At 52.9% G+C, this 527251-nt stretch overlaps 118 protein-coding genes and 1 non-coding gene across 119 annotated transcripts; 63 read left to right on the plus strand and 56 right to left on the minus strand.

Annotated features, from left to right (window-relative positions):
* Window positions 1–738: 738 nt before the first annotated feature.
* On the minus strand, window positions 739–2877 carry COCSUDRAFT_37603 (hypothetical protein; the record flags this gene model as incomplete). The annotated part of the gene is made up of 7 exons (XM_005645205.1): window positions 739–852; window positions 1317–1414; window positions 1636–1711; window positions 1874–1980; window positions 2226–2361; window positions 2530–2629; window positions 2828–2877. The coding sequence occupies 7 exons, from the start codon at window positions 2875–2877 to the stop codon at window positions 739–741; spliced, it is 681 nt and encodes a 226-aa protein (XP_005645262.1).
* A 541-nt stretch (window positions 2878–3418) lies between these two features.
* Window positions 3419–4980, plus strand: COCSUDRAFT_67198 (ClpP/crotonase; the record flags this gene model as incomplete). Its single annotated transcript, XM_005645206.1, has 4 exons — window positions 3419–3771; window positions 3913–4167; window positions 4442–4572; window positions 4768–4980. The coding sequence occupies exons 1-4, from the start codon at window positions 3561–3563 to the stop codon at window positions 4978–4980; spliced, it is 810 nt and encodes a 269-aa protein (XP_005645263.1). The 5' UTR covers window positions 3419–3560.
* Window positions 4981–5048: 68 nt separating this feature from the next.
* Window positions 5049–7070, minus strand: COCSUDRAFT_54208 (hypothetical protein). The gene is made up of 6 exons (XM_005645207.1): window positions 6869–7070; window positions 6624–6785; window positions 6394–6509; window positions 6136–6289; window positions 5638–5726; window positions 5049–5500 (listed from the first exon to the last, which is right to left on the minus strand). Exons 1-6 carry the CDS (start codon window positions 6980–6982, stop codon window positions 5425–5427), a joined length of 711 nt encoding a protein of 236 aa, XP_005645264.1. The 5' UTR covers window positions 6983–7070; the 3' UTR covers window positions 5049–5424.
* Window positions 7071–9280: 2210 nt separating this feature from the next.
* On the plus strand, window positions 9281–12485 carry COCSUDRAFT_18195 (hypothetical protein; the record flags this gene model as incomplete). The annotated part of the gene is made up of 10 exons (XM_005645208.1): window positions 9281–9415; window positions 9594–9662; window positions 9816–10026; window positions 10189–10279; window positions 10494–10645; window positions 10758–10846; window positions 11036–11221; window positions 11513–11601; window positions 11869–12022; window positions 12360–12485. The coding sequence occupies 10 exons, from the start codon at window positions 9281–9283 to the stop codon at window positions 12483–12485; spliced, it is 1302 nt and encodes a 433-aa protein (XP_005645265.1).
* A 626-nt stretch (window positions 12486–13111) lies between these two features.
* COCSUDRAFT_54209 (hypothetical protein) lies at window positions 13112–15002 on the minus strand. The gene is made up of 3 exons (XM_005645209.1): window positions 14769–15002; window positions 14468–14627; window positions 13112–13865 (listed from the first exon to the last, which is right to left on the minus strand). Exons 1-3 carry the CDS (start codon window positions 14894–14896, stop codon window positions 13662–13664), a joined length of 492 nt encoding a protein of 163 aa, XP_005645266.1. The 5' UTR covers window positions 14897–15002; the 3' UTR covers window positions 13112–13661.
* Window positions 15003–15175: 173 nt separating this feature from the next.
* COCSUDRAFT_33870 (ribosomal protein S28e) lies at window positions 15176–16299 on the plus strand. Its single transcript, XM_005645210.1, has 4 exons — window positions 15176–15223; window positions 15465–15527; window positions 15703–15781; window positions 15979–16299. Exons 1-4 carry the CDS (start codon window positions 15221–15223, stop codon window positions 16029–16031), a joined length of 198 nt encoding a protein of 65 aa, XP_005645267.1. The 5' UTR covers window positions 15176–15220; the 3' UTR covers window positions 16032–16299.
* A 1646-nt stretch (window positions 16300–17945) lies between these two features.
* Window positions 17946–26210, minus strand: COCSUDRAFT_30425 (hypothetical protein; the record flags this gene model as incomplete). The annotated part of the gene is made up of 17 exons (XM_005645211.1): window positions 25972–26210; window positions 25444–25639; window positions 25080–25272; window positions 24647–24807; window positions 24013–24162; window positions 23472–23547; window positions 23003–23163; window positions 22324–22529; window positions 21859–22000; window positions 21546–21629; window positions 20924–21128; window positions 20517–20602; window positions 20139–20264; window positions 19702–19872; window positions 19117–19335; window positions 18379–18642; window positions 17946–18122 (listed from the first exon to the last, which is right to left on the minus strand). Exons 1-17 carry the CDS (start codon window positions 26022–26024, stop codon window positions 17946–17948), a joined length of 2670 nt encoding a protein of 889 aa, XP_005645268.1. The 5' UTR covers window positions 26025–26210.
* A 1124-nt stretch (window positions 26211–27334) lies between these two features.
* COCSUDRAFT_57289 (hypothetical protein) lies at window positions 27335–31375 on the minus strand (the record flags this gene model as incomplete). The annotated part of the gene is made up of 12 exons (XM_005645212.1): window positions 27335–27406; window positions 27530–27607; window positions 27824–27916; window positions 28009–28147; window positions 28326–28423; window positions 28745–28816; window positions 29136–29186; window positions 29402–29529; window positions 29718–29814; window positions 29953–30189; window positions 30368–30535; window positions 30659–31375. 12 exons carry the CDS (start codon window positions 31373–31375, stop codon window positions 27335–27337), a joined length of 1950 nt encoding a protein of 649 aa, XP_005645269.1.
* A 2038-nt stretch (window positions 31376–33413) lies between these two features.
* On the minus strand, window positions 33414–35712 carry COCSUDRAFT_18062 (DHQS-domain-containing protein; the record flags this gene model as incomplete). The annotated part of the gene is made up of 8 exons (XM_005645213.1): window positions 33414–33521; window positions 33573–33674; window positions 34105–34248; window positions 34527–34671; window positions 34825–34916; window positions 35045–35167; window positions 35304–35426; window positions 35557–35712. Coding segments are annotated over 8 exons (993 nt in total), but the record flags the coding sequence as incomplete, so codon positions are not given.
* Window positions 35713–36642: 930 nt separating this feature from the next.
* On the plus strand, window positions 36643–38212 carry COCSUDRAFT_43653 (hypothetical protein; the record flags this gene model as incomplete). The annotated part of the gene is made up of 4 exons (XM_005645214.1): window positions 36643–36871; window positions 37029–37275; window positions 37494–37637; window positions 37981–38212. 4 exons carry the CDS (start codon window positions 36643–36645, stop codon window positions 38210–38212), a joined length of 852 nt encoding a protein of 283 aa, XP_005645271.1.
* Window positions 38213–42018: 3806 nt separating this feature from the next.
* Window positions 42019–50158, minus strand: COCSUDRAFT_18250 (P-loop containing nucleoside triphosphate hydrolase protein; the record flags this gene model as incomplete). Its single annotated transcript, XM_005645215.1, has 17 exons — window positions 42019–42213; window positions 42620–42839; window positions 43274–43371; window positions 43762–43896; window positions 44310–44389; window positions 45031–45118; window positions 45447–45501; window positions 45723–45925; window positions 46150–46240; window positions 46483–46644; window positions 46899–47149; window positions 47612–47792; window positions 48149–48306; window positions 48541–48690; window positions 49226–49274; window positions 49570–49675; window positions 49981–50158. Coding segments are annotated over 17 exons (2400 nt in total), but the record flags the coding sequence as incomplete, so codon positions are not given.
* A 3694-nt stretch (window positions 50159–53852) lies between these two features.
* COCSUDRAFT_57293 (hypothetical protein) lies at window positions 53853–55994 on the plus strand (the record flags this gene model as incomplete). Its single annotated transcript, XM_005645216.1, has 4 exons — window positions 53853–54004; window positions 54166–54348; window positions 55535–55598; window positions 55920–55994. 4 exons carry the CDS (start codon window positions 53853–53855, stop codon window positions 55992–55994), a joined length of 474 nt encoding a protein of 157 aa, XP_005645273.1.
* A 360-nt stretch (window positions 55995–56354) lies between these two features.
* COCSUDRAFT_57294 (hypothetical protein) lies at window positions 56355–58854 on the plus strand (the record flags this gene model as incomplete). Its single annotated transcript, XM_005645217.1, has 6 exons — window positions 56355–56401; window positions 56715–56830; window positions 57059–57179; window positions 57460–57719; window positions 58055–58210; window positions 58607–58854. 6 exons carry the CDS (start codon window positions 56355–56357, stop codon window positions 58852–58854), a joined length of 948 nt encoding a protein of 315 aa, XP_005645274.1.
* Window positions 58855–63640: 4786 nt separating this feature from the next.
* On the minus strand, window positions 63641–66513 carry COCSUDRAFT_57295 (chloroplast fructose-1,6-bisphosphatase II; the record flags this gene model as incomplete). The annotated part of the gene is made up of 7 exons (XM_005645218.1): window positions 63641–63802; window positions 64083–64173; window positions 64590–64732; window positions 65081–65292; window positions 65637–65844; window positions 66063–66185; window positions 66364–66513. 7 exons carry the CDS (start codon window positions 66511–66513, stop codon window positions 63641–63643), a joined length of 1089 nt encoding a protein of 362 aa, XP_005645275.1.
* A 589-nt stretch (window positions 66514–67102) lies between these two features.
* COCSUDRAFT_54210 (hypothetical protein) lies at window positions 67103–70315 on the plus strand. Its single transcript, XM_005645219.1, has 6 exons — window positions 67103–67170; window positions 67418–67499; window positions 67696–67788; window positions 68055–68190; window positions 68584–68711; window positions 69152–70315. Exons 2-6 carry the CDS (start codon window positions 67473–67475, stop codon window positions 69263–69265), a joined length of 498 nt encoding a protein of 165 aa, XP_005645276.1. The 5' UTR covers window positions 67103–67170; window positions 67418–67472; the 3' UTR covers window positions 69266–70315.
* Window positions 70316–70432: 117 nt separating this feature from the next.
* Window positions 70433–78013, minus strand: COCSUDRAFT_48381 (hypothetical protein; the record flags this gene model as incomplete). Its single annotated transcript, XM_005645220.1, has 14 exons — window positions 70433–71507; window positions 71730–71887; window positions 72158–72241; window positions 72438–72538; window positions 72814–72986; window positions 73390–73604; window positions 73981–74130; window positions 74418–74493; window positions 75070–75254; window positions 75441–75544; window positions 75724–75786; window positions 76562–76721; window positions 77636–77796; window positions 77953–78013. 14 exons carry the CDS (start codon window positions 78011–78013, stop codon window positions 70871–70873), a joined length of 2328 nt encoding a protein of 775 aa, XP_005645277.1. The 3' UTR covers window positions 70433–70870.
* A 2878-nt stretch (window positions 78014–80891) lies between these two features.
* Window positions 80892–83293, minus strand: COCSUDRAFT_57298 (NAD(P)-binding protein; the record flags this gene model as incomplete). Its single annotated transcript, XM_005645221.1, has 7 exons — window positions 80892–81088; window positions 81290–81389; window positions 81819–81984; window positions 82296–82495; window positions 82788–82896; window positions 83002–83029; window positions 83269–83293. 7 exons carry the CDS (start codon window positions 83291–83293, stop codon window positions 80892–80894), a joined length of 825 nt encoding a protein of 274 aa, XP_005645278.1.
* Window positions 83294–83681: 388 nt separating this feature from the next.
* Window positions 83682–84802, plus strand: COCSUDRAFT_48382 (hypothetical protein). Its single transcript, XM_005645222.1, has 4 exons — window positions 83682–83854; window positions 83974–84042; window positions 84166–84299; window positions 84413–84802. The coding sequence occupies exons 1-4, from the start codon at window positions 83842–83844 to the stop codon at window positions 84527–84529; spliced, it is 333 nt and encodes a 110-aa protein (XP_005645279.1). The 5' UTR covers window positions 83682–83841; the 3' UTR covers window positions 84530–84802.
* Window positions 84803–93081: 8279 nt separating this feature from the next.
* Window positions 93082–96584, minus strand: COCSUDRAFT_33873 (Clavaminate synthase-like protein). Its single transcript, XM_005645223.1, has 8 exons — window positions 96329–96584; window positions 95975–96136; window positions 95696–95836; window positions 95373–95462; window positions 94803–94960; window positions 94199–94401; window positions 93889–93956; window positions 93082–93746 (listed from the first exon to the last, which is right to left on the minus strand). The coding sequence occupies exons 1-8, from the start codon at window positions 96404–96406 to the stop codon at window positions 93585–93587; spliced, it is 1062 nt and encodes a 353-aa protein (XP_005645280.1). The 5' UTR covers window positions 96407–96584; the 3' UTR covers window positions 93082–93584.
* A 140-nt stretch (window positions 96585–96724) lies between these two features.
* COCSUDRAFT_33874 (Clavaminate synthase-like protein) lies at window positions 96725–100931 on the plus strand. Its single transcript, XM_005645224.1, has 10 exons — window positions 96725–96847; window positions 97162–97276; window positions 97316–97374; window positions 97521–97637; window positions 97930–98097; window positions 98667–98717; window positions 98924–99072; window positions 99411–99619; window positions 99979–100087; window positions 100374–100931. The coding sequence occupies exons 2-10, from the start codon at window positions 97171–97173 to the stop codon at window positions 100507–100509; spliced, it is 1104 nt and encodes a 367-aa protein (XP_005645281.1). The 5' UTR covers window positions 96725–96847; window positions 97162–97170; the 3' UTR covers window positions 100510–100931.
* Window positions 100932–101770: 839 nt separating this feature from the next.
* Window positions 101771–105667, minus strand: COCSUDRAFT_57302 (hypothetical protein; the record flags this gene model as incomplete). Its single annotated transcript, XM_005645225.1, has 9 exons — window positions 101771–101832; window positions 102129–102365; window positions 102733–102891; window positions 103176–103370; window positions 103744–103914; window positions 104378–104537; window positions 104835–104933; window positions 105144–105296; window positions 105647–105667. The coding sequence occupies 9 exons, from the start codon at window positions 105665–105667 to the stop codon at window positions 101771–101773; spliced, it is 1257 nt and encodes a 418-aa protein (XP_005645282.1).
* An 838-nt stretch (window positions 105668–106505) lies between these two features.
* On the minus strand, window positions 106506–108132 carry COCSUDRAFT_57303 (hypothetical protein; the record flags this gene model as incomplete). Its single annotated transcript, XM_005645226.1, has 4 exons — window positions 106506–106773; window positions 107020–107207; window positions 107329–107406; window positions 108004–108132. The coding sequence occupies 4 exons, from the start codon at window positions 108130–108132 to the stop codon at window positions 106506–106508; spliced, it is 663 nt and encodes a 220-aa protein (XP_005645283.1).
* Window positions 108133–110197: 2065 nt separating this feature from the next.
* On the plus strand, window positions 110198–119581 carry COCSUDRAFT_67208 (P-loop containing nucleoside triphosphate hydrolase protein; the record flags this gene model as incomplete). The annotated part of the gene is made up of 18 exons (XM_005645227.1): window positions 110198–110242; window positions 110349–110462; window positions 110581–110666; window positions 110831–110991; window positions 111355–111506; window positions 111845–112030; window positions 112519–112755; window positions 113220–113396; window positions 113846–113989; window positions 114392–114484; window positions 114739–114839; window positions 115406–115610; window positions 116038–116261; window positions 117218–117346; window positions 117677–117790; window positions 118079–118220; window positions 118594–118700; window positions 119090–119581. The coding sequence occupies 15 exons, from the start codon at window positions 110198–110200 to the stop codon at window positions 117705–117707; spliced, it is 2085 nt and encodes a 694-aa protein (XP_005645284.1). The 3' UTR covers window positions 117708–117790; window positions 118079–118220; window positions 118594–118700; window positions 119090–119581.
* Window positions 119582–120453: 872 nt separating this feature from the next.
* Window positions 120454–123070, minus strand: COCSUDRAFT_57305 (Clavaminate synthase-like protein; the record flags this gene model as incomplete). Its single annotated transcript, XM_005645228.1, has 7 exons — window positions 120454–120571; window positions 120874–121044; window positions 121369–121503; window positions 121755–121897; window positions 122156–122287; window positions 122519–122647; window positions 122873–123070. The coding sequence occupies 7 exons, from the start codon at window positions 123068–123070 to the stop codon at window positions 120454–120456; spliced, it is 1026 nt and encodes a 341-aa protein (XP_005645285.1).
* Window positions 123071–123682: 612 nt separating this feature from the next.
* On the plus strand, window positions 123683–127794 carry COCSUDRAFT_67210 (hypothetical protein). Its single transcript, XM_005645229.1, has 8 exons — window positions 123683–124109; window positions 124221–124306; window positions 124528–124683; window positions 125026–125168; window positions 125419–125568; window positions 126031–126313; window positions 126627–126884; window positions 127096–127794. The coding sequence occupies exons 1-8, from the start codon at window positions 123698–123700 to the stop codon at window positions 127273–127275; spliced, it is 1668 nt and encodes a 555-aa protein (XP_005645286.1). The 5' UTR covers window positions 123683–123697; the 3' UTR covers window positions 127276–127794.
* A 252-nt stretch (window positions 127795–128046) lies between these two features.
* On the minus strand, window positions 128047–130695 carry COCSUDRAFT_57307 (hypothetical protein; the record flags this gene model as incomplete). Its single annotated transcript, XM_005645230.1, has 8 exons — window positions 128047–128266; window positions 128506–128609; window positions 128703–128786; window positions 128965–129077; window positions 129259–129444; window positions 129771–129919; window positions 130125–130442; window positions 130649–130695. 8 exons carry the CDS (start codon window positions 130693–130695, stop codon window positions 128047–128049), a joined length of 1221 nt encoding a protein of 406 aa, XP_005645287.1.
* A 518-nt stretch (window positions 130696–131213) lies between these two features.
* Window positions 131214–131390, plus strand: COCSUDRAFT_83529 (hypothetical protein; the record flags this gene model as incomplete). Its single annotated transcript, XM_005645457.1, has 1 exon — window positions 131214–131390. The coding sequence occupies one exon, from the start codon at window positions 131214–131216 to the stop codon at window positions 131388–131390; it is 177 nt and encodes a 58-aa protein (XP_005645514.1).
* Window positions 131391–131539: 149 nt separating this feature from the next.
* On the plus strand, window positions 131540–134619 carry COCSUDRAFT_48389 (cysteine synthase). The gene is made up of 7 exons (XM_005645231.1): window positions 131540–131620; window positions 131719–131871; window positions 131979–132108; window positions 132410–132591; window positions 132949–133149; window positions 133489–133653; window positions 133895–134619. Exons 1-7 carry the CDS (start codon window positions 131552–131554, stop codon window positions 134165–134167), a joined length of 1173 nt encoding a protein of 390 aa, XP_005645288.1. The 5' UTR covers window positions 131540–131551; the 3' UTR covers window positions 134168–134619.
* Window positions 134620–135058: 439 nt separating this feature from the next.
* Window positions 135059–137139, plus strand: COCSUDRAFT_57309 (hypothetical protein; the record flags this gene model as incomplete). The annotated part of the gene is made up of 5 exons (XM_005645232.1): window positions 135059–135175; window positions 135457–135552; window positions 135795–135887; window positions 136471–136631; window positions 137019–137139. The coding sequence occupies 5 exons, from the start codon at window positions 135059–135061 to the stop codon at window positions 137137–137139; spliced, it is 588 nt and encodes a 195-aa protein (XP_005645289.1).
* A 377-nt stretch (window positions 137140–137516) lies between these two features.
* Window positions 137517–140928, minus strand: COCSUDRAFT_48390 (DUF715-domain-containing protein; the record flags this gene model as incomplete). The annotated part of the gene is made up of 9 exons (XM_005645233.1): window positions 137517–137758; window positions 137920–138047; window positions 138342–138491; window positions 138651–139066; window positions 139569–139699; window positions 139942–140118; window positions 140248–140451; window positions 140584–140656; window positions 140786–140928. The coding sequence occupies 9 exons, from the start codon at window positions 140926–140928 to the stop codon at window positions 137546–137548; spliced, it is 1635 nt and encodes a 544-aa protein (XP_005645290.1). The 3' UTR covers window positions 137517–137545.
* Window positions 140929–144610: 3682 nt separating this feature from the next.
* On the minus strand, window positions 144611–151363 carry COCSUDRAFT_43672 (hypothetical protein; the record flags this gene model as incomplete). Its single annotated transcript, XM_005645234.1, has 16 exons — window positions 144611–144650; window positions 144771–144860; window positions 145263–145408; window positions 145754–145831; window positions 146091–146203; window positions 146344–146480; window positions 146721–146856; window positions 147036–147150; window positions 147319–147474; window positions 148615–148715; window positions 149006–149200; window positions 149426–149576; window positions 149702–149821; window positions 149952–150173; window positions 150291–150575; window positions 151361–151363. The coding sequence occupies 16 exons, from the start codon at window positions 151361–151363 to the stop codon at window positions 144611–144613; spliced, it is 2088 nt and encodes a 695-aa protein (XP_005645291.1).
* Window positions 151321–154265, plus strand: COCSUDRAFT_67214 (hypothetical protein). Its single transcript, XM_005645235.1, has 6 exons — window positions 151321–151498; window positions 151587–151647; window positions 151772–152030; window positions 152331–152433; window positions 152768–152965; window positions 153652–154265. The coding sequence occupies exons 1-6, from the start codon at window positions 151439–151441 to the stop codon at window positions 153922–153924; spliced, it is 954 nt and encodes a 317-aa protein (XP_005645292.1). The 5' UTR covers window positions 151321–151438; the 3' UTR covers window positions 153925–154265.
* Window positions 154266–154906: 641 nt separating this feature from the next.
* Window positions 154907–156176, minus strand: COCSUDRAFT_57314 (GINS complex, Psf3 component; the record flags this gene model as incomplete). Its single annotated transcript, XM_005645236.1, has 3 exons — window positions 154907–155116; window positions 155487–155661; window positions 155947–156176. The coding sequence occupies 3 exons, from the start codon at window positions 156174–156176 to the stop codon at window positions 154907–154909; spliced, it is 615 nt and encodes a 204-aa protein (XP_005645293.1).
* Window positions 156177–156611: 435 nt separating this feature from the next.
* Window positions 156612–156930, minus strand: COCSUDRAFT_57315 (hypothetical protein; the record flags this gene model as incomplete). Its single annotated transcript, XM_005645237.1, has 2 exons — window positions 156612–156704; window positions 156850–156930. 2 exons carry the CDS (start codon window positions 156928–156930, stop codon window positions 156612–156614), a joined length of 174 nt encoding a protein of 57 aa, XP_005645294.1.
* A 5099-nt stretch (window positions 156931–162029) lies between these two features.
* Window positions 162030–163700, plus strand: COCSUDRAFT_37619 (hypothetical protein; the record flags this gene model as incomplete). Its single annotated transcript, XM_005645238.1, has 7 exons — window positions 162030–162107; window positions 162227–162325; window positions 162427–162522; window positions 162637–162760; window positions 162875–162965; window positions 163085–163340; window positions 163569–163700. The coding sequence occupies 7 exons, from the start codon at window positions 162030–162032 to the stop codon at window positions 163698–163700; spliced, it is 876 nt and encodes a 291-aa protein (XP_005645295.1).
* Window positions 163701–163783: 83 nt separating this feature from the next.
* On the minus strand, window positions 163784–165224 carry COCSUDRAFT_67216 (RNA-binding domain-containing protein). Its single transcript, XM_005645239.1, has 4 exons — window positions 164952–165224; window positions 164673–164765; window positions 164344–164494; window positions 163784–164188 (listed from the first exon to the last, which is right to left on the minus strand). Exons 1-4 carry the CDS (start codon window positions 164996–164998, stop codon window positions 164090–164092), a joined length of 390 nt encoding a protein of 129 aa, XP_005645296.1. The 5' UTR covers window positions 164999–165224; the 3' UTR covers window positions 163784–164089.
* A 543-nt stretch (window positions 165225–165767) lies between these two features.
* Window positions 165768–172076, plus strand: COCSUDRAFT_48393 (hypothetical protein; the record flags this gene model as incomplete). The annotated part of the gene is made up of 15 exons (XM_005645240.1): window positions 165768–165945; window positions 166089–166310; window positions 166429–166528; window positions 166747–166903; window positions 167015–167126; window positions 167374–167414; window positions 167845–168035; window positions 168224–168257; window positions 168466–168628; window positions 169054–169231; window positions 169479–169542; window positions 169741–169866; window positions 170243–170375; window positions 171050–171162; window positions 171438–172076. 15 exons carry the CDS (start codon window positions 165768–165770, stop codon window positions 171597–171599), a joined length of 1974 nt encoding a protein of 657 aa, XP_005645297.1. The 3' UTR covers window positions 171600–172076.
* COCSUDRAFT_48394 (hypothetical protein) lies at window positions 172058–174806 on the minus strand. Its single transcript, XM_005645241.1, has 8 exons — window positions 174724–174806; window positions 174590–174671; window positions 174414–174504; window positions 174216–174325; window positions 173953–174083; window positions 173556–173720; window positions 173071–173302; window positions 172058–172929 (listed from the first exon to the last, which is right to left on the minus strand). Exons 4-8 carry the CDS (start codon window positions 174268–174270, stop codon window positions 172538–172540), a joined length of 975 nt encoding a protein of 324 aa, XP_005645298.1. The 5' UTR covers window positions 174271–174325; window positions 174414–174504; window positions 174590–174671; window positions 174724–174806; the 3' UTR covers window positions 172058–172537.
* A 2029-nt stretch (window positions 174807–176835) lies between these two features.
* On the minus strand, window positions 176836–179563 carry COCSUDRAFT_25064 (hypothetical protein). The gene is made up of 9 exons (XM_005645242.1): window positions 179301–179563; window positions 178859–179080; window positions 178679–178724; window positions 178421–178580; window positions 178059–178173; window positions 177822–177893; window positions 177645–177719; window positions 177401–177505; window positions 176836–177211 (listed from the first exon to the last, which is right to left on the minus strand). Exons 1-9 carry the CDS (start codon window positions 179385–179387, stop codon window positions 177089–177091), a joined length of 1005 nt encoding a protein of 334 aa, XP_005645299.1. The 5' UTR covers window positions 179388–179563; the 3' UTR covers window positions 176836–177088.
* A 175-nt stretch (window positions 179564–179738) lies between these two features.
* COCSUDRAFT_30436 (ribosomal protein S2) lies at window positions 179739–181531 on the plus strand (the record flags this gene model as incomplete). Its single annotated transcript, XM_005645243.1, has 4 exons — window positions 179739–180119; window positions 180401–180636; window positions 180908–181079; window positions 181353–181531. The coding sequence occupies exons 1-4, from the start codon at window positions 179819–179821 to the stop codon at window positions 181529–181531; spliced, it is 888 nt and encodes a 295-aa protein (XP_005645300.1). The 5' UTR covers window positions 179739–179818.
* Window positions 181532–182134: 603 nt separating this feature from the next.
* COCSUDRAFT_57321 (hypothetical protein) lies at window positions 182135–182543 on the minus strand (the record flags this gene model as incomplete). Its single annotated transcript, XM_005645244.1, has 2 exons — window positions 182135–182330; window positions 182443–182543. The coding sequence occupies 2 exons, from the start codon at window positions 182541–182543 to the stop codon at window positions 182135–182137; spliced, it is 297 nt and encodes a 98-aa protein (XP_005645301.1).
* A 471-nt stretch (window positions 182544–183014) lies between these two features.
* COCSUDRAFT_33883 (hypothetical protein) lies at window positions 183015–184575 on the plus strand. Its single transcript, XM_005645245.1, has 4 exons — window positions 183015–183251; window positions 183558–183651; window positions 183780–183825; window positions 183962–184575. The coding sequence occupies exons 1-4, from the start codon at window positions 183104–183106 to the stop codon at window positions 184037–184039; spliced, it is 366 nt and encodes a 121-aa protein (XP_005645302.1). The 5' UTR covers window positions 183015–183103; the 3' UTR covers window positions 184040–184575.
* A 926-nt stretch (window positions 184576–185501) lies between these two features.
* COCSUDRAFT_48397 (hypothetical protein) lies at window positions 185502–190189 on the plus strand (the record flags this gene model as incomplete). Its single annotated transcript, XM_005645246.1, has 13 exons — window positions 185502–185534; window positions 185656–185764; window positions 186048–186144; window positions 186266–186431; window positions 186652–186723; window positions 186855–186989; window positions 187220–187342; window positions 187487–187654; window positions 187769–188564; window positions 188775–189044; window positions 189265–189473; window positions 189713–189812; window positions 189987–190189. The coding sequence occupies 13 exons, from the start codon at window positions 185502–185504 to the stop codon at window positions 190187–190189; spliced, it is 2481 nt and encodes an 826-aa protein (XP_005645303.1).
* A 1112-nt stretch (window positions 190190–191301) lies between these two features.
* COCSUDRAFT_33884 (hypothetical protein) lies at window positions 191302–192062 on the minus strand (the record flags this gene model as incomplete). Its single annotated transcript, XM_005645247.1, has 1 exon — window positions 191302–192062. A coding segment is annotated over exon 1 (166 nt), but the record flags the coding sequence as incomplete, so codon positions are not given.
* Window positions 192042–194127, minus strand: COCSUDRAFT_54226 (RNA polymerase sigma factor, cyanobacterial RpoD-like family; the record flags this gene model as incomplete). Its single annotated transcript, XM_005645248.1, has 5 exons — window positions 192042–192194; window positions 192488–192742; window positions 193008–193166; window positions 193441–193668; window positions 193933–194127. The coding sequence occupies 5 exons, from the start codon at window positions 194125–194127 to the stop codon at window positions 192042–192044; spliced, it is 990 nt and encodes a 329-aa protein (XP_005645305.1).
* Window positions 194128–195007: 880 nt separating this feature from the next.
* On the minus strand, window positions 195008–196080 carry COCSUDRAFT_33885 (hypothetical protein). The gene is made up of 2 exons (XM_005645249.1): window positions 195422–196080; window positions 195008–195070 (listed from the first exon to the last, which is right to left on the minus strand). Exon 1 carries the CDS (start codon window positions 195712–195714, stop codon window positions 195526–195528), a length of 189 nt encoding a protein of 62 aa, XP_005645306.1. The 5' UTR covers window positions 195715–196080; the 3' UTR covers window positions 195008–195070; window positions 195422–195525.
* Window positions 196081–196221: 141 nt separating this feature from the next.
* On the plus strand, window positions 196222–197661 carry COCSUDRAFT_67222 (hypothetical protein; the record flags this gene model as incomplete). The annotated part of the gene is made up of 4 exons (XM_005645250.1): window positions 196222–196227; window positions 196625–196690; window positions 196960–197123; window positions 197244–197661. 4 exons carry the CDS (start codon window positions 196222–196224, stop codon window positions 197503–197505), a joined length of 498 nt encoding a protein of 165 aa, XP_005645307.1. The 3' UTR covers window positions 197506–197661.
* Window positions 197662–198096: 435 nt separating this feature from the next.
* On the minus strand, window positions 198097–201439 carry COCSUDRAFT_57325 (hypothetical protein; the record flags this gene model as incomplete). The annotated part of the gene is made up of 5 exons (XM_005645251.1): window positions 198097–198810; window positions 199066–199148; window positions 199460–199781; window positions 199956–200081; window positions 201335–201439. 5 exons carry the CDS (start codon window positions 201437–201439, stop codon window positions 198097–198099), a joined length of 1350 nt encoding a protein of 449 aa, XP_005645308.1.
* A 500-nt stretch (window positions 201440–201939) lies between these two features.
* COCSUDRAFT_43682 (hypothetical protein) lies at window positions 201940–204443 on the plus strand (the record flags this gene model as incomplete). The annotated part of the gene is made up of 7 exons (XM_005645252.1): window positions 201940–202062; window positions 202179–202264; window positions 202467–202645; window positions 203031–203212; window positions 203484–203532; window positions 203826–203953; window positions 204327–204443. 7 exons carry the CDS (start codon window positions 201940–201942, stop codon window positions 204441–204443), a joined length of 864 nt encoding a protein of 287 aa, XP_005645309.1.
* Window positions 204444–205762: 1319 nt separating this feature from the next.
* Window positions 205763–209776, plus strand: COCSUDRAFT_30441 (Xylulokinase). The gene is made up of 9 exons (XM_005645253.1): window positions 205763–205998; window positions 206187–206300; window positions 206471–206686; window positions 206813–206935; window positions 207193–207366; window positions 207619–207723; window positions 208061–208324; window positions 208725–208919; window positions 209277–209776. Exons 1-9 carry the CDS (start codon window positions 205834–205836, stop codon window positions 209364–209366), a joined length of 1446 nt encoding a protein of 481 aa, XP_005645310.1. The 5' UTR covers window positions 205763–205833; the 3' UTR covers window positions 209367–209776.
* On the minus strand, window positions 209700–215750 carry COCSUDRAFT_57328 (Mak10-domain-containing protein; the record flags this gene model as incomplete). The annotated part of the gene is made up of 15 exons (XM_005645254.1): window positions 209700–209981; window positions 210239–210402; window positions 210798–211005; window positions 211458–211543; window positions 211683–211780; window positions 211968–212080; window positions 212654–212782; window positions 213107–213340; window positions 213647–213724; window positions 213896–214081; window positions 214486–214713; window positions 214907–215003; window positions 215144–215296; window positions 215470–215579; window positions 215682–215750. The coding sequence occupies 15 exons, from the start codon at window positions 215748–215750 to the stop codon at window positions 209700–209702; spliced, it is 2235 nt and encodes a 744-aa protein (XP_005645311.1).
* Window positions 215751–216124: 374 nt separating this feature from the next.
* Window positions 216125–220585, plus strand: COCSUDRAFT_67224 (hypothetical protein; the record flags this gene model as incomplete). Its single annotated transcript, XM_005645255.1, has 11 exons — window positions 216125–216146; window positions 216546–216740; window positions 217045–217227; window positions 217341–217588; window positions 217725–217850; window positions 218158–218321; window positions 218681–218849; window positions 219091–219201; window positions 219420–219547; window positions 219771–219921; window positions 220160–220585. 11 exons carry the CDS (start codon window positions 216125–216127, stop codon window positions 220412–220414), a joined length of 1752 nt encoding a protein of 583 aa, XP_005645312.1. The 3' UTR covers window positions 220415–220585.
* Window positions 220586–222693: 2108 nt separating this feature from the next.
* On the minus strand, window positions 222694–226439 carry COCSUDRAFT_48401 (hypothetical protein; the record flags this gene model as incomplete). The annotated part of the gene is made up of 10 exons (XM_005645256.1): window positions 222694–223242; window positions 223501–223625; window positions 223779–223959; window positions 224182–224301; window positions 224333–224364; window positions 224743–224983; window positions 225300–225462; window positions 225714–225860; window positions 226069–226187; window positions 226362–226439. The coding sequence occupies 10 exons, from the start codon at window positions 226437–226439 to the stop codon at window positions 223099–223101; spliced, it is 1350 nt and encodes a 449-aa protein (XP_005645313.1). The 3' UTR covers window positions 222694–223098.
* A 1439-nt stretch (window positions 226440–227878) lies between these two features.
* COCSUDRAFT_37630 (hypothetical protein) lies at window positions 227879–229618 on the plus strand (the record flags this gene model as incomplete). The annotated part of the gene is made up of 8 exons (XM_005645257.1): window positions 227879–228073; window positions 228234–228317; window positions 228452–228541; window positions 228627–228704; window positions 228837–228968; window positions 229080–229167; window positions 229314–229412; window positions 229560–229618. 8 exons carry the CDS (start codon window positions 227879–227881, stop codon window positions 229616–229618), a joined length of 825 nt encoding a protein of 274 aa, XP_005645314.1.
* Window positions 229619–230149: 531 nt separating this feature from the next.
* COCSUDRAFT_43688 (hypothetical protein) lies at window positions 230150–236874 on the minus strand (the record flags this gene model as incomplete). The annotated part of the gene is made up of 12 exons (XM_005645258.1): window positions 230150–230281; window positions 230487–230686; window positions 230916–231087; window positions 231349–231475; window positions 231692–231833; window positions 232039–232232; window positions 232366–232485; window positions 232662–232765; window positions 233199–233490; window positions 233651–234069; window positions 234199–234327; window positions 234595–236874. The coding sequence occupies 12 exons, from the start codon at window positions 236872–236874 to the stop codon at window positions 230150–230152; spliced, it is 4311 nt and encodes a 1436-aa protein (XP_005645315.1).
* Window positions 236875–239559: 2685 nt separating this feature from the next.
* Window positions 239560–241015, plus strand: COCSUDRAFT_33887 (hypothetical protein). The gene is made up of 4 exons (XM_005645259.1): window positions 239560–239809; window positions 239902–240117; window positions 240288–240470; window positions 240692–241015. Exons 2-4 carry the CDS (start codon window positions 240025–240027, stop codon window positions 240902–240904), a joined length of 489 nt encoding a protein of 162 aa, XP_005645316.1. The 5' UTR covers window positions 239560–239809; window positions 239902–240024; the 3' UTR covers window positions 240905–241015.
* Window positions 241016–243423: 2408 nt separating this feature from the next.
* On the plus strand, window positions 243424–245216 carry COCSUDRAFT_83530 (hypothetical protein; the record flags this gene model as incomplete). The annotated part of the gene is made up of 5 exons (XM_005645458.1): window positions 243424–243894; window positions 244014–244166; window positions 244307–244453; window positions 244657–244833; window positions 245028–245216. The coding sequence occupies 5 exons, from the start codon at window positions 243424–243426 to the stop codon at window positions 245214–245216; spliced, it is 1137 nt and encodes a 378-aa protein (XP_005645515.1).
* An 886-nt stretch (window positions 245217–246102) lies between these two features.
* COCSUDRAFT_48403 (26S proteasome subunit P45) lies at window positions 246103–248938 on the minus strand (the record flags this gene model as incomplete). Its single annotated transcript, XM_005645260.1, has 9 exons — window positions 246103–246410; window positions 246708–246890; window positions 247194–247318; window positions 247612–247804; window positions 248026–248160; window positions 248316–248375; window positions 248483–248591; window positions 248706–248767; window positions 248864–248938. 9 exons carry the CDS (start codon window positions 248936–248938, stop codon window positions 246249–246251), a joined length of 1104 nt encoding a protein of 367 aa, XP_005645317.1. The 3' UTR covers window positions 246103–246248.
* An 866-nt stretch (window positions 248939–249804) lies between these two features.
* COCSUDRAFT_48404 (hypothetical protein) lies at window positions 249805–250655 on the plus strand (the record flags this gene model as incomplete). The annotated part of the gene is made up of 2 exons (XM_005645261.1): window positions 249805–250279; window positions 250371–250655. Coding segments are annotated over exons 1-2 (510 nt in total), but the record flags the coding sequence as incomplete, so codon positions are not given.
* Window positions 250656–250891: 236 nt separating this feature from the next.
* COCSUDRAFT_30447 (ATP-dependent DNA helicase) lies at window positions 250892–254289 on the plus strand (the record flags this gene model as incomplete). The annotated part of the gene is made up of 13 exons (XM_005645262.1): window positions 250892–250981; window positions 251075–251111; window positions 251204–251292; window positions 251386–251478; window positions 251600–251734; window positions 251836–251901; window positions 252011–252121; window positions 252268–252374; window positions 252518–252596; window positions 252967–253093; window positions 253352–253410; window positions 253646–253840; window positions 254110–254289. The coding sequence occupies 13 exons, from the start codon at window positions 250892–250894 to the stop codon at window positions 254287–254289; spliced, it is 1368 nt and encodes a 455-aa protein (XP_005645319.1).
* Window positions 254290–255914: 1625 nt separating this feature from the next.
* Window positions 255915–259784, plus strand: COCSUDRAFT_57335 (hypothetical protein; the record flags this gene model as incomplete). Its single annotated transcript, XM_005645263.1, has 11 exons — window positions 255915–255941; window positions 256151–256197; window positions 256302–256404; window positions 256658–256751; window positions 256880–257065; window positions 257361–257563; window positions 257782–258022; window positions 258292–258585; window positions 258765–258890; window positions 259160–259447; window positions 259645–259784. The coding sequence occupies 11 exons, from the start codon at window positions 255915–255917 to the stop codon at window positions 259782–259784; spliced, it is 1749 nt and encodes a 582-aa protein (XP_005645320.1).
* A 1421-nt stretch (window positions 259785–261205) lies between these two features.
* Window positions 261206–264260, plus strand: COCSUDRAFT_67229 (Bromodomain-domain-containing protein; the record flags this gene model as incomplete). The annotated part of the gene is made up of 6 exons (XM_005645264.1): window positions 261206–261625; window positions 261983–262040; window positions 262280–262530; window positions 262792–263037; window positions 263376–263484; window positions 264061–264260. The coding sequence occupies exons 1-6, from the start codon at window positions 261353–261355 to the stop codon at window positions 264258–264260; spliced, it is 1137 nt and encodes a 378-aa protein (XP_005645321.1). The 5' UTR covers window positions 261206–261352.
* A 1808-nt stretch (window positions 264261–266068) lies between these two features.
* Window positions 266069–269691, plus strand: COCSUDRAFT_18221 (hypothetical protein; the record flags this gene model as incomplete). Its single annotated transcript, XM_005645265.1, has 5 exons — window positions 266069–266239; window positions 267851–267937; window positions 268699–268830; window positions 269099–269188; window positions 269497–269691. 5 exons carry the CDS (start codon window positions 266069–266071, stop codon window positions 269689–269691), a joined length of 675 nt encoding a protein of 224 aa, XP_005645322.1.
* Window positions 269692–270532: 841 nt separating this feature from the next.
* COCSUDRAFT_48407 (RRN3-domain-containing protein) lies at window positions 270533–276828 on the plus strand. The gene is made up of 13 exons (XM_005645266.1): window positions 270533–270748; window positions 270840–270930; window positions 271122–271302; window positions 271554–271772; window positions 272029–272263; window positions 272540–272698; window positions 272947–273230; window positions 273420–273581; window positions 273825–273956; window positions 274188–274375; window positions 275184–275494; window positions 275820–276049; window positions 276414–276828. The coding sequence occupies exons 1-13, from the start codon at window positions 270706–270708 to the stop codon at window positions 276582–276584; spliced, it is 2406 nt and encodes an 801-aa protein (XP_005645323.1). The 5' UTR covers window positions 270533–270705; the 3' UTR covers window positions 276585–276828.
* Window positions 276829–277718: 890 nt separating this feature from the next.
* COCSUDRAFT_18366 (SET domain-containing protein) lies at window positions 277719–281215 on the minus strand (the record flags this gene model as incomplete). Its single annotated transcript, XM_005645267.1, has 10 exons — window positions 277719–277850; window positions 278150–278334; window positions 278598–278699; window positions 278957–279085; window positions 279356–279496; window positions 279794–279920; window positions 280259–280381; window positions 280554–280612; window positions 280717–280939; window positions 281075–281215. The coding sequence occupies 10 exons, from the start codon at window positions 281213–281215 to the stop codon at window positions 277719–277721; spliced, it is 1362 nt and encodes a 453-aa protein (XP_005645324.1).
* Window positions 281216–284696: 3481 nt separating this feature from the next.
* On the plus strand, window positions 284697–287837 carry COCSUDRAFT_54232 (hypothetical protein). The gene is made up of 5 exons (XM_005645268.1): window positions 284697–284854; window positions 285136–285454; window positions 285589–285733; window positions 285992–286191; window positions 286474–287837. The coding sequence occupies exons 2-5, from the start codon at window positions 285182–285184 to the stop codon at window positions 286702–286704; spliced, it is 849 nt and encodes a 282-aa protein (XP_005645325.1). The 5' UTR covers window positions 284697–284854; window positions 285136–285181; the 3' UTR covers window positions 286705–287837.
* Window positions 287838–288510: 673 nt separating this feature from the next.
* Window positions 288511–290281, plus strand: COCSUDRAFT_48409 (hypothetical protein; the record flags this gene model as incomplete). The annotated part of the gene is made up of 4 exons (XM_005645269.1): window positions 288511–288783; window positions 288924–289068; window positions 289304–289503; window positions 289770–290281. The coding sequence occupies 4 exons, from the start codon at window positions 288511–288513 to the stop codon at window positions 289998–290000; spliced, it is 849 nt and encodes a 282-aa protein (XP_005645326.1). The 3' UTR covers window positions 290001–290281.
* On the minus strand, window positions 290280–291037 carry COCSUDRAFT_33891 (hypothetical protein; the record flags this gene model as incomplete). Its single annotated transcript, XM_005645270.1, has 1 exon — window positions 290280–291037. A coding segment is annotated over exon 1 (203 nt), but the record flags the coding sequence as incomplete, so codon positions are not given.
* Window positions 291038–291237: 200 nt separating this feature from the next.
* COCSUDRAFT_57342 (hypothetical protein) lies at window positions 291238–292584 on the minus strand (the record flags this gene model as incomplete). Its single annotated transcript, XM_005645271.1, has 4 exons — window positions 291238–291449; window positions 291631–291808; window positions 292162–292361; window positions 292485–292584. The coding sequence occupies 4 exons, from the start codon at window positions 292582–292584 to the stop codon at window positions 291238–291240; spliced, it is 690 nt and encodes a 229-aa protein (XP_005645328.1).
* A 353-nt stretch (window positions 292585–292937) lies between these two features.
* COCSUDRAFT_67234 (pyruvate kinase) lies at window positions 292938–296560 on the plus strand. Its single transcript, XM_005645272.1, has 11 exons — window positions 292938–293047; window positions 293154–293270; window positions 293481–293552; window positions 293663–293784; window positions 293903–294040; window positions 294185–294344; window positions 294500–294688; window positions 294867–295037; window positions 295231–295368; window positions 295575–295820; window positions 296099–296560. Exons 1-11 carry the CDS (start codon window positions 292985–292987, stop codon window positions 296207–296209), a joined length of 1527 nt encoding a protein of 508 aa, XP_005645329.1. The 5' UTR covers window positions 292938–292984; the 3' UTR covers window positions 296210–296560.
* Window positions 296561–298702: 2142 nt separating this feature from the next.
* COCSUDRAFT_33893 (hypothetical protein) lies at window positions 298703–300614 on the plus strand. The gene is made up of 7 exons (XM_005645273.1): window positions 298703–298924; window positions 299016–299072; window positions 299171–299369; window positions 299475–299583; window positions 299706–299810; window positions 299963–300036; window positions 300187–300614. Exons 1-7 carry the CDS (start codon window positions 298840–298842, stop codon window positions 300269–300271), a joined length of 714 nt encoding a protein of 237 aa, XP_005645330.1. The 5' UTR covers window positions 298703–298839; the 3' UTR covers window positions 300272–300614.
* Window positions 300615–301282: 668 nt separating this feature from the next.
* COCSUDRAFT_57345 (hypothetical protein) lies at window positions 301283–321214 on the minus strand (the record flags this gene model as incomplete). Its single annotated transcript, XM_005645274.1, has 47 exons — window positions 301283–301591; window positions 301875–302010; window positions 302292–302515; window positions 302814–303033; window positions 303299–303450; window positions 303734–303939; window positions 304314–304514; window positions 304883–305058; window positions 305294–305406; window positions 305633–305824; window positions 306080–306184; window positions 306354–306506; window positions 306747–306851; window positions 307081–307200; window positions 307419–307563; window positions 307824–308086; window positions 308365–308593; window positions 308705–308794; window positions 308934–309106; window positions 309262–309481; window positions 309651–309809; window positions 310118–310232; window positions 310354–310563; window positions 310814–310964; window positions 311138–311351; window positions 311460–311646; window positions 311792–312087; window positions 312207–312484; window positions 312922–313020; window positions 313318–313413; window positions 313517–313986; window positions 314241–314469; window positions 314703–316056; window positions 316600–316817; window positions 316974–317141; window positions 317247–317573; window positions 317741–317905; window positions 318064–318464; window positions 318594–318804; window positions 318904–319105; window positions 319240–319400; window positions 319544–319709; window positions 319829–320015; window positions 320160–320373; window positions 320477–320572; window positions 320676–320975; window positions 321086–321214. The coding sequence occupies 47 exons, from the start codon at window positions 321212–321214 to the stop codon at window positions 301283–301285; spliced, it is 10335 nt and encodes a 3444-aa protein (XP_005645331.1).
* A 794-nt stretch (window positions 321215–322008) lies between these two features.
* On the plus strand, window positions 322009–330876 carry COCSUDRAFT_67236 (glycoside hydrolase). The gene is made up of 16 exons (XM_005645275.1): window positions 322009–322414; window positions 322695–322874; window positions 323244–323518; window positions 323830–324017; window positions 324304–324550; window positions 324916–325148; window positions 325570–325647; window positions 325907–326088; window positions 326386–326586; window positions 326816–326922; window positions 327234–327322; window positions 327768–327927; window positions 328302–328471; window positions 328816–329066; window positions 329387–329585; window positions 329986–330876. The coding sequence occupies exons 1-16, from the start codon at window positions 322194–322196 to the stop codon at window positions 330112–330114; spliced, it is 2910 nt and encodes a 969-aa protein (XP_005645332.1). The 5' UTR covers window positions 322009–322193; the 3' UTR covers window positions 330115–330876.
* Window positions 330877–331541: 665 nt separating this feature from the next.
* On the minus strand, window positions 331542–333408 carry COCSUDRAFT_57347 (PLP-dependent transferase; the record flags this gene model as incomplete). The annotated part of the gene is made up of 8 exons (XM_005645276.1): window positions 331542–331657; window positions 331807–331861; window positions 331989–332086; window positions 332213–332415; window positions 332561–332701; window positions 332810–333012; window positions 333122–333289; window positions 333403–333408. The coding sequence occupies 8 exons, from the start codon at window positions 333406–333408 to the stop codon at window positions 331542–331544; spliced, it is 990 nt and encodes a 329-aa protein (XP_005645333.1).
* Window positions 333409–334870: 1462 nt separating this feature from the next.
* COCSUDRAFT_43702 (hypothetical protein) lies at window positions 334871–340288 on the plus strand (the record flags this gene model as incomplete). The annotated part of the gene is made up of 10 exons (XM_005645277.1): window positions 334871–336368; window positions 336565–336663; window positions 336933–337120; window positions 337243–337485; window positions 337642–337759; window positions 337897–338189; window positions 338401–338493; window positions 338621–338887; window positions 339024–339954; window positions 340089–340288. 10 exons carry the CDS (start codon window positions 334871–334873, stop codon window positions 340286–340288), a joined length of 3930 nt encoding a protein of 1309 aa, XP_005645334.1.
* Window positions 340289–342593: 2305 nt separating this feature from the next.
* Window positions 342594–343887, plus strand: COCSUDRAFT_18243 (nucleic acid-binding protein; the record flags this gene model as incomplete). The annotated part of the gene is made up of 4 exons (XM_005645278.1): window positions 342594–342689; window positions 343095–343221; window positions 343454–343587; window positions 343780–343887. The coding sequence occupies 4 exons, from the start codon at window positions 342594–342596 to the stop codon at window positions 343885–343887; spliced, it is 465 nt and encodes a 154-aa protein (XP_005645335.1).
* A 1118-nt stretch (window positions 343888–345005) lies between these two features.
* Window positions 345006–348276, minus strand: COCSUDRAFT_57349 (hypothetical protein; the record flags this gene model as incomplete). Its single annotated transcript, XM_005645279.1, has 8 exons — window positions 345006–345174; window positions 345502–345731; window positions 346077–346495; window positions 346689–346807; window positions 346998–347233; window positions 347490–347696; window positions 347831–347894; window positions 348266–348276. The coding sequence occupies 8 exons, from the start codon at window positions 348274–348276 to the stop codon at window positions 345006–345008; spliced, it is 1455 nt and encodes a 484-aa protein (XP_005645336.1).
* Window positions 348277–349733: 1457 nt separating this feature from the next.
* COCSUDRAFT_57350 (hypothetical protein) lies at window positions 349734–353560 on the minus strand (the record flags this gene model as incomplete). Its single annotated transcript, XM_005645280.1, has 10 exons — window positions 349734–349844; window positions 350077–350209; window positions 350424–350619; window positions 350769–350997; window positions 351123–351932; window positions 352138–352379; window positions 352558–352782; window positions 352938–353052; window positions 353154–353291; window positions 353537–353560. 10 exons carry the CDS (start codon window positions 353558–353560, stop codon window positions 349734–349736), a joined length of 2223 nt encoding a protein of 740 aa, XP_005645337.1.
* Window positions 353561–354505: 945 nt separating this feature from the next.
* Window positions 354506–358512, minus strand: COCSUDRAFT_67237 (cytochrome P450). Its single transcript, XM_005645281.1, has 12 exons — window positions 358406–358512; window positions 358100–358154; window positions 357875–357978; window positions 357631–357791; window positions 357229–357432; window positions 356885–356985; window positions 356630–356733; window positions 356233–356442; window positions 355640–355822; window positions 355323–355464; window positions 355155–355221; window positions 354506–355046 (listed from the first exon to the last, which is right to left on the minus strand). Exons 1-12 carry the CDS (start codon window positions 358463–358465, stop codon window positions 354935–354937), a joined length of 1503 nt encoding a protein of 500 aa, XP_005645338.1. The 5' UTR covers window positions 358466–358512; the 3' UTR covers window positions 354506–354934.
* Window positions 358513–360565: 2053 nt separating this feature from the next.
* Window positions 360566–364311, plus strand: COCSUDRAFT_67238 (FAD/NAD(P)-binding domain-containing protein; the record flags this gene model as incomplete). The annotated part of the gene is made up of 10 exons (XM_005645282.1): window positions 360566–360758; window positions 360878–360922; window positions 361051–361187; window positions 361336–361516; window positions 361753–361877; window positions 362198–362410; window positions 362771–362966; window positions 363434–363531; window positions 363831–364034; window positions 364248–364311. The coding sequence occupies exons 1-10, from the start codon at window positions 360660–360662 to the stop codon at window positions 364309–364311; spliced, it is 1362 nt and encodes a 453-aa protein (XP_005645339.1). The 5' UTR covers window positions 360566–360659.
* A 524-nt stretch (window positions 364312–364835) lies between these two features.
* Window positions 364836–365692, minus strand: COCSUDRAFT_37637 (flagellar outer dynein arm light chain 2; the record flags this gene model as incomplete). The annotated part of the gene is made up of 5 exons (XM_005645283.1): window positions 364836–364859; window positions 364972–365094; window positions 365236–365313; window positions 365410–365508; window positions 365600–365692. 5 exons carry the CDS (start codon window positions 365690–365692, stop codon window positions 364836–364838), a joined length of 417 nt encoding a protein of 138 aa, XP_005645340.1.
* A 443-nt stretch (window positions 365693–366135) lies between these two features.
* On the minus strand, window positions 366136–367283 carry COCSUDRAFT_43705 (hypothetical protein; the record flags this gene model as incomplete). The annotated part of the gene is made up of 4 exons (XM_005645284.1): window positions 366136–366342; window positions 366502–366772; window positions 366989–367158; window positions 367251–367283. The coding sequence occupies 4 exons, from the start codon at window positions 367281–367283 to the stop codon at window positions 366136–366138; spliced, it is 681 nt and encodes a 226-aa protein (XP_005645341.1).
* Window positions 367284–368730: 1447 nt separating this feature from the next.
* COCSUDRAFT_43706 (hypothetical protein) lies at window positions 368731–371771 on the plus strand (the record flags this gene model as incomplete). The annotated part of the gene is made up of 8 exons (XM_005645285.1): window positions 368731–368883; window positions 368991–369149; window positions 369297–369518; window positions 369756–370001; window positions 370269–370497; window positions 370782–370999; window positions 371230–371428; window positions 371593–371771. The coding sequence occupies 8 exons, from the start codon at window positions 368731–368733 to the stop codon at window positions 371769–371771; spliced, it is 1605 nt and encodes a 534-aa protein (XP_005645342.1).
* A 568-nt stretch (window positions 371772–372339) lies between these two features.
* On the minus strand, window positions 372340–375518 carry COCSUDRAFT_57355 (TPR-like protein; the record flags this gene model as incomplete). Its single annotated transcript, XM_005645286.1, has 8 exons — window positions 372340–372518; window positions 372765–373038; window positions 373371–373667; window positions 373982–374133; window positions 374318–374462; window positions 374753–375028; window positions 375155–375280; window positions 375507–375518. 8 exons carry the CDS (start codon window positions 375516–375518, stop codon window positions 372340–372342), a joined length of 1461 nt encoding a protein of 486 aa, XP_005645343.1.
* A 763-nt stretch (window positions 375519–376281) lies between these two features.
* On the plus strand, window positions 376282–377853 carry COCSUDRAFT_57356 (alpha/beta knot; the record flags this gene model as incomplete). The annotated part of the gene is made up of 6 exons (XM_005645287.1): window positions 376282–376286; window positions 376537–376666; window positions 376765–376909; window positions 377016–377154; window positions 377392–377576; window positions 377840–377853. The coding sequence occupies 6 exons, from the start codon at window positions 376282–376284 to the stop codon at window positions 377851–377853; spliced, it is 618 nt and encodes a 205-aa protein (XP_005645344.1).
* A 477-nt stretch (window positions 377854–378330) lies between these two features.
* On the plus strand, window positions 378331–382423 carry COCSUDRAFT_18283 (hypothetical protein; the record flags this gene model as incomplete). Its single annotated transcript, XM_005645288.1, has 12 exons — window positions 378331–378516; window positions 378609–378783; window positions 378868–379043; window positions 379233–379474; window positions 379701–379945; window positions 380131–380295; window positions 380432–380754; window positions 380998–381093; window positions 381209–381381; window positions 381481–381646; window positions 381840–382019; window positions 382175–382423. The coding sequence occupies 12 exons, from the start codon at window positions 378331–378333 to the stop codon at window positions 382421–382423; spliced, it is 2376 nt and encodes a 791-aa protein (XP_005645345.1).
* Window positions 382422–383947, minus strand: COCSUDRAFT_67240 (hypothetical protein). Its single transcript, XM_005645289.1, has 4 exons — window positions 383524–383947; window positions 383301–383426; window positions 382930–383100; window positions 382422–382781 (listed from the first exon to the last, which is right to left on the minus strand). The coding sequence occupies exons 1-4, from the start codon at window positions 383692–383694 to the stop codon at window positions 382695–382697; spliced, it is 555 nt and encodes a 184-aa protein (XP_005645346.1). The 5' UTR covers window positions 383695–383947; the 3' UTR covers window positions 382422–382694.
* A 1119-nt stretch (window positions 383948–385066) lies between these two features.
* Window positions 385067–387507, plus strand: COCSUDRAFT_57359 (hypothetical protein; the record flags this gene model as incomplete). Its single annotated transcript, XM_005645290.1, has 6 exons — window positions 385067–385309; window positions 385596–385814; window positions 385981–386151; window positions 386405–386530; window positions 386752–386982; window positions 387283–387507. The coding sequence occupies 6 exons, from the start codon at window positions 385067–385069 to the stop codon at window positions 387505–387507; spliced, it is 1215 nt and encodes a 404-aa protein (XP_005645347.1).
* A 611-nt stretch (window positions 387508–388118) lies between these two features.
* COCSUDRAFT_t51 lies at window positions 388119–388199 on the plus strand. Its single transcript has one exon. It is a non-coding gene; the product is annotated as a tRNA-Ser (tRNA).
* Window positions 388200–389934: 1735 nt separating this feature from the next.
* Window positions 389935–390337, plus strand: COCSUDRAFT_9841 (hypothetical protein; the record flags this gene model as incomplete). Its single annotated transcript, XM_005645291.1, has 2 exons — window positions 389935–390057; window positions 390275–390337. Coding segments are annotated over 2 exons (186 nt in total), but the record flags the coding sequence as incomplete, so codon positions are not given.
* A 3792-nt stretch (window positions 390338–394129) lies between these two features.
* Window positions 394130–395429, plus strand: COCSUDRAFT_54236 (hypothetical protein). Its single transcript, XM_005645292.1, has 2 exons — window positions 394130–394472; window positions 394588–395429. Exons 1-2 carry the CDS (start codon window positions 394311–394313, stop codon window positions 394696–394698), a joined length of 273 nt encoding a protein of 90 aa, XP_005645349.1. The 5' UTR covers window positions 394130–394310; the 3' UTR covers window positions 394699–395429.
* Window positions 395430–396961: 1532 nt separating this feature from the next.
* COCSUDRAFT_83531 (hypothetical protein) lies at window positions 396962–397610 on the plus strand (the record flags this gene model as incomplete). The annotated part of the gene is made up of 3 exons (XM_005645459.1): window positions 396962–397123; window positions 397290–397397; window positions 397512–397610. The coding sequence occupies 3 exons, from the start codon at window positions 396962–396964 to the stop codon at window positions 397608–397610; spliced, it is 369 nt and encodes a 122-aa protein (XP_005645516.1).
* A 7628-nt stretch (window positions 397611–405238) lies between these two features.
* On the plus strand, window positions 405239–406754 carry COCSUDRAFT_54237 (hypothetical protein). The gene is made up of 2 exons (XM_005645293.1): window positions 405239–405881; window positions 406085–406754. The coding sequence occupies exons 1-2, from the start codon at window positions 405270–405272 to the stop codon at window positions 406250–406252; spliced, it is 780 nt and encodes a 259-aa protein (XP_005645350.1). The 5' UTR covers window positions 405239–405269; the 3' UTR covers window positions 406253–406754.
* A 172-nt stretch (window positions 406755–406926) lies between these two features.
* On the minus strand, window positions 406927–407854 carry COCSUDRAFT_83532 (hypothetical protein; the record flags this gene model as incomplete). Its single annotated transcript, XM_005645460.1, has 4 exons — window positions 406927–407071; window positions 407245–407414; window positions 407612–407711; window positions 407829–407854. The coding sequence occupies 4 exons, from the start codon at window positions 407852–407854 to the stop codon at window positions 406927–406929; spliced, it is 441 nt and encodes a 146-aa protein (XP_005645517.1).
* Window positions 407855–408603: 749 nt separating this feature from the next.
* Window positions 408604–412583, plus strand: COCSUDRAFT_67242 (hypothetical protein; the record flags this gene model as incomplete). The annotated part of the gene is made up of 11 exons (XM_005645294.1): window positions 408604–408608; window positions 409112–409262; window positions 409390–409496; window positions 409692–409866; window positions 410034–410121; window positions 410235–410326; window positions 410592–410786; window positions 411078–411254; window positions 411526–411643; window positions 411899–411993; window positions 412412–412583. Coding segments are annotated over 11 exons (1374 nt in total), but the record flags the coding sequence as incomplete, so codon positions are not given.
* A 5627-nt stretch (window positions 412584–418210) lies between these two features.
* COCSUDRAFT_3701 (Sodium/hydrogen exchanger) lies at window positions 418211–420817 on the minus strand (the record flags this gene model as incomplete). The annotated part of the gene is made up of 7 exons (XM_005645295.1): window positions 418211–418349; window positions 418743–418896; window positions 419139–419463; window positions 419659–419796; window positions 420025–420180; window positions 420355–420526; window positions 420678–420817. Coding segments are annotated over 7 exons (1224 nt in total), but the record flags the coding sequence as incomplete, so codon positions are not given.
* A 2611-nt stretch (window positions 420818–423428) lies between these two features.
* COCSUDRAFT_18080 (peptidase C19, ubiquitin carboxyl-terminal hydrolase 2) lies at window positions 423429–430432 on the plus strand (the record flags this gene model as incomplete). Its single annotated transcript, XM_005645296.1, has 5 exons — window positions 423429–423623; window positions 423976–424239; window positions 424565–424693; window positions 429583–429810; window positions 430106–430432. Coding segments are annotated over 5 exons (1143 nt in total), but the record flags the coding sequence as incomplete, so codon positions are not given.
* Window positions 430433–432576: 2144 nt separating this feature from the next.
* Window positions 432577–436492, minus strand: COCSUDRAFT_48417 (hypothetical protein; the record flags this gene model as incomplete). Its single annotated transcript, XM_005645297.1, has 9 exons — window positions 436402–436492; window positions 436231–436291; window positions 435920–436075; window positions 435466–435663; window positions 434527–434729; window positions 434104–434242; window positions 433695–433854; window positions 432821–433502; window positions 432577–432612 (listed from the first exon to the last, which is right to left on the minus strand). The coding sequence occupies exons 1-9, from the start codon at window positions 436465–436467 to the stop codon at window positions 432577–432579; spliced, it is 1701 nt and encodes a 566-aa protein (XP_005645354.1). The 5' UTR covers window positions 436468–436492.
* Window positions 436493–437781: 1289 nt separating this feature from the next.
* On the minus strand, window positions 437782–440385 carry COCSUDRAFT_54238 (hypothetical protein). The gene is made up of 6 exons (XM_005645298.1): window positions 440086–440385; window positions 439643–439957; window positions 439357–439551; window positions 438937–439141; window positions 438482–438618; window positions 437782–438299 (listed from the first exon to the last, which is right to left on the minus strand). Exons 1-6 carry the CDS (start codon window positions 440224–440226, stop codon window positions 438219–438221), a joined length of 1074 nt encoding a protein of 357 aa, XP_005645355.1. The 5' UTR covers window positions 440227–440385; the 3' UTR covers window positions 437782–438218.
* A 1587-nt stretch (window positions 440386–441972) lies between these two features.
* COCSUDRAFT_57366 (hypothetical protein) lies at window positions 441973–443852 on the minus strand (the record flags this gene model as incomplete). The annotated part of the gene is made up of 4 exons (XM_005645299.1): window positions 441973–442251; window positions 442518–442625; window positions 443420–443551; window positions 443829–443852. 4 exons carry the CDS (start codon window positions 443850–443852, stop codon window positions 441973–441975), a joined length of 543 nt encoding a protein of 180 aa, XP_005645356.1.
* Window positions 443853–445323: 1471 nt separating this feature from the next.
* COCSUDRAFT_43715 (nagb/rpia/CoA transferase-like protein) lies at window positions 445324–448055 on the plus strand (the record flags this gene model as incomplete). The annotated part of the gene is made up of 7 exons (XM_005645300.1): window positions 445324–445611; window positions 445841–445954; window positions 446334–446588; window positions 446949–447061; window positions 447260–447362; window positions 447492–447623; window positions 447774–448055. The coding sequence occupies 7 exons, from the start codon at window positions 445324–445326 to the stop codon at window positions 448053–448055; spliced, it is 1287 nt and encodes a 428-aa protein (XP_005645357.1).
* Window positions 448056–448220: 165 nt separating this feature from the next.
* On the minus strand, window positions 448221–449669 carry COCSUDRAFT_33899 (hypothetical protein). The gene is made up of 5 exons (XM_005645301.1): window positions 449422–449669; window positions 449253–449332; window positions 448840–449129; window positions 448580–448746; window positions 448221–448391 (listed from the first exon to the last, which is right to left on the minus strand). The coding sequence occupies exons 1-5, from the start codon at window positions 449638–449640 to the stop codon at window positions 448293–448295; spliced, it is 855 nt and encodes a 284-aa protein (XP_005645358.1). The 5' UTR covers window positions 449641–449669; the 3' UTR covers window positions 448221–448292.
* A 759-nt stretch (window positions 449670–450428) lies between these two features.
* Window positions 450429–457051, plus strand: COCSUDRAFT_43716 (DUF726-domain-containing protein; the record flags this gene model as incomplete). Its single annotated transcript, XM_005645302.1, has 13 exons — window positions 450429–450616; window positions 450732–450819; window positions 450957–452051; window positions 452239–452527; window positions 452840–453025; window positions 453294–453451; window positions 453676–453914; window positions 454321–454562; window positions 454638–454821; window positions 454970–455067; window positions 455327–455559; window positions 456120–456297; window positions 456759–457051. The coding sequence occupies 13 exons, from the start codon at window positions 450429–450431 to the stop codon at window positions 457049–457051; spliced, it is 3471 nt and encodes a 1156-aa protein (XP_005645359.1).
* A 608-nt stretch (window positions 457052–457659) lies between these two features.
* On the minus strand, window positions 457660–463443 carry COCSUDRAFT_57368 (hypothetical protein; the record flags this gene model as incomplete). Its single annotated transcript, XM_005645303.1, has 15 exons — window positions 457660–457819; window positions 458050–458159; window positions 458363–458526; window positions 458855–458999; window positions 459372–459554; window positions 459852–459961; window positions 460152–460258; window positions 460468–460611; window positions 460839–461005; window positions 461309–461440; window positions 461867–461983; window positions 462333–462491; window positions 462778–462880; window positions 463002–463128; window positions 463329–463443. The coding sequence occupies 15 exons, from the start codon at window positions 463441–463443 to the stop codon at window positions 457660–457662; spliced, it is 2043 nt and encodes a 680-aa protein (XP_005645360.1).
* Window positions 463444–466060: 2617 nt separating this feature from the next.
* COCSUDRAFT_48419 (hypothetical protein) lies at window positions 466061–479967 on the plus strand (the record flags this gene model as incomplete). Its single annotated transcript, XM_005645304.1, has 32 exons — window positions 466061–466139; window positions 466751–466920; window positions 467027–467210; window positions 467330–467424; window positions 467586–467826; window positions 468071–468245; window positions 468519–468786; window positions 468979–469087; window positions 469195–469302; window positions 469447–469579; window positions 469814–470004; window positions 470313–470548; window positions 470835–471101; window positions 471328–471558; window positions 471718–472002; window positions 472377–472667; window positions 472960–473197; window positions 473493–473755; window positions 473906–474028; window positions 474243–474386; window positions 474539–474721; window positions 475010–475242; window positions 475522–475642; window positions 476005–476161; window positions 476451–476603; window positions 476857–477010; window positions 477279–477378; window positions 477830–478019; window positions 478145–478279; window positions 478483–478596; window positions 478708–478791; window positions 479005–479967. The coding sequence occupies 32 exons, from the start codon at window positions 466061–466063 to the stop codon at window positions 479211–479213; spliced, it is 5664 nt and encodes a 1887-aa protein (XP_005645361.1). The 3' UTR covers window positions 479214–479967.
* A 163-nt stretch (window positions 479968–480130) lies between these two features.
* On the minus strand, window positions 480131–483260 carry COCSUDRAFT_18355 (peptidase M20; the record flags this gene model as incomplete). Its single annotated transcript, XM_005645305.1, has 9 exons — window positions 480131–480215; window positions 480417–480565; window positions 481006–481318; window positions 481866–481968; window positions 482092–482170; window positions 482294–482470; window positions 482603–482742; window positions 482835–482931; window positions 483018–483260. 9 exons carry the CDS (start codon window positions 483258–483260, stop codon window positions 480131–480133), a joined length of 1386 nt encoding a protein of 461 aa, XP_005645362.1.
* A 1046-nt stretch (window positions 483261–484306) lies between these two features.
* On the plus strand, window positions 484307–485635 carry COCSUDRAFT_18358 (hypothetical protein; the record flags this gene model as incomplete). The annotated part of the gene is made up of 5 exons (XM_005645306.1): window positions 484307–484485; window positions 484604–484695; window positions 484848–485053; window positions 485228–485380; window positions 485525–485635. Coding segments are annotated over 5 exons (741 nt in total), but the record flags the coding sequence as incomplete, so codon positions are not given.
* Window positions 485636–486497: 862 nt separating this feature from the next.
* Window positions 486498–488183, plus strand: COCSUDRAFT_30453 (hypothetical protein). Its single transcript, XM_005645307.1, has 5 exons — window positions 486498–486624; window positions 486979–487101; window positions 487259–487401; window positions 487565–487735; window positions 487927–488183. The coding sequence occupies exons 1-5, from the start codon at window positions 486513–486515 to the stop codon at window positions 487978–487980; spliced, it is 603 nt and encodes a 200-aa protein (XP_005645364.1). The 5' UTR covers window positions 486498–486512; the 3' UTR covers window positions 487981–488183.
* Window positions 488184–489463: 1280 nt separating this feature from the next.
* Window positions 489464–496287, plus strand: COCSUDRAFT_67248 (AAA-domain-containing protein). Its single transcript, XM_005645308.1, has 18 exons — window positions 489464–489743; window positions 489940–489992; window positions 490117–490275; window positions 490427–490480; window positions 490594–490800; window positions 490930–491121; window positions 491248–491340; window positions 491509–491762; window positions 491949–492099; window positions 492427–492712; window positions 493045–493250; window positions 493389–493473; window positions 493610–493719; window positions 493904–494073; window positions 494412–494526; window positions 494880–495041; window positions 495436–495573; window positions 495834–496287. The coding sequence occupies exons 1-18, from the start codon at window positions 489662–489664 to the stop codon at window positions 496035–496037; spliced, it is 2721 nt and encodes a 906-aa protein (XP_005645365.1). The 5' UTR covers window positions 489464–489661; the 3' UTR covers window positions 496038–496287.
* Window positions 496288–496363: 76 nt separating this feature from the next.
* Window positions 496364–497586, minus strand: COCSUDRAFT_33901 (DUF149-domain-containing protein). Its single transcript, XM_005645309.1, has 5 exons — window positions 497474–497586; window positions 497246–497318; window positions 496927–497148; window positions 496754–496810; window positions 496364–496579 (listed from the first exon to the last, which is right to left on the minus strand). Exons 3-5 carry the CDS (start codon window positions 497122–497124, stop codon window positions 496499–496501), a joined length of 336 nt encoding a protein of 111 aa, XP_005645366.1. The 5' UTR covers window positions 497125–497148; window positions 497246–497318; window positions 497474–497586; the 3' UTR covers window positions 496364–496498.
* A 161-nt stretch (window positions 497587–497747) lies between these two features.
* Window positions 497748–501416, minus strand: COCSUDRAFT_30456 (NAD(P)-binding protein). The gene is made up of 12 exons (XM_005645310.1): window positions 501189–501416; window positions 501027–501110; window positions 500780–500917; window positions 500616–500673; window positions 500238–500412; window positions 499838–499991; window positions 499569–499651; window positions 499347–499444; window positions 498390–499130; window positions 498237–498279; window positions 498096–498135; window positions 497748–497986 (listed from the first exon to the last, which is right to left on the minus strand). Exons 1-9 carry the CDS (start codon window positions 501318–501320, stop codon window positions 499042–499044), a joined length of 1011 nt encoding a protein of 336 aa, XP_005645367.1. The 5' UTR covers window positions 501321–501416; the 3' UTR covers window positions 497748–497986; window positions 498096–498135; window positions 498237–498279; window positions 498390–499041.
* Window positions 501417–502038: 622 nt separating this feature from the next.
* COCSUDRAFT_18274 (choline monooxygenase) lies at window positions 502039–503923 on the plus strand (the record flags this gene model as incomplete). Its single annotated transcript, XM_005645311.1, has 8 exons — window positions 502039–502242; window positions 502372–502456; window positions 502545–502676; window positions 502759–502922; window positions 503028–503163; window positions 503298–503488; window positions 503621–503694; window positions 503836–503923. Coding segments are annotated over 8 exons (1074 nt in total), but the record flags the coding sequence as incomplete, so codon positions are not given.
* A 2824-nt stretch (window positions 503924–506747) lies between these two features.
* On the plus strand, window positions 506748–508512 carry COCSUDRAFT_33904 (chalcone isomerase). Its single transcript, XM_005645312.1, has 6 exons — window positions 506748–507050; window positions 507147–507187; window positions 507304–507414; window positions 507609–507727; window positions 507852–507980; window positions 508101–508512. The coding sequence occupies exons 1-6, from the start codon at window positions 506968–506970 to the stop codon at window positions 508233–508235; spliced, it is 618 nt and encodes a 205-aa protein (XP_005645369.1). The 5' UTR covers window positions 506748–506967; the 3' UTR covers window positions 508236–508512.
* A 218-nt stretch (window positions 508513–508730) lies between these two features.
* COCSUDRAFT_67252 (trigger factor) lies at window positions 508731–512654 on the minus strand (the record flags this gene model as incomplete). The annotated part of the gene is made up of 9 exons (XM_005645313.1): window positions 512499–512654; window positions 512033–512341; window positions 511841–511933; window positions 511552–511716; window positions 510777–511020; window positions 510320–510474; window positions 509656–509867; window positions 509008–509194; window positions 508731–508784 (listed from the first exon to the last, which is right to left on the minus strand). The coding sequence occupies exons 1-9, from the start codon at window positions 512592–512594 to the stop codon at window positions 508731–508733; spliced, it is 1515 nt and encodes a 504-aa protein (XP_005645370.1). The 5' UTR covers window positions 512595–512654.
* A 1244-nt stretch (window positions 512655–513898) lies between these two features.
* COCSUDRAFT_18132 (eukaryotic initiation factor) lies at window positions 513899–514911 on the minus strand (the record flags this gene model as incomplete). The annotated part of the gene is made up of 4 exons (XM_005645314.1): window positions 513899–514072; window positions 514179–514235; window positions 514422–514544; window positions 514768–514911. The coding sequence occupies 4 exons, from the start codon at window positions 514909–514911 to the stop codon at window positions 513899–513901; spliced, it is 498 nt and encodes a 165-aa protein (XP_005645371.1).
* Window positions 514912–515103: 192 nt separating this feature from the next.
* COCSUDRAFT_25096 (Galactokinase) lies at window positions 515104–519176 on the plus strand. The gene is made up of 12 exons (XM_005645315.1): window positions 515104–515279; window positions 515382–515471; window positions 515566–515636; window positions 515768–515866; window positions 515979–516105; window positions 516206–516291; window positions 516549–516668; window positions 516898–517062; window positions 517339–517517; window positions 517827–518006; window positions 518223–518349; window positions 518629–519176. The coding sequence occupies exons 1-12, from the start codon at window positions 515204–515206 to the stop codon at window positions 518827–518829; spliced, it is 1521 nt and encodes a 506-aa protein (XP_005645372.1). The 5' UTR covers window positions 515104–515203; the 3' UTR covers window positions 518830–519176.
* A 379-nt stretch (window positions 519177–519555) lies between these two features.
* COCSUDRAFT_48424 (RmlC-like cupin) lies at window positions 519556–521145 on the minus strand (the record flags this gene model as incomplete). The annotated part of the gene is made up of 6 exons (XM_005645316.1): window positions 521004–521145; window positions 520838–520917; window positions 520682–520746; window positions 520307–520498; window positions 519962–520115; window positions 519556–519789 (listed from the first exon to the last, which is right to left on the minus strand). Exons 1-6 carry the CDS (start codon window positions 521119–521121, stop codon window positions 519556–519558), a joined length of 843 nt encoding a protein of 280 aa, XP_005645373.1. The 5' UTR covers window positions 521122–521145.
* A 708-nt stretch (window positions 521146–521853) lies between these two features.
* Window positions 521854–522868, plus strand: COCSUDRAFT_83533 (hypothetical protein; the record flags this gene model as incomplete). The annotated part of the gene is made up of 4 exons (XM_005645461.1): window positions 521854–521867; window positions 522054–522174; window positions 522411–522494; window positions 522860–522868. 4 exons carry the CDS (start codon window positions 521854–521856, stop codon window positions 522866–522868), a joined length of 228 nt encoding a protein of 75 aa, XP_005645518.1.
* Window positions 522831–523305, plus strand: COCSUDRAFT_33907 (hypothetical protein). The gene is made up of 2 exons (XM_005645317.1): window positions 522831–522879; window positions 523026–523305. The coding sequence occupies exon 2, from the start codon at window positions 523049–523051 to the stop codon at window positions 523202–523204; it is 156 nt and encodes a 51-aa protein (XP_005645374.1). The 5' UTR covers window positions 522831–522879; window positions 523026–523048; the 3' UTR covers window positions 523205–523305.
* The last annotated feature ends 3946 nt before the right edge of the window (window positions 523306–527251 follow it).

Genomic DNA, 527251 nt, shown 5'->3' on the forward strand with positions numbered 1-527251 from the left:
GCGAGTCAAGCGTTCTGAACTTGCGCAGTTCGGATGAAGCTTCTCCTTGTCACTGCCACACTTGTAACACGGGATCCTAGCAATAATAAGTGACATGCTCGGTACAGAAACACATCACTGATCATTCTCCATGCTTACTGACGAAAGGCCTAATTTTTATTACCAAAATGGCATGCTATGGAATGTGTTACCAGGTGGCATGGCCCCTGATTGCCAATAATCCACCACATTAGTAGCGTTTACATCCACTAAAGTAGTGGATTTTGATTACTCGGGTGCCCTGCAGATGCGGCAGGAAATAAATTTCTTGGACTCTGCTGGCCAAGCTCTCATCAGCCAGAATTCATATTTGTTGTCCAGGAGTTGACAAATGTATTGCAATGATCTTCTACATCCTCTTCAACATATAAATAATAAGTTGTCCTTATCAGGTGGTAGGGCTGCATCGTCAACCGTTTGAGTGATACTGGGAGACTTTACAGTCTTTCGCTTGCTGCATCAGACATGCCATATGGATACATTCTGTTGGGCTGAAGCAGTCAGCACCAGTGGAAAGTTCCAATGCAACAGTGCTCTCAGAGCTCAAAGATATCGTTTCATCACGACGAGATGACTCATGCATAGGTGACTATCTTCCCATGCAACTTTGGACTCCTCATCCCGCAACCAATTGTGAGCATTCTCAACGAGCACCCTCACTCAGCAGCTCATGAGTTGATCAGCTGCTGCTAATGCCATTCAAGGCGATGCGCCATTGGTGGCGGCAACGAGCTGCGGCCGCGTGATGACACCATCAATGAGACCGTAGTCCACAGCCTCCTTGGCGCCCATGAAGAAATCGCGGTCGGTGTCCTGCATACAGCAGCGACACATGACTTACTTGGCTTGGACTGAATTCACACCCAAGATTCCCCAGATCCTGCCGATCTCTCTTGGCTGCCACAGGTTCCTGTAGGGCACAGGCTGTGTCCCGGGCTCACACTGGCTCTCAGCTGCCTAGTGCATTTCATCCGCCATGCTGGCATGCAAGCCCTTGGTCACTTCTTGCCTATATTCAATTAAATTATAACAAGTCTGTACCCGATTGCCGTCCCGGTCATTTCATAGTCTTATATCTGTCTACTTAGGCTATGCACTGATCTCCAAGATTGCAGGGAGTACAATGCCAATCACGTAACACTTCTTCCCCATGCAGCAGTGATCATTTAACTTCCCCCACAAGGGGCACCACGCAAGCAAGGGCATCATCTGGCTTGCGCTCAGGGCAAGTTCAGATCACGGTGCAGGGCATGGTATGATAGGGGCTAGGCTGGTACCTGGGTGATGCGCTCCATAGACTGGCCGGTGAACTCGGCCAGGTAGCCATTGAGGGTCAGCTTGTGGTGCAGGATTTCGTTCGCCTGAATCTCAATATCTGCGCCACAGTCCCAAGTGTCAGATCCCCAGCACTGAACAAAACAAGTTTGATCACCCCTCGAAGGATGGCCACCGTCTCTGCCCACAGTGGCCCTTGTCCACAGAAACACAGCACCAAAGGGGCAAACCACTAACTTGTGTTTGAGCTTCCTCAGGAGATCCGGCAGGCTCACAATGGCATACAATGGCACAAGTAATGGTGCATTGTAATAGTCTTACCTGCGGCCTGGCCCTGCGCTCCACCGAGCGGCTGATGAATCATGATGCGCGAGTTGGGCAACGAGTAGCGCTTGCCCTGGAGACAGCCACAGACACCAGCTTCTTGACTCACGTGGACATGTCAAAGTGACCGCTTGCGGTACGGAGGCAGTATGAAAATTACAGAAATCGCAATAAAGGTGATAACTAGCAGGAGTTGACCCTTGCGCTGCTGTGCACGACAAGAATGTGACGGTACCTTGTGGCCTGATGCCAGCAGGAAGGCGCCCATGGATGCTGCCAGGCCCACACAGACAGTGGACACGTCTGGCCTGATGTGCCTCATGGTGTCAAACACCGCCATGCCTGCACATTCCAGCCATGTTATTGAGATCCTGACATTCCCATGATGATGTGTGACCGCTCAAGAAAACAGCAATTCTGAGGCACTCTGACCGGCCAGTCTCAGTAAATGTCATCAATGCATACTGGTTTGTCCAAGAGCAACATATCACGTGGGCAGAGACTATACAGATGAAGATCATTCAGGTCATATAAGATCATTATATAAGATCATTCAGATCATCAGGCTTCTTGATACTGCTGCTCACCTGCTGTGACAGAGCCTCCAGGGCTGTTGACATACATGATGATGTCCTTGCTGGAGGTCGAATCCAAGTAGAGCAGCTGGGCCACAATCAGGTTGGCCATGTCATCATCCACTGGACCTCCCATCCGCACAATGCGCTGCAAATCCCAGTGACACAACTCGTCAGCTCCTGACAAGCTGTTGACCATGACACTGGCAATCACAAGCAATCTCTGCGCACATCTCCGGTAGTCCAGGGACAGGTTTTCAAAGACGATTCAATGTCAACCAGCGCCAGCAGATGTCTGCAAGATTCTGTTGCTCACCTGCTGAAAGAGCTGCGAGATGACTTGCTGAAATCTCTCCACAACTGCCGGGTTGGGCGGAGGAGGCCCCTGGCCGGCGATGACCAGGTTACTCACGTCCCTGCATGCACCAAGATCCCGATCAAGGGCCATTTCCTTCTCGAGCTTGAGAACAATGTCTGTAGATACCCCGCAGAGCTAAGCTGACATTCAGCCTGGTCTTCTGTAATGGTACTTATTCGTCGTTGATTTATCAGGAGCTTGCATAATTGCTGCGCTGTCTTTGAGTTCCCTATCAGAAATGCAGATCTGCACACACCTCTGTGACGTGGGAGTCCATATTTGTGGTGACCTGCGCAGCAGTGACATCACCTCAGGCCGAGGCAATGGTGCACCCTGTAAAGTCAAAAATACGCCCATCTCCCGTTTGACCATATTGATGCTCAACTAGAAGTTCTGGTAGTGAGGTCCAGCAGGTGTTTTGCTGTCCAGGCTCCAACAAGTCATCGTGACAGCAGATGCAAAATTACAATATGATTGTATGTTACCTTTCTGCCTGAGATTGTGCATGACAAGCTGAACGAGTCACTGGTCTTCTGCAAGAAGGGCGAGTTGCGAGCACTTTCTTGGAGCATTTGTGAGGAGCCAACGTCGTCGAAGCAGTGGAAAGACACTCCATGATCGACAAATCCTGAAAGTGCTTCTTACAATGATCGATAAACTTAGGTAGACTTTTCTCGCTTCAATTTGCCATCGCCCACCCAACATGATCATCCACATGGTCTGTATACCTACGTAGGGTTTGCGAACATTCCAAGGGGTGGAATACTGTATATCCCTTCCGAGATATGAAATTGCTTCGTTCAATATCACTTTTGACCTCTCAATCGGCGCATTGTACATGAGAAATGTCGGAATAGGTCTATCTTGACAGATCGTGCATATGTCTTAATAATCAGACCCTACCTGCCCAGATCATCCAATCTGAATCCCATCCACCTTCGATCCCTCCACTCCGTACTGCTCGTCGAATAAAAGAGACTTAGAAGATAATGGTGGGCCTATCTCAGAAGGCTCCTGCAGTACTAGAAGCCATCAGCGCCCTTAAAGGGAAGGTCAGTCAGATCACTCTGCAGTACCCTGAGAGAAGGAATGCGCTCAGCAGCGCGATGGTGTCTGCTTTGCAAGGCTGCGTGTCACAGCTGCACGAGATGGTGAAGGAAGGGCAATGCAGAGGAGTATTGCTTCGCAGCACAGTGGAAGGTGGGCAGGGCTTAGTGGCAACTGAACATAGCTGAAAACTGGCTAGAACAAATTACGTTGTTTTTTTTTGGCAAGGGATGTTTCGGAGCAAAATCAGGCACGAGGGATGCCTCACATGAAGCAGGTGGGTGCAATGCCCAGGGACGTTCTGCGCCGGAGCAGATCTCAAGGAGCGTGCCAGCCATCAGCCGGCTGACATCATCCGCTTTGGCGACTCTGTGCGGGGGCTGATTGACAGCATGGCGCGGCTGCCCGTGCCAGTGGTGGCAGCCATCAATGGGGCAGCGCTCGGGGGAGGTGCTGAGCTGTCACTGGGTGCAGACTTCAGGGCTGTGTCCGGCAGAGCATCCATGGGCTTCCCTGAGACCGGCCTTGGCATTATCCCTGGAGTGGGCGGTGCGTTGCTTGCTCCTTCCTAATGGTATTGATGTGATTGTGCTGCTCCTGGGCCAGGAGGTGTTTGTGTTGTTGATGCTGTCTGTTTCACCTACGAGGCAGCCCTTCCTCCCTACATTGGCGCTCGCTCTGTCTTCATGTCTGCGTTCTCTCTTGGCTAACATGTTACGTCCCACTATCTGTCATGCAATGCTGGGTATTGTTCCTCTGCTGATGTAAGAAGGCATGTGCTGGTAACAGAGGGGCAGTCTGGGAGTGCGGAGCATGCTTGCAGGCACACAGAGGACGCTGCGATTGATTGGGCCACCCAGAACCAAGCTGCTGCTGTTCACTGGCAGACGGCTGACTGGGGAAGAAGCTGTGGATTGGGGCCTTGCTGACATTCTGTCTGATGACCCTGAAGAGGTACTATATGAATGTGCTGCCTTCCAGCTCAACAAGTTGCCTCATGCCTCAAATTCTTACCTTATCAGCGCTCCAAACGAATTTGCTGCCTTCCCACTCAATAATTCCCACTGTCCCTTCATTTGTCTTCTCAATGGCTTGATCGACTTGCTTCAAAAGCACTTCTGTGGGTCAAGTCATGCTGAGTTGTCTCAGGCTGCACTGGAGATCCTGGAGCAGAGCTTGCAGAAGGCGCCACTGGCCCTGGCAGCAGCGAAGGCAGCGGTGGATGACGGTTTCGAGGTGCCGTTTTCCAAGGGGATGGCATTTGAGCGCGCTTACTATGCGCAGCTGTTCAACACAGAGGACAGAATCGAGGCGCTGCAAGCCTTTGCAGAGAAACGACCGCCCAAATTTCAAGGGCGATGAGCAGCACTCTGGACTAGAATTTCTAAGCAAGTGGGGTGATTCACAGAATCTGGGCGGCATCTATTTTTCTTGGGAAACACCAGCAGGGATCCGCGGATTTTTATAGGGCAGTTGCAAATTGTTCACATCGTTGGTAGCAATCCAGAAGCAGCACTTTGGTGGGAAGACAGCCCATGCACCGAAAGAATGCCCGTATCTTAATAGATATGCATACAACTCAACCTGCCAAGGAACACAGTGGCAGTTTGCTCGCCATTGAGCATCCAACACACTTTACTCAGTACTCAGTAAATTTTACTGTGCAAAACTGACCTGACAATTTGTTGACCACGATCACTTTGGTACAGCTTCAGCAGTGCATTTTTTTCTGCTTCGTGAGGGGTACACGCTTGCAGCAAGTTGTGGCCCGAATGGAATTGCAACATCGTGGTTCCTGCTGATGCCTCATCCCATCTCAATTGCGTTCTCTGCTGTGCGTGTCTGCTCCTGAAGCTGCTGTGTTGGCCTTGGGGGTATGGTCCTGTGGATGCACAATCAAGCACCACGGGTGGGCAATTTTTTGGGGCCTTCAAAGAACACCAAGCAATATAGAGGCAACCACTCCATGTCATGGATCAGCCACAAGGTTAACGTGTGTGTAATCAGAAGGGCCCTCACCTCGGGAAGACAAAACACACCAGCAATGAAGCACAAGACAACAGCCCTCCCAAGAAGCTTGGGATAGCTAGAAACAAGTTTTTGTCGGTCTGCACCATGCAAAAACACCATAATGATCAATACATCAGAAATAACCATAAGCAGACTTGCATGCCCTTGGCCCCGGCTGGCGGGGGGCGATATAAATACTGAGCACCGTGCCCACGGTTGTTTGGGTCTTGCTTGGATCTGGCGAGTCCATCAAGGGGTAGGATTTTGGCAGCCTTTACTGCAGCTTCTCTGCAGACGCACCTTGCTTCTGGCAGGAAAAGCGTGTAATAATAATAATAATAATAATAATAATAATAATAATAATAATAATAATAATAATAATAATAATAATAATAATAATAATAATAATAATAATAATAATAATAATAATAATAATAATAATAACAATAATACTTGCATGCAGACAGAGATGTGATCATGACAGGAAGTGAAGTTCAGTGAGCTCACCACTGCATATATAGCCCACATACAGCTACTGATCAGGCCCATCAAGCACACGCCCAAATGGAAGTTTGCAGAGCTGCGCTGCTTCCAAGCATTCAGCAGGCCAGACAGCGGCGATGCCATCAAGAGGACCTGGGTTATACTCACTGCCCAACCCCTGAAACATACAAAAAAATATAACGCTGTGGCTTTCTAGAGATCTCAGATCAGCTTGCGTGGTCGTCCGGATATTCTAGTGTACAGTAACAAACACAACCCTACCAAAGGCTGATCACTGCTTGCTGGGTGGAGTATTGCTGCAATATCATTGTTGCTACAGCAAGCATGCACCACAGCGCTGCTGTCAAAATGATGAAGGCATTCAGCTGATTCTGCACCTGCACAGCACCCACAATCCCGAATCTCCACCAGCTTGATAAAAGTAAGTACATTACAGCATGAAATTGAGAACGCCATCACAATTAGTGGAATGAGCGTTGCGTGAGGCTTGCCCTGTGACTGGCATATGGGTACAGAGAGAACGTCATCCAGATGCTGCATAGTAGTCCTGGGCAGTCCGTGCAGAAAATGTACCAATTCCGTACTAATACAGTGTAAACAATCCATCCCGAGCAATTTAGAATAGTTGCAGCGAATGGCAGTGGGTTGAGATCCTGCAAGCAAGTACATCTGCTGTGAACCAGTTGACTCAGGATTGGGGCCTTGTCGGGTTTGCAGGAATGCACATGGGGCCCACCCCGAGCTCTCGCTTATTTCTAACAGCCAGGACTTCTCGCGTCGCAATGAAATGCCTGCAGATGCCAAGCACACACCCTAACGTGGGGGCGATCCAGGCTGTTGCGGGTCCCATGCTTGTTGATATTTTGTTAACAAAGGTTTCACTGGTGCAAATAACAAAACAAGGAGGATGTGAAGATTTTTCTTGAGGTGCTATATACACCTCTTAGGATCTGTTGGAGGAATTCCGAAAGAAAGTCAGGCAGCCTCCGGAAGCCGGAAGCTGGTGGAAGCAGGTACTTTCAGTAGAGCTTGGAAACGCGAAAGCAGGACATGCATGGCCTTTAAGGTGAATTTGCAGAGAAACTGATTATTCCAGGACTTAGCTGTTTCAGCTTCTCTGCAAAACTGGGCAACTTTGAGTTGCTACTGTTGACGGTGACATCACTTAACAATGGAGATCTTGAAAATTGAGGGCCCCCAGCAATGAGTTTGTCAAAACACGTCAGTGATGCCAAGGCTGCTCAGATATATCTTAACATTGGCATTCAAGGTCTGACCTACATCCAAGATCAATCTAGTGGTGGCTGCAAGAAATGCCTGAAACACAGGCATTGCCTGGGTCCACAGTTCACTGGCCGGCCCCGGAGTTACCGGGTATATCGGGTACATATATTAAGAGCAATTGCAAAAATACTCCGAGTCTTTGCGGTGCATGCTGTCGTTTAGAAGCACCCGTGCAGACTGGTTGGCAGGAAGTCCCATGCATTGACCATTGTTGCCACCAGATATATAAGAGTCCAATTATTTTTCCTCTTAACAATAAATGGACGAGGAGGGCAGCTGCCATGCAGCGCTACGCTCAACCCAGCTCTACAGCTGCTGTGCGCGCACGAGGCTGATCTGGCTGTGCTGGCGTCTGGGGCCTGGTTCTGCACATGGACGGTCCCCATTTTCATCCATGCTCAATCTCACTGGAAAGTGACACGCTTCCTCAGTAGGCTCAGCCCAGCTGTTTGGGACAACAGAATGGGGTGGCATCTCACCTTGGAAATACAAAACAAACCAGCAACGAGGCACAGGAGAGAAGCCCTCCCAAGAAGTTTGGGATGCCTATAAAGAGATTCCTGTCCGTCTGCACAGCAGCAGAGAGCATTCATGGCGCGCTGACACAGTACTCAACTGCCAGACCCAGTGGATGTGGGGCACAGTGAGTGCACAGAGATGCCAGGCTGACAGAGACCAAGCCACATGAGACTGCTAGATAGATTGTCTTACCACTGCATAGATAGTCCACAGAGCGCTGCTCACTAAGCCCAGTGAGCACACGCCCAGGTGGAAGTTAGCAGAGCTGCGCTGCTTTATGGCCATCAGCAGCCCAGACAGGGGTGATGCCATCAGCAACACTTGCGTCATACTGACTGCCCAGCCCCTGCAAAAGGCAAATTTTGTCACAGAGCTCTGCCGAGCAACCGGTTTTGCAAGCTGAACCAGGTGTCCATGAGGGGTAAACGTCTTGATCAGCTGCGATGATCACATACCAGAGATTTATCACTGCGTCCTGCGTTGAGTACTGATGCAAAATCATTGTGACAAGCGCTAAAATACACCACAGCGCCGCTGTCAGTACAAAAAAGGCATTTAGCTGGTTTTGCACCTGCATGCGCATTATGTTGGTCGTTCGCGAGGAATCCACTGCAATTCGGCGACAAAGGGCATCCATCATGTTGAAGTTCTGAAGGAAGGAATTAGCGACAGGCTTACCTTTCCAGACGCATATGGATACAGAGAGAATGTCATCCAAATACTACACAGCAAGCCTGGGGCATCCGTGCAGAAGACATACCACTTCTGCACCAGTACGGTCCAGACAATCCAGCCACAGCAATTCAGAATTGTAGCTGCAAATGGCATTGGATTCAGATCCTGCATACAAGCAAGCATTGTAAAACCTTGGGTGACCTTGCAGACAGTGCTTTGGAAATATTCTGGATATTCAAATCGATTCGTATGCCAAACTCTCGCTTATTTCGCACGGCCAGAACCGCTCCAACTGTTATAAAGTGCCTGCACACGCCTAGTATGCAACCCAGAGTAGGAGCGATCCAGAATGTTGGGGAACCCATGACGCAGCTCAATCGCCGTTCTTTGTCGATTTATGTTGTTTGCTTAGCAGAGCAGTATTGAAAGAGAATTCTCTGCAACATCAAAGCTCCTAGATGGCTCAATGTTCTTCTAAGCAAAGGAAAGAAATTTGCATTCGAATGAATTACGTGAGGAAGGCCAAGCGGAAGCTGCCAAGCTTGAGGAAGGTGCCAGCTCAGCAATGGGACGGCGTGCCGCGGAGTCACGGGACTGGACAAGCAGACGCTTCAATATCTTTCATTCCTTCCACCAAATATCTAGAATTCTGTGGGCAAAATCTTGTCTGATGCTGCGTTCTGGTGTTGCATCCCTGCTTCGGCAGGCAGGCACACATAAGTCCGGCGTGCATGCAGCTGCCATCACCACGTCGGCGGCCAGCCAAAGCCTCTCCTGGTTTGCAGACGTGCCTACAGCTCCCAAGGTGAGACTGACTATATTTGATTTTGTTCTTCGAAAGATTCTGCAGCTCTGGTGTGTTTCTTCAATGCATTTCGCTGCATCGATCTATAAAAGTATCTGAGGGAATTGGAGTCATTTTCTTGTTTCATCAATGAAGCCCAAGTGGTAACAATATTCTGAATGAATTACTGGTTCTACAGGATCCTATCCTCGGCATCACCGAGGCATTTTTGGCCAATACACGCCCCGACAAGATCAACCTTGGAGTGGTGCGCTGATCCCCCATAGAGAGCTGGAATTCCAGGAATATAAATATGAACCCGCATTTGGCGCATTTGATCTTTCCCTGAAATTCAGGATGCCAGCAAGCTGATGAGGGCTGTTGATGCTGCAAGAAATTCATTCTTCTGTATTGGGTGCAGGGAGCATACCGTGACGATGACAGCAAGCCAGTGGTGCTGAACGTTGTGCGAGAGGCTGAGGCGCGCATTGCAGGCTCCCTTTTCATGGAGTACCTGCCAATCGGAGGCCTCAAGGCCTTTAATGACCTGTCAATCAAGCTGGCCTTTGGAGAGGATGCAGACTGCATCAAGGAGGGCCGAGTGGCTGCTGTGCAGTCGCTCTCTGGCACTGGTGAGCTCCCTCACTCTATTGTCTTTGACTCTATCGAGCGGACAATTTGTGCAATTGAGAAAATCTGAAATGTTGATATTGCTGTGGAGATGCCTTTCAGTTGGTGCGTTGGGCATCATTTCTGGGTGGTTACAAATGGATTGCCATGTGTCAACTGCGTAGGTTCGTGTAGGCTGATGGCGGAGTTCATGGCACGCTACATGCCCGGCGCCAAAATATGGATCCCCAAGCCCACCTGGAGTAACCACCACAAGTGAGTTGCCAGCAGCAACTTGCTCCCGCATGCAGAATATGCTTGCTCGGCTGCTGAGGCCAAAAAGCAATGCACATGCACGTCGTGATGTGCTGATGAAAGCAGCAACGTGTGAAGCCGCAAGCATGCTCTTGCTGCCAATGCGTGCTGAGATGCGTGCTTGAAATTGTCCCTTCCCCTGCTTCAGCTGATCAGTAGATGTTTGGTGCTGCAGCATCTGGAAGGATGCTGGCGTGAAGGAGGCCATCTACAAGTACTACAAGCCCGAGACCAGGGGCCTGGACCAGGAGGGCCTCTTGGAGGACCTGAGCACTGCGCAGCCAGGGGATGTGGTCCTGCTGCATGCCTGCGCACACAACCCCACAGGTGCGCTTCATATTCGAATTTGAATCCAAATTTTGGTGGGTGTGTTGGCAATTTGTGTGGCGGGTTAGGTGGGAGGCGCTGCCTGAGAGGGCTGCCTCAATAATGCGTGCAGGTGTGGACCCCACGGTGGACCAGTGGCAGGAGATCTCAAAGCTCATGAAAGAGAAGAAGCTGTTCCCCTTCTTCGACATGGCCTACCAGGTGAGCAGCCCCTGTTCAACCTAAAATGTTTGGGCTTCCTGCCAGAAGGTCCAGGTACCAACATTGTGCACAATGTACACATGGATGTCCCAATGCCGAGCGCAGCTGCACTGGTCACGAGCATTTGAAAATCCTAAGGGATGTAAATTTTCAAATTCAAAGTTTATTTTTAAAATTATCTTGTCGCAGGGCTTTGCCAGCGGTGACTGCACGCGCGACGCTCAGGCGATCCGCACCTTTTTGGCGGACGGCCACCAGCTGGGCTGCTCCCAGTCGTACGCCAAGAACATGGGCCTGTACGGGCAGAGGACCGGCTGCTTTTCCCTCATCACCGCTAGTCCCCAGGAGACCGCCTCTGTCGAGTCCCAGATGAAGGTACGCCCCTGCACCCCACCTTGCTGCACTGCAACATGCACCATGCATCACCCTCCGTGCAATGCCCTCTGTCTCATGCGCGTTCATTTTCTCGTGCTCCCGGCGCGTGTGAGGTGTGAGGTATGTTGACAATGTTCTGTACTGTCAGAATCATTGCTGGTCCTAGGGCTCCTGCCTACAGCTTGCAAGCTACAGCGGCAAGCTGCAGGTGCAACAAATGCCGCGCGATGCTGCACTGGACTGGAACATGTCAGGAGCAATGACTATAAAGGTTTTTTTTTATGGCTGCAGGCGATTGCGCGGCCGATGTACTCTAACCCACCCCTGCACGGTGCGCTGCTGGTCAAGGAGATCCTGGGAGACGCCGCCCTCAAGCAGCAGTGAGTTCCTGGGCCCTTTGTAACTCTATTCACATGTCCACGACCGTCATTGTAATAGTTTGAAAATTCTATTGATGGGAATGCCTTCCCCTGTCCCGTGCATGCTCTGCTTGCAATGCGTGCAACACGCCAATACAGAGAAAGAGAGGTGCAGACACCAACGACAGAGCGAGCGCCGGATTAAGTAGAATTGGCTGCACTGCGATGGGTAAACAATGCGTGCAACACACAAGACACCTCCAATTGTGATGTGTGCGGCGTTTGCAGGTGGTACGATGAGGTGAAGGGCATGGCAGACCGCATAATAACGATGCGGGCGCTGCTGCGCAAGAACCTGGAGGACCTGGGCAACCCGCTGCCCTGGAACCACGTCACCGAGCAGATCGGCATGTTCTGCTTCTCCGGCATCTCCCCAGAGCAGGTGGGCTTGACTCTTACCATTACTCATAGGGTGCACATGACATCGCCTTCTGTGCTGATGGCTCTCATGGCCAGTGCAGCGCACCTGCCACTCCCAGCGTGCCCCGGCGTGCCCCAATATATAACACATCCACTTAGCTGTTCTCCCATCTCTGGAATGGGTTGTTGCTATTGCTTGATACTTTTAAGGTGCCTGGGAGGCGTACATGTAGGTTGCCAGATCATGTTGCACATGCTAAGAGGATGGTGATCAGGCATGTCAGAAACCCCAAGATGCTGTTCTGCAAATGACTACTGTACGTTGTATGCTAAGTGAATTGCTAATGCGGATGCTGCAGGTGGACCGGCTGGCGGCGGAGCATGCGATATTCATGACGCGCAACGGCCGCATCTCGATGGCCGGCGTCACCACCAAGAACGTCGACCGCCTCGCCCAGGCCCTGCACCAGGTCACCACCGCCTGATCTGGCGCCGTGGGTTACGTGACCGCGACTCATTGGTCCTCCTGATCTGGCGTGGGATTGCTTGACCACAAGTCTATACCCGCGGAATGTTGCCGCAGTGGGATGAGGCATGAGTCATTGCCCCGCCCCATCTGGCGGCAGGATTAGTGACCAGCAGTCATCAGTTGCGGTCTGATCTGGCGTTGAGGTTAGTTGATTGCTACGGGGAGTGATCAGCCCCATCTTGCGCGACAGTCCAACCCGTGCTGCCTGAATGTACTGCAATGTGCAGAGGGCAGAGTCATGCACGATGCAGGATGTGTATGAAGCTGTCTTGCATGTTTCGGCTCGACTGCTGCCTACAGCGCTGTGTTTGACTGCGGTCAGATGGCTCTACTCTAAAATTTTGGTGTGGGGAGGCACTGGGGCAGCATCTACTGTGGGTCTTGTTTAGACAGGCGGAGCACACCGCTTTGGGAGAGGTATAATTTGGCATGTGCTAAATTTTTAGGGGAACATCGCTCGTGTACTGAAACAGCACAGTCACAGCTTTGGTGAAGAGTAGGTGTTTCTGCTCTTTACCAAATGGCACTTGGGACTTTGACCAGGAGCGTGTGGGAGGCAGGCTGTGATGCGGGAGCACTGCTGCTGATACATGTATTACACCCCTAACTTCTGATCAGTGTCCCTCAGTCAGTAGCGTAGGAGTGAATGCAGTAGTGTGTGACAGGCATAATTGTGAGTTAGGAACAACTCACAAGTATGGAACTCAAGGAACCAGAAATTGATTTGATTCTCTAAGAAAATGATCATGAATTCTGCAGCTGATATATGTTTTTAGTAATGTGCCTTGCTTAAAGCACAAGAAAATGGTGGCTGTAATAAGCAAACAGCACTTCCCTATGTATGCATGCTGCAGATGCTTGTGCTTTGCTGCCCACAGAGCACCTTCCACATTAACCTACTCATCCATGCTACCAAGGGATAAATCTGAACAGAAATTGCATATGGTCCTGCCGCATCAACGCACAAACAAATGCCCTTGGCAGATCAAACTTTGCTCAAACTGCTTGAAGCGCCAAGCAGATGTTTGTCAATCAGTCAGTCTGTATGGGTCTACATCATCTGCATTCTTAAGGCCTGAGGCATGCACAATGTTTCATTTGCTGATGTGTACACTGGCACTGCATCTCAAGCTTACTCCTCGCCCGGGGGTGCGTCTGGCTTTTCCTTTTCAGGGTCGTCCTTTTCGGGGTCCTTCTTCTTCTTTTCCTCCTCCTCTTCCTCCTCCTCGTCTGGGATCTCTGGGTCCCCCGGCAGCTTCTTGGGCAGCGGCGTCTCCAGCTTCTCAAACTCTGGCATCGGGTCTGGCCTCCTGCTCGGCTGCGGCGTCATCCACTCCTGCAGATTGGCAGCTTACATCATTTCCCTGTGCTCTAAACTTATGTGCCTGTCAGGCAGCATGCACATGGTCTTGCATGCCACAACAATTTGAGCAGTGAGGCGATTAGAAGACAGCCATAGTAACTAAGTGAGCCGGTTGGACTTTTATTATTATTACACGCTTTTCCTGCCAGAAGCAAGGTGCGTCTGCAGACAAGCTGCATTAAAGGCTGCCAGAATCCTACCCCTTGATGGACTCGCAAGATCCAAGCTGGACCGTTGGATTGAACTTGTATAGCACTTGGAAAAGCTTATTGGTATTGAAGGGCTTGTAACAGGTTACTGAGTGGTGGTTGAGGGGCCTGCCCCCCCATACCCAATAAAAGCTGGGCTCCAGGGTAGCCAACCACCACTTCACTCAGGATTCCTATTGGCTGTGCTACACATGCTTTGTCCTTGTCATAAAGCCTGTTATGAGGTCTGAACTTGGCTTATTGATCATGCTGCAAGTAAATTGATGAGAGCGGTATCCCTTGGTGTCTAGAATTAGCTTTGAGAAGCTGTGTAAGCGGATTCCTTGAGAGCCTTGAGATAAGTTCTAAGTGGGAGGAGAAATGTGCCTGAGGGAAGTCCACAGAGGATCGCTCCTTCTCCGTCTCAGGTTCAGGATACGTGCATGTCACTCGTTGCCACGCCTTTTCCCGTTGTCTCTGCAGGCTTCCTCCTGCTCTGCATAAGACAGCTGCTGATGCAGTCCTGCAGCTGGCACCTTGCTGGAACCTGCAAGCCAGGTAGGGATCTTATTTCAGGACGCACCTTGCTAAACTTTGAGCATTGCAATGTTTTCTAAAGCTTGCTGTGACAATTTGCTGCTTTTAGACGAAACTATACTTCAGAAACAGCTCGGAAGGAAGGGCTCACCTGATGGACGGAAATCGCTTTGGTAAATGCACAGATCGGGATCCAGACAATTTAACGTTCTTTTTGTTTGTCAACATTGCTGCAGGCGCGCTCGTGCTGCACTCAACGCAAGCTGCAGCCGTCAACATACTGGATTCTTGATTATAACAGCTTAAGGGCAACCGTTGTCGGACTTAAAGATGCAAAGATGGCTCTGTTCTAGGTGATGTAGATACAGCGGAGTCGCCAACGCATCTGCTGTGCAGAAACTTTGCCTCAAGCCCAGCAAGATGACGATGACCTGTCGCTGAGTAATCCTATTGCAGATCTATAGAGTCGCGCAACGCAAGGCGAAGCCGAGGCACGCAGCCGCCTGGATTTCACAATGTTTCCAAGAAGTACTGGCAAACAGCGCTGGGCAATAGATCGCCGGAGCTTTTACAAAGGGGGAGCGTTATTCGTAGGCTGCCATCATGGTGAGGCTGCAAAGATCCTGACAGGCCGAAGTCACGGCGCAAGAAGTTGCTGTGCAGATTATAGCAAACTTATTGATTGATGGCAAAGGAATCTATACTGCGTGGGAGTCTTCTAAAAGCTTCCATCTGAAGTGGACTAGAAAGGCCCTATCAGCAGCTTGTGTGCCCCATGCTCAGGCTCAGACTGAAGGCAGAGCTTCGCAGCCAATTTGTAACTTGTGTGCCGTGTTTTGTTTTACAGGATCAGCCTGTGAAGCTCGCCATCGTGATGAAGGTCATCGGACGCACAGGATCTCGTGGACAGGTTGGTTTTTGCAAATTGTAGAGCAGAGACTGTTTGCAGATGCTCTACTGATGCTCTTCAGGCTCACAGCCACCACTCCATTCAAGTAGAGCTGCATATTAAGGAGTGATGCACTGTATTTCAACACCACTGTGGTGGACATTTTCGTGTCCTTTATCTTTTTGTTGTCCTGCAGGTCACACAAGTCAGGGTGAAGTTTCTGGACGACCAGAACCGCCTCATCATGAGGAACGTGAAGGGACCCGTGCGTGAGGGTGAGCACATCTGTTAACAGCCCTGTCATACTTGCACTGCTGTGCTCTTCATGTTCTGAGCTGTAATAATGGTTACAGGAGCAAGACAAAGACACCACTGTGTCGGAATATGTCATCCTTCAGCAGTCGCTCATTGGAGCGGTGTGATACAATCCTGGGGAGAAGCTGTATTAAGACTTGGACTGTGCGCTTGCCAGGTGACATCTTGACACTCCTGGAGTCAGAGCGCGAGGCCCGCCGCTTGAGATGAGAGGGCCTTCAGCGGAGAGGCTGGCAGCTGTGACGGATAAAGACGCGCCACAGGGCAGTTTGAGCCTCAGTTGTCAAGACTGTCTGTTCTCCACCAAGCAAGATAGTCAGCCACGCAGCAGCACTGCGTGTGTTTTTATTCCTAATGCCCATGCCAACTTGATAGGTGCAAGAAAGCGTTTCAGGACTCCTTTCGAATTGAGCAGTTGGGCATGGCTTGCTACTTGCAAGTATTGCTAAGCGCAGTGTCTGTGTAAAGCTTTCAAGACATTACTGCGTGGCTCTGTGGGCTGCAAACAAACGCTTCCCCTCGCTGCATTTTTTTTGATAGCTTACTGCCCCTAAGGTGCAGTGCTGCAGGGGGAAAATGGTGAAGCCTGAAGGGACATCATGTACCTGATGCATGATACAGCTTGCATTGCTAATTCTTCATCTTGCTAAACTTACAAACGCGGGACGCTCCTTTTCATATTCAAATGATGTTGAAAAGCAGGGATGCCCTAGGCCTTCTGCATGTCCCTGTCAATGGGTGTCCACTGTATTTCTATCCAGGGCCCAATTGCAATCCTCCTTCCACAATCCGATTGTCGAGTTCTGACATACATTACAGGCAGAGCCATGCTACATCCTAGTGTGTCAGGATCCTTGCATCCGGGTGTTTGATGCACATCATCAGGTTCTTGATTGCCGCAGCCATTGCTTCGAAAGCTCATCTACTTGTGCACTGGCCAGCAGCCCTACTTGATCGCTGAAACAGACAGGATCCTTGGTCCGACTAGTTCAAACGAAAACAAAGCAGGGTTGGAAGAGCATCTGAACAGGTGAAGTTACTTCAGGAGAGGGGCCATCTCTGTCTCCCCACGAGATATGTTCCCTCTTCTCCGCGAGTCGCGCTCCCCGTTGGGCCCCGGCAAGCCGTTCTGCCAGTCTCTGTGCTCGCTGGACATCACCAGGGGCTCCAAGAAGGGCCGTGACTCACTGCTCTCCTCACCGCTCCCGTCACCCTCCTCCAAAACTGCCTCTCGTATCCTGAAACAATACTCAGCAATCCATCATCAGCTGGTTTTCAACCCCTCTTTGCTTACCAGCACAACAGCCACCACTCTGGGCTCAGGCCCCGCTGATAGCAGCAAAGTACTTCACCATTGTCGGATTTTATAGAACCGCCAGGGAACAAAACTGCTCCAGAACGGCCAACGACCAGGACACGAGTTACGCCGTTGCATCTGACAGAGAGCATGGGACAGACAGAGGGACGGGATCGGGGGGGCCTCGGGCCTCACATTGGGGGAGGGGACTTGGGGGGATCGGGATCAGCTGGAGGGAGGCCCCCGGAACAGGCGCGCCATCTCGCTCTCGCCGCGCGCGCTGGCGGGGGAGTCGCCCCCCGCAGCGGCCGAGGGACCCCCCGGTGGCGGACGCCGCGCCCCCGCGCGCCGGCTAAGGTCGTGCTCGAAGCCCGGCCCCGGCCGCTCGGGCGACGGCCGGTCCGACAGCGCCACTGTGAGGGGGGTGGTCCCCCCCTCGGAGCCGTCCTCTGACACCGTGCGCAGCCTGCGCAGCGGGGAAACCTGCCTGCTTGGGGGAAACTTCGGGGGGGACTCGCTGCTGCGCCCGGGAATGGGGCCGAAGGACTGGGACTAGCAGGACACGCGGCACTGCATTATCTTAACCCGACAATATCCCGCACAGAACATGCAGCACTGTCTCCTCTAAACAGGACAGTACTTTGGGCAGAACAGTATTGAATCGACCAGTATGGCCTTCTGGGAATGTGAAGCCATTCCCAGAAGCTGGGGATCAGGGGGTTGCCATCCCGTTGGCAGAGCCATAGAACTTGCAGACCCATGAAGTACAGTCATGCGAGTACTGAGCACAGAATTGTGCCTTGCTGAGGCAGAGCGACTGTGATGAGTCACCTGGATGATGAGTAACCGACGGTGGGGTCGTAGGCGCCGTAGGGGATGAAGGGGAGGGAGCCGTGGCGCACGAGGCGGTCCGAGGGGGTTGTCAGCCCCAGGTTGGCTTTGCGGCCCAGTGCCAGCTTCGCGTTGGCTTCTGCGATGTCCTTCCTCGTGATGACACCCATCACCTGCACAATCACCGCGACGCGTGAAGCCCGCATTTTTTGTCTCTATGTAGTTGTAAACATTTCCTAATCATCCAGTGCAAGCCAGACATTCTGGGACGCAACATGCAAGCTCCCTGAATGGGCCGGGAACACCATCACTTGCACCTTGCATGACTCTTCAAGAAGGAACATACTAAACTTGGAGCCTCAAGGAGTAGGGACACACGTTCTATGCCCATTCAGAGTTCTCAAATGATGGGCCACAAAGTATCAAGACAAAACAGCAGATAAGAGGGCGTGCCTTGGGCGCGGGGGGCGCGACGAACAAGTGGCGCAGGCCCATGGTGCGGAAGAGGCGGTAGGCGCGCGAGAGGGATGCGTCGGCATGGACGACAAAGGGGTTGCGCTGCATGAAGGGCCGCAGGTCCACCATCTGCTCCAGCTGCGCGGGGGACAGGCCGCGGATTATCGGCTCCTGGTCGTCCTTGGGTCGCAGCTTCAGCGGCCGCTGCTCCAGCTTCTCCAACAGCTTCAGCCGCGCCTGCAGTGTTTGGCACCACTCACCCTAGTCATGGCTGTGTCTCAGCGAGAACAATCTCACCCAGACTCGCGGAGCAGGAAGCCTGTGCTGGCAGCGCTACAATAGAAGAGCCAGCACGCATGCAACATGCACGAATCACTTGAACAGTTGCTCAGGCTGTTTACTTCGGGGCCAGCCCTCCAAGTGACGTCTGTGATGGATTGCCAGCAAATTCCGTTCCACAATGCTCTGGCTTGCATAGGAGCGGAGACCCAGATATGCTTACAGTTGCCTGAGAAGCAGGCATACCATGCCTTCTGGCCCAAAGCAGACCGCTTCGGAACCAGAGTATGGCTGTGGAGTGAGGCATGAAGATCAAGGCAGGGCCGCACCGCCTGTGTGGAGGGGATGTGGGAGCGGGGCGGGGGGATGTAATGTGTGCGTGTCATGCAAGTCATGGGGCGATATCAGGCAGGTCTCTGCGCAGGGCCGCACCGCCTGGGTGGAGGGGATGTGGGAGCGCGGCGGGGGGATGTCGGCATGCGCGGGGTCCACAAAGCCGATGCGATGCTGCAGCAGGTGCAGCACGGTGTGGCGCAGGATGAGGCCGTGCAGCTCAAAGGGCTCCGCGGAGTCGAACGCCTTCTTTACGTCGGGCGTCACCGGGAAGGCCTGGTGCGAGCAGCAGCGCAGCGTCTCCACCACCTGCCGCACCTGCGCGCATGTGCCGCCGGTATGCGTCAGCATTATGTAAGCACGACGTTAAACTGACATGGGCGGTATAGAGCGCAAGCAAACCTTGAGCTGTGAGCTTCTTGTCCATGCATGATAACAATTGTTCCTTCTGAGGCTGATGGCTTCTCAAGTGTGCTCGTGGGAAAGCTGGCACTACACAGCATGAGCTGTATGTGTTTGATTCCCTGTGCAAGAAACCAATAAAATTTCCTTTCAATGCAATGGTGCTTCTCCGAGGCAGCCCCTGCTTTTCACCAGCTATGCTGCACCTGCAGAAGAAAATAAAGAGAAGGTATGTTTCACACAGGACCTTCTTCACAGTACATGATGGATGAATGAGGTTACCTTGACGACGGGCGGCAGGGCCACGACGGCCATGGACATGAGCTCGGACACGGCGAGTTTGTCGGCAATCATCTTCTGGTGGGGTGACAGCGCGGGCTCGTCCAGCACGGGCGCCCCCCGGATCTTCATGTGCGTGTCATCCATGCCCATTCCAAATTGGTCCCCCACCACCTGCATCCAAGGAAAGAGTGGTAACAAAAAAATCTGGCACTTTGAAAGTGACTTTCCACATCACGACCCAGGGAGCGCATTCGATGCCTTCGACAGAGCCTGACATGGGGCTCTCTCTGCCTGATCAGTCGGACAAGGCCTTCCTTCAAGACCGCTAGGACTAGACTGAATGCAGTGCAGGGCCCTGCCCGAAAAGCTTGGATCTGCATAGAGATGTACAAGCAAGGAGTGAAAGCGTTCAAGAGTGGAACGTGTGGCAGCCGCACCTTGGCAACAAAGACGGTGATCATGAGGGGCACAATCAGCTGCATGGCGCCCGTTGTCTCCATCACCATCACTGTAGTCGTCAGCGTCATGCGCGTGGCTCCCGCCATGAACGCCGCTGCTCCAATCTGCTAACCGCATGTCAATCAATTACTGATCGCTGACCCAGTGCCATTGGAATGACACGACTGGCAGTACAGCAAAACTGATCAGCCTCCAGGTACAAATAATTCTGGTGCATGACACTTGACATCGGCATGCGGCTGACTGAGGATGGCTCGCTGGACTGCAGCGAGTGCAGGCTGCAGGAAGTGCAGGTGCAAGAAGGTTGAGCAAGGACAAACTGCAGTGGGCGTTGGAATTTAGAGCAGGCAGCGCACCACGCTGTATGAGGTGAGGGACACCGGCAGGGAGACGCCTGCCCACTGCACCATCGCCCTCACCACCTGACCCATGAGCCGCCCGCCTGCACACCCGGCACCATCATAAGCACGCCGCACCACAGTGCTCTGGCAGCTGGCATCACGCAGAGAGCGCATGTGCAAGCTCTGCAGAAGCTGGCCTAGTTAGTATTGGTACACGCATGCGTGACAACTTCAATTGTGCGGCCCCTGGCTCCCGTCGAAGGGACGGTAAGAGAGAATTTCACGCATCAGCGAAAACGCGCCTACAGAGGGCAGCTGAGCCTTGTGGGTAGCACGTGCCAATGAGGAGGCAACCCTGCAGGTCAAGGCTCTTGCGCATCCAGCGAGCTTGCAGGTTCAGGGCGAAGTTGGTTAGGAGGAACCTGTGGCTCCGACGGCGAGCGCGGGCACAAACATGCCGGTGGATGCGCCGACGCCGTTGGTCCACATCATGAGCGCGTAGGGCAGCACGAAGAAGAGCCCCAGAACGCTGAAGTCGAAGTGGAACTCGTTCAGGCGCGCCTCCGGCAGTGGCTCCCCCAGATGGATCATCAGCCGCAGCGCCTGGCTCAGCGGCGTGAAGAACACCTGCAGGACAGGTGCAGTTATTAAGTACTTGTTTTAAAGCAATAGGTTTCACTTAGATTTCAGCTAGACTCTGAGGTAACCCCCAATGCGTGCGACACCCAGTTTACTGTTCACACAGCTCTGCACCAGATACGTAAAACTGTTCAGGTGCTTGTGAACAAGAGAGCTGTAACTCTGTCTGCAACCTCTTGCAGCGGTGGGGATTCTACACTGCAATATCTGAGCCTCATTATCATGCATGAAATGCGACACAAGGGCCAAAGGACATAGAACAGCTCTGATGCAACAAGGTCCGAAACTCTTTGCATGCATGAGTGGCAACAGCAAGAACATGCTGCTCAGGGAGGCAATAGTGGATTGATCATGTCCCTGACAATATCCAAGGGTGTTTTGAGGTGGGCGTGCCTGGCCATAGACGCTGTAGGTGCCATTCTCGCACCACAGCTGCGGGAAGTGCTCCAGGCCGTGCCGCCTGAACTGGCCTCCTCCGGCATAGAACTCCTCATCCGCATCCTCGCTCGCCTCAAAGTACTTCAAATCCTCCTGCATCACAGAACCACTTTCTTGAAATATTTTCTTGCGCCATTGCCCCAGATAGAATGCACACAGTGGTTCCCATGGTGTGCTCTTTGGTTGACCCATCAAGGCACGCATGGAATGAAAAATTGTCCCGCAAGCAATTACATGCACATGTGGTTGGAAACGCAAGCAGGAAACACATCAAATGGACAGAGTGACTGGCAGAAGCAGGTGGGGAGGTGCTTGCCTTGCCCGGCAGCGCTCTGCAGGGTGACATGTAGGCGACGGTGAACCAGAGCGAGGCTGTGACCAGCACCAGCACAACAACCTCCACCAGCCGCTTCCATGGTGACCTGTGATGAAATGATGCATGACCACACATGCACATTTACTTTTCGCCTCATCCGTGCCTGTCACTGGGCTTTGTGACATGTCATGACCGTCAGACTATCACGCTGCCAACCTGGCACCTGTGGGCTTGAGTCAAGGCAGAGACAATTGACATACAAAAGGGGAATCTGAATACCCGCAAGCATGCGGGCTTATCATCATCAAGGAGGATGCACAATAATGCGAGGCCACCCAGATGCCCTCAATAGGTACATTTTTGGGAACCAAGAATTGGCAACTCCTTGAATATTTAGTTGGGTTCATTATGCACAAGCAGCTGGCGCACCTGACAGGGATGCAGCGGTGGCGGAAGGCAGTGACTTTGACATTGACGTGGACCCACAGCGCTCCCATGAGGCCCCCCATGGCGCCCATGAGGCAGAAGATGGGTACGTCCCACACATAGTAGAACATGCGCGAGCCGTAGAATGCCAGGCTGTCGGTGTACAGCCCAAAATCGCGGTATCGCCCAAAGTGCGCGCTCAGGATGTTCTGCGGGTGTTGCTGTGTGCAGGCCACAAGCGACAGCGTCAGTGCCTCGTTGCACAGATAGTATCAACTCTGAGACGCAAAAACAGCTTCATACACGACCAAGATTGATATTGATGGTTTGTCCTTGTTCAGACGTAATGAAATCTGCATGAATAGTTATCGCATTTGTGCAGGTGTCTGCGGAGACGTCATGCTAGCAAAGATGTCACAGCTAGAACACTTTGCATGATGCCACCGTCCGCATATGCAAAGTGTCCTTATGTGACACCTCTGCATCCCAGGACTCTTCCGACATAATAGAGCACCTCTACTACTCATCCATAGAGCGTCTCAGGACACCACCTGCAGGTTTGTGCATGCAGGTCACATTTTGTTTCTGAGACAAGCAGTGGTGCTGGCTTCATGGGATTTGCTTTCCCCATTGGTGAACAAATGATAAATGCGACATTGGATGTATTTCAAGAACTGTCTACTAGAGCACACACCGCCGCCTCGACGAGGAAGTGCAGGGTGAAGACGCCGATGCCGGTGGACACAAAGCCGCGCCAGAAGATGGACGTGGAGTAAAAGGAGGCGCCCTCCTCTATGGTGAACAGCAGGCCCCCGATCGGCGCTGCAAACGCCGTCGCCACACCTGGCCAGACACATATGCACCCTTTTCACAGATCCCCTGATTGACAGTCCCCTCTGCAATCTTTACGGAGGCCCGACACAAAGTCTGGACAGGGATTTTGCTGTTATCAGTCGGTCTGTATTACTTTGATGGCCCTTTGGTACATAGGGTAGCGGCTAATGTGCTGATGCATCCACTGGTGACATTCATAAGTACAGCACAGAACCACCGAACAGGCCAGGCGCGCCCGCAAACACATGCATGCATGCATGCCTAGCATGGTCTGCGCAATGTAATGCAAGGAATAAGTGCTTGGGCGAGGGGCGGACCTGCGGCGGTGCCGATGGCGGTGAAGTCGCGGTGCTCGGCGTCGTTGCGGAAGAAGCCGCCCCACTTGCGCGGCACCTCCAGCCGCCACCTCCCCCTGAACATCGACGTCATCGTCCTGCGATGACATCATCATGCGTGACATCAGCGCCGCATGGCATCACAAACCTGTAAGCTTGAATGCCCCAGCATTCAGCAGGCGACTTTCACATGTACCAATGACGATACACAGAAATCGAATAGAAGCGTCTGGGCAGAAATGGACACACAGACAGTTCACAGGCGGCAACAGCGAATATCCAGTCCATGGAAGGTCGAAGTGAATGTGCAAATGGCAGGCCCCAATCTGCACCGCTCTCTGGTGCTGCAGTGTAAGAAGGAACGGAGCTACTGTGAATGGCAGGATAAGGGTGACAGACAGCAAAATATGCGGTCCACAAGTGGTCCCATTGTATGCACAAATGGCACGCCGGCCCCAGTGTCCACCACTCGCTGGTGCTGCAGAGTAAGAAGGTTTGGAGGTACTGTGGGTAGCAGCAGCACAAGGGTGGAGGGAACGCACTGGGAGCCCAGGGACCCGATGCCGCCGCCGACGATGCCGCCCCCGTGCACGAAGGGCCCCTCCTTGCCCGCTATCAACCCGGCCGCAATTGAGAACACCACCCCGATCAACTTCGCCACCAGTGTCCGCACCTGTCCATTGCCCAAAATTCCTCAGTTACCTATCCTCAGCAAGGAGCAAGCTGCCATGTAGACCTTCTCCATTTATTGAATTCATTATCTACGGTGTTACATACTTGAAGCTGCCCCCTGCACACACGCGCAGGCAGTCCCGGTGGAGCAAACGCACCCATGTGCTGCCTTTCAGAGCTGCATCGTCTCCAGCAAGACCTGATCTGTTTGAGCGTGTTTCCAGGAGCATACTCCGCGGGGTGATTCTTTACTTCTTCTTTTAAGAGGTCATGCAGGGTATGGGACATGTCTCAAACCTGTGTGGTGCGCGTCCGGATATATCCAATCATACAAAGGCGAGAGGCCGCACAAGGTATGAACTCATCTTCACATATATTTGGCAGAGGCGATGAGGAGCGTGCCCCCGCGGATGCACTGATACAGCTTTCAGAGGCCCTGCAGGGAATGTGGGCATCTTCCTAGGAAGAGCCAAAGTGTGGCTCACCGCGAGCAGGCCGCGTATGTGGATGCCGTTGAGATATGTCTTGACCTCGGCGATGCCACTCCCGGCCGCCAGAGGCTCCACAAATGACACCAGCGCCCCCGCCACGCTGGCATATATCAGGCTGATCCCCACGTACATGAAGAACGGCGCCGCAAATCCTCCTGCGCCAATGCAATCGTATCATAGATACGTGGCTCATATACATGAGGTTCAGCCTCTTGCATTTCATTCTCAATCCGGAATTTTGGCTCTGAATCGCACGGCAATATACACAGTAAATGCATTTTATGAGCATGTGCTCACGAGTCACCCAGCAAAAAAGGGTGCTTGGGCTTCGAGCAGAACTGAAAACGAGAGGTGCAAGACAATGAATGAGTGGATGCATGGAGGTCTGATTTGCAAGGACACCACTGCAGGGGTATGTTCTAGGTACCTTTGGAGGCGATGACGCCGACGGTGTGGTAGTACTTGAAGTTATTGAGGGTCTCGATCCCCCAGTCCACGATGAAGCCGATGCAGCCCATGGTCACCCCGATCAAGAAGGCCAGCGTCCACTTCCAAAACTCTGCCAGTGCATAGTCCTCCTCTGTCCTGTGTATCTGGAACTCCCTCTCCACATCATTTTCCTGCATGGGAACAAACATCAGAGAGTGCAAGGTTTCAACACACGCGAGGAACCTGTTGTACATGCATGGGAAGCTGGGTTGCTGCAGCATTCGGGATGTCATGTATAAAAAGCCTCAGTGGTGACATAATGGCCTTGCATGATGATGTCTGAAGGGGGACATGGAGGGCACCGCTGGGTCGAAGTCTTGTGACTCAAAGCCTGCCATGCGCTTGAGGCGCGCAAGCACTTCCCTGCTCTCTGCGGCTGTGCTGGGGGCACCATGCACCGTGGAAGGGATGGGGCCCGTCCCTGCATCGTGCTGCAGGGTCGCTGTGCTGAACTTGTCGCCCAGAGTTGGGTCGTCATCTTCCAAGGCCAGATGGGACCTGCACATAGATTATACTAAATATTTGTCAAGTGCGCTATACTCTGCATTTCAAAGCATGATAGGCCAGGAACGGGTCTCTCAAGCGCCCCTTGCCATATCAACCCAATGCATGCCGGATTAAACATGACAGCACTGCATGACTTTCTTCATCTGGTCAGGGCTTCGACTATTACAACACCTTGTACCAGCACACAAGTGCTGAGGATAGGGCCAAACTCAATGTCATTATGTTGCCTCATGATCCAAGGATATCAGCGTGATAGTTGTAGAACCCTCCCCATAACAAAATTCCTATCACTGCACAAGGTTCGATGGCTGGATAGATCCTACCTGAGCGCTCCCCGAGAAATACTCCCACCATTCTCGGCGCCATTCTGGGCCATCCCTAGGGCTTCTCACATCAATATCACAAGGAATTTGTTACCAATACTGACATGACCGTACACTGAACGTGGACTAAATTGTTGAAGATCCCACTTGACCCGTCTGTTTAGCACGCGGATCTGAGCAGTCGCGGCATCAAATACGATAACGTGCTGTTCTGCATGCAGACAGACAAGGACCCCTTCGAAACTGTCTTCCAGTGAACTTTGGAAGGAGGGGGTTCGCCTTAGGGTCTGTTTGAGAGACCAGGAAAGCTAAATTTGGCTGTCCAAGCATGCAAGCATTGCATTGCTAAAGCAGCTTCATTTCTATCCTTATTTGCAGCTGCACTATGCTAAGAAAGCGATCTGACGGCTGCTGCCGCTGACACACTGCTGTGCCTGCGTTGCCGCATGGCTCATGATATTGATCAAGCACATTTTCTACGCCGCGTAGAAAATATTATGTCAACAGCTGCAACTTGCAGAGCGGCTCTTGCAGCTGTTGACATAATGTAAGCTATTAGCGCCGGTTTTTCAAATATCAGCACATGAATGGTATGAATCGAATAAGTTGCAGAGGCGTTGAGAACTTTGCTATCGTCGTACACAACCATATTACAATCTGACAGCTGCACATACAGACACCCTTATGGAGCCCACTGGGCTAGCCTATATAGGCCTAGCTGGCAGCTAGGCAGATTTGGACACAATTTCTCACTCTTTCTCAAACCATTGCTCTGGCTCACCAAGTTGAACACACCTTGGCTTTGCGTTGCAAAAGGCAACACACTTACAAACAGCCACCGCGCTATGCATACGCATGTTAGCACCTGCCAAAATGGTTGAGGCGATGAAAATACCGCCTGCCAACAATTCTGGGTCACTAGCAAAGCTCACCCCATCACACAATGCAACTCAAGCATGTCCCGCGCCTTCTGCACCTGCACAGAGAAGGGGCAATATGCACTTTTTAGCTGGGAGGTTGATGGAGATGGTGAGCATCCCAGAGAAGGTACTTTATTAAAGACGGGCTTGCTTAATCCCGACCACAAGATACAAAAGTTAAGTTCAGGCGATGAAGACAAACGGGTGGCATGAAACGAGTACTGATCTCTTGACCTGACAGGCACAGTGTGGGCGCACCTGAGTTGTGGCGGTGGCAGACTGGGGCCTTATTCTGAACACCTCAGATGGCCCAGAAAACAAAGTTGTGTCAGACTCTTAGACGGGACAAATACAAAGTCACATAATCAGCCCTCCCACATGGCTCACATTCAAACAAAGGATACTGACAGCAAGGAGCGCTGTGGGAATAATTCTTTAAAGCCTCACGACGGTCGCCGGTGGCCCAGGAGGATGTCTCGGAAGTTGTGCTGCTCTGACTTGTGGTCTGCTTTCACCTGGACAAAACATTTGCGTGAAGCTCAATACCGGACACGTACATTTCCTAAACAGGAGCCATTGCGAGGGCTATGCTGAGGTCTGCAATGCGAGTTGGATTTCAGGACACAAGGAACATGCACCTGATCAGAGAAGCTCTTCTGCCCATAGCTGTCCTCCTTGGGAGGACCCAATCCCTCCAGCACATACACCGTCTCCAGCTGCAGCACCGTGACATAGCCCTTCATCTAAACGTTTAAGGGAAAGAAAACTCACTGCACTTTGATCCGGAATTGAGCTCCTCCAACACAGGCTGTGGGCAATGTAATGGCCAACGAAGGGAAGGGAGTCTACAAGGCTGCACATCAGCATTCACGAATGAGGTGCAACTTCACGTGCGATAGCTTGTTTGGATTCCTGACACCGCAGGTGCTCACCTGACGCAGGGAGGCGCCTCCAATGTGGAAGCCCGTGTCTTCTTCCTCGGCCTCGTCTGCCCAGCGTACCCTCTTCTTTGCCTTCCAGGCACCCTGTGCGGAAATTGACACAATCTCCAATTTTACACAGTGCTCTGTGTTCTTTCATGCACCACGAAAGCAACTAGAAAGGTACAAGACGCAACACAAGCTGGCAGCAGGAGGAGTCTGCGCGCCTGCTTATCTCTGGCGGCGGGCGACTCTGTCCTCTCAGTGAAACGAGTCTTGCGCATCTTTCTGGGCCTCTCTGGCTGCGCCTCTGCACCGTTGTCAAGACTGGCCCACCTGTAGATACCAGCGCATCAAATATAGAAGCGCTCTGCGATGACTTTTCATGGAGAGCATGCCACATTGCACCCCTCTCCTGACACCTAACTCTATTCTGCTGACTGTCTTCCACAAGTCCTGCTCTGGCGAAAAACGGAAGCCTCCTTTACAGCAATGCTATTCTAAGAGATCTCACCGGCCCTTGTTGGCGCGACTCGCTGCAGGTGAGTCAGCGTCATGCTCTGATCTCTCATCGCCGCTCTCATCCTCCATGTCGACTTCCTTGATGCCCGCCTGCACAAATTTTGAAACAAATTCAAGTTACGTGTCCTTTATGAGGCAACCAAAAGCCCTCCTGTCCTGCTGGATAGAGGGCCCTTTAAACGCCAGCGGAAATAAAGCATTTGTCCACAGCTACACCACATGTCGTCCAGCAAAGCCAATCTTTACCTGCATAACAAACGCACAAGAGCAGAGAAAACATGTCAAGCGACAGCAGTCGAAGTCTTCACGGCCTGTGGCTGCAGCAGGGGATTTGGCAACAAATCAGACCTGTGATTTGCTAATGGGACGAAGCAGCGAGGTTGCATCCAGTTGGGGAAAGGAAGGCGGTACTGGGTCCCACTGCTGCTGGGCAGCTGTGACGTCCTCCAGTGTGCGGCTGTGAGTGTTGCGCGCGAAACAGACCTGTGACAATTGCAAGAACACCACCTGAGTCTCGGATGCAGGACAGCAACCCATTAGCTGGTCACCTCACTGTCTCAACATCAACCAGAAAGACCTCCATGGAGATGCAGGGACGCCAATATGAGCTGCTGGAGAGCCCTCAGCATGTCATGCTGACCAGCTCCTCAACAACGTAATTGAAATCTCTACACTTTCTTGGACGTGTCCAATAATGCAACGCAGGTGAAAAATGAGCACAGAACGGCCAGACATATGCATTCAATACATCGGTAGCACTTTTTAACGATATTTTAGGCAAATATGCAGAAAGCAGCAGCACCTTTGGGTCTGTCTCGGGCGCTTGCAACACATACACTTCATAGCCCGCCCTCTGCCGTGTCCAGGAACCCAAACATTTTTAACGATGCCCCCACAAATTTGCACGTGCAACTAAGACAATCACAAATAAAGCACAGGAGCCAGTTGCTGCAACATAATTCCCTGTGAGGTCCACGAGCATGTCCCTTTCGCAACAGCCACTTGCTTGGCACTTGAAAGTCTCTGTGCAGAAAGGATTTGAATCATTGAAGCTGGGCCAATGCAAACCTGACCAGCATCCCAATAGGGCTTGAAGTCATCCACTCGAAGATTTGGCGCATCCACAATCACAAAAGGCGAGCGCCCCTCCTCAGCTGTCCGCGTGAAAGCCTTGAGCAGGCTTGCCTTGTAGACTCCTGGCCAGACAGCACCCCAACACACCATTGGCATTCTTGTTTAAAGATACTGTCAGGTGCTCATGAATTTTTGCATTCACGCTCCCACAAAATTTGAGGGAGGGAACGTCCAGCACATCATGCAGCACAATCGGTTGTATATAAAGCAGCAGCAGCTAGGCAGCACAAAAGAGAAGACTTCCACGCACCCTCCATGTCAGCCTCATAGCAGTACTCAGTCTCCTGCACCAGCTTCATCTTCCGCTTGCCAGATGCATCCTTCTCCCACACCTCCTTCTCCACCTCCTGCAACCACACCACACACCCATGCATTGCCAGCCAAGCCTGCGCAATGCTAATACAATTTGGCAAGATGGCATGCGTACATATGCAATACTGCGCGGGAAAACCCAGCAAATCATCAGGTCAAGGGAAGAGGCGTACAGTGACAAAGTAGTCATCGATGCAGTGGATGCGGGGGGCGGATCCCCCGGCCGCCACCTCAGCGTCGCGCAGCCGCCGCGCAATGAGGGATTTTCCGCTGCCCGGCAGGCCGCGGATCACCACCGCTATGAGCTTGGGCCGTTTTGCCCTGCCCGGTCCAGTCAGCAGGTCGTCCACCACTGTCACATTCAATGGCAGGACCGGCCTTCCTGGGACCTCTGCATGTGCTGGCACAGCCTGCATCACCCATGGAAGCTATAAATGCGCCAGCAAGGACACAGCTTGCGTTCAAACAAGCAATACGCGATTGACCAGGAGGAAAGGTGGGCCAGGACATGAGGCATGAAATGTTCGCAACGTGCAATCCCCTTGCAGGACATGATTGATAGCCATGCTTGAATGTTGGCCAGCGCACCTCTGCAGGAGTTGAAGGTAGAGGGGGCTGCTGCTGGGGGTAGCCATTTGCTGCAGCAGGGCTGGGCTGGGGTGACTGCGCCCAACTAGGCTGCTGCGCGGGCGGGGTGTGGGCTGCCCACGCGCCCGGCTGCTGCTGCCCAGGAAGCTGCTGATACTGTTGTGCAGCCTGCACAACGCAACACATGCGTCACTGAAGTAGTACTTATATGGTGTGCTTGTCCTGACGTCCCATCCACTCACAGGTGCGGTGGAGGAACCATGGCACCATGTTGCCACATTGTGCACGCACCTGCGTATGGTGACCTGCCTGGTGTGAGATACCGTGACCTGATGCAAGGTGCTGAGGCACCGCAGGCTGCTGGTGGCCGTGCGGCCCCCGCCAGGCCTGCTGCTGCCCATACATCTGCGCATACGGGTTTGGCGGTCCTCCCTGCGGTGGTTGCTGGTGCCCGTAGGGAGAAGGCGTGTGCCCGTAAGGGGATGGCGTGTGCCCGTAGGCTGCCTGAATGGGATATTGCTGCAGCTGGTAATCATACTGCTGCTGCTGGGAGTAGGCTGCCGGCTGCGCAGTGGGCGTGGCCCAGGGAGCACCATTATAGCTCGGGTCATGCGAGCCTGCCTGGGACCAGGGTGGCTGCCCATGACCGTTGAGGTGCGGTGAAGGAGTCCCTGTCTGGTAGCTGGCTGGGTAGGGTCCCTGGGGGCCGGCTAAATGCTGCTGAGGTGTTGATGCATACTGTCCTGTGCCTCCGGCTGGTGATGGTGCCCAGGGGTGGCCAGCTGGGGGATACCCCTGTCCTGAGCCATGGCTTGGAGGCTCCTCTGGCAGAGGAGGAGCTGCTTCTGACGAAAGCAACGGAGCAGAGGACCATTTGTTGCTCGGCAGTGGCGGTGGGTCAGCATGCTCCCCTGGTAAGGGCGGATGGTAGGAATGATCTGCAGGCAGCGGTGGCTGTGAAGCTCCAACGCCCGGCCCTTGTGCTACTCCTGGCTGCTGGTGGAACATACAGACTCAGGAGATCTGATCACGAGCGACTTGGTGTGCGCAATTGCCATTTAAGAGCAGACACATTGCTTGCTATAAGTTGTATTCCGATATTCCGAGCGATGGAAGATCTTGCTCAGGAGGACCAGTCGATATGAAAAATCTAACAAAAGCTGCATTGCAAGCCATTTGGCTCTATACTATATGAGCAACCATAGGTACCTGTGTGTAGCCTTGCCACGGCTGGGCATTGTAGCCCAAGTTATATGGAGCGGAAGCGTTCTGAGGAGGGATTTGTGATATGTTATTCAAGCCGTTTCCTCCGTTAAAATGCCAGCCGTTCATTTCTAGGAACAGGGACTGTTCCTTCGATCTTCTGAGTGTTTCTCTCTTCAATCTGAATGCCTGAAGCGACCCATGCTAATTTGTCTTCCCTGTCTATCCTGTCTGCTTTGCTTAGTACGAAGGAAGAGTGAACGCAAGTTGTGCCCAGCTTGACCTCCTTAATGACTACCACTGACTAAGCTTTGCCGTTTCCAAATCTCGTGCGAGCAGTCCCAAGCGCACAAAACCACGATCACACTCGGAAGCTCTACCGCGTTCGAGGTTCCAATAGCGATGTTCTAGAACGGCCTCACGGCAACCAGGGTGGGCTGAAGGTCAAACATCGACCGCGCGACTTACTGCACCTGGTTGTCAAGCATGCCTGCAGATAGAGCCATGGCCAAGCATCCTGCAAATACGCGCCATCGTAAGTGTGCATCTTTAGGTATAGAGCTGTACATCGATCCCCGATCAAACCTGTCGGCTTTCCATTAGCACCTACCTTGTTGCTGGAAACAGGAGAGCAGTCAGCCATCAAAACAATGTCACATTCCTGAAAGCGTCGGTGAAGAGCCTCAACCACTTTCAGTGTGCACTCACACCTCGCTAGTTCCTGGTGCATAGGAAAGAAGACAAGTAGGGTTTACTAAACAAACACATCTTGGAAACTAGAGTGCCTCTTCATCAACTTTTATGCTACTGCGGGAAACTATACGAGATCGAACGAATTTCTATGACAGCATTGCGAGAGTAAGCTTCCCACGGCACCCACTTCTGGGCAAAATCTAGCAGACATGCTCCGCTGGTCCCTTTCTACTATACAGCAACCAATTACTATTTAGTCGAATCTCGTCTTGCAACTCACTCATGGATTGATCATATGCAGGCAGGCAGCTTGACGATAAAAGGTCGCGGATCATCGAAATCGCGGGACAGTTGCAAGAGTTGAAAGAGTGACCCTCCACCTTGCCTGTATTCTCAAACCCCTGCGCGCATATCCCTACTGTATCATGATAACAAAGTTGTTCACGAGGAACTTTCAAGTGTGTGCAGGGAGAATGAAGATTTAAGGCTGAACCTTGCAGACAAAGAGTCAATTCCGGCAATTTTGGCTCCTCAGCTGGAGTATGCTTCTTTCCTTTGCAGATATCATCGATGGTTTTGCCTGCCTAATGGGAAATATTTGAGTTTGTCAAGCTGCTTCAACTGTGTATTTCTAGTGTTTCTGATGAGTACATGTGAAACCTGCAGGCAAGCAGATGCGGAGCTGAAAGTATCCCGCTCCTTGGTTGACATGTACAGGAACCTGGTGGCCTGAGCATGCAGCCTTGCATGCATCCTATGGTGTGCCCTTTGAATTGGTGGTCAACGAGCCTAGAGCTCAGCTTCTGGACAGACCAATTATAATGAGGGACTGCAGAACACTAGTACTAAGGTTTTAGGTTTGTTCAGGGAGGAAAAGCTCAACAAGCCATTGCAAGTCAAGCCTAGCTGTAGCCACCACTGCCATGGTTCCCAGCAGACATTTCCAACTTGGTATATACATGTGACATCATGACATGTAGCATGACGCCTCATTTCATGCCATGGCCAGTGACGAGAAGCAGTCAGTCTTATTACATCTGGTAACAGCTTCAAGATACTTGTCTTGGAGATCTTATGCCTTCAAATCCCTCCTGCATGTATGTCGCTTTAATCAATGTTGTTGCAGAGCAAGATGGACTGTGTGATCACATCATCGTTCCCTTATGAACTCATCGATGCTTATGCCAGTGTGCCTGGCCGCGGCTTGTCTCCTCACATACACAGCCTGACCAACCTGCAGCTCAGACACAGACACTGCCTGCCACTCCACATTACTTTTGTCTTCCTCCGCCGCTGAGCCCCCCAGCACCTTGCCTAGTGGCTCTGACGGGCCAATGAGTCGCACAGTCTCGGCATTCTGCAGCAGCAGGCTGTGCGCCTCCCCATCTGGAGTCTCAGCCTCCAAAAGCACCTGCAGTTGCACAGTCTTATCAATCCCTGCTGCTGACATCTGTCATACCGGTACCCACGGCCGTCACAGCACACATTCGCGATTGTCTTTTGTTTCTATGCAACACATGAACTCAACATCTCAATGCTGTGACAGAGATGTGCAGCCCAGTGCAGTGCAGATCACTACGAAGAGCTGAAATGCATTATGTTTACGCGGTGAAGCAGCCATTTCTCCTGCCTTGGCGCCCGTAGTGCCGTTATGTATTGCATTCTCTCTTCCCTCAAAGATGCAGGGGCACGTACCCTCCAAGAGGCCCGAGGCAGTGCTCGATAACCACAGGACAGCTTTGCAGTGCAGAATCCTGCTGGAAATGGCAATCAGAGGGTACTAAAGACTACTACTCTACTTATTAGTAGTAGTCTTTAGTACCCCCTGTAGCAATGCTCACCAGGGGCCGCCGCTCGACTTTGACGCGCCCCACAATGGCCACTCGTTGCCGCCCTTGCGCGTCAGCCACCAGCACTTCCGAACCGCTCTTCAGCTCGGCCAGATACGCCGTGCTGCCGCCTGGCGCCGCCGCATATGCATGCACCTGCCACAGGGAGTACCTGAGTGATCAGTCATGAGCTTGAAGAAAGTGACAGCGCAAGTGCCTTTCCCACAGAGGAAACATGGGGCACAGGCAAGGCCTCGTCTGTCACCACATGCAGCAATACGGAATGCAGTCACCTTGAGCACAGTGGGAACGAGGATAATAAGCAGGCCGCAGCAACAGTGCAAACGTGGTTGTGAGGGGAAAATATGCAAAAGTTGGGGTGGATGGAAAGGGTGAAATGAAATGGAGTGCGGTGAAGGGCACATGATGCGCACCGGGCCGGCATTGACGCGAAAGGGGCGGCTGTTGATGTATGCGCTCTCGCTGCACTCGGAGTGCACCAGAAATAACGCCCTGGCAAAGGAGCCCACCAGGAGGCCCTCCCCAGGGACCAGCAGGCTCGCCAGATCCACACACACCCTGAGGACATTGGCAGGATGCCTGTCAGGGACTCGTCCATTGTGAAACATTTTGGAGTGGCTTCCGGACTTCTGCAATACATCCAATAGAATTTTGTGCTGAAAGAGGGAAAAGAGTCGAGGAGGGCGATCTTCACAAATGCGTTAAGAGTACCTGTCTCCCATGCCCACAGGTTCCAAGCGCGTCACTGTGCCAACCTCATACTCCAGGCGCTCTGCGTCCTTTGCCTCCTTCTGCTGCAGCCACTCCACTACTTCCCTCACCTGCCACAGCCGGCTTCAGCCCAGAACAACTCAAGGTTCTCATGCATGCATGCATATATATGTACAACCAGAAACCTTCATTTGCGCGATGATATCCATGTCAGGTAGACCACCTGAGCTGCTGTGTCTGTCCGCAGGACCACCCCATCGGTGCCAGTTTCTAGTGCCTCCAGCATGATCTTTGCATCTGCTGCTGATGTTGCGATCGGCATCAGCTGCGCTCCTGATCCCTGCTCACCCCAGTATTACACCCCAACCATCAGCAGGAGCAGACAACTGACATGAAAGCTCTTGCAGAAGCAATGCTGATGCTTGAAGAGATCTCAGTGTATTGAAGGAGCCCAAGAGGCTTGCCTGAAAAGCTGCCACCAGGTTCTCAGCGGGGATGATGCGCCAGTCCGCCATGTCAAGGACGGTGATGCCATCAGCGATGCTCTCGGACTGCAACGCTTTCAACTCCTCCCCAGAGGAAACGCTCCGATGCTGGCCCAGCTGCCAAAGCAGATTGCCCAGTGAACAAAATCTCACACACTTCCTCACCATGGAATTGTGCAAAGCACGCATCCAATAATGCAGCCGAGGTCCAAGTTCACACACATGCAGCCAGGGGAGGAGGCAGCACCCGCTTGTTGGAGGTGAGTTCCCTGATATCAGTGCCATCCACGGAGACTGCAGTGAACCGCGCGAGCTGACTCCAGTCATGCGCCAGAGCAGTGCTGGGGCCGTCGAAGAGAAAGGTTGTCACACCGGCTTCCAAGGCAGCCGTCAGCACAGACTGCGGAAGGTGACAGGTTCTCTGAGGGCTAGAATTTGGATTCGAAATGAAATAGAAATATTGGTGATGGCAAGAGGGAACTGGCAATGCTTTGAAAAATAGGTGCTCGCCTTTTCGCTCGTTTGCACCCACAATGTCTTCGTCTTCTTGTCAGATTGCTCTCGTGCTGACTGCGAAGCTGTTGTTGCGGCAAGAGACACACATACTCGTCTATAGCAAGGCAAGGCAGCGCGTCGATGAAGTCGTCTGTTTGACCCTAGCTGCCAGATCGCTGACAAGCAGACTCGTGTGGCAGGCCGAGAGCAAGAAGCAATCTGTAGACCACCAAATTGTTGTGATCGAGGAAGATTTCTGTACATTTATGCTTGCTATCCTAGTGCGTCCAGTGCCCTCGATGGGCCTTCAATCTGCCAGCCCCTTTTTAGATTCTCCAACAGTCTGCCTCTCAGTGCGATCCTGGACGACCCTCTCAGAGATCGCACGCGTGCAGCCAAGCCTGGGATCACTCTTGATCCAAGAATGTTCTTTCGTGCCGGCACGTGGGTAAACAAGGGTTTGTACCGTATTATAAAATAGGTGAAAATTAGTAAGCCCTATGGGTGGGCAGCTTCTCTGCATCAGACAGTGCTCCGCTTGGCGCGCTCCAGGGAAGGCTAGATATCTCTGACGCCAAACAATCTAGGCTCGAAGTGTACCATCGGCTGGGCATTGTGCATCCAGTGTCGATTCTTGCACACTTGCCACCTGACTTCGCTTTTAGGCTGGGTTATCGGTATCTTACAGGGTGAGGCACGGGCACAGGCTCGTCGAAGCGCCGGTCATCCCAAAAACAGATATTTTCGCAGATTGCAGACGCCGCTTGTTTCATCGAGGCACAGCCCCTAAGGGTCACTCTATCGCGTCAATTGTGGCGTGTACATGTAAAAAACTGCCATGGAAAACACTCCTCTCATGGACGACGCGCTAGCGTTCAACTTCGCTGACCGAATTGCCTCCAAGGGAGCATATGGCAGCCTCCCCATGAACTGGAAGCGTCTGGGCTCCGGGCATCTATGTCTGGCGTGCGGCAAGCTGCTCTCAGCACCCATGTGCTGCAAATCTTGCGGGCTGGCTTTCTTCTGCGGGCCGCAGTGTGAAACTGCTGCAGCGGCACAGCACAAAGGTGCGCTCGGGTTCTCTGGTCGGTCAACCTCCTCGGGCCTTTCCTCTTGATTTGTTCAATAATGAGACTGCACAGGAGAGCACAAACCCTCGACCCTGCTGGAAGCACCTCACCTCCTGAGATTTTGGGTCTCTGCTTGCATCAGGTGCCTGTGCAGTAGCATGCAGCGTTGCTAGCAGGTTTGCGCACCAGCAGCTGCCAGATGAGCGAGACATTGCCAGCCTGAAGGAGTTTGTTAGGCTGGTGGGACGCCACTGCAACCCTGTATCACCTAGCCAGAAGTTGGGGCCCAGTAGCTTTGGCAGCAAGGAGGCATTGCACTTCCTGCACGTACATCCAGGCATGCTGCAGCGTGTGGTGGCTGACCACCTCTTTGTCTGCTGCCACCTATTGATGCACGAAAGGTGCGCCCCGTGCAAAGCAGGACTCCAAGCTTGATGTGTTCCTCAAGCACTCCTTAAGATCAAGTGAAGTGAGGTCGCGCCATCTAGCTCGGCCAAGCTTCCACTGTGCATAAGCAGTGTAGCAGTCTGAAAGTCTCATACCACGAAATCTCGAGCAAGTCCTTCAGCAGCCCACTGAGTAGGTTTGTGAGCTGAGCTGTGGCACTGGGTGGGTGCAGGGTGTGCTGCAATCCTCACATCTATGCGTGGTGCCTCCTGGATGGCTGCTTGAGGGAGGACAACGTTGACAGGTTCATGGAGCGCATTGGCCTGGCCCCAACAGACTCTGCTCAGCCGCTCAGTGAGGAGCAGGCCAGACAGCGGTACACTCGCCCCACACTGTTACTGCCTCCGTAAGTGTAGCACTGTGTTCTGTGGAGTGATGGCACTAGATTACAAGTGCATTGCTACGGGGTATGATTATTGCCAAATTTTTGACATGTCTGATTGATTAATGTCTGCTTGACCTTTGATGGCCACAAGCTGCTTAAATTGCAATATTTGGAACACTGTCTTTGAGCGTCAGGCAGCTCAGCAAGGTGACTGGCCATTGTTGATACCTTGGGTTTGCAGCTGTCGAGAGGCCATTTTGAACATCCCTTTCTGCTCTGACACTATCAGGTCTAACATGCAAACCTTGAACTTCTGGGTTGCGATCTGGCGCAGGCAGATGGACTGGCAGCGCTCGGCGGTGCTGCCCCTGCAGGAGATGTTTGGCCAGGTGGGCATTGGCCGCTTCTGGGACGCGAATCCGCGCTTCCCAGACGCCATGGCCGTTACCGGTCGCGACCTGGACAACATGGCCTCGCGCCGCAGCTTTGAGTACCGCCGCACGCACTCCCTCGAGCCTCGCCAAGACATCCTCGCCTTGCGCCGCTGCAAGAGCCGCAGCCTGTAGGGGTGCGCTGTTTGTGCCTATCGTGCAGAGGAGATCCCTGGGAATCAACGAGCTGCTGCAAGGGCCATGGCTTCCAGAAAGGCCCTGCAAGAGGAAAGCAGCATGGCAGCATGAGCAGACAGCTGAGCGGGCGGCTGAATGCAGCCCTTAGTGCCAGGAAGCGGCTGCTTGGTTGCCATGTAAACCTATGCAGAGTTGCGCATTGGCTTGGCTGTGCCTGCATGCAGAGGGGATCCTCAAGGATTGCGCTTGTAGGACCCTTTGTAGTCAGCGGGGAGTGAGCTAATGACATGACGCGCTCACCAGATCGGATGTCTTCACCAATGGGGACAATGACAAGTCTGTCAATGTTTTGATGGGTGCGATATTTGGCAGAAGTCAGAAGTACAGAGCAGGACATGTGGACACAGCAGACTAAGCTGCAAAGGCGCAGGCGTCCTGTGTCCATGTCGAGAGGAATTTTATCATGTGGGTTCTAGCAAATAAAACCCCACTTTTTAGGCAGGTCAGTCTCTTTTTGCCGTGCGATTTGCGGCACCCAGACTCTTTATTTCTCCAGCAAACCAGTCATCTGTATCTGGCACTGGACTTCTCTCGGTGTGGCTGAGAATTTTCCAGTCCACCCTTTTGTTTGTGGTAAATATTCTTTACGGCTGGCCATGAACAGCTGCATTCTGCCTAGACCGTTCTGGATCTCCAGAAGGTGTTGCCTGGATAGAGCAGACGGCTAATTTCTTGAGCAGAATGAAGTGTGCGTGATGTGCCAGTCTTCAGCTTTTCTTGCGCTTCTTTTCTATTGTGCGTGTGCACACCTGCCGGCAGTTCACTCATTGCGAGGAATTTGTTCTGCTGGTGCTGAGTGTTTTGTATGGATATGCGACAGAGTGTGTGCTACTCTTGGCAAACGAATGAACCCTCTTCCGGTTCCTAAAGTGGTGCTGCTAGTCTAGGGTAGATTCCTGTGAGCATACCAGATATATTGTTTTTAGAGCTGCCAACTCCTGAGTTGGACTCTTGAGGAATTTCAGGTGGACATAATTGATTGCTTGCATAGGGAATGATCTGTTCAGGTGGTGGTCTTACATCTATTCAGGTTCTTGAGAGTCATTGTTCATGAATCAGCCCCTGGGGTGTAGAGACAGACATTATTATTCTTAATATTATTGCACACTTTTCCTGCCAGAAGCAAGGTGCGTCTGCAGACAAGCTGCAGTAAAGGCCGCCGAAATCCTACCCACTTTGGATTCGCCAGATCCAAGCAAGACCCAATCAACCGTGGGCATGGTGCTCAGTGTTTATATCGCCCCCCCGCCAGCCGGGGCCAAAGATATACTATTATAGTATATTAGACAGACATATAATAAGATATTTGATGTTAGCTTGTCTTGCTCTCTATTTCAATGCATGTTTGGTACCCGATGTCCTCAGTCTACACTGGATGGTTTCAAGCGGGCATCCAAATGTAACATACATGTTTTGTCTCGTGCGATAGCTGAATATTTGTTCCTAAACCAGAAGCAAGCATGGTCAGATTGAGCTGGTTTAGAAGCATAAAGCGAGTAAGCAAGCCAACTTAAAAGTTGGCATGCATGAGCATGCGAGCAAAGTATCAAGTGGCATGCGTCCGTTTGTGCTGCAGTATTTCCGTGGGCGTCATTTGGAAAGCGCGGCCACAGCTGTTGCACCAGTGCTCCCGCCTGGATGCCTCTGCCTGCGCCTTTCTGCGCAGCACTTGCAGCTGCTCCAATTCAGCCTCTCCTCTGTCCAATTCTCTCTCCAGCACTGCTCCCTCTGTAGTGCCTGGCTGCCCAATGACACCCATATCTCCTACCAACTCTGCATGATCCCTGCCGCCTACCCTCCCAACTCCCTCGAGGGTGCCAGCGCGGTCGATTATTCCCCCCACTGCCCCGGCAACCCCCTTGCTGCGCCTGCCCCAAAGTGGTCCCTCTTCACTGCTGTTGGGAAGTAGGAGTTCAGCGTCCCTCGCAGCAAATGCCATGGGCACTCCTGCATGCAGTCATGGCCCCTTCTTAGTAAATATCAGCCCCTCATTTGCATGCAGTTGAATGTAAGACGTGCACATGCTTGATGCGCATGATGACATCCCATTCATTTTGAGGGAGTGTTGGCTGCTGGCAACATGTTTCCCAACCGAGGCAATAACAGGAGATTTTCCATTAGCCCAGCCAACAACCTTCCAAACTTTAGTAAGAATCCAAGCATGTGTGACAAGCATGTTGATGCTGCAGCGGTGGCGCATGCCTGGTTGTGCCGGTGCAGCGGCAGCAGGCGCATACAGCTGTCGCGCCAGCTCATAGCCGGCCTGCAGGATGTCCTCTGCGCTGCGCGTTGGTCCCTCACCCTTGTGAGCTTCCTCCTTCGCTGCTGAGCACTGTGACAGGTGCGCTGTAAGTGCTGAAGCGTCTGCCACAAGCTCCTGCCGGCAGGCCGGACACCTGCTTCATCCAAACACACAAATTTGCGCAAGTGCTGCAGCTATGACAATGCATTCCTGTGAGCAATGAACACTGCAGTCCACCAACTGCAACTTCTCTGCGGCAGTGGACCTGACACTGCCAGAGGGAGCTGGCACACCTGGTGCAGAAGCCAGGCGTGGTGCTGTACTTGTACTGCATTCCCAAGCTTCCACAGTGCATTGACATTCACCAAGGACCAGGACACTTGCAGCAAAATGTCACAAGGCGTCTCCGACCTGGCATACGACACAATACGACACAGGAACGTTACCATATCAGGATGAATGACTCATCACATGACTGATGAGTGTGGCTGACTCACCGCCAGCGCCGGCGCAGTGCCGGCATGAGCGCATGCTCGGCCGCCTGGGAGCTTTGATCGCGCAGGCTGCCCAGCCGCAGCCAAGGGGTCAGCTGCAGCCCAGCCGCCGTGTCTGGCTCCGTGGCAGCAGTCGCCTTGTCATCCCCACTGGTGTCTGCCTTCCTCTGCGGAACCACACAGAAGTCTCCAAGCTGCCACCGCCAATATATATGTTAGCCAAGATGTGCAAGTGACACCTTAGCTCCCTATCCATATCCAAGAGGCGGTGTTGAAAGTTGATCGCTTCTGCAAACTGCACGGCACAGAGTGGGCTGCAGACTCTTAGGACATCATATGGGTCCGATATGTGAGAGATACCATGACAAGCCATGAATTTTCTGCACCTATCATGTCAGCAGGTTCAGCCCAAAGATGCTGCTTCTGACAAACACACACGCATGGACTCTGAAGCACGCTCTACAAATAACTCATTGCCTTTAAGTCTATTCACCGGGTACCCACCTGTGTGTACTCTGAGGCTGCACGGCTGGCAGACAGGACTTCAACAGAGTACTGTAGCCGCCACTTTAGGCACTTGGCCAGGCCAGTGGCTGCCTCTTCCTCCAGGCTCCCGTCATCATGCCTCCCTAAATTCTTGACTTCCAGTGCAAGACTCGCCCAATCTCTCACCATCTCGGCTGCGAACGCCGGTAGCCCAGCAGAGAGACATTCCTCCTGCAATGAAGATAATCCAGCGCTCAAGACCCCAACTGTTCATTACAGGCTGGACTAAAAAAGTTACAAAAGTCGCAAAACTGCAAGTGTCGCAAAAAATTTGTTGCAGATCACAAGTACAGCCACAGCGTTGGGGCGATGTGTCTCACGCCATGACCCCTTGCAGCGCTGAGCTTGTTGAAGTAATGCCGCACAAATCGCAGATTTAGGAGGGGCCGGCCAATTGCAGGCAGGCCGGGAAATTGTGAGGCTGCTCCAAAGCCGACGCAGATAGGCAATAAGGTGATCTGTCAGTGAGTTGAGGCGGCAATAAGAAGGTCAGGAAAATGAGTGATCACCTCTGTAGCCAGGCCCTGAGTGCTAATGTCAGTGGGGGCCGGGGCGGCGGCTGATGGGTTGGGCAGGCCCGGAATGCGCGCTCGTCGCAGGCACAAGTTGAGGAGCGCGGTCGTCTGCGCTCGCAGCCTGTTGATCTCGATTATCACCTGTAGAATGGCAGGGCATTGTGGACATCAGATCTTAGCTTCACAACTATCAGGTTGAGTTCTCATAGGCTGCATCATTAAGGCCCCATGGGCCGACTGCGCCCACAATTGCCATACATTGTGTTTGATATTATTTTTGCAATCTGTTGACATGCGACTCATCTCATACCTTGCCTTTGTCTATGATGCAGCTGCAGACATTACATGTACGGACTCCATTACAACTTTGACGTGCTTGAAGGGTGTGACCTGAGGCCCGGAGCCGGCGTGCATGCGCAGCAGCAGCCAGTCGTCGATAAAGAAGTAGCTGGATGACTCGTCTTAGTTGCCACCAACATCTACGGCTGCCTTTGCCAAAAGAAACACATCTACGACACCTACTATGCTCATGCTTGCAGTGAGTCACCTGAGGCCCGGAGCCGTCATGCATGCGCAGCAGCAGCCAGCCGTCGACCAGAAATCGGGTGGCGGCCGCGTCGGCGCCGATGCGCTCAGCCAACAACAGCAGTGCCGGCAGCGCTGGCAGCGGAGTCAGGTTGCTTAGATAGGCGCGCCTCGTCTCCAGCAATTCAACGTACGCCAGCGCCGTGCCCGGGTCCAGATCGGCCGCCGATGCGCACATCACGCTCCCTGTACACATGTAACATCTTGATTATTTTTCTTATTCTTTTTCGGGTGCATTGCAAGGAAGCTGGCCCTGGAGCCTAAAAAATGTTCTCCTGGCGCAGGGGCTTGAAGTGCCTGAAAGCCTTTGCAAAAGACGGGGCGGAGGCAGGGGTTAAGGTGAGTGGACCCCACTTGACAGGATGCCCTGTGATCCATTGTGACGTTTCAGGCGGTGACGTATTGCCTATTGGGTGAAGGCCATAGGACTGTTAACTATAACGATATTTTCAGCATTATCGTGGATTTCAAATGTCACCAGACCCATGCAATCACATCTGGAGTGCTCCTCATGTCATGGTACCATGCCAAGGACCAGGCTTTGCAGAAAGGGCCAGGAATGATCAGCCTGTGAGTTTGGGCCACTAGTTCAGTGCGAGTGCGAGGGGTGAAATACGCGCCTGGGTGGATGGCGGCCTCTCCGCGGTGGTGCTGTGTCAGGAACGCCGCGTCCTGGCCGCGCCGCTGCGAGTTGCGCGGGTCCGGCACCGCCACCTGGCGCCACATCAGACTGTTTATACTAATGGGATGACATGCGTCTTTGGCAGCCTGTACCTGCAGAATGTCTGCGACCACACCTTGCCTCTTTGCAGGAACAGGGTGTAACATACGCATTATAACCTGGCACATGCATGCTCTCTGCAAGCTTCTTGTGCCGAGGCTGAGGCTGAGACAGCTGCAGCGTCCTTTCTCTTGATCTCATCAGAGTGACGTTCTACCCTACATTTTGTCACAGCTGTCTTCGGCTGCTTGTTTGAAAACACCTCGAGGGACAACTGCTTGTGAGTGGATCTGGACAGCTATACCCACAAGGATACAGGAGCAGGCGACGTGACACTGCTAGTGATCAACAGGAGGCAAGCATGATGCCAGTCAGGATGCAACCTGAGGGTACAGTCCTGCGGCCAGGATGGCCTTAAGCAGGTTGACATCCGCCACTGTGAGGTTCCTCAGAGCGGCGGACGCCATCGCTCGTACATCGACGCTGGCCTCCAGATCCATGCTCTTCAGGTCCAGCGCCTGCGGTTGTATGAAGATGTATCAAGCGTATGACGTTGCGCTGTTGTGCCAGTATGGCAGTGGCCTTGCACTCTTCCACTGCAACGGGGAGCTGGATCTCTGCAAGCAATGCATTGCACTGCATGCAAGCAATGCATTGCGCAGAAACATGCAAAATCCTGATGTGACTTGACTCTTTCCGCGCGCATTTGCTGCCAATTGTTGGATCCAGATAGGGGCTTCCCTTTTTGCATCCAGAGAAGGCCTATATTCTTCACGCAAAATAGGCAAGGCAGTGGCATTTTGTATACCTGCTCATCAGTCTTCGTCCTGCGCCGCTTGCGCTGCCGGCCGCGGCCGCCGCCGCCGATGTCAGAGCCTTCTGCATCAGAGTTGTCAGGGTTGCCATCCCCGGGAGATTCGGCCCTCAGCACGCGGCGTCCCCTCTCCCTCTCCTGCTGCCTCTGCAGCGCTCGCACGTGGGCCTTCGCCGCCCTGGCAGCAGCAGCGCCAGCTTATCATTCAACATGGCTGTTGATGAAGAATGGTTAGATTTGTTATTACAAGAATGGCAAATCACAGCCAGAGACTACAGGGGATACATGCAGGGTGTCCGCAGCCACACCAGCAAGGCCTATGCTAGTCTGCAGTCTAGCACGAATATACATACAATGCAATATCTTGAATCACAAAAAATTATGAAATGGTTGCATTCATCGACAGCCAGGATGCAAGCTGAGGAAGCTGCGGTCAAGCACTCTTATTACATCACCAGCACAAGTCTGAGGGGTATGACGCCCTTGATATTAAGATATACTTTTTAATTACTCACCTGCGGTCCTGCCGATTTGACGTTGACCAGTGCCGGCCAGACATGCCGCTGCCACCTCCTCTTCCAGATCCTGCCACAAGCCACAGCTTGAAGTGAGCTACTCCATCTGAAATTAGCATGCATACACATACACAAATCTCTCTGTGCATTGCATGCATGCGAGAACTTGCGACATTGAGGAGCACCAGCGAGCATCCACATACATCAAGCTGCCTGAAGCATTGCATGCATGCATGTGAAGGGTAAGGAAGCAATGAGGTCCGTGCGAGCATCCACACACATCAACCTGTCTGAAGCATTGCATGCATGTGGGAAGTGAGAACAGCAATGAGCACCGTGAGAGCGCAGGCCCACATCCCTCAGCAGGCCCTCAAACTGCGCTCGCAGCTTGGCCATCTCATACAGCCTCTGCTCCTCAAGCCCCCGCTTCTTGCACCATTTCCTGCACTCCAATCGAACATCATCCTTGCATATTCAGGTAAGCATTTTCGTTTTAAATGTGCGCAAGATGCTGTTCATTGCGCCTCATATGGTACTCTTAAATGGCGTGGACATCTTGCGGTGACTATAGTGACTAGCTGGGATGATGCCAGCAAGTAATGGATCAGTGGTGGCTGAGATTAACTGAGTGGAAGGAAAAACCAAAAAACAAGAGATTGCATTGCAAAAAGTGGTGGTGTTTCTCCCACCGTGTGGGTTCCTGCCGAGCAGCCTTGACCTTGATCCACTCGTCAAAGACAGCCAGCAGCGTGAAGGGGTCCCCATGCTGGGACTCCAACAAGCTCCTCCTCTCCCTGCAGCCAGCGCCACAACATTCAAACTGCAGCAACCTGCTGCCTAGCACAGTAATCTCCTCAGCGAGATATTCCATGCAATGAGTTCTGATCTCTCAATGGGAGCGGAAAAGAGGTATTATTCTTTCTTCCACTCTTGCTGATAATGTCCGTTGGATTCAGGGTGCACCATTATTTGGGATCACAGGCAGTCAGGCATGCAGAACAAAGAGGTGCAACACCTGATTCCCTCAGCGTCAGAGTCAGCCGGCAGCCTAAGAAATGGGGACTGCACGCTCAGCGCAGCCGCTATGGTGAGCACAGGATCGGTCACGTGGAACACGCAGCCCAGTATGAGCATCTTGCCAATGTGCACATCCACCGGCAGACAGCTCAGCACCGAGCCCAGCGGCGTCAGCACCTCTGCTGGCGTCAGCGCACCCACCTGAATTCAGATTCATATTCGAATTCGAATTTAAATCTTGCAAATGGGCCAGAAAGGGCCAGTTTACATGAATATGAAGGTATTGGTCCTGTGGGTCCTCTTGCAGGATTCAGGGGTTGATCAGCCATTTGCAGAAAACGTCAGTACAGGACAAGTACAGCCATTCACAGAAAATATTTCAGGGCTGCGGGGTCAGTTTCAGGATATTCAAAAGAGATGCCGACCTTCTGCAGGGCTGTGATGGCGCTCTCAAGGGCATCTTTGGAGGGCGGCTCGATGAAGCCAAAGCGCCTGGGGTCCATGCTGTTCCCTGCACTCAAAACAAAAATCATCATGCGAGTGCCACTTTAACCTAGTGGAAAGGAAGAAAAGCCTGCACCTAAATATGCTGTCAGAACCATGCCTCATCTCGCTTAGATGGCACACAATACAACCGAGAAGAATGGAAAGCAACAGCACAGGTGTTGCTTGACCCGCCTGGTCCTGAGGACTGGAAAACGTGTAACAACAACAAAAGATGGCAAGGAGAGATTGCATACGAGAATAGTGAAGCTGACTCGCCTGCCAGCATCTTGATCTGGAGCACCACAGACTCCAGGCGGACCCTCTGGATCTCTGGAGCAGGGAAAGCTGGGAATGCCTGGAACTGTGCCTCTGTGTACATTCTGAAGCACTGCCCCGGCCCTGTCCTGCCCGCTCGGCCCTTCCTCTGCTCCGCACTCGCCTGCAAGGAAAAGTTGGAAGCTTGCAATCCTCTCCTTTTTGTTCATATGTTCGCTGTACCTGCTAAGAGGGCAAGGTGCGACTGCAAGCAAGCTCGAAACTACATGCTGCCATGCATATTCTACCTCACGGAGTCACCAGATTCAAGCAAGGGCAAAGCAATCGAGGGCACGGTGCTCAGTATCAACGCCAGCCCTTGCCAGCCGGAAGCATGTCAGAGAGGACTACATACCATGTAGCGCACAGTGACAATGCGCAATGCCAAGGAATTTGCTGGAGATCTCCTGTAAGATAAGATGAGGGAAAATTGGTCATGAGGGCGCATGCCTTGGAAATCCAGCCCTCCTGGAGGCTGCCGCCGCCGGATGACAGGTCATGAGTCATCTCCTTGGCGCGGCCGGAGTCGGCCACAATTCGCACACCGTCGATTGTGACCGATGTCTCCGCGATGTTGGTTGAGAGGATCACCTTGCGCATGCCCTCTGGTGCAATATCAAACACCTGAGTGACATACGCAATCATTAAGCAAGACTTGAGGAACTCAGCCTTGCTAATCAACTTCAGCAATCAATGCTTGACACATCATTAAGCAACGTCTGCCTTGTGAATACTGCACGCGTTGCAGCATGCTGCTCTGCATGGCTTCTTCAGACAGACACGTTGATTGGACAAGAGCAGAACTCTTGACAAAGTCACTATGGGAAACGGCCGCGGACTGACAGAAGCTGAAGGGGGCTGGAGTAGGGCTGATGCATGCTAAAGGGTAACTGGCTTCATGCCATAGTCCAGGCAGGTTCACCCCCTTTCAACAAGTTTCCGCCAGTAGTACTTCCCACAGTGAGTGCAAGAAATGGGCAGATAGAGCTCAGTTGTCTTGGAAATGGAAATCTCTGACCCTGCAAGAACGGGTCCAAAATCCAAACCAGCAATGGTACTTTCTTGAGGAGCAAAACATCAGCACACCTTGTCCTGTTCATCCACGGACAGCGCGCTGTGCAGCGGCAGCACGAGCCAGCGGTGGCTGCGCTGCACATGTTCCCTGATGTGCTCGGCCACTGTTGAGATGTCCTCCATGCCCGCCAGAAAGACCAGCAGGTCCCCCCTCTCATCCCCCGCCACAGTCTGCTCTATCTGCTGCAGCAACCTGGCGCCCGCAGACGCAAAATCGCTCAGCTTAGTACAGCTTCTGATTGCCCGTTTGCCCGGTAAACAATTTCTTGGAGAATGTGTGACATGGCAGGGGGTAAATTAGAAAGGCTTAGAATCTGTTGCTTCAGGCATCTTCTCCTTGACATCGCTGCTCGGCATCTGCGGCTGTTGGCAGTCACAATTGCAGGACCGCGGCGTGCAAGGAGAAGACCCAGGAGGGCAGTGCATATGAGACAAGCAGGAGGCACAAACATTCTGTTTATCTCCTCAATAGGGTGCCAGGGCCCAGCATGAAGAAGCAAGTGTGCTTAAATCTCAGTGTCAAGTGCTGTCAGGGATGAGCGTGCTCACCTGAGGTATGGAGCCGGGTCGATGCGTTCAATGGTGCGGCGCTTGAAGCCCTTGCTGGCCAGCTCCCTCTTCTCATCATTACTCCGCCGCTGTGACCTTGCATCGGCGCTGTTCTCGGCCATGTACTGGACTGTGATTGGGTACAGCCTGCCAGGCACCTGTCACATGCAAAAAAATGTGAGGCGTGAATGCCATGGGTATGTAGTAGCCCATACAATTACTAATATCCAGGGAGCCGACCACATATTACAGGTGGCAGGACTTGCAGACAACTCTCTCTGCTCCTTGCAAGATTTTGTGGGCTCCCTGGACGCATGTAAGGCTGGTTGTCACGAAGTATAAGCAGCTGAGATAGTCACGATGGTCTCAGTGTATGTGCACAGCAGGCTGACCTGGATGATGGGGGCTCCGCCAAAGTAGTCAGAATAGGCCTGCACGTTGATGGTGGCTGACATGAGGATGACTCGCAGGTCGGGCCTCTGGAGCAGCAGCGCCCGCATCAGCGCCAGCAGTATGTCTGTGTTCAGGTGCCGCTCATGCACCTGCGCCCCAATAAACAATAAGCACAAACATCATTTTGCCATGCAGATCCTGCTGCACATCCATTCCATATGTGCTTGCCTTCACTGGTGTATTGAGTTGTGGTGTGGGAGAAACCAGGTACAAGGGTGCTGGTGTGCGTGTGCGACGATACAATAGGCTGCACCACAACCATGCAGAGCTCACAGGAGCCCAATTTTCTCACACTTCGCGCGCATCTCCTGCCTCCAAGAAGCTGAAGTTTTACTGCAGGACGTGCCATTTCCCATCCAACGGCAACTGCTCTACCGAGAGCCGTCATCAAAGCAAGACCAGTTGACAAGAGCAGCTGGTGCCGGCTGTTAATTGTCGTGTACTCAGAGTGCAGACAGGTGGGAGGCACAAGAATAGGAACATGCCAGGCTGGTGGCTGACCTCATCGATGATGACGACCTGGTACTGGGGCAGCTTGGGGTCGGCAGTCAGCATGCGCAGGAGCACGCCCTCCGTCAAAAATGTGACCTTCGTCCCGCGGCCGGCCGTCGAGTCAAACCGCACCCGGTATGCGATGTCATCCCTGTGCTCCTGCAGGGTCTCAAAGGCCACCCTGTACATAAGAACCACTCTTACAGTACTTAATAGGTGATTTGCAGGTGCGTTTAGTTATCAGTAACGTTGCATTCAGGAGACCGTACAGACAGGTACTGACATCTTGGACCATCCCAAAGTAGCAGAGCTCTGTCAGGATAAGTTATTGGGAAATGCACTATATGGGGAGATGCGTGTATCTGAGTGGTTATGCGAAGGGGACAACGCCCATCTCACATGCCATTTTATATACAGCATGACTGTCATGGTACTGCGGATGTATTTCTGAGAGGGAATGCAAGAAGGGAGGGCACCTGCGGCAGAGGGAGATGGCAGATATGCGGCGCGGCTGTGTGCATGCCACGTGGCAGTAGCCGGCTTTCAGGAGGAACTGCGGCAGCTGTGTGGACTTCCCACAACCTGTCACATGACACAAATCATTCAGCAGACTGGGTGAGAAAAAAGGCACACTTCCAACAGCAGCGCATACAACAGCAGAGGAGGGTACACACACTGATGAGCATTCTAAGGGACCAATCGAGATGATTCTTGATTTCACTTAGACATTGCACCCGGCTCAGCGAACAAAAGGGCACAAGAAAGGCATGCTGCCAAGTTCCATCGGCATCAGATGGTACTAAGCGGCCTAAAGGTCTCGCTGACGACAGCGGTGCCCAATGCTGAAACGAATGGTAGCAGATGCAAAGCAGAGGAGGATTCATGACCTGTGTCGCCAGCCACGACCACTGCAGGATGTGCGCGCACGGCATCAATGATGGGGGCTTCAAAAGCGGCGATGGGCAGCGCTGCCTTGTCCTGCAGCAGCTTCCTCAGCTTCTGCAGCTGCCGCTTCTGGTAGAAGTCCTCGTACACTGGCAGGGCTGCCTTATGATCCTCAACTACCTGCTCGGAGAAGATGCCAAGATTCCTAAGCAGATCCTGTCACGCCTGGGTTCCAGCTGGCTTCCTCTGCCTGGCTGACAGACTTCCAGGCCTTGAACAACAAAGACATACAGAGCAGCTGCTGATAAAACGTTGGATTTTTCCCCTGCAAAATCTATGGAGTAGATCCAAGGGCGGTTTCAAGCAGCAATCCTCTGAATTGATATCAGCAGTGCCTGACTGTCATGCAAGCAGCACATGATCTTCTTATATTGATATTACCTGGGCACCAGAGGCGCTGCCTTCACTATGCTGCCCGCCAGGCATGCGGTCGATGTGGCGCGCAGCTCTGGCAGCTCGCCTGGGATCTGTAATTATGGCGGCATTGATGCGATAGCGGACATCATACACCGCTGGAATTCCCAGCTCCTCAGCGGCCTGTATGGCATGGTGTCCTCATTGACATTCACGCTTGCAAGGGAAACATGAAGTGAGCAGGTGAACATCATGATGGGCCTGAGAAAGGGAAGATTCCGCCATCAAATGCAACTAGAATGCTCAAGGATTACCTGCTTCTGGGTTTCATCCCCGTTTGGCTGTTGCTGCTCGCGTGCTGCGGCAGCTCTTGCATGTTTTAGACGAGCAACCTTTGGCACGAAATCCTGGAGCCATTGACATATCGATCAGACCATAAGCTAGAGAAACATAGCTGCCAGCAAGTAAACTGAAGCTGATACGATACCTGCAGCTCCTTGTGTTCTGAACAGTCTCTGGGGTAGGCATCTTCTTCATTATGGAAGGCTTCATCTAGCACCTCCTGCGCGATTGGCAAGCACGCGTGTGATCATATAGCACAGTTCACAATACAAGGCCTCGGAATGGTGTCAAATATTGAACAAAACAACGCACCCCATACGCATCCCAGTCGATGGCTTTGCTCATGGTGCCTCATGATGGCCTCATAATGGGGTAGGACCGGTGATTGCAGGATAATAGTTCATGCCATTTTCTATGGTTTGACGGGGTGACAACGACGGAGTATACACCGATACATATTAATCTGCCTGCATGGGAGAACGTTCCCTTGGATATGGATCACAGTTGAGATATTCTCCTCAAACTGACTAGACAGTTCAGACATTGGCTTCACAACATTCTCAGATCACAACAGAAATTATCCTTCAAATTACAGAAACTGCGCAGAGATGTTCAAGAAAGTCTCGAGCTCGTAGCTTCCTGAGATTGAGAAGCTGATGTTGACATCAGCATTTTCTTATTTGAACACCAACGTGACAGCTGTAGGCCGGTATGAGTGGCTTACACGCACTCAAAATCAGCTTAAAACACGCAAGACTTGTGTCCGTGCTGGCCTTCATGCAAAGAGTCTACCACGCGCAGGGTTGACGCATGCAAACTCTTGTTGCTCTCGCAGCGCGCACAATGAACCCTCTTATCCCTTTCCAGCCTGCCCAGGAGCCCTTCAATGCTGCTGAACACATCATCTGGGCTGTCAAATGCCTTGGCACACGGGCTCAGGACAGATTTTGTGCTATGTCCTGCTGAGGATTCGCTGCCCTTTGCTTCTCTTCCCGACATCGTATCATTGCCTGCGAGCAGAGTCAACATTGACTACTAGTTAGTAGTACTAACATTACAGATGACAGACTCGCATTAATGTAATCCAATGGACCCTAAGGTGCCAGCTTGACCTGCTGAATATGAAAGAATTAGGTAGGAAAGGCAGGATGCAAAGATAGACAGGCCTTGCTCGGTCATGCAAGAGTACCAAGTGTGATAATGCACCCAGCAGAAACGGCATATTCAATCACTCATGCCATCGCAATTCAATCCAGCAAACAGACTACCTCTTGCATTTTCAAACTCACCTGCATGCGTTCCATTGGAAGGGCTGACAGGCCCTGGGGGGCTCTCAGGCACTGCTGGCGGCAGCTTGATGCGCTGTCCAATCTCCTTTGCAGCTACATCCAGCAGGGCATCTGCCTCTGATAGCTCTGCCTCCTTCTGCTCCAGATCAATCTGTGTACAGAGCTGTGGCTGACTTTGCATGCAGGAGAGAGATCATATGCGCTTGCAATCCAACCCCCAACCGACTGGCTGAAAAAGTTCGCTCTGTGCCATGCAGTTGGCATGCTGCCATCACCATGGCGCAGATGGTAATTGCCGTGTTACAACCCTGATCACTAGAAGAATGAAATCAGGTGAGGGCAAGGAATGAGTGAGCACCTGCAGGCAATGCAGCTCCTGCTCGCGAGCCATGAATGATGCATGCAGCCTGCCGAGCAGCCGATCCCTGGCACTTACTGCGGCTTTCAAAAGCCTGCCGTGCACAGCGCTCAAGCTGTCATGCTGCCCTCCTCTTGCAGAGCCACCATCCATTACACATGTCCCCTGCAACAGTCATCATGTGTGACTCAGGCAAACTTGAGAGATGCATGCACGTGGGTCCAGTAAAGAGTGTACCTTGTTCAAATTTGGCTTGCTGCAGACACACCCTTTGCAGAACCAGCTGCCTTATGCAGGAATTGACCGTCTCAAGCTCCTTCACTTGTGCATGCCTGTCATACTGCGCGGTGTGTCTTGTGAATACATCTCCAGAAGCTATGCTGGGAGCGAGACACAGATGTCTGCTTTGCCTAGGGTGCGGTGCCAGCTGCGCAGTACTGATTGAAGTACTGCTGCTCTTCAGACTGTCAGGGGTGTGTTCAGGCAAATTGGTCTCTTGCACTGGGTTTGCTTTCGCTGTGAACAGTTGCCTCCCTGTTAGACTGCTCTTCTGCTGGCAAGGAGGCTGCATAGGCTTCAGCTTTGTCTTGACAGGAGTGAGCCACCTCTCCTGGAACATCAGCATAGCCTTCAGTCCGCAGATCCCTCTGATTCTCCTTGGCCGATACGGAAGATAATGATCAAGCAACACTTGCTTGAGCTTAACGTCTCCGTTTTTTGGGGTACGTACCTCATCAGAAGTGGAATCGCCCTCTTGGCTCAGGTCTGCATGCCCTAGTAAGTCGTCTTCAAGACTAGCCAAGCCGTCATGCAGCTTGTAGGTGCTCAACAGAGAAGGTTCAAGCATCATTGCAGCCAAGGCGGTGTGATCAGCATATTACGAGGCGGGCAAGCCGGAGACTTTGGAGCCCAAGGCAGCAACAAGTATGTGAGGAATTCCTGTTTTCCGAGAACGTTTCTGAACAGTTTGGAGGTATTTGTAGATTCTTTGTGTGCCGACAGTGAGACAGACATGACGCATATCATATTTCCTCCACACCCCCTGCCAGGGGTTGAACCTTCCTTGAGAGCTTCAGGTTCAACCTCCACCATTATGGTACCGTGGCAACTTTCCAATTGGACTTGCTCATGTGAACATGAACCACAAGAGATTAAATATGTGCAATGTGCGCGCATACGGATGCCTGGCATGCCTCCGGGCATGTTGACTTTTGCATGCATGCACGCAAGAGATAACTTTTCTTGAATATTCTGAGTTTTCTTTGGAAGGTACAATATTTTCTGAGTATTTTCCAGCCCACAGTCATCTCAGAATTTTCTGAGACCGTTGCTTAGAACTTGCTGCAATTATTCTCAGAAAACTCTGTACCAAGGAAAATTCTGGAATTTTTCTTGATGATTTCTCAGTCAAAGTCCCCATAGTCGATTGGGTCTTGCTTGGATCGAGTACGTGCTGCGGGCGCGGGCGGCGATGGAGCAGGCGCAGCTGAGAGGGTTTAGGGACCATAGAAGGGAAGGCCTCTGGAGGGACGCGCAGGACAGCGCTGAGGAACAGCAGCTGAGCGCCTTTTTGGCGGACGACGGCGACCAGCCATACCCGGAGGATGCAGACAATGACGGTGAGTAATATTTCTTGATAGGAATTCCTCTTGAGTGTGTTGCATGTGATGGCCTTGTAGCATTCTTGAGTGGCAGTGTGGCGAGTTCAACAAGGGGTAGGATTGTGACAGCCTTTAACTGCAGCTTGTCTGCAGAACATACCTTGCCTTTTGGCAGTAAAAGAGTGTAATAATAATAATAATAATAATAATAATAATAATAATAATAATAATAATAATAATAATAATAATAATAATAATAATAATAATAATAATAATAATAATAATAATAATAATAATAATAATAATAATTCATCATGCTTGCAGCCTCGATCGAGGTTTACCTTCTGGCCCCGGCTGGGGGGTGCGGTATAAATACTGAGCACCGTGCCCATGGTTGATTGGGTCTTGCTTGGATCTGGCAAGTCCATCAAGGGGTAGGATTATGGCAGCCATTATTGCAGCTTGTCTGCAGACGCACCTTGCTTCTGGCAGGAAAAGCGTGTAATATTATGATAGTAATACATGCATGACTAAATCTTGCAACGTCGGTGAATGTAGGGACTGGTCTTATAAATGTTGCAGAAGATAGCAATTCAATGGTGAGATTCGAATCCAAAGGGACTTTTTGGGACAGCAAGCAGGTGCTGTGCTGCCGATCCCCAAAGAGACGAGCAGGAGAGCAGGAGATGACGGCTATCGTTCGTTTTCAATGAGGTCTCTTCAACACTTCATACCCTTCAAGACGCAACAACAACAAAAAGACCTTGTGGCCGTATAGCCTTAAACAGGTTATGTAAACAGGTCCGACAAGCACCACGGAGAACGAGCATGCGCTACATAAACGCTTCTGGTCAGCATCCGTGCAATGTTAAATTGCAAGTGAGCGATAATATGTGCCTGCCCAGTGAGCGATAATTCAATCAAAGCACCAGTCGGGGGTTCAAACCCCCGGCCTGGTGTTTTTTTTTTGAATATATTTTTCTGCCCAACAAGCTGATCTATCATCATGAGCAAGTACTGACATCAGAAAGCACAATGTTTGAGCCACCAGCTCCGCTGGCAGTCACCCGCCGGTGCTGCTGTGTACCTCGGTCATCATGCATGAGAACGGCCAGGATCTGGCTACCGCAGCGGCCTAAATTTTTTTCGCCATGGGGAGCAGTTGCAAACTAAGCCATCATGAACATGATGTGGTACAGTCATCTTGCAACAGTCTTTTCGTCCATTTTTGGCCTTATGTCTGACTGCATGCTTGCAATGCCGCATGCCCATGTTTGATGCTCTGCAGAGAACCAATTCCAATAGCGATTCAACATTCACTGAACCATCCAACCCATCCAGGTCAGTCCATCAGACCGCAGCAGCAGATCTTTCTACTCAACATACAGGACACACAATCTCTCTCTGGACTCTTCTACTCCAGATTGTTCTACTTCTACTGCAACCAAAGGTACCGCTAATCTGCTTTGTCACCTACCAGTCCACTCTGCAAGCACAGCGTGTAGCCAGGGTTGTGTATACCTCCTTCTGCTCCAGATCAATCTGTGAGCAGCGGCGGAGACGGCCAGCCGGCCGCAGCCGACGCCGCCGTCGCCACAGTCTCGCTTTGGAGACGGGTCATTCGCTCGCGCATCAGAGGACACTGCCGGATTGACCTCTCCAGGTGCAAAATGTCCCCCACGAAGCGGCGAATTGATGCAGTCTTTCCTTGGTATTCCTGCAACGCCTCCAGAAGATTGGCATTGGCAACCTGGCGCTTCTCAGCATGCAATTTTTCGGCTGCTTTGCTTGGCTTGCGATGTTGCATGCATATCTAGCCTGGAACTCATCCCAAGCAACCTGCAAAACTGCCGCTCAATATCTTCTGCATTCGTTCGAGGGGCACTGCAAGCCCTGCAGAAACTCAAACATCACCTCCGACATTATGTGCTCCGCAGGTGCGGCGGGCGGAGGGGACGGACGAAGGAAGGAAGGAAGGAGATTACACATCAACTCCAGCCGCCCAGGGCTGATTGGATGATCCAAGTCATCAGAACAATCCATTACAAAGTGTGCAACACTGACAACATCCAACTGCCACATGAACTGTTGCATGGTCTAAATGGCGGCACCATACAAAGCAGGATATTGGTCCCGAAAAGACTGCACAGGAGGGCACTCAAAAGCAGATGGCGCTCATCCCCAAGCACGTGCTGGCACAGTGTAAGCAATATCTCTGGGCGTGAGCAACCTTTCCACCTGAGATCGAGCTGACCGCGTTCCGTAAACCCTGACCTGAGGACCCACCTAGCCGAACGAGAGATGCAGTCCTAAAACTCACTCTGGCCTTATACGGACTTAACGAGTACCAATATCATAGGTAGGCGCACCATATGGCTCCTGCACATCCTCCCGAGAACTGGGGAACCCCGCTTGGAAGGTGCGCGAACTTAAAGGACCTGCAGACGGACCTTGAAAGCTAGCGCGACAAGGAATTCTCATTCGCAAGCCCACTTGGTGCTATGTGTGAAGCTTCAGAGCCATCGTAGATGCAGGGAGACATTATAGCGGCCGCTGTGTCCCGGTATCGAAGTGCTTAACTTCATCGCGCGCTTTTTCTCCCGGCTACCGCAGAGATTCATGTATACAATCAGGTCGCCGTTGCACCGTGAAAACGTTGCTAGGCGCCGCTGGAAAGCGTCCACTGGCTCCATCATATCATCATTGTGCCTCACAGTCTTTCTCGCTTGCAGGTCCAGGAGCCAAGGCTGGACCAGGGCCGAGCGGCTGGACGATGCTCTACCAGAGCGCTATTCCGATTACGAGGAAATCTTTCTGAAGGGCATCTTCCCGTGGACCCACGATATCGGTGAGCAGCTTCGCAGAGAGTTCTCTTGAACACAGTGATCTCTTGACTTGTTCACGCTGCACACGAGATGCCCCTTCTGTGCTTGTTCCCTTAAAGTCGCAATCATTGCTCTTTATCAGCTTGGAGATCGGAGGGAAACCACTCACCACTCCTGGCCGTCCCCCTTATGCTCATTTCGGCCCAGGCACATAGAAAGTAGTGCTGATTCTATTGTGTCTGTGCATACAGAGCCGGTGGGGAACCCAGTCTCCAGCCGAGCACTCTTTCAGAAGGATCCCAGGCCAGTCAGTGTTGTTCTAGAGGCGCAGCTAACCTCTCCCAAGACACCACTGCCTGAAGTGCAACACTGGTAAGGCGACGAGCTTTTGTCCACTTTCTTACTCGACAAAGTTTCATTGAGGCCCACTTCCAGTGGCTTCCAGAGCTCCACAGAGCCGCGCACTGCTCTCAATGTCCTGGCTCTCAACAACAGGCATTCCCAGTTCCTGACAATCAAGTTTTCATTCTGCAGCTACAAAAGAGTGAGGATTGATTGGAGATGGAGGAGTTTGGAGAAAAGTGAGGATCTACTTTTGAACAAACTTCAAGGCACATCCTCTTTGCTAGTGACTGGGGTGTCTGGTGGACAGGGATGTGCTTGGCGGGCCTACCCTTGACATCGACAACACATATTACCTGCTGGCTCTCATGAGCCACACGCCGACACACTTGCCGGTAAACTACAGCCCAGCACCGCCATCCGCACCAGTGCAGGCTGCTGCGGCTGCTCTGCAGACTTTTCCCAGCTCCCACTGGAGCTTCCCGCAGCCGGCACCCTCTGTCACGCTGCCACCCGCCGCGCAGCTGAAGGCTCACGGCCCGACCACGCCTGCATACGCCATGACCGCTGGTGTGTTAAACTTCATTAAATAGGCCTCTTTTCTTGTCAGCAGCAAGGCATGTCCAACAAACAATGCTGCTTGCTGCTTGACAGTGTTGCAGTGGGAAGACTTTCATGCATTAATGCGATTGAACCAGAAGTCCATTCTGTGAGGCTGCAACTCAGGTCTTGACGAGTTACGAATCTGCCATTCTCGTATTGACCAGGGACTGAAATCTCGGTGTTGATTTTTTGATCCACCAAGCATTGTACCCCCAACTTCAAATGCTTGTAAAATGCACGGAAAAGTGTTGTCTGGCACCATCCGGATACTCTTCTTGAGTGATGGAATCCTCACTGCGCAGGTGCCAAGGGGCCGGGCATCATGAAGCCGCGGGCTCCAAGGAAGAAGGCGGCGGAGAAGCTGACAGCAGCTAGCAAGGGGGTGGCGAAGAAGTCCAACTTCAAGGGCGTGACCTGGCACAGTTACAACCGCCGCTGGCGCAGCAGCCTCCCAATCGGTGCATTCTTTTCCTCCGCCCCTTATATCCCCTTAGTTTTTGGGGGTTAGGGGACTTTGAGGTAACATTAGACCAGTAGTAGTGAGTTAAGTCACTTTAGAGTCCTCTGTTGGGTTCAAGGCTTGAAGCCTGCTGTGGGTATCAGGTAGAGGTGGGTACCCTAGTTTGTGCAGCCCATGGTGCTATCCTCTCTGCATAATCCCTTATAAACAGATATCACAAAAAAGCATCGAGAAAACATATTTTACCTCCAAAAATACGTGAGGTTCTGAAGATTTTGACGGTGGTTTTGGAATTATGTTCCGGGGGCACTGCACTGCACGAGTGCAATGCCAATCCCAGGGACTCCAGATCCTCCTTGAATTCCATTTCTGACGTAGTGTGGTGCATGCATAGGCAACAATTCGAGTCCGCACATCCGCTACGCCTCCACTGAGCTGGAGGCAGCCCGAGACTATGATGAGCTGGTCATCGCCATCAAGGGCCCAGAGGAGTTCACCAACTTCCAGCGTGACACCTACCCGGTCAGACACCCTGAACCTCCCTGGAAAATCCCCCTTTCACTGTCAAAGCCCCTTGCCACGGTGGTTGCAGTGATATTGTCAGTGTTAGTGGCGGCTGCGGCGGCTGTCTTCGTATATTAATCTCTGTTTAGGAACCCCACAATGAAGGAAGCAGACAAGATGGCACAAAACCAGCCGCCACAATCTGCAAGGCTGGCTGCATGTTGCCCTCATCTGTGATGTAGAGACCAGCTGTGCATAATCAGCAGCCAATGGTTGCCAGCTGCATGCATGTCGGCAATATTTTGGATCTATTCAAAAGACGAGACTCAAGACGAGTCAGAGCTGATACTTGAGAAAGCAGATTCCTTGTATTACTGGGTGGTTTTGCTTCATTAGAGGGGGTACCTAAGAGAACAAATGTTGTTATGTTCATCACCCCTACTCACGTGAGCACAACTGTAGTAAGCGAGGCACGAATGAAATATCGAAAGGCCAAAGCCAACACAACAACCCACAATAATGATTTCTGAGCCTTCAGGTCGATCCTGTATGCTTGCTATGTGTCGTTTTGACAAAAGAGCGTCAAATTCCCACGTCACGTTCACCTGAGAGGGGCTGATCGGTCGGTACCAAAAATGAAGGTCCGCCCACGCTTTTCAAGACGAGGATGCCCCCCCAAAAGAGACAAAGCAGTGAATCGAGCTTTGGTCAAAGTGGCTTTCCCCTGGCTGTTTCATTTTGTCTAGGATTCCGATTTTTTTGGCTGCTGCACGGTGCTTTGCAGCCGCCGACTGAATGCGAAAATACTGAAGACGAACAGGCCCTGTCGTTTTCAGCTTGAAAACTTGTTACGAAGCTTGGTGGACCCGTCCTTACAGCGCCTTCTACGATTGCTTCGAAGTGCTTTTGATATGCTCGACATAAAGAGCCTGCTCTGGTGTTTCCAGGAAACATGGCAAGGAGTCTGCGAGAAATCTTTTGTGGCCGCGCCTGAGGGATGCCCTCTCCTCCCAGAGGAGCTGTGGCAGCAGATATCCTCACTGATGACCTCCAAGGAATGGACCATGGCCAGTGGCGCCTGCAAAGCTCTCCAGAATCTCCAGCCCAAAGGGCTCAAAGTGGACAACTACGAAAGCTTTGTGTCCGCACTGACATGGCTCACCAAACATTGGCGCGAGGCAGACTCCATCAAGATTGACATCCCCTCTGACGCGTCATGTGCGGACCCCAAAGTTATCCTTGGAAGTGCACTGGAATGCCAAGCTCCTGACTTGACTCAACTGAGGCGCCTCGATCTCTCTTGTGGAGATGGTTCTGGTGGCGGGGATGAAGCCGAGCAACCCGGGCCTCAGTGGCTGCCATGGCTTTCCGCAATATTACAGCGAGCACAGGGATTGACCATCTTGCACCTGGCGGCAGATATCCGGGTGGACATGCCTTGCATGTCCAGGCTGAAGCATCTCATATTGAAGCCCGTGTCAAGCCAGCTGCAGATGCAGTATGACTTACAGGCCATGGTGGGCAACCTGCCAGTCCTGCAGACATTGTATGTAGGAGAAAAGGCACATGCCTGGAATGTGGTCATGCCAAAGTCGCTCAAGCACATGTGCATGAGTGACATCATTCCCTGCATGGGGTACACCATACCTGAAGGCTGCACGATGACAATACAGAGCTCGTTCAAAGATCAAACAGTAGTTGTGCGCAGTAAGCAGTCTCTGGGCGTGCAAGGAATAGAGGTGTGCAGCAGAAAGATGGAGTTCCGTGACAGTGATTGGCACTGGCAGCCAGAAGCAAAGCACTTTTTGCCTTTGACGGAGGCAGCACAAAGTTGCAATCCACTCAGCCTCGTGTATCGTGAGCAATACAGCATGGATATTCGCTCATTGCCATCCCCAGCATTTTGCCACCTGCGTAAACTGCATGTTGAGGCGGATGACCTGACTATCGTGATCCCCCCTTTGCCTCACCTAGAATGGGTGTACATTGACAGCCATGAGACACTGAGCCTTGTCATTGTGGATGTGGAGGTCTTTGCTGCCTCCATACAAAGGCTAAATGTGGGGTATAGGGAAGAAGATTTCGAACAAGAGAATGAATTTGTTGACAGTATGAACAGACAGCTGGCACTGACGGGCCGAAGCTTAGAGAGGAATTATCTATATAATGGTGACCACGATGATGAGGGATATTTTTGGGATTTAACGTTCGTCACCATGTTTATGGTGCCGGGGCATCTGACTGGGTATTATGCAGGACAGTGTGACTGCCACTGCTGCTGGTCCTGCCTGCATGAAGATGGGGTGTAGGGTTTAAGGTTTAGATTTTAGGGTGAAGATGGAGCAGTGCAAGAACACAGTTGGCTTGCAAATCAGGAAATATTAGCTTATGTTGGGCGACTTCATATCTGGGAATGTGGCCTAGAACTCTGAATATGGCGTGTGTTGTAAGCATGTGTTGGTGTGATGCAAGTTTAGAGCGCGACTTTGCATGCTTGCATTCACTGCAAATATCCTACTGCCATGAGATGTGTCACTGCATTTGCAAGGAGCTGCAATCATGGCTCGGCTTCTACATAAGTTTTTAGTTGCCCGACCTGGGACAGCCAAGGGGTAGATGAAACGAAATGTACGCCATGCTCCCAGGTTTGGTCCCCAGAAAAAACACTGGGACTTTTATTCAATTGATTTTCGGGTACATTCGGCGGTTGCTCCTGAGACACCCGCATTGTCGCTGTCGAAATCCGTCCCGACATTTCGAGCGGAAGAATACCTGCACTGCCACACCTTAACACCGACTGGACCCTTCAACTGAACATTGAGGGAAGTAGGTTGTCACTCAGTAAGTAGTTTGGGCCAGTTTTGTTGAGCCAGGGACATCTTGCTTTGAGCATTTGTCTTACATGAACTATCTGTGACTGACTTTTGAATGCAGGAGAGAGAGCACATGCGCTGCAATCCGCAATCCACTGGCGTAACACCTTGGCACTGTGCCAGGCAGTCATGGTGTTGCATTCACCAGGGGCCACTGGGTGGTACGAATAATAAGCTTTGATCTTTGGAACAATGTCATCAGATGAGGGGTGAGAAACAAGTGAGCACCTGCAGACAATGCAGCTCTTGCTCGCGAGCCATGAATGATGCATGCACCCTGCCGAGCATCCGCTTCCTGGCACTGACTGCGGCTTTGAGCTGCCTGCCCTGCTCAGCAATCAAGCTGTCATGCTGCCTTCCTCTTGCAGATCCCCCGTCCATTACATTAGTCCCCTGCAACCGTTCCAGAAATTTTTTGCAGAGTTGAGGATTCAGCTGGCGGGGGTGGTATAAATACTGAGCACCGTGCCCCTGGTTGATTGGGTCTTGCATGGATCTGACTAGTCCACCAACAGGTGGAACTTATGGCAGCCTTTACGGGCAGGTTCTCTGCAGGTGCAATTAGTGTCTGGCAGGAACAGCTTGTTATTATCAAGTTTTCTTCGTTGAGACATGCATGTACGTGGGCCCAAATAGTAAGTATCGTACTCTGATCAAGTTTCACACGCCGTGCTCACCATTTGCGGATGCAGCATCCTTATGCAGGAGTTGATCGTCTTGAGCTCCTTCACTAGTGCATGCCTATCACAGTGTGAGCTGTGTCTGACATCTTTAGGAGGTGTGCTGTGCTATGAGAGTCTCTGCTTTGGCTGGAAAACGATGCCAGCTGGGCAGTACTTATTGAAATTCTGCTGCTCTGCAGACTGTCAGGTATTTGCTCAGGCCTATCACTCTCTTGTACTGGGACTGCTTTTGCTGTGAACAGTTGCCTCCCTGTTAGATTGCAGCTGCCCTTCTGCTGGCAAGCATGCTGCATGGGCTTCAGCTTTGTCTTGACAGGGGTGAGCCACCTTTCCTGGATCATCAGCAAAGACCTCAATCTGCAGATCCATCTAATTATTCTTTTGGCCATTAGGGAAGATAATTCCCAAGCAAACACCTGATCAAAGATCTCCGTTTTTGGGCTACCTAGTGAAATCGTCCTCTTGGCTCAGAAGGGCATGCCCCAGTAGGTCGTCTTGACAAGACAAGCCAGGCCGTCATGTAGCTTGTAGGAGGAGCTCCACAGAGAAGGTTCGAGCATCATTGCAGCAGGAGCGTGAGCTATGAGCTTATCGTCGCAAGGCGAGCAAGCCATATTTCCGTAACCCAAGCCAGCAACGATTTTGGAAGTTTCCGAGAAGGTGTCTGAGCAGTTTGGAAGTATTAGTAGATTTCTCTGCGCCGACAGTCAGACTGACATGACACATGTACATGATATCCTCCACACCCCTGCCAAGGGGTGAATTTCCCTTAACAACTTCAAAGTCCACCATTCTGGTTCCGTGGTAGTCCTCAATTGGACTTGCTCAAAAGGAACACAAGAATTTGGATCTGTGCAATGTGCTTGCATACAAATGCCTGGCATGCCTCCAGGCATGGAGATTTGCATGCATGCACACAGGTCTGACTGCATGTTTGCAATGCCCCTTGCCATGTGTTTTACATGCTGCAGAGAACCAAGTCCAATGGTGCTGGAAGGTTCCACTGAATCAAGCAACCTAAGCAGGTCAATCCATCAGACCGCAGCGCAAATGCTTCTTCTTTCTACTCAACATGTAGCATACAAAACATCTCTCAAGACTCTTCTGCTCTAGACCGTTGGAATTCCCCTGCATGCAGTAGCTGCGCAGCTACTTGGTATCTGCTTTGTGAGCTTCCGCTTCACTCCCTCGTTAGATATGGCCCGCACGTAGGCAATTGCTTATTCATTTTCTCTATTCTTCATTGCTGTGTATTTTCCTGCTGTTTTAAACTCCAGCCTTTGTTTTTGCAGCTCGGTTTGGGTTTGGGCACCCATTTCATGGCGCCCCTTCTGGGCAAGCATCTCCCCAGCAAGGGGCGGAACAAAGTCACACAGTGTAGCCAGGGTTGTGTATCTGTTGGACGTCCTCATAAGTTTCCAGCTCTGCTATGTCATCTGGGCTCCCCAGAAACAGGGGCAGCCTCTGGTGCAGCTTCTCTGGCTGGATGTCCAGAATGCGCCGCTTGCCATCAGACGCCCTCCCGCCAGCCTGGTAATAAACCACAAAGTTAATGAGCTATGGGCATGCGCCTATCATGGATATCTTTATGTTACATGCTGTTCATACCAGAGGCATGGTGCGTCTGTAGACAAGCTCCAGGTACAGGCTGCCACAAAAACTACCCCTTTCTGGACTCGCCAGGTTTCAAGCCAGACCCAATCAATCGTGGGCAGGGCACTCAGTACTTACACCGCCCCAAAACTCAGCAGGGGCGCAATCTATGTAATTGTATTCAATCTCTCAGCAACCGTAGGCGGTAGAATTTTACCTGTTCTGCCAGAAAGCCCAGGGGGTTGGCTTCATAGACGAGCCGCAGGTGTGAGCGAGGGTTCATGGCAACTCCCCCATACAGCAGCGTCCTGCTCACCACACAATTTGAATGCGACCATTACATATTCTTGAAAGTGGATACATCCCTAGAAACCGAGCCAGGTCGTTTGCTTGTCATCTGCGTTCTTGCTGCCAAGCAGGACAGTGGTAGGTTTTCTGTTGATTCAGATCTGCACATTATTACTCCTTTATACACCACATCAGCACCTAATATCCAGTCTAAACAATCCTGTCAGAACTCTGAAATTAGCGAAAAAACAGGCCCTACAAGTGTGACATTTGCTGCATGATTGCTGCAATCGTCCTTCCTTCTCCCAATGGTGCAATTTTATAGGGCCCCAACAAGAGCTCTTGCACAGGAAAGAAGTATGCCTTAAACTGTGAGCAGTGCACCTTACAGACAGGAAGATGATGCATATGCAATGTGATTAAAAGACGGGCAGACCTGTGGAAGTCAGCAACTAGGGAGCAGATGTATCGGGCAGAGTACTGCTTCGGGTTCTGGCCCTTGCCTTGCCGGATGTCATCAATATAGCGCCTCAGCCCCTCAGGCCAGTCAAAGTAGCGCGCATCATTCACTGAGTATATCTGTCCTGCACACACAACGGTGCAAGTCTCAATTGTCACCGGTGACAGGCAATGTCTTCTTGGCCCACACCAGGAAAGCTTCCGTCCCAGTCCAATCTTAATACTTGAATCTATCTCTCAGCCACCAAGCAGGGAGGATGTAGGGAAGGTCCAATGACAACAAGCTCTCTGCTGTACCCTTGCCTCTGGAGAAATGGATCAACGGGTGCACCCTCACTTACTTGAGATACTCATCCCATTAAAGGCGCCATAGGGACACATGGGAAGGCTTCTGGCTAGTCACCACATCTGCTGTTTCATCTGCTGTCTCATCTGCTGTCAAAAGCCATCGTAGTTGCAGCAGTGAACGAAGGAGAGATTGAGGCAGAGCATCAGCGCGCCTCTTTGGGGGATGCGGATGTGTGGGTGAGTCAGCACAAATTCGCCGAGCGTGGTGTCAAGAGTGAAGCCGTGCACTCCACTGCCCCAGGAAACCACCAGCATGGTAGCAGATGAGTACAGCGCATACGCGGCCGCAATCTGCTGCGTCCCCCGCTGCAGAGCGTCGGTGGGGTCGCCGCCTGCTTTGCATGAGGTTGTCATTGAAAACTATCACAGCAGGCCTGTCCAATGCTTGAAGACCAGGTGTGTCAAAGCAACATTTCTGACACAGCCCTCCGTTGCATGAAAGCGGCAGCATGGAAGTATGAGGCATGCATGCACAGCATCCTGCTATGTCGGCTAAATTCAATTTGCATGCTGCTTGCTTGATGGCAAACTTCTAATTTCCCAATGATGTCACATCAAACACATGCCGGCGAGCTGAGGACATCCATTGCTTGCTGGTAGGTCCCACTCCTGACCGGCATTTTCTGGAGGAACTTTTAAAAAAGCTTGGCATTGTGACTTGGGATCCGGCTCGCACGTGTGGCAGCAGGGTAGAGCCCAAAGATTGTCCCGGTCGGAATGCTGGCGTCGATGTTGCGTGAGCCATCCAGCGGGTCAAAGACAGCCACATAGCTGCTCCCGTCCCTGTCGCATGCTGACTGGACGCTGACTGGCTCGTCGTCCTCTTCTGATGCCATCAGACTCACCCTGCCCGTGCCCTCCAACGCCAGCTTCAACACCTCATTCTGCACAACATGCACAGAAAGCACATTCTCCCCAGAAAAATACAGCTGACTCATGTGCCATTGAGCTCTTCTGTGTTTGGCTGTCAAGCAGATGCAATAGTCAAAGAATGGCTGCATGAGGAAATACGCTTTGAATGCGTGCTCAGCAGTCCGGGAGAGGGTTCAAGTTTAAGAGAATGCAGATGGAACAGCATGGAAGGTGATGCATTGGGGCGCACTGCAACCACATCCAACTTTTTCGCTTTGTCCCTTTCGGCGGATCCAGCAGCCGCTGTGGCCTCTCCAAAAAGGTCCTCGATGCCCGCACGGCTCAACAGATGCGCAATCTTCTTCACAGCAGTCTGCACCCAGGCCAAGACGGTAAATACATCTCGGTAGCTGAATGCAAGCCCTTCCTATTGGTTTAATCCTTACTGAGTGACAATGTGTGCTCTGGCAAGCATGGCAAGTTCCCTATCCACACAGCATGGTGATGTTATGGGACAATGGAACTTATTTTTGGCAGGGATGGGTTAAGACCTGCAGAGCTGCAAAGATGAACAATAGATCCTCTCTTCTTCCTTCAGAAGAACCCGTTGACAGCTGCTCTGCCAAAACTGCGGCCAGTGTGGATCCCTTCAATGGTGTGTGAAGCTCAGTGCCCTCGTTTCGCAAAGCATGTGCCTGCATGCTGACCGGAGTTGCTGCTGCCCGAGAGCGGCCTATTGCTGGTCTCGACGGTTTAATATCACGAAAAGGAATATACGAAGATTTCGGCGGGGTCAAGGACAGTATGAAGGTCTTCGAAGTGAGCTTTTGTTGACTTGGCCTCCAAAGCCTCTGAGCGCATGAAGAGTTCTGCGCTAACCGCATCGGCATGTGCAGGTTAAGAAACCCTACAGTATAATTAAGCAAATTGCATTGTTTCAGATCGTCCTATAATCGCAGTTTCGAAAGACAAGAGATGAAGTGATCTGATATTCTTGTTTAGTGATCTGAGCTGCAATTTATGCACCTTCAGTATCTGCTGACTACGCAAATTTGAAGTAGAATTTGCTATTCTAATTCAGTGTGGAGAGATAAATCAATAAATCAAAGAAATCGTCAGATGGATCAATCCTTGCGAGACCATGCGACGTCAGCTCAAATCCTCTTTTGGCTTTCGGAAAAGGGAAGCTTCACGTTGGCTGGCAGAATTGCCAGAATGGTTTTGCTGACAACGTGGAGGCAAGCAATCAGAAGCTGACCGAATAATATCCTTGAATTCGTTGAGATTAAAAGCGTCGAACACAGTTTGCCTTGACAAAAGCAATCCATCTGTGAACGAGGACATACCCGTGTGAACAGGTCAGCCACACTGGTCACGATCCTTCTGCACACACGCTTGTATGCCCAAGTATCGTCTGTGTATCTTCACGATGTTTTAGCCTCTGAATCACATTGGGTTGATGGATTCCCATGTCGGGGAGACTCTCGAGCTAACGCCGTGGTTTCGGAAGCCCTACATTGCATTGTCGGGGTGGCCACTTGTCAAGGCAAGCGTCTTAAGTGAGCATAACGAGCATCTAACAATTAAGTTGTTATTGTGTTGCAGGAAGCTCGAGCTCGATTCCTTTTCGTTCTCTCAGCGATTTGACCACAGGCGCCTTATGGACAAGCGGGCAGTTTCCCTCAAGGCAAGCACTCCCCTCAATCTTGCCATGTTTCGACAAGATCGGTGATGGTGTCGGCATATTTGTTAGCGTCCACTTGTGCCATCACGACATCGAGGAACGATTGTTGTACCCGTGCGCTTGCATGTCGATCTGGACCTGGACGGCTGTGACATGGCAGCAGGAATCGATGATCTCATCTGCCCTTCTGTGCCTGCAGGTCGTCACCAGCCTAATTTTTGTGCTCATCCTTTCCGTGGGAGCCGTGCAAGGTCGCTTGCTGAAGCAGGCGGCATCATCTAGCGCACGCCAGGTGCGGCAGCATTCGCCCATCGCTGTAGACACCACCCAGCCCAGGGCGACAACAACATTTCGAATCTTGCCTTGCTTGCGTCAGCATTATTCAGCAGCCCAAGTCAAGTCCTCACCCTGAAGCACACCCTGGACAGACCTTTGCAGTACCGATGACTAGCCAGCTTCTAGAGGTTTCCTGTCAGCACAGCACAAAGGACTTATCCCGGTCTGAAATTTGTGCAAGAAATACTTTTGACTGAGGGTTTTGCGTGCCCCCTGTGACAGGGAACTACAACGACAGCAAATTCGGCGCCCTATGCCCAGACAGTGCGCCCAGTCACACCCAGCGCTCGCACCTCCAGCTCAGCAGGGACCAAGCCAGTGGGCGTCGTCTCTATTGACGGCTCAACCTCCATGGCAGGTGTGGCTCATTCCTTCCTGGACTTTTCCCTGCATTTGTAAATCTTTGAGCACACTGGTGTCATGCTCATATCCTAGCACCCTGGATATCAGCGGTTGCGCCGCTGAACCCAATGCCTTGGTCTCTCAGTCCAGGAACCCAACTTCTGAATGGTGACAGTAAGGCTTATGTCATGGGATAGAGATGCCCACCATCTGTATGACCCTGCAATTGTTTACGTTTCTTCACGCATTCTCATTCAACGGTGCAACTTGTGCCATAGCTAGTGTCTGGGACATCCCAGGGGGTGATGTTTGCCGCTGTCTGGCTTCTCTTGATCGTATGGATGCTCTTTTCCAACCTGCCTGCCTTTCTGCCTGCTTGATTCTGATGCACAGCTGCTTCTGTGTGCAGGCACGCAGCAGACTCAGTCGGTGCGCGATGTGACTCCCAGCAGCTATGCCCCCCTCTCGCAGTCCAAGTCATCGGGCGCCACTGCCACCACCGATCAGGCCACCGTCGGACCCGTGCGCCCAGTCAATGTGCGCTCCCACAACCCTTGAACTTTGAGCTTGCTTCAGTGCATGCATGTCAAACCTGTCATGTGCCTTTGGTGAGGAGCTGCAGCCAGCCAGTCTCACATGAGCGCCAAATCTAGAACCAATTCTATTAGTGTCACATGTGTGATGCGGAATCTGAACGCTGTGTGACAATGACCTGCATGCCATGGTCTTATGGGGTGATGACGCGTATAGAGCCGCGTTGCCCTCTTTGCTTCTCTCGGGAGCTGTGCATGCTGCTATGCTGACAAGAAGACATAATTTTGCATTTGAGGGCAGTTGATGTGTGCGTGCTGCGCTTACAACACATCATTGATGAATTTGGTGCCTCGTGCTCATGCCTCGAGCTTGCGCCGTTGACCTTTGATTTTTAGCCTTCTAGGAGAGCTTTCTGACTAAACTATCGGTATACATGCATGCAGAGCCAGGGCACGGCTGCCAACATGCAGAGCTCGACGGCGTCCGGCGGCAGCGGCCAGCGCATGGAGACCATGGCCGACGCCGGCAGCGCCATGAGCATGCGCCAGGTCCCCTGAACGCAACTGCCTCCCTCCAGTGAACGCAAGGGCGCTAATTACCCTTGTTCCCATACGGCCAAGTGACCTCTTGACAGCTGATCCGGCTATTCGGCTACCATGCCAAGTATACTGCAGCAGGCAGTGACAAACAAATGCGCTCTCTGGAAAAAGGGCTTCTTTTTGTGAAATTGACTTTGCAGTTTGATGGTGACCGACATGCATTCTCCGTTATCACAAAGCACCCAATTCTGTCTCCCGGCATGTCTGGTGTTTTATCCAGTCGTGTCAGGCGGGCAGGGTTGAAGTGTTTCAAATCTTTTCAAGCATCTTTGATAGCCTCACAGGGGAGTCTTTCTGCGGTGAATTCACGCATGGCAGCTTTTCTGACAGGACAACAATCCAATGCATGTTATGGCTGCTGTTCAGCGAACAGTGTGCAACCGAGAGGATGATCCGCAGCACAAGAGCTGAGGACATGAAGTTGCGCACATGTGTTAGGATGACTAGGGGGTAACAACTAGTCTAGGGGGTTCCACCCGTTGGTCTCTGAGACAAAAGAACAAGGTTGAATCACCGTGCAGTCCCTGACAATCGCTGCCTAATTGGGGCTTCTGTGTCACGAGCCAGTTGTGGTGTGAACCTGGCATGTGCCAGATATTCCCAGCTGAGCTCCTGTCGTGGAGTGGCCCAAATCTGGACATCAATTTTTTGCTTGCCAAGTGCCGTTCACAACGGTGTAATTGTGGCTCCATCGGTCTTTCCGTTCAGTAAGTTTCTCCCACATGTGTTCTGAGTAGAAAAGTATGACGGTGAATGAGGAATGGGTGGATTGTCTTTGAATTCTGCCATGATACCTTTTTCTTTATTTCTTTTCAGCCTGATGCAGCGGCACTCTGTACATATCTAAGGTGCACTGTGCATGCCTGAAGCAAAAGAATGGAGTACAGTCTCATGAAGGGAGGTGTGTCCCTCAAAAAAAGGCAAATGTAAAGGTTGTAAGTCAGCCTGGTGCTCCAGTGGCAGAATGTGCATGCTCATAGAGATGATCCCTTTAAAGCCCTGCACAAGCGTTCTTTTAATTATACTTATATGCCATAAACAGTAGTCATGAGTTATAACCCATGGCGAGGAACAGAGACCAGCTTGGCAGTGTCTAGGCACAAATGCTATTGTTGGTTGCGCAATGCAAGCAAGATCTTACACATATTAATCCGCCACTATTCCTCCCCAGCTTTCAAGACCATCTGCACCTTTGCAGCATAAGCATTCCATTGAATTTTATTGCAGCAATGCTTGACACTAGCACTCAATAGCACATCTTTCAAAAGCAGTGGGCAAGCGCCCCCAACAAAGAATTGCATTGTACACAAAATTGCATTGAGAAGTGCTGCTTGCTCAGTATTATTGTGTTCCCATTCCCAACCGACAAATTAGCTCATTTTTAACTAATGATCTTGCATTGGCACAGAATTAATCAATAGAGAGTACACACTCCGTGGCACACATTGCATGCTATCAAGGTCTTTCCAGAAAGAATAGTGTATGTGCTGGTTGACATGCATGCACCAGAAGACGAGACTTGTGGCCTTACGGAATTATAATAAGAATAGAAATGGCAGTCTACTATCGTCCGTTTGAGTTAAGGGATGCGCTAGGCATCGCAATGACGGCCGCGGACGCGCCGTCCATGTAGTCACCCGCGCCTGACTTTCCTTGCGGGCTGGCCGGCGGCGCGCCGCTCGACGCTCGCGCAGCTTCTGCCTGGCCGCCCTTCTCCCCTCCAAAGGGGTTTGTACCGCTCGTCGACGACGCCGTCACCGCCTTGTCCTGCGCACCCCCGGCCGGCTGCGCCGCGGCGTTGCTTCCCGCCGCCGGCTGCACCGCACTTCCGGCCGCGCCGGCTGCCGCGATCCCGGGGCCGGGGGCGGCGGAGGGGACGTTGCCGCCGCCGGCCGCGGCACCGTGGGGACCGGCGCGGGCGGTTGTGGCAGGGGGGACCGCAGGGGGCGGCGCGGAGGTGTCGCGCTGCCATGCGGCGTTGACGGCGGCGACAATCTCGGCGGCGGCAGTGGGCCGGTTCTGCGCGACGGCCGGCGGCGGGGCCGTCTCGCGGATGGCCACAGACTTGACCGCGCCAATGGGCAGCACGGCCTCGTAGTCGTCGGCATCGGAGACCACCGTGTAAAGCGCTATGCCGGCCGGCACCTCCAGCGCGGGGATGTGCACGCACTCCGAGTTGTCAAACGACTGGCTAAGCGTCCTGCACAAGAAGAGACTCTCCATATGAGAAGTGTTCGGAAGATTTGGAGTCTGCACGTCTCATTGAGGTGCCTGCCGCGCCATGATGCTGCTTGAGAAATGCCATCTTAATCCGCTGAAGTGTGCTCGCCTTGCACGAGCAATCTTGTAGAATTTATCTGACAGTGCTCTCTTCAACTTAATACTATGTGGAGTCAGAGACCATATATATAGCTACACTGACCATGTGAATGTGCCGTTGATGTAGACTGAGATGGTGGCAAGGTCGAGGAAGCCGTCCTGCAGGCACACGTCCTGCGCCACAGCTGTCTCGCTCGTGGGCGCGTACCGGAAGACCGCCTTCGTGGGCAGGGGATAAGTGGGTGGCGCTGTTGCCAGAATCTGCCCACACAGAAAAAAACTTTTTTCGATTGAGAACAGCAAATGTTTTCAATCAGACACGGTAGATCTGTCTCTGGTAGCGCAAGAGGGTACATCCACATCACCAATTGAAACACCCCAGGGCCTTGCGCCTCCCTATAACATGTGAATCTGTTGTGCAGAGGGGGATCCCATTTCAGGAATGACGGGTCAAATGCGGCTGCTTCTGTCAGCAGCCAAGCGCAGTGTGCAAGGCAGTGCATGCTAGGAGAATATATCAAGGGTATTTACCGGGTCTGTGAAGTAGCAGGGAGCCTTGAGGCAGGCCACAGGCTGCAGGGTGGTCCAGCTTGTGAACCCGCTCTGAATGATGCCCTGCACTCACACCAGAAAATCATGAATCTTTTGCCCTGCACAAATCAAATACCTTCAGCGTAGCTTTGGTGAGGTTGGGCCGAAGTGAGCATTTCACATGGGGCCACCCAAAATAACGTAAAGTTGCTGCCGTAAGTGTGGAAAAGGATTTGTGAGGCTCTTCAATGAGTTGGACAGGCTTCACAGACGGACCTACCTTCATGGTGGAGACATGGAGGTAGCTGGCGTTTGTGCTACTGGTCAGCCAGAACACAATCTGCAGCCGCAGCAGGTCTCCAGGAACTGATGCTCCCAGCGCTGCAGCACACCCAGAATTCAGCAACCTCAAGATTGACCCGGGGCAAAACCAGAACTTCTGTTTATGAGCACATGCACAATACAGTTCCTCAAGACAATGGCATGGAAGCAATAGAATGGGCCGCTGCAGTTGACAATCAACTGATATGATGCTAACATGCAAGTTGCATACATGCATGCATCCAAGTGCCTCTCATTGAAGGGCAGAGTACTGCAAAAACAAAGACTGCAGAACTAAAGGAGGCACAAGCAAATGGACGCAGGGAAGTGCACACCTGTGGTAACTGCAAGAGGCTGTGCAAGCTGGCAGCAATTGTCTGTCGTGAAATTGAAGCTGTATTCTGAGAGGGTGATGTAGGGCGCCGGGTTGATCTGATTGCCTGGCAGGTCTCCCTTGACCACAATGGTCGTTTGAATCACCTCATTCGGCGCTGGCGAGTCCGTCAAACTGCACAAAAGACAGAAGGTGAGGTATTAATATCTGTGCAGGACAGTATAAATCTGCATGCAAAAGTCAGGTTGTCACTTGCAGCTTCCCCATGTCTAACCAAGCTTGTGACTAACACAAGAACTGTGAAGTGGCAGAGCTGCATTCTGCAGGCAGGAACGTGCTATTGCATGCAAACCTAACGAGTACCTGTGGGCCAAGCAGTATTGGCTATCTTGAAAAAGAGTGGAGTGCACAACAGAGACTCACTGAAAGGTGATCCCCCATGACTGTGCTAGGCATATGTGTTCCACAAATCCTCATCAGCTTGGTATGCCTGGCAAAGTCCTGCCTGGCAGGGAATTGGTGGTGCAACTACACAAGCTAAGCTTGAATAGAAAGAGATAGCACATCAGGGGCGCACTAGAAAGCGACGCGGGTGACGTTTTCTGGCCCCATGACGAAGACAGAGGGCCAGAAATTGATAGCAGGGCCGTGGTGGGGCAGGGGCGTTCCCTCCAGCGCATCAACAACAACCACCCCTCCGGCGTACTGAGTCACCGTGCTCAATCCCCCCTGGCCGCTGTCTGTCAGGCTCGGCGCGTCCGACAGGAAATTCTGCAGGCCGTTGCGCCACGCCTGCCCAATGAATATATTCTCAGTTGCAGGAACCATCTGGACCTTTCTCAGGAAGCCAAACCTAAAGGCAATTATCATAAGCTGCAGAGGGCCTATGCCCGCCCAAATCATTTCACCCCTCAGAACACCAACTCAGAATCCACATGAGAGGAATTCAGGATCCACCCCAGCACTATATGACCACAGGCTCCAAAGACACATGTGCAAAAATCAAAAACTTTGGCACATGCTGCCTGCCAGAGAATCTGGCACTGGCAGGCTAGCACTCACAGGCTTGCTATTGAGACTAAATTTCCCTCAGGAAGATGAGACACGGTGCAAAAAGGATGCAAAGGCACACTAGCTGCCAGAGCTCGGCTGCAGCACAGCGGCGCACCACTGAGAGCATGCCAAAGTAGTCGGCCCCGCTGAAGATGTCACAGGTGGTCGTCCCCCCAGTCAGGATGCCCACAACCTTCCTAGAGTCAGCATCTATCAGCGCTGCCCCAGATGAACCCCCCTGCGTGGCCCCCTGCGTCCACTTGACCTGCATGGAACAGCATGCAAGTGTTTCCTTCAGCTGTGGAGTATATTATACGGGTAGGGAGAATGCTCTGTGATCCGGCATCACGCAAAGGACCACCGGGAGATCTTGGCACCACTTGCACACTGCAATCGAGCTCTTTCGTGTGCAATGGTGGTGCACAACAAGATGTACAACAAGGCCTAGTCTTGGCACAAGCACATTAGGCACAAGGGGTCGCCTTCGCTGGTGCGCTCATGGCTGCGTGCTCATGAGCAGCATGCGGGCAAAAAGACGCTGATGCGCCTCACCTGGAAGTGGGTTTGATTGGTGGGGTGGATGTCCTCTGAGAAGGTCGGTGCCTGGAAATTCGTCGTGATCGAGTCCCTGAAACATGACAGGACATTGCCACTCAGAATTGGTCATTTCTGCCATAACACATAAAAAATCGGTTTGTTCGATGTATTAATATAGGAATTACCATTAATCATATAACCCTTTCGGCACTGCCACATGCAAGTCCCTGACACATCGCCCCTGAAGTTATCTTATTCCTATTGCTTCACAATGTGTGTGGCAAATGGTGAAGACGGAGGCGAAAGCTTCTTGCAATGGGCAAATTCAAACAAGAGAGCCAGGCATTGGGTGAGACTGTTTCACACATGGAGTTGGTGTAAGATGAAGCGGCTATTGCTGCTCACAACAGGCACAGTTAAAAGAACACAGCCATGCACTGGGCGCTCTTATGGAGAACACTCTTCTCATGGCCAAATTTGGAGCTCCTGTCGCTGCGCACTCAAAAGAACAGAGCCATGCATGGGGCCCTGTGATATAGGAGGGAGGTTTCTCACGTGGAGTTGGCATAGGAGCTCTGGTTGCTGCTCAGGACAAGCACACTTAGATCAACACACCCATAGTGCACCCAGGCAGTGATTTATCGAGGCGCAGGAGAAGGATTCTCACGTGGAGTTGGCGTAGGAGATGCGCTTGATGTTGCCGGCAGGGTGGTGGATGGAGATGGCGCGCTGGGGCGTGACCTCCTCAGCGTCAAAGCCCACCTTGTAGGCCTTGAAGTTATCGGGGATGGCGTTGGGAATGTCCAGCAGCAACACGTCCGACTTGCTGTCATAGAACAGCAGCTTCGTGCCCTGGCAAATTTAGGGCAGATCATTAATTCAAATTTTTTTCTCATCCCTCTTAAAGCGGCATACCTGCCAACTATATGATAGCAGAGGCATGTCCAAGCAGAGAAACACCATGTTAAACATCAGGCAATCCTCAGTCTACTGTGTCAGACTTAGCAGTGGGAGACCACCAGATAGAAGAGGTTCCACCTGTATGACTTGTCTGATGGGAGGCGGGCGGTCTTTGGATCTGCAGGGGGTCTCATAGTTGAAGATGAGGAGCCACCACTGGAAATTTGAAATGTCCACCTTGTCTGTGGGACAGCACATAAGCATGTCAGTGATAATCAAAGAGAAGCTTGTATCTGAAATCTCTGGCATCTTAGACAAGCAATCATACTGAAAATCAGAAAGAAATTCCCTTCTGATTATTCCACCTGACACTGTAAGCCATAAGGAGGGTACAAGGAGCCGCCCATTGTAGAGCACTTACCGACAAAGCAGTGGTCTGCTGTCAACAGGAATTTCTTCCCAAGCGGTGCATTGATGATTGTGCCTGCAGAACAGCAGCAGAAACTCTATCTTCGGCTTGGAGACCAATATACAGACCATACCCAAAGCTGGATAGCATGATTGGCACAACTAAGACATTGCCTCAGTTTCACATCTGTTACAATTTGCATGTAGCTCTTTCACGAGAAAGCTATGCATGGCAAGGAACTATCAGAAGGGTCACATGCTGAACCCCATTTGCTGCTATCGCACATGGGACCCAGCACACCCTGACTCCACAAGGAAAATTTGCCAGTTCAAAAAAATTCGAAAAATCGATTTAATCGATTTTGAAGTTTGAATTAAAACTTGCCAAAGTAAATACCTGTGCAGAGGCCCATAGCCCCGAGCCGCATGTCAATGGCATAGATGTCCATGACACCGGACGCCTCCTCAGCCCAAGCAGGCGCGCACTCAACACTAGCTGTGCACTGACTCACCCCATCGCTTGTCATCTGCATCTGATCTACGTTGAACTGCGTCCCCTGCATCACACCAGCCAGAATGCATTCAGCCTGCAGTAGGATGCGGCGGAACTCTGGATGGTAACCATCCATGCTCAGCTATGAGTCTGCATGCATGCATGCTGACAAGTAGCCTGCCATGTGCCATGAAAGCCACACAGAAGCAGAAACAAACCAGTAACACAATGCAGCCTTACTGTTAGAGAACAGGTGGAACTTTCGCAAGAGATTCAGCTAACGATAGACAACTCTGCCACAGCCGGGAAGTGGTAAAGCACTTGATATCAGGACACCCAGCAGTTCATGTCAGGGCACCGGCCTGTGCTTGCTGCGGCGGTGCAGGGCCCAGAGCTGCGCCGGGGTCAGCTGCAGGCGCCTGCCGGGCCGGCTGAGCTGGCATTGGCGGCAGGGCCGTCAGACGGCGTGCCCTCCTCCTGCTGCTCTGCGCAACCTCCGCCAGGCTCTCCTTGAACCCCTGTGAGCAAAATTTTTAAAGGATCAAACATTTTTTGTACAAAAAGTGTCCTTCCTTCACTTCCCAAACACTTCCCCACATAGCACACTGTAAATAGCCCAAGATTTGCAGCTTTTGGCCGAGCTCCTGGGTTCTGTGGAATGGTAGCAGTAGGTGTACCTGGAGAACTGATGCCAGCCTGAGCAGAGGCCATCCAGAATCCAAGGGTGCACTTGGTTGTACATACTCAATGATGATTGTTTCCCCTGCATAGACACACCATCCTCCTTATAAAGTGCCCCGCCATTCCCTGAAGCTTGTCAGAACTGCAACTCACAAGCGATTCAGCCGCAAATCATGCAGCTCTTACATTGTGAGTGTCACTTGCTGCGTGCTACAATTGAACACCCGTCATACAGCAGCGAATTGCTAGTGCCTCACCTTGGATCTCAGGCACGACAAGGCGGCCAGACACATTGATATCCTGCGCTGAGTATTGCTGGCAATTGTGACCACAGACGCCTCCCAACACGTCCTCATCTTGTGATTTAATACGAAGTGAACTGCCCTCCGGCAAGAACACCTTGCTGCAGTGCACTCAAGCAAGCAAGTTTCAGAACTTGCATGTAAGCCCCCGACTTAGACATCGCGTTGAATGTGTAAATGCAAAGCTTGCGGCGCGAACGTGATCAAGCAGGAAGGTGGTTTTGGATCACCTGAATATCAATACATGCGACTGAGCGCCACTTGACTGAATGGCCAATCTCCAGATATGCCCACTACCCGGGACCTCCTGCCATGTCCCTGCCCCCAAAATATCCTGCTCTGGAAAATCCTGCAACACAGAAGTAACCTCAATACCGTGTTGAATGCACAGAATCTTTCAAGGTCACACGGATATGACAAAAAGGTCATGAAGGCACTCAAGCACTCACTGGTGCGGCGATGCTGCGGATGTTTCTGGCGTGCAGCCCCACTTTGCTCCCATGCCTGTCCAAGAAGGCTTGCTGATCTGCCAGCTGCAGTGTCAGCTTGGGCACATTCTGCCCGTCCACTTTTCTCTTGGAAGATTCATTCGAAAGGTCCTGTGCCAGCCCTGCCCCCAGCACGCTATCAGATCAGACAGGAGTGGAAAGACAGTTCTCGGAGTGACTAAAAAGGTCAATCCAACAGTTACATGACACTGACCAGAATGGGCAGTGACCACAAAAAGAAGCCTTTGAGGCCCTTTATCATCGGTTTGCCTTCATACCTGTGGGAGCAGAGAGGAAGAGGAGCACGAAAGCCGCAATCAAAGAGTTCCTTCCATGCATGGCCTCCACCTCCCAGGATGGGTCACTGGAAGCAACGGCCAGGGCCCAACTTGAGGAGCTCTATCACTAGTCTAGGACTTTACTAAACCGATCGGATCGGCACAGTATTATGCTCGATTGATGTTTTGACTACTGTAGTACCCAATATGTCCAACGATTTGTGTATGCGCAAATCAGGTAGTCTCTTTTCGGGAACAGTGCAATGCTCGTTGACGTTGGTGGTGTGCCGACGAAGGCAGCCAGTCAAAGTTGAAGATGTGTTCAAATGTAGGGAAAAACGAAAAAACTTCCAGGAACTGTCATAGTCTTTGGTTTAGTACATTACTGACAGCACACAACTGCTCAGCCTGCTCGAAGTTGCTCGTATCAGGTTATCCCTTTTAGTTATTTACAGAGCAACTCTGCACGATGGAGGCGAAGCAACAAACAAATTTCGTCGCAGAATGTCTGCGTGGGGACAAGCGAGTGGGTTATGAGAAGGAACGCAAATGGGCAGATGGCGCACCGACAGCGAAGCTGACCAACGCCGCCGAACGGGTTCGGCTCGGTGCTTTGCAACTGGGCAAGATGGATGTAGAATTGAAAAATTTCCTCCAGGCTGAGGCGATTGTGCTGTTCTTTGAACTTGCAGAAGTATCTGCTGCCAATCCGCAAATCCAGCACTTGTTATGGGTCCATCTCCAAGGTGGTGACATCTTCAGGGGGAGGCAACAGAGGCGTTGACGCTTTTCCAGCGAAGGAAGTCGCAGCAAGCGGTTTGTATGGTGATCAATCTAGCCAATCATGGCAGGTGCGGCGATCTTGGACGCTCAATTATCCTCATTACAGCATGTGGTGGGTGAAGATATCAAGATGAGTGTTTGTTGAAGTCATCTGATCAAAGAGATCAGAAAATGGGCGTGCACAGGTCCATCGCCTGAGAAAAATTGCCGTTCACTCCTAAATGATAGACAATTTTCTGGGCGCAGCGATTACCATGACTGTTGTGAAGCAGCTTGCGGATCAGCTCACTGCCCGAGGGGGGATCGGCACAAGCAGCAGCATCCTTAATGTCATTGATCTGCGTATGCACAGGTAATAACATGCCTCGCTTGCCAGAGGAGATCTGGCAGCGCATTGCTGGCCACATGACAGTGGGTGAGTGGGCAACCTCTGGGGCGCTTTGTTGCAGGATGTTCAGCCGCATGCAGCTGCATTCTCTCGATCTGCACTTCCCACGAGCTGGCTGGAGCTGGAAGGACCATGAAGCTGAGCAGGATTTCACATCACTGCCTGGTGGAACCATGCTCAGTTCGCTGCGATGGGCTTGCACACACTGGCAAGCAGCGAGAGACTTGAAATTAGTCCTTTTATTCCAGTGGCGTGAGGCGGATAAAAACGCTGTGGAGGCTCTCTTCACTGATAGCAATGCTCCCAATCAAGTCAGAAGACTCTCACTCTTAGCCAGTGGATCATACCACAGAGATCACAAGCTTGTGGATCCTGGATTTTCTGACTGGATGCTCACCAGCATTCACTGCGTTGAGGTGATGAGCATATGCATATGGGGCATCGCCCTGCCTCCTCTGAGTCACATGACAGCTCTCAAGCATTTGTATCTGGTGGGCTACGATGGGGAGGATGCCTTGGAAGAAACACTTTCAGACCTTCCCAGCCTGGAATCGCTGGAGATTTTTGGAAAGGTTGGCATAGTGGACATTGAAGACCGCTATGATAAGACTGACGGTTTGAATCTTCGGTCGCTGCCCAGATTGAAATGGTTGAAGCTTTCCTTCTTCTTGCCTGGCTCCTTGGAACTACGGCCCCGGTGCCGAGTGGCTCTTCACTTGGACTCCGCCGCATTGGCTGCAGAGCACTTTGAGGAGGTGTGGCGGGCAGTTGGGCATCAAGTGGATACCTTTGATTGCTACGATCAACACCAGAATGGTGTAAACGACTTCAGCTTTCTGCAGGCATTTCCCAAGTTGGAACAACTGACAATAAAGGCGGACTGGGATAATGATTGGGTAGGCTTGATTGAGTGCCCAATTGAATATGTGCCGGTCAATCTGAGCTTGTGCCCCCGCCTGCACAACCTTACACAGTTGAAGGTTTTGTATGTTGATCTCAAGCCTTTGAAGATCATTCAGGTGACCATTCCAGGTCATCTGCCGCTGAGGACTCTGATCCTGACGGCACAGAGGCTGCATCTAAGGCTGGAGTCAGCAAACGATACTGCCTCGAGGTTAGAAGAGATGATTGTTGGCAGCTTTGAGCCAGAGCCGCAAATAACTGGGGCTGACTTGTTTGAGCTGATGGATAACTTAATAGGTAGGGGGTTTGTTGTGGGCACTGCTGTTTCTGGCGGAGATGGATTTGCATACAGCAGCAAGAAGGTGTGCTTTTACACCCGGAGACGGGGCGAGAGGCCGAAGACTTATGAGGAGGTCACTGAGAAGACAACCAAGTGCATCTGCGGCAAATGCTGGTGTTGCTTGTATGGAAATTCTTAGCTGGGTGCATCTTCATGTAGTGGACATATTGGGCTGGCTAAATCCTCATGTTCACATTAGAACAGTCCTAGCCAGGCTCCTCCTTGGTAATCCCTTGACCACTAACGTGTACCTTGCAATGCATAGCCACCTCTGCCACAAAAAAACAAGCTGGACTGACAGGCAGCAGGCAGTGCCCTTCACTTCACTCTCCAAAGGGTTCTTTACCAGCTTTCCACAAGTCTTGCTCCCACTTGGGTGAAAAAGCTCCCAGACAGTAGCATAGGCTTCACACACAATCTGTGCCAGACATGGGTGCATCTGAGCCCTCAAAATTGCCTCCACTTTCTTGAAGGCCTATTCCAACACAGAGCACAAATGTGCCAGACCAAGCACAGGCACATGCTTCAGCCGCCAAAGAGGTGCAGCCCGTTGTCCACTGGAATGGCAAGCCCATTTATTGCAGAGCCCTGGGGCGAGCACAGGAAGCTGACAACATCCCCAATCTCCTCAGCTCCCACCCAGCGGCCGGTGGTTGTCTCCAGGCGGTTGTCATAGTAGTTCTTCAGCTCTTCTCCGCTCTCATATGCCAGGATTGTGCCCCCTGGTCAGAAGCAGTGAGCCAATGAGTCTGGATGGGCCTCAAAAGAATCCAAACTTCCGAAGAAGAACATGCACACCTCAGCCTGCCCTGATCTCTGTCTCACCAGCATGCTCAGCACAATCGCGCAAAGCATGCTTGCATTCCTAAAATGCTAGTTGACTTGCAGGAAAGGCAGTGGAACGAGCAAGGAAAGGCAGATACCTGCGAGGACGTTGCCGGGGATGATGGCATTGAAGTTGATGCCCTGCTTGGTGTAGGCCTTGGCAGCCACTCTCACCAGGTATTCCATGCCCGCCTTGCCCTGCACTTGCACGCAGCCAGATCAAATTTTATTCTTGACGGAATCCCAGTTCAGAGACTTCTGAGCCAGCAGCGGAGCGGAGCTGACAAACAAGCACCCTTGAAATGACGACCTGGCATATCAGCAATTATACTATCGGGTAAAGATGGGCGCTTGTGCAGTCATTTCAGCCTAGCAACTTGGGGGATCTCCTGATGGCACTTGAGATATCTCTATGGTGAAATTTACCACACTCTGTTTGTGTCAGAGGCATTTGCAGCCAAGCTCCAGGTATAACATGCCGCACATTCTTCCCCTTGTTGGACTCGCCAGATCCGACCAAGACCCAATCAAATTTGGGTACGGTGCTCAAATTCTACACCGGGCCCCGCCACCTGATACCTTGAATACAACCAAATTGATTAAAGAGCTGAAAGGCAGAGGTTGCACCTGCCCTCGGTCATCAAACCACAGGCGGGGCGATTGTGACAGGTTGCAGCCCGGGGCTGAGATGCCCACCACATGGCGCAGTCCCTCGCACTTCATCGCCTGCTTCAGGCCCAGCTGGAAGCAGAGGGTGTACACCCGCCAGTAGTACTCAAAATTCTTCTCCACACTGCACACCCACCACACACTGTCTCTTATTTGAGTGCAAATCTGGGCAACATCAAATATCGTTCTGTATTCTTTTCACCACATTGTGGTGGGGCTTTAGACCAGATTGAAATTGTTAGTCCTGTGACATCGCTGCTAGGATCAGACTCTTGAGGGCGTGTGCCATCAAGGTGTTGAGCGTGTTTCTCGTGCTGGCTATTTCTTCTCAGCAATATCACCGAGTGCAGCGCAGGTAGCAACAGCACAAACGCTAGTACCACAAAGTCCAGGAAGACAACGGAGATGTGATGAGAGGTGTGGGGAGATGAGCACCTGCTGAGTTCTGCATCAAGGGGATTCAGCAGCTGCTGGTTGCTGGTGCGCTCCAGAGTGGGCGCCCCCTCGTACTCAGACATGCTGCTGAAGCCGGCCAGCAGCCCAGCGTTGTGCACAAAGGCCGTGCAGCGGTTGTCAAAGTGGTCGCGCAGCAGCCCAAACATTTCCTGCAGCACCTCCCTCTGCGCCACATCCCCCTGCATGCATGTTGTTTACTGCTTAGTCGTCAGTGCATGTCTTGTAATAGAGAGGCGTCCAGTGCTCTACTTCGCGACTGGATGCCAGGGAATCTATCAGATCAATTGAGAATGCGCAGATTTGCATGTCAGATGTTCATGAGTTGGCATTGCCCCGTTCCAATGTTCCAGCATTGAGCATCACGGAGCCCAGTGATTTACTGCAGCGGATGTGAGGCCTGGATAGATCCACTTAGGGCTTTGTTACAGCATCAAGAAGGATCCTTAAAAAGTTGAGAGCTGCATCCTGTACCTTGACGCAGAATACTGTGGCGCCATAAACATCTTGCAACTCCTGTTGCGCATGTTCTGCTGCCTTAGCATCCGAGTTGTACCCCAGCACGAGGCCTTTGTAGCCATCCCTGCATTTATGCCATCGCGTCAAGAATTTCTGGCTAAGTCATCATCATCATCATCAGTGAAAACATAGAGGATCTAGTAAATGAGAGGATGGTGCCGGTACACACCTGGCCAGTGACTTGGCCACTGCAAAGCCTATACCACGAGTACCCCCAGTGATAACAGCAGTCTTCCGCACGGCTTGAGCCTGACTGGCATGGCAGATATGAGCTGATCTTGATGTGGTGATCCTTGGACCTGCCCACAAAAAGGTGAACATAAGTACAATGCAGATTATCGTATAGACCTTCACAATTGTTCAGACCATACATCGGATTTTACCGGCCTCGGTGAAGAATACACGAGACTCTGACTACACGACCTTGGCAACGTACCCACTGCTCGCGAAGGGATCAGCATCACGATGTTTTGTATGCTGGCATGTCGTGACAATGGGAGAATCAAGTCTAAATCCAGAGACTGATATATATATATATATATATAAAACAAATGCCTTGTCTATATAAATCGAGAGATTGCTGCTCTCACTTCTGCAAGACTTGATGGACTACCACATGGCTGGTAACAACATTAACGATGAGCCCCAGAAAAGCTGGCACAACCTTGATAATGGCAACCTGGTATCTGAGCTTACATTGAAGACGGACGCATCAGATCTACCGATATATCGGGAGGTGGAACCGAACGCCCTATTCGAAAAATTTTGAAAAATAGTAATCTCGGGGATTTATTCAGGGTTTTGATAGCCAGCAAACTCCTTCAACATTTTGGCAACTTAACCGAGAGACATTCCCTGAAATAATATCGTGGACACACCTATACTCCTGTGTGTAAGCAGAATTTCTGGTTGCTGGTCAGCAGAAGATCATTTTGCTGGGGACCTTAAAAAAGAGGGTGGAGATCTATTGCACTGCTGTCTAGGTCCACCGCGGTATTCTGAATACAGAATGGTGAAAAGACGTGAGTCTGATGCCCAATCTTTGATTCCACCTGCCCTATAAATGCGCCGTACTGTCCCACTAATGTTGGCCTCGAGATGTTTAATACTGCCGTCACTAACAATCGGACTGGAACCTCAGGTAAAAACAAGGGCGCGTTCGGCATGGATGTTGATAGTGACGTTGGTGCAGGCGACAAAGTTGCACAAGGTATGGGCCTTCGGGGTCCGGCGTGTGACTAGATGCCAGTTTCTACTAAAGTTATCTGTCACCTGAGGTTGAATGGCTCTCGGTTTGCTGGAAAAAGCTCATGAGATGCTGCTGTGATCGCAGAAATGGACACAAGCGATTTTGTGTCCCTAGAGCAGCCAGATGGGGAGCTCAAGCAGAAGGGTCCCAAGCTGAAGCCCAAGCGAGGAAAGGCTACACAAAAACAGAAGCGGCGCCTTGCCCTGAAGCTAGACAAGGTGCAGGTTGACCCTCTTGTGCGTTCTGTGATCAGACTGTCCACGACACGTTAATATCTTCAAGCTCTCACGCTTGCGCTGCAGTCCTGGAATGTGTGCATTTTCTTCCGCAGGCTTTGTCAGTGGCAGACAGGAGGGCCACAAAGAACAGCAAGGGATCTTTTAGAAAGGAGCAGAAGAATTCAATGAAACAGCTTTGGGTTGGCAAGGAAAAGAGCGGCGGCTTGTAGCAAGTAGACTAGAGCCTTAATCAGCAGAAGTGTGGGCATGCGTGCAGACTTGCAGTTGCAGAGTTTATCGTGATTAGTACATCATGTAGAGTGAGGCACTTACCTGTTAGGCTTCCTGACGCTAGCAGTCTCTAGTAGATCTGCCTATTTTCATGATCTGTGACATCGAGGCCCAGCCGCCGCCGCGGCGCCGGCCGGGCCGTTTTTAAGAACATACACCGTAGTACATGGCAGCCGTCATTGCTGAGATTTCTGAAATTAAATATCCTGCATGAGACATCCTGCACGGCAGAGTGATTGCCAGATCTCAAGTGCTTCATTCTCACGCCAAACCTGTGTGCACTCCATTTACAAAACACCGCGTAACACTGTCCCCCGCGTGCGCAGTCTGCACAGTCTGAGACCGGGTCCCGGACCGGGTCCGACCGAGTCGCCGGGCGGGTCTGAGCATAAGTGTCTGTCCCTCAAAACAGTGACCACTAAATAGTGGCCCAACCAAAATTTGTAGATTTTTCGCATTGTGCCTCTTGGACGACTCATGACAGTCCCCATTCCTTCACATCAGAGGCAGTACAACTTGTACTGTACAAGGAGGCAGGTGCATGTGGGGAGGCACCGCCACACCATCGGTGCCGACTCCGGAAGATGAGACGCCATGACCTCCGAAACAATTTGATTCTACACGTTTACTCTAAACAATATTCTTTACGGAATCAGAAGGTTGATCTCAGCTACTGCTTGGAGATTGCGAAAGAAACAAGCAGCTGTTCTGCTCAGGAAAAGCACAGCATTTACTATCAATTTGATGGTCTTCGGAAAATCTAGCCTGGGCGCCTGTTCAGCAATCCAATGCAATATGCTAGCATTCAGGTGTAATTAAATGCTTTCCAAACGAGCTATGTTGTCGGCAAGGAGACTCCATGTGTCGCTTCTACGTCTGCTGCCTCAATCTGAGGTGTGTACTGCACACAACTCTGCGCGGTATTGGAAGAAAATCCGTGGATTTTCAATTTCAAAAGCGATCAAATTCCATCACGCCATGTTTGTGAAGAGTTCATGGAAATCTGTGGAATTCTTGTTGTCTGCCTATCAGGGATTGCTCCTCCACTGCAACTCGTTGCGGGTGATCCAGCGCTCTCTCTGCATGATTTCCAAGCAATTGCTGTTCAACATGTTTTTCAGGCTGGGAGCACCCTCCACGCCGGCCTGTGCACCGCCGTTGATCTTCTGCTGAGGGCAGATGGCCCGGCCCAACCAGAAGCAGCTCACCGCCTCCACAGCACCCTTGTAGAGCCACTTTCGCCGTCTCCAGCACCCCACCTGCACGCTGTGCGTGCTGCAGCAGACGGACCCAGTCTAGGAGCCGGGGACTCTGTAGCAGATCACCGCCTGCTGTCAGCTCGGCATGCCAATGGGGCAGGAGTAGCAACACTGGACGACTCCCCAGGGACACCTGATCAGGCAGGAGGGGCTTTCCAGCAGAACCGTGCGCGGCCGCCGGGCCGGGGGCCGCGGCGGCGGGCGCCGTCAGCTTCCAGGGAGCAAAGCCAGCTGCGGTGGGAGCCAGATCAGGAGGATCTGCAGGGCGTGGGTGGGGGCCATCGGTGGCAGCAGGGCCCCCCATCGGGGCCCAGAAACCCCCGCCGGCCGCGGCAGAGACCGCTACTTTCGGAGGATAATGGTCCTGGATTCCTTCAGGCGCAGGGCACCGGATGGGGGCAGCAGCAGCTGGCCCCTGCAGACAGAAAAGGTCTGGGGGACCAGCGTAGAGACTCTGAGCAAGGGGATGGGCCGTCAGCCCGCGAGGGCAAGCAGGCGGCGGGTGTGGCAGCGTGGCAGCAAGGACCGGTGCCGAGGTTTCTGCCGCCGCCGCTGCACCGTGCCGGGGAATCTCCGCAGCAGCCAGGTGTGTAATCCGCCGTTCTTGATACTGTATATACAAGCCTTCCCTTGCCTGCCTGCAGCTGAAAGATTCACGTCAAGGCCGCACATTCTGACACATTTATTTAAATACGGACTCAAAAGGTCCTGAATCTCGCATGCCTCCATCCTGTCAATGAAGCATGACAGGAAGAAAGCAAACTAAATTCAAGTCAAGAGTGAATGCAAAGCATGCAAGGCATGGCGAGCGCCAATGTCAGAATAGGGGGCTGCCTTGCGGATCACATGCACTGCATGCGCCGCATGCGATCTTTCTGAAAATAAAATGCGTTTGAATATTAGCAATATTGGCAAAATATAGAATGCGACAAAGATGTGTTGGACAATGTAACTAAGATGACGCATTTGAGCGCGCAGGGCCGGTCCGGCCGCAGCGGCCGCCGCGGCCGCCGCCGCCAAAGCCGGCGAGCATGCTGTCGGGCAACCCGCAGCAAATTATCCTGGAGCGCGCTGAGTGGGCGGTGGCGGAGGGAACGCCCCAGGCGCTGCAGGCCTACGTGGACGACCTGCGCCTGCTGCTGGAGCAACGGCGAGATGACATGCACATGGTGCAGGTGTCCAGCTGCATCCACCGCCTCGGCCGCATTGCCAACACCGTCAGCTCGGTGCGCCTACCTCCCTTCACAGTTTCTTCTTTTGTCCCCCTATTTGCGGCCCTGGCCTGCGCAGCCTTCTTAATCGGGGCACTGCTTTCCTTTCCAGGGTGAGGAGGGAATTGCATGTTGGCGTGCCTCCCAGCCTTGTCTCATTTAGCTGTCTGAAATTATATGCGCCTTTGCATGCAATATGGCAGGAAACACCTTTGAGGCCTTCAGCCAAGCTCCTGTGGAATTGCTGCCTCACGTGCTTTGAACAGCCCTGATGCAATATGGAATCACGCTAATGAGTGCTAAAATTGTGCCCCGATGTGAGTCTTGCACCGCATGTGTTGCAGAAGCGCAACCCGCTGGCGCACGTGGACACGCTTGTGGATTCCACGCCGGGGCTGAGGGAGCTGCTGACGGAGTTGAGTGAGATGGCGGTGGGCATGGCTGGGGAGATGGATAGCCGCGCCGTGCCCAACGTGCTCTGGGCCATGGGCATGCTGCGCCAGAACCTGCTGGGTGCGTTTTTCCACCTTTTGGCAGGAATACTCATCAGGATTCCTTCTGGGTGCATTCTTTAAACCAATATATGTGCTGTAAGCCTTGGGCATGCTGCGCCAACACCTCCTGGGTACGCAGGGCATCCAAACTTGCATGCTGCATTCCACTGTATCACCATAGGAGGATGTTCGGCAAGTGGTTTCCCCGGTGCCGTTCTATTCTCAGCTTCTCTTCTACAGGATTTTTGAGAAGAGCCCTTCTTTCAGGCCAGGATGCATGCCAGCAATTTGATAGGCTGTTCCTCGTTGGTCCCTTTGTGAGATCCTTCGCTACTGGCATCCATTCACCTCCACCCAATCATGCGCTAGTGCCATAAAGTGTGTGGTTGCGCAGAGGGGCGGCTGCTGAACGCCGTGTGCGAGCGCATCATGGAGTTGTCGCGGGAGGAGGGCGGCAAGTTCCTCAATTCGATGGGCTGCGCACACGCTTTCTGGTCCTTCGCCAGCCTGCGGGTGAGCGGCAATCCCTTTTCCAATGCCCTTGGTCATTGTACCCATGGGGGTCTCAGTCGATTGTTCAGTCCCCTCATATGGTGTCATAACCCTGAACCACAAAGCTGTCATGATGCCTACACCAGGTAGACTGGAGGTTGCACCATCCTACCAAACAATGCTTGATAAAATATATCATTATGACAGCCTCTGCTTTATTATCATTGAAGTGAGTTGGGTGCATGCCATTGTAGAAAGACGTTGAATTTGGGCCCACTGCATGCATGCTATACCTGTGCTCCGTTTGCATGCTGCGGTCTCTCGCTCATGATGCATGTGCATGATTTGGATCAAGAGGATCCTATGCATTTTATTCTGTGATGGATGATGGGTACTTTGAGTGCAGCCATAGTGTTGGAAAAGTTAACCAAGTGCCACTTCTTGCATATCAGAAGCTGCCAGAGCACCGTGACGCGTTCATGAGAGGTGTTTGCATGTGCTGGTGTGCAGCTGCGCAACAAGGCCTGCAAGAGGGTGATGTCAGCGGGCCTGTCACCGTTTGGTAAAATAAATCCACTTAGTAGTGGTGTGGGTACAGCGAAGGTGAATCCACTAGGTTACGGTGTCCGGCACATCGCAGGTGAATCCACTGGATGGGGCAGTGCTGGATGCGATTGGGGAGCACCTGATGAAGCCGGCGGCGGCGGGCGGCTTCACCGGCATCGACCTCTCCAACATGTTCTGGGCCTGCGGCATTCTGGGCATCAACCCCTGTGAGGGCCGGCTCCTGCCTGCGCTCGCAAAGCACGTCACCCTCAAAACCGACAACATGAACCAGCAGGTGAGAAAGAGTTGGCTGTTCCCCTTGATTGGATGGCCTGAAACCTTTGTATATCTTCATTGTGCAGATGGTAGGATCTTTGTGATTTGCTCCGCAGCATCCCCCGCATGCAGCCATTTTTTTGTCATACTAACGCCGGGGTTTGCTTGGCCTTGCTTGAGGAGCCTATACCTTATGGATCTCTGTCCTGCATGTGCCGGTGGAAAAGCCTTCAAGCTTGTTTGCTGAAAGGCATCTGCAGGCTCAGCGGGGAAGGCAGACAATGGCAACTGGTTGCTGGAACAGCTTGCGGTTTTTGGCAGCTTGTGCACTGTCCATGCTGTGTGAATCTGGTCAGCATGAGGAATAATTTCACCTTTTAAAAGCTAGGTAGAGCTATTAATAATGGCGTCTATTGCTTGCTTGTCCGCTGTCCAGGACATGAGGTTGGGTGATGTGGGGTCATGCAGGGCTGCTCGAACATCATGTGGGGCCTGGCGAAGCAGGACCTGAAGCAACAAGAGATGTATGGCATGAAGGGGCGTCCCTACCTGCCCATGATCGAGGTACGAAGCCGCCGCTTCCCTTCAGACACACAGCAACTTGGCCCTTATTGTCTTGCTCGCTGGCCACGGCTGGCCGGGGCCGGTACAATCTCTCAGCACCGTCCCAGCAGTTGAGTGGGTCCTGCTTGGATCTGGCGAGTCCAAGAGAGGCTGGAATGTGGCAGCCTTGACATCAAGCTCATCTGCAGACGCTGCTTGCCTCCTGACACTAGTACCATGTAACCCTACAAGAGCTTTCAGCCGTGTCCGACAATATGCACTGTTGGCCCACCTGGCGCCAGGAATTCACAGCAAGAGGATTATGTATCATGCAGGCTGCTGTGCGTGATTCCTATTATGATTCTTATGACGTGTTTGACTGCAGCGGAGCAGAGATGCCATTTTTGGTGCCTGTGCAGGCTCTTGTGGCACGTTCCATGGAAGTGATGCAAAACGACGCAGCCCCGGTGAATTTTAGCATGATCACGTGGGCGCTGGGGTCTATGAGCTATCACCCCGGGGAGACGTACATGAAGCACATGATCGAACACCTTCAGACCAGCCAGCTCATCCAAAAATTCGACGCGCAGGTGGGTTCACCCATGCTCTGTGTTGTGCAGTGTGACACCATATCAGCAAATCGCCTGATTGCCTGGTGGTTGTGAAATCTTGCACCATAATACTGTAGTAGTCATTCTAAAACCCGCACCCTCGGCGGTGCGGGAAATTTTTCCAAGGCAAATTTGCAGCCACATTTGCAGGTCCATTGCATTTGGGCAGCATAGCAGTGCCCTTGAGGCGACGAGCTTGAAACGACTGTGCGCTGCGCAGAACCTGTGCAACATGATATGGGGCATGGCTCGTCTGGCGGAGCACCCGGGCGAGGCGCTGATGGCCGTGTACCGGCAGCGGCAGGACAGAATCTTGTACGACCCCAGGCGCTCCAAGGCCGACACCGAGCAGGCGCTCACCAATGTCCTCTGGGCCATGGCCGTGCTCGATGAGCTGGACGCTGACATGGCGACCGAGGTGGGCCGAGCATCCTGCAGAACCCATTTCTTTACCCCCTTGATTTTTGCCTGCATGGAGTTGGCAATGCGGAGGATACAAATGAAAGATCTAACTCCGGACAAGCTTCGCACTGGAGGGCCGGCTTAGGTTGGGGGCCCTGTCTTCTCATCTGTATTTTATGAGTTGTGGTATGGAGATATCAGGATGTGGGTGAGAGAGCTCTGAGTGAGCTGCCTCTGTGGAACTGCCTGAAGCAAAGAAGAAATGCCGCACAGACCCAAGGCAGTCTCTGTGGGGAATGTAGGTTGATGTCCGACCTCTCCATGTCATGGAATCCCCCGAAACAGGCATGTGGCTTTGCGTCCTCGCCTGAGCCAGTTCCCATAGAGGCGGCTACCTCACGATTTCCGCGCTCTGTCTTTTGTTCCAGGCATGTGAGAAACGCACTGAGTGTCTGCAAGCCAACCCCCTTTCCTGCCCTATAGCTCGACACTCCCTCAGTGGCATCCGGGCTCGTATGCTGCTGCGTGCAATGCTCAACCAAGAGCCAGTCGCCACGTATTCCCCACCATGCAGCATCTATACATCTTCCAACTTTTTTCCATGATCTTTCTTCAACATCTTCGTGAAAGTGCTTCTGTCTGCTGCCGCATGCAGGTGTCCCTAAAAAGCATGCATGCATCGTCAAAACAGGTACATGAATGTTTCAAGTGGGTGCCGCCAGGTGTACGGGCTGATAGACCCTGCGGACAGCAACACGTATGCGCGCGTGCAGCTCTTCCAGGCGCACCTCTACCTCTTCTCGGCGCTTCCCATGGGCTCTGCGCCACCCATGCCAGCAGCCCTCTTCAAATCCTGCAAAGACGTAAGCGCGCCCCCGCTGCCCGCGCCACAGCTGTTGTGTACCCCTCCTAATCAGTGGCCAGGAAATGTGGACCCAAGGCTTCAGGGATTTAGCCTTGTTGGAAAGTTCTAGGCAGCTCCCAGGCGCCGAAGAGATACCGGATGCTCAGTTGTTGCTGTGGCTCCAGGAAACAAATTCCTTTCTATACTGTCATTTTATGCCTTCCATCACGTTTCAGACCTGACCAGCTCTGCGCTTGTACTTTGCATGCCTAGCACCACATACCATTGCGGCCTCCTCCGCACTCTTTGAACACATCAAGACTTGGCTGAAATTTGTTTCTGATTCCAAGAATTCCTCTGTACCTTCGTCAAGCTCTCCATGTAGGCGGATCCTTGGCTTTTAAAATGAGAGTGACACAAGGTCAGTAAGGGCATGGAAAAGAAATAAAGTTTCTCCTCTGTCATCTGCACAGGCGTGGAACCAGGTGAAGACGCAGGTGCGTGTGTCGTCGCTGCACTGGAGCATTCTCAACGCGGTGCGCAACGCCGGATTCCGAGTCTACCCCGAGTACAACGACGGAGTCTTCTCCATCGACATGGCTGTTTTCCTGCCCCACCCCGACGGCGATCCCATAAAGGTATGGATGGGTGCCCTAGAAGTGCACCCATCAAATGAATGAAGCATTGGTCTTATGTCCAATATATGACATGAAGGATTGGAAATGTTGGATGAAGCATTGGACATGTATGACATTCTGACATTGCTAGAGGGGGTTTTTTGGTTTAAATGAAGTGGATGCCGGCAAGGCCATCACGGTGGGGTATTCTGGAGGTTCTATTGGGGTAATGGCGGGCGGTGATAAAGCTGCAGTTATTGGCTGCAGGAGATTGCGCAAGTCTTTGCTGATCGCAAGTTTGCTTGTGAGCAGGTGGCAATTGAGGCAGATGGCGTAGAGCACTACACCTGCAACAGACCCGTCGTGGACGGCGTGCAGCAGCACAGGTACCACTGCTTCCATGTCGGACAAAACAAGCTTCGTAAGCTAATGCATGTCATCCTCAGAAGAGGGGCAATGGCAATGGCAATTTGAGTGCATGGCCAAGAATTTTCAGACTCTGACGGTAGCAGCAGGCGTGCTTTAATGGCACCCGGAAACATCCTTCGGCATCCAGATTGAATGCAGAGTGCCGAGTAAAGTTTTCACCCCGTTGACTCCCTGCCGTTGGAGCAATCATAGGGCGCGCTAAAACCTACAGCCTTTTGGAATCCATAATTTTGAACGCACGTTCCAATTTCGGACGCAGACCGACGGGGCGAACGCTGCTGCGCAACAAGCTGCTGCGCGCGCGCGGTTGGCTGGTGGTGGACGTGCCCTACTTTGAGTGGAACGCGCTGCGCAGCTCCAAGGCGCGCACGGACTACCTCAAGGCCGCCATCGCGCTGGAGGTGCAGTCCAAGTGCAGCTTCATGCGCGGCCTCACCGCAGCCGCCGCCGCAGCCTGACCAGCAGCCGGCTGTTGCCGGTGCCTGATTTGGCGGCTGTCCCAAAGCCTACAAGGCGACTGCATGCCGCGGTCTGACCAGCCGCGCATCATTGCAAGCCATGCAGGCATTGAGCAAACCTTTGTGGAACTATTGAAACCCGTTCATGATCATGATATTATCTAGCTCAAGCTATGGTGCTGGGCAGGACGAGTGTGCATCAATGCTTGTCGCTGCCATGCATGCGCAGTGAGAGCACGCTGGCATAGGCAATTGGTAGGCAATTGGAAACATCAAGCATCTGTGACATTGCGGATTCTTGCAGAGGTTCAACATCTTGAACTGTTACACGACTGCTACACGTAACGGTTGTACAAGGCTTGCAAGGGCATGGCACATTGAAAGATTTAGACACATTGGCAATAAATCTGACTCATCGCGCGCGACCACAAAGATGTACATGTCTAATCACAATGCTTACCAGGATACAACTACAAGGATGACAAGTGAAAGAGTAGTGTTTATTCACAGGGCTGCTCAAGTCTAGACCTTGGCGCCATCTGGTGACAAGCTAAATTCTCATGCATTATCAAACCCGCTTTTGCCAATATACATACAAGCAAACATGCAATGCTGAAGTGACACAGCTCAGTCATATACAATTCAATACATGGCATTTACAACACAGTCCCCCACAGCCCAGATCTTAATACACATGTTCTCATGGCAATTCTGGCCTCAAGGCTCTCTAACGATACAATTGGTACAAAGTTTCTGCTGGGAGAAAACACCGTGGGATTTTTTAGAATCTTCGTATTGTGACATGCATGCGTTCAAGGATCGATGGGCTGCAGGGGAGTGTCGCAGTCCAGCAGGGTCATGTGAAACAGGCGAGTGGCCGATTTGTCTGCCTCACGGCTTGGGGTGCCGGTGTGCAGCACCCTCCTGTTGTTCCAGATCGCCAGATCTCCGCGCTTCCATGTCACCTTCAAGACCTGTCAAACAGATATGATACATTGCTTAGCTCATCAAGGCGTATACAGAGCGCTAGCGTATCGTTGGCGACAGGGCAGGCCCCAAAGATATGACCTGAGCTGAGATAACGCAAAGGTTGAAACTTCATGGGAAGAGCAGTGCCTTGTCGGGTGAGATGACAGGCAAAATGTAGCTCTTCAATAGCTCTCCCGCCTCAGGCCTCTGCATGCCTGCACAGGCAAGCAAGCGAAAAATCAGCCGTCATCCGTTGACAATTCTGCAGATAGTCACAGCGGATGCAGACAAGACTGCCAATGTCACCCTCGTCCACAACCAGAACCCCATTTCCCTGCTTTCCGCTGACAAGCAAAAAGAGAATGCAAGAGTGCTCTTGCTCTGCCCGACAGAAGACAGACCACAGTGCGTGTCCCAGCATCTCTCCTTAGGCAGAGCACAACAGTATCTCGCGCACCCTCAAAGGTGTAGAAGTGCAGGGGGTGGCTGTTGAGCGCTCGTGCCCCGGTCAGGGGATCCTCGTTGAACAGCGGCATGGCCGTCCCGGACGTGCCACGCGCGTCAGCCGCCGCGACCGCTCCCTTGCACGCATCGTGCGGCATGCGCAGGACGCCGTGCTCGCACGTGTCATTCACCCCGCTGCCGGCGAACGCGTCGCGCCTGCGCATCAATTGGAACCCTTGGTCCCTGAAGATAATTTGAGAAGGTCTCTGTCGCAGGAAGAGAAGAAAATAAAGGGGGCTGGCGGTCTAATTATCATATTCCCTGTGGGGCCTGATTGGGGGCTTTGAGGTTTCCAGGTCTCGGTTTCTTCACTCCTTCAATCATTGGCCAGTCGAGCTCATGAACAGACTCTTGAATTGTCAATATCACTGAGGTTAACCTCAAAAATGATGCCGCATTGGGCGGCACCAAAGCCTAATGTCACATGCGTGCCAATGGGGCTACCACAGCTTGCAGGGAGGGGATCCGAGTGGACCCTAAAGATCCCTGGGATTGTGCGATCACAGAAGGGTCTTGGTTTAAAGGAATCTTAGTCAGCCAGTACTAACAAAGCTCACCTGTACACTGCCCTGAGCTTCGCGGCAGCTGTCTGCTCTTCTGGCGTGAGGCGGTCCCATGCGGCCGTCGCGCTGGTGAAGGAAGTGTGGTTCTTATCATTGCTCTCCACATGGTACAGCGCTGACAGGCTGTTGCTGACGGGCCTGTCACCCCAATCCTGAAGCAGCACAGACATTTTTGTCATTGGATACCTTAGGGTATCCATACTGTCAGTGGATACCTTATGTACAGGAACTTCTGCTTCCGAATGCTTGAAACAGACACCGCAGCTTTGGTTCCGCTTTGCGTTCCATCACCACGCGGCTACTTGTCTTGGAGCTGTCTTATCTTCTCTGTGTTTTCATCTTATTTTTGTACAGATATCACATGCTTTCCTGCCAGGGGCAAGGTGCGTCTGCAGACAAGCTGCAGGTTAAGGCTGCCACAAATCCCACCCCTGGTTGGACTCGCCAGATCCAAAGTGGGCACGGTGTTTTTACTGCCTCCCGCCAGCCGGGGCACAGACATGTCATGGTGCATTTGACAAATCGTGACAAGGAGCCAGATGGACAAAGCATTGAGAGGAGTACCTGGCGCCAAGCAGCGTGGTGGTCCTCCCACAGCGGTTCTGGGGTTGACAGTCCCCAGTAATCGTTCAGCGCTATGCCGTGCGGCCAAACCTGACCCATACCAGAAGCACACTTGTGAAAATCTCTTCCAAGCACTGAGACCCTCTTTGCCCCTCTCTGATCCTCACAACTTTGCAACCTTCCATACAAGTGAACTCAAGTGACAGTACAGATGAACTCTCAAGTAACAGCTTTAGGAAAGCTCCAGTGACAGCAAGTGTGCACTGGGACCCCCTCCTCTGCAGTATGAAGGGGGTCCCATCCACGAGAGAAGCTGGGCGCACTGTGATCAACGGGCAGTCTGGGATCCTGAGCACAGGGGAGTCAGTGCTCTGCCCTTTCAGGCTGTCCTGGGCCCGCGCCACTGCGCGCTCATCATGGGGAAAGCTGGTGATGAAGGCAAACTCCTGAGCGGGCGTCAGGACCTGCAGGCATACTAGTCAATGAGTGCACTTGCCTTCAATCCCTAGCCTTGCCACTGCCTCTTGCATGCCTTCCGAGCACAGTGCTGATAGGCTAGCAAATGTAGGTCGTGATATTGAGTGTCCAAACAAAAGGGTTACCTGATCTGGGAAGACGAGGAGCTCATGTGTGGCCAATGCAGCTGCCAGCAGAGTCCTCTGCTCTGGAGAGAAAGATGACGGATCGGTTGACACTCCAGTGATTTGGGCGCCCAATGTGGGGTGCAACTCTTCCAAGCTCCATCCCACTTGTTCAAATTTGCCCTGAAACAAGATTGTGTGCTCAGAAGCTTTACATCTCCTGCTCTCAATCAGAGCTGATGACAAATAGAGCTACCAAGACACTTTCCCTCCTGATATCAATGCGCTGTGATACCGTAGTCTAGTCCTTCTTTTTTCCTGGTATTGATCAGAACACAAGAGCGTGAATGTGAGGCATCCTTTGTGACTAGTCACCTTTAGTTCACTTTTGGACTTCTGTTCAGTCCTGAAACTGACGACTGAAACCCGACCCCTTCGCGTTTTCGAGGGCATAAGTACACGCCGAGGAGCCCTGAGGGTATTTAGACGACCACCGATTGGGGATCTAGGTGCATAAAGCCCGTTTCGGAGCTGTGTCGTGGTCGTGATGGTTTGCCTACACAGCTCCATACGATAGGACATCGCGGCTGCGCCAACGCACGATGTGGCCTAGGTCGATGTCTGTTCCCATCAAATTGTTGCACTGTAGCTTCTTGCGATCTGGGCGAACAGCTTCTCTCCTCCCGCCATTTCAGCACGTGGGTCCATGTGCGTCAGGTGCACCTTCAAGACGCGCGCGCGATTGCTCGTGGCTTGCTTCGAGGGAGTGAAGGCAAAGTCTTACGCATGGATTAATTTGAGACGGTTTGAGACCGACGACTTGACGCCGGCAATTGTTGTCTTGAATATTGTTAGCGCCAGTCCTGCCTTTCGGGAAAACGCTGTACCTGGCAGGTTGGTCCTCTCTCCTTGCTGCAAGGTGGTCCGTCTTGTTTGTTATATCATCCATTGTTTCGCGTCGATCTGTTTAACGCAGTGGAAAACCAGCTCTTGTGTACGCTTGAATTTCCTCCACTCCTGCTGCGTCAACCTTGTCAGCAGTTGTTGGCATTGACCTTGTACTTCGTAGCCACCAGCAGTAATGGCAGCGGAGTACTCACAAAAATTTTCTTTGACTGCATCTATTTTCTCGGGTTTTGAAGGACGAGGACTTACGTGGATCAGGTGGCAACTGCTCGTTTTCCTGATGCCTGCCACTTTACCTGCAGGTGGCCCACATGAAGTTGTCTACAACGCACCGCAATTCCAGCACTGCAGTGACGTGCTCAACCACGAGGGCACCTACATTTGTGCCAGCAGTGCTCCATTCAAGGTATCACACAGCTGTGCGAGGCTCAGTGCACAGAGGCCGTTCGCACACAGCTACCATTACATGCTTCCAGGAGACCGCTCGTCGTGCAGCCTCTCTGCCAGAGATTAAGGTGTCTATACTGCGCCTGCTTGTCTCCTCTGTGATCCCTGGCACCGCTAACAAATTGCTTTCGGGCCAGGTATCACGGCTGGCTGCTGGGCACTCCGCCAGAAGCTTTCTACGAGGAGCTCTGAGTGTGAGACAATGCTGTCGCAGGAGCACGCAAAGTCCCTGGGCATCGAGTTCAGGCCCCTTAATCCAGTGTTTGGCGCTGAAGTGATCGGCGTCGACCTGTCACAGCCGCTGCCCGACTCCACAAAGGCCCTACTGCAGGTACAAACCCAATTCTCCCAATGATCCCAGACAAATGCCTTTGACTTATTCTGCTTGCAAGAGTCACATCCTACCATCCACTGCAGATGTCAAGCATGGCACATTAGCATGGCAGCTGATGCGCCATGCTCTGCACGATCAATCATATCTATTGGCGATATTGACAGGTGAATGCCCAAGGCAAGCAACACATGAACTCGCCAAATGTCTCCACCCATCTGACCTCTATATTCTATAATGAAGACGGTGCCATAATCACTCGCTCATTGATACATGCATGTGAATGCTGCAGGATGCGCAGTGGCAGTATGGGGTCACACTGTACCGTGGCCAGACAATGGGGCCCGCTGAGGAGAGCAGCTTCCTGCAGTCCTTCCCCCACGACGAGAGCGCGATCGCCGAGGAGCGTTTCTGCAATGGCTTCTTCCCCGAACGCGTCCCCGGCCACCCCATGCTGGCGGTAGGGCCACCTCCTCTCACTTAGTTGCCGCCCGCTGTTTTAATTATTATCATTTCATGCCTTTCCTGCCGAGAGGCCCTGCAGACAAGCTGCACTTAAAGGCTGCCATAAAACTACCCCTTGATGGACTCGCCAGATCCAAGCACGACCCAATCAATCGTGGGCTGGTTCACAATTTTTATACCGCCTGCCAGCTCGCTGTTCAGTGCGCCCAATCTAGAGCAGCACCTGAGAAATTGGGGCCATCATTGTTATGGCCTGCCCAAGTTCGATTTGAGCTGCAAATACAGGGGCTGGGGAGCTCGAACCAACAGCAAATTCACAGATAGATGAAGAGTAGAGAGGGCAAGTGCCTGCGTGCGGACCACTGTAGCTGACTATGCAGTGCTAGAGAAATCTGAAACTTGTCTTGCCCATGCACAGAATAACTCAGCGTGCCTTCTGCTTGGGAAGGTGTCGGTTGCCAGAATCAGTGGGCTGACACCCTGTCCCTGTTACCAGTGTGCAGATAAATGCACTTCGAATTTCAATTTTTCGGTGCTGAACGGGACATCTGGTGTGTGCTGCAGGTGCGTGGGAAGACATCCTTCGTCCCAGTCTGGCACATGGACAAGAACGAGGTGCGCAGGGGCCTTCCAAGTTTGCCTTCAATCTTGCTGGGCATCCAGGTCACGCAGATAGCCTTGACTTGTCACATTCCGTTAAGATACGAAATGATGAACTCACATCCTGCCATGCATGCATGAAGTTCTGCACTTCAGAGCAATGGCCAATGGCCAAGTGTGGTGGATGTCACCCAGAAATGATACCAGGTTCTCTGTTGCAGCTGGTGTGCCCTCCAGAGCTGTGCTCCATTTACATGCTCAAGGCCCCCACAGTGGGGGGTGAGACGCTGTATGCCAGCGCCGTGCACGCGTACGAGCTGCTGTCCCCAGAGAAGAAGGCCTTCTTCGAGACCCTGCAGTGCGAGTACAGGTGCGCAGCTTCTACAGTTACCTTTGCTGTGTTGCTAGGGCATTTTTTTCAATTTGAAACTCGCAGACCTTCATGCACTGCCAGAGCTGCATCCTCCAAGTGCTGGAAAGAAGCCCCTGCAGCTGAACTGCGCCTTCAAGTTTGGAGTACTGGTCTGTCAACGCAGCTCATAATTCATGACATGCTACTGCCAAATGGTTCCTACAGCAGTCATTATACATGGCATTGTGGGGTTTTACTTGGGTCCATGTTTTTCCACATGGTACACAGGAAACCATGCATCTTCTTGCGGAATTTTTATATTATCAGCCAGCGACCATGCATGCAAAATTCTGCAGGGCTGACAGCGCTTTCCGGGGCCTGACCATCGATGACAACGGTGTCTGGCGCGTGGACGACGTGGAAGCTGCTGTGAAGCTGGCGGACGCAGAGCCCGTAGAGCTCAAGTACGGGCCAAGGTACATGGTGCACCCGCTAGTCATCCGCGATCCGTACACCGGCCTGAAGAGCATCTTCTACAACACTGCGCTCTTTACCAATTTTGTTGGTGAGCCTTGAACCGCCTTAAATTCCCTGGGTTCCTCCTGTGCAGGGAACTCCAAATCAAATGACTAATTCAAGTGATTCTGAGTCCCCTGTTTCTGTGTGATCTCAAGTTCATCACACCACTCCACCTAGAAATCCGGCCGGGGAGCACGTGCGCTGTTTGGCTCGTGCAGGGTCAGACCCGGAAGGTCTCTTTCTGGCATTTTCATGCATTTGCATGATTTGCAGCCTCTACAATGTTCCCACCTCGAAAGACTGCATGGTAGGAGGAACCTATGAGACAGCCTGAAGAGACCATAGGAGCAGTGAATTGCGAGGTGGTGTCACAGTGATACTCAGGGTGTACATTTCTGTGCGCAGGCTACAGCAGGCAGCAGAGCCGTGAGATTCTGGAGGAGGCTCTGGTGGCAGCGACTGCCCCAGAGCTGGTCGTGGAAATGAAGTGGCAGCCGGGCGACTTTGTCATATGGTGCGCCCCATAGCCGCACCTTCAACTGACCTGAAAAGTCATCAAGCAAGGCAAAAAGGCATGTCAGCAGAAATTTCAATGCGAACATGCCTTTGCACTGCAGGATGATGTCAAAAGCAACCCTGTACCGAAGCCCGGCTGTATCCTCTCCCAAGACATGCTGCTACCTGCTAATGCATGCATTTAACCCCTTAACAAGTCACTTTGTTTGAATGGATGCATCAAAGCTTGATGCCAGACTGGCTGCACCCATCTGTCAGTAAGATCTACTTCGTCTGCAACGCAGGTCGAACCGCATGGTCTTTCACTCCAACACCCCGGATGTGATGTTTGATGCCTCAGAGCGCCTTTTCCATTTGGCCTTCCTGGACAGCAAGACGCCTGTGGTCGCCGCCCGAGAGAGCGTTCAGAGCACGGTCTAAAAATGATACTGGCAACACCTACAAACGCATGCAGGAGGTTCTATGGCCCGAGGTTGAGATGAGGAAGCCCCTTTTAGCTGTATAATACATGTAGAATGCATGCAGCCGAGGTGAAAGATTTGTTGGAATTTTGTGTTATGTACACTTTGAAACGCTGCTTGTGATGAGAATGGCTCAAGAGCTAATATTGCGACCTGATCTCAAGCCATACTGCAATTCTTTTCTTCAAATTGAAGTCTTTGCCCCTGCATTCATAAAGCATGCAAGGTTGCTCTTGACTGTAGTCCTACAACAGATCATCTGCTTTGAAGCCTTGAAGCTTTGATGCAATGTTGGCATACGAAACGGATGCATGTGTATTGATGGTGTATATGTAGTATGTGGCGCGATGTGCCAAACTTCTGATGCTTGGGTGTCTGTGTGCTTTAAAGGCATTATGTACTATTTCAGGTTGTGTTCAGTAAAATTGTGGCTGGTTATGTGATTGTTGTGTGTACAGTGGAGGATTGAATGTGTGGTGGAAGCAGAGTCAAAGAGGAGTGACATGGGTGTTGAGTTTGATAATCAAGGAGCATTGAGTTCAAGAGTAACGTCCTTTACATGGTCTAGAACATGGTATATACCCATAGGCCGAGACCCCATCTGTAGTGTAACCTTGATAAACAAAAGGCAAAAGGAGTATGTGCCAACTGGTGTTCGCACTGAGCATTGCATCACAAACAATTAATGTTTGGGCCCTCGCTAGGTGCACGTGGCGAGTCATGTTGATCTGAACAGGTATACATATACAAATGCAATCCCCAAAAGTTGATCTGTCCACATATTCACATGGCAGCAGCAGCCGCAGCTGTGCATATGGACTGCGCAATATCCACTTTGCAGCTCGAGTTTTGTCCCGTCCATTCAGTCAAACCTGTTGTTCATTCGGCTCACAACCCACTGATGCGCTTGACACCACGATGATATATCTACTGGCTGCAGACCAATCTGGAGAAGTGACTGAGAATGCAGGCAAAAGTGCTCAAAAATTGGATCTCCCAAGACATTATGCATCGGCCAGCAACTAGCACAAGACGTGTGAGAAAGTATGCATAATACAAAATTTATAAGGCTTAGATAGACACGCTGTGCCGCAGACTGCATGTGCTGCCCTTAAGGCATAGCACATCGAGTGAAAAACACTTGCTGCCTAAACGTGCTGTAGTCACGCACAACGGTGCCAACTTGATCTCTATAAAGCCAGCACTGTGCTGCTTCTGCTTCAGAGAGCTCTCACAGGAGCCTGCTGCATGGAGTCTTGAAGCTGCACGTCATCCTTGAACCCTGCACGACGATCTTCAATTGTCAGAATTCCCTGGGACACAACATCAACACAATCTCCGTTCACCTAAAACAAAACCCGCCCAGCAAAACAGTTATTAAAAGTAAAGCCAATCCTGTGTTGTAAAAAGTTTGTTGCACAGGCTCGACATCAGAATGACCCCAGATAAATCTAGTGTTCAGGTGCACAATGCCTCAAGACAAGGCCACATCCCTGATGAGTGTACCGGTGCAGAGTGCAGAAAAAACAGGCCAAATGATTGTTCCTCAAGGTTTCAAGAGCCAGGATGCTGACTCACCGTTGTTGAGGAAGGGCAGCCCCTCGCTGGAGGCCCCATTCTCCTGCGACCAGGGCGGCAGCTCCGCGGTGAGGGAGTTGGAGCTGTTGAGCATCTGCCAAAATTCCTGGCTGCCCTCGGGCACATCCCCCAGCAGGTAGTCCGTCGCCGGCAGGTCCAGCATCTGCGCTGCGCCGCCTCCGTCTGCCTGCGCGCTCGTCGCCGCAAACGGGGAGCTCTCTGGGATCACCGGCATGCCTGCAGCAGACCACAGCACAGGGATATAAGAGCACTGCTAGAAATAATTGAAAGGAGCCGGCAGCATAAGGGGCAATGCAGTAGGTGCCAATTTGCATGCCATTCCCAGTACACGGTATCTGCCACGATCACAGCTCTTGCCTTGATGTAGTGCACGTCACAGATTCAATTCGGTGGGAAAGCTGTGAAAAATCTGTTGAAAGCCTGAAGGCAGGCACAAGGGCCCGTGCAGGTCGCACCGGTTTACCCAGTAGTGCATGCCTGTGGACATGCATAGAAAAATAACAAATGCAACTGCAGAAATAGTGAGAACACAGGGCCGGACCTGCGCTATTTGAGCTGTGTGCAAAATTCCCGGCCAAGGCACCGTCGCCGGCGGTGCCCAGGGAGTTGAGCAGGTCTGCAGTGGGCAGCGGCACGTTGGGCAGAATCTCGGGCATGCCAAAGTCGGTCGCGCTCGCGTTGGACGGCGCAAACGGGCCGGAGGCGCCAATGTCATTGGATGGGAAGGAGGGCGCCTGATACCCTGTGCAGACACAACCTCTCTATATTCAGCACTGCCCTTATTGCCTCTTGCAGAATAAGTCACACTGCATGGCAGCGCAAAAGTGTCTCCAGATCGCCATACAGCGAAAACACAGACGCGCAAAAAATCCCGGCACACAGTGCACATTCATAGCAGATTCTGCCGGCTGTCAATGTGCATTCAGAACTGGGACTTTTCAAGTCTACAGTTGAGTACTGAACAGGATTGGATGCATCCTCAGCAAGCAAGCATGCAAAATGAACTGCTCTCTGCCAGGGCTATACCTGAGGACTGGGGTATGTGCATGGGCTGCAGAATGTCATCGAGGGTGGGCAGCTCCTGGGGCAGGTGCTCGTTTATGGTCACCGCAGAGCGCACTGGCTGGTGAGAGGTCAGATTCAGGTGGTCAAAATTCAGCCCCGACACGTCAGCATTATTGACATCGTCGTCGCTCAGCCCCTCTATCTCCATCTCAACGCCTGCACCACCGATTCTTACAGGTCTTAGCATTCTGCTATGGTTGCTGCTCGCTCGGACACAGTCAACTGCGCAAGCAGATGCGCTGCCCTGACACATCAGAGCACACGACAAGTAAGAGCAGCTGACATTGCCAGAGTATAAGTACAAGTAGGTGACAGCACGCATCAGGAAAAAATCAGGTACATTGCGGTCAGGTCCTTCTGCAGGCATAGTCGCCACGTACATCGAATTCTTCAGATACATGCAGTTGGCATGCTGTCGCCCATTGAGAACCCAAAGGGGAGTTAGGCTTTTGGCTCTTGCGGTCCGTGATCTGAACAGCGGGGAAGGCCATCCTCTCGACAAATACATGGTCAAACAAGGGGCGCGCACCATTGGCGGGGAGCAGGGGGTTGGCGGAGCGTTGGAGGTTGTGGTGGCCCTCTCGCTGCAGCAGGTGCAAGAAGGGAGAGCTGAAGTCCTCCTCCTGCGGCTGGTAGCTGATCAGCGCCTTGGTGTTGTCAGCCCTCTCCCCAGGCCGCACTGCCCGCCGCCTCTTGCGCCCTGCAGTGAGAAGCAACAGAGTTCATGGCATGGCTACGAATGACCAACATGACAGCCTTGATTGGGCCCTTCTCCCTGTATTCACGATGATCGTTGACGATTTTCAGGCAAGTTGGCAAGCGGTAAACGAATGGACCCTGCCATTTTTACCAGGTGCTAATAAAGTTTTAGCAGGTCATACTGGCACCTAAGGGTCCGGTATTGCTTAAAAGCGCATGAAAAAAATCTGTTGTGGGCCGGTAAGACTGTCATCAGCGCAGCGCATTGCCAGGCAGCCTTCAGGCCAGGCTGCAGAGGCGCACTGCCAAGCACAGCGTCAGCAGCCTGCACATGAGATACATCCAGACAGACGGCTTGGACCACTGCAGTATACAACAGCCTCGATACTCCAAATGAAATCCCCTTGTTTAATTTCCCCAATGTTAGGACAGAGTAGACCGGGATAGGTTCCTGATGCGCGCACCTTCCTCTGACATGCGGTTGTTGGACTGGTGGGCGTTGAGCAGCTGGTGCAGGAAGGCCGGGTTGCTGACTGCCTGCTGCAGGAAGCTCATGATCTTCTGCTGCCCCTGCTCTGTCTTCTCCACCTTTGCCTGCATCGTCCGGATCTCCGCATCTGATGCCTGCCCCAGCACAAACACACCGACTTCAGACAGACTATTTCTGCTGGCCTCCACCATAGCCATGTGCAGCCCTCGTGCACTGTTGTTAAATGTGGACCAGAGCGGATGATCACAGCACCATGAATGGGCCATAGACAGGCAAGATCAGCTGCTGGCTAGCAGATCTGGCTGCAGCTGCATGCAGGGGCACAAAAACTTCCAATCTTGGTAAATTGAAGCTGCATGAGGTCATGCATGTCCACAGGTCATCGTGAGGGGCCAGGAGAAAAGATGAAATGGAGATGATATAGGGTGTACCTGCTGCTGCTGCCTCAGGCGGACAAGCTCCAGCATGAGCACAGTCTTGTCGCGCTTGAGTGCCTCCACCTCATCCATGACCCCTCCAAAGGACCCCACCTGGCCACATGTATGCCTCCCCATCAGCACTTGGTTACAGTGGGTGGTTGATCAGAATGCACTTCCGCAAGGACAAAATTGTATATGAACGGCATATGCAATTGTCAAATTATGGCTGTTCTAAACAACCCATTGTAACATTAGCAAAGGGTGCACCCTAGTCAACAGTACTAGGGGGGTCCACAGCTGACAGAGAAATAATGAGTGTACCTCGATTGCAGCGTTTCCCGGCACGATGTTGTTGTCGTGGTTGGAGGCTGATGCCTTGTTTTTGCGTTTGATCAAGTGCAGCAGGTCGGCACGCCCCCTAATGAAGTGCTCGTTGGAGAACTGCCATGCGCTTGGGTCTGACTTCCTGAAGTTCTGCAGGTCAGATTCCACACAGTTTTTGTCAAAAACCACCAACAAGGGCAACTCAGGCAGGCAGGCTGGAATGAAAAGGCACAAAAGACAAGAAATGCTTCAAGGTCTGTGATGACGGTGCATTGGCTTAGAACAAAGGGTAGGAGAAGGACGCACATATGTGTTGAGCTGCCGCACGAAGGAGGAGAAATTCTGATGCTTGAACTTCTTTGGCAACACGTTGTTCTCGAATTCAGAGTGATTCCAAACCGTGAAGCTGCAGAAACAACAAGAGGTCAAGGCTGAGAATGGCTCCTGACAAGCCAAGGTAGTAAAGGATGTGGAGAGCTGATCGTCGACATCAGCCTTACCTGTGACCGTCCTTGCTCCATGAAATGATTTCCTTCAGATCAGGATCTGATACCATCTCATACCTGCGATGGCAGCCCACTCAGTAACTCTGCTCTTACTGGTTCATCACCTACATAAGTGTTTGATAAAAATCCTAACAGCCCCATTGGGCTCTTGATGTCCTTTTTCGTGTTGTTAATTTTGAGGACTTGCTCAACCGGGTGCTTTTCGATACAAGCGGATTGCAGCTGAGGTATGGCGACAGCTCTACTAGGAAAACAAACGCACGTTTTCTTCAGAAACGGCGCAGGATCCGGTGTCCTTGCTTCTTCTATTGTGGTGGGTGCATGCGTACTGGAGCGAGTACTTCGTGTGTTCGTCATTTCTGTCTCACAACGCTTTCCCAGAGTTCAGAGACTAAATCTGCCCAAAGATTCCGAGGCTCATGCACTACACGGTTGTACTAGAAGCCATATGGTCGCATCAATGCCAGCACCGTTCTCAATGACGTCCCAGAGCAAAGTGTGAATTGCATGGAATGCTGCTCGAGATCCACCTACTTGTGGTTTCGTGTCCGTCCTTAGTAGATGCCTATATAGGCGATCGCCATTGTATGAACGAGGAATCGTCAGGTATTCCACTGCTCGTCGTTCTTTAACAGCCCATATTTCCACATTTCTTCTGATTCTATAAGTATCTTAAATCCACGCAACAAGTACCAGTGCAGAGAAAGCAGATAGTCAACCATAATTGCCGCCGTGAAGCACAATATGGGCCAGCTGCAGCCTCCGCTGAGTCAGGCTGATTGAATATCGCCTCAATGTACAAAAAATAGTGTACAATGATGTGACAATACCGTGCAGTCTCCATCAGCTCCCATCAACTAGATCGCTTGGAGATGTGGTGCTCATCATAGTCCACAAAGACAAAATTCTGGGCAGTGTTGCGCAGCCTCCTTGCAGCTGCCAGGGCCACCGCTGACAGCGCTCCAAGCACCATCACTGGAGCAGAGAGGCCTGTGTAGGAAACAGCTGCGCAGGCAGCAAAGAAGAGCACCGCAGCTGCGACGAGGGCGAGCCTTTGAAGCAGCTGCATCGCGGCATAGGCCTTGCGGCAGGCGCTGCAGTGCACTGTGTGGGTCAGGAACCTGCAGCACACAGCCCAAGCTTTCGTTAAACATCAAATGGTTCTGATCTCCAGACTGCCGCGAAGACCAGCGCACTGCGCACTGCATAGTGCGCACAATAACACTGTGTGCACTGCTGGACTCGCTTCTCCATTAAGAAGCGATCATATTTACTGTCGAAACAAGTCCTTCACTCCCGCAGGAAGGATTTTGAACATGGACATGCCAAGGGGCGCAGATACTTTTGCTGCTTGTGTAGTGGCTCACCTGTCCAAGAGTTGCTCCCTTTGCATCTGTACTCCTGGCGCTCCCCCAGCAGCGTCTGTGCTCCCTTCAAAAGGGACTGCGCCTCTGCCGTGTTTCTTCAGCCACTGATGAAAGGCTGCAGGCTGCCGGTCAGCTGCCGCTGGGGTGAAGACCTTTTTATGCTGCGCCCTGTTCCTGTCCACGCCTGCCTGCAACAGTGCACACGGTGAAAACTTTAAGGAGCTGATTTGAGCAGAAGCCATGGTTTGTGATGCGTGTGTTGTTATATTGGTATTGCAGAGGGGTATTGATGTATTTGGACATCATCACCTGAATGGCAATGTCAGCGTCCAGGATATCGTGGAACACCAAGTGGCTCTTCCAGGTAGGCGCCAGCTGGAGGAAATTCTGCAGAAACAAGTACACCTCTCACTTGCAAAGTAACCGTCAATGAGCATGTGCTATCTGCAACATTTTGAAAGGACGGACCACAAAGCGGAGCAGGGTATAGTTGGGTGGTGTATTCGTGCCTTCTCTTCTGGATTCGTAAGAGAAGCATCTTTCGGCGGGCTCTGCCCAGGTGGTGCCTTCCTCAGCATGCCGTGGAAGTGGCGCGTCAAGTTTGGGGCGAGGGGCACAAAGTATCCCATAGAAGATCCTGCAAACCGATATGATGACATAAGGTGACATCATGCAATTTGATACAATTTGCATGGAATATTGCAGACCTAAGTGGACATCTGAATTGCAAGAACCATTGTGTTCTCACACCACAGCAGGAACACACACCATTCCTGTGGGACAGAAGTGCCGCGCAAGGAAAGATGGACCTGCAATGGATCTTCTGCGCGTTTGCCTCTCCGCTTTGCCACCAGGACGTCAAACCCTGGGCATTGAAGTCTGTAATCTCCACAGTGTACGTTGTCTGCATCACACCACACAATTCATTTTGATTTTTGGTGGCTGGATGATGCATGTCCATGGCAATGTTGGCGGAGGCCAGACCTGAGCATTTGAGCGATTGGCAATGAAATAGCCATGGTGCAGCACATTGTCATGGGAGGGGTCATTGAAGGCATTCTCTCGCACTGTCTCCCACCTCACAGGGACATCCCTGCTCGCGTTCACAGCCATGCTCTCTTCAACCCTTGCTAGCGTCCTTCCCCATGCAGATCTTGAGACATACAATTCAGTCAAATATAGCATAATTTAACATTTCTCTCAAACCTAGCACACCTCATGTACCAGCCATCCACGAGATGCTCGTCAGGCCCTGTGAGGGGTGTGATACCAGGTCCACCGTTGTTCTGTCTCTGCCTCTCAGCCTCTCTGTGAGCTTCTGCGCCGCTGCTGGGCCACACCCATACCAGGTTCTCGTCCACACAAGTGGGATAGCTGACTGCGCATGCCCTGTAGAGACCCCTTTCTGTCAACAATAACACCTTTCTCCCCGATAATCTGGAGCAGCTTGCAGATGTTTATAAAGCAGGTATCGATGTCATGAGTCACCTGGCAGATTCTGTGATCCTGGTCTGCTGCCCGGCCAACTGTGGTATGTTGAGACACTTTCCCTCCCCATCAAATCGCCAACCTGACAAGGCATCACGGCTGCGTAACTTTGTGCACCCGTCCTTGCTCTGAGACGTCAGGAAGCTCAAAGGGAACAGGCAGAACTTACCATGATAGTTGCAAAACAATGAGCCATCGGTGGGCTCAATTCTCCCTTCTGATAAAGGCGCGAGTCTGTGAGGACATCTGTCTTCAAACACCCTGCATCAGGCCATCGTGTGGAGTGCTTGTAAGTGATCCTGGATATGGTTGCAGGGTTGCTGGGTTGCTCTTTCCATTAAGAATTGCATGCTGACCTCCAAGCTTCCTCGCCGCCCGGTTTCCACAAGACAAGGCTTTTCCCCAGCAGTTGCACAGGGTGTGGGACCGCAGGGTCGAGCTCCTGATCGATCGCTACCGGATACCTGTCCCATTCAAGCACAATTAGAAATGCAGCATGTCCCTGCAGAGCCGTGGCAGGCCCAGCCTGTGTAAGGACGTACCAAGCTTTGTACCAATCAAAATTTGCACCGTCGATCCCGCCGTCCAATGAGACGTAATCCGTTTTCTCCTCCCATCCATCGACCTTTCTGCCGCTATCATCAGAATTAGGAGCAGCGATCTGTTGGCGGGGAACCGTCGCGTTTTTCGAAGCACATTGGTAGACACTCCTTTTCTGGTTTATTGATCTGTGAATGTCTCGTACAAAAAAGCCCTTTGTAACGTCCTGATCTTGCCGACAAACACTGACAAGGCTCCTGATCGTCCTGATCGGCATCAAGATTCTTACAGCGTTTGTGAACCTGTCAGTAGTTTAGGCAACTGTCAGGAGATGCATGCAGTGCTTGTCTTCACTTCAACAGGTTCATTTGTGCACTATTATCCAGAAGCTTTCGGGGTCCAAGAATGTCCCTGCATGTGAACAGTCACGTGGACTAGCGTTCGCCTCAGCTTCCTCTGGATCTCTGGCCACAGCCATCTACACAAGATAATGGGGGGAGATTAAAATCGAGTATAGCCACAATTGGACTGTCCTCACGAACAACTTGTGTTGATCCATTCACAAGAGCTGAAAAGCATTCTTCCAAGTGAATTAAAAAACTGCACTTGGCAGTTAATGTGCAAGACACTGTAGGTTTGCAGCATATTCCGCAGCTGGACACCTTCATACAGCGTGGCTAAATTTAGTTTGACATTGTGATGTGTCAAACCTGAGGCGATTGAGCATCAGGAGATGCTGCTACACAGCCATATCTCGAGCGGATGCATGCTCCCTGTACCTATGGGACTTGCAACGCGGCGTTGCCAGTACGGCTTCTTATCCCGCCAATCAGAGTGCCTTCGACTACGGGCCAAGCAGCTTGGGAGAATCCCTTCGTTGGGGGCCGCTCGTATCCCAAGCAACGGGCACCCTCACAGCAACAGCAGGCTGCAACGACGCTCTCGATGCAGACTGTCGCCCATCCTGGCCACGGCATCAGCAGCCGCTCTTGCACCCAGCCAGGATGAGGGTCCGAAGGGGCGGAAATCCTTTTTCAGTGCACCACTCCAAGCGTGGGACAGTTGGTGGTCCCTGGGAAGAGAGCCGAAGAATGAGAAGGCACAGAGGGCCAGGAAACTTGGATCCATTGCATCAAAGCTCTGGAAGATTATGGAAGTGAATGGGCTGATGCTGGCAGCTGCACTGTTCTGCATGGTGAGTTTGCTTGTGCACTATTTAAGGAACTTTGTGTGAATGCATGTTCGAAATTTACAGGTATGTTGAAACATACCCCCAAGGCAAAATTTCCTGTTGTGTTCAGGCAGTTGCAGCCCTGTCAGAGCTGGCCATTCCTCACTTCACCACAGCCACAATATTCTCCGTCACAGAGTCAGGTTCCAGCGCAAAGTTCTACCAGAATGTGAGAATGTTGGCGGTAAGCTTTCATTCACCCGCCAGCACAAGTTGGTCTGCAATGCTCACAAGCTTGGCCTGTGCAGCAAAGTTTACAGGCAGCAAAATGTTGCACTGACTCTCGTGATGGTGGATCAAAGGTGCTGTCGGTCATGTATGGGCTGTTTGCCGGACTCAGAGGCTTTCTGATCAGCCTTTTGAACACAGATCTCATCCAAAATCTCAGGTGAGGACACTTCCGACATTAAAATGCCACGTGGATCGACTTTCCACATTTCAGGTCTTTGCGGCAGGTTACACAGCATGCACCTGCTGAAGTGAGCACAGGCGCAAGCATGGCTACTGAATGGAAGGGCAGCAGAACAGCTCACATGACCGTGTGGCGACCAGGTCGGAGCTCTTTGGCACGCTGATTCGGCAGCCGGTAGAATTCTTCGACTCTGCAGAGGTGGGAGTGCTGACGAGCCGCATCGGCGCAGATTGCCAAGCAGTCGTGCGGTGCCTGTCCACCAACCTCAATGTGGCCCTGCGCAACGGCCTCCAATGCATCGGTGAGGTTCTCATCTTATAATGTATTACTGTCACATGCGACTCTCTGCAGTTTCATCAGAAGTGTGATGCCGGAGACCCTGGATTCATGCTGCAGGAAGCTTGCTGTTGAATATGCTGCGCACGAATCCATGGCTGCATGCTACACATGTCTTGTGCCACAGCTGAACGTTGCCTGTTGGGCAAAGATTACCTCATTCCCGTCACAGCATGCATCTTGGTCCAGCAGAATGTCCCTTCTTCCACAGGCATGAGGCTCTGGATACTCAACACCTTCGCGGTCTTCAGTGAGTACAATACTTGGAATCTGAGGCCGTGCTCCGCATGCTCCCGCATGTTGTGTGACTGATGATACTTGGTCACAGGTGGCGCGGTGTACCTGTGGATGCTGAGTAAGGAGCTGGCGCTGACGTGCTGTTCGGTGACGGTGCTGCTGTGGGCCGTGGCTCTGCGCTACGGCGGCTTCACCCGCAAAGCCCAGCGCGCCTACCAGGACGGCCTCGCAGAGACCAACCAGGTGCGCCTGCCCCTCAGCTGAAGGAGCGCATTAAAGATTTTGTATTGCAGCTGAATGGATGGAAGCAGTCACGGAACAGCAGCCGCACAATGCATGTGGTGTCTCCTGCCAGGGCAGTGCCCCACCCCGGTCAAGAAATCCTCCCCAATAGGTGCATGTGCAGGAATGGTACTTAATTGATGATTCTCTCAACACAATCTTGAGCCCATTTGTTGGTCTGGAAGCTTCTTTGGAGGTGCATGAGGCACAACAAGCCTCGCTTCTCTTACTGCCAACGACAGGATGACAGCAATGTGTTTGGAAATCACCAGAAGGTTTGAATAAGTCTGTGCGCTCAGGTGGCGGAGGAGGTGCTTCTGCTGGCGCGGGCGGTGCGCACATTCGGCACGGAGGAAAAGGAGACCGGGCGCTACCGGCGCTGCCTGGCGATGTTGCGGCGCATCTCCATCCGCCAGGCCACCGCCTACCTCTTCTACCTCGTCACCAACGCCTCCCTCTTCAACCTCACCAAGGCGCGATCTGCTGTTGACAGTCTCTTGCCTGGCCCCATGCGAGGCTAGAGCCGAAGCTGTGCTTGTACGCAAGATATCAATTAAGATTGCGAGGTACGGCCATTCCCGCCGCTGCTCCCGGGTTTCGAGATCGTGTGTAGGTTTTTTTGAAGCAATCTCAGAGCATCTGCATAGGAGACTTGACCCTTGGATGGCAGATGGAATGCTCATGCCTTGGACGGGCCTCGCGAGCCGGCAATATCTTAGTCAACAAGCACAGGCACCCTAAAGAGGGTCTCTTCGCATGATGTCATGCCGGCACGTCAAGTGACACTCACTCGAATAAGCTGCTGGCTTGGTGGCCTGCAATGCCGTTTGGGACATTTTGTCGGGGCATTGAGACCGAGAGTAGAGTCCCCCTCGGGTGCTCATCCAGGATTTTGCAAAAATTTCTGGCGTGCCATCATCATTACAGGCTGTTTACATTTAAGCGCTGACATCAGCTGCTGACGCATGCGCAGGTGCTGTCGCTGATGGTGGGTGGCAGCATGGCGCTGGCCGGCCGCATCAGCCCGGAGCAACTCACCACATTCGTGCTTTACGTGGAGTTTGTCACTGCGGCCAGCCTGAGCGTGTGCGACCAGTGGGGGGGCATAATGGAGTCCATCGGCGCCTCTGAGCGCGTCATGGACTACCTGGACCGGGGGACCGCCCCCCAGCTGTCCTCCGGCCGCACCCTCCCCAGCTTCTCTGGGCGGGTCAGTCTTACCTCCTCGCACTCAGACCAAAGTCCATTGTCACAGTCCTCTCCTGCCAGGGGGGACTGTCTGGAATGCGCAGACAGTCTGCACATTGCGCAGACATTAGACATTGTCCTTTCTCGTGAGAATCGTAAATATGGAGGTTTGAATGCAAATGGAATCTTATGCATGCTGGAAAACAATCTCATTGCAAGCGTGGACCTTACCTTGCATGTTCACCCGGTCACCTTTGCCATACTTCTTGCAGTGCTTGGTGTCACTGGGACATCACAGCAGACGAAAAGGTGCTTGCATGAGGATAGAGCTGCAGCGCTGTTGTATAATGACCAACACCTTGTGCACGTTTGCGCATTCCCTCTCACTTGACAAGCTTGGCATTAGAATTCCCAAGCCTTTCGTTCTTTATAAATGATACACACACATCCATCCACTGAGATGATGACCAAAATTCCTCACTGCAGGTGGAGGTGAAGGACCTGTGGTACGCGTATGCGACGAGGCCCAAGTCGCCGGCGCTGCGCGGCGTGACTCTGGCGCTGAAGCCGGGCGAGCTGCTGGCGCTGGTGGGGCTCAGCGGCTCCGGCAAGTCCACACTTGTGTCCCTCCTCGAGCGCCACTACGACCCTACCAAGGGGCAGGTGCGCGCCAGTCCTTTCACATGTTGGCAAGATTGATGAGTGCTGCAGACAAAGAAACAATCACACAATTTCGTTAGTAAGACTTTGCTGCATGTGAAGCCATCTGCAAACCACTACCCAGCTTCGATGTTCCTTGCCAATGTAGGTCAGAACTGAACCGTTGCAGTCGTGCTGAAATTGCAACATTGCGGTACGGGTCATTAAGGGGGTGAATTAAGAAGACCGTGCTCCTCGACATGTGCCTCCTTGCTCCCTGCTGGTGGGCCTCTGCCGTGCAGGGCATTTTTGTTGGGGACCAGCTGGCTCCAGGTCCTTCCAAATGGGCAGAGTCCAGTATAGCTTGTCCATAAGTGCCGTCCATGGAGACAGTGGGGGAGTTTACCAGTGAGGTTGGCTAGCAGAAACTCAAAAAAAAGCTGTACTCTTAGATGATTTTCTGGTGCGATCAGGTGCTGGCTGATGGGGTGGACATAAAGGAGCTGGATGCCAACTGGTTCAGGTCTCAGCTGGGCGTGGTCTCGCAGCAGCCAGCCCTGTTTGCTGACACCGTGGCCGCCAATATCACCTATGGCTTGGAAGGCAAAGTGACCCGGGTGCGCCGCACACAGCTCTCCTAACCTATTATGGCCAACGATGGCGCATAGGCAATTTGATACATTTGAACGTATACCTTGATTCATTGAATGACTCATGCTGATGTTTTAGGGGGTATCTAGGTGCATCCCGATTGAAGCTGACGCCTTGATTTGCACTTTGCAGGAGGATGTGATTGAGAGCGCAAAGCTTGCAAATGCAAATGGCTTCATTACAGCGCTTCCAAATGGCTATGACACAAAGGCATGCTACACTTCCTTCACCGGCCATATTGATGCCATGCACAGAATTTTAGTGTGTTGCTATTCTATGCCTCGCTCCATGCACCTAATGTGGAGAGGTGATGATAAGGCGAAAGAAAAGTGTCTTTACGTTTAACAAGGCATTCTGTTGTGCTTCAGGTGACAGACAATCTTCTGTCTGGGGGCCAGAAGCAGCGCATTGCACTGGCACGAGCGCTCATCAGGAAGCCCAAAGTCCTGATCCTGGATGAGGTATGCTCTCAGTCTGCTGCATCTGCTTCCTCCCGCTGATCATCTTCTTGTCCCAACAACCTTAACCCCTTGCGCTTTCCTGCTGGCTTGCTGCCATGCCTTGACTGGGATCTCAAGGCACAGCTGCCGTCGGCAGATAAAGGGGCAGAAAAGGTTTTCAGGCCCTTGAAAGCTGCTGCATGATGTCGTTTTCTTCTCTCTGCCCAATCGCTGCAGAGGGCACTGACACGTGAGGTTTACTGCTCATTGTCCAGGCTACAAGCGCGCTGGATGCGGAGAGTGAGGCGGCGGTGCAGGAGGCTCTTGACAGGGCCATGCGTACGGCCGGCCGCTCCGTGCTGGTCATTGCACACAGGTATGGCCCCATGGATGTCCCTGGTTTTGCGCGGGGGGAACGGCACCGCCGCAGGGGGGGTCGCCGGCAGCTGCAGCGTGCTTGGGGGGGACCTGCGCACTGCAGACAACCTGTCATGCCTCTTGTGGCTGAGCACTTTGTAGACAGAGATTGCATGTCTGCCAAAATGTACAGCTCGTTGATTCCTGGAAGATGCAAATGTGAGAGAACAGACAGCAGTTTGCAGGGGCAAACCTGCACAAGTCTGAATGCACGTGGCATGTTGGCTACCTCAAAACAATCATAAACTAGGTGTAGATGATGTGGCATACTCAGCAGGATAATGACTCCTCATTTGCATCCGCCCCTTCAGTTGTTCTGCTGGATACCCCCGACCCTGATTAGTGGTAGGATCTCATGCAAAAGGAATCTCTTTTAGTCGGAATGATGATAGGCCATGTGGCGGCAAATCTCTCAGTATCCAAAGCAGGGCCCACTGCGGGGCCTACAACAAGTCTGCAGCCTAGCACTAATGCACTAAAGCAAAAATATACAACATATCTGAAAGTAGCGGCATGTGCGCGCAGGCTGTCGACGGTGCGTTCGGCGGACAACATCGTGGTGATGGAGCAGGGGCGGATCGTGGAGGAGGGAACGCACGAGGAACTGGTGATGGAGGGGGGGACCTATGCTTCCCTCGTGGCGCGCCAGAGCGGCCAGCCCGCCAGCGCCAGCCTGCAGAGCAAATCTGACGACAGCGTCTCGCGCGCCACAGAACAACAACGGCGGCAGGTGCGCTGGCATAAATTCGAGCAGTGCCTGATTTGAAAGTTTTTGAGGGTTTCGGATACTGTCAGACCGGGGTTGGCAGGTGCGCCTTACATGCAGGTATTCCAGTTTGTGCTTGTTTGGAAGACTGCAGAGTGCCTTATGGTGGCAGGGGCAGGTGTGCTATTATGCGGGATTTCTTCCAATGTTTTGTTTTGTGAGAGCTGCGGCAGCAGTCTTAACAATGCTTGGGGACCTGCTGGCCTGGGGTGGCCTGAAAATAGTGCGGTCCCCTGCCCGGCACTCACTGGTGCATGCCTTGCATCCAGTGATCAAGATAAAGAGCAGCCTTGATTGAAGAAGTCCCCTCAATCCCTCAGAACTGTGGAGTGATGGTCACATGTAGACTTTTGGAACACCTTGTTGGGAACTTCAGTCTCGCTATGTGCAGCTGGAGATGGAGAGAGAAAGGGAGAGGGAGGGTGTAGCAGCCAGCAGCAATGGCAAGGCAGCCTCGAGGGATACCTCAGAAGTGCCCGAGGGAGAGACGGCCAGCAATGTGGTTGCACTGAGGCATGGGTCCAGTGATGACTCCCTGGATGAAACGCAGCTGCTCGAAGAGTGCTACCCTGACACGCCAGAGCCAGCCAGGGGCAAGAACAAGCGCAGCAAGGAGTGAGCTTTTTGGTGGTTGATATAATGTCGAATTAAGTCAATTACATTTACTTTGGCGGTCAGTGAAGCTTGCGGCATACTGCTGGCACCACATTTTTGGTGGCCTATTTTGAGATGCAATAAATTTTGACAGTCGATAGTGAGAGAGGTAGTCACCCTGGATTCTGTGCTTGCGGCTTTCAAATTCCCAAAGAAATAACTCCCTCGATTATCCTTGAGTGCATTACGTGGGCCCGGGGGACAAATTTATCAATTGAAGTGCCGTCATGATTAGAGCAGGCACAGTTGCATACCTGTCCCCTTCCAATTCTGTGGTTGAATTTTTCTGCAAAGGTTGAATTGAACGATTGCTGCCATCGTAGAGAATGTGCAGCATGAAGGAAAGCAAGAGAGGGTTCTGGCTCAGGAACGCCACGTGATGATGTTTGGAGGGCACGCCTACGGAGACCGACCTATCGCTGTTCAGCCATCGCTTTGTTGTGCACATGCGTTATGATCGGCCACAGCGGTATCCTTGTCTTGCGCGAAGAAGGCCCAATCTGAGTAATTTGATATCATATATAATACGCTTTCCTAACACGTACGATCTAAAAGGACATGCAAGGCCAGAGAGTTAGCAACTTACAGTTGTGCCAACACACCCTGCCCTTGTCTCGCCGATCGGTATGTTCTCTAGACATAGTAATTATTTGATTGCTGCTACTGTATCAGTATGCAATTGCATTCATGGTACACGCTAGCAGGAGAAGTTACCAGTATCTTGACTAGACGGAAGTCCAGTTGTGTCCTCCTCTTATCCAGGTGATATCTAGCGCAATGTCTGGCACCTGTGCTCTTCAACGGAGTTGTGTGCATTAGAGCGAGAAGTGCGTGAGTGAGAAGTGCGTAAGTGTCGCGTGTTATCTCTTTCTGCTTGCATTTTGCTCACACCTGACCTTGGAAAGCTGCCCTTGCAGGGTCAGGCAACACCAATCGCGACAGCGAATTGCGCATCCAGGCAAGTTCTCAAGCTACGAGAACGGCAACATCGGCAAAGCACGGGCCACAGGGGACCGTTTGAGCAGCTTCAGAGTCGCAGTGAGCAGGTGCTGCACCTTGATCTTCACTGTCGTTTTGTGCTCTCTTCGATATAATAGTCATTACCTACTTTTGAGAGTTTTAAGCTGAAAGGGATGTTCCTGGCGCACCGGAAACTGCTACATCTTGCCGTTCTGAGCTTGTACCGCTCCACACTGAGGAGATTTGGAACCTTGAGCATATGAACCGGAATGATGATCTCATCGACTGCAGAATGAATGCATTAATGCTCTGGACAATTGCTGTTAGCTGCTTGCCTTTCCCATCCGTCGGCACTGAGTGTCAGGTGGACAGGTGTGCTGCTGAGGTGTCCTGATTGTCATTGGTGGGCTATGCAGGCATGCATTCCCAGGGGCCAGCTGCAGGTGATGGCTGCAGAGAAGCAGGGGTCACCCACAACCACCAAGAAGCGGACGACTGGGCCTCCCATCCTGCCACCCATAAACGATAACGTAAGGCCCTGCATTCTGTCCTGCTTGGTCTCCTCATCCTAACCAGGCTTGCCTGCCTGCTTCACGCGGCTCACGCGTGTGAACTTCTGTTCTGCGGCATGAGGACTTGAATCCCAACAGCACAGACCTGTTGCCGCCCAGGCACTGTCGGGATGAGCATCAATGTCTGTCCCAAGGGCCTATTTTGTGAGCTCTGATAGCAGCCGGAACGATCAATTTCAAAACTGAAAAAGTCTATGCTTTACAGCTGAAACAAAGCTTATACTTTTGGTGATCAATCTGTTGCAGCAAGGCGGCGGGGGCGGCGGGGGCGGCGACAAGTTTATACGCAACGTGGCCCTGAACCTGGTGCTGCTGGGCCTCTACTTTGTGCTGGAGGGCTCCAACGGCGGCGGCGGCTTCTTCGGCGGCGGCGGCGGTGACGGCGGAGGTGCACATCTCTTCTAGCCTCCTTTCCTGCAGCTCCTCAGACACTCACACAGGCTCTCAGATATGGCGTTGATAGGTCATTACATGGGGCGCATGTCAGTTCATGGAACTCGCCTGGGACAAAGTTATCACCTGGGATATAAGAAGCGGAGACGTTTCTGAATTGCAGCGCCTCACTGAACGTAAGCAATTTCAGAACAAGCAGGTGCTCATCACTGAGCAGCTGGCTGCTGCCAATGCTTGCGCTTGGGAGTCAGTAGCACTGTGAGAGGCATCTTGACTGTCAGCATTACGAGCATCTACTTGCGAGTGAGACTGAGACTATCCCTTGCAGTAAGCAGACCCTTGGCTGAGTTGAGTCAGCATTGTTCCAGGCGGCGGCGGTGGCGGCGGTGGTGGGGGAGGCGGCGGCGGTGGCGGCAATGGCGGGGATCCCGGCAGGGGAGGACGGCCGGAGATCACCATGCGCAATCTGGATTCGGTGCGCTGTCACTCACAGTATCTTCAGTGCTGGAAGTGCGTAGGTTTTTATGGCAGAAGGTGTTCAGCCCCTGTAGAGATTGCACCCTGCAACTGGCAGTTGCACATCTGGCCTGGATGTGATTGGCGCTCGCATCGATTGCGATTCCCAGTTGCAGAGTTGGCCTGCATGCAATCTATTGCATTTGCGATTCAAAGGCGAACTGTGCAATTTCCAATCGCAGATGTGGCCTGGGTGTGAGTTGCAGACCATAGGCTGGGCTTTTGAGGACATTGTTTGGGCGTGCAGGTAAATCTTTTGGTCCAATTCACAGGGGAACATTTTCCTTATAGTCTCAGGAAGAGGTGTGAAGCTGTGGCATTGTGAGATTGTAAGAGCCATGCTTGCAGGATGATGAGGAGGAGGAGCAGGCAAAGAGGAAGGAGAGGAGAAGGAGAAAAAAGAAGAGCACGCAGGCCCGGAAGGCCGCTGCCATCTCCTGAATGCATGTTCCCTGCATTTGTTAGGTCTTTTGAATGAGTACTCACAGGACCTTAAATTCGTGCTATCGAACGATGTTGCCTTCGCACTACACTGTGCGCAACCTGTATCAACAGCTTCTGTCAGCGTGAAGGGGTCTGATGCCAGTGTTTGCTTCCTCAAATATAGTGGACCCTTTGGTTCCATAAGGATTGTTGGAATATGCCACAAAATCAGTTGGCAAAGGATCGAGGCACAATTCAGGTTCTGATCTTATTGTCTGGAAATTTCATTTAAATGAATGCTTGCCTGCTTTGAAGCTATCTTGCAGCTTGACAATCGCAGCTGGGGAAGGCTTCAAATTGTGAAAATCATGATTGAGCTTGAAAAGATATCGAAACAGAATGTTACAGCATGTGAATATGAGTGAGTTTTCACTGCCTAGCTCAACACACACAGATATGTCTGCATTGCAACATCACTGACTCTCAATAAACACTTTGCATCAGGTGGTCAGGCATGCATTTAACTCTACAGAAATCCATCTTGGTCAACTCTCAACAGATACAGTATCATGCAATCTATTCACCAATCACTTAATTAGATATATCTGCACTCAGATCCAGAGCATCTCAGCTGAGACCCCGCTTAATGACATATGTGGACATTCCCTTCTGATCAGCGCTTCAAGAAAACCCAAAACAATACGCTTTACCAGGAATCGTGGGTTGTATACATGCATTGTACACCAATGACAACAGTTTAGTAATACATCTCCAACAGCAACGAAAGCAATCTCACAATACCCCTGCCTTTGCAATTCTCTATCTCATCTCAATCCATCTGGTTTAGGCTGTGCTGTCCAACCAGTATCTCTGGCGGATTCATTTCATCGGCCACCCTGACTACATCTTGCATGCGTTGTTGACCCACTCTGAACTACTGATCTGAATCTCTGCTGCATACCACCAAGTCCTGCTCGTATTTTGGCTGTTTTGTTCATGATACACATCCTCATCTGCGTCCGTTCTCTCTGGCAAGGTACAGTACATACAATCAACACCCTCATTGGATGGGCTCGTGTTCCTTCAACAACACCTTTGCAGCTGCCTGCTGTGTGCAAATTTGCTGCTTAGTAAGGCCTGTGCATGATCCAAACTCCAATTGCAACTGATAGGTGCATGTCAGGGTCGCGCCGAGTCAGCTTTGCGCCGACCGGGCTTGCACTGCATCAGAAAGGGGCGTAGAAGAAAACTTTGTCATTTGATTCTTTCCCCTGAGTGCATGAGCCATATTAGGCGGAGGCTGGCAGCAGGGGCTGCTGCGAGTCCAGGAAGACGAGGTGAAACAGGCGCGCCTCGTCAGCATACTTTTCCGGGTCCGTAGAGGTGTGCACGATCTTGCGGTTGGACCTGCAGCAACAACAGGGCCACATTCAATTACATTTTGTGCCATGGAGGATGAGGTGCACTGCAGCACATTTGCCACATCTACATGTATCCTAGCAACACTGTGAACCCAGCTTCACTCACAGGAGAAGCCACAAGATGGCGCTTCACCCAGCGCTGTGAAAACAGCGCTGCTGCATAGGGATCCAGCATGTCCACTTTTGTCAGCCTAATTTGGCGCATCGGCAATGTAGTACTGGGATTGCACGGCTCAGGACCGCTATAAGGAGGACGAGGCTGTTGTAGATTGGAGGACTGGTGCACACCAGGCTATGAAGTCGCCGTTGCGCCACTCGTGCCGGTAGGTGTTCTCCGGCGCGATGGCCGGCAGGAGCACTTCCTCGATGATAGCGCGGCTCTGCGCGCGAGTGTAGCCCTTGAAGCAGTGGAAGAATCGCGTGTGGTACAGCAGCGACTTCTGCCCTGTGTACGGATCCCTGCAGGCACGCCAGAGCACTTGGCTTGACCTTCACGTCACCTCTGCCTTTGATCAGAATGACACTCTGCGCATTCGGTGCTCATAATGCAATGCATACACCGCCCAAGCCCATGCCATACACCGCATAAATGTTACGCAGTGCAATCCTCTTAACTCACAGAGCGGCAGGCTCAGGAGCTGTGGCAGCCACAGGGCAACCGCTACCCTCACCATTGAAACATTTGGCTAGCCAAGGCTCACTCATTTGCAGGATGCAGAGGCAAACATCCTTGCAAGGATGACTTGCAATTAGCCATGAATCATGAATCCCTCTCAAGCGCACCTTATGGCAAAGGGCTGTGTGTACTCAAAACGGCGAGAGGGCTCCAAGTCGACTCTCCCCGAGGCTTGGACTGGATCATTCGTCCACGTGCCAGTCTCATCAATCTGAAAGGTCCCCTCGAACGAGTCTGGCCGCCTGTGAGTTCACACGCCAGATTTAAGGACCACAGGAGTACAAACCTCAGAGGTCACATAGAGTGAACCCGTAATGCTGGCTTGCAAAGCTGAGTTGACAAGTTCCTCTATAATGAGTGCATCACCTACGGTGAAAGAAGTGGATCCCCAGTGCATCTGTGCACAAGAACCACCTGTGCAAACAAGCCCTACATATGCATTGCATGCATGCAGACAAACAAGGCAAGCAGGCTTGGGTGCAGGGCATCTCACCTGTTGACAACTTCCAGGGAGTCGACGAGCTTCTTCTGGTCAGGGCTGAGGCGCTCGTAGGCACCGACAGTGCTGGCAAAGAGAGTGTCGCCGCCGTTGGTGGGCTTCTGCAGCATGTACAGAGACACCCACTCGGGCGGGATCTGCACAGCCACGACAGCATGTCAGACGCTAATGATGCCCATGTCAAAAACCACTCACCCTCAGGCATGCATCTCCTGAGCTGCATGCATCCGCGCATGGGTACTGAAGGGACGTAACCCGGTGAGGTATATTTAGATTCACAGCTGCAGGCACAAGCAGTGAGTAAGGGGTGCTATAGTCCAGGCCCAAGTGAAAGATGACCATGAAAGAAGCTTGCGGCGGTGCAAAATACATGTGCGCAGAGATTGGGGCAGGACCTGATTCTGTGCGAGGTCCATGTGCCAGAGGGTCTTGAAGGAGATGCCGGCTTGCTTGTTCTTGGCCGACAGGTTGAACTTCTCTGAGGTCACTCCAAAATGGTTCTCCAGCTTGAGGCCGCTGAACTGGACCTGCATGCAGCAAATAGAGCAGGAGATTTGTTAACATACCATTGTAGGCACACCGACTAGTAATTCTGTGCTGAGGTCCAATCTCTGTCCTCAAAGAAGAATCAAGTGACCTGCTTGACTATTTTTCAAGTTCGCCTCGTACAGAGAAGAAATTGAAGATGTGCATGGCTCTGCATGAGCCAAATGAAAGGGGAATGCAGGTCTGGATCTACGAAAAGGGAGGGCACTCACTGCCACTAGCTTGTGGTCTGGCACGCGCCAGTCCTTGAAGTAATGGTTGCTCAGGTTCTCAGAGGCCACAGCCTGCTCGTTGTGCGGGAAGCCCCTCATGAAGGCATCCTCGTCCCTGGGCTCCAAATCCTGCACCAGAAGCCATCAGCACCAAGAAATGTGCAGCTCTCATCCCTTCACAAATGCTGTTCCCTTGTAATCTGAAATGCCGGCTTGAAGGCAGGCAAGGGGCACATGATAACAAGGCTCCTTGTGGAAGCTCTCCTTTGAATCCTTTCTCTCTGGGGTTTTCTTCTTCACACTTCTGTTGGGCTTAGAAAATGATGTAGGCAAGCACAGAAGAACAGTGCTGACCTGGCCGCGGAAGAGCAGCAGGTCTTTCGTGTGCATGACCTTCTGCAGCTCCGCGTGCAGCTCAGGACTGATGCCACCCTTCAGATTGACACCAATAACTTCCACTCCAAGATCGCCATGCAGAGGCCTGAGACTGAAGTGCTGGCCCGCTGCCTGAAACCACGATATGCACAGAAGGTCGTCAAGGCAGATCGTCATTAGCATCTGAAGGAAACCTCTCTGCGTGCCTTCCTGGTACTGTGGACTTTTCACTACTAGGAAATGTAAAACTTCCAAAAGCACAAATTAATCTTTGTAAGCATTGAAAGGTGTAAGAAGCACAGGATGCGTCCTTTGAGGTTTGATCTTGTGTGTGACAAACCTTAGAGCCAGACGTGGGCCTTGATGTTAAGCCAACAGCACAGCTGCATGGCCTTGGTCTCGAAGTTTTTGCGCCTCTGCCACTATGGTGCGTTTTTTGCAGGGATGTGCTGCACGAATATTGTGGCCCAGCCAAACGCTGTGAGTGGCTCAGCATCTTGACTGAGTGCTGACGCAGCACAATCTCTCCGTCACCGTCTCGCGTCCGACTTCAATGCGAACTGGAAATCACAATCAAGATCGCTAAGATATTCCAAAAGTCTGTTAAGATATGTTGTGGCAGTTTTAGAGGGGCGGAAGTCCCAGACCAAAAGAGAAACGGAAGGCGCGCCAAGAATACTCATCGGTGACGTCACAGAAACGATTTCCAAGAAAGCTTCCCGGCATCAACCTATTTGGTATAATCAGTTTATGTCAACGCCTTGTTTAAATAGTGAAGAATTCCAGTAATGCTATCTTGCCAGAATGAGATTGTCACTCTCCGTTTCAGTTGCCTCGAACCCTGCTCATCAGCGTTCGGATGTCAGATTTCTGTCGCAACCAGCTAACTCTCTCCGGCCAAGGGTGAGCAAAAATACAGTAAATTGTAAGGCGTCATCTTGGCGTTCGCAAAGGCAGGCAGAGGTCAGATGCAGGTTTCAGCAGAATGGTCACTCAGTCCTGGCAGACACATCAGGGGATACCAAAGTCCACTTGGACGACGACAAATTCTCTTGGGAGCGCAACTGGTACCCAGTGGCGATCTTGGCGGACGTCGATGGGTCCAAGCCAATCCCAGTGACGCTCTTGGGGAAGAAACTTGTCCTGTGGCAAGGGTCTGATGGGGAGTGGAATTGCGTAGTTGATCGATGCGCTCACCGATATGCGCCACTCTCAGGTACATGTGAAGGCTTTCCGCATCGAGCTCAGGGTGTCAGGAGTAGGGCTTTGTAAATGCAGCCCAGACACATACGTTCAAGCTGACTCATCTGGTGATGGAGCCTTGCAGAGGGCCGCGTCAAGGATGGCGACATCCAATGTGCATACCACGGCTGGCAGTACAATGGCCAGGGCCAGTGCACCCGGATTCCCCAGGTGCTGTCCCTCCCCAACCGCGGAACTCTTTGCTCTCCATCAGGAACACTTGCAAACGCCCCAAGTACAGCATTCCACAAAGCCCATATTCATGGGCGCACATGCTATCCTCCGCATCAAGGGCAATTTTACATGCAGGGCAGATCGTTGACTTCTGATACGGCTTTCCTCCCGGATTCATGCATGACATTGTCAGACACATTCTTTTCTGCGTGGTTCAGGCAGAGGATGCGTCAGCATGTTGCAGCTCGTCTGCCTGTGTGGAGGCGTTCCCGGTTCAGCTGCGCGCAGGCGCCGTGTGGGTTTGGCCTGACAGCTCACCAAGTGCCGCGCGTGACTCATCGCTCGTGCTGCCCTCGGTGGACACTGTTCTAGAGGTGCGTGCCACCTTTCAGGGTGGTCATGCAATTCTGCCCTGCCCAGGACTCAGCAACTTGATTGTACGCTGCAACCTTCCAGAAGGCTGGAGAACAGATCTCCAAAGAAGGCACTTCCCCATAGGAATTGCTGGCATGCTGGAACACTTCCATTTGTGAGATATTGGCTGGAGCTCCTAGTGTGGAGTCTAAAGAGGCTATTAATCCTGGTCTGGGACCTCTCGGAAAGCTGCCCACAGTGGTTGCCTGCATGTTTACCCCCCACTCAGGTCTGTCATGCCTGCAGCGTGTTGGTAGTCGTGCTAATAATTCACAATATTTCTGTGTGGCTGGTTCCGGCAGGAGTCATTGGAGTACGTTGACTGGTACATCAGGGACTTTTACTACGGCTATGCTGGGCTGATGGAGATGCTACTGGATCCCTCCGCCTGCTCCTTCACCCTTCATGGCATCGGCCTCTTCAACAGGCACGTCCCTATCCCCATGTCAAGCTGCTGCAACAGTCACTTTCCTCCACTGAGTGTGTGCTCTCAAAAATTTCTGCCCAAACCTCGAAAATACTTCAATCACCCTGGGAGCTGGAATTGAAAACTTCACCAAACTAGATTTGCTGTCCAAATCGACAATTCAAGGCAGAGTGGGATTGTGCCATTCTCCTGAGGCACTGCCATGCAACACACCATAATGGAAATCCAACCAAAAGGGGCTAAAAGAAGGAACGCCTTGCGTCTGCAGGGATCAGGGCAAGCCCATGCCGAGCACCCTGACAGAGTGCAAGACCGAGGGCCGCTCTGCGGTCATCTCTATGGAGTGCGCTCGCGCATTCAGACCCGCAGGACACCCCTACGACGCAACCGTCACCTTCAACTCACCCTGCCACATCACGTGCGCGCCCACGTCCATATCTCTAGTCATCTCTTTGCCAGAGGCCACCCGTGCTTCTTTCACTTCTGCGAGTCTTTCATCTACAGTGCATGCATTGTTGGCTTTCAGCGCCTCTCGTATCTATCACTTGAATGATGGCACCTGGATGATGCACATCAAGCTCAACACTGCAGGTACTGTGTTCCTGTCGTATGAGTAATTGCAGCCCAGCTTCTCTGGTTATATATATTTAGAGGACCTCCTAGACGGAAGAAATGGTGCAACCCTTTTACAATCACAGGACAACGCACAGCACCATCACACTACAACCACATCACTCTACAATTTATGTGACAACAATGCATCAAAGTGGCTCTGTCAATCAGAAAATTCACATAGGAGTCGGTCATGTCTCCACGAAGCACACTACACATCCCTGGAATACAACAGGCGAACAGATGCTGACATGCTGGTTGTCTGCAGGCATGATTTTGTGGGCGCGAACGGCCACGTGATCCACGGCATGTACATTCTGCCGGTCTCGCCCGGCCGCTCGCGCCTGTTCTACTGGCACAAGGCCGGCTCGCCGGGGGGCGCCGCCCTAGACAGGCTCAAGGCCTTGAAAGCCCCTTTTGGCGCCGGCAAGGCCCAGCTGCAGCACCTGGTGGCAGCCGCTGAGAAGTTCTTCGTGGCCAAGGAGCGCAGCAAGCGGCACATGTACCTTCACCCCATCTTCGAGGCTGTCGGAGGCCTGCTGCACGGCCAGGTTTGCTCAATGCAAGGAGATGGTTCCTCTATTGAGACTGCAGAGGGTTGCTGCAGGGAATGTGTGCTCTGTGTATCCAAATCCACAGACTTTGTTCACATTTCTCGATGGCATCCAGATGCATTCTTTATAGAGGTTAGCCTTGTGGCTATGATGTACGTGTCTTCTAACTGGATCTAAGAAACTCTGGACAATTACTTCTCTCACTCTGTGCTTCCTGTACATGTACTTAATGCTCCAAGGCGCTGTTCACAGGCTGAGCCGTGCACGAATGAAGACTTTCCTTTGCCTGACAGATGATCTGTGCGTGCAGGAGCACAATGTGAGCGCTGCAGGGTCCCAGGCAGGATTCCACCTGCCGTCCTCAGCAGATGTGCTGGTCAAAAAGTTCTACGGTTGGCTGCTGGGCTCGGCAGGTGGGGGGCCCTCCTGGCCACCGGGGACCCCCCCGCTGCCACCGCCCACCACGGACAGGGAGGCCCTGCTCGGCCGCAGGCAGCAGCATGTCGCCAACTGCCCCTCCTGCCAGACCATGCTGGCTGTCAATGGCTACATGCGCGTGGCTGCTACAGTAAGCTCTCGCTGCACTGGCTTCTTCGTCTGCCTTACTTCAGTCCAGTGTGCATAGTCACCGCGGTTTTTGATGGTCAAGAAGGCATCTGCTCAGCAATATGTTCCGGTTATCTCGAAGGGTTGTTGGAAAGCAATCATTCGGCAGTGTCATGAGTTTCCCTGTGTCACTGCTGAAGCATGCATGTTGATACAATGTGTGCTGCGTGCAGATCTGGAATGTGCTGCTAGTCTTTGGAACGGCGCTCTTTGTGCTCAATGGCGGCGGCCCGTGGTATGAGGCCGTAGGGGTTGTGGCACTTTGGTATTGGTCCACAAAATGGTTCACCAAAACAGTTGAATGGCCAAAGCAGCTTGGCTTTGTGGACTATGTGCATGCAGACCGCAATTAAGGGGCAGACTCAGCATTATCGTCATGCAGAGGGACCATTGTTGTGGATGGATTGGCACTTGTATTATTAAGCAGTGTCTGAGGGGCACTCGGCATTTGGTCAGATCCTGTACAATATTGTACGCATGTTCATTTGAAATAGCAGCCCTGCATATATACTGCTATGTTCGTACTGATGAGAATGATGAGAATGAAGGCCTTCTGAAGGCCTGTATTGCAGATTTGAGAGGGATATTGTAGCATTGTAGATTGTATGTACCATACGGATGATACATTGCCCTTAGAGCAGGTGTCACACTGTGCAAGTCAACTGATTGGATTTAGGTCAGGTTCAATACGTCAGAGGGATTGTCCTTCATGTTCGGTGGCCTTCTTGGCATCGCCTTAATTGATGGTTTTTTAGCAAGAGATGTGTGGAGAGCTTACATGTTGAAGATATGTACACCCATCAGATGATGAAACTGCAAGTGCATGCGAACATTGCTGTGTAAAATTCACAGGACTGGCAGTCTGCTGGCATATCATATCCGACATGTACATAGCCTGGACATGTCCAGCATATGCATCAATGATTGTGTGGCACGTTCCTCTATTGATATCAGTTGACACATGCACCACAACTCAGAGCCACGCCCACAAACACAACAATAGAAGCATCACATTGATACACGAGTGCAAAATCTACCTGCCAAGGTCAGTGACACTTAAATTCTCATTTGGATTGCCGCGCAAAATCACTCATCACGTTTTCTCTCAGATCGCTCAGAATCCCTCACGTTGCTCCAAAGCCTTTCTTCACAGCCTTCTTAGCTGTTTTGTCTGCCTTCTTGCCTTTGGCTTTACCTGGTGGTCCTTGCTGGCTCTCCTTCGGGCTTACATTCAAGGAAAAGGTTTTTGTCGCGACTGGGGCGCTCGGCACGGCATGTCCGCATGCCACCCACTGCTGCGCAATCCACTTTGTGTCCAAGGCGTTTGTGGCTGTGTGCAGGGTCCTGGCAACACAAAAAGGGCATCTAAGGCTGTGCAGCTCTTGATGTAAGCAAAGACTGCAAGAGCTTAGCAAGACTGCAAGAAAATATTGACATGCAGGCAGATGCATAAGCTCGGACACACGACCAAGTCAGACATGACAAATGCTGGTCCATGCCTGCCAAATTGCGCGCCTCGCATCCGACAGCATTATACCCATGTTGGCAGATGTCCTGCTGAGCATCTGTGGAAAGGTGCTCACCTGGGGTCAGGGTTGCCATCCATGAAGGCAGGGAAGAAGAGCAGTGCTTTGCCGCAGGCAGGCTTCACCGAAATGTTCAGCAGCTCAAAGTGTGTGGCTCCCCCCTACAAGTCAACAATGGCACATCATGTGAAGAGCGCGGTCTGGCAATTGTTTGCAGATGCAGAATTCCGTAAAAGCAAGAAGAAGAATTGCACCTCTTCCACGCTGTTGAGGTAGAGCAGCAGTGTTGCAGTTCGTTGGAATCTGTTCTCAGGCACCACATGCAGAGGGAATGCATCCTGCACATACAAATCAAAAAGATCAGCTCATGCTAAAAAGCCATGTGGCGGGTTCAGGACTATTTAGTCACCCTTGCACCTATCACGCCAGAGGGTACTGAAGTCTACAGGGGGTCTTTTTGTACCCCCCGGTCAGGCATCATCATTGGGCCCATAGAAATTCAGCAGCAGTTCTCACCTCGTGAGCCATGAAATACTGACCGTCCTGGTATCGCGCCACTTGCAAAGACTCAAAGCAAAACTGCCCTGGCTTTGGGAGCCTCCCTGCAGTTCCCCACGTCTCCCCATCACCTGCACATCAGCTTCCCTCTTCTTGCCATTTTGCACATATCAGGTACGTCCCAGAACTGCAAGCAGCTTTCACCAACAGAACACTTTTTTAAGGCCATCCGTTTCTGTGCTTTCCTTTCAGTGTACTTGAGCGGAAGTGTAGCGTTATGAGACAATGTCAAGCGAAGGAAAGAATAAGCACCTGCGGAAAACAGGCTAAGGGATTTTGAGTGGAGGCTCTTCACAATGCGCGCCATTCTGGGGTTCTTGGTGGTCATGAAGTCGTCCATCATCATGTTCTGGCTCGTGCGGCGCCGGCTTATCACAGCCTTCCCAGCCGCCGCCTCGCTCGCATTGCCTGACCCCACATACGATGCCTCCAGACGACCTGCACAAGCAAACAGAGTTCCCTGAATGTGTTCCAAGGAAGGCTGCCACTTGTCAAACCTTGACCACTCACATCATGACATGCTTGTGCCAGCCCACAGGGCTAGGTGCATTGGAGCAACCTTTCATTAGCTCCCTTCCAGCTTTCCTGTCTTGGCACCTTCTCTACCATGGCACGTCAAACCCACGGAATCCAGATCTTCTCTAATGCAATCATTCCAATATTGGACAGGCCTGCCTTTTCTACCAATAACTCACGTTGAAGAGCGCAGCTGTTTTGGCCCTACTCACAGGGGCACATAGATGTTTTTTAACTTGAAAACAGACCTGCTGCTCCTTGGATGATGCCTTCGCACTCCTCTGCGGTCAGAAAATTGTCTATGCTGAATATTGGCGGGTCGGAGTGCAGCAGGTTTAGCCCAGGGTAGTCCAAGTTCATGGGCATAAACTTCTCGAGGCGGATCTCGCATTCTGACCTGCACAAACCCATTCCGCATTTAAAAAGATAGGTGGATCACGTGTTCTTTTCTGGTTCCGCTCCATGTTTTCTGCAAATAAAAGGCTAACATTCTGACGTGCCAGTGCAGAAGAGAACCTGCCACACTGCGGTGCTCGGAAACATCTTGGTTGAAGCAACAGGTGGCACAAACATCGAGAATTTCTAGATCAGTTGCTGCATACCTCAAGGAGCTGTCTGAGATGGCAGACGTGGGTGTGAACCCCTCCTGAGGCGCCAGGTTTGGCTGGAAGATCGCTTCTCGAGTTGCATCCGCGTTGCCCAAAATGCCCAGCTGCGATGCCTCTGCCTCGGCAGCCGCCAGCCTGGCTGCTCTTTGCGCAGCTCGCCGCTCAAAGTGGCCCCCTGTTGTGGAGCCAATTGGGGGTAGAAGCCCTTCTGGGTCCCAAACTGCAGTCTCTGCCCCCTCCACCGCTGGCGCCGCTCCCTCCCTTGGAGCTGCTCTCACTGGGTTGCGTCGCCCTGCACAACCCACCCTTTCTCTGCAAAAAATCACAACAAACGGCCGCTCTGGTCGTCCCAAACTGAAAACACTCCTTTCACATATATTATTGTATAAATTGATCACAGGAGTGTCCTGATACAGGTCACTTCAAGGCGGATTGGCAGGCGAGTTCATTTTCTGAAAGGACAGCCCCCTGGGCACTTACTCGAGCAAGGGCGAGCTGAAAGAGGCTGCAATACATACGGTGTGTTGATCTGAGGGCCTGCCAGCAGTGCGCGCAGGCTGACCATCTCTAGTCGCCCTTGAGAGCTTCGCAAATATCTTTCAAAATCTTCTTCGAAGAGCTATTTCGACGCTTCCAAATACACTTGAATATCACAATGTCGATAAGAAAGCTATCATATCGCCTTTTCTAGAATTGGATCTGTGCAGCCAATTTAACGGCAACCTTTGTGTCAACTTCTATTTCCGATCGGAACTTGACGCGAGACACAGCTCAAGACTTTCCTCGTCGTTGCGGACCGCCTTGATCCACGTAACACGCATACAGAAACTTAAAATTTGCTGGCTCAGCGCCGCTGCAACATCCTTGAGCCAAGGCGAGAATAAGAGGCAGATCCAGCACCGAGCCACAGGGCTCGATTTATCCGATGTTTTTATCTCGACCCAAGCTTGCATGGCGCACTTCAAGGGAGATAATTGCGCCCGCACAAAGCACATTCATTGGTTGGACTTCCAGACGTTTATGTGTCCCAGATGATCTCATTCAGAAAGGTGGAGGGCGTGTTCACAGATTTCATGTTCCATTATGGCCGGCGGTAAAAAGGGCATAAGTATTCTCATTAAGCTAGTAAGCACTGCTGGCACAGGCTATTTCTATGTGAAGCGCAAGAATCCTCGCAACCTCCCCAACAAGCTGCAGTTTGTTAAGTACGATCCTAGAGTACGCCAGCACGTTCTGTTTACAGAGCAGAAGCTGAAGTAGCGCGTGGCTGGGTACGATTGGGCTGCGATTCAGCTCGAGAGCAATGATTACACTCAGTTTAGATCACATTATGTGATCAGTGTATTACGGGAACACCCATCGTCAGAATTACGTACTCCAGGATGGCTGACCATAATTGAAGTTGGTAACAGCCGTAGTGCATGCCAGTGAGCAAGGATGCTGTCTTGATCGCCTTGGCCACTGCAGGTCTGATCTCCATCTCAGTCCAGGTGAGAGCAGCAGAAAGTTATTCGGATGCTCAGGACAAGGCAGATCTGATGTGATGCAGCTGTTTATTTTTGCCCAACTCCTGTTTCAGGTAGTGCAGGTTCTGCAGAGATGGAGGAGGGGTGAAGAACTCTTTACCTCCTGGGCAGTCCCAGATGGCCGCTGGCGAAAGATTGCTGATGGGATCGAGGGCCTCATTGGAGATACACCTCTTGTCAGGATCCGCAGCCTGTCAGAGCAGACCGGATGCGAGGTTAGCCCCAGCTTTCTGTGCATGTGTAGAGCCTCGTCTGCCCATTCTCCCAATAGCACCACTGTGCCAGAGAAGTGTCCAGTGAATTTCCAATGCTGGGGAATCAGATTCTGGCAAAGGCAGAGATGCTGAATGTGGGAGGGAGCGTCAAGGACAGAGTGGCGCTCGAGATGGTGCAGGAGGCAACGGCAGACGGCCGCCTCAAGCCGGGGGGTCTCATCACAGAGGGGACAGCAGGTGTGCAGGCTTGTTGCATGCCCAATAGAATTATCCTCAGTGGCATCTAGTGATCCTGCACTGGGGCTGCTTGCAGCTGCCATTCGGGACTCAAGGCAATGGTGTCCAAGATTTATCTCATCATACAATCCTCACCTGCTACCATCTCAATGTCTGGCACCTGACTTGATGATCAGCTTGGCAAGCGCTGGACGTTGGAGCATCTGCTGTTGCAGCAGGACCATAATAGCTTTGGGTCCACCATGCGCATTTGCCCTGCAACAGTTCTGGCGGTTGTCTCAAGATGTCACTCCAATGACAGGCAGCACAGGGGTGAGCCTTGCCATGGTGGCAGCCTCGGCCAACTGCCGCTGCCGCATCGCGATGCCGGACGATGCGGCCGAGGAGAAGTCCGCGCTCCTGCAGGCGCTCGGCGCAGATGTGCGGCGCGTGCGGCCGGTCTCCATCACGCACCCGGGCCACTTTGTCAACGTCGCCCGCCGGGTGGGGTTCCCTCCCCTGCAAAGAAAATCGTTCTCGGCTGGCTGAGCATGCGTCCACCTTGATTTTATGGGCACATTTGCAGCAAAATTGGTTGCTGTGGGCTCTTAGAGCACATTAACCAGCAGTGGATTCTAGCCATTGAACGATACCTCGCCAGCTTGATCATTGCAATGATGCGAGTGTTGATCAAGGCCTTAATCTGAGGATTCTATCAGTATTCTATTATGTGCTGCACTTCCTGCTGGCATGTCATATATCAAATATTAACGCTGTTTTACTTGTTGTAGAGCAGCACCACTCTCGTATGACAGGTTTACCCCGCTCCCGCAAGCTTACACGCACACTTTCCATGCGCAGGAGGCAGCGGCAGAGCCCGGCAGCGCGCTCTTCGCAAATCAGTTTGAGAACCTGGCGAACTTCCGGGCGCACCTGCGCACCGGGGCCGAGATCTGGCGCCAGACGCACGGCCACCTGCATGCCTTTGTGTCCGGCGCCGGCACCGGGGGGACGATTGCCGGCGTCTCCAGCTACCTCAAATCCCGGGACCCCCGCATTCAGGTGCGCACATCACCTGTTTGGTTTGTACGCCCTGCCAGGGATCCAGTCAGCTTGGTTGCTGTATGACAGGAGCACATGCTCGCACACGCACTCTGCTTGCGATGATAGCGGCCACTGCACACATGGCACCATTGGAAATGTCATTGCGATGGATGAGCCGTGCATGGCCATGCAACTGATGCATGACTGTAATTTCCTTGCACTCTTCTGTGAGCACATCCATCTTCAATGGTGCCGTGCTTGCATGGCCACCACAGCATGGAATGGCTCCATCTCACATAATATGGCCTCAGTCTGGAGAGGAGTTTTCATGTAGGGCAAGTAAGCACATGTCTGCAGGTAATGCTGGTGGATCCTCCTGGGTCAAGCCTGTTCAACAAGGTGAAGCGCGGGGTGCTGTACGCGCGTGAGGAGGCCGAGGGGAAGCGGCTGCGCAACCCCTTTGACACCATCACCGAGGGCATCGGCATCAACCGCATCACCGCCAACTTCTCCCTCGCGCAGGCGCGCCCTTGCCCCACCAGATCCACCCTTTCTATGGCTCCAGCTCACCCTTTGCCAAGTTGTCCACTTCTTGACTCCTAGACGCTCTTGTGATGCAACTTCTGGACAAGCTGCAGCGGGTGGCGCCTGCAGACAGCAGCACATGCTGAGCACAATGTGCTTTTGAGACCCGGACCTCCACATGACTCGTATGCTACACGTCTAGCTTTTCTGCTGAGGTGCATGATTGGGATGCACGCAGGTTGATGATGCGTTCAAGGGGAGTGACAGGGAAGCGGTGGAGATGGGGGCTTACCTACTGCGCAACGACGGCCTGTTTGTGGGCAGCAGTGCGGCCATGAATTGCGTCGGGGCCGTCAAGGCGGCGCGCGTGCTCGGGCCGGGGCACACCATCGTGACGGTGCTGTGCGACGGTGGGCAGCGCCACCTCAGCAAGTTCCATAACCCTGACTACCTGCGCCAGCATGGCCTCGCGCCCGAGTGCACCGGCCCCGACCTGAGCTTTGTGGAGTGACCTCTAGATATCCCAGATCTGTGGGTTTCCGGGCGCTGCCAAGGTCTTTGAGTGTTTCTTGAGACTCTGGTCGCTGTGCGGCATGCCTGTGGTGCCACACTCTTGATCATGAATGGGCCGGAACAAATGGGCTTGCATGGACTCTTCCTACCTTGGAAGCCTACTGAGTAGCTGCAGGTAGCTGCTGGCTGCCGAGCTTGCTTGGGACAAATACAAGCACTGCCTCAAGCATTGGCGTGATCATAGAGATGTAAGAATGTGAAGTGCTGCTTCAAGCCAGTGTGCAGACAGAGCCATTGTCTGCTCAAAACCTGTATCCTGATGGTCATTCATCAGTCATGCCACGTGTTCCGAGAGTTGTTCCGGGCATTCATGCGTTTAGTGCTGGATGAAGCGATCTCAACGCACTGGATTTGTTTTGATACAATCCTCTGAAAAGATTTTACTGGATCCATAATAATGTTGGCGTCACGATGCCGCCTCAGCTCGATCAAAGGGTATGGCTTTCTAGTTCAGAACTTGTCAGATCTGATGCCGTCGCTTAGCTTGGATCACAATCTTACAAAGGCAAGAGGGATAAAACTCTTTGAGGTACGAAGCACCGCATCAACATTGGCAAACGATAAAGTTACGAAGATACATACCATGATCAACACATTGATTCATCACTCAAATGAAGCTGATATTCTGCAGATTTTCGATAAAGAGAAGGCAGAGGAACGAAAGCGTGAAATTCAGGTGTGAGAGATGTTCTTCCCTCCTCATCTAGCTACGTAGTTTGTGGCAATCGGCTCCTTCACGATCTGCAGTAGCATTCTCAAAGGATCTCTCTCGTGAATAATGATATCATAGCATGTACCTCTGACACGCTGATTGGTAATCCAGGAGGAGATGAAGCGTGGTTACTTTGACGACTTCAAGGATTTGAAGGAGACACAGGGCCGTATGTTCCAGGCTTCTGAGCAGCTTTCCCCAGCTGGCACCTCCCCACACCTGCCTCCCATGGCGGTGCGCACCACTTGTCTGTCTGTCAGCCCAGACCGCTTTCCACATCTGACGCAGATTGCATGACATGGCCGGACTGGGAAATGTGCGCTGAGGATGCTGTTCATCCCATGCAATGCCAATTTGTAATAGATTTGAAAAGGTCCACATTTGAGATGCATGCGTCTGCATGGAACAAGGAGGGCTGAAGGATCTCGTGCAGCATGAAGAGGTCGCAAAGCATCTCATATATTGTAGCAGCAGGGTGTGTAAGATGAAGCATTGGGGACTCTTTGATGATGAAGGTGGTGGAGCCTGGAGGCGCAGAGGTGCTGTTCCCTCCTTCCCAAGACAGCATGCGCGTGGGGCTCCTCTGCATCGCTTTCAGAGCCGGCGCTGAGGTGAGGGCAGCATCTTGAGACTCCTATGGCTAAAAACTCTACAGGAGGCCGAGCGAAAATTGTACCGAGAACTTGTGTGATGATGCATATGGCATGCAGTGGCAACTAGAATACATGGGATATTGCCTGCGGCTTTTAGCAATGGGTTTTGGCCTGCAACCCAGGGATCCTTCCACATTCTAGTGGCCCAAAGTTTAGAGTAGTTCTCATAAACGTCTCAGTCTATACTGCGCTTGCGCTAGGACAAGCTGCGCTCGTGGAGCGAGCCTTTCAGGGAAGCGATGCAGGGGCGTTCGGGGGCGCGCTGGTTTGACATGTCTCTCGTGGAGTCTGTGGTGCGTGCTGCCCTGCTGTAACACTAGATTCAGAAACCGCACTTACTAAAATGTACCTAAAACTGTAGTACTCCCGCAGAAGTTATCCCGCAGTTTTTTCCCTTCGCACGCTGGGTACTTTATTTTTGCCTTCCCGCCACCTCCAAAATTGGCCCATTCTCCTAGTGAATAGAGGATTTTTGGGTGGAACATGATAACGCAGGCAGCTTTCCACAGGCTGGGGATCTATTGTTTATCCATCCCGCAGACTCAAAATCAAAGATTTAGGGAGGGTTCCAGGCGTATTAAAGTACTTGCCTTGGGAGCCCAGTGATGCCGTGAGTTCTGTGAGCAAACAGGGGCTCAGAACATCGGCGTTGCATATTCAGCCAATTCAATGGCCACTGCTTCTTTGGCAGAGATCCACTCTGGCTTCATTGCGGCGGCATGCAGCCGGTGCCGCCAAACAAAAAAAATCTCTTACGACTTATTATTCGGCCGCAGTAACAAATGCCTGTACATTTAATGCCACTTTTCAGTCTCAGCGCAGCGCCAGACAGTGCATGCAGGTGGCTGTGTCACAAATTACAGTGCTGCAATACAGGTGATGAGAATATGGCCCTTCAAGCAGATGATTCTGCGAAGCGGGCTGACAAAGCCCACAGCACCCGCTGAGGCCTGCCAGCTGCAACCAGAGCACATCTTCCACTTTGGGGATGCGACTGAAATCCGGCGGGTCCTGGGAATGACCAATCGGCTGACAGGGTGCGCATGCTCAATCTTTCCCTCTCATTTTCCTCTCTTTTGGCATGCAATACTGTCGAGCAGCTACAATTGCTGGAAGGGTCTGAGCAGTGCATGGTGTGAGAAGCGAGGAAGTTTTCTGCGGATGCAAGACAGTAGGATTGAAAAGACCGAGAGTGTGACCACCTTGGTGGCAAATCCCTCAACTTGGTGATAATTCCTCCTGACATGGGATGATTTTGGGAAAATTGTGGTCAAATGCCAATGACAGTGAAGTGAGCTGTCGACAGTGAAGAGAGTGCGTAAATAGGTGTGGTAAGCAGCCGCTAGCGCTTTTTGAGTGTGAGCGTGAGCTTGTGTGAGCTCTGAGCTGAACTGCTGTTTTTAATATCAATTTGCCCTGTCCAGGTATGCCTACCTGATTGATGGGAAGGGGCGGGTGAGGTGGCGAGGCAGCGGGCAGGCCACAGCAGCGGAGGCTGAGAACCTGGTGGCATGCTCAAAGGAACTGCTCAGCGGAGGCGACTGAGGATCTTCTCTCAGGTTTCAAATAGTGGAGGTTCACGACATCTCTGATAAATAATTATTTTATATTATCACCTATTGCACGTTTTCCAGCCTGAACTGAGTCCTTGATGACTTGGTACCGTCAAGTACACCTGGATTGTTGCATTCCAGTCTCGATTCTTGCATTATCATTGTGATAGGTATTCACGGTAGAGCAACTTGAGGTGGAGACAGGAGATGGCAGAACTGAAGGATTGATGATACCACTTCCAACATTCCATGATTTGTTGTGGGAGTGTTACCGGTCCTGTACTGCAAGCGAGGTTTAGCATACTTACTTGCCTGTGAAGCTACTCTGCTGATGTTCTGCAGATGCATACGCCAACACGGTGTCCAAGTACTTAATATCAAGTTTACATTCATCATGATCAAGGTGCTAGAAGTAGCCAGTTCTCTCCTGAGACCTTTCCATCCACATACTGCACAGCATTGGCATTTGAAAACCCGTTCTCACGCAAGTAGTGCCTCCGCCCTGCATCTATGAGCCGCTTGCACTGAGCACCTATCACTTGCCTCCTCTCCCTTGGCAGGCTCATGCTCGGCTCAAAACCTCGTGCTTGCTCTATATCACCATCCCCCTCCTGCAGGCCATACACAGACAAGATCAGCATGTCACATTCAGTATTGGCTGCAGAATCCATGCGAATTATATGAAAAAACAGGTCACAGAAAAGATGTCATTGCATTGTTCAGGAATTTATGCCAAGGAGACTTAAGGGAGTCTGCAGGCACGCGCGCGCACCGCAGCACAGGAGTCTGCATTATTGGGCTTGTCAGTGGTGTCAGTATCACTAGCAGCCTCCTCGTCATCAGCGCTGCATGCAGCTGCCTGCCTCTCCCGTGGTCGCCCATGGCCACACAAGGCCCAGCCTGCAGAGCAACCATGCACCCTGTAGGTCCGCAAGCCACTTTTCAATGCAAGCATGCAAAGCTGTTTTTAGATGCAGACACACCGACACAGACTCGAAGGCAGGCACAGACACAGTCTGCCCTGCTCGATGGCTCAATGACAACCCCTGTCCAAAGGCAGCAAAAGGCTCCAATATATTTCATTCACTTTAGAATCTCTGTGGTGCAGGAGTGATTGCTGCTGCACATTACGTTTTTGTCACAGTGCACCATTGCTCTCTAGAAGACTCGGAAGCCTTCATACAAACACAGTACCTGTCATCCAGCTGATGAGCTCGAAGTCAGCAGCCGAGAAGCCCAGGCTGCTGAAGAAGGGCTTGCCCACATAGTGCTCCCATGTGCAGCGGTGGTGGCAGCAGGTGGCCACCGCACACCCCAGCAAGCCCCCCACCCCTGACCCATCACCTGCAGACAGCTCGCCTCTACTGGGTCACTCCAGAAACTTAGCAAACATGGTGTAGTTGTTGGAAGTCCAACGTGGGAACATGCGCGCTCCCAGGATGAACAAAGCATGCACGATCAGAGAGATCCTGCAGAAACTAAGCTGAATACTTTGGTGTGCACCTGAGCTGGAGGTGGCTGCATGTACCGCCGCCACTCCAGAAGCTGCAGTTGGCCCAGCACAGTCCGCTCTGCCAACTGCCTCTGGAAAGCGCTCCAAAGCACCCTCGCTGCTTCCCGCTGACATGTGCTCTTTTGTAATCCCCTCCCCATTCTGGGATTGTCCAGCGGCAGCGACGCTCCCGGCAGCGCCGGGGGACGGGGCCCCCAGCGGTGGGGGTCGGGGGCCGCCACCGGGGGTTCCAGAGCGGGCTGAGCGCGCGACACAGCGCAGCGTGAAGTCGGTGGCCGCGCCGCAGAGGTGCTTGCCCATGGCCACCCAGGGCTGCCCGCCTGCCACGCTGGGCAGCCCGGCCGGCTCAAAGTCCTTTATGTCCACCCTCAGCCGCTGCAGCTTCGCGTTCAGCCTCCTCAGCGTCCTGCGCATGCATGCAATACAGGTTGAGGCGTGCAATAGCAGAACAGTTTGGATAAACACCACTTTGTATTCGATCGCCCCAATATGAGACAATTCAGGGATACTTGTACTGGGAGCAACTTGGTACTGCACCACCGAATATGCCTGCAACTGTGGGCCGGTTTAGGTTCAGGCTTCCTAAATTTCTGACGGAATGCAGACATGCTAGAGATTTTTGATATGAAATGGGCAGGGAAAGACTGCCTACAAGACCAAAGAGCCTCAGGCGGCTCCCAACAGGTCTCTAGAATGTGATGCTATTATATCTTTATAAGCTGACATCATCACATGACTGTGTCTTCCCAAGCCTGGCAAGGCCGCAGCGTTGCCCCTGCTGCTCTGCAAGGCAGAGCACTGGGACAGGAAGCAGATTTGGGCGATAGGATGATAGCAATGGCCGAGTAAGTATATCAGCATCTAGCGTATCTACTTTGGTGAGAGGTGGTGTCCTGAGATGAGCTCACCGGTCGGCAGTCATGCGGAAGCTGTTGCAATCCACCAGGACAAGCTCGGCAGCTCCAAAGCTCTCGGCCAGCATGCACGACAGGTAACCCTTCCCAGCACCAAACTCCACAAACGTGGTGCTCCTGGGGTCCTGTAAACACAGTCTTTAGGTCATGATAGGCATCAATGCTGACACAGCCCTTTGCTTAGTGAGCTGCTGTGCGAATCATCTCAGGCAGGAAAGGTCTGAGGCAGCTGCAGGGTGGAAGATATGTTTGTCAACACAGAGGGGAAAAGTGCAAGGAATCCTGCTACATGACAAGGCATTGTCATTGCCATTCGGCATGTCCAGCTTTCAGTCAGACGGTAGAATATTAGCAAGACAAGACTTGCCTGTAGAACTCCGGCCTGCTGCATCTGCCCGAGGATGGCGGCCTGTTGGCGACCATGTTTCATTGTGAACGCCTTGACATGCTGCGTGCTGGGCAGCGGCTGTCCAGAGGGCGTTTCCAGGATGGAGGTGCACTCGCCAGGGATGACCTCTGTGGCATCTCCAAGCTTGCCACACACCTGGACACACAGAACACCCCTCAAACCCACATTCCAGTCAAAGAGCGCATGAACGCAGACTATACAGGGAAAAAAATTTAATGCCGCATGCATGAGGCAGCAAGTAAGATTGTGGAGCCCAGGACTTGCCTGGTTATAGGCGAGCTCTATGCGCGCCAGCAGGGCAGAAAACTGCTCCGGTCCCAGGCTGCGAGCATAGGCAATGCGCCCAGCTGCACTGCTCAGATTGCCCGCATGCGTCTGCCTGCTGCCATCAGCTGCCAAGCTTGCAGCCCTGTGATCCAGAGCATCGCTGCTGCCCGCATTGCAATCTGGGCTGTAATATGGCTGGGCCTGCCCGGGCACACAAGGATAGTGATGCCTTTGCAATCTTCTGCATGCCCAGCCATATATGAGTTTCACGGCCTGCCAACTGATCGCATGAGAATTGTCAGTGGCACGTTGGCCATGCTGTTGCTGCCGAACCTGCTGTTCTTGGAGCTGCAGTGCCTTTGGGCAACGCGGCAGATGCCAGTCCAGCTCTTTCTCTAGCACGGTGCTGCACGCCATTGAAGAGAAGTGTGAGTATGTTGAGCAGGGATGACCACGTTGCATGCAAATTGGAAGTACATCCAGAAGTCCTCAAGAGGTGGAGATCTAACAGAAGGGGTGTGCTGGAGAGACTTACTGGTGAGGATCTATGGGACAAGGGACGCGTTTCACCGCTCCCTCGCCTTCGATGTGATTCCCGCACTTGTCAAAGCCTGCTTTGGACTGGAAACTGCAGAAGCGCTTCTTCTCGTGGAGGTAGTACTGGCACCTCTTTGTCATGTCTGAAAAGCTTGATGCTCTGTGAAGCCGGGATGATTTTATATTAGAACGGATTGCAACACACTGCAGCACGACAACGAGTACTATTGAATTGACTAGGGCTCTCGAACACTCAAAGTGATGGTAACTCGAGATCTTGAACAAATGTGCTTGTTTTGAATCGATATAGTATTGAAAATGAAAAATTTCAGTATCATCGTCAATCACGCGAAGTGGGTGCCTGGTTCGGGCTTTCCATGGTCATGTCGATGGCCACATCTTTCATGCAGCGGGCATCACACTTGACGATATTGACTGAGTGACGATGGATAAATCATACCGTGCACAGATGGGCCTCTAATCGCACACTGAATTCCGGGATTTTGCCTGATCGCAGCCACCTGAAGCAGTTACGGGAGCGGTTAGTAGTCTTAGTAACTCTGCTGGCCTCGGACCAAAATACGAAGCGAGCCCTGGACAGAATTGGCAAAGATCAGCAGCAACCTTATTGCGTGTAAGGCTAGCGAAGGTCTCCGATATATTTGTAGTGCATTGAGCGCAATCGGGGCTTAGCAAAAGTCAGAAGAAGCCGAGCGAGCGCAAGTCAGAAATTAGCAGACTTCGTGAGCATCTGCGCTTGCTTGACATAGGGTAAGTGGCCTCTCTCCCATCTCACATGTTCACACCATTCAGATCGCGTTTCAGGGCTTTTATCGCCGCATGGTCAGACACAGACTGCTCCAGATCACTTGTGCAATGTCTGGAACATCACTTGTGAAATTCCTCTGGTCAGATTCAGCAATCAATCTTACTTCACCTGGTGCAATTGTGACATGCAATTCAGGTATTTGGAAGGGCATATCAACTCTAATTTTGTGCCCGATATGGCCATCCTGTTTTACATGCTTCTGTTGTCGATTGCAGATTGTGCTTTGGATACAGAAACGATCAACAAATTCTTCAAATCCACGAAGCCTCACAATAAATTGCCAGCCCCCCGACGTCGCGGCAAGCAGCATGGTGAAGGCTGCTTCTAAAAGGTCTGCTCTCCTCTTATATTCTAATGACTGCACAGGAACAACGCATAGATAGCAGCTTTAGTTGTATGTATTGTCTTCAAAACAGCTTTGTCTCGTCCTTGCAATCGTACTCCGAGTAGAGTCTTTAGAGTCTAAGAGTCTTTGCACCCATAAATCTTGCCTTATGGCGAAGGAAACACCGCAGCATATTAAATGGTTCCAATGCACTTGCAGGCAAAAGCCAGTATGTCCCCCAAAGACAGCCAAGCCATCCAGGAGCCCTGTGCAGTTAGATGCCGCCTGGCTGCTGCTCGTCCTCCAGGCTGCAGATCTCATTTCTCGGGAAGCAATGACCCCAGCCCCCAGGCGAAGGAGTACACGGACAGAGCTTGCAGCCGAGAACCGCGCTGCGGAGGCACTGATTTACCTGTCAGACGGTAAGCCGCCTCACTTGCGCGTCTTCTCTGCTACATACAAATTGCTCACAGCCCCTTTTGTGGGCATCTTCCTTTTGGTCCACAGCACACTTTGTGGATACGTACAGGGTGAATGACATGTGCAGAGAATTGGTTGGTTCGCTAGTGTCTAGGGCATTATCAAATGTCATGTGTCATTTGCAGGGGATAGCAGCTCTTCGAGCGACTCTGACAGCCAGTCTGACAGAGGCTCAACAGATGAACCTGTCCCCTCTGTACCCGTTCCCACCACACCTGCCACACCGCACAGCGCCACACCAGGGCGCCGGAGAACCCAGAGCACAAGACTGGCAGACTTTGATTGCAGCTTTGCGAGATCCTGATAGCGTAGAGTACTGATCAATTGACACAAGTTTCAGCAAGCCCAGCGCAAGACATTGGTGTTGCTATGTTGCTGCAGGATGTCTCTATACTTATACGCTTGATCCTGTGTGGTCTGTGTTGCACACGGCTGCATCAGACTGAGTCAAATTGATGGCTACATATACACTGCCATGGAGCAAGCTGCCCCGACAGTGCATGTTCACGGAATTATATGTCGTTGTAACGGTGTCCATTCTCTTGCCTTCGCTTCTGCCTTCCCATTGTGCAAATCTGACAGAATGATAGACGAACGGCAGCGGCGGGCTTCATGTTGGTGGAAGCTACAGCAGCATACTTGGGGCACTGTGGCTCCCACGCGCGGGATATAAACGTCGATTGACCTAGGATTGAGGGCGATCGGTGACTTGATGTTTATTTGCTGGGAGCGACTGCAATTCTGTCAGGGGAAGGCAGTGTCAGGAGAGTGTTGATGATCTATACGTGCAACTCGCTTCCGCACGCATTTGATCACGCGGAATCTGTCTCGGACTAGGAGCGATGTGTGACGTGCCTCTCGCCTGTGGTCAGCTCTATTTCACAGTCGGTGCAGCTATCTAAAGGATGTCGTGGCGATGAGGAGGGAGTATCTTTCTGTTCCACCCCAGTGGCTGCAGCGTTTCGTCCTTCTGGCCGTTGCGGGTGAGCGAGACATCCCTGTCGCGTTCCTGCTCTCCAACATCCTCATGTTGACCCTTCCAGCCGCTGCAGCGCTCTTTTTGGTCCCACAATCTAATATGCTGGGAATTACGTACATCATAGCGAATTACGCACTCCTGTTCCCACGTTTTGTGGTCTCCCTTCTGCACAACACGGATCACAGACGCTTGTTCAAGCGGGGTGCGTGTCGAGGAACCTTTCTTGGCAAGACATGCCCCCTTTGGCAATAGCATTCAACCTCAATGTATCTGTGACTCGAGAAGAGTATGCCAAGTGTGTAGCTCGCAGAAAGGGTCCTTACGCAGAACCTCGGCATGTACAGCAGATCACCCTCTCCTCAAATCGGTGCCGAGTCTCCTCCTGACCCCTCTCTTCGGCACAACCAGCGGCGTACACAGATTGCACCATCAAATAATGCACCACGTGGTAATGCTATCTCTGTGCCAGTAATCGTGACGGAGATGTCTTTAGATGTCTATTGTTACTCCAGCATTTCAGCTGTTAAGGAAAGCTGGGCCCAGACAACGTCATAGAGTATAATTGTGGGTTGCAGGGGGACAATGGAACGCCCAGAAACCTTTCATCGACGGAGCCTTACCAAGGAAACAGCATACCCACTTTCTCAAGTGGGTCCCACAAGTCTTAACCTTGACAGTGCAGGCACATCAGAATGACCGCCAGTTGAAGTAGGCACCCATTCGTCTAGATTCCTGCATCCGTATTATCGACCACCATCATTAAAGGCACAGAGGCTTCAGCGAGATCCACGTGCCGCCTGAGTGCTGGCCAATATGCAGCAGCTGCTTTTGGTGCTGCACTACACAGGTATTGTGCTATGTAGAATTCATACGTATAGGAAGGCTTTCCTTTTTTTGTTGTGACTCTTCTTCCGTTCCAAGACTTGTCTGTGTACCAGTCGCCACTGTGAGAGCTATGTGTAGGCATACTCATTGTACTTTGTGCTGATGAGACGGAGCAAAGTGTGGTGTGTGAGATGACTATTAACATCAGGCACTGCCAACACGATTGGCACTGAAGGTTTGTCAGGATTATTATTATTGTTATTACACGCTTTTCCTGCCAGAAGCTCTGTGTTATGAAAGATTGACGTTATCAATATTGTAAAGTTTTCCATGTCCTAGATCGTCATGTTCAGATCTTCCGGGGGGCCCCTCTCCCCTTGAGATGTCATGTAGCCTTCTTCTTCATGAGCTGATCAACTGTGTACCTGCACAAGCAGACAATAACAGAGACATCAACTGGCAGGCAGATTTGGAATTATCTTCAACTTTCTGCTGCTTCAAGTGGACTGGCACGTGTGAAAGGTTCGCCTGGAAGTGAGTCTTACCTGCCAGCACCAAAGTTTTGCAGTAGGATGAGGCCTCCAGCCACGCCCAGGTTGGTCACAAAGTGCAGTCGCACGTGGGCACTGTACTGCCTGCCAGACACACCAAACAATCTATGCTCAGCCAGAGAATCACGCATCAAACCCAAAAAGGCCCCACCATGATGGCACGATTGCTGTTATTGCACCCAGAGTGGTGCGCACATGGACATTGCCTCAGGTCTGATATATCTCAAATTCTCTATTCTGGTTGCTCTCGCTCCAAATTGCCAAATTGGGATTTCTAGATTTTGTTTGTAACTTTGGACGCGCTGGAAATTACTGACACACCTGGCGAGCATCTCTGTAGCATTGGGTGTACTGACCAACTGCCAAGAGAGGTAGGTGCTTGGTGGCCATTGGCAGTGCTGCTAGGAGGAAGGCTCTCTGCCAGTAAGGCATCACTGACCAATCTAACAAGGATCAAAGGGAAGGATAAAGCAGGCAGCAGCGCACCAGCTGGGCCAGTCAACCCAAAAGGGCCAGCAGGTGAAGGCCTCCAGGGACAGCGTGAGGGCCAGCAGCCGCGAAACCAGGGGCAACTTGTAGCCCACGGCAAAGGGCAGCGACAGCGCAAACTCCAGCAGAAGCCAGTTGTTGTCCTGGCACCCACACAAAAAATTGTAATGCCTCAACTAAACGGGCATACTACTTGGAACTGCGTGCCATTCGCGTACAGCAATGCGTTGCAACGCGTACAGCAGAACGCGTTGCGTTCTGTTGTATATAACTCTCATGGCAACTGTAGAAACAGGAGAGTAGAGGGCACAAAGTCTGTCTTCCCATGGGATGCAGCGGTCAGTGCATATCATCAGCAACGGCAAACATGTCGTTGATATGGGCATGTTTGTCTTGGTTTGCAGAAACAACTGCTAACTGGTGGCCCAAGAGAGGTGCAGGGATGTCAAAACAAGCAGGGGTGAGGGCAGGAGGCATGCGGTGCTCACATGGCCGTCCTTCCTCCACACTCCATCGTTCTCAAACTTGGACCAAAGCGCCCAGTCCCTCATGATCACCCTGTGAATCTGCACTCACAGACATCACAGATCTATCAGCAGTGTCACAGGCCCATGTCATGCCTGTGAGCACAGGTTTTCACAATGCCTAATATGGAGCACTGTTGCACAGCTATCTTGCTGAGAGGCGTGCTTAATCACCGGGTCTGATAGGCTGGGAGCTAAAGAGACTACAACGCCTTCCTACTGATTCTCACGAGTCCGCGGAAATCTTTGTATTAGACAGCGAATTGTAACTGCACAAACTCAGCAAATCATGCAGTCACACCTGGACCCAGCCAACGTACAGGAACAGGAGTGTCATCAGAAGCCGCCCGAACAGAAGAACCAGGGACTTGCGCACCCCTGGCTCCTTCTTGACATTTCCCCCCAGCAGCAACCCTGAACACCAATCATATACTGAGCTACATGCCTCCACCAAATCTTGCTTGCTACTTTTTAGAAGCAATCGTCAATATAACGTGGTGTTATAATTTTCATTGGGAAGTCCAGGCAGGGTGGCCTGTAGCAGGTCTGCTCACCAGCATAGGTGTTGTTCTGCAGCTTCTCCCGGATGTCCTTGACTGAGTGCGCCAGGACGAGGGCAACACATCCCAGCATGGCGAGCTTCTTCACTGTCAGCTCGTTGGGCCTCTGCCCATATCGCACAAGCATGAGTCTGCAAGGCGACAACACAGTCACATCTTTACAATTTTTTCATGTCACTCGGTAAGCAACCCTCAAAACGCATGCTGCACCATGCTGATCCTTTTGCACACCACCTATCTGGACAGCTCCAATAGATCACGACCTCCAAGCACATCAAAATGAAGCTGTGTATTCAGGACAGTGATCTGAAATCTGTCTGTTCTTGTTTGCCTGCAGGAGAGAGAGGTAGAGTGTGGGCAATCAGGCTTACAGCTGGCTCCAGATGAGGCTGGAGCTGTTGTAAATCATATCCAGGGTCATTATGGTGGCAGTGATGGGAACCTGGACGCCCACTGCTGCCAAGACTGCCGCCGGTATGAACACAAAGAGTCCCAGGTATGGAAATCCTGCAAATTAAATTAGAACATACTATCAATTGCGCAGCTGCTTCTGCACATGCACATATATCAAACAAATCCACGCTAGCCAACCTTTCAAAATGCGTGTCAACACTCCACAAGCACCATATAAACACATATGCATGCCGCTCTGATGCTTTAAAATCAACTATAGGGACAGGCCGCACGTGAGGCAGGGATTCTGTGTGGGTAGAATTTGCGTCGCTCCACCATCTCAGGCGACTGCATGAAGTTCCATTGCTCGTAGTCTTCCACAACAAGGTTGATGAAGTAAAGGCAAACCTGGACAATGACCTTTCTCTGTCAGTGAGCAGCAGTAGGAAATTGGCAGCAAACAGATACAAAATAACAGGAGGCTCGTGTCCTGGTACAGGCAGCTGCACTCTGTGCAATGAGGTGTAAGCAATGGAAATGCGCAGTTGCTCCAATGGAGATGTCTGAGGCACTCACCAGGATCCTTGCCATGGCCAGGACAAAAGCTCCTCCCTCTGCATTCTTCCACAGCGTCCAAACCTTGGCGCCAGCTTCCCTGGCATCCTTCGAGCTAGCCACATCGTGAACAGCTATCTTTGCATGGGCAATGTTCTGTCCCATCTGTTTGCCAGCCTGCAAGGCCAAATGTACAGAGGCATCAGAACCAGAACTTTGTCACTCACGAGGAGCAACATGCATCTGAAGAAGTGACATGAAAAGCCTCGCTTCGCACCCTCTCTTGGATCTTTTGAGCCTTTTCCAGAGCCTGATCTTTGAGTTTTTTTAGCGTTGCTGCATCGAGTTGCAGTCCAGCGGGTTTTGCCGATTTCAAGTGGCTTGGATTCCACTTGGGGGCTGAAGACTGATCCATAGAGCACTGAGAGTTCACGATGGCACCAGGGTCATTTCCTTGAGTAGTCTCAGGAGGCTGATCTTATTCTGTACAGGTGATGGCCCTCCCTTTGCCCACCAAGTCCCACGAAGTTCAAGCGTCGTCGGCTCTAAGACCTAACAATCTGCATTTGTGGTGTCTGCGATTGCCTCGATGAGCTTTGCACACTCATCGTAGCCTCATCAGCTCCTTTGTCATCTACAGGGTACAAGCTCTTTAGCGTCCTGACACGCAATTGAGCCGTGTAAAGCAAAGTGATGATTACGGAGTCCTCATCGAAGCTTTGAAATGGTGGACAAGGCATCCCTGCACGAGGCTTGTCGATCCGATGGGAAGACTTCCATCCTTAGGTAGGGTTGACCCCTGCATGTAGGGAATTCATAGCTCGATCCCCTGGAAACCCTGAAGAGCCTTAAGCTTGTCAATTCTGCAATATTTCTCAATACCGTATCCTTGATGGACTCCACCGCAGAAATGTCCACGCAATTCAGGTGCCTACAGGTTCCCAACTCCAAGCGCGATGTATAGTTGGCCAGGGACTTATAAGCTTAAGCCTATAGGCTAGCTAGGCTTGAAAACTGGCCTGAAAACTGAGCTTCACTGGATGTTCACATGTCTGGCAGATTCATCATCAATGACCAATACCGACACAGCACTGCTATGACGGCAGATTGCACTCCAGACAAACTCAAGGACGGGGAGTGATACGCATTGTACTGGAGCAGGCAGTACAGTTTCAGAAATAAATTTGCATGCATGCGTTCGATTGTCCACATTCTTGCTGCCAAAGAATACTGCCTGTCACAGCCTCAATCCTCCCAGCACTGCCAGGATCATGAGTGAGCAGCCTCCCTGTCAAGCGCTGCCTTGGCCTCTGCCACCTTTTCCAGTGATGCAGTCTTGCCCTGGTAGAGCCCCGGTCGGCCACCACCCTTCACTCCAAGAGCCTCCGCCACTTTGGGTCCAGCGCGCTTCACAGCATCTGCCACCACAAGCTTTTCTTCAACGGTGTCCAAACTAATAGATCGTCATAGCAAACACCACTGTACTGCACAGAAGGACATGTTTGATGACAAGACACAGCAGTGCCAGTATGCAGCCGATTGTCAGGATCATCTCGACATTGCTTTTGGCACACGCAATAGTCTACCATTTCTTTTGCAATTCGAGGCCTGGAATGAGCGCTTGAACACGGTATTCATGATTAGGTCAATAAAAGTTCTTGGACAGTAGCCGCAATAGTCTATATGAGGAAGAGAAGCAGCAGATCACCTGGCGGCCCAGCCACGACAAAGACTGCCGGTCCAGGTTTGGCGGATTTACTGCTGGGCAAGGGCGCCCCTCCTGTGAGCAATAACAGCGCTGCTGGATTGGTCTTCAAAGCAGCGTTTGCGACAAGGCCCAGGAAGGAGGCGTCTGCGTCGTCCCTGCAGTGCACAAGCCCAACCACTCCTGAGAACCTATCACCTGCAGAATCCTTCCTTGCCTGTGCAATTCTGTTTGTAAGCATAGGAATTCCTGAGGGCGCATCCTTGGTGCACCGCTCAGGTTGGCATTCACGCAGAATTTCTGCAAAAGGGTGGTTTGAATCCTGGTTCTACGGCCTCAGCAAGATGTTTGGCAGTTGGAGCGCTGAATTTTGTCAGACAACGAGGTCAGCATGGATTCCAGCTTGCCTGTGGTAGTGTACACTGGTGCCTTCTGAGACGCTTCCGGCCAGCTGAGCCCCTGCAGCTGTGGCCACCTCTTCTGTGAGCAGCTTGCCCTTCTTCGCAAGGTCCTTTCGCTCTGTCTGGATCTTGCCCACCATCTTTGGCCAGTCCGCTGTGCCGCAGCCCAGTGCCTGTGTGGTACCCACACAATGTATTGCTTCAATTGCCGAGCTCACTGAGCTCATCGCAGCATTTCAGCAGCTCAGCAACTGTCATGCACGGTGACATGAAGTTTGAGATCTGAAACTCATTTCACCTTGTTGAGGCTGGCTTCGAGGGTCAAGAAGCCGCTCAGGGCAGAGATGACTCTATCTCCAGCTACAAAATGCAACCTTGCCATGCCCTTTGTCTTCTCAAGTCCTACTAGCTTGATCACCTGCAGCAGGGAGGAATGAGAAAAAGTGGACTCACGGGTGGATTTCCATCAATTGTATTATTTGGTGCAAATCACCTTTCTTTGAAAGGCAATTCAATTGAGATTGAAACCACCAGATGCTTGTGTATACCTGCAATTCAGCGGTGGACAGCAAGTGGGTGCCACCACAGGAATTAACATCCACTCCTTCAATTTCTATGAGCCTCACAGCTCCCTTCACCCTGTCTGGTGACGGCAGGTTGCCTCTCAGGAGTCGAGATGCTAACAAGCCCTTCCTGTTGCTGTCATCTACCAGGATCTGTCGCACCGCATGAGCTTCCCTAATCACAGAGTTGCATCGCTGCTCAATGGCCTGCAGCACACCCCAGAACTCACCCGCATCCTTCAGCATTCACTCAGTACCTTCCCGAGCACACAGACCTTGCACCGATTGTTTACAGGATCAGAATTTCCAGTTCGGTAGCCTCACCTGCATCTGCTCTGGGTTGACACTGGGGGTGGCCAGGTCTACCATGACATCATTGCTGCCGCCCTGGCTGGCGGCTCTGGCATGCAGCTCCCAGCTGACGGTGTCTGCTCCGAGGACCTCATCGCACACTGCGCTGACCAAATGCTGGCCGGTGTGCTGCTGCATGTGGTCGTACCGGCGGTCCCAATCCACGGCCACGCGCACTGATGCCCCTTCTGGCACTGGGACGGCTGTGAAATGGGTGACTGTGCCATCATCACTGCGCTGCACATCCAGTATCTCCACCTACACAATCCCACACAATTGCTCCTCTGCACACACCTTCCATGCATAGAAGTCTGCGCAACACCTTCTTTAAAACGAATATCTTGACGTGATACGTATCATTCCACTCCACGTCTACACCAAGAGAAATTACAATACAGTACAGTTCCTGTAAGTCCATATCTCTGGAACAAGGACTGAGAAGCTGGTGGAAGCTGTTGCAATTGGTCGCGCTTGCAACTGTTTACGGGAATCATACCACATTGTCCAGCAGCGTTATAGATCCCTTATCGAAAGGCTGGCCCCCGCTCTCAGGATACAATGGGCTGGTCTCCAACTCCACCTTGAAGAGACCTTTCTTTTGCTTGCCAGATTTCTCTTCCTCACATCTGCGATCACAGGAATTTCGTAAGATCTTACTGGTAATTCAAATGAGTGTCAAGCGCGTTCTTTGAAGCCATGCGTGCACACCTGACGATTTTGGTGTCACAGGATCTCAGAAAACAGTCGCTTTGGCAGGGTAGCAGACTCCCGTTCCCTGCCATCACAATGATGTCTTCCCTGCACAACTCCAAAGCTCTCGAGTACTCCAGAATGAATGCGCAGAAAGTGTCCCCGAAGAAACTTTCCTGCATGTCTCAAAGCCCTACCTTGGGTCGTGTTATGCCCCCAGTGCTGGGGTGAGCAACATGCATGCAGTCTGTTCCAATTTCCATTAGAGCTCAGGCGAGACCAACAATATTCCTCTGCGCTTTTGTAAAGATTCTGAGGGTGCACAACAACCTGTCAAGGCCAGTTACACTCACCATCTTCGCAGATCAAGTGGGGTGATCTGGACAGTCTCAGTGGCTGTGCATCAACCTGCGCACCATTCGCATGTTAAGATGATGCAGATCCTCCATAACAGTGTAAAATGCAGGAGATTGATGTTGTCCCGAGCCTTGGTAAGTCCACGAGACCATGCACATCGTCACATCGTCAAGTCAAATACAAAGGCGCTTGCTCGTGTCTGACATTTGATTTGATTTGCAGCTCCATAATCTGCAAAGTGCTAGATTCTCGGCAGATACAACGCCAGCAACAGCGTCAGCAGGTGCTTTCATGTCCACCTCCCTTTCATTTTCAATGCTGCACCTTCACCCACCGATGTTCGTGTTTATTATACACCTCGTCGGCAGATGCACAGATAATAAGTATCAACTGGTTTTGGTGCGCAGAGGCTGCCTCTACATCTCCTGCTGTCCCCCAACCAGTGGCACAAGCGCCCAGCTCACAGCAATTGGGGCAGCCACCCACCAGCCATGCAGCCAGACCCGCTCAGAGGCCCAATAGACAACAGGGCAGTTGGACACGAGAGCCTCGGCCGCGGGCTCCGAAGCGGTACCCTGTCCGAATTTCCAACCTGACCAAGAGCGTCATTCGCAGCGATGTCCTGCGCCTCTTCGCCAGATTCAACGTCACAGAGGGCGACATCAGGTACAGGTCTCCTCCTCCTATGTGTGCAGCTCAAGGTGCAACCCCCTCTGCATGACAAAAGGCACAAAAGCATTCCAAGCGCAGCAAGGGCTCTCCCCCCTCGGCAGCTACGGGTGCTTTCGATACTGCTTGCTGGCCCTCCCGTGCCCTTCAGACAATAGGCCTAGCGAATGTGACCAGTGCAGCGGGTGCTGGCAGCCAGTAAGGCGTCGAAGTGACCAGCCTCTTTGGCTCAATGGCCTGCAGCGTGTCTGGCAAAAGCAACAGGTGGTCATTGGAGAGGTCTATTTTTGGTTGCAGGCCAGAATTCCAGCCGCAGACACTGGAGACAGAGGCTTGGTGGATCCTGTTCCACACGGACAAGGACCGCAGGCGAGCAGCGCTGCTGCAGAGAAGCTTCCTGGTGCCGCTCCATTGCCATTGCAATTCTAGAATCCCCAACTGAGTCTCAACTCATTCATCTGCACGCTTGTCATGCGCAAGTGCTGCACTGGCAACACATCAGTGAGTTGCATATTTTCATTGGGAGGTAGTGACGTTACGGATTTTGGTGTTGCATCACCTGATTTGCATGGGTATTTACAGTGTTGGGATTGCCAGAAATTTGGACAAGATGCAGACACATCAGGAGTATGTGATACAAAGATGGGCAGTGGAAGGCTGCCCACAAGACCACTGAGCCTCAGGTGGTTCCCAACAGTCTCTGAAATGCAATCATGATGGTAATGTGTGCGCAGGGCACGCACCGAGCCATCATGAGGCCCATAGACAACAAAAGCTACATGATTGATCACCTGAGGTGCCCACTGGCCATGAAGAGCCAGGGGCGCACCGTGTTGATGGAGAACCTGGAGATCAGCACTTCCCTCTCTGGCATCGTCCGCCACTTTGAGGGCTACGAGCTGCAGCAGAATGCTGCCACCATCATCAACTCTGTAAGCTCCTCTCCCCTGCTTACGCTGCATTCACCACGCAAGGCACTCTTCTCTGCCGAAGAGAACAAGCTTCTCTGTCAGGCAGCATTCACAAGTGACTTCAGTTATAACAATCAGCGCTCAGCATGACATCCAAACAATCGGAAGTAAGTTTGATGTGGTCAGTATGGTATGCAAAAGGGCACTAAGCCTAGATTTGCATGTTGTTTGGTGCAACTGCCTGCTCTGCATACTTCAATTGCAGCACATTCAGAGTGGACTATTTTGCGTAAGAGGGAAACTTGCCCCATGCACCCATCCCATGGGAAGATCGGCCTTTATGGTGAGATCCTCCCACTCACATGCCGATTTGGGCATGTTCCAATCCATCCTCTACAGCAGCCAGGCGGCGACCCAGCCCTCCTTTAAATATTTCTAGCCCCGCGGCAAAAGATTTCTTGCGTCACAAGCAAACAAACAGACTCCACCGCAAGCTCGGTCACTCGACCCTCAAGCACGGACCCATTGCACTTATTTGGGCCCTCGTCAGCGCAAACAATAAGGTTGAGAGGGATGTAGGAGGGTGAATGAGAGCACAACAGATGAAGTGGCAGTGCGGAGCAATGTGCCAGTGCACTAGACGTTGTGCAGACCGTTGAGCACAAAAGATTGAGACTACTGGACTAAGTATATTGGCTCTTCTGCAGGGCAAGCGGGTAAAGGAGGAGCTGCCGTTAAGGTACTACGATGATGATTTGGAGAGATTCAACGCTTCTAGGCAGCTCCAGCACAACAACGCTTTAGCCACAGATGGGAAGAACCAGCAGGAACAGGAAGAGGGCAAGGCTCCATGGCAGAACAGCCCCACTCTGAGAGCAGTGGTGCGGTTTTCCACCCTTGAGGAGGCGCAGAGGGCTGTGCGCAACAGAAACTATACTTACATGGGCAACCGACAGGTCAGGCTGCGTGTGCTGCCATGATCTCCCAGCACCGGCAGCAATAGTTGGACACTCCTGAATAAGCTGCATCTGGCTCGTAAAAAGTTATGCATGCTTCAGAACACAGTAGGGATTTGCTTGACGTTCTTCCTGGGTTGCAACTGTTCTCATACTTGCAGCGTCAGCAGGATCTGTTGCAACAATTGTGCAATAGAGCAATTGCTGCTTGGATGGAATGGCCAGTGGTACCACGAGTGCCTTTTACAAGAATAAAGAATGATTTGCAAGTGTGCATACCCTCGGTCTATCGCGATTTGTGCCAGTAGACTGGCTGGCCTCAGTATGCCACACAGATGCACCATTAAAGCGTTCATTTGTTCAAAGCTTATGGCTAACTAGAAAGCTGGCAGTCATATACCACATGCGTACACGAGACTGTGTATTGCATGCATGCGCGCTGCTTACCGAACTGTGCCACTGCACAAATCAAATAGTCGAAAACACGCTTGATGCGATACTGGGACATCCAAGGGAGACATGCAAAAGCAAGCGACGTGCTCTGTATCCTTTTTGCATGCGTTGCTAGTGGGATGGTCTGGTCGGAGCATGCCGCTCAAACTTGTTTATACTCCAGGCTGGCACATGCAATGCTCTCAGACATAGATGCAAGCCCGTTGCATTGCCTTTGGACACACGATCCAGTCTCTCATTCTGACTAACTGTCTCTCATTCATATGCCGACAGGAAAATAGCAGTCCTTCTGAGAGCATGTCGGGGGCTCATTCTCCCATGAAAGAAGTTTACGAGTTAATCGGGACCTGCCGTCACTCCAGAATTCCTGTGGAATTGTCAGGATCCTTCAGGTCCGGATAGTCCACCGAATTACATTTATCAGGACCTTCTATAGTCAAATCCAAAACCAGGAGCTTCTTGGGCACTCCGCCATATGACAGACTTCTGGGAAACCTCGGACCGTCTGCCGCCAATACAAAATCCGTACATTCCGCCGCCGCCCTTTCCGCTGCTACCGGGCGCCATTGACCGGGGCGCCGTCCAGCCGCCGTTTGGCGGACGGCCGGGTCGGCACGGCGCGGCCGCCAAAGCGCCATCGGTTGAGCGCGTCGAGGGACGCGCGGCCGGAATTGAAGAGCGCGGCCTCCTCTACACTCAGCAGTGCCTCTATCCGCGCCATCTCCTTGGCCGACTCATTCGAGTGCGCCCTTGTCAGTATCTCCTGCGCGCACATGCAATGAGTCATTGCATTATTGCTGCATGATGTTCATTTGGGATGCAGCTGTTCCTGTGATCTCCAGCGCTCGCTCTGCCTTAATTTATAAAATTCTTCATCTGTCATTGAAGATCACTCCACGCTCCACACGCTACAGATAAGATCAATCCACAGGCTGACAGAAGCTTTGTGTATGGGCCTTTGCACTGGTCAGCAGATCTGGTCTGCATTGCATGCGCAGATGCCACATGCAGGAGCGCAGAAGCTCTGAAACTTCCCAGCAGTGGCGCGCAACGGCACAGAGCATGCCGTGGCAAGTCGCGGCAATAGAACCGGCATGACAGCAGGCACCTGCTGTCTAAAGCTTCCTGCCCACCTGGTAGCGGGAGCGGAAGGTTGACATGACGAGGTCGGCGACGGAGGGAGCGCCGTCGGTGGCATGCAACGCAAGGGCCACGTCATAGAAATAAGGGCAGCGCAGCCGCAGGTTCTCCACACCTGCCCCCGCCTGGATCTTGCGCCGCATCTTCTCCCCATACCACCGCGGTGCCCTGCCAAGTTTGCACAGCACTTCAACACCAATGCTTACCGCAAAAACTTTGAAGGGCTTTTGTAAGCAGGATGTAGTCCTGAAATTACCGCTTGTTCACTGGACAACGCTTCCTGAAACATGGGGATCTCCTACAGTTTCCCGTTCTCATTGGTGCATGCTCACCCCGCCGGCCGTAAGGATAAGAAGATGCAAGGCAGCACACCGTCACAGAGCTGCAACATTGCAGCAATCAAGAATAAGATGGGTGTGAAATTCTCCTACAAGAGCAGGGGTCAACGCGCACTTGACGGTGAGCATGTCGCGGGAGGTGAGCGGCTGCAGCATCCACAACGGCAGCTCCACAGCTGCGCGCGATTTCACGTCCTCCGCGCCACACGACGGGTCGATCGCGCGGCCGACGCCGCGGCTGCCGCACTTGAAGACGCAGGGGATCAGCGTCTCCTCCGCCAGCACAGCGTCCAGGCTGTAGTAGTCCCCCCTCTGGCCGGCCCCCCGGCCGGACCCAGCTGCCATGCTGCGCTCAGGAGGTCCCCCAGAGCTCTCTCCCCTCCGCTTCTCTCCCCTCCTTCTTATCTATCCTTTACTTATGTGTAATCCTCTGACCCTAAGGCCTCGGGCGATCTCTGCTTATGCTAGATCCCACTTTCTGCTAGTGCTACTGGCTGGCTGTGGCTCCTCCTTCCCTCTACTTGTCTGCCCAAGTCAATCTTGTGTGGAATAGCGCTTTGTGCGGTGAATCTCTTGCCGCTCTGTGTCCTCTGCTCCAGCTGGTTGGGAGGCCAACCTATCTGCTGGTGAGCTGCAAGTGGCTTATAAGCGCCTGTCTGACTGCTTGTGAAGATGCTGAGTTGGCTGAGTTCTTTTCTGCTCACTGCCGAGACTTTCACGTCATGCGGAGATGAAGAGAAGCTAGTGCCTGATGTGCGGCCACTGTTGCTGGAACATCTCCTATGGAGCCTTCTGCGGAAGGTGTTTCTGCACGAGGGCCAAGACCTCGTCCTGCTGCTCTGCGCTCAGCCGCTTTTCACAGTCGTCCACAATCTGCGCATGCAGCAGTGAGACATCACAATGTGCCACGTCCTCAGGTAGAGGCAAACATCTATCGCAAAAAGGAACTAAGCAACCTTGCAGCAGGGGTGTCATGCCAAATTGGCCACACACTGCCAGCAGAGCTATAGCTGCTCACCAGGTGGACTTCGACAAGGGCAGCTGGCCTGAAGTTTGCTATCTGCAGGATCTCCCCACGGCTGAGATTGAAGGGCTGCATAACAAAAAACACTGGTCAATACAACTCCAGTCCCTCAAGGACCTCTGTCGAACTGGCATGGGTTTGAGGAGAGGACTGGGCATGCCTTCAAATCCTCGAAAAAGGCAGCAAGCTCCTCCCTGGTGGGAGTCTCAGGGTGCTGCTGCAAAAGGTAGCTGTATGCCTGTTGCGAAGAAATGCATCTTTAGCTTACTTCATATAGCTTTTCAGCAATGAGCCCAGATATAGTGTCACACAACAGTGTCCCACATCAGGTAACGCGGTAATTGCAATGCTACCTTGCGTTCTGACGGCAGGGTCTTCTTCCTTGACCACTCCCTATTAGCCCCGCGCCTCTCCAGAACTTTTAGAACTTCGATGTTTGTTATTGGTCCAATATTTTCTTCAACTCTGCACAACAGAACAATGTCTTGCTTACACATTTGAGTAATAGTGACGGATAATTAGAGTATTTCAAAGGCAAGACACTTCCATTCGTGTTGCAGAAAAGGACTTCCATTGAGTGTCAGTGACCGGTCGGTCCTGTAACAATATATAGCATAAACTTCCAGGCAAGCCGGACAGATGAACAAAATAGAATGATTGTCGAATCACAAACACGTTAGCATTGCCGAAGGCCTACTGGTAACCAGACATGTACTTGAAAACAGGCTCACATTTTCATAGTAGCATGGTCCTCCGCAAGGTCTCTGGAGTCTCCCTTTGACAAGTATGTATCAGATACGAGAACAAGCTCGCGTATGGCTAAAGAGAGTTCTGAGTCAAATTGGGCATGTAGCACAAGGAAAGCTGCATCGCAGCAATGATGATGAGTCATCAGGAGAGCCATGTGGGGGCTGGGGGCATGCGTGGCTGGCAAAGCTTGCCTCACCGATCACCTCGACGTCTTGTGAATCACATGGACTAATCTGTCTGGCGATGTCTGATGCGGCGATGAGGATGGCTGCAGCATTTTAATGGATCCTATCAGCGTTCCGGAACAAGCTCAAGATGTGAATTACCTACAAAAACTTTTTCCTACCTTGGACCAGGGCATCCTCCGCGATGTCCTGCACCAAAGCAATGGCAGCGTGGACACTGCAGCAAATGCCTTGCTTGACATGGCACCAAGCGTGAATCCCAGGAGTATGGTCAATCAGGTGGGCCTTACATCTGCTGGTACAAAGGCATTGCCCTGCAAATGTGCTAATGGAATATGAAGCAAATCTTTAATACTCAATCCAATCGATTTTGCAGCATGCAAGGATTTCACGGATGCTGCTTCTTCTGAACCTGTAGGAGGCTAGGAAGGGTACTAGCACGTCCAGACCAAGCACGCATGCAAAGCCGGGGAAGGGCTGGAGCGTCCTGACAGCTGAAGCTCACCGTGCAGAGCAACCGCTGTCCCAATACCCTAGACATGCACAGAAAGCCGCACCAGCCTCAGACATCTCTGCGTTTCCAGCGCTCACCAGCGCGCATCGGGCACCCCAGAATCTCACGCCGACGAGCATGGATGGACTAAAATTGGAAAGCCGAGGGACGGCAAGTGCCGGAGCAATTCGGCAAGGGGAGCGTGCTGGCCAGCGGCACTGGCCGCCCAGCGAGAGCAGAGGCCAAGCCCCTCAATCAAATAATATGGAGGGTGCTGTGGGCTCGTTGCGAGAGGTCCATCCTTGGGCTGATGAAGCCTTGCTGAAGGTGTCCTTCCTGATTTGATCACCCTTGAAGCTTCCATCCCAGCAGGATCTACATCTATAGATCCCCCACCCCTAGCCTGACCTCAGCATGGCATTTCTTTGTGCAATTAGAAGTACCATTAACACCAAATTAATGGGGGCTTTGTGTCACAGGACGTGCTGGCAGCAGCAGGGAGCGATGTGGGGTCTGCAGCCTGGATCCTGTCAGAGCTGTGTGCGCCCAACACAAATCCCAGCACACCCAATGCAAGCCCCATAATGAGCCCCAACACGAGCCCGCAGAGGCGCCTGGGTGCACCCCAGGCAACCGCGCCCTTAACACAGGGCAGAAACCACAGCACGCCGTCTGGCTTGAAGAGCCCTAGAGACACTCCGCCAGCCCATGTGGGTCCTGTGTCAGGTGAAAAGAATTTGACGCCTAGAGAGGGCAGCGGCGGGACTGCCAAGATGCATGTGGCAAGCAGCCCATCTGTGCCGGTGTACCCCGAGGATGACAAACAGGAGGACGCTTACTTCAGCTTCCGGGCAGACGCCCTGCAGCTGACGCGGCGGTGGCAGAAAGCTGCGCAGAAGGCGGGGTCCTCCTTCTCAGGTCAGACCTGTTACCATGCTTTTTATGGAAATACTTGCTTGCTGTGACTTTGCAGGGGTCTCTTTGCTTGGCCGATTCAATGCTTGGCATGTCTGAGAGCCCTTCTCTTTCAACAGATATTGCCTTAAATGTCTGCCAGAGCTGCTATGCCATGTGGCAAGGTGCAGAAGCTAAGCCATTGTGTCCAAGGCACGAATGAATGGCGCCAGGTGGGGACCACTCTGGAGCGCGCAAATACGCGAGGGAGGCGCGGCTCCTGCGCAACAGCGCTCTGGCGGCGCATGCGGCTGCCGCGGAGGCAATAGAGCGCGCGAACAACGAAGGCAGGGGCCTTGACGTGTGCACGCTGGACCTGCACGGCCTGCATGTGACAGAAGCCATTGCCGCTGTGGATCGCCGGTGATGGGCCGCCCACTCCTCACGATGGGATGTCCACAGTGGTTTCTGGTACTGTGCTCTTTCTGATGAGGAGCACGGGAATGTAAAGGCTAGCTGCTTTCTCCAGCCTGCCTAAATCTGAGTTGAAGTCAGGGAAGTGCCGCAATTCCCCAGAGACTGGAAGGAACGCCCCAGAAAGTGGAACATCAAGGCTGTGCAATGCTGGTGCTGCCCCATCTGTCAGGGTAACAAAAACTGACTAGCAAAGAGAGCATGCAGAACTTGACGGCATGCGATTCATACTGAGTAAAAATTTTAACTCCATGATTTGATCCTTGGTGGATGGAGTCAGTGGTGACTGCAGCAGGATGCTGGTGCAGGCTGCGGCGGCTGGAGGAGCATCTGGTTGGCGCCAAGGTGAGGACTGCAGAGCTGATGGTGATCACAGGGCGTGGTAAGCACAGCAGCGGGGGAGAGGGCAGCTTGGGCAGGGCAGTCGTGAACCACCTGCTGGGCAGTGGACTGCCCCACAGCGTGCGCGGGGGAACAGTCGTTGTGCAGGTCCATGCGAAACGAAAGGGTGGCCGTTGAACGCATGCCAGTTGTTGCACGAACTATTGGTTAATCAGATTGGGTGGAGTCCATCAAAACTATTGGGGTTGGTGTTGAGATCATTGTTGCATTAGCGACCCCGGAGGCCCGGGAAATCATGATAGAGAGAATCTGGAGCCGCAAGTGATCACAGTGGCTTTGGCCAACAGTACAATTGTGCATTGCTATTGCTGGGAGAGACAGCGTCTGAGGGAATACCCCGTTGCCGGGAGCCAGTCAAATAGGCTCACTGTCTATCCCAAGAAGCAACCGGGTTGGGGTTGGCCGGAAATCTATTTTTGGGCGTCCTTGATGCCATGACGATTGACCTTGGCAGATGCTCTTTCTGCAGTTTCTGAATCTATGCTTGGTAATGGCTATTATCTAGTTGTTAGACTGATCTGGGGCATGCGTTCCTGTCAGACGCCGAGTGCTTGAGAGTGCAAGTTGGGCTACTTGTTACTGTCACTAGAGTTGACTTCATGCCTTGGGGCAGCCTCAGTGAAAGGGTATAGGACTTACATGGAATCCTTCACCCCCCTTTTTGACTTAATCAGGCCAAGAGTGGATATAAGAATGTGCATTTTTTCGCAGACTAGGGGAGTTCGTTCGACTGTTGGAGCAGGGTTGTCCCCTACACGTTGCCACGTGATCGAACACCTTGCCTTTGCCCTCGAATTTCAACCCGACAGTGTCCTGGTCATGTGTAATTTGGTCAATTACGGTATAGAATGGATACTTCTTTTGATTGGGTGATAGATTGTTTTCGATCAGAATTACAGAAAGAGAATCCAGACATCGCAAGGCTTTCCATCACTCTCGGCTTATTGGAGCGAAGTTATACAGCCAAGGAGCAGTTGGACAATCTGAATATCGAATCCTTGCAGGTCCGTCTTACTGCGGAAAATGCCGGTCGCATTCATGAAAGTGATCTGTATAGCACACCATCACCAATACTTGATATGCTTTTACCTTACAGGAGGAAATTTCTGCATGTGAGGAAACGTTTCAAGGCTTCGTGGATGACGTTGAAACCCGAATTCGCGCCGAAACTGCTCTGGATGCACGGGTGATGCCAACTACCCTTGCTTCTGTTTACTAGCAGTGCTGTCACCAATTTTTCTCTGATCTGCAGCAGGTTCACCATAGCTCATCAAGCAATATCATATGCTAACATCTTAAATCTTGCAGGGAAAGATAAAGTGGGTAGCAGATCTAGTATGGACCAAGCTGTCTGGCGTGTTCAGCAAGGAGGTGCTGCATGCACAGCATGCATCCACCTTCTGCCAGATCCTGGAGACCAAGTCTGGCAAAGGCAAGCGGCAGCTTGACTGTGCTGGGGTCGTCACCACAGTGCTGGCAGTTTTGCAGCGGCTCAGCCAACAAGTGTGCCATGAAGACCTGCGCAATTGCCAGCTTCAGGTTTGCCCTTCGTCCCTCAAATGTAGTAACCAAGGAAGCACAGAGCCCATTAAAAATAGCCATGAAATGCTGATGACACCGTGGTGACAGGTGTCAGAGGACCATTGTTGGATCAAGATTGGTTTAATTTATGAACGGAACGAAAGTGTGGAGGTTACTACGGACACAGCGGCCAAGAGGGGCCTTGCTCCCAGTGAGGAAGCATGGAGGGGGTGGCTGTACAATGGGGGACATGCTGTGAGCTGCACGCCCAAGGTGTGCTGCCTGATGACGTGTACTTTTGGAGAGTCTTCCAAGGAACAAGATGAACAATTTTGCAGCTCATGTACAGAGACTGTACCGGCAAAATCAGGATCTTGTAAGGCCTTTTACTAAGGAAGTGTGTGAATCCATGTAAAAATAGGTAAACCACTGCTAATTGTGCTTCTCATGTGCAGATGACGGTGACAGCACTGGTGGCTTCATTGAACCCTGCAATCGTAGCGCGTCAGAACACCGGTGTTGATTCAGAAGAGGTGAGACGATCATGATCCAGCCGAGACACTGCATGCATGAATTCTCCTAGTGTGCCTGGTGGACTTTGGAGTAAGTTCCTTTTGAGAAGATGCGGTAGCCTGACAGGTTTTGCCTGCAGATACAAGTACTTCAGAAGCTGCTGCTTGAGGAGATCCGCTCAAAGCACCCAGAGGCAATGTACCCTGCTGCCCTGTGTACCCTGGCAGACCTTCTGGAGGTAATTCTAGCATGCACACGCACCCACTGAATTGTGTGTCTCCATACCAGCCAAATACTGTCCTGCACATCGAGATCCCACTTGGAGTCTGGTAATGCCAGATAGAGGAGCAGGATGGTCTGGACAAAGCCATTGCCTCTGGCTCGGAGCAAGAAGCTGTCGCCAGGTGCACATGCCGCAGCGAAGACACTGCACAGGTAGGCACATCAGCCTGATCAGAACTGGAGAATTCTCTTTCTTAACATAGCTTGATCACGCTTCTGACAGCTGCGGCTGAGAGCTGACCACCGTGACGGTTCATGCACCATCAGGCGGTGTTCAAGCAGGCTATAGCAATGGCAAGAAGGCCTGAGAACGCCAATCATCAGTGGTATCCGTACTCCTATATCTGTGGGTATCTCATGCGCAGAGCAGGGTTCATTCTCCAGAATCTTGGTGAGGCATAAGCTACCAATTCCCTGATTTATTTCTGGTTTCTCTGATACCTGGCATCCTGGGCTGAGAATTAAATGTAAACTGAATGGTACTTCAAGGGTGCATGTTGTGCAGCGGATTGCCAGGAGATGGCCATGGGGTTGCTACAAGATGCAGGGAGATGGATGGGGAGTAATGGAGGCGCAGCAGTGCTCAGGAAATACAGGTAAACATGACTATCTGCCATGCTAGAGCCCCATTGCAGCATGGACCTGTACTTGTGTGCCATTGAAATGTATGCATGCAAGTTCTCGCTTAAAGTGTCACAGAGAATGGGCTGTGCAGGTACACAAGCTCAGATGGGGAGCTATACAAGGACATAGAGGGGGTGATAGAGGGGTACTGTGGGGCGCTGGGCTGGCTGCAAGAGAAGGGAGTTCCCCTCTCAAGCGCCCACTTGGTGCCTCTGCTGGAGCTGTGGGACGGCGTCTGTTGGCTGTTTGAGAACGGCGCCAAGCCGGCCAGCTGGCTGGGCCACGTGCTACGGGCCCTCAAGCTGTTCAATGCTGAAGTCCGTACTGATGCCCTCCGCCAAGCAGAGGTAAGACCATCTGGTTGGTCACCTGCTCATCCAGCATATATTTAGCCAGCTTTCCAGGAATACCAACATGCCATGCAACGCATGAGTGTGCAGAATTATAACAAGTACAGCGTCCAACACTTGCCAAAGGCGATCTGCACTTTTCAAATGATACCTGATCTATCTGATTGGCTTTTTGGTGCAATGTGGGCGTAAGTGGGATGTGATGTACGTGACATGGTGTTGCAGGTAAGCAGCAAAGCGATGGTGAAGGCATCCAACTTGTGGGGTCCTCTGAAACTCGCTCCCATCAAAATGATTTTTGAGGGAGCTGATGTGGAGGCAGAAGCTGGCAGGGCGTCCAAGCGCCCAAGAAGATAGCAGCCAGTGTTGAGGACATCTATGGACAAAGGACTCTGCTTAAGCACTGCCTTGAATTTGACGGCACGATTGTGATTACTGCTGCACTGGTAAAAGTTGTACATTATAATCGGTGGTCCTTGTCAATCATTTCAACTGCCAATGGCTTTGCAACGCAGTTGGGATCTGGATGAACCCTCAGAAGTGTAACAAACACTCACAGTGCCTGAGTCAAATGTAGCCAGGGACAGAGCCGGCACTGCATGCATGCGCAATGGTCTCTAACAGTCCTTTTTGCCGGTGCTGCTAGGGAGTCTATTCAGTACAACGGCATTACAGCCAGCAGCATCGTATCTGGGTCATGTTCCTGAAGATCTGCAAATCAAAAATATTCCTCATGCAGCGCTGGATCATGTCTCCTCTTTCTTTTTTCTTGCATGCTGCTCTCCATCCACCCCATACTTCTCCTGCATTTTCCTGAGCTCCTCTTCCTTGTCCTTTGTGCTGGTCTGCATTGCACATAAAGCCTTCAGTTTCCCAAAACACAGTCCTTCCAAAGATTTGTTCCATGACACATATTCGACGTGTTCTCATCTGTTGCATGGGGAAGTATCACCATGGAGTTGCTGAAAGCTTGATGTACAGCAGACAAGCAGCTGCCTACCTTTTTTGACTGCTTTGATGTGTTGTAATAGAGGACGATGAGGTATCTGTTTGCCACATTGAAGCCTGACAAGTGGTCCACGGCTGTCTTTGCATCATAGATATCCTCATACACCACATATGCTGTTCCGCGCGTCTCTTTGGATGTTCCTCTGCAGAACAAGCCAGCAAGTCAGCAATTTTGTATCAGCAGCAACTCACCTTTGGCTTGGCGCTGGTGCGTTTGAAAAAAAAAAGACCAAAAATGACCAATAAAAATGACCAATAATGACATCACAGATCAGAGGTCAGAAATGAAGAAAGGCTTCTAGGACCACCAGAAGCACTCACAATCTGATCTGCCGCACTCCTCCAAACTTCCCAAAGATGTCATACATCTCCTCTGAGCTGATGTTGAAGGGAAGGTTCCTGACGTAAAGCACCCTGCACGAGGGCATCATTCCCATCTGATGTTGAACAGGACAACCACTGCAAGAATGTTAGCTTGCACAGTGTGGGACCTTGGTAATTGCAACTAAAACCTCGAAGGAAGTAACGGAAAATCCTAAGCAAAGTGCTTCGTATAATCCTCCATTTGACAAAAGAATGCTGGGATGAACATGTCAGCACCTGTTCACTTCAGGAGGTAATCTTGCATTCCTTGCCCTCGCTGCCATGATGGGCTTTGGTGAGAAGTACCCTCACAGCTGAAAATTTGACCACGCACTTGTGTCCCAGATTTGTATCAACCCTTCCAACAAGGATATAATAGATTTCTGCTCTACTTAAAGAGATCCACAACAAATTCTTCTGAACTTGCTTCACGCTCTGCAGGCGATCGAACACAATTAACTCCAAATCGAGAATCTTCCAGAAGTATTTTGCGATTGATAAGCCTTGTCGAAGCTGTTTTGACGAGGAAGCAATGAATGAAATTGAGCTGCCAGTCGAGGGAGTTACGGGAAGTACAGGCCCTAGAAGGGTTACAACCCTAAATCAGAAGTAGCTGGCCATGAATACCAAGCGGAAATTGGCGCTAACAATCGATAGCATACACCTGGCACTTGATAAGCAAACCCACACTTAAGCCTGCTTGTCGACTACAATTCTGCCTAGTTTGATTTCTACGCAGAGCATATGCACTTCCAAACCACCTTCACTTGCTGCAGCTTCTCTGCATAGATGCTTCATGTCGATGTGCAATATAAGGATTCGCCCATGATTCCAATCACTTATATTGGTAATTGAAATTGCCGGTAGTCCCCGTGCGCTTTGCCTTATCAGGGCTGGCTGGCACAAGGGAAGAATTGAAACTCAAGCTGTCATTGGTTCGGAAGCTCTGGTCTTGACGGCATGCTTAGGCACGGAGGATACAAGTAGAACTTTGCTGGGCTGTAACGCTGTATATTGCACGGTTTGGACGACTAACGCTACAAGAGACCAACGATGGATGTTGATGGTGTTGTTGCCCAACATCAACAGCTGCTGTCAGAGTTCGTCGGGACAAGCACGCGGGATGTGACAGACGCATTTTGGAATCATCTTTTATCTTTCCCGGTGCCGCTGATGAGATTACCTCCATCAGAGCTGGAAGCTGCCACTACGTCGTACTGCGAGCAGCTTGGTTAGTGCACTTAGCCTCCTCTTGGAGGCGCATGCATTGTGTCAATTGTTGTGGTATTTGAAGCACAGCTCGAGCTTCAATTGTGGCGATGCATGTACAAAATTAAGACTGCCCCTTGTGAAGTGTGTTTGTATTTGGCGCAGTGCAAAACAACGGCACCACACATCATTTTCAGAAGCTGGTGCACCATGTCATGGAGCTACTGGCGCGGGCAGAGAAGAACCGCGAGAGGGCACAGCAAGCTGCCAATGCTGTATGCTTTCTGCGCATCCTCGTCAAACACCTCACGGAGAACCTGAGCGCTGCGCACCTCATATCTTTTGTGAATGAGGCACCAGCCTCCCATCTGTCCAATGGCACCCCAGGTATCACCCACAACGCTCACCTTGCTTCTATACTTGAACAACATTGACTTCCCCTTCATCATTTCAAGAGCCTTGCATGGCGTCAGTGCAGAAACAATTCCAGCTGTGTGGTTTGCAGGAGGGCATGTTTCTCTGCTTGTCCAGCTCGTTCGGTCGCTTGTAGCAGTGCTGGTTTCAGCGCAGCTCATACAGTCTGCAGTCCCCTCCCCCGGTCCCCCGTGCCTGCCCCCGCCCAAATCCCCTCGCACTGCCAGGCACGTCCTTCAGCCTCCTGCTCAACAGCCATCTTTGTGCCAGCTGCCAATTACTTCACACCAAACTCTGGGCATGTCAAGATTTCCAAAACCCACCTGGCAGGCTGCCCAAGGGCCCCTCGTTTATTGAGTTATAGCCTTCCGGCTGGATGCATATGACTGTACAGTTCTCTGGGCTGCAGTGCGGCCACATATCTGCTGGACTGGGAAGTCATCAACCTCCTACTAGTCATGACTTCCACGCAGCTGTACACGCCAACCGCCACTGCGCAGACGAATGCACACCCCTTCACATCAGCCCTGCTGGATCAGGAGGACCTCGTCCCTGCTCTCCTGCAGGTGTGTACCTTGGTCATTTGATCATCTCTGCCTGGAAACTGCAAATTTTTGTTGTGGGGAGCTGCTGCTGAGGGAAAGATGGACTTCTGCTTAGGGGAGTTCTGTGCACAGGCGCTCCTGCAGCACTTCATACAGCGGTGGCCCCTGCCGAAGGGGGCGCAGGTCTACCAGCCTCCCGCGGACAGGCAGCGCAGCGTCTTCAGGCTCGTGCGCAGCGCAGCGGGTGTGAAGCTTTGACCACCTTGGAACACTCTGTCTCGTATTTATAGGCGTTGAGGCATACGTCACTTGGTGGACTTATCTTTGGAGGGTGGTGTGATTAGCGTGTGAAGGGCCACCAGTTCATCATTTCCTGCTGTTGGGAGGGCCTGCTGCTTGCAGTTCTGTATCGAGCAACTGGTCTCCAGGAGTTTCTGCGTGCATACACGTGACTTCAAAACGAGACATGAATCTTTTGGTCTGTCATGCAGCGACGGTGCTGTGGCTGCCGCTGCGCGCGTACACGTTCCTGGTGCGCAGCTCGCCATTGGAGGCGGCCGAATCGCCGCTGGGAGAGGCGGCGCTGCTGCTGCTGCTGCTGCTGCTGCACCACGCCCCCTCCGTCGAGTCCGGCCAGCACAACACCTTCCGCCGAGCCTTCACCGGCATGCAGGCACGCCCTTCTGCACAGGATTGTAGTGGCCATTAGGAACAGGCACTGCACATATTCCTGGTAGTAGAAGGTTTGCAACGATAGCTACAGCTGATGTTACAGCTAGCTTCAGTTCAATAAGGGGATCCTCTAGAGACAGATAGTAAAGTCAAGTCTCTTCTACCTGATATATTTCTGATGTGCTACCGTCACAGAAGTTCTGGTTCAGCTTGAGCATTAGTGCTCGTGCCGCATGTTGACTACCTTTGGCAGCAGTACAGTATAGTGACCAATGGATGCCTGGTTGCAGGATGCAGATGAGCAGGGCAGCGATTCAGCGGCGGAGGCCGGATTCAGCGGCGGCAGCGGTGTGGCGGCGGTGTCGTTCTCGGGCCTCTATGAGGCGCTGGGGGCCTCGCTGAACAATGAGAGGACGGCGCTGCTGCTCTATGACTCGCTCCATGCCTGCCTCAACTTCCAGAACTACGTCCTTGTGCGAAGGTACACATCCACCCTCCACCTTGCCGCATGGGCATGCAAAACCTGGATTTTATTCAGAAGAACAGGTTGGGAGTGGAAGCTTTAGTGGTGCTTGATCAGAGAATGGATCATATCACCTCTGCACTGTGATGTGCATAAGTGGTACTTGGCATGATCTATACTCTGAGGTGGCTGTCTGTGGTGTGCAGTGACCTGGAGGTCCTCCTGCTGCCACTCCTACATGTGCGCGACTTGCCTCTCTCCTGTCATACCTGCACGCAGTCAATGTTCTGTCTACGTCCTGCTGTGCATGTGCTCTCCTGTTGATGTGGCTCCACACAACCAAATGCCATGATGCATCCTTGCCCGTGCGTTGCAACTTTGGTGCCTCTGATGTCCATCAGGTGCTGATTGGACATCAATAAAAGTGAAGGATCCTACTGGTGTGCAGATGCTGTACACTGCGTCGGGCCGCGCACCCTCCCACCTTTACATGCTGCTCATCATATTACTCATCCTCACCCAGGACGCCTCCTTTGCTGCCAACGTGCACAAGGTCCAGCTGACTTCCGTGCCCTGGTACAAGGAGCGCCTCCTCAACCGCACCTCCCTGGGTGCGCCGTCCAATCCATTCCCATATTTTGTTATGTCTGCTTGCCCGCATCAGCTGCAAGGAAGAGCGAGGAATGCCCTCCCATGCATGCATTGCAAGCCCAAGCGGCATCCTCCAAATAGACCTGCACGGAATGCTCTACCAAATTAGAGACTTTCTCCTGGTGTCAGACCTCCCCTGCCTCTGGGCACTGGCCAGTCACCAGCTGGGATAGACTCACCCACTTTGCACGAGGCACTCCAGAAAGATGTGTCAAAAGGACAAGGAGAATTTAGGATTTGAAGGATCTTGAATTGGTGCAACCCCCACGGCATGCGCAGGCAGCTGGGAAGGACGTCCGATCCTCGAGATACTCAGGAAATTGTGAAAATGACTTCCCCAAATTTTGACTGATCTAAGTGATGCAATGTGCCGCGGCATGTGCAGGCAGCCTGCTGGTGGTGCTGCTGCTGCGCACGGCGCACTTCAACCTGGCCAAGCTGCGCGACGTGTACCTGCACACCAACACGCTGGCAGCGCTCGCCAACCTGGCGCCCCACGCCGACAACCTCTCCTCCCACGCCGCCCAGCGCCTCGTCTCCCTCTTCGACATGCTCGCCCGCCGGTGCGCGCCCCTCCTTGGCAGCTCCCACCTGGCTGTGTTGTTCAGTCCGGGTCACTGGGTTGGGTCCTGTAAGGATCATTTTGGCTCCACTGCTGCCGTTTGTTTGTCGAGCTTGAGTTTGGTTTGCCATGCAGATGGTCAGCACAGTAAAGGGTGTGTTTCGGCTGGATTTCCGTTGCCCCCGCTCTGGCAGTCATGTGACACATTTGGCAATACCACTACTGTAGCTGACAGCAATGGCTTGCAGGTACCAGCGGCTGCAAAGGGTGGCTGCAGAGGGGCCAGGCAAGGGACGCGGGGACGAGCTGCAGGTGGGTAATCGTTGAACTTCCAAGTGTGCAGCCCTGCGTGGGTAGGAACAACCTCACATCACTCTGTCAGGATAGAATCAGGCAGGTTGTGTTGAAAAGCAGGCATCAAGGTGGGTGCACAGTGCTCTTGCCTCGATCAATTCTGATTCAAGAACATGGCGGTTATTCAAGGAGTGCATGCATTTTGGCTGCTCGCAGGTGTACGGCGATTTCCTGCGCATTGTGCTGGAGGTGCTGAACTGCATAATCATCACAAATCTGCCGCAGAACCCGGAGCTCGTCTACGCGCTGCTGCACCGCCAGGAGGTCTTCATGCCCTTCAAGGTGCGCATTTCCGTTGCTGAAGGTGGTTAATGATAGATCTGTTGTATTAGTAATTACCCTCTCCCCACGTGCCTTTAGAGGCGGCTGCGGCAATGGATGTCGTGCTGTCAGACGTGTGCTTGGGCATGCGCCATCAGCCTCAAGGCTCTTAGAACTCTCTTCAGCCAGCAACAATTCCTGAACTTGATGTTGATCCGTCAGTAGGTCCTGCTGAGCTTCGGGAACGCCGAAGACCGTGCAAAGTCATTCTGGACAAATCCTCGTCCACTTTTGCACTTACCTCACAAGAGCCACTCGACTGATCTAAGTATTATAATGGGCTGGTCAGCACTGCTTGGCAGTGTTCGAGATGTAGGCTAATTTAGATGTGGTGCAGGAGGACACGGTGTTTGCAGAGCTCGTGGAGAACGTGGTTGTGGCTATCAAGTACTTCAACGACAAAGTGGAGTCGGCACGCCAGGCTGGCGGCTGGGACTGGAGCGTTGAGAAGGTTCTGGAGGTCGTCAAAGGTGGGACCTCTCCCTTCCCAAACGTGTATTGTCGGGGGAATAGTAGACACGACAGCTCTTTTCAGTGGTCTAGATGGTATTGTGCCAGCAAGGGGCTTTAAAAATGGCTGCGGTTGCTGCCTGCTGTATGCGGTCTGATGTGAAGAGATGCAGGGAGGCACGTTTCTGGATAGTGTCAGGCTGCTAGTGAGTTCTGGAGGTGGTCAGAAGGGGTGCTCGGTGATGACACTTGAGTCACAACAATCTGATGAGACTTTGGTCGGTACTCATCCCTGATGAAACGACAATATCATCTTTCGGGGCTGAGGGCGCATCCTCTAGACCACACTTCATCCTCTGCACGTGTACTCTCTGCTTGCCTTGACCCCATCCAATATGCGTGAGCACAGTCAATTCAATCGCGGCAGGGTCCGTCCCAAAGACTGCGCATGTGCAGATGTAGCTCTTCATGCAACAGGTGCAGTCTGCAACAAAAAACAAATTTTGAATTGTCCTTGCTGGCGCTTGCACTGCCTACAAGTCGATGCATCTGCTCCCGTAAAAGGAGGAATGAGCGGTGGCGTGTACATAACAATAACAATAATGGTGGGTTGGTGAAAAACACGATCACTTACTGCAGCTGTGTTTGCACAGTCTGCTTTGTCGTACTGAGAGTGTGTGTGCTGGCCTGGCAGGCAGCATGCGGGGCTGGCGCGCGGACAAGCTGCGCCGCTTCCCAGAGCTGCATTTCACGTATGAGGAGGAGGCCTCGCCGGAGGACTTCTTCGTGCCCTACGTCTGGACCCAGGTGAGCGTCCTTCCACCCATCTTACTGACTTGGGCCCTCCTGACATATATCTTTTGCTGCCCATTCAAGCCTACCGTGTCGGGTCTGTCGGGTCTGGTGTCAGGCAGTATCATACTTTGCAGTCATCAGCAAGTGTCAGGCCACAGGCCCAAGGCAAAATATTCTGTGCCGCGCAATGCGGCACCCGGTGCAGGATGGCTGATGTGCATGCAGGGTTGCATTGATAAAGAAAGCTGGAAAAAGAGGTTGAAACCGTGAAAGAATTGTGTGCGCAGGTGTGCAACACAAGCGGCATTCCCTGGAACACGCAGGCGATTGCGCTGTTCTCTCCCCTCAGCGCCACAGTCTCCGCGGCGAGCCTGGAGGCGCAGGACTCCACCGGCCTCACCTCGCGCCTGTCTGCCAGCAGTGAGGTGCTCGTTGCCAACGGCGTGTGACATCCGTCAAGGAATTCAGGGGGTACTAAAGACTACCAGGTACTCCTCAGTAGTCTTCAGTACCCCCTGAGGGGTCGTGACCAAGGGGCTGTGAAGCAAGTTGAAGAGAGTCTCTTGAGGAGCCATCTTACTGGGAATGCTGTGGCTTTCAGCCGCAGTCAGGGGATCAGCTGTTCGGGTTGAGATCGAACATGATGAAAGTTTAGGCATTTCAGGAGCGGGTTTCTGGCAGGGCACTCAGAGTGATCACGGGATTGAGGATCAAATGCAGCTTAATGTTGTGGATGAGCTACAGAGAAAGGTGTGACACAAACATGCATGCAATGGCTGGTGGCTAGCGATGCAGGCGGCAATGAATGTGATCTTGATAAGAGTAAGCCCGTTGTAAGGGTTGATGATTTGCGTGTACTGTATATGATCCGACTGTGAAAAAGAGAACTGGAGTGTTTTCCCTTTTGTAACCATTGTGATTTTATTACATGGCACCCGTCTTGTTTGCATATTCAAAACTATGGCTATCAAGGCGTTATGCCTGGCCAACCAAGCTCTTTGCCAATGTAAAGTCCGACTGTACGTACTAAGCATACTGAATATCCTGAGTATACTAAATGAAAATCGCACTATAAGAATAGCACGTATCGTCGCAGTCGCAGCGAATTACTTTCCCATTCTCAGGGACTACTTTCCCAATTGGGAGGCTCTGGATGTCAGATGCCTCAAGAGCTCTGGCTATGCAGAAACGCAGACTATCTGCAAAGCAATGTACAATCTAGATCTACATGCGCGATGTCTGTACAACATATTTGCCACTTGTGCACAGGGGTTACTTCCACTCTACAGGCTAAACACGTGTTTCTCAAAAACTGTTTCTGTCTAGCTATCAACGCGCTGATCCTGCGACTCTAAACACCCTCTAGTCACGCCTGGATCGGCAGAGATCAGAAGATGTCTGTCTCTATGAGGGTAGCAAAGCCCTGCTGCTTGGCAGGCTGCACCTTGCTCCCACCGCTACCCTTGCTCCTCACAAATTCACTGCCCTGGCCCAACTGCCGCGCACCCTTCTCAGAGAGCGATCCGCCGGGCCTTATGGCTGTTCTTGCAGGCTGCCCTGCCTTGACGGGCTTAGCAGCTGGCAGCTGCTGCCTGTTGCCAGCACCTGCCGGCAGCTTCCCGGCAGCTGCCCCGCGCCTGCCGGAAGCTGCAATTGCCGCCAGCGCCGATGCGCTCAGTAGCTCAGGCTTCCTACGCTTGGCAGGGCCCTCTGGAGTCAGCGGCTGTGGCGGCCTCTTCATAGAGCTCTTCCCCTGCTGCCCCTTCTCCTTCAGCACTCCTGCCCCACGAGCCAATGCAGCCGGTGGCTTTGTGTTTCCCCTGTTGAATCTGCCAGCCAGCGCTCCAAATGCTTTCTGTCCACGATCTGCTTGGGACGGCGCCTTGCCAGGTGATCGGGCAGGCCATTTACTGTCTCGACCCTGCTTCCCGGCCTGCGCGCAGGCTTTCCTGGGCTCCTCAAACCGCGGCATGTGTGTGAAGCGGTTGTCGGTGGGTGCTGGCAGGGGAGGTGATGTCATCGCTGAGTCAGCAGCGGGAGCCACTTTTGTGGTGGGTGGATCGCCAGGCAAGCCCAGGTCGCATTCCACAAGCAGCAGGCCCCTATGCGTTTCTGTGGATGCCCACTTGGCAGGTGGCTCTGGCGCAGGTGCCTGCAGGAATGCAACCGCGTGACTGGTGCTCTTCTTTGAAGTCTAGTAGGGAATTAGTGCAGAGGAATTTAATTGTCCTGCTGGCCAGGGCAGCCTGCAGGCGCCTTCTTTGCGTGCTCGTGTATGCTCAAAGCTACACACAGTCCTTAGGACTGGAAAACATGGGAAAAAGAGTGTAGGTAGCCAAGAAAGGAAAGCCAGGGATCCAGCTGAGGCTCTTCTATCCTGAAAGCACGAGCGATTGGATGCTCACCGGGCGCACAGGCCGTCGGGCGGGCCTGATCATGGGCGCTTTCTTGCTGGGCGCGGCACGCATGCCCAGCTTCTTGAGCAGCCGGTGCCGGGACCTTGGCGGCGGCGGCGCAAGACGGTTACCAGCCCCTCTGGGAGCTTGCCTCCTAGGAGCGTGCTGGATCACCTGAAAATCCAAGCAGTGCATTGTCATCTGAGTGACCTCTTCTTTCAAAGCATTCCTCCTTGCAAATGGCTGTTGGAGAGCACCAGCATAACGTCACAGCTGAGATACACATTCTGATTATGGGAGCTGCAGTGTTATCCCCAAGGGGCAACCTTGCAGACAAACCCTCACAGTATCCATAATTGATGTCCAGGTTGAGCACATCAAGTTGGACACGAGGCACGATACATGCCTGCAAGGTACGCCTATTTTTGTCCTCAAGACACTCTTCACCCAATCGTTTCAGCCGCTGCCCTAGAGTCCGAGTGTGATCCTCATACTCCTGCAGCCTCCATTCATACAGCGCTCTCCAATCTATGCTGTCTGCAGCCACACAGTTGTAATAGAATGAGCTGGGCTGACTGTATGGCAGGAGGTTGTGTCTGGAAGTTGTCCCTGGGGCACATGCATGAACTGCTGAAGGGTGTGAAGTCCATTGAGAAGCGGTGTCCTTGCCTTCATCGGTATCTTTCTCTTCTGTAGGTAGCGCCTCGAGGCCAAACCTCTCCATGATTACTCTCTTCCAGAATGGCGAGATTTCTGCGCCAATGTCCCGGCCACCCAGCCTGCGACACGGATGGGTTGAGATGCTCACAAATAGTTCTGAAGGGTATTCCTGACTTGTAGAGCCATGATGGCGGGCATATAGCGCACCTAGTCTCATCCTCGATACGAGAAAGCTGCTCCGCTGAGCAAACATCAAATATGCCTTCCACCAGCACCAAAGGAACATCGCCTAGGTCCCCTGAGCCACGAGAGATGCAGTTTAGCGCGAATGTTGCGCCTAAACAGCAGGATTAGAGAAGCAGATCACAAGATCCTGTACACACCAAGCCAGTCGCGATGGCTGACAAGCGTCCGATAGCACAAATGCTCAAGACGTGGGGGACCGTCTTGTCGCCCTGCAGGAGCCTGTATCCACTCCTTTCTATCCATCAATCAGGCGGTGATAAGCAACGAAGACCTTCCAGTTTCACGCAGGTATGCGCCAAAGAATAAGAGTGCTGCCAGAGTGCTGCGCAGCAGCACCAGGGAGATGTACCCCATTCCTGAAGTTCAAGGGTTATACTACGGGCAAAGAGAAGGAAGACTATGGCGGTGTGGGCGCTGGACCTTCTGGGGCAAACACGCTCACGTCATGATGGTGCTGAGCTGGTGCGGGAGCTGGAGGTTTTGATTGAGAATCTTCTGCTCCTTGATCTTACATCCTCATGACCTGTTGCATGCTTTAAAATCCACATAAAGAGGTGATAAGACCATGAGCTCAGGAGTATTGCAGGAAGGAATGTGGACGTAAGGCACTTTTGTATCAACTGGATGTTATTCCAGTGCTCCCTGTAGAGATAAGTTCGTAAGACCTGTATAGTCTTTGGAACGCATCAGAGACATTACTGACAGCTTTCGGTGGGAGATTGGCTGATATGAGAGAACAACATTTGCCAATGTCCAACAGCACAGATCTTGAGGATTGGGAGAAGGTGGACGATTTCCTGGGGAATTCCACATTATCATCTTCAACAGTTCATGAAGGGCTGTCCAGCAGTACAGCCCGGCAGGGTCAAAGTCGTGGACACAGCACTTCCAGGAGGATGAATGTCCACAAAGGCACAGCAGTGCACACGACAGCTGCAGCTCCTGCTGTAATGGCACGATCACCAAAGGTAATTGCCACTCTATTTGACAAATTTAGTAGGAGTTCGCGAATGCTTTGGAACGTCTCTCCAACTGGGTGCACTTATAACCCTCGAGACGGATTGCTTGCAACTGACAACTTGCTCTGCTCTGCAGATCTGGATAGCAGGGATCGTGGCCCTGTCAGTGTTCTGGTGCATGGTCAGCCTCATCGCGATCTGGAGGCTTGAGAAGCGCCTGCCCTCAGAGATGCAAGAGCAGCTGGAGTTCCATGCATCCTTCTCTGGGCTCTGGCCCCGATCCCAATCAGGTGTTGATCTCTGCGCAAGCGCTGGTAGTGCAGTCCTTGTACAGCAGGTGATATTATAGCTGGCTTGCTTCCTGCTTCATGGGTGAGGAATGAGTGTGGTCTCTTTTTGCTGTTCCAGGGGCTAATGACAGCAGTACTGGCATGCACCTGCCTTTTGCTGAGGCGTCAATGAGCCATAAACACAGGAAGAGGACACCTCGGGTGACAGGGGAGCAAGGGGAGGGACAGGAGGAGCAAGATCAGGCAGAAGAAAACTCTGATGACTCATTATTCTCGCCTGCAGATGCAGACACTGATTTCTTGCAACAACCCCCCTCCCTTGCGACTGAGGTGAGAAGAACCTGCATCTCGTCAGTGCTCGGCTGCAAATTGCATCATTCCGACCCATCAATGCTCAATGTGTGCCTCACTTTCTGTGCTTTGCTTGCACAGTGGGGTTCTGAACGGTGCTCACAGCGCAATGAGTTGGCAAGTTGGTAGCATTGCAAATGTGCAGCTTGTGACAACACCATTGTATTCCTGAGGATGTAGCAAGTACACTTGAAGACTAGTACTGTATTTCTCTGTGGTGCAGGCAGATGATGAGGTAGCAGATGATTGGTCAATTTGGCAGCCTGCAGTCAGTGCTCTCAAGGCCGTCTTCTCTGCAGAGCAGAGTGATCGGCACATGCTTCGGGGCCTTCGTTCTGTGCAGACTTGACTGTTGATCTTCTGGACACCACCTTAGGCATTCTATGTTGTACACAGTCGTTGGCATAGAATTGCTGCTTTGGGAGCGCCTTCTGCAACAGGCCTGATGCACCTATTCGTGCTCATTATTGTTGCTAACATTGTTGGGCAGCAGGTGCTAGACACTTTAAGCAGGCAGATACGGCTCTCATGCCAGATCTTTTGCACGGGCCCTCTTCGCTTCTGAAACCTTTGGCAACCAAGTTGCCATCATCTATTGATTTTGCTTTACTGCTTCTGCTCACGATATGCACCATTAGGTGGGACACAATTGTCTCAGGTCAGAATGTAAAGCTGATTGCTTGTGCTCAGGCTCTCAAGCTAAGAGCACATTACTACTTGTGTGTCTCAGGCAATTTTTGGAATGTTGTAAGTACATGCCCATATCCTGATGAAGTACAGTTTGGACCAGATCCACCTTAAAAGTAACCACAGCTTTTGATATTTCAACTTGGCAGATTGCAACGACTAGCAACAATCAGCTTTCTGAGTGAGTCATGCATTTCAGGCTCAATATGATATCGTTGTCTATAGTCGATCATATATGGCATCAGATTGTTCTCCTGAAGCATGCCTTTCGAGGATTCATCAATTGTAACAGAATCTTTGCGTCACAAGGTTTAGAAAAAAACATATACAAATGCAGAATGCTTAAAGCTCAGATGCCAATATACAGCGTCCAGCCCATGATGACAGTCCCAGCTAGCACGCCCTGCCCTAGCCTCCAGTCATCCTCACACTTCCTTGCCTCTGGCCACAGCTCCAGCCCACATACAGAGATCTGCATAAGACCAGCCCCTTCACGGTTTTATTCACACCTTTTTTTAGGCTGAATGCAGGTGACCTATATTGCAAGCTTCCAGCAAATCGGGCATGCAGCAACGATGATTTCTAGATGATTGACACCGGGCAGTTCAAAGTGCAGCTCAGACTCCACATAGCAGAAACACAGATGAAGGCAACTGCGTACCATTATTCCGCCGACAAACGCAAGCATGTACTGAAGCAAGTTTGGTGTCAGGAATGGCTTGACGAACAATAGCGCTATCAGCGCCCCGACCGGTTCAGACAGACCCTGCAAAAGGGATGCACATTTGAGCTCTGCTCTCACCAATGTCAATTCAGGCCGGTAGAAAGAGTTGCATTTAACCAGACGAGCTCAGGGAGTCCACACATATGTTCAACTCCAGAGCAACATGTCAAGGGGCACGCACCGATGCCACAGCAACACCCATGGCCTTCCAGCGGCTGCCTGTTGCAGCAAAGACAGGCGCCGCCACAATGACACCCTGCCACAGCCGGCTCACATCATCCAGCGTGCCAATCAGATGTGCAGATACCTTGCCATGGAAGTTATTTGAAGAAAAATCATGCAGAGGTGCATTGCCCACCTCAGGAATGTTGTGGACGGCTATTGCCAGCGCCATGATGGCTCCAAAGTCTGTAAATGCCGAGAAGGCCACCTGCACCCACACTGCACAAATGAGCCTGCCCATTACTCACTTGCACTCCCCAATACCATGCGCTGCTAAGATTTCCAGAACTCAGCACGGGTCCATCACAAGTGGCTGTGCTGACAACACGAGCCCAAAGTTGCTGGAATTGGGGGCATAGGAATTAGGGGTCACCGCAAAGCCCTCAGGCATGTTGTGCAGCGTCATGGCGAGCGCCATGACGAAGCCGAGCCGCAGCAGCTCCGCCGACCGCAGCTTCTCGCTGGCCGCCGCCCGAATAGCCGCTGCCCTGACCACCAGCAAAGCACAGGCGCTCAGCCCTGCACGCGGACTGCTTTGATGTGCTTTACGTGCCTCTGAGGCAATAGGCTATTGTAGCAGCCTGAGCCAGCACAAGCGTCTCCATTCATATCCCTATGCCTGTTGTTGCATGCCTCAGTCCCATTGGAAGGGCATCTGCGGAAGCTTGCGGGACCACACAACATGTGAGAATGGGTGCATCAAGTTTGAGTTCTGCTGTGTGTGTGTGTGCTCACTTGGCAGCGGTCGGTTGAGCGGCAGGAGCATCGCTGCTGGGCTTTGAAGATGGGGATGCTCGCTGCGAAGTGCTGGGTGACAGCCTCTCCCTAGGGCTGTCCTGCACCGCTCCTGAGCCGCCCTTTTCTGCTGACACGCTCCTCAGCAGTGCACCATTGCCTGCAACTGCCCATTGCATCTCATGCCAGCACACTTCAAAGAGGAGGAGTCCTGCATGTAAGCGGTAGTCGAATCAAGCACGATTCACCAGGGGGTACCTGATCTAAGATGTTGCTTGTCTTCATTCCCTGTGATGCTCTCCCCCTGCAAAACATCACCCTCAATAAATGGGGGCCCCAACAGTTGGTGCAAGCTGGATTCTGCCCAGCTCAAAGCAGGGTGTTCCGCACTACCAAATACGGCCGAAAATCAGAGGCTGGTCAATCCATTGGACTGACCTCTGAATCCTTCTTGTCATGGTTGTGGTCCACAAAGTCAGGCAGGAAGGGCTGCAGAAAGTAGTACAGGGCCACTCCTCCCAGAACAGAAGCAGTGATGCTCCAGAAACCGTGCTCATAAGCATTCCTAATGTACATTTCGGCCGCGGACAGCGTAAACATCACGCCTATAGCCACTCCTAGGAGGAAGGCAAGCAAGCCAGGGCCAGGCCGCTTGATGATCTGCAATGCACAAGTTGGCCTCTCTTCAGGAGGCTTGCATGGTGCTACCTGTTCTCTATATTGCAAAGAGATGTATATGCTGCCCTCTTCTCCAGCACTGACAGACAGTGACAGGACATGGCTTGGCTCTGTGTTATCCTCTGATCCAGCAGCAAAGCAGGAAGCAGCAATCGCTATTGCATTGCGTTCGAGAATATACTGTGAAGGACTGTTTATTTACCGCAATCGCCCCACCGATGGAGGTTGACAAGCCTGCCAAAGTTGAGAGGAGAAGAGCATGCTTCTCTTCTGGGCTGAAAGAGAACATGGCACCTCGACTGTGGAGCTGTCACCAACAGTCAACTACACATTTTGACACCTCAGCATAATTTGTTATTGTAAGTTCCTTGACGATCCATAACCGATTAGGATGGGATCGGTGAAAATTTATTCAATCAACCCAGCATCTTGCGTTCACAAATAGTTCTTGGTGCACTGTTTACTTATCTTTCTTTGAGGTTATCATTGATAAATTATCAAGCGATGGTCCTGTTGTTCGGTGAAGTCTTGCTGTGTCTGTGTGCCACATTAGGCACACTCGAGCTCGGGAGGGTTTGAGAGGTGGATAAATGTATAGATCGAGGGCTTGAGTTGGAGGCGGCTCTGGTCATTTTGCTGAGCGTACTGTGTTGATCCGTGCTGTCTATCAGCAATCCTTCACCCTACTCAGTGTGAGTGTGGTGTGGGGACAGCGCAAACATGGCGTTGTCTCAAAGGGAACAAGATATCCAGCTTATGCTGGCTGCCAATGTGCACTTGGGCACAAAGCAGTGTGATTTCCAGATGGAACGCTACATCTACAGGAGGCGGCAGGATGGCATCTATGTGATTAATCTGGGCAAGACATGGGACAAGCTGCAGCTGGCTGCTCGCGTGATTGTGGCGATTGAGAACCCACAGGATGTGGTGGTGCAGTCCGCCCGCCCCTATGCTCAGAGGGCTGTGCTCAAGTTCGCACAGTACACTGGAGCAAAGGCTCTTGCGGGTCGCTACACTCCAGGTGTGCTCGCTTGCCCTGGCTAGTACCCTCCCTGGCATAGCATTTGCGATCTATATGGCTCTCTGTTTTTCTAAATGGGATCAGTATTCAAGATTCATACTTATGGAAAGTAACACAAATGTGAATGTATCATGCACTAATTTCCTCCAACGCTATATATGGACAAAGGGAGCGTGTGACAGAAGCTATTCAGGACCCTGGTGGGGCCACAGCAGTCCAGTGTGATTGCATCAATCGTTCAGGCTTCTTGTGTCACTAAGCACCACTCCGTCTCTGCGCAGGCACCTTCACTAATCAGATCCAGAAGGACTTTGAGGAGCCGCGGCTGCTGATTGTGACAGACCCCCGCACGGACCACCAGCCCATCAAAGAGTCTGCCTACATGAACATCCCCACCATCGCCTTCTGTGACACAGACTCTGCCCTCCCCTACGTGGACATCGCCATCCCCGCCAACAACAAGGCCAAGCACTCCATTGGAGTGCTCTACTACCTGCTCTCGCGTATGGTCCTGCAGGTGTGGGCTGCTCGGCGCTGTCAAGTCCTGTGCATACATACATCACGCAGTTGACATGGTGAACTGCCTCTGTGGGGCAGCATGCTGCCCTTGATAGCATGTGACTCGGTCTCTGGCTATGCGAATGTGGTGTTTCGAAGGCAAAGACTGCACGCTTTTTTTTCAGCATGCGTCAGGACTACTGTTTCGCAAAGTTGACATAGACCAAACTGTGGGCCGGCAAGTTTGTCATGTGCTGAGATTCTGACAGAGCAAGCTGTGGTGCGTGCAGATGCGCGGGACGTTGGCGGCTGGCCAGGCATGGGATGTGGTGGTGGACCTGTTCTTCTACAGGGAGCCCGAGGAGACCAAGGAGGACGGCGAGGAGGCCCCCGCTGCCGACGCATTCGGAGGCGTTCCCGAGGCCGGCTACGGCGGCGCTGCTGGCCTGCCTGCTCCCCAGGGTGCGTTCCCACAGCCGTCATCTCAGATCATCTCATGACAGTGTATGTAAGGGCTTGGGAACTGCTATGTAAAAAGAAAGGTTATCTGCCCATAGATGCTCACTCTTTTGAGTGCCTGTAAGACATTGTACAGCTACAATGGCAGATGGAGCAGCTTTCCTGGGACGTATGCTCTGCTGCACAGATTTGATGCTGAGCGCCGTCGACAATGTGCATTGAGCTTATTCTGTGCTTGCTGGATCTGTCGCTGAGGTTGTGCTTGGCGCTGCCCAGGCGTCTCAAATGACGCTGAGTGGGCTGCGCCTCCGGCAGCAGCGGCTGCCCCTGCTGCTGAGTGGGACGCTGCTGCTGCTCCAGCGGGTGGTGCTTCCTGGGACGCGGCCGCCGCCCCCGAGGCAGCCCCCGCGGCAGCCCAATATGTGGCACCGCAGGAGTTCGCCGCCGGTTACTAGACAGTGCTGTGCATGCGGCATCAGGCGCTTTGTTTGTACTGCCTCTGCTGGGGATGTTCGGTGCCTGTAGTGTTCTCACATGCTCTATTGTTGAGAAGGCAATGGCTCCAGTCACTGGCTCTGTCAGTGGTGCAAGGAAGCCTGTCAATAATGCCACATCGAGTGTAAATGTGCTCTTTAGCATCTGGTATATGGTGCCAGCCAGAAGTGTAAGTAGATTTTGTTGTCACATGCGATCCACATGTTTCTGGTGCACTGGGCCAGACTTTTTGCTAACTCCAGTCACGAATTTAACAAAATACAAGGAAGTCACAGCTCTTTTGCAGCATCTTGTCAATGAGTTGCATGTCAAATCTATGCAGCATGCAGACACCTTCAAAGAGCATGCATCACTGTGTGCACTTGAATTGGCTGGCCTTATCAGAAAATCAGCAGGCCATGACATGAGTGCCAGCGCTCAGCACCCGGTGCGGCACCGTCTAGAGTATTCATCATGTTCCCTTCTTGACTTTGGTGGTCGAGCAACAAAGAAATACTGCACTTCTGTCTGCATTTTTTAAACATCAGGCAAGCATGCTGTTTATGCGCATGTGCATATCAATATCAGCTGCTGCGGGACATCAATTGCTGGGCCAGAGCTGGGCTAGACTGAAGCAGCTCACGCAGTTCCCCCTCTACTCCCTTGAGCCCCTTCTCCAGCGCAGCTTTGCTCTTTGTCAGCCTATCCAGCTCATTGCTGTAGGAGACCTGCTTCTCATTCAGGTTGTCCACGATCTCCGCTCGAGGCGCAAGGAAGTACCTGCACGCATGCATGCACAGATATTTGCAACAAAGTAGATGTGTGCACGAGCTACAGGAGCCCCTAGCACTATGGATGGCGCTGTCTATGGGTGATGGAAGCTTGGACTCACGCTCTTCCAACCGTCCTGTATGTCCTGGCTGTGTGAGGCACTGTGCCCAGCTGTTCAACTGTGAGCGCTGCTCGCCTCCCATTGTTGGCCAGGACTGCCATCTGCTGCTGCACCTACATGGAGAGCAGGAGAATGCGGAATGCCTTAGATTGAAAACTCACTCATGCCCATCACAAAGTGGGAATACTGCAGAAAGGGTATGCACGGCGAGTATTGCAAGGGCCACCCACCGTTTTCAGCTTGGATGTGTGATCCACCATCTTAGACTGCAGTTCAAGGAAAGTCTGCCTTTCCTTATCATCCATCTTATGATCGTGCGTTTCAGTGTTGATCTAGAGATGCGATACTTGCATAAGAAGGTAGTAACGCAAGGAGATTCATTCGTGGTCAAGCTTTCACATTCAAACAGCCATAAAGAGTGCTATGATCTCTACTGTGGTGAGAAAGTGATAATTTTGCGTCCCTGAGCGTTTATAGCAGACCGCACCCCCCGCTCCTTCCGCCAGGGTTCCCCCTGTCTCACCACCTGCTTGGGAACAAGCTTACTCTGCACAAAATTTGCTGCATCAAGACGCTGATCAGTCATTCGGATAGCGCTCGTATCCCTTCGTATAATGGTTATGCACTGATCGAGCAGGAGTAGGCCCCTTCGAAGGTCCTAATGGCGAGCTGGGCTCGCGCTGCAAAGTTTTGCTCCAGGGTCACAACTTTGGGCTCAGGCAGCGCATCTCAGCCGCTGAGGGAAGCATCTGCCGCTAATAGCAGCTCAGTGATACGGTCCACTCAGCAATGCCGGGGGATGGCGTCAGGTGAGTGAGCCTCACTAGGTTCAGGACTTTGTGCCTCTCTTGCTAGCTAGGCTGTATTCCTTTCATCAAGAATATCATGGTACTTCTCGAAACCAATCCCTGCCACTTTGAGGCCCGTGTCTGGGGATATTGGGAGTAATAAGGTTGTTGCGAGTGCTGTTATGATACAGGCAGCGACTAGACTACTTGCAAGAAAAGTTGCTGATTGGCTGTATTATTTTAAAATCCCGAAGGTCTGCCAAAATGGGTGATTGTTCACATGAAGGGCCCTGCAAAAGATTGAGCTCCATTCTTTCCTGCTTGCAGATCATGGGCCCCCAGTCACATATGCTGGACTCACCTTGTACAAGCCTGCTAGATGGCATGTACTGTGGGGAGAAGGCATGGCTTCGCTCATGTGGTGAGTAGGCATGCCCTTCCATCTTTCCTGCGTATTATAGTTGTGCTATGTTGTTTGCCCTGTAACCTTGCATGCAAAGTGAGATGCATCAGGGGTGTCACTGAACCTGACCCACATCGTTTTGGCAGGTTCTGGATTTTCTACCGCGCCTACCACGATGGCAGCACTCTGCTGGTATGATGTCTCTCCTCACCTGCCTGGGGAAATGGATGTAGCACTGCGATTACAAGACCCCCACATGCATAAAATATGCACATTTCAATACATCTTTGTGGAAGGACTAGCTTGCAAAATATGCTGTGCTATGCAGTTTGGCCACGCTCAGCACTTTGAGCATGATGAGGGCCATGGAGAGAGCCACGAAGGTGACCATGAAGAGTCCCACTGACAACTCCACAACACGCCAGCTGCAATGCATGGACACTGCGACGCTGTGGACAATATATGAAGATTCATGTGATGTCTGGAATTTATGGGCCCACGTCCTCTCCGATTTAGGGGTAAGGCGTCAGGAAAGAGGGCACATGCTGCTCAGAGAATTGCGGGATATTGTGCTAATTGCTGAGAGGGACTGGCTGGCTTGGGACTTTTGGCAGACCAGCAGTGGGATTCTCACCAATGTTCCTTGGGCTCAGAGTGTTTCTGTGATCCGTGTCAAGTCAGTGGATGTGAGTCAGTTGGATATGTGAATGGCAGATTAGCTCGCAGAAGACACTGGCAAGCGGATTCAAGTGTGGAGGTTCTTGATCATATGTGCATTTCACGGCAGTAGCTGTTCTATTGTTTCACAATCATCAAGTATTGTGATACCGTATCTTAACAATAATTTCTGGTCAATTATGTGCGTTGTGCATGCTTCATCATGCAGCTGCAGCTGCTATAGTTTCTGTTCATCTTCGTTCTGAGCTATAATGAGTGATGTCGAAGACGGTATGCTCACCTGCAGTCTATGCATGTTGTTGCATAGATGCCATGGATGCCCATCATGGCGTCGTGCCATGCCCGGCCTGTGCGCCTACGACTGGTGGCGTCCGACTGAGTCAGTAACTGAAGCCGGCGTCGCGAGCCCATTCAACATTGTTATCACTCTTATTATTACACGTTTTTCCTGCCAAGAGGCAAAGTGCGTCTGCACTGCAGACTCTGCAGACAAGCTGCAAAGAAAGGCTTTTAAAGTCCTACCCCTTGTTGGCCTCGCCAGATCCAAGCAAGACCCAATCAACGATGGGCACGGACCATGACGCACGGTGCTCAGTATTTGTACCGCCTACCACCAACCGGGGCTATTACTGATAGGAAGATGCCAAAGTGCTCTGCAGCTGTTGTGAGTTGCAGACATGCACTGCCTAGAAGTGCTCTGCTGTCATCATCTGAAGACTGATTAAGCTTACTTGAACTTGCACCCCACCATATTATAATGATATCGATCATCATCATGATGATGATGTCAACAATTGCAGCTGCCGCCGCGCTAGCCCTGCATAGTACACTAGCTCAGGCTTGCTTGGAGCTGCCTCATTTTGAGTCAACTGCACGCATGCCAGACACTGTTGGACAGTAAATGTCCGTTGGACCATTATGTAGTGTGCACAATCGGACATGCTCATGCATGCGGACATGGGCCCACAACTCCAGAATAGGTCGTGGGCATTACTAAGAAGTCCACCTTTCAAGCGCTCGTTCTCAGTCCTTGGCGTATTTTTGGACAATTTGGACTCTTGTGTGAGCAAAATAGGTCAAGTTGTATCTTACTCTGACATTGGCAGATCTACTTGATGTTGTGCAGGAGATTCTGACTCGCTGTGAACCTTCGTTGACTGATCTGGGCACAATACCTTTGTTGCATCAGGATGTCGTCAAAAGGCAGTGCTCCTGCTGACAAGGTGATATCCTTTCAAATTTTTGTCACGGAGTGAGGACCTTCACCTAGATTCCACTGTCACATAAGGATGGAGCTGCTGCATCAGCCCATGGCCCACTGAGCACTTTTGTTTATTGGCGCAGTCTCTTTCAGTGGCGGAGTACTCCCGTCAGTTCTTTGAGCGGGTCACAAAGGGAGCGTATGGCGACACCTTGGAGGAGAATCGCAAAATAGCCGGGGAGAACTTTATATGTGCGAGTCTTCCCCACCTAGTTGTCTTGAGTTTAATAGCAAGACTGTCACTATTATTTCTTGTTGCACGATCGGCATGCATTTGAATAAGTTTGTAAGTCCTAACTATGCCGCAAGCTTGAATCTCCAAGTGATGATGCACAACCCTAGATTCTGGGCTGCTCGCAAGTCAGGAACGCATATGGTGGTCGAGTGTCTTAAGGTCATTCGAAGTACTTATTTTTACACGGGAGTTCTTATTTTGAGAGAGCGTGCCTCACTGTGCCAAGCTGTGGTTCTGCAGCACTGGTGAAGAAGCTGCAAGATGCAGGGAGCAAAGACGATATTAAGGTGCCTTTGCGCGTCCTGCGCGATGAAATCGGCCGTGTTTTCTTCTCAGGGTGCGTAAATTGGTGCCATGTTATTCTCCTGGAATGAACCTTCGCTCTTCTAGTACCTCCAACTGTTTTTCTTGATTTTGTTGAAATTGATGGCCGTAAAACCGATGGCTACTGCTTTCAGGGTTGGGCATAAGAAGGGAGAAAATATTGAGACCCTGTTCCAGCTGTATGACATGCTAGAAGCTGACTGCCAGCAAACCTTGAAGGGCGGCCGCACCGTCCCTTCCAAGGAGGCTGCCACTGCCACACAGCTGCTTGAAGAGCTGCGAAACAGATTTGTGCGACTGGTGGGAACTCGAATATCCTTTTGTTTGTTTGCCATCTAGTCAGGGAGCAAGGCTGTTGCCAAACTGTAGGCAACAGGACCTGACAATGCTGAGCATATGCACTCCAGTTGGTACTGTCACCGTTAGGCTTCGCACTGCCCTGCGACACGAAGCACTGTGTAATAACAGCAATCTTGAAAAATCTTGGAAGACTACTTAATGACCTGGTCCGTGCCTGCAGGCTGTGGGAGAGACCTGGGAAAAATTCCCTGAGCTCAAGTTCCTGGCCCTCAAACGCATGTACAAGTACATGGTAGGCAATCAATGCTTTTTGTGCCTGCCGTGTCACTATCATCCTGTTCTGGAGCCCAGCGATTGGTCAGAATTGAAAAATGGTATGCAGGACCTTGTGAGCAGTGATCCTGAGCAGTGATTGGTTCACAGGTGAGGGAGCAGGAGTCGCTGCGGCTGAAGGGCAAGCTGGGCATCAGTGGCTCTGGAAGCATGAGTGGCAGCGGCAAGTTCAACCAGAAGTTCATGCGCTCCATCACCATGTCGCCAGGTGGCGCCACCTGGCAGGTCTGCTCCCTTTTATATTCTCTGGCTGCTGTTTCTATGAATATAACTTTGCCCCTTCTGTGGATGCTTGTTTTGGTGAAAAGACCTTAATATTTAGTCCTTGTTGGCACCACCATGATGGCGTGACATTGACTGACATACCTGATGGAGTACGGGCAACAAAGCATATGTGATCCGGAAATTTAGGTACTTGCATTGGGCAAGTATGACATGCCTGCTGTTGCATGCAGCTGGCCCTGGATGATCTGGTGAAGTCGCCCTCCAACAAGCTGTTCCCCTTTGTCAAGCTGCTGCTGGCGGAGAATCTGCTGCTGGAGACATCGGAGGCCTCAGGAGAGGCGTCCAGCACTCAGGTTCGACCTTGCTTTCGGACCGCTTCACCTTGTAAGAGTCGGGCGGTCCCCAACAACGCTCTTGTGGCCTGACAGCAATCAAGCTCGGAATACATAGGAAAATAGGGAACTTGCATTGCTCAAGAACACTTTGGGGCTGTGCAGGAAGCCAAGAGCATAGAGAGTGGCACGCCCAATGCCAGTGACATGAACACGGCTCCCCGAGCCACCTCTGACTTCTCCCTGGACGACCTGCTGGGCCTGGGGCCGTACACTGGCACTCCTGACGCGGATGACAAGGCGCCCGACACCCCCGCATTTGACCCCTTCCAGGTATTCGACCCCTTCCTCTGATATGCTCACCATATCCCCTGCGCTTGTCTCTTCCTCCTTCTCGTCTGCAACCCACAGGAGTGAATTGTTTGAAATCCCATGTGACCTGTGCAGCACTCCCTGGAGTCAAGGCCGAGCCAGGCGCCGTCCCAAGAGGACCACACCTTCGAGGCAACCTTCCCCGAGCCGCCAGCCGCCTCGGCCGCAACCACCCCGGTCCCGAGCTCCAACCCCTTCGGGGCCTCCAGCTTCGGCAAGGCCAGCTTCCCGGCGAACCACACGCCGTCCTCTCAGCAGCTGCGCGCCGGCTCCTCCGGAGTGTACTTCCCTCCACCGGCCTCCTTCCCCCAACAGCAGACGCCCAACCAGCCTGGGATATTCCCCCCTCCGCCGCCGGGGGGCTCCGCCGGCCCCTCCCGCAGCTCCTCCGGTGCGGCCGCGCTGCCGCCGGTGCCCGCGCGCACGTCCTCCGGCTCCGGCCTCCCGCTGCCGTCCCCGACCGCGTCCGCTGAGGGCTTTGGCGGCAGCGCGTTCGCGGCCAGCCCGCACGCGACACGCAGCTTCAGCGCTTCCAGCGATGTGGAGATGCCCGTTTCTCCGACCGGCTCCGGGGCGTTCCCGGCAGCGGCGGGGGGTGCGCCTCCCCCCGCCGCCACTGGGCCGCCACCGCAGGTCCCCCCCACGCCTGCGAACTCCTCCAGTCTGGGCGAGCAGGCCTTTGCCACCAGCTTCCCGCCGCTGCAGGCGGCATCGTTCCTGCCGGCGCCCACCCAGCAGCATCCCGCCTCCTCGCTGGTGCAGCCAGCGCAGCTGTCCACTGCCGGCTCCGGGTTCGGATCCTCCCCGCTGCAGCCGCCCCCGCTGTCCTCTGCCGGCTCTGGCCTGGGATCCGCCGGGATACAGCACGCAGGTGGAGCACCCTACTTCCCTTGAAACCATGACAGTGCTGTGTGGCTTATTTAGCTAAGGCACCACTTTATCTCTTGTCCACACGGTGCACTCTTAACAGGTTGCATTGGAATGTGCGATTGTGTATACGTGTGTGAGGGTCAGGCGCATGGTCGATGAGTGCACTTGTATAAATTGCACAATCCCATCAGTAAGTTACTGGTTGTTACAGGGTCGGCGGGCATTGGTGCGACTCCCACTCCCGCACTGAAGGCGCCCCCTGGGCCGGTGCGGCAGCTGTCCGGGGCGTTCTCTCCTACGCGCACGGCCTCGGGCCCCCTCATGCGCGCCAACAGCTCGGGGCCGGGGAGCAGCCTGGCGCGCGCGGCCAGCGGCGCAATTTCCCCACCCGCTCGCACCGCGTCCCTCGGCGGCGCCGGCAGCGGCAGCTTCGGCTCTGAAGGCGCGCTTTTCCCTGCCCACAAACTTCAAGATCTTCGTTGTCATTGAATTAAAATCAAATTTTCTTGCGCAAGCACCTGGATGCCCCGTTGTCATCTGGCGGCAAATATACACAAGGCCTGGGGGAAGACTGTGCATTGGTCGCCGTATCATCGTGCAGGCTTAGGCACTGAACCTTTTGATTAGTGTGATAACACCTGGGAGTCTCCAAGCCTCCTTATTTTGATGCGAGTTGAGGCGTAACAAAATATGTCATGCAGGTTTCTCGCCTCCCGCAACTGCCACAAGCGGCCTAGCGCGCGGCACGTCTGGCTCTGAAAACGGCTCCGGCCACTTTGTCGCTCCGCCTATCACCCCGCTGCAGGCGCCAGGTCAAGGCTCTGGTGACCACGCAGCCGTCTCCAAGCCATTTGCTCCACCCCACTCTGCCCCCAATCCCTCCCCCTTCCAGCCCCAAGCCTCCTCCCAGGTGACCTGGCTACTACTGTTGCTCATGACATTGTTGATGTTGTTGGTGAGTTTGCTGGAGTTGTCTCAGGTCTTCCCCTCATCTTATGCATTCATGCTCTGCTTGCATCAATATGCACGATGCAAGGTGGTGTCTCGGTAATACTGGTTGACTCAAGAAGTCCAAGGCAATGCATGCAAATCTACCCTTTCAATGGGAGGTTATCAGGCGGATTGTCTGACAGCGGTTTTGGGATGCAGGCGCCTCCTGAGCAGCAATTTGCCGCCTTCCCCGAGGCTCCCATTGCGAACGGGACTTCTGAGCACCCTGCACCCACTGCAGCAGCCATCGATATTGCTGGTAAGTCCATGGCGTTCAACAGTACACATCTAAAGCCCCCTCGACATATCTGGGGACATCCTCCATTCAAAAATAATCAGCAGCAATTGATCACATTTAAGATGTGAGGCTTGACATTCCGTTTTGGGGCTCTTCTCAAGAGCGTTTTGACACCCTGTCTCGGCTCATTCACAGGGTCTCAGGACATGGGCACAGGTTTCAACCCCTTCGGTCTGCCCAGCCCCTCGTTCGCGACCCCCGTGCCTGCCTTTGCCGACAACCGATTCGCCGACGTGTCGCCGATGTCCAACGCGCCGCCGCCGCCTGTGCCGCAGCCGATGCGCGCGCCCCCCGCGCCCCCCGGCCACGCCCCCAACCGTCAGTACAGCGCGTGGTGACTCAGCGGTTATGTAACGGTTAGTCGGCACACCTTTAATTCTCCAGGCTGAAACAAGGGGCATTCCCGATGGACGGAGTGCAGCTGATGGCTGGACTGTGGGTGGTGTGCTGGGAGGGAGGTGCTGTGGAACAGAGGTTCCATTGATTGTTGGAGTTCTGCGAGGCTGTGCAAAGGGACTGGAGTGCCTTCAGAGGGGCTTCAATCGCTGTTCTGCAGAGATAAAGTCTGCAGTAGGAAAGGCATATCAGAATCTTCTCATGGTGTGGAATGGATCATCCACTCGCATATGGACTTATTAGCAAATTCTGAAAACAGCAAAGCACACATGGATAACTCGCGCACGCAAAAGGAGAGTGAAAAGAGCGAAAGAGGGCCCAATGGAATAGAGGGTCTTGGCAGCATTCTTGACCCAGAGTCCTTTTCTAGGGTGAAGAGGATTTGCTGAGTGTTGTGCTTCGGATGTGGTGGATACATCTAGGGATAATGCAGAGCCGCAAAGGTTTGCAAAGCATGGTGGCTTGCTGGCCTTAAAGTGCTATTGAGGTGTGGGGTTTTCCTCACCCAGCCACCTCAGGATCTTCCCTTATTTTTTCTCCTGCGTGGGTCCGATCCTTTCGAGCTTGCCATCAAGGCAGTGGAAAGGGAGCTGGGATTGCAAAAAGGGGCACCACTTTCATTGAAACGATGGTGTCATTGCTTAATTTGATGAGCACCTGAATGTACTCTAGTGTCGAACAATTAGGTACTGGGCACAATGATACCCCGCAGTCAAATTATACTGTAGTCTGAATAATGCGATGCATATGTCCCTGTAGCATTAGATACTCACCAGCACAAAGCATCCCAAGAGAGTCGGGTTGGTTTCTAGGTTTGGGGTCTTGAGGTAGCACGTTGCCGGAGTCCTTCACTGCTTATTGATTGTGCAAAATTAGTAACTGTCCTCTGTAGGTCACTTGCTCTGTAGTGGAATACGGTTCTTGAACATTATAGATGACGTTTATTTAGTGCCAGGCTATGGTCAAAGATCGCTTTCAATTCGGGTCATGTCATAAGACCGTCATCAGCTGATCAGTAAAGTGCCACCTTGAAAATCGCATCGCACAATGCATTCAATAACGTTCATGACGACAAGCTGACGTCAACAAGATATTACAGGTGGGCCAGCATCACAGCTGCTTCTTGCGCATAAACACCTGCCAATCATGGTCCTTTTGAGGCTTGAACAAAAAAGCCCAACGTCAAAAAAGGATCTAGTAATACAGGTGAGTCAAAGGTAATGATCACGGTCTGCTCGGCAAAGTCATACCTGCAACTTCGCAAGCAGTGCAATCAATGCTTACATGCAAAACTGCAATAATATATGATGCGTTAGGCCATTCACTTTCCTGCGCTAGAGAATTCAAGCGTTTGTGGCCATGGAGTTTGCCTAAAATTCCTCTGTTAAATGCACTGATGCCTCCATCCTGTCTTCCCCTCTGATGGAGCAATACTTTCGATACATTGTCCTCTGCAGGGTGTCACCGGGAGCAATCAATTCGTGATGATGGTACACGTGCACCACGGTTCCGACCCCTGCACGAGTACGTGCAGGAAACACCACTCGGCAGCAAAACCTGCCCTGGAAAGAGCGGCCCACGACGCACACTCCGCATTTCCTCACATCAAAATCTGACTTTGCACCCACAGCATGCGCCAACGACGACCCGCTCCAAAGCACCCCCAGCCCAGGAACACGCGCCGATCTGCACATGTTTCTTCCATGCGCCAGTCCAGCACAGGCCCAGGCGGCAGGGCAGCCGTGCCGGGTGCAGGTGCAGCCGCGCGCATTAAGGAGCACTTCAAATAGGCGCCTAGCTGGAGTGGCATTTGGAGCGGCCGCCGCGCCAGGTGACGCTCTGAGTGGAGGCTCCGTTGACGTAGTCATACAGGATGGAGCTGCGGTCCGGCTGGCGCAGCTTCAGGATCGCCTTGGCCTCAATCTGCCGGATACGCTCCCGCGTCACCTGCGCATGTAGTAGCTCATGTCAGCCCCCACACCCGCATGCCACTCAACGTGTACCATTGGTTGCCACTTGCCACACATACGCACATTCATTCAGACAGGCTTTTATTTTTCGAGACTGCCCAGAGTTAGTACATCACAAGGCCCAGTGCATCTGTAGAAGCAACTACGGCATACATGATAATGAAACTTTTTCACCTCCTTTTCTGATGCACATGTGAGAGCCAGCTGCCCTGGAAACACGTGACGACGCTGACAGAAGGCAGAAAGGGAGAGGAGGTAGGGGGGACTTGCCTTGAAGATCTGGCCGACCTCCTCGAGGGTGCGCTGGCGGCCATCGTCGAGGCCATAGCGGCAGCGCAGGATGCCGGACTCGCGCTCGCTCAGCGTGGCCAGAACGTTGTCCATGTCCTGGTGCAGGTTGAGGCGCACCGCCACCTCCTCCGGCGACGCCTCGTTGTCGTCCGCAATCGTTTCCCCGACCGTGTCCGCGCCCGGATCCATGCTGCCGCCAACCGGCGCGTTGAAGCTCGTCGGCGCCATGTACACCTGCGCGCATGAAGACCTCTTGTCAGGGATGTTGCATACCTCTGTAAGCAGGGCTGGCTGCAGCTGCTCAATGGTCTTGCAGTGTTGGCGAGTTTGGAAGCGGCAAATCATACTTTGATCAGCACCCGGCAGGCAGGCCAATCGAGTCGCGCACTGGCATGAACCAGTACTGCCATGCATCGAGGTCCTAGTTCAATCAACTCTGGGCTCCTGAAATCACTCTCAGGGGTGACACTCGGGGTGGGGCCGCGGAGCAAAGACAGACCTTGGAGAGCATGGCGAGCTTCTCCTGGCTGATGCCGACCAGCTCGGCGAGCTTCTCATTGCCGGCGCGGCGACCGTGCTCCGACTGGTACTCCAGGTCCACCTTGGTCACCTTGGCCATCAGCTCGTGCAGGTGCACCGGCAGCCTCACCACCCGTCCCTGTACCGCACAACAAATACATTATTCCCCTGTCCTCTTCCGCACCAGGTACTTTTCCCTTCAATCTCCTTCTCTCTACCGATCGCAATGCCTGCTTTCTGAATGATACCCTCCGCAGATACACGCAGTCTCTCGGCACCCATGCAAGCCTGAAAAATAACGATCTCCACACAATATCCACGGAGTGATGTTTTGGGAGGACTGCAGAGTTCAAAGGCAGTCAGGCGTAAAGCAAGGCATCATGATGATGAACAGCAGGGGAGCGGGGGGTCACCTGCTCGCTGATGGCGCGCGTGATGGCCTGGCGCACCCACCAGTGGGCGTAGGTGGAAAACTTAAAGCCGCGGTCGGCGTCAAACTTCTCGACGCCGCGCCAGAGGCCGCTCATGCCCTCCGCCAGCAGGTCCTGGAAGTCCAGCCCCCGGTTCATGTAGCGCCGCGCCACGTGGAACACCAGCCGCTCGTTGCTTTTCATCATCCGCGTCCGAGCCTCCTGCCCCACCTGCACATCCGCACATATCATTCAGTTGTCTGCTTTCCTGCTTTTGCATGTCTACACGACAGATCCCAGTGCCCTTGCCCGTATATTTACTGCTGATAAAACTTTGCTGCACATGCTAAGGGAGGATACAGTCAATTTATACCCGCTTGCACATGTCAGCTTTGTTCACTCTAACAAAGCGGCTCTCACTTCCAGGCAGCAGTCGAGCAGGCAAGGCTCCAACGACAAATGTCAAATGTGCATGCTTGATCAAGTGGTGCCCACCTTGACGGCCTTCCGGAAGGCGTGGATGGAGGACTGGCCACACTCGGCAGCCCACTCCCTCTCGGTGATGGGCCGCCCGAGGCGCTGAGTGGCCTCTGTCTGCTTGGCCTCCATGGCGATCAGCCGCTGCACCGCCTTGGACAGCACCTTCTCCTCCGCCGCTGTCAGCAGGCTTTGCTGCCCAAAGCCCTGCATCTGCTCCCAACACACAACATCCCCATCAGTCACCATTTACACCAGCATCCTCAGACAGTGACACATGCACACAGCCCAGGAAGTGACTCCTCTGAAGCGGCATTGCAGAGAGCAGTAGCAGGCAGGTTAACCATTAGAAGGGGTTGATGTGGCAATAGACAAGCACACGTGAGGGTGCATGAAGGAGATGGGGTGGAGGGTGCACCTTGGTGACGGCATAGAGCGTGGTGTTGGTGGCGCTGGCAGCGGAGGACTGCGCAGGCCGCTGGAAGGCATCCTTGGTGGGCTTCTCCACGTGGCGCTTGCCCCAGGACGCGTGGCTGCGCGTGCGCGCGGCAGCCGTCACGCGGGCGCCCGTCGGCGTCCGCGCGCTTGCTGCGCGGCCGGCCGCCTTCACAGCAGCCGCCTTGGCCCCCCGTGCCCCTGCGCCCGTGGTGCTGACCGCTGCTGCGATCGCAGGCGCGCTGCTTGTTGCGGCTGTCTCGCCGCCGTCCCTGGTCTGGCCTGGCACGCCTGCACACCGCCGCACAGGATCAGAATCGCAAGCGGTGGGATGTGCAGCAGTGAAAGCATTCCTTCGCTCCAAATGCTGTCCAAATCGTCGAGAATTATGACAATTGCATGAGTCCGGCATGCACCACCGTAACAAGTGGGAATGACATCAGCCCTACAGACTATCATGCAATGCCCTGAGGCATGTTGCTATCAAGCTGCATTGCTGGCAAGAGTGACGCATGTGTTTACCTGATCGTGTGCGCTCCCTGACAGGGTTTGAGCTGGTCACCATCGGCGCTGCAGCAGTGGCAGCCTTCTCGGCGGCAGCTTTTGCCTGACTGGCCTTTCGCCGGATGGCCCGCAGCTCACGCCGCGCCTTCAACTCGTCCTCATGCTGCCTGCGAGCCTCCTGTAACCTCTTGTAATCTTCCTCGCTCATCTCGCTCTCCTGCATCATGCACATGCAAATTTTCATGCAAATTTTCCACAGATCCGCCGTCAGTCAGACGGAAGATATCTCTCTTAAGACGCTGCTCCAAAAAGATATTAAATGCCTGTTCAAAGCTGGACAGACAATTTCCACGGTAATCAGAACAATAACTTCCATCTGCTGCTCGATGAGCAAATTTTAGAATTTGCTCAAAAAGGAATTCGCAAAATAGCAGAAAGTTGGGACTGTGCTGAATAGATGGGACAGCGAAATGGGAGAGTTCCCGCACGTCAAGGTCTCACACCGAGCATGCACGCCTACATCGTCCTTTAATAGAAGTGCTTCAAAGATGCAGAAAATCAAACGCACCGAGTAAGCCCTTGAAGACGGGGTGTCCTCAGACGCAACCAGCCTCTCCAAGTGCTCTCCGACCTCTGCCAGCTCTCTCGTCAAGCTCTCCACGTTCTGGACACTCAGATAGCTATCTCTGACTGTGCGTGCAGCGAAGCTGACGGGCAGCGAGGAATAGCTGAGCACTTCCGGGTGTGGAGCGTCCACGACCTCCTCAACCGCGGCGACGCCAACCTGGCCTGCCGTAGATCTCGCCTGTGCTCGGACGTCGCGCTTGGCGGCGCTGCTCCTGATTTGTAATGCTCCCACATGCCCTGCAGCCCTTGGCTGGCAGCATGCAGGCAGCAGACTGCATCTGCGGCTGTATGAGCCCCTCAAAGCTGAGCCTCTTCTGAGCAGGAGGGTTCTGCTCTTGGCCAAGCGCCCCAACAGCCTGCCTGAGCTGCCTGGGCAATCTTCCGAACAATCAAAGGATGTAAGACTGCATCTTCCAGATGTGCTGGCCGGCAAGCAGCGCTGTTGGCTCAAAGCAGTTTGCATCCTTTCCAATTATGAACTTAGAATGTCTCGTTAATTTCTACAATTGGGCCGGTCAGGGGACCCTCACATGCCTTAGACACCCCACGGCTACCTCCCACAGTGTCCAACCCACAATCTGCAGGCAGCCGTCACTCCGTGTCCAAAAAGTGCAAAACTTGTGACACTGAAAGTCGGCCCTGATCCATTGTGTTGAGGGTTTGGAGAAGTAAAGGGATATAGCGCAGGGTTGATGGCTAGGGTTCAGAAGGCCAGTCATCGTCTCATCGACTCCAGTGGAAATGCAAGTTTTCTGCGCAATCCCCCGCATTGCTAGATCTTTTGGCGTCTTGGACAGGAAGCAGGAAATCGGCTTTCGCAGACTGACGACAAGCTGTTGTAAAGCATGACGCGCCATTGACTACTCTTGCTCAAAGTCACTGCTTGCAACAAGAAGTATAGATCATTTCTTAGATTTCTTATCCGTTGGGATTGTTGGTAGATAGTCGGAACTGCGCAGCTATCTCTGATCTCATCGATGCCTGACACGAATGGAAATCAGATGGCAAATAAACTTGTTGAGCAAGCAACCGCAAAGGTGATTATCCTGATTTTTTTCGTTTGTAAACTTTCAATAACTTTCATCTCTTCGGTCGTTATGGCACAGGATCCATTGTAGATCAAATTATCTGCTTTGCAACGCAGGCCGATCTGTCTTACTCTTACTGGGCGGCAGGGCATTCAACCAGCTCAGGGACTGTAGCAGAGAAGGTATCTATGGCTTGTCAAATTCATGGTGGTTTCCAAAGTTCATCACGAAGTATAACAATGAGCAGCTTTCTGATGGGCTTGGTGCTCGGCAGAGACTTACAGAGGCTGAGTTGAAGGAAGAGGAGAGGCGGGCTAGGGAAGCAAGCGAGAAAGGGGCATCCGTTTGGAACCAGGTTCAGCATCCAGTCCCCGGATTTGTACCACTATGCTTCTTATTCTATCATCCTCCAAGAAGAAAGGCCTGATGGTATCAGTCTGCATGTCTACAGGCAGGCACCTTCGAGGAGAGGGATGTATCTGGGTGGGCCAAGGAGCAGCTGAAGGCGCTTCTAGTGGGCCTGGAACACCGCACCCCAACCGCAGTCATCACTCTCACAGAGCTCAAGAGCTCGACAGGCGAAGCTCATGTATGGATTGTACGAGGCAAAAGAAGGTGTGTACCTTGTGCTATAGATGCGATTGTGTGCTCACTGCAGCTATATTTGCCATGTGGTGTTGCTGTACCCAACAAATTTCTGACGCTGCAGATTATGAGATCCAAATGGCACTGCAGGGCCGGCTTTGACCTCACACTTGAGGTTGCATGGCGTGCTGCCATGATTGGTGGCAGTGCAGCGGAGGCGTCTGGAACACTGAGCCTGGCCAACATCTCCCCAGATGAGCTGGACGAATTGGGAGACTTGATCAAAGTTGCAGTTGTAGAGAGGGATGAAGGAATCAGCAGCGATGCAGAAGTGACCCGGCCAGTGAAAAGCATCGCAGACAAACTGCAGGAGCAGCTGTCAAAGCTTCATCAGCTGCTGAAGGAGAGGTAGCGGTAGCTGATAGCTTTAGCAAAAGTTTCTGCCGATTTGACAGTGTCAGCGACTTCGGTTCAAGCACCCTTGATTTGAAGGCTGTGATTTCATATGCTGACAAGGCTGGTAAAAATAAGTATGGAGTCAAAATAACTTGAGAAGGTTCCAATGCTTACATGAATTATGAAGTACTGCACACTGGATCTTCAAGACAAAGCATGCACAAAGACGCGCCTGCAGACAATCCTGGATGTGTGCATGCATGCAGTCACACAACAGCAGCATTCCCATACATGGCAACGTGCACCTCAGCAATTTCAAGTTTAGCATAGCAGGACACTGTGCACATGCGTCTCTGGGCCATATTGCAATCAAAATGCAGCTCCCTTCATAATTACAAATTCCGCTGTGCATGAGCTCATCAACATAGCTACGATTTGCTGAAATCAACTTCTCTGTCTGGTTTTGCTGGAAGCCATTGCAAAAATTCAGATGCAGATTCAATGCAATATGTTCAACCTTCCAAATATTCTCTCGTACATGCTCAAGGTGTTCAATCTCTGCTGCTACAAGTTCTGTTCTGTGCATCCTCCACCCTTCAGGCTGGCATCAAAAGAAGCGCAGCCTTCTGCAGGAGTTGATGCGGGGCATCTTGTCAGGCTGCATCACCTCCGCCTCATACTCCTCTGCAGGCGCAGCAGGAGCCTTGCGCTTCACTGGAGACATCATCGCATCTGCGCCAATGCTTCTGTGGCACTCGTCCAGGGGCGTTGCCTCCACTCCTCCAAAGCCTGCTGCGGCCGTGCCTTGGTTGCTGGAAGATACACCCATGCTGCTGCCTGCTCTCCAAAGCTGCTCGTCTGCTGCACTGGCTGAGAATGCCTGCTGTGGCCTGAACACTGCCGCATTGAGTCCCATACCAGACTGCACAGGGCCTGACAATGGTATGTTACTCTGGTAGGAGCTGCCTCCATGGCCACCATTGAGAGCCAGGCTGGATAGTGCTAATGCAGGCTGGAGCAGGACCCCAGAGGGAGATTCTGGCCAGAAGGATGGCCCATCCATCGTGCCCGTTGAGCTGGCAGGTGCAGTGCAGCACTCCATGGGCGTCCACTCAGGAGCGCTCGGCAGCAACTGCAGAGGCTGGCATCCCCACAGCGGCAGCTGCTGGTGCACGGGAGCTCCCTCTGCAGCTGATGAGGCCGCTGCACACCGCTGTGCACGCTTCTGAAGTGCCTTTCTGCTGCAGCGCGGCCGAGTTTTCGCGCGAGCCGCCCCTCCGTAGCACAGCTCCAAGTATGCAAAGGCCACTGTCTTCATTACCTGCGAAGAGTTGCAAGGAGCTATTCGCTCAAGTTGCTGATTACAGGAGTTGTCTCAAGCCAGACAGACATCTTACTAAAGCTGGGCAATACCCTTCGAGGGGTCATTATCAACCAGACAGTTATAGCCTTTGCCTTTTGGGTTGCTGATCTGTACCTAAGAACTTGAATAATTATGAAGTCCAGACCGGCCATCAGGATGACAGCCACTGCCAGAACCTTTGAGAAAATAGGGGTGGTGGGGTGGGCGGCCCACCTCAGGGCAGCAGGGCGTGAGAGGGTGTGTGTCAAGCTCATACAGCTCGCTGCGGCTCATGCAACCCAGCCGCACGCCCGCCACTGCACAGCCACCAACACCTTAGCATGCAAGTCTCCATGATAATTGCATTTGGGCCTTTCCTGCCCATGAGCTGTCACATTTATCAGGTCAAGCTGGCAGGCTTGGTTCCAGTGATTCACACAAGTGACAACGAAAAACGATTCTCGTTTGCTGGCTTTGGGACCTTTACTCTCGCTTACTGGCGATTATCCACACACCTCAATGATAGCTAATGATCACTCTTCCAAGTTGGTGCAAGAACCACTGCTTCAGTGGCGAGAATAAGCATTACGGACACTGTGTGCCCGATGGAGCCAGATTTATGACTCACCAAGCAGCTTGTGGAAGTGGGGCAGGCGGGCGGTCTTGTCTGCTCCCACCCAGTGCGCAGCCGCAGAGAACACCTGGAGCTCGCTGCCTGTGACTAATTCATCACAGCCCAGCACATGCATGAGCAGCTTGAGGGGCAGCCCAACAAAGCCCCTGTCGTCCAACCTGCATGCGTCTGCAAAGTCGGCCATTGCAACTGCGTGTGCTGCAGCCGCCAGGCTGGGCAGCTTGCAGCTGGTGGCTAGGTGCAGCAGCGTGAAGCAGTTGGCGGGCGTCACTGCCGTCTCCAGCAATCGGATGCATGCCAGCCGAGCCATGCATGCCTGCATTGGACACAGGCATGGATGCTGGGAAGGAGTTTGGTTTATCAGCAACACCAATCATCTTCCTTGCAAGAGCTGTTGTGTACAGATTGGTTAGGGAAGGCAAGGAAAGCGTGGCATGACAAGTGTCAATTGTAGGGAAGAGCGTGCCTTCTCATAGGTTTGGCAGCAGACCAGCTGTAGAAATGGAGACTGCTTGAGTTCGGAGCCGAAGATGCAGTCTTGCAGTGAAGCGATGACCGCCTGCCCAAGCTCTGTGGGCTGGTCCGAGGTGAGGTCGTTGTCGTGAGCCTTGGCAGCCTGCTAGCAGATTGACAGATTTAAGCTGCGCCCGCAACTTCCAAAAAGCACCCTATATGCAGGTGATTGCAGCTGCTTTTAGTCTGTAGCATCAATGCTTACCCCAAAGCAGTTTTACTAGGCTGCACTCACTAGTAGTGCTTTCAGTTACAACTCTGGAGAAGTGAAGTGTGGCAAGAGAGCTTACCTCCAACACGAGCTCGCATACAAGGCTTTCCCGATGTGGTATAGGCGTCTCGGTGCCTTCGTACAAGCTGGTCTCTGTCAAAAACAAAGTCCAACTCAGGGTTGAAGTGGTGTGCCGCTCGGATATTGTACTAGACATGTACTATCAAACTTAGAAACATTATCAGTTGCTATTCCTATCTAGCACAGGCGGCTGAGCAACAAATGTCAGGTAACAATGCCCACGGCATCCGAAACGTAAGGCCTCCGTACCTGCTAGAACAGCCGGAAGCTGAGCCCACGCGGTTTCTGTAGCATACTTATTGAGTGCCACAAGAAGCACATCAGTCTGCTGGGTGATTGCGAGAAGGTGCAGCACCCTAGCTGGTGGCCAAGGATGTTCCATTACGTTGCTCTCCGGAGAGGCCAAAGAGGCTTAAAATAGTACTACACGTCAGTGAACCAATCCTAGAGATATGTAAAGATGAGATACGTGGTACAGCTTCCATTAATGGAGGACATCATGTCGCCAGGACCTACTAGGCTAGACTCTCTGACTGGGAGCTAAACTTGGCTCCAAGGCTCATGTGACTCATGTGACATGCACAAGGTCGTACTCAGACGCTTTGCTCGTAGGAAATTTGAGTAGTGGGCAATTGGTGGGTCTTGATGGCAGGTAAAGGCTTATTGTAAGGGCTGCTGGTCCTTTGCTCTCGGAAGAACTCCCAGCTACTCCCATCTTGTTCCATACAAACGTCCCGGCGACAGCCCCCCGCGGATTCGAGGCCCGAATGCAATCCTCGATGAACTCACTCATTCTTTTTGGTGTCGTGATATTCGTCACTGTATCTCAAGCTGAGGGACAGAGCTTGCTCAACCTGTCATCGTCTCTCGAGACGGTTGTTGGGGAGGTACGAAGTCAAGCCCAGTCAGGCCATCCCCCAATCCTCAAGATCTCATTGAAGGCATCGAGAGCTTTCCGAGATACCATTTAAAGGGCTTGAAGCACATCGTCTGGTGGTCTGTAAGGGGAAATTCAAACTGACGGAAAGCTGATGTACTGCGTAGGCCGCCTATCTTCCAAAGACTCTCCCTGTGCAATGCGCTGCGCGCTTCCAATCCGTGAAGCCGATCTCCGTTATTATGGTGGCCGACGACGGAACGTTCTCGGGCACTTCGGAGGCCGTATTCATTCTGGGCCTGCTCCAGAACAAGTTGCAGGCTCCAGCCAACACCAACCCTTGTCAGCAAGTCTACACCGGGATCCTCCTAGGTCAATCTGTCGCGGTTGCCATTTCAGGTGATCCACGTTCAAGCGGAATCCTGAATTCTAGTCGTTATAGCTTGCCACCCATTGAACCATGTGTCTCAGGGTGCTGCCTGCACTTGCAGGCATCGGCCCTGAATCCTCGGCGCTCTGCAGTGCATTTATTGCAGAGTGCGCGGGCTATGTGAAAGACTTCATCTACGTTGGCACATCTGGCTACAGCTCCCAGGCAAGCCCCCACCACAGCTCACCGGCAAATTTGTCCACCACTATCTTCATAATTCTCAAGCCTGCACCATGCATAAGACCCCCTAACAGGCAGCTTCATTCAGTACTTTGCGGGCCTGAGCCCAACAGAGTGTGACACACGGCTAGGCTGTGAGACAGAGTTAATGTGCACATGTGTACATACCGACTCGTTGATCAATGATGTGGTTGAGGCAGGTGGGGGGTGCATTGAACGCACCTGGAGCCTGCGCGCCCCACGGCTTCACCACACAGACACGGCTGGGCGACATTGCTGTGACCCCCTTCTCCGTCAACTGGCAGGTACCCCCTAGTCAGAGCTGCAGGCTGTCATCCCACCAGATACATGACTCGATGATGCTTCTCTCTCAAGCGCATGTGGCATTGTCTTGAGTGATTGTTATGTGGGAGCTGTGCAGTGTAAGCTTGCTTCCTGGACAGAGCAGTGCACCGGTTTCCCCAACATATGCACCTACCCCACGGAGGAAGCAGGCCCTCTTGTGCGGTGAGAAGTTCGCAGCTCTTGCCTCCCTGATCAACCTTTCTCCCCCTTAACAGTTCTGCTCATCGTTTGTGCTGTTGCAAGCTGACCCTCAAGGTGCCTTCTGGGAGGCACACTATGCATGCACACATTTCCCAGCTTTTGCGTGCCCAGCAATATTGAGCAGCTTCCAAGTCACCATAAATTCATCACCAGCTGCTGCCAGGTCGCTGTATGGGCAGTGCATCTTCTCGACAAAGACCGCGGCAAGCACCGAGCTGGCAGACGAGGTCCTTGCCGCCGCCAAGACCCCCCTCTTTGCTGAAAGCATCATCAAGCTGCAGGCAGACTTCAACAGGACCCTCCTCGACTACGAGACTATCTACTGGAACCTCACAGCAGTAGGTGCGCACTCCTCTGCTGCCTTGCTGCGCATGAATTGGCACACATAACACTGGCAAGACATGAACTCATCTCTGCCTGCACCAGCCGTGACAGTCCCTGAACCTGCCTGTATTGAAGACAGCCCTCTGGCTTGCTGCTGTGGCCAGAACCTTTCTAAACTGGTGCCTGCGAGCCAAAGAATCAAGACATGCGTGATCAGTCCTTGATGCCCAGAAATCCAGCTAGTTTAACACGTTACCACAGGGAGAATGCAAGACACACAAGGCAGTGCAAGCACCAAGACCATTGCCAACCAATCAGAATGCAGCTGCAATGCAAAGAATCATACAGCATGCGCAAATTGCTGAATGCGCACGGCCACTTACTTGATCTTTGGAATCAACAGGCACCGGCGTGAATTACCCTCCTCTGCCGGCGTGGACGGGCCCTCGGCTGCTGGACTATACTCAAGCGGCCGAGATAGACGGCCAATTCTTCTTCAGTGGAACTCCCTGGGACATGGTGGCGCGCAACTACACTGCTCTCACCCTCAACCTGGCCAACAACTCCACGCTCACCCAGTATGATGTCACAGGCAGGCACTCAATCCCTTGGAACCACCAACCTGGGATATACTGGACACTACTGTGTGCCAGCTTGACCTTTGGACCTGGAGCCAAGGCAGGGATGCAGCTTGATAAGGGACAGGGCTACAAATCGCCTCAAGGAAGGGTCCTGGATTGTGTATCAAGTTGAGGGGGACATGAGTGTGATGGTTCTTGAGGACTGCAAGGGAAGTCCACTAGAACAATGGGTGGTTGAGGGGTGAAAATCTGTCAATGCAGCTGTGAATGCGGAGGAGGGCATTGGCGTGTCGGCTGCTCTGGAGGCCCACAACTCCCTGAAAGGTGGGGAATACTCACACTCTGCATTTGTAACCAGGGAACTTATGTGTTCTATTAGATGCCATGCATGGTGCCATGCTGCACTTGTGACTAGGCACACGTGTGCTCTATTGGAATTTTGTTCTTTTTTACTGAACGCTTTTCCTGCAAAGAGGCAAGGTGCAGACAAAATGCAGTCTATAACTTCGATGCGCACGTAATGCTGTATGGTGCTGTGCCATGTGCCATGCTGAGCCTACCCCAGGCGTGCTCTTCCTGGGATGACAGCGTTGTGATATCATGGAAATCTGCCGCAGGCGTGCCCAAGATTTCGTACACATTCGTGCGCGGCGCGTCGGACTATCTCTACGCGCCACCCCTGCAGGTGTCACCCGGCGTGTGGGTGGACAACCCGGCAGTGCCTCCGACCAACTTTGAGACACAGGTACTCCTGCCTGCCAGCGTGTCCATCCAAGAATGATCAAGTGCACACCTGCAAGTGACCATGCATGCTGTTCCTCTGCACATCAATTCAACACCCCGGGCTGGCTGATGCCCCACAAGACACCTTCAACAGAATTTTGGCTGAATCGCACGCCGTCTGGGCGTCCTGCAAGCTCTTGCCTGTTTGTCGAAGTGGGTGCGGATGTGTCACTTGTTCTGAAAGTGACCTTGCATGCTATGCCTCTCCCCAGCTGGCTGGTATTTACCTAGGCACACTTAGATCTATGAGCTTCTTGAGACTAAAGCGCACTCTGCCTGATTGTATCAAGGCTGTCAAACTGAGTTTGCTGATGATGTCGGTTGGTGTCATGCAGTACCGGTTTGCCATCCAGACAACGTCCACCCTCATCCTGACCTTCTTCCAGCTCAGATGCCAGGCAGCCGGCAATGCGGCTTCCACCTGTGCATACACCCTCCCGGAACTGCCCTGAGGGGTGATATATCGATACCACCGCCTCATAGGGCCTATGACGACGGGTGCAGTATTCTTTACGGTTGCGAGACTTCCCTTGAAGATCCGCCAACCTCCCCAGCTTTGAAAGCACTTGCGCAACACTTAATATGGGGTAAATAGCTTCTGGGGATCTGCCAAGTGTACTGACTGCCTTGCTAAGAAATTAAATCTTCAGCAATGCGGGGCGCAACTTGGGCAACATTCAACATGTACTTTATTTGTACAGGCGACAAAATGTCAAGATTTTATTTTTTACAGCACTGCTATTGCTAATGCCTTTGGAAGGCTCAGGAGATCCTCTGTATTGACCAGGCACAGCCGGGCTATTCGGCTCCTGTCCGAATAGGACGTGTGTGTAGAGCAGTGCAGGTGTTTGATGAAAATTAAGTGTGAGAAGTCTGAGACATGGCGATCATTGAACGCTGGCTCTCAGACGTGCAGACATGTAGTAGGTTGTCCAGAGCCAGGGCACTGGGAACAAAGACCAGAAATAAAATTGTGGGTACAGAGGGGATCAAATGATGACAACTCTGTTGAACTCTGCTGAACTTGGATACCTGATCACTGAGCGACTCCGTGCTTTCCCAGTGCAAGGTTCAGGCTTCTGAGGGCACGCCCTTTGTTAGTAACAATATTACTGTCCTTTCTGATCAGGGGTGGTTGTGCTAGTACAGCTGGAAGACAGGAGTAGGCAGGCTCTCACAGACTCCAGGCTTCCTGAAATGAGCTCAGGGGCTCTGGCATGCAATTGAGCATGCAGTGATTAGACCAGAGACTAGGGGTGTCAGAACGTACATAAGATTTCAATGTGCTTGGGTTGCAGCAATTTTTTAAATTGAGACCTGTACGTCAAATGCGCACATGCATGCAAGTGATAGCATCCTGATGGGCTGCAATTGCTTCGCCACCATCAGGTTGTTACCCACAGTGCGTCTATATCCTACCTTTTAATTAAGCCAAACTGGCATGATTGATCATCCTAAGCTTTGGAAGGATACCTTTCTCACTTGAATCCCATATAAAAAACCCACAAGTCATGCTATGTAGTACAAGTGATGACCTGGGCCTGTATACCTTGGACAATTCTAGGCGTCTCTTCTGTGCAGAAGAGCAACCGATAGAGGGTAAATGCTTCCACATAGCAGGTGATCTCTTGGTATTTTATCGTCACACCGACTGTCGTCCCAAATTCAAAAAATGCTGACCAATGAGGAACCTGTGTAGTAGCTGGGGCCCCCCAAGGCATGCGGGCAAATCGAATCCTCCTGCCGCAGGCATACAGTCTTGGCAATTTCACAAACTGCTGGATTGTGTTGTCTTCGTCTTTTATGACAATTTCAGGCAGTTAGTAGCAAAGGAGAGGTGGCATGGCAGGCCTTTTTATAGGAGTTGATGTCGGTACTCAAGGGGCAAAAGCAGTAGTATACGACAGCAGAAGTAAAGCTGTGGTGTCTCGGGGAGCTTACAAGTACGACGTGATCAAGACAAATGTACCAGGTCGAGCAGAGCAGCATCCGTCTCTTTGGATCGAGGTGCACATGCTGCATTGATATTTTGTCTCACTGGACATTGATGTGTCTCTTGATGATACCTTGCAGAAAAGTAATATTTTGATAAAAGAATCTTGCAAGTGTCCATCAAGATCACAAATGATATTGGTTCGAGGCCAAAAGAGTCTGCACTCTGATCGTGTGTTGATATTTTTAGCACTGGGCTCCAGGGAGGCTTTGCGGCAATCCAGTCCGCCCTGAGCGAAGTGGATAGGAAAGACGTCAAGGGGATCGGTATCAGTGGACAGCAGCATGGATTTGTTCCCATGGATGGGGAAGGACAGGTCTGTGCATGCATTGCTTCCCCAAAGCTAAAGAGGAAATGACAATGCAAGCCAACTCATTATGCACATAGTTCAGACTTCAAAGTACAGTTCAGTTGATATAACGGAAACCATGGAAGTTCTATTGAATTGTCATGTGACATTGCAGTGTGCCAAACTTTGCATTTCAGGTCATCAGGAATGCCAAACTGTGGTGTGATGTGGAGAGCGCGGATGAGGCTAAACAGCTGTCTGACTTGTGGGAGTGGACCCTGGTGCCTGGCTTCACGGCGTCCAAAATCCTGTGGCTGAAGAACAAGGAGCCCGATAACTTTGCAAGGCTCCGCCAAGTGCTGTTGCCGCATGATTTCTTCAACTACCACCTGACTGGCAGATATGTCATGGAGGTGAGAAAATGCCCTTCTTTGCATAACTACTGCAAGGACGACCGTCAAAACCAGCTTGCATAGTCATAGATATGCATCAACATCCACCGAAAGGGTCATGTTTGCTGCTTTGAAAATGTCTTGCAGGCGGGCGATGCAAGTGGGACTGGCCTGTTTGACACGGCCAACAGGAAGTTTGACGAGGCCCGCATGCGCAGCATCGACCAGAGCCTGCCGGAGTTCTTTCCTGAACTGATTGGCCCAAATGAGGTACGTTACTTTGAATGCTGAAATATTGTACTTGTGAGACTGAAGTAAAATACTGGAGTTGTCCTACGGACTAGTCAGATCATGCACCAAAAGTGCAGATCAAACACCGGATAAGTGATTCCTGCTCTAGCTGAGGAATGTGGGTAGCAGTAATCACTGACATTGCTTAGCCTAGATGTTATGTAACAGCCTGGCCCTGATCCTGGTGCATCAGTGATTTGGCAATGTTGAGTGACAAGCTGTGACCCACGTGACAGGTGGTGGGTCACCTGCGGCCGGAGATTGCAGCTGAGCTTGGGCTGACGGAGGACGTGGCCGTGGCGCCCGGCAGCGGGGACAACCAGATGAGCGCGCTGGGCGCCGGGGCTGTTAAAGAGGGCGACTGGGTCGTCTCCCTGGGAACCTCAGGCATGCTTTGCCACCATGAACCTGTCCATCTCCAATTGGAAGCTTTTACCAGTTGCAATGCTGTCAAACGCATGTGGCTTGTTTGATAGATCTGTTGAGAAGCTTTTGACTGTGATGCATTGTGTGATGGATTTATGAGGAGCTCTTGACTGTCGTCCCCTGTGTGGTGGAAATGCTGAGAAGCTCCTTGACTGGTAAACATTGTGTGATGAAGTTGGAAAAAGTAGATGAGATGACACCGGCTTTATGCAGGGACGCTGTTTGGAGCGACGAAGATACCGGTGCTGGATGCGAGCGGGGGCATCGCGCCGTTCTGCGACTCGACAGGCCAGTTCATGCCGCTGCTGTGCACTATGAACTGCACCCTCGCGCCTGAAGAGGTGCGCAGCTCTCTCCACTTTACGCACTTGCACCGCTCCTGCCACACTCGCTACCTGTTCCCCCTTGACCAGCCCATTTCTGGCTTACCCTGAGTATCTCCCCTGTGTCACATGCACATGTCGGAATCATCATGTGAACAGAGAGCAGTGGACTGGGTGGCATGCGAGCATGCGTGTGGAGGTGCAGGAATGTGTAGACAAACAGCAATGCTTGGCAGGGTTGACAATGCAATAGGAAATCCCGCCTACTGTATACTGCACTCCTGTATCCTGCACAAAGCATCTGCCAACACCCAGCAGGGCTGACCCACCAGCCTGTGATGCGCAGGTGAGGAAGTCTTTCGGGCTGGACCATGAAACAATCACTCGGCTGGCGGAGGAAGAGGAAGCAGGCAGTGAGGGGGTAAATTTCCTGCCGTTCTTGACGGGCGAGCGCACGCCCAACTGGCCCCACTCCTACGGCGTCCTCACTGGGCTGCGCCCCGGAGGCATGCGCCCCGGCCTGCTCTACCGCGCTGCCCTGGAGGGCGCCACCTTCTCCCTGCTCAACGGTGTGCGGTTTGCCCTTGCTGAAAAGATGCAGCGCCTCCCATTGATACAAGTATGGTTCTAGAAGGCAGGGAACCCTCTGCAACGATCTAGAGAGACACTTGCCTGGGGTAGTAGGGCAGCAAGCGGACACAACAAGCATTTTTGGCAAGGTTGCCAATAGACATGTCAACTCGAATGAGCCTGCATTGCACTGCTGACATCTGTTCTGATGGCTGAATGTCTGTCACTCAGCATGGCATCATGTAAGAGACGTGTTCGGAACATCCTACCCAACGATCTTAAAATCTTTTCGATGACTGTAAATAGTGTTAGGGGGTACTGGGCAGGACAGGCAGGCTAGTTTTTTTTCCCCAGATCAAAACCAAAACAAAAATAAAAATGAATCAGTGAGCCATCGATTTGGTGCAGGCATGCGCATGCTGGAGAAGTATGGGGTGAGTGCGCGCGAGCTGCGAGTGGTGGGAGGCGGCTCCAAGAACCGTCTCTGGCGTCGCATCATCGCGGATGCGTTCCAGCTGCCGCTGCGATTCCCGGCGGAGCCTGAGTCGGCCGCGCTCGGCGGCGCGCTACAGGCCGCTGCAGTCTGCGCTGGCGTACCTGTCGCTGACTACGTCGCCGAGAACGAGCCGCCCTGCGAAGCCGAGGTGAGGCTCTGGCACCCGTCCCTGATCCCCTCTGCAGTCTTGTTGTGGGCTTGCGGCTAAGACAGTTTTTTCCATACAAAATTTCCCCAGAGGGTTGTAGAGCACAACGATGTGTTGCACTTGATTTCAGTATCTGGATGGAGGCACAGAATGTTCCTAGAAGAGGGTGTTGCATAGCAGCATAATCAGGTCTTTAGCAGCAAGATGAGGTGCTGATAATGAAGAGGGTGCTGCATGCTTCTGTCACCACTCTGCTGTTTGTTGCATGCTGCATGAATGCTTGAACAATGGGGGATCATGCAAAATTTACGTCATGTATTCATGCCAGGGTGATGACAGCTGTGTGCTGTGCTGCAGACGCTCCAACCAGATCCCAGTAAGAAGTTGGCATACGATGATGCCTTTGACCGCCACCAGCGGCTGAGTAATGCGCTGTTTGAGAAATAGCCGTGCAATATGAGTGCCAGCATTTGTTCAGGGCAGAGAGTACACCTACACAGTTAGCATCTGCAGCAGGCCCAGTTTCAAGGGCAAATATTGAACCGGCCAACGGTTGGCAAAGGCTCAAGAGACAGGCAGAGCCAATACTTCCTGAGCTGGGTTCACTTCCCTAAGTCAAGTAGGCAAGTACAATGCAAACTTGGAAACAAAACAGCATTGAAACACTTTCTGAGTATCCTGAGTAATCTGCGCTACAGACCAACTGGCAGACAGATTGCATGCTGCTTCAATTGATTGCAGTGGCAATTGTCTTTGACTTGGGTTCCACAGTTTGTTCCATCACTTCTTTGGTGCCGAGGCATGTTTCAGTCGCAGGACCGGGTAGTAAGGGTGGTGGCTGAAATCAAATTGCACGCTCCACACTTCTGAGCCCTTCTTCACCCCTTTTTTGGCTTCGCTGTCTTCCGCTTGGTTTGCGGACCCTTCACTTCCAGGCTGGTCCTGGGCTGAAGCCGGGCTGCTCACACTTTTGGACATCTGCCCGCCATCTGCTTCTGCACCCGAAGTAACTGGGACTGTGCCATTTTCTTTCGCCCTGGCCTTTGTAGCGTCATACAGCACCTACACGCATACCATATGCATGAGATTCCAAACATGTACATTATTTACTTTCACATGCATGCACCGCTGTTATTGTCAGCATCAACAAATGCATGCAGAGTATACAAGCAATCCACTGCACCACCTCTCGCGCCTGACATAACAATGAGGAGACGACTTTCCTCAAAGCAAGATGACGGTGCAGGTCTCTGTATCACCAAAGCAGGAGGCAGCTGTATCATAAAGGCACAGAACTCACAACATGCAGGTTCCCCCACCTTGACAGCGACCATGTTTTGTGAGGAGATGCGCAGCAGTGCCTGCAGCTGCTCTGAGCGCGCGTCCTCAACCGGCCCAAGCAGCTGCAGCAGCATTGCCACCACGCGCCGAGCCTCGCGGAAGCCATCAAACGCCGACTGCAGGATGCTCTCCGGGGTGCAGGCTGTTCCGGCAAACACACGCACGGCTCACAACAAACCAAAGACACCAGCAGAATGGTACGATTTTGCTGTGACACGCGCAAGGTTCTGTACAGACAAGCAGCAAATTCTATGCAGCATAGAAGTACAGTACAATAGTTGATGCCACCGGAGGGCCTGGCAAACCCACTCACTCCACGTGCAAGCATGTGGCACCCAGCGCTTCAGAACTAAGGAAGCTTTGCTTTTCCCATGCGATGGCCCAACACACAGAAGTGCCTAGTGATCCACCGTGCATCGCCGGGAGAGCAACATGCCCTCCATTCAAAGGGGCCAGGATACTTATTCACAACGTCTACATAGTAAGTCCAGCACAGGAGCGGCAATATGAGGAGGCAGGAATAGGAGCGTGACGCACTGGAGATGTCGACGGAGCGCTCGTACTGGTCGAACGCGAGCGGCTCCGGCCGCTGCAGGCGATGCAGGAAGCCAAAGCGCTGCTCAAAGCGCTGGGACTCGCTGTTGAAGGGCGCGGGGAAGGGCCGCAGCTGGCCCCCCGCTGACAGTGCGGCCGTCATGCGCATCTGCGCCTGGCACAGCAACCGCTCCACGCCCGCCTGCTGCGCCTGCACGTGTAAAACAATGTAAACGAAACGAAGTGCAGACGGCCTGATGGAGCCCGAGGCGTGTTCTGGGAGAGCGTTATGACATGGGTGAACACGTGGCCCCCCCGAGAGCATACCATAGAGTCAGAGCAGTGATGTCTCATCTTTGCTCGTTGAAGTGGATTTCTGTGGGTGGGATTGCTAATTTTCTATAACTGCTGACGCAATCTGTGGCTCAGGCAGGCATGGTTTGGGCGGGAAGTCTCAACAAGAACACAGTGCGTAAAGAGCATTTGTATGTATGTCGGAAGGTGAGCTGGCATGGGGATGTGCAAGTCTTGGACATGCAGGCAATAGGACTTTTGCCCCTGGTCTAGCACAAGTAAGGCAGGGTCTTTAGATGTGTACTAGGACCTCGCAACCCTATGGTACAGTAAGATGGGTCCAGCCATCATTGTGATTTGCAAGCGCACCTCTGCCTGGAGGGCCTGCTCACATGAAGCCCCTTCTGGTGGGCTGTTCTTCTTGCCAGCCACCGGCTTCTTCTTTGCAGCTTTGCCTGCAACAAACAACAAGACTGCATAAGTACAACAAAGCACAAACCATCCCCCTTGTGCAGTTTGAGGAAGCAACAATCAAGCAGATGCACCACATTGCCAACCATGCTACTGAATCTTTGACATCGGAGGAGTGCTCACTATTTGGTGTGTTTGGGAGTTTGGCGCTGGGAGGCGGCATTGCCTTCAGCAGATCCCGTGCATTGACCTCGATCACCCCGTGCAAGAAGTCACAGTACCTGCAACAACACCCAGCACTTTGCATGCGCTCGGTGTGACCTGTCTATGTCATACCCATGCCATGTCACCCCTTGCCAAGGGGCAGATCTTCGAACATGCATTGAGGAATTGCACTTCTACAAGGGCTACTTGAAAGAAGCCTGAGGGAATGGTGCGACAAGTTCTCATAGCGTACAACCAGCGCACCAGAAGAGCATGCAGTATTCCTCGGGCGCGTACACGTCCAATTCAAAGCCCAGCTGCAGGTGCTGCAGCAGCATGCTGGCACACTCCTTCTCCACCCAGCACCCACACGGGCCCTGCAGCGCCGTACACAATATGCTTCAGCCCCTGCCCTACACAAGACTTCTCCTGTACCCCTCAAGAGATGAAGACATACTATGCCCAGCATGGAGCCATCAAAGGCATGTCCAGGACAAGAAGCCTTCCTCAGCCTGTCAACAGTACCCTGTCATTGTTGACTGAAAAAGACAATTCCAGCACGCAAAGGCGTGGCCATGGGACCCCGCAAAAGGTTGTCCATGTTGCAATCTCAAGCCATGCACCAACTCTCCCCCACTCATGGCTGGCATAACCAAAAAAGTGAGTCATCCAAAAGCACATGGAGGGAAGCTGCAGGAAGACAAGTTTGTCCCTACCCAAATGCCTCATTAGACCAGCAGACCACACGTTACAATGCCCAGCACCTTGTAGGACAGCCATGTCCTGGCAATGGAGGCCCCCGTGAATTTCAATTTCAATGCACAGGGGTGGAATCATCGTTGAACAACCCAAAAAAGAAATTAGACAAGCCCATCGGAAAGGAAATGAGTGCGCGCCTGGGGGTCGTTGCCTTTCATCTCCCAGTGCCAGCCGGAATCGGTCATCCAGACCTGGAACTCAGGCGACATGTCGGCGTTGGCCGCGTGGTCGTGCAAGTGCGCCCAGTCCTCTATTGTTCGCCGGTGCCGCCGCCGCTGCCGCGCCCGGTTCAGGCACATGTCCTGGCACCACCCTGCCACCTGCGCGCATGCAGCCAACCCTTGTAATGTACGAGGCAACTGCTTAGCGTGGCAGCATATCAACAGAGAGGCTTTCTTTCACACACGGATACAAAATGGTGGCCTGCAAAGACGGGCACCTCAGCCTGGACCACATTTCCTTCAAACTTTCCAGGAAAGGTGCCCGGAACATGAGAATATCAATCGCAGCGTGCACCAAGAAGCTGATGCTTCTGCCCGGCGTTTGCACCAAAGGATTTGGGACATAAAGGGGGTTCCTGGCAACATCATCTTTGTACAGAGGGTCAAGAATCGATGGAGTTAATCGGGGTAGGTAGGGCTCACAGCGAGGCAGGCCTGGTCGACAAAGAGTGCGGAATCTCCGCTGGGCAACGTGGAGGAGGGCATGCGCAGGGCAGAGCACAGCATGGGCTTGCGCGGCAGCCAGGGGCCTGTCGGCTCGCCCAGCCGCGTGGTCTTGCCGCTGACGGCCAGGTGCAGCGCCGAGCGGGGGATGGCGCCGCAGGAACGCCCCGAGAAGTCCATCAGAAACGCCTTCAGCTCCTCATAGCTGCCCACCTGCGCGCCAAGCACCGCATGGTCAGCTGTCTTTAATTTATCATGCTTCCGTATGATGTCCGAGAGTGTGCGCTAGGCAACAACTTCAGCTGTGTCCTCATGGTGTTGAGCAGACTGCGTCACCATGTGTCTGCTGAGGTTAGGGCGCGCTGTATGTGTCTAGCAAAGCTTGGTGCAACTATTAATCGAAATCTTGATCGGGTCAATGCAGTGCCCACACCCGAAAGCATGCATGGCAAAAACGCAGGGGCTTACATGAAGCAGGGCAGAAAGATTGGGATGTTGTTGGTGGGAAAGAGCTGGTACCTTGACAATGTTGCCCACCAGCAGCAGGTGCTGCAGCAGGCTGGCGTAGTGGTCCCAACTCTGCTGACTGGTCAGGAACTGCAGCACCAACACATACTCCTAATCAATTTAACTTTTGAGCCACTTGCTGAAAGTTGACATGCATCCCAAAAGAAGCCTGAGCAGTGATTGTCACGCACTCATGAAGACATCACGACAGGTCAGAAAGAGGTCAAGCAGGGGCTACAGGCCATGTGGCGAGTGCCTTACTGTGATGTTTCTGGGGGGTACGGGCGCCATCAGGCGCCGGTTCACGTCCGGGCAGAAGCCCACAGCGTCCTGGGGTCGCGGGTGAGCGCTGTCCCTCATGCGCTCCAGCTCCTGCAGCGCCGCTGCAAACTGCTTCCGCGCAAAGTCCTGGTCCTGCTTTGTGCCCTTCTGCACCCGCTGCAGCCCCTGCATGCACCAGCCCAGATTTCTCACCAGCAGCCATCATCCTTTGGAGAAGTGACCTGGCCAGCACGCCTTGCACACTGCGTCCATCATAACCCAACATGGTGGTTGCCTTGTGTGTGCCGCACAGGCTCCCAGACGACAGCTGGCCTCCAAAGGGTGCGCCAAAAACACAAACACAAAGTCACATTGCCTCTTATACCAGAAGGAGCTTGATAAGGCTATTTTGGGTGGGCAAAAATTCGGCTATTACTCTTTGCCAAGCTATGAGCATTGCAATCTTCCAGGTCCGTTGTGTCCCCTTTTCCGATTACTCCTGATGTACTGACCACCCATCAAGCCCATCTTCAATCCCGGAGGTCTCTTTCCTTGAGCATCAAGTGCAGCATGACACAGGTGCAGCTCACCTTCAGAAGGGCTTTCCTGAAGCGCACTCGTGCAAGGAATGCAGCTATGTGTTCCTGAGAGATCCCCTGCCCTGCAGCTGCGCCGGCTGAGCCTTTCCCCTTGCTTTGCTGTTGCAAGGCTTCCAGGGCCTCTTCAGCCAGTGCCAGAGCTGCCAGCGCTGACACATCTGCATCCCTCAGCCCCATCTCCATGTGCATTCCAAATGTGTGCAGCACAAAATCCTCGTCCTGTGCAGTACATCTGCTCAATCAGAAAAGTGAATAGGAATGAACGAATAGGACTGATGGACTCATAGATTAGGATGATGGGCATGCAAGGGTTCAGCACTTGTGCGACAGATCTGTTGATAAATGGCAGCAAGATCAGAGAGTGAGGGATGCCAAGCAAAGGATGACGGTGAGGAGCAGCATGTCGACTCACTTCGCACACATTGCCGGCCAAGACCAGGTCCCGCACTGCTATGCATGTGGCATGAGTGGCCTTGCAGAGAGCCTCCAGCGCTATGTGCCCTTCAGCACTGCACACATTCCCACAATCCCAGCAATCAATCCCTGGCAACAGCTGAGGGTGTGATTCACATGTAGGCAGGCTCAGATTCAGGAATTGCAGAGCATTACGCTGAGGCCTCAACATGATATGCTCCATTGCCTGGCTCACCTTCTTGGCTGCAAGATGTACATGCAGGTGAAGACGGTCTGTGGGAGGTTGTTGCCCTGATGCCACGTGGCCTCTGCAGCAAAAAGGCGATCTGCCACTGCCAGTGCATCCGATGAGCTAAGACTGGTTGCAGGCACGACCTCTGGTGCGGCCCTGCAGAACATATCTGAAGTGAACCTCGAGGATCGCAGATCCCTGCCATTGTGGATCCATAATTACTACTAATACGTCCTCCAGCATTTTCATTGGGACTTGCAAGAGGTTTGGCGTCGAACGAAAGCATTTCGGGCATGCTCTCCAGCTGACAAATCTTGTTGGAGGGTCACCTGGGCTCAGGATTGGTGCACATGCCCGCATCCAATTTGGGATCGCCAATCTCCACAGCACTCATCGCTTCATAGAGGCTGAAGTGGTCATCATGCAGAAGCTCACCCTCCTGTAGATAAGTTCCCATTTAATCAAGTGCATCGAGGCACAAATATGATATAAACACACAAACATTGCTTATGAGGCGTGCGGCGAAAAGGATACTGGGCACCTCCAGGGCATCTGCCGCATCTTGTAGAAGCTCCTCGATGTCCAGCCAAGCACAGCCCTCGCTCGCCATCCTCTTTCAAAGTAAGCTCAAGTAACAGTGTGCAACTTCATGCGTTATAAAGATACTTCCATCGAAATCTAATGTGTCCGGTCCAAGCTACCATGTGATCTGCCTACACCCTAGTATACCTAGAGGGAATCGATAATCGTGGATTGAACGTCTCGACGATAATATAGCTAAGAGATCTGAAAGAAAGAATCCTTAGCTGACGGTGTCGCTTCGCTGACCTGCGTTGGCATGCAGCCAACCCTCGCATTCCAGATCCCCAAAAGTTTGAACCCTTATAAGGTGGCTAATTATAAAGTATGGAATACATGTGGATCGTGATAAGGAACCCAGAACGAGCGCTCGAATTATCAGAGTGCATGGTAGGACAGATCGCGATGGCTACTCAGGTAGCGTCAGGTCTTTGGAGGCCTAGACACACCATTGATTGCTCGGGACACGCACAGGTAGGGAGTGTTCCGATGTGTTCTAGCGCTGGAATAATTCGCAAATTACATTGATTGAGTAATGTTTGGAAAGATTCAACACACTGGGATCCATCCACATCAATTGTTCGTGGAGTAATTTATTGTGGGATAATTGCAGGCATTGTCACATGGATGTCACAGATTACAGAGGCGTTGGACAGGTGACTCTTATTTCAGCTTGCGTGTATCCTCTGTAATGACCTGTTTCCTTGACTGGATAACACACGTTGACCTTCGAGTTCGCTAGTCCATGCTTATTTGGAGTGGATCTGCAATGCAGGAGGTAGGGCTCCCGGAAGGAGTCAACCTGCAAGGGCTGCTGTCACTACAGCAGCGCCCAGCGCAGAGACTGACTTGTGGGGCGTGCTGAATGACGCGTTGAAGAGTCCTGCAAAGCAAGCAGTCCCTGCCAAAGCCACACCTGTCCCAGCCCAGCCAGAGCCCATTTTGCCCCCTCCGCCCACACCTGCCGCACCTGCAGCCGCTACTGCAGAGTCCGTCAGCAAGCCTGTGGAGGAGGCCATTCGTAATACATCCACATTGGAGAACATCTCAGCCCAGACAAGTGCACCTGCAGCCAGTGAAGCAGCAGGGAAGCTTGGCAGCTCTTTGGTAGATGGCACCGGCACAAATGCAGCATCCGGAATCCAAGCGCCTCTTGATGCAGGTGCAACTCTCTCCAATCCTGTGCAGTGCTGCCTCAATCACTTATCGGCTCATTGAGGCGATGAATATCTTACAAGTCAAGATGCACTCTCGAGGTACAATTACTTTTTGCGGAGTGAGGAATTTACAGAGTTGAGACATCTCCACTGCTTGGGACTGTGCAGGGCCAGTCCAGGGCTCAAGTTTAGACGCCTTTTTCTCAAGCAAGGGAGATGCGGGGGCCGGTGAGGGGCTGTCAGTGCCTGCGGATGCGACAGCAGGGCTTAAGAGCGCCCTCGGAGGAGCCACAGACGCTGTAAGCTCTGCCCAAGATGCAGCCTCTGCTGCAGCCAGTTCCCTGGCAGAAGGTGCATCCTTTCACCCAAAAACAATGCCTGTTCCCGCCCTCACTGTTGCAACGTGCGGGGCAGACTGAAACGCAGGTGCTCTTGTCAAAGTCATGTGTGAATGGATGCAACAGGTGCTTCTGCTCAGACCAAGGCAGCCATGGACGCAGCTTCTGCGGCAGCTGGCAGTTTGGGGGCGTCTGCGTCGGAGGCAGCTTCCAGCCTGCAGGGTGCTGCCGCCGGTGCAGCTTCCTCCCTGCAGGAAGCTGCATCCGGCGCCCTGTCCAGCGTCAATGAAGCCACCTCTGGAGCGGTGGACTCTGCCCTGTCAGTCTACAAGGAGCTGGCAGACGGTTTTGGCGACGCCACCTCTTCTGTCCAGGTACCCACCCTCTGGTATACACTGTCCACTCTGCATACTTTGCAGCATTTGGAGCATTCACTTGACTTGAAGCTGATGTCAGCAGGTGAGTGATATACATCCCAACATGCAAGTGAATTTTGCGTATACTGCGTAGGAGAGCCTTGCGGCAAGCACAAGCGCAGCATCCTCGGCTGCAGAGGCGGCCGCAGGCAGTCTGCCAGAGCCGGTTCGCTCCGCACTGTCTACAGTCGGGGAGCCTCTGGGGAATGCACTGTCACAGGTGAGCTCCCATTCCCTTTCCATCCCCTGTGCCTTCATTGCACCACCATGCATCCCTTTGACTCGGCACATGTCAGCCACCTTTTGTGGGTTTAGCAGATCTGCAAGCTGCATGAGGGTGCCATCTGAGATGGCTCTCTAGTTAGTGATAGGTCCAGCTAAGGCAGTAATGCACCACTTTGCATACCTGTTTGGCAAAGTTTGGCATCTTCTACAAATTGAGCTGATCTGCAAGCAGCACGAGGGTGTCATTCAAGATGGAAATCTCAACTGTTGAACGGTTCAGCTAAGGCAGTCATGCTATCCAGGTGGCTGCAAACCCGGTTCTGCTGGCAGCAACGCTTGGGGCCACGGTTGGGCTGCCTGCACTCTCCTGGTGGCGCGGCCGGTTTGGCGGCTACGCGGGGCTGCTGCAGCCGAGCAATGCACTGGACGTCCTGCAGAACGAGGACGCTGTACTTGTTGACATGAGGTGACCCTACATTCCATCACATGCAAAAGTGCCGCTGCCTGTTGCACAAAGTAAGTTATCGTCATATGGCGTTTTACTTGCGCGCTTTGTCATGAAAGGCCAATCCGATAGTTCTCAGTCTGTTAATATGCTTGTCTGGCATAGACGCATGCAGATTGGAATTCGATCAGAGATGCTTCTGCCGCTTCTGTCAGGATCCTGTCTGCATGCTGCATTCATTCTTGGCGCCCTCACTCTCAGGATGCCGGCAGTTGTAGCGTTGGTGTTGTCCGTTGCTTGCGGAATATGCAATGCTCACACATGTAAATGTTTTTTTCTTTGCTTGCGGAGTGCGCAATGCTCACACACCAAAACTGCAGGTCTGAGGATGAGAGGGTGCGTGATGGAGTGGTGGGTCTGCGGGGGGCGCTGGGCAAGGGGGCGGCTGTGCCGCTGCCGTACATCGGCGGCGACCTGGCGCGCAACGTGCGCAACGCAAACCAGCTCTCCTTCGAGATCGCTGCGGCCGTCGTCTCCGGCCTCGCGCAGGTGACTCATCCCTTTGCCTGCCGCTACTCACCCGCCGGCCTTGTTGGCCCTCGCTTAATTTCTCGCAGAATCCAGGGCAGACTGGCCTGTCGCATCTTAGCCTCCCATACCAGCCCAAATCTATGTCCATGCGAAGAGATCGTACACTGTAATGCCATTGTCGGGTGGGTACACTGTTCATGAATTGGGTTGTAAGTACCATGGAGGGGTTGCGCTGATTGCTGTGCTGGGTGCAATGCAGGTGTCATCCAGGACGAAGCTGCTGGTGCTGGATGGCGGCGGCAGCAGGAACGCCATCCAACTAGCGCGCACCCTGCGCAGTGTCGGCCTCCCCCGAGCCTACGTGGTGGAGGTGACTACCCTGTTCTCTTGTTCAACGTTACATTCTTTCTTATGCCTGTAAGTACACTTGATAGCCTGAGACCGCTTGTAGTTGTCTTGTGTTGACTTCTAGAAAGGTGTGCCACCTTTATTTGGTGCTGGGTGCAGCGCTGGTTACAGTGCAACGGCACATTCTTTGTGCTTGAAATATATTTGGAGATGGCTGAATCGTGCTTTTGTGTCCCACAGGGCGGCTACCGGCAGTGGTTGAACGAGGGTCTGCCAGCAAAGCAGGGCGCGTCAGACTACGCCACGTCACCCGCTGATGTCATCGGCGAGCGCGTGGCTCTCCTGGCCGGCACCACCAGCTCATCTCTGTGCGCACCCTTCTTACCTCAGTCAGTATTCCCCTTTTTCAAATGCAATCATGAAGGGCGCTCTGCTTCCCAAGAGTGCTGCGTACTTGTCACAAGCACAGCACAACGGTACATTGCTAAGCATGTTCATTACTTGGCTTGGAGGCTGCTGGTTGTACTTGATCGCCATCTGGAACCGAGACTGGATTGTGGGCAAATTGTGACCTTGTGTGAACGGTGACAGGGGAAGGCCGACCACAGTAGTGGCAGCGGGGGCGGGGGCAGCGGTCACCTATTTGGCACTCTTCAAGACGCTGTACCTGCTCCGCTGGCTGGGGGTCTTTGGTCTGCTGGCAACCGCCGCCAACAGGATAACTTCATACAACAGCGCCAATGTGAGGCCCATCCCCGTCTCGCACCCTTCTTCTTGAACTCAAATCATCTCTGCTTGTGCTCAAACGCGGAGGCAACGGATCCTTGCACAGCAGGGAGTTTGGCAGTGGTGCTTGCTGGTCCCACAGAGGTAACCTTGGCAACTTCACTAGCATTACGAGGTTTCAGGCTACCGAGATGAATGTGATGAATCCTGAGAAAAATACATACATTATCATCGTTGTTTCCTGGTGTGTGCAGGACTTCGTGAAAGACTTGCAAAGTGTGTCTGGGAGCATTGGATCACTGGGAAGCAAGGCACAGAAACTGGTGCCATCTGGCATTGTGAGCAAAATGAGAGGGCAGAGCTCAAGTGGCAGCATCAGTGCGCAGCCACCTGCTGCAGTTGAGGAAGTTGAGAGGCAGAAGGATGAGTCATTGCCAGAGAGAGAAGAGTCAGAAAGCCGTCCTGTGAGTCCTGACGGCGAGCCGTCTGTTGTTGAGAACTCTGCTTGATGTGTGAAGTTTTGCACCTTTCGTGTTGAGTGGAGTGCTCAGCTGAGCTGCGAGTTTTGTGAACCAAATGGGCCAACTGAGCTGGCCCGTGTCTATGAGAACAGAACATTCAATGAAGGACATGAGGACATGGTTGCAACAAATCAGTCGGTCATTGCTGACAGGGAGCAGCTGTTTTGCATGTGATCACATCTCATGAGAGCTTACCGAGGATGTCCTGAGAGCTTCCAAAAGTTGGGTTATAGCTCCGCATGAAAGATAACCGTGCCGCTGCAGTTGCAAGCGGCACTGCTTTTTCTTGAGATAGCATCATCATCGCATATCATGTGGAAAGTCACTGCTGTCAGTGGATGATCTGCGTGTGTCTGATACTCCTATCATATTCTGCTTCACCCTTGTCCTAATCGTTGAGTCATCATGATGTTTTGCATAGTGAGTCATCTCCTCAACACGACCTCGTGTATCTTGTGGCCACTGTGTGCAATGTTTTTCAGGTATTTACCTGATCTGGAAAGGGGAGCTATTGCAGCCTTTGAAATAAGTGTGAGTCGAAGTACGAACGACAGTCAGAGAATTGTCCCCTTCGCTGTCGAGTTGACTCGTGCTTACATTTATCACCTTCACAGCAGCCTGCGAAATAGTTTTGGTGCTCCAAAAATAAGCTGCAGGCAATAAACTTCTAGCGTTCTCTCTGGCAAACATTGCTGAGATGTTAGGCCGCCTGCAAATCGGAATAAGGAGTGCGCGCTTCAGAAACTTGAGAACATTTAGAGGCATTGCTTCTGGTGCACCCGAGTTCACAGCATGCCCAGAGCTCCAAAGTCTTTCGATGAAGCGTCAGGAAACATAGAGCTGTCTCAGATGCACAAGTTGCTTACAATCTTCAAGGTGCGTCGATCTGGCGTGTTTCTTTTTGATTTGGCACCCTTACGCTCCACCGCTTCCTTTTCACTGTTCAGAAGTCAAGCAACACTGAATATGTGACACTTGCGCCAGCAGGCCATCACCACATTTCACGAGGTAGTCAAGTACCTGCAAATTCTGGGCACTGGAGCAGGGTATAGCTGCATGTTGGCTGAAGAGCACAAAGCGCTACACCTCGTAGGAATACAGATTTCCTCGAAAAAAAATTGAGTGCAAGCTCACATCATCCAAGGTGCATGCGGTGCTGGTTGCCATCAGCTCCAGATGGCCATCATGGATACGAGCAGTATACTGAAGCAAACGGAAATTGAGGTCCACTTTGCGCTACGAGGCACCTGCTGAGCTCCAAAACGGTCAATACCCATGGTGTCTTTGGTGCGTTGCTCTGCTGCATTCGGCACCGGGTGCCACAATCATCAGATCAGTCTTCCATAGTGTATCGTTTTCACCACTGCTTCAGAATCAAAAAATATAAACTCTTGCAAGTCGCAGCCATTGAGTGCTCAGAGCATATGCAATGAGATGTTGCTCAGCTGCAATGTTTGTTGCTGTCTACAGGTTTGTGCGAGGGCAAGATATTTGATCATCTCATGATTACCGACCAGCACTCGGAGTGCGGCCTGGAAGCATGCGGCGAAGAACCAGTTTGGCATGGTCTCGAGCATGGAGGGGAATTGTGGACTGCCAGAGGCGTACATAGCACAGAAGCTCTGTGACATTCATGAGACGCTGTAAAGTGGGTGGCGAATGGCACTAAAGTCAAGGTGAGCCATCATCTTGCTCTTTGTTCTGTTCTACATAACGCAAGGGAAGACCTCAAGCAATTGACTGCTTGCAGAGAAGTGCTGTGGTGTTTATGCACAGATGAAAATAGATCACTTGAGATTAGGGCCCAGGATCAAGTCCTCTCCCTCAAAGACCTGGAAGTTGTGAAGTGCATGGCTGCAATTGTCGGCATCAAAATCCATGTCACAGCTGAGTAGGATCCTACCATGCATGCAGTAATTAAACGTTCATCTCCATTCGTGTTGAACGAGCAGGCTCCTTCTGCTAAATGTGTGCGCGTGCCATTGAGTTGGGTTAGACTTATGTGGTTGTGGGTGTCTGAAAAGTCGATGGCAAGATCGTGTCAGAATTGCCCTGTGACAACCTTGCAGGCTGCGCAGGCCAGTTGTAAACTTTCCTGAGCGTGCAAGTGTCTAGGCTCCATCGAGCGCTGCCAGACCGATGTCTGTCGATATCAGCTTTCTAAATTAGAAAGCAAATGACCATCAGAACAAATGTCTATCTACATGGCGCCACTTGGCAATTCCTACTATAACCTACTTAGCGCCTCGTTTCCTTGATAAGAGTTTGCTTGCACTTTCTTTACATGGCATTTTCGTGAGGACAGTGTTGCCTTTGTATCCAGAGTTGACTCCAAATATGCACAATACAGCAAATACACCCCCCAACACTGATTCTTCTACCGGGCCCAAAGTACCATTAGGGCCAGCGGGCTTGAAGATTTGAGTTTGACAAAATTTGTGGCTACAGAGCCCTATAAATATTACTCAAATAGCGATTTTTGTGCTTTGCAGAACAAGGAAATTTTGGTTGCGATTGTTGGCAAATGCTGGTGTTGGCAAAGCACCTCTGTACACTTGTATACAAATTTTGACTCTTGTATGCAGAAAGATTGGATGCAGGACGCTATACAAAAGTGCTCTCACTCGCTTAGGAAAGCAGAATGAGCAAGCCTACTCATGACACAATTGCACTCACACATTGCAGCTGCCAAGAAGGGCCATGTACTCCTGGATGGCAGCGCCTTCCTGGCTCACATCGATGTCGTAGGCTGACATTGGGTCGGTGCGCGCTGAGGAAGTCAGCTCCTCCTCCATCTCCTCATCCCTGTCTGATCCCTGGCCACGTGGAAGCAAAACATACAGTTTCTCAGTATTTTAATCCTACCAGCTAGTAATTCTACAGACTAACCCTATCTCTATTGCTGTGATACTTCAAGAATGCCGTAGCAAATCAAACCCAGCATCTGACAGATTGAGGCACTGTTGCAGACCAAGAGGGTGCACACTGTTTGCCCAAGGTGAGTACGTAACAACGGATTTGCATCGAGGTGTCAGCAGATGTGCAGTAGCCCATGTGTGGGAAATTATGCACACCTTGCTGCTAGTGCCTGGTGAGTTTGATGGCTGGCGGACTGGGATTGCATGCTCCGGCGCAGCACTGGGGCCCGGTTGCTCCGCTCTAGCTGCCTGCCCTTCCTGTTCCATGCCATTGGAACCATCTGCAAGGCAGAGAAAGCCATATCGCAGTCCTACCAACCAATTTTTTTTGCATTGCAGCAGATTACCAGATGGCCAATTGAGGATTACCACATTTGAAACCTCTGCACTGAAAGCAACCATCACAAAGAGGGTGCTTGCAAGGTGCAGCGCACCTGTGGCTTGTTGGACTTCTGTGTCTGCCTGCGTGCCAGTGGAACCCTCTGCCGTCAGGCTGAAGAGGTACTCCATTGCAGCCTGCAACACATCGCTGCTGCCTGCACATCGCTCCAGAGCCTGTCTTGCATCGCTCTCAGGGAACCCCATGCTCACCAGGGATGCCACGGCTACCTCATCCTGCCAACATGCACAGCCACTCAACGCTGCATGCCCCTCTTGTAAGAAGCATGTTCTTTCAAACAACACAGCCCTCTGAATGGAGCGTTGGCAAGCTTAGCCCATGGCATGCGGAGTTCACCATCTTTTCAGGGGAAATACATGGATACATAGCCCACAAAGGAGACCAACAAGTGTAGACTTCTGGGACAAGGTAAAGAATGATGTGGACCGCAGACGCACCACAGTGGGCTTTGTTCGCTTGTTGGAGGCCTGCTTGATCGTGGCCAGATGCTGCTGCAGCGAGGCATTGGCCATGGGGTTGCTCAGGATATCTAGAGCCACCTGGATGTCGTTATTGACCTGGCACAGACCACACGAGTTTTCAATCTACCCACTCTGGCATGGCCTCCAGCAGAAACCCCCCTGAACACACCCCCTATCACCCATCCACTCTTGCAAGATCAATTGACAGGAAGCAGATACGACCCAGATCTCAGCTCCAGCATTGCACCACACTTTTGACAGGAACGGGCTGCCAAGTCAACGCACAGCCCAGTCCATGCGGCAAAACAAACCATATCTTCTTGCTCTGCTCTCGCCTTGTCCTCCAAGCTTTACTTGTCACAATTTAACTGCTCACCGACATTGAGTGATGTGCCTATGGCAACATCGCGGCAGCAGAAATGGGCTGCCAGGCAAACGTGTAGCCCTACGGTTCAGGAAGAACAAATCATCTGATCTTGCTCTTATCTCCTCTTGCCCATAAAGCCTTACTAACAACGCTTACTGAATATTAGTCACGTGCCTGGCGCAGGGCCTCGGCGGCGAGCTGGCGCTCGTAGCCAAGAAGGGTGAGGCGCTCCAGCAGCTGCATGTCCACGTGCAGGCCGTTGGGGCAGCGCCCGTAACTGCGTTGCTCGGCCCGCAGACGCCGCTCCTGCCGCTGCCGGTCCTTGCGCTCGCGCTGCAGCCGCCGCTGCTCCATGATGAAGCCCACGGCCCTCTCGCAGTCCCCCGCGCAGAAACGCAGGCCCCGCGTCGCCTGCCCATCACCATATCTTGGTCGGTGTGTGCTTTTGCCACCTGTTCCACTTCCCGGCTAGATAAATGCAGCAATCATGGCTTGGCAAGGACTCCTGCAGTTTGCAATCTATGCGCTGCTCAATAATAGGATGATCACAGCAGGACCAGCACAAATGCTTTGCTCTGGGTGTCGCCATGTCAGTAGTAATTGCCCCTGCTGACTTGCGGTTCCAGGTCTGGTGGAGCATTAATGCACTTTAAAGATGTATTTGCCAACGAATTTCTAAGGGAAGCAACGCAAAGGGGTGCTGGAGATGTTGGAGGAAGGAGCACACTTCACTGGAGGTGAAGCCCATGGCCAGCAGCTCGGCCAGGCGGTCGTCTGACACCTGCAGCCTCTCCCACTTGGCCAGCGCCCCCTCAAGCGCCGCCTTTGCCTTGGCATTGTCACCCGCATGGAACGCCCCCACACCTTCCAGCAGCTCCAGCCGCACATACCTGGCACCACCACACCACAGCTTTGGCAACTTCGCAATAAAAAAACCAGGGAAGAAAAAGGTTGCAGCAGCCCACTTGTCGTAGAGAAGCACTTTGAAAGGGGTACTAAGATCTTGCATGCCAGGCAATATTTATGTCCAGGCCAGTTTGCATATCCAGGGAAGACACTGACATGCTAAGGGACTGACAGAAGCGGTTGAGCTGCCTTGGGCCTCATATTGGGAAGTTGCAGGGAGGGGAGTGGAGCGCACGTGGTGAGCTCAGGGGTGAAGTCGCCGTGCAGCACTTTCATGCGCTCCAGGTTAGGCCCATGGCTGCGCTGCAGCCACGATCGCGCTTTGCCCAGCCGCTCGGTTGCAGCGCCCAGGCTGGCCGCATCCCTCAGCTGGAAGTAGCACCTGGACAGCCGCATGCTTGATAATAAGCAATTTTACTATTCTTGGCAGTCAGTCAGCCTCTCCCTGGCACTTATGGAATGCAGCTCAATGTGCAAGTGCACAAGTTGCTCTGTCAATACGAAGCGCAGTTCTTGTCATGGCAATAGGGGGTTCCTGGTGCGCAATGCGATGATTGCTACATCAATTTTGGGGTCCTTAGAGTACGCACCAGACGATGTCCAGCATCAGGAGCCCCTCATTGTCAGCGCTGTGCTTGATGGAGGAGTTGCAGCAGCTGAAGGCCTCCTCTGACACCAGCAGAATATCCAGCGCGCCTCGGTAGTCCTCCTGAAGGCCACACAACAATTGTTCAGGGCCCGAATCACATGACCTGTGGCATGCTCTTCATGGCACATCAGCCCTCAAAACCCACGAAACTTTTGGGATCGCTCTCCTTCCATGAACCATGAAGCGTGTCCTGTGAGCACTACTTCAGGGAGTTTTGGGGAGGTGGAGAAATACCTTTTCCATCAGCCCTTTCCCCCTGTCGTGGAGGGACAAGCCCATGATCAGAGCCTCCTGGTCTGCCTTGTCCAGCATGATGGCATCGCCATGCTGGTTCTCCAGAGCCAGATCATAATGCTTATCTTCCCCCACACTGTCACAAAAAGAGAATCAACAACACTGACTTCCCACACAGTGACTTATATGACGTGTCGTCAGTTTGTTGGCATCTGGAAGGTCAACAGCAGAGGACCAGGACAGGGTTGGCCTGTGCAGTGGCTCACCTGTTGTTCATAGATCGTTTGGCTAGCTCTGAGGCAGCTGCTTTGAGGCGCTGCAGCCGCTCAGCTCTCTCCTGCTGTTCCCTGCCTCTGGCCTCCTGATCCGCCAGAGTCTTCTGTGCCTCAGCACTCTGCAAGCCCAGAACCAGGATGCGCGAGGCTGCTGTCACGCCATAGTCCTTGAGAGCCTTTAAATCATCCTGGCATCCCACCAAGGTATTTCAAGTGTGCAAGTGGATGGCAAAGTGCTAGTCATGGATGCAGTAATGGATTGAACAGGAGCAGCAAGGCTAGGTTTAGAGGTCCATCCCCGGGGTCACTGCAGCTTACCAGGAGACGCTTGCCCCCAACTATGAGCTTCAAATCTTGAGGATTGGCATGTCCTGCAAGAAGAATGAACGGTGGCCGTTAAAGTATTTATATAGCCACCACCATGCTGCTTCATCCTACCATCCAACGCCATAGTTTCAAGTAGTACAGGTTAAGTCCCTGCACATCAATCACATTGTTATAAAACCCGAGTTGCCTTACTATGTACTGTGTCGGCAGCAATACCTGTGGCTTTGGCGATCTCGAGTTTTAATTCTCCCACGGTCGAGTCCAAGGACGGCACAATAATGATCGATTTCGAGGCGCCTGCGAGCTTTAACTCGACTCCAGTGCTTCCCATCTTGAAAGACTATCTGGTAGTCAGATTGACCGGACGACAGGCAAAGTCAGGTAAAGTTGATGGTGCAACTGACAGCAACGCGGCAGACATATGGCGCAGAAAGATTTTTCTCTTGGGCTTCGCTGTATTTTGAAATTTGTGTTTTAGGCACCAAAGAAAGCAAACGACAGAGATTGGACAATGTCCCTTATCAAATGCATTCTTCCCACGATCTCGATGTGGCAGCTGAAAGAAGCTGCTTGCAAACTTCGCTGAGTCAGCCAAATCTCCGAGACAATCTATCCCATCTTGTACTCATACGTAGGCTTTCTGGTCAGAAGAAGAGCACGATAGAAAATGACAAACTGATAATACTTTCGTGCATTCACTGAAGCGCCGTCACAGATTGCTTGTATCGGTCATCTACAAAGTTGATCACCCATGGCTTCGTTACTGCCCCGCCTACTGGGGATTGTAGGGGCAGGCAAGTATCATTAAATATGATTTCAATCATTTCCATTGCTTCGGGACCTTAGGGGGGCCATGAAATTTTGACTTACGACTATGCATGACCCTTAATGCCTTTCTTTGCTTGAACAGGACAAATGGGCACAGGCATAGCTCAGGTTGCCGCAATGAAAGGGCTGGACGTTATCCTTTGCGACAGCCACTCTGGCGCTTTGGAGCGGAGTGTCATCAATACTGAGCGTTACTTCAAACGTTCGGTGGCAAAGGAGAAGTTGACCCAAGAGGACGCTGAGGCTGCTGCACGGCGCATCAGCGCATCCTCTGACTTGCAGGTGAACGCGCCCTGCAATAATTTTGACGTGCTGCGTCCACTGGTGTCACAGCACAGCAGGGTAAATGTAACCGAGCATGTAAACCAGAATTCATAAATGGACATCGTATCCTCCTCAAATGCCTCAGATCAGAAATGTGTGACCTTTGCAATAATTGCAGGCACTGGAACCAGCAGATTTCGTTATTGAGGCCATCAATGAGGATGAGTCATCAAAGAAAGCAGCATTTCTGCTATTGGATCAGGTGCGCATTTGAAGTGATCTGGACATTCTCTGGGGAGCTTTGTAGTTACAGGTAGTCATCCGCTGTCACGTGGGTCCCTACCAAGGAGGTGTCCTTGTGTTGATCCCTGGTGATGCCTTGCCCTGATGGTGCAGATTGTGAAGCCTGAGGCAATCCTTGCCTCCAACACTAGCTCAATTTCTATTACAAGGATTGCTGCAGTTACGAAACGGAACAGCCAAGTGGTAAGACCGCATTGCCGCAAATTTCCTTCATCTGACCTTAAGCCTGTCCTCAAATTCTGTGCAAAACACCAGTTGCTGTGTGCAGGTTGGCATGCATTTCATGAATCCTGTCCCGGTCATGCCTTTGGTGGAGATCATCAGAGGCATTGCCACCAGTGACGAGGCGCGATTGCTGTCCATTTATTCAAAATTGTATTTAGACTTCTGCGTGCACTTCTGAATGAAGTAGAAATGCTCAAAAGTGAGATGTGCATGATCTGCGCTTTGGCTGAATTGGCCTGTGCTGCTATCACAGGTCTTCCAGACCGCAAAGGCGCTGTCAGAGCACTTAGGGAAGACTGTTTGCTTGTCTCTTGACAGGCCAGGCTTCATAGTCAACCGTATTCTCATGCCTATGGTCAATGAGGCCTTCTACACCCTGATGGAGGTCAGCAGTGTGATCCCTGGATTGAAACAGCCTCAAATTCCACAAGCTGGATAGCTTACAGCTAAAATGCTGACCCCCCAGCTGCGCTGACTGTATTTTGTCATGAGACAGGGAGTGGGGACTGCAGAGGATATTGACAAGGGGATGAAGCTTGGCACAAACCATCCAATGGGCCCCTTGCAGTTGGCGGATTTTATAGGTCAGTGCTACAATCAATTCCCAGTAATCTGCACCTTCTATTGGCCTCTTTGACAGCATGGCCGGGCATGGAGAATATGCCTCTCTCTTTGCCAGCTGAGGCATTATGCAATAATGCTCAGTGAATGATGGCTGCCTTGTTTGCAGGCTTGGACACTTGCCTGTCCATCATGCGAGTGCTGCATGGAGGGACTGGCGATCCAAAGTACCGGCCGTGTCCTCTTCTGGTGCAGTATGTTGATGCAGGTGAGTGTTTTTCTGCTCACCTTGAAGCAGTAACTGTATTGCATGCGTGGCTTACTAGCTTTACAACAGGGCGTGCAGACTTGTTACAGATATTTTGCATATCATGCCTTTCTCTCATGGGTGCTTAGACTTGGCTGGGGTTTGCAGGATGGCTCGGGAAGAAGGTTTACAAAGGCGTGTACACTTATGCAAAGCCATTGAATTGAGGAACAAAGCCAGCTCCAGCTGTATTAAAAAATCCTCTGTACAATATACGCGCCAGCACTTTTTGAATTCCAGTCCTTTCTGTGAGTGCCTCGTATTTTTGTTCTGCATTCCAAATGCCCTTCATGCAAGTATTTTAGTTTGAACTTATTCTTCAGCGGTCGGAAGGACATTTTCTCGATTGCAACAATACTGTTCCTGCAACAGTTATAATAAGTCTGAAATTTCTGAAGTTTAAACCTTTGCTGTTGCCAGAAGCAATCTGCCCTTGTATAATCCATCTTTCTCTTCTTCTTAGTCTTGAAAGATATTGCCATGTTCAATCACAGCTTATGCCTTGTTCAAGGTGCCCCCTGGTTGACGGGCGGTGCTCCTTATTTTCTCCATCAACTGCATGATTCACCACAGATATGTCAAGGCATGATTACACTGCATGCACTAAAACCTCTGCCTTGATGGAGCACTTGCATACACCAAGCATACTGAAGCTCATGAGCAACCTTGATCAGGCTTAAGCTTCATATGTATATGAGTCATGCCCGAGAGGTCACCTTTCGGGATGCTTCGCTGTCAGCCTGCAGTGCGCCTGCAATCTTCTCAACGTCAGCCAATGATGCCATCACCCCTTTCAGCTGGGCAGCAATCGCATGCATGTCCGAGTTGTCCTGCAAAAATGCTATCAAGTGATAAATGGAGGTGCCCCAACATTCGCACAAGTCACAGCAGCACCCTCTGCTTGCACAAACACCTTTGTAGTAACTCCCAAAGCAATGCAATGCTCTCCCAATTGTAGCTCTTGAGCAGAAACATTGACCTGTCCATGTTGAATCATCATGGCGGACCCAAAAAGCTTCAGCAAAGACTGCCCACCTCTCTTCTCCCTGTTGCAGTGGCCACCTTTTGGCCTTTTCCAATCTTGGCGGAAAAGCTGCTGGCTGGTCTGTCAAGACTGATGTGGTGCGCATGGCGGCTGCCCCAGGAGGCTCCGGGGTGAGTGGAAGGGTGGATGTACTTGGTTCTGGGGCTGCCCTTGCCGCCTCCAGCTCCCAAGCCCTGGTTGCCCCTCGCACCTGCCACAATGCATGCTCATATCCTTGACTGAAAGATCCGAAAGGGCAGATAGCACGACACAGTAATCGGACATGGTGATCAAGGCTTCATCAGACCCAATCAGGCTGAGACAGCATGCAAGATATACCAGGCAAGAAGGCAGTGAGTGCCGCATCCCGAAACAATGAATGTGCATCGACACAATAAGCACCTTGCAACCCAGAAGCACATCATACTCAGGCCCCTCACCTAAAGACTGCCAGTCAGCCCCTGAGGCTCCCCTCAGCGAGTGGCCATGTGAATTTGTGGCAGCAGTCTGGCTCATCTGCGCGCGCAAGCTGTCAAGTGCAGCCACCTCGGCGGCAGTCGTGGCCAGCGGCGGCTGTGGGGTCAGTGCTGCACCGTTCAGCTTGGTGGCGGCCTGAACAGGGGCACAGTAGCGAGTGTTGGAACTGAACGGATTCAATGGGTGTTTCTGCATCTTCCTGCAATCTCTTGCAACAACCCCAACCTTTTTGGTACAATCAGAGATTTGGGGTTGCGCGACAGCTCACCTGTCCTCTTGGCATCCTCGAAATCACCTCAGATTTCTCATAACAGGGACTATGCTGCATCAGTGCGAGTCCATCAGGCTTTTGCTCTGGAACATTTGCATGCATGCAGGGGTTCAAGTGCAGCTCACCATGGTGTGGCCTGGGCTCACGTAGACTGCGCGAACAGGGACGGCCCGGTACATGGGGAGGCAGCCCTCTGGCTTGGCTTCCTGTGCTGACTGCGCCGTGCGGTCGTCTATCTGCGTTGCGGCGTCCCTGGCAGAAGCATTAACGAGTTTAGATTGCGCAGACTGTGCACGACAGTGTACCCATTATCTCCGGTTTACAGGAATGATCAGCAACCACGCTGTTCCACCAAATCAGGACAACACATGCGTATTAGTCCGTCAAAGTGGACTTCAGAGAAAGTGATATTAGCTGTAGCTTTTGTTTTGCCCATCATGTGGGTATTGTTGGTGGGGGAAGCCTGACCTCTTGGAGGTCTCTGTGGGGGATGCGGGGGCCCTGTTGCGCTGGGCAAGCCGCAGCAGAGACGCGCTGCGCCGCACCGCATGGCCCCTGTACACCGATTGGATGCACCTGGCCGCCGCCACCTTCTTTGCTGCGCCTGCCTCTGCACACACGAATGCACACTTACAAGCTGCCCTCGCTGCAAACATGTTCACGGCTGACATGTCGATACGCACAGACAAGATCGAGGCACAGACCATACCTCACGTCTATCTGGAAGCAACCGCATGCATATGCATATGAAATCTTCATGCAGCCTCTCAGGTCTCAGGACACAACTAGCTCTGAGCGACTGGAGAATGGTGGACCTTGTGTGCCATCTTTTTGGGTCTGCGATGTCTTCAGGCTTGCCACGAGGCCCTTGAGCTCGTGCAGCAGGCTGATGGATTCTTCTTGGGGATCTGTTGCACGCGCGGCAGCTGTCTGCACAGAAGCAAAGGCCCCAGACTGCTTTCTGAAGTTGGGGGAGGGCTTTGTCTGCTGCACGTCCACTCGCAGCAGCCTGTGCAAGTACATCTCACAAAATTAATTTTGGACTCTGCGCACAGATGTTACTTGCCAAGAATAGAACCGGGACATGCATAGAACGGGGCAGGGACAAATGAGGTCATTGCATGGATTTGGCATAGACCCACCTTAAATTGCTTTCCCACTGTGGGTCGCTCCTGGCAGAGCTGCTCTTAAAGCCATCCCAGAAGGCAGATGGGGGTCTGCCAGCGCGGTTCTCACCCCATCTCCAGTCCACATCAACCAGCCTGTCACCCAACTCCCAACTGACAACTTCATACCTGCATGAGACTCTTCTCTTTCAGGCTGCACAGCATCGCTGCAGACCATCGCTGCAGAACATATTCTGCAGCCTGCCATGCATGCAAATGTGAGTGAGCAAAACACAAGTGGAGGACAGGAGAAAACTGGCTCAGCGTGACACCTGATGCCGCTGTTTTCTGCTGGCGCGGCATGCTGCTGGGTGTATCCACTCAGGCGATGCGGGTGCAACAGCCGCGGCGGGGTCGCAGCGAAGTCATCCGGTGCCTGCGCATAACAGGGGCGTTCAGTCGATTCATGACAGCTTGACGTCCTCATGGTATCACCGTGTGCTTGTGACAGGACAAATGATGCCATAGCTGCAACCGTTTGGCATGCAGTTATAAAGGCAGCAAAATTTGCGGGACAGGTATCCGTGTTGAAGTGACACCTCGGCACATGCAGAGCAGCTGCTGGCAGAAGCTGGGCTGGCCACACTGCCATGCCTCAGCTGCTTCTCCTGCTTACGGCGGCTTCTGGCCTTGAGCATCTGGTACAAGTCCAGACTGCTGCTGCTTGATAGCACAGAGCCTGAGCTGACCTCATCATCCTCTGTCACCCTATGCCTGATGCCAGCATGCTTTGTCTTGCCAGCTAAAGGACTGCGAGGACTGCAGCTCTCAGCCCTGTGCATGCCTTGAGGCTTCCCAGGCTTCCTCACACGGTGATCAGCCTGTCCCTCCCCATACCGACCATCTTCCTTCCTCGGCGCGGCAGTCACAACAAGGCCAGCCTTGATTGTGCCCTTCTGCGTTGCAGAAGGGCCTGCATCTGCCGCAGGATCCTTGGAAGCTGCCTCCGCAATTGGCACCACATCAGCGCGGCTGGGCACAGCACCAGGGGTTGCCTGAGCAGGCGCGGCATCCCCCGGTGCCGGCTGCGGCGGCCGGCGGCGCCGCGCGCTGGCCGTCTCCATGCGCCGCACCGGGCTGGCCGCATACTGCACCGGGTCCCTGTTGACATGACACATCCCGCATCACCGGTTTCTACTTATTATTCATTCCCCTGAGGCCAGCTGAGGTCCCAGAGATCTTGTACCTGGTGCTTATGAGGACTACCCAAAGACTTGCAATATCGCTACAGCTCCAGAAGCAAAATTCGTAGCATTCGCACCTGTTTAACGGGTCTTTCTCGCTGCGCAGCGGCGGCGGCGGCGGCGGCTCCTCAGAGGAAGCTGTCGACCTGCGCCGCCGTCGCCGCGCAGAACCAAGAGTTCGCATAGGGTCCATTCTCAGGGGATCAGGGGTATTCAGCAGTAATGCATTCGACCGCGCTGCCACCAGGCCTTCCTCCAGAGGCCCCACGCGGGTGTGCAGGTATTCAGGGAGGTGCTCTTGTTGCTCCTCGTCTGCGGCAGTGGCCGTCCGCGCAATGTTTGCCGCCGGCGCGGCCGGGCCGGGTGACGGCACCGGGGGCCGCATCTCCTGTGCCGCGCGGTGCCAGCTGAATGCGAATCGCGCGCTGAAGGGCGACAGGCTACGCCGTGGCGATTCCTTCAGCTTTGGGTCGCCGTCCATGCTTGTGACATCCCCCTGCAGCGCATCTCAACTTCATTTCCTCTCAATTTCATCTGAAGTGCCTCTGAGCCTTTGCATATGGTACAGCAGAAATAATGTTCTTGTAAGGACAAGATTGAGATGGTCCTCTGTGAGAGCACGCACTTGAGTTTTTCTCTTCATGGAGGCGCGTTTGGAGCTGCTGTTCCTCCCTCGCTCCTTGCCCCGGCCGTTCTGCCTGGCGTGCCGCGCCATCATGCTGTTCTCAAATGTCGGCTCGCCATTGTCCACCACCTGCACACATCACATACTGCTCACCTCTTGCCGCCAACTTCCGAGCCTCTTTTGTAAGCCAGCTGCGCTTGTGTCCCCACCTCTTTGCGACAAAAATTCGCTTGACAACAAGCCTGTCTATAATTCATCTATCTGTGAGTGTGCTGCTGCTTACAGCTCCCCAGCCTCTCTTTCTGCTGCTCTTTTTGGGGCCGTATTATGCCCTGGGGCCCCGATTTCTTCGGCATGGGCATTGGGCGGACTAACAAGTGAGAGTCAGATCCGCACCGGGCCGTCCAGCATGGTGGGGCTGTCCAGGAAGAACTCATCCAATGCATCGCCGTAGGCGCCACTCGCCCAGGCGCCGGGGAGCAGAGAGGTGCGGCTCTGCAGCAGCGGCGCATCCAGCGACACCGTTGGCGGCAGCGACAGTGTGGCGGGCAGGGAATAGTAGCGGTCGAGGCTTCCGGCAGCTTTAGCGTCAGCTTCCAGCACCTGCCTGGGCAGCTGCCCGGAGCTGCCCGGCCGGGGGGATGCCCTGGGCCGCTCGATGCTCAGCTGCTGGTCCAGTGTCAAGCCAGCTTCCACCTGTCCATCTTGCATCTGTTGCGGCAGCTCACCAAATCCGCTGCCTTCCTTGACCGATATAAAAGCTATACTCGCTGGCGGTGTCATCAGAGCGGCGTCTTCGTTCTCTGTTTCTTCCTCCACAGCCTCTGCCACAGGCCCTGCGTCCCTCTGAGCCAGTCGGCCTCTGCTGGCTGGGAGTAGCGATTCCTCAAATGCGCTCCCTGGAGAGGGAAAAGCTGCCATGATTGAGGCTGCAGGCGATGTAGTAGTGCTGGCTCTCTTGGCGGTGGGGTTGGTTGACTGGGCGGCTGGCAGGACGCAGACAGTGGGGCCCCACAAGTCGGCAAGGGGCAGCCAGTCACTGTCACTCTCGTCCTCCGCCACAGCAGCTGCCGGTGTGAGCGTGTAGGAGTCCAGGCCTGCGCTGCTCTTATGCACACTTTTACTCTCCAGCATAAGACGTGATGCCTGCCCATGCGCATGGCCTGTCCGTCGCACACTGGCTGACTGCTTGCTAGCGCGGCTGAACATTGCTGTGAGTTTTATCGGACCTGCCCCTGGTTGCGCCCAGCCAGTGATCCGACTCTCCACCACAGGGCCTCTTGCTGCCAGCTGGTGAACCAGACTGGGCCTGCCCAGACTCGGCGCCGAGCTGCTCTTTGCCCTGATCAGATGGTCTGCGCCCTGATGTGGCAGGAGGTTCTGCTCAGACCCCTTGAGTGCAACAGGGGCCTCCCCTGCGGCAGCAGCGGCTGGCTTGAGCATGGACGACCAGTGCGCCTTCAGCCGGGCAACCTTAGCCTGCAGAGCACTTATGCTCCGTGCAGGCACGCTGTTCTCTGTTGCGCCAGGGGCTCCCAGCTGCGCTCCACCTCTGTCTGTCGTAGTGCCTTTCTTGGAATGGTGCGTGTCTACCAAAGACCCTTCATGACCGGCTCTGACCTGCTCTGCGGCGGCGTGCGGCACAACAGCGTCGGTGGCAGGCTGCTTGTTGTCGGCTGACACAGTGGCGCGCAGTGCAGTGATGAGAACCAGCTCATGTGGGCTGTGCGGCGCGTTTGAGGCGCTGCTGTTGCTTAGCCGAGCCGCCGGTGAAGCGGTCTTCAGCGCCGATCGCTGCGGGACTGCAGCCGCGCCTGAGATCTTCCGAGGGTGCGGGCTGGGAGGGTATTTGGCGGAGGAGGCGACGCCGTCGACCACCTCGTCCAGCTCAGCGAAGCTCACGCGCCTGTTCTGGCCGGACGCTGAGCTCAGCGAGGCGCTCCTTATGCTGTTCACCACCTGCCCGAGATCGGCGCTGTCCTGCGGCTTGGGCGCGCGAGGCGTCTTGGTGTGATGCTGGCTGCGCGGCCCTGTCTTGATCCTCAGCTTGACGACCGTGCTGAGATCATCCGTGGCTGGTGTCTTTGGCGAGATCATGTTATTAGGCTGCGGCTGGCCGTGAACCCTTGGTGCGCTGATGCTGTCTGCCACATCAGCGAGCTGAGCTGGCGCTGACACGCACCTGACCAGCAGGTCCAGGTCAGCGCGCAGCGCTGATGTCAGCTTTGACAGCGGCCGCACCGACTTCGTGCGGCGGACGCCGACCTTGCCGTCAGAGTCGGTCCCAGAACCTCCGTCCACAGATTTCACACCCGCTGCTGAGCTCCTGGCTGAGGTGTCATGGAGAGATATATCCTCAGCCTGGTCCCAGCTGAGCCTCTGGGCAGAGGGCGCGGGCGCCAAAGTTGGCGCCCCAGGGTTGCTACCGACAGTGTAGAGGGTCATGTGGCAGCCGTGCAGTAGCACAAGGTGCGTCCAACTACTGGGCGCATCTTGATAGAGGCACATGGCAAAAGCGCCGCCATCCGACCCCTTTGGTGTCCCCCAGTCTGCATGTGTGAGGTGTCCGGCACTCCCTGGCTGATCCTTCTCGAGCGACTGGTCTTCCTGTGCATTGACAAATGTCACATTGTCCACCACAAGGCTCCATATTATCACTAATATCTCCTGGGACATATATTGGTGACAGGTGGGTAAAACTGCAATTTTGTGGTACCTTGGATCTGGCCACAGTCAAGGCCAGGCCCTGCACAATGCCCCTGCAGTCCACAGCTCCCAAATTGCCTGCTCTGTCCAGCGCCAGCACAGCGCTTCCATCAGGAACCCAGTGCAGCTGCTGCAGCAGTGGGCCCTTCTGAGTAGCCGAGGCAGCTGGGGACAATGGGGTGGATGGTGAGCCACTGCTAAGGACCTCTCCTTTCCATGACGTCTGCAGGGTGAGCACACAGACACCCAGTCACATGCAAAATCTCACAAGTCTAAGGGCAGTCCTGCTGTGTCTTGAGTAATCGTGAATTTCTTTGCCTCCATGGAATATATTGCATGCAATGAAAGGAAAGAGAATGGTACCATTGGAGGGGCCTCCTGCCAAGCAGCCGGTGCAGTTGGGATGATGCTTATCCAGGCTCTGTCCCGAGTGGTGGACAGCCCCGCTGCCAGAAATCTCCCTGCCATATAAACACCAGTTGTCGTCAAACGCAACGCATCAGTTTCCAGGGACCTAATTCACGCTCATCACTGTTGAAAAATTCAAGCCAGGGAGTCTTCCTGAGGTGACTTGCCTGCTGGGTTCCAAGCAAGCTTGACAGAGAATATAGCGCCATAGGGCAGCAGGCTGGGAGCAGGCAGGATCTGCCATTCCTGCGCCGCCTGCTCCAAGTCCAGGTCATCAAAGCTCTCCATGTGATGATGCTGCTTGCCTGCTGATGCAACCCTCTCTGCACAGTAGAATTTAAAAATCTCAGCCACAACAAATCTGCAGGATGCGCTGCAGGCAGAGAAGAAATATGTGACAATAATAGATTGAGCAACTCAGCCAGATACAGCAAGGTACGCACCTGCTGCTGCATCCATGCTCTGAATGTCTCCTGAGCGGTCCAAGACATCACAGAGGCTGAGTGAGACATGCTGCCACTCCACGGAAGCTTGGAGTTCATCCTTCTGAAGGGGCTGCAACAGCAGAAATATGTCCACGTCGCCCCCCTCGGTAGCGTCCCAGAGCGCTACAGCAATCTGAGCGCGAGTGCCAAGCTTGGATTCTGTCCTAAAACCGGCTGTCATGCTGACATTGCATTCTCTTTCCCCGTTCAGCTGCAATGCTGCCCTCGACGGCAGCGCAGGCAGTTTCACCCAGCCTCCACCGCTAGGCTGCATTGCAGCATACTATATTAGATGCCTCAATAGGCATGCCTTTCAATTATATCGCTGTCCTGTGACATGATGTGGTGCTTTGGCACGGTAATGAGACAAGGAGCACAATCACATACCTTCTCAAAGCTGCCAGAAATTATGGCGCTCGGTGCAGCACAAGTCCACAGCCAGAGCTCAGGAAGCCCTGGCTTGGCAGCCCACATAACAATTGCTCTACCATCCGAGCAAGGCCACAGCTGAGATATGGCTTTCACTTGCTGTGGAAGCTGCACGAGCTTTGTAGTTCCTGTGGACACTTCACGCAGTGCAATGCTGTCCGGCTGCTTGACATCACATGTTGCCAGCATGCAGCCGTTCTCACTGATGGATGCTAACCCATCGCCTTCCAATAACGATTTGGCTTTCCTTTTGAGCTGTGTGGGAGTCTGCAACTGGCGCCCTAAGAACCTACTACTTGGCAAGGACGTAACCACTGGACCACCTGCAGTGTATGAACAAGAGTCAGGAATTTTTGAATGTCAATTGGGAGCCTCAGACCTGCCGTTCATAGACCGTCATAGGTCTGACACCATAGGTCTCCATGAAGAGCCCCTCTTCTAGCATCTAATCAACAAGTGATTTGCGCCCTCAAGAAAAGGGACATCTTACCATTTCCGCTGAGCCTTACAATGCTAGAAGTGGGAGAAGGGCTGACACAGGCTGCAATTGAGCAACCTTGCATGCATGTAGTTCCTTGTTTGGCACATCCAAGAAATGCTGCAGGCTGCTCACGGTGTCCAAATTTAGTCCACCATCAATTTGGTAAAGACAAAGAATTGCTAACATGGGACAAAAATTCACTTGACCTATCTGAGCCGTTCAACTGAAAGCAGGAATTACCTCCACAGGACTATGCACAAGGACGTGTTCGCCATCTTCAATACGGAACGTGCTGTGCAGCACGAATTCTCCAAGCTTTCTCAATTCCATTACTGTCTGTCTGACCTTGGTAAGCTACACAGGGGTTGTGGGTTAAGAGCATATGTCCTCCAGTTCAGCAGGACGCTGTTCACATGCCGTGCTGTAATAAACGGCTCGGGAAATTGAGGCAGGCACTTCAAGCACCGAGGTCATAAAGCGATCCGATTTTTTAATACATTCAATTTGTAGAACAGAAATAAATGCGTCCATCAAGGATGATTGACTTGCTTTGGTCAAGTTGACTTTGAGCTTACTAATACACCACGTGCTATCAGAACATGCCTTCTGCATGCTTTAGCTCTTTAATAATTGCATGATCCATTGATTTATTTTTATGCATCTGCTTGGCCTCACAAGCGCCAGCGCGCTGTGACACAAGCACCTACACATACTTGCCCACGATGGCACCTCCAATCTCTAAGGCTTCAAGTAGCGACCCTGCCCTTCAGAAAGGGAGCTGGTGGATTGATTATGCTGCGATGGCTGTGTTAGCTGTCATCCTCATCATCGTTTTGTATTTCTGGTGAGGGCGTCAGCCCTCATGCTGCAGGCAGTGTCCAGGACTGCAAGGAGGTATTACGCCAGTCGAGTCCCAAATCAGGCAGCGGCAGTATGCGGTCTTTATGATGTTGATCACATATCAAAATCTGCAGATGCCTCTTTTAGCTCAAAGGGGCTTCGAGAATTCTCGCACCACTGTTTTCCAAGATGGCCTCCAGCATGCCCTGGCATTAATGTCCACTTGCATCAGACAAATTCCTTCAAGATCGCGGATAGTCAGGTAATAATAGCACCTGATGGCTCGTCGTCCTCGCAACCTTTTTCTTCTGGCAGCAAAGCTTAGCCCAGAGCTCACGTATTGGCCCGTGGCAGGTGTTGAAGGACCCTCTGCAGGGGAATAGATGCTTCAGCAGCAGTCCGCTGACAGAGGCACGTGTGCAAGGGCCAGATGGGAATGGCGCATCAGGAAAGGTTGTGCTGTATCGCGGCATAGGCATGATCCCCTTCAGAGTGCTGGTCCGGCTGAAGATATTCCAGTTGGCAGGGGTTGCCGCCCTGGCAATCCCCATCAACACATTCCTTGTACAGGCAAGTCATTAGGTCGATGTCATGTCCCACATGAATAATGTGGGACATGACCTGCCTGTGGCAATTTTCCTGCCAAACGCTGCGTTGGCCTCAAGGAATTTGTGTACATCACGTTATGTATATGGCATGATCTTCGATTATGCAGCCAATGAGTTACTGATCTGGTGCAGGGGAGTGTTTCCAGTGTGCAAGCCGTCATGGCCACAGCACTGGTGGTGGGCTGTGCAGCAGCGTCTGTCACGCTGTGGTATTACTCCAGGCGCTATGTTGGTGAGATGTCGCTGTTGCAAAGGCCAGGGGACGCCCAGTCCTCCCTGTGCTTCAGTGTGCTGGACTTCTGGGGGAACCGTGAGGTAGGTCTTGGGTGTGCTTTTCTGTTCTGGCATAAAGACTGTGCAAATCTTGCTCTTCTACATACATTCCTTAAACATCCATAGCCTTCCTTGTGGCACTGCCACAAAGCAACCTGCATATTTTTGCGATGGCAATGGGCTTAGCCAATGCTCTCCAAAGGTCAGCAAATCTGGCAATGCATGCATGGAGCAGTTGCTGATATATGGGGCTCTGTATGCAGGACAATATTGTTCCTGCTGGACGGCTGATTGCGCCTCTGCAAGGCTGCTCTCAGACTCAGCTTACAGAGATTGCTAAGCAGACGCTCCTGCCAGTTGATGTAGAAGGGGACAGGCAATACATACTGTCACTGCGCCACGGCCACCTAGTGAATAAGCAGAAGCTCATGGAAGTCTTGAAAGGACGGTTGAGCAGCGAGCAGACGGGCAGTTGAGTTGACCATGTCATATGTTGAGATCGTGCACTCTATCGTCCGTGGTATTGAGCAGTACAAACTCAATTTGAATAGTAACTTCCTAGTATTTGTAATGTAGCTGATATTGTCACTTGTAGGCCAGATGTTGCTGGCTTGTAGCCTGCTTAATAAGCCACCGATGCGCAACCATTCATAATCTTGGAATTGAATACATGATGCCGTTGATCAGTACACATGCTTCCAGAATCACATGAAGCTTAAAGTTGCAGGTGCATTTCACTGGGGCACTGAGGGCAGAAACCTCTCGAAGGCTCTATCTATAAATACCATCTGCATAATTTAGCACAGTATACGGCTGCGGCAGATCACAAGACAAGCACAGCCAAGAAATTCGCAGCCTTCTTCGACCCACTGCCACACATGGACAGCACTCACAGCTAGGAATGGACCTTGCAAGCTTCAATTGATAGCTGCCAGCAACTGGCTATTGCGATTGAATCTAACAATCCTCTAGCGACCTCCCTCCTAGGAGGCCTCCTACCCACTTCAGGAAAGCAAGACATATATATACACTTCTTTCCTTGCACCGCCAGATCTGTCTTGACAGGTGTTCTGTCATGTACACACTCCATCCGGTCACAGCATGATCTACAAATGAATCTGGCAAATTGGGATCAAACAAGTACAGAGATAGCAATACTTGGCGCACAGGCCAAATCTGTTCCTAGGACTCGTGAGAATGTCTCTCTCAGTACTTCAAACTTTTGCCGTGCACTCTCGGGCAAAGCATGAATGGCCCAGTGCACATGAGTGGCTGGTGCTGAGTAAAATCTTGCGGGGATATATGGGAAGGCACGGCCATCGTCCACAAACTCGCAGATCCTTGCATGCGTACAAGTCATGGCATTCTAAGCCTTTGAGATGAAAGGCAACCGTGTGCTAGCAGTCCTGCTGCCTAAATGATTACTCAGAACAAAGCTGACAAACCTTCCTGAAGATGCATTGATGCTGACTTGACCATGCAAGCATCTCTCAGCAGCAGCTACAGCACGGGCTGATCGCGATCAAAGTCTGCTGTTGGATGTAAATTGGCTGTGCTCAGAAAATGATGGAGCATCTCACTGGCGAGGCGGGGATCTGTACTTTGGCGCTTCAATATCATAGGAGTCTTCCTCATCGCTTTCTGAAGCTGTAGACCACTTCCGCCAGGAGGTAGTAGAGCTCTGCCTCGAACAAGATGCCACCTTCAACACATAAGACATTTTCAGCTTCTTCAAATGATATGTCCGGCTGCAGCATGTCTGTACAAAGTATCCTAGCTCAGCCAGACCATGCTTTGCACATCCATTAACAAACAAGTGCAAGTGACCTCTGCTTTATTCCTTTGATTTTCTGTCTGGTTTTGCATCCGACAGCTTGAACCACACAGAGTATTTCCGCAGGAACTTCTTGCGTACCAAGGAAGGTGCGTCCAGATCGTTCTCATACAGACTGTACTTGCTTTGGTTCACCCCGAATATTCCTGCAAGGATGTGGTCTGCGACGTCAACAGCTGCATGACAGGCAACATCAAGGTAAATGCTGGCATGAGCTTCAGATGTAATCCGCAATGTGCTCAACTAGCAAACATTGAACTATATTTGGCGAAGGCTAAGAAGCATCTGGCAAGGCAACGTCAGCTATGCCTTTGACTTTTCTGTTGTTCTTAGTATGCACTCTAACACATCAATCATGTGATATCTTCTTTTGAGATCTCCAGGGGGTTCAAGGGCTGAGACGGACCCTTGCAAACGGACTGAAAAGCATTGTACCAGAAGCCTGCGGTCTCCGATGTGCAGGTGTCCTGGCATGATGGCGTGCTCGCCGTGTTAGAGTCTTTAATTTCTGTGCTTTCAGAAGTGTGGTGGGCAGGTGCGCCTGCGGAAAGGCTGCTGGCAGCGGCCTGATGCTGCCAAGCCGTCCCTCGAGAACTCTTGCTTGCGATCACGGTTTCACTCATTCTTCACTCCTTCAACTGGTGCCTGAAAGAATTACTGACAAATCAGGTTCAAGAGAAGCACGTTGTCGAAAAATAGAAGTTCAGGTCGAGATCCTTGACCAGGTCAAAGCTTCGTCCGATGAAAGCCTGTTTAGGAGTCTCAAGTAGAGGGAACGCCAGAGGCCGTGCAACCGCATGCGGCCAAATTTTCAGGCTTTGAAGTTCAGAGAAAGGGCATACTGAACCCCACTCCGATTCTCTGAGCTTGAAGAAGAAAATTGAAGCGCCATTCTTTCCGTGGGGTCAAGGCGCTCAGCAAATTGCATTGCTTCATTAGTGAGATGCTGACGGTCTTGATCTTATGATTTGGCGGCCCTGTGCCCTACCACGAAGTCGATATGGATAGTAGTGACAGTGATGACAGACCCTTGGGCGAGAGATCTGGCACTGCCCAATTGAAGGTACTGTTGACGTTGCACTGATGATGGCTCAGCTCTGTACACTTTTCATTAGTATCCCATGACAAGAATTCCAGAATTTGAATCAATGAAAACTTTTTATGCAGGGTGATGCCTGCAAAAGGTCGAACAGCGGGTCCCCGCTTCCAGACTGGCTGTCAGAAAATAACTCGCCTGTCAAGGCTCTGGAGCTCCTCAGTGACTCCGATGAGGTCTTGGAGGTTGCATCCAGTGACGATGGGGCTGAGGAAGGAGCCGGTCCCGGGCCTGGGAGTGCAGCAGAGCAGAAAGAGGCACCAAGGAAACGTGGAAGAGCAGCAGCCCCACAGGCCAAGCGAAATCTGAACAGGGTGCTTCTCAGCAGCGAAAACAGTGACAGCGATGATGTAGAAGGTAGCGGGAAGGGGCAACAACCTGCGCGAAAGAGACAGAAAACGATGGTCGCCACGCAACAGAGCCAACGATTCTCCAGCCAGGACAGTGCAGGGCCGTCTCAAAAGGCTCCATCGAGAAAGGCAGCAGGGTCTGGAGGTAAAGCAGCACTGAGGAGAATACAAGAAGAGGATGAGCAGGTATGCATCATGGTGATGCAAGTCCTGCTGACCACTATGTGAGCATGCTGATGGGCACACCCAGACTGTCGGAATACAGCAGTCGAGTGTTTCCATGGCTGATCTGTACTTTATTGCAGCCCGACAACGACGTTGGAGGGGAGGGGACACAGGCTATTGTGGGCAGTCAGGCGGCCAAAGGCCCCAAATCGCCTGTGAGCAAAATTGCTGTGCTGGCTCCTGTTGCTGGAGAGATCCCTGTGATGATGCCTGAGAAGCTGCCTGTCACAAAGGTGCGCATGCATGGAGCCCCTCATTATGCTCAAGTCCTCACCCAAGGGTAGACCAGTCACTCTGATCATCAAATGCAGTAACTTTAACTGTAACAGGGAGTACCTGCTGCGGCTTACATGGATTTGTGCATTTTGCGCAGTTCATAGTGGAGCTTGAGGGCGGGAATGACAGCTCGGTGGACCTGACTGGCGATGCTGGGGTGGTGGGCCGATGGCTGGTGGAAGGCGATGACAGCAATCCAGAGCTCAGAATGGACCTCAAGGGCGTTGTGTATGCCGCCACTACTGTGAGTCCTTTGCTTTGTACCCTACTTTGCCAAGTGCGTCCTAATGCACAGCCCATGTAACAGATCTGACAGAAACTCACAGAAGCAGCCCCTGCCATTGCTGCTGCACAATGTATTGTTCCTGATATGCCTGCAGAAGCAGTCAGAAAGGGTACTCCTGTTAGAGAGGAGAGCAATGTGTCAATAGCGGTGTGGCTGCACAGGTGCCGTGTGCCACCACGCTGTGCGTGGTGAACCTCAGCGCGACGGAGGCGCGTGTGGAGGCTCTAGGGCACCAGTACATCCAGCTGCGGCCGCTGGGGGCCCTGGGTTCCCCCGGTGATGACAACGCCGATGACAACTACTTCATTTACGACGATGATGACAACTACCAATATGAGGTGGGCCCCAACGCACCCAAACGTCAAGTTTTGTCTCTTACAGTGTCATCCATTACAAACTATGGCATGTTCAGTAAGCCAGGCAGGGATGCTATTGCTAGTGTGGCACACAGAGGATCTGAGCAAGTTACTTGAATGAAGAAGAAAGAAGAAAGCATATGGGCGACCCTTGATCTGCGGTATGTATGTCGCAGGGAGCTTCGCAGCATCCAGGGGCGGCGGATGATGCAGGCCCAAGCGGCAAAGGGCCCAAGAAAAAGCCCAAGGCAGCTGCAGGCAAGGCAAAGAAGGCTCCTGCCAAGCGCGCTGGAGCTGCAGGCAAGCCTGCCAAGAAGAAGCCTGCCAAGGCAGAGGCTGGAGGGAAGTCCAAGGCAAAGAAATGAGTGATCTGCCGCATGGAGTGCCACATATTGAGGGATGCCGACAGCAGGTAATGTCCAAAATGTTGTGCTTTCCATAGTGTCTAGTGCATGATGCGGTTGACATATATCTGAGTGTCTGCCAGGAGACTCTGTGGGCTATGATGTTGTCTAAATGACATAAATATACGTTGACTCACGGGCTCAGCCCTGAGATGATAACAACCTTACACTGAGCCCACATGAAGAGAGTCCAGAGCTTTGTGAGTGTCACATGTGAGCTCCACTGCCCGCAAGGGCGTGTTTCGATTTCTTGCAGACATGCATGCTGTTCACAATATAAAGAAGGAGATTAACAAGTTTGTGTTTCCTGCAGATCTGCACTGCGAATTACAGATGCAATTACCTACCTAACACTGCGATCTTATCATGGTTATCGATTGGCAACGGGGCATTCGAGCTCGATTGCAGACTGAAATTGCTGATGTTGTGGCTCGACTTTCCCATGCTGGTGTCACTTGCGATTGGCTGCCAGCCGCTCAGTGCGCTTAAAGACTATGTCAAAGTTGTGATCATATCAGTTGCGATTTTTCTTGCTCCGCCAAACTGTGTCCAGTGGACACTGTCCACCCTATAATAATCTGTCTGGTCCATGAATGCATGTGTCAAAATTTTGCAAATGGTATGAGCAATATTGTGAGATATGAACTGCATGTATGTGTTCTGCATGAAGATTGTGATGTGCTACTAATGGTTGCTGCGAGCTCAAGTTAGCGCTGCATGGAAGTCTGCCCATGAAATAACTGTGTAAGATGATTTCATAAACAATATCAATGCTTGAGAGCGCTCTGCAGCATGACAACTGGAATTCCTGCTTAGCTCCATTAGCAAGGCATGTCCAGGACTCGTGGATGCACAAGCTCCTTACAAACATTCACATCTACAGGGCTGAAACCACAAATTAGCAAAGCATATGGCCACTGAAAAGAGAGCCCACTTCAGAATGCGATTGCACCAACAGACGCCTTTACTGATCCAGATCTTGTCTGCAGCTGCCTAGAGGTAGAGGCCCTCTGGGACGCCCTCCTTCTTCTTGTACAGCACCTTCTCCTTGGCCTTCTTAAAATCCGTGTGGGTCACGCGCATGCGTCGCTCGCGCAGAGCCAGCAGGCCGGCCTCCGTGCACATCGCCTTGATGTCCGCACCCGACAGCTCATCCTGCCACATGTGCAACACTCATAATTTATTGCCCCTTGCAGACCCCTTGCCTAATCTCACCTAAAAATCCCAGTTTCCAAACGCCGTCCTATTATCTGCCAATGCTGGGAATTGCTGAATTGTCTGTTGGCTGCAGAGCTTCAACGGTGCCAACACCTTCTGGACAGGCAAGCAAGGCACCACTTAGGTCTCGCTCAGCTGTTTAGACGGGATTGAACCCATGAAATCTTGCAGAAACGTCAGGACTGCTAGCCTCGCGAAGGCACTGTTCAGCAGGAGGACAAAGTGTGCGCGCACCTTGGAGAGGACAAACTCTTCCAGATTGACGTCGGTGCCGAGCGTCATGCGGCCGGTGTGGATGCCGAAGATGCGGCGCTTGGTCTTGGTGTCCGGCAGCGGGAACTCAATCTTGCGGTCAATTCGCCCCGGCCGGATCAGCGCCGGGTCCAGAGACTCGATCCGGTTCGTCGCCATGATCACCTGCCCGGCAGTAAAATCAGCCGCTGTCAGACTCGGCCACTAGTTAATGCAAATTGCGCCGGCTGTTTTCTATGCAAGCTTCCAATGCCGGCGGGACTCTTGACAGTGCAAGTGCAAGTGCTTGAGAGAAAAGCAATGATGGACATGCGCGAGGCATTCTAGGGTAGAAAATAACAGGATGACATATTTCATGGTGCTTGCATGGGCTGCGCTTCTAAAATGAGGCTTTTAGCAGCAAGAAGCAATTGAATACAAGTAGTGTGCAGAGCGCAGCGTGCAGCAGTGAGCATAAGAATTTGGCACCTTGACATCCCCGCGCGCGTCAAAGCCGTCCATCTGGTTGAGCAGCTCAAGCATGGTGCGCTGGATCTCGCGCTCGCCGCCAGACTGCGACTCGTACCGCTTCGCGCCGATCGCGTCCACCTCATCTGTTATGCCATAATTAATGATTCATCCCCTTTGCGGACACCAATCACTTGCAACCTGGATCTGACTTCTCCTTTCTCTCAGAGGTTGAGAGTCTCAAGACTTGAGAGCTATTTGGGCAGAGCGCCGTTTAGGCAGTGCACAGGAACGGCATGAGAATTTGTTCACTAAATGAAGGCAAGTTTAGTCGGCCCATTTGCAGTGAACTTGAGTAGCTTGACACCGTATGCAAGAAGTCAGGCCTCAAGAACGATGTGCATTAGCAGAGTGGACCAAAAGAAAGTGCAGGGCGCACCGATGAAGACGATGGAGGGCGCCAGCTCATCGGCGACCCTGAAGAGCTCGCGGACCAGCTTGGGCCCGTCTCCCAAGTACTTCTGGATGAGCTCGGAGCCCACCACGCGCAGGAAGGTTGCACTGGTGCTGTTGGCCACCGCCTTGGCTAGCAGGGTCTTCCCTGTGCCTGGCTCCCCATACAAGATCACTCCCTGCAGCAGTGCGCCATACATGATGTCAGACATCCTGTGCCTCCAATTTGCCCCAGGATGATGCATTAAGGCACCCCTGTCAAGCATCGGCTGCATTCCTGAAGCATTCTGATAATGGATATATTGTAATTTAAGGGTACTCATCTCTCCAGCAGGTTACAACAGGATGGGATATCCAGATGCAAAGGTACATAAAGGAGGGCTGCCTGAAGGGGGCCAACCTTGGGGGGCTTGATGCCGATGTCCTCATAGAGCTCGGGGTGAGTCAGGGGCAGCTCGACAGCCTCCTTGATCTCCTGCACCTGCTGCTCCAGCCCACCCACGTCTGCATAGGACTCCAAGGGAGCCTTCTCAACCTGCAGCGCCACATGAAGTCTGATTCTTGAGGCCGTCATGGATCTTGTCAGACACACGCTTCCTGACAAATTGCGACAGTGGGATGTCAGAGCAGCCTTGACACACCAATTCTGATCAGCACTTGTTGCAGGCCTGCATGTGATGGAGCGCGCACCTTCATGACAGAGACCATGGGGTCTGCTTCATCCTGCAGAATGCCCACTACTGACAGCACCTGCAAAGAACAACCCAGACTGAGTTCCATTGATGACTTGACGGTAACATAAATCGCATAATGGTAGACATTGGTGTGTGCATGCAATATTGTCTGCAACAACAGACCTTGTTGTGCAGGAGGATGCTGCAGCCGGGCTCCAGCTGGCCCTTGTCCACAAAGGACATGATGTTGACATAGTACTCCGGGCCCACCAATGACGAGACGATCGCATGGCTGCAGCACAGATCAATGCTGCTTCAGTACTTGAATTGCACAGGGTGCCACTGATCTTCAATGCCAGGAGTAGTACACAGGCTAAGGGTTCAAGAGCAGAGTGAGGGAACACACTTCTCGTCAATGATTTCCTCCAAGCTGCCCACGCTCATTGGGGAACCACGCAGCTCATCCACCTGAGCAAACACATGCACACGAAAAGTGCTGATTGTCATGGCAAAGGGATCCAACTGTGTCACTAGAGCCACAGCGAAAGCGATAGCAATGCACACCTTTGTGCGCTCCTCTTCATTCCTTTCCTCCTGAGGCTTCAGCCTCTCCTGATTGGACACAAATTCCTCCTCCATGAGCAACCAATCCTTGACGCGTTCCAGCTTCAGAAGCCGGAGCTTGCATTTTGCGTTGGGGGTGATGCCTGGGAGCTTTGCACCAAGACTAGATGCCTGCACAGAACGACGAATGGATACACACATTCAGTTTGCAGAAATTAGACAGGAAGAGCAATATAAGTGCATACATATGTGCAAATAGCTGTCCACTGATGGCCCAGAAGGTGAAGACCATCACGCAGATTTTGGTGCGTTCGCAAAGCATACCTGGCCTGCCCGCCTCAGCTTTTTTCCAACACGTGGTGGAGGCGGAGGTGGTTCCCATTTCTTCTTCTCCTTTTGCTGTGGACAGCACAGGCAAGAAACGTAGGACAGTGACCACTGGTTTTAAAGTGATTGACACTGGCGTAAACGAGTGCAAATGGTTCTGATACATTAAATGTATTGGATGCAAATCAATATCGTCAGGTACTTTTGCGAACAACTCCTGCGTGTTCCACACCTGATCCTTCTTCTCCCCTGGCTGGCCCTGTCCAGGGAAGCCTGCTTGGCCACTTTGGCCCTGACCCATCCTTTGGCTACCTACAAAGCTGATGCAATGGGTGAATGAGTATGCCCTACACACTTGTTCTTTTAGGACAAAATTTTACAGCGTTTGCTCGCACCAAAGCGTGCTATGCCCTCATCTGAATCAATCCAGAGTCAAAACCATTTTGTAACCAGCAAATCCAAACAAATGCTCCGAGCAAATGGATGCCTTCGCTTGCAATCTCGCACGACGCCCCTGCTCCTTCAGGTCTTACGTTAGTGATGGCACGTGCGTTTTCAAGAAATCATTACGTCTGGATCCAGCTCCGTCGATCGCTTTTTTTGAGATGACTGTAGCCTAAAGATACGACAGATGCCACTTCGTGCAAAGACGGGCTGTGCAGGCATGTGAAAGCATTAAGGACTGTCTGTCATCGTCACATTATACTATCACAGCAGACTGGTTGCCGTGCATGCTGAGGCTGCTCATCTTTGCGATCGTAAACAATAATTTTCCTCAAGCAATGCCTATGAAGTCCAAATCCCTTGTCATCGGTGTCTTTGTGAGAAGGAATGCCAAGCCATCTTGAAGTCTGGGAGGGGCCATGGTGCATCATACACTTGTACAGACTATTCTTGAATTTGGCTATGGCGAAACCGTTGGTGAAGACATCGTACTGGAGACATTTCAGGCTTACCTTAGAGGCAAAGATAAGAACGAGTCTCAAGTGAGCGCAGCTGATTTTGGTGAATTTTTTGAGTACTTTCTCCAGAAGCATGAAAGGCGCATCCCAAGCGACACAGACGATGAAGCTGACCCAGAACCGCAAGGTAATATACAAAGCTAATACATCTAAGGTCCTATGACGAGGTTCCATGCATGGATGCATGGAGCTGACCAGCAGCTCCATTTGTTTTGCAGTCTGGCATCAGCCAGAGGAGTCAGAGGAGGATGCAGAGGCAGACAGCGTCGGTGGATCTCTTGAGGACTCATCCGCCAGTGAAGGGCAGTTCCATGCGTGCAGAAGGGAGCGCTCTGGCCACAGGCGGCGGATCCTGGATGAGCCAGATGACATTGAGAGCTTTGAAGACGAGGATGACCTGTCAGCCGTTGGCATCGAAGTGGTGCAGCCTCCAAAGAAGAAGGCAGCGACAGGGTCCACTGGACAAGGCAACATCACATCATTCTTTGGCAAGCTCCCGCTGGGTGCGAGCCTCCACAGCATTTGCTTCACAAGCCAGTAGTAGCCCATCATCCATGTCATCCAACAGCCTCACAGCAGTAATCCAAGAACAAGGCGGCGAATTGCACAGCGCTGTGGTCATGCCTGCCCTAAAATACTGCTCTGCGTTACTGCAGCTGCTCCACCAGAGGCCTCTTATGTGCCCAGCCGGCCACAGGCACGCTCTGTGGACGAGCCAATGTCAGCAGAGGAGAAGGCGATGGATCTGCTCGACTTTGTCAACCTGAAAGTCTTTGGCAACAGCGCATTCCGAGAGCAGCAGCGCCGAGTCATTGAGACCGTCCTGAAGGTGAGTGTGTGCATCCTTGGATCTGACAAGAACTTCTGCTTGTGCATTTGCGGGTGCAGAATTGAGTGCTAAACGATATTCTGTCCCTTGCAGGACCGAGATGCTTTTGTGCTGATGCCGACCGGTGGAGGTAAACTCATTCTGGCCAACACCTGCTGTATCCATCAAAGACAGAGGATGGCTTCACATGCCGACTAGAAGTGATGTAATGATGGTGTACAGGAAAGAGCCTGTGCTACCAGCTTCCTGCAGTCATCTCACGAGGGCTCACTGTAGTCATCTCGCCTCTGCTGTCTCTCATGCAAGACCAGGTGCGCACATGCAGTGCATCTGGCCGCAATTTATGAATCTGCCACGTGTAAATCGGTTGTTTTGGGTCTTTAGAGGTGTCCAGCATGGTGTAGGTGAGGGCCCTGGTGACCACAGCCAGTGGAGGGGTCCCGGCTACATACCTCAACTCACAGCAGACTGAGAGGGAGAAGAGGGCTGTCTTCAGTGTGAGTCTTTCTCCCACTTCTGGCTGCTGTTGCAGCTTCTTCCTTCAGCTTGTTGCAGCGGCTCCATTGGCTGGTGACCGTGTTGTGTGGTTGAGGAAGGACAGCTGTGTTGCTGACGCAGGAGCTGCAGAAAGAGCAGCCAACAGTGAAGCTGCTGTACATCACCCCAGAGCAGTTGGTAGCCAGTGCAGCACTCGCCTCAACTTTGGAGTCCCTGCAGAGGAGAGGCCTTCTGGCTCGCTTTGTGGTGGACGAGGTATCATACTTGCGTGAAAGTTGCTTTCTCTTGCCTGTCCTTTAAAAGTGTGCACTTTCTCACGGTCTGCTCAATCTTGCTTATGACTCTCAGTATGACAGGCTCACTGCGTCTCCCAATGGGGCCACGACTTCAGACCAGACTACAAGAAGATTGGCGAGGTCAAGGTGAGACCAAATCAAATTTGACTATCTTGATCGTTCTCGTGATTGAAGCCATGTCATATTTTGCACAAATAGCAGTGCTGTACAGGAAATCATACGTGCTTTATTGCAGGCATCGAAGTTCTCCAGGATCCCGATTCTGGCTCTGACTGCCACTGCAACGGACAAAGTGAAGACAGATGTCCTGAGCATCCTGGGCATGTCCAGCTGTCCTGTCTTCACGGTGAGTCATCTCCTGGGCCATTCTTGTCATTGTACACTCTGTGATGTGGTCTGGTTCTTTCTAACGATTCCATAAGCAAGCAACATGCGAAGTGTATGGCAGCCATTGTCCATGCTTGCACTGAGCATGCAAGTCTGTGCAAGCAGGTGAGCTTTTTCAGGAGCAATTTGGTTCTGTCTGTGGTGAAGAAGCCCACTGGCAGGACCCCAGAAGGGAAGCCAGCCGAGCTGGAAGCACTTGTGAACTACATCAAGTGAGTGGGCACGCACCAAATTACTATTCCCTTGCTCTTACACAGAGCTAATCTATTTTTCGGACAATTTGCTCAGGTTCTTAGAAATGTTATGCAACAGAGCATTCAAAATAGGTGCATCAATAGATTATTGTCCGGTGCAGAGCACAAGGGAAGAATGCCAGCGGGATTATATATGTCATTTCCAGGGACAATACAGCCACAGTTGCAGCATACCTGAAGGTGTGCTGAAAGCCCCCAAAACGGCATGCATGCATGATGGTGATCTGGCATGCGTTCCTAGATCCCTGCAAGAAATGCTTGAGAGATATACTGTAGTAGTATATTTAAACCCCGCATTATTCCAATATTATTAACGGGTTCCCGCAGAGCTATCCTGCACGATAGAAAATATTTTTTTTGCATTCTCGCAACCCCACATTGGCCCAATGTTGGGCGCCACATATTTGTTTCATGATCCCGCATGCAGGTTGCCTACGGCTGGAAATCTATTGCTGGAAACCTATTATCAATCCATCCCACAAGTCCAAAAATAAATTAGTGAGCTTTTCAGAATGAGTACTACAGTATTGTGATTCTTAATTTGGAGCAGGAGGAGGGGGAGATCTCTGCGCACAGCTACCACGCTGGCATGACGCCCAAGCAGCGGGTGAAGGTGCAGAACGACTGGCGAAGTGGGGAGCTGCAGGTCGTGGTTGCCACCATTGCCTTTGGAATGGGTGAGGCACGGCACAGCCATCTCTCACCCCTCAACCATGTTATAACGACTTGCACTGTGCGATTGCACTGTTTGTCACTAATAGTGTCTGCTCTCAAGCTTTGGCCAACACATGGTGCTGGCTGTGCTGGCCAGCTCGCTTGCAAAATTCAAGCATGAGCAGTAGTGCCCCCTGAATATTCCTTTGCATTTGGAAACAGGAGTAGGAGTCCCCAACAAAAAACATGCACGCACTGAAGCTGGCACAAGTGTGGTGCAGGCATCGACAAGCCAGACGTGCGCTTCGTGGTCCACTACAGCCTGTCAAAGTCCATTGAGGTATGCCATCACATTCCCTTATACAATCACGCCATCGCACCAGTGTGTACTATCCCATTCAGTCAGTGTATGCCCTCCGGCTGAGCAGGACAGGATATTTAGCTGCAAGACTGTGCATCTCCTGTGCATCCTCAAAGGCCTCTCCATTATGATGACTGCATATCTGGCGCCTCTGGAAGCATGTACTTTCCTAACTTTACCGCAGCAGCTGACTTTATTGAAAATACCAACACAGGGCTACTACCAGGAGGCGGGCAGGGCGGGGCGGGACGGCAAGCACTCAGAGTGCGTGCTGCTGTACGCGGCGGGCGACATCCCCCGGCTCGTGCGGCTGCTGCGCGGCGGCCGCGGCCGCTCCAAGGCCAAATTCACCAAGGGCATGGAGCTTCTGAACAAGGCACGCTGGCATCCTGCTCTATTTGATATTGTGGTCAGCACTGCTATCTCCGCACCCCTGGAATGGCAAGCAACCAGGAAGGCTTCCTGCGAGCCAGTAGGTATATTCCCATTTTCCTCCAGGTTGATTATGAGTTCCTTATCGCATAGAATTGGGTGAAAGGACAAATGTGCAGTGCCCAGGCATTGCCAGCAAAGAGAAGCTGGGAGTTCGGATGCAGTGACTTAACGGCTTTGCATGGTGTGGTGATCTACACATGTGGCTGTCGCATGCAGATGAAGGACTACTGCACGAATGACAAGGCGTGCCGGCACAGCCTGCTGCTAGACTACTTTGGCGAGCGCTTTGCCGCCGGCCGCTGCGGCCAGGCCTGCGACAACTGCCTCGCCAGGCACATGCACAGCCCTCGCCAGGACACCGTGTGGCAGGTGCATCTCCCTGTACATCTGCTGCAGGCTTGCGTTGACGTGTCCTTTTCATGATCTTTCATCAGTGATCAGCAGAGGGTCAGTGTCAGCAGATTATACCCCTTCAGTTGCCAATTGCGACCCTGATCAACCTACAGCTTTGGCAACAAAGACCATGAGTGATCATCAGTTGGACAGAGCTCTTGGGATGAGCGTGTGCTTTACTCTGAAATATTTATTGCCTGTCCAGGATGGAGAGGGCGGAGGCGGCAGGAAAACCAAGAAGGCCAAGAAGTCCGGCACAGCAGCGCAGCCACAGTCTTCCACAGGTGGCCACTCCGCCGCATTTGTCAGTGCAGCTTCTTTGCCGCGATAGTACAGATGCAGAACTGCATGCATTGCAGCCACTGCCATGCTGACAGCAATTTAGAGGCAGCTGCCTTGCGAAAAATATCCTTGCCAAAGTTCGGTGAAACTTTTTGTACTTCCATCGAATAGAGTGAAACTTTCTGAACATATCTGGATCATGTTGCGCAACGGCGCCGTCGGCACCAGCTTGTGTTTACATAGATTAGTATGATACCTGTGCGTGTGCTAATATATGAGTCTGAATCAGAGTAGTATTAAAATAGAGTGGTGCGCACGTAGGCACTCGCTTCTCTATATAATCTGTGAAATTGCTATTATGTCGAGCTGCAGCTAATTTTTTTTTGGGAAGGCCATAATTCCTGGAGGACCCGCATTTAGAGGAGCAATGGTACCGGAATCCTCTAGAGGATTCCTCTAGATTGGGCGGACTAAATATCGTTAAGCATGTCTCGTGCATGCGCGGTTGCGATTGCATGCATGTGCATCTGGTGCACCTGCGGCAGAGATCTTCCTCAGAAAACATGGAACCCTGGTCGCACTTTCAATCAGCTGCAGTATGATCCAATATTCTTGCAAGAGAGTCGTGTCCATGGCCATGGGATTCCGCGGCGAGACGTCTAGATCTGGGGAGCTAGCATAAAGTCGAATGAAGATGCAGCTGGAGGCCATGCATTTTTCACTGCACCCCATACAACCGGTAAGCACCTCTACATTTTGAGGTGCCCTCGAGACACTTGGTCTCATCAGGCATGCATGCAACGCGATGACACATCGCTTACGAAGTCCACGCGTCACCGGAGAAACACCTGGACCAACACTTTTCTTCATTTCTCGATCCATTGTAATCAAGCAGGCTGCTGCAATGCCTCAAAAAGGTGCATTATAAAGCTCTGAAAAATTTGGGTACAGATTGAAGCGTTAGTACCTCGGTCAATATGCCACGGAAAAGCAAGAGCAGAGGTGATGTGTATGGTCCAAGAGGAAAGAGGAGAGGGGGACTTGGCAGAGGACGCGTGGCTTTGAATGAAGAGGTGCTGAGCTTTTCTTGGCTTTTGAGGGAACGCCTGTCTTTAAGCACAGAGCGAACACTTACCTTTGAATGGATTTTAGCTGAGGAATATTCACTAGCGATACCCAGGTTGCACGAGCGGTCAGATTCGTATACTATCGTGGTCTGAGACCTCCTTCATATGTCAGCATCGGCTAGGCGGGACGAAGGGCATCCTTCAGTCTTCATTACTGTGTAGCCTACTAGTGGTTTGCAGTTGACCATTTGAACATCCGAACGATAGAAGCATCATGGGACGCATGCTTTCATTGCCCACAGGTGAATGGTCATACAGACGGCAACCAAGGCGGTACGCTTAGAGTAGGAGGGCTGACTCTACACTGCTCACAAGGAGAAGTACAGAGCTTCTCTAGGAAGAGCCAGAATCGGCGCAGAAAGGTCGGACGCCCCTTCCCTGTTAAAACAGCCTGCGGCATCTTTTGTGAATTTTTAAAAAAATGTCAGCAATGCAATCTGCCCCATGGAAACACTCCAGGTTCCTTGTTTTTGTGTTTGCAGGGGCCACGCTTGCGAGACTCTTCGTTTCCCAGTGAGAGCACGTTGCGGTAAGTTTCTGCCATAGCTAACGTTATGTTTATGCTCACGCTTCCCTGCTGGCAATACACTTTTAGGATGCTTTAATTTGAATGATGCCATGATTGTTTACCAGTGACCTGGAGGGCGAAGAGAGCGACGATGGAGCGGCGCTAGATTACTTTCAGAACACAGCAGCTGAGGCTGAGGATAGTGAAGATCTTCCAGAGGACAGCAAGGTACGCTGCAAACAGATTGGCACATGTAAGAAGCAGATCAGCATGGGAACCCAGGTTGTTTTCAGTGTAATTTCAGACTGGCACATGGGGATGGGGGCATTGATATTTCGACTCCCGTCAGAGGAGCGATGTCCTTCGCGGCGGCTATGATTGGCTGGATGTTTCCTAGTGTGCTAGCATTTATTGGCAGCACTTCATCAGAGCAATGTAGGACGTGGCTGTCAGGCATGAGCACTGATGTGCACCATTGCAGGCAGCAGAGGCAGTGTGGCAGGCGATGCAGAATTTTGGCAAGGCCAAGCTCGGTGATGGGCCGCTTGCTGATGGCCAGGGGGACTGCTGGGAAGGTGCTGGCTCATAGTGCCTTGCATATCTACATATACACTTGCCTCATGCTCCTTTGCTGAAGTAGTCATTCTGCTACCGTGCAATGAGGTCAGAATATTTATTGAACGCATATGTGTGGGTGTGGCAGGCTTGGACCACATCCTTGATGCGGATACAAGCAGCGGGGAGGCAGACACAGAGAACAGCACGGACGAGTCAGACTCGGATGAGATCAGCATCACAGACATCACCTGCGACTTCGGCGAGGGGCTGAAGCTGGAGCACGCCTTCACCATGTGCACGCATGTGCCGCGCCTGCGAGTCTACTCAGCGAGTGAGCTTCCCTCCTCTCTCCATGCCCTTGGAACTGCTGACTTGACACTTGAGCAGCACACGCTTTGGCCACAATCACGCCACCTTCAGCAAGATGGCTTTGGCCTCTCAGATGTGCGGGCTGGTGCAGGCTCTCCTGATAGTGAAATATCAAGTTGGAATGGTCAAGATACCGTGGGGGCACCCCTGCCGCTAGTGCTTTGTCATTTCCCATGGGCGGTGCAGATTTACCTGATCATTTGTACTCCAATCCTTGCCAACGGGCAATGAGTGCTGACTGTGTGGATGCACGGCAGGTGAGACGAGCGGGTCGGGCCGGCGGCCGCGCAGCCTGGCGACGCCAGGGCAGCATGGGATGCTGATGCCGGGCGAGAAGCAGCGCTTGAAGCGCGCTAAGGTCGACGCCAAGCGCGCCGCCCGCGCCGCCGCGAAGGGCTTCGATGCGGCGGCCATTGTGTCGCAGCTTGAAGCGTTCGTGCTGGCGGAAGGTGACATGAAGGTGCGGGCCTGCAACCTTTTTCGCGAAATTCCGCAAGATGCAGCGATCAACATTGAATTCCGTGTGTACACAGCCGCAAGAAAGGCATTGCTCTGGCTGCACCTCGATTGTCTTTGGACGGGAGTCGCGGCTTGGTGAAATTGACGGCACGGCAGCATGGCTCCTGCTTCGTGACAGTAAAAGATCAAAATGCTAACATCAAGTCCTGGTATTTGCAGGCGTTCCCGCCAATGAGCCTCTACGCGAACGCATTTGTGCAGAAGGCGGCGGGCCTGTACGGGCTCAAGTCGGGGCAGCAGGGCAGCGGGCGCAAGCGGTTTGTCATCGTGGCGGCCACCAAGCACACGCGCCTGCCAGAGGCAGCCGAGCGCGAGAGGCTCGCGCACATGCTGGCATCCAATGACAACGCCGCCGCTGCCCTGCGCCCCCTCGTCACCAAGCCCAGCACCTCGGGCAAGGGTGCGCACACCTTTCATTTGATGCTGGTTTTTTCTCTCGCTGTTGCTTGACTCTGCTTCAGAAAGCACAAAGACAGTTCCACCAAGAAATACGCACCTCATTAAATTTGCCGCTTGACGGAGAGTGCTGCAGTGAGGCTGACCTTCCCACATCTTTCACTGGAGCTCCTCAGTCGTTATTGCCTGCCTTCTGGAAATTATCTAAACACCTCACAAATGCCCACAGGGTGTTCAACAGTGCAGGCCCGAGTCTGGTTGTGTCTGCCGCAGGCAACAGGGTAAAGAAGTTGCAGGCGAGGAAGCAGGGCAACACCACCACGCCGGTACGGTACAATCAGCCGGTGGGCTTTGTCTCCAGTGGCGTTGTGGACCCCTACCAGGTGGAGCACACAGTCATCCAGCCAGCGCTGGGGGGCCTGGGGGCAGATGCGCCTGATCTGGCGTCGATGCCCCAGCTGCATGACAGCGCGATGGAGCCGCAGCTGCTGCATGGGATGTTACCTGCCGAAGAGCCCATGGACAGGTGGCAGCTGCCGGACGTGATGGAGGAGGAGCCTAGGCCAGGTGGGTGGTCCTGTGACCAAGATTGTATCCAGCAGGTTTCTGTTGCATCAGGCAGGAAGGAAAGGCTTGCACTGCATGGTGTGGGCAAACGCTGGGAGCATACACAGCATGGAGGATGCTTACAGTGATGTTGGCTGTGGGTTGAGAACTTGTCTGAATGTGCCGGTCTTGTGCATCAGGGTCACCACTGCTGGAGGAGCTGCAGATGAATGTAGATGAGGAGCTCCTGAACGCAGACTCTGCCGTGCACACCGGCCTGGGCTTTGGCGCGCGCGGCGTCGGCAAGCGCTGCTTGAGCGAGCTGGGTATGCCTCAACTGTCTCACCCATCATGCACACGACCAGGAATTCATTAGTATTATGCTTCCTTTCCTGCCCTGCCTGGCAGCCTCATGCCTCTGCAGTGCATTGATCTCCACTCCAGTATTGATGATGACCTCAGATGATATCAGCTTGTGGCCATGGAACAGCTCTCCTTGTAAGCCATGACTGTATTTTGCAATACTCTAGTCTATCGGGTGGCTGGGGGCTGTCTGGTTTAGGACTGTCCTGAGCCAGGGAATGTGTTTGCACAGGTTCGAGCAGCCACAGCCGGGCAGCCACGGTGAGCGGGGAGGAGAATGAGCCGGGGGAACTAGGGGAGTGTGGGGACCGGGTCTCCCAGCTGCAGCCGGGGATCTTCACCACACGCGCGCAGCTGAAGCGCGCCAACAAGAAGCGCGAGAAGCTTGCACGCCGCGCCGTGCTCGCCCGTGCCGGCAACGTCGCGCCGCCGCCGGGGCCGGCCACCGAGGACCATGCCCCCACTGCCATGATCGTGGAGACCAGCCTGCGCTTTGGGAGCTTCGAGCGCCACACCACAGGTGCCGGCTTCACCCTAGATCCTGCCACAGCTGCAGTACTGTGTCTGCTGCTCTGCTCTGAAACTTCCGTGCACTTGCATTGGGGCTTGTGGGCTGTTGCTTGCGGCGGCGTCAGCCGAATCGAGGCTCACAAGAATGCATCGGCTTTGCTTGAGAGGAGCGCAGGAGATGAAGCTATCTCCTTGGCTTCTGTGCAGGCTTTGGATCGAGGATGCTGGCCAAGTATGGCTTTGAGGGCCAGGGTGCGGGCCTTGGCAGGAATAGCCAAGGGCGGGCAGAACCAATCAACGCTGTCATGCGGCCCAAGAATCTGGGCCTGGGCGCCAATGGCGGCTGAAGGAGTTCTGTGCTCCTGATTGTTTCTGTAATAAGTAGTGGGTGTCATGCTGTACAAGAAGTGTACTACCATGCTGGCGAGCTTGATCAACCCTGCAACTTCAAGTCTGACTTCAAACTGCTGGAACTCCTGATGTATACTAGCTAGGCTACAATCATTGACAGAGTATTGCAAAGAAACAGCTCAGGAATTGGCTTTGTTGCGATGTCACGTGACTGGTGATGGCCCGCTAAGTGGCCAATGTAGATGCAACAAGTGGGAGCGCCCGCGGGCGGCCACGAGGTCATACGCGAGCTGGGGGGCAGAACCAGTCGCAGGCCCGTAAAGCCAATCGCCAGGCAGATATTTAGAGATAATCTAGGGCCAAAAACGGGGCAATCACCCCGGAAAGGCCTCTAAACTGCGCCTCGCGTTCCGTTCAACTGCTGTGGCCGCCTCACGAGCAGCCACATGGCATAGGGAAGGGGCAAAAGATAGAGATAATCCGTACCAGGTTGACCGATCGTAAAGGACATTCGCCTTATGGCGAATGACCAAAAAATACTGCTGACATGGCAGGCATCATGGGAACTGCAACATATAGTTACTATGTCATATACAGTATAGGCAGATGCTGTCAAGGTGATGCTGCAAAAGAGCAGCACGAGAAGCAATGCCTCGTGTTGCGTCTCGCTCTTCAAGACCTGGGGGGACACTTCAAAGCGAAGAGTTTTGAGAAAAGTCTTGGCTAAAACTTGAAACGTTGAGACTGAATATTTACATACTACCTTCTTTGTTCTGGCATCACATCCGACTCTGAATACAAGTCGTAGTGCGAAGGGAATGTGTAGGAAGTGCATTTATTTCCTTACAGACAATTAAGCTTACCGGGTTTAACTTCTTATGATCATCACAAGCAATTGTCGCCGAAACTTGCGTGGTCCAAACGTCTAGTCCTAGGTCGAGTCAGTTCGCATCGCACGAAGACAGTGCATGATTTGAGAGGCCCTCCAGATAGCTCAGCGCTGTATAAACTCTTTCGGTGATCCAAACCAAATTGTTGTCAGTGAGTCATCGACAATTGACAATGACACAACTCAGCAGCTGCATGAGTCTCAGCTGCTTCTGCGGAGAATTTGAAATTTAACCTGGAGGCCATCGTATTTCCCTGATAATATACCATCAAGGGATGTGGAGGGTCTTATATATTGCCTCTTTTGGAACCACGCCGAAGCCTGATTTGGTAGAGCTCATGCAGCAGATGGCGTTGTCTCCCGCCTGACTACTTATTCTGCAAAATTACATCCTGTTTGACAAAACATTTTGCCCGAGTGAGTTGGCGGGTTAGGCCAATTGGCGAATTTCTCTAAATTTTCGCATAAGGTGCCTCCCTTGTGGAAATACCCTCCAAGGGTCACCTCGAAGGTAGCAAAGCTTGCCCAAACGGGGATCGCCTGCTGTCGCTCCGCCGTGAGCGTGCGTGCCTTTAACGTTATGTTGTAGCTCCTGAGGAGACCAGTAGCTTCCATTTGCACGTTGTGTGGTGTTCTAAGACCCACGGACGGCCGAGAAATCCGCCTAAAACACGTATGGTCCAGATGATTGAGAAATACCGGAAGTTGAGTCTGCGACTCGACAACGGGGCCGTCATCGGTCACAGCGAGAAGTTGTTGGGCGATCCAAATGGCGGGCCGGTGCTGCTGCCGGTTGATAAGGCCTTTTCGCGCGGCTTGGTCACTGAGCGGCAGGTCAAGCGATTGGAAGCGTTGCTGATCCAGATGCACTCACGTGCACCCAACGCTGCGCCGTTGAGGAGCCTTTCTGAGCTCAACCGGAAACGGAAGGAGCCCGACTCTGCTCAGGTAGCTCTCCTGGCTGATGTCTGCTTCTGTGCTTCTGGAAGCTGGATGAAGCCTTCTTGTAACACCGGCATAGCGCAAGCTGCGGCAGTGATTTTCCCATTTTCTGATCCTGAGCATGTTGATGACTTGCGTCTGGGTTTGCCTTCCTTCAAAGCATGTTTTATTGAGAGAGACAGTTTACCCCCTTGCATTCCTTGCGGCGCCCAGTTTGTGCATTTCTGTGCATATTCCACAGTGTGAAGTTTCGATGAAGCCTCCCATCGTATTTATGAAACGATCTGCGTCGCCTTGAGAGCACTTTTTCGCTCTTTATTCCCTCACCAATATGGCGGCTGATGTCCCTTCCCTTTATCCCAGGAGTTGGCTGGCCACCCGAAAGCTGCTCACCTTAACAACGGTCGCCGTGGTGGCAAAGGCACGTCTCTGCACGGCTGATGCCTTGGGAGCACATGCACCCTGCTGTTGGTGTCTCAGCATCTTGGGTGGCTGGTAGCTTGTGGCAGTGCTGAAATTCCTCGTATCTTTTCTTGAGGCTCATGCAATCGTAGTAGTGATGTCACGCAGCGATGTCTGCCTGTTGCCACAGTATCACCTGTGCTGTGTGGACATGTTCTGCGAGATTATCTGTGCAGATGGTATTCTGCCTGGCTGTAGGGGAGCGGCACTCTATGGGCGGCTCCCTGGGCAATTCTTCGTGGGGTGGCGGCGATTTTTATGCAAAGTGCACTGAGATCCTGACCGAGGTGGAGAAGAACCTGGGCCTGAACCTGTACATCTTCGCAGCGCCGGTGAAGGCAGCAGACTACCCAGAGTACCACAAAGTCGTGAAGGTGCCTATGGACCTGGGGACCATGCGTGGCCGCCTCGAGGGCCGCCAGTACAACAACCCCCAGGAGTTCTGCGATGTAAGCCTCGTGCTCTTTCTCGGCTGCTGTTTGCATCACTCTTTCCCGTTCCTGAATACCACCACATGCGCATGCGAAGGCAGCCGCGTAGGTTAGCTGTAAGCCACGTCCCAAGCAGCAACTCCTCGTAGTATCCTGTTGAGCACGGTTAAGGTGGGCTGAGCAGGCAGAAGATGCTGACCTTCCAAAGTTGCCAGGGAGTTGCACAGGTGCCCTGTGAAGGACAGGCGTGAGAGTGCTGTTGCATGCGTGCACGCGCAGGACATGCGGCAGGTGTGGATCAACTGCGCGCTGTACAACCACAAGGACACGGTGGTGGGCAAGGCGGGATCGCGCGCGGACGCCAAATTCGAGCAGCTCTGGGCGGCCTCCGGGTACGACCAGGGCGGGCGGCGGCGCCGCGTGACGGGCGGCATCGCTGCGCACAAGTATGAGCCGTCGCTGGACCCCGAGCCCAAGCCGCCCGCGCGCAAGACCAGCAGCAGCGGCCAGCGCAACGGACGCAGGGTGCGGCCCTGGCTGAAGTCGACTCAGCGTTCCCCGATATTGCCTGTACAATTGTAGACATTAAGGCAGATGCCCACCAATGTCACGAGACTTTCATTCCGCTGGGCGGCAGTCTGATAAAGCTTGACACAGTGCACGGTGGCATCTCGGGCTCTTCTAGGAGTCCGAGTAAGACAGGCTCCTGGTGTACTGTCTGCGATCGAGTGATGTATTGGGCATGCATTCTTACTGCTGCAGTGATTGTTTCTTCGACTGCAGTCAAGGGGTGAGACCTGTGGCAGTGTTTTAGAGGGTGCATTGCATGGACAGGGCTGAAGATTGTGATGTGTGGGGTTCAGGAGGGCCTGCAGCGCATGAAGAGCGTGAACAACAAGCCCATGCCCATGGAGATGATGCAGGAGCTTGCCAGCCGGCTTGGCCAGTTCGCAGAGGATGACAACATGGAACGTGAGTCAGCCCACTGTTGATTATCCCATGCATCAGTTCATGTGGCAGGACACTCTTGTGCTGAGGGCTCATTCAAGCCTTTATTTGAAAGGCCATACATGGGATTGGGCACCCAGCACTCTACAGAGCCATGTTGACTTGCTCCTTACCTGGTTGAACAGCTGCATCGCAGGGCAGGGAAGGTTCTCCCCTTTTCCCCTCCATTCGAATTCCTTTCTCTTCTACAAATGTAATGCATGTCTCTTAATTTTGCTTTCGCAATGCCTACCGACCCATTTGAAGACCAAAGGGTCGACATCAGTGCTCAAACTGATTCCAGCCTCTTTGGCGCTTCCTGAGACCCTCTTCCCCCTGTTGTGCTCAGGGCACTTGGCAAAAACCCAAGGCATGGGCTCCCCGGGCCATTGCCTCTGGACTGCAGCCTTATTTACACACCCCTTCTTCATCAATCTGCACCCTCTTGCATACTACACAAGCTGACATGTACATCCTGTGTACATGACATGTCAGCTTGGGTGAGTGTCAGGGCGATGCGGCACGGATGCTGACCTGCTACTGTGGCTGTGCCTGCTGCAGAGATCCTGTCGATCATCAGGGAGGGGCAGACTGTGGAGCTGCAGAGCAATGGCGAGGTGGAGCTGGACTTTGACACTCTCGAGAATGCCACCCTTTGGCGCCTGTGGGACTTCACAGAAAACATGAATCTGCCAACCACCATCAGCCCAGCCGACAGCGAACCCTCTGACTCTGATGACTCCGGCGACGAGCCCGGCTGAGGGGAGACAGCTGCATTCTTGCCAGCTAACAAGGAAGTTTAGATGGTTGATGGTGAGCCAGCGCTGCACACCTTGATGCTGTGAGCCCATGCGCAGCGGAGGCTGTTGTGCATCAGCAGAGGAAAAGGAAGCTTACCTGCATGTTGTGTGATGACGAGTCCCTGTCTACCCCATTCTTCCAGGTGCTTTAGTGGTGGGCTGGCCCGAGTTGCAGAACAGCAAGCGGCCAGCTGCCGTGTATTTTAGAGGATGCGCTGTCCAAGGAAGGCAGCGCAGTAGCCTGCCTGACATGTTGAGTCCATGGTGTCTCCCAATGTTGGTCTGAATGGTCCTGCAATTAATTACAGAACGCAAGACAATGAACAGCAGCAGCTGCACCTGCAGATTTTGAACTATCCCTGGCTCAGATAGGAGAGCAAAAGGAGTCTGATGAGTAGTGCATATATCACATGGTGTACTCGTGTGCAACACAGGACACTGTTTATGACATCTTGTGATTCTCAGTACTGGTCTTGGACTAGTCTTGATCACAATCTTGAAAGGGGGTGGAAGTCTTGACTTGTGAGCAGAACCCACATGAGATGGCAGATGGCCACACAGATGCTAGTATGGATAAAATAAGGGTCTGGGCCCTTCTGTGCACAAATGTTTGTTCGAAGGTTAACAAACGGGCTCGCTTTTCATCCCAACTTGCAAGTTGGGAGCCTGGGCAGTCTGCCGCATATAGCATGCCAAGTCCTCACTTGCCGGTCTTTGTCTGGGCAGAACAATGTAGTGCTTGACAAAGCTCATTGTAAAGTATGTCATAAAGTTCACGGTTCATTGCCATCTTACCCCATATCCCTTCATTTGAAGATCAAGTTACTGAGAGGTCAGTTCCTAGCCTGCCCACTGTGCAGCAGTGCCTTCCCTGTCCCCTTGGAAGAGCAATAGTGCATATTGTCCAAGGACGTCTGATTGAATATGTAAAACACTCCAAAGTTACTTGCATTTCGCGTTTGAGCTTCACCAGTACCGGTATCCAGAATTAGAATTTTCAAGAAGCAGTAATCTGATCTGAGGTTCTTCCTGGTCAACGCAATATTTCCTGAGATCCAATTATTTCGGCAACATCTAACCACAGCAGTAATTTGAGCTGTCTTTCGATAGGTCAACATGGCTGGGCGGGGCAGGGACAGGGTGCTCCCGGCCTGGATGGTAGCAAATGGTGCTCCTGCACCTCCTGGACCTCCTTCGATGAGCTCCAACAATTGGGCCGATGTTGATCAGATTGCAACAGCTGCAGTATTACAGGAGCAAGACGCTGAGCTTCGAGCGACTATGGCTCAGCAAAGGTCAGCATCTGCTCCTCTCTTGGTCACCCTCTTTGATTTTTCCTTCCCAGACAGGAAAATACCAGATGCTAAGAAATAGGAAGGAAAATTTTAAGCCAAGGAAAGTTATCGCCTGACCCTCCTTCTCTGCCTTCAGTGGACACAAACGAGACTTTGGGGAGGTGGAACCTGCCCAGACAGATGACCCGGCACTTGTCAAGGTGCACATCACTGCAATGCACTGCTTGCCCTGGTGCATGCTTGTTTGAATGCCTGCCACCTTCCATATGCATGCATGCCAAGGATGCTGATGAGGACCAGTATGGCTTCTGCAGGACAAGTTGCGACGACTTGAGCATGAGATTCGAGGAGACAGACCGGTACACACACTGCCTTTACACATGTTGTGAACAATGATCTCCATTTGGTGCCACCTTTCCAGCATTGGACATTTGGAGGCGGTCACGGAGTGCTATGGTTGCCCGCTTGTCTCAAATGATAGCAGTGTTCGTGGGTGCTCAGGGGGCCGGGGACCCCAGCAGGGAGAGGGGCGCAGGCGATTGGCAGCACTACAAGCCCCCCTCCGCAGTTCTCAAGGAGGTGGCTGCACGCAACGCGCAACCGCGGCTGACCGGACCTCGGCCCCCCGGCCCTCCTCCCCTTCAGGTCCTCTTCTCATTTTATTTTCCCATATATAACACTATACGGTACTTGCAAAGCACCGTGTCATGTAGTGCTGTACCAGCACTAGGTTGAGGATGAGGTGCTAACTTTGGGGATGTCGCCAAGTAATGTCACAAGAATGCCGAAAGTCAAGTTGTAGCAATCTGTGCGCATGCAGCCTCCGGGTCCGCCCGGTGCCAGGAGACCCCCTGGCCCGCCAATGCCACATCCCAGCCTGGCGCCTAATGCACAGCCGCTTCGGCCGCCCGGCCCCCCAGCAATCCGCAGCATCCCTCCTGGGCCGCCTGCACCCTTCAACGCCCAGCCACCTCACGGTGTGATAGCTCCAGCCCTATGATAGCTCAAGCCCTCGCCTCATACTCACCCGCAGGGAACCTTCTACACCACTGGCTGTAGTATCTGCCCTTCTTATGGTGGATTGCCTGGAGGACATGGGAGTGTTGTTCATTTCTTCCATACGTGTCGGCTGCACATAAGGCAGATCGTCTCCAGTAAAGATGGACTCAACCCGCTGGATGCATGCACGCAGGCAGTCATCTGGCTCAGCAGCCCGGCGCCGGGCCGCCTCGGCAGCCGCCGGGGCCACCGCCAATGCAGGCCCGAGGCATGCCGCATTTCCAGCAGCACATGCACCCAATGGGCCTGCCGGGCAGCCCCGCAGTGGGGCAGCAGCTGCCCATTGGGCAGGCCCCAAGCAACACCCAAAGTGCCAGCGCGGCTCCCTTACAGCAGGGGGCGCTGGAAGGACTCGGCCAGCTCTATGGTGCACAGGGAACAGTGGGCCAGGTGGCGATCAGTAGGGACCCGTCCCTGGAGCGGACGACTTCAAGCTCGTCGAGTGCGCATCGCACCCTTTTCTTTCTGCTTCTCGCCGTGGGCACAATTACACAAAGGAGTTGGGGAGCATAACTCCAGAATGGCAGTTGGCTTGCCTCAGCTCCTGCGGCTTGTGTCCTGACAATGGCTTATTTGTGAAATTCCATAGCTTGCTTCACTCCGTGATCCCTGTGCTGCAGACGGGGCTGCTGAGGCGGCAGGCTCCACACCCACGGAGCTGCAGCGGCAGCGACGGCCGTCATATTTCGCCAAGCCCGTCATCCGGGCGGCACCCGTGCCTGCGGCCCAACCACAGCAGCAGGCACCACCGACCTCCAATGGGGCCTCGCAAGCCGCTCCGGCCCCTGCAAAGGAGCTGCCCCCATTGCTGCGTGCACGTCTGGCCATGCGGGGGATCCTGCCTCAGGTGCCGCCATTTGCCACTTGCAATGATTGCTTTGGCCAATTCGAAGCATGTCCAAGCTTGACAGAGGTGATAACATCCCTTGACAGCGCTTCAGATTTATGCGGGCTGCCTCATTTATTCCAACCATTGTGGCTCCATGCGTAGTTCTGAAGCGCCATCAAAATGGCCTTCAGCACAATATCACTGTCATGCGCGGCTGCATTTGGACGGTAGTTTCTTGCTGCATGCAGGCTGATGCGAGCACTCCTGCCAGCTCAGCTGCTGCGGCCCCTGTCCAGCCAGCAGCAGCTGTCAGTGTGGCTGCTGCTCCTGCTGCTGCAGCGGCTCCCCCAGTGGCGAGCGGCTCTGAGGCGCTGCCCGAGGGCTGGGCGGAGGCTATTGACCCCACGTACAACCACCCCTACTGGTACAATGTCAGCACTGGCGAGCGCAGCTGGGTGCGGCCCAAGCCTGCAGCTGCGGCCAGCGCGCCTGCAAACGCCGCTCCCGCCGTCCAGCAGGCAAGTCCTCTTCGACCCTCCTACTTGTGTTAGCGTTTCAAAGAAGACAGATTATACCATGATTGATGAAGCCTCCATTGTGTGCATGGTTCAGAAGATAATTCGCTCCTTTTTGTATATTTTAGCATGGCAACTGATCTTATTGTGCATTGCGAGATTGACATAACATTGTGCACTGCAGAAACCGGCATCCAGTGCTGCAAAGGCGCCGCCGCCACCAAAGGCCAGCGGCAGTGCACTTCCTCCTGGGTGGAGTGAGGCAGCCGACCCTGGCACTGGGCAGGTGTACTACTTCAACGCATCCACAGGTGCGGATGCCCCTTGGTCAGATGCAGTGATTGATGGGCTCACTTGCATCACAATATCAGTGAAATGCGGCATTGAGAGGCCATGTGGACCAATAGCCCTGATCTTTCAAGATTGCGTGAATGGCTCATTTAATGAGCACAATCTGGAAGCAGCTGCTCCAGGTGCTGATCCTCTGGACTTCCCAAATTTCACTGCTTGCGATTGTTATTTCATGTTGCCAGTGTCTTTTCTTGGGAGAGGCAAGGGACCTGCACCTGGACATGCTGATGCCAAGCAAATTTTGAGGAGCCACCACATAAACGTGGGCGAGACAGACCCGTTCTCGAGGTGCTGGACATATGAAGGCCTGAAGAACTTAAACTGTTTTGGCTGCGGCAGGCCAAACTCAGTGGGAGCGGCCCACAGCTGCGGCTGGGCTGAGCGGGCCCTTTGTACCTTCTGCCAGCTTCACAGGGCGCGTGGAGGGGTATGTCTTCAAGATGGGAAGCAAAGGCCTGGGCTACTACCAAGACCTCGGACTCGTTGGAGGTGCGCTAGCACTATACAATCACGCGGTTGACGTAAAATACTGCGCCGTCATCCAACAGAAGTCTGTTTAATCTGCAGGAACGTGAGAACAACTGCTTGAGCGCACTGTCTGTGGCAAGGTGTGCTTGCAGGGCCATGAACTCAGGGCCATGAACTCACGTCGTGTCCATGTCTGCAGGTGATGCCGCAGCGGTGCCAGTGGCGGCTGCTCCAGCAGCTGCCATGCAGGTGGCGGCTGCGGTGCCGGTGGAGCCCCGGGAGAGGCTGAACCGGCGGGAGGTGATTGCGGCGCAGCAGGAGCGGCGCCACGCTGCCCGCCGCCAGCGCGACGAGATCGACCCCATGGACCCCGTGAGTCACCCCTCAAGCCACCCTTCCCGCCCCTGCACACAAGCATTTGGATTAATTGAAGGGATCCTGGACCTCAGGATTGAAGGCTTGCCATGGTCTCAGATGCCAGAATAGCATCGTCATAGGAACCTCCCAAAACTGGGGTCCAGGATCCTTTCAGGATGCTGAGGAGCTCCGAAAAATCTCCCAGGAGCTCCTTGGGAAAATCTTACTTGCCAATTGCTGTTGCTGTTCAATCCCGGGACGTTGAGCGGCTTGCATGCGCTCAGCAAGTGTGGGTGATGAGACGCTTGGTGTGACCGTTGCAGTCGGCGTACTCGGATGCTCCGCTGGGCGGCTGGTCGTCGGGCATGGAGGGGGCGCAGCCGCGCGCGGCCGACACCACAGCCAGCGGACCGCTGTTCCAGCAGCGCCCCTACCCCGCGCCGGGCTCAGTGCTGCGCGCCAACCAGAAGCTCATCAGCGGCGAGCCCCAGATCGGCCCCGCCGTGCCCAGGAAATGAGCGCGCCTTGCGTTGTGGCTGCCATGATGTTAAGAATGTTGCTCGCGCTGCTGTTGTTGCGGGCACTGTCAAGTGAGAGTCTGACTGTTGTGTCAAAAAAGATGGCACATCATAGCATGAACGTATTGCAACGTTGCGCAACATGCTGTCCTGCAACAGCATGCTGTCCTGCGCGCAATCATAGCATTGCAATGCGTGACTTTATCCTGAGATCACTGGGCACATCAATCTAATCCGATTAGAGTCTGGTCGTAATCCCATCATGATCATGAGCTCATGAGCTCAGGTAAATATTTACTTTAACATTAATATAAATATTTACATTAACAGGCGGTTTTCTGTTTCTGATGTATCGTAATATATGTGCTGGGTGTTTTGCAAGCACCTGGCCGCTCTTCAGCAAGGCAATCATTGCAGTCACACATGCAGCAATGAAGGCCTTGGTGAGCCCTTCAACGCATGCTTGCACAAGCACAAAGGTAGTCAAGGTAAGCAAGAAAGCGGTGTCCCCTGCTCCCCCCAATGCAGCATGTGAAATCTGAAGTGAACATTATGACAGGTTACATGGACAGTACAGATATCTGAATCGATTAGGAGAAGGAGTTACCAGCAGCCAGTGGCGAATGAGAATCTGATCTGCAGACAAGATTTGACAGTTCTGCACAATCTGTGAAGCAAACTCAGGAGACTGGCAGTACATGAGTGTCAGTGTCAGCCAAGAGGATGAGAATGGGCGACTTGCACAAGCACGAAGCTGATCAGTAAACCTGCTGGCACCACGTGATGCACATTAGTAGTCTCCAAGTGCGGCTCACCCCTTCCTCTTCAAATTCATTCGCCAAGGAACCCAGAACAGAAATACATCTGCCATCTTTATATTCTGGGGGCCGTTGGTGCATGACCACGAGTTGCGTGCTCGCAGTCGCCACTGTCGTCTGATTGTCTATTTGAGATGTGGTCACACCGTCTCATTGTCGGGGGGATGACACCTTCATCCTAAGCAATATTTTTATAATGGCTGCTCATGACACACCATTGCTTGGAGACGCCGATGCAGGTGCGATGGCAAGCATTTTCAGATCACGCAAGCCCTGGTCTTCCTAGGTGCGTTCTGCCCTTAGCTGAGTGGTGCAATGTACCCGGTGCAGGAGATTTGGACGAGCTTTTGAGACTTCACGTGAAGGAAGCGGTCCGATCGAAGTCCCAGAAGGGCGGCGTCAAATCAGCTTCTTACAAAAAGTAAGTGCCTAATTTTCTCGACCTACACGCAGTCTTTCCTTGCAAATTTTGAATATTTACATCCTGGTGGTCGCCACCATATGCTACACCAAAGTGTAGGGGTTGCACGATGCACTTGGAGGCACGCTGCTCTTCAGGCTTCCAGCAAACGTTGTCCGTGGTTCCTGAAACCAAGGTCTGGTTCTGTGCAGCCTAGTGGACCAGATACGGCGCATCAAAGAGAAGGCGCTGGGTTCAAAGGATGAGGAGCAAGTCGAGTATCTGACCAGTGTCCTGGACGCACTCACTACCTGCGTGTCCAGCCTTCACGAGCATGAGCATGAGAGCCTGCTGAATGAAGTTTTTGACATCTCCATATGGCAAGCCACCCCGGTGAGCAGCACAGCACTCTCCTTGCGAGCAGAAACGCATGGATGACATCTTGCCCAGTCCCATGTGATTGCCCTGCACTTGCTCACAGTGTGCCGATCCTGCAAGCTCTGGTCGCTTTGCAAACACTGCTATAATTATTGCGCTAGGTAGCATGGAAAGGGCCTGGCAGCATATCCCCCCACAGATGATGCTGTGTACGCCGGAAAGGCACATGACAGCATCGTCTCAAAGAAGTGAGGGTGTGTGCGCAGGATCTGAGAGCAGCGCTGCTGAGGCTGGTCACGCATCTTGTGGTGGCCAACAGCGCGCTGGTGCCCCTGTGCCTGCGAGTGCTGGCCATGGGCTTACAGCCGCCTCCCACGCCTCCTGTGCAGCTGTCTCCAGGCGAGAGCTCGCCTGACAGCCAGCAGTGGCAGGCGTCCCCTGACCTGGTGGCGATCCAGGAGCAGGTCATTGCAGCCCTGGAAAAGGTAACTCTCATCATCTGTATTTTCCTCCCATGCTATATATGACAGCATGAGGAGACTGCTTGTACATCTTCTAGGAAAGGCTCACACACTGAGCTTCACGAGTCACTAAGCCCTCACATGGCACCCATGCTTCTTCGTCAGCTTCTTAGTATTGCGTGTCTGGCACGCTTGGATTTGAGGTTTCAAGGATGTTGGAGCGCTGTGGTATGGCTATGCCTGCGGCTACTGAGCAGAGCTTCTGTTACTGTTGCGACAGGTGTTGATGCTGGTGCCGACAGCGCCGTCGCGGCTGATGTCGGTGATAGCCGGGGGCATTCCCCACCGCCTGCGCGACCGCGACGCGCAGTGCCTCTACCTTCGCGGCGCGCTCGCGCTGGCCGAGGCACCGGCAGCCGCAGCCGTGCGCGAGGGCATCCTGGCGGCGGCCGCCGAGCACCTGCTGTCCCTGGACGTCGAGATCCGCTGGCAGGACATCGCCGCCGCTGAAGCCGGTGCGCACATGCCCATTTGTACCTCTGGTGGCCTTGCCCCCAGCTGCCCTTGCCCTTTCTCCAGAAGTTCCACTCAGCGCACTCAAGCTGGCAGACTCAGGATGTGTTCCTGGGCTGGAGCATTAGTTATAATTGTCCGGCCGGAAGCGCGATGCTGGACTGGAGGTTTTCCTTTGGAAATACTGTAGGCCGGCAAGGGCAGGTTACGAGTGCAGGACGCGCCACATGTTGGCTGTCAAAGAGGTGGTTGACGGAGTTTGGTGGGTGCATGGGCAGATGCGGCGGATGAGGAGGAGGGCGAGAGCGAGCAGGAGGAGGAAGACATATTTGAGCTGGAGGGGCAGACGGAGCAGCTGCACCTCAGCCCACAAGCACAGCCGGCATCGGCCCCAGAGCGGCTGCAGGGGCGCGGCGGTTGGGAGGGCGCTGCCGGGGGTGATTGTCCCACTCATACACAAGTTTTAAGTGCAGCCTGCCCCGCTTTCAACCCCTGATGCTTATGAAAGAGACCGCACCGCAATCCCCGTGTAAGCCTCTGTGAGATGTAGCATGCTGGAGCATGGTGGTTATGTGACTGGTTGGTGCTTGCATCTCACTCTCATGACAGCTATGAGGATGCGCGGTATTTACCTTACAGCACACATGCACAGGTTGTAAGAATGTTCACGGACGTGCTGATGCAGGCGTGGAGACAGCGGCGTCGCCGTCGGGGCGGCAGCCGACGACGGAGTCAGCAGAGAAGCTGGACGCGCTGATGGGCCTTGTGTTTGAGCACCTGGGCCGCCGCTGCGAGGCGGGGCAGCTGCATGCTGCCTGGGCGACCACGCTGCACACCTTCCAGCGCACCATCCTGCACACCCACCGCTCCAAGTTCACCCAGTACCTGCTCTGGTACCTCTGCGAGAAGGCACGCCCCCTCCCCTTGCCCTTTCTACCGCAGCCGATCTACCCCTCAAGCACCTCGGAAGTGCATACAGTTGTTCGCCTAGCCATCAGAAGGTCCGCAGAAGTTCTGATGTTTTCCACGCCAATTTGAATATGACTCAAGGTGGTGATCAGGCCATTGCATGACTTATCATTCAGGCCAGATGCATAATGAATGTGTATAAAAAAGTACATGAAAGGTAGTTGCCTGAGAGAGTGTGTGACTGTGCAGGATCCCAAGCACTGCAGCGTAAGCCTGGTGCAGCTGCTGCTGGGGCAGCTGACCAGCCCCAACGTGGCGCCCATCACCCGCTCCGCAGCCGCCGCCTACATGGCCAGCTTCCTCGCGCGCGCCGCCCTCGTCCCCGAACACATCCTCATCGAGTCCCTCCAGGTGCGCTGCCCCTGCTTGCAATACCATCTTCTCGTGTTACTGTATGCCCAAACCCCACCCGCCTGTCTCTTGCTGTGCTGCCTCCCCAGGACTGCCGCTATAATGGCACACCTGCGCCTGCAGCTGTGGTGCATACGTTTGCAGATTGGGAACATGCTCAGGACCTGCCACCAGGACATGCAATGCCATGGGGGTATTTCAGGAGGGTAGGAATTTTGAATGGTTGTGATCGTGCACATTCAGGTGCTGGCGGGTTGGTGCCTGGCGTACTGCCAGGAGCAGGATGCAAAGGACGCTCGCGCGGCGCTGACGATTGCACCACTGTCCACGCGGCTGGACATGGATGCTGGGCCACTCAGAGGCATCCAACACCAGGTGCTGGCCCTGCCTCGACCTCTCTGACCAACCCATTGGCTGGCGCATGCTGTGGCCATGCAGTCACTGTGTCGTTAGCATGATGCCTGGCACCCAGAAGATGCGCAAGGCCTCGGGGTATTTTTCTGCGCTTCTGCATTGCACAAAGACATTACAAAGTTTCGCAGCATTGCTTCCATACCTATCAGGTGGTTGTGCAAGGCGTTCCAACAGGCGGCTGTTGTTCTGCAGGTGTTCTATGCGGCCTGCCAGGGTCTGCTGTATGTGCTGTGCTATCGCCTGGAGCAGCTCATGGACGCATCAGCACCAGCACCATCCCCATCCCCATCCCCATCAGACTCGAACAGTGGAGGTGGCAGAAGTGCAGACATCGTCCGACAGCTCTTCACAGACGTCATGCCAAAGCTACTGCACCACAGGTAATGCTCGCTGCTTCTTCTTCGCTGCTTGAGGCTGCACCAAGTAGAGCAAGACGATGAAAATATGTGTAGCGTGCTAGATTTGCCTTGAGAAGGAAGAAAGGTGTTGATAGGCCGACTGAGGAGTGATGATAGAAATGCCATCTTGAGCGCGCCGCAATGGATCAAACCGCGGCGTCGCACTGAAACAAAGTTCCATTTGAACGCTTGGCTTCTGACCTCAACGATTTTCGCCTCCATGAGGACGTCTGCCTTGCTCTTTCACTTGAGTGTGCCTCAGCGTCTGATCTGTTCAGGGTAGGCTTTGGGAGATCTTCCCGAGAGCCGTGACCTTGCCAAAGTTTATTTGTACAGATAAGTGCTGAGGCGCTTGAGAGGGCGTTACCAGTTGTTGATGAATTGAGATACCGGCTGAGGAGTGATGAGAGAAATGCCATTTTGAGCGCGCCGCAATGGATCAAACCGCGGCGCCGCCCTGAAACAAAGTTCCATTTGAACGCTTGGCTTCTGACCTCAGCCAATTTCACCTGCATGAGGACGTTTTGCTTGTCCTTGGTGGCATGGAGTGCCTCAGCATTGATCTGTTCAGAGTGAGCTTTGGCAAAATTTTGCTAATGGCTCTGATCATGCCGAAGCCCACCCTGGACAGCTGAGGCGCTACAAAACTCCTTTATTAAGTCCGGTGTCCATTCGGAAGGTGCCCACCTCCATATCTCTGTCCCTGTTTTGTTCCTGTAGGGGAGGGCACCAATGATTGTTCTTCAAGTGTCCTCGGTGAGATGCTGAATTTGCGTTGCTGTCAAAACAGGCTGGCTCCGCTGGCGGTGTGCCTGCCGACAGTGGTGGCCGAGTTCACGCGCCTGGCGCAGCGGCTGGAGCTCATGGACTGCGCGGCGCTGCTCCCGGGCCGGAGCGAGGCGGCGCGCGCGCAGAGGCCGCTGGAGATGTTCTTCCCCTTTGACCCCTTCCTGCTGCGCCACTCGGCGCGCCACCTGGACCTGGGCAGGACATACGTGCACTGGAAGGCCGGCCACCCGCGCGCCGCGCCTGGGCCGGCTGACGACGATGCCTCCGACATGTCCAGCGACGAGGAGGTCGACGGCGTCAGCGAGTCATCCGGTGAGTCACTCTTACTAGCCCCCTCAGCGAACTCCGGTTCCCTGCTTACCTGACTGACACACTAGCCCTCTCGGATACCCAAATAGCCCGAGCAAACGCAAGAGCATAGCCAGTCGCGAGTTGGCGATGCTGGGGCATTTACTGGCCCTGTTTTTGGGGTGCAGCTTTCTGCAGAGCAGGCTGTGATGCTCTTCTCAAGCTGGCGGCCACTGTTTTGTAATACTTGTTCGTGGTGGTTCTGTGAAGCTGACCGCTGTTGTTCCAGCGCTGTGGTAATCTGGAATGGCGCTCCCTCTTTCAATAAACAGCATGTGCATGTGTGCAGATGATGATGACGAGGCGAGTTCCAGCAGCGACGACGATGAGTCGTCCTCATCGGACGGCGACACCTCTGAGGAGGACGCGGACGTGCCCGGGGCGCAGCGGCACCGGCAGCCGCTGGCGCCGGCCGGATCGGCCGCAACGCTGTGGCCGCACGCGCCCATCGGCATGCGGCCCATCTCTGCTGGCGCCTCGCGCAAGCGCCCGGCCTCCAGCACTCCCGGCAGCGACCAGGTACTTTGCTTGGCCGTTACTTTCCTGCCAGGCTGCATGTAGCGTCTGCTCGATCTCATCATAGGCCTAACAATTGGCCAAGGCTGCTGATTGCCGATTGCATCTGATCACTACGGGTTGATCAGCAGCAGCTTGATAGACAGTTAGACTAATTCCAAAATGCTTGGTAGATTGGATTATAGTGGAGTTCCTTCGCAAGGGGCAGAGGGGATTATGGGTCCTGGCTCTACTGCGGTATATGCGCTGCGACCCTGCTGGGAGGCAAGCATGCATGTGTGCGCGGATGAAATTGGAGGAAGCGTGTGTGTGTGTGCACATGAAAGGGAAGAAGTGTCTTCTAAAGAGGGGACTTCTGTCACTGCAGGGGTACCTGCATGGAGCATCCTTCGACACAAACGGCGGAATGTCCCCACTGGAGGGCAGCTCGCCTGGAGCTCACCCCTCCATTGCACCCATGTCATGGGCACAGAGCTTTGAGGGCAGCCGGCTCATGCACAGGCACCTGCAGCCGCTGGTCGTGCACACAGCAGACTAGACTTATTCTTTGCAAAAGTCTTGTGCTTCATGTTGTTTGCCATGCAGCGGGCACTTTGAAGCAGACATGTACCATTGCTTCTGCCCAGGAAGACACGATTTCTGCTGGTGATTTTATTTTTTGGTCTGGAGATCTGAAGTTCCTTGCTGCTGAGCCAAAACGGATGAGTGCAACGCAAATGATTGACTGCTCTAATAGCTTCTAATAGCTTCAAGTTGGTCCACATGTAAAGCATTGATGTGTACACACATGGAGTCAGAGGAGAAAGTCATCATGCTTGCTGCCCTTAAACATATAAAGACACGAGCATTAATATAATAATGAATGGTTACAATATTGCACCAATTCTGCTCCCAATGTGATGCAGTCCTGATCCCATTGGCACATGGATTTGCCTATCAAGGCCCAGCTAATTTTCAATTCAATCCAGGATCTTACAGCTACAGCTCAGCTGTCATTGACAGCCTGTCACCACAGCACACTGCTTGCGAACAGGGTTGCATGAAAAAGGGCCGATGTTTCAGTGGTCCTGTGGAAGCGTCTGCACAGTGTCACCTGACAAACCAGGGTGCCATTGTCAACTCCGTGTCTCTGAGCACGCTGCATCTGCCCGTCCACAAGACTAACACAAGAGATGCTGGCACCAGCACCAGCACCATAATCAAGATTGGATTCTCACATTTAGCAAGTTCTCACCTTATCCTCATAGTAGGCCATTCTGCAATGCTACGCTATACATATGCAAAATACATGCAAAAACAGCACGAATGATGAAGTTATTTTCAGCTATCTTTCTAGATCAGCGTAGGCCAATGCAAAAACAAGGCAGGTGCCACAGCATTCTGGTTCAGGGTAATGTATAGAGCACCAGTGTTTAATTTATTACCCCTGATTATGTTCAGGCTGCTTTAATTGCAGCCATCATACCCATGCTGCAGAAGTCATCATGCGTTCCCCAATATAGAGCAGTTCAAAACAAATTCTAGAGGGAAATACTGGCGCAAACCCACCTGCCACCACATACACAATCTGGAGGCATCATGCCACATGCACCACAAAAATGACAATGCCATTGACAATGGTTTGTAATACAAATTTTGTATGCATTCCTGCGAGGTGCACAGCGTTGCCCGATCAGGCGGTGGCCTTTCCAGGCGCTGCAGCCTCAGATACACACTTGTCGCATTCGCAGGTGAAGCCGTAGTCGGCCAGCGCAGCCCGCCGGTCGTGGTACGGCGCATCCTCGTCTATATATGACAAACACACCTGTGCAGACCAGACAAGCACATCTCACTCTTCTTATACTCTGTACTGTATGTGGCCCAACATGGTTCAGGGACAAGGGTTCGAAGAGAAGACCATACAACATACTGCGGGACCCTACACTTCAATACTGACGTTCCAATCATGTTACATCAAGATCCAGCCGACAAGCATGCTAGGTATTGTCAATTCGCATCGCCATCCGCCTCAAGCAATCTCTTGCCACGTCCGTGGCGACAAGAGCAGGGCAGTGCAATATCATAGCCAGCATCAATACAGTGAGGAGGATTTAGGGATCAGACCTCCTCGCCGGGCGCGATGGGCTTCCTTGCAAGGATGGTGGCGCTGCCGTCGGTGTCGATATGCGCGCGCTTGAAGGCGTGGGCGTTGGGCGCGCAGCTGTGGTTGCAGCACGATTGCAGCGCGTAGAAGGCGCTCCCCTCGCAGCCGGCGCCGTAGGACTCCCCCAAGCTGTCCAGCAGCGGACCTGCCGCCCCAGTGATGCTAGTCTTACCTTCTCGTGTTGCGCAATTTTAAGCAGGATGATGAATGCTTGGACTGCAATTCTGCAGGATATCAAATAGGGAAGCGACAGAGCATTGCAAGCAGATGTCACACAGCGACGCCACTGATGCAGGCATGAGCTTTCATTGGCATGTACTTCACTAATGTGGCACAGTATTAATCTGGAAGTACTGGTTGATGAAGCAGCACTTTCGTGTGCAAGACAAAAAGAAGCAGACGGCGCACGGGTGATGAGGTGCGTCAGCTTCTGCTCCTCCTCTGACAGGCCGCCGTCCTCGGCATGGCACAGCTCAAAGTAGTCCTCCACTGGCGAAGCCACATATATACCTGACATAACACCTTTGTCAATCACCGCAGTATGTGCCCCACTCAAGCTAGCGATGATTTCCAATGATACCAAAACCTCGCCCGCAGCAAAAATTCCTTGCATGGCGCCCACGCTGCCTTGTCCTTGCAATTTCTCTATTCTGAATAGGGCACCCAGAGGCAATGCAGAGGTGCGCGCGGTTTCTTGTATGGGTGAACCCAGTAGGACCAAAACGAATAGCCAGTAGGATTTAAATTGAGCGTTCAGGAGTGCTCACCTAGGTTGTTGAGCTCGAAGATGCCCATGATGGAGCCATAGACATCCAGGTGGAACAGGGCCGGGAAGCGCTCATCATACAGGAACTCCTTTAGTAGCTCCAGCGAATCACCTGCCAGCTCGTGCAGATCTGCAGCGCAGCCAAAACATCATCCTGCCATTCAGAATTGCTGATACAAGACTCGTCGCTTCACCTGACGCCTTGGGCTTGCATGTGTCTACTTTCAATCTGTGTGTGAATCCAGCTGTGATGTACCCATTCGTCTTTGTTCCTTCTGACAGGGAATGCTTCTCAAACTGACCCAAGACAGCCCATGCCAGTGCCACAGATCTCCAAATCTCCACCCACAGACACACAAAGAATTTCAATTCACATGGAGATGTGTTGTGGGAGCCTGACCGCTGCGGAAACAGGCCGCGTCGGTGACGTCATCGGGGATGGCCACGCACTCCCACCAGTGCGCCTTCCAGGCAGCAGCGTACGGCCGCCACGCTCTCTGCAGCGCCGCCCAATTGCGCTCGCTGCTGCTTCCGGCAGCCTCTACAGGAGCACAGCAGCACAATGTGAATCTCTTTTTATAGCTAAGGGTACTGACCATCATGGGTCACCTGTGCAAAGGCCATTACATGACAGTCACCTGATAAGACAGGTAACAAGGCAGTGACTCTACCCATGGCTGATCGTTCTGTTCTGAATGATCCCTGGGCCCTGCAGGCTGGTCCAAAGCCCCAGGGAGCAATGTGGGGGCAGGACTTGCTTGACATGGATACAATATCCACCGCTTATGGTGTAGAGGTGCGGCAGGTGTGAGGCGCGAATATTAGCAAAGGGTTGAACCTGGTGCAAAGCCATTGCTGAGCAGCTCCTCAGCGCGCAGCAGCGTGCCGGCCACGACCTGCGCGGCGATGTGGAACGCGTCGTTGGTTTCATCGGCGTGCTCCTTGAAGCGTCGTATCGCGTCCGCCTTAGCCAGATTTGGCGGCTGCTGTCTCATGGGCGGTGTCAAGCTCTGCAGTCCTGGCACCTGCGGCTGATCACACGCCTCACTGAGGGCCTCAAACGCCGGCCGCCTGCACACAGAAACCGGGCAGGATTGATTTAATTTACATCAAGGACCACATACTCTGATATCTAGTATGCAGTCCATGTACTACTTGAAATTCACAAGTTCTTTATACAATGAATATAGTGTCATTGCTCGCAGTGCTGGCGCAGCAGAGCGGCAAGTATGCGATTGCTGCCATGGGAAAAGTGCAAGCTGGCTGTGTGGGCGCACTTGGACTGCTCATCATCTGCGGGTACGCTAATACGACTGGGCTGAGAGCGCGGGCCGGAGCACAGCAGCCGGTGGTGCGCGGCCCAGTTGGCAGCCGCACACTCCTCGCTGCAGTACACAGTGTCCGTGCAGCCGCCCAGGCAGGTCACCTGTGTAAACATCCGGCGGCATCATTGATCCTGTGCAAAATCCAGCCCTTCCGGCAAGCTCCCTTGTGTGAAATGGAGCTCACAGGTCTTCCTGGCTGTCATGGATGGCATGCGCATTCTGAAAAACATCACGGCAAGCCTGCTGGCGGTGAAGGGCAGGAAGGAGTTTCACCAGCTTTGGCAAAGGGTAGCGGTCACTGTGAGGCAGCTCTGCCACGCCGGACCAGAGGCCTCTGAGGTAATCTGGGTTCACATCCACGGGCCCTGCGACTTCCATAACGCTTGCATCAAAGTCTGTCCGCAGTTTTCCATTGTGCAACTCGACCGTGTGTCACAAGAAAGATCCATGGACAAAGTGGCAGAGCAGAGGCATGCAAAAGATGGGTGAAGGCCAAGACCTTCAGATCTCATTGACAGCAGCCGGTGTGCTATCTGCATGCCTATCGAGCCAATAAAGGTGAAGCAGCGGCTGCAGACCAGAGCATCAGCCCTGTTGGCCGTGTGCTGTGCCCCGACCAGGGCTGGCTCCTCAAAAATTACGTTATCCTCAGCAATGGCCTGCGCAAGAAATCAAAATACTTACTTTTCAAGGTTTCGTTTCAGACTGCAGTAGCTTCAAACTAGCTGCCAATTTACGGCCTCTTGAACACGATCATGCTGTTCTCACGGCCGGCTTGGTCTTGCAGTCTCTACCTTTCTGGCAAAAACGCCTTTGCCCTTGATTTTTGAGGCGAGGCGTACTTCGAGGTCCACACCAACCCTGTCGATGACCTGCAGCACACCGAGACTTGATCGCACGATTGTCCCATGATTAGTAATGAGTAAGATGTACATGCTGTTATATAAGTATAGCTGTGACGTATACAATGCCTGGTACCTCCTTGAAGTAGCCAGCCGCAAGATTTGCGGGCAAAGGCTCCAGCAGTTGCTGCGCTTGCCGCGCATCATCTGCCATTGCCTCCATGGCTTTCCTACTTTCTTTATCTCAATTCAGATTGCCGCAAACAGTCTGTTTGAAACAAATTGCCTCTTGTTAGTCCCCACAAAAGCGAATCGTCTTTTTGCTTTTTCATAGGGAGCTTTCTCGGCCGCGCCTCTAATGAGGGACACGCTACCAATTCAAAAGGCAGAAAGAAAGGAAATATAATAATTTACTGCTGCGATCACAGGCTGTGATCACAACTCATGACAAGATGCCGTACAGCAAATCAGATGCTTGACATTTGACGACACATCATTGAGGCACCAAAATTGCACGGCACTGTAAAATGGAAGCTTCAGCAGCTTCATCACGAATGCAGGACCAGGAGGCTAGCTCATCAGGACAAACATACGTACAGGAGGAGATGTCCATCAACTTGCCAAGGTGCAATGCTTCACGCATCGTACTAAGTTTTCACCCAAGTGGATTACTTATTTCATTTGGGTCCGCAGCTGAAATCGCTTCTGGGGTTCCAGGGAGAGCCCAAGGAGTAGGGGGTCCGTCCGGCTGAGACTACTCAACTTGGCAAATCTTCTCTTCTCTGGTAAGATTCTTGTGCATTGATCTGAAGTGCTTGCTCGTGACGCTTGCACCTGGGCAAGAGGGTTTGCCAAATGACTCCACCTCAGGAAATTTGAAAATCTTCCATGTCATGGCTTTACAGAGCACCCCTACAGGCGCAATTCGAGGAAAACGAGGCACCCCAGCTTTCAAGATTCTGCAGCGGGTCCGTCGGCCCATGACTTGAGGCATGGCTGTGTTCAGAGGCCGCAGTATACAGCGGCCCTGCAGCGGCACCAACACAGGTCCTACGCTGGGGTTGCTGATCGAACAGCTACCCACCTTCTGCTGGCCAGCATTCGTGTCTTTGACTGGTGAGCTCTCTGCCGCCGTCAATATTCACCACAATTCCGGTGCACCAGAAGATGCCAGGAGAGTGTGCAAAATGCTTTTTGAGATCTTGTCAGAGAAGACAGCCGGGCGTTTAATCTTGTTGACGACAATCACTATATGCTGCAGGTGCACACCAAGAAAGAGGAGAGGGCTGCCGCTGTTTGTTGGGGTTTTGCTGCTCATGTTTACCGCTGCTTGGGCCTTCATGGCGGGGGCATACCCACTGTATAATGCAGGGACACAGAATCCCAAGAGTCCTCAGAGTCATAACAACAGCAGCGTCCCTGACCTTGTCCCATATCCACATGCCCTATCTGGTTGGTTTTCCTTTTCAGACACCGGCAACTGGGAGTCCCTCTCTGACCAGTATTTGCTCCAATGGGGAGCCTTAAGTGCGGCAACTGTCTCTGCCGGTCAACCATACAGGTAATAACACATGATGTGCGCTTTTTCAACGGCGAAAGCTTTCTCTGATTGTCAGGACCCCTATCTATTAGCGTCCAGATTGATGCTTGGGGTGCATGCATGCTGCCTGATGTGTCTGGTTTTTCCGCGCATTTTCATTGAAAGCTCCAGAAACCAACGCATGCAATGCGCAGGTGGTTCACTTCATTGCTGCTGCACAAGAGCTTCGTGCAGCTTCTGGCAAGCTTCGCGGTGCTCCTGCTGGTCTCCTTTGCGCTGGAGCACAGGTACAACACGGTGAACTTTGCGCTGCTAAGCACCGTCACCGGCGTGTGTGCAAACTTCTTTGCTGCAGTTGTCAGCAGCCCCAACACCATCTTCTGTGGCCCTATTGGAATTCTCAGCTGCCACTTAGGTGAGCACCCTTAAAGGCATCATTGATTCGGCCTCACATATCATGTTAATTGACAAGTGCTTGCATCAATAGTATCCCTGAGACTTACCGTTGTGTGAATGCGGCTGTATGCAGAGCTCCTTGTCCTGGAGTCTATACTGGAGTGGAAGGCAAGGGGGCAGCGGAAGCTCATAATAGTCAGGGTGCTGGCAGCAGTGCTCTCTGGGGCTTTCTGTGGAATGGTGGCAATCTTGCAGGCAGGGTCCTTGGTCCCAGAAACTAGTCTATCATTCCAGCATATGCTCCCATGATCAGCTTTGCAAGTTTCACTGGAGCATTTTGTACATTTGATAGACAGCATGTTTGAAGCTGGTGTGTCATGCTGCTTGGCTCAGAGTGAGGAAGCACTCGGGGCAAGGCTAGTGGGTGGCCTGCTGATTGGGCTGCCCTTCGCAATGCTGCTGCAGAAGACGCTGTGGAGAGAAGCGTTGGAGATCTGGCTTGCACCCACCTGCTGTTTGATGCTTTTGCTGGCTTGCCTTGTGCCTCCTCTTTGCTTCTACACCAAGAAGTTCGCATGAGCTGTCAAAGCACTTTTTATATAAGATGTACAAAGGCTGACCCACCAACATCAAAGCAGTCTCCGACATTTTGATTTCACTGGCTTGACTTCACTATATGTATACATATTTATGGAGAGTGGGTTCGGGTTTGGGGGAATTGTAAATTAGTCCAAGGCTGATTTACAGCAGCTGCAAGTGAAAATGGGTGCTGCTTGTGCACGGGGCCACGTGGCCTCTGCTGCAAGCATGATATTACATGTGTACAAGGAGTAAAGTTCTTTCAAAGTAAAAACAAGTGTTAATACACTCCTTTCCAATCCATGAGGATTAGGTGCGTCGCAGCAGCATTGCATGACAGCCTTCCAACCTTCTCCATCTTCGGCTTTCCTCCTGCTTGTCAAAGACAAACCAAGAAACTCCAAGTCTTGTTTGACTTCAATCATTCCAGGACTTGACAGGTCCACCTCATTTGGTAAAATATTTTGATCAATTAATATCAAGTTGCAGCATCGGTTTGTGCAAGAAAAGTGAACTCATGGGAGTTTGTATGAGGTTGCTGCTGTGTTCGCAGGTGGTAAAGGACGGGTTCGAGATTGAGGGCACCTACCATGTACTGCCGGCAGGTCCTGGAATGGCGCCATTCCAGGACCTGCTGGTGCTGCAGTGCCTGGGAGCTGCAGCCAAGGTATTAAGATAGTAAAGGCCAAGAACCTGTCCTGAGTAATGCAGGGACAATCTTCTTACACTTTTGTGTCTAAACCAGGGCTGGATGGTTGACCCAAAGAAGATGCGCTTGCAATGATTGGACGCCCCAGAGCAGCCACTGGCTGCTACTACTAGTAGCATTCAACATTTTTTCATGAATCTAGCACCTGAAATGGTATTCATAACGCCCTCTGAGGAATAAGAAAAGACATTGATCAATATTTCGACAGAGAGTGCAGTATCGGCAAGATTATGTTCATCTGCATGCACTTCAAGGTGCTGAGAATACGGACGGGAACGCCCTTTTCTTTGGGACTTCCAGGCCAGCTACGCCATCCTGACGCATCGATCTCGGAAAGATAGAGTATTTAGCCACTGGGTCCTCAAAAGCAGGCAATGAGCATCCATAGACACTAAGATCCGAGTCCCTCTTTCATCTGAGCTTCGCTGTGATCGTCTACAAGCTAGTGCAGATCAGTAAGGACATCACTGCGGACCTTTGAAACCAGCGCCTGGTTATTTGGCCCCAGGTAACCAAATTCTTTCGGTCCGTTGTGACAAAGTGACTTCTAGGTTGTGCTGTATGAGAGCATCATCGTAAAGCGACCCAGATGACTTGGGTCGGCACCTCTCGCCGGAAGTACTGGTCAGAGATCAGAAGGGTTCTGGGCGAGAAATTGTCTTAGTTATCCATTTTCCTACTCTCACGCCACTTTGAACATACCTACAGTGACAGCGCAACCTTTACTGCAGTTGAAGGGCCTATCGACAAACCTTGTATCCATCCTCAGGGCTGCTGCTGTCTGTGTAGGTGATTCTAAGTACAGTACTACAGTAAGGTCCTACCACTGTTGGATATGGTGGTCTTAAAGCTTTCCATGGGCTTCGCCGCCTGTGTAGCCGTCTTATTCGCCGGCACGGCTGTCGCCCAAACGGACAACGACATCCTGAATTTCGCACTGAACTTGGAGTGCCTGGAGGCTGAGTATTACTCTAACGCCGTCTATGGATATGGGCTGAATAGTAGTACCTTGGGCAGCGGTCCGGGATCAGTCGGAGGGCTTAAGGCCAACCTTAGCCCAGACTTGCTCAAAATAGCAACTGAGCTTGCCAACGACGAAATCAACCATGTGAGCTCCTGATTATGTCTCAAACTCAACTGTAACTCGCTTGAACGTTTCCTGAAGTGCAGAGGCAAATTGTGCCAGGAAAGCTGGAATGTGGTTGACCCATGTGCATGAATTGTGCTTTACTTGATGTGCAGGTTACTGACCTTCGGGAGTTGCTGGGCAATGACGCGGTGCCCTGCCCAAAGATGGACATTGGCGGTTCCTTCACCAGCCTAGGCAAAGCTGCAAACAACGTTGACGGCTTCTTCCCCTACAACAGTGACATCAATTTCCTCCTAGGTGCACCTACATGCCTCTCATGCATGCAATGCTGCACATTGGCCTAACACAAAGTTTAATACTCCTTTGGGAACTGCCTGATATGTCAGCTCAATTCAAAAGCTTGTACATGTGGCTTGAAAATGAACTTCTGGCCAGTAGCAGATAAGCTGGGAATGCAGGCGCAGTTTTGAGCTAGTTGAGCTGAGAGGAATCACAGCATGCATGCTGTGGTGGCACATCGTGGCTTGCTCACTCTGCTGCTGTGTGGCATGGCAGGTGCTTTCCTGTTTGAGGACGTTGGAGTCACTGCGTTCCACGGCGCAACTCCTCTGCTGGTTTCAAAGTCAGTGCTCAACACGATTGCTGGCATATCCCCTGTGGAGGCGTACCATGCAGCCATCCTGCGGACCCTGCTGTACCAGAAGGGCTCCGACATGGTCACCCCCTACAACATCCGCGTGTGGGACTTTGTCCAGGTTAGTCATGTCCCTCGCCGCCCTAGCATTGATCACCTGATGTCCTTGCAGTCATGTGGTAAAGAAACGCTGACTCTCGAGCTTGCTAGCACGTGCTATGGAAGCCCGGAAGTCGCGAGTGCACGCCTGCTGGTTCGATGCCCTGGGGCTGCTACTACAATAGGGGCTGCCTCAGCCTGCCTGCCTTGACCCCTCAGACAGGGGTTGATGTTGACACCACACTACCAAGCAACCCACACAAAAAGTCATGCTTCTGAGCAGCGAAACTTCTGCCCTGTGCAGGGGTTCTCCAACCTGCGCGGCAAGGCCGGTAACGGCAAGGACCAGGGGATTGTGGTTCCTCCGGCCGACGGCCGTGACACAGCATACCCCTTTGCAAACCTGGTGCCCCAAGATGGCCAGGGACTGGCATTCTCTCGCACTCCATATGAGGTGCTGGCGATTGTGTATGGAGGGAATGCCACGCAGCCCGGCACATTCTACCCCCAAGGCATGAACGGGTACTTTAGGTAGAAGTGGAAGGGACAAGCGCAGCAACGGAGGCAAGAGGCATGATTGGGCACTTCAACTTGAGGGGACAAATGCAGCAATCGAGGCATAAAAAGTGAACCCATGAGGTACTGATAGATGACACTGTTCTGATTTTGATTTTGAGTTGAACGATGATCAGCAGGTACCGGGCAGTGGGATTTTCTTCTGCGGCTTGATCACGCACAAGGCTGTGTGAGTGCTGCAAGCAGGATACCTTAATTATGCATTGGTGTACTGAACGAGTAGCAGTCCTCTTTATGTTTGTAAACTGACGCTTGCTGCTCATTATTGCTGAATGGAATCCTGCAGGCAAGCAGGCAGTTGTGCAGTCCTGGCGACATGGCTATGTTGCAGCCTTGTCTGAATGTTACATTACAAGCCTGGCCCGTGTTGGTTGTGCCAACTTGGCACTACCAACCTGAGTCAGAGGCAACTGTTTATATCTCGACTCACTGAGAACAGGACAACTTCTGTTGCAGCCCTGGATCAGTTTCTTCTTCAAGTAAAGTTTACAGAGCAATGGAGACATGGCCTTTCAGACCAACAATACCAGGAGGCATTCAGATTGATCAGATGATGTTTTCAGCTAGATCTTGGCCATTGATGGGAGTACGCAATTTTGGGACACATATGTACGTTGAGGACTTGAAATTGAAATGAATGGAGTCCAGCAATGCAACAGTGCGCTTGATGTCAATGGTGCTCCGAGCCTTACAGGTACCCGTATATACCGGTATATATATAAGGTTTGGCTGGCATGATATATCTATATAGCGACGTAATCACAGAGGTACTTCGTGACATGATGCAAAGTTTGTACCCTTGCAGTAAGAAGTCTTCAAGCCTGATGCAAAGAAGTTCTTTGCATCAGGCCAGCATTGCATGATCATGCCATGATGGTCATGAAGCTATTGTCATGCCTGTTTAGACCTGTTGCCCATGAGGTTGTAGAGTGAGGCGTCTCCTATATCAGGCAGTTCCTTACTTGAACACAGCTGATCAAAACTCAGTTTGAACCAGTGTGATTACTTCACGTACGTATACGGTAGCTACTTTCTGGTGGAAGATCAGACTGCGCTATGCCTTTTGATGCATACATGATATTAACACCGTGCAAAATTGAGATAGCCTCACTGTATCTCTTTATGTTGACCGTATTAACACTGCACCCTCTGCATGCATGTATGCACTTGCTGCAATTGGCGGCAATGCTCAAATCACGGACGGGAACGCCATCTGGTTTTGTAACTTCCGGGTCAGCTGCGCCATCAGGACGCATCGAGCTGGGAAAGGTGGAATGTCTAGCCGCTGGGTCACGATAACAAGCCAAGACTAACCTACGAGGCATAATTCTTCTCTGATTGACATCTAAGCTTCCTTCAGGCCTCGTACAAGCTAGTTCATATCGGTAAGGACCCTCGCTGCGGACCATTGAAAAGGGATCTAGGTTATCTGGCCCTTAGTACGATCCCTTCAATGGTCCATGCTTGTAAAAGTTGAATTTTGAGTTCTTCCGTAGCAGATCATCGTGAATGAGCGGCCCTGAGAAGTTGGGTCGGAACCTCCATGCCAGAAAGTACTGGTCAGATATAAGAAGGATACTTGGCGCGAAAACTGTATTTGATTATCTATTGATCTTATTTCAAGCCGTTTTAGGAATCGAGGGGTGGTAGCTTAACCCATATTGCAATGGATGTGCCTGCCGAGCAACCATGTCTCCATCACGGCTGCTGCTGTCTGTGCAGGTGGTCCCACAAGTAGATCCAACAGATTACATTCGTTTTGAATATGACGACCTCGAAGTTTTACTTCGGATTCACTGCCTGTACAGCCGTCTTACTTGCCAGCAGCGCTGTCGCACAAACGGACAACGACCTCCTTAACTTTGCCCTTAACCTGGAGTGCCTGGAGGCTGAATACTACTCTAACGCCGTGTATGGATATGGATTGAATACAAGTACCTTGGGAAGCGGCCCCGGATCGACTGGAGGGCTAAAGGCCAACCTCAGTCCGGACTTGTTGAGGATTGCCAGGGAGCTTGTCAATGATGAAATCAACCATGTGAGCGCTTGGAGATCCCTGAAACCTGCCTGCAGCTTGCGTGAAACAATTCTCTCGAGTGCAAATGCAAAATCTGCAGGGAGCTGGAATGTGCTTGGCCCTTTTGCAACTGTGCTCACTCAATCTCATCATGTGTGCAGGTCACTGAACTTCGAGAATTGCTGGGTAATGACGCGGTTCCCTGCCCAAAGATGGACATTGGGGGTGCCTTCACCAGCCTTGCCAAAGCTGCTCTCGGCATTGACGGCTTCTTCCCCTACAACAGTGACATCAACTTCATCCTAGGTGACCAAAAATTGTGTGCTACTGGCCTCACATGCTATCAGGCCAGAAGTGTGGCCTCCAACTGTCCTGAGCACCGTGCCCACGGTTGATTGGGTCTTGCTTGGATCTGGCGAGTCCATCAAGGGGTAGGATTTTGGCAGCCTTTACTGCAGCTTGTCTGCAGACGCACCTTGCTTCTGGCAGGAAAAGCGTGTAATCATAATAATAATAACTGTCCTGCTGTGTCTCGAGACAGGTGCTTTCCTGTTTGAGGACGTCGGAGTCACTGCCTTGCACGGCGCAATTCCCCTGCTGGTGTCAAAGACCGTGCTCACCACGATCGCCGGCTTTTTCCCGGTGGAGGCGTACCATGCAGCCATCCTGCGCACGCTGCTGTACGAAAAGGGCACCGAGATGGTCACCCCCTACAGCATCCGCGTCTTCGACTTCGTCCAGGTAATCACCTCGCTGCCTGCGCTGGTGCCGGATTGTAATTTACCTTGGTATGATGTCATAGAAAACCTTGACTAGTGGGCTTGCCGGGTCGAGCTTTGGAAGGCAAGAGCACACAACTGCGAGCATGCAGCTTGGTGCAGTAGCACAATCACAGGGGGTGTTGGGCAGGCCGCCCGCCTACCTTTCAGTATCAGTGCACACAGGAGCAACCTCAGATACAGGTGGCATGCACATTTACATCGCAACATAAAATCTGCCGTGTGCAGGGATTCTCCGATCTGCGCGGCAAGGCCGGTAATGGCAAGGACCAGGGCATTGTGGTGCCTCCTGCAGACGGCCGCTCGACGCCATATCCCTTTGCAAACCTGGTGCCCCAGAATGGCAAGGGAGTGGCATTCACGCGCACGCCAAAGGAGGTGCTGGCCATTGTGTACGGAGGGAATGCCACACAGCCCGGCACATTCTACCCCCAAGGCATGAATGGATACTTCAAGTAGAGAGGACGGGCTCCGCAATGGGGGCTCGGGGCATGAGCCCATGAGGCACTGGCAGACCTCTCAGTTCAGAGTTCTGTACAGCCCAAATCGGGATTTAATGATGACCAAAATGAAGGCACCGGGCAAGGGTGCCTGACTTTAGCATGCGCAAGTCTACTTGCAATTCACTGGCGCAGTGTGATCAGGGTGTCCTAGCTAAGTATATTAGAGCATTGCCATGTTGAGCAGAATAAAATTCATCTATGCATTTTTCATTGCTCATCTGAACGAAGCTCTGTAGGCGAGTAGTGAACTGTGCGGTCCAGGCAACGTGACTAAGTATTTTGTAAGTACAAACTAGTTGCACTGCTGGCAGCCTTGTGTAAGGCCACAGACTTGGTCCATGCTGGTTGTGCCAGCATGGGTCAGAGGCAGCCAGTTTTAGTTCTCAATTCATAGAGAGATAGGTATTTTCTGTTGCATTCCTCAACTTTCCTCTTTACAGAGCAATGGAGACGTGGCCTTTCAGCAAAAGATGACCAACACTACCAGGAGGCATTCAGATTGATCAGATGATGTGGGCAGCTAGATCTTAGCCATTGATGGGATTACGCAGTAATGGGTAACATACAGTATGTAGCTTACAGGACAGTAGGACTTGAAAAGGGGATGAATTTGAATGGATAGAGAATCCCTTCAGTTGCGCAGCAGTGAAATAGCTAAAGTGCACTTTATTCAATGGTGCACCTGTAGCTATGGTTTGGCTGGCATGACAGCTGTAGGCAACGAAATGTGCAAAGACACTTGATGACCTGATGCGGTGGTTGTTGCATATCATTGCAGTACGTATTCTTTGCATTAGGCCAGCGTTGCATGACGCTATGGTCATGCCTGTTCAGACCTGTTGCCCATGAGTTTGTAGAATGAGGTGTACACATGTGTCCTATGAAGGGTATAAACAGGTATGCCAGGCAGTTCTTTGATTGGACGAAGCTGATCAGTATTCAGACTGGAGTTAATCATTCAAGTGAATACAAGCTGTAAGATGAGTAGAGGACACCCAAATGCAGCCCACATCCTCTCCAGTCTTTGAGTACAGCATGATTGGGCGAGGCTTACGCATGCATGCGCACAAATTTGACAGCATCATCGAAATTGACATAGTGTGCTAACACAGCTCAAGCTATTGAGCTCAAGATTGTGCATGCAGCCATAGACCTATTCCAGGATGGCAGGTAACAACAACGTTTGACACTTGTCAGTGTATGCCTGCCCCATCTGGCATCTCAGCTGGCAAGCTGACGTAACCTTTTGCTGTGACAAGCGGCTGCCCCTCAAAGGTGGCCCGTCCACTGCGCACAGACAGGCCTGCCACAATATCCTTCCAAGGCCCTGACTTGAGCACCTTTGGATACTCCTCTGCAGGGCTGCTGCCCTCCAGAGACACTTGATCCCCCACGGACGAGCCCTCTGCACAAACCGAAATGACACAAGTTTAACTCATCCAAATGAAGAAGCCAGCATTGGACGTACAGCAAATTTTGTGTCAATATTTTCCAAAAGCGGCGGATGCGGTCGGCATGCATGACACTCACAAAGTGGTCGTCTGAGCTAGTGGCTGTCACATTGTCTTATTGGGAAGAAACCTCACCTGGGGGTATGAGGACTTTGACAAGCTCTCCTCCGGCCTCCAAGGGAGCATCTGCTGCTAATAGCATGGCTTCGCTCGCCTCCCCTGCCAGCTTGGCCGGCTTCAAATTCAAAATTGCCACCACCAGGCTGCCTAATAGGGCCTCCCGCTCCACATGCTGTTTCAGGCCAGCAACCACCTGCAGCATATTTCTATTGGTGCTGCCACTATGCTGCCACAGAACCTCATGGTGGACTGCTGCACAGCCGTTGGATTCCACACACATTCAATGATGGGCCTTCTTGCCATCCCTCTCGCTGCAGTGTGATAGCAGGTGAGACAAGATCAGATTGGTGCGTGCCTGGCGCGTCTGGCCTCCTCCTATGTCAATGGTGGTCTTGTAGAGCTTGTCTGAGGCTATCTCATCTACCGTCAGCACTTTTGCCACCTGCAGCGGCACATGCTTGTGTTCACCATCTGAGTCATCAGACCAGCACTAATTGGTTTTCTAAATGCCATAGACAATGCCATCTGTATGTTCAGAAATAAAACTGCGCATGCCTGTAGCTGTGCGCGAGCGAAGAGGCCTGGGCCGCTGTCCGGGACTGCAGGAGCTAAGACCTTTGCTGCAGGCTTCTTCTCCTTCTTCGCCTTGGGCTTCTGTGCCTGAGGTTCTGATGGTGGAGGAACTGACTTTTCACCTGTCTCTGGTGTCGTCGCGGCAATGGGGGTGGCTGCTTTGTGCTGAGAGCCTTCAGGAAGGCTAATACCTGTGTGCAAGTGATGCCAACGTTAAGAGGTGAGGCCCACTTTTTTCACGATGTTGTTTACATCTCGGACATCCGCAAAATTGCCAAATGTTCCATGCAACTTACCTGGATTTGCTGGGGAGGTGCGGTCAGCTTGGGAGGCCGCTTCCAAACTGGCAATAATTGCGTCAAGCTGCGTAATGGCGTCGTCAAGGAATCCAGGCATTTCAAAAAATTCAACGTTGGGGAAGTATAAAGATCCTAAGAAGAAATGTACTGACTCGTATGCGATGCTGATCTGTGATCTGTGCAAGGAACAATTTAAGTGCAATACACAGTCAACCGAGTAGAAATTTGCAGCAGCAACGAAAGTAAGGTCTGACGAGATTCGCCTAAATTTGGTGGCACGAGGAAGTATTGTTGCCATTTTCACATGGGTCAACGTTGCTACTCCATCCTTAGCATAGACCCTAGCAGCTTGAAGGGAACTGGTATATCGAGCGAGGGCCGCGAACCAAGCAGAGAGCAACGCTATGTGGAGAAGATGCTTGGCGAATTACAGTATCAAAATAGCAGCTTGGACTGCTGAAATTGTTGCTGCTTGTTGTTTAGATCAATCAGTCACAATGGTGCAAATGGGCCTTGATTCGATTCTCACTGGTGCCCCTGCTGGCAACGCAAAAACAAAGGTAAGGGGGCAGACTATGGCCCAGGACTAATTTGACTATGATGATTGCCCAATAATACTTGTTCACCAGTTTACCTGAATATTCTTTTGTGTGACTGGACGTGCAGATCGTATGTACTCTTGGACCAAAGAGCCGCACTGTTGAGGTTTTGGAGGAGCTTCTGAGGGCAGGGATGAGCGTGGCGCGCTTCAACTTCTCCCACGGCTCCCACGATTACCATCAGGCATGTTTACTGCAGCATCATATCACTGGACTCAGTCTAGACCTGCCGGCGGTTGAACCCTAAATTCAGATTACATTGGGATGTCCATCTGCAGACTGAGGTCGATCTGCTTTGTGAGATCTTGGTGCTCCTTATGACAGTGCCATAAACTATCTATTGATTGCACATAACCACAATTTTCTCAGATGGTAATTTGAACTGCATGAACAGGAGACCCTCGACACACTGAGACAGGCCATGAGAAACACTCGGATCCTGTGCGCAGTGATGCTGGACACAAAGGTGAGACAGTGCAAGCATCTCCATGTGTAGCACATGTGGAGTAGTACTGACAGTGCAGCTGACATAATGCCCCGCCTTAATTCCTGGTCTGAAACAATGTGGAAATGCAGGGCCCAGAGATCAGGACAGGCTTCCTGGTGGATGAGAAGCCCATCAAACTGACAGCGGGCAAAGAGATCACCATCACAACAGACTACGAGACAAAAGGCAACGAGAACCTCATTGCCATGAGGCAAGCTCTCCTCCCTCACTCTATCGGGAACACTAAAGTGCTTATGCCTTCTGCAAAGTAAGGTAAAAAAGATACGTCAAGAAGTAAGTGCATGATGGACTGTGTGCTTTGCTTACAGCTACAAGAAATTGCCGGAAGATGTGCACAAGGGGTCTCAGATTCTGTGCGCGGATGGGTCAATTGTTCTGGAGGTCATCAGCACAGACGTCAAGGCAGGCACAGTTCGTGCTAAGTGCCTCAATAATGCCGTCCTTGGGTGAGCCTTTGATCCGCATCATTGTCCTCCCACGACAGTCTTGCAGAGGATGTGCAAAGTTCATGCGTACATTGCACACCATTGCCTTCAAAAATTGTTTACTGCTTCGGGCTCTTGACCAAAGGCATTATCTTGGAATGACAGGGAGAGGAAGAATGTCAACCTGCCAGGAGTGGTGGTGGACCTGCCGACACTGACAGCAAAGGATGAGGATGATCTGGTGCAGTGGGGCCTGCCCAACGACATCGACTTCATTGCGGCCTCCTTTGTGCGCAAGGGTTCCGACTTGGACTACATCAGAAAGGTGTCCACTGTTGCCATCATGCTGCCACAATTGCTAGGTCAAATTCCATTCACCACATGTAGAGTCTGCCTGTAGACACTAGCTCTCACAAGAATAGTGACTTGGTTTGAGGATCTGCATGCAAGTGATTGATCAGTTGAAGTGCTTTGTGGCAGGTGCTGGGGCCCAAGGGGCGCACAATAAAGATCATCAGCAAGGTGGAGAACCAGGAGGGCCTGCAGAACTTCAAGGAGATCCTGGAGAAGAGCGACGCCATCATGGTTGCCCGCGGGGACCTGGGCATGGAGATCCCCACCGAGAAGATCTTCCTAGCACAGAAGATGATGATCCAGTCCTGCAACATGGTGCGTGCCTGGCGCTGTTTGCCCTGCGCAGAACTGCTGCCATAGGACTGCTCTAAACAAATTCCTCTGTTCAGCAATCTGTAGCACGCTTGGCCTTCCCTTGTGGATTCGACATATTTTTAGTGTATATCAGGGTATCTCCACATACTGATCACGCGGTGTGTGGGTGCTGTCTCAGGTGGGCAAGCCAGTCATCACAGCCACGCAGATGCTTGAGAGCATGATCAAGAACCCGCGGCCCACGCGCGCAGAGGCGACGGACGTCGCCAATGCAGTGCTGGACGGCACAGACTGCGTCATGCTGTCCGGCGAGACAGCTGCCGGCAGCTTCCCAGTGCAGGCCGTGCAGGCACGTGCTCCCCCCCTGCCTGGCCCAGCATGTTGACAATTCCTCTCATTAAAAATTCCTGAGAATTTTTGGGGGCTGTCAAATTCCTGGTTGGCAGAGTATATGTGAGGCAGAACAATGCTCTTCTTGACCAGGGAGATGAGGTTGTGTGACTCTGCATGCACCATGACTGCTGTTGTGGGCGATTGCGCAGGTGATGCAGAGGATCTGCAGTGAGAGCGAGGCGTCCCTGGACTACTACAGCCTGTTTAAGGCCATCATGAAGCGGACACCCATCCCCATGTCTCCCCTCGAGTCGCTGGCCTCGTCTGCCGTGCGGACAGCCCACAAGGTACCCATACTTTCTCTTCTCACGCATCATGCACTTCACCCTACATAATTTATCCTGCAGGTCTGGATCCCTTTCCCAGGATGACATTGAGCATAGTGTGCCGCCAATACGGCGTTTTCGCTCATCTCAATCCCGATGGGATGACAGTGAGCAAAGAGCACGTTGCCAGCAGCTAGGTGCAGTCTGATGGTGTGGAACTGGCGCAGGTGCATGCCAGCCTGATCGTGGTGCTGACGCGAGGGGGCTCCACAGCGCGCCTAGTGGCCAAGTACCGGCCGAGCATCCCAGTGCTGACAGTGGCGGTCCCCGTGCTCACCACCGACAGCCTCACGTGGACGTGCTCGGGCGAGCAGCCGGCGCGGCAGTGCCTGGTCACGCGCGGCTTGCTGCCGCTGCTGGCAGAGGGCTCGGCGCGCGCCACCGACACTGACACCACCGATGAGATCATCTCGGTCAGTCTCCGCCCGCCGGATCGTCATCAAAATTGACTCCGTCATTTCCCACAGTCAGCAACAACACTATCGGCCGATCGATGTTTTCTGGGATGCATGGTGCATGGTAGCTTATGATGGCGAGGAAAGTTTGTGACATGCATTTGCATGGTCTTGCTTACCTTCTCTCCGTATCGCAGTAGTGTGAGACACATCACACATCCCTGAAATAAAACGCTTTTGTTGATTTACCGGTATCAGATGGTTCGGAGTATTTATGTCTGTTTCTTTGTGCGCAGGCTGCTCTGGTTGTGGCAAAGAAGCTCAAGTACTGCCAGAGGGGTGACTCCATTGTGGCGCTGCACCGCATCGGGAATGCATCCGTTATCAAAATTGTAGACATCAAGTGATGAGGGTGCAATTCACGACCATAGAACCATCAAGTGACCAGCCCCAGATTTCCCTTTCCTGTGTGGCAGCAACGTGTGAAGCAGGGTAGCAGCATCATAGCAGAATCACTGGTGTTGTGAACATGTGATCAAGAGCGCTTGTCTCCGAGTGATTTTCATTAGTTTGCCGGCCGTTGAATAAGGAGGCGAAAATCGCCTGAAGCCTTTTGAGATGCGATCCGTTGCTGTTCTCCGGTGCTGCACTTCAAGCATGCATCATGCTGTTGGCACCTAGACTGAAGCTGCCGCGGCAGAGATGCGTAGTGTCAGCATGCGATCTGCTAGCAAGATCTGTACCTTCCTCGCATCACCCCCGCTTGGCTCCCACTCAATGCAAGTCTCCTGCCTGCATATGTCATGGTATTGAGTCAAGGTGACGGCTTGGGCGGTTGCGAGACGCACTGCGGCGGGTGCGCTACAGATGACTCATCTGAGAAAGAATAATGCCGGCCGGGCCCCATCATGGCCCGGGGCCGCCCATGCATGATGGCAGTCGGGCAATGTCAAACCCCGGCCATCATGATCAATTGCTGTACCGCAGTGCAGATCTGAGTATAAAGTCGCATCTCCTGCTCAACGTCAAAATTCAAAGCAAGGTCATGGTTTCAGCAAACATGTCCAGGAGTGCAGACAAGACTGCACTGAGGGATATTGTGTCCTGCCACAAAGAGGTGCATTCCTATTCTCAATCTCGGAAAGCAAAAGGAATATTGGACATCGCAACACTTCATATCAGAGATTTAGATTATTAATTCACGACATCCTATTTATATATTGAATGGGAAGTAACACAGTGAAAAGTAAATCGGTAATGATCCAGTGAGATTGGACCCTGAATGTAGTATGCCTCTTCTCAAAACAGGGCATCTGATGAAATATACGAACTTGTATTTCTGATATTCCTTGTCTACTTCTCGAGACCAGGATTGTACTGAAGCGGAGGATGGCAATGCCACGTATGACGGGTCTGCAGGTGAATCCCTCTATGTAGGGGTGAAGGCTAGATCTGCAAGACCAGTACAGTGTCTGATAGACAGTTTAGAAGTCAGTGGGAGATCACGGTGAAGAGTGCAGCAGTTGCAGAGGTCTGATGTGTTGCAAATGTCGCTGGGGACTTGAAAACAGCTACTTGTCTGTGATATATGAGGTGATGACAATCATCCAGAGCATGTGCTTTGCAGTACATGCACAAACAACGTTGGTTGTGTTGTACTGTGCTGCAGAGACAGGTGATCCACCTATACAGGAGGGTTGTGCGGCATTCCCACAATAGGAGCCCAAATGAAAGAGACACAATCATGGCACATGCCCGCTCAGAGTTTGAGAGGTGAGACTACACGCATCCCCACCCTGCCTTATACATCTCTGCTGCGCATCATCTCTGCAGCGCATCCTCATGCAAGGGGCATTCTCCATGCATGCTGTTTGTGAGAGGACACTGGGCACAACCATCTCTTGACGCAGGTATCGCGATGTGGACAAGAAGAACTATCAGCTGATAGAGCATCTCATACGGAAAGGTGTGCTGCACTGCTTTGTGAGGGTTGTAAGTGGGCGGATCAAATGGCCTTGTCACGCATTTCACAGGACCAGGTCATTCAATGCTTGAGAGGTCTTGCCCCTTATGCAGGAGACAAGCAGCTGAATCTGATCAGCCAGAGCGACGTGTCAGGAGTCCGCATTGTACATTAATGACTGATAGGACACGTGAGGTGACGCTGTGCGCCCTCATCCGTTCTGTGCTTTCCATCACGCAGGTTCCTTGCACCCTCAGCTGACAGATTTGCTGTCCTCATGAAGCGAGGGCCATGCTTTCACATTCAGGACTGCAGATTGCGAAGTCATCCCATGTCAGATTGTAAGCGCCATTGCTGTTGCAATCTGCAGGCACCACTTTGAGCAGAAGGAGACCACCAGGTTGATGACAGTGACAATCACTTGCTGGGGCTACGGCAGCAGTCAGAAGCTCATCACACATCAGTGAGATGGGGATCCCTTACCTCCGGAGCTTTTACAAACTGGCCCCTTGGCCTGAACCGGGACAGGGCCTGATGAGGATTGATGCAGGGTTGCCCGTGATCCCCAGTATCCAATCTACCGCAGCAACTTGATGCGCTGGTGCAGACTTGAAGTGACTTCAAAGTTGGCAGAATGGAAGCACCGTCAGCCTGAGTGAGCTGTTGAGCCGCAGCCACGACAGCTGCAGTAGCTCGTATTTGGCCGGGGGGCGGCTGCTTCTGGGCAGCAATTGTGCACGAGTGAACTTGAGCAGCCTGGCGTCTGACAAATGTGACCTGATGGCCAGGCACGTTCCACAAGCTGTGTGAGCCCTGCTGTATTGGATCTGTTGGTGGAGGCATTTGAAGGTGCTGCCTGAATTGGCTGACAGATATATTTCACGCAATTCCCTCGCTGATCAACTCGCCCAGCTGCACAAGCGTTTGTAGGCTGTTGTGAGCCTCCGCCAACGGATTGCGTCCCGCCTTTCGTGAGTTTCGGGGGACGTTAAGTTTTTGTCGGTGATCAGGCCCGAATAACGGAGTGCCAAGGGAAGCCCAGCCAGTGCGCGAGTCAAAGACAGCAGGTGGACGATGGGAGACACGCCTAGGACGGTGGAGTCCATCTACGAGGATTTTGAGCTCCGAAGGAATGGGTTGCTACAGGCGCTCACGCACGGTAGGGCCGCAGAAGAGGGTTTGCTGTATGGTGTGTCGGCTTCACGCTGTTCCGGTTCAACGCTGACCACTTTTGTGTGATGCTGGGGCAGACGTCGACGATTTCTACAAGCAGGCAGATCCCGAGCGCGAGAACTTGTGCTTGTACGGTGAGTGTTCAATGCCCTGAAACAAGTCCGATAGCTTTCACGAGGTCCGTTCTTGCCTATCTTAGTTGCCTGACAGATGGATCCTGTGTTGGCACAAGGCGAGACGGACGGCTCCTGGAGCGTCGATCTGCCAGCGGAGGAGGTGCCTCCAGAGCTGCCAGAGCCTTGCCTGGGCATAAACTTCGCTCGCGACGGAATGCAGAAGAGGGATTGGCTTGCCCTTGTGGCAGTGCACTCGGACTCGTGGCTGTGTGCTGTGGCGTTCTATTATGGCGCAAAGCTGGACCCTCCGTCAAGGTGGGCCTCGTTGTTTCTGCTTCAATTGCATCGTCCGCGGAGCCGCTGCAATTTCCTCGGAGATCAAGGTGGATTGTGTCCTGATGCCTCCTTTCCGTTGGGCAGGCTGCGGCTGTTCAGGAGCATAAATCAGCACCCCACTCTGTATGAGATCGTGACTGGCAAGCATCGAGCTGGCGGAAAGGATGGCAACAAGAGGAAGCGGGTGGAGATGGTGCGTCTGTCGCACGGCTGCCCTGAAGGAATACCTGACTCACAGTGGAGCCACGAGCGCATACAATCTCATTGTGACATCCTCCTTACGTTGTGCTTACTCGTGGACCATGTCAACTGCAGGATCCAGGCGTGGCGCCTGCCAAGGCTGCAGATGCTCCCCTGCCCACAGGAAGACTCCTGATTTTCAACGATATCACGCCTGCCTTGAAGGGCAGGCAAGCTGAGGTGAGCGCCCTGACGATCCTCTATGGATCAATGACATCCTTGTGCCCACGCGTGGAGGTCTGGACAGGATCCCTTGTCAGGAGAGAAGCCGGCCTTGGCTCAGCACAGGAGCTTCTTAGGTGCAGCGCTTGAAGATATTTTTGTGGACGCAGCTCTTCTGGCCGGATGACAAAATGTGGTACCTGGTGGAGATCCACTCTGTCAACCCCAAGGCCAGGACAGCCAAGTAAGTCCTGCCTTTTGGCCCTGCATATATGTCAGGGCAACACAGTTTTAAGGGCAGTCATGCATGTTTGTTGAGCGTGCTCGATCACGTGATCAGCAGGATGGGAGCAGAAATTTCCTTTGCCAACTCTGTCACAATGTTTTACTGCAGGATCCAGTACACCAGCGGAGAGATTGAGGAGCTTGACTTGGAGGAAATCATTCGAGAGGGCCACATGTCTCTGATCACCCAGTGAGCAACGCTGACAGCTCACCTTGTCAGTCTCGTTGCCAAGTGGGCTCCCGCGGAGGTTGCTGCAGCCATTTGTCTCGTCTGATATTTCTCCCGTGGAAGTGCTTTGTCGTGATTGTCATGAAACCCCAGTGAACCTGTCCAGAATGTTGTATTCATTCCGTTGCCTGGCTAGAAGATCTAGAGGATGCATCCACTGAAGTGATTGGCACGAATCAAGAGGAGGGGGGCTTGAGGACGTAGATTGTCATTGTCTTTAGTGTGAGAGGCAAGCATGCCTGCTCCATTGGGAAGTAGAAGAGACTCGTGAGCGCGGCGCAGGATGAGACTGTCACCCTTCACAGCAGCAGCGCATCAGTTCCTGCGTCATGGTTTGTGCTTCTTGGCTGTACACACGTGTCTGCATAAATACTTGCTCATTGGTCAGACTTGTTGACTTCCTCCGGGGTTGTATAATGGTTTTTTGCATCGCTCTGCTAGATTGTGAAGGGTCCCTACTACCGGTTACTACCTACTAATAGTAGGGTGACTGGTGGGCGGAATTCGCCTGCTACAAAGGCATTATTGTTGGGTTCATTCTATCCTGTGATCTTGGAGAAATGGTGTCGTCCAAGTCTGTCTTTGTGACTGGCACTGGGCCTGAAGGAATTGTTTGTACGCACCCTTCTTTGTTTCTTAGTATAAGAGTGCAAGGTCCTTCTAGGGACCTGCAATAGGGACATTCGTTGTAACTCCTGAGCTTGAGTGGGACAGCCAAGCAAATTTAATGGACGGTATTACCACGGGCAATTGCAGAGAAGGATACAGCTGGAGACAATACAAGACTGTCTTGACTACCTGCCTATATTGAAAGCAAGGGACACAGAGTGAGGAACAGCTATCGCTACCGCTCATTCATACCGCTGAGAATACCTCTCGAGCCCGAAAAAATGGGCAATATCCCTTCCTAGCAATTAATAGCCAAGAACTTGGCAGCTACACCTCTATAGATACCCCAACGTAATGCACAAACAACCTACAAAGAGCTTTGCGCCTCTCGGGTTCCAGATGTCCGCCTCACAGCAGCCAAGATCTGCGCTGCCAGCAGCTCCTCACGCGAATCCGAACCCGTCAGCTCCTCGGACGCTCGTCTCACAACCAGCCCTCCCTGCGTGCTCAGCTCTCCGCCTGTGAGCAGAGCCGGCTCTGTTCCCGCGGCAGCGCGCGCCTGCCACCAGTGCTGCGAGTGGCTGATGCGCTCCAGGAGCTGCGCCAGGGAGTGCACCTGCGCGCTGGCCTGCGCGTACTCCACCGCCTGCTGCAGCATCTCTGCATCCCCAGCACCCTGCGCGCCACAGCACAAGAATCTGAAGGTCTGCTCCTTGCCCCTTTGCTCCAGTGAATGTCCCAAGTGTTTCATGATGTGTAACATCTGAGAGTGTCCTCTCGCTTGTCTTTTCGTCTCCGCTTGAGTGTTCTTCCCCAATCCACCAAGAAACCATTATCGACAATCATAACCTATCTTCAATGAAGTAAATGGGACAGCTGCAGGCCCGTTGATCATGCTCACTAATCTGGATGCTGGTGCACACTTTCGTGTCAGAAATGGATGCAGCAGCGCAGCGCACCTTGCAGGCGAGCGTCGCTGAGAAGAGAGGGGAGCGGGAGGGGCGGACGAGGGGCGGCCGCCGCAGCAGCGCGATGGGCGACGCCGGCTGCACAACACTCGGCTGCAGCGCAACAACCACCAGCCTGGCCTCCTGCCTGCACACCCACACTCCCCCATATCCGCATCAGCTACTGTCGTGGACCAGTACATGCAGCCATAGGGGGGTCCTGACAGTCCACGTGATTGCATCCTATCAATACATCTTGCATGAGGAAGAGCCTGGTCATTTGGTCTGGCTTTTAAAGTCCTGCACGTAGCAGGTCATATTCTCACGTGCCACATGCAAAGCAAGTGTGAACACAAGCAAAGGCCCATTGGCGTCAGACGACTAGAATGCATTCTGTCGTGGAATGCTCAACATGGTTTCAGGGGCTACACACAAAGCTGCGGGGCGCGCCTGCGGATGTGGAACAGGTCTTCCAGCGCGACGGCCCAGCGCAGCGAGGGCGGCGCAGTGTGGCTGGGCGCGCAGATGCACAGCAGCCGCCGCCGCGTCAGCACCGCAAAGTCGGACCCCCCGGCCAGCTGGCGGCACAGCAGGAAGGGCGCGGCCGCGTAGCGGCCCCTCTCCAGCCCCACTAGCAACGCCCGCCCCATCGCCTGCCGCACACATTTTCATGATATTCCACACCATACTGGGCAAACGCAGATTTCATCTGCCCATGCGTCCCGCGCCTCGACAGAAAATCCCCAGAAATCTCCTCCAACTCTGTGCTCCACAGTAATTGTAGCGTGCAGCACGAGGCTCTCCTAGGAAGCACGACGCCTCCGTCTCCATTGCCGCCTCTCGAAGTGACCCTGCTTTGCAGTTTGGCAGTACAGCTCGTGTAGCCAAAGTAAAATTTGTTGCCATATCAGAATAATAGGATGGTGGAGAGGGACGGGGTTGAAAGAGCACCTCGGACCAGTTGTAGGGCGCGAGCGGGAGGTCGGGGGCGACGTGGCGCGGCGGCCGCGCGCGAGGCAGCAGAGGGGGGATGCCCATTACGGCGGAGCGGATGCTGTCGGCCACGCGCATGCTCGTCTCCAGCACCGCCGCCAGCGGCAGCACGAGCGCTCCCACAGCCCCGCGCGCCGCCCCCCTCACCAGCCCCGGCAGGCCCCCTTCGTCCGCACCCCTGTTTTCCCGCGGCACCATGTGTCATAATGAGACTCTCATCCATGCTGGAAAAGAACAGCTCTGAGCGAGCCTTTGCTACGCCTTGGGCAGCACTCATTCGAGAGACACACCAGTTGTCTTCTTGCAAGCATCCCCGCAATAAGCGGTGTCTACAAGATGCATTGGAATATGGTCAAATCCCTGCAAAAGCCCCCATGGGGGCTAGGTATTGCAAAGCTTTTAAAGAATGGGTGAGACGCCAGATAGGATAGCAGGTGTCTTACCTGACAGGCTCTGACAGCACCCCGACGAGGCCGCTGAGCAGTGCGTCCAGGAAGCCCGGCTCCAGCATCGCCTGCTCCCCTCGCCTGCGAAGCCGCGCGCGCAACGGGCCGGCCGCCGCATCCCTCGGCTCGAAACCCAGCACCACCAACCCCTGGAAAACACACACATGCTGCACTTCAGGCCATGCTGATCAGTCAGAAAGGAGATATGGGACTTGCCTGTCTTTGTTAGTGGGGCTGCATCCTCTCTTTCGCAAGACCTCAGCAGCTTGACCAATGGCTCACCATCTAGAATTAACTAGCAAGCGCTGATCTGGTCCTCTCAGTGAAAGAACCACCAGTGACGCAGCGCCCCAAATCCCAGGTTCTTAGATGATGAGATGGTCCTCCCGCAACACAACCTGTTAAGACCTCAGGTCCACTACAGCTGCGCACCTGGCGGGCGGCGCGGCTCATTTTGGCGGTGGCGCTGGCAAAGCCGTAGACGATGTTGGAGAGCAGGCCGCGCAGTCCCGCGGCGACGCCGGCCGCGAAGCGCTCGGGGGCGCGGCCGCGTGCGCCCTCCACCAATCCGGCAGCTGGGCTGGCCAGGAAGGACCACACGCCCGCGCCCAGGTGGTGGAACAGCCGCACCGGATCGCCTGCGCAGTAGTGGCCAGCCTCCATAATGAGTCACCCTCTGCTGTCATACTCTCTGTCATCATCACGTCACAAATACTGTCCGCTTTCTACCCATCGAATTGGAATTATGGTCGTCCTTTAAAGACTGTTTGGCACAATCACGTGCTGCACACATGGGAGGCTCGACAAATTCAGGAAAGGATGCGGCTATCACGATTGACACCCACAGCCACGCTCGGGCATCCGAGAGACTGCAAAGCCCCCGCATGCCTTTCCAAGTGGATATCATCAATAAGAGAACACCGCTGACACGGGGTCCTAGCTAATGACGCCCGAGGTGGAAGGTGTGGCCGAAGGGGGTCTGGATATATTACAGTGGGAAACAGGGGCGCACCGAGCACGTTGGCGGAGCCGACGAGCTTGACGAGCTCAGGGAGGGCGGCGCGCATGTAGTGGCTGTAGACCTGCTGCTGCAGCGCGGTGGTGCCCAGCAGTGGGTGCTCCATGCGCAGGGGGGCCAGGCTGACTCGGCCGCCCTCCACCTCCCCCACCAGCGCCACCAGCCGCTGCATCCCCGTGCCTATGCTGCCCCCCCCTGCACCAACCGCATCAGCGTGTCTGATTGTGCTCCTCTGAGGCTGCATGCATGATGCGCGCCCGAGCCATGTAGTATTGATAACATAATCAAGATCAGGAGCTAGGCGTCGCGCAGTTATGATACAAAGCTTGATGGCTCCTCATGGTGTTCAAATGATCGACACTACAGCATGTCCCCCTAACTCGCCTTTTGCGAATTAACAGAAACAGTGCTTGGTAGCCCAATGTACTGATAGTCCAATGGCTATGCGCATTCCGTGACCTCTGCTCGTGATGGAGCAGCCACCGACACTGCTGAACAGCGCTGCATGAAGTGCCATGTAAGATCATCTGGGATGTGTGCACTTCCAAGGCAGGGTGCCTCACCGGGAGTGTAGTCGGCGCTGGCCGCGCCGGCATGGCGCCATTCGGCGGGCAGGAAGCTCATGTAGACGGTGACGCGCGACACGAGCAGGTGCGCGATGTACACCTTGAGCTGCTGCAGCTGCCGCGTATTGTAGCCTGGCGCCAGGACGTCCACGTCCAGGTCCAGCCCGGGCTTCCTGTCACAGCAGACACATGATTTCACAACAAGTAGCTTCATGATCTATATGTAACGACTAAGGCAACCAGGTGTTGTACAACTGCCTATTTCCATTCTTAGTACACGCTCTTTCAATCCATGAGGATCACGTGCATCAAGCTACTGCCTGTGCATGATGGTGAAAATCGACTGTTAGGCCACCAGTCAAAGGATGCATGCGGCTAAGAGGGAGGTGGGATGATGCGGAAGCCTACCTCTTGTTGGTGCTGTGGGGGTTCTGGAAAGGCTGCAGGGCCTGGTTGACGGCTGCCAGGATGTCCATGATGTGCTGCTGGTCAATCTCCAGAACCAGCGGTGACACGTGCACCTGCAGGCACCATCTCTCAGACATTTGAGACACCTCGCGAGCCTGACATCAAATGAACAGTGACTCTAGCTGTCACAGAGCATCACAGGAATTCTCAAGGATCCACCATGCTGGGGAGCATTTATAATTCTTTCACCAGGGCACGGGTTATTTAAAGCCGGTAAGCGCGCCAATTGAGGAGATCTTTCTGACAGGAGCCGGAAAGAGGTTTGTGAGGAAGCGACACCTCCAGGCGTTCCACGCAGAGCACGCAAGCAGGTCTGCGCTTCCAGGCGGCTGCGCGGGCTCGCAGGGCGGAGCTGCGCGACTGGGTGCCCGAGGGCAGCGTCTCCGGCAGGATGGTCAGGCTGAGGCCCGGCGCTGCCGCGGGCATGGCCAGTACCACCGGATAGATCGCCCCCCTATCTGGGTTGTCCACCTGTTCCAGAACATACCTCCTTGTTAGCCACATGCAGATCTTCTCCCTGATCCTTCTAACTCTCTGCTTCAATTGAGCCTCTCCTCAGCATTAGGTCACAACATCAACAGTCCTGGCTGTTAATGAAACGCATCCTTGCATGCTTGCCAAAGCCACTGTATTGGGTAGAGGACAAGCCCCCTATCATGATGACAGAAGAGGCATAATGGGACGTGCCTGGATGCTGCGGATCTCCAGCTCCAGGGTGTGCCGCACTTTGCTGGTGGTCGTACGCGCACGGATTCCTGACATGCTGGCATAGAACACCTCCTGGCTGGGCCGCGTGAAGGACAGCCCCACACCTGCCAGATCCAGCTGCACCTGCGCACATGCATGACACCTCTTTAGGAACAGGCTTTGTCATATGGAACCGACAGACTGCCACCATCGAATTTTCTGTAATGTCACAATTGCTGGGGTGTGAGAAGAGGGCAGAAAGTGGGGACCGCCGGGGCACATCATGACATGAGTGCACAGCCGCAAGGCTTACCTCTATGTGCAGCGCGGAGGGCGCGCGCACGACGTTCGCCTGGCTGCTGAATAGGGCACTGGGCTTATCAGCCAGTGGGCCGCTCCATCTCTCCCAGCCCAGGTCATCTGCACCGCTGCCGTCTGCCGGCGACACCGGCAGTCCCACATGCAACTGTCCAAGACCAATACAATCTCAGACCAAGCCAATTCTCTTCTGAATATACACCATAACCAATTATCTTGGATCATACTCATGTCTCTTCAGATATTTCTTTAAGAGCAAAATAAAAAGCAAAAGATCACTTCATGGAACACACAGCAAGATCAATGCCATGGAGCAGACACTAGCTGATTATGGCAGTTGACAATGAGGCGGGCGTTGTGAGAGGGAGGGCTGATAACAGCAGGGTACCTGGAGGTCTGCAATGGTCAGGACGCATGTGGGGCCCTCCGCTTTGGTGACAATCTGGAGGACTCGCTCCTTTGCTGGCACTGTCACCAGCTGGGACCGCCCAACCTGACACGAGACACATGACATCCATAAGTAACATGACACATAACATCACATGACACATCCTTTATGTGTCATGTGTCAGGCTGGGACCGCCCTCCCTGACCCATGACACATAACAGCCATAAGAAACACGCAACATGTTAAGATATCAAAGCAACCCCATGAAACTTGAAGCATCTGCCATGGCATGAGCTGCAGAGCTGTACAAGAGGACTGAGATGTGTACACATACCTTATCGAGGTCAAAGGTGCCAAGGACACGGTTGCCTGGCAGCGACAGCACGAGCTTGTGCGGCAGCGAGGGCTCATCCCAGGCGTAGTTGAGGTGCGAATATGGTCGCAGCACATCCTCCTGCTCCGCGCAGCCGATTTGCCTGTGGATACAATTGCACATCAGCGCACCCCTCTGACTGCAGCATTTGAAAGCGTCACCGGCAAGCTTGCATAGAAGTGATGGCTGCTAATGCAAAGAGTCATCAGTGACTGCTGGAAGCACCAGGCCCAGCAAGAGCCTGGATGGAGGAGAAACAGGGCCAGCATGTTTTCCCTGGCATGCGATCTTCAGAAAACTCGCCTGAGGCGCAGCTCCTCAGGGGAGCAGTTGTCCAGTCGGTACGGGGTGAAGCCGGCAGCCTGGTGGCTGACATTGATGACCAGCACGCCCCCCTCTGCCGCGCACACATCCACTCGCACCAGCATCGTCACGCCCCGGTCCCTGCACAGCAGTCCTTTGCTCGCCACTCCTTCTGCAATGCAATGCACAGCCCGTACTACCAATCGGGCTTGGGTCAGGGCCCGTTCAGCTTTGGATGCTCCCTCGACCAAAGCATTGGCATGTGGGTGTCCAGCAAGTGACCTTACTCCCTCCAACAAATCTTCTGGAGGGTACGTGAAGAACGAGGCTGATGCGAACGCACTGCCAGTCGTGATGAAGGCATGCTGATGAGGCGTTGGAGGTAGGAGATTGAGCCTCACCGGTGCCGGATCTTCACAAAGAGGTCTCCGGGGGAGTCGAGAGCGATGCCGCCAGACCAGCGCCAGCCGGCCTCCTGGACGCGCAGGCACAGCCGCTTGGGCTTGTCCGCGTCTGCCCAGCGCAGCGCCTTGGCACCGCCCGGCTCCACTTCCTTCTCAGTCGCCGTGCCCTGCTGCCGGTACTGCAGGGGCAGCCCCAGGCTGTTGTGCACCACGTACCGCGGCATCACAATCACGGCCAGCGCGCCATCCGCGCCCGGCACCTGCCAAACACCAAAAGAGTGCCTTATATGAGACCACAGAATCCTTGCTATCGTTGTCTGTTGCACACACACGAATGTGCATGCTTGGGCAAAATGGAAGATACAGCGGTGCGCAAGCATACTTGTCAACTGTTGAAAATTGATCATTCGTGTCCAACTATGGCAGATTACTCTCAGGATGATTTCAACAAGCCAAAACTCGCTCATATGCCACATGACTCCACATCAAGCCACATGCAATTTTGAAGAGCAAAGGCTTTTTGGTGCCAGCGGCTGACCTGGTTGGCGGTGACGGAGAGCATGTATGCCGATCGGTCGTCCGTTATCACAGAGGCCGGACCAGCGGTGGGCAGGGGAACACTGACAACAGCAGCGCCGCCCAGGGAGTCCAGCTGCACTGGGTCAGACCAGTAGGTGCGGCCGAGAGGGGCTAGCGTATTGCTGGCGCGCAGCTGCATGCGCACGCGCCGCCGGTAAGGCGGCATGCCCCCTTGCATGCTGGGCCACCTGTGCACACACGTTCGATTCTGGGATGAGCAAGACACAGGAGTGTAAATACTTGAGCTGGACAGGCAAGCTGAGTACTGCATTGGGTTCATGATGCGGGGATGGATTTACCTGGTGGGTGTCAGGTAGGATGGCTGGTACTCCAAGCTCTCTGCCACGCCGAGCCGGCTTGCTGACCGATTCCTTGGCGGCTGATTACTCCTGCGATTAGATGCCGAGTTCAGGACCTCTCTACAGCGCCTTGCTTGTTGGCCATGTGCGTTGATCCCTCTGAGCAACTCAAGCATTAAACCTGCATTTTTAAGAAGTACAGCATAACCTCAAGAGACAAAAGAGGCACCTGTCTTCCCTGGCGCTGCCAAGGACCGCCTCCAGGCCCTGCAGGCTGCCTGAAGAGGAGCCCTCCTTTGGAGGCTTCCCCTTTGGAGGCTTGGCTGCAGCCGAAGCACTGCTGGGCCTGCGCTTGCCCTCAAAGGGCGGAACCCACTGCTTGGGAACATCATCCCGCATCACCTGCACACCCAAGTCAAATTTGTGATGCAAAGTGCGTTTGTTTTTGCCCAACGCAAGGCCACCTCGCATGGATCATCGGCAGCATGAATGGTTATGGTCGTTCCCATCACATCAGGAAATTTAGGGTCTGCGAAAAGGCCAAAGAGAAGCTGCACCTCATTGTCGTCCCTGGCAACATCCTCCATCGCGCTCTGCTGCAGGGCCAGAGGCACCCCAGTGCAGTTGTAGACCCAGAGGGCGCATGTCAAGCGCAGGATGTGGCTTCCGCACTCGGCATCCACCATGTGTCTGAGCTGCACAGTGGCAACGCCCCGGCTCTCGCCCGCCTGTGTCACTGAAAAGCTGACCGATGCCGTCTCCTCGACAGGAGCAGACCTGCACAAAAGGTCATATTGTCAGCCAGAGTTGACATCCCCTGTCACAACAACTCACTGTATGCATGCATTTGTCTTTAGCTTGCGTTAAAAGTAGCTTCTCAGGACTCCGTTGGAGTCAAGTTTCACCCATGACACAAAATTAGTAGGTTACTGAGTCAGGCAGGTACCGTGAGGGGCCGCCTAGGGATCCTTCAGCTGCCTTGCTCAGAGCAGGTACTCGTACAGGAGGGCTCTTCAGGTAGCCGAATGGCTGGATGACGATCTCTGCCAGGTGGGTGATGTCCATGTGGTGCAGGAAGACAGGATGGCGGGGCCGCAGAGAGACGCTGCAGCACAGAGGCATTTCATCACATTGTAGTCAAAGCTGGCAGTGCGTTGTATGAAGAGCGACTTTGTCTGCATATTGAGCCAGGCTGTGGTTGCGCAAAAAGGAGCAGCAACTTGCCAAGTGAGCATGCTGTATGCTACTGCCTTGGGCTTTACTGAGAGGCAGTGTCATGTGGCATGCTGAACTTGGCTTCCCCAAGTCCATTTTGCTCTTTGCAGGTCCTTTTTTTAGTACTCACAGCCTGGGGCAATACTGACAGGATGTGGGCACACACTTTCTAAGGAATTCGAATTTGGATGTGCTCACCGCATGGGAGCGCCACTGGGAGCGCCATCATTGGAACGCCTCTTCAGGGAGATCTCTGTGGGCATGGGAAGAGCGTTCTCCACCACAAGTGGCGCCTTGACAATCAGGTCCCACCCTGCCACAGCAACATAGTTTCAATCTCCACCCAGATGGAGGGCTACTGTCTGAGACACTTTTTCATTGAGGTCTGAAGCGTGTTGACAGCGTGCACCATGTGAGTCAGGAACAGGGTTTACCTGCTCTGCTGCGGCTTGGGATGACCCCGACACAGAAGCTAGCCTGAAGCAGGCCGCCCTGCGCTGCCTGGCATGCAAGGTGGCGGGCCACGCGCGGAGCAGGGTCCCTCTCAGCACTGCCGCCTGCGCCGCTCGGCTGCACGAGGTCCAACAGAGGCTGCAGGCGAATGGATGGGCTCCACTGGTAGTGGCTGTTCTCATCCTGCTCACCTAAGCATACATCGGAATTGCCAACCTGTGAGTCAAATCACGAGAGAGTACAAACGAGAAAAACAGTAAGAGCGCCAGATTAGAGAGGAGGTACTGCATCGCAGATTTCAGACACTGCATCAAGTGTACTCATCTGTACATTGCATATGCATGACCTTCAGCAATGCCGAGAGAACCCCCTTCTGCACAACAAGCAAGTGATGTGGGTCTTCCAAGAAACAAAGGGAAGGTGCCGTTCTGAGGGGCTCACCAGCTGGCTGGAAGCAGATGAGGCCTGGCTCGCTGCGGCAGGCTGACAGGCAGAAGCTCTCATGGGGGGCGAGCGTGTGTATTATCTTCACATTCCGATTGAGAGCTGTGCGCTCGCCAATGTTGAGCCTTAGCATGGTGTGGTTCACCACCTGCACATCCATCTTTCATCATGCCAACAGAACCAGCATACAGCAGTCATCATGTGAGGTTTTTCAACTAAGACTGCTCTTGTCGATAATTGCATCCATTGCATATTGCATTCAACAGTCTTCTTTGATCCCAAGCATGGCAGCATTGCCAGTAATGAAATGCTATGCCTCACCTGTACTCCCGAGTGCAGCACCACAGCAGGCTCCCTGTTGCGCATGTTGCTCACATCAAAGGCCAGGTGAATCCTGGTCAAGCCAGAGGAGCGAGCTGTGCGCACAGCAACCTCTTGCATGCCGTGGCTCTCCCTGTCAATGGATAGCGGCCCACAAACGCCCTCCTGCCCATCCAGCTTGTAATACACCGCCATGAGGGCCGGCCGCGATCTCCTGCCATGGCACACACAAATCATGACGCAGTCATCTTCTATGTTGACTTTCCTGCTATGAGCATACTGGAAGGGGCGTGTGAACTTCAGGCAAAGATCATGAGCTGACCTGGGATTGGTGACCTTCTGAAGGGCTCCCATGGAGGCAGAGGCTGCCAGTGCAGAGGAGGGCGGCTGCTCATCAAAGAACTGCTCTGGGCAGCTGGCCAGTTGGCTGCGGCAGGAGGCACTGACAACAGACTGCAGAGACAAAGCGGCAGACGCCCCAGATTCCACCATCATAAAACCCTCTTCCCCTGTGTGGCACACCAGTGTTGGACTAATATCCATCTGTGAAATGCACTCGGTAGTGTGATGGCTGCATCAGACAAGGTGTGCAGGCTACCAATCAAAATCAGTCTCTTCGCGCGTGTGATGCAGGGTGTGGACACAGCCATTCACCTGGAGTCTTTGGATCTGGGTGTAGGGTCGGGCCCAGCCAGCACTGCACAGGGAGGCCTGTGTCATTCTGCAGCCGGCACACAGACGCGCGACCCCATCCTCTCCCATGCAGGCTGCCTTCCAGGGCAGCCTCCAGGCGCTGGGGAGATTTTGCAACGCTGCGCAATTCCTCGAGCAAGCAGCTGGACTTGTGGATGGCCTCAGCTAGGGTGAAGGTGGCAGTCAGGTCCAATGCCTCCTTTGCTGACACAGCGATGGAGTGCTGGACTGGCAGCTGAACGGGCTCGCTCTCACTCCTGCATGCCAGCAAATTTTATGGTGATCTTGAGTCTGCAGCTGCGAATGGGATTATCATGTTGTAACCCAATAGAATTACTGTATAGCTGGAGAGCTTGAGTAATACTTAGCAGCTCACCTGGGGAGGAAAGCATTGACATCGACGACAAAGCTCCAGGGTTCCACAACAGGCTCCCATCCATCCTTTTGGCTGGAGTACACATTGGCGCATATTTGGGACTTGAGAATCCCGTTGATCTGCTCATCCTTTAGCGTGGCATCTGCAGATATGTCCAGGATGGAGGCATCAAAGATGGGCAGGTCGCCAGCGCTGGTGTCACTGCTCAGCATGACCGAAGCGGATCCGATGCGCAATGATCCGCGCCCACTGAACCCCTCTGGGAGACTCAGACTTGCCTGCATTAAGCAGAATAACTATTGAGAGCGTTCCCTGCAATGGAAGCATCATGCCAGAATAGCAGCAGACAATTGGGACGAGGCAACGGCAGAGTGAATATCTTGCATGTGCAAGAGGCCAATTGGTTGGTGCTGCATGCATTACCTTGCCAGCATCCGAGGTATTCTGATCCCCTTTGAGCGCGGAAGCCAGATCTTGCATGGCCATTGCAAACACCATGGCAATGCAAAGGCGGCTGTGACACGCCCATATTGATATCCTCTCCAGAGACACCAACAGAGCTGCTTCACGCTCGTGCTCACCACCCTGCAGGCCCACCTGAAAGTATGCATGCGCTGAGTCTTCTTGCAGCATTGTCTGACGAGCCCAGATGATGGGATTTAGCTTCCCGCAAGCAGAAACACGAACTGCTGTTCCTCAGGCAAGTACAAAATACCTGGGCATCGCAAAGCGCGCATATGGCGCCCGCATCGTGCTGATTGCTCAAGGAGACGCTGTTGCCGTCTTGCTGTGCCAGGCCCACTCTGAGGGCTGCCTGTGGCAGTGTTACCTCCGAGAGCCGCAATTGGCCTCCACACAAGCTCCCAGATCCATGCATGCTTAGGCTGGCAGAGATGTAGGGCACAGAGAGGCCGCTTCCTGCATGCATCGCGTCTGACTTATATAAGGATTCGTCCGCTAGAGTACAAGAATTGATAAAGAAAGGATATCAGGGGCACAGGACGATACCTGTGTAATTCGTGGCCACTATCTCACAGACGAACAGACCGGCCATGATGGAGATACTCTGCTCTTGGCACCTCTGAATTATGATCTGAGCATGCCTCTCTACAGCACTGTCTCTGCTCTGCATCTCTGCAGGAAGCTTCTCGACCCTCTCCAGCGCTGCCATGCAAATCTTGAGCCTCTGCACCACAGTGACCCAGCCCTGCAGACACAGATGATATCTCAGGTTGTCTCAGATCGGGGCAGCCCTAAAGTCCACACTTACATGCAAGCAGTCATCCGTTCAGGAGGCAATGAAGAAACACCTGTGTGAACAGGCGCACAAGGACACCATTGATCCTCAGGGAAGTCTGGTCATGCCCCTGCATGTGGCATGTCATCCCTGCCCTGAGGCCTGCTGGGCTGCTGTCCACGTCAGCTGGAGGCATCTGCAGAACGCCGCTCCCCTCATCGATGCCTTGGACGAGCAGAAGGGGAAGCTTCCTGCTGTCCCGCTCATCCTCCAGGGCTCCATTGACATCCAGGGGCATGCCAGCGCTGGAAGCAGTGCCAATGGTGTCGCTGTCATAGTCCGCAGCTTCGAACCACTCTGTGCCGGAGCCTCCAGAGGTCTCTGTGCCGCTGCTGCTGACGCGGTGCAGGGACTGGGAGAAGGCTCCAGAGCTGGCGTTGTAAAAGGTGTCGCCGCTGTCCCGCTGGCTGAGAGCCGGCGAGAAGCTGGGCGAGCCGTTGCTGCTGGCATGTGCAGACTTGGGCGTGCTCTCCTCCTCTTGGTCTGAAGAACCCAAAACACATGCCTTTTAGGTAAAGACACTCTCGACTAAATCAACCCGATCACGTGAAATTTGCATCCTGTGTGGTATCTGCTTGGACTGGCATGTCCCACATGAGGTAGGATAGGTATATGTGGCAGCCCCGAGTACATGCAAGTGCTCTGCAGACGCACCTCGCCACTCTTGTCACCACTCTTGTCAAATAAAGCGCGATATGAAATCAACATCAGTGGGAGTGAAAGGCTTCAAAACACACCGCGCACGGCGGCGTCGAGCGCTGTGGACCAAGAGAGCACGTCGGAGCCGCGGCGGCCGCTGATGACAGGCTGCGGCCAGGTGTCGGGGCTGGAGCCCAGGGTCGCCAGCTCAGCGAGGCCTGTTGACGTCGTGCGGACGGCCGGGACCGGCGTCTCGGACGTGGCTGAGCTCTGCGAGGAGCTGCTGCCAGCTTCCACCAGATCCAGCCCACCCCATGCTGGCAGCGCCTGCATGCCACCAAGCCAGGATATTCAGGCTTTATAACTTCATTCAATCAGGTTGTTTTGCCATGTGGTAAAGGATTGCAGGAGATTTGGTCTGTCGTCTACACGATAGTCCTGGCAATGCAATGGCAGCCGCAAGATTAATGACTGGAAGACAAGCCACATGGGAAGGGAACTAAGGATGTTACTCTGTGCTCAGGACAATGAATTTGGCAATAAGACTGGGAGTGCCGCACATCGAGTACTGTGCCCGTCCTCTGCTTGTACGCGGACGGCGCGGATGCAGATCGGCCCATAGCAAGGCCCCCTGGCCTCTGGGGCGACATGTCAAGCCCCTGGGTCTCTAATTCTGGCTCTGGCATGCCCGAGAGGTGCAGCAGCAGCCGCTCAAAGGAGGCACCGCACATGAAGCTCTGCGGTGCTCTGGATGCTTCCACTGACAGGGCATGCAGGCCAAGCAGCAGGGGCGGATCCGCCTCGTCGCTGCCATTCACCCTGACTGACAGGCTGTTGACACCGATGCTCAGTCTGAACGGCGGGCCGGCAAGGAGGCTGCTGTCTTGCTGTGCACCTGGGGCAGGCGTGCCCTCAGGGGTCTGCTGCTCTGACACCCCCAGGATGTGCGCCATCTCGCTGCTGCCCCAGTCTGCAGCTGCCCTGAGCACCTGCAGCATGTGCGGTTCCGCGGTCACCTGAAGGCTGTCCAGGCTGACAGCATAAGACGTCATCGGCTGCTTTTCACCCCCTGCCGCATGCGTCAGGTCTTCCTCGCGCCTGGGCTCAGTGTGCGTGAGCATCTTAAACTCCGGCACTGCCAGGAAGGGCCGTCGCGGGCCGCTTGCAAACCCCTTCCCCGGGTCGAAGACCTGCACGTAGAAGCCCAGCTGCGCGCCAGCCGTGATTAGCTGCCCGGGATCCAGGCCTTGCGGCGGGGTGTCTGCAGGCGCCGCATCCTGCTGCCCGCCACCGCCTGATGGCTGCGCACTGCCTGACGGCATTGTGGGGGCGCCAGAGCGGTGTTCCTGCACCGGGTGGACATGCAGGTGCTGCATCGGCGCCTGTGCCGGCAGCTGCAGCAAGAACTCTGGCACGTCCAGCACCAGAGCCTGGCCGTCGTCTGCGTCCCTGGGGTTGCCGGGAGCGAAGGAGGTGTCCCGCCAGTCCGGGCACAAAATCCTGCAGCGCAGTATCTGCAGCGAGAACTGGTCCAGCCGCGCCGGCGGCGGCTCGTCCGCGCGCTCGGCCACTGCTGCTTTGCCCGGCTGCGCATGATCCTCCAGCTCCGCTGCATTGTGCGAGGCTTCGGCCTGGTCCGCTGTGCTGCGGCGATCCAAGGACTGCCCGGATGGTTCGCTGGAGGGGCTCTCAAAGAGCTCCTCATCCAGCGCAAACAGCTCCTGGGCGGCAGCGCCAGGGTCAGGTGGGGCCTCATTTGCATGTGTGGAGGCAGAGCTGCTGCCGTCCCTGCTTCTGCGCGTCGCCGTTCCATCCACATCAAAGCTTCCCGAGGCTGATTCCCAGCGCTCCAGCTCGGTCTGTGAGGTTCCTCCAGGCTCTGTGCTGATCGAGCGGCCTGTGGGCTGGGAAGACCTGCATGCGCAAGCATCCATGTTTTTCAAAAGCACCTTCAGGACAAGCATCCTCACATGGGGAGGTGCGACACTGGATGTTGAGCTTGTAGAAGTTAAGGAAAAGGTGGCAGCTCACCCTGGCTGGAACGATGAGGCTAGCATGGGTTCCTGAGGAACCCCTAATCTGGCATATGACGACAATGGTCCCTTCTCAGCTGCGGGGCTCGAAGTATCAATTGCTGGACTAGCCTGCAGGCCAGAGGCTGGCACTGGCTCCTCTGCTTTCTGCTTTGGAGGCTTGACGAACAGAGCAGCAATGCGCATGAGCGTGCCGGCACCAAAGCACCCATCTTGGAGGGTTACTGAGGTCTGAAGCAGGTCCCTCGTATTGATGTGGGTGATAGTCCCAGTCGTAGGAACCGAGCTCCTCAACCTGCCAAGGTAATCCGTCAAAATGAAACGACAATCCGCAGTGCTGATTCAAGAAGGCTGCAGCCTGCAGCAATTTTGCGGCGGTCATTGAGCCAAAAAAACAGACAGAAAAAGGCCCATGTGTCAGTACCTCCCGATGAAGTTGCCAGGCTCTGCTTGAAAGCCCTCTGCTTCAGCGCCAGAGAGCTCAACAGAGAGCATGAAGCCCAGGCCTGAGCTCTGCTCGAGAAGGAGCGCAATCTGCTCTATGCTCAGACGCCCTGCCAGGCGTGGCAATGTGCCCCAGATGCGCGGCGGTGAGACAGTGTAAAAACTGCTGTCTGACACCTCCAGCTTATTCAGTGTGACCTGTATAGGATGTCACACAATGCTTGGCAGCGTTGCTATAATGCAGAATTTGTGCAGCATGACACCGCATTACCTGACAAAGAGATGCCGATGCAAACAAAGCACAATGAAAATATCTGCAGCCCTGGATTTTTTTTGCAAAGTTTCAAAAGTCACCTCGCAGCGCATGCTCTCGCCAAAGACATTAGCCACAAAGCTGCAGCGCCCAGCATGCAGCATCAGGTGGGTGTCATCGGCATCTGGGTCGGCGCCTCGGCCATCGTCGTATGTAGCAACAAGCCCGGCTAGCCTGCCCGTTACTTCCACTCTGGGCACCGCAGTCACCTGAACACCACAACATGGATTTTATCTGTGATCTCTAGGAAACAAGCGACCCCATGCATGCACAGTGCCTCACAGTCTGTGGAACCACGTGGTGCCATGGCGTACCGTCTCTATGCGGACCATGGCGGGTGGAGCAGCAGTAGTAGCAACAGGTGCTCCGCTGACATCAGGCCTCTGCTCAAGCGCTGCAATTTGGCCCAGCAAGGCCACCTGGTCAGGTGTGAGGCTAACCTCCACTGGATCCACTGACACCTGCAGCCGCATCTGCGGCAGCAACCGGTCTGGGAGCTTGCTCATGCGCAGGCTGCACAAGACGCGCAGGGGAAAAAGGACCTGGGTGGCATTCCTCCGAGGATCTGCTGTGCTGCTGACTTGCAGCTTCAAGCTGCCCACGCTCATCTCAAACGCATCGTATAGGACGTGCAGCTCAACCTGCATGGCATAATTGCGTCCTGAAATCGTCCTCTGGCCGTCACAAAGGTGGATTGAGTTTTGCATGCAGCGCTGTCATTACTTAGTTATTGGATGCGGTAGGGTTGAAGTGAACACTACATTAGGGGACATGCCTGCTCCGCAACAGTCTGCCATGGCCGGGTCACTCCATTTGCATGGACTGCTTTGCGCAGCTCTGCCACAAGGCCTTGCAGCGCCGCATTGTCCAACTGCTGGACACTCTGGAGCTCCACAGGCCCAGTGCACAGAGCAGCATATGCGTGCTTGCCCTGGCTAAAACTGCCGCCTGACACCACCATGAAATCCACAACCTCCCACACACAGATGGGACGCTTCAGTAAGCAGCTTTGCGCTTTCCTTTTCTTGCTGCAATGAGATTTCTTACCAAGAGCAGGTGCGACACTAGTGTAATATTTACGCGATTTTATACATGCGGAAAACGCAATTTCACCTCAACATGAAGCCTCACTGGCGGCCCGGATTTCACTGCAAGCTCGGCCTTTGCGAGAGCGCGTCCGGCCGGCGAGGCAATCTGATTGATGGCATGCAGCACTCCGTCGCTGTGCAGGTCTTTCGGCATGACACCAAGCAGTCCCTGCAGGCGAGCAAAGCATGCGCTGCGGTGTATCAACTGCAACGGCTGGACTGCCACCTCCATGCTGGGCTGTGCATCGCTGACACTGCTCTGCTCGTCTCCGAATGTATCCATCTGGCTGCGAGGGGCTCCGCTGTCATAATGCACATGCAGCGCCGGTGCTTGGGGCTCTTGGTTGGAGTCCTGGTCTAGGAAGCTGCTGGCAAAGATGCTGGGAGGTGTCTCCAGAAAGGGCGAGCTCATGTCCCCGTCAGCATGCGAAGGCGAGGCAGCCTCTGCAAGTGGAAGATCCACAATGAGTGGGCAATATGTACCTTTGACTCTTCCAACTGTCATCCGTCAACTGGCCAGGAAAAATGCCTTGATATGATGTTGGAGTAAGAGGACTGTACCACAGCATATACCTTTGTCCCATCTGGTCAGCAGCATCTCTGAAATGCCTGCACCATGGGTGCAGAGGTCATGCGCTGCTATGTCCTCCACGCTGCATGTCAGCTGCAGCCTGCCCGACTGCATGTGTGCCTCGATGCTTGCATCCCCAGCCTCCATGGAAATCACACCAGTGTTGTCCGCTGCAGCGGGGCCATCATACATGGCGAGAATGGCGGCATTGACCTACATTTCAATAGAATTCTCAGATGTGCTCAAGATACATATGATGACAGGGCCTTTCTGCCTTTCCAGGACGTGTACAAGACGAAGGAAGGAACTCACGCTGACATGCAGGTTGATGCCCACAGTACTGGAGGCGTCCCGGCTGTCCACTTGCGTCTGAGGGTCAAAGCCCAAGTCATGGAAGAGCTCCTGGATGTCTAATTCGCTCGGCGGGGACAGCTGCCGCGGCGCATCCTGTGAGGGTACATACCCCAGGTAGCCAGCAACGCTGGAGACACCCCATCCCAGCCAGCTCTGTTGCCTGCAATATCACACATGCAGCGTTTGTAGCAAAATACGATTTTTCTCTTCCTGCATTATTGAGAGAAATATCGACACTGAATATTGGAAAAGCATCTGGTCATCAATGGTTTGTACAGAGGCCAGTTGACAGACCTTGCATTCTCAGAAGAACCTTGCGCAGGCTCGGCATCTGTGTCTGTGGCTGCATGAATTTCCCTCTGCTGCATTTTGTGCTCAGCAAGCAGCCGATAGAGCAAGATGTCATTCACCGGCAGCTGCGCCTCCAGGGCCTCCAGCTCCTTTGCCACTTCAGCCTGCACACACCGTTTCATCGGCCTTGTCGCCGATGTTGAGATCATTTGATCAAGGTCCCAAGACTGGACATTCTGCTCTCCATACTGTACATGTAGTCATTCCTGTGGCTGGGTAATTAGAAACATCAGGGACTCGCATGCACCACCTCAGGCTCTCCTGCTCTTGCAAAGGCATCCAGCCGTTGAAGGTGGAGCTTCTCATACTGCCTCCTCTGCTGCTGCCAGTTGGACATCTCTGCAAAGCTCAGCCATCGGGAAGGCTTCTTCACATCCTGCAGCACTGCCTTGATGGCGTACTGCCACAGCCGCCTGCATATCGCCAATCACATATTTCCTCGCAAATGTAACAGAACAATGGCAGTGGAATGAACAGCAACTGGGATGCAATGGTAGGTCCTTGTTTGCTGCTTTGTGTGGGAAATGCCTACCTCGAGGGCACAGCGCTGTCAGGATCAGAGCGCCAGCCTGCTGGCCTGTGGATGGCATACTTGCTGCGCAGGGACCATAGCAGGGCTCTGTCTGCCAGGGCAACCATGCTGCAGAGCTGGTTGTGCTCTACTTGCATCTCTAATCGCTGCACAAGGACTGTGGTGCCGCACACTGTCTCCTCACCCCCTGGTGACCACGCATGCATGATCAGCGCACATTGCTCACACAATGTTGATATTATAAAGTCAAAAAAGCTTTCAGGAATTCAGATGAACAGATCCCCCATCTTGAACATAGGTGAGGTATTTGGGAGCGTAAATTCAGGTGTACCTGAGGACATGGTCAGGCGCATATTGCAGTCCAGGCATGGCAATATGGCGCCCTCCAAAGGGTCATGCTGGTGCTGCATGCCTGAGGTGGCATCCATGGTATCTAGCCAGGCCCCGACAGTGTCCACGGCTTTCTCATCCTTCGCAAAGGAGTCTGCTGTCTTCCAGTACAGACTGAGCCCCTCCACATGCATATCCTTCACCAGCTTTGCCCCCTGTGATGCACATTGCTTAGGAATTCACCAACGTGACGCATTGCAAAATGAGGAGGATACATTCCACCATACAACCAAAGTGGTATCAGGGCTGCGAACTCACCCCAGGCGCAGCCCCTAGGCGGGCACTGGAGAGCTCTGTTGTCTCCAGAAGTTGCAAGCGCAAGCCAACTTCTGTGCCAGGAGTGGTGGCGTCATCCTGCATGCCAGTGGCTATCATGCATCAGCATTGCAAGCGCATGCAGAGAGAGTCAAGTTGGCTGCGGTTGGATACTGTCCATGTGCTGCACATACATGCATACCTTGAAGCAGACATGAATGTTGCGGATGGTCATCTGCAGCCTGTTGAGCAGCATCGTGCCCAGGTGGGACAGGAATGAGGATGCCAGGCTGCTGCCCTCATTGCCAGCTGCTGCCCCCTTCCCACCAGGCTTGGACAGGCGGATGAGATCGAGAGCTGCCAATTCTGCCTGCTTGGCTGCCTGGGCTCGCTGGCCAGCCATGCCCTCCTCCCACTCCGCCTCTGTTCGTGGGCAGGCACAGAGCCAGACATCTGACAGGTGCAGCACCACAGGTCTGCTCTGCAGGGCTCGCCAGGGCACCTGCACCACCACTGCACCATGAGCTCTGGATCCTGCAGGCCAGTCCTACAAATGCACAGACGAGACACAACGATTGCGTTGTGTAGTGATATCAAAGACTCATGATGCACCTGGATCTCCAGCCTGCCGATGCATCCCTCTCTGACGTTGAAGGGAAGCTGCAGGTACTCGAAGGCCTCGACTTTCACACGCACATTTTCCAGCACCAAACTTGTGCTCCAGCCTGATATCAGCATCATTCGAGTTGGATACTGATTTCCACGTAATGGATGTTCTTTTATTTGTCCGAAAGATTGAACAGGCCATGCCAGCATCCTTCTTGTCGCTAGTAATAGTGAGGATTCAGTGGTGAGCGCAAACAAGAGATACCGCCAACCACGCTCAGTTCTCATTTGCATTTAATTGTTATTAAAGAGGTGCATACCGCTCCATAGACTGACACGCAGCTGCTCTGTTTTGACGTCTAGGAAGTGCCCAACGAACCTTGTAATAATCTCCCCCAGCCAACCTTCAAACATCTCTGATCATTGGACTATTTGACAAATGACTTTTTGTTCCACATCTGCCCACATAAGAGAAGACATGCAGCAAAGCCATCTGATTTCTGAGGCATGGCCATTAAGAAAGTTCAGGAATGTTGACAGTATCTTTTGCAGTACATTGATGTTACTTAGATTATGACAGGAGTTCCTCATCTACGTATTGACTCTGCCAATTCTGCAAATCGTTTCGCTAGAAATGCTGCATGCCCACGGTTGTGTTGCCTCTTTAGGCATGTCCAGCCACACTGTGATGTCAATAGCAACTTCCTGGATCGATGTGCATGAGTCTCACGACAAGTGCTCACCACTTCACATTTGAAGCAAGACTTGGAGTAACTTAGGCATCTTGGACAAGCAAAATAAATTCATCGGACATGCCAGAATGGCTGTGCATTGGTCCAGATTTGTCATGCAGCACAGGGAGCCTATTCAGGCTTGACCCCATCATCGATGTTCATGGTCGGACAAGGCGCATCCAGCGCAAAGATCGGCGCTCTTCTGGCCTTGGAAGCAGCTGCCTAGGCTTCACAACCACAAGGGGAGATTCGGGATTTAGGCCATCTGTCCTTTCCTCGGGCTACCACCATCAGTAAGAAAGGCATTCGCTAGGTGCTCATCAGTCTGTCTTGGGACAAATTTCTGTGCCGCGATCGATAAAATTTCGCGACATAGCCAAATGGGGCGCTTTTTGTGCGCCTTGACGGTGCTGAGCGCGATCTTGAGCTTCTCGTCGTGTTCTAATGCCCAGCTGTCGAACCTACCACTGATCAACGATCTTGCTGGCGCTGGCTGGACGATCAAGAACGGCAATGGATCCATCACTGTAGATGCTGCTGTGCCTGTATATGCTCTGGAGGCGCTTCACAACGCCAAGCTCGTGCCGGATCCGCTGGAGAGGTGACTCAAGCTCGCAAGATTCCCTGTACTAGGCTTATGAAGTACAAAAGTCTGGCATACTTGCGCATGGAATCAATTATTTATTTTAAGCACCATCCGATCACATGTTGATTGTGACTGCTGCAAAGTGTCTGCTTGTGTGTGGAGTGCTTTTGATGGCGCTGCAGGAAGTAAGGGCTTGAAAATTATGAAACTTGCAAGATTGGTTCTTATGCTTTCCGATTTTCATCAGCATGCCATACATTCGATAGCTCCATGAAGTCTGCCCTGCATGGCACAGGTTCAATGAGCTCGCTCTGCGATGGACAGCGTCTGAGACGTGGGTGTTCGAGCGGCTGTTTAACGTGAGCGCGAGCATGGCGTCTCAAGACAATCTGGATCTTGTGTTGACCGGTGTGGACACCGTTGCGGACATCTACGTCGACAACACACTGCTGCGATCCGTGTACAATGCACACAGGTATCCTCACCCCACCACGGTGCCTTGCTAAACGTATAATCCTGTGCCATCTCTAGCTCTCATGCATACTGTCTCTAACAGGAACACCCCAAGGACCCACTTTGCTCATTTACCATCCCAATGCATGCTGGGCCTTCAGGATAGGCCTCCCTGAAATTTCCTGCAGCATATGTTCCTGACAGGATTCCCGACTCCCAGCGCATTATGACACGACCTGACAATCTCTCTTGTTCAGACATGAAAAGGAGAAATTTTGTCTTCCCATCAGTGCTCTGCAGGCAGAATCGTGCGCTTTCTGGCATGCCCTGACGAACTCTCTTATTTGAACCTAAAAGGGAGAACTCATCTCTCCCCATCGGTGCTCTGCAGGCAGTACCGCATCCCCATCAAGGCCGCGCTCAACAGCACGACGGGGGCCCACTCCCTGAAAATTGTGATCCAGCCGGCGCCACAGGCAGCCATCAACCGCGCGGCCAAATACAGGTACAACGTGCCGGGCCTGACGCAGCCGGGCGGCATGTCGAACTACAACTACATCCGCAAGCCCGCCTCCGACTTCGGCTGGGATTGGGGCCCCGCCTTTGCCCCGGCGGGCCTCTACGGAACCGTCGAGCTGCAGGCCTACAGCACCGCCATCCTTACTGGTGCGGTGGCCTCCAACATTGCATTTTTCTAAAAGCTGTTACCCAATGAGCTGCTCGCTATGATGCATTTCCCTCAGATCTGTTAACCGAGGGTCTCCACTGCAGTGGAAGCAACAGTCCCACGCTTCCTGAAGTGGGCATGCCGTGTTTTCTGCAACCCTTGCATCCCACACTTGGCAGTGTCCTGGCATTATATGGCCACTATTTTGTGACAGGCCGCAGCTCCATACAGGCTTGCAGTGCGCAAGCATGACATCGACACATCATTGTTGCACATATATGCAAGTGACGGGGTCTTGTCTGGGCTGCAGAGGCCACGGTGCACCAGCAGCACCTGAGCAACGGCAGCGTGGTGCTGGTCTTCGAGGCGTTCCTGAGCGCGCCGCGCGCCGGCGAGACCGGCACGCTCACCGTCTCTGCCACCGACGGCAGCGGCCCCTGGTCCGCCTCTCAGAACATCAGCATCACCAGCGCCGGCGAGAACAATGCCACCGTGCAGGTAAAATGCTGGCCTGTGGAAACATCCTTGGAACACCCCAGTGGAAACATCTTTGGCTTCCTGCTCTCATGCCCTTCCTTCTGGGGCCCCTCTCATGCCTTATCTTGCCATCTGACCACACCATGTGAACACTTGGGCCTGCATCCTGCACATGACTTGCTACCTTCCCTTATGCAAAGCATAGCAACAGAGCTGCCAGAGCTGCTTCATAGCCAACCTGACAAATATCACTGCTCAAGTGCGTCAAGACAGCGGTTGACAAGGGGAGGACGCCTGCGCACTGCAGGTGCTGGTGACGCCGCCCTTCGATCTGTGGTGGCCGGCGGGATACGGTGGCCAGACGCTGTACCCCTTCTCCGTGGTCTATGTGCCAGCCTCCAACGGCTCGGCGGGCTCCAACAGCACGCTGACGCGCAACGTGGGGCTGCGCACGATCGAGCTTGTGCGCGAGGGGCGCACCGAAACATTCACGCGCGACGTGCAGTGGGAGTCCTTCTACTTCCGCGTCAACGGCGTCCCCATCTTTGCGCGCGGTGCGCCTCTCTTAGGGCTCATTTGCTTGTGAAAACCCACCAGCGCATGGAGCTATGACAGAGATGCATCTGAAGGCATTAGCCAGGTCTCAGGTGGTCAAGACTGAAAGAGAAGAGAAGGAGAAAAAGCTGGCTTCCCTGCTGCAGCTGAAACCTTCAAGTGCGTGTCTGACAATCTACCTGAGATGGCATGCAGGGCTCCGCCATTGGCGGCGACCAGAGAAACATCGCCATAAAGTGGCCAGATCCTGCCATGTTGCAGCTACCTTTGCAAGCTCTGTTTCCTCATGGCTCTGCGAAGGACACAAGTGCGCTTGGTCATCTGTGAGAAATCTGCATCCTAATTCTGATGTGATGTGCGGCAGGCGCCAACGCGATCCCGGTGGACATCTTCCACTCCAAGTCGACGGCGGCAGCCATGCGGCAGCTGGTGGACACCGCGGTGGACGCCAACATGAACATGATCCGCATCTGGGGCGGAGGCATGTACTACCGCGACGACTTCTATGACATGTGCGACCGCGCCGGCATGCTCGTCTGGCAGGAGGCCATGTTCGCCTGCTCGCTCTACCCCGCCAACTCCGCCTTCCTTGCAGATGTGAGCGCCTGCTGCCGCCCTGCCTTTGCTTTCTCCATGCATGAAGCCCTCTCGGTAGAGATTAGGTGGATATATGTTGCGCTTTGATCTAGAGGGCTTGTCCAAATGACTGAAAGTAGATTGATGACAAGGAGGGTCCTTGATTTTGATCGAAGAGCATGCATGAATCAGATCGTTGGATAAAGATAGAGGACCTGCTTGTCAACAGTCTACCTTTCCATCTTAATTCTGGCATAGTAATGAGATAAAATCATCACCTTGCACCTTAGAGGCAAGGCTTGCTTTGCAGAACTTCCAGCTGTCTTGAGCTTTGCTGCCGCTCTTATTGCGCCAGAGGGCACCAGCCGCATCCTTTTAAAGCTACTTGATCACACATCCCCTGATATGTTGGACAGCCCTTGATGTGATGTTCTGCATGCAGGTGCGTGAGGAGGTGACCTATCAGGCACGGCGCATTGCTCACCACGCCTCGCTGGCCATCTGGGGCGGTGGCAATGAGGTGGGGCATCCCTCTGTTCTTGCCACAGAAATAATATCTTGCAGTGTCTACAAGTTTAGACAGCAGTTTCCAGATCCCCGAGTTGCCACAGCCACTACACAATTTGCCCCTGAAGTGGGTGTTGCCATCACGCAAACAAAATTAGAGATCACATATCATCCGCAGTGCCGCAGTCACTGACAAACCAGAAAAGCAGATATCACAAATCCGCCACAGCCATTGGCAGAATGAGTTTTTAAATCAATATTCAAAACGACAGGTGGAGGCGTCGTTCCGCTGGTTCCCGGACTCGCGCGACGACCCGCAGTCCTTCACGGACGACTACATGCGCCTCTTCGTGTACACCATCCGCGACGCGCTGCTGGCGGTCGACCCCAACGCCACCTACGTGGACTCCTCTCCCTCCAACCAGATCAAGGGCGCGGACCCCTACGCCAAGAGGTGGGTGCCCCCGTGCTGTCATGACGACAAGCTGCCGACACAGTCAGCTGCAGCTTCTTTGATGGCTTTGCATGGGCTCATTTGTGCCCCAGGTTTGAAGAATAGATGTAAAGAAGACCTTCCTGTTGCAGAGACACTACATGCTGGGGCATGGCCAGAGTAGGCACACTCGAGAGGTTCTGCATGGACTGCAGATGAGCTGTTTGTCGCAGTCCGTGGTGTCATGAACATTTGCACCTCCTTGGCAGCAGAAGTGAGGCTGAACTGCACAGCTTGACTGGGAAAATGCGTTTGCAGGTGGGGCATTGACGCATCGGACCCGCGCTGGGGCGACGGCCACTACTACAACTACGGCGGGGACTGCACCGACCCGCGCGTGTACCCGCGCTCCAAGTTTGTGTCCGAGTTTGGCTTCCAGAGCTACCCCTCCTTCTCCGCGCTCAAGCAGGTCACCGCGCCCGAGGACTGGTCCTACACCTCTCCCATGATGAACTACAGGTGCTGCACCGCAACCCTCTGTGCTCAAATTTCAACGATGCCTTACTTTGTGGATACCTCTGCAGTTCTCTGCAACGAGCCATTTTGTTCCTGGTTGAAGATTGTTGTTGGGCAATCCTATAGGAGGACTTGGGGGCAAGTGGGTGCATGAACAAGGATGTGTACCAACATTTGCAAAGAAGTGAGGAGTGCGCTATGTTGGTGGTAAACGCGTTCTTGGGTTGCTCAGGAACCGCAAGGACAATGGCAACCCGACGCTGGTGGCGCAGATTGCGCGCCACTTCAACCTGCCCGCTGCCAAGGCGCCCCCAGGCGGCAACCAGGCCTTCCAATTCAGTCAGTTCATCTACCTCACGCAGGCAAGCCACCCTTCTTCCTCATCTAAATGCATTCATCATTGCACCCCGCCCTCTGCTTCATTTATCTTCTTTTGCATGGCCAGGCTGATCTTTGCAGTGGAATGATGCATGCCATCTCAGACAAGATTAGACAAAAAACAGAGGCAGAGCAGTCTCCGCAGAGCTGCGTGTGCAAAGAGAGAGCATATTTTCCAGCGTACTAGCTCAAGATTTGGAGATTACTCAACAGTGGCAGACCTGTGAGAGGACAATTCATGTTGCAGGTGGTCCAGTCCCGGTGCTATGAAGCGGCCACCGCATACTGGCGCCGCATCAAGACCGACCCAGAGGCCATGACCATGGGCGTGCTTTACTGGCAGCTCAACGACATCTGGCAGGTGCGTGCAGAATCTCAGGTCGAGAGGATTTCTCGTTCCCCAAGCAATCTACTTGTAATTACCTTTGCTCTGTCCTATTCAGCAGCATATCAGCGCCATGGAGAGCGCTATGTTCCATCAGGGCGCTGGCCTATCTTGTCAACTTGATAGGGTCCCCGGCTCTCCAGACGAGATGGGCCACGGACACCGACGAATTTTTGCATTGTCTATGGCTACTTCTGCCACCACTCCCAGGGACGGTGGACTTTTTGCTGAGCACCACCGAGCTCAGAGCTGCCATCTGCATGTACATTGCTCCTTCTCTTGGAGCGTGCTCATGTGGCCCTCCTGTCGCTGTAGCATGCTGGCTTCCCTCCACCCATCAAAGCTATTGCCTCTCTTTCTCATCTTATCCAGGTTCACGATCGAGGCACGTGTTGTACACTGAAGTGTTGTGGCGCTTCAGGGACCTTCCTGGAGTTCGGTGGACTACGGCGGCCACTACAAGCTGCTGCACTACACCGCCAGGAACTTCTTCGCGCCTCTGCTGGTGTCTGCCGACTACGACAAGAAGACCAACGTCGCTGCCGTCTTTCTCACATCCGACGTCAACCAGCCTCTCGCAGGTACTTCACTTGCCTGTGCTCCATCCCTCCCACATGGGTTCTGGTTGAAGCCCCACTTTTTGATCCAAGCGCTCTCTTTATCACCACTTTGGGGCACGTCCTATGCCTGCTTGCACGCACAAGGTTGCCATTGGACACGGCCTGTTGTGGTGGTTAAGGGGGTGTTTGTTGGATGACGACCTACCAAAGCAGGAGGATGGGCATGCAGGAAGGCGCATAATTGTTTGCATGACACGCTGTTCTTGCCAAGAGGCAAGGTGCATCTACACTAGCTGCATGTAGAGATTGTCACTTGGTGCCAGGAGGTTTGCTGCAGTGGACATCATGGATGGATTTGAATTTGATTTGAAACCATGCTGCGCGTTGTGCTGCAGTGAATGTGACGGTGGAGCTAATTGCCTGGAACGCTACGAACGGCCCCGCGGTGTCGCACAGCAGCGTGTACACGATTGGCGCGCTCGGCTCCAAGCAGTTCCTCACCTTCGACCTCAAGGACACGCTGCAGGAGGCCGGCGCCAAGCCCTCCGACCTCTCCAAGTACTTCGTGCAGATCAAGGCGCGCTCCTGCACTTCTTTTTCACCATGGCAACTTCTTCATCGTGGAGCTTCCAAAGCTGGGATTGATCCAGTGGATCATGGTCTTTTTATGATGTCCTTGAATAGCTTGCCTGTCCTCGACATGTCAGTTCATCACAACGCCACAGCAAATCTGCGCGTGTGCTCTTATGCAAAAGCCTCAAAAGCCAGCATCTTGCACATGAGCTCAGGTGCGATATTTGACGTCAGGAGCTACAGAGCAGCAGCCTCGGACCCTTGGCACCTCAGATCGTTTTCAGTCTGCATTTTACAGTATCTATGGGACTGACGGCGGTTCATGCATGGGTGCAGGCGGCGGCAGCAGCGCCGGCGGACGTGGCCGGCAAGGTGTCGGCGAAGTCGATCAGCCCGGCAGGCAGCCCGGCGACATATCAGAGCACCTGGGAGATCTACCCCGTGCCCCTGAAGGAGGTGGCGCTATCTGGGCAGCCCACGATCACATGGGACGACTTCCGCAACACTTCCTCAAACAGCACCACCTTTGTTGTCAGCTCCAAGGCTGTGGGTGCCCACGTCGCCCTTGAATCCACCCTGCCCGGCAGGTCAGCCCTCTTTAAATTTTTCACTGTTCATGCATAACTCACATGCGATTTTTCCATCTTATGCCTGGTAGATGGCCATGTTGACCGGCTTCTGTGGGGTGTTTATCCAGACTAAGGCAGCAGATTTGCTTGATGCGCCCAGATCCTAAGAGCCCCTGCAGAGCTGCGCATGAAATGTCTGGGCACTTGTTTGACTTGGCTGACCAAGCTCCCCAATGTGCACCAGAGAATCAGCTTGTGCCAATTGGTTCCTGTATTAGGGTTGCTTCTGAATCTACGTCTCAATAGGCAACTGAGTGGTGATGCTTCTTGTGGTGCAGGTTCAGCGACAACAACTTCATCCTGCTGCCGTGGGCGCCCAAGACCATCACGTTCACGTCGGCCGCGCCATTCTCCCCGGCAGACCTGAGGGGTTCCCTCTCAGTCATGTCCGTGGCTGACACCTACCCGCCGACCAGCGCTGTGCTGCAGCCGCCCCCTGTGGACACTTACTACCCCAACACACTCAACTGGATCCAGGTAAGCCCTCAGCCTCCCTCCAGTGATTCTGTTCTCCATTGTGCAGTCAGGGTTCTTTGCAAGCATTGTGCCTGCGCGTGCTGGCACGTTCAGGCGCTGCGCAGCATCGAGCATTGGGCTTCTTCATGCAATTCTCGTGATTTAAGCTGAAGCAAAGCGCAAGATCTGGTTGTATCTGTTCTGACGATTGAAGCAGAGCAGCCAGTTTGCACGCAAAAGTCTCTGGGATTCCAGAACCTTGTGTAAAAAGGGCTGCTTGTGACTTCTCCACTCAGTGGGGTCAGAGCAGCCTATTACACAAACGCCTCTGGATTCTAGAGGACTTGGTGTCTAATTGCACACAGACTGGTCACGACATCTGTGTCTATATCCGTATTTATTGGGGCGGTGTGCGCTGCAGGGTCTGTTCCTGGGGGCGCACCCGGGCATGGATCCCCTGGCGCTCACCAAGGGCGCTGGCATCGTGCCACGCGTGTCCTCCTGTTCAGGCAACCCCAACCCATGCGCACTCAACAGCACCTCCGCCTGAGCCCTGGCAGACAGATCCTCCTCAAGCCTTGTACTGCACAGAGCCAGTTCTGTCGCAGCGCTGGCAGTTCTCTGGCTCTGCGAGATGGGCTTCGCATGGCAAATTGCCTGAGTGGTGGCATGCGTGCTGGTATAGAAGGGCGATTGATCGGCCGGTACAGAGGGCGATTGGCGGCCAAGAGAGGGCGTGCGAGCACTCGGCACTGTATAGCTTAATGGTTGAACATGGTGCACTGCGGTCTGCATGGCCTGCTGAACGGTGTACAGGCCAGAATGGAACCTTGCATTTTATCAATACAGGAGTGCCCTGAATAGATTGCATTGCTGGAATGCGGCGGAAGCCAAGTCATCTCATGAAACATACCACGGCATTTGATTGGTTTTATTGCGTTCAAGACTGCATGTGCGATACATTCCTTGCAGCATGATCCGCCTCTGAAGTATGAAAACAGCTTTTGGAAGGAAACCACATGCGTTTGAGAGTTTGCCAACAATCATTTTGTGTTGCTTTGTGTGTATGTAGTTGGTGTTGCCAAAAAGTTGGCCATTGGTGGGTCCGAGCATGATTGCAAGATATGCTACCTTTTGGGAAGGATAAATTTCCTTGCAATGACAAAGAAGGGACCAGATGTATTGAGTTCCCACGATGAGCTTGAGCGTGTGTGATGGATCACCATGTGGATTGAGAGATGTCATGATTGATGGTGACATGCTGACTGTGCATCCAGTACCACTTGAAATTGTAAGAGATTAGTCATGCAGCAGTGGGATGAAATGCACTCTACAAGTACGCAGCTCCCGGATCCACATGCACAAAGATTATTGCAACTGACATCAATTGACATCAGCAACTTACATCAATTGACATCAGGAACCGCTGCAGATGTGTGTTCCTTATACATTACCTAAACCTTCAGTATACAAGCGTTAAGATGCCTTACAATGAGGCTGGGCTGTTTGCCGCACACGCATGCTACATTGATGACAGCATTATCCTTTGATACATCTCCCCGGCCAATCGCATTGGTGGACCTGGTCAGGGGCTCTGAAAAGCCTGGAATCCCTAAGAGCTGCCAACTCCAATCAGCTATACAGCCTTGACGGTTCCACTAGAGCATCACTAGAGCGTGAGCTCGTCACTCGTTCCACTTTGATATCGCGCATTCCACAGAAAAAGCGTACAGCCAGGCTGCCTGAAACGAGCTGGAGCTCCAGCACTTAGTTTTGGCGCCCATATGGGCATGGCCTGGTGAGACACAAGATGGTTGTCTTTGAATTCCAGCAGACGTCAACTAGATCCTGAAAGAATGACAAGTACAACGGCGCATTACACCCATCGGCAGCAATCAGCTGAATGATCGGCAATGGCCAGATGCAGGAACTTCTGCAATTTATTGCATTGTACAGTGGAGGCGCTGCTCAGGAGCTTCATTTCTGCTGGATGTGCGACTCAATCCTCCGGACACCTTCAAGCAGTCCCTCAACTGGAGTAGAGGCGTAGCAGATCCTGAAGAAGCCAGGCTCCCGGCCATGGCAGTCCTTCCCTGCGATTGCAGTGACATGCACATTCAACCTGCACTTTCAATGCACGCCTTGGGTCTTGTTGAAGCGTGTGCAAAGCAGGTTCATCCAAGAAGCAATGCAAAGAAGCATGTAAGTACCAGAGGTTGAGGCCAAATGACTGTGCTCTCACCTGGCGTGAGCAAGACGCCCAGATCCACAATGTCTTGCCAAAACTGCCGCTCAGCCTGCACACCAGGGATGACTTTTAAAATTACTGAATTCTACTCTACTTGCTTGGACAACAACACCGGAAGGCCAGTCACCAAACTAATGGAAAACACCTTCTCTGTGGATAGATGTGTGAAGCATCACCTGCCACGTAGGCTCAGAAAGGTGAGCACGCATGTCCACCCACAAGAAAATGGCCCCTTGCGCTGGAGTGTAGGGGATGCCTGCCTTCTCAAGAGCAGCTGCAGCAGGAGGAACCACTTGAAAGCTTCAACATCATGAGAAAATGACGCTTGCTCTTCCTGAAGTGGATTCATGATTTCACAAGGACATAAGCATGCTGAGATCACAGCGCGAAGCCCACCCACCTGTCAGGGCATCATAGGAGGCTTCCAGGCGCCGTAGATTTTCAGCAATGTAGTGATTGACAAAGTCATGGTCCTGCAGCATCTGGTGCGCTGCCTCCTGCACAAGTGTGGAAGGCATGGCAAAGTAGCCCAGGTTGTCAAGGGCCCCTGTGAGCTCAGTATTGTGGGTGTACAGGCAGCCCACACGCATGCCTGAAATGCCCCTGCACAAGGAAAAAAGATGCCTTCTTAATAAAGTGCAGCCATCTTCATGCATGTCAAATGCTGCCAATTTGTACATCACACATGAGATGAGTGTTCTTTCAAAAATCGTTCTGCGGTCATTACAGGGCTGTGACAAGTGCATACCAGTCTTTGCTGAGCCCAAACACGACGTGGCACAGTGCTCGAGCAGAGGCCTTCAGCTCTGGTTCACACTCCTCCAGTATGGACGCCATGCTGACCAAGTCTTCCTTCCTCTTGAAGACAGAGTTCGCATAGATCTCATCGCTGCAGCACACAGGCCCGCGTTGTAGTATGAAGTCCGAGTCACACTTATAGAAGATGTCATCCTGGCAGAAGACACAGCATCGAGCCACAGCAAATAGCGACACATACCTGACCAGGTGTATCCCCTTCTTGCAGCACCATTTGAGGTATTCTAGTAACGTATTTTTGGGGATGACCTCTCCAGTGGGGTTGTTGGGGTTTGTGACAATCAAAACTCTGAAGTTCTGCTCATCCCACATCGCATCCAGCTGTGAAGATACTGGCTTGCTGCTATCAAGATACAGCGCCAGGGAATGAAGCCCACACCGAACCTGCACAGAGTTCGTGACAGTCAGCACATGTGAAGATTTCGGCCTGGGTAGTACTGATACACCTCAGTGTGTACAAGGCTCCTGGTTAAGACCACAAGCAAAGTGTCACAGATTTGAGCGGATGCCTGCTTGCCTTCAGATCGTTGTCAAAGGCAGGGTAATAGGGTGCAGGGATGCCGACTGCATCACCCTCTGAAGCGATGCAGAAGAAGAGCAAGTCCAAGACACTGCCGCAGCCAGCCAGCACAGTGATCTTGTCTGCTTCCAGAGGGACCCCCTGCCCAGCAACAGAATAACGTTCATGCGCAGTGTTGAGGCAGTGAAGGGTATTGACCACTGGCTGGCCAACTTTTATTGTCACGTGAGGCAGTTGTATGCGATCGGAAGCACCTTCATGAATGTGTTCTGTGCATAAATTGCCAGAGAGGCTCTCAGGCGTGGCATGCCGCGGCCAGGCGGGTATCCGAACAGGTCCGAAGGTACACTTGTCAGACCTCCGCATAATTTGTCGCTCAGAAGGTCAGTAGCAAGCCTGTTTTCTGCGACTGCCAGTATGAGGTTGCCAGTTGGGTTCCCAGGAGTCCTGCAATGCCCCCCATATGAACGTGCTGATGCCAACAGAGCACCGTGTAATCGCTGAAAAATGACAAAATTTCAGATAAAATTCATCTTTCCAGTTGAAATCCAGAAACATTCAGTGATTGAGGGCCCGTCAAAGAGCTGATCTGGCAAGGGCATGAGTACATACCAGAGGTTTTGGACCATCTGTGCGATAGGCGTGATATACGTCATTGGCATCAGAGATATATGTGCATTTCTGCCGCGATCCGACAGGCATTCTGAATTGCTTTTGAGGCCAGGCTCAGCCACAATGTCAGCCGGACATGTTGCCATGTTCGCAACAAGTATCGACCTCGACTTAAGACCTGTGCGACCTCTAAAGATTCTAACCACTATCTCATCACAATTAGATCGAGCACAACTGGATTGCTCCTCCCACAATGCAGCAGGCTCCGCGTAACGAATTCCCGGAGGGAAGGGAGAGTTTAACCCCCGGAATGGGGTCGTGACCCCACGAACCCTAGCAGCCGAGGATGGGGCCTGGTCGAAGGGGGCGTGCCGTTGCCTTAGGAGTGGAAAATTGACTCCACATTGCCAACTATCAAGCGTCCTGGTGATCTTCACAGCCATGTACTGACGCACCAACAGCCCTCAGCGGTGTCTTAGGGGCGTCATCATCGGCGCCCGTGCAACAGAACACACAGGGAAGTTTTTTAGGCAATTGCGCGGAAAGGACCTGGCTCTTGCTCGCCTATATCCTGCTCATCTGATCCACCAGCGGCATCGTATTGACAGGGTACGTATTTATGACTGTGTGCGGTGGCACTGACCTTGGAAATGACACGTCTGAAGAAGAATAGAAAAGGAAGGTCATCCACGAAGGAAGGAGCCCGCGTGTGAGGCGGTCTTGTTCGGTTGAAGCTGGCTTTCGCGCGTGCTTAGGACCCTCATTGGCATGTTATTCGCCAGCTTGCATCTACCACATCGGGTTTGTGCCGGGGAAGTCCGTCCGGCCCTCCGGCGGTCTGTGTGCTTTCTGGTGTTTAGATGGACGCTGGCAGGGAGGCCCTTTCTACTGCTGGACTTGTTGCCGCTGCGTGGCGCTGCTTGCAGCGGATGCGTGCAGAGATATTTGAGCAAAGGCGTGGCAGAATTGGCCCCTCGCAAAGTTAGTCGCCCTTAATTGACGGTGCCCATAATGGCTTATTGCCACCTCTAGCTTTATTGTGGCAATTTCTGTGCAGGTAGCTTGCGTATGGGCGACTATTAGGCTGGAGAAGTACACTTAGGCAAATCGATGGCACATGCCTTTGCCAGTGGCTTCCCTGGCATGGCTGACAACCTAAATGGCGATTTGGGTCAGAGCAGCCACTCGGAGTTCAGCCAGGCTCTTCAAAACAACAGTGCAGGGCAGAGCATGTCGTCGATGTATGCCAGCGATGCACAGCGTCTGCTAAATGCATCTTCCATGCAGCAGGCTGAGTATGGGGCCAATGGGGTCTCTGGCCTGGGTTCGATCCACCCCAACTGGCAAGGGCAGCAAGCCGGCATGCAGCCCAGCGACCTCAACGCATATGGCACTGACTACGACAACTTCCTGGCAAACAATGGGCTGGGCGTAAAGTCGCAGAGGCCCGGGCCGTTGCCTGGGATGCCGCCTCTGTCTCGGGGACCCAGCGGGCTGGACCTCATGTCAGCCGGGCAGCAGAACGGCACAGCGCCGCAGCGCAGCCCCCCCAACATCCAGCAGATGTTTGCCAACATGACGCGCTCGCCCAGCAACGGACAGCTGGCCGCACTGAAGCCGTACCTGCCACCCGGCCTGAGCGATGAACAGTCCTTCAGCCGCGGCCTCCAGGGGGGCGTGCCCACAGCCGCGATGCTGCCGCAGGGCTACAGCGCCGCCGGACAGCCTCCTCCGCGCTCTGACAACCGCACACCGCCAGTCGGGGCTGGGTACAATGGCGATGCCAGCAGGGACCCTCAGCCTGGGGACTGGCCTGCACCCGAGGGCAACCACCTGGTGTCACACTCGTCTGGGCTGAGCAACGCCTTCTCCGGCGCCGGCAAACTGGCGCCTGCGGACATCCAGCAGCTGCTCAACAGCATGGGCAAGTACCCCGCCAGCGCGCCGGAGCCGATTGGCCGCCCCGCCTCGCGTGCAAGCAACGCCGGCGGCGCGTCTGCCTCGCGCCATGCCAGCGGCGGCAGCCTCTCCGAGATGCTCGCCGCGCAGCCCAAGGGCAGCCCCGGCGGCGCCAGCACCGCGCACGACTTCCCCGCCGGCCACAGCCCCCCTAACACCCAGCCCGCAGACGCGCTGCCGCCGCCGGCCAACTCTGAGCCAGGCCAAGAAGCACCGCCGCCCGCGACGACCGCCGGCCCCGAGGTCGAGGCGGGCCCTGGCCTCAGCGCATTTGCTGCGTTGGCAAACATGGCCCTGGAGGACGCCCCTGCAGAGGGCGTGGAGGGCCAGGCTCCGGCTTCCACCGTCAGCACGATGGCCGGGCAGGCTCCGCTTGCGCCAAACCTGTTCGACCCCTCGTACGCAGTGCCTGCCGGCAACGCCAACCTGGCCAGCCACCTCATGGACCCGGCTAGCCTGGCCGGCGGCGGCGGCGCTGCGCGCGCCCCGGAGCTGGGCCCCGGGCTGGGCGGTCTGGACATGACTGCGATGCAGCAGCTGCAGCAGCAGCTGGGCGGCAATGCCTCCTACAATGACATCATGGAGGCCATGCGCCTGAACGCGCAGCAGCAGGCGCTCGCTCAGCAGAGGATGCAAGCGACCAGGGCAGGTGTGTTTCTGCTTGAGGGTAATAAGATTTTTCTTGCACTGCCAGATTTTTTTGTAGGTGCAAAAATAGACGGATGGCATTGCAAAACAGTGTATGCCTTGATGGCTGCGAGAATTCCCATGCTTTTGGCAGCTGCATTGTGCGTACGAAGGTGTGATCAGAGGTGTGGAATATGCTGAATGTCTGTTCGCTGCAGGTGCTGGTCAAGTCCCTGGAGGGGCCAATCCTGCTGCCGGCAACATTGCCGGGCTTTCAGGCTACAACCAAGATCTCTTGAAGCAAGCGGATCGTGCTGGTAAGCGAAGTATCTGATTCTTCACTATTGGATTGTGATGTTACCACCAAGGTGCCACGACCGTGCATCTAGCGCCCATGCATTATTATTATTATTATTACTATTATTATTATTATTAATATTATTATTATTACACGCTTTCCCTGCCAAAAGGCAAGGTATGTCCTGCAGACCATGCATACATGGCATATATTTCCCTTCCAGAGCATGCATGCTCCTCTCAAGGTTGGGACCTCTTATCTGACTCCTCCTTTCATTTGTCCTGCCAGGAATTCTGGGGCGCAGTGCCATGCTGCAGCAGCTGAACAAGGGCCAGGTGCCCCAGCAGCAGCCGGTGCCTGGGCGCGGCATGGCTTTCCCCTCTGGAGGCCTGCCCTATGGAATGGCAGATCAGCGCCTCCCTGGAGCTGACACCTTTGGCAACGCCACCCCCAAGCCGCAGCCGAGCCCGCAGCAGGTGTGCCCACTAATGTATATCTTCCAAATGTCGACCTGCCGTGTTCTTGCTGACTAAGTGCAGCCCAAATGGTAGATGGTTTTGGTGGGGCCTGCTGAGTGACAATGCGACTGTGCGTGCAGATGCGCTTTGGCGGCAACATCGGCGTGCATGCGATCAACCGCACCTCCGCGGCGCAGCTGCCAGGGCAGCCCCAGCCGCAGAACCGGGCCCTGTTGGGCGGCCAGGCGTTCGGCCTCAACAACCCGCTGACGGCCGGCCTGGGCGCGCCTCGCCCCGGCCTGAAGCCCAATTGGCAGGCTCAGCGGGTGCAGACGCACGCCCAGGCCGCCGTCGCTGCTCAGCAGGCTGCTCAAGTCCAGCAGGTGCGTTTCTCTGCTATATTGCTCGAATTATCAGGAGCATGAGAGCACCAGGTGGTCTGCATGCATGCATTTTAATTTGTGTGAGGAGAAGAGCAGGCTCTCAACATGGGGGACTTGCAATGTAGTGGTCACTGAAGGCAACGACACTGTGTGCAGGTGCAAGCCATGAGGCTGGCGGCTGCGAAGGCTCAAGCACAGGCGCAGCTGAACGCGCAGCTGCATGCCCAAGCCCAGGCCGCGCAGGCTCAAGCCAACCGCAACAACCTGCTCGCTGGTGAGCAAGCACACCCCTCCATTGTCTCCTTGGAAGATGAGCATTGAATGTGCCGTTCTTGCCGTGTAGCCAACTGCACATGCTCTTGCCTTTTTTGGGCAGCAAGCGCCTGGCACTGAGACGTCGTGTCTGCGCAGGCCTGACCCCGGCACAGCTGAACATGCTGATGAACGCGCCGCCGCAGCAGCTGAATCAGATGGCCGCGCAGCTGGGGCTGCTGGATTCCACTCCAGGCGTGGGCGGCCTGGGGGGCATGCCCAATGCAGGCCTGGGAGGCATTGGCATGACGCAGCAGCAGAAGCTGATGGCCGCTGCCGCGGCGGCGCGCGGCGGCTACGCTCCGCAGCCGCCCCAGCGCCAGCCCACCCGCCCCATGATGAGCCAGCAGCAGCAGCTGCAGCAGCTCTACGCGCAGCAGGCTGCCCAGCAGGTGCGCCTTCCCTCTGCCACGCTATCTCTTAGACAGGGATGATTTGCCTGAATTGAAGGCTTGAGGATGAGCTTGTGCTGTTGGTGGTCTTGCGTGAGGTGCTTTCAGGGTCAGATCCCAGCGCTTGCGCTACGTGGGTATGTCTTTTGTGGGCTGTGGAGAGGCAAGTGCTTGGGGCAATTTTTGACTGTCTTTATTGTGGGGATTACAGGGCCGTGTGACGCCGTCGCTGATGAATAACCCTGCGCTGGCCGGGCTGGGCGGCGCGCAGCCGCCGGGAAGCGGCCAGAACATCCTCGGACAGGTTGCTTTCATGAAACTGCACAGAATCTGGCTTTTCTTGGCAGTGTGTTTCCAGGCTCCTGTGTCATCGTCAGGTGTAGAAATGCATCCTATTACCATATATTGACAAGCACTTTTCTATGCTGCAGCCCGGTGGAGCGGGTGGGCCCGTGCAAAGCCGCGCAGCGCTGGTGGACATGGGCCGCGGCCTGGCGCAGGCGGGCTTCACCGTGGAGCAGGCGGTCAACTCCGGCCTGCTGGGCGGCTTCAGCGCCTTTGATGTGCGCGCGCTGTCCGAGGGCCACCAAGCTGAGGTAGCCCGCATGCGCGCTGCCCGTGCCGCCGCTCAGCAGAATGCGCAGGCCACCGCCCAGCAGCAGCAGCTGGCCCAACAGCACTACTTGCGCCAGAGCCAGGTCTGCATTCTCCACTTTTCGTGTGTACTTCACCAGTGATAATTTCGGACCAGGCATTTCATGCTGGCTAGCCTAGCTAGGCTGAGGTGTCGACAGCCCTTAGCATCTGCTGATATTCTGGCCTTTGTGCGTACAGCTCCAGCAGCTGCAGCAGGCCCAGCAGGCCCAGGCTGCTGCAGCCACAGGAAGCCACGCCGGCAGCGATGCAGGCTCCCACAGCGCCACCCCCAAGACCCCCGCGCCCATCATGAACCTGGGCCCCGGCTCCCTGGGCCAGCTGTTCGACTGGCAGCCCAACCAGCAGCAGCCCGCCAACCAGCCCGGCGCCGACCTGCTATCCGCGCACTGGGACATGACCAGCACGCAGCTGCACGGCGCCCAGAGCGCCGCGCCCTCCCAGCTGGGCCCGGCTCTGAGCCTGGGCGGCCTCTCCGGCCCCCTCGAAGCCAACCTTGGCGGCGGGCTCGGCCCGATCGCCCCGCGCGCCGGCAGCGACGGCGGCGGCAGCGAAGCGCTGTTCCCTCCCACTCTCCGCTCGCGCAGCCCCTGGGAGGGCGGCGCAGGCGGAGGCCTGGGCGCCATCCAGCCCGGCAGCGCGCGCAGCGGCGTGAGCAGCCACGCGACCACGCCGCGCTCGCGCCCAGGGACGATGAGCAGCCTGCTGGAGATGGGCAGCATGTTTGGGCCACCGGCCGGGCAGCCGCCGACCAAGTACTCCAGCCAGGGCAGCCTGGACGGCGAGCTGCCGAGCCACATGCGCGGCGCACCCGGCGCACAGGCGCCCATCGGCGACGGCCGCGCCACCAAGAGCGGCCAGGGCGAGGTGCCCGCCAGCCTGCGCACCTTCTGGGAGAGCGGCGGCCTCGGCTCTGCCGCTGATACCTCATTGGCCAGGCCGCTCGCGAAGAGCATCAGCCTCGACAGCGCGCGACCGCCGGCTGGAGCACAGGGCCTGCCCACAGCAGGCAATGCCATGGAGCCCGCTATGGACCTGGAAGCCATGGATGCTGCACTGGAGGCTCTGGCGGCCAAGGCCGCCTCCGAACCGAGCGCCCCGCAGGAGCCTGGTAAGCCCCCTGGCCACCCACGGGCTGCTTCACTACCTTTTTTCTGAAATCCATGCCAGCATCGTTGTCTGCTGATGTGGCGGAGCACTCCCTCCCTGTGCAAGTGGTGATGACAAGTGATGGCTGCTGCGCAGTGGCCCCCGCCAGCCTGGACACCTACACGGCGGCAGAGTACAGCTTCTTCAACATGGGGGACCCGACTGAGGCTCTGGGCACCCTTTCGCTGGAGGGAGAGCTGGAGGACGAGGCCGGCACAGACAAGGACATCCCCAGCGGTCTGGACGACACCGGCATGACTGAGGTCGCTGAAGACCTGGCCAAGAGCGCTCCCTGAGGAGCACAAAGCAATATGGAAGGACAAGTCTGTCCCTCAACATGAGCTGCAGTGGAGCGATGAATAATATATGAGGTTGAGGCGGCATGGAAGTCGATGCAGAGTAACAAAGCTGCCTCCTTGTTTGGGAGATTCTGCCATATCAATTGAGATTTGAGATCCTTTGTCAAAGAGGAATCATGGGTTTTCTTGACTGCTGTGAGGCTCCTCACAGCAGCTTTTCTCGGTATATGATTTGCGTTACCCCTCTCGTCCAGGAAATAACGCGGGTGCAAGACATCGGGCCAGCTGGGTTGCTGCCTGCCAAGATAATGTGCACTGTACACCACCGCAGCCATCCTCAATCCCTCAGCCTCAATAGCCGGGATCCCTGGTGCAGCTTTCCAGGAGGGAGGGGGGCTTTTGTGGGAGGGTGGGATCTGCTTTAAGACAAGGTAGTATAGGGAGGGAAGGGATTCTTAGATGCTCTGTGTTGCAGCACCAACCTGGATCGCGTGCAAGGCTAGAGGTGTCTTGAGTTTCATCCTGGCGGGGGGCCGCAGATGTGAAGTGTGTGAGACCAGCGATGTATTCAATGAGTAGTCTTGTGGTTTGCTGTGGCGGCAGCTTTCCCTTCTGCGAGCTGCCTCCACCACGCGCAACCTGCGCCGATGCGTGGCCAGACTTTTGCTGTCGCACTCGGGTGCGCTTGCGCCTCGGGTGACAAAGACTGCCGCAGGAGGGGGCGCGATGTATAAAATCCCACTGGTCAGGTCTTGCTAGGAGTAGGAGCTTTTGGCGCCATGGCAGGGGGCTGATGCGACCGGGACGCCCTGAGGCTTGGCCCCCTGCCTTGACGGCGCGTGAAAAATATATCTCTTCAGTCGCCCGTGACGCTTGCTCACGTGGTCTGAGCTGGCGCAGCATGAGTCATAAAAGAGGGAGGTGATGAGTGACCGGTCTAAAGTACTTGGCGCTGTTCTGCGCCGTGCTATGGCGTGCGGACGGGACGGCTTGGGCGCACATTGCATGTGCGGATTGTTTTCTCTCCTTCTGTGTTTTCAACGCAACGCGGTCTACAATACTGAGAAATGCTGCAGAGTTGCGTGGGCCAGGGCCCTCTTGCGGCCTCCCAGCTGGCAAATTGCCTCTATCTCTGTATTGTTATGGGGGGCCTGTTTCTCCCGGCGGTCAGCAGAGCCTGTCGCTTCAGCACTCGGAGGACTTAATACCCTTGCATTTTTTCTTCTCGGCCTGTGCTCTGCATGTTTACTTCTTGTAGATTTCATTCATTGCGGCATTTTTCCAAGGCCAACAAAGTATGCAGTGGAAGGGCCCCGCGAATACATGCAGCAACAGATTTAAATAAATTTGTGAGTACACCCCTGATTTGCTCCAGTGTCCAGTGGCTTGCTGCCGGTAGGTAGAGGACGCATTCTGGGACATTGACCTGTTGCGTTAATGCGTGTTATTTTGCCAAGCCACCGCTGATATCCGATATCCTGGCTTAGCGTTTGTGAGAAAAATTTGCCCTGCTGAGGTGTGGTCCTTTCTAGGTGACAGATGCCGGGCCGCCCTCTGAGCTTTGCGTCAAAGGGCACCCGGCTCCGGCCATCATGGTTAGCGTGCGCCAGAATGTGGCCCGCCTGTCAAGCTGAATTGACATTCGGTGCCGGTGAGATGACTGCACGGAGGCCGTCGCTTCCTGCAGGAGTTGGTGCGAGTGCAAGACATAAAAACAATGGCAGTGGGGTCCGCAAAGTCGGTGTCTGTTTGCCTGCAAACTGCTGCTGCTTGTTAGCGTGGATCCCAGCTTTGGAAACAGCCTGCCAGCTGGTGTTGGAGGGAGTGACCCTATAGCGTCTGACTGTTTTGTAAATGTTATTATGTGTGAGACACCATTGCTCAGCTCTGTGACCATCTTGTCATGCACGAGTAGCTCCCGGGCTACTAAAGGCCCTCTCAATATTGCGCACCGTGCGCATCAGGTCACGGTGACCTGCATGAGATACAAATTAGTTTCAACTAATGTCCTAACAGACACGTCAGGTTCATGATCATGAGGTATATGGGCTGCAGCTGGCGCGCATGGTGCCAGCAGTGGCATCTGAGCCCCTGCTTATCCTTCATGCACTCACATCGAAGGGCACATGCAAAGCTGCTGGCTACATATATGATGCTGCCTAGAGGTCAGGGTCCCGGTGGATTACACATGATGGTCATCCCTCTCTGGCCCGTAACGGGGAGCGGTCCAGTGAGGAGAGCTTAAGTGGGTGCTCACCTGGATGTGCTAGATATTTCCGCTTCACCGGGCAGCACAGCCACCATGGACTCTTCTGGAGCCGTGCAAAAGAGGGAACCAGTTTTCACAAAGATTGACCAGCTGAGACCGGACACCTCTGGGCATAACTTGGTGGTGAAGGTGAGTGGCGCCCTTGCCCCCCGATGGGGCGTTCACGCTGAATTATGGGCGCATGGCGTCCCCGGCAACCAGCATTAGGATGCTTTCTGACGGTGTCACTGATTCATCGGTGCTACTTGCTGATGCTTCTGAAAAGCTGGCTTGCCAGTGATTGAATCGCAATTCTCGTGGGGGGCATGGGATTGCAGGACTCCCCGAATCCATGTCCAGCTTGCGATGTCACTTTCAGCTGGAAGCAGTCTGCCAATCTTTTTCTGTCGACCAGCAGCATCATAATCGTGGTTTCCTCATGTGACTGATAGAAGTTGACGGCACACAAAGGAGAAAGTGCTTTTCAGGATGTTGTTGGCGCTGGCTTTGATTGACATTGTAACATTCGCTTACCCTAAGGGCAAAATTTTCCAGGTGATCGAGGCCAACGTGGTGCTCACAAGGCAAGCCCCGCGACCGAACACAACAGCACCGCGCATAGCAGAGTGCTTGATAGGAGATGAGACAGGAGTCATCATTCTCACAGCAAGAAATGAGCAAGGTACACAACTCTTTCCTTGCACAAATTTGACGTAAATATATTCAGGGAGGGTTGTAACCAACCCATCAAGCGATTTTATATAAAGACATGGCACTGATGGATGTTTCCAATCCTTGAGCAAAGGGTGTATCGATGTTTGGACTACATGCTTGGTTTTTAGAAAACGCCGCCAGTGCGATGGTCCCTGTGGCAGCACACGTTTTCTGCTGATGTACTTCCCTTTGACTTGCAGTGGACATAGCACAGAAGGGGGAGTACTTGATCCTCAGAAACTCAAAAATTGACATGTATAAGGGTTCCATGCGACTGGCGGTCACACAATGGGGCAAGTTGGAGAGCACACACGACCGAGATTTCGAGCCCAAGGTGCCTGGCTCATTCTCTCCCTCCCGGCACCACAACTGTCTGAATTTCCTGGTGGCCCTTCCTTGCACACCCAGAACATGCAGCATTGACCTCCTATTTGCTCAGTTGTTGGAGGAATTTACTAGAATCCAAGGCTCACCATGGTCATTGCATGACCTGGACAGGATTAAAGCTCACGATGTGCATATGCAGTTGGACCACAACCTGTCACTGGTTGAGTACGAGCTTGTGCGCTTGGATCAAGGCAATGACACAGACAGCGCTGCAGCAGCCCAGCCAGAAGCGCCAGCCATTGCATGAGGACTTGTCCTGTTCCCTGCGGCAATAGATGGTCAGTGTCGCTTGCAAGGCTTCTGGTGAGCAGGGAGGGCTTACAATGCCCGTCTGGAGCTTTTCCTCACCTTTTCAGGGCCCAGGAACATCTGCAATAATGAGAGCTGCTGTTCCCCAATTCATCTGTTGGATATCAATACTATCCAGTCCTTGAGCTACAGAGCTACAGAGCTATCCTGCCATGGGCTGCTCTGAGACACCGGAGTCGGGCCAAAAGGGGCTGGCGTATCTAGGGCGTTGGACAGATTGAGCCGGATGGCACTAGGTAGCTTGGGCACTGCAGAGAGGGCTGTTCAATTTCTTGTCACAGGCGTCAGATCTGCCACTGTATTGTTCAATGCTCCAAGTTCAGTGTTACCCGGATATAGAGGAGGTGCTTGTGTTGTGTGCCCTTGAATAAGGGCGCTGCGCCATGCGCATGGCACACGCGGGGGGCACCCTGCACATAGAGGGGGGCGGCAGCTTGAGCAAAAGGGGTGCTCTCTGACCGGGAGGGGTGTGCGGGGTGCTCCCGTGTGACAGGATCGGCTGTGCGGCGCTGTTTTTAGACTGCCTCATTCGAGGCATTAGCAGCCATTCGAGCAAAGTTTGCGTCGTTGCGCTGTTGACGTCGCAAACACTGTCCCTGTATGTTGTCGTCTATTCACGCTGAAAGGGTGCAACCAGATTTAAGGGACCATGCATGTGCGTGAGACCCATCTGCATCTCCAGGATGCATGTAAAGCATCAGTGAATGTTGTCACCGCCGTTGCACTGTGTCATTGCACTTCCAAACTTGCCTGGTACGCACCGGTCCTCAAGCTTCAGAGAGAGCTGTGCTTCCTGGTTCATGCAGTTCATATTACTCTGCTGGCAACACCAGTACCATCTACAATTAGAACTTGACATTGTCAAATCCTCTCTGCTCGAAGGGGATGCTCTAGCCCACCGAAGTGTCATGTCTCATGGCTAAACAGCCCTTGAGCAGGCCATGCATGGGCCATTGCAGCTGGACCAAGTCCTGGCCCTCTTGGCCTATCTCGGTTCCAGAGCGAGCCCAAAACCAGCCCTTTATTCATAGTGATTCTTACAAGTGTCGCAGGTCATCAAGCACGACCGTTTCCCTTAGGCACATCAGACAGGTGCAGGCCGCCGGCTTTGGCCATATTGGCGGCTCGGTTGCTGCCAAAGTCGCGCACGTTGGCCTGCCTGCTCAGCCTGCTCCCAAACTGGATGGCTCGCTTCACGCGCACTGAGGCCCTTTTCAAGCCCAGCCTGCACCCCCAACAGCCACTCTGAACATCGGTATCATGCTGCACCATCACAGCAGTCAAACACACTCAGTCATCTTTTCTCTATGGGCGTGCAGGCATGTCCATGGCTCAACAGCCGGGCAAGACAGAACTGCCTTCCACATTCCACATGCCTTGCACTAGTATTCCATGTATCTCAGCCCATATCAAGGTATCAGCAAATCGTCACCCCTGGCGGCGTGCGCGCAGGCTCCAAGAGCAGCGCAAGACATTGGAGGAGCATTGAATTTCCTGCCCCCTTGTCATCGGCGTCTGATATGGCGCCAAGGCACGAGGTGGGCAGTCTTACCTCCGCAACGCGGCGCGCAGCAGCATCTTGTCGCCGGCGCCGGGTGGCGCTTGCAGGTCCGCAACGAGCGGCAGCGGCACCGCCAGCAGTGTGGCGACGAAGGCCTCGTCGAGAAAGGGGTGGCGCGCCTCGCGGCCGACGTCGGCGATGATGCGGTCGTCTCGGCCCAAGTTGCGCCGCCACAGCCGCCCCACGTCCAGCGCCAGCTCCGCCGACAGGCCCTCCCAACCCTGCCGCCAGGGGTCAGCATTTTTTTTTTTGGTGTTTGTTATATTTACTGCTCTCTGATGCTGCAGCTTTGATGCGCTGGGCAGTCTCATGTTGCCCCCGCACAGCTCCGGTCCAATCATCGAGGTGTAGTGGCGTACATCTCGGGGGGGGAGGCCTGGTGTTCACTACTGGGCTTCACATGCGTCTTTCAGCCGTCTTTTCTCATCCAGAGACGCTCGTAGGTGGGCTCGCAAACATCTCCAAGAGTAGTGTCCACCTTCAGAAAGCAATGAAGGGCAGGATGCACACTCCAGCTTTTGAGCGCTTGGCGGATGCAAAGCCACTGGGTGGGAGGAGAGGCGCACGTGAGAGCGGAACCTGGTACGGTGGCGCCCATAGCCGGCGCACAGTTCGTCCGCGCCGTGGCCCAGCAGCACCACACGCGCGCGGCTCCTGTACCGCCTACCCTCTTTCATGCCGCTCCTAACCTGGCTCGGATCCCCCTCCTGAAGGGCACTGCTGGCTGCCTCCCCTCTGCTGGACGGCTGCTCACTCCTCTCTGCCTCTGCGTCACTTATGCTACCGGTCCGGCTGCCCTGAGAGTGCTCTGGCGGGCTGCATGTGGGCTCCTTGTCAGCTGGAGCGGCTGCGCTGCTGGTTCTGGGGGACGCTGCACTGGGGCGGCCGGGACTGTGGAGGAGCAGGGGCCCCTCTGCCTGAGCGGCCAGCCACAGGGCAGCTCCAATGTTGAGGTCCATCACGCTCTCAGACGGCCGCAACAGGTCTGCACAGGCGAATGCCTCTGTTTCACTTGGGGGTGGAAGGAATATTTAATGGGTTCATCGGCTCCATTCTACCCGATCTGCCATGATGCTTGAAGGCTCTTCCTTTATCGAGGTTGAGAACTGTCGTAGACTTTGTCAACCACTTATCGATGCATACCTCTGAAGGGAAGCGTGGTAATGGCATTGGCTCACCCAAGATGTGGAGCCTGTTGCGGTCCACGTCCTCCAAGCCGGCATCCACCAGAATGAGGCGCCACTCTCTCACTGGCGCAAACGCCTTCAGCTCCTCAAACGCATCCAAAGCAGACATCCTGCAAGGCCAGCATACTTTCTTGCTTTTGTATGCAATAAGAGACAATTCATATGGTATGATTTGAACGTTACATCTTATTCCAGGTGAATGGAGTGGCAATGTTTGGTGATTGTGTGGCGCAGTGTTACCCACCCATGCATGACTGGTGTCAAACAAGACAGTATACATGGCAAAGCAACTCTGCTTACCTGTCAGGGGAATTGCCTCCGTCAAAGCAGATGGAGGCCAGGTCTATGGGGGTGTCTGGCGGCAGCGCCATGTGGGCGCAGGTCGCCAGAAGTGTGGAGTCAACTCCTCCCGAGAATAGGACGAGCACAGGAGCAGGCGCCAAGCCATCCTGAGCTGCTGAATCCCAGTGCAGGCCGTTTGGCATGTCGATGCACTTGCAGCGGAGAGCCACAGCGTTCTGCAGCGCTTCCAACACCTGTACATCACATGAACCATTCCTGAGTGACTACGTCAGGTTCCAGAGTGACTGCGTCAGGCAGGCAACATTTATTGTTGTAGAGTCCTCTAATGGCAACAATGTGCGCCATTAAGTTCATTCCAGCTGCTCGATTAAGGGCCTCCAATCTGTCTTACCAGAGATTATGCTCTGGCTGTTTCAATGCAAAGATGAACAGACATGTAAATTATGGATGCACAAGAACTTGCAGACATAGACGGTGGATGGGAGGAACCTTGTCAGCTGCGCATTCAAATGCGAGTGCTCTGTCCTCGTCCTTGACATCGGGCTGAGGGGCGATGAGGCTGCTAGGGCGCTGGTAGCCCGCCAGATTGTCTAGCAGTGGGTCCGCCCATGCATGCCTCTGCATGGCCCCTGATGCCCTGCCTTCCAGCAGCCTGCTGTCCCCAAAACAAACGCTGTATATGCCAGGCTCCACCTCCTGCTCACGCAGGCAGCATGATTGAGTATCCTGCTGGTTGCTCATCAGGTGCGCGAAAAATAATACAAAGGATTCTGGGGGTCCTGCAAGTCAGAGATTGGCCTCAGACAGGCAGACAAATTAGCTGGTCTTACCTCCCAGAACTGGGACACTGCTGCGGATGAAGCGCCGCCGCCTCCATCCTCAGCTGCTGTGAGCCTGCCATTGCATGCCTCAGGGGATGTGGAAGTGTTTTGTAATGTCTCTGATGGGCACGAGACACTGGCAATGCAGAGGTCCTGGCAAAAATCGTCTGGAAAGTGGATTAACAGGCTCCTCCGCCCTGCACAGCACAGAATCCATGCTCCTCATGTCCATGGCACTCCAAGAGCCATTTACCTTCGACATCACTGGCACATCAAGTAGGAAACACGGTGTTTGCAGTGGGTTAAAGAACCACCTATAGCGTCGCGGCCAAACCAGAGGGTCCCAGATGCAGCCTGCCAGTACATGAGCGCCCAGGGGCCTCTCAGCTCAGACAGAAATAAAGGGACATCTGTGCTGCACTGCCCCAAGGCTTGCATGAGCACCTGGCCGTCATTGCATCCCTCAGGAATGTGCAACCCTCCAAAGATCTCACCTGCACAGCCACTAAAGATATCCTCAGACCTTGGTCCCATCCGTCAGCATGGGAATGGGCTCGTGTAATATAGCGTTTGGCATGAATTCTAAGGAGTTTGGCTGGCTGGAGATGGTGCACCGTTGAAGAGCAAGATGTTGCCCTGGTCATCTCTGTGAGGGGCGCAAGTTGTATGCTGACCCCGTAGCTGAAGCAGTGAGCTAGCCAACTCCAGTACTGATGCTTGACTCAAGTGTACCTGTTAGAAGTTCAACATGCTGTTCATGAAGTATACCAGTTGCGGTACACTTGATTTCATTCTGAGGAAGGCCCTCTGTACCTGTCCATGCCCAACTGCATCTGGACCACGTGCCTTTAGGGCAGGTAGAAATTGTTCCAGGGATAGAAATAATTCAGAAGCTTCTTGGACACACTCCTGCGTGAAGGGAAGCGCTATAGATTCAAGGTGCTTACAGTGTACTCCTCCATGCCAATGCCCGTGCACTTGCACACTGAAATGCATACAAAGCGTTGGGGTGACTCAGATTCTTGAGTGATTTTATTACCGTTTGTTCCCCGTCTCTCTTTATGTCGACTCTCCTGCCGATCAAGAGAATACCGCACATAGGCGATTGCACTCTGCCTAGTAAAAAAAGAGTAAAAAGAGACAGGAATGCTCTTTTCGAAACGCAGGATCTACTGTGATTTTGACAATTTATTGTTTATTGAAGAATCAAAAGTAACAGCCAGTAAGTATATTCAGATCTTGCACCAGAGCACCAAGGACATGGAGGAATGCGTCTTGTCTTTGACCATCTTTTACTTCCTCACGCTATGCCCGATTGTCTCTTGGATGTGACTATCGATGATATCATTTACCGCTAATGGTGCAAGCTGATTGTACGATGCAGAGGCCGCACAGAGATAGAGCGTCATATGCACATGGCTGGGTTCTACCTGCCCGGCTGGGCAACATGAGCTGCCCAACGCCAGATAGAAGCCTGGTGAAAAGGATTAACTCTGATGGGGAGTCTCTGGAGATGATGCAGTGTAATCTTCCTTCCTTGTTGCCAAAATGTAAATAAAGACGTTCTTGGGGAAATCATGGGCTTGCATCCCTATCTACATGTAGTAGCTGTACAGGTGCAGTAGCTACGGTATACCTGGACAGACCTCCGAAATCTATCATGATATCAACGAGCCAGCTCTGCTGTAATTTAGAAATTGCAACTCAGCTCAGATCTGCACATCTGCATAGCTCAGATCAACATGGTTACCATTGATCAATCACATACTTTGCACCGCTTGCACTTCAATTTTTAAGCTGGAAACATGAAATGCTTGTTCTAAGATCTAATCGACATCTACAAAATTGGGGATAGGCTTGACCAGGCTCTAGCTATATCTTGTCTATCTACTGCCAGACAACAGAAAACTAATCACACTGCAATTGCCGACGGATTGGCCTGCAGGCTAGAGCTGCCTCTTAGAGCTGCTCCCCGGTACTCATTTAGCTTGTTGAGCAGATCCTCCAGCTCCGCATGCAACACCTGCGAGCCAGACTTTTCAGCATTCAAGACCCCTTTCCAACACCCAGCAAAATAGAAGCTTAACGCAGCCGCATTGACTGTGAGGGAAAGTAGCTTGCAGCAACCAGCAGCACGCACTGACCCTGCTTGGAACAAGGTATAGGTAATCATACTGTACATTAAATCCACTGTACCCTACTTTGTACAGCAGCCCGTGGGAGAACTCTCGGTGTTGTAAGTAGGAGGCTCGCACCTTGAATGCTGATGCCCACCGCTGCATGAGGGTCTCAGTGCGCGAGTACAGCCGCTGTGCCTGCGCGCCATACTCCTGCCGGCTGGCCTCGGACGCTGCCGACTGGGCACCCTCCTTCAGCGCCTTCACATACCTGAAGGCACTCTATTTCAGTGGACCGCCATTTGCTTATACAACTCAACACCGGTGGACCCTGAGATGTGATGTTGGGGACAGCTAGTACATGGGATAAAAGGGCAGGGGTGCAAGAACAAGCCCAGCTCGGTCCGAACAAAGTCACATGCTCTGAAGTACAAGCAGGTTATTTCTGCTGATGCCGCAGGAATGCAGAGAGAAGAAGGTATCACCTGGTCACTGTGGACATCTCCTGGTGCAGCTTGTGGTAGACGTCATACTTTGCGCTGTACTCTTCGCAGTATTGCTTGTAATGGGGCGCATCTGCCACTGGAGGGTGCTGTATGGGCTGCCGTGACTCGTACACTGCAAACCAGGAGTCATCCGCGCAGTTTGAGCTGGCCAGAGCCGACGGCGCCCTCGGCAATTCTGCGCCATCACAGCCATCTTTCAAACTCATGTCATGGACTTTGCAGAATCTGCTGGCAGGAGTGTGCACATCTTCACAAGGCCGAAAGTTGCCGTGCTTATGTGTCATGCATTCCGAACATTGCCCAGAGCGAGAAAAGCAATCTTACCAGTGACCATTGGTGGCGTCATTTCCAGCCGCTGCTTCTTCTGCTGTGGCGGCATGTTGGGCAGTTCTTCAGATGAGGGTGAGCTCCTGGGAGGCATGCTGGAGGTGGTGTTGGAGCCCCCAGCCAGAGCCCTGCCAGAGCCGGAGCCAGCTTCCTCGCTGCTTCCGCGCAGCCTCCCCGTCGCTCCCGGTGTCCAGTCATCGCTCTCATCGTCACTCTCTTCCAACACCTGCGCCAGCGCAGCCAAATATTACCTGAGCTCACACTGGTCAGCAGCGCAAAAGAGCTTTGTCAGTGAAGCACTCACGACTTGCACAGAGGTGCGCAGAGGCAGTGAGGGGGACAGGAGCCCACCGTCCGTGACCGCTTGGCTGGCTTGGCAGGTGCAGGCGCCGGCAGCTGCTTAAGCACTTCTGTATGCATGCCACTTGCTGGTTTGACCCTTTGCTGCTGTGGCTTTGCTGCCCGGTGCGCGCCGGCCTGAGCACCCGGCAGCGGCTGCTGCCTGTCCTTGGCCGCTTTCTTTGCTGCAGTGGTCTTGCCCTGCTGCTGACTTGCCCCCTGCCCTTGCCGCTGATGAACTTGCTGCAGCGCAGACACAGCCGCAGCGCCGGAGGGCTGGGCCTTACCAACAGGCGGCCGCGGCTTCTGCTTTGCGGGCGGCGCAGCGCGCTGCAGCGGCGACGGTTGTGAGGATGGGAGGCCCAGGTCATCTTCCACCAGCTGCAGAAAGGGCTCTGGAGTGATCTGCGTGTCCCTGTCTGCAGCAGGCCTGGGGAGCCCTCCTCCATGCAGCAACTTCCCCTGCTGGGGCTCCAGCATGGGCTGCTGGCTTCCGCCAGCTCCCCTCCCATTGCCCTGCTGCCGCTGCTGCGGTTGCTGCTTCGCCTTCTTCTGCTGCTGGCTGGCAGGAGCGGCAGGCGCTTCCTCTGGGGAGGTGCTGCGGCTGGGGGTCCGCGGGTCAGGGCTGACCCCTCCAACTTCAGCGGCGGCCCGCTCTTTGAGCTTCCTGGCCTGGGCCTCATACTCCGGTTTCACCACGTAGATGCCCGGAGACTTGTAGTTTGCCACCCGCTTCAGCTGGTCTGCCAGCGCCTGCCCTGTGGGCGGCTTGAAGACCGGCACCCTCGCTGCCACCTCTGCCAGCGCTTGCTCCACTTGCGCCTGAGTCAATGCAGCACTCAGGATTCAGCCCAAAAAGCATTTTATATCTATCATGGTGAAGCGGTGGCGACACCTCTAATCCTGACAAGATTGCTGCCAGTCTCAGGACATTGTTCTTCGTGATCTTGAGACCATGGTGAGCTCCATGCCAAATTAAGTGACAGGTGCATGACATGCAGTCTACACGGGATGGACAAATACTTACCGGGCGCTTGAAGTCTCGTTCAGAGAGCAGGCCCAGAAGGCAGACTGCGACGCTGTGCTTGGCCCCCAGGATGGCGGCAGGCGGCGGCGGCTCCTTGAACCGCGATTGCTGGTTTTTGGGCGCGGCCGACCGGCCAGCCGCAGGGCTCCCCTTGCCGCCCAACTTGGAGAGCAGCGCATTGCTCTTGCTCTTGGGCGGCTTGCTCCCCAGCGCGCCCACTGGAGGCGTCCCACTGCGCACCACTGCAAAATGTACACGGAAACAATTAGACAAGCATGCGTTTGTGGCACTTCTTGCGAGACAACAGCTCAACATCAGTCAGAGCAGGCTTGACAGGTAGCACTTGACAGGCTGTGCCGCAATAGCAATGCTGCAACACTGAGCGGTCTTGGCAATTCGGGCTGGCATGAGGAGCAGCACCATCTGGGTGGCCAGTTGGTTGGCCGGAAGTGCTGGGCAGCGGCGGTGTGAGGCCCCTGTTTCCAGGCCCCAAGGCGCCAGGAGGTGGCGGTGTGGGACCTCTGGAAACAGGTGGTGTGGAGGCGCGGTTGTAGATTGTACCAGAAGGATTGGGGGCTGCGGCAGATTTCTGCTGAGCACCGACAGGCCTTGCCTGAACGGACGCCCTCTTGACTTTCTGGGGACCTGTGTACAGTCATGAGTATATTGGAGAGCTGCAGATAAGGCACTCAACATCAATGGGCACGGAAGACAGAGAAACGTGAATGAACAGGCCGCCTCTTAGAAACATTGTCAGCACATGCAGCTGCACGGCCTTCATGGACTATCACTGGGGTCACCTTTCACTGGCACTGGGATTTTCTCCAGGCGCTGCAGGGTACGGACATGCTGCTGCTCTTCAGCCATGACGCGCCTGTCTCGAGCTCGCCTGCGCTCCTCATCATCCAGTGTCCGCTGCAACACAACCATTCTATAAATTCGAGCAAATAACATTGGGAAGACATCGGAAGAGCTTGTTGTGGCGTATGAATGCTTACAAAATGAGCCACATTCACCTGTATTTGGAGTTTTTGCCTGATCTGAGCAACCTCCTGTGCTGGACAGTCAACCCTGTCCACCGGGACTCTTAGAAGGTCGCAGCAGGTCTCCTCGTTGGCCTGGAAGGCATACTCCTGGTCCCCAACAACGATGGCCTGCGACAATCGGTGTCAATCAGTTTGCCCGTAGCTGCTCCCATGTAGGAGCCTCTCAGTAGCCATGCTTTTGCAGGTGAGGCGATCTCAGCGCTGGGAGGCATGCCGACGCGATCTCGTGTTCACAAGACACAAAATGAATAAAAATTATCAAAGTGTATGATTGCAAGTCTGAAGTTTGCCAAAGGCATGCGTATGGTTATTGCTTGGAAGCTTCGATGCCAGCTGGCCACAGGACTCCTCACCCCTGCACCCCCTTCGAGACGCATCCGAGTTGGTTGCCCCGCTTTGCTGGCATTTATGAGGGCTTCCTTCAATTGTGGCGTGATCCTCAGCTGAACTGCATAGCAAGGCCTCCCAAAATCTAGTCCCAAAGATCTGCCTATCGAATCCATACCGACACCGGCCCCAAATTCCAATAGAAGCTAGATATCTGAATGTTTCATATTCAGTACGCCAAGATGATGCCTCGATATCTATTTAAGGCGGCTTTCGCCAAAGAAGCTCATATTATATGGTGCAGTGGTTTGAGCCCTTTTGTATCTGCGGATGTCATTCCCTGATCAATACAGAAGGACACAGTACACTGTTGTTACCATTATAATAAATCAGATATGTCCAGTGGTGCGGATGTATTGAGCCTGGTAATCTGCGCATTTTCCAGGGCTACCAGAAATGCTGCCCAATTTGGGCAAGATCTCGGTGGCCCGTGGCCAGGCAGCTGTATGTGACACTCTCTCTTCGAATTGAATCCAGCACATCAGAGAACACAGGATTCTTTTTAGATGCCTTAGATGCCAAGAGAGGAGATTGGTGTGCTACATGGCCTGCATGACTTATCTCCCAGCTTGGAAAATGTACAGCTATGGGATAGCTACAGCTGCAGCTAGACTAGCCATATGGCTATAGCTGAAGCTGGCTTCAGAGCAGGCAGACTGGTATTTAAGATCAAGACATCGACAGACTTTCATGAGCTTACAGATATCCTAATCTGAGAAGTCAATCAAGCTTTATATTGCAGCTGAATGCTTGCACACACAGTGCAGTGAGCCCTCATAAGTGACGCATGCGCAATGCAGAGAGTATACTACTGTACGTACAGATCATAAGTGCATTTAAGGGAATCCTACTAAGTAAAACATGCTTAAGTTGCACATCAATGCATGAGGTCAGAGTTGCACCCTAGCTATAGATCTAGAGATCTTTCAGTCTTGATAGAGATATTGCCTATTCATCTGAGACAGGCATGATTCACACATGCAACCATGTGAGCATGTGCAGAAATGATCACTGAGTGCTCACGTGGTATCAAAGAAAAGATAATGCCAAATATGCAAAAGCATATACATCTTGACAGGCAGGCACCCGAACAAGCACACAACTTGCATGCAGAAGCATGAAGGAAAACAAGTCAAGAGCGCTACACAGTTGGATACCGGTAAGTATGAGGTCTAGAACACAATGGGTGCAGCAATCCTGCAGCAACTTATTGCAACAAGGCAATGCAGTTCCAACTAAAAAAGGGGCCTTCTGTTTTCAAGCGATGAATGTTCAATAGAGACTCTTCCCAAGCCTCACAAGAAGAACAGCACACATGCAAGCAACAGAGAGCACGCGCTTCTTTATCCATGATCTACAGCAAATCACTCCTCCCCGCGCAGAATGGGCGTCACAAAGATGCCCTTAGCAGGGCCGAGAGTGAAGGGCGAGCGGACCTCCAGCGGCACCTGTCCTGGAGACAGCTTGAACTCAAACCTGCAACCCATACAACCCCTGTGAAGACCTGTCAAAACAGTGTAGAACAGATGCATCAAAACAATGGGCTTCCTAATATACAAAACCATTGGCGATGTTTCTGGTCACCTCTGGTAGATGCGCAAGAGCGCAATGAGCGCCTCCTCCCAAGCAAAGCGCTTCCCCACGCATGCACCTGCACACCAACACAGTGGTTATGAACAGGCCCTCCTTTACCTATTTGCAAAGAACACCACTTGCAACGAAAATATCTGTTTCGAATTGCAGGGGACGCACGGATGCCGTCGCCAAAGGGCATCCACGCCCTCTTCTGGGCCTCTGTGGCCTCCTCTGGGGCGCCCGGCACCCACCGCTCCGGCACAAACTCATCCGGCTTGTCCCACACATCAGGGTCCCGGTGAATGCCACACAGCGACACCTGCGCAACATCGCAACACTCTCAGACCACTGAGAAAGATCATGTGCTCCAGTGATTCTCCGGAGGCATCCAATACAATTAGCACAATGGCACAGCCTTTCTGGGACAGAAAAAGCCGGGTCAGAACAGAAGAGGTCTCAAAAGGATGTCCGGGATGATCGGATGTGGAGCATACGTGGACCCAAGAGCCCTTCTCGACAAGGAACCCATTGAGGTTGAGGTCCTCGACAGCTTCACGGATGCTGAGGTGGCCCGGAGGAAACAGCCGCAGCGCCTCCTTGAAAACTGCCTGCACGTATGGAAGCCCCTCCAAGTCGCTGTTCTGTGCCACTCTGTCCCTCCCGAACGCATCCACCTCCTGCATCACGCATTGATCCTCACTGTTTTGATAGAAAGCCACAAGAGATTCAATCTTGTGCCACCCTACACCCTTCAGTGCTGGACAGCAGATCACACAGGTATAGGCCAGCAACCCAAGAGCAACAGCACTCCAAAATGGAATGCACAGAACAGTGTGAATATACTAGAAGTAGCATAAACAGGGAGAGAACTTGCCTGTATCAGCCTCGCTGCCTTGTCAGGATTTGCAGACAGGTTGTAAATAGTGAACGCCAATGCAGAGGCTGTGGTCTCGTAGCCTGCCAGGAGGAATGAAAATGCCTGCAGCAGGCACACACTTCTTCAACAATCTTCAATACACAATGAACTCTACCGTTTTTTATTTAGACTCCATATCTGACCCATTTGATGGGGAAGGTTGTACCGCACCTGCTGAACAATCTCGGTGTCAGTGAAGGGGCTGCCATTCTTCACACCAGCGTGGTGCTTTGCAATGGCCATGTGCTGCATGAAGCTGCCTGGTGCCAAACCCCTCTCTGGCTTGGCAGCCTTGCCGCTGGCTTCAGCTGCAATGCGCTCTCTGGCCTGCTGCAGCAACTTCAAGCATGTCTGCTGCAGCTTTGTCCGCGCCTTCACAAGCTGCACGCACAAAGTGAGCATTCTTAAGCCACTGGCATGCCCAGAAAGTGGCAGGTCAAGCACACAGGCATCCTGCACTCACCAGTGACGTAATCATGCTTTCTTCAGATCCCAGTGGTATTCAACTGCATATCAATCTAAGCTAACATGAAGGCAGATTGTTTTGACGATTATCATCAGGTCATACCGTCTTGATGCGTGCATCAGGGAAAGCTCCAGCAACAAGTCGGACCAAGGGCAGCAGCGCAGGACACAGGACCACAATAGGTACATATAGGCTGCCTCCAGCACCTGACAACACACAAGCTCCCCAGCTCAAATGGCAGCACTTGATTAAAAATTAGTCAAGAGCCGCACCACTGAAGTCCAAGATTGCCGTCCTGACATTGTAGATGGCATGCAGCAAAATGGTGTGGGTTTGAAGATGAAGCAAAGTTCGCACCGCCCATCTGGAAGATGGTTTGGGCAGCCATGACGAGCTCCCTGGAGTCCTTGCTGGAGGCAGGGTCCTCGTCATCATCCTCCTGCGTCTTGAACTCCACCCTGCAGTCACAACATATATTTACATCATCTCCAACAAACATTTCAGGTACTGCAAATATTCATTGCGTGTCAGGGTATGCATAGTACAGTAAATGCACAATCAGCTCCTTGCCACATGGTGTGCTATCAGGGATGGGCACATACATGACACAGTTGGATTCGGATGCCGCTTCAGGTAATTGCACTTCTATAGCTTGCAGCAGATCAATCCTCATGGAGAGTGACTCAGGTGGGAGTCCGCACCCAAAGCTGGCAGTGCCCACAACATCCATTGTCAGGTCTCCCAGCATGCGCCAGATGTTGACCTCCTGCCCCTTGGCTGCAGCCTTGCCCAGCCGCTTGATCAGGCGATCAGCACCGCTGTTCATCAAATTCGCGTAGCCGTTCAGGCTCTCGCTGAAGAACGCCGGCTGCCACGCATTGCGCAGGCTCCGGTGGTAGGCACGGCTGCGCAGCAGTCACATGGTTCAGTACTTACTGACTGCAGAATGGACATTCATGCATGCATGTGATCACCCAAATCACATGCATGTTCTACAGGCTGTGACGGGCGTGCCCTACTGCGTCCTAATGCATGAGAAGGAACCTGCAAAATTGTAGACTTTAGTGAAAGTGGTGAAGCAGAAGTGATAGTGGAGGGCGTACTCTTTAGTGAGTAGGATGCCCTCGCTGTCAAAGATGCGATCCTTGGGGGACATGACCGCGACTGGGCCCATGGCTGTGTGTCGGTTGGGGTTGCGCAGATTCACGGCACGACCCAGGTCAGGATCAGTCACCACGATGACTGGCGTAGCGCCGAACCACACCTGCAGCGCAGCCCGGGATTTTTACATGCATGAGGCAGACCCAGGGCGGACCCTTGCAAGTGCAGGAGCGCAGCAGACCTTACCTTGAAGACCTTGCCATACTTCCGTGCATTGCGGATGTAGTAATGGTAGCTTGACTGACGCATGATCTCCAGCAGGTTTCCAGCATACCATTGCGGTGTCGGCCCTGCAAATCACATTCTTACCCTTGAGAGGCCTGAGCAGCTTCCATGTGCACTTTCGAAATACTTGGCACCTTGCGCCTGACAGTCATTTGACCAAGACAGAAATTTGAAGTTCGCTCTTACCTGGGATCCTTCTCAATTGCCATCGCTTGAGAGGATGAAAGCCATACAGGACAGCCTGGACGGAGGAGAAGCCAAAGATATTAGTGAAGACACGAAGCACAAGAAATTTGCAATTCTGAAAATATCGGAACTTATAAACGTGTGATCCTATGTTTCGAGGACAAAAGAATGCAATAATCGAATTTATTGGAGACAGCTTCATCGGCAGATGCATAGTACCCGCTTAACGACAAAGAACATAAAATACTCTAATAGGAGCAACAAATAATCCGTATTTTTGCAGTATATTCGAGGGATGAGACGTACAACAAGTACGAAGACGGCTGACAGGACGAACAACGTGGACGGCAACCAAGCGTCGATCATCTTGGACAAGAAAGAATCTGCTGTCAGACGTGAGTGACTTTATAAGGCCGCTTCGGTACCTGTATACCCTTGTACATCCTATTACTGGTGCCAAGGCTAGGCAAGTAGAGCAACATAACGTTTTGCTTCCGTGGTTCGAACGTGCCACGCGGCAGGGGGCGTTCCGTTTGTTGAAACCTCGAAACTATTTCGGGCTGTGCACCGAGATCGTCCTGATGAACTCCAGTCCTTAGGTAAAGATGGAAATTTGTTGAGACCACATTAAGGTCAAGACCGGTGTCGGGTGTCAGTCGTGGATTGAGACCAAGGAAAATATTGATCATTCCAAGACCTCATCACCACGTCTGCAACCTTAAATAGATGGATCCAGCCAGAGAAGTAGGCGGAATCAGTGAAGGTGATATGAGTAGAGTTCAAGGCCTGACTGAAGAGGTATTTCTCCGCTCCCACCTTGGTCCTGGTGATCTACTCATGCGCTGTCACAAACGTCATATTCTCTCAATCCTTGATCGCGCTCCACAAATGTGTCTGTAACGCGCAGGTCGAGAGACTGCAGAACGAGTTGGCGAGGATACATCGCACAGACGGTAAGGCTGTACAGAGGGCGCTTACAAGCTTCTGCCAGCACGTAGACGCTCTGAATCTGGAAAGCAAGGTGTGCTCTCACGACGCATTTTAATTTCCTTGTGGTTCTGTGTGACACCATGCACCTGTGAGGATCTCAAGCAATCGCTTTTTGCCTTGCAGGGCATGTCACAAGGAATTAACAGCTTTGAGACGGATCTTGTCACACCAGAATGTATCGCAGAGGAGCTCACAACAATGGGATTGTTGACCGGAGGACTAGTTGGAGTGCACCACCTGATCCGATTGACCCCGTTCAAGGTTGGCCCCCTCCGGAGCTGTTGACCTTGCACACGCAGAAGTGACAGGGACTGTGCCACTGATCTGCAAGAGGTACAGAGCACCCAAATGCAGATCCCAACCTCCAATTGAGGCTGACGTGCATCCCTTGTGGTGACCAGGAGCTGACAGCGTTGTACAGAGGCTTCTGGGTAGCTGCAGCTGCATACATGACATGGCGCCTGGGCTCTGGGGCACTGCGCCGACTGGCGGCCATCACCTTGAACAACAGGCGACGGAAACGTGACCTGCAGAATATTTGGACAGGCGTCGAGGTGAGGAAACTCTGCCATCGATACTACCACGGCCAGCACCTCCACAAATGTCAATTCATGAGAAATGATCATTGGGAATTGCATAAGGGAATTGAAACCTTGATCAGGAAGTTTCACTGAGTTATATTGTTATATGCAATTGGAGCAGGAGAGGATTCAGATCATGAACTCCCTGGCGAGCACGGCTCCGCTGGTCAGCCAGTCCCAGCACGGACAGCTGCCCACCGTGCCTGCTATCTCACAGAGTCTGCCTCATGCACACCAGCCTCCTGTTGAGGGTCCTGCAGGTGATGCCACAGACTTTCATTGGCATGCAAGGCATTTCAGCGGGATTGCAACCATGGACATGTACATGGCCACTGCCATTTGATTCAGAAGATTGCATTCCTTGATGGGTCTCTCTTGCTGAATGTCACAGGGGCGAGCTCAAGTGCTGCATTTGGCACGGTCACTGCCGTTCCTGCAGCTTCAAAGACAAGATCTGCTCTGGCAGCGGAGAGGATGGCACATGCAGGTGCTCTGTCTGAAAAGAAGACAGCAATGGCAAACGATTGATACCAATCGCTGGTAACAAGCTTGGTGGAAGGAGGAATACCATCACATGACAGCGATCGTAACCTGCAGACCTTTTCAGCAGACCCTCTGGGTCCGACCCAGGAGTCCTTGCGGTGTCAACAGTCTAAATTGAGTTTGAAGCGGCCCTGCAAGCCTCACTTTGAATGCCGCCCGAGCTCATCATAAGCGGCCTGAGCTTATGTACTCGAAAAAGCTTTTGCAGATTTCCGCTCTGGAACTGTAAGAATTTCTGCAGGAAAAAATGGAGTAGTGAAGTGCATAGGCATGCCTGCCCAAAAATTTGCCCAGATGGGCACTGCAAACTACCCAATTGCCACTCTGCACCAGCACTTGATACACTAGAATTGGAAAAGTACAGCTCGGCATCATCATAGATCCTTCGGATGGAAAATTTCAAGTGAAAATTTCACCTTCTGTAAATCTTGAACATTCAGAAAGGTATGACGGAGGATCTCGATGTTGCCATCGTCGGTGGCGGACCTGGGGGGCTCAGCGCGGGAGTTTGCGCAAGCCTTGCTGATTCAGATCTCAAAATAAAGGTTTGTGCGTAATATTCGTGCTTTGGTCTCGTTGCTCGTCAGATCGCTGTTCACCTTTTGAGCGCGCCATCTGATTGCTGAATAGTGTTCGCGTTTCACGACCTTGTTGATCTTGGCAGGTATTTGAACGCGCATCATCTCTTCGACCTGCGGGATTCGTTGTGGTGAGTACATCACTATGCTTAAAGGGACCTTTCAGTGCGGAAATACATTGGCACATTAAAAAGCCATCAGAGTAAAACTATAGTTTCTCTGGCAAGCTTCCGACCATAGATACCCTTCCACAACGCAGGGCATCCTTCCAAATGCTTTGAAAGCTATTCAGGCGATGGACACAGCGTTATATGAGAGCTGTTTGCAGCACCTCACCCCACACGAAGATGCGCAGAGCGTGACTATATTGAAGAATACTGGTCAGATCATCATGACGTGAGTTGCTCTCTCGTCCAATTTGCAATTTGCGCCCAGCATTCTCCATGTGTCAAGGATCCCACATGCATCCCTGGTATTTTCAGAGCATCGTCACGTCTCGAATTATCAGTTTCCCAAGGCTCACTTGGATTCAGTCATGGAACAGGACTGATGGCACTGCTGCACGCGAGCGGTATGCCAAGTATGGTGGGGGACTGTTCCCAGTGGCCTGGTATGATCTGCAGCGATTCTGGGCAAGTCATCTGCCACCCGGCGCTCTCCAAATCGGCAGCCTGTTTGATCGATACGAGGACTTGGAAGAGGGAGGCGTCATTGTTCACCTCAAGGTAACATCGCTGCGCCGTCATACAAGATGAGCATTGATGCACTTTGAAGAGCACTTGCACCTCCGCTGCATTGATGATCTTGTGGAGAGTCCAAAGAGATGGCGAATATCTTAGTCAAAGTGCCAGACTGTGACGTACGGCTCAAGAGGGGTCATGAACTTGACATGGTCTGCACACAAAGTGGAAAGAGTTCCACTTGGACCGTGGAAACCAGATTTGTCCTGATGGCCTTGCAGGACGGCCGAAGCTACAGGGCCAAGGTGTTGATCGGGGCGGATGGGAACCTGTCTCAGGTCAGGAAGCAGCTGCTGGCTGACGGCCTGCCGCGCTTTGCTGGGCTTGCCATCTGGCGCGCCATGCGGTGAGTCACCTCTTGTGCAGCTCCCCTTCATATGGCATGCCATGTGAACATGTCCAGTGTGCAACCGGTTTCATTTAACAATTCATTAGCAAGCTGGGACTCTAGCAAACTCAATCAGATCTACAAGGGGCAGTCGACCTTGATGGAGTACAACATAGTACCATGCCATCCAAACATGTCCAAAGTGGAAGCATCTCCAATTGACAACACATCAGCAAGCCGTGACTTGGGCACTATTGCTCAGATCTACAGCGGACACTCAAATATCTGTAGAGCAAAAGAAAAATCCGGCGTATACTGAAAAAAAATTGTGCATGCAGGGAGAGGCCAGCTGACTGGCCCACGCCGGCGGGTCTGCTGAACTTCATAGACGATGGGGAGAAGCGCAAGGTGATGACATACGCGCTGTCAGGCAACAGGCTGACCTGGAACGTGGCCGTCCCGTGGGCAGAGGCAGATCTCACAAGGCTCGGCAACCAGCGCTACATCGTCGAGAACGGCAGCACGGGGGATCCCCGGGGGAAGCTTGACAGGTGATTGTTGTGCACCTGAACTACTCCCATCATCCACAATGTTGTCAGATGGACAATGTCTCACCATGGCAAGGCTGAGGATCTTTGTATGCTGAGGAACACACGGCAAGTTGGTATTCTTGGCTTTGCAAGCACTCTGTACAGGCTGAGAGGGAGGGTTAAAATGAGTTTTCGTATGCTGGCAGCTGGGCACGTGCAAGGACCAGAGATCCATTCATTTGTGACCGCACCAGCTTGCTTTATGGTCTAGCTAATGCACGAGCTCCTCCGCCTGAGGAGCGCACCCTGCAATGCTAGAACTTCGAGTAGAGCTTCAAAAGTGATAGGCGAGGGCTCATACAGGTGGTGAAAACTGGGCAGGTGCCTGGCGGCGCTGGCTGAGTCGGATGGGGGCTGGCCGGACTACGTGGTGGGCATGCTGCGGGACACGGCGCTGGAGGACATCACGGAGCACCCGCTGTTCTACCGCGATCCGGCCGACTGCCACGTCTACGGCCGCGGCCGCGTCACACTCCTCGGTGACGCCGCACACCTCACCGCCGCCGCGCTCGGCCAGGTGCGCCCTCTCGGGGGTCTCACCATGCGAATTATGGAAATGAATGGATTGAATGTCTATACCTGAAAGGATGCCATCGCTGCGCGGGGCATAGATGCAAGCTGTCGTGCAATATAATAGGAAGCTTGGTGGAGGATGCTGCAGTGGGATACGCCAGGACAGAGGTAGATGGTTGAATAAAAGCCCACATGGGATCACAAATGTGAGGTCCTTGGACTCATTGAGCTGGCAAGCAGGAGTGTGTCGTCCCTGACATGCCCCTCTCTTGATTTCTGTCATGGTCTAGCAGGCACAGATTTTGTATTCTAGCAAGGCCTTTTCTAGTGCCATTAGTGCTGCATGAAGCATTTGCGGAAGTGTAAGGACAGTCAATTGCACATTCTGTGTCGCGGTCACAGGGTACTTGTGTGAGGAAAGTCTCTGCTGGGCAGCTCTCCCCGTTTTGACACTACATTCTGCTGCAACAGGGAACCAGCCAGACGATGGAGGATGCTTTGGAGCTGGGCCGCACCATTGCGCTGCATGGGCCCACGCCTGAAGCCCTACGTGCCTATGAGAGCGTCAGGTGAGCCGGCTCTCAACCCCTACTGCACAACTACATAAATCCCCCCTGGAGCTTGCACCGAGATGCAACTGAGTGCTGTGTGATAAAATCCTCTCAGCAGCAGGAGCAGCAGCAGTCGCAGGCCATGCATACAAAAAGCGTTTCTTATCTTCCACAGTGCCATCCAATTATGCTCTTGCTGCTAGCAACGATGCGCAGCTGAGTGTTTTGTGATGGACCCTTTGCGGTACAGGCAGGTCCTGCGACAGTGAAGATAATTGTCCTCTTTGTTGTTCATGGTGAGAATAAACTGCATGCAGGTCCCCAGCAGCGGGCGCGGTGCAGCAGGCGTCGGTGGACCTCGTGAAGAATTGGGGCAAGCTGGGCGAGCAGTGGGTGCTGGCAGAGCAGCGCGCCTCTGAACGCTTCTTCTCGCGCACCTTCGAGCCGATGCCCCGCGCCAAAAAGCGCGCAGCCGCCGCCCGCACGCGCGCGGCCGGGGCCCGCCGAGCATGCCGGGCGATGTGCGCTTGCACTGCAGGCGCGGCTGTCCATGTTGGCTTTGCATGAGCGGTGTGCTAACATGCAGGCCCCAGGAAGGCAGGGGCCGAGCGTTGCAGGACACTCTGCCCCCAGATTGAGCACGCTGAGCATCAGGAGGATGACTTGTACTTGTGGGCCAAAGCTGCCCAGAATTTGGATCCGAATATTGAGAGTGTGTTCAGGTACTGCTGCAGGCCGGTATTTGGGCATCGGCTGCTGTACAACAGGCGTGCTGACAATGAATGTGTTGTGGAGTAGCTGTGAGCTGTGTATGGTTCTGTATCTGTGGCTGTGGCTTTGTGATGCTTCCTGTGCTTGTTCGACGTGATGATGTACTGCTGCTGAGCATGTACCAAGTGGTCAGATGCTGGATTGGTTGTAGAATGTACAACATGCCAGAGGGGGATTCGAGATATCCTGAACTTGATGATTATTGTGTACTTTTATAGATCAGATGAGCCAAATTGATGTCTGAAGCAAAGGAGCAGTGCACTCTTGCGTGTCTTTGTGATCTTGCAAGCTAAAATTTTCTTGAAGGTTCTAATTGAACAGCAAGTGTCTGAACGAGAGGAACATTGTGCATGCGCACAAATGTACGAGTCTAGGACTTGTCTTGTGGTGCATTAATCAGAATAGTGTCATGCTTGTAAGATTAGTACGTGCCATAAAGAAGCGCACATTGCCCCAAGCCTTGTTCTCCCCTTCATATTTCTCTTCTTTGCATAGCAAGAGTGCATGCAGGCGCTAAGCTTCTGTAATGGCATAGCTCTTCATCTCGATAATTACTGAAAGTACAAGCAGTACACCTGAACACCAGCCAAGATGCGAGCCTCAGCAAACAGCTCAATTAGACTCTCTTGATCATTTATACAGCTGGACATCTTATGAAGGGCAACCAAGCTCGGTGTTTCTGGATACCTGACAGAGGCAATACAAGGATTCATTTTGGTACTCCTCTGACACTGCTCCATCAGTGTGTGGGTCCCAAAGGCACCGCGAAGCAACATTCTGCGCTTGCCCTGCTTTCTGTCCCAATGTGACCTGGAGGCAAGGGCTTGCTCTTTGAACCTTACGTCTCTTTGCTAGCAAGTTTTGCCACTCGGGGAACACGGCGCAGAATATCTGCGATGTGTCTCAGCAACAACTAGGGAATGCCAAAACCAATTCCTGGAGCCAAGATACCTGTATGATCAACTTATGTCGATCAAAGCCCAAGGCTTTCACATGCTCTCTCAAAACTTCTGCAAGCTGCTTTGCTTGCTGCAGCAACACAAGCACGAAGTCAGGCAATGACAGCAGAAAGCAGACACGGTAGGCTTTGGCCACTTAGTGGTGATGCCCATATGACATACGCACCTGCGATCCCTTCACTGGATCGTATGCTTGCCCTTCCATTTTTTCTTTGATCGCTCTCTTGAGCACCTCTTTCACTTTCTGTGGTTTAAAGACGAACGTCTGCAGGACCAGGAAAACAGAGAAAATTAGAGCTGGGATTTTCATAGGATCGAGTTGAATATTTTTAAAGGGATTATTGGGGATTCCATGCCTCCCCATAGCCTTCTGGGCTCGTGATGTAGGTGTTTTCGTGAACGATCTGCTTTGCTTGGGGTGCAGATACCACACTTGAGGTGTCATCCATCGAAGTCCTGCGGGGATATTGAATTTCTGGACCCAGGTTATGGCAACAAATGTGGGAAATGCTCGTCCCAGCACACGATGGCCCTAACGTATCTTTCCAACGGTAACGAGGGTCGCGTTAACGTTACGGAAGCGTTACACTTTTACCCTCTCCAGCAGTGTTCATTGGACGAGGATCTGGGATATTAATTTCATGAGCTCATGATAACTTGAACGATTCTTTTTTACGCCCCAAGCACCAGCAAAGCTTTTAGCAGAACTTACAGATTATTCACATCCTAGCCTAGAATTGAGCCTCACTATCATAGTATGCAATCCATATGGTGTTGCAAATTGCAAGTGCGCACATGCTCACTGATGGCAGCAGCTTTTCCAAGCTCATCATCACATTAATCGATTTCCAAAACTATGAAAATTGTATATGCTGCATAACGACTCCAAGGATCAGAGATCGTCATAGCAGACAAGAGGTCGCTCCGGCGGCGGCCCACAGTTCATGCCCGGCAGCTGGTTGTGCTCGATCTGCTCTGCCAGCGACCTGGCCGCCAGCCGTGCCTCGCGCACTTTGGGGTGCTCATATGGATTGAACCCCTCTTCATTCTGCCCGCCATGTGTGTGCGCGTGACAAGGATTATCACTGCCAGGGCCCCTCTGCAAAAGCACACAGCAACATGAGCAAAGGCACACCTCAGTTCAATTCTTGCTCATGCCACTTGAGAACATGAGAAGTGTCCTACAAGTCCCTGAGCACAGATGCCCATCAATTGCTGGAGTGCACAGTATAATGGTCAGCGCCAGTGATGGCCGCACCTGCTGCCATTCTGATGTACCGTCATGCGCCCTAGATACTCTGAGGGGTGCCCCTTCTGCGTAGATCCCCTGTGTATCACTGGTCTCTAGCACATACGCAGCAGCCGCCTCGCTCTCAAGGGTGACAAAGCCGAACAGCTTGTTGCCCACTACCCGCACATCCACCACCCTTGCCAGCTGCGAGAAGACCGCCTGGAGGCCCTCGGCTGTGAAGAAGGGCGGGAGGTCCCCCACAAAAAGGGTCACTGGTGGGGGCGGTGCCTCTCCCTCCCTGCAGCAACACAGCAGTACATTGTACAACCATACATGGTGAATCGGGCCCAGTCTGTGTTACTTGATACAAAGAAGGACGAGGGACTCCTGCATGCGATTTCCTCCATGAAGACTAATCCCGACTGAGGGGTTGCCAACTGAGTGGTTGAGCCCAGGACCACCAGTGCCAATGTTCTCATCCACCATGAAGCCAAGTGACTTTACAAAGATGTACCTGCCAGAAGGCCCCGCAGTCTCGGATGTCCTCTGTCGTTTAACGCTTTGCCCGTCAGCCGCCTCTTCAGCGCCAGCACGCGGCGAAACAGGCGCCGGTGCTGGCCGCTTCACGAGTGGTCTCTTGACCCCTGGCACCTTTCTGGCAGCTGATGGGGCGCTCTGCTTGTTCTGCACGTGCAGCGTACACCAAATCACAAATCCGCTGTACACGGGGTCTGCCCCGAACATGATGCCTACAAAAGGGCTTTGCGATGTCATACCTTTGCAGCAAGAGCCTGCTTGGCGGCCTCCATTGGTGATAATTTGGGTCTGCTGGCGTCCTCATTTGCCCTGCAGCTTGTGTCATCCATCAGGCGCATGATGAACAGTGGCGAAGAATCCAATCGCTGCAGATGCATGCATGAATGTCCAGCTAAAGCGCCATGGGCGTTAGCAACTGTACCTGGACGGGCCAGCTTGCTTAGTCTGCGTGAGAGAACCAGATGGTCGCTGAGATTGGACCCCACTTCTGCTGGCCGCTCCGGATGATCTGTCTCCTGCTCCCACCCCACCTTTAGAAGCTCTCTTCAGTGCCTGCACCACCCACAGGGAATCGTCCCAAGCTGTCAACAAATGCATCACCAACTAAAATTGCTCAACATGGCTCTGGAAATGCCAAAGGTGACACGATTGGACCTGAAGAGCCTTCTCATGTGGTGTCAAAGGCTTTGATGGCGCGGCCTCCTCTGCTTTGGCTGCTGTGGCTTGGACTGATTTCTGCAGGCCTTGTGATGCGGCAGACTTCTGTGCTTGCTGCTCCTCGTTCTTCTTATTCAATTGCTGCTTCGCTTTCTCCTCCTAAAATCAAATGAAATTTGAGTGTTCAATGTGTCTCTTGACAGGTGTGCACAAGTCAGAAGCACAGGAACAAGCCAAAAGCAATCACTGCAAGTACCTTTTTTTTGCGCAATAGCTCGTATTTTCGCTGCAGAGCGAGCTCAGCTTCCGTCTTGCCAGACATCGTCCTCGAAATTTAGCACACTTTACTATCAAGATCGTTGAAATATGAAAACCTTTCCCGCAGTGATCTCAGCAGATAAGTGAATCTCAACTCAATCTAGTATCGTTCTTATGGTATAAATCCATATCTTGAGTAAAGTTTCCAGCATTGAGTGAACGATGCATCCATATGGAGATGTAGCCCTAGCAATCAAATCCCTGCGCAGGGCTACATCCCACAGGGATCAATGTATCAGTAATGCAGTAGCATTCTTTGTTTCCGGTATCTACAGAAAGCTTTCTCGTCTCACTTGCTCGGAACTCACCTTGCTGTTATTTGCTTCTGTTGAAACCATCCATGCACTGCTGGCGTGCGCCCTGTGTCGCTCTGCGGATGTAGCTCTCCCAGAGTGATTTTCCCAACTTGCATTGTTCCTGAGCGTCAGGTGCTGCATCGGTGGCATAAGATGATGCATATATCTGCCTGATACAGCATTTCGAATCGATCTTGCGGAAACCTTGAATTGTTGGTTGGACAGGTCTTCTGATTGAAGGTTTGTGCACCTTCATTTCGACAATTAATTGCTTACTTGTTGGTCTCTATTGCAATCTTCTATTATTTTGTGCTGTTATGTTCTGATTCTTGGGAGCTCACAGTCTCTCAGACCAGTTTCTCTTGCGCTGTTGTGCAGGGGCCAAAAAACATCTTCTGGCACAAGGAGGCCGTCTGATCAATTTAATATCAGTTTCCAAGTGGTGGCAATGGCAGATACAGCTATCAATCCCGACGATGAGGCCACCAAACGCTCCCTCAGACGGAAAAGACATGCTATGGAGATTGAGCAACAGCGGTGTTGGGAACTCAAGAGAAACCTTGCACAGATATCAGCAGAAGTGGAGCTTCTGACACAGGAGGTGCGCAGTGTGCAGCGACAAGTGTGCCTGTGTGAGGCGTCATCACTGACCTCACGCTTCAGGGCGCAGGAATAAATCGGATGGTGACCTTTCCTTGGCCTGAGCAGGTGGCTCGAGCAAGGCACGCGTGCATACCCCAGCAAGAACCGCCAAAGGAGCCCACACCTGCTGACAGGGAGCGTATGGCGCAGCTGCAGAAGCTGAGACTGGCAGACATCGTGAGCAAGCAGTGCATGTCAGTCCTCAAGAGCATCCTGGCGCACAAGGTGCGTTTCAGTCTTGACATCCAGATGAGTCTTGCACCAGATGATTCAGGCATATGTTTGTAGTGCTCATGACGAGCCTTCATGAGACGACAAGCCAAGCCTTTCATCTCATCCTCAAGCTGAGTTTATGTGTGTCGTTATTTGCAGTGGGCCTGGCCATTTGCTGATCCGGTGGATTTAGCCCGGTATGCAGACTACCTGAATGTGGTCAAGAGCCCCATGGACCTGAAGTGGGTGAAGAGGAAGGTGGAGGGCGGCCAGTACGCCACCCCTGCAGAGTTTGCGGCAGACTTCCGGCTAGTCTTTGCGAATGCACATACTTACAACCCGCCCGGCACTGACGTCTATGTCATGGCCAGCACCCTCCTCGTGAGTTTCACTTCCGCTCCATTTGCGCATGCATCAGCTGCTCATTGGGAATGCCAGCAGGGGTGATTTCTGGCTGAAATGTGAGAGTTCAAGCACCGTCTAAAGTGAACCAAGGAATTGCAGCCCTTTTAACGATTTGACTGAATTAACTCACTCAGTATTTGCTCCATAGTTGGCAGGCGTTGTGGTGCGAAGTTGTCGGAGAATCCTTACAGAGGCACATCCCATGACCTGCAGGCAAGGTTTGAGGACAAGTGGAACTCGGTGGTGGTGCCGAAGCTGATCGAGGCGGAGGTGGCAAGCCGCAGCGATGAGGCGGCTGTGCGCGAGCGCCTGAGCGAGAGCGCCAACGCGCGAGCCGGGGAAGCGCTGCGCGGCGAGGCGGCGCGCCTGAAGGGGCACTTTGAGACGCTCGAGGCGCGCATTGCCGAGTCCAAGAGCCTCGCCGCTGCCGCCTGCCAGCCCATGTCCATTTCCGCAAAGGTGCGCCCCTATCTGGCATCGTACGCCTGCTTCCTCTTCATGGGCTTTAAGTACGATTCTGATGTAGGTTGCAGCATGTGCACATCAACACCTGGAATCCCTGCTTCTGCTGGTGTCTCGCTCGCTGCTTCGGGATCAAGTTCCAATCTCCTGGCAAGCTCACTTGATGGCGCAATGAGTCTGCTGCGAGAGCTGCATCTGCGTGGGCACTCAGCTGAGGAAATTCTTAGGAACAGTCAGCCGAGGAAGAAGTGGTGGTGCGTGCAGAGGCAGCTGCTGGAGCAGATGGCGCGGCTGAGCGGGGAGCAGTACGAGCAGGCGATCGCCATCATTTTGGCGCGCTACCCGGGGGCCGCAAACAACGTTGGCGAGGAGCTGAATTTGGACCTGAGCGTGGCGGATGCGCTGACGCTGCGGCAGCTTCAGCACTTCTGCCACGTGTGCCTGCACCCGGCTGACCCGCCCACCTCTTGGCCCGGCCTGCTAGTCGGCACAGGTGGGGTCACGCCTGCTCTGCCACCTTATTTTTCTTGAGAAATTATCAGGTTTGCACAATTATTATTATGTGCATGCCCCTTGAGATTGATGCGCTTTCTTTCGTTGATGCTGGTGCCGTCATTTGTTATTGCTGTCAATGGGCGTCAAGCGCCACCTGGCTTTCTATGAGAATCAACTTTGGAGTCACGGCTTCATGCGCGAGTATGCTGCAGGCAATATTTAAGCAGCCGCTGCTCCACTCCCTTTTGTGCTGCAAGTAATTTAAAGGGTGCTGGTGTGCAGGCATCCGCGCATTCAAGGCTCCAGGCAAGCGCCACAGGGGGGCCTCGCGCCAGAACAGCGACACGGGGCTGATGGGCCCGCCGCCGCCTGTGCAGGTTGCCGATAGCAGCACCCCCATCGGCACTCCCGGGCAGCTGCCACCCATCCGAGTCTACACACCCAGCCCACTGGGCCTGTACCTGCCGCCCAAAGAGAGCACCTCCGCCTTCCCTCTCCCGGTGAGGCAACCCACCATCTCATCTTCAGTGGTTTCTCAGAAACTATTCTGATGCAAATCTGGGATACAGCGATCTCACATTGCTCCCAAGGTATATTCACCTGTCGCGATGTTGTGCACAATGGGGATTGAATGTTCAACTTCAGACTGTGCTAAAATGGAGCGACTGTTGCAGAGAGAAGAAGTGGCGTTTTGTAGCAGCTGCGTCAGATTGTGTGGATGTCTGTGCAGGCTGCGCTGGGCAGTGCGGCACTGCAGCAGCAGAGGCAGCTGGCGGGTACGGGCGAGGCTGCATCCCAGACGCCCACAGAGCAGAATGTGACGCCAGACGGCTTCAAGGTGCCCCTGCCAAAGAAGCTGTCTGGGAACCAAGCAGCCGCCGTGCAGCAAGAGAGCTCAGGGGCTCCTGAGCAGCCCTCGTCCCAGACAGGTACATCCCATCTTTGCTCTGTGTGTCAACACTGCATATCGAACACTGCGATGACTTTGTCAGGTTCTGTTTCTTTGTCGATCTCTGGTAGGGCTGATATGCTCAGCAGATCTTTGAGGCATTCCTTTAAATCTAAAATTGGTTGCGTTGTGACTGCATTGCAGATGCGAAAGGAAGCGAGGATGCACCTGCGGCTCCAGAGCCCTTGCTGCCACAGCAACTGCTGGAGCCAGCCCCAGTTGCGATGCATGATTGTGGGGATCAGGATCCTTCAGAGCCTCACCCGCCGGTTCAGCCGCAGCCAATGGATGAGGATGCAGATACCAAAAGTACTGGTGCTTGATTATGTGTGCAGTCCAACTTCTGCATTGTACAGTGGGATGCGCAACGCTTACATGGCCCTGACAAGGAGGCTGACTCCATTGACTGTGAGCAAAATGCTGGTCTGCATGGCATTGCAAGGCACACGGAGCACCCATAGGACATAACAGAAACTCCTTGCACCTTTGTAATAAGACCGCCAATGCGACAGTATAGCAAGAGACCTAGAGGAGGCTAGAATACGTTTTCAAGTTGAAAAGGTCCTTTCCCATGTCTCTTGCATTCTTGGCCTTCTTCCTTCTGCACACAACGATGTCTGCATTCCGCTTTTGCGAGACGAGTGATAGCCTTTTAATAAATATGCAGCAGAAAGGTTGTGTGATATCAGTTGTAGAATTTACCTCCGGAGCCTCAGGCTGTACAACTGAATGACCTGACTCGGTCTTGGAGTACAGTTTCCAAAAATACACTTGTACTTACACACTTAAACCCCGAGTATCTGGGCATAGAAATACAGGATCCAAAATTACACTTGTACCTGCCCAATCAAGCCCAGATTATCTTGGCATTCCTCACTTCCTTACCCAATATTACATAGCTTTGACACTGTCTGGCCTGAGGACGATTGGATCCTGCCTGGCTGCAGCATCCGCCTTGTCCATGCGGCCCAGGGCAGTGAGCGCCATAGCCAAACTGTCCCACAGGGATGTGGTGTCCGGGCGGCGCTCCAACGCCCTGCTGTAGCTCTGGACTGCCTCCCCATATTTCCCTGCGCCAACAGTTAAAACATCAGCAATACACATGAGCAGAGCTTGCACCTTGCAGCCCTTGTAAGACAAGACACAGCTCCCCTCCAAAGGAACAGCAAGTCCATATAAAGATAAATATTCCACAAGAACCCACTTAAAAGCACTATAAGCTTCCACCGGCATTACCTGTTGACTCCTTACTAAGATTTCGCCTCCCTCAGGTTGACCACATTCTTCACTGACAACAAATAATGATCGGTGCGCACCCTGTGCACATTGGCATCTGGCCAGGCCGGCCCAGGCGCGGGTGGCTTCGGACGACGCCGTGGCTGCCTTGAACACGCGCTCGGCCTGGGAGTGCTGCTTCTGCTGGCTGAGGGAGCTGCCAAGTAGGCACAGCGCGTTATTGTCCTGGCCCGCGCCTGTCACGACGGCCTTGCCAAATGCCTCCGTGGCCGCTGCGTGCTCGCCGCGGAGGCTGTGCAGGTAGCCCAGCATCTCCCATGCCAGCACCTCTCCCGGCGCTGCCTCTGCCCTCCTCTGCACCGCCCAAGAACATGCTCAGCGGCAGCCAAATGTGCCTGCTTCATGCACAATTGCTGTGCAACAAAGAGGTGTATCTGGGCACTTCTAAGGTCACTTGCAGAGTCTTCTGGAATGCACCGATCCTGTACTGGCTCTTAAAGCATGCAGCAACAAAACTTACGAAATCTGGCAACAGCAGTACCAGTGCGCATGCTGCATGGCCATCTAGAATGCATTCTCTCGTCAACAAAAGTTACTTTCTCGAGACAGCAACGTGCCACGTCGTGTGCTGCGGATGCGTTGAGCAGAATGAGCATGGCAGAACCATGGGAAGGCTCAAAGCTCACCAGGAGCTCAGCCTGCAGCTCTTTGACATTCACGCGGCCGCCGCCACCCAGCGCCATTGCAGCGTCTGCGCCGCCAGCAAGGCTGTGCAGCCACCCCTGGAGAGCGTTTGAGGCCTGCTCTTTCTGGCCTGCGCCCAGCGCGGCCTGCACAAGTGACCTCCAGGCCGCCCCATTGGCTGGGTGTGTGGGCCAGCCTTTCAGCGTGTGGGTGAAAGGCCCACATGCTCCCCTGAAATCCTCAAGCTCAAGCCGGCACCTCCCTAGCCGCCACCATGCTTCCCTATTCAGCGGAGCCACCTGCAGGGCACCATCAAACAGAATGGGCGGTTTGTTCAAACAATTTGAATATGTTTTGAGTCCCTTTTTGTACGTTCCGACTCCCTCCTTATCCAGACCAGTATGTTCTCAATATGCTCAGTGCATCTGTATGCTCCTTCCTTTGTTCAGGTCTTGAAGTATATTCTTGACTCCTTCTTGACAGCACGCCGCGTACGCATGCCTGTAATTGATGCGCTCTAGAATTGCAGAACGTCTGCTTCTCCAATTTTGCATCGGTGCGTGGTAAGTACAGGAAATATTAAGGCAGATGAGGCTGAGAATGTGGGGCTCACCCGTGCTGCAGCTTCGTAGGCCAGAGCGGCCGCCCTGAGGCGTCCCTCTCGCTCCATCTGCTGAGCAATCTGCAGCGGCAGCGCATGCGCGCTGTAAGGATTGTCCTGTGCTGGCATCAGCGCACAACTGGCCTCCAGCTCGCCCATGTCAACTGAAGCACAGCCAGTCATAATATCAGCATGATTCAAATCACACAACCCAAAAGTCCACGTGCCTTTTGAGTTCTCCAATTTCCAGATTCACGTAGAGCCCCCATAAGAAGGTACAGCTCTCAAAAGCACAAAGTGGAAACACTGAGGCTTATGTTTTGCCCCACGAAAAAGTTCACAGCGCACATTCTAAGGCATTGGTTGAGGGCCTGGCGAGTTCTTCGTTGTACTGGTGCACCCAGCTGGCGGCGTCGTCATCCTCGACAGGATCCTTAGCTGATGGGCCGCGCATGGCCTTGCGCTGCTCAGGCGTCAGAGAAGACTGCACCTCCTGGGTGACAGGACACAGCAAGGTCACGACTAGAGTGATCGCACACAGGCACTTGCTTGAACATTATAGTCTCGACTCTCATCTATTTACGGATTTGCTGTCGAAACGAGCTCCCCAACGCCTCTTTGCAGCCCAATTTGGATTTGGGCAGGCCATAATAGGGTTGGGCACTATATCTGGCGCTCCTCTGGCTTGGGCGGATTAGAAAGAGACATTTCTACTGCAGAAGTCTATGATCTGATTATTTACCACCAAGGGCGGTCTAGGGGAATCTGGTTTGATCTGGTCACCTGTGCAGCGTGGGCGGCAAATTCGTCCACCCATTGCTCGCTCTTAGGTCGGGCGTCTGCAAACTGCTCAGCCCACTGGCTGCCGTGCCCTGAGCGGCTCATGTCGCCATGTGGTTGGTGCAAATTTTGGCCTCTGCTGCCCAAGAAGTCTGCTGCCCATGCTGAAGGCGCCTGGCTGCTGTTGTTGAGGGTCAGATTGGCCATTGGCGCATGCGAGGGACCAGCCCGGAACTCCTCTGCCCAGGCTGAAGGGTGCCCTGAGGAGTGTTCCCGCCTCTGCATGTCATACACACTTGCCAGAATTCAAGCTCTAAATTTATGGATCAAAAGACGAGAACTCATGCTTGGAAGTGTGCTTGCGCACTGCAAAACGGAAGTAGATGTTGCACAGCCGGACTTCACCTGGAACTCATTTGCCCATTGTGTCGAGGGTCCAGCTGTGCCCATGGGTGCTTTGAAGGGTGTTGCGTGCGCAGAGGGGTGGGCGCCAAACTCATCTGCCCAGGCCTCTCGGGGATGCCCCGGTGGCTGTGATGGTGCAAAGAACTGATGGTATTTTTGGTCGTCCTGCCAGCTCGGCCCTTCACCTCCATCCAAGGAGCGCAGGAATGACTGCACCTGCTCTGCCTGAAACTCCTTGCTGGCATCTGGTGCATCAGAAAAGTAGATTATCAGCACAACCAGCAGACTGTGCAGGGCATTAGTGCAAAAGAATATTGTCTCCTAAGAACTTGGTGGGCAGTGATATGCTCACCTGGGAACACATGGCGAGTCACAACACTTGCCCTACTGGCGATCTTCTCCCTGTCTGTACTAGTGATTCTTAAATCCGGCAACTGTGCGAGCTGCTCGTGTTTTTGCTTGCTGTCCAATAAGCCTGTGAACAGCTTGGCCAACGGATTGTTCCCTGTGGGTGCACTCTCGGGTGTGCAGCCCTGACCCATGACAAGATCTCTGAAAGCACTCATTTCAAAACTTTAATGCGTCACGAAGTGCCCATTACAAGAATAGCTGTCTGGAGATGGTAGCTGATCTATCAACATACATTGAGCAAAACACGCTCCAATATTGTGAAATTACTTGGAATTATGCAGAATACATTGGGATCTTAGCATATCTTTACAAGGCATCGTTATTCGGCAGTTGACAAGATATCCAAGAATTCTTGGGCTTGGTGCCGGAACGCGGAACGAAAATCTCATAGTGTCGGAAATCTCCTTCATTTTTTTTACTTGTTATTTGTTTGTGTAGCAAACATGAGGCGCGAATGTCCATCCAACAGCGCCAGTAATCTACAACTTTGGCAGTGCTGATCCATGTTAACTCGGCAGCTTGCTGGCGCAGCTTTTCTCCTTGGAAGGAGCCGGCCAGAGTCACATTTCCCTAGAGCTTCAAGCGTGCAAGGGCTGACAAATGCCCTTGTTGTCGTAAGAAAAAACTACTTTGGTTGTCAAGCAGCTTCTGGCGCACAAGGCCCTCAGGCAAGTGTTATTTTAGTCTGAGGCCGACATGGGCATGCTTTGCAGAGGATGGGGTGTATGATCCATGATTCATATCTTTGGACCACTTTTAAATTCTGGCGTGTGCAGATCGTCTCATCAAAGCGTCCGCCTCGCTTCTATGTTCCTGAAGATCTTCTCAAGGACTCCTGTGCCGGGACCACTTTCCAGCTGAACACGGATGAAACTCATCATGCACTCAGGTGATTTGACAGATAGCAATGTATGCTGATGACTTCCTTTCAATGCAGATTCTTGCATGCATTAGTAGCATGTTGTGCGCAGAGTGTTGCGGCTGCGAGAAGGGGCCAAGCTGGAGGTGTGTGATGGGAACGGAGGCCTTGCATTGGCGGAGCTGCGAGGCATCGCGCACAACAACAAAGCTTACGTGGAGACCATGGAGAACAGGAGACAGGTGTGCTCTGTTTTTGGACAGAGCAGGTGCCTCGGTATGCACTATCTACAAGCGCAGCACCTTGAATGCCACTTCTCACATGTGCAGCATTTTGGCAGGTGGAGTGGCAAGGGCCAAAATGGGAGGTGGTGGCGGCCTGTTTCAGCCTGAAAGGTGGTCGCGCAGACTGGCTCGTGGAGAAGTGCACAGAGATGGGTGCATGGGGCCTGCGGCCCATCCTCTCTGTGAGATCTCCTCACCTAGGTGGGTGAAGGGCAGTGGGCTCTGCCAGACTTGCAGTCGTAGACAAGTGTATGTCAGAAGCTCTCCGTGAGAAGTTTGGTGCCTGAGGACATGTTATATGTATCAGGGCGGAAGCAGGTGGTCATAGAGGTTGCAACCATAGATGAGGACAGCGAGGAGGAACTGGAAGATGTGGAAACCCCAAACCAGTCCCGGCAAAAGCGGTGGCATCGTGTGGCGCAGGCAGCCGTTAAGCAATGCCTCAGGTGGGGGCCGTTTGTTTCTGTCTTTGCCAAACTTTCACCGCCAGTGTGTCTCGAAAATTTCTAGGATATGCATAAGCATGCATGCATACTGCGCAGGGCTCACACATTGGTGATGAGGAGGCCGCTTCATACCAACAGTCTGGCAGAGCTTGTGGCAGCAGCTCCCTTGGCTCTCGTGGGTTTGGAAGGAGCTCCGCCTGTGGCTCAAGTTCTGAGGGACGAAGCTGCGGCTTTCAGGCAGGCCAGTCTGCCTGATGCCAAGCCAGGGCTGCTGCTGATCGGACCGGAGGGCGACTTCACTCCTGAGGAGCTGGAAGCGCTCATTGCTGCTGGTGCAAAGCCTGTGGGGCTGGGCCCAAACTGGCTGAGAGTAGAGACTGCTGCGCTGGCTATGCTTGCCGCAGCCACGCTCTGTGACCCAGGTGTCTCAATGGAGTGAAGGTGCTGCCAGTGCCTCCACTGGAGCTGCTCAATGAAAGTCTTCCGACAGAGCGAAATACAGTGCAGGAAATGGACTGAATTAAATGCTCCACCAAGGTCTAGATTGTAGCATTCTCTAAGTGATTACTGAACAGCGGCACATGTATTTCAGTAGTTAAGTACGTTGGCCATTTATTACCGGTGACTCCGAGTCCAAGTTGGATGCGCACGCCGAAGCTGGCCGGCTGGCCGGCGCCGCGTGCAGACACCGTCTCGTAATGTTTTCAGGCTGTGCACATGTGATCATGCCGTATACTTGCACAACAAAAATATGTGACATGCAAGAGACCAGCATGCGCCTCAAATCTGCAGAGGAAGCTGCATGGAGCTGGGATGACTCACCTTCTGTAATCTGCTTGAAGTCCACACTCCTAAGCAATTTGCCTGACATTGGAACTGCATTGAAATTGCCTCGGGTGTCTATCAGCATTGACAACGTTGTGCGGTATCTGATGGGAAAATTTATGGCTGCCGGGCCCAGCACATTCATAAAGCCAGACACTCTTTAGTCTGCAATATCTACATAAAATTCAGATTGTTGCATCCTCTGACTTACAATGGAGAATTTTTCCATCGAAGAGTTGATGTCTGCTCTGCAGACGACTCAGGAGGAAAAGTCTGTGGTACGCATTGCCCATCCGCCATCAGACAGACTGAAACCACCAACTCATAATTCTCCAATAATTGACATCCTGCATGATTGTCCTGAAGGTGAGGCTCAACGAGAGAAATGTTGTGGAGCTCATCAACAAGCTGCAGAAGCTAGGACTGCTCAGTGATGGCCTTCTGCACACTTTGGATGGACGGGAGTACCTCACTCCAGAGCATCTGCAAAAGCAGATTCTGGAGGCTGTCGAGGAATCTGGCGGCAGAATCGCTCTGGTATGTGGCGTTTGAGAATGTCACGAGTTTGTCAAAGGTAGACATCCGGAGACCATGGTCATCAAAACGCTAAAGGGGATATGCATGCACAGGTTGATCTTCCGGCAGCTGTAGGAGTGGATCTTGTTCATTGTGAGAGACAAGCTGATCTTGCCATTAAGAGCAGCAACGGCTCCCTGCAGCGCATTCAAGGAGACCTCATTACTCTGTCCTACTTTGACAGCCTCGCAGTGGAAGTCAATGAGACACTGAAGGCACGCATGCCCAGTCATATCTCAAATCCTACTGGAGCGTTGAACCTTCAGCCCACACATGACTGACACTAGAGTACAAAGGAGGACTGAAAAACAGTGCTGGCACCGCAGGAATCGGGTGTGGTCGCGATCAGCAACTTGGCGCGTCAGTTCCAGCTGGCTGGAGACCTGGTGCTATCCATCATCACCCCTCGCATGGGCACACTGGTGCAGGGCAGACTGGAGTCTGGCCTTATCTTCACCCCGGCCTACATCGCCCGCATAAAGGCGCAGGTGCCCTTCGCCATTCATGTTGCACCCATCCCCAAAAGCCTGACAAGGTTATTTGCACCGAGCATTCGAGCAAGGCCAAAAGGCATCATCCACATTAAACATGGAGATGACAAGGAGCCCAGGAGACTCTTCATAGAATGTATCTGAGGCATTTCAGAGCCCATCATGATGCAAGTGTGCTCCATGCAGCTACGGGGCGCGCTGCGCGGCTGCTGCATGCCGGTGCAGATAGCGAGCCTCAAGAAAAGCCTGGAGCTGGGGGGCACCAGCCCAGCTGCGCAGATGGTGACCCCCATTGTGGAGGAGCTGGCTGCGGAGGGTGCTATCCAGGGGCAGCTGCGCGGCGGCGCCACATCATGGGTACCTGCCATCTACCTGCGCCGCCAGCAGGACTCCATCGTCAGCTTCTACAGGCAAAACAGCTATGTTGGGTGAGTCACCTGAATGTATGTGAAATTCTGTTGTGTTGAATGCATTGCTTTGCAGCACATATCAGATGCCGGTGCAAGTTTTTTGCCACACCGTGCAGGACGAGCAGGTGATGCCAGACTGGTCTAATTCCAAATGTTTAATTTCATTGGTGGCCCCTACTTGTGGTGTGCACACTCGTAGATTAATTGCCCTTTTGTGTTAGTGGGATTGGTGGTCTTTGCGCAGATATGACACTGTGGCGAAATTGGGGGTGGCCAATGCGCGAGCGCACCTTGAGGCCCTCTTTCCAGATGGCATCCCACTGCAGACAGCATTTGCAGCGCCGTCCCTCATACAACAGCTGGACGCGGCGGTCGAGGAGGCTCTGGAAAGCAGTAGCTGGGTGGACTGCCTGCCCCTGGTCCCCAGCGTCCTTTCAGCCAGTGACGCAGCAGATCTGTTCGCACAATGCCCCTCTGTGAAAGCGCTAGGTAAGGAGCATATGCATGAGTGCATGCATTTCAGCTCACTGTTGCGTTGTTGTAGCACATTAAAAGTAAGCAAGACAAGGTTTTACGACCTTGGTGTTCAGTGACGTTTTCGCCCGAGTACAGAGGTTGAGAGTGTGCAACTGTCCCACATCAAATGCTTGCATGCACAGAGTCCAAGGCCCAAGGAGCGGACAAAGGACAGTTGCTAGCGGAGAGCTGTGTGGTGAGCGGTGCTTTCTTGGAAGGGCTGAAGCAGCGCTCCCTAGCAGAGGCCCGCAGAGCTGCAGAAGAGGCTCTGAAGCAGCGCACTGCATCCTCTGCCACCGCTGCCACCTCTACCAGCGAAACAGGTGAATGCACCTGCACTGCTGAATTCTTTATCTGTCCCGGTGTACCTTCACATTTGGTATATATTGTATCCTTACCATATTGTTCCTTGCCACATGGATACTATATCATTTGCTCAGCCAGGTTGCCCTGTCTCAGGAAAGCAAACCACTGCTCAAAAGAAGGCCGCAGTGGAGGAAGACAATAACAGCGACGATGACTGGAGCCGCAGCAGCAAGGCGGCTAAGGGGAAGAAGGGGCCAAAGGGGAAAAAGCAGGGTGGCAAGGGGCCGCCGCCGGGCAAGGCAGCTGGCGCCAAATCAGGCGCTGCGTCAGCCGCGGCGCAGCCGTCAACCGGCCGGGGGAAGGCGGCCGCCGCCAACACGAATGCGGCAATTGCTGCGCAGCTGCTCAGCCTGGATGCGCTGACTGACAAAGTGCTGGAGTGGCTGCCTGAGGCGCGTCCTGCTAACAGAGCATCGGTTGTGATAAAATATATACTGTATACTCAAGGGGAAAATAAACACCATATTACCAACATGAGGGGTTCCCAATCTCAACTCGAGTAACCCCTTGATACCTGAGCCTTTGCCAGGTCTTCCCGGTTTGTGCTGCTCACATGTGCTCCTTGTTACTTATGGCCAGTAGCATTCCTGATGTCTCATACTGCGTACAGCAGTAACACGGTTGCCTTTGCAATGCAGGTGGAGGGCGCTGGAGTGGAGGAGGGCTTGCCTGGGGCTCTGGCAGCCGTTGTGAGGCCAGCAGCGCTCACAGAATACGAGAAGACATTGACGGCTGTCTTCAGCGCAGGAGCAGAGGTGATGAGCTCGGGTTGAATGCTTGAAGTTCTGCCACGATCGACGCTGTCTTGCCTGCTGTGAGGCATGCAAGGTATTGAGCAGTACAGATTGTGACCGCATTCTCTTCCTGCAGGCGCGGAGAAGGAGGCGGGAGACACTGCTCAAGAGTCTGCAGGAGACATTTGAACGTTTGCAGCTGTACGCAAATGGCATCAAGCCGTTTGCAGAGGACGAGGCTACGGCGCAGATCCTGCACCGGCACCTGCTGAAGGGCCTTGGCACAGAAGCTGTGGACTTCCTCCTCACGTACCAAGAGGCATGTCATTTGACCCATTAGTGACACTACAAGGGCATATATTTCAAGAGCATTGGTTGCAAGTACAGCAAAGTTGCATGGATGCTCAGGATCTCTGGTATGATCCATCAGGCTGAGCAAGAGGATGCGCCAGAGATGTCTATGGAGGAGAGCCTGACTGCTGCAGACCGCACAGCACTGCTTCGGCGGCTGCCCTCAGACACAGTGGGACCAGCAACAGCTGCAGTGGAGGCTTTCAATGGCAGCAGCGCCCAGGTGAGACCCTCCTGTTAATGTCTCTGCTCAACAAGGTCTTGAGCCATAAGTATTGGACTTTGTCTTGTGCCAAATTGAGCCCAGAGAGAATGCACACATTTTGTCTTTGTGTGTTCTCGACGTACCTGGTCCTTGCACAAGATGTGATACTACTTCTACCTAGATTTATCATCGTATTCTGGGAATGCGGCAGGATTTGGTGCGCGCTGTGGAGGAAGCTGCATCGGCAGCAGGAGTGCGGCTGCGTCCCTTGGACAAGAAGGCAGAGAGGTCGGCTCTTCAACCGCAGCGGCAAGCGCTGCAGGCCAAGCTTGAGCAGGAATCGGATCCTGCCACTGCCCTCTCATTGGCTGTGCCCCTCCTTGTCATGCAGGTGATGCACTCACCCTACCTCAGATTTTCTCCACATGCACAATGAACACAGTGGCATGCAGATGGAAGAAACTTGCGCACATGCCTGCAATTTCTGGTATTGTGTGGTGAAAATTGATGCTGGCTGCTTAGGCGAATTATGCAAATATGCTGCAGGTGCATGGCTGCGCTGTGAGCGTGCCAGGAAGAGCTTTGAGCGGGGTCATTGGGTGCCTGAAGGGCGGACTAAGTGAGGAGACTCATGATCTGTTATCTAGCTTCCATGCAGATGTGGTGAGCATGCTCAGGTCCGGTGATGGGTCCCAGTCAGCAGAACTTCAGGAGAAGCTGCCCCTGCTTGTGGCTGCTGCCCTTGGCCAAAAGGGTCAGACAGCTGAGAAGCCTACAGAGATTGTCGACACGTGAAAGGCCACAGTTGTAACAAAATTGCGGATGTTCCTCCTAAATATACCACCTAAATATTCCATAAAACATCTTGGCGATGCACAAAAAAAATTCACATCAGGAGCACAGGGACGGTTCTGAACATGAGCACAGGGCTAAACATGCCCTCCTGTCTCTGCATGTGGGGCATATGGATGTACAAGTGCCTAAGCATCCAATTGTGTTGAACGATTCCAAAATTTGAGGCATGATGTACAACGCTCATCTAAAAGCTGGCTACGCCTCTCACTGGTCAGTTCCTGTATGGGATCAGCTTGGGCTCCCACTGTTCGTGCCTAGAGAAGAAAGTCCGCAAGACATCCATGCTGAGCGCGCTGACCTGCACGCGCAAGAGGTGACATCACAGTCAGCAATTTGAGTGCATCACAGAATCACACAGCTTCATTTCCCTCAAGACTGCCTACCAGGTTGGGGGGCAGATTGGGATTCTTGCATGCCAATACAAGGGGCAATTTGAGTCTACTTACCTTTGTGTCCAGCTGCAGCAGGTACTTATCTCCATACTCCCCCTCAAGCACAAAGGCTTTCGGATTGGACTGGCTCTTCCTCAGGAAGAGCCAGTCGCCATTTGCCTTCCTCACAAGAACTGTGCCATCTCTCTCCATGACATTTGCCCGTCTAGCCTCCAACATTGGCTCCTGCAGAATAGCATGACAGCCCCTGAATATCCGACCAATCTCGGACAGGACTCCTTCCAGGAACTCAAAGAGGGACAGGAGGGCCATAGGGGGCCATCACATATGTTCTTCTTGTGGCCATTCTCCTTCGGCAGGAGTGAGTTACCAGATTGGTGCATGAATGCATTCTGACTACTTGACATGCATGCGTGTGCCCCTACCAGCCAAGGATCTGAGTCCTTCTTCCTGTCGCCCGCTGCTCCTTTCTCTTCTGACACCAACACAGTCGCAGCCCCAATGCCCACAACAAGAGCCGCTGCTCCCGCAAGCAACAACCGCCTATCAGCCTGCTCCAGCAAAAAATTTTCAGCCGCATATTTGAGCCTTCAGGCAATCCTGTCGTAGATAATGAGCTCACAAATAACGCAGAGGTGGATTGACTACATTGGAGGGTCCAGCTGGGGGTGGTGGCGGGGGAGGAGGAGGGGGCGGTGCCCTCCTTGTGATGCGCTCCAGCTCATACTGGCAACGGACTGCTCTTTGGTACCGCCTTACGGAGGTCACTTGGAGATTTGGGCAGAGCGTGCGCTGGCAGAAGAGCTTGGGAGTCCTCATGAGCACAAAATTGCACTAGTGATCTGGGTTGGCGTTCCTGGGTGAATTTCGCCACTCAGTATGCCTGGATGACTATCTCTTGCTGGGATTTTAGGTGCTCAAAATAGACATATTTTTGCCAAGAGTTCGTAGGACAAAAGCGAAGGTTGCAAGGGATAAGCAGCCACATTGATATGTTGACTGTTTCTATCTTGAGCTCAATGCGCTCTCTTCAGGCTATCATTCTCATCTGAGAACTCCAAGATGTCCCGGGTAATTGTCCTCTGGGAAGTGGGAATGAAGGAACACCTTCCATGAAGTTTGCCCCTCCTCACCCAGATGATATGACGTCATCCCACAAGTGCTGTGATGTTCCGTAGAAAAGGGAACAGGTAAGTCAGTGAGAATCCCAGTCGCTTCTTTAATCAATAACCTTGATCTATTTGGGGTTTAGTTCAATAGGACTGAATCAGCATGCACGCTGTCTCTGATAACGATGAACGGGTCCCATCTAACGCAGGCTGCAGTGCTGAAGATACTGATGCAGATGGGGACGTCTGGTTCGATGCTGCCGATGATCTGGACACGATTTCTGAGCAAGATCGCGAGGAAGTGCTGTGGCATGAGTCACAAGGTTCGTGCTGACCTGTGCACCAATTGAGATTGATTGTGGGCACGAAAGCGGCCTCAAAACAGAACTGATAGTGTATACCACGTCTTTATCACCTAACCGTCCCATGCTCGCACATAAACCTAGAACCATCACGACAGGGTGAGGAGATGGTCTATGCTGAGACAATATGTGTGTGCCACTCAGGAGACGATCTCCTGGCGCCTTGTACGAATACCGAGGCTTCAATTCCATTGGAGGGGGACACCAGTCCCAGTTTGCAGACCTTTGGACACTGCAGTCAGCCAGAAGCAGGAAAACAGTCAGGTTGCCTGCGTGAAGCTAGGCTGAGGGACTCAGCAGGAGCGAGCACAAGCAGCCAGAGCTCACTGCCCAACAGGACACGTTGCTTGTATCCAGCACACAGGTGGGTCCTGCCTGTCGCCGTGGGCATGCTGCTGCAAGGAATGCAGTAATGGGGTGCAGCTAAGGACGCTATTATGTGCACCTGCATCTATCTGATTGCTTGGTGTCGAATGTGATGCAGAGCGGCATATTATGGTCAGACAGCGGTGCTGCTGAGCCTCTTGAATGATCGATCTCCAGAGGAGCTAGGGGACCTGGATTCCCAGGGCAACACAGTGAGCTCTCACAACTACACCGCCTGATCTATCTCCACAAAAATCGTTTGGGCTGACATGTACAATTCCCACTCACTGTTCTTCAGATTTCTGAGGGGGCAGAGCTCTGATTACAGGGGCTAAAAATCATTCCTTGCAGGTAATGCATGTGGCAGTGTTGCGGCATCAACATGAGCTCGTACAGGCCTTGTTGGAGTTTGGGTTTCCATTCACGCTGAAGAACAGCCGGCGATGGGAGCCCGTGGATGAAGCCATCTCGTTGCGAGACCGGGCCATGGTGAAATTGCTCATCGCAGCTGACGTCGCTGCCTTCAAGGCAGAGCAGAAGGCGAAGAGAGCTGCACTGCTGCAGACAATGCGGGATCTGGATGACTTCACATTCAAGGTACAAGCACAAAAGCAAGCTCAACTCTATTCTTGCAGATTGTCTGGTTGTGTGATACTAACAAGTGGATTGCCTGCAGCTGAAATGGGAGCTGGGAAGCCCCCTGTTGGGCTTGATCCTCAGGAGATATGCCCCACACGACACATATGAGGTAATTGAACTTCACATCCACCAATTAGCACAAGACAATTGAGTGAGTTGCTGCTGCCTGTCCCCCAACACGCTAGATACCATGCTATGGGAGGCCAAATGGAAGTGTCTGCTTAGCTGACTAGCACTGGCCCAGGTGTGGAAGAAGGGAACATCCATGCGCGTGGATGGATCCCTCCAGGGGGTGGATGACAAGGCAGGCACCCTGATCCCCACATGGAAGCGCGGCCACTTCTCCCTGCTGTTTGATGGCGGCCAGACCCCAGCCTCTCTGCTGCTGGTGGACCACAAGAAGCGATCTGTGGTGGACCTGACCAAGGAGAAGAAGAAGTTCAAGGTTGATGTGGACGATGAGGTGTGCAGTTGCTTGTGGTTCAATCCAATCATTGCCATGTCAGCTGTTGGTTATTTGCCAAGGTGCATGCTTTGTGTTCCTTGCGTGGGCACGTATGTCTAGCTGGCATGGGCATGCATGGCGCTTGATTTGTCGTGTCATGTCATTGAGCATGCCAGCCATGCAGGTGAGCCTTGCCATGACAGACAAGATTGGGAGGACCAAGATGAAGGCGTCAGACTTTGCGTTCAAGCCTCTCAAGACCTGGTTCGGAGGGGACCAAACGGAGAAGATTGAGGGGTGGAAGACGTATGTGTATGAGGCGGCAGGCAAGATGAAGGCTGTCACCATCACCAAGGTAAACATTCCATGCACCCCTCCATCTTTATCTGTCATAAGAGGAGCTGTCAAGCACGAAATGCAACAGTGGCAGACAGCTGACAGTGGTGCTGGGAGCATCCCGGACTGTGTCCTCCTGCTTTAGCACCTAGTGAGAAGTCGTTCGCTGTGTTGCACCCATGGCAGCCTGCTTTGATCCAGCTGAGCAAGATCGGTGTGCTGAGATGCATTAGCAGGAGAGACTGTCATGTCAGCTGCCATTGAATTCGCAGGCGCCCATAAGCTTGCGGGAGGGTGCCTCCTTTGACGACTACCTGGCCATGCAAATTGAAGAGGACTCTGTGAGGGAGACCTACATCGACCCTGTGTCTCTGCGCGGAGGGCCAGGCGCTCATGAGGTACCTTCACACTGTATCCATTATTCCCCATCAGTCGCAGCAATCCCAAGTGTTGATTCCTGCAAAAGACCAGATTCCGAGCTGCTTTCCTGGCTTGAGCCAATTGGAGACCTTTCACGCAATCTGAGCACATCAACTGTGCAGCAGCCAATGAACCTTATAGCATATCTCTTTACACATTTGTACAGTGGAACCTCTTCAGTGTGTGTCATGCAATGCAGGATCCTGGTGAGGAGGGCGAGGCTCCTGATGCCAGCAAGGCGGCCAAGGGCGTGCGTACGATCACCGGCCGTTGCTGGATGGCGGAGAACTTCCCCATGAGCCTGCGCCAGCTGCTGCCAATCCTGGACATCGTGGGCACCGCCAACAAGCACCTCGCGCGCGCCGGCAAGTTTCTGCAGAAGTACGGCAACATGTACCTCTTCCCCGTCAAGATGCAGGCGCGGACCATAGTCTCCTCTCGCAAGGCAATGCAATCCATGAACCTTCCAAGATGACTGTGAAAGCCTCGGCAGTCATTTTGTTGCAGGGCAAGAAGCCCAGGTTAAATGCTCAATCGGACTGATATCATCGGCTGTAGTAAGATTCTGTCTGTCGTCCTGCCAATTTCCCCAGTTTCTACAATGACTCCTCAGGACTCCGCACCCTTTTCAGCGTCACAATGACAAGCACAGCATTCATGTGAGGCATGTGGTTTCTCATCACCACAATAAGGGCTCTTCAGAAATCTGACGTGCATGGTGTGGGATCAGGTGCCCCTGCTGTGGACAGTCTATGCGCTCGTCAGCTTCCGCAACTTCCATGCGCTACCGACAGAGGGGGAGTGTGCGCAGGACTCCTTCTTTAAGGCGCCAGAGGGCTACAGGCACAAAGCGCTGCATGAAAGCCTCAGCAAGGACAGGAATGGCAAGAAGGATGGAAAACGTCTTGACAGCGGGCCTCTCGCAGACTTTGAAGAAGACGATTTCCTGCTCTAAAGGATCCTGCTGTTGTATCATACAAAGACCGTTTACCTCTGCTCCTTGTCTGGTCTGACTGACCAGTTTCTTTGATGTGTAGATCAGGAATCTGTGTATAAAATGCATCATAAGGGTAAATTTGGCATTGCACAGTCAGTTCTGTGGAGCAGAGCCATCATCGAGCGCAACTTGTTCTTTCAGTGCGCGTGGCTGAACGGATGTCTCAGTTGTATAGCTGAATCATTGGAAGCCTAGAATGGGGCAAAGAGTGCATTGTCGGATTCTGCTGGATTCCAAAAACTGTCACTACGACGTGCAAATATATCCCTGACGTATTAAGTCTAGTGTTTGAGGCTGGAGAGCATGCAATGCGCAATGCTATTGACATGATGATTGGCTAGTGAATGTAGGTTCCTGATGAAAATTCAAGCGGAATAAGTGGCACGTCGTGTAGAGTTTGAATGTGGCGTCAGTGAAAAACAGGCTGCCAGAACATAATTATTGTGCCAAGGTATATGACAGGCACTCTGTGCATTGCAGCAATGCTGTGTTCTAGCCTGCCAGGAGTCCTTTAAAATCATGGACTGCTGCTTGTGATCCTGGTGCATCTGTTCAAGGGAACCCTGTCTGCAACGGTGGCCAAGTGGTGAAGGCATTTGCATGCTGAGTGAGTCCTGCAAGGGGTGTGAGTTTGAATCTCACCCCTTGCGCTGTCAGCATTACACTAGGTAGCCTTGTCAGCTGACAGAAATATGTTCTCTCTCTCCAGCCACTGGCGTGTCGTGGTGGCACCAAGACAGCCATGCAGCTGCAAGCCACGAAGACCGCACAAATAAATGACATTGGTGCTCAGAGAAATTCCTTCAGACAATTGTAAGCCTTGCCGTCTGAGACTGTCTGGACTGACCATGTCTGCGGCATGACATATTCTGTAAAAGGTGTCCATCAGATGGTGTGATATGATCATGACTCAGACCTTTCCTAAGGAAGAACTTGGCTGCACATGCACCCAGCATCATATGCAGCATGTACACAAATTTGTTTAAAGCATGCACATGCATCTAGATGCTAGATCTAGCATCAGGCGCCTGATCACTTCATAGTCATGTGCGTAGATGAGAAGGCGCGGCCCGTGCATGCGCATGCACGTGCAGAAGGAATCTAAATGACTTGCAGGTAAGGCGTTTGCGCCCCACGGTTGCGTCTATTTTTATGCCTGTCTATACGGTGCTGCAAGTGGTCCACAGCAGAGTTATAGTACTTCACACAGTGAAGATATTAATATTATTATTAGACATGCAGTTAACGTTGAAGGCTGCCATAATCTTACCCCTTGTTGGACTCGCCAGATTCAAGCAAGACATAATTTACCGTGGGCACGGTGCTCAGTATTTATATCGCCCCCCGCCAGCCGGTGTAGATATTATTCGAGAAGCCTCTTGTGTTTCTCGAATAATATCTACACCGGCTGGCGGGGGGCGATATAAATACTGCTGGATTCATCTTGAGAAGTTGTGACAGAAGGAGACAGATTGGTCCAGCAGTGCTCATGTGCTCTGTCATGTGCATGTCAGACCATCATCATCATCCACCCTGGAGGCATTACCTCATTCAGCCCGACGGCTTCTTCACCTTCGCCAAATGTCTCAACACAGAATGAATGACCTTCGCACCAGCGCAGCTCTGGCAATCCTCAGAGGCACCACAAGAGGCAGCCCTGACCTCATGGGACAGCTGAGCACGCCTGCAGACGAGCACGTCTTGCACTGTCCGACCCAACCCGTCGGCAGGATGACAGATCCGCAATCTGCACGTCCCCCCTCCCTTTCAAGCAGCCTGCGCAAGGTGGCAAGCGATCCAGTGCTGCAGGGAAGCTCCCTGGCTAAGCCAATGTACGGAACCCTTCACAAGGGTGGTTCCAGCAGCACCACAGCAGCCGCCTCGGCATCTGCACAGACAAGCATGTTTTCAAGCCTGAGTCCGGCCTCATCGCCTTCCTTGGGCGTCTTCAATGTCCAGATGCAGCCCTCCATATTGTCTCTCCTGTCAGGAGGAGCCGGATTCGGCCAGCTCACGAGGGGGACGTCAACCGAGCTCGAGTCTTCAGCTGGCTCCAGCTCGACCGGGTCTCCGTCGTCCAGGAACATGCCGAATTCCCTCTACAAGGTACAGGCCTGCCTCCTCATGATTCTTGAAAGCCAACAGCAATGAAAGACGGGGCTTGTCAGGTTTAGTTGCTGCCTGAAGGCTCCAGTTCAGGGTCCAGCATTTGTGCATGGAAAGAGCAGGCATGCATCCATCAGCTTTGACTGTCAGACATAAGAACTGTGGGGAAGCCAGGGTGCAAAAGCACCCAGATAATCGTCTTTCAGCTGTAACACTCACCAACCAGCGGACAAATTGAGTTGAGCCTTCGTGCATGAAAAGGCTGGTGACATGGCTTTGCAGACGGAGCTGTGCCGCAGCTGGAAGGAGTCAGGCTCATGCCGCTACGGATCCAAGTGCCAGTTTGCGCACGGGGAGAAGGAGCTGAAGCCTGTGCAGCGCCATCCCAAGTACAAGACCGAGGTGGGCCACCTTGATCCCTTATGTGACCTTCAACCCTTTTGATCATGGCAAGAACATGTGTGGGATGACATACACTTGTCTGGTCCTTAGTAACCCGTTTTCAACTCGATTCTTGCATTAATGGCAACGTGAAATCCACTACATTGTGAATCGCCAGGCATGCACAGTTGGCGACTGCTGCTATGCATGCCTCATAGCTCGCTGTGTTGCCGTGCAGCCCTGCCGCCAATTTGCAACGACTGGCGCCTGCCCCTACGGCTCCCGCTGCCGCTTCATCCACAGCGAAGCCTCACAGACCTCGGCTGCATCGCTGCCACCCTCCGGCGTCACCGGCCTCACACCAGGCGCCCACATGCTGCCTGGCATGATGGACAAGGCGAACAGCGCACCCGCCAACTTCATGCATGCGTCGGCCGCTGAGCAGGGACCCCACATCGGCACCCTGGGTTCTGTCATGTACCCCGTGAAGGCAGCTGCCAGGTGAGCCTCGCTGGCATGCTCCATTGATCATTTGTTGCTGGTTGTCAGGAGCGCTCAATTGGTGACTGCAGCTCCATATCACAATGTAAACCCGCAGCATTTGCTGCTGGTATTATCTGTGGCATGAAGCATATAAGCATACTAAGGCATGCATGTGAAATCCCTTCCTGTGGATGCTGGCGAGAATGCGGCACATGAAATGACAATTTCTTTTTGCTTGCAGTGGTTGGGATGACACTGCTGCTTGGAGCACTGCGAGCTGCCAGAACATTTTCCCTGCAGCTGACTTGCCGCCTGACCATGCCCTGGGTATGAATGGCCATGTTGATATGAGGGCCCTGACCGGCCACGGCACTCACATGGATGGTGCGGTTTGTGCAACGCTACTGCATGCATCCCCACAATTTTAGTCAATGATACAGATGAGCAGCCTCTCAAAATGCATAAAGTCGCATGGTGCAAAAAGCGCAGTGGGTGACTGGGCCTGCCATTAATATTCGTCTTTGTGTCAACAGGTGGTCTCAAGGTGGATGCTGCACAATTGGCATTCTGGTTGCAGCTTCTGCAGCCCAACTTCATGGCGCCTGTGCCTTGCGCTGAGGTGCCTGGCATATTCATGGGAAATTTGAATAATACCATGGCACCCCAGTATGCTGCATTCAATGGTTCAGAGGACAAGGTGCGTCTGACAAACCTGCGATGGCTTCATTTTTCATTCAGCTTGCGTATGGGAATGGCCAGATGCATGGCATGACTGATGCAGCAGTTGTCTTAATGACATGGCCTTGGGGCTAATTGTTTGATTGTGCTTCCAGGCATCATGGTATGCCCCATTGGCAAGCACTGACACCCCGGCAGCACCCCTGTCAGACACCGCCATGCGCAGGCTGCCTGTGTTTCAGAACCTGAGCTGCTGGTAGTCACTCAACTGGCCAGCGCCCAGCAACGGATGCCTCCAGGAAGAGCGCAGCAGTCAAGCCAATGCAGCCCAGCAATTAGTGGTATCCTATGTCCTCACTGATCTTAAGTGAAGCTGCCAACTTGAGGAGCAGGAAAGGCGCCAAGCAATTTGTGCTTGCTTTCATTGGCAATTAATTTGAATGTCCTATTCCCCACCGGCTTGGTGATCGGATTGCAGCAACTGCTGGCATATGGCCATCAGCTTTTGTCAGGAGGAGTCCCTTTGCACATGACGCAGAGGCATCTTCTGCAGTTTTCCAGTGTGCTGCGTCCTGCGCGTTGTTGCTATGCATTGCTAGTTTATGAACGCCAGGGAACTCAAGGCAGCTCAAGAGCATGGGTTGAAATCTTATCATGTTGTCACAATGGAGACACACAATGACAAGTTATGAGGGTAGTGTTATAGTGCTAGAGGCCTTCGAAGGCCTTAGAATTCTAGGTGAGCCAGGCCCGTTTCACCAGGCCTCTCCCAAGAGGTAGGCTTGTGCAGGGATGGATTGAGGGGGCTCTAGCAATAGGGATGGGATACTATCAGTCCATGTATTTGGCAGGCTGGTTCTGTGCTGTTCTGCAGGAATCAGAGTTGCTCTTAGCCATCCTCTGCTTTGCACAAGCATGATGCTGATCCTTCTCTTGTCCTGCAGTGCTTTGTTGTGAGAAATCGCTGATTGTATGTCTGTTTGGCTGGTCACTGATCGCACATGAGCAGTTCATGTCATCAAGCCTTGCCACCCTGTTCCATGGGATTGATGTCTGCGCAATCCTGTTGGTGGCAACTGGCCAATTTCAAGGAGAAAGCCAGAAAAGGCTTGTTGAGATGTATGGATTTTGGGATGAGGAAAACCCTGAGGGGCTCAGCTTGCGGTAGATGAGGTTTGATTCTGCTAGTGTCTTGATTTCATTGGGTGTGCTGTCCTTCTAGGGAATAGAGCTGAAAACATGAATGCGCTACTTCAGTGTTGGAACACTGTAGTATGATTGTAGGATGATTCATCAGACCATTGTGGAGGGAACAAATGCAATTGAGGATTTGACTTTGGTGAGTTTCAGGCTATGTGTCGGATATTTTCAGGAGGGACCGTTGCAAGCACTATATGATCGGGTGGGGGCAATTGATTCTGAATGTTGTTCAATCCAATCGGCTGATCAGGCCGTGTATTGTAGTATGTCTGTATAGCGATGTGAGGTTTGAGAAGATCAAGCATATGCTATTTGTTATATTGGCGTGTTCTGTGATTTGCAACGTACATGCATGATTGAAATTGCAGACAGTCTTGCGCTGGTGTGGAACTTCTTGCACTTGTGTCTTAAATCTGATGCGGACAAATCATGACCTGATGGCTTTCATTTGCCAAGCTTGTTTTCTGTCAAGACCCTGCGTCTCCCTTGCAGAGGGATGTAACAATATGCCGAGACACCATGGCTGCACTCACTAGCTATGATGCGTGATCTCAATCCCCTCAGCGAATCGCAATAGTAACCATAATCTGTCAAGTTTCCAGAAACCTCTGCAACACGCTCTCTCACGGCCTTTTTGAAGCATCATACAAGCTCACTGTTCAACGCCGATTGCATCAGTGCGTTGCATGCACTCTGATTATTGGCAGGCACAGTACCGGGAAAACAACCTTCACTTGTCCAAGGGCATTGAGCAACAGCTGCAGCAAAAGTGCCTGGTGAAGGATTGCAGCATCACAGGTGCTGCTCTTCAAGAAGGCGTTTTCAACCTCTGCCAGCGTTCACATCAACAATTCCGGTTCCAATGGCTATGCCCAGGATAATAAACGGCAGCAGTATTGACACAATGCCAATGATGGCCAGAGGATCCTGCATGCATGCAACACATGTGAGTGTTCTGCAAGTCCTTGCTTGGCCAGACTATCTGTGCATCTGCATGTATCAGCTGGAGGCAGTCCTTCAATTGAGAACTACTTAATCACAAGAGACTCAACACCTCGATTGGAACCCACTGACCATACCTTCAGGGGGTTCTCCCCCTTCCTCTCAGTTGCTGTCTGCCAATACCTGCAAACATTCCATGCGCTCAAGTGCTGATCCTTGCTCATAGTACTGCAGGAGACCTTGGAGGGGGTGACTCACTGATCAGGCTCCTCTTCGCGAGACAGGGTCTTTTTGTCATCAGGCCCTGCAAAAGCGGGAGATACATCAATGGGCGATGGCGCATGAGGCACTGCTTCACAAAGAGAGACTATTATCCAAGGTTCAGTTAGGTGGAAGCTTGCTCTCACCACCACCAACTGCAGCAACTCGAAGGACACCAGCTTTTCCCCTTCTCGTGCATACAGACGCCGATTTGAATGCATAATGACCATGTCGCAGGCTTGCAAGCGGAGCTGATCTGAGCTTATAGCTTTCGGAAGTGCTCAGGATGGTGCATCCGGAAGAGGCTACACACTGCATAATGTTGGGAGTGGCTCAAACTCAAAATTGCTTATTTGTGTGCCTTCAAGCTTCAACAATTGAATTGCTTAGAATTATGATCCGATTTTCTCCATTCATTGGACATGATCCACTGGATACGCGCAGCGTTTCCAACAAGGTGGGGCTAGGGGAAATACCTCGCTGCAATGGCAACTTTGCGTGCTTTTCCAGGAAATACTTCAGTTCTTCAGGTTGTTAATTGCGGAATTGCACGGCATACATTGTGTCCGATCTGCCTGCAAGTACTGGGAACACCATTTTGCTCTAGATCGAATCTGAGTTTGATTACAGCATATCATTTCGGGATCATCGGGCTGCTCATTCCGGCTTTAGTTTGTAAGGCAGCTCTGATGACACAGTAATATGCAGAGATGAGTGCCGAGCCGGTTCGAAAACTGTATATCACTCTCAGGCGCAGTTTTGCTGGGACTCGTGAGACGCAACGCAAGACCCTGGAGTCACTGGGCTTGCGATATAGAGAGCAAACAGTGATCCAGAACAATGATGGATGCACCAGGGGCGCGATCTCAAAGGTACTTTGCTGGCGAATAATTTGCAACGGCCAGGCCTGCCACCTGTAGCTCTTTCTCAAAATTTCATTGCCATGTCTCAATTGAATGCTTCAGTGATACACATATGGCAACACAGGTGAAGCACCTTGTGGAGGTGGAAACTGATCAGGCATTCGCAGCTCGGAAGGCAGCAGAAGCAGCAGCTCGGGCGGCAAGGGAACCTATCAGAGTCCTACATCCGCGATGAGGAGTTTGTGGCAGTATGCAGCCCTAGCTGAGAAGTTGAGGTTGGCCTGAGCAGTTCGGCATCCTGTGCAAGCCTGGGCGTCCGGGGAGCTAGACCTCGAATTTCACGATGCTTCTGGAACCAGCAGACCTGTCACAGCAACAGAATGGGCGGGAGACTCTTGGTGCAGGTGTAAGCTGAGCAAGCATGCAGGCATATAGGTGGTGATTTATCCAGCACTGGACGTAAACAACTGGCGAGGTTGTCCTGATCTGCACGAGCAAGGCAGCTTGATCACGTGTGGGCTTTGAACCTTGTGTCAGAATAAGATTCTGGATCTGCGGGCGCAATTTAGGCTGCACCAATTGCATCCTTGCACTCAAACAAGACCGGCGCCTGTTGATGTCCTGTTGATGTGCTACTGCAGCGCCAGACGAGACAGCATCAAGAGCTTCCCAGCTAGATTTCTACATATTCTTTGCAGCGCGCAGTTCTGACATGTCAGCGCCAATCTTCCTGTGGATTGCAGATGGCAAAGCCTGAAGCATGCGGCTAGTTAGACTTGAGCGCATTGCTTCCTAGGAGGCCCTGCTTATTACACCTGCGTGATCGCATGAGAATACCGGCAATTTGCATGAATGGTTGAGTGGCAATCACGGTGTTTGCTTGTGCATGGTCTTGGCAGTGCTGCACTGCTACAACTGCGGCATTGCGAGAATCTCTGAAACTAAATTAATACAATCTTATCTGCTGATCCCATGGGTTGACCTTTAACATCCAGTACAACTCCCAGGGATATGTCCTGCCATGCAGGCAGGATACAAACGAAATGACGACAGACAACTTCTTTCTTGTGAATTGATCAAGACAGTAATGCTGGGAGAGCACCTATAAATATGCAGGCGTGAACATAAACCATGTCATGCCTGCATCTTCTGCTCTTCATAATATTGACTGTCTCTGCAGACGCTAGCATTCCAACTGGATCACGCAGGTGGAGTTGTTTGCCTCACTGTGCCTGCCCTATCTTTTCACCGTGGACTATATTTGTTTTCAAGAATTTAAGAGTACGTAAATATGACACATTTCTGCAATCGAGCGTTCTGATCTATCTAGAAGTTTGATGAGGTGACCTGGCCATTCGATGCCTCAGGCCTGGCGATCAGCTGAACGATCAGCCACTTTGTTCATTTTCTTCAGATAAAGTCGACTGTGGTATGCCGAAATCAACGCCCATGCACTCTAAGCAGCATATAAAGCGTTGTACTAGGTTCTTGTTGGGACTTCATGCCGATCTCCACTGATAATTTCCTGGGTGTTTATGACATTCAAAGACAACATTGGGCTCCCTGCAGGTCTATTCAGACCACCCGGAAGGAGCAGCTGTGAAGCAAAGGGATGCTGCTGGGATGACACCAGTAGACCAGCATGCTTCTTCACAAACAACCGGCCAGTCCCAGACCCTCTGAACAGCGTTCAAGTCCATCTATTTGAGTGGTCCTGGAGCGACGTCGCCAAGGAATGTAAGTGCATATGCATGACTTGCAACGGCTGCTGCAACTGCGCATCCTGCAGAATCATCCTGCATTTTCCATGTCATGAATAGCCATGATGATTACACTGCATGCTAACCTTCATTTGTTGGCCCAGGCGAGTTTTTGAGGCGTGCTGGCTACACCGGAGTGCAGGTATCACCGCCACACGAGGACATTGTTGTGGATGACTATCCTGACAAGGACACGAGGCAAGAACCATGGTGAGCAGAGAAGCTACCCTGCTCATGACGCATGCTGTAAGCTTCTGCCTGTTCAGGTTGCCGTGGGCCGTCATACAAGCAAATCTTCCTGCTAAATATTGATCAAAGCTCTGCAATCTGACAAAAGAGTCTCCTGAAGCCTTGAAATGAGCCTGTTAAGTGTTCTATCCTTGCAGGTGGACAAGGTATCAGCCGGTGTCATACAAGTTGGTCAGTCGCTCCGGGGGAGAAGAGGAATTTGTGCAGATGGTGCGCAGCTGCCGCGCGCATGGTGTGGACGTCTATGTGGACGTAGTCATCAATCACATGGCTGGAGGGCAGCTGGGAGACCCGCCCAAGCGAGGCCGAGCCTCCACTCCTTGGCAGTACAGGTCCACCCCTAATCAATACCCTTGAATTGAGAATGCTTGCTTGTGACATGCGCAAGCTTTACAATTAAGAAACACAACTTAAAGCTTTCCTTTTCAAAATTGTGGTAGAGGGGAGCTGACAAGAAAGCAATTACATGGCAGGCAGGGCTACGGGGACATGTTTGGAGCAGCGGATTTCCACAGGAGGGCTGGTGCTGGAGTTGAGCAGCATGGCAACTGCCAGATACAGGACCAGGATTTCTTCAGCTGCTACGACTGCGTGCAGCAGTGCGATCTGGGAGCCCTGGCTGACCTGGACACCTCAAAGCCCTCTGTCCAGGTGCATTCAGCCCCTCTGGTGCTGAATTGCTCCCTTGTTTCTCAGCTACTCACACACTCAGCCATGCTAGCCTCAACACATCGTGCCAAGCTGTGGTGCATGACACTGCCATAAAAAGAGTGGCAGGAGATGCGCAGCTTGAGCGGCAGGTGTTGTGGTCCTGCAGGCGCACATCACAGAGTACCTGAATCGACTGGCTTCGCTTGGAGTTGCCGGCGTGCGCATAGATGCTTCAAAGCATATGAACCACTGGGATGTGGGGAGCATCCTGCAGGTGCGGCCTGTGCTGCGGTGCTCATGCATTTGTCAAGACAGTTCCACGATTTCTTAATTGTGAACGCAAGGGATGAGTTCTATGCACTTGCACATGGAGACATGGTGCCTGCAGGGCGTCAACAGCAGCCTGTATGTCTACCATGAGGTTCTGGAGGGCTGTGGGGAGCTTGTGAAGCCCACAGAGTACACTGGGCTTGGACAGGTGCTCTGAGACCTCCTCACGGGCACTCATCAACAGCAGGCCCCATTACTCTCGCATTTGTCAAATCAAGTCGCAAGCAAACACTTACTGTCTATCAACTGTTGGCTCTTGCATGAAAAGCAGCTGCCAGGTTAATTCCACAGCCTCCACCAAGAACCACCAGGCGAGCCAGCAAGGCAAGGAAGCATGCAGGCAGCATGAGGATGACATCATGTGATCAGATGGTGACATGGCCCAGGTGATAGAGTTTCGGTGGGCTCAGCTGGTGTGGGAGCGCTTCAGCCAGCGCAACCTGCAGTTTCTGGGCAGCGAGTACATGCCGTGCGGCCACCTGCCGTCCGCCAGCGCGCTGGTGTTTGTGGAGAACCACGACCGGCAGAGCAACTGCCACGTGCCCGACCCTGAGGCGCCCTGCATCTCCCTCACCTACCAGGACGGCGAGTTGTACAAGGTGCGGCGCCTCCTGTCACCTTCCTGTCTGAGGAATCAGCAAACTAGATGCGGAGTGGCCCTAATACACCGATATCATTGTCTGCTGCTGTTACCCCTGTAGCTAGACATTGGAGGTCTTTGTCTTGCCCAGAGCGCGGTGCCTGTCAGCGATGGGCATGCACTGCCAAATGCCTTCAAAGTGCATGTTTAGTAGGCACTGGTGTCATACAGGCTTTCAGGTTCTTGTCACACCATTGTAAACAGTAACTTAAATTGAGGGCCAGGGGGCAAGCATGATTCTTATGCATGCTGGGTGCAGACGGCGGTGGCCTTCACGCTGGCGTACCCCTATGGCTCACCACAGGTCCTGAGCAGCTACTATTACAGCCGGCATGGGGATGGCGCTCCCCGAAAACCGGTGCATGGGGAGAATGGAGCAGTAAATTGCGGAGACGGCGCCTTGTGGGTCTGCCAGCACCGCTGGCCAGAGATTGCGAACATGGTAAGCCCTGCACCTGTCTGCTCATGCTCTTAGCAAAGTATTTGGTTGAAGAATAGTCCTTTCTTCCTCGCCATGCAGATAACTTATTCTTTGCACATTCTTGGCGCATGCCTTATATTGATTATTGCTCGTGTGGGTAGGTGACCACGTTGCTTGCTGCGCAGGTGCAATGGAGGAAGGTGGCTGGGCATGCTAGCATATCCCACTGGTACCTGAGCCCGGACGGCAAGCAGGTGCAGTTCAGCCGAGGGAGCGCGGCTATGATCATTCTGAATGTCGCGGACGCAGATTTCCACGGGAGACTGTTCAACACGCAGTTGCCTGCAGGAGCGTACTGCAATGTGCTGAAGCGGGGCTGCGAGAGGGTGGAAGTATTAGGTGATGGGTCATCTGCAGGGGAGGTGACTGTGTGCCGTGATTGTGCCCTGGCCTTGCACGCCAATGCGACGGTGGACAGCAGGGCCCATTGGGACTCGTCATAATGCCGTGACAAGCCGGTAATGGTAACACATGTGTGTCACTAGAATTTTACACATGGTACTCAATGAGTACTACTCATGGCATTCTGCCTGCCGGGCAATTGCACCAATGATCCTGTGTGTCGTGTTACACGTACTATTATGCCATACAACATGATGAAACAGTGAGCACCTGGCAGGCGTGCCGGCCCACGCTGCAACCAAGAATCATTGCTGCGATGCCCTGAGAATGCACCGCGTTTCCAGCGGCCGCGGCTGGCAGCCAGCAGCATGTGCATTTTTTCTTGCATTGCTGACGCCAAAGCTAGTCCTGATGAAGGTCAACCGGAAGGGCAGATAGATTGCCTTCTTGCATGTTTATCGCTGCAACTTTAGGTGAAGGGCAAGTGGAGAGGGCAAGCTTTAGGGCAAGGGAGATGCTCAATTGCAAAGGAGATGCTGTAGTAGAAATTTCTGGGTGGTTCGACGCGTCCACCCCGGCTTCGTCGCAGAAATGGAGGTTGTGGGGAGATAAATGTGCACAGTACTCTTCAGGAGGATCGAACGTTTATATATTTCGCTACGGTCCTCAGGAAACACATCTATATCTGCAGCGTCTGGCCGCGAACAGGACCCAGCATGCTAATGTTCAAATCGGCCTATGGGTAATACGGGGAGCACTCGTTCAGGGGCGAAAGCTCTTGCGAGTGCAGCGGCAGCTGGTGATATCGATGGAGCTCGAGAGGTGCGATGCTTCTGGCTCCCAGTAAAAGGCTCTTGAAGCGGGGGAGAGTTCAGTTCTACCGAGACTTACCTACACCGGCACGTCGCCGTGTTAGCGTATGCTCATTCCAAGTAGCGTGCACTCGCTGCGGAGATCATGGACCATTAGATCCTGATAAGACGAAAACGTCAGTTCGCATGAGCAACACGAAGCCATTTTATTGAGGTGATCGAGGCTCAGAGAGCTTGAAGTTGGGTTGGTCCTCTTACTTTGAGCTTGTCAAAGAGTACATCTCTTCTCCGTTTCAAAGATTTGGATGATTAGATCAATGCTCCCGCTGAAGGGATCCAGGCATGGATCATCACGATATGGAAGACGTAAGAACGCAGCCCTGTTTCAGTACAGCCCTGGCTTTTCTTGAACTTTGGCGTGCTCTGGTGTCATGCTGAGATTCTCTAATGTGGTCATCGTGCAGATCATCACTGCCAGCCCAGCAGCCTGGCTGAACACCTTTGGGGTGAGGAATGCCCTGATAGCAGCAGCAGGTAAGGCGCCGACGTGCCTGACACCTTCTCGCTGGAAATGGCTCTCTTTTCCTTGCTCACTGTCAAGAAAAGACTCACATAAAGGCTGACAGTAACCTGTTGTGCAGAGCAAGGCAATGGGAACCTGCTGAAGCTCATATGCGAGAGCGGCGGAGTGCAGATCAGACAGTGCATCAATGCTGGAGCCTCGAAAGGGCAGGCGCCGCTCATGCGAGCCTGCATGTACGGGTGAGAGCAGTCTACCCATGACCCAAGAAATCATAATCACTCAGGACTTCTTGCAGATTCCTCAATGCCAACAACGTCTGAAGGCGCTTGCCCTTGTCCCCTCAATAGCGCACCTGGACACTTCCTGCAGACCTCCCAAATCAAGGCAGAAAGTTGTTGGGAGCCGGTTCTCTGCCGTTGATGCAGCAGCACAAACAAAACAGCAAGCGGGTTATTCTGGGTCATGATCGTCTGCCTGTTGTGTAAACAGGTCGCCGCAGCACGTGGAGTGTGTGGCGTTCTTGCTGGTGCACGGGGCGGACGTGTATGCTCAGACATCGCGCGGCGACAACGCCGTGCACATAGCGGCCAAGCACGGCAACGCTGGCTGCCTGCATGCGCTGCTGAGCTCCCGGCCTCAGGCGGATGGCGAGGGGGGGACCGTGCTACTGGGAGAGGTCATCGTCCAGGGAGACACTGGACCCACCAAACTCATCGACCTGCACAATGGTAGGCCTTTGAAACCTGCAATTGGCAGAATCTCTATTTTATTGTTGTCCTAGTACGCTTTTCTGTACAATTTGTTCTGCAGGACTAGTGCGATGGGTAGTGACTGAAGAGAGTGGGTGGAAAGTGGGCCCTCTCAAAGTACGGGGCAGTGCTTTGAGGGGGATCACAGGGAGATGGGGCACTTGAGAGGAGTCTGGTGACGACATGGACTCATGATATGATTTGATGGTTTGGATTGCATGCGGCAGGCTCTGGGCTGACAGCGCTGCATCTGGCGGCGATCAAGGGCAGCGTGGCAGTGGTGAGGGCGCTGGTCAGGGCTGGCGCATCCATGGACGCGCCGACCCTCTCAGGGGTCCTCAACCCAAACCTGTCCAGGGGATCGACGGCGCTGCACATTGCTGCTGCGCGAGGCCATGCCGCTTGTGTCTCCGCTCTGCTTGAAAGCCAGGCAGCCATCCCAGGCAAGCCTTCCTTCTGCCACATCATTTGATTAGCAGCAGCTGTCACAGGACTGCATGCCTACAAGTTTACACCACGCTCACTATTCACAATTGCGGCTCTAGTTGCGATGCAGCCTGAATTGCAAAACGTTTGGACCAAACTCCAGTCTGCTGATCGAATGGTACTCGTGGGAAAAGAGACACACCGTGATTTCTGGTGTGTGCAGGCATGGAGCTGCAGCGGATCCGCAATGCGAGGGGGCTGAAGGCGAGCCAGCTGGCGCGGCTGGCAGGGCACCACTCAGTGGCACGGTTGTTATCAGAGGCTCACATTGCGCCGGCGCTGTCGGGAGGGCACACCTTCTCAGACACGCCCCGCCAGCCGCGCCGCAGCGCCCACGGCAGGCCGGAGCAGCAGCAGCCGCAGCAGTCCCGCAGCAGCCGCGGCCCTGATCGACTTCAGGTGTCCCAGGAGGCTGTCATTGCCGCAATTGTGCAGGTGGGCTAGCCCTTGAAGCCCCCCGCTTGCTTCGTTTCGGTGACGTGGACCATTGAAGCAGCCTAAGGCTCGCACGTGTTTTGTTACAGTTGGACCAATGAGCCTGACTGTGCCTTGTGTTGCCTGCAGCGGGCCAAGCTGCTGCTATCCCTGCGAGCAGTCACCCTGCACATGGAGTCAGGGTGTCATACATCAGCAGACCCTGCCAGCGAGGTACGCGCGCCCATCTGCTTCCCGCCCGCCAGCCACTCTAATATTCTTTGAGTTCTGGTTCATGCATACAAATTCAAGGATGTTCTCGATAGGCTTTCAAGGATTCCCTATCGCCACTCTCTCATGTGTTCTCCTGTGCCGGTGCAGGAAGCAGCACTCAACGCGGTGGCGGCGGAAGTCTCGGAAGCGCTACGCAGCAAGGGGCCCCACGGCCAGCCCACCGAGTCCCTGTCCACGCTGCTGGGCCTGTTGGCTTCCCTGACAGACTCCACGAGCCCTGTAGCCCAGCAGTACATGGCTGCATCAGCACCGTCTGCAGCACACTCCTCTTCTCAAGGCGTAGCTGGCTCCAACAGTAGCCATGCGGAGGCCGCAGCTCAGGACAGCAGCTCACGGCCGCCGGAGACATCATCAGCTGTAGGAGAGCCGAGCAGCTGCTCGGGCCTGAAGCGCAGGTCTGAGGGCTGCGAGGAGCGGCCGCAGCAGCGGGCGGCCAAGGCATATGCGGCTGGGGCGCTCGTGCAGGCGGCGCTAAATGCCATGGCGGCCGGGGTGCAGGGCCCTCAGCCGCCGACTTTCCTGACGCCTACCAGCTCCGCTGCCGCCGCCTTGGCTGTGCAGGTCAGTAAAGCCCCATATAGCACCTGGAATCTTCCACATCGTTGCAGTGACGACAGCATGGCGACCCGCAAGGACGGAGCATGCTCATTGGGGTTTGAGAGGGCACATTTTCAAGGTGGAATTTGACACACTGCATGGAAAAGCTGCAAGCATATGGGGCAGCTGCATGCCTGCCTAAGTTTTTGCGCTGCCCATCTGAAGCCCATCTGAAGCCCTGGGTTTGTGGCAGGCCGCTCTGAAGAAGCTCTCCTCGTCGCGCCACGGCGCGCGCACGCTGGCGTCGGCAGGCCTGCCGGACCAGCCGAGCACGTCGGGGTCGCTGCACAGGCAGGCGTCCAATGTCAGCGTGCGCTCCGCCGGAACGGTGGCCAGCGTTGGAGCATCCAGCAGCCGCAGCGGTCGGAGGTAACCTCCCTCTTCTCTTGACCTCCCAGACCACCGCAGACCTGATTTTTTGCTTCCAGGGAGCTGGCATTGAATTTCTCCTGTTTAGCCACGCACCCTCTTTGTGTCACCTGAAGGTGATGTTACCCCAATGCATTCTCAGGGATGCGGGCACCATCCACCACAGTTCAATTAGTATTTTTGCTGTATTGGTGATTGATTGATATGTTTCATTCCGTTGCAGGCACCGGCGGCAGCACGGGCTGCGCCAGACGCTGTCGGGGACGCTGACGCGGCACGGGTCGGCCTCGGAGATGCTGTCGGCCATGACGGCCGGCCACACTGCAGCCGCCTCCGTCTCGCGCCGGCGCCGCCACTCGCACCGCCGTAGCGGCAGCTCCGGCAGCGTCTCCGCCCTCATCCTGTCGCCCACTCCCCCCAGAACCCCGCCTGCCCCCAGCGCTGCAGCCGACCCCTCCTCCGCCGCAGCGCTGCAACCGCATGCCGTGCCAGCCTTGCTTATCCCGCCTGATGCGGCTGGCAGTGTAGCGGTGGCAGCGGTGTCTGCGCCATGGCAAGAAGCTGCTCGAGAAGTTGCGAGCGCAGAGCGGGAATGGGGAGAGCAGCGCGCGCATGCAGCAGTACACAGCGAGAGCGCGGCAGAAGGCCCATCAGAAGCGGGAGACAGCCTGTCAGAGCCCTCTGAGGCCGGCACCTGGGCCTCCCCATTGCCAGCCGCCAGTCCAGCGCAGCTCCCTTTGCTTCCATACAATATGGGAGAGGGGCCGGCGAGCCTGCACGCCGGCCCCTCGCAGCCACACCTCAACGGCATCAGCGAAGACCGCAGCCCGGCTGCTGATTATAGCACATCACAGGCTGTTCAGCCGAGTACGCCTCAGCCAAGCGGCAGCATGTCAGATGACGCCCCCACCGCAGATCTCTCGCCGTTGGGCCAGGGCACTCGGGGCATTGCCCTCGTGAAGTCAGCCTTCCAGGACCAGCAGGCGCACAGCAGGGCAGGACCAGATCAGCCAGAGGACGTTAGCGCTGCAGGGTCGAGCAGTCCCCAGAATCTGGCCATGGCTCAGCTGCGCGTGCGATCCCGCCTCTTCAGTATCTCAGACGACGTCCCGGAGCGGGTATCCCCCTACAGGATGGCGGGATCCCCCACGGACCCCTTCGAGTCCGCGGAGCTGCTGGGCTCAGACAGCCTGCCCAGCAGCCCATTTGGCGAGTCCAGGGCAGGCGACGCGCTGCTGCACAGCTCGGACAATGCGCTGGGGCTGGTCAGCAGCGGCGGGGAGGCCGCGCACAGCTCCCCCGACAGCCTCTTTGCTCGCGGGCGCTTCATGCAGACCAGCGACGTGGCTGAGCTGCTGCAGACCTCCTGCTCCGGCGCCGGACATCCTGCCAGGTGGGTGTGCACACCCTCCCTCGTCCAGTTCTAAGTGAGGATCTGAATAATTGCATCTTTGCTACGTTAGCTTCTTTTTGTGGCCAGCGGTAGTTTTTATATTCCGAGCGTTTTTCTGATGGTAGATATGTAGGCCTTAGAGTGTTGGGCTCATCCAAGCAGTTCCATTGTGGGTTTGTCATTGAGCAATGAAATTGTATGCTTGCAGTTATGCGGAGTGGGGTGGGCACGGGTACGGGAGGGCGCGCTGGAGCAGCCACGGCCAGGAGAGCATCCTGGAGTCGTGCGACATCGAGGGGATTCTGGGGGATGAAAACGCTCCAGCCTTCGACACCCTCAACGCAGACCAGCTCGCCCCCTGGCGAGCACAGGAGCCCAGAGACACCCTGCGAACACGCCCCGCCCAGCCGTCACCCCTGATGCGCCCTCTGCTGGAAGACCATGACCACATCGAAGGGGCAACGCCGCCGGCTGCAGAGGTCGCCGCTCCCCCGCCCCCGGGCTCGGCAGCGGCGCAGGTCGCGCAGGCATTCGGCCGGCGCCAGAGCATCCCAGCGATTGGCGCGAGCTCAGGAATCACCAGCAGTGCTGCGCACCCCTCAGTGGCGCCAGCGAGCAGTGTGGAGGAGCCTGATGCAATCAGCCGCCAGGGCTCCGTCGCTCCGCCGCCCGGCGCGGCGGCCGCGGCAGTGGCGCGCGCGTTCGCCAGAATCAGCATGGCCGACAAAGAGCCCGCGCAGCTGCCCACCGACGCTGCTCAGGTGGCTTACAGGAGCGCTGCAGCGAGACTCCCAGCACCTGATGTTGGCAGTGGTGGGCAGTGCACGCTGCAGAGGGAGGGCTCTGTGCCTCCCACGCCGGGACTGGCGGCTGCTCAGGTGGCCAGCGCCTTTGCGCGGCTGAGGAGCAGCAGCAGCAGCCCCAGAGAGACCGACACCTCTGACAGTGGCCGCAAGTCAGTTGACAGGCCTCGCATGTCAAAGGCCTACCAGCACAGCCCCAGCCTGCTGAGCAAGCTCGGGGCCTGCAACGGCGGCCTGGCATGCGGACACTCCCATGCAGCCGCAGAAGACATCCTGATGCCTCATGTGGCTCCCGCGGAGCAAGACAGCTGGGGAGAGCCGGCTGCTGGGGACATGCAAGCAGCGCTGGAGAGGAGCAGGAAAGACACTGGCGGGTCGCGGGATGGGCGCAGCATAGATGCTGATATCAGCAAGGGCGCCGCAGGCAGTGCTGCTGACGTGAAGCCAGGCAAGGGTGACGGCAAGGGGCCGAGCAGACACTCCTGCAAGGGCAAGGAGCGCGCATCTGCTAAGACCTGGACAGAGGTGGGTACACTACAACACAGTCACTTATTATACAGTCTTCACCTTGCAGTGGTAACTTGTAGGAGGAAATCTGCCCCCGTGTCTTGCTGCATGGTGTGGGCACCAGGGGCATGGCTGTTCTGTTGAGAGTGCAACGTAATCGAGGCATCAGGTACAGTTTTTAGCACAGGATGAGCGCTGAATCGTGATAGTGTCGTGCGCAGATGTGTGCCATATGCATGGACTCTGGCCTGGAGATCAGCATCGCAGGGTGTGGGCACTCATTGTGTGGCCGCTGTGCGTACCAGCTGTGTGCGCGAGGCCTGGCTGCGCCGGTTTGCCCCTTCTGCCGGGGCGTCATCCAACAATTCGAGCCCATGATCGTCTCTTAGGCAATTTGAATCCTAACACAACAGAAAGACCTAGCTTTTCCCTGGAACACGAGGCAATCACCGTTTGTGCCGAAATCCGTGGCGCCAAATTTTGTGATGTTGTTAGGCCCTGTGCGTGTCACAATGCTGGTCAAGGCCCCCAAGAGACCAAGGAAATGGCGATGTATTTTATGCGCATGCGGTTTGCATGACTTGTCCACGAATTCAAACAAGACAGTATTTTTTGAATGTGTTGTGCTTTACAGCTTGTGAGCCAATGATGACATCTGGCAGAAATGACTCGAGGAATTTTGCTTCATGAAAAACAATCTGACTCGCCAGCCGTGCTTCTTTTAAGAGCAATGGCGTGTGAGATTTTGGATCAGTTGATGATTAACATTTACATTCATGTGATCACAAGTGTATCCCTTATCGCAAATTACTGTGCGGCTGCCATGAATAAAATTGTGTTGACCATTTTAGAGACTCCTCAAATTCTGGGAAAGCACCACCGGTTCTGTATAACAACTGTGGTCCTTGAATGGCTACTGTCCTCAAGCACGCGTGTCAGAGTAGGCAGTTTTTGGGCGGATTGTCTGGGCTTCTTACTCTGTCCAATATGAGTGAGCGAACGTGTGCTATTGACCTGGAATAGCTGCTAAAACAGTCCTCATCTAGATGTATGCTGGCTCTTCTCACATGTAACCCAGATCTTTCTCGATATACGACTCCCCCGTCTTATTTTCGTACTCGAGGTTTGCTTCTGCCCAAGCCTTTTTGAATTTCTTGAAGGGTGCGCTCTGCTGGTGCACCTCTGTCAAAGCTGCTTGGCTTGTGTACCTGGGTATTCAGAAAGCATGAGCATCAGTACGAGCACAAATCCATCATACAAAATACCAGTAATACTGGACTCCCATTCAAGCTACAATTAGCATCCCTTGATATGAGTCAGAAGCAGTCTATCCCTGTTGATTAGCGAGAAATAGGGGAAGTTCTTGTGCCTGTACACGTACCTTTCAAAGATGATGATCTCCAGCGGATTTTTGTCTGAGACAGACAGCTCATAGGCCAGTGTCTCAGGTTCATGATGGACAACATACTTGGCTAGAGGCTCGAAGAGGCTGATGAATAGGTCTCTGTCACGGATGGTTTTGTACTTGTGTGTGATCACGAGGAGGAAGGCCTGCGGATGAGTCATGCACTCAGTGGCGAGGCATCTCTGTAAGAACCATTTGACATTCATGTTCTGCATTGTTGTCTAAAGATTTTAAATTCTAGGCTCATTTATCGATTTCTGTGCCAGAGCTCGGGTACAACTCAGGCAGGTGAGGGCATTGCCAGCAGGGTGACTCTCTGTGATCCTGGTGCAAGGAAATTCACCTTTTTATTTTTCTTCCCGGCCGTTCGATCCGTTGTTGCTGATTTTCCCAATAAATATGCGCCTGCTGCAGCAGTGACAGCAACAAAGGCAGGGACCAACCTGTTCATCAGGATGGGTGAAATTTTTGGTACCAAAGACTGATTGTGCCCTAACGAATTCGATCAAAATATCTGATAAGACAAGGCAGTCATCTACAATCGTGGAAGGGTTTCCCACCATTGCATTGCAGAATTGTTCCCCATGTTGTTGGTGATCTGCGGAGGATCAGTGTGAGCAAACAATGCAAATTGATGCCCACTGAAAACCCAAACGTGTCTGAGGAATTCAACAAATTGTTTCTGTCAATTTTTTCTCTTCATAATATTTTAATTTTGAAGAAAAATTTTCTCGGCAGAGGATACGCAATGCATGCTCCATCGCCTCGGCTGAAATCCCACTGTGCGAAACTCGCTGTTGCCGGATGAGCCGACAGAAACCTCGTCCCGACCTTAATATGTCTTGATCGTTATACACGTAAATCATCGATGACCATGTGATTCAAGCTGCCTTTCTTTGCCTTAAAATATAGATCTCAGTGAGCACGCACGTTCCTCCTTTGAGTGTACGAAAACAGAGGCACCTCGTCAAAGACTAGGCACACAGACATCGATCTGACGAACAGTCCTTGGCTCCCTTGTATAGTCGATTGCACCTACCTTTTGGCAGAATTAGCGAGGATCGGCCGCGAATCGTACCCTTCCAAATAATTTTATTGTAGGTGGCAGCCTGGCATGGAGAAATAGTTCACTGCAGGCAGCAGAGCAAACGCTAATGCGCATCAGAAGGAGATAAATAAGAATCACATGTGAAAGATGACATCTGTGGATGCTGCACACGGGATCACAGACGCGGCGTGAATAAGACCAAGCCATCACTCCTACTATGGAGCATGGGGACCCCAAATCTTCTCCTATAACTGCTCATGACGAGTCTGCAATAGAGACAGAGCAGAATGAGGTATATTCTGCGAGCCAATCGCTCCAGACCGGGTTCATGCTGTGCAGGAATGCTTTACTGATGAGTTGCATTTCAGTGATCTGCAAAATACTGAAGGGCGTTGTTACTGCCTGCAGACGGGCGTCAAGGGGCATTGGAACAGAGAGTTATATCACAACCCTGGCAGGCGCCCCGCAGAGGTGAGAGGGGCCACCAGGCATACTGGCAGACTGCACCTCCTGTCTTTATAGATCGAATTCCTGGAAGCTGATGTGAAGATTGCCTTAACACTGATCCCTGAAATATGGTTGTAGGTGGAGGCAGGGCCTGTAGATCCTGAGAAATATGCACTCTATCGATCACTCACAGATCTGCGAGAGCCGTACAGGTGATTGTTGACGCTACCATTGCGTGCACAAAGTTTCATTTTTGATCGTTTTAGTGAGTGCTGATCAATTCAGTGAGTGTCAAGTATCCTGGGTCCACACACCACCTGATTGTTCTGTGCCGGTGCGCCCCTGCAGGATACCTGCGCCGTACTTGGTGGACACCAAGAAGTTTTTGGCTCCAGAGCTGCCAGAGGCGCCCCTCATTGTCTTCATCAACTCCAAGTCTGGGGGCCGTGCTGGGCCCAAGCTGACAGAGGTCCTCTACCACACACTTGGCCACGCGCAGGTTTGTGTGACCTTTTGTTATTTATTCCTCTGGAATTGTTTATCCGGGGCAGTGAAAGAGTTGGGAGGACATGACAGGAGAGTTTCCATTTGGTGTGGACTGATGGGCTGAGGGGTTTTGCATGTAGGTGTATGATCTGCTGGAGTACCGCCCAGGGCCGGTGCTGAAACACATCTGGAAGAACCTGGAGGCGCAGGAGAGAGCTGGGGATACCTGGGCCCCTATTGTGCGCAGGTGAGCACGCCAGTGCCAGAGAACTTGCATACAGTTTCTTTGGTATATGCAAATCCCCACCCATTGAAGAGCATTGCCGCTCTGCCAATTGGAGCGCTGTGTCAACACAGAGGCTGATCACATGATGGCGGTCACATTCACGACATCATTACTTCTTTAGCAAAGCGCCTGAAGGGAGCCCGGTATGATGTGCAGGAAGATGCGGATTCTGGCGGCGGGCGGTGATGGCACCGTGGCGTGGATCCTGAAGACGATCAGGGATCTGGAGTTGGACCCTGCCCCTTATGTGGCTGTCATGCCTCTGGGCACCGGCAATGACCTGTCGCTGTCCTTCGGCTGGGGCAACACCTTCCTGCAGTCCTGGATCGATGTGAGCACCCATCCTGATCTTCCGGCCAAGCACCTGCTTTTCTTTGAAGTGTACTACTCATCTGAATTTCTTCATCAAGAGTGCACGGCATGAACAATAGCTGCAGAAGATTCATATTGCCGGCTTGTTTAACCTAAAGCAGGTGCATGAAATGAGTGTGTTTGCAGAAACACATCACGATCTACGAGACGCTGAAGAGGATAGGCGATGCCGAGCAGCGAAACCTGGACACCTGGAGCATCTCTCTCACCTCTGGTGAGCCCTGCATGAGCCCATGGCATACATCTACACAACCTACCATGCATGACCATGCAATTGATCAAATCCAACACAGAATTGCTGCTTGACTGCTCTGCTGGCTGTTACAGGCCAGGGCAACATCTTCAAGGAGTTGCCGCACTCCCTCGAGGTGGTGGACTCCAGCTCTGTTGAGCCACCCGCACCCAAGGATGTCAGCAAGGTACTAATCTCACCTTTTGAGGCGGTGATTGTGGTTGCTTTATTGGTTTGTTACCATGTGTAGCTCTAAATTTGTTATGCACGCACTTCCTGCCAAGAGGCAAGCTTTGTCTGCAGACCAGCTGCAAGTGAAGGCTGTCATACATACTACAGCACCATATATGGGGGCCTTCTTTTGGGCATTTGTCGATGTTCATAACAGCCAGCCTTGTGGTCCCTGGGAGAGTGGATGGTCCTGAGAGCGTTGCATGGTTGTCCGCGTGCAGGTGAAGGGCCTGTTCTGGAACTACTACAGTGTGGGCCTGGACGCGCAAGCGGCGTACGGCTTCCACAGCCTGCGGGAGAAGCGCCCCTGGGCGGCCCCCAGCCGCATGATCAACCAGGGCTGGTACGGCTACTTCTCCTGCACCACCGGCTGGTTCTGCAATGCGCCCCCCGTCCGCAACAAGATCTGCCTCAAGGTGACCTCCGCTGCCCAGCCTGTGCCATTTATTGCACATCCAATGCCCTATAGAACTCTTTCTACCTTTACTGCTTCTCACATGCACTCCTATCTCCGCCCAAACTGAGTTAGTCACATTTCACTGTGAGCTACTGCATCTGCCCTTTTGCAGATTGTATAAGTGGTGGGCACCAGCATGCAAGTGGCAAGGCACATGCTGCAAAAGGGTACAGAAGAGCCCCAGAATAGGGATCCAGAGGATCCTTGTGTCAGGCTTTTGAGGCGTGCGGGTGCTTTTGAACTTGTACAGGTGCGCAACGTGGCGGGGCAGTGGGTGGAGGTGGCGATGTCGCGGCACATAAAGGCGCTGGCGGTGCTCAACCTGCAGAGCTACGCGGGCGGCCGCGACCTGTGGGGCCTGCGTGACCCAGCCCGCGACGCCGCCAAGGGCTGGAAAACCCCCATCTTCAACGACGGCACCATCGAGGCATGGCCCAGCCGCACCCTTTCTGCTTGCACTTAGGCGAACTCTGCGACAGGCATCTCTGTATTATGTCTCATGGCACCCACAGACCCAGCCCGTGGCTTTGTCGGGCTTGATGACTGATCACACCGTTGGAGACGTCAATGCCTGCCATTTTGAAGTGGCCTTCGGGTGCTTACTAACCGTTTTGTTCCTGGTAGCTGGGCTGCGGATCTGACAGTTTGAGCATGGAATGGCTGTGCACTGAAGTGACGATGACTGGGTGCTGCTGCAGGTGGTGGGCCTGCGCAATGGGTGGCAGACGGCGCTGGTGATGGCAGGCCTCACCACCAAGATCCACGCCAAGCGCCTGGCCCAGGGCACCGAAGTGCTCCTGGAACTCCGCGCAGGAGGTCAGCCCTGCTTCATGTCTGGTCCACATGAGGCCTTACGTTGTCTTGCAATATACGCATCACACCAGACATCTGTGGGCCCGTGCAGCCAGTTATCTCTGCTCTTGTTTACACTGCCCTTGTTGGGGCTTCTCCCGCTGGATCATAAGCCGGAGGTGTTTACATGCATCTGCCTTGTGTGTTCAAAGGGAAAGGCAGCTGCGTGACGTCTTCCGTTTACGCAAAGTATACCGAGCGGGTGTTGCTGTGGTGCAGGTGTGACCAAGGGCGACACGTCCCTGACGCACATGCAGCTGGATGGAGAGCCCTGGCCGCAGATCATCCCGGCCGGAGACAGCGAACCCCTCAAGGTGCGCCCGGAGTCCCACCCTCCTGAGCCTGCACGCCTTTCTTCTGCACTTCTGCTCAGTCATGCCAGCAGGATCTGCAAACTACTGCTGCCAGCTCATCTCACGGCATCCCCTGATACGAAGTTCAGCAGACCATCAGTTAGAGATGACTCTGTGAGGCCCGAGGAGCTGCTCACACATGCCTGCCGGAAAGTCTGGTGAATAGCAGTTTTCACTGTCATCATCAGACCCCATGCCAAAGCGTTGCAGTTCCAACGTCATGGGGGCAAAATTCGGACTGTATGGGACTCCTTCTCGTGCCCGCCACAAGCAGCGCAATGTTGTTTGCTGCCATGGATCTCCTCATCGTGTCTTTTAAGACCCAAGGGCATGACAAGCACTGAAACACCCAGCTCAAATATAAACCATACTGGCGCAGGTGCACATCAAGCACGTGGGCACAGCGGGGATGCTGTTCAACCCGATGCAGCTGCGCGGCATCGCGCCCAAGATCCAGAAGCTGGCCGTGCGCGAGCGCCGCATCAGCGCGATCAACGAGGACGCCGCATCGCTTTCGCACCCCGGCCACTCACTTCCTCCCCCCGGTCCCGGCCCCCTCCAGCCCTCTGCCCTCAATGGGGCACACTCTGGCCTCGACAGCGAGCCCGCCTCCGCGCAGCCGTCCCCCATGAAACGCCTGATGTCAAAGCTGCCCACTGTTCGGAACCCGCCGCGCGCGGAAACTGTTCCGGGCATTGCTTCGCCCATCGAGGTGCTATTCTGTTCTGTCTCACTGCACCGAGCACAATGCTGTCGCAGCCATCACCATTATGCACTGCCCTTCTGTTCTGGATGTGGATCTCCGCATTGACCACTTTTTCATGCTCAGGAGCCCAGCACGCTTACTGGGCAGCTATCCACCTTCTAAGCACGCTTGGTGCTCAGTCTAAATCTCCCCGGGTTTTAAATGCCTGCTAACTATTATACTATCACGGGGGTCACTGATTTTTGCGCTGTGTGGGGTGTGCAGATGAAGGAAGTGCGGCAGCCGGACGGCGGTGAGGCGGCGAGGACAGAGGACAGCGCTATGAAGAAGAGGGTGTCCGGTCTCGCGCGGCGTTCCCAGGACTCCCAGCTGTCGCAGGAGTCCCCCATGCGGCCGAGCGCACCTCCTGATTATCCCCTGCCGGCCGGGGGCCCCCTGGATGCTGATGCTGAAGACCCCAAGACCCCTGATCGGCCCATCACATCTGCGCAGAAGAAGTGAAGATAGGCAATCATGGAGGGCTCAGATCTGCTTGCTTGTCAGTTCTTTCTTTGCCATGTGCGGGGCAGGCAAACTTGAGGAACACTGAAAATGTCGGTTGGCAGGATGATTGGCTAGAAAGAGCTTGGCACAAGCTCTTGCTACGTCAAAGTAGAGGTCTGTAGCAGTGCAATTAGTTGTCAGCCGCCCAAGCCTTGTGAGTCGTTGAGAAACTATTTGCTCAATAGCATCATTATATTCATGTTAGTGGCCTGGTCCAACTTAAGTGTGCTGCTACTTTTTTGTGATAGTGACCTGTTGTGTCAAGGATGAATGAGGGCTGCTGGAGAGCAGCAATTCTGCCTAGTTATCCGCCTAGTTGATCCGGTGTTGTTCCGGAATTGTTGCCAGTCATCTTGGGCCTAAATTTTAGGCACATGCATTGACAAAGACGCTGCCTAGCTGTGAGCTCAAGGGTGTGTGGTTCGGTTGTTGATGTGTGAACTCCTCATACATGTCATCCAAATTGACATGACCAATCTTTCAAAGAATTGGTTGCATTCAAATTCTCTCCTGGAAGTCTAGAGGGTCTCTTGACTCCATCATGCAATTCTGCTGCGAACAATGTATCCGTGTGGGCATCAGCTGGTTTCCAATTGTCTACTTGTGCTATGGTACAACCGTGCACAATACTCAGCAATACTACTTTACTACAAAAGCTCTTCTTAGCTAGGGGCAACTTTGACATGTAAGTTGCAACCCCTCACTACAGCTCCTCAGTGCGGCCTCCCACAATTACACTCCTCTTCGGGCAAGGCAAGTGCCTCGTCCAGGGTGAAGACCAAGCGAGGCTCTTCAGCACTTGCTGCCGGCGAGCGGTGCACAGCTCCACACCCTGTGTGGTGACAAACAGTGACCAATTTTCGACCAGATACACTAAAATGAACTCAGATACACTAAAATGAACTCAAGGAGCTGCAGGAAGCTGCCACTGAAATGGTCATTTCACCAAAACTTCCAGGTCGTGCATTGGACATGGCAGCTTGGCAATTCATGAGCACACAGCGGGACTAAGCCAATAAATGCGCAGAAGAGAGCTAGACATACACCTGCATTGCCTGGGAAGGCATGCCCCTTCAGGTACAGCACATCCCCCGGCAGAGCTGCCTGCACTGCGCGCTCGTCCCTGACGCCATACCCCTGTGTGTCCTGGAAGAGCAGCCGCTGCAGGGGCCGCCGATCTGCAAACCTGTTCTCCACAAACTCTGTGCCGGCTCCAAAATAGGTGCACAGCAAGCGCATCTGCAACCCATGACCAGCTCGTTTCACTTCCTTATACGATTCCATCTGGTCTTACAGCATGTGTGGCACATGACGGGGCCAGTGCCTTCAGGATGGCTGTAGGAAAGTGCGAGCTAGACAGTGCTCACCGTGACATGGTCAGCGTGCCACCTTGGGCAGAGAGTCCTGTCAATGAGTGCCAAGGTTGCCGACAGACGTCCACGTCCTGAAGGACACATCATGGCTGTCACTGTGCTGGCTCTGTGTACAACTTGTTGCTCTCAAGGTGATGTGTCCTGCCTCAGGCTCTTGTTACGAAACACTATCTTAAAGCAGCAGCTGCGCACCGAGGAGGCTGCAGAAGTCCAGAGCAAGCTCCTGCATGTCTTGCAGAAGCCACTGCTCTACTTCTGAGGAGTCCAGGACACCGTCAAGGAGGCCCTTGAGCAAGTGCCCTTCTTCTGGCATTGTCAAATTAACCTGCACAGATATAAGGAAACTGTGGTTTTCAGCCTCTTTCTGTGAAGTGGTATGTCCTTTTGCTGGATCAAGCATAGCTTACCTGATGCTTGAAGGGAGACAATCTCTGGACTACTTTCAGCCTCTCCTCAACATTGGAAGGGACAGATCTCCTCTGTATGACACTATTGTATTGCTGCGTGAAAAGCTGCTCTTTGTGACTGCCGATCCTGATATCATCGTGCAGATTTTGGAATGGACGAAAGCCTAGGCCTGGTAGAACAGTTGCTGGTACTTTGATACGAGGTAGAGCAACTTGACACTTTGGGGTCATCACGTATACAATGCACACATTACATAGATCTGTGAAATTCAAAAGGAAAGTGGGTCAACTAGAGCATTCTAAATTGCCTCCAATGCACTATATGTCTCGATCTATGTTCCGCAAGAACGCAAGCCAGCAATTCCAGCCCCGCACAGTACGCAAACACTCTCAACAAAATTCAAAGTCTTAGATCTAGTCGGACTTGTTTCAAGTGTCTGTATTCTCGAATGTCAGGTTCGCAGGTAAGCCTAATCTGTCTAATGGCAGGCGTTACAACCATGCAAAAGAGGTGTTTCGATGGTGCTTGATTGGCGTCCAACAATCGAATAAATCTTATCAAATCTTGCGTGAAGGCTCTGCAGGACTTTCTGTGTGGCTGCGCCTCTGAGGCTTCTGGGCTGGGATGGATGGCGCTGCAGCAGGCACAGTGCTGCCAGGCGCAAGGGGCGGTCTGAGTGCTTGCAGGGAGTGACTCTTGGCGAGCGAAGCCTGCCCCAACGCCTCTGAATGATCGCCTGCAGTCAACAGAAAGGGAAGATAAAGCTACCTGGAAGCCTGTAATGCGCAAAATGTTATTCACTTCAACCTTGAATGCATCATGCATGAGGGTTCCTGGTATATTGCCTGATCGAGGCGTCCAGCTGTCCAGTGCATCTGGTTTGTTAAACACCGGCCTCATCACCCGCTCATCAAAGTCAGCCCACCACTCTGACAGCTGCACCGACTGCCGTTTGCCCTTGACCACGGTCCTGCATGCACGCAATTAAAAAACGTGATGCTATCACTGGGGCTCCTTGTCAGGTCATGTAGATGATTGCTGGCACCTCACAAGTTCCTAAGCAGCCACCATGGGCATTCCATATTCCTCGAATAATTTATATCAACAATAAAAACAATCACAACAAGGATCTTCTAGACTTTACTGGGCCAGAGTAGCGTTGATGCAGCTGCAAGCACCAGGAGCCAGATTGAAAAACAACTCCACTGGCTCAAGTCAAGTCCAAACGGGAGGCCCACTTGATGGATGCGCGCAGAGGCAGCCGCGAAGCGCTGCTTGTGCTGGGGCCGGCAGGCACTTTGGCAGGCTTTGGCAGTGGCGGCGCAGCCAGGGATGCCAGCCCAGAGCCCTCTGACGCCGTCCTGCGTGGCACAGATCTTCGCTTTTGACATGACAATATGACTTTAACACCATGCTGGTCGTGAGAAAAATGCCCATGTCTCTGGACCGTCAAAAGAGCATCAACTCTCCTTCCAGTGTTCAGGGATGGCCTCATGCGCATATGTGGTGTGTTATGCTTTGTCTGACCCATCATGTACCATGGCAAACAAATATTCTCAATTCTGCAGTGCCAAGCAAGGGTCCCATCCAGTGGTTAACTGAAAGGTGTCGGACTGGGCAGGCACCTCTTGAGGCTGGGAGGCTCAGGCCCAAACTTGATGCGCGGCGCTCGAGGGGCGGCAACCTCGGGCGGCACTGCAAAGCTGCTGATGGCTGGGTCCGCAGCATCTGCGAATGCCCAATTCGATGCAGACGCTTGGGCCTCTGCTGCACCCCTGCGTCAAGCATAATGCACGTCTGACTGCATGGATTTTGTAAAGAATGTATTGTCAGCCCGGCAAAATATTACACTTCAACCTTCCGCACATTTCCCAAAAAAATCCAATGGCACATTTGTTCTTGAGCCACGGCCATGGCAGCTTCTGAGAGATCCCCACATGACAATGGCTACAAATGTTCAAAAATAATGGTTTGGGATGTACCGCACCTGCTGGAGGCAGCTGCAGGCTCGTCCCACCTAGTGTGCAGCGGCTGCGAGCCGGATCTAACCAGTGAGTCAGCGGGGGGCGTTTGGAACCGCCTGAGATCGCCCTTGACTAGGATGGGGTGCAGGTCCTTCGCCTGCAGCCGGGGCCGGCTGGCCGCCTGACTGGGCGCTGCATGGTCTGCAATGTCCTGCAGTACCTCCTCCTCGCCAACCCTGTCATCCACCCTCGCACCTGCCCACACAAGGGGAATGGTTTCAACCCTAGCTAGTGTAATTACACCCCCATGTCAACATAAATTAAAGTCCCTGAGCTGGCTGGTCCTCCCTCTCTCAGCATGCACGCATGCATGCTGCTGCTGTCCCGTTGCATGCAAAACATTTCGGTTCCCCAGATCTGAGTCCTCTAGATGTGGTCACCTGCGACTTGCTTCTTGCCTCTTGGCAGGAAGAGCATGTAAGAAATAAGATGTGGTCACCTGAAGCATGGTGGTGAGTCAGCAGCCCGTTGCGTTCGTTCTCCCCCTGGTCCAGGTCATCATCGTCGTCCGAGAAGGCTCCCTCGCTGAAGGCGGTGGCATCGGTCTCATAGCCGCTCTCGGAGGGCGCCACATCGACCACTGAGTAAGCGGCGGGGATCTTGGGGGATCCATTGTGGGGCGTTGTCTGCATCATCAGCTCAATGCCCTCCTCCCCATGCTCCCCCTGCTCGCTCGGCGCTGCATACCACACCATCGGCATTATACGCATGCATGCGCCTTGCAAGCCAGTGAGTGTTCGATGCCCGATGAAGGTGTTCGATGAAGCGGCAGACTGCCACACCATTGGCTCTTCCGTCAATTCAGTATAGAGAGAAACCTGACGGGAAAAGAATTCTCCAGTACATGGATCTGACCTGGAGCATGGACTTTTCACCAGAGGCAGATTGCAACTGTGACTTCACTCAGACAGTTACACGCTATCAGCCAACTTCAGGAATGCCTCACTCTGAACATCAATTTCAGTGCAGAACACAGATCAAGCAATGTCCAGAAGCTGGCATGCATGGAAATGCCCTTGTCATGCTCTTCAAACAGGCAATGTGCAGAACAAGCACAGAGGAGAGGGCAGCGCACGTTTGGCACCGAGCAGGAGATCGAGCATGGGCTTGGTGATGGCTCCATAGACGACGGTGGAGAATAAAACGACTGTCAGCGTCATGCTGATGAGTGATGACTTCATCTGGTCCACTGTCGTGCCATCTGGGTCATAGTACAGGTACACCAGCGCCACTGACACCGCCCCGCGCATCGCCCCCGCCCACCTGCATTTGAATTCTCTCTGGTTGTAAGGAGATGACCATTAAGTGGGGGAGCCTGCCCATAGAATACATGGCAGGAATGTGTGAAGGGGAGGCCTGGATCACGCAAAGGGGCTATATAGTTATTTGGTCATCAGAGACCTGGCGTTTCAACCATTCCAATTTTCCCTTTGCTGTCTCATTCCTGATTGCCAATCTCAAGAGCCCTTCTTTTGCGGAAGAATTTGATGATACAATATGTCACTTGCAGGACTCAAGGGCTGGAAAACGTTTGATATTATTGTTACTAATGATAATGTCACTTGAAATGGGTGCTGGAGTTTTAGAAACACATGCATTGCAAATTCCTGGTTTTCAAAAGTGCTTGTTTGCTTCTGTATTGGCATGCGCGCGCACCAGGCAACGACGATCTGGCGGAAAGGCAGCTTCTCCTTGGACCAGTAGTTGTGGGCGGCCAGAATGGGGAACACAAACACCCCGCGGCTCACCAGCAGCAGCACCATTATGATGCCAAACAGCGCCATCGCCGGCCCCACAAATGTGTTCTGCACTCAACACAGTACATCAAATGAATACAGTGGTGTGCACTGGCACTGCCAGACAGACAGCATCTTTCCACGGCGCAAATGAAGTACTTGGTGCTTGTATCACGATGCACCTTACCTCTTGGACTGGAAAGGTGTGCAATACTCTGATGTTATATAATGACATGGTCATCAGCACAGGCAAAGTGTTTGCAACTGTTGCTAAACGTCATGTCGTGTCAAGTGGCAAGTGCATGCTGGCGATTACTCACCTTCCATTTGAGAGGATCAAGAGCATCCAAACCCACGTACACAAAGATGCTGCCCTCCGACATGAAGGAGATTGTTTCATAGAAGCTGAGGACCGCCGCCCTCTGCTGCTTGGTGATGTTGTGCAGTGCATAGTGGCTCATTGTGACAGAGCAGCAGAAGAGCGACACTATCCCGCTCAGCCCCGTGTAGTCACCCACTAGGTAGCTCAGATAAGCCACCATTCCCACTATTCCCACCGCCTGCAATTCATGGGGGCATGTTGTCATGGTAGATACAGGTGCCATGGTGATGGACAGGTTGAAGTCTGCCCATAAGACTAACTAGCCTCAGGCGGCTCTCAACAGGTCTCTAAAATGTATTAAGTAGAGATAGCAACAGACAGTCCTGATCACCGTGTACTGATTGAATGCACATTCTGTCGTTTCCTGTTTATGACAGGAAGTCGTAAGGGCAAGAAGGCCATTCAGTGTGGCATGACATCATGTATAGGAGCGAACCTGTGGTGCATGTGGCACGTTGAAGTTCTTGAGGAGCAGAGAACAGAAGAGGCCAAAGACTAGGCCCAGCAGCAGGCTTGCTGCAAAAAGGTACAGAAATTTGCCGAATATGATGCCCACTGTTGCCGCGTTCATCTGTGGTGTCTCGCCCAGGCGCTGCATAATCCACAGACCGGCAGGGCTCAGCCAAGAACAGCGAATATCTTATTTTAGTGATCTTCCCGGGGTGACAGCACTCAACACAACGCTGCCTGGAAAATAGGGGCCTCTTTCATTGCAACAGTGTTTCTCATAGCTGCAAATGGCTCAGAAGCAACCTCAGGAATGCATGCAATCAAGGTCATTATTGTCTAAGCTGTGAAGCGGCCCTGATGAAGTGCACACCTGCACAGTGCGCAGCAGCGCGACAGTGGTGGCATCATTGATGACGCCCTCCCCAAAGACCATGTTGAACAGGAGCGGCGCCCGGTCTTGCTCAAGCACTTGCAGCACGGCCACACTGTCCGTGGTGGCAAATATGGCCCCCAGAGCCAAACAGTCCTGATCCCACACATGTGCACCATAAGATGACGTTACCACAGGACGACTGGTGCACTGAAGTTTCACATATGTGGTGTGCGGTGCGGGTGTCAGAAAATCTACAAAAGGACTAGGACGTCGAAGTTATGCATGTGGGGTGCACTACTGATGAAACTATGCAGGAGATCAGCTCACCGCGAGTGTTATGTTGATGAACTTTGAGAAGCCGTACAGAGTGACGGCGATGACTGCAAAAGCAATATAGGTTCCCAAGATTCCCAGGCTTGCTATCGTGGGTAGATTGCGAAAGAATGCCTTTTTTCTGACTGACAGCCCGGCGTATAATATTATGGGCGGCAAGAAAAACCTGCACATGCACAGCCGCTCAGTAAGGCTCCAGTGACGCATGCAAACTATCAAGAGATGGTCAAGGGAATGTGGCATTTTCTGGTGGCAATGCGTGCATAAAAATCTCTTAGTGTCAGGGCCATGGTAAGGCAGTAGGCTGGACCGCTCACACAAAGAAGTTGGAGTGATTGAAAGTCAGCAACTGCTGCGTCAGATCGCCGTCCAGTAATATGCCACTGAGTACAAGGATGATGCCACCCAGGGCAAGCCCCGTGACGGCGGCTGACATTCCTTCTCCCACATATTTTGAGCTGGGCACAGAAAGTTGCTGTTACACCATGCAGTTGGCATACACCTCCCAGATTGATGAAGCTGCTGTCGCAAGTACAGGCACTACTGGCAGGTATTTATCGATAGAGGGAGTACCTGTGCGATATTTTGTGCCCGAGAGACATCCATAAAATCATTGAGAACACCATCATGCCTGTACATTGTCAGAACAACACGTCTCAAAACATCCATTCGGGATTACAAAATCACGCGCATACAGACTGTATAGAGTAACATCATTGCTACAAGCCTGCATGTACGCCATCGGCTCCAATATCTCGCGCAAGTTGATGCCAACCGCATTTCACGTAAATTACCTGTAGAAAGATGGGTCGCCTCGTGACCACTGGAGGAAGACGTGTGGCTACCTGCACCCGGATCTACTGGTGCCACAGTGCCATCCATTGAAGACACGTCTTCCATTGCAACTCTTCTGTGAAGGTTTCAAAATCGTGGGTCAAACCACACGTGAGACATCCCGATAGGAGCACCTCGAAGAAAAATCTTCGAAGGGAGATGTCAACGGATAATGTCTTTCCAAGAGCCTTGTGACATTTTGGTCTATCTATTGCAATCTTTTGCCCAAGAAATGGCGACGAATCACTGCTGCCCTGATGCCAGGGCGCAGACGGTTACAGATCACGTCAGCTTTAGTAAAGAATCACCTAATTTATGCTTGAAGCCTTGCTTCAGAACGTCTTGCCTCACAACAGCTCAATTTGCAAGCAGATCAGCATCCAAAATTGTAGCAAAATCAATTTAAGCATGATCGGCATGATCTTCCTGATCGTAATGGACAAAATCGTGTGAAGCAACTACTACTGCAAATCTTGTGATGGACTGGAACGATGATCTCGCGGCCCTTGCCGACGATGAGGAGCCTAGCTTGGTCGATATGGAGACAGTGAACGAAGAAGCAGACACATCTGCAGATGCTCAGCAGGAAGCTCATGAGGTTGCACAGCGGGAGAGAAGCCGATTTCCCCTGAAGGAAGGAGACAATCAGTACCTCGTCAGCAAGACGTAAGTTACAGAGAGATCTGACTGCATCAGTCTTCCAAATTGTTCTACAGGCATCCATTGCTTCGTAATTGTCGATATTTTTCTTATTCTTGGCGATGGGTCCTTGTCCGTTCCTTTTCTACGCCAGTGGACTGCAATCTGAACCGCATTCCAAAAATATAAGCATTGCATGCTATTCAGATGGTTGTCTTTGCATTGGCTGCATCCTGGTGTCACGATCGTCGACTGATCATCGTCTTGTCGATCAGGTGGTTTCGTGATTGGGAGGCGTATGCCGGCTATCCTCCCGGAGGGCAGCAATTGATCAGGGCAGAACATTCGAGCCATGCACGGCCTGGCACGATCGACAACAGTGATATCCTGGACAGTAGTGCTGTGGACAAGCTCAAGCCCCATCTGCAGGAGGGAAAAGAGTTCAAGCTGCTGTCGGAGGAGGCCTGGACCTACCTGCATGGCCTGTATAGTGGAGGGCCGGTCATCTCACGCAGAGTAGTGATGCAGAAAGGACAGGCAGTGGTCGAGATATATCCCGTGGTCCTGCGCATCAGGCGGTCCTCTGATCCCGGCAGTGCTGTCTCCATCAGTGTCAGCGTGGAGGTAGGCTGCAGATGCCAGAGAGAAGCACATGACAGCATTCAACCGCCTGAACATGATGGATATTGCTGTGTGTCACCACAAAGAAAGGATTTCATTGATGGCAGGCACTGCAGAGTTTTGCTGCTGGTGCAGGCGACCTTCGCTGACCTCAAGGAGAAGGCATGCAAGGTGTACAACCTGGAGGAGGTGGATGTGAAGATGTGGGACTACTGGGGCGGCAACTACTATGACGGCCCCAATGGCCTTCTGGATGACAGTCCTGATGAGAAATTGGCCCAGGGCACACTCACCGAGAACCAGGAGATCATGCTGCTAGAGAAGGTGACTCTCTCTCGTGTGTCAAGGGCCCGTCCTTCTGCTCTTGTGCGTGACAGGCTTTCACTTTCTTATTGGCATCTTGATAATGCTTGTGATTCCTTGTGCTCACTGTGATCACATTGCAGGATGAGGATGGCAATTTTCCCGAGGTGAAGCCGAGGGGGGCTAGCACTGTTGGCCCCAGCCAGGCCACCCCCATCCAGCTGGGCCGCCCCACCACAAATGTGAACACCACCAGCAACTACTCATTTGGACGTAACAGCTATTCCACCGACACAACCTACCAGGTGTGCGTCGCCTCGAGGAAATGGAAAATATTTGCCAGCAGCTTAGCTCTGTTAATCATAGTGGCCTGTGCCAGGCAAGGGGCGCTGCGTTAGCCGCAGCACTATCAAAATGAGGGTTGCAGGCTGTGTGGATGTTTGGTGTATTCCGCTAGTCATTAGTGACCAGATGATCTCTGATTAAGGCATCCTGTTGCAGCTTTAATAGCATGGATGTGTGCCAGGCCTGGCTTGGGCAAAGGGGCACTGCAGTATTTTGGGTAGACATGTCCACATTCTCTATCACTTCTACACATGCAGGACAATTCTTCTTCCATGTCGTTGTTATATTGTGTGCCTTGATGCCTTCAGGTGGAGGGGAGGAAGAGGGGTCTGGCGGGGCTGTCCAACCTGGGCAACACGTGCTTCATGAACAGCAGCGTGCAGTGCCTGGCGCATGCAGCGCCCCTGGTGCGCGTGTTCCTTACCGGCGCCTACAAGCGCGACCTCAACCCCGACAACCCCCTCGGCAACAAGGGCGAGCTCGCGGAAGCTTTCGGCAGCCTCATGAAGCTGCTCTGGCAGGTGCGCGACACCTGCATGCAATTCCTAGACAAGCAAAGTAGGATCATCCTAAAACCAGAGCGCACGTCACAGCATGCGTTGGGGTCACATGCACCAACTTCATGAGGCTACTGAGGCGGTTAAGAGATGATAGGCCTTCCATGATCATTTCAGCTTTGCGCAGCAGGAAGACATGTGAATGCCCCTTGCTTTTACTTCCCAAGAACACTGATCGTAGACCCTCTTGTACTACCTTCATGTATCCACCCCCTGCACTAGATCTTGATATAAAATCGCCGGCCCTCACTGTTGCAAGTGCTTGCGCTATGGCGCTGTTCATAAATGTACATACCATATATCCCTTACTGCGCAGGGCGGGGTGGGGTCGGTGTCGCCCAAGGGCTTCAAGGCGGCGCTGGCGCGGTTTGCGCCGCAGTTTGGCGGCTACAGCCAGCAGGACAGCCAGGAGCTGCTGGCCTTCCTGCTGGACGGCCTGCACGAGGACCTCAACCGCGTGCGCCAGAAGCCCTATGTCGAAGAGGCCGACGCGGAAGGCCGCCCCGACAAGGTCGTCGCCGCTGAGGCCTGGGACAACTACCGCAAGCGCAACGACTCCGTCGTCGTCGACCACTTCCAGGTGCCAGTCACCCAGGGCCATGCTAGATGGTCATGCTACATCCGAATGTGGAGGTGCTTTGTATGCTGTGGTTCTATGCCTTTGAACAGCTGTCCAAGGGTGTGTCTGTCATAGGACAGGTGCTATCATGTAAGAGGTTGCAATGCTCCAGGTTGTAATTGACCGTGTCGATCCAGGAGGACGCGAGATGTTCTACTGGAACTGCCTGATCACCAATATCCTGGAGAATGTCAATTTGTGACCGGCCCGCGGATCCTGTTTTGCAAAATAAACACTTGAAGAGAGTGTAGGACCGAGGAGTCTAAGTCCCTGTGGCTGCGTGCAGGGCCTGTACAAGTCCACCCTGGTCTGCCCGCAGTGCAGCTTCTCCTCGGTCAAGTTTGACCCGTTCATGTACCTGTCCCTGCCGCTGCCTTCCTCCAAGACGCGCACCCTCTACATCACCCTCATCTATGTCGACGGCTCCCAGCTGCCCATCATCCACGCCATCGACGTGCCCAAGACAGGTCTGACCTCACAATCACGCCTTGCTGGCGACCCTCTTCTTTGGCATGCATTGAGGACATGCTTGAATTGCGACTGCCGGTGCTATGTTTGGCAAATCCCGTGTGAGGCACTTCCGGCCAACATCCATGGTAAAGACATAAATGTTCTCTGGAGTTTATGATTGCCTGTAGCAGGGGTGCACTACCGATCTGGTCATTTGAATGCATTGTGTCTTTCTGTGCATGAGCTGGGCCCCTTACTCTATAAGCTTTTGATGCAGCCACGGTTGGGGCGGCAGATAAGGCCCTGGTCCACAGTTGCGACAAGCATGAAGTCATGTTCTCTTTTTCTGCATCAATTGATTACAATGTTTTGCAGCAGCCACGGTCGGAGCGGTGTATGAGGCACTAGTTCACAGCTGCTCTTCTCGCCAATACCTTTGCTTCCATCTGTCTAGAAGATGACAGAAGATCTTCCATCAACTTGCACCGTACCAACTTTGTTTTTATTCCTGGCTGTAGCAACGGTGGGAGCGGTGTATGAGGCGCTGGCTCAGCATGCGGGCGTGGCCGGCAGCGCAGACCCGATGGAGGTGCTTCTGCTAGCACTGCTGGCAGGCAACCGCATCACGCGCACCTACACTGACTCTGGGCAGCCCATGCCCGAAAAGCGTGACTCCGCGCAGCTGCTGGCCTACCGCTATGCCTCCCCTGCCGAGGGCCCCAAGTCCGGCCACAGCGAGGTCCATTTCCTGCACAGGTGCGGGCACCCTTCTCCCCTCGCAAAGCTCACAGGGAGGCATGCACACATGCATTTCCCTCTGCACAGGTGCTTGCACCCTTCTCTGTAATGCATGGCTTTGCTCTGGTGGATGCATGGACATGCAGTGTCACTGCAGAGGTGCCTCCACCCTCTATGTTTTGCTCTGGCGCCACTCTGCTGGGAGCAGATTTCCTGTGGTTCCATTGTTTCTTGGCATGTCATTCCTGCCAAATCATCGGCGCATAACTAGATCCACGAATGATCTGCAGGCTGCTGCTCTGCTCTGCTCGGCTGCTAGCGTATCTGCAGGTTGCACACTCTGATAAATTTATGCTAGGAAGCAAGAAAAGGAGAGAAGAGAACATCTGCTGTCTTATGGTCGCAGGCGGCGGCTGCGCAAGCGGGCGGGCTTTGGCGGGTCAGAGGCCTCGAGCGTGTTTGCAGCGCCGCTGGTGCTGTTCCTGCCCGAGGATGACATCCAGGCTCTGCGCGAGCAGACGGTAAAGGAGAACCTGGAGTGGAACCAGAAGGAGTACACTGTGGAGCGGCCCAACAATGTGGAAAGGCTGCTGGAGGACGCTCTCAGGTGAGACCAATCTCTTCTCATGTTCCTGCATGTTTTGGTGTCGCTCAAGGAAAGAAACAATCAACTATCACCAGAATAGAAACGAGCTTCCCAACCTGTAATGACCCGGATGGAAGTCGAGAGTATGATTTTGCCAGTGTGTTTACAGTGATGAATTGGCCAGCTCAGGACATGTGATGTGAGATGTGGCTCCGTGTGTTTGCAGGCCTTTCAAGCGCCCAAAGGTCGAGGACGCCAGCCACCCAGCATCAGACGCAGAAAATGCCCCCAGCGCCAGTGGACGAGACATGTCCACCGCCATTGGTGCGCAGTCCGTGTGCTCACCATGCTTCTGACAGGGCAATGTGCCCCATGCCTCTTGCAGCTGTATGTCCAGTGCAAACTCTCATTGCAGCTGATCAATTTGGCAGGCAGGGTATTGAGGGCGTGGGCGCACCTTGCAGATGACATGTTTGCGAGGGCAAGTTCCCTGCCCAACGGCAGCACCACCCCAACACCGGGCGCACCAGCAGATGTATTTGGGAGCGCGTCACCCCTGCCTGCTTTCGGGGGGCCCTCTCCTTCCAGCGCAATGGATATCGATAAAGAGCTACAGGACATGTCGGGGCCCTTGCAGTCCCCGCACGAGTCCTTTGAGCTGCTGGAGAACCCCAAAGGTGCGGCTTCATTAGCCTGTGCCAGTCTCCTGCCCCAAGCACTCCATGCAAAGTAAAATGCCAAAGTAATCAGTCAATTTGGAGATGGGCAACAGGCATACATCCTGCGCATATCCTTTCTGGGCAAGTGGCAATTTCTCTCTATGTGTCTCTCTATTCTTCTTCAGCATCTTCTATTTTGGCAATTATGCGGCATGTTTGTGTGCAAGCATTTTCTGTGCTGACATGTTCTTATTGTGTGGCAGGTGATGACATGTCTCCTGAGCGTGTGGACGCCGCTGCGGAGTTCAATCAGCCCTTTAGCGACGAAGAGTCTGTCCCCATTGAAGTGGAAGCCCCGGAGGGCGCCAGTGGTGCGCTCATATCCACTGCACCTCCTAGTATTTAAAATTCGTTCTCATACAAGCCTGACATATCTTGTTCATTTTCAACCTGCACGATTGGGGTGAGTAGTGAGAGCAAGGCTGTCATTGTCTCAGCAGGAGATGGCGAGGTGTCCAGTCAGCAGCGGATAGAGGTGGCAGCGGAGCAGCAGCAGAGCAGTGCTCTGCAATGGGGAGGTGTGCATGCTTCCACCTTGGTATCACATGTGGGCCTGCTGAACCTGATCAATCCCACGCTGGAGTCTTTCATGCCAGCACAGTACAGCAAGTTGGATGTATCTGGGGTCTTAACATTAAAAATTGACCAGTGATATAGGCGTTTGACAAAGATGGGTCTGAGGCTGGTTGGTGTGTTGCAGAAGCGTCAGCAACACCAGCAAATGCAGTGGACGATGGCTGGGTGGGCGACGATGACACCTGGGGCAATGTCTCAGGCACATGGCCTGGCATGGGTGCGTGACCACCTCGATCTTCTGATGTGGCGGATTACCTCAGGCTGCCTGCCCTGAGGACGCTCACTGCTTGGTGGAAGTTTCTGGTCCTGCATGCAAGGATCGACTGATTTCAGGAGTGTATTAAACTCGGAGTCTGTGAGCGCTGAGGCTGCCATGCATTTGAGGAATCTTACTGCTGCAGGTCTATGTTTTGAGCCTCAGAGGCTATGGGTGCCAAGGCTGCTATGCATATGTTTCGACTGGCTGGAATTTATGCTGATGCAGGCCCCGACCCGGACCCAAATTCCATCCCAGACAGCCCGCCCCCTTTGGGAAACGAGTGCCTGGAATCTTCCCCGGCCCCCAACGTGACCCCCCAGGCCACTCCCAATGCCAGCCCCATCGTGAGCCCTGACAACAGCCCCCGCGGCATCCCCACAGCCCAGCCCTTCAACATGTGGCAGCAGGTGCGCCTGGGCCCACAGCATGTAATCACAGCATGTGACTCACAGCAGGAAGAAATTTCTGCAGCAATCTGGTCGGCCTGTCATTTGGACTCATTTAGGGCACAGTTGCACCTGTCTGTGCACTGCCCGATTGAACAAGTCTCCAAATGCCGGCCTGATGGCTGCACAGAGAGTGCCTCTTGCGTGCTGGTGTGGCATTGAAATCTAGAAGGCCAGGCAGACGTCAATGAGCAAGAATGAGTACGGAGGATGATAGCAGTGTGTGACTGGTGTGCGCAGAGTCAGAGCGAGGAGAATGATGATGCAACGGCGGAGCCCATCGCCTTGGCCAATGGGGACGTGAAGGCACAGTGGCCCTGGCGGCTGAAGTGGGCTGATTCGAACGGGGGCACCCGCCTCTACGTGGAGCCCAGCACTACTGCCCAGCAGCTGCACTTTGCAGGCACGCTCATACCAAATGTGTGCAAGAGACACTCCTGAAAAGTAGGGACAAGGCTCTGGTCATGGGAAGGGCAGCGAGCGGGAATGAATTTGACCCAACTGTGGATATGAGTCACTGCCTCCAGTCCGTGATCTTTAAGCTTGCTGGCTGCAGCTCCCTGGTACTGATTTTCTCTCTCTTGAAAGTAGAGCTGATCCACTGCATGGCCACTTGCTTGATGGGTTGTAAGTGTTACCAAGTATGGGAAGAGCTGGAGGTCCTCGGTGATCCGATTGTGCGCTTGCTGGTGCTCCACTCTGCATTTCTTCCTTTCTTCACTTCAAAGTCAGTGTTGTGAGGTCAAACTCAGGCACCCCACTGTGTTGGCAATACATCGCCATGGGTCGGATTTAAAAAAATCGATGTGCGCTGCTGCAGTGGAGTGGGCGGCGGAGGGCGCTGCGGAGTATGACGTGGCGGCGCTGGAGTCGCCGCGGCTGAGCGACAGTGCGCGCGCCGCCCAGGAGCGCGAGCAGGCCACCACCAGCACCAGCTTCAGCCTCCACCAGTGCGTCGAGGTGCGCATGTGGCTTCTGTTGCACCCGGCTGCACATGGTCTCATTGATTCACCAATAAATTAGTTCTGACTTCAAATCTTGTAGAGTGGGCTTGATTGGCGCGAATTCCTATCAACAGGCGTCATGGTCAATGCCCAGGCACTCCTGGAAGACGAACCATGCGAACTGTTGATCGGATTGAAGTCGTACTGCTGCGCAATTCGCCATGCCTTTAGGGTGACAAATCATCAGCAATACACTAGAGGCCAATCTCAAGTTCATGCTGGATTTGATCCTGCTGTGTGTATTTACTCTGGCACCGGGCACAGCGGGCTCAGGTCGGGCCTGAAGTTGAGCTTGACCGATTTTCACACCGACGACCAATCGTGAGCGAGCGAACGTCGCATACAAGAAGCTACACTGTGTTGTTCTGCTGCGCTGAGCACATTGGAGCTGCAGTTTACTGCATTTATTGAACGGTACTTGGAAGCACCAGTGCCAGGAGTCTTGGCCCTTTCCAAGGTCTCAGGGAATGAGTGAGTAATCAGTAGCAACCGATGATGTGGTCATGACATGCGTATCTGTGCGCAGGCGTTCCTGCAGCCGGAGCAGCTGGACGCGGCAGACTCGTGGTACTGCGGGCGGTGCAAGGAGCACGTGCGCGCGGAGAAGAAGCTAGACCTGTGGAGCCTGCCGGAGCTGCTGGTGGTGCACCTCAAGCGCTTCTCCTACTCGCGCCACTCCCGCGACAAACTCGACGCCCCCGTCCACTTCCCCCTCTCCGCCCTCGACCTATCCTCCTTCCTCCTCCGCGAGCAGGTGCCGCTCCTGATGGCCCTCCAAGCTTTTTCCTCCTGCCCTGCTCAGCCGTGTATGTATCACCATATCCTTCGGCCATGGCCTGTTCTGCCAGGCGAGGATCACTCCTTCACAGCACGGTCTTGATAACTATCCCACACTCGCGTGTCAGCCTGGGAGGACATCAGCAAATGTGCTGGATTGCCGATGTATTGTGCAACGAAAGACCTGATACTGCCTGACCTTGAAGTCAATGGAGTCTTTGCGCCTTTACAACGTAAAAGAGATGCTGAGGAGAAGAGCTGCGCATCTGCAGGATGTGGCGCCGGTGTACGACCTGTATGCGGTGAGCAACCATTTTGGCGGCCTGGGCGGGGGCCACTACACGGCGTACTGCCGCATGGACGACGACGGTTGGCACTGCTTTGACGACTCCCACGTCAGCCCTGCCGATGAGTCATCCGTGCAGTCCAAGGCCGCCTACCTCCTCTTCTACCGCCGCCGCCACGAAGCCCAGCTGGAGCCCGGTGCGACCCTATCCCTCCCTGACATTGATGTCGTTGTTGCATGGCCCAGTGGGTTTATTGAAGGACACTCCACCGAGGCAGCAAAATACCGACCCTTGAGGGTTCAGACATACTAAAATGCAGAAAATATGCATTCATGTATTGGACAATGATATAATGCACTTAGGGATGCTTGCAAGCCGGTGGTGCAGAAAGGACAATTAAGTACCTGAAGTGCATTCTGGTGCGCTGGGACACATATCATATGTTCTGTTTGTCTGGTCAGCAGGCACCCTGCCAGAGGAGCTACCGGATGGGGACATGGCGAATGCAGCAGCAGCCACCTGCAACTCTGAGCAGCCGGCAGAAGCCTCGCAGCGCGCAGAGCCGAAGCAGCATGCGCTGCCCAACGGCAACGCCTTGGCAGAGCCGGCCAGCACGGCAGGCGCAGCGGATGATGATGTGGCAGGGGAGGGAACGCGTGAGAACGGGGGCTTGCCCACAACGCAGCTGGAGGACTCGTTCGTGTTCCTGTCGGATGGTGGCAGCAGCAAGGAGGAGGACCTGTACGGCGACACCAGCCCTGACGCCGGCGCCACTGCAGCCCTGCAGACCTCTCCCGGAGGTCCGCCCCATTCCTTCCTTTGCACAAGTCCCTATGATGCACAAGATTTAGCAGGTCAAACTAACACCTTAGGGTCCAGTGGATTACAAGTCCCTGCTGTGCTCGCAGCACAAGAAAAACTGCAGCACGCAAACCTGCCCTGGTTTTGTCTCCTTAGACCATCAAGCAAATATTATACCATCAAAAGCTGGGTCAGCTTTTGTCTGAGCTTGAAGAGATAATATATCTTTCTGACAGCGGCTCGCCAGCTCATACTTAGCCCAATTGGTTGGTTCCATGTTCACCCTGGTCCAGGTTCCATGTGACAAGCCACAGATAGCCGACTCTCTCTTCCTGCTGCATGATTGTCTCCTCCCAACGCGGCAGCGGGGAACTGGCCTTGTCTATTATGTGGTCATTCAGTGTTGTAAGTTCTGAGTGCCGCTGCGGTTGCTACAGGTGGGCAGGGTGCGCAGTTTTTCGAGTCAGCGGCGTTTAAGGAGGAGGAATTGAGTTGCAATGGCTTCACCTCGGCCCGCAAACTGTTTTGACGCATGACAGCTGCCGAGATTTAGACACAACGTCGGCTGGGAAGGAACTGACTGTCTCACAGAGATCACCTTCAATGTTAGGCAAGATATAGATTCGTGCTGTGCTGTGATGTGAAGAGTTTCATTGCATGCACCTTACGTGACATGGCAAAGAACCCTGGAACCAACATGAACTCACTTTAGAAATGCATTGATGTCTAGAAGGTGCGCAATTGCATGAGCAACGTTCTGCGAGACATGTCACCCGTATTACTTATATTGTTTGGACATGTGCCTGCATGCAAAGGGTTTGCAGCATGCATCTTCATGTCCTGTGCACACTTGTAGCAAAGATATTTGTAACAGCAGAAGAATTTTGCAGAAGAAAACTTTAGAGGACGACAGGGGCACTTTTGAATGCAATCTACGTGCACATGCATCTTGCATGCCCTCCAGTGACACCGCACACACCTTCTTTACAACCCGGGCTGTGCAAACATGAAGCAACTAGCTGTAAGTCATTCATGGATCATTCATCAATTAAGGCTGCGTGCTCCGAAGCTCTGATGAGCCTTTGCAGCAGAGCTTCAAATTATCAAACACACTCATTTGATCACGCCAGCTGTCTCAGACGGTCTGTGCACATCCCAGTGCACCCCTTTTGGTACTCTAGAATCAAGCAACAAAATTGCCCATACTTGCAAACGGCTGCGTGCATGTTGCAGCACCTGCTAATGCAATGCATTCGTTTTGGCCCCTTTGGGTCTTTGATGTCCAGAGCCTCTAAAGAGACTCCAGAACATACCAGCAGAAAGGAATATGCATACCAGACAGAGAGAGAGGAGAATAATAATTTAGAAATGGATGCCGCCATGATGCCTGCGGTGTCTCAGCGCCCATCTCTCCAAAGAATTCATGATTCTTGTTCGTGTGTCTTACCTCTGTACCGTGCATGGATAAACAACTCTGCCTCCATCAAATCGCGCCCAGAAGAAGGACATCCAGATAAGTTACTTGTGGACACTGGTGCACCCCTTCTTCTGTGGAGATAGCAGATATGCAAAGTATTGCATTCAGTGTCTGCCTTTGCCGGTCGCCATCACATCCAACGCTTGTTGGTGGCCATGGTGCCCCATAGCCTTGGACCTTATGTCTCTCCATCAGGCTCAGCTGCAGCCGCAACCTCCAGCACAAACACAAGTATAAATCACCCTCAAAATTTCCAACACACCAACACTATGAGATCTAACCCAGGCAGACGTCCATAGAGGATATCCCTGTGCAATTCCATTCTTGACCAGCGCCTCAAAAGAAATTTACTAGGCATGCAAAGCTTCAGAGGCCACATGGTCTGCGACAAACAAAAGAAGTTCCAGAGAGACAAGATTCACCTGCTGTGGGGCGGGCTCTGGGTTGGCATCTGCCCAGGAGGAGTGCTCTTGCGTGACGCTCGCCACGAGGCCAATGCCGGTGCCCAGGTGCGCGGAACCGCCCGAGATGAGTAATTGCTCCTCCTGGCTCGCCGCCTGATCTGGCGCAGCCTCCCCGCCGCCCTCGCGGTCCACCCCTTCGCCTTCCACCACCGGCGCCAGATCTGGCTCCCCCTCAGACCGCTCTGGGTGCGCATGCAGACCCGCCCCGCCGCCCAGCGCCTGAGAGTGAGATGCAGTGCGGAGCATCGCGGCGGACGGCAGGAGCTGCAGACCGTAAATGCTGCCTGCGGAGGGGGCGAGCTGGGCCTGAAGATGGGCTGGGAAGCTGTGAGAGCGGCCCATCGGCCGCGCGCGCCGCTCGGCCTGTTGTGTGTCCGATTCTGGCTGTAGGCATTCCCATGCGTGAACATTGCCGGCGCGCTGTGACTGCCTAGTGATGCCGGGAGCGGGATGACGCTGCGCAGGAGCACTGACGGAGGTACGGTGGTGGGAGTGCTGCATGGAGGTGTCTGGCGCGGAGGGCAGGGCGGACCGGGGGCGCGGCTGCGGCGGCTGGCCGTCTCCCGGGGGCGGCGCGCCGATGGTGATGAGCGTCGAGGGCAGGATGTCCGACAGCATCTGCGCCGCTGAAGTGAACACCCTGGCGGCCAGGGGCAGCTGAGTCAGTGCTCCTCTTGATAGTTCTGGCTCCCAAACACATGGCATTGAGACGTCACAGGCTGCAATTGTACCAGCACTGAGTGATTGACAGAGATTGCCAGCACTGAATATCCAACTCAGACTTGGTGGGAAAGTAGCTTGGAATCTGATAGCTGATCATGGGTAGGCAGACCTGGGCTGATCCACTAGGATGCCCTCGTCAGCGTCCTGTTGCATCAGGTGCAGGTGAAGGTCTGGGAAGCCGAGGGGCAGGTGCGGCAGATTCACCGGCGCGGTGCCGCCTCTCCTCTGCTGCCCCTCACTGCCAGAGCCCTGCAGCCCCTGTGATGGCCCTGTACAGCATCGAGAGCCCATACTTGTACAAGACACAGGGCAGCAGTTGGAAGGGGCTGGGTCACATTGTATGCCAGCTCAACATCAGCTACCTGCTGAATCTAAATTACTACGTGATATGTACTGCCTACATTTGGGTTCTTATAGTCCCGTGGCGGAGTGGAAACTGCAGGCTGTGACGAAGTGATGCTGGACATGCCACTTAATACTTTACCAGTACTTTGATTGAATGTGAAGAGTGGGTGTACCGGCGTCCAGGGGCGTGCGCTGCACGGGAGCGCTTCTGGAAGAGCCGGGCCGGGCCATGACCCTGCTCAGCATGCTCTCCACAGGAGCAAAGCGCGCGGCGTGCTGCGGTGCTGCACTCGTCATGCCGCTCTGCGCAGCCTGCAGTGCACCACACACAGCATGTTCATGCATGAGCAGCCCCTTGCACTCTGAATTGCACGGCAATGCTCTATTCCAACCACTCAATACTGACGGGTGTAGCAGAAGTATGCTTGTTCTATGTTGACCTGCTTTGTCATATGGCGGTGGCTGATGACCCTTTCATAAAGGAACGAATGCTGAAGATGCCTAATTACTAGCTGCCAAGGAGTGCAGAATAGTATACATAGTACTCTATAATATTACAATCTTAGTTGAGATTTTGTGTGGGAGCACTGCGGCACCTGCTGTGCAGGGTTTGGTATGCTGACGAGGGGGCTGCCGGGGAAGACAGGCCAGTTGGCAGCTTCCTCCCGGCCCCAGCCGCTGCTGAGGCTGGCCAGGCCATGGCTGCTGTGCCAGGCGCGGTCCTCCTGCTCCAGAAATTCCGGCAGCTGGTGAGAAGCCAGCAAGTGCTCCGGCCGCAGCATGCTTTGCCCCGGAGCCCCTGCGTTGCGCATCCCCACGTGATCCTCAGTTTCAATATGAAATATATCAACATTCAACTTTCAAATTGAAGATTCTTCACAGCACCTTTGAGATATTTCAGAAGTAGGCTTGATCATTGGATGTGGCTGGAATTGAAAAACATAATGCAAGGTGCATTAGGTACCTTGCCAGCTTGGCAAGGACTGTGTAGAGCTTTTGCAACAGCAGGACACATCGCGCAGGATTATTGCTGGCCACTGGAACAGAGGGTGACCCTGTAATGTGATAGCGAGGAAGAGGGGACGCGCCTAGGAGAAAAGGGGAGCGGGCGCGGTGGCCAAGAGGGGTTGTGCATTCGCCGCCGTCGTGCTCATGGTGACTCCTGTCGCTGGATGTCATGTCCAGCCACGTCTCAGACACCCTCCCGGGCATGTCCCCTGCATCAGAACACACAAGCCCTCTGCTTCTGACACCTAGCTTCCCTTCAAGCATAAATAAAAAAAAATTCTGGTTCGAGCCTGATCAGCGGCACTTGCAGATCTGACGCTCAGTACCCTTGATGTGATGTGGACTAGGATCTACCTGGTCTTGGACTTGCCACAGTTTTCCCATCTCATCTCCAGGGCGCAAGACAGTGAACACTAATGCAGCGCCTGGCTCAGGGACATAATGAATTTTTGGCGCACCTCATTGCCAATTTTGACTAATCCGTAGTGTAGGAGTCAGGGTTAGAGGTCACTGAAAGGGGCGCGCACCGAAGTGCAATGCCATGGTGGAGACGGTGGGGAAGGGGTGCGCTGCGAGCGCAACGCTGCCAAAGTAGGTCGGCGGCCGCGGCGGCTGCTCGAACGATCTCCCGGCGCCCATCTGAAGTTGCCTGCGTGCCATGCGCGAGCTCCTCCTTGTGGCTGCCATCTCCTGCTGCACCTCTTTCCTCGCACCCGCCGCCTGACCTGTGGGAAATGCTGACGGTCTGGCTGTTGTTGTTCGAATGCCGGGATCACAGCCACTTAGAGGACCAACGAGCCTTTGTCGCTGCAAGAAGGTTACGCAGGGATGCAATGGTCCAAATGCAGAAAGGCGACAAGGATATAGAATTCCAAAAAGGAACCTCATCGGCACAGTGCAGTTGTCCAGTCGGGCTGTCGGGTGTGTGCTACTGTACTGCATGTGCTGATGGGATCTGCTGATCAAGTCAATAATAAGCACCTTGTGGCTGGGAGAGCTCCGGCAATGCCTGTGAGCTGCGCCGGTGGCTGGAAATGCTCCTGGGCAGTGCGGCCTCTTGCTCTGCTGCCGGGCTGTCGCTGCTGCCTCCTGGGTGGCCCGCGTCATCCCCACTCCCCTCAATGCTCTGCACCATCCCTTACACATTCAACATCACAATTATGGCGTGGTATGCACTGCAGGACACCTGTCACAGGCAAATCAGGGGTCCAAGCCTTCAGGGTGGATATTATTTGTTGAGAGTCGAAGACAATTGGGGGTCAGGTTGCCTTGCAGAGGATAGAGTGGTGCACGTGCCTGGGCCCATTGCCTGAGCTTGAGGATGTAGGACTGCTTCGGTAGGTGCCCATACTTCTGCGCAGCACCATCAGGACTTGAGCTCACGCTTGACCTTATGCGGTGTGCTTCTGCAGAAGGGGAAGTTTGAGGCCTTCTTTCCTTATACCACTCGCAAGTCATTGTACCTTCATGAACGCGTCCTCCATATAGTCTGTGTTTGGAAAGTTGAGGCTGGCAGAGTCGCCCCTCATCTTCACAGCCGCCCTGTCATAGGCCCTGGATCCCAACAAAAGAGCGCCTCATTAAGGTTGCCCCCCTATTTAGAGGCTGCCAGTAATTCACATGCATGACAGAAAATCTAAGGGATTGGGGGCGCACAGTGCTGCAGGCTCAGCGCTTGGGAATGACCCAAGATGCAGCTGTCGCCCCTTTTTGCTGGAAGGATCGCTGGAGTCCCAAATATGGGCCTCCCATCGCCCTGTCCTCTTGTACTGTGCCCAGAATGAGACAGTAAGGCAAAGCTTCAAAGGATTTCTCCTGTTGGGCTGCAGCTTCAGCCAGATTCTGAGATTACAATCAAGCCACACCCACCCGTGTCACGCCCAGGAAATTGCTTGTTCGACTTCGAGGTCCCGAGCGTTTCCGTTTCTTCTGTCCTTGTTCGCTCGCTTCTGCCATTCTGGCAGGCGTCAAGCATCTGTGAGCTCAAGAAGCTTCTGCTCTCTTCCCGATATCTCCTCCTCAGCGCACGATAATGCACATAAGAAGGTCTCTGGATGCATCCTAGCAGCCCCGCATCTGCTTTTGTCCAATTGGCCGAGTCGTGCGGCGGCGTGGAAGGACAAAATTGTCAGAGTTTGGTTTTCCTCTGGTATGATTAAGTTTGCTTTCAGCGTAAGCTATGAATAAATGCACATCAGTGCTGTTGCACGACACAAAAATTCAAGCAAATGTCAGAGTGCTCGTACTGAAGGAGTGTTCGTGGATACGCCAGTATCAGATTAGGTGTTGATCCATCTCTTGGAGTGTCCTCTCTTGGACAGGCCGATGCCATGGGGATTATGTCATATGTGATCCACATGGTGGAATCTGGGATCATAATCTTAAGTTCGAGACCTGCATTGATGCGACATGACTTTGAAAGCAAACGAAACATCTGATGACCCCTGGACATTCAGGTGTTGTACTAGACAGGCACACACGCACATGCATGCCCTTTGGCCCACTGGGCATGCTACTAATCTAATCTAGTCTCTATAAGTGGCGAACCCAGACTCTGAGCCCAGAGGGCCATAATAGGGCATACACAGGTCCGTCTGCAGTTGGAACCCTGTGAATGCTACTGCAGCAGGAATTCGACCGCAAGGTCCTGAAGTCCTGACACATCATTGCACCACCGCGCTGCTTTGCAGCTGCAAGTGGCGGTGGCACCTGCGCAATGCACTGGCTAGTGACCAGCTGGGTGGATACGTTACATGTCACATATGCATGCAGACCAGGGCCTCTCAGAGTATGAGTCATCAAGATCCAATTGGGTGCTGTAGTCTTGTAGCCGCATTGCCATTGGCTGTAAACTTTACAGTGTAAAGGTCTGACAACGAGTCTGTAAAAAGACTACCACATGGTACAGTAACAAATTGGGTTGCTCTGCCTTCCCAACAATTTGGTTCCTAGGCCATGGATGATATATCAGCAGCAATTGACTTTGATGGTCGTTTCTGAGCAGGTAAAAGCTTCGTTCTTCTTGAAATTTACTTCCGAAAGAGAGCCACCCGACAATTATATACACACTACCAAATAGAGAGGCTGTCACGTGACAATTTTGGAACTTGCACAATTGTAAACCTGGGGTCATGACCACCAGATGAACCATGGTGCTTTCGCTGTCAAATGAAGACAAGGAAAAAATGGCACGATATAATCTTTAAATAAAAAAAAGATGACTGGGAATTTGCATATAGGTGCACTGTCCCCAGTCCCCAGTGTACTGGTCTGAGTCTGGTCAGCAGGTGGGCAAAGGAGAGTAGCCTTCTTGAGGGTCTCCCCGCCCAAAAAATCTCAACAAGCCCTTCCTTCGGCAACCCTGCAATGGCACAGCCGACAAGGGTAAGCATGCTTTTGTCTCAGTCCCAGATTACGGCAGATTGACCTGTGGAGCATTACTAATGTCATACTTATGTGTAGTAATAGTGCGGTACTAGTGTAGTACAGTTGGAGGTTACATGCAAGGGCTCCTGTTTTCAGTCAGGGTTTTGTTATGCCTACCAGTGAGGGCTCCTCCAACCCATTTGGGAAGCAGAGCAGGCCGACTCTGACTGCCAATGACTTGGTGAGAGGATCCCTCAGTCTATCCCTGACGTACTGGAACACGAAGTTGCCCGCTTGATGTATCTCCACAACACCTGCAGCAGAGATCCTGGGAAGTCAGAGCATGCGTCCGTGGCCCCGGCTGGCAGGGGGCGGTGTATATACTGAGCACCGTGCACAAGGTTGATTGGGTCTTGCTTGGAACTGGCGAGTCCATCAAGGGGTAGAATACTTGGCAGCTCTCACATGCAGCTTGTCCCAAGCCGTACCTTGCCTCTGGCAGGAAAAGCATGTCATCACAATATAAAATGCCATCATCGGTGCACCATTCCATTTAGTATAAGCAGGTTCAGATTAGTCTAAAAAGCACTATTGCTAGTTCTGCATGGGGACAAAGAAAGAATGAAGTGCACCTGTGATGATGGCAAGATAGGTCTGGTTCTGGCCCAGGTGCTGCAGGATGAGCAGAATGCCCAGGACGCTGCTCTCATACAGCAGGTGCTTTCCATCCTTGCTGAAGAGGTAGAGCGCCTCAATGAGGCAGCTGATGGCCTGCACGCTGTCCTTGGCAATACGCCAGTCAGCCACCTTCGCTGTGGGCAACGCCAGCGCCACCAACTGCGCCCATTCAACAGGCACACTATTCAGAATTGTACTCCCTCCAGTTTGGCTGTAAACGACCTTGAAAACGATGCCATGCGGTTGTCTTGATCATGCAAGACTCTCCCTGTCTCTCCTATAATTGCATCTCTTTTTCCTTCTGCAAACGCGGCGCTTCTAGGGTATTGCTCAAACTCAACAAGCATCATGATGAGACACAGAGAGTGGCGCACATCTTTCAGCACAACAGCTGCAGCCCAGCGTGCATGCCGCATGTCAGCCTCCGGCCAGCTCAGGAGCGCGCTGAGATTGCTGAAGCCGCCGAGCTCAAAGAAATAGCTGGCGGTGCTCGCATCCAGGCAGGTTAGGTCTTGCAAGCACTTGACAACATTGTAGCAGTCCTGCATTCGCACGTCCACAAACCGCCCCTGCAGCAATTTGGCAAACATATTAGGCCCAGCAGTTGATAAGCCTCCCTCAAAGGTCAAGCATTGCTATCTTGTCAGCAGAGTTGAGCACCTGCATGGCTGCCTCTATCAGGTGAATGACGAGGCCAATGGCTGCCCTCTTGTCAGTTTCGGATGCTTTCTGCCATACTGTAATGTTGTCTGAGCTTCCAATGACTTCCAGCAGATGGAAGGTTCTCATGCAGCCCTCAATGCCGAAGCTCTCATCTGAACTCCACTGCAGGTTGCAGCCTGCCGCTAGACACTTCTCCAGCACGTCCACCACGACTTGTACGCCTCTGTGCTCCACAAATCTTAGTAGGGTTGTCTGCATCACCTGGCAGTCTGCACAGTGTCCTGCTAGCATGGTGTCTCGCAGCAGGTTACTCTGCACACGCACCGTCAATGCCTCAGCGGTAGTGGTGACTGTCTTTATTAGCTTGAAAAGCTCATTCCATCTGTTTTTAACAATCAAATCTGCTCTTCTCGAAATCGTTGTATTGCGGGAAATATCACCTGCTTTAAAAGGGCGTGGACGTCCTCCAACGTGTGGCATGGCGAGATCGTAAGCTCGGACAGTGCCCGAACGGCCTCGTCGATGAACATCGCTCCCACGCCAGTGAGAGGCAGCGATTCACCAAGATCTTCCTCATCCATTTTGAGGTACTTTCAATATGTTTTTGGTGTTGCCTCGTCCTGCCTTGCGGCAGGGTTGAGATGATGTGCCACCCTTTGCTTGACGGGAGATTTCCTCCCTGTATGGGATCTCATACAGCGCTCACAAAAGTAGAATAGCATTTATGATCCTCAGAAACCTTTAACAGAGATCCCTTATGTTCGTTGGAAGTTCGTTATTTCGAGCTGATGACCTCACATTTGTCCACAATTCCCTGACATTAGAAATGCCCTATAGGCTGGCTAGTCATGCAAAGGGCGTGCAAGATATATGCAGACGAATCGGCGCGGATCCATCCACAACTCGAGCATTCTAGGGCGGAATATCTTGTATGTCTAGACACAATCATGCTTCAGTAGTTGAAAAGAGCAATGAACAAGTGAACAGAAGCGCTGATTTTGTCTGCCGCAAGGCCGTGAGTAACAGGTATTGTACCTTGGACATAATCCCAATCGCCCTGAACGATTGATGATGGGCTGTCTACACAAGTTGACAGCCCATCAAGAGTGCAACTGAAAAGTTCTTTGTAACTCGCTCAGAGGATTGCAACGAGATCATGCCTTAATTGCAGATCGCTCAAATGCAAGGCCTCTGCAATGGTGTTGCACCTTCAGGACTAGCAGTGCACACCAAGATCATGATCGAAGTCAGTCTTTTGAGAATCTTGCCATACTAATATGTTCAGATCACGTTTCTTTCCCCCAACAGGTTGCCAGGTAGAGGGGCAATACGGGCACATGGGTCTGAGCATGGCTTCCAGGCCAGCAAGGTCTTGACAATAAAGTCCACGTCCCTTCATGCGCACTTCCAGGAAATCACGTATGAGGGTGACATTTACATCGTCAAGGTTGACACGCAGGGATTTGATGGGGTGATCCTAGAAGGCATGGTGTCTCTGCTCACAGACAAGCGCATCGACTATGTCCTCTTTGAGCTGTGGCCAAAGGCGATGTTGCATGAGGGCAGGAAGTCCTGCACTGAGACCTTGATGTTCTTGACCAGCTTTGGGAATCTTTATATGAGCTGGCCATGCCAGGCCTGGTGCATGAACTGGGTGATGCCCCTCTTGACATTCAAAAAGATTCACACAGTCGAGGATCAAGCATCAAAGAGATGTGTGAGTGGTACGAATAGGACAAGTTGTCCATCAGCTTTGGGACATGGACTGATGTTTTGGCCGTGGTTCCTCTCCAAACATTCAGTTGAAAGGTGAAAATATACCTTCCAACTGGATAATTTGAGAAATTCGGTTCGGAAACTTTCCATCAATCAGTTGCTAGTTGGCTTGCCAATTGGCTAAAGAAATTATTGGAATACCAGTAATCCTGCCAATAGGCCTAGCACTTCTACTCATGTCCGAAGGTTAAGCACATATCATTGCAGGAGAGAAATATTGTAAGGATGATTAATGTTGAAAGTACATTATTAAATACTGTACAGGGGATACCTGTAGTAGTCAAACCAAAATTATTATATACTGGGGCTTCTAGGTTTGAGCACTACAGCACTACACAAGTGTTTGTCTGGACCTGTCCCCTGTATATTCCTCGGAGGCGAGCGCTTGCAACCCGCCATACATTGTCCAATGTTGAGTGATAATGACATTTACCTTTTCAATGGGGAACCCAGAGCCCAGAGGGTCATAGGGCATACACAGGTCCGCCTGCAGCCGGAACCCGGGGCCGACGCACTGGCTTTGTATACAGTACAGAGGTGCATGGAAACCATCAGGAAGGTTGCTCGGTGGCCATCACAATGAAGCACCACTCCAGAATCTTGAGAGCCTCCAGATGCAGCCGTGCCCTCAGCCGCAGCTGGGGAGCCACAGCCGCGCTAGGAAGCAGCTCCTCCCCAGTTGTCTCAGCATTTCCAGCTTCTAAGAGGACGCGTGCCAGCTCCTCTGAGGGAGGGAGTGGGACGGCTTCCTTGCGGCGCAGTCTGACTATGTCAGCAGCGACAAAGCAGAGGCTGGGGGGCAGCTGAGTCTGAGCTGCAGGCAGGAGCTGCTGCATTTGCGCTTGAATGTGTGCCACAACGGCTCGCCCTACTTTGTGTGAGACCTCGTTGGCTTCAATCTGGTCGCTACGCTCGCCAGAGTGGCGGCGTGTAGGATCTGCCACCTTTGTCAAAAGCACACACAACATGCTGTGGGATCTTACAAGATCAAACATCTCCCAACTATATCAACAACAGTACAACCTCAGATGAAAGACATGCCAATTAGCAGCAGGATCCAGTAAAGAAGGGTGCAACTCAAAGCGCAATCGCTCACCTTGTACACGTTTCGCAACTGAAGCAGCAACGCAACATCCACCTGAGTGGCATGCCCTGTGACCTCTTTCACAGCACCAAGCCAGGCTTCCAAGTTTTCATAGGCCTCCTGCCGTTCAATGCTGCCCCATCCAAGCAAAGTTGTGCACCACGTCGCCGCACTTTTCAAGGATACTTGAAGCGCTTTAAGGCCACTAGACGGGTAAAATATGGTCGTTGGCTTGTCCTGTACAGAGGCACAAGAACACGACAGATCAGGGCCACTGCAGCTGCACTACATTAGAGGCTCTTGAACTTATGAAACAGGCTTCCCCATGCATGATGTTCTCTTAGCTACCTGGTGTTCATGGGCACCAGATTTGACACTGGACCAACGATGCTGGAGGCTGTTCCAGAGATAATCCCTTGGAATGACTGGTAGCTGTGCGCCTGCCAACATGGTGCGGTGCGCATGCATCCTTCTGTCAGCAGGAAGGGATCTTGTTCAGACTCCAGATTTTGCTCTGCTCAATTGCCATTTTTTTACGCCTGAACACAATTCTCTCATATCATGCAAAAGTTTCCTTGGTAAGCACAGGTGCGCACTGTGCATCTGGCGAGGAAACCAGGCTCTGCCAAGGCAGTTGCCCAATGTCTGTGAGCATTAGGTGAGCAGCGGCTGAGGCTCGCAGAGAAAAACGAAGACAGATGTTATCTGGACGAACATGGAGAAAGGCCTCTGCTGGCCACATTGGAGTATCTGGGAATTGTTGTCTCCTCTTTGAAGCGCGCCTGATTTGATCCTGCAAATTGATGCATGCACAGACGTAGAAGCGGTGTCACAAACGATTAAGGACATTGGAAAATGTTACTCAAGACCTACCAATTTTCTTGTCTAAGGTCTGCTGAGGAAATGCTGCTTACCATGATTGCGGAGGCAGCAGTGCTTGCGATCCCCTCCAGATCCGGGGAGCCAAGGATACTGCGCAAGTCAAGTGTGCGCACAATCACTGGGAACCTAGAGGAACGCCCAGTGTCAGCCTGGACTACGAACACCTGAAGCCATGGAAAAGGGCATCATCCTCTCAAGTGTCCACTTCTGCAAGGCTTTGCACAGGGACTTATGTCAGTGGAAAGGGACACTGAAAGAACAGCACCTGAGGAGGGAGGTGTAAAGCCCTGGACATGCAGAGGCGCGCCGCCAAGAATAGAAGGTCCTCTACGCGTGGGACCACATCAGCAGGTGACTCTCACGATGCTTGATCAAGAGGATCAGTAATGTCAACGTCAGATTGGAGAAGTTTCAGGCGCTGCAGGAGGGAGCAGGCTGCACCTGAATCGCGGCGATCGCGATCATCCTGCCACAGTGACGACATCCCTACAGATTGCAAACAATTCTAAGATGTATCTCCAACACCGGTAGCCGTCACTGAGCCAAAACATATCTCTGACGTCTTCAAGCAAGCCTTCGTACCTGCCAGTTGGAAGAAAGTTTTGTTGGTCTGGGCTATGGCACAGAGCGCTAGGCGATCGAGGAATTTCAAAATCTCTGGCAAGATTGCATCGGGCAAGGACAGTAAGTTGCAGGCCGTGCCGGACTGATCCTGCAGCAGACCCACAATTGGAAGCATGACTACTTGCACGGTTACTCGAGACTTGTCGAGATAAAAAAAGAAGAAGAGCACAGGGACGAGCAAAATGTTTGATAGGAAAGCACCAAAATTTCGTATCCAAGGGAAGTCCATGAGACTAGTCAAAGGTCATGTGCATCACGTGCATGTGAGTCAGCAGCTTGGAAAATGTTGAATTTCAGGACCCCGGATTGCTCAGATCACTCATCGTACGATACTCAAGTGTTCATCTATTCGATATCATAAAACGAAGCATGAGATTCACCAGAGCACAATTGAGTAGCTTTTGAGAATCAGATGTCATAACAGAGACACGGAGGTCTACGTACCCATAGAGTTGCTGCTTGATGTTACAGAATGGATGCACATGCAAAAAGGAGAATACGTCTCATCACCAATCACTTGTGCTCCTTTCCCCATGAGCGTAATATTGTTAGAAACCCATGCGAGGCTAGTGTGAGAAGCCCACCTACAGACAAAGGTGATTAACCCTGCAGAAGTCCACAATGTGTCTGAGGCCGTTCTGAATTTGAATACCTTGCAGCAAAAATTTGGAGCTGGAGTCTACTAACAGAGTCACCTTACAGGCAAAGTCATCACCGCAAGTGAAGCCGCACAGCTGATTCCCAGCAATGCAGCAATAACTGTTTCGGGATTTGTGGGATCAGGTATGAGCACAGACGATTGTTTCAGTGTCTGGACTCACTTTCCGGACCTCTGCACTGACTGACGCGCGTCCGTGATGCAGGACATCCTGAGCTCTTGGTGAATGCTATAAGAGAGCGCTTCGAGCAGTGTGGACAGCCAAGCAATCTCCATTTGTTCAATGTTGCTGCTGTTGGCGATGGCAAGGGGCGGGGGCTCGGAAAACTAGCCACAAAGGGCCTTGTCACTCGCTACACGTTTGCCTGGTACCAAAAATCACCTTGTCATGCAGTCTAAAGCATTTTGGCTGAGAAACTTTGCAGCATTTCAACGAGGGCATACTGCTGTTCTGACTCCTTGTGGTATCAGGTCTGGGCTCTCTCCCGAGTTTCAGCGTCTGGCAACGGAAGGCGCCATCACTGCTTGGAACCTGCCGCTTGGCGTGAGTAAGCAGCTGTGATCCCCTCTTGATAACCAATTATTAATTCCAATGACAGCCGGCTTGATTGTGTAGGCCATCCCAAATTTTAGAAGGTGTCACGTTGAACATGAATGTCTCGTGCAGTGGCTCACTTGCTGCGGGATGTGGCTGCCAGAAGGCCGGGCCCCATCACCAAGATCGGCCTGGGGACCTTTGTTGATCCGCGCGAGCAGGGCGGCAAGATCAACAGTCCCTCACAGGCAGACGCAGTGGAGGTGGTCACTCTTGGAGGCCAGGAGTACCTCTGGTACAAGGCGCCTGCCAAGATCGATGTGGCTCTGCTGCGCGGCACCAATGCAGACCTGGACGGCAATATCACCTTTGAGAGGGAGTCCCTCCTCACAGACGCCTTGAACCAGGTGCTGCACCCCCTTGCATGTGCTATTCCCTTTTGCCCTTGCTGTAACATTTTGCCTGTGTCATGGCCTGTTGCCTTTGTTGCGCACTGTGGATGCATCGACAAAGATGAAAAAATTATCAGAAGCTTTTGAAGGGTCTCACAAGGGAACTTATTCCAAAGGCATGAAACATGATTTTTGAGCGGTGAATTGGCAGAGGATGGGACTAAAATGTAGGGTGTGTGGTCAGGCAATGGCGGCGCACAATTCTGGGGGCATTGTCATAGTGCAAGTGGAGCGGCTAGTTGCGCCAGGCAGCCTCAACTCGCGCCTGGTGCACCTCCCTGGTGCCATTGTCGACAAGGTGACTGCAACTCACCCTCACAACAGCCGCAGAAACGGCTGTGCATGCTTCTTGGCAACATGAGCACAACATCAAGACCTGGGAACCAGCAAGTCTAAGCCTGTCATATACAAGCCACACTTCTGTCTCACTTACAAAACATGACAAAGCAAACAGGAAGAGCCCACAACCGTAGGCAGCTTTGGAACAGACAAGAGTTGCAAATGGTGGCAGCCATGCATGAGGGAGGGGTTTGTTTGTATTTCTTTCAAGTTTTCCTCAGAATGTAATCTTGATAAGATCGTATGCACTATAGTATATACAGCGATTATTTGAAGATCTGAAAAAAAAAAGCTCAAGAATTCCTAAATGTAAGAGACTGAGAGTGGGTGGTGTGCAGATTGTGGTGGCGCCTGCGGAGCTGCACCGGCAGACAATAACGATGGCGGGGCACGACGCGTCGCTGACTGGGGAGATCCGGGCGCCGGCCTCGCACATCCAGGCCATGCGGCTGGACGAGCGGCGCATCATTGCGCACCGGGCCATGCTGGAGATCTCGCGGCCAAACACCATCGTCAACCTGGGCATCGGCATGCCAGAGGCACGTCATGCCTCTCCCGAGCAGCTGCTAGCAAAACCTAAGGGACAATCAGATGTGCCATACGCTGTTGCCTCTGATCCAAACGGCAGTCCGAAGAAACAAGGGCTTGCTGAGGCGCTCTAGAGCTTCTCGGAGATGCAAGATAGAAGACGTTTGGAACACTGGTGATGCCTGTCTGCCCCTGTTGATGCACCCAGACACCCGTCAAAGTCAACCAGGACGAGTATGTTGGGTGGTTTACCACGTCTTGCATGCAGTATGCGAATCTGTATCTGTGTGATGTCTGCAATCTGCACGCAAGTCAGGCTGAGCTGACGCAGGGCCCCCTTTCCCTGGTATTGATGCTGCAGAGCAGCCTCGGCAGGGCGATCCATTGGGTCAGGCATTTTTTGATGGGACGCGTTTGCTTTGCAGGGAGTGGCTAGGATGGTTGCGACCCACGGCAGCGCACAGATACCAAATGCGCTGCCAGCACACCTCACCACAGAGGCGGGCATGTTTGGAGGCTTCCCTGCCGGGGCTGCGAGGTGCTCACCTCCTCCCTTCTATTGTCACGGCAACACCTTGGTCTCTTCCAGGAAGGAAGCACACAGCCAGCCTGTCAACTGCTGCTGTTCAACTGAAGGGCATACTAGTTGGGAAGATATCTTTTGAAGTGAAGACAAGTGCCGCGCCATTTGCGTGGCCATCAAGTGCTTCACTGACTGCATGCTACCTTTTCGCAGGTTTGGTGCCGCGCACAATGCTGACTGCATCGTGCCATGCGCAACCATGCTGGACTTCTACAATGGGGGCGGTGTTGACATGGCCTGCCTCGGCGCTGCTGAGGTGACATTTTCGCCTTGTCCTCCCATAGACCGCTCATATCTTGTCAATTTATGTATATATATAATACAACATTGTGAGGCACTTTTTGTTATCAGCCCCAGTGTGATTGTGAGAGACGTCTGTGTACAGGTGGACCAGGAAGGCAATGTGAATGTGCACAGCTTCCCTGGCAGGCAGCCTGGCTGCGGTGGCTTCATAGACATCTCCCAGGCAGCCAAAGAGGTCATCTTTGCTGGCACCTTCACCACTGGCGGCCTCAAGGTGCCCTCCAATCTCCGTGGTCTCACTCTCTGCATTCAGCCGTTTTTAAGCTACATTGCCTGAGGCGATCTGCCTTGTTTCTGAGCAATCCAAGGTATGCATAATTTCAAGCACCATGTGCAAGCAGCTGATGCAGAGGTGATGTTGCAGGTGACTGTGGAGAATGGCAAGTTGAGGATTATTCAGGAGGGGCGCTCGCGCAAGTTCAAGCGCAGAGTGGCCGAAAAAACATTTGCAGCCTCGTCTGCAAAGGGGCGCCGAATCTTGTATGTGACAGAGAGAGCAGTGTTCAGGCTGAGGGAGGGAGAGGGAATAGAGCTGACAGAGATAGCGCCGGGAGTAGACCTGGAGAGAGATGTTCTGGCTTTCATGCCGTTCAGGCCGTTGATGAAGGATGTGAAGATCATGGACAAGCGATGCTTCATGCCTTGAGCTGTGGAGAAGGGCACATGTGCATAGCATATGAGAGTAGGGTAGCACGCTGCAAGGGCCATTGTACTGATGTGAGACACTGCATGTGTATAAATGAACCATATGAGTTCATCATTGTGACATATTGAGCTGCAAGGGTTCCAAACGTGACTCATCTGTGTTTCAGCCCTGGAACGCCAAGATTACAATCTAATCGATCAAATCTTCATCTTTGGAATTGCTTGATTGCACTTCATATTACTTTCCATTCTTGGCGTGCTGCTCCAACCCCTTTCTGAGCATGTCAACAGACATTCCTGAAGGCACGAGGATAGAAGTGACTCCAAGCCGAGTCACCTGCATACGAGAAGAACTCTCACAGCAGTGTGCTGGCATGCATGACATGTCCGGCAGGACCTCATGAGATTGAGCTCCTTGATACTGGGTCCATGCCAACTTATAAGCTGCTGCAAACAAGGGCAAAGTTTGCCCGGCAAACAGCAGTTCAAACATGCATTCAAATTAAAGACTACAACTAAAATCACCTTGCTGATGTTTGGAGACTCATCGTCAAAGAAGAGCATCTCTGAGTACGGAATGCCCAGCTCCCTTTTGATAGCCGGAAAATGGGCTGTGTCCTTTTGAGCGCTGTGGTGATCGAAACCTGACGATGCTGGTATGAGCTGTACACTGTCAAACAAGCCAGGCCAACCTGCAGCGCAACTCCCACTTCATCCCTCGTGCGTTTCCTGCTCTTGACTGGAGAAGGAATGCACAAGCAGTAGCCTTGCATGTCATGCCTCACCTAGCTTCTTCATGAAAGCTTTTGCCACATTTGGCGTGGGCGTCCGCGAAGCGATGGCCATGGGTATATTCAACTCTCTGCTCTGGCACACATGCACCAGTGTGTATTCACTCAGAGACAACCACGGAAAATCCTTCCTAAGTAGCGGTTTGGTGGCGTTTGACAAAGCCCGCAATTGCAGCGCCCAGGATCTGCTCAGGTCTAACAAGGTCCTGTACCTGCAGGCCTCAAGGATGCCTTGGCTCTCTGGATACAGAGAGAATTCGTCCCTGGCGCTGTACATTTCACACCTGCAGTGCCAAACCTTAAGGCCTTCTCAAAAGCTCTCAACATCTCTCGACATGTCAGCCAGGTAGGTCACTCAACTAATCTCTAGCTACCAGAATTCAGTGATATTTCAGTGGGTTTCGCACCAGAAGGGCCATAATGTGTAATCTAGGTCGAAGACAACAAGCTGAGGAGGTCTGGGGGCACTTTGAAGAAGTTGAAGCGCCTGACATGCGATCAACGCAAAAATCTGTTAATTCCTATTGCTTCCATCTCCTTTTTCCACGCGTGAGACGACTTGATGGGCCTCCTCACCCGTGCATGTCCCTCAGTGGGCATGGGCATGCCAACTTGCACTTGTGCCCTCAAACTATTCTGACTAAGCTGTAATCTGCACTTATGAATTATTCTATTATTCGAATTTTTTGTGCCGCAAAAAATTGCGCTTCCGATGCTTCCGGAGACACTTTGACAGGAACGCAAGCTAGTCACAACAAACACAATGGGCATGCTGCAGTCCCGCAGACTGACCATGAATGCTTTGGATCACCACAAACATCTTCAAAATTTGACGCTTCAAAAGCATCTGGACTTGATCTGGATAGAAAGGTTTCTTGCACGTCCGGTTAGTCACTACGACAAGCTGCTCGAGACGGAAGCGACACTCAGAATCCGGCATCAACCATCGGTCGCTAAGCTGACCACTAATTGATTCTGCTACTTTCTACAATGCGACAAGTGTTCCTCTTTCTCACGCAACGATTGGGTCTTGAATGTTTTTAAGTGTTTCAATCGTGCATACTAGAGTTTTGCACAAAGCAGCTCAGAAGCACTTCATGCAATACCCGGAACTAAATCTTTCTTATGAAAATGATATAAATGGGAAAGCGAACTGGTTTAACTGTGTACAATTTACACAGTTGTAAGCAGAGCTAGTAAAAGAGCGCCAGTAGCAGATGGAGGTTGGAGAAGAGGAGCGATATGCCTGCGCAGCGCTCTTTACGCTTGCACTGCACTCGACACAGGTAGTTCACCGACGTGACTGCATGCGCACTTTTGGGTATTGACCATCCTGCAACAACCTGCCACCTGGCACATGTCAGTTGGAAATTCCTTTGTGCGAGCTGGGTGGGGCGATTGGATCACAGTGGCGCTCAATACAATACTCCACATTTGTAGGTGGAGTACGGCGCTGGCAGTGACGTTCCAGAGCCTTCACCATGGGGGTAAAAGGCTCCCCCTCTCCCAAGATGACATCATCAGTGAAGCCTGTCTTTCATATTGCGACGCGATCGAATGCCATCAGCTACGTTCTAAATATGATGTGGGTTTTGCACGGCTGTTTAAGGGCTGGCAATGAGGACGATTGGGAGGCAGAGGCCGACAGGGCTGAGGAACACAAGGGGCCAAGCGAGGCAGTCTGGGCAGCATTCTGGGGTTGGGACTGCTGCGGCCCGGCAGGCGTCCTGGACCGCCTCTACAGCGCCCTCAAGATCCCAGAGCGCTCCTGGTCAGTGCATGCACCTGCCCTTCTCCGAGCATGCGTGCAATGATCTCTTGGTAGTGCTTGATGATGTCTGTTACATTATTGTTCTTGGCTGGTAAGGGAAAGGATTGTGTTGCAGGAGCGGCCTGAAAAGGCTGCCAGAGGTGGGCGGGATCACTTTTGAACGGCGCCAGCATTACCTGCAGCTGGTCTCCTCTTTCCTACAGGTAAACCCATACTTCGCTCCCACAATTCATTGAGCAGTCCTAGGAGATGCAAGTAATGCTTGGCTCCTACAGGTTGCCATCTTGGGCACCACTCCTTCCCGGCAGAAGGCTGAGTGGTGTTCCATGCTGGGCTGCAGGTGCTAGATAGCACGTTGCCGGCAGCGCACGTGACCGGCCGGTCCTATCGCGCGCTGTCAGACGCCTCCACGCAGCGGCCGCAGGCTAGCCGCACCCACGTCGGCTACCTGCCCAAAGTGGACGACATGCTGGGCCTGACCGAGTCTCCCTCCAGAGCCTCTCAAGGCAGGCCGCTGCCGGACACCCCTGGCAATGCAGCGGCAGAGGACCCGTTTGCGGCCAGCGCGCATGTGCACCCGGACAGCGTGCCAGGCAGCTCGGGAGATGCGCGTTCAGGGCAGCAGGCAGAGGGGGCAGGCACTGCAGAGGCAGCAGGAGAGGATACCGTGCTGGAGAGGGAGACCGAACAGCTCCTGGATGACAGTGACAGCGAGCTAGAGGCGGACCTGGTGTTTGCACATCTCATGGCGCGCAGGCCGGGCGCGCATGCAGTGGAGCCCTCAGCTGCCGAGCAGCCAGAACAGGTTGCTCAGCCTGATGAAGCAGGGAGCACCCTGGCAGAAGCACCGCAGAACCCAGAGGATGGCTTCAGGGATGGGGGATTTGGGGAACCTGACAGGCAAGCAGGCGAGCCGGCCAGTGCAGGAGCTGGGGAGGAAGCGAGCAGTGCATCGGTGCAGCAGACGCCCCGCAGAGCAGATCCCGGGGAGGCGTCAAAGCAGACGCAGGCCATCAACTCTGACCTCATGTCGTCCATGATCCACAGCCCAGACGCGAGCGCGGAGCAACCCCCGGGCACATCGCACGCATCCCTGCCGCCCATGCAGAGCGAGCAGTTCGTCACCTCGCGCGCTACCCAGGACACGCAGGCGCAACGCCACGCATATGCTGCAAGCACTGGGGAACAGCCTGCAGTGGACAGTGATGCAATTGCCAGTGTAAGCGGGAAAGGAGGTGCAGAGGGGCCGGGCGAGGCGTTGGAGGGGAAGCTGACGAGGCGGTTGGGGCAGAAGCGCGCCAAGCCCTCGCACAAGGCCGTGGCGGCGATGTGGGAGCTGCTGGAGAGCTGCATTGCGCAGCCGCAGCCGCAGGAAACCACCCAAGGCACGGCACAATTTTTCTCCAATTCATCCAATCCCCCTGTGCTCAAGCAGGTGCCTCATATGCTGGGCACTGGATTGGTGCAAAATCTCGTGGCCAACTTTCACGCAGCAGCATAATGCTTGAGGGCACTGGATTATTGAACATTACTCTAGATACAACCTCACTTGTCTCCCTCAAGCACATTTTGAGGCAGCAGGACAGGGTGTAAAGAATATGGCCTCACATTGCGCAGGCGAGGGCCAGGAGCCAGAGGGGCCGCTGCAGAGGGCGGCAAAGAGGCACCCGCCGAGGGCGCGCTGGTACGACGCGCGCTCGCGCATAGCGCTGAGGCGGGTGGCCTCGTGGCTGAACGTACCGTGGCCGACTGTGGCCAACTTTGAACACCTGCTTGCGTACCAGCTGCTGCTGCCCGCGGACGAGCCGGACGGCCGCAAGAAGCGCGCTGCCACCGCCTGGGAGAACAGCGTCTGGGCCGCCAAAATTGGCGCCACCACCGTCGGCATTGGCGCCCTCTTTGCCCTCACTGGTGCGCCCGCCCGGCCGCAGTTAAGACACTCAGGGAATTGATATATTAGGCTGGTGACATGATGACAATTGTGGCCTGGAACAGTTTGACGCCTAAACTATTTGCAGAAGTTCATTTGCAAAGGTACTCAGCCTGCTGGTCTTGCATTTGGTCTGGTGTGCAGAACTTGCAATGCTGTGTTGCAGCATATGCTCTGGGGTGTTTCTTGAGTACCCCGGTCATGCACAAGTGGATTGCGCTTCATTGCTGCACCTGAGTGCTACTTCACTGCCTAAATGGCAGGATTGAAAGCTGGAAGTGTGCCTCTCTCAGGGGGCTTGGCGGCCCCGGCAATCGCGTCGGGGATCGGGGCGGCAATAACGCTGGCGGGCGGCGGCGCGGCGGCTGCGGCTGGCACGTCCGGATTCCTGGCGACAACTGCCGGCACGGCAGCCGTGGTGTCCAGCATGGGCGTCGCTGGCGGCAGCTATGCCGGCACGCACATGGCGCGGCGCATAGGTATCTCTGACTCCCTCGACTTCTGGTATTTCAGTGATTGAAATATATTTGCTGGAACATGGAGCTTCCTTAAACCTGTGGTATTTTGAGTGTTTTAAATCATTTACAGTAGAGCAGCTGAAGCAGTGCGTGTGCAGCTGTCTGGCATCGGCTTGCCATGCTGCGCTGTTCCGAGTTTGATGGGAGCATCGGGCATTATTTTATGAGGTGCAGGTGGTCAGGAGAAGGAGAATTGATCTTTCAGTTATCAATGTCCTTTGGAATGCAGGGAATGTGAAGGAATTTGGGTTCTGGGAGGTGAACGAGTCCACGCTGCTGAATGTGGATGAGGTGCCGCCGCCTCTGGAGTCGTCAGGCAGCCTAAAGGGGTCAGCCTCGCTGGACGCTTTAGACAAGAACGAGCAGCACAATATCAGTCCCCTCAAGGTGTGTTATGCCGCACTCTCATCAAAGCATTCCCGCTCAGGCATGCTCATCAAAATAAGGAAAGTAAGCATCGCATTCCTCGGCGCTCAGGTCTTCTGTCAGCTTACAGTGGCATCTAACGCTTGCATGGACCTACATGTGGCTTGTCTTCAGACAGTATCCCGTAGAACAAAGTGCATCCTCAGCATGTCTTGCACCTGACAGTCACTGTCTGGGTCGCACAGGAAGCAGAACAGTTGAAGGGGGCACCGGAGAAGCAGGCAGCCAGAGCAGGCAAGGAAGACAGCGAGCAGGGCTGGGCGTCCAGTTGGGACGATGCTCAGGCGGCGCCGGTCACTCCACAGCAGAAGCGGCCGGCCGAGCCTAACCCCACCTTCAGCCCTCGAGGGGAACTGGACGCCTTCCTGCAGTACCGTAGCCCCAATGACCCCAAGCCCCCCTCCAACCACTCCCGCGCCAGCAGGTGCCTTTCCTCGCCTTCAAATTCCAACGACTCCCGACCATAGCAGAATTTTGACAGGAGCATAACAACGTAACAATGCCACTGTATCAATAGTAGCGTTACAGAACACAACTGAAGTAACGTCACTGCTGACACATTGGCGCTATTGTTACAAGGGTCTTTGTGACAGCCCTGTCGTACCACCTTCCTTCATCACTCGAACAGCGCCTTTGTGACAGCACGTTTGTAGTAGCAGTGCAGAAACAGCGCCACAGGAACAATTCCACTGTTCCAAGAGCTTGGACATGTTGCCTTGTAACAGCAGCGTCAATGCTTGTAGATTGCAAAGGAGTACCAGACATTTTACAGAGATGTGCTATTGTCATGGCTGGTGCACTAGTGTGGATGAAATACCGGCGCCATGCAGTGTGGCTGTGGAGCTGAAGGAGCTGCAGCCGTCCGCCCACGGCCGCTCGCTCATGGACGAGGATCCCCCGGCGCCAGATCTGGACGCGGGCCACATCTCATTTGCCGCTATCCCCCGCATGGGAGCGCCGTCGGTTGTGGTCTCAGAGCGCAGCCCCAGACCCCAAACCTCCCCCAGCACCAGCACAGCAGCCCAGTCGGGTTCAGAGCAAGCCTCGAATGTTTCTTCAGAGAAGCCGGTCGGTCAGAAGCCCAGCATGGAGCACGTCAGCAGGGCGGCTTCTGGGGGACTGGCCTCGACCAGTCAATCTGCTGTAGGGAGTGCGAGAGGGCAGGACAGCGGGAAACTGGGCGGGGAGAGTGGGACAGGGGCGGCGGGTGAGGCAGATAAAAAGACTTCGCCTGGAATGGCTAGAGGGAACGTGTACGGCAGCAGCGCCTCGCTGGACTCCCTGGGGGAGCCAAAGAAGAAGAGGGGCGGCTCTGACAAGGAAGGCATCAGGTGCGTGCAAATTCTCTGAGGGATGCATGTGCCTGCGGCTCTGGACCTCAAAATTGCTGACATGACATGCGCAGGTCATTCCAGTCTTGATGAGACACAACGTTGCGAAAGTGGGATTGGCTGAGTGGGGGTATGACTGTGGCCACAGGTGGCTGTGGAAGCCAAAGTTCAGGGAGCCGCCGCTGCTGTGCGCGCCCATCTCGCCCCACAGCAGGACCGACGACATGCGCATGTCCCTCACCATCGGTGACTTTCTCTCTCTACCCTTTTTTTATCAAGTCACACTCGCCGCACCACAACCTTCGTGCCACGCTTGCGCACAATAACCATCAAAGATCCGTTCATTCACACGCTCCTGATGTGAGCAGCAGGGGAGGCGTGCATCTGTCAGTTTACAGTGCGGCTTGTAATCCCATGGCTCCCTGGCTCATTCTCTGCAATGCAGCTTCTACCTGTCGCCACCTTGTGAAAGATATGTGACCTCACAAAAAAAGTATGCGCGCAGGCGTGAACGGGTGGGTAGGGGACCGCAAGGACTACCTGAAGATCTGGTCAACGCTGAAGGCCCCCGACAGCGAGGTGTTCACGCTGGTCTGGGAGAGCAAGGAGCTGCTGGCGCTCAACACCGCCATTGCCAGCTTCATGGCGCAGCAGGCCTACCAGGAGATCGCCAAGCTGACCATCACCCACTTCTTCTACACCGGCCTCGTTGCTGCATTCGCCACCCCCTGGCTCCTCGTCTCATTCTCCCAGGCGCGGCCCCTCGCTTTCATGCACAATTTTTTGTTTATTGAAAGAATCGCCTGAAGAACCGATCTTCAATGGGCAGTTTGCACTTGCAATGCCAGACATGTGCAGAGGCTCAATCACAGCGAGGTCTGGTGTGGTGGATGCAGCTTCATGAGGCTGTTCAAGCATGTTTGTTCCCGCTGCAATTTGTTTGATGCCCAGATGCGGAGGCAGCGTGATGTGTGGCACCAACAGGAACGGCGGCTGTGTTGGGTTGCAGCTCTAGAATCGCCACTGTTGAGATTAATCCGTACGCAGAAGACGCGCTCATGATGGCTGCGATTCTGATTTTTGACACGTGATTGCTGTATGTAATATTGCGTGCCCACGGTTGATTGGATCTTGCTTGGACCTGGCGAGTCCATCAAGGGGTAGGTTTATGGCAGCCTTTGACTGCAGCTTGTATGCAGGACGCACCTTGCCTCTTGACAGGAAAAGCGTGTGATAATATTAATACTAATATCAACAATAAGACTCACAATGATGATAATATTGCTTGGGATGTGCAGATGATAGATCACGCTTGGGTGGTGGCGTTGGATCGCGCGCAGAAGGCTGGCGTGCTGCTGGCGCACACGCTGATGGCGGGCGGCCACGGGGATCGTCCAGTCATCCTGGTCGGCTACTCCATGGGCGCCCGCCTCATCTTCCACTGCCTCCTCGAACTCTGCCGCAACAACGCCAAGGGTGCGCTGCTTCCTCTCTCCACTGGTTTCTCTCCCCATTTGTTTCTGTCTGGAGTGGCAGCGGTCAAGGACACTTGGACGCTCTGTGCACAGTTGTGAAGAGCGTGTGTCAGTGTGAGGCTCTGGTCACTGTGCCCGGCAGTGGCTTGCCGACTGTGCTTTGTCAATGGTTGGTGTCATTAGTTTTTCTCCACACTCTCTGCCATCTTGATGCTGACACCAAGAAAAAGCTATTCATGGGCATGCATCGCGGGCATGAGGGCAGGGCCTGACGTAGCCCGAGCTTGGTTCTGATCACTTTTCAATGCAAACTACCCAAGGAGAGCCTCGACTGTACAACGTTGTCAAGCCCCACTGCGGGCCAGCCGTGCAACACAGCCGCACTGAGGTCCTCCTCACATGCTGTTGCAGCTGCCACCCTTTCTACACAAGCGCCTGACCTGCTGTCATCTGTCCTCACAGGCGTGGTGGAGCACGTGGTGCTGATGGGGGTCCCCGTCAGCACGCGGCTGGAGCGGTGGGCCATGGCGCGCAGCGCGGTGGCCGGCCGCTTCGTCAACGCGTACAGCCGCCGCGACTGGGTGCTCGGGCTCATCTACCGCGGCGCCAACGGCTTTGTCAAGGGCGCCGGCGGCCTCTGCCCCATGAAGTGCCCCGGCGTGGAGAACATAAACCTGACATCCATCATCGCCGGGCACTTCGACTACATCGCCAAGATGCCGGACATCCTCGAGCTTGTTGCGATCTACGGCTGACCGTCGTGATCTGGGTGTCTGGTGATGTGCCGATTGCGCCTAAGCGCTGTGCCCTGGAGGCATGTGATCTGGGGCTCAGTCCGTGGAGGGTGTATCTCAAGAATGCTGCAAAGCATATGTGGCATCTGAACATATGCTCGCTGGCTCGAGGGAGCAGGAAACCCGTGCTTTCTATGCATGATTTGGGCAACTTCTTGCTAAATGCGGGCTAGTGGATAACGGTACTTTTACAATTAGAAAAGTGCAATGTTATCTTGCACTAAGAGAAACAAATCTGTCAACTTGGAAGTCAGGGCAATATGTTGGTCATTAGAATACACTGCTTGAACTGCTCAAGAATCGTTTGCAGAAGTGTAGTGTGCACTTCATACATAGCTACAAAAATGAACAGAACGTGACCCTCTTCATTGTTCATATACTTCAGCGCCGCATTGGCGAGGCCTCATTGGTAGGCAAGGATGCAAACATTGGCCATGTAACAATGTCAACGCTGCTCACAGCCGAGGCGCAGCCTTGCACATCCGTAACCAGAAAGCATGTGAATTCAGTCATGATTCCCAGCTCCGCACGAATTGTGCCATGGCATACGCTACCGCACAGTGCTGAATTCACACCTTGGATGCTGTCAGCGTGTCCTGCGCAAAGCTGACAGCATCGCGGGCGCTGACAAACAGGCGGGCAGCGCCCACCACGCTTTCCAGCACGCCCGCTCGCTGCAGGGTGGCCTGAAACTGCTGGCTGGGATTTGCCAGCAAGACAGTGACGCCCCTGCATTCCACATTCCATTCTTATTGTCACTGCCATACACGCATGCAAAGCTTTGTAGTGCACCGCCAGACCAAGGCCCCACACTCTCTTCCCTGGTGGCCAACAATTGTTTGCTGCCAGCAATGGTACTCACAATTGTCAAGAAAGCATGCAGTGGGAGTGATAGAGGTCATTTTACATTCTGAAGGCTGGGCTTGTGAACAATGGGTGAGGCAGAAGCAACGGCGCACCCTTCTGCGTTCTGCGCGATGATCTCTTTGAGGAAGTGGATGGCGGTTGGGTCGATGTGTGGCGAAGCCGACAGGTCCAAGATGATGAAGGACAGCTGATTCCCTCGAGCCTGCATGAGCACATGCCCATGGTAACATGTCTGGCATGAAGGAATCCCTCAGTGGAGCTTGCCATGCATGCAAGGCTTGCCGCAGAACAGTAAAACCCCCTTCGTTGCTCCTACTGGTGAAGAGACCAGATGTCTAACTTTCACCGCTGTGTCCAGTTCTCACTTCGCCTTGCATGCAGGTGACAGCCAGATTATGCACTTACTGCCTCTAACTCGCGCAGCTCTGCCAGGCTGTCCTGCAGGTCCTCCACGTTGGGGAAGTAGATGTCAGCCTCCACTGCCACCACGCGCACCGAGGGGTGCAGCTCAGCTGCGCCGTAGTGGGCTGCGCTGCGGTACACAGGTCCGCTGGAGTCCTGCACCTCACCTGCAGGCACATGTGCATCATTTTTCGCATGCCCACCGTTTCCACATGTGCATCCTTTTACGTTGATTCTCTGAAAAGAATCTTCAGCTTGCCTATCGAATCAAATCGCGGGTTCTGTCCCGTTCTGATATTCCGGCATACTGTACATGCAGCAGACGAGTTTCACTTGTTGCCAAGAGAAGGCGCTCAGCATGATAGGCATCCCGGTGATGCTTCCTTGAAAGCATCGTCATCACATGCCTTTCACAAACCTTGTAGAATACCCCCCTTGTATGCCGTCCATCCCTTGAACTCAATTCCGGGCAGAAGGGAAGCTTCGGTAGCTCACCCTTGTGCTTGAGCTGGGTGGAGATTGTACGGAGGACAGTGAAGAGGATGGAGGCGCCGATGGAGGCTCCCAGGCCCAGCTCCACAGAATGCATGGTGGCAACCCAGAAGGCCAGATTCCAGATCAGGAAGTCCGTCTTGCCGACCTGTCCCCAAGCATGCATGCAGCATCAGCCATGCAGCCTCTTCCCACAACCAGAGAGAAACCGGATCCTTTCTGTGTGGACAGCAGCGTTGCACATGGCCCTGCCCTGCAGCTGCCGGTCTTCCTGCTGATCACAACAGTGAGCGCAACTTGAAGCCATTTCCGCCACTCATTCAAATCCACACACGATAATGTGAAACCGCCATGCAGATATTAAGGCTGCACTGCCATGGGCTTCAGTCCCTTGCAGGCCTGCACGGCCGAAGCCCCCACATGTGTCCCACCAGCTGCTAGGCTAGGGAGCTGGGTAGTAGTCGGTGAGCAATACTCAATTACCACACTGCAGAAAGTAATATAACGGTGGAGTGCAGACCTTCCAGAGGTAGAGCGCGTGCTGGCCGTCAAAGAGGCCGGAGAGGCCGTAGATTGTGATGGCTGCCAGCGTGTTGTTGGGTATGTACCTGAAGGCACCGGTGGCCACCAGCAAGCACAGCGCCACGATCCAGGCTGTCACAAAGCCTCCCAGCTGCGTCTTGCCGCCGATCTGGGTCCAAACCTGTGCACACATGCCTCAGGGTCAAGTTTTGAAATTTATTTTTGAAATTGAAATAGCACAAATGTACACGCCATAAGTCATGTTTGAGGGCTCTTTCAAAATGCCTGTGGCTGACTCAACATGGAAAGAGACAGTCCAATGGAGGGTTGCCAATTATGTTCGCTAGGACGAGCATGCTCGACTGTGCTGGATTTTAACAGGAAGGTGATGCGCAGGTCTGCAGAGCGGCTGGCAATAGAAGAAGGATCATCTTCAGGGCATGAACAAATGGACGCAGGGGGAGAAAATTGTGCGCACCGCAGTGCGCGAGAAGTTGCCGGAAGTTGCTGTGCAGCTGAAGATGGGGCCGACCAGGTTCATGAGGGAGATTGCTAGAAACTCTCCACTGTTGTCCGTTTTATATCCGCCTATAGTCCCAACTTATCATGGGTCAGCATATCCTTCTGAATGTGTGAGAACAAGGACACGTGTCTCTGACAACATGGTCAGGCAGAGCGCAATAATCAAGTAAGTTCACAGGCTATGTGCTGCTGGCTCATGTTCTCTGCCGTGACTAGGTGGACATATAGCGGTGAGTGAGGCTGGGATTGGGCGCACCCTTCGCGGCCACCACTTTGCCTATGGCGTTGGCGTCCAGCAGAGAAACAGCAGCGGCCGTGATGGCCACCGTCAGCAGCCTCCCAAAGTGCTTCATCGGAAACCACCTGATGACAAGCAAAGTCATGGATCAAGCACCCCTGCAGATCTGGCATAATGACCTTGCCATCTCTGGGAAGCATGCCAGTCAACAGAAGGACTTCTGGCTAGTTTTCAGCAGCTTTCTTACTGGCAAAAGGAACTGCTTAAATACAACAATTGTCCTTGATGTAGGACTGAGTGGAAGCTAATCAATGGTGAGAACAGAGATGCTCACTGCTGCACTGTGACTGGCGGCAGGCCCTTGGGGATTTTGCCGACCACTTTGATGCCCCTCTTGTCCAGGTGCAGCGTGACCACAAGAACTATGGCAATCACCATTGCTGTCAGCGGCCCAAACACCTTCAAGAAACGCAGCCTCCTGTGTGCACACATCCACCATGCTTTCTTCCTTGGAACGATCTCCCAGGATGAACAAATTCCAGTATCTTCAGAAGTAGCTCATACATTTATCACAGATTTTTAAAATTCTGGCACCACTGCAGAGCAAGTCAGCACCATGCTAGTTGCAGGGAGATGCCACTAAGACGTGGGAGGTTTCTTCTTCTTGTATGTGACAATTTCAAGGAGGAACAGCCCAAGTCACACCTGGGGTTGCGGTTGCTGAGGAATTGGAAGAAGAACAGCAGGAGCAGCAGCAGGCCTCCCATGACAAACTCCTGCCACTGGAAGCCGCGGATGTTCTTGAAGATGTAGTAGATCTGGATGTATACCCGATTGGAGGACGCTGTGGAATAGCCGACCAGATTCTTAATCTGCACAGCCCAAATCACCCAAAACTCTGTAAGCCATGAACATCAAAGAATCCGAGTACGTCCAGATGGCCACATACTCACAATCACACGCATGCACATGTACCTCTTTTCTGCTTGCTTCCTTTCCTTTCTTCTGATATATCAGATCCTGACGCTTGAGTGAATCTCTGAGGCGCTGTAATGAGCGGGCTGACAAGTTCAGGCAGCAGAACAGTGTAAAGATTACAGGGGATCCTAGAAATCCTGATAGTGACTTTATACATCCCGGATTTGAGAGGTCAAAGGGTCTCGTGGACGGCGCACATTGGCAGTGATGAAAATGACAGAGACGGCGGTGGTGAAGCCGGACATGACGGAGCGGGAGAGCAGCTTGAGCAGGAAGGAAAGACGCAGCGCCCATACCAGCAGCTGAATCACGCCCACCAGAAAGGTAACCTGGGCACACACATCAGCACACCATCACTTTGATTGTTTAAATTCACTGGCGATGTCAGTAGGCACATTCACAAATGAGGATATGCGTCGAGGGAGTTATCAGCTATTTGGCAGGCCGTCCTGGTAACAATCCATGGCAAGCGCATTCCTCGAGGTAGCAAATCTGCATTGACTAGCTTGTGGATACATCAGCATTTGGTTAGACAGCAGAGCAGTGATGGTCGGGAGCTGATGCAACAAATTTAGCAATCATTGCAGGAATTGCGCAAGCAGGATTATTGCTTGGGCCTCTGATGTCACATGCTCTCACTGCCCATGTTTCACATGCAAGCCATCCTCCAGGAAGACTCCCACGCAAAGCCATCCTCAGAAAAACCTTTGCATGCGCCACCATAAGTGAACTCACAGATTGAGCGGAACACGCACCTGAATCACGTAGGTGTTGAAGTCGAGCTGCGCAGCAATCTGCTCTGCCCCCTTTGGATTGTTATGGTCCGTGATCTTGGTGTACACTGGGTTCAGGTCCTTCACGCCGTCATACACCTGTGCAGCAGACTGCAGCCTTAAGGCAGCAGCACTTTGCTGCTTTTCAAAAGACAAATTTGTGTATCATGCCGGCATGCTTCTTCTCTTTGGTGGTGCTGGTCATGCCTCAATCTTTTTGGTTTATATTGATCTTTTTGGTTTATATCAAGTCACTGGCAGCTACAAAGCCATTCGCTTTATCTGTTAGCTAATTAGCTTTGGGTAACTCCATGCCCAATGGCCAGCAGTGCATTTGGGCAATGTGCTCTGAGCAAGCCACCGCTGCAGATAATGCAATTTGTGAGAATGTGTGAAAAAGGTGCAAGGAGGAACTTGCCAGGGCATAGATGATGGCGATGGGCCCTACGGATAGCGTGCGGCAGCTGCCAAATGCTGAGTAGATGAGCAGGGTGACAAATCCGTTGTAGAGGCCAAACACCGGCGGCAGGCCGCCATTGAGGCTGGCATAGCTCAAGCCATGGGGCACTATCATGGCAGAGATGGAAATGCCTGCCACCAGGTCATACTGCACATGCACACATTTGCATGTGAGGTCTCCTGCTGTAGTATTCATCGTGCTTGTATCAGGCGTCAGTGGCTGTTCCCAGCAGAAGAAATCTGCAGATTTCAGATCAGCCAACAGTATATTTGATAATATGGAATGAGTGGCACTGCGCCACCTGAAGCAGAAACTCTCACCAATAATCTGTGGATCCACTGCTGCCGGAGCATTGCTGGACATGCATGCATGCGGCTCAGACAGGGGGTGTACATAAGAGGTGTCTGCATGGGGATTTCTTATGACTGCACACCAGTAGGTTTTGCTTGAAGCTGTAGTTGCGCAGCCAGCGAGTGGCAGGGAGCGCATAAGTGAGGTAATCTAGCGGACCGTCCTTTTTGCGCTGCTTCTGGAACCTGTGCACAACGTTCCAGTCAAACATTGTCTACTGAACTTAATTGGTGCTAATTTTCGTGATTTTCGAATATTTTGATTAGCGATGAAGGAAGCACGTGTTGAAAGAAGAGCTTGCTGCACCTGTCCTTTTTGCTGCGCAGCCATTGCAGCAGGGCCTCAAGATCACTGGGGTCCTCCACATCTGGCACCCGTTTATACCTGCGTCGGATTTCTTCAATCCCATCTTTTGCAAATATCCCCGTTTCCCCTGGTGCACATAGAAGCCATGTCACAATCTATCGGTAACAGTTGCACTAGGGCTTTGTAGATACCAACTAGGCGAGTGAGGGACGCATTCATCGTGGTGGGCCTTCGATTTTGTGTTTTTGACATTGGAAATATTAAACTCAAGCGACTCAGAACACATTCGTCGCACGAGTATCTGCGCTTAGCTAGGTGGTGGCGGACCTTCGGCATCGACTTTTCCGAGAGCGGGCTTCACATACTTTCCTCCCGATTCTCTGTTGTCAAAGCCTATCCCTTTCTCGGGTGCTACTTCTCTGGCCGATGAAAGACTCCCCATCGCGCTGTAGCTCCACTTCTATTCACACGAGGGAGCCGGGTCAAGCACTGAGAAAGCATATCGAATGTGCAGAGTCGTGAGACTCCAATCACGGAGCAATTATCACCAAAACGAACTTTAGAATCTTTGATCATCATATAAGGAAGTATGCAACAGCAAGTGCGTCTCTCTCAACAGGTGCCTCGTGATTTCTGGGCTTTCGATAACACAGCAACTAGTGAGCTGATCTTCAATTGTGTCCACAATCTTATCCGGTAGCAACTTAAGACTAGTTCTTCTCTAATTTACAGCAGCCACACTGACCGGACGTTAAAGGAAGGGCGGCTTGCCTAGCGAAGACACAGGGCCCCTCCTTCTTTTGAAATGCGACTTGGACGACGCTGTTGGAACCTGTGAACAACACACAACTCCCACTATTCCTCCTACAAAGCTTCAAGCATTCTTTCGTGAAGGCGACGAACAACCGAGAGTGTTTTCGTGGCTGGCCTGGAAGAGCGCGTGCCTGGGTAATGCGTGCACGTGCCAGGGATAAAAGAAAATAATCTGGAGGGTTCACTTCAAATAAGTCTATTGAAGCGTTTTCTCAGTAGGACAGAGGCGTCGAACAATACTTATCACACATTCACAGCCATTCGCTAGATGCCGTCCAGAAGTCCTTGATCTGTGAATGCCCACGGCGGCCGGCCAGCTGCAGCCACGCCTACGACACTTGCTAATAAATGCCAGCTAGTTGCTATTAGTAATGGTGCTACTAATCAATGCATGGAATGCCAGTCTTGCTCGAGGAAAAAGGTGAGCACTGAACATGGTAGTGAAGAACCTGCAGCTCATTGATGAGGAGACATCATCCTAAGAATTTCCGGCTAAAAGCAGAATTTGTGTGTGTGCCTTCGCAATTCTTTGGGGGATCCTAGGCCTGCGGCAGGCCTGTACAGCTAGCTAGCTATAGCATGCTGCGCTACAATGTATGCCCAGCCATATGATACCTATTGCACCTCTGATAAAATCGACTATTCTCCCATAATGACTACGAGTTGTACTTTACTAGCCAGATCATATCAATACTTCATTATCACTCTCGGGTCCTTGCCCAGCTCCTGGAAGACCGATGCAATCATGTCAGGGCTCTGGACAAGTGCCGATGCTTTGACGCTCAAATACTTGCCACTCAGCCTCTCTGAGAGCTTGCACTCCTGGTACGGTGATCCACTCACACTGCAGCAAATTTAGCCCAGAATCAATCGCATGTAAAGCTCCGGGCGCCCGTCACAGCCTTTAGCAATGCAGTGGTCTAGACAGTCACCACTGATTTGCAGATATCATTTGGGAATTAATGACATTGCTGATGTTTCTGCAAGAGGCTGTGGACTTCACCTCATTAATGTGTCACTAATGAACTGCTTCACTTCTGTCTCGTCCTGCACGCCAGCTAGGATGTCAAAGCCAAGTTTGTACCCAAGCTCGCGGCCTGTACAAACACTCTTAACTATGATCAGGCTGGTGAAGTCCTTACCTGACTCCCCTTGAAGACAATGTTGAATGTGTACATCAGGGGAAATCGTTTCAGAGCCCCTATGAGAATGTTGTCATCATGCTCTGTGTTCTGCAATGCACGAATTCAATGTCTGCATGCCACTCTCCCATTCCATCTTCATGCATTTGATGCCAGAGCCTCACTTGTCCATACTGCAGGCCGTCTAGTTCAATCTTCACACAGTCAGTACCGCAGAGAATGATTACCTCGACATTCTTCGGAGGGTCAAACTCACCCCGCAGTGCTGCAGCACAGCAGTGAGAGTTTCCAGTCAGAAACGCTGTTGGTGGAAAATCCCTTGGTGGCTCTTCATGTGTGAAAATAGTAGATGTACAGACTGAACCCCACACCTCGCACAGCCACATCAAAGCGCGTGGCACCGAACTCATTTATTGTGTTTCCAGTCTTGCTGTCCACCAGATACTGACCGTCATCGCTGATTGTAAGCCCTGCATACAGATGTGCTTGGCTCCTGATAAAAACCTTGATAATCAGCTGGAAAATTTGTGACACCCTGCGAGGTCCAAGATTGTGGCGCATGCATGGCTGTGTCACACCTTGGAGCTCGTCTGGCAGCTCAAAATGCACAGATTCCTCAAGACACTGCTTATCTTCAGGTCCACTTTCAGATCTGAAATTACTGTTTCTACATTCATTCAAAGCTCGTTTTTGACCTGCCTGCCAGATTCCACCAGCTTTCTTGCATCTCAAGACACAGATGAAAGGGATCTGGCTGCCTCTACCCGACGTGGAACACAGTGACGCCATTATCAGATTAATTCCTGCGTGCTGTTCTATGCATTATGTACGTCATCATTACATTATACCTGTCGAAATTGGACACAATTGACCTGAAATCCCACAACACCACAAAGTGCAGGGCACGCCTCGGCAGACTGGTGCGAGACTGACCACAGACATCCTTGCGCGCGATGCATTCGAGCCTGCTTCCATGTACAAAGGATAAAAAATGAAATGAAACACATGCTTGAAGGATTTTATGGCCGAGACTGTGAAAGTACAATGTTCTACGGACATCAAAGTTACAAGGATACTCTGTGATACAAAAGAGTTGATCTGGTGATGGTCGCCGAAGGTGACCACCATGCGGACGTATGCGTTGACCACAAGATCTCCTACAGCGAACATTATGACAATAAAGGTGCGCGGATTTTTCGGACTTGATGTCATGCTGATGTCGACCTGCTAAAAACCTAATGGTGGAAATTGGCAGGCACCAACGGGGAAAACAGTTGCTTATTGTCATCTCCATGGTAGATTTAGACATCGGTTGTCTGTTAGTAAGAGATATTGGAGCTCTGATATCTTAAGCATATGCGGCCGTGCTAGTGGAGCTCCTCCCTCGTCTTCTGACTAAACAACAAGTGTCTGATCCAGCTATTAGGATTCCGCACTGCTGGGTCAGAATCGCAGACCGGTCGCCAAGCAAATAAGTTCACAACGCATTTGCACCCCAGTACTGTCTGCATAACCTCCTCCTGATCATGTTGTGCCTGTGCAGAGAGCTACACTTGGTGTACGGTTCCAGAGTCCAGCTTCGATGTCTTGCTATTCCCAGCGATCGCGGTGGTGCTCGCCTGCCTTTTCCAGGGCAGGATGTCCACCACAATGGTCCTTATTGCTGGTAGCCTCCTCATCCCTTCATCAACCTTCGTGATGCGAGACCTTGACTGGCATCGGCACTGCTGTCTTTCTTGCTGTCACTCATATCACCTCACCGACTCAGAGTGAAATGTGACTGCATACTGCCAGGCGGCATCCTTCAGGCCTTCATGTTTCCCACGAACGGCGGTATGGGCCACCTGGGAAACTCCATTGCCTGGTGGCTAGGAATAGAGCCCTACGAGCTCTTCCTCTATGTCTTCCTGCCACCACTGCTACTGGATGCAGCCGTGCGCATTGACTTCTTCCTCTTCAAGAAGGTGCGCTCCCAAAATCCAGCGGTTCTCAGCTGCTTTTGTACCTTACAGCTCCACATACGCTGTGTAATGCTTCTGAGGCTGAAGATGTATTGGGTGTTGGGAGCAGGCATGGGTGAAGATCCTGACGCTGGCATTTCTGGTGGTGGCGGGGAGCTGTGGCCTGCTGATCCCCATCATGCTCTATGTCCTGGACTTGAGGAGCGATGGCTGGACGTGGCAGTATGTGGCTTTGTTTGGCAGCATGTGCGCCAGCACAGATGCTGTGGCCATTGTTGCCACCATGAAGACGAGTGAGGGTTCCTCCAGCCTGCTGCTGCTGACTCTGGGAAGTTCCTCTTGCAGTTCCCTCGAGGCAAAATCGGCTATTTCTTCTTGTTGGGTTCTAAAATCCCAGATTTGTGTGGCAAAGGTGGGGGCCCCAGGAGTCTGCGGCTGCTGTTGGAAGGGGAGTCATTGCTCAACGACGCGTCTTCCATCACCCTCTTCACCATTTTTCTGGCTGAGGTGAGCTTGTCCTGGTCACCTTGAGCACTATTTGCATGCATGCCGTGTCGGCATCCACTATTGTGCAAGCTATTTGACTGTCAAGGCATATCGTGTGGCGCCATGCAGATGGAAAAATAGCTTCAGGAATGGCACTTAAGAAACAGCTGTGGCATGCACAGGTGCAGGACATGCGGAATGGGCAGACTGCGTCGGGTGGGGAGGTATTGGGAAACATAGTCTCCAAGACTTTGTGGTTGGCTGTGGGCGGCGCGCTGATTGGGTTGGGTTTTGGGATTGTCATGCGCTACATTCTGCGCTGGATGCGCCACCTGGGCGCTGGCATAGAGCAGCAGGTCGCCATGACCTTTGCCATCGGCTACCTCTCCTACTACACCGCCAATGCCCCAGCCCATGTCTCAGGTGCGCGCTTATCTGACAGGAAGAGGAGGGGTCCTAATAAATAATTAGCAAAGGCATGTTTACGTCGAACACTGTGACAGTCTGTAAGAAACAGTGAGCACTCCTGCAGCAATCTCCCATGCATGTTCTCATGGGCTAGGATACAGAAAATGGAGTTGTTTTGAATGGAATATTGGAGGTACTGAGCATGGCTCCAACAAAAGATCATCTCCTGGCATTTCTGACAGGAGTTTCTGTGGGGCAGGGGTGATTGCGGTGGCTGTGTTTGGTCTGTATGGAGCGGCGACCTCCAAGTGGGACATGTCAGTCAAGGTGGAGGAGAGCGGCGCCTTTGATGCGTTCTGGGACACTATCGCCTTCATTGTGAATGCCATTGTCTTCTTCTACTCCGGTGTTGCATGCATCAACTTTTTCGTCAGGTGCGGTCCCCCATGGACTGCACTATCTTCAGTCAACAGAAGCCTCTGTACACTTGCCCCATGCTTTTGAGCCTTCCCTGTTTGAGAGTTTCATTTCCTCTTCTTTGGGCCTTCTTTTCGTGAGTCCATAAAGGGTTCCGTTCCCTCTGCCCACTATCTCAAGTGCATGCTCATAACTGCTCATATTGGCTTGTCTACCTCTCCTCTTCTACACAGACATGACAGACAGATTGTGTGATTCTTCTGCAGCACTGACGAAGTGGTCATTCACAGGTCAGCACAGGAGCTGCAGGCTCAGGGGCAGCTGTCGGCCTTCACGGGCACGCTGTGGCGGTTTCCTCTGGTCTACCTGATCATCTTCATTGTGCGCTTCCTGCTCATCTGCCTGTTCAGGCCGCTGTTCCGCCTCAGCCGTCAGGACCTGCCCTTCAAGGAGATTGCCTTCGCCACCGTCGCCGGGCTGCGAGGCTCTGTCTCCCTCATCCTCACTCAGGCGGTCGTGGTGGACCCTGCCTCTCGCAATGCTGGCCCAGAAGTCACGGTGCGCCAGCGCTGCCTCTCATTGCAATGCACAAGCACATGGATCACAAACGTGATCACAAGGGAGACGGGGATGACCCTGGCTGTGGGTGCATATGTGGTTGCACAGCCGTGCTGTCTTTGTAAGGGTGGCTTGGAGCATGCTTGCACCGTGACAGGCTCACCTGTTGACGAGGTTGTGATCGTTGTGCAGAAAATCAAGGCGGAGATAGTGCTGTGGACGGCTGGGTTTGTGTTGATGACCCTGGTCATTAATGCACCCCTGCTGCCCTTCTTCCTGCGGGTCAGCGGGCTAGCAAAGGGTGAGCGCTGAATCACCACTTCTGATGCACACATTTTGATTTGATTGATCAAGGCTGTGCAAAGCACTGGAGTCTTTTGCCTGTGCATGACATGTAATGTGCTGCAGTTCCGGACGCCAAGATGAGGATGCGCAAGAGAGCTGTCCATGCCTTGATGTCCCACACCAATCACTCCATCAGGGACCTGAGGAACGATGAGGACGAGATGCTCAGAGGTGTGCGCTCTCCTTGACTTCAAAAAGTGGAAACAATTGTGCTTTGTGGAGAACGCACTGGCACCTATTTGAGCTAACAGGTTTTATAGGCAGGGACTTGCAAGTAGTTGCAAGCTCGGGCTGAGCGAGTGTGATGTGTGCAAGGGGTGGACTGGGGCGGGGTGGAGAAGTATGTGGATCTCAAAGAGTGCTACCAACATTACCTGGATCCCCTCTATGTGGCGCCCAGAGTGCGCGTGTGGTACCTGCCGTGGACATGGTGCTACAAGCCTGCCAAGTGCGCTCCTATGTCTTGAGTCCCTTCGCCCTCTTGACATGAACATTAAGGTCTGATGTCTGTATGTGGCGTCACTGGCATGGATCAGAGTACAGTTTCGACTCTTGCATCTTGTCAATTTCCGCTGTCTTCTTTAATAGTGGCACAGATTTTGACCCTCCAAGGACTGCTGGAAGTGGCCATCAGATAATGGATGCAATTGAATAAACCAGATTTATTCTGGTATCCCTGCAGGAAGAAGGATACCTCCACCCACAGCCACAGCTACAATGGCAGTCACCACACGCGGGGGGCCCTAGGGAAGCCCACCAACCGGTCCATGAACAGCTCCGGCCTGGACTCCAACTTCACCATGATGGAGGCCGATCGCGTCTTCGGCCGCGCCTCCGAGTGGTCCATGCCTGCCGATCTTGAGACTGGCTTTGGTGCGGACATGGCCTCCAGCTCCCTTCAACTTTTGCGCACTTGAATTGTACATATCAATAGCGTGGGACCAACCACCATGGTATCAATTCATTGGAAGGACTCTACTAGCTAGGCATATCCGTTGCCAGGCACCACTTGCAAGTTCTTCTTGTGAGCATGCGGCGGCACATGTATGAATGCTGGCCTTGCTCCAATGCTTCTCAATTGCTTGCTGAGGTGCCGTCAGTATCACTACTAAGCATGCAGCAGCGCATGCATAAATTTTGTCCTCGCCCAGTGCTATTGATTCAACCTCCTATTGCTGCAGCTGAGGACTCGGACACTGGCAGCGGGTCAGACTCGGAGGACGGCTCCTCGGATCACAACGAGCTGCCATTCCTGGCGCGCGAGAGTGTCATGGGCGCGCGGTCTGCGCAGGACAGGGCCAACGGCGACAAGAAGCCTGTCAAGCTGAACCGGGAGAGCCAGGCCGGCCCCATGAAGCTGCCAGAAGCCGTGGAAGCCATCACTGGCGTGGATGCCTCGCACCTTCCCCACCTACCAGTGCGCGACACAGCCCCCAGTCGCCGATGCATAGTCTATGACAGATTCAGACGCTGATGCGTACTACGTGTTTCTGATCATGCATGTCTGCGACGTGTTCCACCCATTTGCAGTATTGTTGTATAGGTGCTGATTGATGCCCCAACTGTGCAAGGGTGGTCCTGTTTCTGTCTGCGTCGATTGGCTGTAAGTACTTGCAGCAGCTCGGCAGCAGGGCTGATCAGCCTAGGTGTGCTTGGCTCAGATTGTGTGTACAGAGTTAACAAGGGCCAAAATCTGTGTGCAGGGGGCCAAGGATGGCAGCAAGCACGGCGGCAAGAAGGGGAAGGGCAAGGCTACCATGTCAGAGATGCAGAAGACGTCCTCAATAGGCAGTCTCGACTCACAAGCGCTCACACCGCGTGCAAAGTCTTCTGCCAAGGCGGTGCAGGCGGCCGCATGCAAGGTTGTCATAACCCCGGGCGGCCCCCTGCCGGTGCCGGCTGGCGCTGCCTGGAGCGACTCCATCAGCACCACCAACAACCTCAGCCTCTCCTATGGCACCCCTGCTCAGGTGCTGCCCTGTCAGCCTTCATTTTGTGCCCTCTCACTGTCCTTCCTGTGGCCGTGCTCCGCCCCTTAGGTCCCCCAAGTTAATGTGTTGTGGCGGCTCACAATCAGCTCTTAACTGCCAGCTGCCCAGCTTCATACAGTCATTGTCTCTCAGTGTTGCTGGCTGCTTGCACAGTTGCTTGCACATGCATCTGGCGGCGGCTGAGAGGACCTTGGTTGTGTGGCAGGAGCGTCTGGCAACGGCGACGCGCAAGTTGAAGCACCTGCGCATGAAGGCGCCGGGCGGGCAGAGCCTGGCGAGCGGCGGCAGCCTTAAGAGCATACCCAGCCCCAGGACGGCGCCCGCCTCCGGCACAAACAGCAGTGCCCCCTCCAGTCAGTCCGTGCACGACAGCCAGATGTCCCTCACTGCGCCCGCCGTCGAGATGACCAACCAGGCATGTGGTCTGCTCCTGACTGTGCCTTTGTGATGCCACCTTCACCGTCTTCACACAGTGAGATGCCTGAACCCCCCATCAGAGCACATGCGGGTCGGGATAGGACGGTCTGTGGGCGCTGTGTGAACCTAGTGCATTTGTATACTATGAGGAGCTTGAAGTGCTGCGTTGCTTGTGCAGAGCCGCACGGGCATCTTGAGGGCGGCTACAGTGCCCGGGGAGATCGAGCAGGGGCCGACGCCGCGGGGCGGGTCGCCCACGGTGTCCTGGCACCGCTCCGTCACCAGCGGCAACCAGCGGCGGCCCCCACTCTCCAACATCTTTCCCGGGGCTGGCCGCTCCTCGCCGCCGCGCTCCAACCTGGGGTCCACTCCCCTCGAGCAGGCGGGGGGTCCGCCCCCGGCAGAGGGCCCGGCACGCGCAACGGCGCCGGCCGACGGGGAAGCTGGGGAAAGCCGCGCGGATGTGCGCGCATCGTCCACCGTGTCTTGGCCCCGCAGCGCGGCGCACGGCGAGGGCGGGCGGCCGTCTTTGCTGGCCGCGTTCCCCACAGCTGGACAGACCAAACCGCCACCTGGCCAGGCAAGCCTTTTGTTTCCTGTTGCATCTTTTTTGCACCGATTTGCTTTCGGAATTTCAAGAGGACTCGCAGCCCATTTTGCAGCAAAAATTGGCATGCGTGGCTTTTGGTGGTCAGGAGAAGCTCGGTGCTTGTTTGCTCCAGACGTGTCCTTTCCTCGATTGAACAACACCGCTGAAACCCCCAGGGTGTGGAGGCGGCAGTACTCTTGGCTCAAGAGACGCAGGTTATCACACAATCTGGTCCCTGTTGTCTGCAGGCTGGCCCCAGCATACCTAAGAGTTCCAGCGGGGACGACCTGCTGAAGGGCTCGGTGAAGCAGGCGGCCGCGCGCGGGTCTTTCACCTCGACGATGTCCTGGCCGCGCGCGGTGGCGCAGGGGGCCGATGCGCGGCCCTCCCTGCTGCAGGCGTTCCCTGACGCCGGCCAGCCGCGCACGCCAGTCTCCCCGGGGCAGCAGCAGCGCCTGCTTGCAGCCCAGCGCCTCGCCGCCGCGCGCAGCGGCACCCTGCCCTCGCCCACCAGCAGCTGGAACCGCAGCATCATGCATGTGCGCGTTCGCATCCTGCGCTACCCTTTGTTTTGCCTGGAAGCCGTCCGCAAAGCCTGCTTTGGATGGCGGCCTGTCCACACAACACCCAGTGATTGCATCCTGAGAACTACCCCTTGGTTCAATCAGTCCACGCTTTATGCCGTTGACTGCTTGGGAGCATGAAGGAGTATGTGCATTACATAGCTTCTGGTCAGCGCAGGACAAATTTCAAATGTAAAACAAATAGATGGTGAAACATAGATGCAAAATTAAATAAGTGATGATGTTGACTTCTCTTGTGGTGCGCCAGGGGGCCGACAAGCACCGCTCGCTGTTTGAGGCGTTTTCAGGGATGCGCGAGGGCGAGGACCCGGAGAGCGTGTCGACCATCGGCGGCGCGACCGGGCAGCGCTACGCGGCGGCCGCGCGCTCGGGTTCCATGCCGCACGACCCGGGCTCCTCCTGGCCTCGCTCCGTGATGCACGGCCCCGACAAGCACCGCTCCCTCTTCGAGGCCTTCGGCAACCTCAAGCCGTCCTGCGCCGGCGGTGCGCGGTTCTGCCTCACCCTGTGATTTGTGCCATGCCCTGTTAATCAGCTGGCTGACTGGTTGTTCCTGGATTTATTAAAACGTTTTGGTATCCTGTGTAGAGTAGCCATGCCGCTTGGCCGTCCAAGAGTTTTATATCTGCTGTCATTGCACGGCAGAGACAACTCGAGAAATGGGATGTACCAGGGACATTCAAGTGTCTGTCTCTTAAGATGCCAAGGAGCAAGGTAAACAGGGGTGTCTTTGATATGGGTAGGCCGCAATGCTGGGTTGAAATCTGACATGTGCGACAGGAGATGACCCGTCGGCGTCGCAGTCATTCATGCAGTCAGCGATCAAGGGACCCGACACCCGCGGGCCGCTGCAGAGCGCCTTTGATAACTCCCCCGCGCCTGATCAGGAGCGCACGTGGGCGGCCGGCGACACAAATACAAAAGCGCTTGGCCTCGCCCTCAAGCGCCAGCTCAGCGAGCCGGGGGGCCCCGGGTCCAGTCACCCGCCGTCCACCTCAGCCCCGGACGACGAAGGCAAGGGCACCGATGCATTTGACGCCGAGGTGTGCAAATTCTTCCAATCTGTCTGCATCGCTGCGGCAGCAGGGTCATGGCTATTGAGAAACTGCTGCACATTCAGCAAAACGTAGCGCAGGAGAACATGTGAATGCTGAAGACTGCAAGGTGGAAAGGGTGGGGCATGTTGGGTGCAGGAGCTGGACAACGATGCGACGGTGTTCCATCCGAGCGACCTTGCCGAGCGCCGCGTGCGCCTGGCCATCGGCCTCAAGCGCTACTTCCACGGCAAGAGGATGGAAGGACTGCTGTCCACCGGGGTACACACCTCCGCTCACCCCACTCATTGCCTTCTGCATGCACATGTGGATGTCGTTTATGAGAGTGTGCACGTATGAAGGTAGATCATGAACAAGCCAGTGGTAAATCAGGAAGCATTATGAGGTGGCGCGGCCATGAAGTATAACAAGGCTGTCCTTGCATAGCTCTGCAATGCAATTTCGAGATGACATGTCAGTAATTTTTTTGGTGCAGGCGCTACGCGTGCTTGACAATGCCATGGACACGATCATCGACAAGCCGGACAGCATCCGCAGTGGCTGGAGCATCCTGGAGAGGGACGCCAGCGGCGGCCGCCTCATGCGCTGGTTCGCGCACCTCGTTTACTTGCTCCGTAAGGTGCGGTGCCCCGATCGCCCATCACTGACACCGCACTGAACTCTGCCATGCACATGCCTGCCACAGCTCAGTGCAGCCATCACATTGTGTGGCACGCATGCCAAAAGGTGTGTCAAATGAAAAAGGGTGATAAGGAGTTGAGTCATGCGCAGACGGTGATCCGGCTGCGGCGGCGGCGGCCGGACTCGAATAGCTGCTGGCAAGCGGTGCGGCGGGGGCTGGCATGGCCGCTGCTGCAGGCGGGCCAGCTGGCGCACGTGGTGCTGAGCAAGGCCATGCTGCTGTCCTGCGAGGTCGCCCTCGAGTACATGCTCGGCCTCACCTACTCCCCTCAGGTGCACCCGTTTTCTCAATTCCTTTGCCCAATCAGCTTCTCCTGCTCACAGAAGGAGTAACGAGCAGAGTCCCAAACTCCACTCCGCTCCATTTTAGAAGCACCCCCTCGTGGCTGGAGGACTTCTGCAATGCACAAGCACATGACATGCCTGGAACTTTTTCCTTCGGTTCAGGCACCTCTGCCATGCAGAGGTAAGCTCAAGGCGGCAGCTGAAATGGGCATGTTGAACATCTAACGACTCTTTATAATGGTGGCTGAGAAGAGCTTGTTGTGGGTGTGCGCACAGGTGCAGCTGATGCGCGCGAACGCGATGACGGGGCCGCTGCTGCAGGAGGTGGACAGCGAGCTGGGGCAGGTATGGCGCTTCATCCTGGAGCGGGAGGTGGAGGCGCCGGAGCGTTTCCAGGCCATCCAGTCCTACCGTGCCACCATGGCCGTCCTGCGCAAGCAGGCCGACTTTGTCAAGCAGCTCTTCGATTCCGGCGTCGTTGAGGACGCCGAGCGCGACGAGCTTCTCACGTGCGCAGCCCTCCCTTGCCACTCAAAATAATAATTGGTCCCCTTGAAGGGCAGCCGAGGCCCCCAACGAGCACATGCAGCTCCTGTGTGCAGCAAGACCCGGAATGCCTCTTGAGTATGTTGCCTTGCTTATGCTGAATGAGTGCACGCGGCACCGGCATGCTGCACACCAGTCTGTACGAGGCAAGTTGTGCATGCATGCGGGGCATCGGTGAGAACTGTGATCTTTTGGTTACGAGTGAAGACACTCTGAGGGATGGTGTGGTGCGGGGCGCGCAGGCCGATAGACAGGCGGGAGCGGCAGCTGTCACGCAAAGGCCCTGTTTGGCGCTCACCCATGGCATTTGATGTGCTGCGCAACCTGCCCTTCCTCCGCCATGTGCCCCCACGAGCAGTCGAGGCATGCCTCCTTGCTCTGATTCAGCCCTCCAGATAGACACTGTCATGGAAATGAATGCTTGTGCTGACCCTCTCTCGTCATGGCCTTCTGTTAGACAAATTGCAAAGCCATACAGCAAGCTGCAATAAATTGCTCAACATGGTAGTGGGCAGGAGCAACAGCATGCCAAACGATAGCTTGCATCAATCCTATGAGACTGCTAATTCTCTGCTGTTTGTGACCTCATAGGAGGGGTGTAGGCTGTCTCTTGGTTGCTCGCATTGACATTTTGAGGTGTATTTCAGCCTCACTGGTGTATCTCTGCAAGAAGCAAGTCCTTCCTGTGTCAGGCGGTGAGGCGTGCTGCGAACATGTGCGCGCAGGTGGTGCTGCGGCACGGGCAGCTGCACATGTGCCGCAACCAGGAGATGGTGCGGTCGGGCAAGGACGGCCGCGGCCTCTTCATCGTCATTAACGGCCTCGTGCGCATCGGCTATCGCGACCCCCTCGGCAACACCCAGGAGTACTTCCTCGGCACCGGTGCGCCGCCCAACCCCACTTTCTGCCCTGTTGCACACCACAGCAGCATCATGGCATTCCACTGTGCCCGTCTCACGTCCTCCAAGGCACAAGGTAGCATGGGCCACGCACCTACCCCGCCATTCACCCCTTCTCATGCCGATACTTCCCCTGTGCATAGCTGTTCACCTGCAAGTCCCCAAGCTGCCTAGTAGTGCTACCAATTGGATGCGAATTTGTTAGGTCGGTACAAAACGTAGTGAATTCAGAGGACAATGGAATGATGCTGACAAGTGTGCGTGCTGCGCAGGTGGCATAAGCGGGCTGTACCACTCGCTGACAGGGGAGCACCTGCCTGGAGGCCGCCTGGAGGCTGTGGCAGAGGGCAACGCTCTGGGCAAGGGGCCTGTGGTCTTTGAGGTGCACCAGAGCGCCATCGAAATTATCCGCCGCCTCGCTGCCAGTGCGCACCCCTCTCTCCCTTTCCCATGTCTTGCACCTTCACCATTGACTTGGCCTAAGACTAGCTTTTACCATGTCTCCACATTCTTGATGGTTGCCTGCATTTGCTGGCTGTATATTTCACCTTTGGTGGCCTGCAACGATGGAGAGAGCTTCTTGAGGCGTCAGCCGCCCTTGGTGTAGACCGCATACAAGAGATGAGCAGGGGAGTGAAATAAAGCAAGTGAGATGACGTCATCATGGTGCGTGCGCAGATGGGGATGCCACGTTCCAGCAAGTGGAGGTGGACATGTTCCGAATGGCTGCGCTGTTTGTGGTGGAGCGCTTGAAGCCCTGGCTCATGACTTACCTGGCCGCCCTGCTGGCCACAGCTGCACCTGCACCCCTGCACATCCATCACACTCCCCAGTGCGTCACACCCCACTAGCCTTCGCAGCATGCGGAGCACTCATGCTGCACAGCAGAGGCTGTCACTGCACCTGAGACACTTGTGGAGTGTTTTGGGGATCTTGATAGGGTTGCTCATAAGGGAGGCTGCTGTTGTTTCAATTCCAGGTGTCAAGCCTGCAAGTGCAGTTTCAGATGCCCTACAGTCCTGTCACAGTTGCACTGTGTGTGATAGTGCAATTCACCTGAGCATTTACGCTGAAGCGCTGAGCCTGCTATGTTCACTCAGGGACAATGATGATGACATGCATGAGGAGGGTCCCTTTGGGGCAGACAAGTCCTTCACTGGGGCGCTGTCCACCACCGATTTCGACAACGCTTCCATGCAGGTCAGTCCTTGCACCACCCAGACCACCCGCTGCATTCTTCTTTGTTATACCTCAGCTGCCATTTGAGCTGCGAGGCAAAATTTGTATGTTTTTTGGCAATTTGAATTTACCAATCAAGTTGGTAACAATTGTGCCAAATATTTTTAATAGAGAATATAGAGAATAAGAATATTTGAATGCATTTAATTTCTTTCCAAATTTGTAGAGCACGTTCCCACAGTGCCATGCAGATGCATTGCCCTCCCAATATGCACGCCCCACCTCTGTTCCGCTGGAGAGTCCACGGGACAATCAAAATCTTTTACTGCAGGAAGCGCATACGGCAGCACCTTTAGAACTGCGCAGGGTTGTAATAAGTTTTGAACGTGGTTTAGAACTTCTCTCTTGAATCTATAATCAAATTCAAAACTTGAGTTTACAATTTATTTTTTTCCTCAATTTTTTGCTGCAGGACATCCAGGAGGTGGGCCGCGCGCGCGTGTGGGATGCGTACCTGCAGCTGGTGCAGTCGCTGACATCATCGGAGCTGGTGGAGCTGCCGGCCAACGTGGGGTACCGCCACTGCTCTTCGGCTGTGCTCCTGCGCGGCATCATCAGCACCAGCGGCTCCCACTGCTCCGTCGTCTGCAAGACCCCCGCAGGTGCCGCTCGGCCACAGCTGTCATATTCAGGAGATCAGCATGCCTTGAGCGGGCTGGCAACATCTTGAGCAGGAGCAAGAATGGCAAATTACGCGGGTGTGATGTGTTTGGGTGCTGGCTGGCAGGGAAGGAGACCAGTCCAGAGCAGGACGAGATGCTGGAGTACAAGGCGCCCTTCATCCTGCCCTGGATCGTGCTCAACAAGGAGATGGCACCTGAACAGCCAGAGTCCTTCGTGCCCTTTGTCACCGGCCCAGAAGGTACTCACAACTTTCTCACAGTCACCGTCCATCTAGACTGCCATCTCTGTGAAGCGCAGTGCCTTCAAAGTATCTTGTTCGAGCTAATTAGCTGCAATCTGTGATGGGATATTTGCCAACCCTTTCTAAAAGACAAAAGCCTGGAGTAAGAATTCCCAAAAATTGCTACCATTTGCTGAGGAGTTCCCATGTTAATTACACAGGCGCCATTCTGATGGTGTGCACGAGAGAGAACGCCCCCGGAGTCAAGGAAGCCTCTCTGCTCGACCTGAGCTCCATTTCGGAGGACCTGCCCAAGGCGGATGACTCCTCTGGCGGTGTGTCCCCTCTGCTGATCGCTGATAGCTATATGTGTGTGAGTGTTCTGCAAACAAGTCTAGCACCTCTTCTGCAAAATTCAATATAAATGCTGACATGAATGGGTGCAGGAGGGTCAGAACCACCCAATGGGAAGACCGAGCAAGAGGAGATCGACCCGGTGTCAGAACTGCCTGCCAAGTCCTCCATCAGAAGTGAGCAATTTTCCTCTCTGCCCGCACTGTCTTTTGTCAACTGTTGTTTCTAATCATTCCTCCATCAAGCCTGAACATTACTGTCGTCTTGCCACATTGGTGTGGGCCTGCCAGGTGTTACTGACAGACAGGAGTGCAGCTTCATTCAACAACATGCCGTGTCGTACTGAGGAAACTATGGGGTTGTACTGAGGGGAATAATGGGCATTACAGGGGTGAGTACAAATCCAAATCTGGCGCGGCACAGCATAACGCGTGCGCCGCCGCTTGCACTCAGCGCCAGCGACACTGCGGCGGTGATGGTCTCTCCGGAGGGGCCGCGCGAAGACGGCAAGGAGTCCCACTGGTGGCACAACCGCAAGCCGCCCTCGGGAGCCTCCAAGCACAGGAAGGGCCGCAATAATGGCAACGGATTGGACTAGGGCTCCTCCAAGTGGGTAGGACTAGGGCACATGCAGTTATGGACTGCAGTTGAGCAATTGGCGGAGATGAACGGTGTGTGTATTGAGGGGCAAAGGGGCTGATCACGGACTTCTGTTGGGCAATTGGCAGAGTAGAACAGTCTGTCTCTGGAGGGTGAAGAGTGGTTGGCGAGGAAGGTTCTGTAGAGAGAGCTTCGGTGCGTGGTGATGAGCAAGAGTTCGGAACCAAGAATGCGCCAGTGTGGGATAATACAGGTCGCACAAGGGAAATGGTCAGCATAATATTTATGGGCACCCATGTGCTTGTAGCATGTTTTTCACATTCATATGGCTTTGTGCTGATTTAGCAGACAGGCCTGCACAAAGCAAAATCTGCCTGCTGGACAGCCGAATGCCAGCGAAGTATCCTTTGAAGTGTGTGTCTTATTCTTGTGCATGTAGGGGAAGTACATTTGTTGTTAGAAGTATGGGGCAGTCAGCAGTGTGAAGCATGGCCGCATCCTGCCCCAGTATGAAATTGGGTTGCCTGCCAATTGGACATATCTGTGAATGCTGCTGACGCTTAAGAAGCATGTGTATTTTCAATTTTTAAAAATTCAGATTTATGCAGAGTCATTGCTTTTTGTGCGATTTTGCTGGCATGGCAGAAGTGACATCACTGCATTGACGATGTGTGTTTTCTGTCAGAACTGTACATTCCCTTTTTCTTTGGTACCCAATGGTGGTTTTAAGCTGTAAAACAGTATTGCAGCCTTTGCCTTCAATAATCCTATCATTGTCAACCTCAGGTTACATCAGTCCTACGTCTATGTAATGTGCATGTTGTATACCCACAAATGAGACCTTGACCACATTGGCACAACGTGGCTTGTAGTACATCTTAAATGAACCAGCTGCTGCAATCTTGAACTAGAGCTTCAGGCACTTGCAGCCTGGTTCGCAATCTCTTGCAGCATCCGGATCCAAGCTTCTCGGCCCTTGTCATACATGGACACTCTGAACCTGCACACACACACACACACACACACACACACACACATATTCAAGGAACGATTCCCGTGCTGAAGCTGCTTTGGGCCAACACAAAAACGTTGTTAACAATACAATGCAAAAAGGCGCCACCTGGCTACCTAAGCAAGAAATTGCATGCATGCCTGATTCCGATCACTTGCACATACATTTGAGATGCATCGCAAAAATCACCTTTCATTTGGTGAGTGAATGTTGTCATCGGGAAGGCCAAAAGAAAAGCATGTCATGAAGAGGTTCAGGTGCTCCTTGAAGAGCGCCAGAGCCGGGATGCTTCCGCCATCGCGATAGAACTTGACAGTACCAAACAGCCCTCCCAGCACCTAGAACAACACCACAAGAAGCACCTCGATTTACAAGAAAAATCACTTCTCATTTGGCCCGTGGTGCTGTCTGTCGGCAAGCCAAACCCAAAGGAAACGGGGTTGAATTCCCAGGTAGCTGGCGCACAGATCAAAGAATGGGATCGTCCACCCTTCCCGATAGAAATGGGCCGGCGCACCAAACGTCTTCTGTACTACCTGCAAGTCCCTTCCCCGCATTGAGTGACTACCCTGCCCTTAGCCATGCTTGCCAGTTTCTCAGCCTCTCTCAAGCAATCTCACATCTATCTGTGCACAATCATGAGCGTTGCTGCTCAGAGCTTCTCTGGCAATAAGAAACACTCTTACTAACTTCTGTTTGGCATGGAAAGCACAGAAGAATCTGTTCTGTGGGCAGATGGGGTCTTCCTGTAGACAGGAAACTCCAGAGTTGCAGTCACCTTGGCAGCGGCGCGATTGGCGACAGTGTCCCGGGGCATGATGTAGGGGTGTGCGCGAAATGGCAGGGGAGTGAATGTCAGCCGCGTCTGCGCAGGGGCGTGCGTATCCACGTGCCTCTTGAGGGCAGACATGACATGGTCCGGGTCCTGATCAGGCACCAGCCTGCATGAGATCTTGGCGGTTGCCTTGGAGGGCACGATTGTCTTTATGCCAACGCCTGAAAAGCCGCCGTAGATTCCCACCACCTCCAGCGTTGGCCGCAGCCACCTGCGCGCATTCACCCTCTGCTCAACGCAGACAACATCAAGTAGACTAGACAGAATGCAGGGCATGATGGATAGTGTGAACGCCAAGAAGGAAGGAAGGACTGCCTCGCTGTGTCAACGTAGTGCATCACTTAGGCCTGACATGAGCTGTGCAACATTTCCTCCCTCATTTCGGAGAATACACAGCAATTCTGGTATATCGGCAAATGCTGAGGACCCCTGCCCACTGAGGACACTGGTTCTAAGAGGAGACTTTCAGGATCGGTCATGTTTTTCAAAGCAGAAAGTCAGGCTGCCTAGGCAAAATCTGGCAGGGCAGCAGGAGGGATGCATGCCTTCGTTCGAGGGTGGAGAAGCCCTCTTCGCCGTGGGGCCCAAGGGCGCCCAGGATCTCCATCTCAGCTGCCTCATCAAAAGGGAAAGCTGCAGCATCTGCTTTGTCCTCTGCTGTGATCTCCCGCACACCCCTGACCCAAAAACGAGTTAATTATCACTGACGTGGAGCGCAGTGGGATTCGCTCCAGGAACATGATAGGCAGTATTCTGATTAGCATTAGATAGACTGGGATGGGACTATTGAGGGTAAATCTCACTCATAGAATCCATCCACAGCAACACTGCCGTTGGGAGCGTGCAGGTCTGCAACGAATTGCGCCAACGCGTGGATCGGGTTCTGCACCGAGCCGCCTTTCAGACCTGCAGAATGCACGATGTAAAGTATGACATGTAGAATTGCTACAATGCGGTGTCCCTTGGAAAGAGCAGTCTTTTGTGCCCGGATGAAGCAAAAGCCAGGCATGCTCCTCCATGAAGACAGACCTGAGTGCAGGTCCTGCCCAACGGTCTGTGCCTCCACTTCAAAGGCAACCCCCCCTCTCAATCCCAGCACGACGCCAGCCTGGAACACAAGCAACAAACACTACACTCAAATTTCATTACCGAGGGCTGGACACGCATGGTATGGATGGCAAATGTGCAATATTGCGATGTGCAAGGTCACATGCAAGGAAGAATGGTGGACCTGTGTTTCACTGATCTGTCCACCATCTGCCGAGAGGGCCATGTCTGCAGCAAGGAGCTCCTTGTGCTCTGCCAGCAGCTCAGCCAGATTTGGGGACCCAATCTCTTCCTGCCCCTCCAGCAAGAACTTGACATTGACAGGAAGAGCTTTTTTGGTCTTCAGGTACGCCTCGACAGCCTGCAATCATTCACAACAGACACCCAGTAAGCTTTAAAGTGAAATGTTCACACTCTGCTATCCTCGCAGCCACTACCTTGATCAGAACCGAAATAGCAAACGGGACTGCGCCGGCTAGCCAGCAGGGCAGACCTGAACAGGTTGCAAAAGTCCACCCTTGTCATCTGACACCCCTCGGCCTCTGAAGTACCCCTGGCCCTTCCCAGTGCGGGTCACAGTGGGATTGAAAGGGGGGCTTGTCCACAGCTCCAATGGGTCCACAGGCTGCACATCTACCACATTTCCACAGCTGTTAGAGGGGTTGTTTCTGTGCCCTGGGCAGGGTAGAAGAAGAATAGGGGGAAGCGGTGTCCATGAGCAGTACCGTAGTGGCCATAGATCAGGACTGTGGGGGCTCCTGCTGCATGCAGCCACTGGCCGTAAACAGCTGGCTGTCCCTTGGTCTGTAAGATCCTTACATCCTGCAAGACAACGCTCAAGCTCATGAGCGTATGACCTCCCCAGAGCAGTGTCTTGAGCAGAACATTACATGACGCACGGTGTCTACCTCCAATTCAGCAGCTTTCAATCTGGGAACAAGCCACTCTGCCGCTTTTAGAATGTCTGCATTGTGTTCAGGTAGCGACGAAATCGAAGCTATCTTGGCAAGTTGAATGAGATCATCATCGTACTTCTTTAAGTTCTGAGAGGCGAACTTTGCTACAGGATCACTTGTTTGATCTTGGAAATGTATAACGATGGTACTGATCAGCGCAATCGCTGTCGCTGTAAAGGTTACTGCCGGCCACATAGCCATGCTGTGCCCATCAATGGGATCTGGAATTCTCTTGAAACCTGGTAAACAAATGCGGGCAGGTAACTCTTTCGAGTTTCAAGTCAGGAAATGAGCTGTAGAAAGAAGATTGTCCGTTAGTGATGCTCCTCCCCCAGAACGTTCAGCAAATTGCACATGGTAGGCGCATGCACGCACGTGCCACTTTTCTGACAAGAAAGTGAGGAGGAGGCACGAACACGGTTTCCCGAGCTTAATTACTTGCTGGTAGCATTCAGCTCTGCTGGATGCACTCGTAATCAGCTAGGTTGTTGCAGTTGCCGAATGGAGGGATGCACGGTTCCAGACTTTGCCTCACTGGGAATATGTCTCTTACACGCTGTTGATTGCGCTTCAGATGCGTCCAAATATTGTCAAGCCGATAGTAAGTGAGTTTGCTTTCGTGTGGCGAAGTCAGTTAAGACCTCTGAACACCAAGTTCAGGAATTCAATCTTCACGATGGTGGCACCGGCGAGGCAAGTCATCAAGCTATTTGAAGTCTGAGATACTAGGTTGTGCTGGGAATAACAAAGAGATTTGCATATGTGGAGCTTAGGATGCCGTCCCAGGACGACATGTGCGGCAATGGACCAATACATCTTGCGGTATGGAACAGGGTCAAAAGGAAAGCGGACGTCATAGATGTCCAGGTCGTAGCTGCAGAGGTAGAGAAAGACGGCATGCTTTTGGCATCTGCTACTGTTTCTGGCGCCCAGAAGATCACCGTCGAGAGGGGTAAGTTGAATCAAGTTGACGACTGACAGCCACTCGAAACCGTCAACCCTGTGCATCTTTGAGCTCAGATATGTATGCGCTGCAGATGAGTACACAACAGATATGCGTCCATCAAGGCTCGTCGGACCAGCTGACAGGATCCTCTCCTGGAATGTTGCCAGCCTGCGGTCCACACTGAAGAAGGTACTTATTCTTTATTTCACATGAATTCTAACAGTGCAGCAGCCCTTCTGGTAGGGGACCAGCGGGATGACTTCTTCATGCATCTTGCATGTAGGACGCCGAGGCGATTGGCCAACTGATCAATTCGGAGGATGCAGACATCCTCTGCCTACAGGAGACAAAATTGAAGGACAGCGATGTTGCAGCATGTGAGAAGCTTCTCCGGCCTGGCCTCCAGGATTGGCATTTCTACTTCAACAACTCCATCGCGAAGAAGGGCTACTCTGGAGTTGCAGTGCTGTCAAGGTGATACACCTGCTTCTGCTCTGCCTTTCCATGCCCTCCTGCAGCATCACGGCCAGGGAGGGCATCAATTGGCTGAACGGAAAGTGGAGAGGATGGTTGACCGGCATGTGCTTCCCAGGGCGAAGCCCCTGAGCGTCACAAATGGTTTGGGAAAGGAAGATCATGACCAGGAGGGCCGCGTCATCACTGCAGAGTACCCATCATTCTACGGTGGGGTTGCCTGTCAACATATCAGCCTTCTTGTTTGCTGAGCTGTGGGATCTAAGCCCCCTAGTTGCCATATTGCCACGCAAGTCACCTGCGGTTGTGATCGAGCACAGACTGAAAGTTCTCATTCGGCAGATGAATTCTGTGGTGCGCAGTTGTCAATGTGTACGTGCCCAACTCTGGAGAGGGCCTGAAGAGGTTGGAGTACAGGGTTGGCTCCTGGGACGTTGCCTTCGCTGACTACCTGGCCGGCTTGGGAGCAAAGAAGCCGGTCATCCTCACTGGGGACCTAAACTGCGCTCACCAGGAGATTGACATACACGACCCGAAAAGGAATCTGAAATCTGCAGGGTTCACAGAGGTGGGTGTCTGTGCTGCTGGTCAATTCGGTCTGATTTCCAGAAATTTTCAAAGTAGCAGATGAGTTAGATGATGTAACAAGGTCAGGTAGCAAATGGCTTCACTCCAGGACGATCGTGAATGGGCATTTCAAAGTGTGTGCATGAGGGAGGTTTCGCGCAATGTGTGTGTGCAGGAAGAGAGGAAGTCCTTCAGCGCGCAGCTGCTGCAGAGAGGCTTCAAGGACACCTTCAGAGAAAAGTACCCTGATGTGGTTGGCTACACATACTGGAACTACCGGACTGGAGCCCGAGTAAGAAATCGGGGTTGGCGCTTGGATTACTTTCTGGTGAGGAAGTGCTGCCTTGTGAGTGATAGAGCACAATCAATGCTACCTGTTGAGTTATAGAGCACTAAAAAGTTATGTCATGTATTGGAGCAATCAGACTAGGTAGTTTGCTGTTGTCCGTTTCTGATGATACTCTTGGTACAGGTGTCTGAGGCACTGGCAGAGAGGGTGCATGACATATTCCACCTGCCAGATGTGCAAGGCTCGGATCACTGCCCCGTTGGCCTTGTCCTGCATCGTGTTGGGGAGACCTGAGTTGCATCCTTGGACTGAGCTGCATCCTTGAAGCTTTGCGATCAAGCAAGAAGCCTGCAACTTGCAGATTGTCCTACAGGAGCTGAGTCGGAATTAGGCTATTATTCAATGTGAAGTTCAGATTCTGAACGCATGTTGAGAGTCAGTGGAGAGCTTCATGGTTGCATCTGTATGTATGAATTTGCATAGAGAATAGCATGCGCATGCGTGATAATGTGCTTGCTTTGTGATCATTTTATATTTTGATGAAAATTTTGTTGATGCTTCGTGGTGATCAAGCAATCTGTTGACTTCATTGCGCAATCATTGCATGATGCCATTCAACTAGGGTTTATATTGCCACAGCAATTTTTTCAGGTTGTTCAGCTGCCAGTCACAAATTGAATTAGCAGGGTTGGCTGTCTCATGGTGTGAACCTCATCATGAACCTCATTGCCTTATAGATGCATCAGTTGCAGCCGCCTTCGTCATGGTGGCCTAAAGTCTAATAATAAGACAGTACTCGCTTTCAAACTTTTTCTACTATTACAACGTGGTTAACCTTCAGCCTGAGCTTGCAAGGCTTCAATTGAAGCAAAATCTCCTTTCACGGATTTGCCACGCATAGTGTAGCACCAGATGCAAATACATGGCAGAATTGAAGCTTTGTGAGCTCAAGTATGCGTGCATGCTGGACTGGTCTTGTGATGGTGGCAAATGAACGGCGAATTGAGGAATTGACAAGGCGCTCGGCTTTTGCCAGTCCCAGTTGCGCCGCTTTTGCCGCCGCCGCCTCAGGGGCGAGAATTTTCGAAGTGGAGGGTCGGTGGGATATCGCGACAAAAGCATCGAAGCTGCTGCAGGCTGCACCAAAAAGCCGCCAGGAAGGACTGGCACAATGGTGTCTCTCAAGCTGCAGAAGCGGCTCGCCGCGTCCGTGCTGAAATGTGGACTCCGGAAAGTGTGGCTGGACCCCAACGAGGTCAACGAGATCTCTATGGCCAACTCCAGTGAGTTTCCAGCCCATGTGTGATGTTATTGGGCCTGGACCAGGCATGGGCAGCTTGGCTGTCCGAGATCATGGCCATCTCATATATGGTCTTGCTTTAGCAGCAGATAGCGAGGATTGCTTCCCAATCTCGGTGCACAGCACATTTTCACAGCAAGAGCGATTTGGCCTCTCATATGCTTGGAGAGTGGTCGTGCAGCTCTTATGTGACTGGCTTTGAGCATTGCATGAGATTGAATGACGCTGCAACGGAACCCGTGCAGCGAGAATTCTGCAATTACTTAGCAAGTCAAGTATCTTGATCAGTCTTTGTCACATTTTTCTTTGTACTGACGTGTGCTCATGATCGATGCAGGGCAAAACATCAGGAAGCTTTTTAAGGATGGGTTCGTCATTCGCAAGCCTGTTGTCATTCACTCTCGCTCCCGTGCTCGTGCTGCTGCTGAGGCCAAGGCCAAGGGACGACACAGTGGCTACGGTACGAACTTTTGGCTCTTGGACAATTTCACCTGGTTTTCGCCCTGATTAATGGCACTGCATCAATCTCGATCAGACCTGAAACTTAACATCCTGTCTTTACCAACATCTTGGTGAGAAGTACGTCCTGTTGTAACCTGTTACCTGTGCTCTTGCAGGTAAGAGGAGGGGTACCCGGGAGGCTCGCTTGCCCACCAAGGTGCTCTGGATGCGCAGACTGCGTGTGCTGCGCCGCCTCCTTCGCAAGTACAGGGACTCTAAGAAGATCGACAAGCACCTGTACCACGAGCTCTACCACAAGGTGAGCTGCATGCCACTCTTCAATGTGTGGTGAGTGGTGTGATGTGTTCAAAGTTCTTGAACACTGTATGGAGTGCGTAACAGGCGAATTATCACATGCTATGTCATTGGTCTTTGTTTGCTGTGTGAGGCAGGGATGGAAGCTGTGCTATTGTGCCCTGCAGGTGAAGGGTAATGTGTACAAGAACAAGCGTGTGCTCATGGAGGCGATCCACAAGCAGAAGGCTGAGAAGATCCGTGAGAAGGCCATTGCAGACCAGTTTGAGGCCCGCCGTGCCAAGAACAAGACCACTCGCGAGCGCAAGATTGCCAGGCGCGAGGAGCGCTTGTCATCGGTGAGACCCTTTGCTCTCATCTTGCATACTGCTGTTACTTCTGCTGGGATTGTCGTCCTGGTGTCTGCTGGTGTGTAGATGCCAGTGTGCTTGCAGTCTTTCAGGCAGGTCTATCTCCTGGAACGCCAGAACTGGTCGGATCACAGCTGCAAGCAAGACATGACTGACAATCTTTGACTGGCTGTTTGCAGGGCGTGCCTACTGAGACTCCCAAGCAGATAGCACCAGCCCCAGCCAAGAAGTGAAGCTCTTCCTGTCCTTAAGGGGTACATCCCTGCTGTACACTAGCACAGTGCTGTGAGCACAAAAGGACTCTTTGAGGTTTAAAAAGAAAAAAAAGTGTCGCCTTGACCATTGTTGTTCGGACCAGATAGCTGTGACCTGTGTGGTATCCGCCCACAGAACTGATATCTGTGCTAGCATCATGTAATCGCGTGACTGACGACTCAACTGCTTTTCCACTGTTGATGGAAATTTCCGCTTCATCCAGCTCCCTCAAGCGATCCCATGTCCATGACAGCATACCACATGCAAACACAGGCATCTGGATCACATCGGCCATGCTGCTGTCATGTAAGCTGATCGAACGGCATTGACTACACATTTTAGTGGAAATCTTCGGCGATGAACCGTGCGTCTTCTTCGTTACATTCCTTGGGCAGGTTGCGTGAATGACCACATGCAAATGGCAGCATGCCACAGGAAATTGTGAGGGGCATCTACAGCAGACAGAGCATCATCTCATTGGCACACCATCCTGATGTCAACAAGAAGCCATTTAAGCCCTTCCATTGACAAGGGCAAAATGCAACCAAAATGCACTTCGAAAGAGCATGAAGTGCAGCACACACTCAGCAATCATTCAAAATTCTCTCACAACAGAGCTGTGGCTTGGTCAATCATAGAGCTTCACTACTATCGTACTAAAAGGTAGCAATGCTCACTACAGTGAGACTGTGGAGGTAAATGCATTTGCATCCCCTCCCTTCATGCAGGATCAATGATGTCCTTCGCTCTCTGTCTTGGCCTTGGCCTTTGCTGCAGTTTTCTGCATATGTGAAGTGAACAGGTCATGCAACAAGAATGAATCTGAATCACACACGATCTCAGCAATGAAGGGGACGTCGTACTTGCTAGATCCAAGATAAGTAATGAACGATGAGACAAGGCCTTGCACAGTATTGAACAATCTGCAAAGTCAGCTCACCTGCAGGCTCGAGAGCTTCCAGCTTCCATAAATGACGCCAACCCCCAAAGCAGACACTCGCAGCACCTGATATCCAAGGGACACTTTGTGAACACAGCAGCAGGGAATATTGTCCAAGATCAGGCAACCCTAAGAGTAGCAAAAAGAAGTCCCCCCAGTTGATCGTCACTCACCGATGCGAGCGCGCTCTTGCCGGAGTAAGGATTCACCATAGTGTATGTGAGCAATACGTCAGTGGTGTGAGCAGTACTATCACACTAAAACAAGGCGATATGTGTGTCTAACTATCTTGATCTTCCCATTCCCTGCACCCACCTCGACCGGACAATTCAAAAAAAAGAGGAAGGAGCAGGCTCACTCTGGAATCAGCTTAGATTGAGAGACGTGTGTCGTCTTGTGCAATTTCTGGCACATGGCACTTCTGGTCGGCTATGTTATGACGAGATCATCAGTCATGTCCGGGTGTACAAGCTCATCCTTCCAGGAAGCACAAAAGCCAACTGCAGACACAAATCGTAGATAACTATAGCTGTATAATGACTGCGAAAAGTTGCACATGTCAGCATAGATGAAAGGCTATCCTCTGCATGACAGTGGCGCTGTAAAGTAGTATATCGAGAAAGGCATGTTTGCAGTTCTGCATTTTATAGTTGCAACAGATGAGACTGGGATACGAGGAGAAGAGGATAGAACGGTCATTTGAGATCGTATCCTAGAAGATGACCTGCATGCACAGCATCCAGCCGTTCCCTTTTTCAGCACGACGGCCTATGCTGCCTGTGCCATGTGCACCTTACTTAGGCAAGCTGTCTCTTCCTCAGAGGTTCTAGTATTTATAGAACGAATTTCAAGTATCTAGAACCCTCAGAGAGGGCGCATTTCTTCAATGCACTTTATTGAGACTCGCTATACTAGCACTCGGAATGGGATGCTTCTGCCAGTGCAAAGTGTTGCATTTCAAATCGCATCATAATTAACGATCTTCACTGATTCCCAGGGAGTTCGAGACGAGAGCATTGTCCAGAAGCCAGCACGACTTCACGACCGCAGGTACCTGTCTTATTGCCTCTTCTCTCAGGCCAAGTGATCTGTCCAAACACAGATGGTAATCATATTATTGTGTAATTGATCTTTTGTAGATTTTATAGACACAGCATTCTTTCACCTGATGCAGGTTAAAGCCAATGCAGTGCAAAACAAGAGTAGTGGGTATGCTGTGTTTGTGCCAGCTAATTGCTGCAAAAACCAGCAGATCAGATTTCCTTCAAGACCGCAGCAGCGAGTCCGCTTGCGATGGAGGCATTCTTGCCCAGCTAAGCAATCACAGGAACAGGTGCTGCCTCTCAATACTTTCAGTGATGCGAGTACAGCCAGTGGTTTGACTTGAATCATCTAAGGACCAGTCTTTTGCGCCTTTCATCTCCGCGATATTGGGGATCCCCTCCAGGTGAGAAATGTCCTGACAAGACCTTCTGTCCCTGCAGGAAGTGCCGGTCCTTCCAACACCGCCAAAACCAGCCCCCAAATTTGCCAAGAAGGTACATTTGAAGACATAATACTAATTTCCATCTGTCCTGCATGTGCATTTGTTTGGATCTGATACCTGTCCAGATCGCACAAGAGTCCTTTGTCAGGGAGAGAGTGTGTCCAGGACTTGAGGAGGATAAAGCAGGATGGTCCCACGCTGGAGGATGTGACGCAATCACTGCCCTTCACGCTGAAGAGGGAGGGGGGCACCAGGGAGGAGTCGGAGTACAAGTGGGTGCCCAAGGATGTCATCACGGCCTCAGGCCAGTATGTGGCAAAGGAGCCGGAATGGACAAAGCTTCACCAGATGTCATACATGGAGTTGTACCAGGTAAGATGCCAAATACTTTACATCACTTAAAACATGCCGTTCTTACTAATGCTGCTGGAGATAGTGTGACAGGTTTATGTTCTAGTTGTCAAGCACATCCGTCAAAGGCTGTACAATTTCCCTCTGCAGGGCTTGAGGGAGCGCAATTGGACATCCGAGTACTACAAGGAGGACTCAGAGCCCTGGAAGATTGAAATCTTCGAGGACAGTGGGCGGCTGATGCAGCCGTCGTGGCCTGGATTCAGGGCAACTGTCACTGACTCCAAGGGCACGACCTCCTGGGTCAACATGCCTGCACCAGGGGCCGAGACCTACACACATGTGAGTTTTGACCCACAGCTCACAGGGCTCTTGAACGCATGATTCTTCTGACTCTTGTCAGCGTGTACAAAAAGTTCTTCTTCTTAGGCAATATATTTGTTGAGCCTGCTCATGTGAGAACTGCAGGACTTCATGGCTGGTGGCACCAAGGGTGGAATCTGGCGGCCACAGAGGGTACCCACAGAGAATGTCTCCATGCACCAATGGGGCTACAACCAGGTAAAGGCCATATAGGAGCACCTGGATCTTTGTTTCTGATTGGGCTTTTTTTCACTGCTGGTCCCATGGCCAGATCGAGGTGCAAGCTATTCCTTCGCAGTCTGTATGTGGTACGATATCCCTAAAACATTTCAGGACTCAGGACTAAATAGCTGGGTTTGCGCGCAGGTATTTGAGCAGCTCTTCCAGCTGTACGAGCAGCAGATCCCCAAGAATGCAGAGAAGGACTTCCAGAAGGATCTGTGGGTGAACCAGAAGAAGTATGAGTACACGTGCCCAGGCGAGCAGCTGGTGGATGTCAGCTACAAGATGACCCCCTGTCAGCCCACCCTCCACATCTTCTGGAGCGACCTCACCGGCTACGCCTTTGCCGCCTTCGCATTCTCCTTCCTCTTTATTTCCCTGGGCCTCGGCATCTTCAAGTGATACTCTCCCCCCCTCCCCCCCCAAAACCCTGTCAAGACTCAAACTTTTGCACAAAAGCTGCGCAAGTGTCATGCATGCCTTACCCTAGAAGACTATGTCTATGAACATTGCAGAAGGCTTGCAAGCAACACTGATGTCTCTCTTCGTTGTTGATTTGCTGAGAGAAACTGTCATGACTGCAGGCCGCGGAAGCAGATGCCCACGGACCCTATCCAGGCAATAGAGTTTGCGCAGAGCAAGGGGCAGGCGCGCAAGGACGGCCGCACCGGCGTCACTTTCGCGGACGTCGCGGGCTGCGACGAAGCTGTCCGGCAGCTCCGCTTCGTTGTGGAGGTCTGCCATTTCTGCACCTCCTCTCCTGTCCTTGCATGCCAAGAACTCGGTGCAGGCGACATGCACTACCTGCAGAGCTTCCTCTTGCTTGTGATTGGATCAACAGGTTTGACGCTTGTCGCTTGTATTCTGTGCTCCTCACAAGCCTGTTAAAGCCAGTTGTTGTGGCCTCAAATCTCGTTGAGAGGTTGCTGCAATGCACCTAGCCCTGAGGGCTGGAACAAGCGTGCAATCTTAGTAAAAACGAAATGTCATTCAGTCTCCTCAACAGTCATTCATGCAGCCATCCATGTGTGTTGTGCTTGACATGGTGGGGTGTGGCTGCAGTTCCTGAAGGACCCAGCCAAGTTTGTGGCGGTGGGGGGCAAGCTGCCCAAGGGCATCCTGCTGGAGGGGGACCCCGGCACCGGCAAGACGCTGGTGGCCAAGGCCGTGGCCGGGGAGGCAGGCGTTCCCTTCTACCAGATGGCCGGCTCCGAGTTTGTGGAGGCCATCGTGGGTGTGGGCGCTGCGCGTGTGCGAGACCTGTTCAAGCGTGCTCGCGTGCAAGAAGGCCCCTGCATCATCTTCGTGGATGAGATCGACGCCCTCGGCACTAAGCGCGCCCAGGCTGGTGCGAGCGCGCTGTCCTCTTGCGTATCTTGTGCACAAATTACTTTCGCGACGGAGGGCTTGCTGGGCAGATTGTGATGTGGGATTTTCGTCAAGTATACTTTCAGAATAACACTAACGAATGCCAACAATGGTGTAGCAAGTAACTTGGCAGACCCATCATGGCTAGGATTGCAAAATGCATGAACCCTCAACTTTGCTTGGCGTCGCCATTGGCTACCCTGTGCCACTACGCTCAGCAACCAACGCTCCCACTGCAGCTGTGATGATTATGCCCAGCAAGGTCAAGCACTGTGGGAAGGTGGTTGCGTGAATGCTTGCGTGATGCGCCAGGTGAGAAGACGAACGAGGAGCGGGAGCAGACGCTGAACCAGCTGCTGTCGGAGATGGACGGCTTCACGGTGGACAGCGGCGTGGTCTTTGTGGCCGCCACCAACCGCATCGACCTGCTGGACCCCGCCCTCATGCGCCCCGGCCGTTTCGACGAGAAGATCAAGATCGCGCGCCCCGACACTGACGGCCGCTTTGACATCCTCAAGGTGAGCTTCTCGCACCCTCCAAGCAGCTGCAATCTACATGCATGCCGCGCTGGAGGGACCGCGGAATTTGTGAACGACGGGAGCAAGGTTTGCGGTGATTGAGGGCGGTGAATGACATCATGTCACTGCTGTGAGCAGGTGCACACGCGCAAGCTGAAGCTGGACGAGGATGTCACTGACGACGTGCTGCGCCAAGTGGCACGTGACCTGCCCGGCCTGTCGGGTGCGTGCCTCTGCCGTGCTAGCTTGCAAGGAACCTCAGAGTCCACCATACCAAGCAGAAGCTGTTCAATTCCATCTGGTGTGGTCTGTAGCCTGTTCAAGAATGCCACTGGGCTGATGGCTGTGTGGGTGAACAGGCGCTGAGCTGGCGAATGTGCTGAACGAGGCGGCGCTGGAGTGCGTGCGGCGGCAGGGGAGCCTGGTGTGCAGGGCCGACATCTACAATGGCATGGACCGCATCCTCCAGGTGCCTCTCCCTCCCCGTCTGTCTTGCAGCCAGTCCCCTTTTGCATGGCACGTCACCCACAAACTGCATATGCCATCTTGACAGCGGTGAAAACCAACAGGATATTGAGGATGTTGTGCACTGGAGTGATGAGTAATGGCAGGTGGACTGTTCTGAACGTGGGGGTTGCATGTGTGGCGTGCAGGGGCTGCGGCGGCCGTCGATGCCGGCGACGTTCCGGGTGAGCAAGCAGTTTGCCATCCACGAGATGGGCAAAGCGCTGGTGGCCACGGTGGCGCGGCAGGCGCGCGAGTCCCAGGGCCTCAAGCCCCGCCTGGAGCGCGTCGAGCGCGTCTCCATGGTCCCCCGCGGCCGGTGCGCCCCTTTAATTTTGCATCTTTGGTCGACACTATTTATATTCGTCGATAGTCCTTTGTTTGCTTGATGAGTGCTGCAGCCCTTTGTTTGCTTGTTTTAGTCATGTACTGGAAGCAGATCTACCGCTGGAGACAAGCAGCCTGGCAGACGCCTGGGTGTTTTCCTGCCTAGACTAGCTTCATACCCTGCATTGCTGCTGAGGGGCAAAAAATATGTGCGGCGGCCACCCAGCACGAAAACAGGGCATGAGGCTCTTCAGTGTCCCGACTGACTTGATCACATCTCCATTAGTGCAGCCTCAATATTGTGAGGGGCAAGACCACTGTCTGGTGCAGGGATTGGACGCGGACCATCTTCCTGCGCGGCCCGGACGAGGACTACACGATGTCCACCAAGGGGCGCATGCTTGAGCGCCTGCAAGTCATCATGGCTGGCCGAGCCGCCGAGGAGGTGCGCGCCCCATCTATTACAAAGCGCTGACCTCTGAACGTCGCCTGCTCCCAATCTACTTGCTGAAGTCTTCCAGGCCGTCACATGTCCTTCCTGGATGCGTTCTCGTTGCTTCTGCCATCTGCTGGCCTTCAGCAGAGTTGGTGCCTGCTACACTGTCAGAGCTCAGGGACTGCGCTTGTGTGTGCATGTCCAGGTGATTATGTATATCCTAATGTCGTGTAATTTTATTCAAGCCAAGGGAGAATGCAAACAGAGCGAGCGCCAACGAAGGAGAAAGCTGCCTCGCAGTTGTTTTGCATTGTTTGAGTATGTACAGAGCAATTGCCTGATTGTGTGTGCATGCATTGCAGGTGCTGTTGGAGGAGGGCCCGTCGACGTACTCGGTATCGGACCTGCGCGACGGGGTGCGGCTGGCGCAGAAGATCGTGGCGTCCTACGGCATGACCGAGGCCGGCATCACCATGTACGCGCCCAAGCAGCGGCCCATCGGCTTCATGAAGCGCGCCTTCGAGGTGCGCCCCCGGCCGCATCCCCTGCACTTATACCCCTGCCATGTTTGTGTCATCCTCTTAGAATGTCAAGGTCAGTTTCAGCATAAATGCGTCAAGCATGCCATAGTTGTGCCATGCTGTGTCCTTGCTCCAGCCTTCCACATTCGTAAGTCTATCATAAGACAGTTGCATGCGAAGAGCTTATAATCCACTGGACCCAAAGGCACTAGCTTGACATCTAAGTGGGCAATCTTTCACATGGCATCCAGAGCAGGTATGCAAAGACATGCCTGGCTCGCTCTGAGACCAGCATGCGATGGTATGGGCGGGTAGCGCCTCAGAGACTGGAGCAATGTGGGAAATCTCGTTACCCATGGGATGAGACAAACTTAAGCCTGTTGTGGGTGGCTGGCAGGTGAGCGTGGACAACATAGACAGGGATCTGTTCGGGCGCGCAGTAAAGGGCGCCATGTACCAGCCCAGCGACGAGACCAGTGACGGTATGCGGACGGCTGCGCACAACCTCATGCTGTCGGCATACGAAGACAACCTGGTGTGTCCCCACCCAAATTTTACGTACTGCAAGAGCATCATGAACATGTTTCTCCAATGCCAGCCTCTCCAATAGTCCTTTTTGCAGAGAGGCCTGTAGCAACTTCCGAAGCAGGGGATGAGACAGCAGGCTGCAAGCTGTGGCAGAGCACCCTGGCCAAGTGCTTGCTTTCGTGTGCTTTCCTGCACCACAGCTCAATGTGCTAGGCAATTAGTTATGCAGCACTGATGAAATCACCCTGTTTGTTTCAATGTGCGCAGAGGGTGCTGAGGGCGCACAAGGAAGCGCTGGATGCTGGGCACAGAGCGCTGCTGGAGAAGGAGGTTCTCATGGGTGATGAGGTGGAGCAGCTCATCATTGACTATCCGCCCACAGAGCTCCCTCCCAGCGACAATGGCTTGGCTGCACCCACCGGCCCAGGAAGTACGCCGGCCAGGGAGCTACCCGTGGGCGCAAGAGCTTGATCTAGTAGGAACGGTGAAGGAGCGCTGCTTAGGGAACGTTTGGGGGTTTCGAATTGGGTTGAGGGTGTTCAGAGCATGCAGTGTCCATGCAAGTTCATCATCAAGAAGTTTTATGACGGGGGCATACCTGTTGCTGCCGTAGAGATGGCACCCATTTGAGCAGCATCACACCGACTCTGAAGACCATTGATGCATCGACAAAATGCAGCTTTTCTCCAAGCTGGATCTTTTGTAAGGTGATGCATGCCGTGAATCTGATGAAAATGGCGCCGTCAATGACGCAACATTTGATATCGTGTCTCAAGGCAAATCAGCAGCTGCCATACAATCACACAGCGACATGCGGTTACACATTCAGTCATAAATTCCACGATTGCCTGCATCACTATTGGCAGTGTGCACACTTACTGCACACAGCTTCCAAAACTTGGAGCTACACTGTTCCCTGGTCTATGGCAAAGCTACTGACCAAGCCCCAGTGGATTGTTCTGGCCGCCCAGTCCCAGGCTGGAAGCCAGAGTGGACATGCGCTCCTTCATGCCCTGCATCACAAATGCTCGACATTAGACAGCGCTCAACAGATTGCCTGCATACCTTGTTGCTCGGGCAGGTATTGTACTGATGTTCTTGATGAGATGCACAATGGCAAGTAATGCTCTTTGAGCCTTGGTTCTGCAAAACAGCTGCAGTCAACAAGGCTCCAATAGGTGTCAGACCTGGACGCTCTTGGCATGCGCATCCTTCATCGCCTCTGTGACAAGCTGTGACAACTCCTGCGATTTAAGAAAAGAAGGTTGTGGGCCAGTTCGACTGCAATTTAGGTTCATGCAGTTGAACATGCATTGACAAGCTGCGGGATGCTAAGCAAGCAAAGCGCATGCAAGCTGACCTCTGCGCTGTTTGCCTCCATTGCTGCTTCGGTGATGTCGACGCTCCTTGGCTCCTGGTTGCCAGACATCACCACCCGGATGGTTTCATCACTGGAGTAGCCGTCAAACTCTGCTTTTGAAAGCTCTTCTTGAACCTTGGCTGCCTCCACTTGCACCAGCTGCTGAGCCTTCTTCACGTTTTCCATCATGTTTGCCATGTTTCCGAAAGGATTGCCTCCTCCCTGGAGTAGCGACTCGCGAGTAAGTGTTGACACGTCACTACAACTGAAACTTCCAGGAAAAGAGGGCATCATGTATATGGACTGTGGCAACACATACCTTCCCATCGCCTTTGCCAAACAGTGCACATGTCTTAAGGCTGCGGCGATCGCCTCTGCGTGCATTGGATGACCTGCAACACAGGTGGGTAACAGGTGTCCAGATCTAAAATTCGCTGAAATGGCAGGTGCAATATAGCACAGACGATTCCAATTACTAAGTTTCAAATCTACCAAATCAATAACCTACATTGTAGTATTTATACCCTTCGGCAGAGGGACGGCATACCTCAAAGCCAAAGCATGGCTAGGCTGAAGTCTTTGTCGGTTGAGCACACTGCACGAACCGGTGCATTGCAATTGGCTGGCTGACATCATAATGTAACGGCTATTCACAAGCTTTCTGTTGATTGTAATGGGCAATTGATAGCTGTCCTTCCATTCGATCCAATCCACGCCCAGCCGTTCAGGGAATTGGCCCAATGTGTCGGGGAGTTCCGGTGTCAAGAACGGGATTATGAACTGAGGTGAGAAAGCGCAATAAGCAGAGAAAACTTGCGATCGCTGATCATCACGCAGTCGATGAGAAAGGAGGAAGGTCCAGGGGATTGCCAGCTACCGTAGGCACTCGCAATGGAGATAGCAAGAGCACTCTCCTTGGTAGTGCTGCTTCTTTGGGGAATTCCTCTGTCTCTCATATTTTCTCTGTTTTCCCTGCATCAATTCAAAATCTTGTATGTGCTCTTCACAAATTTCTCACAAAGGAGATATAAGGGCGATCTCTGGAGGGCGATAAAGCCTCGTAAGTTCCTAGCTACCTCGTAATTTTAATTCGAATGCTGTGCAAGCACATTGTATCCCTGGACGGAGAATTCTTGCCCTTCTGTGATACAAAGAGGTGTGTGACGCAGATCTCAGGCGCTTGGTAGCAACCGTGGAGGCAAGCTTTGGGTGAGACTTTATCCTGGACTCAAGTCGTCACTCTGTTGCCATTTGCCCAAGGATTACATGAGCAATCCACGAGCATCTTGAAAGTTTATCTGGACTTGCAGGCCAGCTCACGATTTCAAGCCAACTTCATCCCAGGTCATCATGGTGAGCTCAGCCCAATGTTTCTCCTTGCTACTCTCTGTGCCGGACCCCTCTCAAGGCAGAGAGCACTGAATCTCGTTCCTAGCAATCTGATGACGTGCGCTGTTGTGTAGGTTGCTCTCATCATGGTGGTGTTGTTGTCTGCCGAGAGGATTTCATGGGAGCTGCAGGCGAAGAAAAGTAGCAGTAGTGTGCGGCACTGAACAGAATGTACATGTGCTGGTAAACCATCATGAGATGGACAGACAAGATCTGCCTGTGGCGCCCATGGTGGCTTGGGCAGCAACTGGGAGCAAGACTTGCTCAGCAAGGATAAAGGTGTGAGAGAGTTTTTACAATGGGATGCAAGAGTGAATCAGCATCAGCAAAAAGGGAGGTTGTGGCAGTGCCCAAATAACATGCAGCAATTCATGCAGATTTAGATAGTAAGCATGCAGAGAGTGTCATTGCTGGAACCAGCTGATCAGGTTTCCTCCAGGCTTGCGATGGGTATGCCAGAAAGCATACAATAATGCCATTACAACAGCTAGCTGCAACTTATGGGTTCTGAGTGTTTGCAGTAACATTGCAAATTCTCTGAGCTGTGAACAGACCGGTCCCCTGCCTAATAATTGGAGCCTCAATGCTCATATGATGCATCAGACGCTGCATTTAATTGCTGCGGTGTCTTGTACATGCACCGGCATGATGTTTACCTGCAATGTGGTCTGATCTGTATCTGAAAATGAAACCTCTGCCATAAAAGGCACCTTGTCTGATCTTGCTTCATCCTTCCAGGAACACCTTCCCTTCTTTTGCCACCTTCCAAGACTCTGCAATCGCCTCGTTGGCTTGCTCCAAAGGAAACTTCTTGCCTGCATGCAATCCAGGCTCATATCAGTCATGCATGCAGGCGCACGCATGAGCCTGACAATGACTCGCACAATTTCTTTCGTTTGCAAGAATCATTGTTGACTTCGACCATGTTGGTCTTGCAGCAAATGCATTGCCTTTCTGTTCCTTTGTAGATTGCACTGACATCTGGGAAACTTCAAACTTTGCACTTCCACGCCTGGGACAGGGGAAATCACCAGAGGTCGGTACAATGATGCCTCGTGCAAAGAGGTCCATGACCTCTCCCAGCTTCTCCGCCTTTGCATCGCCCAGTTGTTCGAGCCACGTCACCATCCTGTGTGGCAGCACAAACACATTCTTGTGTGCTTGTGTGCTATGATAACTCTTTGATCAGGACGGTCTCAACACGCTGCACTTGTGGGTGGGTTCAAGAATAAGTGAGACAGCGACGCACTCACCAGAAGCCTGTGACGTGGACATTGCGGAAGATCAGGTTCCCAGCTCCCACTGTGGAAGTAGGGCCTGATAGTAGCCCATACACCTGCACCCATCGCACTGTCAGCAGTGGCAGGTCCCTGTTGCCCAATACAATCAAAGGAAGCAATCATGTCCACCCAGCTGCAGCAGCGCTGCCAAGCATCCTGGCAACAAGCGCCTTGAGGCAAGGGTATTGGGCGATTCCTGGTTTTAATTTCGAACATCCCGAGAGACCAAGAGGTGTGCTCACATAGACAGTGCCATGGTCGCGGGTAGACGCAACGACGGTGCCGGTCATTTCCCCAGCGACACAGTCAACTGCCGCATACGCCATCCTGCGCCCGGTGATCTCCTTGACGCGAGCCACCACGTCCTCATTGCTGGTTACAATGACCTCATCGGCCCTGCATGCCCCAGGCGCCTGCTCACTGTTTTTCAACTACTAGAGTACAACCCGGAGACTTTTGCAGCATTTTCAGGCCACAGGGGTCTTTGTTGGACTTGCAACGCAATCTAGTAAACAAATTGGTGATCCAAGTGAAGATTCAAAGATTTCCTGAGGAATATGCAAGGCGGATGCACTTCAGTTCAGTCACCCACTTTGTCAGCTCTTGTGCAAGACTGCATGAAAGGAGATTGTGGCAGCGCACCCAATGTCCAGCAGCTCTTGGGCCTGTTCCTTACGGCGGACCAGGTTGATGGTCTTGACGCCGCGCAGCTTTGCCATGACGATGAGCTGGCGTCCGATGGCGGAGCCGGCCGCAGTCTGCAGCAGGTACTCGCCCTCTGGCACCTTCAGCGTCTCCAGGAAGCCATACGCGGTCACTGCGGGTATTCAGCAAGACTCTGCCAAAAGTTCCACAGCATGCCTATTGCTAGGTCTGCAGAATGGCGTCTGGAGTCCTTGCTGCCAGTGGCTGTTTGATGCCCATGCTATGTAGTGATCTGCGTTACAGTAACATAGGTGGTAGCACTGTGCAGTGTCTGTGGTGCATAAATGGGGAAAGCTGCAGATTGCCTCAACCTACCTGGGTTGATGAGGAACTGAGATGCGGATTCGTCAGATACGTTGTCAGGCACAGGGATCTGCGATGCATAGACACCTTTCTAGTATAAATTGTGGTTTTGGGGGCTTTGCACACATAAATAGGCGAAGGTGTCATGAGTCTGCAACAAGCACTGTGCTGCTTACCAAAACATCCTCTGGGACAGCTGTGTATTGCTGCCAGCTACCATCACCATCGTAGGTGTTCCAAGGGACAGCCACAACACGAGTGCCGATGGGAAACCTGCTGGCAGAAGGACCATTCTCCACCACCTTTCCAACGGCCTGCATTGCCAACAGAGCCTCAAATCAACCCGAAAATCACAATGGAACGGTCAAGGACTAAGATAGCGGAACTGTGTGAACTACGGAAATGCACACGTGAAAACCTCACCTCACCACCTGGAACGGCAGGAAACGTCTGGGGCTTGAAGCCAGGGTACGTGAGATTGACCATGTAGGCGTCCGAAGGATTCACCTGCGATGTAAGCGTTACATTAGAACTACAGTGGCTTGCGGAAATGTCAAAACACCTCTTCGACAGGTGATGTCGCACCGGCCGGAGATTGATGCGGACGAGGACCTCGCCAGGTCCAGGCTTTGGGATATCTTTCTCTCCAATATCAACTTTTGCATCTGATTTTTTCCTGTTGCTTTCTTGCACAAATAACGCAACTTGTTTGCCCATCTTGCGTGGGATCACGAAGTTGTACCCGACAAAGTAGGCTTGGAGAAAGCGGGAAGCACGGAGAATTTTTGTAATCGATCGAATATTACGAAATTAATTGCACACAAGTCTTAGATCTGAGAAGATTTGACGATCAAAGTGACGAGAGCTTCCGTAGCTTCATTTCGGCCCCGCCTCTTCAGAAGCTGAGGTTCCCATGATGTGAAAGGAATACTCAGATACTCAACGTCAAGGTGCTGAGACAATGCGACGAGCCTCGGTTGCCAATCTTTCTCACAAATGGAGTGTGAATGCACATCACGTTTGCTTGACAAGACAATCTAGCCTGCAGCATCCTCTTTTCCTCGTTTGATCAGCAGACTTGCCGTCTGTCCCCTGATGTAATCAGAAGAGACATCGAACAAGAAGATTTGTTGGAAAAATTGCAGATGATACTGTGGTACCCATTATTCCAAAGCGCACCAAGCTGGAGTCTCGGAACCCCCCTTCATGGCCCTGGACTCTCCAGGCGATTCACAGCTCTTAATGGTTTACGGACTAAGGTGAAATGTGAATCAAGATGTCCTGCCGCTTCTGGTGTCATTGAGCCTTGGCCATCGGCTGAGGTTCCGATCGAACAGGTAGGTCAGCGGCACGAGGGTTCTGCTCCGGAATTACATATCACTTGTTTGCATTCTATGAAGCACACCTCATATTGAGACATCGCTGGGCTGAAACACAGGCATCGACGCCACCCAGTTCCTGGTACACTTCCCAAGCTCACACGGACAGTGAGGCCAACCGAGTGTTCAGCAGCTCGTGGGTCTATGTTGGACACCTTGGGAGCCTGAAGGAGTCTGGAACCTTTACAGCAGGCACGTACATGGGCATGCCGTATGTGCTGGCGCGCTCAGCTGACGGCCAACTCAGAGCCTTTCACAATGTGCGATGCCCCAATTGGCTGCTTGGGCCTGGACATGTCGTGCGGGCCTGTCGCCATGCTTTGTGGCTGCTGTTCTGTCACTTCTGTCACAATCTTGTGGCTTAAATCTGGTTGCTTGGGTGTGAGCAGGTCTGCAGACACCATGCAGCAGCAGTGGCTTTGGGCAGTGGACGCCAGGATTGCTTCACATGCCCCTATCATGGCTGGACATATGGTATGCTTCTCTGCCTTCATTGCCATCTGAGGCGCAATATAGCTTCTAGGGACTGCTTCTTGACCCTCCTGCGTTTGATGTTTCCCAGGCTTGGATGGACGGCTGCGCAGAGCACCTCACATGAGGGGAATTGAGAACTTCCGAGCAGCCGACTATGGCCTCAGACAGCTTCGCATGAGAACATGGGGTCATTTCATCTTCCTGAATTTTGACAGCAATGGTAAGCGGCTATAAGGGACTGGATCTTTATATTTGGTTTTCCCTTTTTTTTTCCTTACAAATTGTGTTCAGTAGGTGTACAGACATCACGTGCTGCACAGGTGTTGGCAGTTTTGAAGCTCAGCTAGGACCGGAGGGTCTGCAAGCTATGGAGGCCGCTGGCATCGCAGATAGTCACCTTGTGCACGTCGCCTCACAAAGCTACACCCTGCAATGCAACTGGAAGGTTTTTTGTGATAATTACCTGGTGCGCTGTGTATATTGGGCTGCACGCATAAAGAGGGTGAAGATGTGCTTTGCCATCCTCGCTCTATGCCTTCCTAATATCATTTGTCTGATGCATGCTTTGCAGGATGGCGGTTACCATGTATCAATAGCGCATCCTGATCTTGCAGCTGGTTTGGATTTGACTACGTATTCCAGCACCATCTATGAAAGCTGCTCAATCCAAAGCTGTCAACCTAAGAATGCAGCTAAAGTACGATTAGGTATGATACCTCGAGAGTCTCCTGGGTCCAAATCCACAACCCTAAAAATAACCTCCAAAATGTAGGGTTGCTCCCTAGCATTGCTTTCCTGTCTTGCTGTCCTGATTGAGGAGTCATGCAAATGCTTTGTTCAGGTGAAAGGGAGGCAGCATATGCTTTTGTATACCCCAATCTCATGATCAATCGCTATGGGCCCTGGATGGATACAAATCTGGTGCTTCCGGATGGACCCAGGAGATGCACCGTGCACTTTGAGTACTGGCTCGAGCAGAGCCTTGTTCATGACTCATCGCTGATTGATTCGAGCCTTGCAGACAGTGATCAGGTGTGGCCCACCTTGGATTCCTTGGTGTCAGCATGCGCACGTTGACATCAAGGCATGCCTTCCTTGCCATTTGGGGTGATAGAGTGTCATGCGGAGCAGATCGAGATCGAGAGCTCTGGGTGTTGCTGTCAGGTGCAACAGGAAGATATTGCTCTCTGTGAGGCTGTGCAAAGGGGTTTGCACTCTCCCGCTTATGATACTGGCAGGTGCTGTACACCATAATCTCATGGCTCTTAAATGACACATCACCTTGCTGTGAATTGTGTGCGTAGGATTGAACATGCTACTTGCAGTCCTGTTGTGTACCAAACAGGGTACAGATGTGAGAACCTGTGACATGCGCACAGGTATGCTCCTGGTTTGGAGCAGCCCATGTTCCATTTCCACAAGCTGCTACAGAGAGATCTCATGGGGTCTGCACAGCTCGAGGCGTGAACCAGGCTGATTTGCATTCCAGCCGGTGACACCTGTGTTGAAGACTTCCAAGACAGCAATAAACCTGACATACTGGATGAATTTGGCCAAGCAACCTATTCTACGAGCCACTGTGCTGAATCCTTTCAGTGCAAACGTTACATCACTGCACCATCCTGTGCAGATATGGCAGGCTCAATGGGCAAAATTATAACGGTGTGGGTCTGCAATTGAATCACTCTGTCACCAACAGACAGATCTATCAAGTGGTAGGCTCTGGTGACAAGCAAGACTACATATAGCTATCAAATAAGGTTCCCTCTTTCAAAATTTGCTGCATGATGATTTCAACTCAAAACTCATCCGACTTTGTGCACACAGCGTTTCTTTCCGCAAGTTGATTGTCCCATAAAGTCGTATGCTTCCACCGCCCTCTCACCACAGAGCCTTCAAGCCAAATCTTTGCACTCGGAAGTTCACAAGCTTCTCGCCCTCTTCGACTGGGAGCTGCCGGGGGAACAGCACAGAGCCTGCCGCCCTCATCACAGTGCCTTCGCCCAGCCGGAAGACGTGCTCGTCAAAATCAATGCCTGAAGGTGTCAGATGGACACTCCTCCCAACGCAGTTCTCCATCCTGAGGGAAATGCAGATTCTAGTCAGCTCTTCTGTGTTGCATGCACCCATTGAAAGATTTAATCAGTAGCTAGATGCTTGTTTCAGTAGCTACATGCAGACAAGTTGAGGTTAGCATTCAGATGAACATCTGAGAGACCCACCTGACCATGAGCCTGGAGGGTGCTTGGAAGGGGTTGGCAAGGTTGTCTAGCGGGCACTCGTAGTTAACGCGCAGGGCCACGGGGCTGTTGCCCAGCTGCCAGCGCTTGTTCACCTTCAGCACTTGATTGGGCAGCACCCTCAGCGAGAACCAGTCCTTGACCTTCAGTCGGACCTGCAGGTGCACAAGGATGCCATGTCATGCAATCCTGTCCAGTACCAAGGGATTCAGGACCAATTTGTAGAAGCTTCTGCACTGCAAACACTTAGTCCTCCTATGCAGGGGAAGCACAGTTAAGGGCTTACTAAGAGGCTGGCGTCCGATGTGTCCAGCTCGTAGGAGAGGCCCACGCCAAGATCCAATAGGGGCCGTTCTGGTGCCCTCAGAGAACGCCCAAGCTTGGCCTGAACTGACTTAAGGGCAGACTGAATTTGCTCTGCATCGCTCTGTGCGGCACCTGTGAAGCCACAACTTCCGTGAACAGCAGGAACTGCTGAGAAACACATTTCAATTTTTGCTCTCTGAATGATGTTACCAGTCCCTAAGAACACTCCTTCTGTTGGAGGCGGCAGATCAGTGGTTGAGAAGCAAGCATCTGAGAGAATGCAATGTACTTCGGCTCTTCTGCAAGATTAGATGCAGTGCAAGGTTGAGGTATACCATCAGTGCTGCTGGATGCCTCAGTGTCCCGTGTGGCAGCTTTGGGCAGCCCTGTAGCAGGCAAGGTGGATGAAGGAGGAGTCGTCCCCTGCGGCAAAAGGGTCTGACTGGGGCTGACCCCGGCAGCATTTTGTGGCCTGCCGATCTGAATGGACCTCATAATCTTAATTCTTGCACCTGGAGACAAACGCCCCCCTCAAAACAATGCCAACCACAGAGCAGCAACGCCTGTCTCCATTGCTGGTCTGTAGGTCCAAATGAGTATACGGTAAGTCACCAGGAGTGAGCAAATATTGAGCATCCCTGCACCTGTTGGACGCCCGAAGAAGCCATAGCCGCCCTGAGAATCCAGATAATCTGTGCTTGAATCGCCGCTCACAAACTGATTGCGCGCTGGCACACTGCGCATGTCAATCGTCACAGATGTCACCCTCTAGATTGTTTGATTGAGGACATGCACTCGGAAGAATCTCAACAGAAGGGATGGCCGTACCGTGTAGCCCGCTTCCTCCTTGCCGGCCTCGCATGAAACAGGTTGCCACCAGGCTGCAGCTCCGGAAACCTGCAGTCATCGTGATCATATTGCAGTAGGACGACATCCGGATTTTCAAGGCTATGGATACACCTCCTACTCTCCATGAATATAAGTAAGCCAGACTTGCGCAGCCATGCATGAGATGCAGGGGTTTTGTCCTTTTGAAGTCATGCTGATCCACACGATACCTTGGGCGCATGAGGTCAACTCTTGCTGTGCCATGGGTCTGGTCCCAAGCTGCCTTGAATAACCAGTACCCCTGCGCACAAGAGCAACAGCTTCAGTGCAATGGAGCTGTGCAAACTGTTGTGTACAAAAATAATCAATGTTTAAGAAATTACGATGGACATGACATGCTCATAACTAACCAGTGGCATCTGCTCCCCTTGCACTCCCGCTGACTGCAATGCATCAGGAGCACCCTGAACGTGAGCCAGACCGCCGCGGTTATACTGACCGCTGGATGGGGCAGTGAAAGGCATGGAATTTTGGAGTTTCCCAGGCTGCGTAGCTTGCGCTGCTGCTGACTGCTGGGTCTTACGCTGTGAGGGGCCACTGTCAGTCAGAAACTGATTACTGGAAGGTGCCTGTCCCATGATTCGTCAGAACTTTGAATCGTTGATACCAGGTGTCAAGTAGCACAACCTTCACATCCAAGATTCAGGATCGCATCAGAATTGACATTATGGAAAGTGAACAGCTAGACAGCTCGGCATCAGCAGGCATCCGCACTGCAGCTTCCTCCAAAAGCTGTGCTATTGGGAAGCTGTCGTCAGCAGAGGACATGCATCGACATTCTCCCATTGGAAAGGAAAGGGAAGAGCATCACAACTGGAGATTATTGATTTCAATCGATTCTGCTGTTTTGGGGCACAGACCAAGCAGGGCGATATCAAAATGTTCTCCACCCGCGGCGACTTTGCTCTGAGTAAAAGTGATGGCGTCGAGGTTGTTTCTCGTGCAGAAAGCGATAATCGTGCATCTAGATTTCTCAACAATGTAGGAGAGAATCTTCTGCGCGGCATCAATGAGCGCAATAGAGGTGTCGCTCCATTTGCGTCGATCTCCTCGCCTGGCATTGGACTGGTGCCCAGGATGGAGAGGAAGATTGGCATAGAATTCCCGGAGACCTTCTGTCATATCTCACAGAAAGACTGTCCAGCTTTGATTGGGACAGGGTAAGATGCTGTATCTGCGTTTCTTACTGCCCCCTGTCACAGCATTCCATCATTTCCGAACAGTATACTTTACTCTACCAACTGCTGATGCCGCAGGGCGCGCGCTAAGAAATTGGCAGGCCTCAAGAACATTGATGGTAGGTATCCTCACGCTGCTTGTCTGGCAGACAAATTGAGATTGGCCTTGCACCTATGTTGTCCTCCTGCTCCCATCAAGAAGAATGCTAATACCCTCGTTTGTATCATTCTGCAGTGTACGCCATGGGATTTTACATTGATTCAAGAGCAGCCAAACAAGAGTTGGGCCGTGATTTTGACTGTCTCCCTCCTGTGAGTCTGGAGCACAACCAGGTCCTTGCAGAGCGTGAGTGACACATCTGGCCTGGATAATTGTTTAAAATAATTCTCTGAAGGCAACTTCAGCAATGCAGCTCTGTGGAACATTGTCATATATGGTATTTGCGGCTTTTACCACACTGCACTGTCGGAGGGCATGTGCAACTTCAGCATTGCATGAAAGAGGTGCAGTGTAACCGGTCCGACATTTTGGCATGACAGGCTTGAAGACAGCCAACAACATCGAGAAGACCGTCAGGATTGTGGTCACCAGTGGCATGGTGAATCAGTCACGCTTCTCAAAGGGGCTGCGTGAAAGCTTGGAACCCCGCCTCAAACAGGTATGTTTGTGGTCTCGTTTTACACTCTGTTGGAAGAAAAGGCCTCTTACAAGGCCCTTGTTGTGGAGTGGCAATATAAATTATGGGTTTAAGGGTTGCAAAGCAAGATTTGTTGTTAATTCAGACTGGGGACACGGCTGCTCTCGACGAGTTTGAGGCGCTCTTCAAGGGTGCACAATTTTACAAGGGCTTGGAGATGAGCTTTACCAACACAAAGAACGGCAGCCTGGCCCTCAGGATAGGCAACAAGGAGGTGAACACTCTTTTTCTTGGCATGCTGAGACACTGCAGAAGTCATTAATGCAAACATTACTTCATTGCTTGACTCTCATGCGCGGTGTGTGGGAGGTTACATCTCTGGTGGCATGAGCAGGTGGGTCAAGTCCACGCCCCAGGCTTCACAAGGGCATTCTTTGATCTCTACTTGGGAACAGATCCCGTTTCACCGGACGGCAAGGCCAGCATTGCTAAGGGTCTTGCTGCAGTCATTTCTAAAGCAGGATCATAGAGCAGGAATGGTCGCATTGGGCTCAGCAGCAGCTGTGTTCGAGAACAAAAGTCAACAGTGTACAGTGGATCCTGTGATAGCAGTACTGACATGAGTTGAGCGACTGGTTGAAGCACAGATAGAAGTTAAGTTATGGTAGTCCAGAGATGTGTTCAAGATTTTCTGATGTGATCCAGTTGCACAACCGTGGGAGAGCGAGCATGCTGAATTCATCAGATCATCAATAGATGTTGATCAGCGGCCTGAAGTAGAACGGTAGGTCTTGCACTTATTGCCCAGATAAGAGGCTTGCTGGGGCATGTAGGCGCATCACTCAAGGTTCAGATACGTATACGTACAGAGTTATTACAACAATATGACATTCCTCACAATCCTATTTTGGTCTAGTAGCTCTAGAAGAGAACCTCCAAAGTGAGGCAAGAGGTGATATGTCTCACGTAAGTTTCAGCACTTCTTGCAACTCAATGAAAGCCTGTCAAATAAGTCTTCATGGCTCTACTTGATGACCACCGTCGTGTTCTCTTCCAACCACTCCAGCACCTTCTGTGCCTGCATGCATTCGGCACGAGAGTGTCATGGGTGCAGTGTAATACTTGTAAATATATGCTGGCCTAAGAGATCCTCCCTCGTCTGAAAAACGCTGTCTTCTACAAAATGCCAGTGCACTCCACAACATACGACAGCACATTTGCTGCAGATGTAAAAATGTATAAGGGCCAAAACAATCACCAGAATTCTTCAAAGCAGAGTAAAGAAAAATCTAGCTACTGACCTTCAACACTTCCTCCACCTGTTCACGCAGCCGTGACTCATCAAAATCCTGGTCTTCCTGCTTGAAGTCATGTGCAGCGTCTTCCATCTCCTTCCTGATATCCTGCTCCGCCAGCTGCATGCCCTCCTGCTCAAAGATGTCTGCAATGCCCAGCGTCGCCCTCTGCAGTATCAGCAGCTTCTCCCGCCTGGCCCACACCAGCAATTCTCATCACATGGTTTCCGCTTAATCCACTTCCGATTGCTCACTTCCGACTGCTGAAGTCACAGGAAGAGGGAAGGACAAGCAAGGGCCACTCTGCATTTTTGGCAGGGAGATCACCTGGAATCAATGTAATTTGCCAGCATCTCTGGAGTGGCCAGCTGGTTGACCTGCTCAAACGAGAGATTCTCCTGCGCAACAGAACACAAAAACTCCCTTCAGAATAATTTATCGAGAACTTCATTCCTGGCCTAAGCCCCAGGGAACTAGCCGCACACCACATGCACTTACAGCACCCAGGCACCAACTCCAGTCCTGAGAACCTTCAGACAATTGCTTGCGCTAAACATGCCTGCGTGGGGGGATCATTGAATTGTGAAGTCTGTCCTTCATAGATTGCAAAGCGGGGCTGCTGCAGGGCTTGCCTTGAGCTGGATCTCGTGCAACTTGGCCTGGTACTCGTTCTCGGCCAGCTGGCGGATGGCGGAGTCGGGGATGTCGGCGTCCACGCAGTCGGCCACCGCGCGGATCAGCGCCTCGTGCACCGCCTCCTTCTGGTCCTCCTCGCGCTGCGCCGCGGTGCTGTCGGCCAGCGCGGATCGCAGCGACTCCACGCTGCCCACCCCCGGGAAGGACGCCTCCACCAGATCATCCGTCAGCTGCAGTGGCACACGCGCATGTCTTCTCAGCTGACAATAGGGACACGGCACATTTCTGAGTGCTTGCTGTGCGCAGGGATCTGCTCTGAGGAAATGGGCAATCACATGGCTGTACGTCAGCTGCGGAGGCACATGCGCATGTCTCCTCCGTCAGCTGCCGCGCACAGCGTGATGTCAGCTCGCTTGCTCCATGAAAAAGGACATCCCGTGACGTTTCATGTGCCGGGACGGAATCTGACAATAGAAGACAAATAGATATGGCACTGATGCCCTTGACCATGTAAGCACTTGCCCGGTTCGCTCCTCAAATGGACAACACGTCCACGCTAGCATCAGGTGACCCTTTTTCTTATCGCGGTGACTCCCCAACGTGTTGGCCAGCATATTGTTTCCAGAGTGTGGCGCACAGTGTCTCTGTCGTGTGAGGACATGCAGGCAGGCAGGGGGCGCACCTCAGGCAGCTCCCACTCAAAGAGCTCATTGAGCTTGATGTCGGCCCTGACCTCCACTCCGCGCAGGCTGTCCGGCTCCCACCAGGTGTCCCCCACCGAAGTTGTGATGGCGCGCTCTTCACCCACGACCATGCCCACCATTCCCTCCACAACTCCTGCAGATTATCAATCATTCGTGCCGATCATCAAACATTCAAGCCAAATCCTGTAGATACAAATAATCTCCACAGCAAGGTATCCATTTTCATGCCCCTGAGAAGAGGCACAGGGGCAGGCTTGCCGCGGCTTTAACCATTAATAGACCAAAACTCAAGGCAGATTTTCATCGTGTCAACATTGCAGCAGCATGCCACCATACATTGCCACAGGAGGTGCCTGCTCCGGAGCAGTCCTCAATGCTCCAATTCAGATCTAAACTCAAAATTAGAAGTAAAGGAAGCGGGGCGCGGCGGCGCACCGACAAGGCCGATGGCGCGGTCGCCGAGGCCGGTGTCGAGCTGCATGCCGCGGCGCTGCGAGCCCGTGATGGCCTCGCCCGTGTCAGTGCGCACCGTGCTGAAGTCCACTATCGCCACGTCACCATGCTGCAGCGGCCGCCCCGCCACCAGCTTCATGGTGCCCTTGTTCTTGCGCAGCTGCAGGATCTTCGCCTCCGCTGTGGCCGCATCATCCTCCGCACCCCCCAGCGTACCCACCTCCACCTGTGACAGTCCCCCCGGTGTTCTGACCTCATGCGCTCAACAACAAAGGGTGTTACCGTAGTGACCGGTCTAAACCTCGCACAAAACAATTGTTTTCAAGCTTGCGGGAATCAAAAATAATATCTTTTTGTCGTGCGGGAAAGTGCCTGTGGGATCGTTAATTAACTATGTCGGGCCAAAAATTTTGCAAAACACTAGTAGGATGGGCCGATGTCGGCATTGCGGGATCCAAAAATAGTCCTTTTGATCGTGTGGGAAAGCCCTGCGGGAACCTGTTTGATATCTCGATTTTTGGAAGTGCGGAATTTAGACCGGTCACTACGGTACTGTAACATGGCCTTGAATGTGCGTTGAGTTTGTGAGTTAACTGTTGCGGCAGGCCGGCCGGCCGGGACATGGCCTTAGGCCATTAGCTGCACAGCAGCAGATCCATGCTGCTCAGATCGAGGGGCCGGCATGGTGAGCCGTGATTGCAGCCTTTCTGTTTCTGCGCCGGGTGCAGGCCAGCAGGTGGTGCAGCATGTACCGTACCTTGATGTCTTTGTAGGAGGCCTTCCAGGAGTGCGTGGGCTGGATGTCCAGGCCGACATGGAAGGTGAAGCTGCTGTCCAGGCTGAAGACCTTGTGCAGCTCATCAAACTGCTCCTCTATGCGCTCCGACTCGGCTATGGCCGTGTCCTTGTACCTCTGGAGGGCCTGCATTTGACTGGGATCGCTGAGATACTTTTCACAGCATACATATGAAAAGACCTGGACAATTGGTACCACGCCGAGCACTCTAAAAGACATCAAACGGCTTTGCCAGTTGCAGGAGCCGCACCACTGGCAAGACATCGTTGAGAATGATTTCCATGCAGGCGCCGTTGGCTGCCTCCGGGCCCCCAGCAGCATTGATGACTACACGATCAGGTACCTGCACCATCAAAGATGCATGCTGGATGGGCGCTGCTTCTGGGCCACAAATACTCCCACATGAGCACCCGCATGAAATGCAAAGGTGCATGAACCATACCTTCTTGCCCTTCCTGAATCCTGGGACATCTGTTTCGACGCGTAATTTCTTCATTGCGCGCAGGTATGCCTTGCGGACAAAAGCCACTGGCACTGTGACAGTCAGTCGGATGTGGGAGTTTGGCAGCACTTCCTCCTCCACTGTGACTGACTCGCCAGCCTGTGCTTGTGCACTGGGTGCCAACGACGTGCTGGCTTCCTCAGATGCAGGATTCACCACTTCTATCTCTGAAGCCTGTGCAAAAATCCTGCAGGAACCTGTCCGGTCCTTGCATGGATGGAGCTTGCTGCAAAGTGCTGGACGCATTGCCTGTATATCAAGAAGCAAACGTTCAGACGCTATCTCTGATCCGTCGCTCTTCCTCACTTCCTCTGTGTTCCATGACTTGAGGATGCTCCTTCAATTTTTTCAAAGCTATTGATTTTGCCATGCGCGGACATAGCAAGTGTGACGTGATTTAATTCACCCGATTTGAGCTGGCAAGTCGTCGGGATCCCGCATGGCAGACATGTATCGGGACGCGTGCACTTGATACATCGTGTGTTGTTTTCAAAGTATTCATCTTCAGTCCTCCTTGGTGAAGGCACTATCTTTGATAATACCTACAACTTAAGCAATGCTCAAATAGGTTACTACGGGGTAAAGACTTTCACAATGAACCTCCAAGGCGGCACCAACTCGGAAAAGCGCAGTTGCGTGGGTACTACTAACCGATAATGGATAAGGACTCTCATGCTCGAGGGGAACCAGCTTCTGCGCAAGCTTTTTTGCTGCTGTCTTGAAAATGCAACCTCTGGGCAAACTTCTTTATCGTAGTTGTGTAGAAGGAGCACGCAGCGCATTGATGGTGAGCATATATGCATAATGCAGCCGCCGGCGAGTTGGCTGAGCCGACTCTTCTGGGTACACCAGTGGCATTGCATGCATTTTTGCAGTTTCACCGGCTGGCGTCAGCCTGCACTCCGCGGCATCTCAATGCATTCTGCTGCCTATAGTGGCTGATGTAAGGTGAAATGTGCATTACAACGCTGCACAACGGTGGGTGCATACACAGAAAGTCTTTGAAGGAACTTGAGATCCCTGACCAACAAATCGTCAACACCAAATTCGGTGAAGGCTGACAAAGTGTGTACCACAGAGTCTTGCTCCAGCTTGGCACTGCTTTTTTTCGCATCCCTAAGCCTTTCAACAACTTGCAATTCCCCTCGGGCCCAGTCAAGCACCAAATTCTTAGCCCTGCAATTAGGCATGTCTGTGTCGAGCCAGGACAACCCAGCTCTAGTCTGGGAGATTCTCTGGACTGGACGCAACTTCCCACGAGCCTCACCACTACTGATGGGACATCTAGATACTAGACAAAGAGGGAGCAACAAGCATTATGGAGTCCACATTGCGGGCAAGGCTAGCGTTGTTCTGAACAGCACAGAGCAAAACACTCAGGTGCAAGCTGCCAGATCAATATCAGACGCGTCCCCTGCGCAGATGCCCAGATGCAAAGCTTCCTGCCATTTGGCATGTCTATTGAAATGAAACGAGCAGCCGCAAGCGAGGCAGTGCTTATTCCAAGAAGCATATTCAATTGTCTGCTTATGCTCAGCAGATCAGCTCACAGCCCCAGAGAAGACGCGCGGATTAGCATCCAACAGTTGCCAACTTCCGAGATACAGTTGTCAAGAGGCATGCTAGCCGGCCGGCAAGCAGAGAAAGTCCCATTCCAGTGGCTTAGGAGCCGGCAGCGGCCTTGGCTGCGCTGATCATCTCCTCACCCATAGACTGCAGCGAAAATATTGGTCTTAGCACGCAATCAAATAACGCTGTAGATAATGTGCAGGCTGATACACACGAGCCCATGCAAGCGACAGAGAGTCAAGCAGGGAGTGCCACCCATGAGGAGATGCACACCTTCAGCACAGTGACGACCAGCTCCTTGCCGGCGTCAAAGTCCTCCTTGATCTGCTGGGCCAGCTTCTCGGCATCGTCAGTACCCTTTGGCAGGGACAGGTCATCCTTGGTGTTGCCGCTCTCGTCCATCAGGGACACCTGTGCCACACAAGACATTGGCCCCCTTTCCAAGCAAGCGCAACTTGTCTTCTCTCTCTCCTAGCACCTTTTTGCAACATTTAGTCAATATGAGCAAGAGACGTACGAAGTCATCCTCGTTGACATCCAGGAGAGTGAATTCCTGGCGACTGACGTGAGGCACCTGCACACCAAAGACAACATGCTCTCTCTCAGAGAACACCTGGGATCACTCGTGTCTCTAGCGAGACACGCAAGCTAAGAAAACCGGTGTGATTGCTCTTTGTGAAGTCAAATGAATTCAGAACGCATTCCAACCACTTCCACCACAGGCAGGGATGGAGGCAAAGGAGAGGTAAAAAGGGCGCACATCACAATTGTGGGAAGAGGGAGTCAGATCCTCATATTTCTTGCCAGTGAAGATGTCAATGGCCACGAAATGGCACTTGGCGTGACCGTGCTTGCCGGTCTTTGAAGTGGACACATCAGCCACCTGTTCCACACCATACTTAGATTCGTCAGATGCGTGTCCACAGCTGATCACAAGCAGGCAGATGTGAACTCTCTATTGGCGTATTTCCATAAGAAATGTTTGAATGCAAGCGAAGCAATCAATACTGTTGCATCACACACTATGTCAAGGACTCTGGCTGCCGAAAAGTGACAGCAAAAGTAGTGTTCCCATCGAGATCCAGGTCAGAACCGAATCGCCTGACCTTGCAGGGGCGGCCCTTGATCACAAGGAAGCCGTTCTTGCGAATGGTTCCAGCCTGCTGGGGGTATGTCAGAGAGGCTCCAGCATCAGCACTCTCAAAGTGCACATCGTGTCCGTGGTGATCGTCCTGAGGTGCGTCAGCCATGGTTTCTATACGCTGTTATTCAACGCAGCAGGCAAAGGTTGAATGCTGTTCTGGCTTGCACAAGCACCTGCGCCGGCGGTGGGCACCACTGGAGGGTTTTCACCCTCTGGTGTTCTAATTCAGGGGCCAGCTGGCCCTCGAGCTCGCTGTCCAGGCTGGCCGGCCAAACCTCGTACTGCATAGAGAAGAATTCGAGCCACCGATCTGGCCTCAAAACGGCCCCATTAATGCCGTCCGAAGCTTTGTCGCTCTTTTCTGAAGGATTTGGACGTAAATAGCCCGGCTGTTCAATATGGCGGACCGCACGGTGGAAGTCTATCGTGTACAGGAATTGGAGAGCGTTCTGGACTCCCTCTATGGAACTTCAGGTGCTGAATTGAAGCAATACGTACCACTTGTCAATCCAACCCAGCAAAATACAACCTTGCCCTTCGCCATTCCTGACAGATCGTTTGTGTGATGATAAACAGTGGAAGGTGCCACAGAACGGTACGCCAACCTGATCAATGACTTCAAGAACAAGTACGGAGTGGCTCCAGAATTCATCGGCAGGTCTCCTGGTGAGCTTCACCATATGCTGATTTTTTTGCACCCTGTTGGCTGCCGCCTAGTTTTTACCATGGTTGCTGATGCACCGCCATATTTTCCTCCCAGGTCGCGTGAACATCGTTGGGGAACACATAGATTACGAGGGCTATTCAGTGTTGCCCATGGCCATCAGACAGGTGCGCCAGTCGGATTTTAAAGATCCCATTCCCTCTTGATGGAAAATAAAAAAACCCGAGCGAGCTTCCAGGATCCGAAATTTTCGTTGAAGAGGATACGACCTGTTCTTTATTTTTCTTTTGTATTACAGGACACGATAGTAGCCATCGGCAGAGCAAGCGACCTGAATGTGCACGTTGCCACTCTGGCACCAGGCTTGACAGAGGAGGAGTTTACCATTGACGCTGAGGTGCTCCACTTTTTCCAAATAGTCAAGGACCGTATAATTGTTGTAATGCCTGGTGTTATCTTTCCTGAATTGGCAGGATGTGAGGGAGGTGAATTGGCCGTTTTGTGTGCAGCGCATTGGGGTTGCTCTCCACACATGGGTCGACTACGTGAAGGCCGCGTACATTGGCGTCTGCAAGCATCTGCAGAGGAATTCAAGCACGGGCCTCAATCTCCTGATTGAGGGCCAAGTTCCGCAAGGTGAGCACTCATTCGCATTCTGCCCCTAAAGTGCTTCCATGCACGCCCATAAGGTTTTTACATGATTACAGATCCAAGTGCCAGCCTGCCTGCTGTGTAGGCTCCGGGCTGTCCAGCTCTGCTGCCCTTGTGTGCGCTACAGCGCTGGCCATACTTGGCCTGCTTGGCGAGACCGTGCTCCAGGCGGTGAGCTGCCCTATCCAGACTTCCTGATTGATTGACAGAGCACCCCTCCCTGTGCCCTGACGCAGGCTCGGGCCTTTCGAGTTCCTCAGCGCTTGTCTGTGCCTCTGCGCTTGCATTCCTGGCCATGTCACACACTGGGCATCTTGTGCAATCGGTGAGGCCGTGTGTACTGCATCTATGCCATTCTGATCACATTACAGTGTTGTGGTGAATGCTGGGTGATCTCCGATCTCACAATGCAGCTTTGCAAATTGCAGGAGGTGGCGCAGTTCACGGCGGAGTGTGAGAAGTTTGTGGGCACAGAGTCTGGCGGCATGGACCAGGCCATCTCCATCATGGGCGAGCTGGGCAAGGCCAAGCTGGTGCACTTCAACCCGGTGAGCCCTTCTGCTTTTAATCATACCAATTGCAGTGTGCACTGATGAATATCCTGCGCATCGATACACATACCTTGAGATGGTGTGTGTCCCTGTCAGAGCGCAGCAAAGACCCTTCATAAACGCATAATATACGTCCCCAGAGCCAGATGCTGCGCAGGAAGCCTGGCCAAACACGGGATCACATGCATGTAGTGCAAATGACTGATGGTTGCTGCTTTTCTTGCAGATCCGCACAGAGGACGCGCCATTGCCAAAGGGGGCCAGTTTTGTGATCGCCAATTCACTGGCGGTGTCAAAGAAAGCGGAGGGGGCGGCCCGGCAGTACAACATGCGCGTCGTGGAGTGCCGCCTAGCAGCAGCCGTCCTCGGAGTCAAGCTCGGCCTCGAACCTGTGCGCTCCTGTTCATTCCTCCGACATTCACATGGCCTGATGCTACCTTCGTGACAAGGATGTATGATGACAAATGACATGTTGGCCCTGGTCAGTGCATTGAGCTTCTTCTAGAGTCTGAATACTCCTCTCAGAAATGCGCCTTTGTCTCAGAGATGTTGGTGTGTGCTTCAAAAGGAATTGCACAGGAGAGCCGCTGGAATTCAAAATATAATGTCAAGATACTTGGTGTGGCAGGCGGAGGCTGTGAAGCTGCAGACACTGCAAAAGGTGGAGGACGATGTGAGGGCGGCCCAGAGCAAAATGCTGGCCGGCCCAAAGGGCAGCGTGACGGGCGCGGAGGCCGAGGTGGTGAAGAAGTACTTGGACAAGGAGAAGTACACGCAAGCGGAGCTGGAGCAGCTGCTGGGTGTCGAGCTGGAAAAGATGTTCGAGGGCAACAACAATCAACTGGAGTCTGTAGGCATCGGCTGCAAAGAAACCGGTGCGCTCTCGCCTCCCTGCATTCGCATTCATGCAATTTGGTAGATGCCAAAGCGGCCAGTCCTTCGCCTGTGAATGGCATATAGGGTGCATATGCTGGCACCAAGAACACTGTTAGTCACTGAAGCAGTGTACACTTTCCTAGTTGAAAACAACAAACATCAGCAGTCGTCTTGTTTTCTGCACAGAGAGCCAAAGTGTCACACAGCATGCCTAGCCTGGCAGCTCCACGCAAATAATCCTCAGCATTGAGACTCAGGCATCTATCGCATGCATGGTAGTGAACTTTGGCCTTGGTGCTCAGGCTTCAATCTGCGCGATCGCGCGCTGCATGTGTACTCAGAGGCAGCGCGCGTGGTGGATTTCAAAGCAATCTGCGACAGCGAAGCCAAGCAGGACGATGAGCCCAAGAAATTGGACAAGTTGGCCACCCTCATGAAACAGAGCCACGCTTCCTGCCGGTACGTGCAGTTGTCACAATTAATGCGCCGCGTTATAGCATGTAAATATTGAAGAGACCGCTACTTGATTGTCGCCTTCTTTCGATGCCTGTCAGTTCAGAGCTTCACATTCTGTGAGGAGTTATCCAGTGTTGGAAACTCATCATTGCATGGAGCTCTTGTCAAAGGTGGTGTTGTGCTTTGGCCAACAACCTGGGTGCGGCTGCGCGTGTGTAGGTACGAGTATGACTGCAGCTGCGAGGAGCTGAATCATCTGGTGGAGGCAAGCATCAATGCAGGCGCGCTCGGCTCGCGGCTGACCGGTGCCGGCTGGGGCGGCTGCACCGTCTCCCTTGTGCCAGAGGTGATTTTCTTCTTGCACAGAGAATTCCCTTACGGAGCCTAGCTACTGAATTGGGGAAGCGTGTGCATGCGTGCTCATCTCCCGACATATGCATTGTGGATGTAAGATCTGCAATGACAGTGCGCATGACTGCTGATCTTCTCCAGAACACTGGGGCAATGCACGATGGGCAGCGCCAATTGTGCAGGCCTACAGGAAACAATTAAATTGCACAGGAGTCTTTGTGGGGATCAGAATGCTGTGCACCAGAACAGGTCGTGACAGGTTGTGCTGGTGCAGGGGAAGGTGGAGAGCTTCATTGCCGAAGTGAAGCAGAAGTACTACATGGCGAAGCTCGAGGCGAAGAAGCTGTCACAGAAGGACTTCAAGGAGGATGGCAAGGGTGGCTGGGAGCCTGTTGTAGGCTGGAAGAATGTCATCTTTGCCTCACCCCCCGGCTCTGGTGGCGCCATTCTGGACCTCACAAAGTTTGCCTCCTGATTGCCAATTTTGCTCTTTGGAAGCGTGTTCTTCCAGCACACCGTATCGCAGCTGCTTGTCCTTGCCCAAGCCCATCTGAAGTAGTGAAATGTATACGATAATAACAGTCGTGCCACACGAAAATCAGTTCTCGTTGTCTTCGATCTGGGCCATGGCTAGATTTTTGTGTGTACCTTGTCTTCTGGTGAATATGGGTCACAGGCACATCGCACCCCTTTTTGTGTACTTCAAGAACCCAATGTATAGGCGCATGGCAATCTTTGAGAGATTTTTGAATGGATTGCCATTTCTGGCACGTGAAACTCTATGTTACCTTTGGGCAAACAAGTGTAAAAATTAGTAGCAGCTCAAAGATACATACACGCGCTTATGATTAAAGTGAGTCGGCTCATGAAACCTGCAAAGTTGGTGATTGTATGAAGCTAAGACATGTCATAATTATAATGTCTATACAAAATTATATTTCAAATACTCAAAGAGAACCTGATATTATGGCCTGCACTGCAACTATCAGTGATAGTCTATCACCCTCTTAGAATGCTCTGTGCTACTTATCACAAGTCACACACAACAGTCGGTGCTTAATGGAGTCGCGAAAAAAACTTGATGTGCTCCATTCATCTACCCCTAGATAAGCTTACAAGCTCCTGTGTGTACATACTCATGTCAGGAGATCGTGACAGTGCTTCCATAGTACACTCAGTGTCTCCACAATTGAAATTCTGTTCAACTCGCTGCCATTTCAATGAGCATAAAATGGCATCCTTGGCTGCCAGATGTCAAGGTGAGGGGCGCTTCTTGGGAGCCAGACACCAGCTCAGCTGCGTCCCGCTTCTGCAGAGTTGTGCCATTCACATCCAAGCTGCCCTCAATTGCCACCAAATACGCCTGCCTCCCCTCCCCAAGCACAATGTTGTGCGCCACACTTCCATCATTCTCTGAGACATACACATTGACGTCCTGCACACAGAGCATGGCAATCTGTCAAAGGCTATCCACTCTCACAGGCAGGGCAGGCAGAGCATTGGCATATTGCCATAGGGGAAAAGTGAACACCGAAACAGTGCAAGAGCTGAAAGGCAGTAGAGCATGACATGACATAGGGTTGTTGAGGGATGGGCATTGAGCCTACCTGATGAAGGGTGATGGGCTGCCCACAGCTGTTGACATTGCTCCAGGTTGGTGCGGTGCCAGTGCCGCCCAGCAGGTGCAGGAGCTGATTATGCCTATCTTCAGGCTTGTACTCTCTCGACCCATACTGTGGCTCGTGTCCTCGCTGGTCTGGACTGTACCCAGGAGCTAACATTTAGATTGGAAGTATCCAAGATAACATCTTCCTGGAAATCGCCACAAGAAAAATTCTTGCAGGGGATGAGATTGCCTTGCCAGCAAACAATGACACCTTTGGCCCAGGATGGGACAGTGCAAGGGGCTTGAACCGGAGTTCAACTGCAACTGAGGGGATTGGGCAGCTCACGTGATCCAGATCTGCAGGAAGCGCGTGGTCTCATCGCCGTCGTTCATCTCCGAGTGCCGCATGCCGCTGCCCGCGCTCAGGTACTGAACAGCGCCCCGGCCCAGTGACTCCTTGTTCCCCATGGAGTCCGCATGTGTCAGCTCCCCATCGACAACGTAGGAGAAAATCTCAGCGTCCCTGTGGCCGTGTGTCCTGCAGCTCCCAAGGCACATGATCAGCTGGAGGCTATTACACTCAAAACTTCATATAAGGATTTCTGGAGAATGGGCAGCACTCGCTCATGCGCATGAGATGGAGGATGGCTCAGCACACTGACAACTAGGCAAGCTCATGGTTCTCGGTGTAAAAGCACAGACAGAATTGCCAAGGACGTACCCGAAGCCAGCATTTCCTTTCACGAGGTCGTCGTTCAAGACTCTCAAAGCTCCAAAATTGTTGTTCTGCAGGGTCAAGACCAAGATTCAGACAGCTCGAACTTGACATAAGCGGTTAGAATTTGAATGAGTGTCTGTTTAAAAGCGGACGAATCACCTGCGGGTTGTAATAGTCTGCGAAACTGAAGTGAAACCTGCTCTCTAGCCACCACGTTGGTTTTGAGACATGCAGCGAAACTGCGCAAGACACCAAGGGCTTGTCAGAAGCTTCACTAATGGATACAAGGACTCCTTCACCAGGTGGACAATGAGATCACCCGTACCGGCAGGTATTTTTTCCACAGATGTGGGGCGCGCAAACGTGCTCATGCTTGTCGCGACTGAAGCCCGACAGTGTTGTTTCAAGAACCAGGAAGCTTGCAGACTAGATGACAGCACCATATCGATTCAAATAAATGTTTTGATGTCATCCTTGCCGCAAACAGCCTATAATACTTCGGAATGTGCTCATCGGGGAAGACTTCTCCTCATCTCGTCTCGTAAGTTTCTCCGAGATGACGTCATCCCATGTGCAGGGTGCCGGTCCAAGGTTGACATTTCGCATGTTTCAACAGAAAGCAGTTCAGCATTTCTTAAAGGTCCCCGGTAATTAAATTTCCCATGTTTTGGTGGCAGAGGCGGCATCGTGACGTTTCCTGGGAAGACCAGCATGTTTTCATCACAGGTGGCAGTGATGGCATCGGTCTGGCACTCGCAACTCTTTGCCTGGAAAGGAAAGCCAAGGTCACGATCGCATCCAGATCGGAATCAAAGCTGGCTGCAGCCAAAAATCTACTCAAAGATTGTACAGATTTGAAAAGACTGTTCAGCTGTTCAGTGGACGTTGGTGATTGGAAAGAGGTGCTCCATCAGATCTTCCCCAATATGCCCTTTTGATACAATTTTCTTCCATTACACGATGCCGACAGGTCTTTGCTTTCTCAGGTGCAAAGGGCTATCTCACAGGCGGAGGACCAGCTGGGCCCAATAGATGTTGTAATCGCCAATGCTGGAGTACCATCGAGCGGTACCTGTGAATTTCCTTTCGCATCATACCCATACTCCATGCAGATGCCACGTGACTGATATTCTGGATGAAAATCTCTGGTGCATGGCGCAGCACTGTTTGAGGAGATGTCAGTCGAGGAGTATGAGCACCTGAATAGGGTAAATTACCTGGGCGTTGTCTACACACTCAAAGCAGGGACTGTTTCAATGCTGAAGAGGTACCGATCCTTCCCCCTGCTGCAGCTAAGAGCACAGGAGCAAAACTGCAAAGCAAAGAATCAATTGTGCACCCATTGCCAGCACTGATGGGATTCCTGGCTGTGCAGGCGCCGGGGTCAGATTTTGATAGTGTCCTCCCTGTCGGGCTTTGTGGCGCTGCCGGGGCAGTCAGCATACAGCGCCACCAAATTTGCACTGCGGGGCTTTGCTGACGCGCTGCAGTTTGAGGTGCGGCTGAATTTGTGCGCAGAATAACTGGACTGCTTCTGCAAGATGATCATCTTTGGTACCGCTACTTACAACGCGCTGGCAGCAAGGCTAACATGCATGCAGTGGATCACAAACACAACGAGGCATGAATGCATGCTGGCCCGTAGATCTTGGAGGAATGAACAGTTGTGGTTGCACTGCAGCTAGCGAACTCAGGAGTGTCGCTGAGCATTGCCTTTCCGGGCATGACGCAGAGCAGCATGCTGGATGCCATGAACGCGCGCACCAGAGCCCTCATTGACGAGCTGCCCTCCGTCAATGTCTACCCTGCCCGCCAGGTCTGCTTTGTCCATCCTTCCACCTTCTGCACACATCATAAAATTACAGTATATTAGTAAGCTTGCTAGCCCTTCCTCTCATCTCTGGCGCTCGCTCTGCCTTGATGTCTGCATCCCTCTTTTCTAAATGAGCACTAGCATTGCCGTGTATCAGAACAGAGGCAACGTATGTTACTGTGGGCAAATTGCTTTTGATCACTTGCGCTGCCTAAACAGATGCGTATGGTGCGTGTAGGTGGCTGAGCTGATGTTGCGAGGCATGGACGAGGGCCGTTACATGGTGCAATTCCCTGACATGGTGGCCAAGTGCATCCCAGCTGTGCTGGCAGGCACCTCCGCACCCTGCCTGCCCCTGTGGATCACAGTCCTCATAGCGCCCATTGCGGTATGCCCACTAAATTTACTCTGTGGTTTAGCACTGGGCGCAAATTGGTGAATATTTAGCAATTTGCTCCAGAGATAATCTTGTTTTGGAGGAGATGCTGCATAGCACAGAGTATTATTGACACTGTCTTGTGTGATCTCGCGCAGGTACTGGTCATGCAAATGTACAGATGGATGATTCAGAGAGCTTTTCGGAAAATCAAGCAGCAGGATTTCAGCGGAGCATCACAAATACAGAAGAAGATATCGTGACCAACATTGGAAGCGTCAATGAAGCTGGAGTTAATTACAATCTGAAGCCAATATCTGCGTACCTCGTTCTCTAATCTGAATCCGACCTCTGGCATATATTTGGAGAGGAATTCTGATATACAAATGGTTTGAAACTCTTTTGGACACTATCTTTTTAAGCTCATGTATATATTGTCATCAATTGAAATCGTTGCAACCATGCGCCAATCAGTGGCTGACAAATACAGTGCATCTATCACTGCTCGTGGGCTCGAGCATTGGAAAATTTAGCAAAGCGCGTGCACACGTACATTCTGCAGTCTAGGTCCAGATGACTGCTAGGCGCTGCCTCCATCACATGAGGTAACATACAAACTTTGCATTGCAAAGCAGGGACAAAGTGGCGTGGTCTGATAAAACCAGCACCAAGCGCATGCATGTCAGAGCAGCCTGTTGACCTGTGCCTCCACTTGCTCCACAGAAGCCCTCAGCCGCTTCACCCTCTCAGCCAGCAAATCTGTGCCCCTCAACTCCTTGCCGAGCGCTATGCATTGCTGCGCCAGCTGCTTTGCTACGGCCACCGCTTCCTCTGTCGCTTCCTGGAGAGCACAGGTGCAAATCGTAACAAGAACTGCCAAGTGGCATGTTTGCCGAAAGGAGCAGGGGCTCGAAAGAAGTCAGTATGGCAGGAGTGTTGCCACACATGTACTTCTTGCTGAGGATTGAAGTGTTTAGCTAAGGTGATCCTGCAGCACCTGTAAGACCTCCACCGCTGAGTCATAGAGCCGAGTGTGGGTCAGGGTCAGCTGTGTTGCCTCATGAACTGAATCGCTTAGTGACGTGGTCAATCTCTCGACATCGCCTCTCAAGATTGTGAATTCTTGACCAAGATCGTGCAAAAGGGCTGCAGCTGAAACGAGATCGGGAGACTTCTGCATGCCCCATGTCCAAGTAGTCATTTATAAATTCACATGTCAGCAACGAAGACGGACGCCTGTAGGATATGCTGATAATCTGAGTGCATAGAATGGAGATCTCACTTGATCCTTTGCCGGTGCTTCCTCAGATGCCGCACTGGATTCTTGGTCATACGCTAGGGCTGGCGTGCTTAGAGGCAGATCACTGGTCATATGTAGAATTTTGCTAGGCTGATATTTTACTTATACATATCGAGATTTGAAGTCAGCATCTATCTAAGTTTGAGATTCCATCATAATCCAATCGGTAGATTCCAAAGAGGGGTTTTGGTCATCGAGAAATCGATGGTGGGTACATGCAGTTCACTCTCCCCATATTGACGTGATGTATCAGCTTCGTGATGCAAAAAAACACCTAGAAAATCGACATTTGCATTGAAGCAAGGAAATCACGTAACCATCACGTGGCCCTCACGGGGCCCTCTTGGGCCAAAGAGGGCTCTTCGACTGCTTTGCAGGTACAAACAGGAAAAATATTTCATTCTGTGTGAATTCTATATCTTAGAGCTGAGGTCGTCACATTTAGGACCTCTGATCATGCCTCTTTGCTGCTAGAGAAGAGCGCGACTGTGAATGCTTATGTCGCGAACAGTCACTAAGAGCCATTTACTTATCAGCTCATTGATCATCTAATCCAACAGTATTCTTCATCAGTTGCTCATGCGGGACGATTCTGCAAACGTGGTATGTCTTCTCGTCACCACTTTGCGACCGTCTAGGCTCGATGCCCAACTTCGCAAGACTAGCAAGTGTTGTCAGACAAATGAATCGTTTGTGATTGCAGCTGGATGCAAATCCGTTGGGCAAACCACAACAACAGAAGGCCGTCAAAAGTTCTCTGAAAGGGTCAAAGTCGCAGCTGTCGCTTGAGGAAGTGGCCAGGGCCGCGAGGAAAAATGCCAACCGACGGAATATTCGCGCAAAGGCCAAAGTGACACTGGAGGACTTGCTCTTGAAGTGGGAGCAAGCTCGAAAGGCATGCATTCTCCGTTTCTGAAGAAAACCCTGGCACACATAGATTTCGCTCGGCCCTGGCACCCTCGCCTCTTGGATGTCTGATCCTGTGGCCACTGGCAATCAACCCAGCAGTGGCATCAACATGCAGGGGGAGAGCGCGTCTCTGGGGGATCTCACCACGTGCAGCAGCAGCGACAGCACTGGAGCAGAGCCCCAAGCAATTGTGCTTGCATGCAGCGACTGTGATGTGCCGCTACCTGAGGCCTTTGGAAGTGCTGCCAATGACATCACGTTGCTCAGGTCTGCCTCTGCCCAGATCTCTTTGAGCATGGCATGCCTGCTTTGCCAATGGCATGCATTGGTAGGCGTTGCAGCCAGATCTGCACAGCAGCAAGGGCCTTTCAGATAGGCTATCAAGCAAGCTCTTTCCCCAGCAGTGTCCACAATACCAAACATCTATTGAGGAGGAGATTGTTACATTACAGGGGGCAGGGAAACATCGCCACGCCCGGCATTGCAGCGCAGATCGCTCAGACCATGGAGGACACGGGGGCGCGGCTGGTCATCGTGCTGGGCCACACAGAGTGCGCGGCAGTCGACAGAGCCATTGACCGGTGGCTGGACAGGACAGCCTCAGTCTGGCCCTGGCTATCCCCAACTGCCTCTTTGCACTACCCGCCGAGCTGGCAGCCTGTGCAGAGCCTGGGGCCCCCCAAACCCCCCGCTGAAAAGGTGGACAGAGGCGCCAAGGCCGATGCCACGCGCAGCGACAGGATAGACAGGAGCGGCATCAAGGCACGCCTGAATCTCCTCAATTGCTGGATATCAATCTGCAGGCTCAATGCATCTGCAGATACAAAGTAATCAGATTGTCCTTGGCAGCGAGTGCCGTTGGTAACAGCACAAAAGCCCCTGAAACAATATTTACTGCTCTGTGAGTGTGGTTTCTGTTTGCTAACAATTGCTCCATGCCTGCGCAGGAGGGCAGCCTGTTGAAGAGTGTTCTGACGTGCTACTGTGGCGCGGGGATGGAGGAGGATGAGAGCAACCACCCCAGCAACCGCGGCAGCGGCTCTCCCGACGGCTCCGTGAGGGGCGGCGCCCGCACAGCCGCCGGAGGCAATGCGGCCACGTCCTCCTTCCTCAACATGTCCGACCGCACCGTCGTCCACACCCTAGGAGACACAGTACGCCTTTTGTACCATATATTTGCCGATCCTTGGTGGCACAATGCTCTTGGCTCGGGCTGGTCTTGGGTCTTGGTACAACATATATAAGGCCAATAGTTTGATTTGGAAATAACGTTCAATACTTCTTGTAGTTCAAGATAAGCCCAACAGCGTTCTATGTCCAAAATGCAGCAGACCGCTCTGTGAAGGCAGCCCTGTACACCAAAGCCAGACTGCACCCACCAGGGTTGCTTGCTCAAAGCGCTGTCAAACTGGCTCAAAGTGCTGGCATACCTGAATCAGTGAAAATTCCTGGAGGCTGAAGTGAGGTGTTTTGCCGATCACAGCTGGAGGTGGCGGTGGACGAGGTGGCGCTGCAGCGGCTGAAGGCGGCGGAGGAGCAGGGCCGCGACAGGGACCACCCAAAGGACATCCCCCCGGACCCCCACCGAATCCCCATCGAGGCCCCCCGCGCCAGGCGCTCCATCTCCGTCAGCGACGGCAGCCACAGTGCGCGCCCTCACATCCCATGCAGCCTTTCGCCATTGGGAAGTACTCAAAGGGTCCAGCAGATCAAATATTCGGCAACATCCTGATTATCGAATATGAAAATGGAAGTATGTATATGACACAATAGGTGACTACTATGTATTCATCCCGTCATTTCTCAACTGCACACTAAGCAAGGGCCATTTTTTTGATGGTGAGCAAGGGCATTGTGTATCTGCAATTGTATGGCAGGGCAGGGCAGAATCCGATTGCAACAGGGTGACAGGGCTGTCTTCACCAGGTCAAGATTTCTGTATGTATGCGCAGGTGTGACGGACCACACCAAGCGGCGCAGTGTGATTGTGAGGAACGCCGCCACGGCGAGCGACGTGGCGGCTGCAAACGCCAAGCTGGCTGCGGAGGCGCTGCTGCGCGGCCTGAGCAAGAAATTAGACGCAGAGGCTCTGCGCGAAGTGGAAGTTGTGGCTATGAGCTGTGACGTGGACAGCCGCGGCCTCACTCTGCTGCGCAAGGGCTGGTACCACCACTG

The sequence above is a fragment of the Coccomyxa subellipsoidea genome (genome assembly GCF_000258705.1).
Source record: "Coccomyxa subellipsoidea C-169, whole genome shotgun sequence".
Lineage (NCBI taxonomy): Eukaryota > Viridiplantae > Chlorophyta > Trebouxiophyceae > Coccomyxaceae > Coccomyxa > Coccomyxa subellipsoidea.

Coding starts and splice junctions, on each gene's coding strand:
- COCSUDRAFT_33904 (XM_005645312.1), top strand. CDS start 506,968: ATGGAGAGGAAGATTGGCATAGAATTCCCGGAGACCTTCTGTCATATC. Junction 507,415..507,608: donor CAACCAGGTCCTTGCAGAGC/GTGAGTGACACA, acceptor TTGGCATGACAG/GCTTGAAGACAGCCAACAAC. Junction 507,981..508,100: donor TCAGGATAGGCAACAAGGAG/GTGAACACTCTT, acceptor TGGCATGAGCAG/GTGGGTCAAGTCCACGCCCC.
- COCSUDRAFT_48389 (XM_005645231.1), top strand. CDS start 131,552: ATGCCAGTGAGCAAGGATGCTGTCTTGATCGCCTTGGCCACTGCAGGT. Junction 131,621..131,718: donor TGATCTCCATCTCAGTCCAG/GTGAGAGCAGCA, acceptor CAGGTAGTGCAG/GTTCTGCAGAGATGGAGGAG. Junction 133,654..133,894: donor CCAACTTCTCCCTCGCGCAG/GCGCGCCCTTGC, acceptor GGATGCACGCAG/GTTGATGATGCGTTCAAGGG.
- COCSUDRAFT_33873 (XM_005645223.1), bottom strand. CDS start 96,406: ATGCCCTCGAAAACGCGAAGGGGTCGGGTTTCAGTCGTCAGTTTCAGG. Junction 93,957..94,198: donor GCACTTCTACACCTTTGAGG/GTGCGCGAGATA, acceptor TTGCCTGTGCAG/GCATGCAGAGGCCTGAGGCG. Junction 93,747..93,888: donor CTGTCATCTCACCCGACAAG/GCACTGCTCTTC, acceptor TCTGTTTGACAG/GTCTTGAAGGTGACATGGAA.
- COCSUDRAFT_25064 (XM_005645242.1), bottom strand. CDS start 179,387: ATGTTCTCTTTCAGCCCAGAAGAGAAGCATGCTCTTCTCCTCTCAACT. Junction 178,581..178,678: donor CAAGCAACATCTTAGATCAG/GTACCCCCTGGT, acceptor GGGCAGTTGCAG/GCAATGGTGCACTGCTGAGG. Junction 177,894..178,058: donor ACATGCCTGAGGGCTTTGCG/GTGACCCCTAAT, acceptor GTGTGGGTGCAG/GTGGCCTTCTCGGCATTTAC.
- COCSUDRAFT_67237 (XM_005645281.1), bottom strand. CDS start 358,465: ATGATCGACGCTTGGTTGCCGTCCACGTTGTTCGTCCTGTCAGCCGTC. Junction 357,433..357,630: donor GGCATCCTACTCACTAAAGA/GTACGCCCTCCA, acceptor ACTGCTGCGCAG/CCGTGCCTACCACCGGAGCC. Junction 355,465..355,639: donor AGAAGGGCTCTTGGGTCCAC/GTATGCTCCACA, acceptor GATGTTGCGCAG/GTGTCGCTGTGTGGCATTCA.
- COCSUDRAFT_33870 (XM_005645210.1), top strand. Junction 15,528..15,702: donor GCACAGGATCTCGTGGACAG/GTTGGTTTTTGC, acceptor GTTGTCCTGCAG/GTCACACAAGTCAGGGTGAA. Junction 15,782..15,978: donor GAAGGGACCCGTGCGTGAGG/GTGAGCACATCT, acceptor TGCGCTTGCCAG/GTGACATCTTGACACTCCTG.
- COCSUDRAFT_54232 (XM_005645268.1), top strand. CDS start 285,182: ATGGTGGTCTTAAAGCTTTCCATGGGCTTCGCCGCCTGTGTAGCCGTC. Junction 285,734..285,991: donor TGACATCAATTTCCTCCTAG/GTGCACCTACAT, acceptor GTGGCATGGCAG/GTGCTTTCCTGTTTGAGGAC. Junction 286,192..286,473: donor GCGTGTGGGACTTTGTCCAG/GTTAGTCATGTC, acceptor TGCCCTGTGCAG/GGGTTCTCCAACCTGCGCGG.
- COCSUDRAFT_67234 (XM_005645272.1), top strand. CDS start 292,985: ATGGTGCAAATGGGCCTTGATTCGATTCTCACTGGTGCCCCTGCTGGC. Junction 295,369..295,574: donor CCGTGCGGACAGCCCACAAG/GTACCCATACTT, acceptor GAACTGGCGCAG/GTGCATGCCAGCCTGATCGT. Junction 295,821..296,098: donor CCACCGATGAGATCATCTCG/GTCAGTCTCCGC, acceptor CTTTGTGCGCAG/GCTGCTCTGGTTGTGGCAAA.
- COCSUDRAFT_54237 (XM_005645293.1), top strand. CDS start 405,270: ATGGCCGACAAAGAGCCCGCGCAGCTGCCCACCGACGCTGCTCAGGTG. Junction 405,882..406,084: donor CTGCTAAGACCTGGACAGAG/GTGGGTACACTA, acceptor TGTCGTGCGCAG/ATGTGTGCCATATGCATGGA.
- COCSUDRAFT_54210 (XM_005645219.1), top strand. CDS start 67,473: ATGGACAAGCGGGCAGTTTCCCTCAAG. Junction 67,789..68,054: donor CATCATCTAGCGCACGCCAG/GTGCGGCAGCAT, acceptor CCCCTGTGACAG/GGAACTACAACGACAGCAAA. Junction 68,712..69,151: donor GACCCGTGCGCCCAGTCAAT/GTGCGCTCCCAC, acceptor ACATGCATGCAG/AGCCAGGGCACGGCTGCCAA.
- COCSUDRAFT_67210 (XM_005645229.1), top strand. CDS start 123,698: ATGAGATTGTCACTCTCCGTTTCAGTTGCCTCGAACCCTGCTCATCAG. Junction 124,684..125,025: donor CGGTGGACACTGTTCTAGAG/GTGCGTGCCACC, acceptor TGGTTCCGGCAG/GAGTCATTGGAGTACGTTGA. Junction 126,314..126,626: donor GAGGCCTGCTGCACGGCCAG/GTTTGCTCAATG, acceptor CTGTGCGTGCAG/GAGCACAATGTGAGCGCTGC.
- COCSUDRAFT_54238 (XM_005645298.1), bottom strand. CDS start 440,226: ATGGATGAGGAAGATCTTGGTGAATCGCTGCCTCTCACTGGCGTGGGA. Junction 439,552..439,642: donor TGATAGAGGCAGCCATGCAG/GTGCTCAACTCT, acceptor AAATTGCTGCAG/GGGCGGTTTGTGGACGTGCG. Junction 439,142..439,356: donor CAGCTGTTGTGCTGAAAGAT/GTGCGCCACTCT, acceptor GAATGGGCGCAG/TTGGTGGCGCTGGCGTTGCC.
- COCSUDRAFT_48394 (XM_005645241.1), bottom strand. CDS start 174,270: ATGGAGAGGTTTGGCCTCGAGGCGCTACCTACAGAAGAGAAAGATACC. Junction 174,084..174,215: donor AGAGAAAGATACCGATGAAG/GCAAGGACACCG, acceptor GTGTGGCTGCAG/ACAGCATAGATTGGAGAGCG. Junction 172,930..173,070: donor CGCGCAGGCCGGGAAGCAGG/GTCGAGACAGTA, acceptor CTCGTGGGGCAG/GAGTGCTGAAGGAGAAGGGG.
- COCSUDRAFT_54208 (XM_005645207.1), bottom strand. CDS start 6,982: ATGGGACCCGCAACAGCCTGGATCGCCCCCACGTTAGGGTGTGTGCTT. Junction 6,290..6,393: donor CAAGCAGTGATCAGCCTTTG/GTAGGGTTGTGT, acceptor TGTATGTTTCAG/GGGTTGGGCAGTGAGTATAA. Junction 5,727..6,135: donor TGTGGGCTATATATGCAGTG/GTGAGCTCACTG, acceptor TGCATGGTGCAG/ACCGACAAAAACTTGTTTCT.
- COCSUDRAFT_33907 (XM_005645317.1), top strand. CDS start 523,049: ATGGATGATTCAGAGAGCTTTTCGGAAAATCAAGCAGCAGGATTTCAG.
- COCSUDRAFT_30441 (XM_005645253.1), top strand. CDS start 205,834: ATGGCAGGCCTTTTTATAGGAGTTGATGTCGGTACTCAAGGGGCAAAA. Junction 207,367..207,618: donor TGCTTTGCCACCATGAACCT/GTCCATCTCCAA, acceptor GGAGCGACGAAG/ATACCGGTGCTGGATGCGAG. Junction 208,325..208,724: donor AGCGCCTCCCATTGATACAA/GTATGGTTCTAG, acceptor AGTGCGCGCGAG/CTGCGAGTGGTGGGAGGCGG.
- COCSUDRAFT_67216 (XM_005645239.1), bottom strand. CDS start 164,998: ATGGCAGCGAGGGCAAGGAATGCAAGATTACCTCCTGAAGTGAACAG. Junction 164,766..164,951: donor TTACCTCCTGAAGTGAACAG/GTGCTGACATGT, acceptor GCCCTCGTGCAG/GGTGCTTTACGTCAGGAACC. Junction 164,495..164,672: donor GGAGTGCGGCAGATCAGATT/GTGAGTGCTTCT, acceptor CTTGTTCTGCAG/AGGAACATCCAAAGAGACGC.
- COCSUDRAFT_25096 (XM_005645315.1), top strand. CDS start 515,204: ATGGCGGACCGCACGGTGGAAGTCTATCGTGTACAGGAATTGGAGAGC. Junction 515,867..515,978: donor AGTTTACCATTGACGCTGAG/GTGCTCCACTTT, acceptor TTTTGTGTGCAG/CGCATTGGGGTTGCTCTCCA. Junction 516,106..516,205: donor TGAGGGCCAAGTTCCGCAAG/GTGAGCACTCAT, acceptor CCTGCTGTGTAG/GCTCCGGGCTGTCCAGCTCT.
- COCSUDRAFT_33901 (XM_005645309.1), bottom strand. CDS start 497,124: ATGGCAAACATGATGGAAAACGTGAAGAAGGCTCAGCAGCTGGTGCAA. Junction 496,811..496,926: donor TGGAGGCAAACAGCGCAGAG/GTCAGCTTGCAT, acceptor CTTAAATCGCAG/GAGTTGTCACAGCTTGTCAC. Junction 496,580..496,753: donor CGCATGCCAAGAGCGTCCAG/GTCTGACACCTA, acceptor TTTGTGATGCAG/GGCATGAAGGAGCGCATGTC.
- COCSUDRAFT_30453 (XM_005645307.1), top strand. CDS start 486,513: ATGGTGTCTCTCAAGCTGCAGAAGCGGCTCGCCGCGTCCGTGCTGAAA. Junction 486,625..486,978: donor GATCTCTATGGCCAACTCCA/GTGAGTTTCCAG, acceptor TGATCGATGCAG/GGCAAAACATCAGGAAGCTT. Junction 487,736..487,926: donor GCGAGGAGCGCTTGTCATCG/GTGAGACCCTTT, acceptor GGCTGTTTGCAG/GGCGTGCCTACTGAGACTCC.
- COCSUDRAFT_33899 (XM_005645301.1), bottom strand. CDS start 449,640: ATGGTCAGTCTGCGGGACTGCAGCATGCCCATTGTGTTTGTTGTGACT. Junction 449,333..449,421: donor CCACTGAGGGACATGCACGG/GTGAGGAGGCCC, acceptor ATCGCATGTCAG/GCGCTTCAACTTCTTCAAAG. Junction 449,130..449,252: donor TACACATTATGGCCCTTCTG/GTGCGAAACCCA, acceptor TTGGCACTGCAG/GTGTGAAATGTACAGCGCCA.
- COCSUDRAFT_54209 (XM_005645209.1), bottom strand. CDS start 14,896: ATGTTGACGGCTGCAGCTTGCGTTGAGTGCAGCACGAGCGCGCCTGCA. Junction 14,628..14,768: donor AAGCGATTTCCGTCCATCAG/GTGAGCCCTTCC, acceptor CCTGGCTTGCAG/GTTCCAGCAAGGTGCCAGCT. Junction 13,866..14,467: donor CCTCTGTGGACTTCCCTCAG/GCACATTTCTCC, acceptor GCCAATCTGCAG/GAGTGGATGACGCCGCAGCC.
- COCSUDRAFT_33883 (XM_005645245.1), top strand. CDS start 183,104: ATGGCGAGCTGGGCTCGCGCTGCAAAGTTTTGCTCCAGGGTCACAACT. Junction 183,252..183,557: donor ATGCCGGGGGATGGCGTCAG/GTGAGTGAGCCT, acceptor TCCTGCTTGCAG/ATCATGGGCCCCCAGTCACA. Junction 183,652..183,779: donor GGCATGGCTTCGCTCATGTG/GTGAGTAGGCAT, acceptor TCGTTTTGGCAG/GTTCTGGATTTTCTACCGCG.
- COCSUDRAFT_48407 (XM_005645266.1), top strand. CDS start 270,706: ATGGCTGCTCATGACACACCATTGCTTGGAGACGCCGATGCAG. Junction 271,303..271,553: donor CCATATGGCAAGCCACCCCG/GTGAGCAGCACA, acceptor GTGTGTGCGCAG/GATCTGAGAGCAGCGCTGCT. Junction 272,264..272,539: donor CATCGCCGCCGCTGAAGCCG/GTGCGCACATGC, acceptor GTGCATGGGCAG/ATGCGGCGGATGAGGAGGAG.
- COCSUDRAFT_48382 (XM_005645222.1), top strand. Junction 84,043..84,165: donor AGGCGACAAAGTTGCACAAG/GTATGGGCCTTC, acceptor CTGTGATCGCAG/AAATGGACACAAGCGATTTT. Junction 84,300..84,412: donor TTGCCCTGAAGCTAGACAAG/GTGCAGGTTGAC, acceptor TTTCTTCCGCAG/GCTTTGTCAGTGGCAGACAG.
- COCSUDRAFT_67248 (XM_005645308.1), top strand. CDS start 489,662: ATGACCTGCATGCACAGCATCCAGCCGTTCCCTTTTTCAGCACGACGG. Junction 491,763..491,948: donor CTGGGCCTCGGCATCTTCAA/GTGATACTCTCC, acceptor TCATGACTGCAG/GCCGCGGAAGCAGATGCCCA. Junction 493,474..493,609: donor TGACCTGCCCGGCCTGTCGG/GTGCGTGCCTCT, acceptor GTGGGTGAACAG/GCGCTGAGCTGGCGAATGTG.
- COCSUDRAFT_33893 (XM_005645273.1), top strand. CDS start 298,840: ATGGGAGACACGCCTAGGACGGTGGAGTCCATCTACGAGGATTTTGAG. Junction 298,925..299,015: donor GCTACAGGCGCTCACGCACG/GTAGGGCCGCAG, acceptor ATGCTGGGGCAG/ACGTCGACGATTTCTACAAG. Junction 299,370..299,474: donor AAGCTGGACCCTCCGTCAAG/GTGGGCCTCGTT, acceptor TCCGTTGGGCAG/GCTGCGGCTGTTCAGGAGCA.
- COCSUDRAFT_33874 (XM_005645224.1), top strand. CDS start 97,171: ATGAAGTTGTCTACAACGCACCGCAATTCCAGCACTGCAGTGACGTGC. Junction 97,638..97,929: donor CCACAAAGGCCCTACTGCAG/GTACAAACCCAA, acceptor TGAATGCTGCAG/GATGCGCAGTGGCAGTATGG. Junction 99,620..99,978: donor GCTCTTTACCAATTTTGTTG/GTGAGCCTTGAA, acceptor TTCTGTGCGCAG/GCTACAGCAGGCAGCAGAGC.
- COCSUDRAFT_33885 (XM_005645249.1), bottom strand. CDS start 195,714: ATGTGGGAGCATTACAAATCAGGAGCAGCGCCGCCAAGCGCGACGTCC.
- COCSUDRAFT_67214 (XM_005645235.1), top strand. CDS start 151,439: ATGATGCAGATCCTCCATAACAGTGTAAAATGCAGGAGATTGATGTTG. Junction 151,648..151,771: donor GCCAGCAACAGCGTCAGCAG/GTGCTTTCATGT, acceptor TTTGGTGCGCAG/AGGCTGCCTCTACATCTCCT. Junction 152,966..153,651: donor CTGCCACCATCATCAACTCT/GTAAGCTCCTCT, acceptor GCTCTTCTGCAG/GGCAAGCGGGTAAAGGAGGA.
- COCSUDRAFT_30456 (XM_005645310.1), bottom strand. CDS start 501,320: ATGGGCAAACAAGTTGCGTTATTTGTGCAAGAAAGCAACAGGAAAAAA. Junction 500,413..500,615: donor TCAGTTCCTCATCAACCCAG/GTAGGTTGAGGC, acceptor GAATACCCGCAG/TGACCGCGTATGGCTTCCTG. Junction 499,652..499,837: donor GCGACCATGGCACTGTCTAT/GTGAGCACACCT, acceptor CGATGGGTGCAG/GTGTATGGGCTACTATCAGG.
- COCSUDRAFT_54236 (XM_005645292.1), top strand. CDS start 394,311: ATGAGTGCCGAGCCGGTTCGAAAACTGTATATCACTCTCAGGCGCAGT. Junction 394,473..394,587: donor CCAGGGGCGCGATCTCAAAG/GTACTTTGCTGG, acceptor ATGGCAACACAG/GTGAAGCACCTTGTGGAGGT.
- COCSUDRAFT_67240 (XM_005645289.1), bottom strand. CDS start 383,694: ATGAGGACTCCCAAGCTCTTCTGCCAGCGCACGCTCTGCCCAAATCTC. Junction 383,427..383,523: donor CCCCAGCTGGACCCTCCAAT/GTAGTCAATCCA, acceptor TTGCTGGAGCAG/GCTGATAGGCGGTTGTTGCT. Junction 382,782..382,929: donor TGCTGCAGCTGGACACAAAG/GTAAGTAGACTC, acceptor TTGCGCGTGCAG/GTCAGCGCGCTCAGCATGGA.
- COCSUDRAFT_33887 (XM_005645259.1), top strand. CDS start 240,025: ATGATCCCCTTCAGAGTGCTGGTCCGGCTGAAGATATTCCAGTTGGCA. Junction 240,118..240,287: donor TCAACACATTCCTTGTACAG/GCAAGTCATTAG, acceptor GATCTGGTGCAG/GGGAGTGTTTCCAGTGTGCA. Junction 240,471..240,691: donor ACTTCTGGGGGAACCGTGAG/GTAGGTCTTGGG, acceptor CTCTGTATGCAG/GACAATATTGTTCCTGCTGG.
- COCSUDRAFT_67236 (XM_005645275.1), top strand. CDS start 322,194: ATGGGGCGCTTTTTGTGCGCCTTGACGGTGCTGAGCGCGATCTTGAGC. Junction 327,928..328,301: donor CGTCAACCAGCCTCTCGCAG/GTACTTCACTTG, acceptor GTTGTGCTGCAG/TGAATGTGACGGTGGAGCTA. Junction 329,586..329,985: donor ACACACTCAACTGGATCCAG/GTAAGCCCTCAG, acceptor TGTGCGCTGCAG/GGTCTGTTCCTGGGGGCGCA.